At 35.9% G+C, this 543,914-nt stretch overlaps 2 protein-coding genes and 3 long non-coding RNA genes across 8 annotated transcripts; 3 read left to right on the top strand and 2 right to left on the bottom strand.

The window, feature by feature from the left end:
- Positions 1–6,082: 6,082 nt before the first annotated feature.
- Positions 6,083–9,834, top strand: LOC126825402 (uncharacterized). Of its 2 annotated transcripts, none has more exons than XM_056101878.1 (2): positions 6,083–6,310; positions 6,681–9,834. In XM_056101878.1, exon 2 carries the CDS (start codon positions 6,762–6,764, stop codon positions 7,980–7,982), a length of 1,221 nt encoding a protein of 406 aa, XP_055957853.1. In that variant the 5' UTR covers positions 6,083–6,310; positions 6,681–6,761; the 3' UTR covers positions 7,983–9,834. Both variants share the same exon structure in this region, with proteins under 2 accessions (XP_055957853.1, XP_050411020.1).
- A 15,460-nt stretch (positions 9,835–25,294) lies between these two features.
- On the top strand, positions 25,295–31,199 carry LOC130013077 (uncharacterized). Its single transcript, XR_008788392.1, has 2 exons — positions 25,295–25,501; positions 26,581–31,199. It is a non-coding gene; the product is annotated as an uncharacterized LOC130013077 (long non-coding RNA).
- An 819-nt stretch (positions 31,200–32,018) lies between these two features.
- On the bottom strand, positions 32,019–50,295 carry LOC130013076 (uncharacterized). Its single transcript, XR_008788391.1, has 3 exons — positions 50,184–50,295; positions 37,096–37,246; positions 32,019–36,363 (listed from the first exon to the last, which is right to left on the bottom strand). It is a non-coding gene; the product is annotated as an uncharacterized LOC130013076 (long non-coding RNA).
- A 6,385-nt stretch (positions 50,296–56,680) lies between these two features.
- Positions 56,681–351,211, bottom strand: LOC126825393 (caprin-1). 3 transcript variants are annotated; one of them, XM_050555032.2, is made up of 11 exons: positions 351,031–351,211; positions 294,394–294,456; positions 272,555–272,641; positions 221,505–221,666; positions 211,419–211,665; positions 185,790–186,098; positions 176,318–176,583; positions 147,016–147,142; positions 107,733–107,861; positions 78,275–78,397; positions 56,681–59,905 (listed from the first exon to the last, which is right to left on the bottom strand). In XM_050555032.2, the coding sequence occupies exons 1-11, from the start codon at positions 351,142–351,144 to the stop codon at positions 59,829–59,831; spliced, it is 1,704 nt and encodes a 567-aa protein (XP_050410989.1). In that variant the 5' UTR covers positions 351,145–351,211; the 3' UTR covers positions 56,681–59,828. The 3 variants fall into 3 exon arrangements, with proteins under 3 accessions (XP_050410989.1, XP_050410990.1, XP_055957521.1); XM_050555033.2 differs by lacking the exon at positions 78,275–78,397; XM_056101546.1 differs by lacking the exon at positions 107,733–107,861.
- A 121,135-nt stretch (positions 351,212–472,346) lies between these two features.
- On the top strand, positions 472,347–522,225 carry LOC126825415 (uncharacterized). The gene is made up of 3 exons (XR_008788664.1): positions 472,347–472,602; positions 520,607–520,936; positions 522,082–522,225. It is a non-coding gene; the product is annotated as an uncharacterized LOC126825415 (long non-coding RNA).
- Positions 522,226–543,914: the final 21,689 nt, after the last annotated feature.

The raw sequence follows: 543,914 nt of genomic DNA, 5'->3' as shown, positions 1-543,914 counted from the left end.
CGACTGAACTATTCACTTTTTTCAGCATTTCCGCAGCCTCTTGCAAAGTCACTATTGTATGCAGAACCCCCCAGATTGGTGTAGTTAATGTCAGTTGGTCTGTTATCGATTTACAAATGATTTTGAGTGGAGGGGATACATACTTTTCAAAATATTCAGCCTCTAAATTCAAAGTATGGCGTGCCACAGGGTTCTGTTCTCAGTCCTTTATTATTTACCACACACACAACATCTTTAGGAAATGTCATTCCTACCAGTCTTAACTACCATCTGTACGCTGATGACACATAGATTTAGGTAGCTTTTGAGCCTTCTTCTGAAACATCTGAGATATGCAAACTTGGGACCTGTTTATCAGATGGACTCAAATTTATTAATACTCAACGATGACAAAACAGAAATAATGAAAACAACTACTAAAATCTAAAACAGAAAACTATCAAATTGGCAATATTTCTATTACACCAACAGATTCTGTAAAAAAATCTTGGTGTTTATTTTGACTCTCATCTGGACATGAATAGACAAATTTCGGCCATGTGTAAATGTATTAATGTTGAAGGTCACGAGACAAAGAAGCCAATTGATTTTCAGTGATTTCCGATAATTAACTGTCAGAGTTATGGCCCTTGATCAGGGCTCACACTGTCGGTCGCCAAACTCGCAATTTGCGATAAAAATATGAAAGTGGCGATTAAAATTTGATTTTGTCGAAAATTTTGGCGATAATGTTTTGCGATACTGGCGATTCTTTTTGAGAACTGGCGGAAAAAAATCTTAAAATTCTAATCGTATTTATCCTGGATTAACCATTAATTGAGTGTCAATCACGTGGCGGAATACTATTTATTAATCAACTGGCTGATAACCTGGATTGCGTCAATGAGTAATACTAATTAGTTGTCTTGGATTAATGATTAGTTGATTGATAATTGCCAATGATGTATGTAAAGCCTATCTCAAGTCATCCTGCATCAAATGGAGCTGCGGAAAAATCAGTACAAACCGTTAAACAAGGTTTATTGAAACAAGTTATGGAAGGTCATACCAACCAAACTCTACAACATAGACTTGATAACTTTTTTATTAACATACAGAATTACTCCACATGCTGTTACTGGGTGTGCACCAAGCGAGCTGTTTTTGAAAAGACAAATTCGTAATCGGTTTACATTGTTGAAACCAAATCTTGAACAGACTGTCACTCATAAACAAGAGCTGCAAGCAAAGAATCATGACAGCCGAGTTAGAGTGCGTTCATTTGAAGTCGGACAATTCGTTCAGGTTAAAAACTTTCGTGGAAACCTTAGTTGGTTGATTCCTGGTCGTATATCAAAAACATTAGGTTTACAGACCTTTCTTGTCCGAACCGGGGGTAAAATTCGTTATTGTCACATTGATCATTTGTTACCTGGTAATGATACTGTCGATTCAAATGGTAACAGCCCAAGTGATACAGAGATTGATATAACATCATCTAAACCGTTAGTACCCGATTATGGACCAGATTTGTTATTGCCTAATATTTCAAATACTGCATGTACTTCATCGACTACAAGTACTCAAGCAACAAGTATTGATACTCCAACATCACCCTTCAAGCCAGTTGATACCAAACAACGTTACCCACAGAGAGTTCGAAAACCACCAGAGAAGTTAACTATGTGAACTATTTGTGTGAAATTTTTAAATAATTAACGTTTATTTTGTTTTGTTCCCTCAAATAGAGACATTTTAGTTTATGTGAACAGTACAACTTTTTAAAGGGGTAGGAATGTAGTATTTATGGTTATGCTTCGTATTATTATTACGCTATGTATGACGTCATACCGGTAGAATATTCTGGTGTTCATTTTACCCATAGTGCTTTGGTGTACATGTGCTTCTGGTAATAAAGATGTCCCCGATCAAGTTTGGATGTGTCCGTGGTTTATCGTTCTTTAGGAACCTTATCATTTTGTATGTATGAGTATACTACAATTTTGATACCCGAATTCGTTTACAGTGGCTTCATATACGTCATGTAAGACATACAAGCATGCCTATCAGATATCATTATTTCAAATTATATTATCACCACTGGTCGAAAACGTAAGAACGAGTTGAATAGCGACGATTCTTGAGCGAGAAATCATTTCGCCATATGTATCCTATTACCCTCGCCAAAATGATCTAAAGGTGAATGACGGGTATAATTGTAAGCATCTCTTACAAAAATATAATTGAAATTTATATCATTCTATCAGGGATTCAGATTCTGATACCTTTACGGTACCTGAAAATAACTATTGGCCAATTGTACACGCAACACATAAATTTATAGAAAATTGGCAATCCTTGAATGAGATCTAACGTGTAAATACTGAAAATATATTGTGCAGTACGGTGTTCAAATAGACTAAATTCACCCCAAAAAATCTGACCTTATTAAATCCAAACTGTGCTAATGTATTATATACAGACAGATTTTTAAAGTTGTTGTATATTGTATTCTATATTGTATTGAATATTATAAAACAATTAACGGTTTTATGTCTCAGCTAGGCTTATTAAAATAAGCCTAGCTGAGACATAAAATTGTTAGATGTTGTCTTTTTTAGCACACATTTTTGGCAGATAAAATATTCCAGTTGGCGGAAAAAAAATATGAACATTTTATATATATAAAAATTATCATCCATTTTGGCGGAAAAAAATTGAAAGCCAGTGTGAGCCCTGCCCTTGATCACTTTTATTGACTTTAAATTTATACACTGAGGTCATGAGACAAAGAAGCCTATTGATTTTGAACAATTTCCGATAATTACTACTAGAGTTATGGCCCTTGATCACTTGTGGATGCTCTAGAGGCTAAAGTTAAGGATTTATACACAGTGTGTAAGGTCATGAGACGAATAAGCCCATTGATTTTCAATGATTTCCGAAAATTACTACCAGAGTTATGTTAATATTTGTATTTGTTTATTGCTTTAGTTTCGTGTACTTACCGTTTGTTACTCTTTATTTTGTACGTTTCCAATCCTTATTTTTATACATGCCTAGTGGAGCATGCGCACTTTGAATTTGTAACATGGCACCAATAAAAAGATATACTGTACGATCAGACAATTAAGTTTGTATTTAACATGGTAGTAGTAGCGTAAGGCGCTCAATATAGTGGCGAAAACTATACCTAGGGCGGTTATAATTGTGTTACACAAGTTTTTATGTGAATTGACAGTGAAGTCAGAATGAAATTCAATGAATAAATACGGTTGGCGAAAAACCGGAAGTATAAAAAATGTGAGGTTAGTGTAAAGCCATTGAGTGACAATTTACCGGAAGTTGGACAGATTGTAAACAAACGACAGCGGTTGAAACAGAAAATGAGTTTGAAGTTGAATCCTCCGGTGTTTTCTGACGATAAAATTTATGAACGTTACAAGCAAGAGTTAATTGCATGGAGGGAAATAACTAATTTAGAGGAGGCCAAGCAAGGAATTGCTGTGGCATTGTCTCTTCCAGAACACGAAAAACATAGTGTTCGATGAACTGAGTATCGATGCGTTGAAGACAGATCAATGTTTTGTTAACATTTCTTGATAAACATTTAGGAAAGGATGATCTTGTAGACAGTCTTGAAAAGTATGCAGATTTTGAGGAATATAAACGAAAGGATGATCAGTCAATCAGTGAATTTATCTCAGATTTTGATTCAAAGTATGCCAAAATAGTGAAAAAAGGAATGACTTTATTACCGGAAATTCTGGCATTCAAACTTTTAAAATGTGCAAATATATCTGACGATGACCGTATGATAGTCCTTACAGGAATTAACTATGAAAATAAAGCTACTGTCTGAGTCTTGGTAAATTTTAAACAGATTTCTTCGATTATGAACAACCTACTTACCTTTGGTTATTATAAACTTACCTGTGTGTTTGTAATCAACTCCCGTTCGATAAAATCCATTGCACAACTAATTATCACAACGATGAAAACAAGTTCTCTCTTGAAAAATTGAAATATCGCAAACTTTTCCCAAAGAAAAATACCAATATGGAAGATGGTTACGTCGCTCTGCGGAAGATATCATTTCGTATTAGGGGTGACAGCATAGGAAATTCAAGTACAATTACGACAAGAATCCATGACCACTCGGTTCAAGACCAGTCGGACCAACTGATAGACCACTCAGCCCAAACAAATAGACTACTCGGACCATACAAAAAGACTATTCGGACCCAACAGAAAGATGACTCGGACCAATAATAAAGTGTTGTTTTAATAAATTGATAATTGCGTTTGTTTTAATATGATTACTCGAACCAATAATAAAGTGTTATTTTAATAAATTGATAATTGTGTTTATTTGAATATGACTACTCGAACCAATAATAAAGTGTTATTTGAATAAATTGATAATTGTGTGTGTTTTAATATGACTACTCGAACTAATAATAATGTGTTGTTTGAATAAATTGATAATTGTATCCCAAATCGCAAAATATCGAGAACCACACTTGTAGTCACGTTTAAAAAGGGGCATATAAACGTCCGGTCTTCGTATTATTATGTGCTGTTTATATTAACGCATCAAGGGCGGATAACTTGAAAACGTGTCTCCCTCCCCCCCCCCCCCATATATAGTAACCCAGGGGTTAGTGGGGTAGAACGGAATGAAACCACTGGGGATACCGCGAATGTGGAAAAAGTAAAATTAGTCTATCAGACAAGAACAGTATACCCGTATGTGCAGAAACTGTCAAAAGTCTGGACATACCGAGTCTCATTGCAAGAGTAAATAAGAAAAATTAGATTGATATTTTTTTTTGGCACCATTATTAATTAATTTTAAAACTAATCGTTGATTTATTTTCCGTACACAAAATTGAACTAAACAACTCTAAATATAAGAATTCCGTATAAGAATTATTTGTTTCTTTGTATTGTGATTTAATAATAAATAAAATTGTCTAGCCTTATAATATAATTTAATTAGTCCGACTGGTCTTGTTTTGGTCCGACTGGTCTTAGTCCGAGTCGTCTTTGGTCCGAGTCGTCTGGATACCTACGACAATTGGCATTGAGTTTGAGCGTTCGCACACATAACTACCCGCATTCCTGTATTTAGTTACCGTCTTTTACATTCTAGTAAAATCTCTGCAAATTTTATAGCTTTACTTTTTGAAATATTTTGTTCTAATTATTTGATTAGCGACTCGGATGGGATAATTTACTTTTGAACACGCATGCCGCACAAACACAACTATACATTCGTTTTACGGGCTTTATCACACTTCGGTCAAAACTGTCGAATCGAGAATTAATGTTCCGCTTCTTACGGGGTCATACGGGCTTAGTAGCATTATATACCCACCCGGGCACCCAATAGGCACGCTGAGGGCTGCCGCAACATGCTTAAAGATGTTACTGAAGCGGCTATTATTCGATCTAAAGAATGCGTATAAAATTAAAAATACACTCAGAGAATTCGGAGGTAAGCTTCATGATCCTTGTTAAATTATTTATAACATAAAGAAGATAGGATATAAAGTTTATACATGACTTTATTTTTACGAGTATCCGTGCAATCAGTGATATTTTAATTGTGAAGAAAATTTGATAGACTGGCGATCAATGGTTTCCATATAAATATCCTATGTAATTGCCTTCAATTGATATTTTTCGTCGCCCAAACCCATATACGATCAAAATGATCGCGCTGTCAAACTATCTTTCAATGTTAACCAACCCCCGCAACAGGTATATTGGATTCGACCAATACGTCACGAAGACATTGTTGACATCGACTCTATCGAAATTACAAGTAAATTTTCAAATTTTTCAAGAGAGAACTTGTTCTCATCGTTGTGATAATTAGTTGTGCAATGGATTTTATCGAACGGGAGTTCATTACAAACACACAGGTAAGTTTATAATAACCAAAGTTAAGTAGTTTGTTCATAATCGAAGAAATCCGTTTAAAATTTACAATGGTTCACACAGTACCTTGTATGACCAAGCCAAAGTTTCTCTAAAAAGTTTAAGGGGTCGGGTACCTCTTCTGCTCCAATACATAGTAACTGTAATATGCAAATTATCAATATTTCGTTTTATTGTTTCATTTAAAATGTCCAGTCTTAAATTTAGATGTAATTTTTAGTTGAAAAGAATTGTTAACCAGTGTTCTACTCTTTAAGTAAATTGCTATGCTAATTTGAGTCTGGTTGACCGTGTCTTGCGAGGTCGCCATTGACGAAGCATGGCTGCTGCCATGAAGCTGTGCTATTATTACGTTTATTTTCATTGTGGGATGACATAAAATACGGTGAGCACACAAATTATTATATAACTGTTGAGTATAGTAATCAGGGAAAGTATTTATATTACTGTTTTTAGTTGTCACATTCATAATTACTGGTTTTGGAAGAGTTTAGAATTGTCACATTATAGCGTCTATTCGGCACGGTTGCTGGGTAAAGGCCCTCTCATAAACTATGATGATGTTTATAATGTTGACACTTGTTTAAGCCAAAACTTATTTTTGTGGTTATTTCTCTATTTTTATGTACTTGGTATATTGTGTAGATAAATATGTATGTATGGTTGTACATTTTATCATGGAAATTTAAAGGTCACATAAGACAGTTAGGTTGATATTTGTACTGTGCTTATAAAGGCTGTCTCTGTATTTTCAGCCAATCACCACTACTATCACCACCATCACCACCATCACCGCAGTTGTAACGACCTTATTACTTTATGATTATAGAAATAAAATGGTGCATTGCCGTTCATTGTTAAACCTTTTGCTGTATTTATCATTGGCGTATTCGTTATTCAACATGGAAGTTGAAACTGGAAACCAGTGCAGTAGAAGTACGTCTGCATTATTAAAAGAAGATATTGGTAATGCTAAAGCCAAACTGAACTCAGTGTTTAAATGTTTGAAGGACATAACTGAAAATGCCAGGCTGATGGTGGCTACTAATGAGGACATTGTTGCAGTAAGGAAACATTATTGCGACTGGATGTGTTTGTATGAAGATTATATGAACACTCATGAATACTATTGTTCTTTTTTGTCTGTAGACGAAAGAGCTACCTATTATGATGAATATTATGATGAGCGTAAGATATACTTCGCTAACTTTAAATCTTCAATTCAAGAATGGTTTATGAAGGCTGAAGATGTTACGTCAAGCAAGGGATCGAGATCCAATAAGTCAAAATCAAGTTGTCATTCATCTCGATACAGTGCCATATCGTCTTTAAAGTTTAAAGAGGACCAGAATAAAGTTGAGTTAGCAGCACAATTTGAGGCCTTGAAACAACAGAAAGAAATTGACGCTGCAAAACTGGATTTGGAGGCTGCAAAACTGGATTTGGAATTCCCTGAAAAGGAACTGGCTTTAGTGATGAAAATAAATATTTCGAATGGTAAGGCCAAGTTGTTCGATGAATATAATAAAACTTGTAATAAATCTTCTGAAAATAACATTGATGGTCGTAAGTCTTCAAATGTCAGTGTTAGTGATAAACATGTTCCAGTATGTGATGAACCCTTAACGTCTGTTAACGCTGATGCTGATGAAAATACTACGGAAAAGCCAAACCTCAGAACTTCGACATTGCCGCACAATCAGCATATGAGTACCAGACAAGATTTTCTTCGAGTTAGGAATTATAGTACTCCATCTACTGGTTACAATGATGTAATCATTCCTGAGCAAGCTTCTAGGTATATGCCTAATGCTACACATGACCCTCCAGATGCTTGCATACCTCATCAAAATCAACCCGAAGGGGCCTTGAACACTATGCTTCGTCAGATCAGAAAACCTCGCTCCAATATAAAGCCATTTAGTGGAAATGTACTTGAATATCAACGTTTTATTAGACAATTCAATTCAGCTGTTGTGGCGAACTGTGAGTCCATGGAAGAAAAGTTAAATTTTCTTGATCAGTTTACGACTGGAGATGCGAATAAAATTGTCTAAAGTTATTGTTATTTGAACCCAGATCAAGCTTATCCCTTGGTGTTAGAACAATTAGAAACTCGTTATGGTAATGCAGAATTAATAGCTAATGCCTTTATAGAAAAAGCACTTAATTGGCCTATCATCAAATCCGACAACCCAAAGGCCCTTGATGAATTTTCTATGTTTTTGACGGAGTGTCTACATGCGGTTCAGAGCATTGAGGCGCTTAACATTCTAGAATATTCAGAAAATTTAAAGAAGATTCTTCAGAAGCTACCATACCATATTCACGATAAGTTTAGAAATGTTGTACAGTTGACACACGATCAGGGAAATAGAGTGCACTTCGAACAGCTAGTTCGTCTTGTAAATTCGGAGGCAAGGAAAGTCAATGATCCCACCTTCGGTAAACAAGCCTTATCCATTGACCGTTCTGTATCTGGTAACCCACCAGTACCACGTAAGCCTTTCAAACCTAGAGGCTCTTTCGCGACTCAACTAACCGATAATGGGGTTAAACCTAGTCCTTCGTCAGACCGTAAACCCATTAATCCTCCAAAGGAATTTGAGGCTGCCTTCAGCAAGCCATGAATATTTTGTAAACATCCTTCACACCCTTTCTGTACTTGTAAACAGTTCTGAACATTGAGCTTTGAAGAGAAATCTGACTTTATGAAATCTGTAAGACTATGTTTCAGATGTCTGAAATCTGGTCATATGTATAAATTTTGCAGTGTCAAGACTAAATGTAGTAAATGTGACGGTTCACATCATTCTATTATGCATACAAACAGTAGTGTAAATCCTGGTGGTGAAATGTTCTCAAATAAGTTAAAACCTGATGTTATCAGCGCTCTGATGGGTAAAGATATGGAGGCCGGCACCACAGATTGCACTATGGCGATCATTCCTGTTCAAGTTAAAATGCGTGGATGTTTCCAGTCTTTCAAAACGTATGCCTTTCTAGACCCAGGCTCTAGTGTTTCTTTCTGCACGCTCAATGTTATGAAGTTGCTTGGTTGTTCAGGTAGAAGAACGAAATTGACTATAGATACCATGGGGTCGTCACACACTATGGTATCATATCTTATTAAAGGTATGCAGCTTGGTGACTTAACCTTAGAAACTGTGATTGATTTACCAGACATTTATACAAAGGATAATATGCCAGTGTCTCATGGACACATACCTACTTCGGATGATATTCGTAAATGGGCTAATCTTAAAGGAATTGACTTGCCCGTTCTTGATGCAGAAATTGGTCTTCTGATAGGCAATAACGTTCCAGATGCATACTCACCACTGGAGATTAAAACTGGACCCCCAGGAAGCCCCCACAGTGTTAGATCCGCACTTGGTTGGATCATATGGAACTTGTTCATAGATTCGTCTAGATTGAGGCCTACTGTAAATAGGGCAGAAATTCAAGCAGTTCAAGACTTGGAGAATCTACGTCAAATGGTACAACAGACTGCTTCTTTAGATTTCCCCGAAAGAGCAATCGATGATGTCAAAGAGAACTCCCAAGATGACAACTCCTTTATTAAGAAACTAAATAAAACTTTGAAGTTTGAAGATGGACACTACACGATTGGTCTGCCCTTTAGAAAAGATCAAGTTTCATTACCGAACAACAAATCACATGCAGAATGTCGTCTTAACAGTTTAGTTAATAAGATAAAAAGAAATCCCCTTTATCATTAGAATTATACTGAGTTTATGGATAAGGTCATAACCAACGGATATGCAGAACAAATACCAGAACATCAGTTAGATCGTAATGATGGTAAAGTGTGGTACATCCCACATCATGGGGTCTATCATGCGAAAAAACCTATAGCCTGGTCGAGGTACATATTTAGTTTGAAAAAATTCCTACCCAAGCGATTATTATTTCATATGAACAAGTAGGGTGAGTGGCCTCCAGAAAAATTTCCCCCGTTGATAGGCCTTGGGGGAAAATTTTTAGGGGGCTTTTTTGTTTGGAACCTCGAAATCGCCCTAAAATCCGTTAATGGCTATGATAACTCGCTTAATATTCATATTTGGGGTTAATAATGTACTAGGAGCCTATAGGAAATCGATACCAAGGAATTCAAAAATGACGTCAAAATTGACCTATGACGTCACTGAACGTCATAAGTCAAGATGGAGCCAAAAATTTTGAAAATTTACCTCATTCTTGAAGTTTATCATAATTCACAATAACTCGACTGCCATAAAAGGTTAGAATAGTACAAAGTTGGTAGACCAGTTGTTGGATACTTCAGTTCGATCAAAGGATTGAATTTCACAGATGCTAAAGCTGGTGGACCGTATGGAACATAAGACAGAACAGGTATACCTCGGTCTTTTACCAATTCATTGACATGAACTCGAGCTAATCGTTTGACACACTCAGACACAGAGTCGACTCTGTTCTTCTTCTTTGTAATTCTTTTAAGGCCTAAACCGTGAAATGTTCCTTTTCCGTCCAACGTGCTTACGTTGGAGTCAGCATTATCTGCCACATAATAAGTAGGTCATTTCTCAGCTGCTGATAGACACTTCAGCGTAGGATCTTGTAAAATAGAATGTTTAAAAGTTTGTACCTCGTCATAGGAAACCGAAAACCCCAATGCATACAATTCCTCATTCAACCATCTAGAACCGAAAACTAAATCCATCTCAGCGCCCAGTCCAAACATGATTGGCGAAATAACTCACCTTTGCCGCACACATTGGACGATGGCATGGCCGATAGAAACCATTTTTAGGTCATTTTTCATCAACGTCTGTAACAGTTTGAGAAGACTAGGAGTAAGGAATTCGCATAAGCTATCATAGTCGTTCAGGTCATACGGATTTGGATATTCGCGTTTCGTGTATTATGCGTTCACTATCTTCCAACTGATTTGCTTTTCTTTCCTGATACCAAGAGTCACTAATTATGAAGCTGGCCATGTTCCGAAAGCATACTACGTCTTCCCTACTTCCACCAATATATGCAAAATAGATATGCTCCCCGTAATGCAATTTAAGCTTCATGAGTATATTTCTGAGCCTTCGCAAGCAAGTTCACCCATCTGGCGATGCAGTTCTTTGATCGAGAAGATTTCTGCATCCCCCTCGCTCTCGAGCCAACTACATAACAACAGAAATGAATCTTGTTTATTTTCATCAATTGACCAATTGATTAGCCAGTAGCAACTTCTGGTAACATCGAGCGTGATATCGAGCCTCAACAGCAACTAGATCATGACAATCTAAAAGCCTAGCTCTTGTTTCATCGGTCAAGTTATTCTAACTTGGTTCTAATTTCCATCGTCTCCACCAGTTTAATGCGATCGCGATCTGGATGACGAGCTTCGGAAATAGCATTTTCACCACATAAAAAGCAGTGCACTTTCCATTCGAACTATGGTACTTCGGATCGCAATTTTTTAGGGTGTGGTACTCCACTATCATCAGTGCTACGTGTCGATGTTCTTTCGTCGATATACGGCCGACGACAGCTTTCATGAACATATAGATTACCTTCCGTAAGTAACCGCTGTTGTTACGTCAAATCTCCCCTTAGCTTGGCGAAGCGAAAAAGCGTACCCCGACCTTTTTTGTTTAATTTTGTAGCTTTCTCGTGAGTAAAACCCTCCTCTCACATAATACAACAAGATTCAGAAAAGTTACCGTCATCTTCATTATCATCATTCATCATTACATACAGAAAACATGCAGCGGCTTTGCAGAAAGGTCTTTTTTTCAACAAAAAAAAAACGCAAATCAAACGTCACTTTCACTTTCACTTCTGAATTGCGTCATGGCTGGATACCAGTCAAATCACAGAGCCTGACCAGTGATCAGACGGATATCGGCGCGTATAGTGCAGCCCAGCACAGCACAGCACAGCACAGCACATTAGCAAACAAACTAAAACTGAACAAAAATATAAATGACAGGAACAATTTTTGGCGCCATTTCGACTTATGACGTCACTTTGACGTCATAGGTCATTTTTGACGTCATTTTTTAATTCCTTGGTATCGATTTCCTATAGGCTCCTCCGGTTTCCTCCCACTGCTAAAGACCCCTACGCGCAAGCGAATTATTGAAATAAAATTAAACCATATGTTAGTCCCGAAATGACCTAGTTTGTGTCGAGTGGACGTTAAACCCCATTTCTCTCTTTCTCCTATAGGCTCCTAGTATATTATTAACCCCAAATATGAATATTAAGCGAGTTATCATAGCCATTAACGGATTTAAGGGCGATTTCGGGGGTCCAAACAAAAAAGCCCCCTAAAAATTTTCCCCAAGGCCGATCAACGGGGAAAATTTTTCTGGAAGACTACTCACCCTACTTGTTCATATGAAATAATAATCTCTTGGGTAGGAATTTTTTCCCACTAACGCGAGATTTGAGGATAGCTCGACCAGGCTACTAATGAAATTCGTGTAGTATTTGACTGTGCTGCTTTGTACTCTGGTATATCCCTAAATCAACAGTTACTACAGGGACCGGATATGACGAACAGTTTGATAGGTGTATTAATTCGCTTTCGTCAGGAAAACATCGCTGTAATGGGTGACATTGAAAAAATGTTTTATCAAGTCCACGTTCCTGAATTTGATCAGGACTTTTTGCGCTTCCTTTGGTGGCCAAATGGTAATTTGAATTGTAAGCCTGTAATTTATAGAATGGTGGTCCATCTTTTCGGCGCAGTTTCGTCACCTTCATGTGCTAATCTAGCCTTACGCCAGACTGCAATCGATAACGCACATCTATTTGATAAAGCTGTGGTCACATCAATTCTCAAGAACTTTTATGTGGACGATGTTTTGAAATCTCTTAGAGAGACTGATGATGCTATTAGTTTTGTTAAGGACCTTTGTAATATTTGTAAAAACGGTGGTTTTCGTCTCACTAAATGGATCAGCAATAAACGGGATTTCCTGAATTCGATATCCATTAATGAAAGAGCCAAAGATATCAAGGAATTGAACTTAGATTGCGAGCCACTACCTTTAGAGCGTGCCTTAGGTATCAACTGGGTTGTTGAAACTGATGTGTTGAAATTCAATGTGAACATAAGTACCCTACCTGCAACAAGACGCGGAATTTTATCAGCTGTAAGTTCTGTATATGATCCGTTGGGATTAGTTTCTCCTTTTATACTACCAGCTAAGTTACTATTACAGCTACTATGTCAACTTGAACTTGGTTGGGATGACATTATATCTGACAAAGAGCTTCAGAGATGGCAGTTATTTTTGAATAATTTAGGCTACCTAGAGAGATTTGACATTCCACGAACTTATAAACCTGATGATTTTGGTGAGATTACGTCCTACCAAATACACGCGTTTGCAGATGCAAGTGACATTGCTTATGGTGTCGCCATTTACCTGAGAATTGTGAATGTTGACAATAAAATACACAGTGCTCTTTTATTTAGTAAATCTCGCGTGGCCCCACTGAAGAAACTGACTGTACCTAGGTTAGAATTGACTGCTGCTACTATTGCTGTTAGGTTGACAAATATGATAGTGAAAGAGTTGGAAATCACTGTTGATGAGCTATTCTTTTGGACAGATAGCATGTCTGTGTTGCGCTACATCAGAAATGAAGGTGCACGCTTCCTTACATTTGTCGCGAATCGCATCGCCATTATTCGTGATGGTAGTTCTTTATCATCTTGGCACTACATCAGCACTCGGCTTAATCCTGGTGATGACTGCTCCAGAGGACTGAGTTTTAATGATAGTTCACGGATAAAACGCTGGTTTAATGGACCCAGCTTCTTGTACAACCCCATGATCGAACGGCCAACTGATGAAGGTTTTTAACAACACATACCGGATGATGATCCTGAAATAAAGAAGACAATGGCTGCAACTGTTGTTGACAACTCAGCGAACATTGTAGATAGGTTGCTGTCACATTATTCCTCCTGGTTAAAATTAAGAAGAATTATCGCTCTGCTGTTAAGAGGATTTGACAATCTGAAGTATTGGGTCAACAGTAGAAAAGAAGTCTATTCTAATTTGAAAGACGGTAATCCTGATGATGATCAGTTAAAATCTAAAGTTACAGAAGAGATGAGGAAGATGAAACAGGAAGCTAAGAAGTCTATTTATCAACAGATAAATCCAGAAATCTTTAAAAGGGCTGAAACTGCTATCTATCATTACGTTCAGCATCGTCATTTTAGTGCAGAAGTAGAACAGCTGAGCAGTGGTCTGCCTGTGAAGAAAACAAGTTCTCTGAGAAAACTTGATCCTATGCTACATGATGGTACAGCGTACATGGACGAATTAAACACTGTTAAATTGCCTACTTCTACTTCAAAAGATGCTGGTAAAGACAAGAATCTGAACGAAGAAGAATTGACTTTACTTCGTACACAATAGGCGGAGGACTGGGAAGTTCTAACTAGCTTAGTTTTCAAAAGTCGTTGCAACTCACCGCTGTGGAAAGTTTTAATATTTATTTCTCGAGAAATAAGCCTAATGTGTTGTAAACAAAACTGCCACACTCCAATTTATGTGCCAGAAACGTTTTAAACAAATAATCTAAACGACAGCATTTTTGTCCTCGCAATAATAAAAGTAGTGAGACGGTGAGCTTTCAGCCAATGAAAATCTATTAAATAGCGAATAACAGTAAATACACGTGACCTTAAGGAGAATTTAATCGATCACCGTCGTTGTTTTGCTATAACATAATTAGGTCGATTTTTTTTAGCCAAACTCGTAAATCATATTTCTAATGGAAAGAAATAACAGTAAATACACGTGACCTTAAGGAGAATTGAATCGATCACCGTCGTTGTTTTGCTATAGTATAATTAGGTCGATTTTTTTTAGCCAAACTCGTTGTAAATCATATTTCTAATGGAAAGAAAGTGCGCGCTATTAATACTGGTATTTACCGGTGTCGGCTAACATGTAATAAGTGCATAAATGTGAAAGATTTAGGTCAGCAATGACTCATTGGGTAGAGTGTCCAACTGACAGCTGCTTACCACTTGGCGATTATGTGCCGTGTTTTCGGACCCTTCACCCCATCAGACGGACAGTTTTCCCAGATGCCAGACAAGCTTTACCCCTCTTACCCCCGTGAACCCGCTGTCGGTAATACCTGACGGGCTTGTCCTCTCTCAACAAATTCTTAGCTGTTTGTAGCCTGTGTAAAAGTGATGAATCAATTTATTATTCTTAAGAAAGTACACGACACTGTGGAATTAATTTTTGCATGCATCATGGTTAACGTCCCACCACAGTTCCGAGTATTAAGATAATTTGAGAAGGGTTGGAAATGTTGTTTGAATAGCAATGATATAGACCTATATATAATCGAATATAATTATAGATAATTGCCAAATATCAAAATCAATCAAGGTGTGTGAAGCTATATTTTATTAGAGGCTCTCTTCCTACTGTATGTGTAGACATACATACTTTGCATTGTCGAGTTCACCCTAATATTAACTGGTTAGAATAGATCCCCTAAGCCCACCCTTCCTCATCTCTAATAAAGTTGACACTGTAGCATCCATATAATACAACTATGCATAAATCAAATACAAGGCCCAGCCCCCCCCCCCCTCACACACTGCTTAATCCCCCACCCTCCATATAAGGTTGGAAATACCTTTTAATATCAACATACCCACAAAACGGAAATTCCTAAAGCCCGACCACATCCATACCAAAGGCACCCCTAATAAGGTTTTACAATGTAATAACAATTAACTGATGTTTTGTGGACAGTTATTTGTGTTTGCTAAATTATGACTCTTTGAAATTAATGCATAGGCATAATACAGGTTGTGTTCTAATAACTGGCTAAAATGTCCCTTGTTTGTCCATTCCCCTATTTTAAAAAATATATATAGACTACATGGTCTTGCTGAAAGGAGCGGTCTATGGGAGTTTTAAAAATAAATTATTTTTTTTAACTTTATTTATTAAAGATAATTGGATTATAGAGCAGGCAACCCCACTCTCCAAAAAAAATACAAACAGATATAAATATTACAATCACAACATAATGAAATTACAATAATAAATCAAATACATAAATATAGACATATATATATTACATACACTCACACACACATGTACACACTACACATACACTAATTCATTGATAATTAACATCAAACAACTGAGAAAAAATGTACCATAATAGACTAAAATAAATATGTATGCTGCACATGTCTGATATATAAAGAAATAGTTAAGATTTTTAATACATGTAGTTCAAAAATTAAACATTAAATATTACTGTAATGACTTTAATTGACAAAAGTTCTGATTTTAATGAATATGAATATGGAAAAAACAGTATGTACAAGCTCTGTTGATAAGATATGAATTTATAGGCTTGAATCAGCATACAATAGGTATGTAAAAACATATATACAAAGTCATTTTAAAATTTAATAAAACATGTTGATTTTGATTTTATAATTATACTAAATCATTCATGGACTAAAGTGTACAAAATATGCATAATGAATTTGTTATGGTTAATAATATATGTTATAGATTTTTTTGGGAGGGGGGCAAGTTCCCAACTTTCCGAAATTTGGTCCACTTGATATATAATGACCCTTTCAAGTTTAACAAGATGGAATAATCATTTACATTAAAAAACACACTAAGATTTCTAAGTATATTGTTAATGATTTATCTAAGTCATTAAATCTTGACTACTTTATCCGTAATGTACTCTCTATATATACTGAGCGCCATTGAAAACGCATCACTTAGTTTTTCGTATAACAAAATGATCCTGTAAACATATCTTATTTATTTTGCTTCTTAGTGTAAACAATATTCAAATGGGAACACTCAATAACAACACATTTGTACACTTGTTTAATCTGTAATCAACGGTACAAAGTTAGAGGGGTCAAAACCAAAAGTACGACACAGATGTCAGTAGTGCGTGTGTCCTCCACGGGCTCTTACGCACGCTGTGCAGTGACGTTGTATGGAATTTACCAATGTTTAAAAGAAGGCCTGGGGCAAATTGTTCCATTCTTGGACAAGAGCAGCTTCTAAAGCAGCAATGGTGTGCATCTGTGGTCTCCGATACAGACAGCGTCCAATCTCATCCCAGACATGTTCTATTGGTGCCATGTTTGGAGACATGGCTGGCCAGTCCAAGACATTGATGTTGTTAGAAGCCAGGTAGTCCATACGGTGATGAAATGTGAAGCCTCCCCACACCATTACACTTCCCCCACCTCATCGATTCGTTTCGAAGACGCAGCAGTCTGCAAGACGGTCTCCAAGACGTTTCCACACACGTTGACGGCCATCAGCGTTATAAAGATGAAAGCGACTCTCATCACCAAAGAGCACACTTTGCCAGTCTACTCTTCTCCATGCCTGGTGTCCTTGAGCCCATATCAAACGCCGCTGACGGTGATGATCCCTGAGGATAGCTCCAACATGAGGTCGTCGTGCAGGGAGTCCTACTTCTCTTAGACGACGTCTTACGGTGTTGGCACTTACTGGTCGTTGTCTTCCGACAACTGCTGCACCTGTTCGAGTCGCTGGGCAGAATCTGTCACGCAGATGGGTGACCCAGATGAGTGACCCGGATGTAGCGGTCTTGAGCCTGGGATGTAATGCGTTGTGGACCAGGACGTTGACGGTCACGTGTTGATCCAGTAACTCGAACACGTTCCACCAACCTTACATTAATGGACTGATGACAATTGAAGTGTCTGGCAATAGCACGTGTAGACATGCCAGCCCTGGACATTCCCATGGCTTCATTCTGTTGATTTTCAGTAAGTCTCGGCATCTCTAGCTCGATTCCTTCACACGTCCAACAACAAATTACGACAGATTGACGTTTCACAGTTTATGTACTGCACAATAAGTTGAAAACATGCTTTTAAAGGGCTCACACACAATGCTGCACGTGAATATTGGGTTTTTCATGTGCATCTCGTGCAATTTTTTTTTTTTTGCACACGGGCCGATATTTTTTGCATTTGGGAGCATTGTGTGAAACAAGAGTTCATAGTATTGCATAATATTATACATACCAAACCACCTAGTAATAAAATATTTGGGGGAAAAAAGTGATGCGTTTTCCATGGTGCTCAGTAAATCTTGTGTATAAAGATTATAAATGTTTGCAAAAATAATATTTTTTTAATATTGGATTGCTCATTAATTACATGTTTTTTCAAAAATAACAACTTTAGTAGCGATGTTCCTTTTGTATATATGTGTAATGTTATGTCAACTGTACATATTATAGAATGTTATCCAACATTGTATACCTATTTTATTCTTTTGGGTACATAAGTTGGTAAACAATTGTCAAGTTAATGTATGTCAACACAACATTATGCATTGATTTCTTTTTATTAGATTATGGCTCTAAGTCTCTGTCATACTGTTAAAATAATATTATTAGATTAACAAATGTTTTCAATATTAAATCATATTATTCAAATACTTTGTATTTGTATATGAAAGAAAAATTCAAAGATAATAATTAACAAAATCATAGAATATGTGAATAGATATTTGTCAAATAATTAGCTGCAATTATTGAGGCTCATATTGAAGGAGGCATTTTATTGTGAAGTACACATTAACGATAAATAACCCTTTTAAATAAAATGCACTATTTTTTATCTGTTCCATTTTTATACGTCCACGTTGAAATGTGGTCGTATATTGTCATCGCCCCCGTCCATAATATTTACTGCCAAAGTTATGGTCCTTGAACACTTTGAAAAATCTTGTGGATGGTCTCGAGGCTAAAGTTAATATCCAATGATTTTCAATAATTATTGCCAGAATTATGGCCCTTGATCAATTTGAAAAGTCTTGTAAGCATATCTTGTAAAAAACGAGCTCTGAGTTTAGATAGCTTTTTGCACAAGTACTTGGGATTATGTGTGTTCTTTAGTTGTCACAAAGTATATTAATGTATCAAGCACCTGCTTGTCGGATTTTATTGTCTCCCGCCTTTTGAAGAAAGCGGGGGACTATTAAAATGGGTTCGTCTGTCTGTCTGTTTGTTCGTCTGTCAATCTGTCACACTTTTTGGAACATAATAACTCTCATTCTAATTAAGCAAGAAAGTTCAAATTCGGTGTGGGTGTTTATTTAGTCAATGCCTTGAAAGAGTTCGAAGATGAGCATTTTCTGCTTAGGGTAAGCAGAGATAAGCAATTTGATTGGTTGATACTTTGGAACACGATAAGTGATGAAACTCCAAGTACAGATTCATTATATCATTATCGTGACTAAGTTTGATGATGAGAATTTTCTGCTTAGGCTAAGGAGTGATAAACAATTTGATTGGTCAAGACTTTGGAACATAACAACTCTGCTTTTAATTAAGGTAGAATGTTTAAACTTGATGTAGATGTTCATTAGGTGAATGTCTTGACTGAGTTCAATGATTAACATTTTGAGCTAAAGCAGAGATAAGAAATTTCATTGGTCGATGCTTTGGGACAAAATAATTTTGATTCTATCTGATAGAGGGAGATGAAACTTACTGCATAGTCGATAATCAGCTTGATTGCTTGATCCTTTTGAAAAAAATAAATGTGCTATTAATTAATATGTGTCATAAATTTATTTTGGGATTTCGGCAGGGGACATCAGCCTCAGTGTTGGCTTGTCCATCTCTTGCAAAATGTGGACGTATCTTCCAATGGCAACCGCTTGTTATAGACAGGTTTATTTAATTAAGTTATTTACATATGAAGGTGTAATATAAAAAGATAGGTTGCCAGGCAACGAAACATACGTCCACAGCAGCTAAATCGTCCGGGCAGTCAACAAGAGTTGTCGCATATTTTATAATTTTCGGTAATGAAACATTTATAATACACTAAAATCTAATCATAAATTTAAAGTCAAACGGATATTAACTTTGGCCTCTAGAGCGTCCACAAGATTTTTCAAAGTGATAAAGGGCCATAACTCTGGCAGTAATAACCGCAAATCGCTGAAAATCAAAAGGCTTCTTCGTCTCATGACCGTAAACACTGTGTATAAATTTAAAGTCAATCGGATATTAACTTTGACCTCTAGAGTGTCCACAAAATTTTTCAAAGTGAATAAGGGCCATAAATTTTGGCAGTAATTATCGGAAATCGCTGAAAATCAATAGGTTTCCTCATCTCATGACCTTAAACACTTCGTATAAATTTAAAGTCAATCGGATATTAACTTTGGCCTCTATAGCGTCCACAAGATTTTTCAAAGTGATCAAGGGCAATAACTCTGGCAGTAAAAATCAATAGGATTCTTCGTCTCATGACCTTAAACACTGTGTATGAATTTAAAGCCAATCGGATATTAACTTTGGCCTGTAGAGCGTCCACATGATTTTTTGAAGTGATCAAGGGCCATAACTCTGGCAGTAATTATCGGAAATAGCTGAAAATCAATAGGGTTCTTCATCTTATGACCTTAAACACTGTGTATAAATTTAAAGTCAATCGGATATTAACTTTGGCCTCTATAGCGTCCACAAGATTTTTCAAAGTGATCAATGTTAATATGACGCCATAGCTTTGATGACATAATATAAAGAATAAACTAAATAATATTATAGTTAAATATATAGTGCTGAATCACTTTAGATCCACAGATTAAATACTGTATGGCCTAGTGGTTTAAATGAAATGCCTGTAAATTAATTCTACACCCATTTTTTAACTACCCAGTTAACATTCATGGTTAGATTTACGTAAAGTTTACGTCATTATGGTTAGATTTTTGTTAGCGTCCAATAATGGTAAAATTCTTTGGTTAAATTTACGTTACTTTTACGTCATAATGGTTATGGTTACTTTTACGTCAGGAAATGACGTAAATGTAACGTAAACTTTATGACGGATTACTAACCAATTTTTTTCCCTTTGAATACTTCTTGATTAAATAACATTACAAGTGTGTGCACATTCTAACAATTGATATATAGTCGGAATTCAGACATAATAATTATATATGTATTATTGGTTATAATTCTAACGTTAATCTAACGTAAATTTTACATCAGGTTTCTAACCGTTAGTTTATGGTTAGTTTTCTGACGTAAATCTAACGTTAGTTTTCTGACGTAAATCTAACGTTAGTTTTCTGACGTAAATCTAACGTTAGTTTTCTGACGTAAATCTAACGTTAGTTTTCTGACGTAAATCTAACGTTAGTTTTCTAACGTTAATATAATGTTAGTTTTCTAACGTTAATGTAATGTTAGTTTAATGTCATAATTTTAACCGTTAATTTAACGTTAGTTTTCTAACGTAAATCTAATGTTAATTTTATAACATAAATCTAACTTTAGTTTTCTAACATAAATCTAACGTTAGTTTTCTAACATAAATCTAACGTTAGTTTTCTAACATAAACCTGATATTAGTTGTAAAACGTAAAACAAATGTCAGTTTAATGTCATGATACTAACAATTAAGGGCCTGACAAGACAGCTGTCTAGTCATTAAAATGGGTAAGACCCTGGCTCGCTAGCCTGGAGGTCGGGTGTTCGACCCCTGCATTGGCCGAGAAAGTTCATCCAGATTTCCGGCGTGGTTTCCCCTTGTCAGTGATGCAGGACGGAGAGCCTGACAAGGACAGCTGTCTAGTTGTTCAGATGGGATAAAAAAAAACGAGGTCCTGTGTACACATTGGCATGCATGTAAAAGATCCCTTGACAGTTGGAATTCGATATAAGAGTAGGCCGTAGTCCCACTGTCGGGGCAAAATTTCCCTCATAACACACTGTATGGTGTATGGCCATCTTCATTAGCCCAGTTCGGAGCAGAACAGTTGGACGTTAAACCCCATTTCATTTCATTACATTTTGTATCCATTTCTAAGTGCCCAAGAATAGAGATCTAGCTCCTTTAATAGTTGCGGTCTGTAGGTGACACACAAAGAGAAAACGAATGAATGAATGATCTACTCTCAATTCAAATTCCAAATGTCAAGGGTTCCTTTACGTGCACACCTAGACACTGTTTTTTTGAGGTCCTCTGTCCTACACCACTACTAACAAAGGGAACTTTCTCAACCAACATGGGGATCACGTTGGAAAGTGGGTAAGACGCTGACTCGCTAGCCTGGAGGTCGGGTGTTCGATCCCTGCATTGGCTGAGAAAGTTCATCCAGATTTTTCTGCGTGTTTTCCCCTTGTCAGTGATACAGGACGGAGGGCCTGACAAGAACAGCTGTCTAGTCAGGGATGAAAAACTGAGGTCACGTGTACACACAGGAGTGCACATGAAAGATCCCTTGGTAGTTGGAACTTGATATAAGAGTAGGCCATAGCGCCGCTGCCTGGGCAAAATTTCCTTCATAGCATACTGTATGGCGTATGCTCGTCTTCATTAGCTCAGTTTAGGAGCAGAACAGTAGGACGTTAAACCCGATTTCATTTCATTTTTCTCGACCAACACGGAAATTGAACCCCTCATTTGCTAGCCAGTGTGTTACTAATTACTAGAGAGAGAGAGAGAGAGAGAGAGAGAAATGGGGTTTAACGTCTACTCGACACAAACTAGGTCATTTCGGGACTAACATATGGTTTAATTTTTATTTACATAATTCGCTTGCGCGTAGGGGTCTTTAGCAGTGGGAGAAAACCGGAGGTTGGACAGGCGACCCTACTCCTTGTCACGTACAACCGGGGATTCGAAACCACGCCAGTCAACTCAATGACAAATTTTATGATACAGCGCCCGCACGCTAACCATTCAGCCATCCAACCCCCCGTTACTAATTACTAAGTTTGTGAAATTAAGTTTTTTCCTCATGTAGGTTTGTCCTGATGAAATCGGTTTATTGTCCTACTGTTCTGCTCCGACTGGGCTAATGAAGACAGGTACATACCATACAATGTGCTATGAGGGAAATTTTGCCTACTAATATCGAATCCAACTGCCAAGGGATCTTTTCGTGCAAGCCAATGTATACATGGTACCTCGGTTTTTTGTCCCATCTGAGTGACTAGACTACTGTCCTTGTTCCTGCACCTCTGACAAGGGGAAACCATGTCGGAAAATCCTGATGAACTTTCTCCACCAATGCAGGGATCGAACACGTGCCCTCCGGATTACCGAGCCAGCATCTTACGCACTTAGCCACCATGGCTTTATCAAAATTAGTAATGAAGATGTGCTATGACAGAAATTTTGCCTGGACAGCAGCATTACCGCATTTACTAATGAAGAAGTGCTAGGAAAGACATTTTGCCTGGAGAGCAGCATTTCCGCATATAGTCATTACCAATAGTTCTAAGTGCACGCCAACCTGTAAAACAGGTCTTTACACACTTTTCCATCATTACCAATTACTAGTCTGCGGGTTCACTAGTCTGTGGGTGCACTAATCCGTGCATTCACTAGTCCACTAGTCTGACTCTATAAAATACTATAAATATGAGTATTAAAGAAACCCAGTAGATATGGTGATTGATATCACCCTTCGTAAGGCGATAACCCAACATCACGGCATTTTAACCCGAAATCACAACATTTTAACCATTATAGCATATGCCCTTCTTCATTAGCCCACTTGGAACAAAATATTAGGATGTTCAAACCCCATTTAAAATTCATTTTTATACTTTTCTGAACCAATCGGACTATTGAAGATAGTCATACGCAATGCAGAGTGCTATGACGGAAATTTTCTATGGACTGTGGCAGGGCGGAGGATCTGGCAAGGGATAAGGTATAGTTGTTCGGGTCATACGAAAAATCAAGTCCTCGTGTACATATTGGCATGCACGTAAAAGACACTCCGACAGTTGTAATTCAATATCAGAGTAGGCCATAGTGCCGCTATCCGTGCAAAGTTTCCGTCATAGTACACTGTATATAGTGTATGCCTGTCTTCATTAGCTCACTCAGAGCAAAACAGTAGGATGTTTAATCTCATTTAATTTTATTTAATTTTCCTACTTTTCTGCACCAAATGGGACTATGAAAGATAGGCTGGCAAGCGGACGAGTGCACCCATTGACTATTGAGCATCATTTACTTGAAAACGTTGAGAGAACCCCCAACGAAATGTCGCTTTAATTAAAATAGTAATTGTGTTTTTTGTTGTATCATCGAGTCAAGTGAACGTTAAACCCCACTTCTCTCTCTCTCAATTTTGATACCCAAAAATTTGACAAAACAAATAATGATTGATTGTCGGAAACTGTTTCATAAAGCAAAGTTGTTCTCTACTAAAAGGTTATCACTGTCCAAATGTTCGGAGTAGTCCACACCTAGGCCGACTATGCATGAAGTGTTTTTATAATTAAATTTATTAAATATAGTACCTTGCATCAGTAAATATAAAATTAATGATCCTTTCACCAGTAAATATAAAATTCATAGGCCGACAATGCATTGTGTTTTTATAATTAAAGTTATTAAATGTAGTACCTTGCACCAGTAAATATAAACTTAATGATCCTTGGACCAGTAAATATAATATTCATGATCATTATTTATATAAGGCCTTCATCAACCTTGCACCAGTAAATATAAAATTAATGATCCTTGCACCAGTAAATATAAAATGCATGATCATTATTTATATAAGGCCTTAATGTATGTTTGTACAAGTGTACATTCTTGGAATTGTATTACCATTAACAATATGGAGATCAATTATAATAACCTTTGGCCTTGTTCATGAATCCTTAAATTTTTGAAAATTTAGTTCTTAATATGAAACTATCTAAATAAAATATTGCTTAAATCAATGTGTGTTGTTAATGTCATTCAAAATGGCGGCTGTCTACATATACAATATATAAAATAGGTCATGCGTAGATTGTTGCCGTTTTTTTATTTCGAATTTAAAAGTTCAACACTTAATTATATAAGTTGTAAAACCATATAAAAATAAAGGTTGGACCAAGACTAGTTCCATTTTTTTAAGTTATGAATCTGAAAAATAGATAATAATGACCCAGTCAATTAACATAGAGATCTACTCTAGCTATATGAGTCCATATATTTATCGTCTCTCGATAAAAGACCTATCTCTGAAAATTAAAATTACCCGATTTGATTATTCTTTTAATATAACGTAATCATGTAACCTCATATAAAATATGGTAGAGCGTATACAAACAAATAATATGAATAGATTCATTATCAGAAATATTACAGGCCTTTCAAACGAACAGTCGCCATTTTTAGACTTACATACATGTAGATGTACAAATATATTTTTATCGTCTCGGGCAAGGTCAAGGTCACGATCTGTTCACGGTTGATGATTGTGTTTAAATCGGTTTATATCATATTATTTCTATTCACATTACAATATTTTTTTATAAGTTACGGTTATTGTTGTTATTTATCAAAATTGCTTCAATTATTTATTAAATATTTTTTGTTTGTTCGTTTGACCGGAACGTACGGAATTCTGGGATTTAAAATGGCGGCATAGGTTATTATTTTTCCCAAAGAAGAAATGATGCCGTGATTTAAAGTTAAATAAAGCTATTCCACACATACACACACGATTTTGGATTCAGCAAAGTAAAGTTGAAGGTAAGTGCACTTTTTATGCGAACTTCCGTTGACAGTATACCGATAGATCTAATGTTGATAAAAAAAATAATCTGGCCGTGGAAAAAGTTTGCACGCAACTTTGTATATCAGACAGTCAGTATTTGTTTTTAACACGATGCAGTTACATTGTCCGTAAACCATACTATTCATAAACAAAATCAACATTGCTTTAAGTTATCGAAAGTAATACTGGTTCCAAAATTGTTTTTAAAAAATCTGGATCCAAAAATTAATTTATTAATGATGTAGACTGTTAAAATTCAGGCTGTGCTAATTATAATATAAGTACATGTAGTATTTTCTAAACATTTTTATGGGTGTTTCAGGTTGGGTTTTTTTGTTGTTATTGTACTGATATTTTTGCAAATTTAATAATGCATAATGCAAGAGCTAAATCTATATATTGTACGTAGGTTAAGTAGGTATTTCTTGAGACTGTAAATGTTAAATTTTTTTATAAGACATTTTAATGTATTAACTTGCTAAGTCTATAATCAAGTCTCAATGCCATCGGGTGCTCGAGATGTTCACAGATTCAAACACTGGCGGTTAATGTTAATGATTTAATTTAATTGAAAAATGGATAATCAAGACTTTAAGCTTATATACATAGGCCTATTTATATGATATAACATTAAATAACAAGTTTGCCCGTACATACTTGTACATAAAGGTTTCAGTCCTACTCCCCTGCTTATTTTTTCTTGTGGTGGCCAAGAAAGTTCATCAGGATTTTCTGGCATGGTTCCTCTTTTAACTGGTGCAAGACAGAGGGGCTGGTAAGGGCTAATGTACAGTTGTTCGGATAGGACAAAAAACCAAGCTCTTTTGTACACACGGTCCAGTCAAAATTTTCATCATAGCACACTTTCAAGCATTTGTCCAACTTCTTTAGCCCAGTTTGAGCAGCACAGTATGATGTTGAACCCCATTTCATTACAGATCCACAGTAGGTTGGCTGTCAGCCCAGTTGGAGCTGAACAGTAGGCCGTTTAACCCAATATCGTTTTTTTTGGGAGTATAAAGTTGCTTTTTATTTATTTTTATTTTTTTTACAGATCCTACATGTATATTTGAGCACCCGTGGTGGCAGTAATGACAAAGAAGTTCTAAAAAGATTTATATGGGCTTTATAATGAAAGTTAGACAACACTACTACTTGCCAAACACTACTACTTGTCACATAATGTAATGATATAAATATATATGTATCTATGGTAGCACAAATATCATCAGAATGTAGGCCAAAGCTTTACAAGCATTGTAGGCCTAAAATACTTTCTGTCTGAACTTTTGACAGTCAATTCTTTGATGACTAGTTAGTTTAGAGCAGATATCCTGTCACAGTATTATATAACAGCTCTTTGGCTTAAAATTTAAACTGAGTTGTATCAGTGAGTTGAAAATCATCTGTGTTCCTGTTATTGCTCCCTGCTGCAGCCAGTAAACAATAACCTTTTGCGTTCCTTACAAATCTTCCAAATTTTACTGATAGATCAACCATAGCAAAGATCTCTATTAAGATTATATTTGTAATGTGTGTAACAAATTCTATGACATAGGTATAATATTGGTGTAGTTAAGTATATACCATATTTATGCACACATTTCAATATTGGCATATTATTAGTCTCTATCATCTAGAAAAAAATATTCTATATTCTACGAATATTAGTGTGGTTGCGTTGTCAACATTTGAGAATAATTGGTCATAGGCTAGATTATCCGGTCTTTTACATTATCATAAACAAAGTCTAAGGGAGGTAACTAGTCCTAAAACAAGATGTTGACGCCCATGAAATTTATATAAGAATGCCATTTCCGAAAATCCATTTGATTGCATGTTCAGTTCAATATCCAACACTCTTAATTTTTTTTATTGTAAAATTTCTCTCTTCATGGGCCATATCTATGTTGTTTTTTTTATTGAATCCTAATTCGTCATCACTATTCATGTTTGTTTATAAATGCAAGTGTTATTGACAACTGTCCCAGACCCTCATTATTTATATGGCCCAACTTTTCTTCGGGGTACACCGGCACGGTATTAGACTAGGATAAACATTAGTCTTATATACCGCCTCTACTTAATTATGGATGTAGGTCGGAAAAATGTAAAATTTGGCAATTTGACTTATACTAAACATCGACTTATGCTATAACTGTTTCAAATGACAAGTGCTAAATGAAGTATTTATGTGGTCTTTGGTGAAAGAAATGAAATGAAATGAAATGAAATGGGGTTTAACGTCCTACTGTTCTGCTCCTAACCTGGGCTAATGAAGACGAGCATATGCCATACAGTGTGCTATGAGGGAAATTTTGCCTGGGCAGCGGGGCTACGGCCTACTCTTATATCGAATTCCAACTGCCAAGGGATCTTTTACGTGCACGCCAATGTCTACACGGGACCCCGTTTTTTTGTCCCATAACGACTAGACAGCTGTCCTTGTCAGTCCCTCCGTCCTGCATCACTGACAAGGGAAACCACGCCGGAAAATCAGGATGAACTTTCTCGGCCAATACAGGGATCAAACACCCGATCTCCAGGCTAGCGAGCCAGCGTCTTACCCACTTAGCCACTTGATCCCCCCCCTTTGGTGAAAGAGAGAGAGAGAGAGAAATGGGGTTTACTGTCCACTGGACACAAACTAGGTCATTTCGGGACTAACATGGTTTAATTTTTTATTTACATAATTCGCTTGCGCGTAGGGGTCTTTAGCAGGGGGAGGAAACCGGACGACCCGGAGAAAACCCACGAGGTTGGACAGGCGACCCTACTCCTTGCCACGTACAACCGGGGATTCGAAACCACGCCAGTCGACTCAATGACAGACTTTATGATACACGCTAACCATTCAGCCATCCACCCCCCCCCCCCCTTTGGTGAAAGAAAACAGAGCTGTGGCTAGTGAAATGAAAGTTTAACGTCCTACTGTTTTGCTCTGAACTGGGCTAATGAAGATGGGCATACGCCATACAGTGTGCTATGTGGGAAATTTTGCCCGGACAGTGGCACTACGGCCTTCTCTTATATCGAATTCTAACTTCAAGGGCTCTTGTACGTGCACGCCAATGTGTACATGGGACCTCATTTTTTTGTCCCATTTTAATGACTAGATAGCTGTCTTGTCTAGCCCTCTGTTCTGCATCACTGACAAGGGAGAACCACGCCGGAAAATCTGGAGTAACTTTCTCGGCCAATGCTAGGGTGGCCCATGTACTCACAGAAATACAGTCCACCGCTGATAGTTCGAGACTACCACTGAAGCGTGCACATTCGCCGTGCCGAGACCAACTTTCTGACAGTAAGATACTATAAATAGCCATGGCACGTGCAATTTTCTACAAATCTATCAACTATTACAGCCGTAAAAAATTTATTGTTGACGATTTTGAATAGCAGTAAAATTAAGCTTCTTGGTTATTACAGCAGATTTAGAAATTACGTTCGTTTCATTTTTTAAATCGCTTTATCATTAACTGTACAGTTAAGAGCGGCATCTTTTGGTTTAGTACAAATAATATCTCTGAAACACTCAGGTTAGGCAAGAACATGATACTAGCAGTAGTTTCATTTTACTTTTACAAGCTTCTTAAAACGATTGTTGAGCTACCTAACGTGCTTATTTCTAAATTCAATTTCTTGTTCTAGCTTTCTGTTATGTTTCGTAAAAAAGTAGTCTTGATTATCCCGACCTGTCAATCAGACGTAGAATGGTCGATAGACTGGTTAAGCGAGACTAATTTCAAAACAAGGGCACGTAACCTATCTTTTACTCAAAAGTGTCTGGATGTTATGGACGACTCTTGGAACCAGTTTTCAGTCTATTATTTATACGTGATTAATGGCCATAGCTTATTAAGTACAACATGATCGTTTATTTAGTGACTATAATTGTGTGGAACTGATTTGAGGCTTGGCATATATATAAGTATTGTGGCGTAATTGTCGAGATATATGGAGATATTTATTTATGGTGGGTCACCCTACCAATGCAGGGATCGAACACCCGACCTCCAGACTAGATAGCCAGTGTCTTACCGACTTAACCAACGTGATCCCCGTTGTGGCTACAATTCCTGGATTTGAAGGTCAGGTATGATATGAAACGAATATTTTGAACCGGTTCACCAATGCAACCAATCTGTGACGGGTTAACTGATAGAGGGTTACATCCTTGATATAAAGGTAGCTCAAAATTCATCTCTACATGTACATAGGCCAAGGGGGGATCATGTGGCTAAGTGGGTAAGACGCTGACTCGCTAGCCTTGAGGTCGGGTGTTCGATCCCTGCATTGGCCGAGAAAGTTCATCCTGATTTTCCGGTGTGGTTTCTCATTGTCAGTGATGCAGGACGGAGGGCCTGACGAGGACAGCTGTCTAGTCGTTTGGATGGGACAAAAAAAAACAAGGTCCAGTGTACACATTGGCATGCACATAAAAGATCCCCTGGCAGTTGGAATTCGATACAAGAGTAGGCCATAGCGCTGCTGCCCGGGCAAAATTTCCCTCATAGCACACTGTATGGCGTAACCATTTGCGTCTCTTCAAAATATTTCAAATCTTTTGTCATGGATCAACCATTGCAAATATCCGTGTTACAATTATATTTGAAATGTGTTAAACCAATTCTGCAACACATGTAATATTGGTGTAGTATATATCTTTGTTTATAAACCCACATATCAATTTTGGCCCTGTTTGTCCGTACACTGGGTGTGAAATGTGAATCATTCCGATTGTGATTGGACAAGCATTATCAATATACAGCTTTTCAGGACTTTGCCTTCCTTGGTTAATTCTCCTTTTTTCAAATGCAATAGATGCTGTGTTTATTCTTAATTGATCTTTTTCAAATTTGTGTTACACACTGGAATCATGAGAGGACGAAACCTATCAATATTCAGTATTCCACAACATTCCATTCCAGTGTCGGCCGAGAAAGTTCTTCGTGATTTCCAGACTTGGTTTCCTCCCCTTGTCAGAGGTGCAGGACAGAGGGCCTGACAAGGAGGGACAGCTGTCTAGTCGTTTGGATGGTACGAATGACCGAGGTCCTGTGCACACATTGGTTCGCACGTGAAAGATCCCTTGGCAGTTTGAATTCGATATAAGAGTAGGCTTTAGCGCCGCTGTCTGGATAAAATTCCATAATAGGACACTGTATAGCATATTTCCATGTCATTAGCCCTGTCGGAATAGGACATTAAACCCCATTTCATTTCACTCATTCCAAAGTTAACTCCTATTCCATCAATACCTTGAGCAAATAAGATAGAGGCTATAGGTTTTGGCCAAATTTGGTCAATATCCCAGTTTTTTCTTTCTTATATGCATATCAACACTTTCATAGCGCTAATGTAGACCTTTTTCTTGAACATTTTCCCTTGTCAGTGATGCCGGACAGAGGACCTGACATGGATGGCTGACTAGTCATACGGAAGGGACCAAAAAAAACCAAGGTACAGTGTAAACTCAAGTGTGTGTGTGTGTGAAAGATCCCTTGGCAGTTGGAATTTTATATAAGAGTACGCCATAGCTCTGCACACTGTGTGGCATATGCCCGTCTTCATTTCTCAAACAGCTGTGGATAAAAACTGTTAATATTTAAATGTGTATTTTGTATTTTATAACATTATATTTTTGTCTTTTAAATAAAGTATATGTATACATACTTGTAGTATATTTTGTCATATAATTCTGCTAGATTTTTAACTTTTCTGTGCAATACATTTAGAATTCTGACTGGTTATGGGTAGATAGAGAGCAATGGGGTAAAACATCCAATAGACATAAACTGTCCTTTGGGACTAAGTGATTCAATTCAAGTTGAATAATTCATCCGCACCAGGAATCTTTAGTAGTAGGAGGACCCAGAGAAAACCCATGTTCAAGTTGGGTGTGGAAAGAAACCACTTGACTCAATGACAGACCTTATGATCTAAAGCGCACACGTTGGACCACTCAACTTTTAGCCTCACCCACGGGTCAGGAAAATTTGTTTATTGGTTGAATGTACTTCCCATTTACTGCGGCAAATAATGAATAATTTTGAAGGTTTTAATGCTCATCAAAATTTGACATTAGAATTGCATCCGTAAATGATGTTAATTTAATGTTAGATTTACGTTAGATATCCATCATTTTGCTCATCCTTTTAACGACAATTTAACGTCAGGAAATGACGTTAATCTAGCGTAAAGTTTACGTCATTTTTATGTTATATTTACATCATTTTCTGACGTAAATCTAACGTAAAGTTTACGTCATTTTCTGACGTAAATCTAACGAAAATGACGTAAACTTTACGCAAATTTTACGTTAGATTTACGTCAGAAAATGACGTAAAGTTTACGTTAGATTAACGTCATTTCATGACGTAAAATTATCGTTAAAAAGAGCAAAATGATGGTAAACAGACTGACCATTTTTACGTAAATGTAACGTAAAATTAACATCATATTGTTATGTGGGTATATATTATTTAGCTTATTCTTTATATTATGTCATCAAAGCTATGACGTCATATTAACATTATGACATCACTTGTTACCATGACTAACCTTGTACTGCAACTGTATTATTTGTGTAGCTTGTATTCTCTGAAGAAGTAGGTTTTTAGACTTACGAAACGTTAGATACTATAAAAGATGGTTTTGTGATACCCATGACTGTTTTTAACCACTCCTACTACTGGCAGTAGGGTGATCCACCATAAATAAATATCTCCATATATATCGACAATTACGCCACAATATTTATATATATGCCAAGCACCAAATCAGTTTCACACAATTATAGTCACTAAATAAACGATCATGTTGTACTTAATAAGCTATGACAATTAATCATGTATAAATAATAGACTGAAAACTGGTTCGAAGAGTCGTCCATAACATCCAGACACTTTTGAGTAAAAGATAGGTTACGTGCCCTTGTTTTGAAATTAGTCTCGCTTAACCAGTCTATCGACCATTCTACGTCTGATTGACAGGTCGGGATAATCAAGACTACTTTTTTTACGAAACATAACAGAAAGCTAGAACAAGAAATTGAATTTAGAAAAAAAGCACATTAGGTAGCTCAACAATCGTTTTAAGAAGCTTGTAAAAGTAAAATGAAACTACTGCTAGTATCATGTTCCTGTCTAACCCGAGTGATTCAGAGATATTATTTGTACTAAACCAAAAGATGCCGCTCTTAACGGTACAGTTAATATAAAGCGATTTAAAAAATGAAACGAACGTAATTTCTAAATCTGCTGTAATAACCAAGAAGCTTAATTTTACTGCTATTCAAAATCGTCAACAATACATTTTTTACGGCTGTAATAGTTGATAGATTTGTAGAGAATTGCACGTGCAAGGGCTATTTATAGTATCATACTGTCAGAAAGTTGGTCACCGTATCAAGTTTATTATGACTTCGATCCCATCTAAGTTTATGTTATTCAAATGGTTTTGGATTCCTCTCTCTCTTTATATTTGGATTCACAGTGTAAATTTTAATTGTTTCATCTTATTAATATTTTGCTTTCTACCTAGCAACCATCATTATGACGTCGTTTGGTGTCGCCACCGTTCGCTCAATTTGGCGATTGAGCACCTGATCGGGACCATTCTGTTGATACAAACGACTCGCTCTTAGTCCGGTTGAATGGTTTGGTGGAGTGCTAAAATTGAAAACAACTTCGAGAGAGAGAGCGAGAGAGAGAGAGTCTGATGGGGTTTAACGTCCACTCAACACAAACTACATGTAGGTTCGGTATTAACATGGTTCAATTTTATTTCAATAATTCGCTTGCGCGTAGGGGTGTTTAGCAATGGGAGGAAACCGGAGGACCCGGAGAAAACCCACGAGGTTGGACAAGCGACCCTATTCCTTGTCACGTACAACCGGGGAATCGAAACCACACCAGTTGACTCAATGACATACCTTATGGTACAGCGCGCACGTGCTAACCTTTCGGCCATCCAACCCCACAAACAACATTGAACGTGATATCTATGTATGGTTTGCAAATACGATTTCAAATACGGTCGGTAAGACGCTGGCTCACTAGCCTAGCGGTAGGGTGTTCGATCCCTGCATTGGTCGAGAAAGTTCATCCAGATTTTCCGGCGTGGTTCCTCCTTGTCAGTGATGCAGGATGGAGGGCCTAACAAGTACAGCTGTCTAATCGTTCCGTAGTGCCGCTGTCCGGGCAAAGTTTCCTTCGTAGCACACTCTATGGCGTATTAGCCAAGTTCGGAGTAGAATAGTAGGATGTTAAACCCCATTATATTTAATTTTCTATTTCAAATACAAGCTAAACAGCATTTGTTCATTTTTTTTAAGACAAGTGCAGGATTTGGAGAATTTTATTTGATTTTTTTTTACAATTGAGCCAATTAATATTTATATACTGTTGGTCTACATTAACACAGGGTACAATTTTATAGATAACTCTTACTGAGTTTAATATAAAGCAACGTTTCGACAAGGATACTCTCGTCTTTATCAAGAATGTGTCGTTTATATCAACACAATGGTCCCGACCAGGTGCGCAATCACCAAAAATGAGCACGCAGTGGCGACACCAAATGACTTCATAATGATGGTTGCTAGGCAGAAGTGTAAAAATTAAGAAGACGTTTTTCGTCTAAATAATAGAAATAAGATGGAATAAAATTAAAATTTGCACTGAACAAATAAAGAAGTTGGATTATACATTGTCTTAATTTAAAAAAAATACATGAATAGAAGTTAGAAATTACATGAATAGAAGTCAAAAATTACATGAACAGAAGTTAGAAGTTAGACGAAAGCTCGTTAGAATTTTGAATCTAATATACCGCCATAGTATACTGGCTGCAGTAGATTTTCAACTCACTGATACAACTCAGTTCAAGCCAAAGAGCTGTTATATGATACTGTGACACAGTGACAGGATATCTGCTTGAGGCAAACTATTCATAAACAATTGACTCTTACAAGATCAGACGGAAAATATTTTAGGCCTACTGCTTGTAAAGTAAAGCTTTGGCCTACATTCTGGTTAATTTTGTGCTACCATAGATACATACTATTCAAAAAAAGTAGGGGATATTTGATTTTGGGGGCATAATACTAAAATATGCAAATGGCTACGAAAAAAGTCACTATAGAACCTAACAGAAGAAACATTTCTAGTTACATGTGACGCCCAAACGCACCAATAGCTACCGCATGGAATGCAGGTGATGCTTGGGATCATCATGGGGGTCCAACCCAAGATTTGCACGACTCTGACTTTGAATGTTACAGTCATTGTGGCATTGAATTCCAGGGTGGAAACATCAGTTTAATTGTTTTAGTGACCAGAAAACAAATTTTGATATGCGTCGGCTTACCCAAAATGAAAGGTTACGTGCCCTTGGCATGCTACAGATCGGCACAACACAGGCGGTTGTGGCGCGGACGATGAATGTTTCTCAGTCTGTCATAAGCAGGCTATGGTCCAGATACCGTGATACACAATCTGTACAGGACAGACCACGCTCAGGTCGACCAAGGGCGACAACTCAAGCCCAGGATCGATTTATCCGTACCTTGGCCTTGGGAAATCGTGTCATCACAGCAAATCAGATCAGCGCTCGTCTTCAAACAGACACTGGTGTGAGAGTGAGTGGCCAGACGATTCGGAATCGACTGCATAGGGGTCACCTTCGCGCCCGACGTCCTCGCGTGATCCCTTGTTTGAGAGATCATCACATTCAGGCAAGACGTCGTTGGTGTAGGTATCGTCAACACTGGGATAATCGACGCTGGAGCAATGTGATGTTTTCAGATGAGTCAAGGTTCACTGTTGATTTTTTGGACAGACGTAGGAGGGTGTGGCGTCGTCGAAACGAGCGCTTCCAAGACGTTAACGTCATCAGACATGATCGATTTGGGGGTGGTTCTGTTATGGTGTGGGGAGGCATCACTGTTGCTGGAAGAACGGCTTTACATGTTGTTGCAGGGCGTGTTACAGGCCAGTACTACCGGTACAACATCTTGGCAGTCCATGTTGTGCCGTTCGCACGACGTCATGGCCGCCGTTTCATCTTCCAGGATGACAACGCAAGATGTCACAGGGCCAGGATCGTTACAGGTTACCTCCAACAACAGAACATCACCACATTACCTTGGCCAGCACTGAGTCCCGACCTCTCCCCCATCGAGCATGTCTGGGACATGCTTGGACAGAGGTTACGTCAACGTCAACAACGTCCTGCCAATGTCCAAGAACTTGCTGCTGCGTTGCAACAGGAATGGGACAATCTGGACCAAAATGACCTTAGACGTCTCATTAGGAGTATGCCACGTCGGATCAATGCTTGTTTGGCAAACAGAGGAGGATTTACCCGTTACTGACTTGGTTGTGATGCTGTGGTAACTTTGCTGTTTGACCCCGGGTATCATTTTACCCTTATAATGGTCAGTCTGTGCCTTACTTAGTCTAATGATCATTTGGAATAAATCGATGAATGTGAACTTCATTTCATTTTGTCATTTGTTTCTTCGTCAGTTTCATTAGGTGACTTTAATAACACTTAAAAATCAAATATCCCCTACTTTTTTTGAATAGTATATATGAGTTCGGTACATAATTAAAAAGTCTTTATTTCTTTGCCATCTGGGTGGTTTCATAGACGAGTGTTATTGAGGAGTGTTATTGAGTTCAGTCGCTTGGTTTCAATCCCAAGTCGGTATGTGACAAATAGTTGTGTATGATAAGTAGTAATGTCATCTAGCTTCCATATACAAAGCCCTTATCAACCTTTTTATAACTTCCTCGACATGACTGCCACGAATGGTGCTCAAATATAGGATCTGTAAAAAAAAAAACAAACAAAAAATTCAATTAAAGCAACTTTTATACTCCAAAATAAAAATGAAATTAGGTTTAAATTATCATTCAATGTGTACAAAATACCTTGGTTGTTCGTCCCATTCGAAAGACTGTACATTGGCCCCAACCTGCAGAGACTGGCGTTGGCCCTCTCCAGACTCTCTGTCGTGCTCAAAAGTCAACTTTAGTTATGCACAGCGGGTAGATTTTTGATGAAAAGCAATAGCAGCCGGGGTCCAAGGGGGAGACGTCAAGTTTGGAATTACGTTCTGGTTGATTACAGTGTTACAGAAGAATTTGCTATATTTCTGCTATTTAGAATCAGAGAAGATTGAGATTAAAGTGTTGCCAATGCTATGAAAGTAAAAATGTCATGTGCCAAAGCCTGCAGCGTTGAGTAGTGAGGACATATTTTTTTTTAGTCCAAAAGGTCTAAGTAATTATTAATTAAGTACAAATGAAAATGTGTACAGTAATAAGCCGATTGTAATTTTTTTTTTTTCACAAAAGCAAACTGTTTCGTAACCTGGCGTCTTACAGAAATAAGAATTACGGTGAAAAATTAGAAAATAAGGACATAGAAATAGTTTTACATCTGTGTGAATAGTATTTTTACTACTATTACATTGTATTGTAAGTTCTTTTCATATCGCTGAATTTGTAGTCTCAGTGTACGTGTATATCAGCAGTCGGGGATATAAGAAAAAACTTACTTTCAAATAAAACCTCTCAATTTAACTGGTATAATCTATCTTTCTCTGTTTGTGTAATCCATGTAGCTGTATATTGAACATTTCTCATGCACTCCACGAATAAATTCCAAAACGCCCGCCATCTTTAAAATAACCATCCCACAATACCTCGCTTCCGGGTTCAGAGTTATGAAAAAGTACGTAGAAATATAAAAGAATCAAAATGATTTTAATAATGATAGTATAATCAATGTGGACAATATACTGAAAAAGACAACAAACATAGACCACCTAACATTGAAATCAGTTAATAGAAATTACATTTAATAATCTATCGATGTAGTTATTCATTTGTATTGACTGTAATTTATCTTGACCTTGATCCAAAATGGCGGCATATATCATTTACGTAGATAACGGAGTCTATGCGACTATCAACTGTAGGCCTACGCACTTCAATATTTTATATATAGTCTATAACTACGTAATATTTTAGGCCTATGAATAGTAAAATTGAAGAAATTATTATATGATTCAGAGGCCTTTTTTTAAGCATGCACATGATATAATATACACACGTACAGCTTTATTCGGATCACGACGGATGCAGTACTGCACTGGCAGTAGCCAAACTCGTATATTTGGTTGATGTTTTTTTTTAAATAGATCGACTAGAGCCATTTTATTCAGTTGTATCAAATTAAATAATCCCGATTTTTAAAATAATATTTCCATTGCGAATATAGGTATCTACTTTTAAGATGTCGGAATTTTTTTTATATTTATTTTCCCAGTCTTATATTTATCTAGGTCAAACTACAACATATTTATTCGACCGTTGGACAACTTTCAAACGTGTGATAGAATCTACTATAAGGACTAAATTAAATATATTTTTTGTGGTAACAGAGCTTAGACACATAACAAATTGTACACACATGCATTAAATAATATCTAAATTTCTACAAATTTTGACCGAATTTAAATTGGTTTGAAAGGCCACTAACATGTCTGAGTTGGGGTATTAAGATCATTTATATTTACTTATTGTGCAAAAGTTAGTCAATTTAATAAATTCAATAACCACCCATGCAGTTAAACCGTAAACGCTGCCCCAAAATTAACATTCAGGCTGTAAAGGTGTTTTGGGCAATGAAATAAAAAAAAAGTATTGTAATATTTTGGGGCAGATTTTATTGGCTAGTTCTTGTATGCATGGAAAACAGGCCACATGAAGCCAAGCCTAGAAAATATTCCAGAGTGTCCTAAATCTAATTAGCCATCAAATTTCCAAACATTCAACCAAAATGAGACGGAGGAGTCCACTAGGCCTACTATATTATTATTATGGTTCAATTATAGCACTTCATTACACATGAGTATTTCTAAGCGCATTCACAAAAACACCCATTTCAACACCATTTTGGGGGGGTTGGATGGCCGAATGGGGACGACCTGTCATTGAGTCAACTGGCGTGGTTTCGAATCCCCGGTTATACGTGACAAGGAGTAGGGTCGCCTGTACAACCTCGTGGGTTTTCTCCGGGTCCTCCCACTGCTAAAGACCCCTACGTGCAAGCAAATTATTGAAATAAAATTAAACTATATGTTAGTCCCGAAATGACCTAGTTTGTGTCAAGTGGACATTAAACCCCATTTCTCTCTCTCTCAAACCCCATTTCTCTCTCTCTCTCTCTCAACACCATTTTTGAAATAAATGAGTTCTTAAGTTTTGGATGGAAGAGGACTCACGAAGAGTTTTTGGAAGACAATTTCACCTTTTAGCTGCTCTGACAGAGAAAGAATATTGACCAGCATATTCAATATGTTTCTTTTCTTACGATAGTTTAACAAAATAAAATTTACAGTTCGCACTACTTTCGAGTAGTTGTTGTAGTCACAGAGACTCGAATAGTAAGGAGAATGTGTTCGTGAACTGCACAGGTTTTTTTGTGGAATTATATTTATGACCCCTTTGCCACAGTGGCTAAGTGAATAAGACACTGGCTGGCTTGCTTGGAGGTCACAGGTTCGCTCACAGTGTTGCCTGAGAAAGCTCATCAGAATTTTCCGACGTGGTTTCCGCTTGTCAGTGCTGCAGGACGGAGGGCCTGACAAGGACAGCTGTCTAGTCGTTTGGATGGGACAAAAAACTGAGGTCTTATGTACACATTGGCATGTACATAAAAGATCCCCTGGCAGTTGGAATTCAATATAAGAGTAGGCCTGAGCACTGCTGTCCAAACAAAACTCCCTTGTAGCACACTGGCGCGAGGTTGGATGGCCAAATGGTTAGCGTGTGCGCGTTGTATCATAAGGTATGATTGAGTCAACTGGCGTGGTTTCGATTCCCTGGTTGTACATGACAAGGAGTAAGGTCGCCTGTCAAACTTCATGGGTTTCTCTGGGTCCTCCGGTTTCCTCCCACAGCTAAAGACCCCTACGGGCACGCGAATTATTGAAATAAAATTAAACTATATATGTTAGTCCAGAAATGACCTAGTTTGTGTCGAGTTGATGATAAATGCCATTTCATTCTCTCTGAGGTCCCATGTACACATTGGCATGCACTTAAAGATCCCCTTGCAGTTGGAATTCAATATAAGAGTAGGCCTTAGCACTCCTGTCCAGACAAAACTCCGTGGTAACGCACTGGCGGAGGGTCGGATGGCCAAATGGTTAGGCGGTGGACACACTAGCCGAATGATTCGGTGTCCGCTGTCATTCGGCCGAATAATTCGCCCAAATCAATTATATTCGCCTGGTGTGTTCGCTTCGCCGAAGCATTCGGCCAAATATAGAATTCATTAGCCAATCACCACTCATATCGAGAAGTCACATGATAGATAAAAGACATAGACGCCGCCATGTTTAATCATGTGACGTGAAGGGTGATGCAACCGACAGGTTGAATCGGGCGAAGCATTCGGCTAGTGTGTCCACCCATTCGGCCGAACGATTCGGCTAGTGTGTCCATCGATTTAGCGCATGCGTGTTGTATCATAAGGTATGACATTGAGTCAACTGACATGGGTTCCATTCCCGGGTTGAATATGACAAGGAGTAGGGTCGTCTGTCCAACCCCGTGGATTTTCTCTGGGTTCTCTGGTTTCCTCCCACTGCTAAAGACCCCTACGGTTAGTCCTGAAATAACCTAGTTTGTGTCGAGTGGATGTTAAACCCCATTTCATTCTCACTCTCCCTTTGGATGGTGCCACACTTTTTCATGCATTATCATTATTTGTTTTCCCTCTCAGGTTTGATTTCGATTGCAAAACCACATAAAAAAGGCTATTAATTGGACTACTTTCAAGTTGCTGTAGTCACAGACTCAAATAGTAAGGAGAATGTGTTTGTGAACTGCAAATATTTTTTTTTGTGGCACTACATTTATGACCCCGGAGCCACAGTGGCTAAGTGAGTAAGACACTGGCTGGCTAGTGTCCATCAGGATTTTCCGATGTGGTTTCTGCTTGGCAGTGTTGCAGGACAGAGGGCCTGACAAGGACAGCTGTCTAGTCGTTCGGATGGGACGAAAATCTGAGGTCCCATGTACACAAAATGAAATGGGGTTTAACATCCTACTGTTCTGCTCCTAAACCGGGCTAATGAAGATGGGCCTACACCATACAGTGTGCTATGAGGGAAATTTTGCCCGGGCAGCGGCACAACAGAATACTCTTATATCGAATTCCAACTACCAAGGGATCTTTTACGTGCACTCCAATGTGTACAAGACAGGAATAATAAGGAGAATGTGTTTGTGCACTGCACAGGTTTCTAGTCTTTCGGATGGGACGAAAAACTGAGGTCCCATGTACACATCGGCATGCACGTTAAAGATCCCCTGACAGTTGGAACTCAATATATGAGTAGGCCTTAGCACAGCTGTCCGGATAGCGTGGTTGAATGGCTAATGGTTAACTTTCAAGTTAACACACTGGCTAACTAACGAGGGGTCCGATCCTGGTGTAGAATTTTCCCCTTGTTTGTAATGTAGGACAGTGTCTAGTCCTTCAAATAGGACAAAAAATCAAGATCTTGTGCTCATGTTGCATGTGCATGTAAACGAAACCTTGACAGCTGGAATTCGAAATGAGAGTAGGTCATTCATTCATTCCTTTTTCTCTTTGTGTCGCTTACAGGCTGAAATTCTTTTAGGAGTTAAAAGGTTCGATCCCTGCATTGGCCGAGAAAGTGATACGGGACGTAGGGCCTGATAAGGACACCTGTCTAGTTGTTCAAATCCGATGAAAAACTGAGGTCCTGTGGACACATTAGTGTGCACGTAAAAGATCCATTGACAGTTGGAATTCGATATAAGAGTAGGTCGTAGTGCCGCTGTACGGGCAAAATGTCCCTCATAGCACACTGTATGGCACATGCCCGTCTTCATTAGCCCAGTTCGGGGCAGAACAGTAGGACGTTAAACCCCATTCCATTTCTATTGTTGGGCCCCTGGAAATGGACAAAAATGGGTAGCAAGGCATATAATAATATAACATGAATGTATATAAACTGAATAAAGTTCAGTCTTATCTGGTTTTACTGTATATTTTAATCAATTATGTTCGACAAAATATGCAAAAAGCCCAAATTGAATGACAGTCTTTGGCGTCTGCTTATTCTAGTCCACACCAGTATTCTCCTGTGGGATATGGTTAGCCTTCTTCATCGAGTCGCTTCATTAAAAATGGTGCTCATGTTATTAAACTGACATTTGTTTACGTAAGAAAACTAAGGATAAAAAATGACAGTAATTTAATTGTTAGTATCATGAAATTAAACTGACATTTGTTTTACTTTATACAACTAATATCAGGTTTATGTTAGAAAACTAACGTTAGATTTATGTTAGAAAACTAACATTAGATTTATGTTAGAAAATTAACGTTAGATTTACGTTAGAAAACTAATGTTAAATTAACGGTTAAAATTATGACATAAAAGTAACGTTATATTAACGTTGGAAAACTAACGTTATATTAACGTTAGAAAACTAACGTTAGATTTACGTCAGAAAACTAACCATAAACTAACGGTTAGAAACCTGATGTAAAATTTACGTTAGAATTACAACCAATAATACATATATAATTATTATGTCTGAATTCCAACTATTTATCAATTGTTAGAATGTGCACACACTTGTAATGTTATTTAATCAAGAAGTATTTAAAGCGAAAAAAATTGGTTAGTAATCCGTCATAAAGTTTACGTTACATTTACGTCATTTTCTGACGTAAAAGTAACCATAACCATTATGACGTAAAAGTAACGTAAATTTAACCAAAGAATTTTACCATTATTGGACGCTAACCAAAATCTAACCATAATGACGTAAACTTTACGTAAATCTAACCATCAATGTTAACTGGGTTACTATGTTGAACCACCAAACACTCAAGTAGACGAGCTGTAGTAGCGACGTGTTGAAAGTTTGGTAGCTGTATAATAAGTGACTTGTTTGACATCAGTTTTATAAAAACCCTCATTTACAACATTCCTCCTCCCCGTTTTGTTGGCAGTTTTTGTTTTGAATTGGCCTATTTCTAATAAATTATCCCGAGTCCCAAACGACGTATACCAAAGTCCCAAACGTCGTATACCCGAGTCCCAAATGTCGTCGTCATATTTTTTTGAGTCCCACATGACGCGAGTCCCAAATGACGTGAGTCCCAAATGACATGTTATCATTTGTCTTGCGTCCACAGGTCACAAACGGAACAGACATTATCCCGGTCACAATTGCGATGTCGGAAACATTTTAGATGGTCATCCATTACATTTGTTATGAACCGTTATGATCCATGTCCACTTTTTGAACTAGTTAGTAACCTTACATCATGTCGAATACAATGGAAGCCAGTTCCACTGCTCGTAGTAAGATTTATAGATTATTCTGTTGTAATATTTTAATGTCATATGTATCTAAGTTAATTATTGTTCCATTTCATAATTATTATCTAATATGTACTATTTATTTGACTTGTCATTTATAACATGCTTCGGAAATCATAACAGACAAGGCACCGCTGACCGCGTGCATATGACTGACAGGTAGTAGGCGTGGTTAAGCTGTCACGTGACTCACTAGCTTATAAAAGTACGTTTGGTCGAGAAATGAACAGAAGTCATCATGCGTCTGTGGCAGCAACACCTTGCCAGTAGACATACTCATGGGATTGGCGCGTCGGCTCGAGAGAAAGTTGGAAAGAGAGAGAGCGAGCTCTAAAGAGAGCTCGGGGGGAGAGAGAGTTAGGGCTCGAGAGAGAGCCGAGCACTGTAAATAGAGAATATATAATAAAGAAAAGAAAAAGTAGAAGTCGTTGTTCTTCGCCACCTTTTGGCTGGCTACCTGACCCTCCGCTGAAAAGCGAGAGTTACTCTACCATTTAGGGGCTATAGCTGGGCCCCTGTCCGTCTGTTCACTACATAGTGTACGTCTTTTTGGTGGCAGAGGTGGGATGAATGCGACTTTGTACCGATGGAACTACAGGACACTGACGACGGAAAAGTATTTATTACGAACAGAGATAAGTTACAGAAATTACTGTCGGAGAAGACAGATTTAATGTCCAACATGGCGAGTTCTCCTGGAAAAAAGCAGAGCCAAGGTACAGCAGACGCCAACGAACAAAAAATGGAAACCCCGTTAGCGAGTTATCGAAGTTTTGGGAGAGGTCTACGGAGACCAGATATATTTAATAGAGACCCATTTTAAAATCGAGCTTCTGGTGCTATACCTAAGCGCCATACGACTAACTATGATGATGACCACAGCAATCTGGAAAAACTGGAGACTCCTCCATTCGGAGCTGAAGGTGGAGTTGAAAATGCACCTCGAAGAAATAATGAGCCAAATCCTATGCCAGGGAGAACAACGATAAAGCCTCAGCCCTTTGATGGAACCACTTCTTTGTTAGATTACCAGATACATTTTGAGACCTGTGCAGAGTTGAACCAATGGAACCCGATGGAAAAAGCCCTTCATCTAGCTGGAGTTTTAACCGGCAATGCGCAATCAGTTTTGCCGTCGCTAAGGCCAGAAGAGCGAAGGAATTATGATTTACTTATGAGTGCCCTAAGAAACAGATTTTTACCAGCTAATCAAACCCAACTATATCGCGCAGAGTTGCGAGCCAGGCGTCGTAAACCAAGAGAAAGTCTGCCGGAATTAGGACAGGCGATACGCCGGAAGGTCAGTCTTTCATATCCGACGGCTACGCTAGAATTACAGGATACTTTAGCTCGAGACGCCTTTTACGATGCTCTCCAATCGGACAGAGAACTGGTTTGGAGAGTCCAGCAGTCTAGGCCAGTAAATTTGGAACAAGCAATTCAAATAGCCGTTGAATTTGAAGCATTCATGTCTGCTAACAAACATAATTATGATCAGGGTTTCTCGAGAGTTGTCGAAGGAGAGGATAAATTAACCAAGCTACAAAGAGATATGGAAGACATGAAACATTTAATAAAAGATATGGAAGTGGCACTGAAAGCTGAAAACAGACAATGGAGTAATCAAAGTCGTCCCGCTTGGAACGGAAGTAATACATTGAATAACCAGCGCCAACGACAGAGTGGTGGAGGTAATCAAGAAAGAGTATTTACACCAGGGAAGTTTCAACAAAACAATCGAGCAAATGAAGACTATGTGTGTTATCGATGTGGAGGAAATGGTCACATAGCAAGAAACTGTAGCACACGTGGAAATAATTTCCGAGTCATCAGAGGGAAACGCAATACGAGACTCCCGTCTAATGTATTTGACAAGCCGAGTGACGCAGGGCTTCACATTAAACCAAAAATATATGGTGTGGCGAGTCATTGTCTGTTGGATACGGGCGCGACTCTAACAATAGTATCACATGAACTTTACATGTTGATTTCGAAAGGTAATAGACCTCTTTTGCATCCCATAAAGCAGACGTTAAGAGCAGCAAATGGACAATGTTTAAAAACACACGGAAAGGGTATATTCATGTTTAATATAGATGGCCCCATATACGAACACGAGGCCGTGGTAGCTGAAATAGGGTCACAGTGTATCATCGGTTTGGACTTCCTCCAAAACAATAATTGTACAATCGATGTAATGGGGAAAGTTTTAACAGTCGCGGACAAGAAATATGACGCTCATTTAGAAGGCAACATTGGCATTTGTCGAGTAAGTTTAGCTGAAACAACGAGTTTACCTGCACGACACGAGAAAATCGTACCAGCTTTCCTTCAGGCGGATCAAAAGAAATTATGGCTTGACACGCCAGGATTAATAGGGCCAACGGAAGCTTTATTGAATAAATATGCTGTGCTCTCGGCTCGTGTATTGGTAGAACCGAAGGAGGAGGCACGTAAAGTCATGATTAGAATAATGAATCCGTCTAATGATGTGAAAGTTCTTCATAAAAATGTGGTGCTAGGTAATTATACCCCAGTTGATATAATGGATCAGAATTCAGATAATGCAGTAGAAGCTAAATCGACTTTTAACAAACGAGCTCCCAAACCATCTTGGTGATCTCTATAAACGAGCTTCTGAGGGATTAAAAGATGGTGAAGCAAATGAGATTAGAAGATTGTTACAACGTCACCATGGATTGTTTGCTAAGTCCTCTGCAGATTTGGGACAGACGAGTCTTGTTAAACACGAAATAAAAATAAATAATGCGAAGCCGATAAAACAAAAGACAAGAAGAGTGCCAATTCACCAGCGTAAAGATATCGAATTTATGTTAGGTGACATGTTGCAGCGTAGAGTTATAGAACCATCAACAAGTCCATGGGCGAGTCCCATAGTTTTAGTGAAGAAAAAGGACGGGTCATTAAGATTTTGCGTCGACTACCGACTTATTAATGGTCTTACAGAGAAAGACGCATACCCGCTCCCGAGAATAGACCAAACTCTAGATTGCCTGGGTGGAGTTAAATGGTTTTCCACCCTTGATCTTCTCTCGGGCTACTGGCAGATTGAAGTTAAGGACGAAGATAAACCAAAGACTGCATTTACCACAATGTATGGATTATTTCAGTTCCGAGTTATGCCGTTTGGATTATGCAATGCCCCAAGCACATTCGAACGGTTAATGGAGTCCATCTTAGCTGGTTTACAGTGGGAAGTTTGCCTAGTTGTCTTCTCTAAGGATTTCCATCAACATATAGAGAATTTAGATATGGTATTTAAGAGAATATCTGATGCTGGTTTAAAGTTCAAACCGTCAAAATGCTGTTTGTTCCAAAGGAAAGTAGATTTCTTGGGTCATGTGATATCTTCAGATGGAATATCTACTGATCCTAGTAAAATAAGAAGCATTCGTGATTGTTCGGAGCCCAGCTCTGTTAGTGAGGTGCGGAGTTTTCTCGGACTATGTGGATATTATAGAAGATTTATTGAGAGTTAAGCTCGAATTGCTAGTCCACTACACCGACTTACGGAGAAAGGGAGGGACTTCAAATGGACTGAAGAATGCCAGGAAGCATTTGACACCCTTAAGAGTAGGCTTATTACAGCTCCTATACTTACGTTTCCTAATCCAGAGCTCCCATTCGTGCTAGACACAGACGCAAGTGGGAGTGGTATTGGGGCGGTCTTATCTCAAGTTGTCGATTCACATGAAAAGGTTATAGCTTACGCTTCGCGCTCACTATCTAAAACAGAAAGAAATTATTGTGTTACCCGTAGAGAGTTGTTAGCGGTGGTCCATTTCGCTAAACATTTCAAGCCGTATTTATACGGGCGTCAATTTACAATCAGAACAGACCATGGGGCTCTGAAATGGCTGCTCAACTTTAAAAACCCTGAAGGACAACTAGCTCGGTGGTTGGAGACGTTGGCTATGTATGACTTTAAAATAGTATTTCGACCTGGAAGAGTCCACAAAATTGCCGACGCTCTTTCAAGAGATCCCTGCTTGAAGTGTCCTAAATCACCCGAAGATTCATTTTTACATTTAACCGGGATCGATATGACTGGCTTTAGTATCAAACAGAAGGAAGATCACGATATCTCATTAATTATCGACTGGATATCGCTAAGTGGTAAACCAGAGTGGCGAGTTGTCTCCAAGGAGAGTCCATTTGTAAAGAAACTATGGAGCAAATGGGACCAATTGGTTATTCAAAATGATGTCCTTAATATAGAGGAGCAGAAACTCAGCTTACCTGCACGGAAAAGACTTGTTGTACCCACCTCAGAAAGAAACGAGATAATAAGACTTTCCCATGATATTCCATCTAGTGCGCATCTAGGTGTAACAAAAACTACCGTAAGAATTAAGCAGAAATATTTCTGGCCGGGCTTAAAACGAGATGTTATGGAATTTGTTGCTACGTGCCTTGTGTGTTGTCCTATTAAAATGCGAAAAAGAAAAGCCGGATTAGAATCTTATGCAGCAGGTGCGCCAATGGAAAGAATAGCGGTCGACATAGTAGGGAGGATAGAACCAGCTACAGAACGCGGTAATGCGTACATACTTGTCGTAACGGATTATTTTACAAAGTACACAGAGGCCTACGCTATGAGAAATATGGAGGCTTTAACGGTTGCGAGGGTATTACTCGAAAATTTCTTACTACGATTCGGATTACCACGACAGTTGCATTCTGATCAAGGACGTCAATTTGAGAGCAGATTATTTCAAGAGTTGTGTTCGCTATTGGGAATCGAAAAAACAAGGACAACACCATATCGTCCACAATCTAACGGACAAGTCGAAAGAGCTAATAGGACTCTTAAAGTCCATGCTTTCATCCTATGTTCAGGAAAGGGGCGACGATTGGGACGTTGTCTTACCTTATGTTATGTTTGCATACAGATCCACGACACACCAATCGACGAATGAAACACCAAACTTCTTAATGTTTGGACGGGATGTCAACACACCCGTTGACCTACAATTTGGAGTACCTCCAGGAGAATCATACCGCGAAACTCAGCACTGGAGTAATTTTATTAGAAGAACAATGGAAGAAGCCCATCGTATAACCAGGAAATACCTCGAAGGACAACTTCAACGACAGAAAAACTATTATGATCCAAAACATGGACGCGAACCTTTGATTACTGGAGCATTAGTATGGTTATATTCGCCAGTGAAAAAGCCAAACATTCCTTATAAACTACAAAAGTATTGGAGAGGCCCGTTTCGTGTGCTTAAGAAATATTCCGATATTACGTACGAAATAATAGATGAGCAATCGGATCGCCGTCAAGTAGTCCACATTGATCGATTGCGCGAATTCAGGAAACGTACGGAGAATGATCCGATTGTAACGGCGGAAAGTGATCTATCCAGTGACGATGAACCTCAAGTATCTGCTCAAGAACCATTACATTATTATGATAACAACGATAATCAATCCGACGACAACGAGCTCTCTAGATTAGGTTTCCAAACCAAACGTACTAGACTGGGACGAGTGACTAAACAACCGGCCTATTTAGATAATTATATATGCTGAACTTTCTTCCCTTAGGTGCCAAAGTTAGATTATGATTCTTATTTTTGTAGAGCCTATGGGTTATTTTAGATGTCGGAGGTGTGGTTTTGCTACAACTAAATCCACGAATTGGAAAAGGCACCTTGACTCCAAACGTCACATGAATATATCCGAAGCACTGGATAAAGAAAGATGCTCTAAAGAAAGAGACACGACAGAAGATAACGATACTCCGCTGTTCAAAATCCCTAAAAAATCCAGTAACAAGCCCGCTACTGTTACTAGTATTTCTTCTGAGCTGGATATTGGAGAAGAACCTCAAATTGAGTTATTCCCTAGATCGCCAATTCGCATAACGTTATCTCTAGAAAGGAATACGCCTAGTATGAAATCTGTTGGTGTTCAGTGCAATTTAGTAGCTATTGAAGAAACATTTACCGCTACAGAACGTCTTCAAGGTGACAGATTAGTCAGCAGGAGTATATGTACATCGTATGCTGCTGATGTTGACAGCTATTTTAAGGCGATGGGTGCTCTTAAAAGACCATAATTTATCTGTAGAATTCCAGGACTATAATATGTTATTTTGAAAACATTTTGATAAGTGACAATGAACATGTATAAACAGGATAGGACTCCACATGTGATTATTTGAGTTGTTATAATATGCCGCATTATCCGCATAGGCTAATGTCCATTAATAATTTGTTTACATTTTTATATTGGTTTTCATTGTTTGTTTATAGTTTGTTTGTCTCTCTCTCTCTTACGCAAGCGTTTACCGGTATATTAAAAGGGTATTATAATGCGTGGACCCATTTATAGGAAGGCGTGGGTTGTGTTATGAACCGTTATGATCCATGTCCACTTTTTGAACTAGTTAGTAACCTTACATCATGTCGAATACAATGGAAGCCAGTTCCACTGCTCGTAGTAAGATTTATAGATTATTCTGTTGTAATATTTTAATGTCATATGTATCTAAGTTAATTATTGTTCCATTTCATAATTATTATCTAATATGTACTATTTATTTGACTTGTCATTTATAACATGCTTCGGAAATCATAACAGACAAGGCACCGCTGACCGCGTGCATATGACTGACAGGTAGTAGGCGTGGTTAAGCTGTCACGTGACTCACTAGCTTATAAAAGTACGTTTGGTCGAGAAATGAACAGAAGTCATCATGCGTCTGTGGCAGCAACACCTTGCCAGTAGACGGACTCGTGGGATTGGCGCGTCGGCTCGAGAGAGAGTTGGAAAGAGAGAGAGAGAGCTCGGGGGGAGAGAGAGTTAGGGCTCGAGAGAGAGCCGAGCACTGTAAATAGAGAATATATAATAAAGGAAAGAAAAAGTACAAGTCGTTGTTCTTCGCCACCTTCTGGCTGGCTACCTGACCCTCCGCTGAAAAGCGAGAGTTACTCTACCATTTAGGGGCTATAGCTGGGCCCCTGTCCGTCTGTTCACTACACATTCATCTCCCTTCCACAATCGGAACAGGATTTAAAGTTATTAGAAGTTGACAGACATTTTGATTTAGACTCGTCACAAACGAGCGAAAGCCTCCAATGAAAAAAGCCACGTGAAGTTCACAAAACTTCGGCTTCAGTTCACACTCACAGCGCTAAATGAAGCTGACACAACTTCTAGCGATCGCAAGTACTTACCTTAGATAATAAAATACACAAAAACAAAAGAAAAGACGGTTAATCTTTCGTAAAAGGACTAAAATTCGAGTAAAATATCTTCCGCGTGTAAAAATCAAAACTAGAAAAAATGGCGTCCGAGAAATAACTGAACCGGAAGCGGTGTTAGTTGCGAGAAGTTCAAGGGAGGTAACTGGCATTTACATGGACACAGATCACTAAAGATTTCCCCATTGACTCCAATGTTAATTCTCGTGTCTTAGACCGGCTCTAACTTTTTCCCCAATTTTCGTTGGGTAGAACGCTTTCTACCACAGATGGAGCAACATGTGGCAACCACTTGCCCAAAAGCACGTATGAGGTTCTTCATGAAAAACTTGAGATACACAAGCTGGAATTAGAACCAAGTAAACATGCAATTTCAAGCCCTACATTTCAACCTAACCAACCTCTCAACTCTTGTATCCTTCCGCATCAAAATTATGAATATTCACCAAAACCTGGCAGAAAATGTATTTTCAAACCCTTTTCCTCGATTCTACACCAAAAAGTCAACAAAAATCGCCATGCAAAAGAGGGAAAAAGGAAAAGGGAGAGGAAGACTAAAAATAGCTTTGGCCCTTGTTTCGTGGGTGACGGCGTAGGAATATTTGGTGATCTGTGTCCTATACATAGGCGTACGAGCTGGGGGGGCAGCCGCCCCCCATTTTGGGCACCAAATGCTGGGAAAATTTGGGCACACAATTGTACTTTGTAAAAGTTGTATAAAAAAATATTGTGTTCTTGAATGTGTCCAATTTAACAGCAAATTTATTATTATTATGTAACATACTAAGAACCTAACTACATTTTTGGGGCACCAACCACCACCGCCCCCCAGTCAAAAATTTGCCCGTACGCCTATGGTCCTATATAGTGGTGAAACATCAGGTATCACCAAAAGGCCTTTTTTATTTCCTTCCCATGTGTTCTGGCAACATGCCGGTGAAAGAAAATCAAAATCAAAGAATAACTGTAAAAATGATGGCCCTTTAAGTACACATGCTGCTTTATGTACACTGGTGCATCTCAGGTCCATAGGCCTTTTGTGCTAAAATTTAAAAATATTTCTTATTAAAGGCAGTATCTGAGTTCTGTGAAAAAATTAGACAAGTTACAAAGAAACTACATAGAAAACACTCATAATTTGGAATTTTTTTCAAAAATATAATTTTTTACTGCCATGTGATGAAAAATGTACAAAATTTACATGTAGCATCTCTCAAAATACCAATAATTTTCCACTTTTTTAAATATCCGGACGGACAAGAAATATATTTTTAGAATCTGTGGACAATATGCAAACAGAAAAAATGCAAACCAGTTGCAATGATTGTAATATTAGAGATCTATACTGAAACATGTATGCCTACCCCTTGAACATGCCACTGATTGAATTAATCTAATCTATGGTTGCAGAACTTACATTACCAAAGGAATCTGTCTAACAGCTATGTTTTACCATCCCTGGCTAACATATGCACATATAAACTAAAATAGGTGCAATAAATATGAATTATGGTTAAAAATAGGCCTTGATGAATGAAAAAAAAATGCCATATTTGGTCTATGATCACCCCTCTCTAACAGAAGGGTCACAGAATACACAATTTTCACAAATTTGGGAATATTTCAATGTTTCCAACATCTCAAACCTCAGAGGCATGTTACAAATTTGTATTGCAATCCTTGTGCTGAAGCAAGATGTCTGGAACTTTACATTAATTTCCTGAAAAAAATGAAGTCAAAAAAGTAGTCATGACAGAGTTGACAACATAAAAAGAGGCCTGAAAAGGAGAAATATTAACATTTTATTGTTTTATAGGCAACATAAATGCAGCAAACACCACAAATGCTGGATTTTGATAAGAAAATATTGAACATTAAACTGACATTTACACATCTACACCAGTTTTATATCTGGGTGTGGTCTCATTGGCCTGAAATGCCTCAGGGTTCTACGTTTGACTCTGAACAAATAAGGGTTAGAAATCCTTGAAATGCACAAAACAAATATTTTTGGGTGAAAAATAACATTCTTAGCTGTAATTCAACCACAAATTCCAAATAAGATCATTTACATGTCAACACAGGTGCATTTAAATCCCTCAAAACACATTAATAGAAAAGGGTGGGGTGGGGCATTTATTGCCTCTCTAAACAGAATGATGGAGTAAAAAAAATGTCTAGAAAGGCTGGGATATTGCTTTCTACATGAAGGAAATGCAAGAATTTAATGTTTCAAAGAAGAAAATAATGCTTATTCTGGGTAAAATAGTGGCAAAATTGAGCCAACCCCTGTTTTGAACATTTTGTACAAAACCATCTGCTGTACATTATTAACTCAGTGTTACCAATTTTCAATTTTCTGTAGGAAAGCTGGAGCTATTTCTAAACCTGACAAACATGTAGATCCCATCTAAGTTATATTAGCAAAGAAAATATGGGCATATTTAGACATTTTGACTCATTTTAGTAGTCATGAAAATATTAATTTCTACATCGAAATGGGGGGAATCTCAAGATTTTTTGTGAATATTCCTGATTTTTAGACAAAATTTGGTGAAATTTCAATACTGTTCACTTTATCTGTGCTTTCTGAGACTGAATAAGCCAACATTGGGCATTAGAATATTTTACTTACTGTTAAAAATTCAATAAAAATTGAAAATTGAGAAATTTGCAGTAAAATCACAATTTTTCTTCAAAACTTTGATTTTTTTTTTTTTAATTAACTTTTTTTAGTTTTTCTGTAGCCAAACTATTTTATTCATATTTTCTGAGAATTTAATCTTCATATTTTCAAAACTAAGGCATATCAGTGACAGCCTTATCACACACAGACAGGACACAGATCACTCAAGATTTCCTCATTGACTCCAATGTTAATTCTCGTTTGTAACCTTTACTTGAAGAATAAATAAAAAAAACCAATAATAATACCATGTGATCTGAACGATACAATTAATAATAATTCACCATCATCAATTATACTATTTTTTTTAAAAAAGAAAACAATAGACTTATAAGAGTATAGAGAGAGAGAGAGATGGGGTTTAACTTCCACTCGACACAAATCAGGTAATTTCGGGACTAACACATGGTTCAATTTTATTCAAATAATTGGCTTGTGTGTAGTGGTCTTTAGCAGTGGGAGGAAACCGGAGAACCCAGAGAAAACCCATGAGGTTTGACAGGCGACCCTTCTCCTTGTCACGTACAGCCATGGAATCTAAACCACACCAGTGGACTCAATGACAGACCTCATGATACAGCGCGCACATGCTACCCATTCGGCTACCCAACCCCCCTACAAGAGAGTATAAGATATGTACAGAAAAAAACAAAAAGCAAATCCAATTACATAAATTTCCGCGTACACAATACCATACACCACTAGTATTAATGAAAAATGTATATAATAATAATAATATCATTTATAAAGTGTATTAAAACTGGAAAACGGTTTCTAATGTGCTGTTCAGGTTCTTATATTCACAGAATACATGTATTTACACACAGATCAGGTCTTGTGGCCATATACACTGCACCAAATTAAAAGATATATACCAACCACTGGTTGGCAACCAGTTAATAAAAGGACATATAAGAGAAAAACAAACAGTTACCTAAGTAAAATATGGTTCTAGTAAAATGAATTAGAAATGAAATGGGGTTTAACGTCATACTGTTGTGCTCCTATACATGTACTGGGCATACGCCATACAGTGTGCTATGAGGGAAATTTTGCCCGGGCACAGCACTATGGCCTACGCTTATATCGAATTCCAACTACCAAGGGATTTTTTTACATGCACACCAATGTATACACGGGACCTCGATTAGACTGCTGTCCTTGTGCCTTGTCAGCCCCTCCGTCTGCACCACTGACAAGGGGAAACTGTCGGAAATGAATTAGAATAAAAAAAAAGTAAAATAAAAACATATAGTAAGCATAAAGTGACAAAATATAATATGAAAATTTATTGACATGTACAGTACATTTAAGTAAAACATGTTTAATTTAAAAACCACTTACAAAAATACATGTATACAGGTGTAGGCCTACTCATAAAAGATAGGTTGCCAGGCAACGAAACATATGCCCACAGCAGCTAAATCGTCCGAGCTAAATCGTCGCATATTTTTACTTTTTTTGGTAATGAAACATTTATAATACACTAAAATCTGATTAAGAGCAACAACTGAGAAAACCATTAGAATTTGTTTGGTTTTTATAAAGTTCTACCCCATGCTAACGTTTTGTATACAAAACTTATAATATCATGGATTTAGCTGTTCCAAGTCATAAAAATTCATTGAAAATCAATATACTTGTTCCTCTCAAGATCTTAAACTCTGTGTATCAATCTGAAGTCAATCGGATGATAACTTTAGCCTTTAGAGTGTCACAAGATTTTGCAAAGTGATCAAGGGCCATAACTTTGGCAGTAATTATCGGAAATCGTTGAAAATCAATAGGCCTCTTCGTCTCATGATCTTAAACACTGTGTATAAATTTGATATTAACTTTAGACTCTAGAGCGTCCACAAGCAATTGTGGACGCCGGACCGCCGGATGGGGGCGACGACAATATACGACCACATTTAAATGTGGGCGTATAAAAATCACATAATTTCATCAATATCATCATCACTATTAAAATCAGTGTCACTGCAACATTTTCAGCCAGGAGACTCATGCAAGCTCAGTCTGGTGCAGGAATAATTGATACATATTGATACAAGTACACTTGTACCAACTCATCTTTTTCGGTTCTATTTTTCTCCATAACAACTTGGGTACGAGTACTGCACATTGTATTTCACCTCAATGGTGACACAGTCTTTACCATAGTGGTCTTTTGTCTTTGACTGAGTGGACTTCTAATGGTCTGAGTGGTCTTGTGCCGAGTAGTCCTTGGTCTAGGTTGTCATGCATTTAGGAGAATATGATCTTCATCAGCATGCATTTGCAAGAAAATGGGAAAATGTTAAGATATGATCCCCTTAAATTAACCAGACCTATTATTCTTTTTTTTGCTGCTTGTTTCTAAAGATTACTTTTTTCAACAATTTTGGAATCGTGATGTTTCATGCACAGTTTTGTTAACGTTGGTAACGTGGAATGTGAGAAGTCTGTATTAGCAGCCTATACCCCAGTGAGAGTTTTGTCCAGCAAATCATCATTTGTCTCCTTCACAAGCCTGCCATTTCCATCTAATTTGATCTACTGGTTAGCACATACCTTAAATTTTTCCCAGCTTGTCGCAGTGAACGGTTTTAGCTCAGTGTTTTTAACAAAATGTACACGAAGTATGCAGTTTTAGCTATCCTTCCGCCATGTACCGTTACTAACAAAACGTAAACAAAGTGCAGGTGACCTTTCACCACACTACCTGTTGAACCTTTCGTTGTGTGTATCTGATTGGCGAGCTATGTCATGTGATCTGTTAAAACCAAATCACCGCGAAATTCAAATACCATCACACATTGATAAGTACGCCCGTATTTATTTTACGTTTTCTGTCAAACAATGGATAACAGAAAAGTTGTTTAGCAATACAAAGTAATACTAGAAGAATTAGATGATGTACTTTTTTTTTCACCGAAACTTGCCGGCACGGAAAAACAGAAGCAGACAAGCTAGAAATTTCACACCACGGCCTACAACTTGGTCTTTGAAGGAATTATTATTGAGCAGAAATTCGCCCATGTCACTTCAGTCAGTTATATAGAGGGATGACTGGTGTTTTCCTTTGGCGTTCATCACTTCCGATTCAGGAAACCTGTATTACTCAGCTATTGTTGCAATGATCTCTGTGTTAAAATTATATTTGGAACATGTTTAATTAGTTCTATCACATATGTGATAATGACTGACACCAATATTGTCCTTTAAGAGTAACAACGTACACAAGATTTTTCAAAGTGATCAAGGGCCATAACTTTGGCAGTAATTATCAGAAATCTTTGAAAATCAATAGGATTCTTCGCCTCGTGACCTCAAACACTGTGTATAAATTTAAAGTCAATGAGATATTAACTTTAGCCTTTAGAGCATCCACAAGATTTTTCAAAGTGATCAAGGGCCATCACTCTGGCAGTAATTATCAGAAATCACTGAAAATCAATAGGCTTCTTCGTCTTATGACCTTAAACACTGTATAAATTTAAAGTCAATCAGATATTAACTTTCGCCTTTAGAGAGTCCACAAGGTTTTTCAAAGTGATCAAGGGCCATAACTCTGGCAGTAATTATCGGAAATCGCTGAAAATCAATAGGCTTCTTTGTCTCATGACCTTAAACACTGTGTATAAATTTAAAGTCAACAGGCTTCTTCGTCTCAGTCAATCAGATATTAACTTTAGCCTCTAGAGCGTCCACAAGCAAGACCGACGGAGGCACGGACCAGCGGACGGAAGAGGGCGACGACAATATACGGCCACATTCCAATGTGGGCGTATAAAAACTGATATCAAGTTGACTATTTTATTGTCTGAAGCAAAACCAAATGAAATAATTGATCAAAATCCTGTGATCAATTTAATGTACTTTAAGTAGAAAAAGAAAAAAAAATGGTACAATTCAAATTTTTATGTTAAAATTAATAACATATTTGTTTTAGTATAAATGCAGAATAAAGTTTTATACACGACTAATAGCACTATTTAACACAAAAAGAAATGGTCAATTTACTACAAATTTTAACAATTAAATTGTTAATCACATTTCCCAGTAATTACTATCACATTATAGTTCACAGTAAAAAAAAAAAAAAAATTGTCTCCCAGAATGAATAGAAAGGTTTTTGAAAGTAATGTTATATTTTGTTGTTGTCCGTTGAAATTTGCACCACACATCCACAAGTGACCACAATAATCCATGGAAACTCATAATTTTACAACTATTTTCTTGGTCACAATAAGAAAACAAAATTCAAATTATTTGATAATGTATCCAAAACGTTGTAAATTCCTAGAAAAAAATACTTATTATAGAAATAGTAGTTCTTCTATTGCACAAAAACAGTTGAAAACCAAGAATTTCCATTAAGTCCTGTCAAGGTTGTCCACATTTTTTTGGTTTCTTTTTTTTATATGTGACCCGTGTTGGCATATTGAGTCGCAATGAGGAAATTTTGAAAATTAAGTTATTGCTTTTTTCGCATTCTCTAATTCAATACCTTCAAAATGATGTGTGGTTGGTTTCATTCAGGCAAAGATTGACTTTGCTGTGTCTGTTTGAAGCTGCCCAAGTCAGGAATGTAAGTTTTGAGAAAAAGCAAGTTAAAGATGTTGGTATGTTCCAAAACAATATCACATAGCAACCAGGCAATTTATTTGCTATTCAACAAATGAGAATACTCCAACAAATGAGAATACTCCATACTTTAGTAATCAATGTTTTGTATATTATAACTTTTATGAGAATAACTTCTGTTAATCTCATCAATTAATTAGAACCTTTAGTTGTCGTGAGATTAAAATCCTTTGAGTAATCAAGTTAAATTTCTTGAAAATCAAGGTTTTGTGTGTACATGTTATTTTCAGGAAGTGTAAGAGTATCAGAATGTGAATCACTGATAGAATTATTGAAATTTCAATTTCCTGTGTAAGAGATGCTTACGTTCATTTTAGGGATTTTTGGAATAGTGAAACCAACGGCGGGGAATTTTCTAACTTGAGATTCGTCGCTTTATGACTTTTTCGTTGTTCTAATGTTTCCGAACCTTGCTAATAATAAAATTTGAAACATTAATGTCCAATTAGCCATGCTTGTACATTTTATATGTCGTATAAAGCCACAGTAATCAAAATTCAACTATCAACATAAATTTATGATTTTCTTTTTTAAGATGAAACGAAATGTCAAATAATCATCGCTTGGATTAATTATTCAGGGTAAATAATGACTTGAGAAAGGTTTCACATATAATATTACTGACAATTATCAATCAACGACTCATTAATCCATGATAATTTATTAGTATTTTTCAATGACAAGTTTCGGGTTTAACCTAGTTGATTAATTTATGATATGCCACATGGGATGTCTGGGCCAATCAGCAAATGAGTCAACCTGCTCTGACTTTAAACAGGTTAATTGTTTACATTTTTAAACTCATTTGTACTCGATGTAAATGATATCATCGGTAGTAGTTCGGTCATATTTTTTAATTAGAGATGTAACGCTTCACAATGATGCCAAGAATTACGCAAGGGGATTACCTGATCGTCCTTCGGCAAGCAAAGAAAAAAGATAAGTTGCCAGGCAACAAAACATACGCCCACAGCAGCTAAATCGTCCGAGCAGTCGACAAGGGTTGTCACATATTTATTCTTTTGTAGGTAATTAGGGGAATTTAATAGACAATTTTATGCAGATGACATTATGATTTTCGTTGTTTGAGGGTTCACAAGGTTCTAAAAACTAAAACAAGGGCCGTAATTCTGGAAGTAATCTACAGAAATTGTTGAAATTCGACAGGCTTTTTCTTTTTACTAATTCAAATAATGCATATAAATTTCATACAGATTTGATGATAACTTTTGTCGTTCGAACGTTCACAAAGTTCAACAAAGTAAATCAAGGGTCATAACTCTAGACGTAATTGACAGAAATTGCTGACATTCAATAGGCTTCTTTATTTCACTAATTTAAATGATGCATATGAATTTCATACAGATTAGGTGATAACTTTTGTCGTTCAAACGTTCACAAGATTCAACAAAGTGAAACAAGGGCCATAAACTCTGTTTATTAATCTAAAGTCAATCGGATGATAACTTTGGTTTCTAGAGCATCCACAAGATTATTCAAAGTGATCAAGGGCCATAACTCTGGCAGTAATTATCTGAAATCATTGGGCTTCTTCATCTCACGGCCTTAAACACTGTGTATAAATCCAAAGTCAATCGAATATTAACTTTAGCCTCTAGAGCATCCACAAGATATTTCAAAGTGATCAAGGGCTATAACTCTGACAGTAATTATTGGAAATCGTTGAAAATCAAAAGGCTTCTTCATCTCACTAATGTTAATAACATATATCAATTTCGAAACAATCAGATGATAAATGTAGTCTGTAGAGTGTTCACAAGAAATTGTGGAGACGGACGGACGTAGGGACAGACAGACGTACGGGACGACGGCAATATACGATCACATTTCCAATGTGGGCGTATAAAAAAATTAAAATTCATGAATACGGTCTCTCACAGAACGTCCAAATAAAGGTGTTTCAAAATGTTTTATTGCCATTTTGATCATTTAGGTTGATAGATAGTATATTTATACTCATTTTTGTGAAAATCTCAATTTCGACCAAAATCAATGTTTTCACTTGTTTTGTTTATAGCTCATTTAGCTGTAACGGGTCACATATATTTTTTTTGAAAGAAAAGTGACTGGTCCCAGATAATTAAAATATCACACGCTATAATATATATATTAATTAAATAGTTGATAAACTGCCTTGCTCGTCAATATAAAAAAGTTATATTTTTTTTGTTTTTGAATGTGGAAAATTTGAGACCAGTGAATTTTCTATGTCCACATTGTAATTCAGTTGCCATAATATGTTTGTAATTCAGTTGCCACAATATGTTGTTTAGCTATCAATGTTAGTTCTGAGGACGCCCAAATCCACCACGTCCCCCTCCATGTGTATTTCCTGCTCTAGGTTGACCACCTCTTGATCCTGAAAACAGACAAAATTAGATTATCTTAAGCATTTGATGATTGCATATTGAAAAACCACCTGGACCATTCTTTTCATCAAAATTCACAGTTTTGATAGACAAAGATAGTGTCAAGCCGATTTTAGAGAACAATATTGGTGTCAGCCATTATTACATATGTGATAGAACTGGTTAAACACATTCCAAATATAATTTTAACACAGAGATCATTGCTACGGTAGATGCGTAACGTACATTTGAAAAAACACGAAGTGGCGCAAAAAATGACCAACACAAGTTATCCTTCTATATAACTGACTGAAGTTATGAGCTATAAATATACAGATACACAGCTGTATGTCATAAAAAGAATTGACTGTCACCAGATAAGAGAAAACGAACGAATTAGAAAAAGTTCAAGCATTACCATGTTTTTATTAAGTGCAGAATGAACCAGCATTTTGCAAGTGATGGATAGAGAACAAGCTAAACAAAAAGATTTTTCGTAGAATCAAGGGCCATAATTCAGGAAGTTATGATCGATTACGCGCAAATATCCACAGGAACAAAGAACTTTGGGTTATAAAGGTATATTTCAAGTTTCATCAAAATCAGATCACAATTGTGACTTCTAGAGAGTCCCCAACCTTGATATACTATATATTTACACTATTTGCATACGACGGGTGACCATTTGTCCGACTGTTTTTGTCCCATTTTCACGAAATTCGAACTCTGTTGTTATTAGGGTGTAACAGTGATATATTCAAAAGTTTTTTTGCAATCAGATAAAAATGGTGACCACAAGCTAAAAACGCAATTTTTCCTGCAATCAATGGCCATAATTCAAGAATTTGCTATCCGATATGCACGAATAACAAAAGGAACCAAGGTCTACAACCTTGATATACCATATATTTACACTATTTGCATACGACGGGCGACCATTTGTCCGACGGTTTTTGTCCCATTTTCACGAAATTCGAACTCCGTTGTTATTAGGGTATAACAGTGATATATTCAAAAGTTTTTTTCAATCAGATAAAAATGGTGACGTCTGAGGAACCACAAGCTAAAAACACAATTTTTCCTGCAATCAATGGCCATAATTCAGGAATTTGCTATCCGATATGCACGAATATCAAATGGAACCAAGGTCTTTGGGTTATAAACATGTATTTCAATTTGGTCTGATTTTCACAACCTAAAATGCGATTCTTTGTACATAAATCAAGGGCCATAATTCATATATAGGGTGTAACAGTGATATATTCCCAACGTTTTTTTTTAAATCGGATAAAAAATTTGACCTCTAGAGGCACCACAAGCTAAAAGATAGGTTGCCAGGCAATGAAACATACACCTACAGCCGCTAAATCTCCCGGGCAGTCAACAAGAGTTGTCGCATATTTTTACTTTTTTCGGTAATGAAACATTCATAATAAACTAAAATCTGATTAAGAGCAACAACTCAATAAGTAATTATCAGAAAACCATTAAAATTTGTCTGGTTTTTATAAAGTTCTGCCCCAAAAGTTCTTAATACAAAACTTTTAATATCAAGGATTTAGCTGTTCAAGTCATAAAAATTCATTGAAAATCAATATACTTGTTCGTCTCAAGATCTTAAAGGAGCTAAATCGCTAATATATGGGACCTAGAAATTGACACAAATGGGTCGCAACGCATATAATAATGTAATATGAATGTATATAAACTGAGTTACATTCAATCGTTTCTGTTTTTACTATACATGTAATTTCTAGTCAGTTATATTCGGCGAAATGCGCCAAAGTCTCAATTAAATGACAATCTTTAGCGTCTGGTTATTCCAGTCTACACCGATGGTATTTATTGAGTATGCTCTCAAGATAAGAATATAGCGTCACCATTTGAAATGACTTGTGGAATATGTCTAGCCTCTTTGAGTCCCATGTTCCAAATAGTGCTGAAATGCATTATGGTACACGATTCGTGTACAAATGGTAAAATGTTTATTTTGTCTTGAATATTGGATATCAGAAGCCCATCTTTTCCCTATAAGATCACAAGACCAATGTTGATTTGAATTGACAAATAATTCGTGTTTTCAGTGTTGAAAATTTTTGATGATATTAAGTTAGAGACTTAGCTACTTTAAACTTTGTGTTTCAATCTGAAGTCAATCGGATGATAACTTTAGCCTTTAGAGTGTCACAAAGTGATCAAGGACTTCTAGAGCGTCCACAAGATTTCTTGAAGTGATCAAGGGCCATAACTCTTGCAGTAATTATCGGAAATCATTGAAAATCAATAGGCTTCTTCGTCTAATGACCTTAAACACTGTGTATAAATTTAAAGTCAATGGGATATTAACTTTGGCCTCTAGAGCGTCCACAAGATTTTTCAAAGTGAACAAGGGCCATAACTCTGGCAGTAATTATCGGAAATCGCTGAAACCTTAAACACTGTGTATAATTAAAAGTCAATCGGATATTATCTTTGGCCTCTAGAGCGTCCACAAGATTTTTCAAAGTGATCAAGGGCAATAACTCTGGCAGTAATTATCGGAAATCGCTGAAAATCAATAGGCTTCTTCGTCTCATAACCTTAAACACTGTGTATAAATTTAAAGTCAATCCGATATTAAATTGTGGACGCAGGACCGACGGACGGACAGACGGGCCATAACTCTGGCAGTAATTATAGGAAATCGCTGAAAATCAATAAGCTTCTTCGTCTCATGACCTTAAACACTGAGTATAAATTTAAAGTCAATCGAATATTAACTTTGGCCTCTAGAGCGTCCACAAGATTTTTCAAAGTGATCAAGGGCCATAACTCTGGCGGTAATTATCAGTAATTAACAATCGATATGGGCGAATATCAAAAGGAGCCAAGATCATTAGGTTATAAACATGTATTTCAAGTTTCATCAAATCATATCAAAAATGTGGCCTCTAGAGGGTCCACAACCTTGATACACCATATATTCAAACTATTTGCGTACGAGGGGTGGCCCAATTGTGCGGCAGTTTTGGTTCGATGTTTCACGAAATTCAAACTCGATCATCAATAGATTGTAACAGTGATATATTCCAACGATTATTTCAAATCGGATAAAAAATTTTACCTCTAAGAGGCACCACAATTTAAAAAAGCGATTTTTCGTACATAAATCAAGGGCCATAATTCAGTCAGTTACGATCGATATGCGCAAATATTGAAAGGAACCAAGATCTTTGGGTTATAAACATGTATTTCAAGTTTAATCAAAATCAGATCTAAATTGTGTCCTCTGGAGGGTCCACAACCTTGATATACCATATATTTACACTATTTGCGTACAAGGGGTGGCCATTTTGTGTGGCAGTTTTGGTCTGATTTTCACGAAATTCGAATTCAACCATCAATAGGGTGTAACGGTGATATATTCAAACTTTTTTTTTAAATTGGATAAAAATATTGACCTCTAGAGGAACCACAAGCTAAAAACGCGATTTTGCGTACAATCAGGGGCCATAATTCAGGAATTTACTATCCGATATGCACAATTCCATCAAGTTATGGTCCGATTTATGCCAATATCGAAAAGAACTGAGATCTTTGGACCTATATTTTAAGTTTCCTCAAAATCAAATAAAAATTGTGAACTGTAGAGTCACCAGAGTTATTAATCCATTTTGAAACGAACCGGCCAGAATTGGGTCAAATGAGGTCCGGGTTGGAACTGGGTTTTAAACTTTTAAGCTTCCATTCCCTTTAATATATCCAGACATCAACAAAAACCAGCAGCTGCCAGGCAGGATACGCCCACATTTTCGAGAGATGGATAGAGAACAAGCTAAAAAGAAAGTGATTTTTTGTACAATCAGGGGCCATAATTCAGGAAGTTACAGTCCGATATGCGCGAATATCGACAGGAACCGAGATCTTTGTGTTATAAACTTACATTTCAAGTTTCAACAAAATCAGATAAAAATTGTGACCTTTATAGTGTCCACAACCTTGATATACCATATTTTTATGCTATTTGAGAACGAAGGGCGGCCATTTTGTCTGTCAGTTTTGGGCCGATTTTCACGAAATTCGAACTCAGTCGTCCTTAGGGTGCAACGGTGATATAATAATACGATTTTTTAAATCGGATAAAAATTATGACCTCAATAGGGTCCACAAGCTAAAAATGTGATTTTTCGTACAATCAGGGGCCATAATTCAGGAAGTTACGGTCCGATATGCGCGAATATCGAAAGGAACCGAGATCTTTGGGTTATAAACTTACATTTCAAGTTTCAAAAAAATCGGATAAAAATTGTGACCTCTATAAGGTCCACAATCTTGATATACCATATTTTTACGCTATTTGAGAACGAACGGCGGCCATTTTTTCTGTCTATTTTGGGCCGATTTTTACGCTATTTGAGAACGAAGGGCGGCCATTTTGTCTGTCAGTTTTGGGCCAATTTTCACAAAATTCGAACTCAGCCGTCCTTAGGGTGTAACGGTGATATAATAATACGTTTTTTTTAAATCGGATAAAAATTATGACCTCTATAGGCTCCACAAGCTAAAAACGTGATTTTTCGTACAATCAGAGGCCAAAATTCAGAAAGTTACGGTCCGATATGAGCAAATATCGAAAGGGACCGAGATCTTTTGGTTATAAACTTACATTTCAAGTTTCAACAAAATGGGATAAAAATTGTGACCTCTATAGGGTCCACAACCTTGATTTACCATATTTTTACGCTATTTGAGAACGAATGGCGGCCATTTTGTCTGTCAATTTTGGGCCGATTTTCACGATATTCAAACTCAGCCTTCCTTAGGGTGTAACGGTGATATAATAATACGTTTTTTTAAATCGGATAAAAATTATGACCTCTATAGGGTCCACAAGCTAAAAACACGATTTTTCGTACAATCAGGGGCCATAATTCAGGAAGTTACAGTCCGATATGCGCGAATATCGAAAGGATCCGAGATCTTTGGGTTATAAACTTACATTTCAATTTTCAACAAAATCGGATAAAAATTGTGACCTCTATAGGGTCCACAACCTTGATATACCATATTTTTTAAGCTATTTGAGAACGAACGGCGGCCATTTTGTCTGTCAATTTTGGGCCGATTTTCACGAAATTCGAACTCATCCTTCCTTAGGGTGTAACGGTGATATAATAATATGTTTTTTTAAATTGGATAAAAATTATGACCTCTATAGGGTCCATAAGCTAAAAACGCGATTTTTCGCACAATCAGGGGCCATAATTCTGGAAGTTACGGTCCGATATGCGCGAATATCGAAAGGAACCGAGATCTTTGGGTTATAAACTTACATTTCAATTTTCAACAAAATCGGATAAAAATTGTGACCTCTATAGGGTCTACAACCTTGATATACCATATTTTTAAGCTATCTGAGAACGAACGGCGGCCATTTTGTCTGTCAATTTTGGCCAATTTTCACGAAATTCGAACTCAGCTGTCCTTAGGGTGTAACGGTGATATAATAATACTATTTTTTAAATCGGATAAAAATTATGACCTCTATAGGGTCCATAATTCAGGAAGTTACGTTCCGATATGCGCGAATATCGAAAGGAACCGAGATCTTAGTGTTATAAGCATACATTTCAAGTTTAAACCAAATCGGATAAAAATTGTGACCTCTACAGTTCACGTAATTTTTCGTACAATCAGGGGCCATAATCCATGAAGTTACAGTCTGATACATGCCAGTATCGAAAGGATCCGAGATCGGAGGGTGATAAACCTATATTTCAAGTTTCATTGAAATCGGATAAAAATTGTGACCTGTAGACTGTTCACAAACAATTCCGGACGGACGGACAGGGGCGACGACAATATACGTCCACATAAATGAAAACTTATAATAAATTAAAATCTGATTAAGAGTAACAACTCATGAAGTAATTATCAGAAAACCATTAGAATTTGTTTGGTTTTTATAAAGTTCTGCCCTATGCTAACGATTAGTATACAAAATGAAATGAAAAGGAGTTTCACGTCCTACTGTTCTGCTCCTATACTGGGCTAATGAAGACGGGAATACGCCTATATCGAATTCCAACTGCCAAGGGATCTTTTATGTGCATTCTAATGTATACACGGGACCTCGGTTTTTTGTGTCATCCGAAGGACTAGACAGCTGTCCTTGTCAGGCTAGAGCATCCACAAGATTTTTCAAAGTGATCAAGGGCCACAACTCTGGCAGTAATTATCGGAAATCTCTGAAAATCAATAGGCTTCTTCGTCTCATGACCTTATACACTATGTATAAATTTAAAGTCAATCGGATATTAACTTTGACCTCTAGAGTGTCCACAAGATTTTTTTGAAGTGATCAAGGGCCATAACTCTGGCAGTAATTATCGAAAATCGTTGAAAATCAATAGGCTTCTTTGTCTCATGACCTTAAACACTGTGTATAAATTTAAAGTTAATCGAATATTAACTTTGACCTCTAGAGTGTCCACAAGATTTTTTTGAAGTGATCAAGGGCCATAACTCTGGCAGTAATTATCGAAAATCATTGAAAATGAATAGGCTTCTTTGTCTCATGACCTTAAACACTGTGTATAAATTTAAAGTTAATCGAATATTAACTTTGACCTCTAGAGAGTCCAGAAGATATTTTGAAGTGATCAAGGGCCATAACTCCGACAGTAATTATCGAAAATCGCTGAAAATCAATATGCTTCTTCATCTCATGACCCTAAACACTGTGTATAAATTAAAAGTCAATCGGATATTAACTTTAGCTTATAGAGCGTCCACAAGCAATTGTGGACGCCGGACAGACGGACGGACGGGGGCGACAACAATATACGACCACATTTCAATGTGGCCGTATAAAAAGTGCTATTGTCTTTGGGATGGTGTTTACCTTGTGGCAAATGCTGTAGTATTTGCATAATAGCAGCTGTGGGTAACATTTTAACAGCAATAGTACAGAGTAAAAATAATCAGAGTGGCAACTACTTCATTTGCATAAAAAGTAGGTCGCACACTGCATCTTGGGGTTTGTCTGTAATGTCACTAAACACGGAGGCTAATGAAGACGTTTCGCAATTGAACAGAAGAAAATATAAACATCCGAGTGGTGGATATTGTACGCAGAGTAGGTCCTACGCCGGGTGTTTTAATTTTAGGGACTATTGAGGGATTAAAATTCTTCAACTTTCCTGAAGACAAAGAGCTCAATCTACATTGCGTTGTCTGCTACGAGTATGATACGAGTCATGGTCGAGTGCTAGGCCTAGTGCCATAAATATATAATAAATACTGAGCTATAATAACATAATAGATTATAATAGCAGCAATATATATCGTCAAAAATGTACATATTTGGTGAAAGATGTTTGCATATTTGATTGGTTAATTGGCATTATATTGCATATTATGATATATTCCAAATCCAATATAGAGTACTGAGTAATGCAGGCCTAGAAGTAGATAGATACATCTTTATCTTATGATAATATGACCTCTCGCTCTAACTTGTCTAAGCTAAATCAAATCAAATCAATGTGCAATTAATGTAATGTAGTCAGAGACTAGAGAGAAATTTGGTTTAACGTCCACTCGACACAAACTAGGTAATTTTGGGACTAACATGGTTCAGTTTTATGTCAATAATTCACTTGAGTGGATGGCTCTTTTTTAGCAGTGAGAGGAAACTGGAGGACCCGGAGAAAACCCCCATAGGTTGGATAGGCGACCCTACTCCTCGTCTCATACATGCGGGGAATCAAAACCACGCCACTTGACTCCGTGACATGTCATAGGTCTAATAAACGTATTAATACCAGGTAATTTAAATTGTAGGCCCTTTTCTTTAGTAATTTCGTATACGCGGGACAAGAAGTAGTAGCGCTTCGATGTAAACCAACTCATTCCTTGCATACCTTATCGCATGCTATCTAATATTTTCGTAATTTTAGAATTACATGTTGTGATTTTTAAAGGATCAAATTTTAAATAGTAAGCTTTACCCATGAAGTCTGTAGTTGCACATGTTCTTTAAATTACATTCTATATTTTTTGTAAAAACAAATAAAATCTACAAACACAATAATAGCCCTACGTACCGCTAGGCTACCGAATACAATAAATTTAGATTCATATGTTATCTTTAAAAGAAATTGAAAAAGAATCATGTGTGAGGGAACTAACTATATTTTCTGAAGAATTTGTTGTATTCTGGCAAAAGGATAATGGACAAGCCTAATTTTTTTCTAAGATTGTGTATCGAAAAATGTGATTCTATGTAGGCCTATAATTATTTGTGGTAAACAATTTAAGTGTTAAGTTTATGGTATCTGTAATATACCTTTCCAAATTTCATAAAATAAACATTATTGTCAATAATGAATTTTGTGTTACAGTCCTTGTCCATGTTTCGTTACTCTTTATATATATCACTGTGGTGTGTATACGTTGGTAATTTCTGGTCTGTAGCTAGTGCGAGTTGCATTTTAAATTACCTTTGTTGGAAATTTACGATGTGTTTCGTAAGTTGAAATTGTGAATTTGCAATAATTGTTGTCTTCGCCTTGTTGTAATTTTCATCATGGCGTGTGATACATCGACTTCCGCTAAAAGAACTGGCGCTTTGTTTACAGTCAAAAGGCCGTTTCGTAGCTTACAGTTAATGCCGCCTAGCCCTATTAGGATTGTGTTGTATGGCTCGTCATATGTTAAACGTTTAGATACATTTTTAAAGAATTACGGCCATTCGAATTTAGATCTAGATTTGAATTTATGTGAGGTGCATTGCTGGGGACATGGCGGATTACGAGTTCGACATGATCGGCATAGACGGCTTGTGCGTGCGGCACGTAGCAGCCTTTTTCAACAAACTGACATTATAGTTTTACACTTAGGTTCAAATGATGTTGCATCTGGCAAGTTTTTGCCGCATGAAGTGGCTATCGCGGTTGTGCACTTTGCGTCTTTACTTATGGCTAAATATAGCCCTAAATGTGTTATTGTTAGCCAGCTTTTGCTGAGATTTGTTGAGCCGTTCTGGGGATTTAATGATATGATTAAGTCAACGAATATGCATTTGATGCAACTCTGCCAGGAGTCTAATTGTGTTATTAGTTTCTGGCGACATAGAGCTGGGCTTTGGCAGCCCCTTCAACATATTTACTCGGACGATGGCATTCATTTATCAAATACAGTTGGTAATATGTTATTTATGCGCAGCATCAGGGATGCATTATTGCGACATATCCGCTGGTATTTTGCGGTTAGTAATTTTTTACAATCATAATTGTGTTCCAATTCTTTGGTTATATTGTGCACCTATAAATATATAACGGTACTGATTCATTTGAGAGATAAACTGTTCGCGTTTGATCTCATGTGTTGTAAAAATTTTGATGTGTCGTCAGTGTAGTACAAATATTTATATGTTGATTTTACTATCGTTATTAGTATGTGTGCATGCTCTTGGTACTATGGTTTTTAGTATGTGTGCATGTTGAATTTTTCACAGCATTGGTTCGACCTTGATTCAATGGTCTTTGTGCATCTTGTGGGACTAATCCTTGTGTGTATACTGTTTTGTATACGAATAAAGTAGACTTACTGTTTGTTGTAATGTCCAGGTGGGGACTTGTTTGTAAGAAGGCTACATGAGTTTGAAGTACACAGGCTTTGTCTGAATGTAGTTCATGTTTTTGGATTATGCAGACTGATTGTTGGTTCACTGGGTGTTCTGATGCTGGACTTCTACCAATTCCATACTTGTTCCATCATTGTGCTTCATTGTGGCCACCCTTAACTCTTTATTTTTTGCAGCCTCAAGTTCCATCTGTCGCTTCAGAGAGCGAAGATGAGACAGCCCATGTACCCATGACAACAACCGCAGAAGAACGTTTAACAGATTTACTGATAACAAAACTTATCAAAAGAGGTTTAGTCATGGTATCTCCATCATCTTCATCAGTACCTACAAGTACCTCTGTCAGCACTCCTGCCACCATCACAGCTTCGTCCATTAATATATCGACGTCAGATCCATCAGGAGCGGATACTTCAAACCAGAGTGGGCCATCAGGACCAAATATCTTCTTGGTCAATGCAGCAGATATGTTTCAAGTTTCGGATCCTGTACCTGTCCATCAGCACCAAGGTACTATGACTAGTCTGACATGCATGTCAATTTCCCGACACATATCCGATAGGCTTCGCCAGGATATTTGGACGGATAAGTTTGTGGATTTGTCATTACTCCTGCCGGGTAATATTATACAAACGCAGTTAGCATTGAATATTTCTGACACAGATGATGAACTAACTATCAAGATTTATTCATTACCGAAGTCCAAATTGTTATCGTTTGAGCTTTTGCAGAAAGCCTTTTCGATTTTTATGGATGTTATGATACAAAAAGATCCACTAGTAGCATCCAAGTTATTATCGTATTCCTCACTCATATCTGAGTTGGCACAGACATACGGCGGCAGGTCCTTTTTGTATTATGATACAGAATTTCGCATGTTGCGTCGATCAACCCCTTTCCCGGGGGATTCGATGCATGCCGACCTATGGTTAAGGGCTACGACTCTGTTTAGTGCTACGTCTACTAGATCTGTGTCACACCAAGCCTCACACACCCAAGTTTCAGGTGGGCGGGGAAGTACCTGTTGGCAATACAACAAAATGCAGGGATGTAAACGTCAAAGATGTGATTTTTCACATGTATGTAGCCGTTGTGGTTACAAACACCCTGTGTTTCGTTGTTTTGCTAAGGTAAAACAGAATGCTCCCAGGGATGGGAATATCTTTGATGACTCAGCAATGAATCCACACGCCTACCCGGCACCGAGTTATCCATCTGTCCCATATTCAAATATGCTAGCCAGAAATGTGCAACCAATCCCTACCACTGGGTTACAGCCACAAGTAGCTTCTGGCCTTAAATCAGTCCCCTCTCGTTTACAATCGCAGCAATCGCAACCCAAAACGGGATTGCCAGTGTCAAAATCCCGTTATTCATTTCGCAAAATTAATCCAACCTCAAGAAAGGGTGCCAACCCCAATCGATTCCAGTAGACTTAAGAATGCGTTTGCGAGAGAACCATGCAGGGACCGGCACATGGTGGGTGACCGATTTCCACCATTGTTTTTATGTATGATGGGTAACCCCTCCAAACCCCACTGCCACAGTTTTAGATCAATCGAACCATTTTTAGAGAGTAGAAAAATATTTGAAACTTTAAGACCGAAAAAAGACAAAAAATCATCATTTTTTGGCCACTTTTCAATTATGGCTTACAACTAAACTACGGCGAGTAGATTAATGAAACTTTATAGGGTAGCAGATATGGTTAGTAAGTATACATTCTGAAAGTTTGATGGACTTTCATTCAGCGGTCTTTGGTATAGAGACCTAGTGCTGTAAGGTACCAAAATAGCTGAATTTAGGTATGTCATTTTATTCTATCTATATCTCACCCACTGCGGGTTTAAGTATTTTTTTTTAATGCTGAATGAAAAGGCAATGATCTCTAGTATTAGGATCAAGAAAAAAATTGGGTGGCACTCGACCCGTTTAGTAGTAAATAAATTCCATTTTGTCCATAAATAACGATTTTCAACAAAAATGACGAAACATAAACCGCTTTATTTACACATTGAAAAGTGTAACATGGAACGGGAAACCAAATTAACGTGGGTTCCAGTTCAATTAAGAGCAAGCCATAATAGAAATAGAAATAAACAAGTAAATATAAACACATTATAGACTTTCATCAAATAATTCACGTTTAAAAAATGTTCCATTATCAAAACTACAAATACTTATTACCAATAAGTATTTCAAATTAAAAAATATCGCTATACTTTACTATCTATCTAATCATCTATCTGACTGTCTGCCTGTCTAATAAGTATATAATCACGAAAACTGAGCTCACAATTACACCGTTAAAATTTTGAAAAGCTTAATTTACTGTAAATGCCAAAAGGGCTGTTCTTGGTAAATACAATTAATCTCTCTAGACTATTTTTCAACTTTTTATTAATTCGGCAATATAATCTCATGATCTAGTAGAAGGATGATGTATTTGCCCCCCCCCCCCACCCCACATGGTCCCTATCGTCATTTTGGCGTAATACTTTGTTTAATATGGCCATTTATTTGTTTAATTTTAAGCCCAACCCACATTTTTAAGACTGAAATATGATTTTATTTTGAATTATTAGTGTTCATGCATGTAGTATTGTTTGTTTAAATATTTTTATTATTGTTAATTCATATTTCATTTCAATTCGTCATTAATAAATGACAATGTACACCATCCGTTCTTTTGTTTGTTTTTTGCAAGGGTATGGGGTTAGTTTGGATGGAAACACAAAATATTATTTTGCTCAATTTTCAGTTGCAATTAGCTTTTAATAAAACAGTAAGCCCAATACTTTTATGCTTTTCAAATTCACATTTCCCCTTTTATTGGTAGGCCTTAATCCGACCAATAAAATATTTACTGAAGCACTATCACTAATTTTAAACCATTCAGTAATTCAAAATAATTTTAATATACTAATAGTAATAGTATGCTGTATGGTTAACTTCAGTTTGTATGGCAGATAATTCCATAATAGTACACAGTATAAATTAAATTCTCTATTTCTAAATAATCAGCTGACAAAAAGATAGGTTGCCAGGCAACAAAACACACGCCCACAGCAGCTAAATCGTCCGAGCGGTCGACAAGGGTTGTCGCATATTTATTCTTTTGTAGGTTATAAGGGGAATTAAATAGACAATTTCATACAGATGACATTATAATTTTCGTCGTTTGAGGGTTCACAACGCTCTAAAACCTAAAACAAGGGCCATAACTCTGGAAGTAATCTACAGAAATTGTTGAAATTCGACAGGCTTTTTCGTTTTACTAATTCAAATAATGCATATAAATTTCATACAGATCGGATGATAACTTTAGTCGTTCGAATGTTCACAAGGTTCAACAAAGTAAAACAAAGGCCATAACTCTAGAAGTAATTGACAGAAATTGCTGAAATTCAATAGGCTTCTTTATTTCACTAATTTAAATGATGCATATGAATTTCATACAGATTGGGTGATAACTTTTGTCATTCAAGCGTTCACAAGTTTCAACAAAGTGAAACAAGGGCTATAACTCTAGATGTAATTAACAGAAATTTGCTGAAACTCAATAGGCTTGTTCGTTTCACTAATCTAAATGATGCATATCAATTTCAAATAGATTGGATGATAACAGTTGTCATTAGAGCGTTCACAAGATTTAACAAAGTGAAACAAGGGCCATAACTCTAGATGTAATTAACGGAAATTGCTGAAATTCAATAGGCGTCTTTATTTTACTAATTTAAATGATGCCTATAAATTTCATACAGATCGGTTAATAACTTTTGTCATTAGAGCGTTCAGAAGGTGCAACAAAGTGAAACAAGGGCCATAACCCTGGCAGTAATTATCGGAAATCGCTGAAAAAAAATAGGCTTCTTTATTTCACAAATATCAACAACATATATCAATTTCAAAACAATCAGATAATAAATGTAGTCTGTAGAGTGTTCACAATAAATTGTGGACGACGGATGTACCAACGGGGGCGACGGCAATATACGACCACATTTTCAATGTGGGCATATAAAAAATCACAAAAAGTCTGATCACAGATCAGGCCTAATGTCATGGATATCTAGAGCAAACTTCAGATTTATAATAATTTAATACATTCTTGTGCAGTAGTGTAACATGGACACCCAGAGCAATATTTAAAATATTCATTCTCAAGTTGTTTTTGGTTTATACGCGTTTGTAAAAAGAGAAACCAATCAACCCAAATAATGTTTATTGATAAATGCTATAGGCCTATTTAAAATAGAATTTTAATATCTTGAATTATTTTATTTTTTAAAAATGAAAGCCTACATTAATTAATAGAACAAAAATCATAAAAGCACACAGTGAGTCAACGTTGGAGCCAAAGGTATTTTATCTTGGAAAACAACCAACGGCTCAAATCTGTTTATTGGAAAACGTTATATGCCTATTTGAAATTATTTTATATTTTAATAAAAGCTTACTTTATGCTGCCAGGCAGGATATGCCCACATTTTCGAGAGATGAATAGAGCACAAGCTAAAAAGAAAGTGATCTTTCCTATAATCAAAGGCCATAATTCAGGAAATTACAATTCGATATGCGCAAATATCAAAAGGAACCGAGATCTTTGGGTTATAAACTTATATTTCAAGTTTCAACAAAATTGGATAAAAATTGTGACCTGTATAGGGTCCACAATCTTGATATGCCATATCTTTACGCTATTTGAAAACGAGGGACGCCATTTTGTCTGTCAGTTTTGGGCCGATTTTCACGAAATACAAACTCTTCCGTCCTCAGGGTGTAACGGTGATATAATAATACGGTTTTTGAAATCGGATAAAAATTATGACCTCTATAGGGTCCACAAGCTAAAAACTCGATTTTTCGTACAATCAGGGGGCATAATTCAGGAAGTTACCGTACGATATGCGCGAATATCGAAAGAAACCACGATCTTTGTGTTATAAACTAACATTTCAAGTTTCAACAAAATCGGATAAAAATTGTGACCTCTATAGGGTCCACAACCTTCATATACCATATTTTTACGCTATTTGAGAACGAGGGGCGGGCATTTTGTCTGTCAGTTTTGGGCCAATTTTCACGAAATTCGAACTCAGCCATCCTTAGAGTGTAACGGTGATATAATAATATGTTTTTTTAAATTGGATAAAAATTATCACCTTCAATAGGGTCCACAAGCTAAAAATGCAATTTTTTGTACAATCAGGGGCCATAATTCAGGAAGTTACAGTCTGATATGCGCGAATATCGAAAGGGGCTGAGATCTTTGGGTTATAAACTTACATTTCAAGTTTCAACAAAATGGGATAAAAATTGTGACCTCTATAGGGTTCACAAATTTGATATACCATATTTTTATGCCATTTCAATTTGAGAACGAAGGGCGGCCATTTTGTCTGTCAGTTTTGGGTCGTTTTTCACGAAATTCGAACTCAGTCGTCCTTAGGGTGTAACGGTGATATAATAATACATTTTTTCAAATCGGATAAAAATTATGACCTCTATAGGGTCCACAAGCTAAATTCGCCATTTTTCGTACAATCACGGGCCATAATTCAGGAAGTTACGTTCCGATATGCGCGAATATCGAAAGAAACCGAGATATTAGGGTTATAAACTTGCATTTTAAGTTTCATCAAAATAGGATTAAAATTGTGACCTCTATAGGGTCCACAACCTTGATATACCATAATTCAGGAAGTTACAGTCTGATATGCGCGAATATTGAAAGGGGCTGAGATCTTTGGGTTATAAACTTACATTTCAAGTTTCAACAAAATGGGATAAAAATTGTGACCTCTATAGGGTTCACAAATTTGATATACCATATTTTTATGCCATTTCAATTTGAGAACGAAGGGCGGCCATTTTGTCTGTCAGTTTTGGGTCGTTTTTCACGAAATTCGAACTCAGTCGTCCTTAGGGTGTAACGGTGATATAATAATACATTTTTTCAAATCGGATAAAAATTATGACCTCTATAGGGTCCACAAGCTAAATTCGCGATTTTTCGTACAATCACGGGCCATAATTCAGGAAGTTACGTTCCGATATGCGCGAATATCGAAAGAAACCGAGATATTAGGGTTATAAACTTGCATTTTAAGTTTCATCAAAATAGGATTAAAATTGTGACCTCTATAGGGTCCACAACCTTGATATACCATATTTTTACGCTAATTGAGAACGAAGGGCGGCCATTTTGTCTGTCAGTTTTGGGCCGATTTTCACGAAATTCGAACTCAGCCGTTCTTAGGGTGTAACGGTGATATAATAAAATGGTTTTTTTTAAATCGGATAAAAATTATGACCTCTATAGGGTTTCACAAGTTAAAAACGCGATTTTGCGTACAATCAGGGGACATAATTCAGGAAATTACGATGAGATATGCACGAATATCGAAATGAACCGAGATCTTTGGGTTATAAACTTATATTTCAAGTTTCAACAAAATCAGATAACCAACGGCTGCCAGGCAGGATACGCCCACATTTTTCGAGAGATGGATAGAGAACAAGCTAAAAAGAAAGTGACTTTTCCAACAATCAAGGGCCATAATTCAGGAAATTACAATTCGATATGTGCAAATATCGAAAGGAACCGAGATCTTTGGGTTATAAACTTACATTTCAAGTTTAAACAAAATCGGATAAAAATTGTGACCTCTATAGGGTCCACAACCTTGATATACCATATTTTTACGCTATTTGAGCACAAAGGGCAGCCATTTTGTCCGTCAGTTTTGGGCCGATTTTCACAAAATTCAAACTCAGCTGTCCTTAGGGTTTAGCGGTGATATAATAATACTTTTTAAATCAGATAAAAATTATGACACTCCAGTCCACAAGCTAAAAATGTGATTTTTCATACAATCTGGGGCCATAATTCAGGAAGTTACGGTCCGATATGCGCGAATATCGAAAGGAACCAAGATCTTTGGGTTATAATCTTACATTTCAAGTTTCAACAAAATCAGATAAAAATTGTGACCTCTATAGGGGCCATAATCCATGAAGTTTCGATCCGATACATGCCAATATCGAAAGCAACCAGAGATCTTTTGGAGACAAACCTATATTTAAAGTTTCGTCAAAATCGGATAAGAATTGTGACGGGTAGAGTGTCCACAAACAAATTGCGTTCGCCCGGACGGACAGTGGCGACGACAATATACGTCCACATGAAAATGTGGGTGTATAAAATTTGTGACCTCTGTAGGGTCCACAAGCTAAAAACGTGATTTTTCGTACAATCAGGGGCCATTATTCATGAAGTTTCGGTCCGAAACATGTCAATATAGAAACCAACCGAGATCTTTTGGAGATAAACCTATATTTCAAGTTTTGTCAAAATCGGATAAGAATTGTGACCTGTAGAGTGTCCACAAACAGGGGTGACGACAATATACGTCCACATGAAAATGTGGGCGTATAAAAACAATAACTGGATCATACATTGATGGATTCACTGACCAGTTGTTAGGTAAATTAATATCTTCATTGAGTATAATCTCCTGATAGAACACCGACTACACCGAGAAACAGTCACTAATAATATATTTTCCCGATAGAATCTCCAATGCTGAATTCCAATGACACGTGACATATCGGTTGGAATTAGGTCAATAACCCAGTTTTAGATAGTGTTTACCGTTATGATTTTTTTATTATATAAACATTCTGACAAAGGCATAATTTTAAAAATATTGTTGTTTATATTGAAGGCTGTATCATAATTGTACGGAATTTTATTTTAAAGCAATTTCAATTATGGTTGTCACGTGACAATTGTGCCGCTCGTCTATTATCAACGAATGTATAAAAACATGTGTCAAAGATATTAGGTGAGGTTGATATTTCGCATGCAAAGACAAGCTGGTTACACAGAGTTTGAAAATGGGCGCATGTCCCTATTTGCATTAGTGTTATTTGATACGTGAATTATCATTTGTTATATATGCGGGAATTACTTTTTTCTTGGATAGTCCTATTTACCCAGGTAAGAATCAATAAATATAGCATTGACGAAACTAATAGGTTTTCATTAATTGCATGATTTTATATTCATAAACTTGCTTTCGAAACAGATTTGTTAATCTGAAGGAGGTTGGTCCAGATATAGGTAAATAACGATACTGTGTGCGATCAATTTGAAGATACTTGCATTTATAGCTCAGTGGTATGCACGATAATGTGTAAACAAATTAACTCTCAAAAAAGACAAATATATAAATAACTGCAGCCCGACTAGTTTGGTATGTAACTACAGCACATATAAATCCATGTATAAAGACCAACAATTAACAAAGACCGATCTGCGTAAAACACACCTACGTGTTAGATAAGGCCTGTTTGTCTTTAATAAAACACATGCAGTTATAACACGTTTTCGAGAAAACTCACCAAACAAAGAATACAGAAAACACACCATCAGAGATTTTCACCCCTAGCGATAATTAAATCACCTTTCAGTCAATGTCTCACCCCTGTTAATTAACACACCGTATCTACAGATTTTAGCCTCATGGTATTAGATTTGTTGCGATAATTAGAATTTTACCGATATTTGCACAAATTTACTAAATTAGTTAGAAATCTATACCGGTACCATATTTGCACAAAAATCACCTTTGATACTTCTCAGTGTATTGACCCCGTCACTTCTTTAAGATTGCCATGGGAACAATTATTAGCACTACAGTCCTGAACTATTACTAGTAAATTTTTTATGAGCATGCTTGCATACCTCCTCCTCTTGCACCTCCACCTCTACCTTGATAACATCCTGACTTATTATAGTTATTACTGTATCCTTGATAACCATCTGATCTATAATCATTTCGTGACTGATAGCCTTGATAATTACCACCTAAAATAAATAAGATAGGTTGCCAGGCAACAAAACATACGCCCACAGCAGCCAAATCGTCCAGGCAGTCAACAAGAGTTGTCGCATATTTTTACTTTTGTCGGTAATGAAACATTTATGAGCAGTTACATGAGGCGTTTTTGTGAACCGATTAGATTAGACCGATTAGCTATTATACGCATTTGTGAACCAAGTTGATTATGCTAATCGTTACATTTGTGAGACGATTTAACTCAACTGATTAGGCAAATCGACCTAATCGTCCCAGGAGGTGTTTAGGCGATTCGATTTGACTTTTTCAAAATGGCGGGATGTTCGAAGTCGTAAGTAATTTTTAATGCTTATTGTTGTTTTTCTCCATAAAAAATGTTTTTTTAAAACGCATTTGACGTGTTTAATGTTAACTTTATAGTCCACAAGAATGTTAGATCACCTCTAAGCAATTTTATTCATTTACAGTTTTTTCAATATATTCCTCGATCCTAGGTTTTCTCAGGACACTTTTTACATGTTTTGGTCACTTCAGTTTTCAAAAAAATACTTGAACTTGTTGGACATAGGAGATTGTTTCTAACGGCAACCATTTTTCCTTTTTTGCGTAGATAACCTTCATTTGTCTTTAACAAGTCATCAATAATTAGCAGAGACAATTTTTTTTTCTGATCGGTGTCCGTACCAAATCGTAATTATCAAATTTCACATTTGTGGACCATAGCTAATCAAATCAAAATCATACTAGCAAATCAAAACCTAATCTAATCGACTCACAAAAACGCCAATGGATTACCAATGGGAAGCCCCTTATCCCCAGTCCTCAGCGAGGTCTACATCTCTAGTTCAACCTAAAGCATGGTTCCGTAAGGTCGACGACATTTTCGTCATCCTCAATCAGAATGAAGACCCAAACCTCCTTCTCCATCCCCTCAACAACCAAAACAACAGAATTAAATTCACATTAGAAAATGAACAGAACCAATGCCTGTAGTAATATTGTCGTTGCGACATTGTTTTTAAACTTATAGACAAGGAATAGAGATGTAAGATGGTTTAAACATCTTTACAAATTATTCTCTATTGTCAGTATATTAGCTATGGTATGCGAATAACAGGAAAGGGGGTCTAAGTTCAAGGATAGATTGTGTCAAAAAACATGTGACTGGAAATTTACCTATTGCATCATTGGTTTAGTTTGACCAATCTTTGTAATTATTTACATCAGATTTGACCAATTAGATAATTGAAGGTCCAAACCCCAAAGCTACAAAACTATCATACTGGTGGGTGATTGTCAGACAACAGCTTGATTCCAGAAGGGGAAAGAAGTAAAAGTTTCTATCAGCAGACTCGCCCAACAAGTCTGGATGAATGAGTTTTAAGAGAATGACTTTATTCTATTATGCATTGTATCCATATGTGTAAGCAGCTATGATATATAAAAAAATGTAAAAACAAACTGTTGCATTGTTATTCCTGGTAAGACAAACGTCTAAAGAAAACAGTCAGAAGTAAATACACAACGTGAAGCATAAGCTAAGACAGCTAGAAACAAATTCTAGACGATCACAAGGTTATTAAGATATGTAGTAAGAAAAGATGCATGGATTGTACGTAGGATGTGGCGACCTGAGTTGGTTCCCCCGCTCTCCACATCTGACCCATTGTCTTACATGCCTCCCTTTCATAGACATCTTAGCAGGGCTCACACTGGCTTTCAATTTTTTTCTGCCAAAATTGATGATTTTTATATAAAAAAAATGTTCATATTTTTCCTCGCCAACTGGAATATTTTATCTGCCAAAAATGTGTGATAAAAAAGACAACATCTAACAATCTTATATCTCAGCTACACTTATTATTAAAAATTATAAAATACAATATACAACAACTATAAAAAAATCTGTCATTACATAATAGATAAGAAAAGTTTGGATTTAATAAGATCAGATTTTATTTTTGGTGACTTTAGTCTATTTGAGTACCGTACTGCACAATATATTTTCAGTATTTACACGTCAAATCTCATCCAGGGATTGCCAATTTATGTGTTGCGTGTACAATGGGACAAATTGTTATTTTCAGGTACCGTAGAGGTATCAGAATCTGAATCCCTGATAGAATGATATAAATTTCAATTTATTTGTAAGAGATGCTTACAATTATACCCGCCGTTAACTTTTAGAGCATTTTGGCGACGGTAATAGGATACAAATGGCAAACTGTTTTCTGGCTCAAGAATCGTCACTATTCAATTCGTTCTTACGTTTTCGACTAGTGGTAATAATATAATTTGAAATAATGATATCCAATATGCATGCTTGTATATTTTACATGCCGTGTATGAAACCATTGTAAACGGAATCCTAATAGTGGAACGAGTTTATTCCCAGTTCTTGGGAATTAAAGACGGAATGAATGTTTGTTATATATTCTGAACCAGTATGGTGTGTAGTATTCCAGAAAAATTCCCCCCCGACAATCGGTCTTGGGGAAATTTTTTTGTGGCCAGTTGAAAATTGGGCCCCGGTGATAACATGAAAAAAGGGGTAATTTGAGTAGGGATCAACTTTTTACGTTTCCTGACGAATTATCGTGGTAAAATCTCACACACAATTTACATAACGATCAGAGAATGATATTTGGGGATGACATAATCCATAATCATATGACGTTATCAAATGAAAATTCAATACGATAGTCAATATGAGCCCTAACTCCGAATCAGCATAAATGCAGCGAAATATAGGTCCTGCATGTCTCATGATATTGATCTGATGATCATTTTAATAAGTACCGTATGCTCCCATTTGTGCACTTATAATTAAACGTTTCTTTACGCCCATGGCTAGATATGGATAAAGAAGTGGATAACTATGGTGAAACACATGACAACGAAGTACCTGGAGATGTATGTGTTATATGTGAGACTGGATTTGAGGAGCAAATCGCGACAAAAATGTACAAAAAAGGGATGTCCACGCTCAGACGTTATTGTGAAGAGAGGCGATCAGTCCTTACTAGACAGATTAGAAAGAGCACAGTCAACCTGTTTCGTGCATGAAGTTTGCCGTAGGCAGGATACGGACTAAAGACAGAGCCTCGGTGCTGATGATCGTAGCATTGACGGTTCTAGTGAACAGTCTAAGCCTAAAAGGCTTCGTTCGCATGAGTCCACATTTGACTGGAAAATTAATTGTTTCCTGTGTTCCGAACCAGCGGCAATCGATCCACGACATCCCGATCGTGATCAGGTCGTAGAGGTACGTACAATGGAGGTTTGGGATACCATTATTAAACAGTGTAGGCTGGCAAAAGACCATCCTTGGTCGGAAACTGTCCTGTCCAGATACGGCTTTATGACTGCTATGACACATTTACGGTCATAAAGGAGATGGCGGACTAGCTCGCTTGCGGTTCACAAAATTTAGAACGATGATGGCCGAAAAGAACCGGATTGACGTCGAGCGTATGCCCTCAACTGATAGAGCGGCACACTTCCACGCACTAGAGTACATTTGCAAGTAGTCGTATGGGCAAAATTGAACGAATCTGCATTGGATCCAACAGAATGGGGATGGGTGAATGACAGTGGATCTTATAATGAGCCAGTCCAAATGGACTTGCCACCAGCTCCCGACCCGGTACTCAACTTTTTGAGGTGTAAATGCAAGTCGATCCGGAACCAATGCGGCACAAAAATGTGCACGTGCCGTAAAAATGGTCTCAAATGTGTTGATGTATGTCGCGGTTGCCGCGGAGAGAACTGCACGAATGTGGAAGCAGTTGATCTGGATGACGATGGGGACTAATCGGTGAGTCACGAATATTATTTTCCCGGATTTAATACTGTGTTAAATGAGTTTTTACTATGTTAATCGTACTCAGATGATATTTAAACCTGTGGATAGACATATTACAAGATATATTTAACTTGAAATTGATAACTTATTAGATAGCTGCATTTTGGCCGCCATCTTGGATTTCAATGATGACGTCATATGATTTCTGATTTTATTATCACCAAATATTATTCTCTGATCGTTTTGTGAATTGTGTTCGAGATTTTACCATGATAATTCGTCAGAAAATGTCGAAAATCTATTCATACTGAAACTATCCCTCTTTTTATGTGATCACCGGAGGCCAAAATTTCAACCGGCCACAAATTTTTTCCCCCCGAAACCGATTGACGGCGGGAATTTTTCTGGAATACTACACCCCATACTGGTTAAGAATATGTAACAAACATTAATTTCGCATTAATTCCCAAGAAAGATATACCGCTACTAGCCTAATTCGGCTATCAAAATAATTAATTCTCTTCAAAAGGAACTGTCGGCCATATTGATTTCATGTATTACCATTCTTTTTAAAACGAAACGAAACATCAAATAATCACAGCTTGGATTAATCATTAGGAGTAAATAATGACTTGAGATAGGCTTTATATATCATTGGCAATTACCAATCAACTAATCATAATCCAGGACAACTGATTAGTATTACTCATTGACAAGATCCAGATTATCAGCCAGTTGATTAATTTAAAGTATCCCGCCATGTGATTGACACTTAATAATGATTAATCAAGGATAGATACGATTAGATTTTGAAGATTTTTTTCCGCTGGTTCTCAAAAAGAATTGCCAAAACATTATCGCCAAAATCAATTTTTAATCGCCACTTTTTATCGCAAATTGAGACTTTGGCGACCAACAGTGTGAGCCCTGCATCTTAGTAAAGAGATCTGCAGACAAACTGAATACAAGCGTATATAGAAGGCCCACACATACTGATCAGTATATAAATTTTAAGCCGAACCATCCACATAGTGTGAAGAAAGCCACCATTACCACTCTAGCGCGCCGAGCCATCAACATCTGCGATGATCAATCCATAACAACAGAACTTGACCACATAGAAACAACTCTCACTAATTTCAACAATTAGTCAAGAAAATTATTAAGACAACCACTAAGCCTTCCACAGATATTAGAAAACCAAAACCTGATACACCAGCAGTGAGAATTACCATACAATTCCAAGGGAAACTATCATACCATCCCAGAAGACTCCTCACTCCAACAGGCATCCAGGTCACATTTACAAAAGGAAGAACCCTTAAAGACATACTCAAAGCCAATGGTAAACTCCCCCAACCAAAAAAACGCCTCCCAAAGAATGGGTTTATGAATTCATATGTACCTGTGACAGCAAATACATTGGAGAAACTATGCAGCCACTTGACAAAAGAATCAGCCAGCACAAATCAAAGTCCTCTACCACCAACTCGACCGTGGCCCAACACCTACAATCCAATCAAGGACACAGAATAAAATCGTATACAACTCTGGCAGTCAACTTTCCTGTAGAAAAGACCTGAAAACTGATTGAGGCGATACACATCAAAAGAAACAGTCCAGACCTGAACCGCAACACAGGGATATTCCTGCCAAGTGCTTATGATGGACTTATAAAATAACTTTTATAACAAGCCAACAGTGAGGCTGATGTCCCCCACCGAAATCCCAAAATAAATAGATGACACATTAATTAATCGCACATTTATTTTTTTTCAAGAGTAATAAGCAATCAGACTGATTATCAACTATACACTAAGTTTCATCACTCTCTATGAGATAGAATCAAAGTCATCTTGTCCCAAGGCATATACCAATGAAATTGCTTAGCTCTGCTTAGCTTAAGCTCGAAATGCTAATCATTGAACTCAGTCAAGACATTCACCTAATGAACATCTACATCAAATTTAAACATTCTACCTAAATTAAAAGCAGAGTTGTTTTGTTCTTAAGTCTTGACCAATCAAATTTCTTATCGATCCTTAGCCTAAGGGCCATAATTCATGAAGTTACTATTCGATATTCGCATATATCGAAAGGAACCAAGCAAGATCTTTGGGTTATAACCATGCATTTCAAGTTTCATCAAAATCGGCACAAAATTGTGACCTCCAGAAGGTCCACAACCTTAATATACCAGATGTTTACTCTATTTGTGTACAAGGGGTGGCCATTTTGTCAGGCAGTTTTGGTCCGATTTTTACGAAAAATTCAAACTCAGCCTTTATTTACGGTGTAAAGGTGATGTAATCAAACGTTTTTATAAATCGAATAATAATTGTGACCTCCAGAGGAACCACAAGCTAAAAAAGGTGATTTTTCGTACAGTCAGGGGCCATAATTCAGGAAGTTAGGATTCGATATGCGCAAATATCGAAAGGAACCGAGATCTTTGGGTTAAAAACTTACATTTCAAGTTTCAACAAAATCAGATAAAAATTGTGAGCTCTATAGGGTCCACAAGCTAAAAACGTTATTTTTCGTACAAACAGGATCCATGAAGTTTCGATCCGATACATGCCAATATCGAAAGCAATCGAGATCTTTTGGAGATAAACCTATCTTTCAAGTTTTGTCAAAATCGGATAAGAATTGTGACCTGTAGAGTGTCCACAAACAAATTGTGGACGGACAGGGGCGACGACAACATACGTTCACATGTAAATGTGGGCGTATAAAAACTAGATAATGTAAAGACAATTTGCTGAAAATTTTATTCAAATTGATCCACTATGAACAGCGAACTAAGCGGTTAAAATTTCCCCCTAGCCTCGATCATCATTGGAGCCACGGTGGCTAGGTAGTTAAGACGCTGGCTCACTAGCCTGGAGGTCGGGTGTTCGATCCCTGCTTTGGCCGAGAAAGTTCATCGTGATTTTCCGACGTGGTTTCCCCTTGTCAGTGGTGCAGAACAGAGGGCCTGACAAGGACAGCTGTCTAGTCCTTCGGATGAGACGGAAAACCGAGGTCCCGTGTATACATTGGAATGCACGTAAAAGATCCCTTGGCAGTTGGAATTCGATATAAGAGTAGGCGATAGTGCCGCTGCCCGGGCAAAATTTCCCTCATAGCACACTGTATGGCGTATGCCCGTCTTCATTAGCCCAGTATAGGAGCAGAACAGTAGGACGTTAAACCCCATTTCATTTCGATCATCATTACTAAAGTCAGTACGATAAACAGCATAGCCTCGATTATCCATTAGAATGAGAGTTATTGTGGTCCAAAGTCTCATTCAATCAAATAGCTTATCGCTCTGCTTACCCTGAGCAGAAAATGCTCATTTTCGAACTTAGTCAAGGTAATGATGTAATGAAACTATACACCAAGTTTCATTACTCTCACTTAAATAGAACTAAAGTTATCGGGTCCCAAAGAGAGAGAGAGAGAAATGGGGTTTAACGTCCACTCGACACAAACTAGGTCATTTCGGGACTAACATATGGTTTAATTCTATTTACATAATTCGCTTTAGCAGTGGGAGGAAACAGGAGGCCCCGGAGAAAACCCACGAGGTTGGACAGGCGACCCTACTCCTTGCCACATACAACCGGGGATTCGAAACCACGCCAGTCGACTCAATGACAGACTTTATGATACAGCGCGCGCACACTAACCATTCAGCCATCCAACCCCCCGGGTCCCAAAGCATCAACCTAACAAATTGCTTATCTCTGCTTACCCTAAGCAGAAAATGCTCATCCTCGAACTCCATAAAGGCATTGACCTAATAAACATCTACACCAAGTTTGAACATTCTTGCTCAATTAGAAAGAGAGTTATTGTGTCCCAAAAAGTGTGATGGACAGACAGATGCATTGCTTCACGTTTAAAAAAAAAAGAGGAGCCATAAAAAGCTCTTCTAAAATTACAACAGCTGAAAATCGCTCTTGCAAAAATAGCACTTCTCAACTCAAAATAGAGGAGCAATCCATTATTTAGAAGGACCATTCATGTATTTCATACTATACTTTGACCATAGGAGTCGTCTACCAAGTGGTTTGTTCCTGCAAGGCTTCATATATCGGGGAAACGAAACGACCCATTGACAAAAGGATAACGGAACATATGTCCAAAGCCGCTACTAATAAGTCAGCCATAGCGGAACATCTCCAGAATCACCCACAACACAGAGTTAAATGGAATGAGGTCCAGATACTAACCGCCAACCAACAGAACAAGAAAACCAGGAAGATCCTAGAAGCTATAAATATCAGAAGACATTCACCTGAACTCAATAGGGAATTAGGGCTCTACATCCCCAGGGCATATGATGATGTAATTAAGATGCACAACATAATTTAACTATTAAGCCACCTTTGGTTGTACTAAAATCCCCGCCCCCACCCCATCTCATTAACAAATTTTCGATATTATAGATTCTCCCAACCTGTCCCTTATATTTTTTAGAGGATTTTTGTTCTTGTTTTCTTAGTACATATTGTGTATTGTTATAGTTGTACTTATATAATGCATATCTTACTTAACTTCATGGATATGGCCTCACTACCTGTGCTTTATCAACTTCCCACTATCCATACATGCCACCCTTTGAAGGGCTTCATAACTGTTAATAACCCTCTAATCATGCAGTATCAGTGCTTATTAGTAGCTAATTACCTTGTTATGATTGTTGTTATTGTTAAATATCCTTTACACCTTGATTATTTCTATTACTGTTATTCTTAATCCATGCAGATGGTTTCTTATTAATTTCATATATATTGTCCACAAGTTTTACTAAATTGTATTGTCTACGATATCACCTTAGGTGGAAGTGGACGTAAAACTCCAGAAACGAACGAACGAACTAAATTGTCATTTGTGCTTGATAACGATAAGAGGACACTTGTTGAAACGTCGTGCTTTTAGAATAAACTAGTGATTGTATCCCATAAAAACTGTGTTTTGTTAATGTGTTCCCCGATCGCTAAATGCCACTTAAAGAATAAGCCATTTATTGACCATTAATACTTAGAAAATAAAGATATGTGTTTTGATATTTATTACAATAAATAAAAAGAAAAAGTCGATCTTTTGACCCCTGACGTGACCTATTGCTATAACTTGTCAGATCTTCATGTAGTGTAGGCCATCGAAAGCATAAAAAAACGAAACGAAATATAGATATGTATTTTAATCAGATTGGACTTGATGAAAACCATAAACAAAAGTCACAGAAAAAATCTTAAGTTTAACTTTGACGCCCTGATAATTTTGGCACAAAGTCTGCACCGTAACAGTTCGATGTTTCCCGTTTAGTGTCCAATGAAAAAATAAACATAGAAAAAATTCAGAACAATGTTCGCAAATGAAGTTTATGTATAATTACTATAATTTACAGGACAATTTGAGAAAATTAAACAATTTGGTCCAAAGAGTATTTTATACATACATCTATATAATTTTTAGCGTAAATAATTAAGTCGGAAGGTGAGAAATGAAATCCAGGGGGCGCGATAAACTGTCCTCTGCATGTGATTAATAATAGTAGTGTCATGTACAGGTGCAACGACGTGTTATGATATTCCATTTTATACCAATATTTTAGAATCCGAATTCTACACATTTCTCAACGGCAGGGTCATAGACCTCTAAATTAAACTTAAAACATGATTTGAGACGCATGTTTTACTAAGCGGAATTCACATCAAGACTTACAGCTAGTGCGGCGATTCGCACGAATTTTTAGTCCTGCCGATGTCGAAGAAATTAATTACGATATTCACATCGATCAAAATAAAAATCAAAACCATTTAATCGTGTTTGTGTGCATGGATAATGTGTGACGTGGAAAATTATAAATGACAGGTCAGTTACTAAAGCGACATTTCGAGGCCTGTCTGATTAAACTCTATATTTATTTCTATTTATGTAAATTATTTTCTTTTTTGAAAATTCTAGAAAATCGCGTGAGAAGCTTGAATCGTCGATGCAACTGCGTACGTGATCAATTGAACATTTGGAAAACTGTTCTGACTGTATCTATTTTCTTTCTTTTTTGTACGTATTTATTTGAAGGTTCAATAATTATTCTCTGATTCGACATAATCATTGTTTTGTTGGTCATATTCAACCAAGAGGAAATTTCAAAACAATGGCTGAATGTTCGCTACACAACTATTTTTTTCATTGGTTAGAGGGGTCTAAATGCGGGAAAATTTACTGTTACTATTGGCTGACAGCATGCATGCACGAATCAAACAATCTTATTTGCATATTGCATGCTTTATAGTATAATGGCTGGATCGGTAACCTCAACGACCAACAAGTATTACCTTTTATTAGTGTGCTACTGAGTTTGCCATTATATACAATAAAAATAAGGAATATTTTCACGTTAACAAAAATATTTACTTGACGCATCATATGTTTCCACTAATTTCCAGCACCCAGAATCAAATTTAGCCATATTTTCCCTGTGGGCCAGAAACACAATTTCCATTGGACAATTTTTCGAGGATTGGTTACATGGGCTTTAAAGTCCACTTGACACTAGGGCTGTGTCGATACAGTTCATTTTCGATACGATATGTATTGACGATACGGCAAACCGATACACGATATGACATCACGAATTATGCCCAAAATAATCTCAAACTACATTCTGTTTCAAGATGTTTTGAGATGGGTAAGCATCAGGGTTCTTAAACCATTTTGAAACGAACCGGCCGGAATTGGGTCAATTGAGGACCCGTAGGATATGGGTTAATATAAGACTTCAACAAAAATAATTCTTGGTGATTTGTTGTGGAGAATGTCGTATTTTAATGTACACTGTATGTGATTACTACAAAAATAACGAGGGATACACCTTTTAAAAATTTTTCCATATTTAATTCACGTAAAATCTTGAAGTTCACGTCTGTAATATTCCAGAATAAATTAATTACGGTCTTCGTTTATTCGATGAAACGTTCGCATTTCATAAGTCGATGATCTAATATATTAGCATTTTTCATCTTTTGCCAGTATCAGAAAATGCCGTAGCTAAAATAAGCTGATACAGTACCATGGCATTTCTTCATAAGGACACAGATCACCAAATATTCCTACGCCGTCACCCACGAAACAAGGGCCAAAGCTATTTTTAGTCTTCCTCTCCCTTTTCCTTTTTCCCCCTTTTGCATGGCGATTTTTGTTGACTTTTTGGTGTAGAATTGAGGAAAAGGGTTTGAAAATACATTTTCTGCCAGGTTTTGGTGAATATTCATAATTTTGATGCGGAAGGATACAAGAGTTGAGAGGTTGGTTACGTTGAAATGTAGGGCCTGAAATTGCATGTTTACTTGTCTCCACTTCCAGCTTGTGTATCTCAAGTTTTTCATGAAGAACCTCATACGTGCTTTTGGGCAAGTGGTTGCCACATGTTGCTCCATCTGTGGTAGAAAGCGTTCTACCCAACGAAAATTTGGGAAAAAGTTAGAGCCGGTCTAAGATACGAGAATTAACATTGGAGTCAATGGGGAAATCTTTAGTGATCTGTGTCCATAAAACAATTTGTAGTCTTTGTCTATCAGGTAACTATAGTCACGTGACTTGGCAAAAGTTTTTATTCATTCGTCAATTAATAGACACACAGCACAATTGTCACGTGACAACATACTGAAATTGCTTTAAAATCAAAATTCCGTACGATTATAATATAGCCTTCAATTAAAACAATATTTTTCAAATTAAGCCTTTGTCAGAATGTGTATAAAATAAAATAAAAATCATAACGGTAAGCGCTATTTAGAACTGGGTTATTGACCTAATGCCAAGCGATATGTCACGTGTCATTGGAATTCTATCAGGAAAATATATTATTAAATGACTGTTTCTCGGTGTATTCAGTGTTTTATCAGGGGATTATAACATTCAATGAAGATTTAAATTTACCTAACAACTGATCAGTGAATCCATCAATGTATGATCCAGTTTTATTTTAATATGTACCTGTACCTGGAATTCACACGGAGCGTGGGAGACGCTTGATTGGCAAACCATGCCGAGATCATCTTCTTTCGCCACGTGGGTTTCGTGACCTTTCTTAACTGAAAAATTTGTTCAACGATACAGCTATATTACGTATCGATATAAATATCGCTGTAACGTATCGATACATATCGGTGTATCAATATATCAACACAGCCCTACTTGACACAAACTAGGTCATTTCGGGACTAACATATGGTTTAATTTTATTTCAATAATTCTTTTGCGAGTAGGGGTCTTTAGCAGTGGGAGGAAACCGGAGGACCCGGAGGAAACCCACGAGGTTGAACAGGCGACCCTACTCCTTGTCACGTACAACCGGGATTCGAAACCACGCCAGTTGACTCAATAACAGGCCTTATGATACAGCGCGCGCATGCTAACCATATGGCAATCCAACCCCCCACGGATGGACAGACAGATGAACCCATTTTAATAGTCACCTGCTTTCTTCGAAAGGCAGGGGACAATTATCATTAAGATCATTTTATTATTTCTAAGTAATACTTTCCTAGTTATATTATATCAACTTCTTCACTTTTTTAAGATTTGTTACAACAACAGTGGACACTGTCAAATCCGATGTCAGATTACGCAGAGTGTTGGAATACTCAGTTTTCTCAAAACCGGAAGTATTATTGTAACTTCGAAAACCGGAAGTATTATTATAATGTAGCTTCGAATCCCCAGAATGTTATTCCCTTTAGAAATGATAAATCTTTCTGGACATTCTAAATTTTATTACATTAATTTTTATTTCATTTAACATGTGTAGGAATTTTGAATATGTCAAGTCTGTCGTTAATTTATCTTCTTCATCGTCTTCAGTTGATCGCACACTTGTCTTTGGTGTAACGTCCAGGTCATCGTCACACGGTTTGGATAGATGAGCGAGTTTTAATCTCGCTGATAACTGATTGGTGATTGCTTGTTAATCTTTTGTGGTTTCACACCCACCGATTGACGGACGGATTATACAGTGTTGATTCAATGGAAATCATGTGACGGGACGGCCGATTGATGTACGGATTACTCAAAGATTTTTTGGCTGAAATAATAAGGAAATAAATCGGGACATGAAAATGATGTCTGATTTCTCAGAGTGCCGGAGTATTCAGAGCCTACTGTATAGGGTTTATTTTAGTCTTCAATGCACAGATAATCACAGTTATTACAAGTTAAATACCGTTATCTATATATATACTATGATAACCCATGCATTGTATTGTAGTTGCTATTACTTTCTGGCCGCGGTCGTCTATCTTTCATCATATAGCTACTTACACTGTAACATTGGTACCGTTTAATCTTGCGTAAATAGCGTTAATTTCTACTCTGTGTCCAATTATTCATAAATATTGTTGAATTTCGGCAAATAGTGCTCAATTTGTACTTCTATCAAATTTTAATCTCACTGTTTAATTTTGATTACCAAGCGTCTAATTAACTAGTGTTAAGTTTCTCGACATGTGTTGAATTATAAGCGTCTCGTCTAATTAGCACGACTGTTCAATAATTAATTGGACCGTTCAATTTCTCGAGCCGTGATTAAAATCAGTCAAGGTGTCCAATTACACAAGGTGTTAAATTTTGTTGTCTAACATCTAACATCAGATATAACGATGTGTTTAGTTGTTGGTCATCGTTCAGTTTTGCAGCACAATGTTGAAATACTGTAATTAGTGTTAATTTTAGTACTGACCTGTTGCGATACGGTGAAATATTATTTTTCAGGATTCATACGACGGCAGGTATCTGTAATGCCTGTCATTATCCGGGGATTATTTTTCAAGATCACTACGGTGAAACAGATGTTGGATTTTTAATGGCGACGGGATGGTTCCGAAGCAAAGGTTTCTTGAGATGCGCATACCTTTTCGTCCACGATCATAAAACGTGTATTTATATATCCAGGGATAGAAACTAACGCTCGCCCATGGCGAGTAAAAGTCAGTACGGGCGAATGAAATTCAAAATCAATTAGCCCGTGTGGCGACCTGATATTTTGGTAGTTGTAATAATTGATAATTTGTACTTAATGAACACTGTCATGAAACTAACTTCCGAATCTTTGGCTGTTCCATTTCGCCATACCGGTATGAAATCTGAGCAAGCTAGCGTGCTGATTGGTTGAAATTGTATGATAACGAGGGAGGGTACGGATTAGCCTCTGTTTACACCTCGATGAATTATGAAGCGAAAGTCGATATAATTGAATAACTTTTCAGTCATATTTCAGGTTAATTATCATAAATCGCCTAACCTAATCGTTGATATATATACATGAAGCAATTTAGAGAGAGAGAGAAATGGAGTTTAACGTCCACTCGACACAAACTAGGTCATTTCGGGACTAACATATGGTTTAATTTTATTTCAATAATTCGCTTGCGCGTAGGGGTCTTTAGCAGTGGGAGGAAACCGGAGGACCCGGAGAAAACCCACGAGGGAAGCAATTTAGCGAAGAACATGGATGTTAAAAGGTTTTATAACAGCGATATATTACGGCAATGAAGACGCTCGTAAATACACGTGCTCTGCTATAAATAACTTCATCACTCGGTGACAACTTATGATATTAAATTTTAAGGACATTTTACATCATATTATTTTGCACATCACAACATGTTTATAAAACATAAATGAAATATAAATACAAATGAGGCCCCTGAAAAAATCTATAGTATTGAAGATTAAACTTCTAAAGGACAAATATGAAATATGAAATGAAATGTGCCAAATTGAATTTTAATATATATGTCTTCATGACTGATTAATGAATTCATTATTTGATGAAAAAACAGAGGTAACAATGAACAAAGTCTATTTGTTGATTTATTAAATGTGCCAAAATAAATTTAAGTGCATGTATTTTGGTGTTTTTGATTGATTAATGATGAACAAAACAACAGTCTAAATCAGAATTTTTACGTCTGGTGTCAGTTTCTTACTGGGCTTGTAGAATGTTGGCTAGGCTAGTAAGATCTGAAAGCTACTAGCCCAAATGGCTAGTGACCCTTTCAGGTTAGTTTCTACCCCTGTATATCCATTTAAAACAGTATTTCCCACACTGACAACACATCCACGAATGATAAATCTCACGTACAAGTTGACTCCCTACCCTGATTAAATCCTTTTGTTTAAATGTCTTCTCAATTAAGACTAACAGCATGGATATTGCACCAATCATATATTACATAATATGGGATCTATAGAAAGCATTTTGGGTTGAAGGGTAGTGCGATTATCTCGGGCAATAAACACAGAAGGCTTGTAGAATTAATACACATGTGTCAGAAGCTAACAATATGTCTATTGTGCAAGACAAAACGTGAAAATAAACTAATAATTCGAACTCTTTATTTCTTTTTATTATTATAGAACGAGGACCCTTTTTCGCTGAAGATCAAATAAAACCTACTAAATACATTTCATACTTATATGTAACGCATAACTTTGCCAAACTTCATTTCAGAGAAAACCAATTTAAAAAGGAATTGTATCATATATTTAAGTTTAATTTTTAATTAAGAATGGGGATATCATGAATAAGTTAATTCGATGTTTTTGTGGCATGTACTATATTAGATGAGATCAAAAGAGCATTTTAGATTAGGGGTTACAGAACAACAAGTAAGGTGGAATTAAAAAGACCAACGGAACTGTTCTTCAGACTGAATGGCAACGCCAATCTTAAAATTTTACTGAGTTCATGCTGCCATACTTTCTAGGCAGAAATAGCTCTTCGGAATTAATGTCTTCGTTAGAAATTTTGGCATTTACCTGTGACAATAATTTTAGCTTCGTGCAAAAATCGTGAAAACATAGTTTCAACTTGGAAGAAATGTTAGAAAATGGCTAACAATCAGCATTGTTGATTGTAAAACATTCTTGGTTCATTTTCTGCTTGAACGATTGCTGAATACCATGGACACGTATATCAGTCCGATAATACCTTGCTGACTTTTTCATTTCGGCACCAAAGAGTCTGGTTGATGCATACTGTGAATCAAAGTTCCATAATGAGAATTGACACGTAACATCAAAAGAAACCGATTGACAGAACGTAGACGCCCCTTTAACAACCTTGCTGTAGTTGTGTGGACAATATGACTTTTATGGTTAATTGTCAGTAGTAATAATTACAAATTTTGAAAAGAGATGTCGATGTATTTGTGATTTTACATGTAGCTTCAGTCCATTCAATAACCTGCATTTATTACTCAAATGGTTTCTAATTTACCAAAATGTCAAAATAAAGAAAACACAGTTACACTTACAATATGACGACTAACTAAGAAGTTATTCGTCGCAATTTGGCCGGACCCCCACTCCACACGTTACATGTAATATCAATTTGTAACAAGTAATTGTGATTACTGTCTTGCGGTAAAACTCCTGTTTTTAGGAATGTGGATATGTGGGATTGTTTAATTTTTTTAAATCGGTACAGACTTGAAAGTTCGCGAATGCAGAGCGTCTTCTGAACAAACTGATGTTTAGTCATCATATTTGCAGTTGACATATTCCGTCAAAATAATTCCTTAAATAGCCCCACGCCCCTTTAACAACTTATAACTTATTCTACACTGTTTGATGTGCTTTATAACTATTGAAGAGGCTCGAATTCATAAGATCTGGTTGTTAGATGTGTTTACTCTGTGTGCTGATGGATAAAACAATCAGAATTAATATTTGTGTCTGATAATTATTGGAAACGGAACGTTTTTTTTAATTAGGATATTAGGGTCTATGGCCTTAATACAGTAAACAGTTTGTATTTGGAGTTTAAAAGTTGAATGGGTGTGAGTTAACCCGTTCAAAAGCAAACTCGTACACGGTTAAGGTAATACTTGACTCGTATATAAATTGATTAGAATAAATCAGTTTTACTCACTGGTTGTTTATATTGTTTTATTTACCTAATAATCAACTAGCTTGGCTCGGCATAACGACAGATTAGTTCACCGATGTTTTTGTAATAAAGAACAATAGTATTGTTTGTTGATTAGTGTTATGATTTTAGACAAAATGATAAGTTCACCAATATTTTGGTAATAAAGTAGACCCGTATTGTTTGTTGATTGACTTTATCTCATGATTTAAAAAAAATGGCGATGGTTAATATTGGGTCAAAAATAATTCCTTAAAGTGCACCGGAGCCCCTTTTAGATAAACAAAGTGGCTACGTGCAATTTTATCCTTTGATCATTTATACACGGGACATTTCTGTTATTCAAACCAATCTGCACGTGAATGACTACATAACAAGTTGACAGTTCATCATTGATTTGGGGTTCATGTGGAATAGGCTCTTCGGTCGAAATACAGTTATTCTTTCCAAAATAAATTGAGTACCTTGGATTTTTGTGTGGATTTGATAGCGGTTATAATTAACTAATATTCTCTTACATCGGAGACTTGTGTTGCGTTCAGTTCATTTTTACGGTAAGTACGAGCTTACGTCTGACTTGAAAGCGCTTTCGAATCCCGTTGCAAGTTCTATTTATGTCTTATTTCTATTTGTAAGACCGATAACCAAAATACCTTTATAGTTTGCAATTTAAAAGTCTATCTTTGCCGTAATTCAAGAGTAATTCTTAACTATACACTCTTAATACAGTAAATATGTTAAAACCATTTGAACACGGCATAAATATCTAAACTGTATAATACATGTATAGACATATGCATACGTGTGTTTTAAAATGTTCTCGACATGCAGCTTTACATGACTGGTTGGAAATAAAACCGCATATATATCGTGCAGAATATGTGAACACGCTTGTTCTCAGTATACAACATGGACTAACGCGTCCGTATTATTAACGAAAATATTCAACATTCATAACATTGTGGCAGTATATCGTAAATTTTGCATGTAAAATTACAATTCCTTTTTAAATTGGCTTTCTCTGAAAAAAAATTTGGCAAAGTTATGCGTTACATATAAGCATGAAATGTATTTAGTAGGTTTTATTTGATCTTCAGCGAAAAAGGGTCGTCGTTCTATAATAATAAAAAGAAATAAAGAGTTCGAATTATTAGTTTATTTTCACGTTTTGTCTTACACTATAGACATATTGCTCGCGTCTGACACATGTGTATTAATTCTACAAGCCTTCTGTGTTTATTGCCCGAGATAATCGCACTACCCTTCAACCCAAAACGCTTTCTATAGATCCCATATTATGTAATATATGATTGGTGCAATATCCATGCTGTTAGTCTTAATTGCGAAGACATTTAAACAAAAGGATTTAATCAGTGTAGGGAGTCGACGTGTACACACGTAAATCAGATACGTGAGATTTATCAATCGTGGATGTGTTGTCAGTGTGGGAAATACTGTTTTAAATGGATATATAAATACACGTTTTATGATCGTGGACGAAAAGGTATGCGCATCTCAAGAAAGCTTTTCATAGGAACCGTCCCGTCGCCATTAAAAATCCAACATCTGTTTCACCGTAGTGATCTTGAAAATGACAGGCATTACAGATACCTGCCGTCGTATGAATCCTGAAAAATAATATTTCACTGTATCGCAACAGGTCAGTACTAAAACTAACACTAATTACAGTATTTCAACATTGTGCTGCAAAACTGAACGATGACCAACAATTAAACACATCATTATATCTGAACATCGCACGTGAAATTAGATGTTAGACAACAAAATTTAACACCTTGCGTAATTGGACACCTTGACTGATTTTAATCACGGCTCAAGAAATTGAACGGTCCAATTAATTATTGAACAGTCGTGCTAATTAGACGGGACGCTTATAATTCAACACTTGTCGAGAAACTCAACACTAGTTAATTAGACGCTTGGTAATCAAAATTAAACAGTGAGATTGAAATTCGATAGAAGTACAAATTGAGCACTATTCGCCGAAACTCAACAATATTTATGAATAATTGGACACAGAGAAGAAATTAACGCTATTTACGCAAGATTAAACGGTACCAATGTTACAGTGTTAATTGCTTAACATTACTAAATGGCTTCACTTCACCCCTGTTAATTAGTCTTAGTAGAATATCCCCTCCTTTGATCTTCTTGTTGTCCTGTGTGGTTTCAGGAATTGTTGTTATAGTTTTTCTGTATAAATTAGCCTCGTAATATTTGTATTACTGTATCAGCTTAAAAACGTTGAGAGAATACTCAGCGAAATGTTGCCCAAATAAATAAGTAGCTGTTTTTCCATAAATATGTGTTATAGTTTATTGCTCTATCCAGTTACTAAGGCGTAACTAAGGGGAAAGGGGTTTATTGTCAAATTTGACACTTCAAGGAAGGGTTGATGAAAACTGTCGCGTGCTGGTTTATCGTATCCATGTTTGCCTTCCTATCCGTTCTTGCATAAGATTTACTGTTTAGCGTATCTTGGCTTTAGTGTGTTATGTTTAATTTGCAATGAGACGTCTTCAACATGATGAACGTCTACGTGCTATTGGCATGCTTCAAATGGATTCTACACAGTGAGCAGTAGCCAACATGCTTAATGTGTCACAGTCTGTGGAACCGGTACCAACAAACACACAATGTTGGTGATAGACCTCGTTCAGGTCGTCCTAGAGCCACTACACAAGCCCAGGATCCATACATTCGTACACAGGTCCTGCCAATCAGCTTTCTGCAAACTTGTACCAAGTTACAGGAATTCGAGTTACAAACCAAACGATTAGAAATCGGCTACATGCAACCCATTTGCATGAGCGACGACGACGTGTTGTGCCTCGATTCTTGTGCTTAGATTGTACTATTGCACTATAACCGCCAGGTGTGTGTGAAATAGCTTTATTTAACGTTCAATACAATGAATATGATATTATGGATTTAATTGATTTAATTAAATTATTTACACTTGAAAACTGTTAAAAACACAAAATAAAAAGCTCCTCGGATACCAACAACTTAATTCTGATCGTATATAGATAGCCGTTGAGTGTTAATCAAAACATTGTAAATCAATCAACAAGCCGTTCGTGTCATTGAGTAATACTAATCTCTTCTCACGGATTAATGATTAGTTGATTGATAATTAACAATGATAAGGCCACCGACCAGTCATTATTTACTCCGAATAACTAATCAAAGCAGCGATGATTTAATGTCTCGTTTGGTCTGTTAGAAAATAATTTATAGTCCTTAAATGGAAATAAACAAAATAGCCAATAATTTTCTTTCCGAAGAGAATTTTATTGATAGGTGAATTCCGTTTACTGTCGCTTCATAAGGCATGCAAAGTTAAGAATGCATATTGGATATTATTATTGTTTAAAATTCTATTATCACCATGGGTCGGGAAAATGAGAACGACCAATGAGTCGAAACGCGACGATTATCGAGTGGGAAAAATAATCTGCCATTGTTTAACTACTACGCTTCCAAAATGAACGTAAGCATTTCATGGCAATGAAATTGAAATTTCTATTCTATTATGGACTCATATTTTGATACCGTTACGGTACCTCAGGTTTAAAATAACAATAGACTTATTGTACACGCAAAATCTTAATTCAGGCATGCTGCTGTGGCGGCTTCTTTGATGATTAAGATAGGCTACTAAACTTTATTACCCAAAACACAAAATAAAATGCTCCTCGGATACCAACAACTTAATTCTGATCGTTTACTGTGGCTTCATACGGCATGCAAAGTTAAGAATGCATATTGGATATTATTATTGTTTAAAATTCGACGATTATCGAGTGGGAAAAATAATCTGCCATTGTTTAATTACACCGCTTCCAAAATGAACGTAAGCATTTCATGCCAATGAAATTGAAATTTCTATTCTATTATGGACTCATATTCTGATACCGTTAGGGTACCTCAGGCTAAAAATAACAATAGACTTGTTGTACACACAAAATCTTAATTCAGGCATGCTGCTGTGGTGGCTTCTTTGATGATTAAGATAGGCTACTTAACTTGATTACCCAATCAACAACTTTAATCTTCTGACCACTGCCACCAAGGTGCTAAATAATTGATGAGATTAACTGAACTGAAGTTAATCTCACCATAGTTATAATATACAAACTTAGACTACTAATGTATAACACTGTTCTAAATTATAACGCTATCATACGAAATGTGAATATGCCGCATGTGTTGTGGATGTTTTACTATGAAAAGAGCGCATTTACTACGATTTTCGTTATCGGCACTCTTGCAAACCTAAAGAAGAAAATATTAATATTCAACAACAAAATAACGAAAGATTTAATGGCATTGTTGCTGTGTGATATTTTTTAAGAACATATCGACACCTTTAACTTGCTTTTTCTATAAACTGCAGATGTCAGTGCATTCAATTCATTTGCAACTGAGAGCTCGCCCTTTTCCATTCTCGAACGTTATACAGTCACCCATGCCCGATGAATTAATAAATTAAATTCTCGTAATGCAATTATATCCACTGTAAATAGCGTTTGTTTACAGCTTTCTATACACTGGCATCGTAACCGTGCCATACGAAAACTCCATAGTTAGGGTGACCCATGCACCTACAGAAATACAGTCAACCGCTGATAGTTCGAGACTACCACTGAAGCGTGCACATTCGCCGTGTCGAGGCCAACTTTCTGACAGTATGATACTATAAATAGCCATGGCACGTGCAATTCTCTACAAATCTATCAACTATTACAGCCGTAAAAAATTTATTGTTGACGATTTTGAATAGCAGTAAAATTAAGCTTCTTGGTTATTACAGCAGATTTAGAAATTATGTTCGTTTCATTTTTTAAATCACTTGATCATTAACTGTACCGTTAAGAGCGGCATCTTTTGGTTTAGTACAAATACTATCTCTGAAAGACAGGAACATGATACTAGCAGTAGTTTCATTTTTTGTTACAAGCTTCTTAAAACAATTGTTGAGCTAGCTAACGTGCTCATTTCTAAATTCAATTTCTTGTTCTAGCTTTCTGTTATGTTTCGTAAAAAAGTAGTCTTGATTATCCCGACCTGTCAATCAGACGTAGAATGGTCGATAGACTGGTTAAGCGAGACTAATTTGAAAACAAGGACACGTAACCTATCTTTTACTCAAAAGTGTCTGGATGTTATGGACGACACATGGAACCAGTTTTCAGTCTATTATTTATAGATGATTAATGGTCATAGCTTATTAAGTACAACATGATCGTTTATTTAGTGACTATAATTGTGTGAAACTAATTTGAGGCTTGGCATATATATAAATATTGTGGCGAAATTGTCGAGATATATGGAGATATTTATTTATGGTGGGTCACCCTACCATAGTATATGTTCTCTTTTCTTATACTTGATAGCAAAAGGTGTTAAATACCGCCGTTTCATTGGTATACCCTACCCTGCAAGGTGTGACCATAACTGATGGATGACCATAAAATCATCGAATATGTAAAATGATAAAACAAAATGGTTGATATTGACGGATTCATTTTACTACTACGATTATCATTTTGGTCGCCATTATGAAAAATAAAATGGCAGGTATTATCGGATTTACTCTTATACTGCAATTGTTTGATGTAACACCCCCAAAAAAAACATTCAATGACATTAATAAACACATAACTTATGAAAACTCGAAAGTTTGTCATTTTGGCGTCTATTTTGAAAAAAAAAGATGGCGGAAATTTTCGGATCAAATTGTTACTACAATTTTTGTCTTCAGCACCCCTGAAAACCGATCGAAAACAATATTCAACGACAAAACAGCAAATAAATGGCTTGGTTGCTATGGGATTTTGTTTTGAAACATACTAAATCTTTAACTTGATTTTTCTCAAAACTTACTTTGGTGAGTTGGGTGGCTTTAAACAGCCACAACTCAGTCATTTTTTGCCCGATTAAAACAAACTTTACATCAAATTGAAGGTAATGAGGCAGAGAATGTGAAAATAACAATAACTCAATTTTCAAAATTTCCTCATTGCAACTCAGTATGCCATGGGGGGGGGGGAGGGGGGGTCAAATTTTGGATTTCTCATTTCTCACTAAAGCTAACATGAAAACAAATTTTTCTCCATGAAATAATTATGGGATTTTGATAAAGATATATAAGATAGGTTGCAAGGCAACGAAACATACGCCCACAGCAACTATATCGTCCGGGCAGTCAACCAGAGTTGTCGCATATTTATCGGAAATCACTGAAAATCAATAGGCTTCTTCGTCTCATGACCTTAAACACAGTGTACAGAGTGATCAAGGGACATAACTCTGGCAGCAATTATCGGAAATCGCTGAAAATCAATAGGCTTTTTTCGTCTCATGACCTTTAACACTGTGTATAAATTTAAAGTCAATCGGATATTAACTTTAGCCTCTACTAGAGCATCCACAAAATTTTTCAAAGTTATCAAGGGCCATAACTCTGGCAAAAATTATCGGAAATTGCTGAAAATGAATAGGCTTCCTCGTGACCTTCAACACTGTGTATAAATTTAAAGTCAATCGGATATTACCTTTAGCCTCTAGAGCGTCCACAAGATTTTTCAAAGTGATCAAGGGCCATAACTCTGGCAGTAATTTTCGGAAATCGTTAAAAATCAATAGGCTTCTTTCGTCTCATGACCTTTAACACTGTGTATAAATTTATATTCAATCGGATGTTAACTTTAGCCTCTAGAGCGTCACAAGATTTTTCAAAGTGATCAAAGGCCATAACTCTGGCAGTAATTATCGGAAATCACTGAAAATCAATAGGTTTCTTCGTCTCATGACCTTAAACACAGTGTATAAATTTAAAGTCAATCGGATATTAACTTTGACCTCTGGAGCGTCCACAAGATTTTTTTTAAGTGATCAAGGGCCATAACTCTTGCAGTAATTATCGAAAATCGTTGAAAATCAATAGGCTTCTATGTCTCATGACCTTAAACAATGTGTATAAATTTAAACTCAATCGGATATTAACTTTAGCCTATAGAGCGTCCACAAGCAATTGTGGACGCCGGACGGACGCGACAAAAATATACGACCACATTTCAATGTGATATAAAATAATTAATAGAATACAATATCAAACCAGCGGCTGCCAGGCAGGATACGCCCACATTTTTGAGAGATGGATAGAGAACAAGCTAAAAAGAAAGTGATTTTTCCTACAATCAAGAGCCATATTTCAGGAAATTACAATTCGATATGCGCAAATATCGAAAGGAACCAAGATCTTCGGGTTATAAACTTACATTTCAGGTTTCAACAAAATCGGATAAAAATTGTGACCTCCATAGGATCCACAACCTTGATATACCATATTTTTACGCTATTTGAGAACGAAGGGCGGCCATTTTGATTGTCAGTTTTGGGTCGATTTTCACGAAATTCGAACTCAGGCGTCCTTATGGTGTAACGGTCATATAATAATAGTTTTTTTTAAAAATCGGATAAAAATTATGACATCTACAGGGTCCACAAGCTAAAAACGTGATTTTTCGTACAATCAGAGGCCATAATTCAGGAAGCTACGGTCCGATATGCGCGAATATCGAAAGGAACCCGAGATCCTTCAGTTATAAACTTACATTTCAAGTTTCAACAAAATTGGATAAAAATTGTGACCTCTATTAGGTCCACAACCTTGATATACCATATTTTTACGCTATTTGAGAACGAACAGCGGCCATTTTGTCTGTCAATTTTGGGCTGATTTTCATGAAATTCGAACTCAGCCGTCCTTATGGTGTAACGGTGATATAATAATAGGTTTTTTTAAAAATCGGATAAAAATTGTGACCTCTATTGGGTCCACAACCTTGATATACCATATTTTTACGCTTTTTGAGAACGGTGGCCATTTTGTCTGTCAATTTTGGGCCGATATTCACGAAATTCGAACTCAACTGTCCTTAGGGTGTAACAGTGATATAATAATACGGTTTTTAAAATCGGATAAAAATTATGACCTCTATAGGGTCCACAAGCTAAAAACACGATTTTTCGTACAATCAGGGGCCATAATCCATAAAATTTTACAAGTTAGGAAAACTTATGCATGATTATGAATGATTTTGAAACCCCCTGGATTTAACTCATTTAAACCGTTAGGGCAAACTGAATCAAGTCTATGAATCCACAGACTTTCTGCTGTGTTCAGTTTTTTCTGATCTTTATCAGGAATTTTTTGTACTATGGTACACACGAAATCATGACCTGGTATATTAAAATGGGAGGTTACATGGGGGGAATGGCCAGGTTTTTTAAGCTTTATATTACTTCTGTGCTTATTAAGTCGAGTGCTGAAAGGAGTAATGGTTTGGCCTACATATTGCATACTACAGGTTTTACATGTTAAACAATATACAACATAAGAACTGGCACAGTTGACAGAGTCTCTAATCTTGAATGATTTCATGTCTTTACTGGTTACTTCTTGATTATTACACATAGCCTTGCATGATTTGCATAATTTTCGTAAACAAGGTTGACATTCGTATGAAATTTTGTCCTTAATATGCTTATTACTAGTGTCAGAAGTTTTGAACTTATTTTTCTTTCAAGATATTGCCAATAGTGTGGTTCTTCCTCTCTGCTATTATTATTTTGCTGCTATTCATAATTTTCGTCATACGTGAACTTGTGTCTAAAATACTTTGGTCTTTAATCATTTGGTGAAGGTGAGGTTGTCTAGGGTCAAAGGTAGTTGTCCATGGAATAATGTTCACATTAGTATCAGTCTCGGATTAGTAGGTCAATAATTCAGTCCTGGTCTTCTGATCTGCGTGTTTAAATGCCTTTAGAATAATTTTCTTGGGATATTCGGATTGTTTAAGATAGGATCCAAAATTTTTTAGGTTTGATTTGGTCCAGCTATCTTTACTACAAATTAGTTTTATACGTAGAGCACCACTGTAAGGGATAGCATTAAAGGTGTGTTTGGGATGACAACTTGATGGAGGAAGATAATGATGGCAATCTGTTCTCTTGGAATATAGATTTGTCTCTAACTTTTCTTTTTCTTTGACAACTTTTACATCTAGGAAATTAACTGAGTTACTATTTATATCTACAGTAAATTTGATCTTTGGATGTTGTTGGTTTAGTTTTGAAACAAAATTATTACATTCTTCTAGTGGGAGAAAAGATAAAGCCCAAATATCATCAATGAATCTGCATGAAATATCTGGTTTATTAGGTAATGGTTCATAGTAGTTTTTCATCCAGTATGACATATAAATGTTAGCATATGTCACAGCAAACGGAGTTCCCATGGCAGTCCCCGATATCTGTCTATAAAACATACCAGAAAATTCAAATTTATTGTTGTGAAGAACAAAATCTGCTATTTGTAGAATTGATTCCGAATCTTCATTAGTCATAAATTTAGTTTCACATAATGCATGTTTCAGTGCTTCTAAACCTTCAGAAATAACAATATTCGGATATATTAACTGATAACATCAAGAGTCATAAGCTTACCATTCATAGGAATAAATTTGCTGTTTATAGCTTCTATCTTTTGAAGGAATTGAGTGGTGTCTTTAACTAATTCAGGGCAGTAAAGCTGTGCCACCGGTTGTAATTTCCAGTAAAGCCAAGAAGAAGCTCTACGAATAGGTGCTGTAACTTGGCTACATATGGGTCTTCCTGGTGGTATATCAGTAGGATTGGGAACTTTATGAACTTTTCCTAAAATGTAGAAATGGGCTGGTTTATCAACAGGTCTGTCCAAGATAACTTTCCATTCATTTTCGGAATTTTAAGGCCAGTCACTAATTTTGTCAATTGTCCATGAATCTTGCTTGAATTGTCTCTACTAACTTTCTCATACACAGAGTTATCTTCTAGATGTTTCATACATTCTTTAACATAGTCTTCTTTATTCCAGATGACAATACCACCTCCTTCATCAGCTTCACCAATGATAATATTAGGGTCATGCTTCAAACTTTATGAGGCTTTCCTCTCTTCGTGAGTTAAATTATCTCGTACTTTATTTTCTGTGTAGTTTTTTATTGTTTGATACTGGTTGGTACAGTGGAGCTCCAGAGCTTCATCCCTTCCACAAGGTGGTGACCATTCACTCTTGATATACAGTGATTTAGGTAAGATTTGCTTTGATGGTTTTTCAAAAAAGAACTCGGAAAGTCTTAGTCTTTGATGAAATGCTCTTAAGTCATGAAGTTCTCTAATTTGGTCATATTTACGTGGTACTGGACAGAATGATAGTCCTCTATTTAAAAGTTTTACTTCAGCAGGTTCTAACTGTCTAGAACTTACATTGTAGATGAAATTTTGGGAAACATGTTCTTTGTCTTTTATTTTCTTGAATCTGCGATTTTTCTTCTTTTTCCTCACTGGAACACAACTTTTTGCTGTTGATGTTGTGTAGTTGGCAATCTTCAAAGTGTTTAAGAGAAGAGTTTTTTTTGATGATTTTGTTGTATGGAATGGTTAAATCTCTGGCAACTGTATTCAATTTTTTCTAGTTGTAATTTGAAATCTTCAGGGGGCAGTAGCTGTTGTAATCTGACTTTGGCTGAGACTAAATTATTCCTAATGTCAATAATTTGGGTTTTGTAGAAGTTGATGGATTCATTTCTGAGGCTTTTTCTTAAACAATCCGGATATCCCAAGAAAATTATTCTAAAGGCATTTAAACGCGCAGATCAGAAGACCAGGACTGAATCATTGACCTACCAATCCAAGACTGATACTAATGTGAACATTATTCCATGGACAACTACCTTTGACCCTAGACAACCTCACCTTCACCAAATGATTAAAGACCGAAGTATTTTAGACACAAGTTCACGTATGACGAAAGTTATGAATAGCAGCAAAATAATAATAGCAGAGAGGAAGAACCACACTATTGGCAATATCTTGAAAGAAAATAAGTTGAGAACTTCTTACACTAGTAATAAGCATATTAAGGACAAAATTTCATACAGATGTCAACCTTGTTTACGAAAATTTATGCAAATCATGCGAGACTATGTGTAATAGTCAAGAAGTAACCAGTAAAGACATGAAATCATTCAAGATTAGAGACTGTCAACTGTGCCAGTTCTTATGTTGTATATTGTTTAACATGTAAAACCTGTAATATGCAATATGTAGGCCAAACCATTACTCCTTTCAGCACTCGACTTAATAAGCACAGAAGTAATATAAAGCTTAAAAAACCTGGCCATTCCCCCCATGTAACCTCCCATTTTAATATACCAGGTCATGATTTCGTGTGTACCATAGTACAAAAAATTCCTGATAAAGATCAGAAAAAATTGAACACAGCAGAAAGTCTGTGGATTCATAAACTTGATTCAGTTTGGCCTAACGGTTTAAATGAGTTAAATCCAGGGGGTTTCAAAATCATTCATAATCATGCATAAGTTTTCTTAACTTGTAAAATTTTACCTAAGTTTTAGTTAAGCTAACCTTTCACGTTATGTATCTAAGTCTATGACGTCATCACTCCCACGATGTCATAACTTCCTATGATGTCATAACTGACTTCTAGTCATTTTGAATTTAATTCTTCATCCCTGAAGAAGTTAGTATTTTTACTGACGAAACGTTGGATAAAACCATGGTTTTTTGATATTGTATTCTATTAATTATTTTATATCAACTTATCTGAATATCAAATGCATCATTTTGACTCAGTCAAAATTGATCCCATCAAACCGTCTGTATTTGGTTTGTGTTTCCTGTTTCTACTGATTGGAAGTTTCACATGAAAATGTGGGCGTATAAAAATGAACAAAAAAAGATATATAAAATGAATAAAAATATCAACAACAGCAGCCATGAGCAATGCCACCACTAACCCGCGCACCACGTCTATCGCTGCCATGACCACGTGCGGATTGCAATACCTTGTTTTTACTTTCACTTTCATCCTCAAGTCCCATATCATTATCACTATAGTCAGTCAATAGATCTACACGTTCGGGACTCGGGAATTGCCTAGATGTTTTACGATCCAGCAGGCAAGCATTATTATCAACATCAGAATTACCATCAGAATCTACTGAAGACATACTACATAGGGCTATCATATTCACGGGAGACATAGCCATAGGCGGAATGTCGCGCAACAAATCACGCACTTCATACTACCAATCACTGTCCTAGCTATTATTATCAACTAACTGGAAAGAATTATGTGTATCAGTACCTGCCTCGAAATTGTCCACACTGTCTTGGTCAATGAAGATGTCATTCACGACTTTGCCAAGATTGTATCGTCTACGTTGTCACTACGCACTCCGCCATTTTACGGTTTGCCGCTTGAAACATGTGAAAATATGTTCTAGTGTATAGAAAATACAATAGATGGCACTTGCAGCTACGGTGCTAATTTTAGCGGGGCCATACTGAGTTCCCAGTAATACCGGGTACGCGCATTTTAACAACATTTTATAATACCCGGTACTACCGGGTAGACGCAATGAAAGGGTTCATGCCAAAAGTTAACATTTTTAGATTTACATAAAGTTTACGTCATTTTGGTTAGCGTCCATTAACGGTAAAGTATACACACCTCTCCCCCCTCTACTTCGACTATATCCGTTTTGATTTGCTGAATCTGTTCCACCTCGTCCATTTCTACCTCTATAATTATTATCTCTATTATATCCTCTATTACCACCACCACGATAACCATCATTTCCTACAACATAAATACATCTAAATGCTATATACCAAAAAATACTAATTTTTGGATGAAATAATCTATTTTTAAAGTAGCTAAGTCTAACTCAATATCATCAAAAATCTTCCGACATTGAAAACACGAATTATTTGTCAGTTCAAATCAACATTGGTCTTGTGATCTTACAGTGAAAAGATGGGCTTCTGATATCCAATATTCAAGACAAAATAAACATTTTACCATTGGTACACGAATCGTGTACCACAATTTGGAACACAGGACTCAAAGAAAAGGGCTAGACATATTCCACAAGTCATGTCAAATGGTGACGCTATATTCTTATCTGAAGAGCATGCACAATAAATACCATCGGTGTAGACTGGAAAAAACAGATGCTAAAGATTGCGATTTACATGAGACTTCTAGCGTATTTCGCCGAACATAACTGATTAGAAATTACAGTAAAAACAGAAACGATTGAATGTAAATCAGTTTATATACATTCATATTACATTATTATATGCGTTGCGACCCATTTTTGTCATTTTCTAGGTCCCAAATATTAGCGATTTAGCTCCTTTAAGTAACTTTTACATTAGTGCCAAGATCTTTCGGTCTTACAGCGTCTTCAGGGTTAATACAAAAGACAATAGTTTTACCTCGCTTAGTTACACAATAGCACAACATCAAAACAGGGAAATAACTCTAGTATGTCAAAGGGGAATTAATTATTTATAAGATAGGTTGCCAGGCAACAAAACATACGCCCACAGCAGCTAAATCGTCCGAGCGGTCGACAAGGGTTGTCGAATATTTATTCCTTTGTCGGTAATTGGGGGTCTTTACAAGACAATTCCATACAAATCAGATTATAAATTTTGTCGTTTTGAGGGTTTACAAGGTTCTACAAACTGAAACAAGGGTCACAACTCTGGAAGTAATCTACAGAAATTGTTGAAATTTGACAGGCTTTTTCGTTTTACTAATTTAAATAATGCATATAAATTTCATACATATCGGATGATAACTTTCATCAATCGAGCATTAACAAGGTTTAACAAAATGAAACAAGGGCAATAACTCTAGAAGTAATTATTGTAAATTGCTGAAATTCAATAGGCTTTTTCGTTTCACTAATTTAAATCATGCATATAAATTTCACAAAGATTGGGTGATAACTTTTGGCGTTAGAGCGTTCACAAGGATCAATAAAATGAAACAAGGGCCATAACTCTAGACGTAATAAACGGAAATTGCTGAAATTCAATAGGCTTTTTCGTTTCACTAATCTAAATAATGCATATACATTTCACAAAGATTCGGTGATAACTTTTGGTGATGGAGCGTTCACAAGGTTCAATAAAGTGAAACAAGGGCCATAACTCTAGACGTAATTAACGGAAATTGCTGAAATTCAATAGGCTTTTTCGTCTCACTAATTTAAATAATGCATATAATTTTCAGAAAGATCGAATGATAACTTTTGACGTTAGAGCGTTCACAGGATCAATAAAGTGAAACAAGGACCATAACTCTAGACGTAATTAACGGAAAATGCTGAAATTCAATAGGCTTCTGAATTATTTGACACAAAACATTCTGTTAATTTCATTTTATTGAAGCTCCTTTGTATATTGAAGCTCCTTTATTTTTTATACGAGTATCGATATCAAGAACTGAATAGTCGCTGACGATTATTGGCTATATCGATATTTTTCGCCAGCACTAATTATAGGAGGCGCTAAAACGTCTGTTTAGCAATAAAGTTATTTCCCCCGAACAATTAATTAATTATGCATTGTCATTGTTGTAAACGACCAGCAAAATTACCGGCGCGGTGGTTGTACCATCGTCTAGTGTGTTTGTTTTTAGTTTTAGTGTGTTTTGAATGATATGACGGCGATTATTTGACACAAAACATTCTGTTAATTTCATTTTATTGAAGCTCCTTTGTATATTGAAGCTCCTTTATTTTTTATACGAGTATCGATATCAAGAACTGAATAGTCGCTGACGATTATTGGCTATATCGATATTTTTCGCCAGCACTAATTATAGGAGGCGCTAAAACGTCTGTTTAGCAATAAAGTGACAATGGAAAGGAGATACTAGATGATCGTGACAAAACTTGACTTTTTCGGTACTTTTAGTTTATTCTATCATTATCAAATAATGTTTCATTACGTGTGATTTGTCGTTTAATAAAACAAAAGATTAATTAACAGATAATCCCGGGTTTGTTATTTTCACATTTTTTTTTACCTGATCAGAGGGGGGAGGGGTCCAGTTAATTAAATATTATTCACGGGATTAGCGGGGGTGTTACGAAGAACGACAAGATGATATAATTCGTCCCCTTAGAGGGAAAAAGGTCGTAAGTGACATTTTTCACTTTTCAAGAAAATCGAGTTTAAAGGTTTGAAAATGATCCTGTAAAATTGTTTATTTATTGTTTTTTCGCATATTTTGTACAGTATGTTATGATTGGGAATAGCTAGAAATGCAATATAAAGTTTTCAGTTATCAGGTGTGGTAACTCGGAAAAGTCACATACGACCTTTTTCTACTCTCTACCTATAACCAAAGATACATACTTATTGCTGTTTACGACCTTATGTGATTTAACGATGGGGTGGAAGTTATATTGGTCTTACGGGTACGCTTTAGATCTCAAGGTCTGTAATTGAGTTAAGTGGCATGGTTAACAGTATGGTAGCCTGCTCAACCTCGTTGGGTTTTCTCCGACTTTCTTTCATTGATACAGACCCCTACGCGCAAGCAAATTATTGAAGTAAAATTATGGCCTAGTTTGTGTTCAGTGGATGTTACACCCCTCTCTAACCCCAGCCCCCTCTTCCCTCCCGTAATCTTGATACCTTTCTCTGGCTCTCGCGCGCACCCTCCCTGTCAAGCCTCACCGTATCGTACAACCTTCTCTCTATCTCACTCTCTTCACCTCTCTATCTCGCCCACTTGTTATCTCGCTCTAGTCCCCACTCTCCCTTGCTGTGCCCCCCCCCCCCTGCTCTCCCTTCTCTATCGCTACTCCCTACCATTGCTAGCTCCCTCCATACCACCCTCAGCCTTTAGCTCATTCTCTCTCTCGATCTCTCTCTAACCTTCTCACAGTAGATTGATAGTATCATCACATCGCAGGCTTATCACTATCTCTCTCTAACGCCCCTCACTCTCTCCATCTCTAGCTCTCGCCTTCTGTCTCGCTATCTTCCTAGGTCTCTATCTCACGCGCTCTAGCTTTCTCTCTAGCTCACGCCCTCTCTCCCGATCTTTCTTGCTCTCTTTCTCTAGTTCTTCATCTTGTGGATTCTCTCTCTTTCTTTCTATCTCTCTCTAATAGTCTAAGCTTACTCTCTAGCTCTCACCCTTCTCTCTAGCTTGTTCTCCCTCGAGGTCAAGCTCTCCCTCACCTCTTTCTTTTGCGAGCTAACTCCCTAAATCCCCCCTTAGCTTGTTCTCTGTAGCCCCACCCTTCTCTCTCTCTCTTCTCGAGGGACAAGTCTCATCCCTTGGCAGCCAACTCTCTAGCGCTTTTTGACCTCCCCACTCGCCCTCTAGCTAGCTCTCTCCCTCTAGCTCGCTCTCCCCCAACCGATAGTTCTCTTAAGTCCCTCCCCCACTAGCCCATTCTGTAGCTCTCACTTTCCGTGTCGCTATCTCTCTAGGTATCTCTCTATCTTACGCTCTCTAGCTCTCACCATCTCTCTCTTTCTCAAGCTCTTTCCATCTTGTTAGCTTGTGCGCGCTGTATCATAAGGTCTGTCACTGAAACAACTGGCGTAATTTCGATTCCCCGGTTGTACGTGACAAGGGGTATGATCGCCTGTCCAACCTCGTGGGTTTTCCCCGGGTCCTCCGGTTTCCCCACTGATAAAAGACCCCTACGCGCAAGCGAATTATTGAAGTAAAATTGAACCAAGTGGACGTTAATCCCCATCTCTCTCTCTCTCTACTCTTAAGCTCGCTCTCTAGCTCTTGTCCTCTCACTATAGCCCTCGTCCTCTCTAGTTCGCTCTCTCTAGCTACCCCCCCTCTCCCTCTCTATAGCCCTGTCTCTCTAAGTTACAATGTGGATCTCTCTTTCTCGCTCTCAGCCCCCCACCCCTCTCTCTCTCTCTCTACTCCACTCTAAAGCTCGCTCTCTAGCTCTTGTCCTCTCTCTATCTAGCCCTCGTCCTCTCTAGTTCGCTCTCTCTAGCCCTCACTCCCGCTAGTTCTCTGTCCCTAGCCCACCTCTTTAACTACCCCCCCCCCTCTCTAGCTCTCTATAGCCCTATCTTTAAGTTACAATGCGGATCTCTCTTACTCTCTTTCTCGCTCTCAGCCCCCCCACCCATCGCTCCTTCTCTCTCTCTCTCTCTCTCAAGGGGCGTCTCATTGCATCACAGCCCTCTCTCTATCCCTCTCTAGTTCCCATTCGCTCTAGTGTGTACGCATACCGTACTACAGTCCATTGAAACGGCGAACACGGGGTATTAAAAGCGTCTCTTACATGCAGTATCGCAAAAAGGCCCCCCTACAGCCCCGTTCTTTGTGTAGTCTACTGTGAAAAAAAAAACACAACACAATTTATATCGAAAAAACAATCACTGTTTTGTACACATATAGCACGACGTTTCGACAAGTATCCCCTTATCGTTATCAAGCACAAAACGACAACGATAAGAGGATACTTGTCGAAACGTCGTGCTATATGTGTACAGACCAGTGTTTATTTTTTATTTTTTCAGTAATGAAACATTTATAATACACTAAAATCTGATTAAGAGCAACAACTCAGAAAACCATTAGAATTTGTTTGGTTTTTATAAAGTTCTGCCCCATGCTAACGTTTTGTATACAAAACTTTTAATACTGTATCATGAATTTAGCTGTTCCAAGTCATAAAGATAGGTTGCCAGGCAACGAAACATACCCCCACAGCAGCTAAATCGTCCGGGCAGTCAACAAGAGTTGTCGGATATTTTTACTTTTTTCGGTAATGGAACATTTATAATACACTAAAATCTGATTAGAGCAACAACTCAGAAAACCATTAGAATTTGTTTGGTTTTTATAAAGTTCTGCCCCATGCTAACGTTTTGTATACAAAACTTTTAATACTGTATCATGGATTTAGCTGTTCCAAGTCATAAAAATTCATTGAAAATCAATATACTTGTTCGCCTCAAGATCTTAAACTCTGTGTATCAATCTGAAGTCAATCGGATATTAACTTTGGCCTCTAGAGCGTCCACAAGATTTTTCAAAGTGATCAAGGGCCATAACTTTGGCAGTAATTATCAGAAATCTTTGAAAATCAATAGGATTCTTCGCCTCGTGACCTCAAACACTGTGTATAAATTTAAAGTCAATGAGATATTAACTTTAGCCTTTAGAGCATCCACAAGGTTTTTTGAAGTGATCAAGGGCCATAACTCTGGCAGTAATTATCGAAAATCACTGAAAATGAATAGACTTCTTTGTCTCATGACCTTAAACACTGTGTATAAATTTAAAGTCAATCGGATATTAACTTTGGCCTCTGGAGCGTCCACAAAATTTTTTGAAGTGATCAATGGCCATAACTCTGGCAGTAATTATCGGAGATCGCAGAAAATCAATAGGCTTCTTTGTCTCATGACCTTAAACACTGTGTATAAATTTAAAGTCAATTGGATATTAACTTTGGCCTCTAGAGTGATCAAGGGCCATAACTCTGGCAGTAATTATCAATAGGCTTCTTCGTCTCATGACCTTAAACACTGTGTATAAATTTAGAGTCAATCGGATATTAACTTTGGCCTCTAGAGCGTCCACAAGATTTTTTGAAGTGATCAAGGGCCATAACTCTGGCAGTAATTATCGGAAATCGTTGAAAATCAATAGGCTTCTTCGTCTCATGACCTTAAACACTGTATGTAAATTTAAAGTCAATCAGATATTAACTTTAGCCTCTAGAGCGTCCACAAGCAATTGTGGACGCCGGACGGACGGGGGCGACGACAATATAAGACCACATTTCAATGTGGGCGTATAAAAATGGTCGTTGAATGGGCGATGTTTTGTTAAATTTATTAGTAAAATAGTGACCGCTGGCCGCGTTAAGAGGAGTGAATGAATGAATGAATGAAATATGGTTTTATGGCACGTCAGCTCCAACCGGGCTGTATTGTGCCAAACATATGGTGGTTCTTACGAGATAGGCTAAAATCGTATCACAAGATTTTATATGCATAAATAAAAACAATATCACAGTATATGTAATTTAAAATAAAAAGAATCTTTTATGCATATAAACATATAAAATATGAAATATTACATAGATATATATACAAATTAAAATTTATAATAAAAACCTGTCTCTTTTAAAAAGTTTAGCATTTCGCAATATAACCCTGGTTGGGCAAACAAGTTATATAGTGACTTGCAACGGTAATATCGTGATCTTATATGTTTGAGATGCTTGCACTCAATCAAAATGTGCTTAACTGTCAAAGAAACACGACAGTCTTCGCATTCTGGTTGAGGCTCTCGCTTTAATATGAAAATGTGAGTTAAAAAAGAATGATCAATATGAGAGCGACACAATACAACTTCATCCCTCCTGTTGGTTCTATAGGAACTTGGCCAAAATCCTAAGAGAGGCTTAATGTTATGAAGTTTATTTGTGCCTGCAAGATCCCAAGACCGTTGCCAGCGGTCATAAGTAAAATGATTTATACATGATTTAAAATCTTATATGGTATTAAAAAGGGTGATTGGAGAAGATCTAAAGCAGCTTTGGCAGCAAAATCTGCTTGATCATTCCCCCTTATACAGGGGGCAACTGTAAAAAAACAAGCCAACAGTGAGGCTGATGTCCCCCGCCGAAATAGGAAAATAAATAGACATAGTTTTTGTATTTTATGATCTTTTCTTCTTCCATTCTCCCTCAAAATAATAACTAATGTGATTATTGTTATAAAAAATTTGAACAGTGAAAAATAAAGAGTTTAAAAAAAAAACAACATTGTCATTATTTATTCATAACTTATACCATGGATAAAAAGCAACTGCTAAAATGCACTACCTGGTGGCTTATTTGGCTTAGCCTTATGCAAAACTTAGTCAAGGCAGAACTTAGTCAAGGTATTCATGTAATGAAACTATAAACCAAGTTTGATCACTCTCACTTAATTAGAACTAAAGTTATCGTGCCCCAAAGCATCAACCAATCAAATAGCTTATCTCGGCCTATGCAGAAAATGCTCATTATCGAGGTATTCATGTAATGAAACTATAAACCAAGTTTGATCACTCTCACTTAATTAGAACTAAAGTTATCGTGTCCCAAAGCATCAACCAATCAAATGACTTATGTCGGCTTAGCCTGCGCAGAAAAGGTTCATCTAATTGAACTAAAGTTATCGTGCCCCAAAGCATCAACCAATCAAATAGCTTATCTCGGCCTATGCAGAAAATGCTCATTATCGAGGTATTCATGTAATGAAACTATAAACCAAGTTTGATCACTCTCACTTAATTAGAACTAAAGTTATCGTGTCCCAAAGCATCAACCAATCAAATGACTTATGTCGGCTTAGCCTGCGCAGAAAAGGTTCATCTTCGAACTCCATCTAGGCATTGACCTAATAAAGGCCTACACCAAGTTTGAACCTTCTACCACAATTGGGAGGAGAGTTATTGTGTCCCAAAAAGTGTGACGGACAGACAGACAGACAGACGGACGAACCCATTTTAATAGTCCCCTGCTTTCTTCGAAAGGCGGGGGACAATAAGCATACACACCAATTTTGAACATTTTAACTCAATTCGAAGGAGTGTGACGGACAGACAGACAAACAGACGACGGACGAACCCATTTTAATAGTCCCCTGCTTTCTTCGAAAGGCGGGGGACAATAAGCATACACACCAATTTTGAACATTTTAACTCAATTCGAAGGAGAGTTATTGTGTTCCAAAGTCTCAGCAAATCAAATTGCTTATCGCTCTGCTTAATCTGAGCAGAAAATGCTCATTATCGATCTTAGTCAAGGTATTACTGTAATGAAACTATACACCAAGTTTCATCACTCTCACTTAATTAGAACTAAAGTTATAGTGTCCCAAAGCATCAACCAATCAAATTGTTTATCTACTTAATTAGAACTAAAGTTATAGTGTCCCAAAGCATCAACCAATCAAATTGTTTATCTCTGCTTACCCTAAGCGGAACGGACAGACAAACAGACAGACGGACGAACCCATTTTAATAGTTCCCTGCTTTCTTCGAAAGGCGGGGGACAATAAGCATGAACATTTTTTCAATTCGAAGATCAACCAATCAAATTGTTTATCTCTGCTTACCATAAGCGGAACGGACAGACAGACAAACAGACAGACGGACGAACCCATTTTAATAGTTCCCTGCTTTCTTCGAAAGGCGGGGGACAATCAAAGTAGGAGAGTTATTGTTTTCCAAAGTCTCGACCAATCAAATTGCGTATCGCTCTGCTTACCCTGAGCAGAAAATGCTCATTATCAAACTTAGTCAAGGTATTACTGTAATGAAACTATACACCAAGTTTCATCAATCTCACTTAATTAGAACTAAAGTTATCGTGTCCCAAAGCATCAACCAATCAAATTGCTTATCTCTGCTTACCCTAAGCGGAAAATGCTCATCTTCGAACTCCATCAAGGCATTGACCTAATCAACACATACACCAAGTTTGAACATTCTAGCCCAATTAGGAAGAGAGTTATCGTGTCCCAAAGCATCAACCAATCAAATTGCTTATCTCTGCTTACCCTAAGCGGAAAATGCTCATCTTCGAACTCCATCAAGGCATTGACCTAATAAACACATACACCAAGTTTGAACATTCTAGCTCAATTAAAAGTTATCGTGTCCCAAAGCATCAACCAATCAAATTGCTTATCTCTGCTTACCCTAAGCGGAAAATGCTCATCTTCGAACTCCATCAAGGCATTGACCTAATCAACACATACACCAAGTTTGAACATTCTAGCCCAATTAGGAAGAGAGTTATCGTGTCCCAAAGCATCAACCAATCAAATTGCTTATCTCTGCTTACCCAAAGCGGAAAATGCTCATCTTCGAACTCCATCAAGGCATTGACCTAATAAACACATACACCAAGTTTGAACATTCTAGCTCAATTAGGAAGAGAGTTATTGTGTCCCAAAAAGTGTGACGGACAGACAGACGGACAGACAGACAGACGGACGAACCCATTTTAATAGTCCCCTGCTTTCTTCGAAAGGCGGGGGACAAAAAATGCAAACAGCAACTGGGGGGTGGGGTGGGTCTGCCAGCCGAAAAAAGTGCAAGAAAAAGTGCATTTCCAGGTAAGAAAATTGGGTGGTCTAACTGAGTTCTGCAAGAAAAAAAGCATTTTCGGGTAAGAAAATTGGGTGGTCTAACTGAGTTCTGCAAGAAAAAAAGCATTTCCGGGTAAGAAAAATGGGTGGTCTAACAGAGTTCTGAAAGAAAAAAAGCATTTCTGGGTAAGAAAATTGGGTGGTCTAATGGGTCCCTGCAAGAAAATTGCATGAAACGGGATACGAAGTGTTTCAGTTCATATCAATAACAACTCCATCAAAATAGAATCGTATTTTAGACCTATCCAAAATTATAGTTTACGTACATATACGTCTACAAAAAATAGGGATATAAAATTGAAAGCTATATCCTACTTTTTGCCTCAGTAATTAACCATAAATGCGTAAGAAAACGTTGTGACATGCTGCCGTTTTTACCGAGCTGTGTCGAATTAGTGGTCGAATTCAAGCGAAGATAAATTCAATTTTAAAATGCTTGAATCTTGGGTCGCTGGTAAATAAATTATAAAAGAAAATGCTATTCAAATATTTCAAATAAAATATTTTTAACGTTTGAAGATTTTTAAAAACATTAGTAAATTAGCCTTAGTGTGGCCTTTTTGACCGGTAGTGCCAGTCGTGAATGGATTAGTTACGGCCTGTTAACCGAGACTACACAGGGATAACTCTTGGCAACAACCGGCAACAATGATGGCTTCACTTTAGAAGTTTTGATAACTTTCACATAGCTGAGTTTTTAGCATTTATTATTTTTTTTGCAGACCGTCAACACAATTCTATTGCTAGTTCTTGTTCAGAGAAGAGCAGTTCTTGCATACACCCCTCAGAATACCCTATAAAACTATGTGATGCCTATGATTCAAGTGGTTTCTATGTATATCGTTCTGAGGTGTTGTCAATCAATTGTCATTGTCAATTTTAGCATAATTTCCCGTTATCCTAGGCCCAAATCAGCTGCTATTTCACCTCCCTTAGTGACTATATTTTCAAACAATTTCTTGAGACTAATGACTCATTATCTGACGGATCATGTTATTCAGAATTTGGGCAAACTTTGATTTAAATTGTCCACTTTAAAGTAAACACTGCAGAGTGCAAAAAAACAAAACAAAATTGTCCACACTGCTCAGTTACGAATAATTTATGATGCCTGTTTATGACTGATTTTCTTCTGTTTTATATATTTCAGAGATGTGTTTGGATGAAGTTTGAAAATAGTGTGATGGTGATTTGAGCAGAATTTCTTGAAGATATTTGTCAATAAAGATTTGAGTTGAGGAAGATGGCTGAGTACAAAACGAAAAAAAAGTACACTGTAATATTTATACACGCAGTTATTCGCCTTGCTAAAACAGAGGGGTGTTATATATTGTCCAATCGACAGTGTCTAATCCACCAATCAAAACGCAAAATTCACCCTTAGGCATGTTACAATGCCGTGTCGATACTGTTTTTTTCCCTGTCTCGGAGGTGGTGTTTGGTAACTATGTTTTTAGGACAATTGTGATACTTAAGTCAATGGTGAACTTTGTGTCGTAAGGTGACGACTGTGATTAACTTTACAATTCCTCCGAGAAAGTGAACTTTAATTTTGTGAAAACCCATGCTTTCTAACATGGCGGATCTCCATAGACATCGTGAACTCTGTGAACCATGAACTCTGTGAACTGTGAATTCCGTGACTCGTGAACTCTAATATTGAATTAGAACTGTCAACAAAGAAAACTGTCAACTTGTTTATGTTTGTACTGTAACTCCTGTTTCTTGTATATGTTTATTTACATAAATATTCATTAATATTTCAAAGCCTTATCATTTCATTCAAGTGTTATCCCGTGATTTGATTGACTGTTGTCCTGTCAATTTGGTTTGCCAGCCCACTCCGAATAAACACGTCGTGTGGAGAGGGTCAACATCTTTTTTACCCTGTTTTACCCACAACACCGCAGCATGCCGAGATGAGATTTGGGAAATCTTTTACTTCGTCACACTCTGGTCAAAATTGATCAACTCGTGATCAGTAGATTTGAGTGGATATGGTAAAACACAATAAATGAATAGGTACAAGCCTAAGTTCATATATTTTAGCCTGTCTCTGCATATGGGCAGTCTTAGACTATCTTTGCTAATAATTCAGACTCAGAATTTTGTCGAACATCAACTCAATATAAATAGTGTATTTATAACATATCGTCTTGTCATTTGTTCTATTGCTCAGCCTTTTAGTAGTTAGGTATTGCACATACTTTTGGGTGGTCTAAAATGAGATATTTCAAGAAACACATTTTCTTGCACAAGATTTTAGGGTGGTCTTATAAGCAACTGTGAAGAACACATTTTATTGCGCAAGATTTTAGGGTGGTCTTTCTTAAAAATGATGGTGAATATTTTTTTACGCAAGATTTTAATGGGTGGGTGGTCTACCCAGGTCCAGTGCATATTTTTCGACTTGACGTATGATGTTTTTTTTACTACTGCCCCCCGCCTTATATCAACGTGACTGGGGAGCCAGCAAAAGACGTCTTTGCTGCTCAACTCTTAAGATAGTAGCAGACGATAAACATCTGCTACTAATGGGTGTTCAAGCTGTTTATTGTTAATTGCTTGAAGCGAGGACATAGAATCAGTAATGATGATGTGCTGTAATAGATGTGACGATTAAATGAACTCAAAAGCCTGAAGTATGGCATGGAGCTCAGCTGTAAATATTGAAGCAGCAGTTGGCAGACACACAGAAATGGTATCGGATGGCGTATGTAGCCTAAGCCACTCTATCACCATCCTTAGAACCATCTGTGTAAATAGGAGCATACTGTATTTTTCGGTGTATTAGGCGCATGCGTAGATAAGGTGCAGGGCGAGTTTGGCAGAGGTTTATCAGGAAAAAATAAAAATGCATGGTTTAGGCACACCCTTCTCCAGCGCCTTGTGAAACACGTGCCATACCATAGTTACCATACGTGATTCAAATACACCTGCAATCTCCAGTAACTGGGCCAAACTCTACTGTTTACAGTTATAATAATTACCGATATTTAACTGTATCAAGCTTTAAATATATTTCTTTATGAAATTAAACTCTATATACATATTTTAAATTGCATAAGACTTTATATTAATTACAACTTTCAATTGAATTGTTCCATAACTTAAATGGTAATTCTGGCGCTTGTACGATAGTCAAATTGTCGTTAGAGTACCGCCCACAACACACATGGATGTCTGTTACATCCTGTTAAATTCAAGAGCAATTGGCTGTGATAAATGAATAGGTATTGATGATAAACAAATGAAATAATAACTGTTAGAAATAATTTATCATGATCAGTTACTCACGGCTTAAATCCTGACTACCGGTAAAAAGAGAAACAATAATTCTAGTTTATTTTATACTATCCAAACAACTGACAATCAAACGATTGTGTCAATTGCCCCGCCCACTACACACAGCATGACAATACCTAGATTGAGGCCATTTATATCTATCAGTAAAATAAGACAATAGCATTTTTAATACCAATCAAAGAAACAATGATTTTGTGAACAAACAACTTCCTAAAGCATACGATGACAATTCACCAGTAGATCATTAACGATACCGGTAAATTATAACAATGGGTCAATCAGTGAATATTTGTTGCATGAAAACTATCGGTAACTTGAAACGGCAAGATATATAAGTTATAGAAATGTTTAGAAAATACCAACGAACCTTCAATCAAACTTTTGAAAAATTATTTATTCAGAATGACTACGAGACGAACCGCTAAAGAGTGCGGTAATAGATAAAGCGAATAGATAGAGCGCCGCATGTTATCCACAAATTGTGAAAGAATGGGTTGACTGTCAATCATAGCTGCCGTGAAGATTTGCCGTTTCGAGAAAAGGTTAGACAGAAAAACTTTGTCGTCGTCGTTTCTGGAGTTTACCGCCCACTTCCACCAGGGGTGATATCGTAGACAAGAGAACAATTTCAATATATGCCAGTTTAACTGTAATCCCACCCTTACTACCAATGACTTATATTGAACCAATGAAAATGCTTGTATGAATGCATATCCCGCCCTATTCGTCAGCTCGACTGACAACACCACTGACCTTGAACGGGGATGTGCGAGAACTGCCGATAATGGCCAAGAGTATACTGAATAGCAGAAATATATGATGTAGAATTAGCAAGAAATATTAACGATACGTATGCTATTTTTTAAAACATCGCTAACGTTGAACGGCTATCAGCCGATGGTGTTTGCATTGCCGGTTATGACAAACACTATACTGTACACGGGATAGCCTAAAATGTTGACATCTTTTTTTAATTTTTATGCACGAAATAACAGATATACGGGCGATAATTATTGACATATTTTAACCGTATCTAAAGGTTATTGACAAATATGGACGAATTTTAAACTATCTAAAATATTACTGACAAATATAAATGGACACGAAAAGAAACAGTATTGTGTTTAATTTGAGTGGTAATTTATCATAAACTTTTGAGGTAGCGTCACCCGGTCGACATGTGTTGATTCTAGGGCAGTTATTTCTTGAACTCCCGACTTCGGTTTCTACACGGGGAAAAGCCTGAATTCGCTTAACGTTATGTATTAGGAGCACCCCTTCTAGAAAATAAAATATATGGTAAAAAAGGTGCGCCTAATACACCGAAAAATACGGTAATCACCATATTTAGACCTTAGCTCTCGAAAGAGACTGAAACACCATGGAGCTAGTATCTCTTTATGTTGTGTAAGATGGAAATCAATATTTGGGGGGGATATAGCCCATGGTGGAGTCCTAAAGAAAGGGGTATTCACAATACTGTCAAGGCTGATATCAGCCTCAGACAAAAGGGGTTGTATGCGAATACCGAATGATGGAATAACTTTAGTCTTGAGCATATATAAATGCTCATGATAGGGTCTAAATATGGTGTTAAATGAAATATGGTTTGGTAAAGATGCTATTTTAGTAGCATACTGCAGGGCCAGTTTATCACGTCTGTTGTACAGTGAGGGCTCATGCGCCTCGACGTATAAATTGTCCACTGGAGATGTACGAAATGCTCCTAAATTGTCCACTGGAGATGTACGAAATGCTCCTAAACTGATTCTAAGTCCCTGGTTGGGTATGGTTTCGAGCTCTTTGAGATACGACTCGCAGGCAGACCCATACACAATACACCCATAATCGAGTTTTGATCTTATTAATGCTCGATATAATCTGAGCAAGACCTTACAGTCTGCTCCCCAGTCAGTATTTGATATAAAATAATATCCATGGAAACACAAAAAATATAAATCCCAGAAATTCCTAAATAGCAAAAGGCACAACTACTGTAATAGGTTGATATGTGTGCAAAGTTTCAGAAAGATATCTTGAACGGTTTATGAGATATCCTCCGGAAACGAAAGCCGACGGACTGATGGACAAGTCAAATTTGTTTCCATGAAAACACAAAAAATATAAATCTCAGAAATTCCTAAATAGCAAAAGGCACAACTACTGTAATAGGTTGGTGTGTGTGCAAAGTTTCAGAAAGATATGCTCCGGAAACAAAATTGTACAACAAAAACTAAGTCAAATTTGTTTCTATGGAAACACAAAAAATATAAATCCCGGAAATTCCTAAATAGTAAAAGGCACAACTACGGTAATGGGTAGATGTCTGTACAAAGTTTCAAAAAGATATCTTGAACGGTTTATGAGATATGCTCCGGAAACAAAATTATACACCAAAAACTAAGTCAAATTTGTTTCCATGGAAACACAACCAGCGGCTGCCAGGCAGGATACGCCCACATTTTTGAGAGATGGATCGAGAACAAGCTATAACGAAAGTGATTTTTCCTACAATCAAGGGCCATAATTCAGGAAATTACAATTCGATATGCGCGAATATCGAAAGGAATCGAGATATACCATATTTTTACGCTATTTGAGAGCGAAGGACGGCCATTTTATCAGTCAGTTTTGGATCGATTTTCACGAAATTCGAACTCAGCCGTCCTTAGGGTGTAACGGTGATATAATAATACGATTTTTTTAAATCGGATAAAAATTATGATCTCTATAGGCTCCACAAGCTAAAAATGCGATTTTTCGTACAATCAGGGGCCAATATTCAGGAAGTTACAGTCCGATATGCGCGAATATCGAAAGGAACCAAGATCTTTGGGTTATAAACTTACATTTCAAGTTTCAACAAAATTGGATAAAAATTGTGACCTCTATAGGGTCTACAACCATGATATACCATATTTTTACGCAATTTGAGAACGAAGGGCGGCCATTTTGTCTGTCAATTTTGGGCCGATTTTCACGAAATTTGAACTCAGCCTTCCTTAGGGTGTAACGGTGATATAATAATACGGTTTTTTTTAAATCGAATAAAAATTATGACCTCTATCGGGTCTACAAGCTAAAAACTTAGATTTCAAGTTTCAACAAAATCGGATAAAAATTGTGACCTCTATAGTGTCCACAACCTTGATATACCATATTTTTACGCTATTTGAGAACGAACGGCGGCCATTTTGTCTGTCAATTTTAAACTGAGCCATCCTTAGGGTGTAACGGTGATATAATTGAATGTTTTTTTAAAACGGATAAAAATTATGACCTCTATAGGGTCCACAAGCTAAAAACACGATTTTTGGTACAATCAGGGGCCATAATTCAGGAAGTTACGGTCCAATATGCGCAAATATCGACAGGAACCGAGATCTTTGGATTATCAACTTAGATTTCAAGTTTCAACAAAATCGGATAAAAATTGTGACCTCTATAGGGTCCACAAGCTAAAAACATGATTTTTCGTACAAACAGGGGCCATAATCCATGAAGTTTCGATCCGATACATGCCAATATCGAAAGGAACCGAGATCTTTTGGAGATAAACCTATATTTCAAGTTTCGTCAAAATCGGATAAGAATTGTGACCTGTAGAGTGTCCACAAACAAATTGTGGACGCCGGACGGACAGGGGCGACGGCATAATACGTCCACATGAAAATGTGGGCGTATAAAAACGTGATTTTTCGTACAAACAGGGGCCATAATCCATGAAGTTTCGATCCGATACATGCCAATATCGAAAGCAGCCGAGATCTTATGGAGATAAACCTATATTTCAAGTTTCGTCAAAATCGGATAAGAATTGTGACCTGTAGAGTGTCCACAAACAATCGTGGACGGTTGGATGTCCGGACGGACAGCAATATACGTCCACATGAAAATGTGGGCGTATAAAAACTTGATTTTTCGTTCAAACAGGGTCCATAATTCAAGAAGTTACAGTCCGATAGGCGGCTATCGAAAGGAACCGAGATCTTTGGGTTATAAACTTTTATTTCAAGTTTCAACAAAATCGGATCAAAATATTGTGACCTCTATTAGTCTATTGGGTCCACAACCTTGATATACCATATTTTTACGCTACTTGAGAACGAACGGCGGCCATTTTGTCTGTCAGTTTTGGGCCGATTTTCACGAAATTCGAACTCAGTCATCCTTAGGGTGTAACGGTGATATAATACCTTTTTCTAAATCGGATAAAAATTATGACCTCTATAGGGTCCACAAGCTAAAAACGCAATTTTTAGTACAATAAAAATCTGGGCGTATAAAAAGTATAAATGCCAGAAATTCCTAAATAGCAAAAGGCAAAACTACTGTAATAGGTTGATGTGTGTGCAAAGTTTCAGAAAGATATCTTGAATCGATTATAAGATATGCTCTTGAAACAAAATTGTACACCAAAAACTAAGTCATTTTTGTTTCCATGGAAACACAAAAAATAGAAATCCCAGAAATTCCTAAATAGCAAAAGGCACAACTACCGTAATAGGTTGATATGTGTGCAAAGTTTCAGAAAGATATCTTGAATGGTTTATGAGATATGCTCAGGAAACGAAACCGGACGGACGGGTCAAATTTGTTTCCATGGATACACAAAAAATATAAATCCCAGAAATTCCTAAATAGCAAAAGGCACAACTACTGTAATAGGTTGATATGTGTGCAAAGTTTCAGAAAGATATCTTAAACGGTTTATGAGATATGCTCCAGAAACGAAATCGGACAGATGGACGGACCCCATTTCAATATCCCTCCCCAACTTCGTTCAGCTATGGATAAAAATTAGGCGTGGGTCTGCCCCAGGAGGTTGGATATGGAACAATATAAATAGGTACCATCGTGTTATTGAAATATTGATATTAGGCCTATACAAGGTCCTCCCTATTAAACAAGCTTATAACACCAGGAACACAAATCCAGAGAGTTCCAAGCAAAATGTCTGCAATAACTTGATTTAGGGCCAGATGAAAATTGTGATAACTATAAAGTAACTGAAATGAAATGGGGTTTAACGTCCTACTGTTCTGCTCCTAACCTGGGCTAATGAAGATGGGCATACGCCATACAGTGTGCTATGAGGGAAATTTTGCCCGGGCAGCAGCGCTACGGCCTACTGTTATATCGAATTCCAATCGTCAAGAGATTTTTTACGTGCACGCCAATGTGTACACAGGACCTCAGTTTTTCGTACCATCAGAACGACTAGACAGCTGTTTTTGTCAGGCCCTCCATCCTGCATCACTGACAAGGGGAAACCACTCCGGAAAATCTGAATGAACTTTCTCGGCCAATGCAGGGATCGAACACCCGACCTCCAGGCTAGCGAGCCAGCGTCCTACCCACTTAGCCACGCGATTCCCAATAACTATAAAGTAAATGATATATTTATACTAACAATTGTGATGTTGACATAAAATTAAATATTGGCAAAAACACACATTGCCTTCATCCTCGGCAAAGAATATGGTATTGGTGAAATTTTGATTTAAACCAAATGCATAAAACATAATGGATAAGGGAACATATGGAATTTTAGAAATCCATTTAAGGTAAAAGGAGTTACCTCCCTTTATGGAAAATATCAATGCTATGCCCACGGCTGCCGAAATCCAGTATCGCAGCGCAATTTGCGATACCTATTTGGATAATTAAACGAGCTTACCGTTAGGGAAGTGAAGTTGGATTGTAATTCTACCAAGTTCCAGACTACAACTTGGTAGAATTACAATCTTACTTCACTTCCCTAACGGTAAGCTCGTTTAATTATCCAATTCTACCTCGTCATAGTCTGACGTCGTAGTCATGTGAGAGTTTAAAGCAGGTGCTCATGAACGTAAAACCAGTAACAGTTACATCATTTATTTGTTTAATAACAAAAATAACAAATGCACAATTTTAGCAAGTGTATCAACCCAGTTCTGTTAAAATATCACCAAAAAATTCTGTTTTTGTGTATTGTAATATTTTGAAAATGTACTACTGTTTTTCCAACCAGCTGCTTTCATAATACAGTCTAAAGATAAACCGCGTATTTTTGCACAGGATGTACTTGCAGCACGTGTACTATGCGCTTGGAAAATGTCTGTATCTACACCGGATTTACCAAGTACACATTTAATCCATCTACTGATTGTATCTTTTGAAACACCTTTATGTGGTTTATTACAACCAACAAACAATTGAACACATTCCCCACGAAGGTTGGAAGTAATCTCAATATATATTTTTAATTAAGTTATTACACACAGTCTCCTATCCGGAGCATATGCTTTCAAAATAATAGGTTCCAAATGATTTCCAGGTTTGGACTGTTTAAGCAAATGATTCACGTAAAACACACATTTCGAATCTGATAATGTTCAATATCTAGACAATGAAGAGTTTGACACCTTTGTCCTGTAAGTAAAGCTAATAACATGACAGTTTTTAAAGTTAAATCTCTAAGAGATAATTTATCACAAGTTGCCAATGATTGTAAATACATTAGAACATGGTCTACATTCCAAATTAAGGAATATTTAGGTAAAGAAGGTCTCTTCTCAAACACACCTTTCATAAATTTTTTCACAATATAATGTTCTCCAAATGATTTACCATTATTAAAAGTTGTAACACAAGACAAAGCTGAACGAGCTGTATTGATACAGCTGTAGCCTAATCCTCGATCATAAAGTTCAGCCAAAAAATTTACACCATCTTCTAATAACAGAGTAAAGGGATTAATTTCCCGAAACACACAATATTGTTCTCACTTCTTGAGATATGTCTGGTATTGTTTGTGCGTACTAGATCACCAACTCCCAACGATGAGTTCCGAAGCTGTCCCTGAAAACTTTCCCTCAACAAGGGCTTTCCGGATAAGTGACATTCCAGTAGTTGAAGTTTCTTGTAAATTGGATGGGGTATGTCTGGTTCTTGTGGTAGGTGTAAGAGTTTCCTCCCCTTTGGTGGGAAACCAAACCTGGGTTGCCCACAAAGGAGCTATTACAATCCCTATAACTCTGTCCCTTTCGATCTTCTGTAGAGCCTGGGTTAATACACTGAAAGGAGGAAACATATAAAAATTATCCTTCCATTCTAATGAAAATGCATCAATGGCCATTGCATTCGGGTCTGGTCTGTAAGCTACGTATCTGTCAAATTGAGCATTAATGTGTGATGTAAAGAGATCCATATCTGGAGAAACCTGCAGCATTTCGAGTGCACTTTGCAACAAAACACTATTAAGTTTCCATTCTTTTTCTCGACGATCAACATGAGATTCCCTGTCAGCAATGGTATTCTTAACACCAGGGACATGAGCTGCAGACAGCCATATTCCCTGTGGAATACAGAATTCCCAAATTTCTCATGTTAACGAATTACATAATTGAGAATGGCTAGTACCCATATGATTAATACAAGCAATGCCAGTGGTATTGTTCAACATAACTCTAACATGTTTATTGTTAAGTGTATCTTTGAAAGATTTCAAAGTATGCAAAACTGCAAAAAGTTCTAAATAATTAATGTGGTGAGAGCTTTCATTTGGGGTCCAATTACCACCTGTACTGGAATTACAATGCACTCCCCCCCCACCCTTTTTTGCTTGAATCAGTGAAAATTGTTTCCTGTGGCAAGCCTTGATCAATTAAATCATATTCAATTTTTATATTGTTGATCCACCATTTTATATCCATTTTAGATAAATCTGATAGGACCATTATTGCCTCAAACTTACCTTTGTTCATTTTTAAAGCTGCAGATTTCTCCATTTCCAAAATTCAGAAATATAAGGGTCCATACCTAGTCCCCGAAAAACTTGAAGTCATTAGACTTAAAACAACAGAAACATCTCTTATAGTATTTTTATCTGAAGACAATAATTTTTTACAAGCTAACTGTACTTTTTCTGCCTTCTCTGTTGTAAGTTTAACTGTCATATTAACAGAGTCCAAGTTGAACCCCAAGAAAATTAAATTTTGCGTGGGTTTGAAGATTGATTTTAAAGGATGTACCACAAATCCAAGGGAATCAAATAAATACACAGTATCGAGCACATTATTTTAACAGTCCTGTTGGGTGTTACCCTGTAAATAGCTGTCATCCAAATAAGGTACAGACAAATGACCTAAAGACCGTAAATTGGCAAAAACTGGCTTTAAAAGCTTTGAGAATTTTCTAGGACAGCATGCCAAGCCATTGGGAAATACCCTGTATTGATACAATTGAGATTTCCAATAAAATTTCAGTAGTTTCCTATGCTCTGGTGCCACAGGACATGAATAATATGCATCCTTCAAATCTATGGATGCCATCCAGCAATTTGGTTTCATCATTTTAATAGCTGACAAGGGAGACTCAATTTTAAAGTGTTTATATTCTACTAGTTTATTTAAAGGTTTTAAATTTAGAATAACTCTTAACGTATTATCCTTCTTTTTGTGAGTAAAGATATTACAAATATATTCGCCCTTTTCATGTTCTACTTTTTCAAGAACTTGTTTTTCCAACAATTTATTAATTTCTTGATCAATAGAAAGAGCTTCCTGTTTATTAAATTTTGAATTGGGACCTCATCAAACGAAACATGTGTACGGTACCTTGTACAGTATCTAAAATTTCTGCATCATTAGCTAGTTTATTCCAAACGTCATAATAATTAGCAATTTGTCCCCCAGAAAACGACTGAGTTTTTTGATTTAAATAATCTAGTAGAAACGAGAAATTATTATTATTAAGTACCTTGTTTAAGCAATTATCTAATGCTCTGATTTCTTCTGGTAATTGAAGCTCTTTTTCTTCACTCTCTCCCTTCCTCTGTCTTGAAAAGGACGATTTCCAAAGTGTTGGTTGACAAATCGAGTTCGGTCACCATTCGTAAAGTGAGAGTTATCTCTCTTTTGTTTATGTTGGGTAACACACTTCCCGATCATACCAGTCTCTCTGGCTTCTTTCATTTCTTTCTGCAAGTCGTCCCCAAACAATCATTTCATTACTGGGATGTTCTGCCCACAAAATCTCCTATATTGTTGTTGAATAACGGGGCTAATATAATCTCTGCGTCGAAGAGAGAGGTCGTAATTTGCTTGCCAAAGAATGGCCACAGCATCCATTAATTTTGGCACCATTTCCTCACTATAGGATGTGACATCCGTTTTGTTCAAATTGTTGTTATTTATTTGAGTAGCCAGAAATTCTATGGATTCGATAATGGCAGAATTTGCCACAACTATCAATTTCTGTACATTTGTCAAACGAATGTCTGCTCCTTTGGGAAATTTGCCCATATTGTCCCAAATGGGAGGATTTACTCGTGGAACCCAAACATGATCACAATTTCTAGGCGTAGGATATTTTTCTGCTTTTACCTTCAATTTTGAGAAAACCATCTTTGTGTCAAATCTCTTATTCACAAATTGAGCCAATTTTTCGTTTACTTTCGATCCGATATTACCAGTATCTTCGAATTCTTCGTGATCATAGTCATTATCGAAAAAACTATCAAACTTATTACTACATTTACTTCTCTTCCCGTCCCTTTCTTCAATGACCGTGTCATTTTCCGAGTCGGAAATATTATGGGTTTTTGGCCGTTTGCTTGTTGAGTCATTGCTCGAAGAAACTCATTTTCATCTTCAGAATCGGGACAGGTTTGACTAGTAATTGTTGAGCCAAATTCGCAAACGCCTCGTTCATTCCCTTCATAAATACAGCAATATTAGCCATTTTCTGATTTCCAGTCGAACTTTGCTCGGTCAATTCTACTGCCTGACCTTTAGAAGAACATGGTAAGGATGGTTCAACCAAAGTTATACTTTTCCTCTTTAAAGTAGCTAAGTCTCTAACTCAATATCATCCAAAGTCTTACACGTTGAAAATACGAATTATTTGTCAATTCAAATCAACATTGATGTTGTGATCTTACCAGGAAAAGACAGGCTTCTGAAATCCAATATTTAAGACAAAATAAACATTTTACCATTGGTACACGAATCGTGTACCATAGTGCGTTTTAGTGTCATTTGCAACAAGTGACCAGAAAGAACGAGGCTAGACATATTCAACTGGAGAGCCTGCTTAATAGATTGGAATAACCAGACGCTAGAAATTGCTATAGGGTTGAGACACATTCTGTATTTCGCTGGACATAACTGATTTGAAATTAGAGTCAAAAAGGAAACAATTGAATGTAAATCAGTTTATATACAATCAGATTACATTATCATATGCGTTTGGACCCATTTGGGTCAATTTCTAGGTCCTAAATATTAGCGATTTAGCTCCTTTAATATATCATCGTCTGAGGAATCCAAAATTTCCGAGTCGGAAATTCCTACTTTGTTGACTAGTAGTTTGACATGATTATCGACCTTCGTCGGAGACCTTGATACAGCCATTTGTCTGTAGTCTCGATGTAAATCGAGAATTTCTCGAAATACAACAACAAATTAATAATTGGTTGTTTACCTAGGCTTATTAAGTCCGGCAAACTAATACTATAAATTGAACATGTGTTAGATTCTAACACTAGAAGACACGAGAAGTATGTCTGTACGACTCGCGAGCAAAAAGCACACTGAAGAATGATGGCTTGAGTGCTTCGCACGTGACTACGACGTCAGACTATGACGAGGTAGAATTTGCCTGTTACTAATCAAAAATTAAAATCTAACGTTTTTTGATTCGCAGTAACTGCCAATCAGTAATAATATGCCTGTCATTTGGGATATTGACACAAAGATTTATCCACATTTCTCAACACTTTCAACGTGTATAAAATATCAAATAAATTTTATAAACAAAACTGAATTCTCCGTGTGACATTTTCTTCTCGAACTACCCAGGCTCAATTCATTACACTATATAATACAGGGACACAACTATGAATTGGGACTATTAAACCAGGACTAGGGAATCAAGTAGTACCCCTCATGTTGCGAGACATGTCAATTTCGAGTAATTATATTAGTATTCAATTTGAAAAAAATAAATTCAGTGTATCCCCCACGTATTGTAAATAAAATATAAAAAATAAATACGTGTAAACGTATTGTAAAATGAGGAATCAAAGTAAGAATTCCCGTAAAATATTATTGTTTATATCGCGTGCGTCTAGTTAATCGAGATTATTCGTAAAATACTGTGTGCGTCCGATTGAACAAAAATAGTAACACATGATAAAAAGCAGACGAAATTGATTTCTAACAAAGAAATAAGAATTAAAATGAGTGGGACTTCAGAGGCCACTGCCAAGAATTGGCTTCAGACATAAGGCCTAACCAAAAGTCTACATTCAGAAATGTTCACTGTTACCTGTAGCAGTGCTAAATTCTAAAAAAATCTTAAGAATGAAATCTAATCATTTGTTATAAATTAAAATTATCTTGTTATTTAGGTGTTTTATGTTGAAACTGAAAAACTGCTAATCAATTTTTAAATTTGCTAATCAATTTTTAAATTTGCTAATCAAATTTGGCAAAATTTGACTTTTTGATTAGCAATGCTGCTAATCATCTGTGAAAAATTACCGACAGCTCTGGCTATGCCCCAACCCATATAATGAAGAAGATGAGCATACGTCATACAGTATAGTTTTGTTTTTTTTTAGGGGGGGGGGGGGACACTGTATGTACGTGTATAGCTAGCATTCCTGCTTTCCATGCAAGTATGTATACATTACAGAAAAGACAGGTCCAAGGACTGATCCTTGTGGAACTCCCGAATCATCTGTACCAGCCCTACACAGGGTTGCTGGAAGTCGGTTGCTTGGGGCATTATCTGACCTAATAATCCAGGCAATGAATGATTTTATTAGAACAATGATGTCAAAAATGAAGCCATTTTCTTCAAGTTCAACCATCAAATTTAATATGAAAGAAATCTGTCCCAGTCATTTTGTCAAAACCAAATATTAGTATTAGTAGTCCTCAAGTTCCATTATTAATAGAATTGTCCTCAGCCCTGCAGTGGGTGAGATATAGCATCATGAAATTTATATGTTTTAGCATATAGCCAAAACTATGTCTCAAAATAAATTACTCATAGCCTCAAATGGTTTCGGAAAAAATTTAATTGTCATATATATTGAAGTAGTAGACAAGATCATTCATAAAATTATAATTAAAAAATTTAAAAAATCAATAGGCAATTTATGGGAAATATTTGAATTTAGGGAATTTTTTAAAAAAAATAACGTTTTTTTTTTTTTACTCTTAAAATGGCCATAGATGGTTCTCTATAACTACAAGATTGGTGACCCTCATATTTCATGTGGGGTATACGGGGTACCCAATGACCAAATCTGCAAAGCTTGGTCAAAATCGCCCGAACTCATTCTTAATATCTATAATTAACTAATTCGTGAGACATATGAGTTTGTCTTTCGGTTTCAAGACCACGTTCAGTAAATTTGTTTATATCGCACCTTCCACCCCTACAGGTGAAATGCCAGGCGAACTTGTGCAATAAAAGACGCAACAAAATCAATCACGTGACGTAAACAAATTTGCGTCTTCGGGGAGCGACATTTTGCTACCAATGGAATCACTATATATCACTATAATCTACGATATTTCATAAATGTACTCACTATTTAAAGATAGGTTGCCAGACAACGAAACATACGCGGGTTCGCTGGTACCTTCAAACGGTACTGTGAGTGTTTTTCGATAATTATATATTTATCAATAATGGATGTGATAGATTTTTTGATTTAATGTTTGTGCGTGATCACCAGGACCATTTTGATGTGAAATATATGTATTGCTTTTGTATTTTGACCTATCTGTTATGGAGAATGTTTACATTGTGTCGATCAGCTGTCAACTGTCAAAAATTCAAAATGGCCGCCCCGATTGTGGATTAATGTGGATTTCGACATACAAATATATATTATTAATGCGCAGGCGTGGTAAAGCCGTTACTTTCAAATAATTGTATAACAGTTTTTGTTAAGTTATAATTTGTTGATAAATTTGCGACAGATTTCAGTTCTATTGCCGTGCATGTGGAACATTTTTATGCGAAGTAGTGTTTGCTGTTTAAATGTAACTATTGCGAAGAAACATTTATTTATCGCCTTTTCATTAAAATTTAGGCCTAATTTTAGGAAGCCTAGATTGAAAACATTATGTAAGCGCCTGGGAGGCAGCTGTGTATTTGTCCTGCGTGTGTTTTTGTTTAAAATAGTAACTCTGAATGCAGTATTTTATCAAAATGTTTCATAATAATTTGTATCTGTTGTGGCTAGTGAGCTATCTGAATCAACTCACCTACTTTCAATCACAACTGAACTCTTACAACAATAACATTCAAGCCAAATCTCATTGTTTTAGTAATAATAATAATAATATTAATAATAATAGAGGCGCGAGGAGTGGAAAGCAGTGGGTTAAAAAGATTGATGTTTTAAATCCAACTACTACTATTAGAAATGATACAGTAAAAAGACACAGAACAGTAAACAGGGGCAATCTTGTTACTATTCCAATAATTTCTAAACAAATCGATCAATGCCCAGACAATACACAATTGTGTCTTAATGCATGGCCAGTCGAAAATAAAACAGTCGCTTTGAATGATTATATATACGACAACAATGAAGTAATTGGGAGAAATCAAAGACATTTAAAAGTTATCACCACCAACAGACCATATGAACCTCTAAACACTAATCCACTGAATATTAACATTAATCATAGCAATCTCATCCAGCTCACCTCAAACTCTATCAAATATCACAAACAGATCAAAAACTTTAGACCAAAACAGAAGATAAACAACAATCTTATACAAATTAGAAAGGCGGTTGAAAATGAAGCGTCAGTTTTAACAACTTCGTTTGGATTAATTAATGCCAGATCCGTAAGAAATAAAACAACAATTTTATCTGATTATATTTTTGAAAATTCTATTGATATTTGTGGAATAACTGAAACGTGGCTGAATAATGACTGTTCGGACTCATCGACAATCGCAGCTTTAGTACCTGATGGATATTCTATACAACATTGCCCTCACGGTTCACGTGGAGGAGGCGTAGCACTTCTATTTAAGTCATCTATTAAGTGTAAGAAAATCCGTCATGACCGTTTTGATTCTTTTGAAATTTTGGATTGTTCTCTACAGTTTTCTTTCAAAGAAATTAGGATTATTACAATTTACCGCCCGCCCAATAGCAAATTGTATCAAAAGTTTATGGAAGAATTTGGATTATTTCTGGACCAGTTGATGATGACTAAGTGTTGCACTATTATTTGGGGAGATTTTAATTTTCATGTTGATGATTCCAACGACTCTACCGCGGTTGATTTTTGTGATATGCTGAATAATAGATCTCTCACACAACATGTTTCTTATTCTACTCATAACGGTGGACATATTCTCGATCTGGTGATAACTAATCCACGTGATATTAAACTGGATAATCTCTCTGTCTGGGACAAATTAATATCTGATCATTTCCCGGCAACTTTTAATCTTATGATCCAGAAACCACAACCAACAAGAAAGACTTTAACATATCGAAGGTTTAAATCATTTGACATAAATAAATTTAAAGCGGAAATAGTGAACTCGAATTTCAATGGCATTCAATGTATTCAAGATATACAAGAGAAGGCAACCCAATATCACTCAAAGCTTGCTGAAATTTTGGACTCGCTTGTTCCTCTTCAAACGAAAACATTTACTATTCGTCCCAATACGCAGTGGTTTAATGATTCTATTTTAGAAGCCAAAAGGGACCGTAATAAGGCTGAACATCTATGGCGGAAAACAAATCTACATGTCCATAAACAGATTTATAAATCTTTAAAAAACAATGTGAATAAATTAATTGAAGATGCTAAAATTAAATTTTACTCTAATAAAATAGAAAATGGCGAAAACAGACAAAAAGACCTGTATAAAGTTGTGAATTCCCTTTTGGACCATAATGCTGAGCGTACTATCCTCCCGGACAATGATAATGACACTGAACTTGCAAATTTATTCTCTGATTTCTTTCAAATAAAAATACAGAAAATACGAACTGAACTTGATGATTTAAATAAAACTATTGACTTTAACGCTCATGATTTTGATAAGTTAGAAAATTCTGTTTATTTAGAAAATTTTAACTTGGTTAGTGAATCTTTTGTTTTAAAGCTAATTAAATCGTCTGCTCCTAAATCTTGTTCATTAGATCCTGTTCCGACTTCTGTTCTTAAGGACTGTCTAGACGAAGTTATTCCAGTTTTTACCAATATTATTAATTCTTGTATATCATCCGCTACTATTCCCAACGTTTTCAAACGAGCTTATGTTACCCCTTTAATTAAAAAGTCTACACTGGATCCTAATGTTTTTAAAAATTACAGGCCAGTCTCTAACTTAAGTTTTATTTCTAAAATATTGGAGAAATGTATTGCTTCTCAGATAAAGGCCCATCTAGATGATAACTGTTTGTATGAACCATTTCAAAGTGCTTATAAACAATTTCACAGTACGGAAACAGCTTTAACCCGGGTTTCAAATGATATTTTAATGGAAATTGATAATAGAAAATGTACATTTTTAATTTTATTAGATTTATCTGCTGCTTTCGACACGGTGGACCCTTCCATTCTTCTACGTAGACTTCAATTTAAATTCGGTATTTGTGGCTCTGCATTAAATCTTTTAGAGAGCTATCTTGTGGGTAGAAAACAGTGTATTTTAGTTAATTGCAAATCGTCATCTGAATCTGATTTGTCATCTGGGGTTCCCCAAGGTTCTGTTCTTGGTCCGATTTTATTTACCCTCTATACGTCACCATTAGGAGATATTGTCAGAAAATATGGTCTCAGCTTTCATTTGTATGCCGATGATACTCAATTATATATTTCATTTACACCTAATTGTCCATCTTCTTTCAATTTATCAAAATTGCAACTTGAGAACTGTATTAGTGAAATTAGAAAATGGATGTCAAAGAACTTTCTAAAATTGAATGATGATAAAACCGAATATTTGTTATTAGGCTCAAGGCATCAATTAAGTAAATCTGCACAAGATAACCCCCCTGTTGTAATTGGTAATTGTGATATATTTTCATCTTATTCTGCTCGTAATAATGGCGCTATCTTTGATAGTTTTATGCTTATGGGAGCTCAAGTAAATAATATTTGTAAATTGTGCTATTTTAATATTAGAAATATAGGTAAAATACGTAAATGTGTAACTGTAGAGGCCACTAAGTCACTTGTTAATTCTCTGGTCACTTCTCGATTAGATAACTTTAATTCATTTTTAGTTGGTTTACCTTTAAAGCTTATAGATAAATTACAAAAAGTACAGAATACTGCGGCTAGACTTGTTACTTTAACTAAGAAATGTGACCACATAACTCCTGTTTTATATAATTTACACTGGTTACCTGTTAAATATCGAATTGATTTTAAGATTTTATTACTTACTTTTAAATGTTTAAATAATTTAGCTCCTGTTTACCTCTCAGATCTTTTAGAACTTTATACACCTGGCCGAACATTACGTACATCGGATAAACTACTTTTAAAGCCCAAAACTGTTCAACTAGTCTCTTATGGTCAGCGCTCTTTTAGTTATCAAGCACCTGTTTTATGGAATAATCTACCATTTAGTTTAAGATGTTGTACATCTCTATATTCTTTTAAAAAACAACTTAAAACACATTTATTTAATCAGGCTTTTAACTGACTCTGTATACAATCGTTAACATGCCCATAATCTTGTTGTTTATGTGTGATTTACATTGTCACTTTGTAAAGTGCCCCTGAACATGTTATATGAAAGGGTGCACTATAAATATGCTGTAACAATAATAATAATAAAATAATAATAATACAGCTATATCGTCTGGGCAGTCAACAAGAGTTGTCACATATTTTTACTTTTTTCGGTAATGAAACATTTATAATACATTAAAATCTGATTAAGAGTAACAACTCAATAAGTAATTATCAGATAGCCATTAGAATTTGTTTGGTTTTTATAAAGTTCTACCCCATTCTAACGTTTAGTATACAAAACTTTTAACATCATGGATTTAGCTGTTCAAGTCATAAAGATTCTTGAAAATCAATATACTTGTTCGTCTCAAGATCTTAACCACTGTGTATAAATTTAAAGTCAATCGGATATTAACTTTAGCCTCTAGAGCATCCACAAGATTTTTCAAAGGGTTCAAGGGCCATTACTCTGGCAGTAATTATTGGAAATTGCTGAAGATTCTTCGTCTCATGAACTTAACCACTGTGTATAAATTTAAAGTCAATCAGATATTAACTTTGGCCTCTAGAGCGTCCACAAGATTTTTTGAAGTGATCAAGGGCCATAACTCTGACAGTAATTATCGAAAATCGCTGAAAATCAATAGGCTTCTTCGTCTCATGACCTTATACACTGTGTATAAATTTAAAGTCAATCGGATATTAAGTTTGACCTCTAGAGCGTCCACAAGATTTTTTGAAGTGATCAAGGGCCATAACTCTGACAGTAATTATCGAAAATCGCTGAAAATCAATAGGCTTCTTCGTCTCGTGACCCTAAACACTGTGTATAAATTAAAAGTCAATCGGATATTAACTTTAGCCTATAGAGCGTCCACAAGCAATTGTGGACGCCGGACCGACCGACAGGCGAGCGGGGGCGACGACAATATAAAAATTCAAGCCACAGCATATCATTTCTGAAAAATTTTGTCATCAATCTTTTAAAACGTTCACACGCAAGTTTGATCAAGGATGCTGCGGGAATCTTGCAGGAGACCTCATGATTGGCTGAAAGTTTCAATGTCGTAGGTGAAGAGGTTCCCCTCGCTATGGGAATCCTAAGCTAGGTATCGCTCCAAAAACCGGGCGTGCCGTTAGCGCAAATCAGTTTGCTAATGGTAAAACAATTGCGCACTGTCCGTGACGTAATATTAGCATCGGTACTTTTTAACTTGTGTTTTGAGTAATTTAATGGGCTTTTTGGTCATATAGATTAAATTATGTTGACTGAAAATGTGAGTTTCATAACGGTTATTTTTTTCTTGGCTCTCTATTCGCGAGGATTGTAGGAAACGAGTCAATACACTGACTGGGTGTCACACAGCGCTTACAGTGGATATGGTAATGCTAATGTAAGTTATCGGTATTAAATGGGATTTTTTGTACAATCAGGTGCAATAATCCAGAAATGTGCAAATATCAAAAGGGACAGATCTTTTGGATATAAAGATATGTTTTAAGTTTTATCAGAATCGGATAAAAATTGTGACCTCTAGAGGGTCCATAACCTTCGTATTGCATACTTTTACACAATCTGTGCACAAAGAGCGGCCATTTTGTCGGGCAGTTTCATTTCAATTTTCCCGAAATTCGAATTAAACCTTCATTATGGTGGAATGAATGGTGAAATATTTAAATGGTTTTTAAAATCGGGAAAAAATTTGTGACCTCTAGAGAATCTGCAAGCTAAAAATGCGATTTTTCGAACAATCAGGAGCCATAATCCAAGAAGTTATGTTCGGATATACGCGATTATCAAAAGGAACCAAGATCTTAGTGTGTAATGGTGATATATTCACATGTTTTTTTAAATCGGATAAAAATTGTGACCTCTACATGGACGGCAAGCTAAAAACATGATTTATCTATGCGAATCTCAAAAAAGGAAACAAGATCTTTGGGTTATAAACATCAAAATCAGGTCAAAATTGTGACCACTAGAGGGTCCACAAGCTTGATATACCAGATGCTATAGGCTATTTGCGTACGAGGGGCGGCCATTTTGTCCAGCAGTTTTTGTCTGATTTTCACAGTGTAACAGTTTTATATTTGAACCTTTTCTTAAATCGGATAATAATTGTGACATCTAGAGGGACCTCAAGCTAAAAACGCAATTTTTCGTACAATCAGGAAATTACTATCCGATATGCACGAATATCGAAAGGATCCAAGATCTATGGGTTATAAATTTACATTTCAAGTTTCAATAAAAACCAGAAGAAAATTGTGACCTCTAGAGGGTCCACAATATTGACATACCATATTCTTACGCTATTTGAGTACGAGGGGCGGAGATTTTGTCTGTCAATTTTGGGCCGATTTTCACCAAATTCGAACTCAACCATCCTAAGGGTGTAACGGTGACATACTAAAACATTTTTTTAAATCGGATAAAAAATATGACCTCTATAGGGTCCATGAAGTTACGATCCTATACCTGCCAATATTGAAAGGAAAAGAGATCTTGGGGAGATAAACCTATATTTCAAGTTTCGTTGAAATCGGATAAAAATTGTGACCTGTAGAGTGTCCACAAACAATTGTGGAAGGACGGACGTCAATATACAGGGGCGACGACAAGATACGTCCACATGAAAATGTGGGCGTATAAAAACAATGTTCTGGCATCACAAACTATTCATATTTCGGAAGTTCTGCATTCATTTGTTGCCGTATAAACGAAGACTCGTAATTTTGAAGAATATTACGGTTGTGAATTTGATGCCGAAGCAGATCGACAAGCTATCATTCAATGTATTACGAAAATGCTTAATTTTGTAGGAATTGAAATGAAATGGGGTTTAACGTCCTACTGTTCTGCTCCTATACTGGGCTAATGAAGACGGGCATACGCCATACAGTGTGCTATGAGAGAAATTTTGCCCGGGCAACGGCACTATCACCTACTCTTATATCGAATTCCAACTGCCAAGGGATCTTTTATGTGCATTCCAATGTATACACGGGCCCTCAGTTTTTCGTTTCATCCAAAGGACTAGACAGCTGTCCTTGTCAGGCAATTTTGTAGGAAAGTTACTGACATAAATTTGAATACCGTATTGGAATTAAATGTGAAAAATAGCGAGGTTAACCAATTTTTATTACGTACGGAATTTGAATGTTTTGTTGACATATGAACAAGACAACAGTGAGGCTGATGTCCCCTGCCGAAATCCCAAAATAAATAGATAACACATATTCATTAATTGCACATTTATTTTTTTCAAAAGTATCAAGCAATCAAACAAATTATCACCTATAAACTAAGTTTCATCACTCTCTATCAGATAGAATCAAAGTTATATTGTCCCAAAGCATCGACCAATGAAATTGCTTAGCTCTGCTTAGCTTTAGCTCGAAATGTTAATCATTGAACTCAGTCAAGACATTCACCTAATGAACATCTACATCAAGTTTGAACATTCTACCTCAATTAAAAGCAGAGTTGTTATGTTCCAAAGTCTTGACCAATCAAATGGTTACCACTCATTAGCCTAAGCAGGAAATTCTCACCATCAAACTTAGTCAAGGTAATGATATAATGAATCTATACTCAAGAGTTTCATCACTCTCACTTAATTAAAACCAAAGTTATCGTGCCCCAAAGCATCAACCAATCAGAAAGCTCATCTCTGCTTACCGTAAGCAAACAATGTTTATCATCGAACTCCATCAAGTATGAACATCCTACCTCAATTAGAAGGTAAGTTGTGCTCCAAAGTCTCGACCAATCAAATTGCTTATCGCTCTGCTTACCCATAAGCAGAAAATGCTTATTTATTGAACTTACTCAAGGTATTGATGTGATAAAACTATATCCCTAGTGTCCCCACTCTCACTTATTAGATCTAAAGTTATCGTGTCCCAAAGCATCAACCAATCAAATTGCTTATCTCTGCTTACCCTAAGCAGAAAATGCTCATCTTCAAACTCTATCACGGCATTTACCTAATAAACACCTACACCAAATTAGAACATTATAGCTCACAAAGAGAGTTTCGATCCATGAAGTTTCGATCCGATGCATGCCAATATCGAAAGGAAACAAGATCTTTTTGAGATAAACCTATATTTTAAGTTTCGTCAAAATCGGATAAGAATTGTGACCTGTAGAGTGTCTGCAAACAAATTGTGGACGGACAGATGCGACAACAATATACGTCCACATGAAAATGTGGCTAATAGTGGAGCGGCTTGGTAACATTTTTTTTCAGAATTGATACTTGGTGGCAGAAAGGCTCATATTTTGTACATAGGAGGCCTATAGTATCCTAAACATAAAATGATCAGGAGGCAGGCCTAATTTCATTTAGTTAAAATTTTACAGGCAAATGAATTTTTCAACCATATTAGATCAAGGCAACCCTTTCTCAGACGACACAAATGACCTTCTGACATTGGATACAAGGGTGATTTTGAGTGAGGATGTTGCTGACAATGTGCGTAAAGCAGAAGCAGCTGGAAGGAAGCAACATAAAACATTTGTAGAAGAATGGTTGACAGAATCCTCCTCAGAGTTTTATGACAACATCCCAAAGAACAATTTCACCTTACTTGACAGTGGCATTAGGAAGTCATCTTCTAAAAAAAAAACAGAAACAAGGTGTCAAACATGAGGAAAGATGTTCAACTCTTCCCTAGATTGTACGTTTCTTGCCAGAACAGAGATGGTGATATGGAAACATTCTTTCAGCATGAGAATCATGCTTGGCCACCATCACTAGCAGAAAACAATGAGATGAGAATAACTCATAGTAAGGCTGACATTCTCAATTCTCTGGAGCCTTTGGTCACAACTCGCACTGTTGAACCACCTGATGTACAAGTCAAAATCCTTGATGGAGCAGCCATAGTTCAGACACTGGATCCCGTGAGAATCAAGAAGGGGAACCTTGTACTTAACACATTTGATGATTTCTCCAAGAATGTCTTCATTCCATACATGCTGAACCAGTTAAGTACTGTTGATAGATTGGACATTGTATGGGATCGCTAACTACCAGATAGTTTGAAATCACACACCAGACTGATCCGTGGGGATGGCATGTCATTGAGGGTAGAGGGTAACACCCGCTTACCATCTAATTGGAAATCATTCCTCAGGGTGAACTCTAACAAGACAAGTCTGTTTCAGTTTTTAGCAGAAAATGTGTCAGATGTTGATGTCCCAAATGGCAAAGTTCTCTGCACTACCCTTGAAGACAAGGTGCTCTGTAGTCAGACTGACGTATCTGATCTTGAACCTTGTAATCACGAAGAGGCGAATACAAGGATGCTTCTGCACTGTAAACATGCAGCCATAGGCGTACGGGGAAATTTTTGACTGGGGGGGGGGGGGGCGGTGGTGGTTGGTGCCCAAAAAATGTAGTTAGGTTCTTAGTATGTTACATAATAATAATAAATTCGCTGTTAAATTGGACACATTCAAGAACACACTATCTTTTTTTATACAACTTTTACAAAGTACAATTGTGTGCCCAAATTTTTCCCAGCATGCAGCTACCCAAGGCTTCAAGAACATTCTGGTGGTTGCAACGGATACAGATGTTGTTCTCCTCAGTATTGCTCTCGCCTCTTACCTTGACTGTCAGCTGTGGTTGAACTTTGGTCATGGAGCCCATAAACGGTACATTCCATCTCATCAGATTGCTGAAAAGCTTGGACTCAATATATCCAGGGGCCTTCTCTTCTTCCATGCCTTTACAGGCTGTGACACAGTCTCAACTTTCTCTGGAATTGGGAAGACTACAGCATGGAATGTCTGGATGTCAATGAAAGAAATCATCACTCCAATTTTCACTCAACTGTCGATGCCAGCACAGATTGGCGAGGCAGTAATGTGTCAGCTAGAGCGATTTACTGTGGCCATGTACAAACACACTTTGCCCATACTCACTGTGAATGAGGCACGCATGAGTCTGTTCACCCAAGGTGATAGGAATATTGAAAACATTCCACCAACTCAGGACGCATTGATCCAGCATGCCAAAAAAGCAGCCTCCCAGAGTGGCCACATATGGGGACAAACTCTCGACAAACACCCAGTCATTCCTTGCCCATCGGAATGGGGTTGGACTCGGGAAGAGACATCATGGGTTCCTAAATACTGATCAAATGTGGATGCAAGACCAACTGCAGTGGGCAGTGTAGATGTTGCAAAGCAGGTCTTCGGTGCACACACCTGTGTTCCTGTTCTGGAGAATGTGCACAGTAAAATCAAGCACTTGTGATGAGTAACATCACTAATTTACTTCCTCAGTGCCTAATAATAATCCCTAAATTAATAATTTTCATAATTGGTCTTCATTAGATTTACGTAAAAATCACAATATTTGCATTTTTGTCCCAAAAAAAGCAGGATGCACTTTCAGGAAGTGTTGCCTCCTGCTTGTTTTAGGATAAGTAGGTGTTAGGCTATGTTTGTGCCAAATTTCAGCCTTTCTGCCAGATGTGAACAATTTTTAAAAATTTATTTACGTGAAAAACACAATTTTTGCATTTTTGTCCCAAAAAAGCAGGATGCACTTTGAGGAACTGTTGCCTCCTGCTTGTTTTATGATTAGTAGGTGTTAGGCTATGTTTGTGCCAAATTTCAGCCTTTCTGCCAAATGTGAACATAAATTTCACCAAGCCGCTCCACAATAAAAACGATGTCTTGGTTATCACAAAACCATCTTTATACAGTCTAATCTAAAGTTTCGTAAGTGTAAAAACTTACGAATAGTACTCTCTGAAGAAGTAAGTTTTTACACTTATGAAACGTTCGATTCTATAAAGATGTTTTTGTATACCCAAGAATTTGTTTTTAACCACTACTACTACTGGTGTCACTGTATCTAGTTTATTATGACTTGGATCTCATGTAAGTTTATGTTATTCAAATGGTTTTGGATTCCTCTCTCTTTATATTTATTTGGATTCACATGAAAATGCAGGCGTATAAAAAATTGTGGCCTCTAGCGAATCCACAACCTTTATATACCATTTTGTCTGGCAATTTTGGTCGGTTTTCACAACCATCATCAGCGTGTGACAGTGATATATTCACACGTTTTTCTTAAAATCGGTTTAAAATTGTGACCTCTAGAGGTAACAGAAGCTAAAAACACGATTTTTTGTACAATCAAGGGCCATAATTCAGGAAGTTATGATCCGATCTTCCCCAGTATATCGAAAGAAAACAAGATCTTTGGGTTATAAACACGTATTTCAAGTTTCATAAAAATCGAATCAAAATTGTGACCACCAGATGGTCTACAACCATGACATACCATATGTTTACATTATTATCATACGAGAGGCGGCCATTTTGTCTGGCAGTTTTGGTCCGATTTTCAGGAAATTAATACTCAATGGACATGTCAGTGTAAGGGTGATATATTTGAATGTTTCTTTAAATCAGATAATAATTGTGGCCTCTAAGAGGGACCACAAGCTAAAAACGTTATTTTTTGAACAATCAAGGGCCATAATTCAGGAAGTTACAATCCGATATGCGCGAATATTGGAAGGAACCAAGATCTTTGGATTATAAACATGTATTTTAAGTTGCATCAAAATCGTATTATAATTGTGACCTCTAGAGGGTCCACAACCTTGATCTACCATATTTTTACACTAGATGCGTAATTGGAGCGGCCATTTTGTCTGGCCATTTTGGTCTGATGTTCACAAAATTTGATCTTAACCAACATTACAGCTTAACGGTGATATTTTTCTAATGGTTTTTTAAATCAGATAATAATTGTGACATCTGAAAGGACCTCAAGCTAAAAACATTATTTTTCGTAGATTCAGGGGCCATAATCCATGAAGTTATGGTATGATTCATGCCAATATCGAAAATCGAAAGAAGATCTTTGGGAGATAGGTCTATTTTTGAAGTTTGGTCGAAATCAGATAAAGATAGGTTGCCAGGCAATGAAACATACGCCCATAGCAGCTAAATCGTCCAAGCAGTCAACAAGAGTTACCACATATTTTTACTTTTTTCAGTAATGGAATATTTATAATACACTAAAATCTGATTAAGAGTAAGAACTCATTAAGTAATTATCAGAAAATCATTAGAATTTGTTTGGTTTTTATAAAGTTCTGCCCCATGCTAACATTTAGTATACAATAGTGTTGAAAATTGGATCGAGATTTGTGATCCGAATACTTTTGTTGGCTATCCAAAAACTATTCGGATAATTCGAAGACGTGAAATTCTTGAACAAAATTACATCAAAAGTTCATATACCGGTACTCATAATTTCTTACTTATTTCAATGTGAGTGTCTGTGTATGCCGAGTATGAAATCGTACTTTCGATTTGCAAATTGTTTGAGCCGCGAAGAAAAAAAAGTGCCTACCTTTAGCTGTAATTATTAAGACTATCTATGACATCCCAAAAAATCAATGAGGTGAAGGAATTTGTATAGTATAACTACTCCTGTAATCCGCACCCTCCCGCTTATCATTTTGCTCAATCAACACAAATGAAAAAGTAAAATAAAAACATGTGCCATTTATTCCGCCAAGGTCGTTTGCCTCATTCTGATAATCTACTACTATTGAACCAATCAGTAAGTGGGAATATACGTGACCTAGGTCGTTATGAATAAATTTCCTTGTGGGAAGTCAAAACGAGGTCTAAACTTGTATGCCGTAAACTAGCGCAGGGAATGAATGAATATTTTTTTTTATTTAGATTACTGTTTTCGTTGCACTGCATTAATAATTTTATTAGTTACTATCACTAAATAATACGCATAATGTTGACATTTATGCTCAGAGCTGCGTACGTGATCAATTGCATTGGGGAAAATTTCAACGTAATCAGATGTAAAAATGGCTAAATATAGAGCATACGGAATGTAAGAATATATTGGAATGAATAGTAAACGGATAGTAAAATGATTCGGATAACCCTTATTTTGTATCCGTTAACGAATATCCGAATAGTAGTTTCAACACTAGTGTATACAAAAGGTCTCATGACCTCAAACACTGTATAAATTTAAAGTCAATCGGACAAGATTTTTTGAAGCGATCAAGGGTCATTACTCTGGCAGTAATTATCGGAAATCACTGAAGATCAATAGGATTCTTCGTCTCATGAACTTAACCACTGTGTATAAATTTAAAGTCAATCAGATATTAACTTTAGCCTCTAGAGCATCCACAAGATTTTTTGAAGTGATCAAGGGTCATAACTCTGGCAGTAATTATTGGTAATCTCTGAAAATCAATAGGATTCTTCGTCTCATGACCTTAAACACATGTGGACGCCAGACCGCCGAACGGGGGCGACAACAATACACGACCACATTTCAATGTGAGTGTATAAAAATTGTGACCTGTAGAGTGTCCACAAACAAATTGTGGACGGACAGGGACGACAGCCCAATACGTCCACGTGAAAATGTGAGCGTATAAAAATTGCCGTTCGGTCTACTGGTTGTAAAATTATATGACGTGAAATAAACCACTAATTTTGATTGTTTTAAGAGAGAACCTTGATCATGTATGATTCAACATTCCTTATTAAAATCAATTTTTGAGGCATTTAGAGTACGAATAATTAAATTAGAATTATGAAACAAAACATTTCAAACTATTGTTGAAGAAAGTCCTATACTATAGTAGAAAGTCCAAAGAATTCACTTCAGTTAATTTAAGAGAACCAGAAACAAAAATATATAATAATATTCAAAATGCTTTTACCTTGATATGATTGATTACTGTTGTTCCGACTATTTGAATTGTCTCCTTGATTATACATTGATGTAAACACTGGTGCTTTAGCGTTCATGGTAAATTTCTTCTGATCATTATCATCACCTCGCTGATTCTATAAAACAATAGACATTATGATTTTCTCTAAATAAAATATTAACTAAGGACTAAGACATCAACTAATCTCCTGATGTTGCAAGGAGCTACATGTAATTGGGCTGTTGTGTAACACCAGAAAATTGGTATCGTTTAATCTAGCGTAAATAGCGCTAATTTCTGTCCTGTGTTCAAATATTCATAACTATTGTTGAATTTCGGCTAATAGTGTTCAATTTGTACTTGTATCCAATTTCAATCTCACTGTTTAATTTTGATTACCAAGCGTCTAACTAGTGTTTAGTTTGTCGACACATATTTAATTATAAGCGTTCTGCCTAATTATCACTACTGTTCAATAATTAGTTGGACCGTTCAATTTCCTGAACCGTGATTAAAATCAGTCAAGGTGTCCAATTACACAAGGTGTTCAATTTTGTTGTCAAACATCTAATTTCATGTGGGATGTTCAGATATCACGATGTGTTTAGTTGTGGGTCTCAGTTCAGTTTTGCCACCGAATGTCTATTTTGCCACACTATGTTGAAATACCGTAATAAGTGTTAGTTTTAGTACTGACCTGTTGCGATGCAGTGAAATATTATTTTTCAGAATTCATACGACGGCAGCTATCTGTTATGCCTATCATTATCCGGGGATCATTTTTCAAGATCACTACGGGGCGGTTCCTGAGCAAAGATTTCTTGAGATGCACATAACGTTTCGTCCAGAATCATAAAACGTGTATCTATATATCAATTTACCAGTGGCTGCCAGGCAGGATACGCCCACATTTTTCAAGAGATGGATAGGGAACAAGCTAAACAAAAAGCGATTTTTTGTACTGTCAGGGGCCATAATTCAGGAAGTTATGATCTAATATGCGCAAATATCGACAGCAACCAAGATCCTTGGGTTATAAACATGCATTTCAAGTTTCATCAAAACTGGATCAAAATTGTGACCTCTAGAGGGTTCACAACCTTGATATACCAGATAATTACACTATTTGCATAGACGGGCGGCCATTTTGTCTGACAGTTTGGGTCCGATTTCCATGAAATTCGAACTCAACCAACGGTGACATATTCGAACGTTTTTTTCATATCAGATAATAATTGTGACCTCTTGAGGGACCACAAGCTAAAAACGTGATTTTTCGTACAATCAGGGGCCATAATTCAGGAAGTTACAATCCGAAATGTGCGAATATCAAAAGGAACCAAGATCTTTGGATTATAAACCTGCATTTCAAGTTTCATCAAAATCGGGTAAAAATTGTGACCTCTAGAGGGTCCACAACCTTGATATCGATGGCTGAGTATGCAAATGTTACATGTCCAGTTTTGGTCAAAATGATGTTTTGACCTTTTTGAATAGCATAAACATGCGCCCTTCTACTGTGTAAATGCTGTTAGTCCAGTTAATTAGAGTATCATGTTATTGCCATGAAAACATATAGCACATGTCACCATTCAGCAAAAGTTTAGTATGCAAAAGTGATATTTGCGGACATTAACTTTTGTCTACTGAAAGCTCATAACACTAAACAGGAACCAGTGGACATATCGCCTACAAAACACGTTGTCAGGGGTCTAAACATTAAAGTTTGTGTAAATGTATTTTTAAAATGGATCCAAAATACAGTTTATATGATATATTGGACATGCTAGAGGATGAACCTACATGTGAAGAATATTTTGAAAAAGTTATTTCGCAAAGTTTAATTTGATTAACAGTTCAGAAGTTATTGTGCAAAGTTTAAATTTAATCAATAGTTCAAACATCATCAACACTGACGAAGAAACTGAAAGTGCTGAAGAAGGAATAGATGATCCTCTTGATGTTGCGTACAATCCTGGGTCAGAAAGTAGTAGTGAGAGTGGTGAAGAAAATGGGCAGGTTAATTCTAAATTAAGTGCTGATACTAGACGTAGAACCTGTTTTAACTTTACCTGTGCAGCACGGAGGTGAGACTACAGAGAAAAATCAAATGAGACCTATAAGAAAACGGAAAAGAGACCCCGATTTATGGAAGTGCAACATTCGTCATACCAATAGGGTATCCGGAAAATCTTACACTACAAGAAAAGGTAAACGTATTGAGAAGAAACCACAGCCTGTTAATTGTGAGAAATGTAGATATAATTGTCCTTATAATTTTCCAGAATCTAAAAGAGAACAAATATGTGAGGAGTTTTATAAACTAGCTGACGTAAAGCAACAAAAAGATTTTATTTGTCATAGGGTCAGAATTCTGCAAGTAGAGCGAAGAAGAAGTAGAAAGAATGTTCAACTGAAGGGAAAAAGTAAAAGCTGTGTGTTTTATTTCATTAAAGAAAATGAAAAGAAATGGGTCTGTATAAAATATTTTCTTACCACACTCGATATAAGTAATTCATTTGTTGAAAGTTCAATCGCTTCTACAGATCCTTCAGGTTCCTACAGTGGGGATGATAAACGTAAAAATCAAGCCCTTAACTTTGTAAAGGAACACATCAACTCTTTTCCAAGAGTCGAGTCCCACTATTGTCGTAAACATACAAAATCAGAATATTTGAACAGCGATCTATCCATAAGTAAAATGTATTGACTTTATGTTAATGATTTTTGTGTAAAAAAACAAATTTAAAAGCCTGTTAAAGAGCATAAATATAGAAATATTTTTATGAATAATTTCAACCTCCGTTTTTTTAAGCCAAAAAAGGACCAATGTACAATGTTCAGTGTTTTTATAGTGCTGTTGGTGAGGATAAAGAGACTATGCGAAGAAACTGGGACAATCACAAGCTTAGAGAAAAAGAATCACTGGATGGTAAAGCAGAAGACAGAGATAAAGTTGATAGGTCATTTGTTGTGGCTTCATTTGGTTTACAGGCTGTCCTTAATCTACCTCATGCTGGAGATGCTCAAATCTTTTACAAAGGAAAGTTGAGTCTTTACAATTTCACAATTTATGATGTTGCAACTGCTGATGGATATTGTTACGTCTGGGATGAGACGGAAGGACAGAGGGGCTCATCAGAGATAGGGTCTGCACTACTTCACTATCTGGATTCACTTGGAAATCATGTTAAACACGTTTCTACATTTTCAGATACCTGTTCTGGACAGAACAGAAATCAGTACATTTCCGCTGCAATGCTATATGCTGTCCAGAAAAACCCAAATCTTGAAACTGTGGATGTAAAGTTTATGGAGGTCGACTCCATGCATTCTCTAATTGCGCGAGCTGCTAAACACCAAGTTCTTTATACACCAAACCTTATAAAGTGTATCATTTGGATCATACAAGCTTTTCTAACTTGAAAGATTTGGCTCAAACTATCATTAACCCATAAATGCATGGCTACGGCCTATGCCGTAGAGTAAACAAAGGCTGAAATTGCATGGCTACAGAATTTCCCGTATCGTTTTTAACAGTTTGAATTTACCGCGCTAAAGGTGGTTCCACGGGAAATCCCCTTTTGACGCCATTGTCTAAATCCAGCATGGTCATCCTGGCAATGTTTTGAGTAAAATTTCTGTAACTTTTTGCGAATTTTTGTCGATTTAAGACATGATTTGTACAGGATCCCATTCATAGTTGCCAAGGAATACTGTGTGAGTTGGATTATGCTACAGAGTGTGTATTTTTGTGGGGTTTTTTATGCTAAATAGTGGTTTTTGTCCAGTTTTTTGCTTCACATAGAAATCGTAGATATTTGTGCTGCAGTTTAGTATGTTTGATATTCCTTGCCAATATCTTCCGCTAAGAAAACAGATCTTATGTCTCTTCTTATGGCAAGAGTTATCCCTCCAACATACGAGCACTTTTACCAGAGCTTGACAGTATCAAACCGCCCGCTTGTTCCATCAACAGATGAAGAAAACAAAATCTTGGACTAAGAGTAATATTTTCTGATTTCCTGTGAACAAATATAGACAGCATCCCTCTTAAGAAGGCTTATAAATCTTCCTTGCCAATATCTTCCGCTAAGAAAACAGATCTTATGTCTCTTCTTAAGGAAAGAGTTATCCCTCCAACATACGAGCACTTTTACCAGAGCTTGACAGTATCAAACCGCCCGCTTGTTCCATCAACTGATGAAGAAAACAAAATCTTGGACTAAGAGTAATATTTTCTGATTTCCTGTGTTATGTTGGTTTAATCTTCGAATTCTAACGGTTGACATTATCATTATCAATGTGTTCTGAACTTTTTTTTGATTCCAAGATAAATCAGATCGCCTGTGTGTTCTGGACTTTTTTTGGTTCGTTAAAATTCTTACAATTTATTATGTGTACTTTGTTCATTTTGATTTGGCTAATAAATGTTATTTGATAGTCTTTAATTTGGTATATTTTAAGTTGTACAACTGACCATAGTGGAGCAGATAAGAGCAATTTTTGGGAAGTATCGTGCAAATGATGATACAAGCATCAAATTTGGCACAATTGTTCTCCAAGAGATACTAATCAAATCTGCCCGATTGGCCAATTGAAAATCAAAGATGGCGGCCATTTTTCAAGATGGCCACCAAAATGGCCACCCGAAGTTGATGTTTTGCTTAGAAATATTTGTAGTTGTCCGATTTGCGTGATCTAAGTGTCGATTCCTATGTTTTAAAGCCTGCTGAACTACATTTTCCTGTTCAAAAAGCACTCCGAGACATATTGTCACAGGAAAAGCACTCTGAGACACATATGTGACACAATGAGGAAATTTTGAAAATTGAGTTATTGTTATTTTCATATTCTCCAACTCATTGCCTTCAATTTGATGTATAGTTTGTTTGAATTGGGCAAAAATTGACTGAGCTGTGTTCATTAGAAGCTACCCAACTCACAAAAGTAAGTTTTGAGAAAAAGTAAGTCAAAGATTTGGTATGTTCCAAAACAAAATCCCATAGCAACAAGGCCATTTATCTGCTGTTTTGTCGTTGAATATATCTTTCCATGGGTTTTCAGGGGTGCTGAAGACGAAAATCGTAGTAAAAATTTGATCCGACTATTTCCGCAATTTATTTGCTATATTTTGTCGTTTGATATGTTTTTTTATTTAGGATTTCAAGGGTGCTGAAGACGAAAATCGTAATAAATGCACTCCTTTCGTAACGAAACATCCACAACACATACGGCATAATATTCACATGATATTGTTATACTGAAGAACAATCTATACATTAGTAGTCTGTTGTGTATAATATAACTTTAGTGAGATTAACTGTTAATCTCATCAATTAATTAGCACCTTAGTGGCAGCTAGTGGTCGGGAGATTAAGATTGTTGATTGGATAATCATCAAAGAAGCCACAACAGCTGTACGCGTGTTCATTTAACACGTGAATTAAAATAAGATTTTGCGTGTACGATAGGTCTATTATTATTTTCAGGTACCGTGACGTTATCAAAATATGAGTCCCTATAGAAATGTCAATTCCATAGTCAATGCTTATGTTCACTTTCGTGCATTTTTGCTTTGATGTAAATATCAACATTATTCAGAGGATACTCAATGGCAGACTCGAGAATCGTCGCATTTCGGCTCGTTGGTCGTTCTCATTTTTTCGACCCATTGTGATCAGAGAATTTTAAACAATAATATCCCAAATGCATTCCTTACTTTGCATGCCGTATGAAGAAGCGACGTTAAACGGAATTCAGCTATCAATAAAATTCTCTTTGAAAAGAACATTATTGGCCATTTTGTTTATTTCCATTTTTAAAAGGCCTATAGAATATTTTTGTAAAGATGATATGAGATATCAAACAATCACCACTTGGATTAATTATTCTGAGTAAATAATGAGTTGTAGACGGCTTTATCATTGACCCGTGACAGTTGATTAGTAATAGTATTACTCAATGACCCCCCCCCCCCGCTTGTCGATTAATTTACATCATCAGCCACGTGGTTTCAATTAACACTCAACGGCAATCTATACGATCAGAATTAATTTTTTTTTTCTGCCACTTATCAGAGTGAATCGCATGTAGGTACGCAAAAACATTGACAAAACCAAATATTTATCGATAATGTCTTGCACGCGGCCAATCAGCAAACGAGTTGTGTGGACAGCATGGCAACAGGCGGAGTTTATTTATATTTTTGGAGGGTTTTAAAACTCGATTGTATCCGTTCAAAATCAATTCATCGACAATATTTTGATCATATTTATAAACTAGAGATGCTCCGCTTTACAACAATGCCAATTGTTATGCAAGAGGAATGACCGGTCGTCCCACTGCGAGCAAACAAAAATAACTAATTTCGCCGAGAATTTTGAGAAATAGGACAGATTTAAGAATACGGTACTCTTACAAAACATTCAAATACAGGTGTTTTAAAATGTTTTATTGCTATTTTGATCTTCTGTGTTGATAGATAGTATATTTATAGGCTCATTTTTGTGAAAATCTCAATTTCGTTCAAAATCAATATTTTCACTTATTTTGTCTTTATCTCATTATTGATTCTCCCACATTCCGACTCATTTAGATGCGGACAGTCACATATATAATATATATAATCACTGAGAAATAGGTAAAGGTTAAAACGTACATTTGCCGCATTAAAAACTCGCAAAATGGTCAATACCTACGTATCTCGATAAAAAAATAAAATTCAGATTATAACTCCTCATTATGGCTTAAAATCTCTAGATAAGGTGTGTTAATTAACAAGGGTGAAAAATGGACTGAAAGGCGAGTTAATTATCGCTAGGTGTGAACAACTCTGGGACGGTGCGTTTTCTGTACTGAGTATGTTAATTAACCAACGGGTTAAAAACGAATGACACGGTGTGTATTGTTTAATTGGTGTGTTTTCTCGATAGTTGTTGTAACTGCACCAAAAGGGTATAATCAAGGACCAGCCGACTTTATCTGACGTGTGAGTGTTAAATGGAAACTTGGGAAGGAAAATTGTTTTTACCGTGCGATTTTTTATTCGCCGGTGTGTTTTTCGCAAATAGGACTTTGTATAAAGACAGGTCTTTATATGTGGGGGTGTTGTACGGGGCTGTTTCTTCTATGCCTCTTTTGTATTTGTTGATGAACATAAGACGCAGTACGTGTTTTATAGTCACGCCACTTATAAAGTTGCATAATAAAATATAAATATGGACCCTAATCTGTCGTAAAAAGGTGAAAACAATGTCGTCATTTATAAGTATCCAGCAGTCAGGCCCCAATTTGAATATATCCGGGTATATAGTGATAAGCTAAATTTACCGTATGTCTATATATATTCTTTTGTTCTGACAATTTATTGTTTTGCGGGTTGAAATTAGTACCACGTAAACGGTAACTCATTGCCAGTTTATTGTTTTGCGTGTTGAAATGAGTACCGCGCAACCCGTAGCTCATAGCCAGTTTATTGTTTTGCGTGTTGAAATTAGTACAATGTACGTAACCCGTACTTGTTTTGTTGCAACTTTTAATAGATAACCATTTTGCAATTATATTTATATTATAAACAAAAAAATGTTAGCTGTTCAATAATAAATGTTATATAGCCAGCGTATTTAACAATCATCACATAGATGGTTGCCATCCGGTTTAACAGTTCGCCGGATAATGAAATGTCCTTAGAAATAGTTAGGACCCACATAATGCGCACAATAATAAATTTTCTGAAATAATAATAATTCAAACAAGTCAAATGATTAATTGATTCCAAGTATATATCATGGCATGTCAGTACAGACTACTGCAATAAGAGTTATTTTCTTTATTACAAATAATCACAAATAACCAAATCAAAATAAGACAATAATCGTCATAAATTTATTCACATTTTTGATATTTTCAATAATACCATTATTGATCATGAAAGCTAATTAATAGCTGAGAGACTAATCTTGTCGGCTCATAATCTTAATTGGTTAATTAACACGTCAAGTGTTATAAACTCTACCAAATGTTGACTCATCTGATTGTGTATTGGTCTGTTTATAAAGTTTAACACTGATATGTTTATTACCCGAGATTATGAGCCGATTATAAGATTAGCCAACATATGATTTTACCATAATATATTAACATGGAGTTTTAAAGTTATAAAAGAGAAACCAACATATTTTTGAAAATCAATATTAATTTCATTTTCAGAGAACGTCTATTGGAAAATTGCTAGCTGATCCAACAGATTCCCTATTCCCCACATTGCAAAACAGATCAACATGTCAAATCGATTCAGTTACTGGTATAAGGTTTTAAAATATCATGTCTTAAACAGCCCCTTCGTCCCTTTAAATATATATTTTTTTATACTTTAACTTATAAATGCAACACACAAACTGCTTAACGTATTTATACAATAGACGATAAATATTCCAAAGAATAACACGGTTCAGTTTCTTTCCAATAATTATCACAAAAACAAATCATTAAATTTCATTTTTCCAGTTAACATATCGAAGAAGCTTTCAATAAAACACCTAACAACCAGATCTTATGAATGGAATCTTGTCAGGACAGAACTTAGATTAATAGTAACTGATGCGACAATTACATCAAAGAGTCCACATCAAAAGAGTACAAAGGAAATTGCCTAACAAAAAAGCGTGTATTAGTTAAAGGGGCATGGTGCGATATAAGGGATGATTTTTGTGCCAAATTACAAAAATGATCACCACCGGTTAAGGAATGATTTTATTGACAGGAGTATGTCAACTGCGAATATGATGATTAAGTATTCTTTTCACACGCTGCATGCGGCAACCTTCAAGTCTATACCGATTCAAAAATTTAATTATCTCTCATATCCACAATTTTTAAAGCCTGAGTTTTATCGTAAATAAAATTAATAGAATCCGTTGTAACCTACTGGTAATACATGATGTAAATTGCAGGAGATGGGGTGTGCTATTCATTGTAGCCCGTTCGTAATTTAGCCATGACAACGGCACATATTCTGTGTGAAAATCCAGATTGGTCGCGTCCCAATGATTTCTTACTACAAGGACGTAACTAGCTCAGAGAAACGATGGGGTGGGGAGTGTTCTCAAGGGGTGCTGTAAAATTGAGGGACAATGTATATCTATTGTTTTTATGGACGACAATTTTTTCAAAGGGGAGGGGGGAAATTTTTGCGGGGGGGGGGGGGGGGGGGGCTTTGCCCCACCTGCCCCTTAGTTACGGACCTGACTTGCTGACAATACAGAATATAAGTATTGTCTACAAGACTACGGCATGGTAGCAATTTGTTGTTAAAGGGGATTCTATTTTAGTCAATTATCGATTCCTATTGATAGCACGTGTGAATTCACGTAATTTGGAAACTTGACTGACAGTATGCATTGGCTCAGACTTTTTGGTGGCGAAATGAAAAGGTCATCAAGGTATTATCCGACTGATAACGTGTTAATGTGCATGTGTTCAGCAAGGTTGACAGTGACTTCTGACGATGTGTGCTTAAAAACAGGAGATGAAGGCATTTAATTCATTTGTGATTTAAACCCGAAGATATATTACTTCAGATGTGATTTATCAATTTAAAATGCATTGTGTAACTTATTTGTCAGAATGGAAATGGCTATTTCAATGGACAAAACTTTCGCCCACGGTAAGACCAGCATCTATGTGTGTAAATTTTGAAATTTCGTAATTTTAATCGAGTTTGAAATAGTCGATCGATGCAAGTATTAAAATGTCGAACATATTGAGGAAGTAATGTATCGGTACAACCATAATTCTGTTTATTTTATTATATAAATGCCTGCCAATGTTTGATATTTGTTATATTTTCAATATAAGCCAGTAAAATCTGCGTGTCTAACTGTGTTAAATAAACAAACTTTTTTTGCATGCCGTATTAGCTGATATTCGACTACGATATCACTGCCGTGGAATCGCACGATAAATACATAAACCTATTTCAAACTAGCTATGGATGTGCTGACTGTACATGCGTGAAAGTCAGACTTTTTAAAATTCGCCGTGGATGGCGGTTTAAAATAATCACGGAGGTCGGCAGTTTACTCAAATTCGCGAAGGAAATTTAGAGCGGAATTTTGAGCTTGGCCAGAGCAGATTGATTAACTGACGTCGTCGATTTTTACATTTAAGCCATAATGAGGAGTTATAATCCGAATTTTATTTTTTTATCGAGATACGTAGGTATTGACCGTTTTGCGAGTTTTTAATGCGGCAAACGTACGTTTTAACCGTTACCTATTTCTCAGTGTATATATACAAAAAGTTCTGGAAACAGCTCCCAGGCGATATATAAATAATAAGATGTTAGAAAAGAAAACAAACTACATATTACAAGCTAGCGCTTTCAGGTCCACCAGAACCTCTTCAGGCATTAATATGAAAGCGTAACTATATAAACAAAAATAATAACAATAGAAGGACGTCACATCCGACGTTTACAATACGTTGAGTATACTAGTTACTACTGTTATTAATAACAATTTATGTTCAAATTTAGTTAAATATACAATGAAATATACATATGCAATGAAATATATTTATAAACTACATCAGTTAAACTTTAACATTAAGCTCGGGATTGTATTTCCGCATAAACACGCTTTCTTTTATTTCTAATAGCGCTTGATTTGCTACGTTTATAAATATATTTCATTGCATATCTATATTTCATTGTATATTTAAACATGCATTATGCAAGAGCTAAATCTGCCTATTTCAGGTCTTTCTTTAGGCCTGAAATGTTATCTAAATTATTAATTAGACATAAATTAACCTTATCCAGGCCATAATCAACTCTAGATGGCAGCGCTAGCCTGCGATCTTTAGTGGATTGTAAGCCGATTTACTGCATAACTTTCCTTCTCTATTAAACGATTAAATGGATAATCGAGACTATGCTGTTTATCGTACTGACTTTAGTAATGATGACCGAGGCATATGGGAATTTCAGTCGCTTAGTTCTCCGTTCATAGTGGATCAATTTGAATGAAATTTTCACCAAATTGCCTTTACATTATCTAGTTTTTAACTATTATAGTGAGAACTGCCAACTCGTTACCGAATCTCCCATAATGTATCTTTAACTAAATTTGAACATAAATTGTTATTAAAGGACAAAATTGGTGACAGTCATTATCACATATGTGATAGAGCTGGTTAAACACATTCCAAATATAATTTTAACACCGAGATCATTGCTACGATAGCTGAGTAATACAGGTGTCCTGAATCGGAAGTGACGAATGCCAAAGGAAAACACAAGTCATCTCTCTATAAAACTGACTGATGTGACGAGTGATAAAAGATACACGGCCAAATTTCTGCTCACTAATTATTCCTTCGAAGACCAAAAGTTGTTATATGGGACTGTAAGAGGATACCTGACAATTCAATAAAGTAATTGAATGTCATTAGATAAGAGAACACGAGAAAAATAGAAATAGTCAGTACATTCCCTTGTTTATATTCATTCTATACCCTATAAAAACATGGTAATGCACGGACTAAGTATGTACTCTATAGAACTATACACACTATATAAATTATGTGACCTATACACTATGTAATGTATAATGGGCACTTTCCTGTATGGGATACAACTAGGTTCTTGCATTGTGACCTACACCTAGTCCGATCGAATCAGGATTTCGTCAGAATCCTACGTAAATTTGGAGACTATCTATCAATTTACTATTTTTCAGAATGTATCTCATTTTCGAACTTTTGTTTAATTCACCCTGTTTTGACACAATAGTACATACTCTTAAAGCCATATTGTAGGGAATATTACGTTTTTATATGTGATGGGTGACATGAGAAAAAATTGAGATATTGGTGTGTATCGGTTTTCTTATATAGTATAGGTCGGTTTCAATTTTGCCATCTGTCGAAATTACTACTGTTACATCAAGAAAATTTAAGACTCGATTTGCTCTTTTCGATTGTAAATTAAATACTATCATTTAGTGAAACGAGTAAACAATGTAAATCGGCTAAAACAGAATCATTTTGGTTACATATTATGAAACAATCATCTAAGAATCTCTTCGGGTTTATTTCTATGTATAGTTTTAGTTCATTACTAAATTGCTCTCCTATCATACCATAATTCTTCAAGGTATCCTAAAGCCAAAATAGAATATGTCGGGCGAACCTTTGTACCCATAGCCACACCCTTGATTTGTTTCAAGTATTGGCCATCAAAATAAAATATATTATTTTGAATTACTAATTCTAATGCCCATAATAGAAATTTCTTTGTAAAACGTTTTTCGATTAAATCGGGGTGCTTATCAATCCAATATTTAACGGCCGACAGTCCTAAATTTACTTCTATATTGCTGTATAGTGCTTTTCCTGTGAAAATGTCTCAGAGTGCATTTTGAACAGGACATTGTAGTTCAGCAGGCTTTAAAACATAGGAATCGACACTTAGATCATGCAAATCGGACTACAAATATTTCTAAGGAAAACATCAACTTCGGGTGGCCATTTTGGCGGCCATCTTGAAAAATGGCTGCCATCTTAGATTTTCAATTGGCCAATCGGGCAGATTTGATTAGTATCCCTTGGGGAACAATTGTGCCAAATTTGATGCTTGTATCATCATTTGCACCATACTTCCCAAAAATTGCATATTAAATAAACATCTTTCATCTAGTCATTACATGACAGTTCACAATAGCTAAATATTTCTTAAAATTGAACTCATTCCTGTGCATATTATATAAATGAAATGAAATGGGGTTTAACGTCCTACTGTTCTGCTCATAACCTGGACTAATGAAGACGGGCATACCCCATAAAGTGTGCTATGAGGGAAATTTGGATAATTCCCCGATTTGAAATAGGAATTCAGAAGTTTAAAATGCGATTTTCTCGAAACAAGATAGGTTGCCAGGCAACGAAACATACGCCCACAGCAGCTAAATTGTCCGGGCAGTCAACAAGAGTTGTCGCATATTTTTACTTTTTTCAGTAATGAAACATTTATAATACACACTAAAATCTGATTAAGAGCAACAACTCAGAAAACCATTAGAATTTGTTTGGTTTTTGGAAAGTTCTGCCCCATGCTAACATTTTGTATACAAAACTTTTAATATCATGGATTTAGCTGTTCAAGTCATAAAAATTCATTGAAAATCAATATACTTGTTCATCTCAAGATCTTAAACTCTGTGTATCAATCTTAAGTCAATAAGATGACAACTTTAGCCTTTAGAGCATCACAAGATTTTGCAAAGAGATCAAGGGCCATAACTTTGGCAGTAATTATTGGAAATCGTTGAAAATAAATAGGATTCTTCATCTCATGACCGTAAACACGGTGTATAAATTAAAGGTCAATCGGATATTAACTTTGGCCTCTAGAGCGTCCACATGATTTTTCAAATCAAGGACCATAACTCTGGAAGTAATTATCGGGAATCACTGAAAATCAATAGGATTCTTCGTCTCATGACCTTTAACACTGTGTATAAATTTAAAGTCACTCGGATATTAACTTTGGCCTCTAGAGCATCCACAAGGTTTCAAAGTGATCAAGGGCCATAACTCTGGCAGTAATTATCGGAAATTGCTAAAAATCAATAGGATTCTTCGTCTCATGACCTTAAACACTGTATGAATTTAAAGTCAATCTGATATTAACTTTGGCCTCTAGAGCGTCCACAAGAATTTTTGAAGTGATCAAGGGCCATAACTCTGGCAGTAATTATCTGAAATCGCTGAAAATCAATAGGCTTCTTTGTCTCATGACCTTAAACACTGTGTATAAATTTAAAGTCAATCGGATATTAACTTTGGCCTCTAGAGCGTCCACAAGATTTTTTGAAGTGATCCAGGGCCATAACTCTGGCAGTAATTATCAGAAATCGCTGAAAATCAAAAGGCTTTTTTGTCTCGTGACCTTAAACACCGTGTATAAATTTAAAGTCAATCGGATATTAACTTTAGCCAGACAGACGGACCGACCGACGGACGGGGGCGACGACAATATAAGACCACATTTAAATGTGGGCGTATAAAAATGGACATGTAAAATATGCATACTCAGCCATCGATATACCATAATTTTACACTATTAGCGTACGAGGGGCGGCCATTTTGTCCGGCAGTTTTGGTCTGATTTTCGCGAAATTTGAATTCAACCGTCATTAAGGTGTAACGGTGATATATTCAAACGTTTTTTTAAATCAGAATAAAATTGTGACCGCCATAGGGTCCACAAGATTTTTGGTAAATCAGGGGCCATAAATCAGGAAGTTACGGTCCGATATGAGGGAATATCGAAAGGAACCAAGATCTTTGGGTTATAAACTTACATTTCAAATTTAAAGAAAATCCAACGGCTGCACTAAAAGGCTGTCGAACGAGAATTAGAATACACACGTGATTTGTGCCTCAATTGATTCGTACCTTTTCCTATATGTTGTTGAAATAAGTTCAAAGAAATTGAAATAAATCTATATGTTGTTGAAATAAATTGAAATCATAAACGATTACCTGCCTTTTGTTTCTTAATCTGGTGTTGGTTATTGAACCCATTCTACTAAGTGAGTTTTGATTATTGAGGACAATTCATTGTTAAAGCAGTTTAAAAGATAGGTTGCCAGGCAACAAAACATATGCCCACAGCAGCTAAATCGTCTGAGCAGTCGACAAGGGTTGTCGCATATTTATTCTTTTTTAGGTAATTAGGGACATTTAATAGACAATTTCATACAGATGACATTATAATTTTCGTCGTTTGAGGGTTCACAAGGTTCTTAAAACTAAAACAAGGCCCGTAACTCTGGAAGTAATCTACTGAAATTGTTGAAATTTGACAGGCTTTTTCGTTTTACTAATTCAAATAATGCATATAAATTTCATACAGATCAGATGATAACTTTTGTCGTTCGAACGTTCACAAGGTTCAACAAAGTAAAATAAGGGCCATAACTCTAGAAGTAATTAACAGGAAATTGCTGATATTCAATAGGCGTCTTCATTTCACTAATTTAAATGATACATATGAATTTCATACAGATTGGGTGATAACTTTTGTCATTCAAGCGTTCACAAAATTCAACAAAGTTAAACAAGGGCCATAACTCACTGCGTAATTAACGGAAATAGCTGAAATTCAATAGGCTTCTTTGTTTCACTAATTTAAATGATGCATATCAATTTCAAACAGATCGGATGGTAACTTGTCATAAGAGCGTTCACAAGATTCAACAAAGTGAAACAAGGGTCATAACTCTAGATGTAATTAACGGAAATTGCTGAAATTCAATAGGCTTCTTTGTTTTACTAATTCAAATGATGCATATCAATTTCATACAGATCTAATAATAACTTTTGTCGTTAGAGCATTCGCATGGTACAACAAAGTGAAACAAGGGCCATAACCCACGGCGGAATAAACGGAAATTGCTAAAATTCAATAGGCTTCTTCGTTTCACTAATTTAAATGATGCATATCAATTTCAAAAAGATCGGATGATAACTGTTGTCATTAGAGCATTCACAAGATTCAACAAAGTGAAACGAGGGCCATAACTCTAGATGTAATTAACGGAAATTGCTGAAATTCGATAGGTTTCTTTTTTTTACTAATTTAAATGATGCATATAAATTTCATACAGATCGGTTGATAACTTTTGTTGTTAGAGCGTTCACAAGGTGCAACAAAGTGAAACAAGAGCCATAACTCCAGAAGAAATTAATGGAAGTTATTGAAATTAAATAGGCTTCTTCATCTCACTAATGCAAACAACATATATCAATTTCAAAACAATCAGATTTCAAAACAATCAGATGATAAATGTAGTGTGTAGAGTGTTCACAAGAAATTGTGGACGACGAACAGAACGACAGACTAACGGACGGACGGGCGGATACGGCAATATACGACCACATTTCCATGTGGGCGTATAAAAAACTGAAAAATATTTAATCTGGTGTTGATTATTGAATCAATTCTGCTCAGTGAGTTGTGATTTGTGATTATTGACGATAATTGATTGGTGGTTGTTAAAAACGATTGAATATACTAAGAATTCCAAAATGCGACACATTGTATTATTCATATTGTAATAAACCTTAAATCAATTGAACTAATTGTAAGGTTGAACTGCATGCTGTCTGGTATGGTTGGGTTATTTAAAAAGGTGCCTACGTGTGAAGTTGGCGTACGCGTTTCTTTCATCTGTTACATCATGGAAAGTATACGGTTATATCACGGGGTAATTCTGTGTGGACCACTAATTGGGCAGGCTGTGTTATATTATCAATACAGAAATTTCAACTTTGTTTAGATTTTGTTCCACTTATTTCAACCACATTTAGGAAAAGAAACTAATCAATCTGAGGTACAAATCTCGTGCATATTCTAATTCTGGCTCGGCAGCCATTTTTATAAATTTAGAATATCTTCAGACTTTCTAGGCCGAAATAGCTCTTTGGAATTAATGTCTTGGTTACAAATTTTGGCATTTACCTGTGACAATTTTAGCGATATATAAGGATATAGAAAATCTTCGAACTCATCAAGGTATTGGCCTAATAAACACCTGCACCAAGTTTGAACATTCTACCTCAATTAGAAGGAGAGTTATTGTGTTCCAAAGTCCCAGCCAATCAAATTGCTTATCGCTCTGCTTACCCTGAGCAGAGAATGCTCATTATCAAACTTAGTCAAGGTATTCACTGTAACCCAGGTATCATTTAATCTTGTTTATTTAGCATTAATTTCTTTCACATTCGTTTAATATCAAATCTTTGTTTAAAAATTCTTAAAGATAGGTTGACAGGCAACAAAACATACGCCCACAGCAGCTAAATCGTTTGAGCAGACGACAAGGGTTGTCGCATATTTATTCCCTTGTAGGTCTTTACAAGACAGTTCCATACAGATCAGATTATAAATTTTGTCGTTTGAGGGTTTACAAGGTTCTACAAACTGAAACAAGGGTCACAACTCTGGAAGTAATCTACAGAAATTGTTGAAATTTGACAGGCTTTTTCATTTTACTAATTAAATAATGCATATAAATTTTATACAGATCACATGATCACTTTTGTCATTCAAACGTTCACAATCGCCACAACTCTAGAAACTGATGAAAATTGCTGAAATTCAATAGACCTGTTTCAGTAATTTAAATGATGCATAAAAATTTCATACATATCGGATGATAACTTTCATCAATCGAGCATTAACAAGTTTAACAAGCCAACAGTGAGGCTGATGTCCCCCGCCGAAATAGGAAAATAATTAGAGGACACATATAAATTTATCACAAATTATCTTTTACAAAGTATTGAACAATCAAACAGTATATCTTTACTTATAGTCTAACAATCAAAGTAGGAGAGTTATTGTTTTCCAAAGTCTCGACCAATCAAATTGCGTATCGCTCTGCTTACCCTGAGCAGAAAATGCTCATTATCAAACTTAGTCAAGGTATTACTGTAATGAAACTATACACCAAGTTTCATCAATCTCACTTAATTAGAACTAAAGTTATCGTGTCCCAAAGCATCAACCAATCAAATTGCTTATCTCTGCTTACCCTAAGCGGAAAATGCTCATCTTCGAACTCCATCAAGGCATTGACCTAATCAACACATACACCAAGTTTGAACATTCTAGCTCAATTAGGAAGAGAGTTATCGTGCCCCAAAGTATCAACCAATCAAATTGCTTATCTCTGCTTACCCTAAGCGGAAAATGCTCATCTTCGAACTCCATCAAGGCATTGACCTAATAAACACATACACCAAGTTTGAACATTCTAGCTCAATTAAAAGTTATCGTGTCCCAAAGCATCAACCAATCAAATTGCTTATCTCTGCTTACCCTAAGCGGAAAATGCTCATCTTCGAACTCCATCAAGGCATTGACCTAATCAACACATACACCAAGTTTGAACATTCTAGCCCAATTAGGAAGAGAGTTATCGTGTCCCAAAGCATCAACCAATCAAATTGCTTATCTCTGCTTACCCTAAGCGGAAAATGCTCATCTTCGAACTCCATCAAGGCATTGACCTAATAAACACATACACCAAGTTTGAACATTCTAGCTCAATTAGGAAGAGAGTTATTGTGTCCCAAAAAGTGTGACGGACAGACGGACAGACAGACAGACAGACAGACAGACAGACAGACAGACAGACAGACGGACGAACCCATTTTAATAGTCCCCTGCTTTCTTCGAAAGGCGGGGGACAACAAAGTGAAACAAAGGCAAAAACTCTAGAAGTAATTATTGTAAATTGCTGAAATTCAATGGGCTTTTTCGTTTCACTAATTTAAATCATGCACATAAATTACACAAAGATCGGGTCATAACTTTTGGCGTTAGGGCGTTCACAAGGATCAATAAAGTGAAACAAGTGCCATAACTCTAGAGGTAATAAACGGAAATTGCTGAAATTCAATCGGCTTCTTAGTTTCACTAATCTAAATAATGCATATAAATTTCATAAAGATTGGGTGATAACTTTTGGAGTTGGAGCGTTCACAAGGTTCAATAAAGTGAAACAAGGGCCATAACTCTAGACATATTAAACGGAAATGGCTGAAATTCAATAGGCTTCTTTGTCTCACTAATTTAAATAATGCATATAATTTTCAGAACGATCGAATGATAACTTGACGTTAGAGCGTTCACAAGGATCAAGAAAGTGAAACAAGGGCCATAACTCTAGACGTAATAAACAGAAATTGTTGAAATTCAATAGGCTTTTTCGTTTCTGTAATCTAAATAATGCACATAAATTTCAGAAAGATCGGATGATAACTTTTGACGTTAGAGCGTTCACAAGGATCAATAAAGTGAAACAAGGGCCATAACTCTAGAAGTAATAAATGGAAATTGCTGAAATTCAATAGACTTCTTCGTTTCAGTAATCTAAATAATGCATATAAGTTTCAGAAAGATCGGATCATAAATTTTGGTGTTAGAGCGTTCACAAGGTTCAATAAAGTGAAACAAGAGCCATAACTCTAGACGCAATAAATGGAAATTGCTGAAATTCAACAGGCTTCTTCGTTTCACTAATTTAAATTATGCATATAAATTTCATAAAGATTGGGTGCTAAGTTTTGGCGTTAACAGCGTTCACAAGGTGCAGTCAAGTGAAACAAGGGCCATAACTCTAGATGTAGTAAACAGAAATTGCTGAAATTCAATAGGCTTCTTCGTTTCACTAATTTAAATGCATATAAATTTCAGAAAGATCGGATGATAACTTTTGAAGTTTGAGCGTTCACAAGGTTCAATAAAGTGAAACAAGGGCCATAACTCTAGACGTAATAAACAGAAATTGTTGAAATTCAATAGACTTCTTCGTTTCACTAACTTAAATATTGCATATAAATTTCACAAAGATCGTATGTTAACTTTTGGCATTAGAGTGTTCACAAGGTTCAACAAAGTGAAACAGGGGCCATAACTCTAGACATAATAAACGGAAATTATTGAAATTAAAAAGGCTTCTTCATCTCACTAATGTAAACAACATATATCAATTTTAAAACAATTGGATGATAACTTTTGGCGTTAGAGCGTTCACAAGAAATAATTGTGGACGGACGGGGGCGACGGCAATATACGTCCACATTTCAATGTGGGCGTATAAAAATCATTTAAAATCACCAAAAATCATCTAATTTGTACTTGTGTCCAGTTTAAAGCTGACTCATTAATTTTGATAATGAAATGAGGGGAATATTGTCCTGGCGTTGCGCTATGGCCTACTCTTATATCGAATTCCAACTGCCAAGGGATCTTTTACGTGCATGCCAATTTGTACTTGTGTCCAGTTTAAAGCTGACTCATTAATTTTGATAATGAAATGAGGGGAATATTGTCCTGGCGTTGCGCTATGGCCTACTCTTATATCGAATTCCAACTGCCAAGGGATCTTTTACGTGCATGCCAATGTGTACACGGGACCTTGGGTTTTTCGTCTCATCCGAACGACTAGACAGCTGTCCTTGTCAGGCCCTCCATCCTGCATCACTGACAAGGGGAAACCACACCGGAAAATCTGAATGAACTTTCTCGGCCAATGCAGGGATCCAGCATCTTACCCACTTAGCCACGTGATCCCCTCCCCCCCCCGAATTTTGATAATGAGTGTCCAATTTACAAGTATTTAATTTCCTGACCACAGTTAAAAAATTAATCATTATATGTCATTAATCAATTGGTTTGTTTATTTTTTAACAGTGATTTAAAAATTAAACACTTGTAATGAAACTATACACCAAGTTTCATCACTCTCACTTAATTAGAACTAAAGTTATTGTGTCCCAAAGCATCAACCAATCAAATTGCTTATCTCTGCTTACCCTAAGCAGAAAATGCTCATCTTTGAAATCCATCACGGCATTGACCTAATTAACACTTACACCAAGTTTGAACATTCTAGCTTAAAGGGCCAATCCGATAATATTTTGGAGAATAAAACTGCTTAATTTTGTGTTAAAATCCCCTAAAGTCCTCTACCTAAGAGTCGAGCCACTAACTCACTATTTGTCATACGTTTTCAAACAATTTAAACCCACCAGTTTTCATCTGGAAAAGGAGACCGGTGTCCAAACTGTATTATACGGTGTCTGGATAAAACCAGACTTTTATTTTATAAAAATAATGTTTAGGTGAAATTTACCCTTCGTTATGAAGTACAGCACACGGGTCATTCACTGTATAGACATCGAAAGAAACGGGAATCTTAAAAGGGTTACATGTCCGGAGAAGCATTTTTGACTTTCACGTCCAAACGACTCAATATTTTGAGGTGAAATTTTGAGACAAGGTAAATTCACCATTTCTCTATATCTGGGCTCTTAAATTTCATACGTACTCAGACTTTTATTTTTGAGGTTTGGTTCAAATCGGGATAGTCCCTTTAATTAGAAAGAGTCATTGTGTCCCAAAAGTAGTGACGGACAGAAGACCCATTTTAATAGTTCAAGGGCCATAACTCTAGACGTAATGAACGGAAATTGCTGAAATTCATAGGCTTCTTCGTTTTACTAATGTCATGATCGAAAACAGATATCGATCTGGGGTTCAATTTTCTCTCGGGAAACCATGTGGTGGTTACTCGATAAAGTATTTCTGAAACTTCTGCGCAGACCAGAAGTGGCCGAATTTTGAACGGTAGCAATAAATCAAAAATCGGCCGTGGTTTCGCCAATTCTTTACCTATGTTAAAACAATTCACATTTTTAGAAACCTTGAATCTTTTCCGAGACAATGGCCATCTCACATTTTTCAACTTCGAACATTCATCTATGGTTTTTGTCGTTCGAAATTTGAAAATTTAATTTTTTACAAAAAACTTTATTAATGGATATTTTTTAGTCGTGTTTTACACAAAATTAACGAGTCATCTGACTTGGGCAAAAATGTGAAAAATTTTTGTCTCAATAATTTTCCTTGGCCGCAACTGGCTAATTCAGTTTTTCAGTCCTAGATTAATTATTTATTGCTCGATTTGTATAAAACAAAGTTCATTTACTCCGTTGTCTGAATTGTCATTTTTTTTGTTACCGATAAAGTTATGTCGGCACCGGAAGTGGCTTAATTTTACCAAAAACTACAATTTTGACAGTTAGGTACCATTTTTCGAAAGCAAATATTATTTTTTTTAAAAAACTGATATAACTAAAAGAGTGTGCCCTTTAAAGGCGCACAAAATGTTGGGCTCTCTTTTTTTAATTCCGATTTCATTTTCGAGCAAATTCGATTAAGAGGTGAAAAAAGGTGTAAAATTGATCTATTTACAACCCATTTAGGCTTTTCAGATTTTAAAATATTTCTACGTAACTTTTATAAACTTGTAGCTATAATCCATACGAAGAAAATGTATGTTAAAATTAGTTTGTAATATAAGCAGTTATCTAGAAATGGGCAATTTTCATTATTTTGCCTGTAAAATAGTCAATTATTATTGGATTTTCACAAAAGTGACACCATTTGATTCAAAAAGCAAGTATGCGTCGTATCAAATTGATTACAATTTAAAATTGACACCAGAAGTGACGCCATTTTGTCAAAAAAAGCATTTTTAACTTTTAAAATCAATATTTTTTTCAACCAAGAATTATTTAATATGTATTAATAATTGTAACTTTTGGTTTGCATTCACATATTAATAAAATTCATACAGTCATATAGATTTCACAAAATTATTTCTAACTTGTTCAGTTGCGGAGAAATAGGTGATTTTCAACAGGTCACTTTTCAAGGTTTTTGGTCCATAAAAGTGTCAAGGTTTTTGGTCTATAAAAGTGTCAATTATTATTCGATTTTCATAAAATGTTTACTGTGTGATACCTAATGCCATTTACAATTTCATACAAGTAATTTAAGATTTTCATTATCACCGGAAGTAACGTCATTTTGGCAAAAACTGTATTTTTAGCCTTCAAAACAGATATTTTATTCAAATGAGTCTGATTTGTAATGTTTTTAAAATTATGATATTTGATTCCAATCAACAAATAGACTGAACCCATACGATCATACAGATACCAGAAAATGGTTTCTACCTTGTACGGTTGCAGAGAAATAGACGGTTTTCTACAAGTCACTTTTCAAGGTTTTTGGTCTGTAAAAGTGGCAATTATTATTCGATTTACATAAAATTTTCACCATGTGATGCCTTATGCCATTTCTGATTTCATAAAACTAATTGAACATTTTCATTATCACCGGAAGTACTGTACACTTACATGTAACAAATGTATAAAATGAATTGATATTGATGGATTTGGTTGATTCAGCGTTCCATTTTATTTGATGTGTGCAATGCTTATGCGGAAACCTGTTTCACGTGGTTTCATTGGTACCGGAAGTGACATATGTTTAGGGTAACGTGGCACCGGTGAAACCCAGCATTACTGCATCGCAGTTCAAGTTGCTAAATATCGTTAAAAATCTTCTGATTTCCCTTTCTTTTAAAAACTGTCCAATGGATCTTTCTGAAACTTCTGGTACAGGAAGTTAAGTTCCCATACAACGTGTTAAATCTATCCCAACAATGATCCGTAAACCGGAAGTTGTCGAAAAAATATTCAATATTAAAAAAAGCCCCAGTAAAAATAGGTGCTCTTGCAAAAATCGTGATTTCACCGTCGGGTGCGACCGGATCAAAACACCTAAAGTATCGTTTGGTAGCTCGATGAATGGGCTATTGTATGACACACTTCCTGTCTGATTCCTGAAAGCCGGTTCAGTGCTGCTTGCAGGTCTAGTTATTATTATTAACACTATGAATCGACCCACACAGGACAATTTCCCCGCAGATTACAATTTCTTGGAATTTCATTGGACAATAATTATTGTAGTCACGATTGTGTAGGTCTGATTGTTTAATTATACGGTAATAACAGACAAGATTATTACCCCCACCCCCAGCATTTTTACTTTTAACAACGGGTTTGAACATGTATTATTACCCCCCCCCTCCATCATTTTTATTGCAAATTCAGACTGTAATAGCGGAAATCTGTTAAAAAAAAAAATCATGCCTGCATATATCAATTTTAAAATAATCGGATAATAACTTTTGCCGTTAAGAAATCGTGGACGACGGACGGACCAACAGACGGAGCAACGGCATTTTGAGTCCACATTTCTATGTGGGCGTATAAAAATTAAATAGGATTCTTCATCTCACTAATGTAAACAACAAATATCAATGATAAACTTTCTTGGCCAATGCAGGGATCGAACACTTAACCTCCAGGCTAGCAAGGCAGCGTCTTACCCACCGTGACCTCCCGCCCCCTTCCCATGTTGAACAAAAACTTGCAAAAGTTTTTATTCATTCGTCGATGATAGACAATTGTCAGGTGACAACCATAATTGAAATTGCTTTAAAATAAAAATTCTCTACGATTATGATACACCCATAATAAAGATAGGTTGCCAGGCAATGAAACATACGCCCACAGCAGCTAAATCGTCCGGGGGTCGACAAAGGTTTCGCATATTTGTAGGTTGACCCGAAGTGAAAATTTTCTCTACAGAAAGTTGAACTCAACACAGCGAATGTGCCACTTCAGTGGCAGTGATTTCTGGCTAACCACGCAGTATGATAATACTCAGTACTAGAGTCTAAGAGACTATTAATAGCTATCACATGTGCAATTCTCTACACATCTATCAACTATTATGTAAAAAATCTATCGTTGACGATTCTGAATAGCAGCAATATTTAGCTTTTTGGTTATTACAGTAACTTTAGAAATTACGTTCGTTTTATTTTTTAAATTGCTTTATTATCTCTGAAACACTTGCGTTAGGCAAGAACATGATACCAGCAGTAGTTTCATTTTACTTTTACAAGGTTATTAAAACAATTGTTGAGTTGCCAAACATACGTGTTTCTAAATTCAATTTCTTGCTCCAGCTGCCTATTACGTTTCGTAAAAAAGTAGTCTTGATTATCCCGGCCTGTCAATCAGACGTAGAATGGTCAGTAGACTGGTTAAATGAGACTGATTTCAAAACAAGGGCATGTAACCTATTTTTTACTCACAAGTGCCCGGATGTTATGGCTGACACTCGTAACCATCTTTCGGTGTATTATTTATGGATGGTTAAATGATCATAGCTTATTAAGTACAACATGACCGTTTATTTAGTGACTATAAATGTGTGAAACTGTTTTAAGTCTTGGTGTATATAAATATAAATATTGTGGTGTGATTGTCGAGATATTCGGAGACATTTATTAATTGTTGGTCACCCTGATATTTCTAGGTAATTGAAGGCATTTACAAGACAATTTCATACAAATCAGATTATGATTTTTGTCGTTTGAGGTTTCACACGATTCTACAAACTGAAATAAGTGCCTTAGTAATTTACAGAAAATTTTGAAATTTGACAGCCTTAAATTTTGTTTTACTAATTTACATAATGAAATTTCATACATTATTGGATGATAACTCATCAATCTAGCATCAACAATGTTGAAGAAATTGCAACAAGGGGCTATAACACTAGAATTATTGTAAATTGCTGAAATTCAATAGGCTTCGTGGTTTCATTAATCTAAATAATGCATATAAATTTCATACAGATCATATGACAACTTTTGGCGTTAAGGCGTTCACAAGGTTCAACAAAGTGAAACAAGGGCCATAACTCTAGATGTAATAAACAGAAATTGCTGAAAATCAATAGGATTATTCTTTTTACTAATCTAAATAATGCATATAAATTTCACAAAGATCGCATTATAACTTTTGATGTTAGAGTGTTCACAAGGTCCAACAAAGTGAAACACGGGCCATAATTCCAGAAGTAATTAATAGTAATTAAATTAAATAGGCTTCTTCATCTCACTAATGTAAACGATATATATCAATTTTAAAACAATCGGATGATAAATTTTGGTGTTGGGAGTGTTCACAAGAAATTGTGGACTACGGACGGACAGACGGGGGCGACATCAATATACGTCCAAACCAGGACATGCCCACATTTTGCAAGAGATGGATAGAGAACAAGTTAAAAACAAAGGCAATTATTTGTACAATCAGGGGCAATAATCCAGAAAGTTATGGTCTGAAATGCGCAATTATCAAAAGGGACCAAAATCTTTGGGATATAAAGATATGTTCTAAGTTTCATCTAAATCTGATAAAATTTGTGACCTTTAGAGGGTCCACAACCTTCGTATTACATACTTTTACACAATTTGCGTACAGAGAGCGGACAGGGGCGACGACAATATATGTCCACATGAAAATGTTGGCCTATAAAAACGAGATTTTCCATACAATCAGGGGCCATAATACAGGAAGTTACAGTCCGATGTGTGCGAATATCAAAAGGAACCGAGATCTTTGGGTTATAAACTTACATTTCAAGTTTCATCAAAATCAGAAGAAAATTGTGACCTCTAGAGAGTCCACGATCTTGATATATCATATTTTTACGCTATTTGAGTACGAGGGGCAGCCATTTTGTCTGGCAATTTTGGTCCTATTTTTACAAAAATCAAACCCAACCATCATTAGGGTGTAACGGTGATATATTCCAACGTTTTATTAAATCGGATAAAAATTATAACCTCTATAGGGTCCACAAGCTAAAAACGTGATTTTTTGTACAATCAGGGGCCATAATTCAGTAAGTTACGGTCCGATATGTACGAATATCGAAAGGAACCAAGATCTTTGGGTTATAAACTAGGGTTACAATCAGGGGCCGTAACTCAGGAAGTTACGATCCAATGTGCGCAAATATCGAAAGGAACCAAGATCTTTGGGTTATAAACTTACATTTCAAGTTTCATCAAAATCAGAAGAAAATTGTCACCTCTAGAGAGTCCACAACCTTGATATATCATACTTATACGTTATTTGAGTATGGGAGATTCGATAAAGAGTTGGTAGTTCTCACTATAATAGTTAACCAGCGGCTGCCAGGCGGATAGAGAACAAGCTAAAAAGAAAGTGATTTTTCCTACAATCAAGGGCCATAATTCATGAAGTTAAAATACGATATGCGCAAATATCGAAAGGAACCGCAAATATCGAAAGGAACCAAGATCTTTGGGTTATAAACATGCATTTCAAGTTTCATCAAAATCGGATTAAAATTGTGACCTCTACAGGGTCCACAACCTTGATATACCATATTTTTACACTATTCGCCTACAAGGCCAAATTCAATGATATTTATGAATAATTCTACATAGATTAGATAATAACGCTATTTACCCGAGATTCCACGGTACCAGTCGTATAGTGTATAGGGTCCACAAGCTAAAAACGCAATTTTTCGTACAATCAGGGGCCATTTTTCAGGAAGTTACGGTCCGATATGCGCGAATATCAAAAGGAACCGAGATCTTTGGGTTATAAACTTACATTTCAAGTTTCATCAAAATAGGATTAAAATTGTGACCTCTATAGGGTCCACAACCTTGATATACCATATTTTTACGCTATTCGAGAGCGAAGGGTGGCCATTTTATCTGTCAGTTTTGGGCCGATTTTCACGAAATTGGTGGGAGTTTGGTAACTATGTTTAGGACGGTTGTTATATACGACCAAAGAATGGTGAACTGTGTGTGAATTAACATAGAAACTATATATGTTCGTATCATTGGGTGACAACCGTGACTGATTTTGCAATTCCTCCGGGAAGGTGAACTTTCTTATCGTAAAACCCCATGTCCTTAAACATGGCGGATCTCCGTGAACCGTGAACTCTCATCCGTGAACTCTGTGAACCATGAACTCTGTGACCAGTGAACTCTGTGACCGTGAACTCTGTGACCTGTGAACTCTGTGAATCATGAACTCTGTGTTATTGAATTAGTGTCAACAAGGAAAACTGTCAGCTTGTTTACATAAATGTTTTGTGCTGTAAATATTGTTTTCTGTATATGATATTTATTTACATAAATATTCATTAACATTGCAAAGCCTTATCATTTCAAGTGTTGTCCCGCGATTCAAGTGTTAACCATTGTCTTGTCAACTTAGTTTGCAAGCCCACCCCGTACAGCACGTCGCGTGGAGAGGGTCAGCATCTTCTCTCACTCACAACAGTCGTCCCTAGGGTGTAACGGTGATATAAAAATACGTTTTTTTAAATCGGATAAAAATTATGACCTCTATAGGGTCCACAAGCTAAAAACGCGATTTTTCGTACAATCAGGGGCCATAATTCAGGAAGTAACGGTCCGATATGCGCGAATATCGAAAGGAACCGAGATCTTTGAGTTATAAACTTACATTTCAAGTTTCAACAAAATCGGATAAAAATTGTGACCTCAATAGGGTCCACAACCTTGATATACCATATTTTTAGGCTATTTGAGAACGAACGGCGGCCATTTTGTCTGTCAGTTTTGGGCCGATTGTCACGAAATTCGAAATCAGTCGTCCTTAGGGTGTAACGGTGATATAATAATACGTTTTTTTAAATCGGATAAAAATTATGACCTCTATAGGGTCCACAAGCTAAAAACGCGACTTTTCGTACAATCAGGGGCCATAATTCAGGAAGATACGTTCCAATATGCACGAATATCGAAAGGAACCGCGATCTTTGGGTTATAAGCATACATTTCAAGATTAAACCAAATCGGATCAAAATTGTGACCTCTACAGTGTTCACAATCTAAAAACGTGATTTGTCGTACAATCAGGGGCCATAATCCATGAAGTTACGGTTCGATACATGCCAATATCGAAAGGAACCGAGATCTTAGGGTGATAAACCTATATTTCAAGTTTCATTGAAATCGCATAAAAATTGTGACCTGTAGACTGTTCACAAACAATTGTGGACGGATGGACGGACAGGGGCGACGACAATATACGTCCACATGAAAATGTGGGCGTATAAAAAGGCGATTTTTCGTACAATCAGGGGCCATAATTCAAGTTTCATCAAAATCAAATTAAAATTGTGACCTCTACAGGGTCCACAACCTTGACATACCATATTTTTACACTATTAGCGTACAAACGGTGGCCATTTTTTCCGGCAATTTTGGTCCGATTTTCACGAAATTCAAACTCCACCTTCCTTACGGTGTAACGGTGATATAATCAAATGGGGTTTTTTTAAATCTGATAATTGTGACCTCCAGAGGGACCACAAGCTAAAAAAGGTGATTTTTCGTACAATCGGGGGCCATAATTCAAGTTTCGTCAAAATCGGTTAAGAATTGTGACCTGTAGAGAGTCCACAAACAATTGTGGACGGACGGATGGACATCCTGACGTCCGGACGGACAGGGGCGACGACAATATACGTCCACATGAAAATGTGGGCGTATAAAAACGTGATTTTTCGTACAATCAGTTGCCATAATCCATTATGTTTCGGTCCGATACATGCCAATATCGAAAGCAACCAAGATCTTTTGGAGATAAACCTATATTTTAAGTTTCGTTAAAATCGGATAAGAATTGTGACCTTAAAATATGGACGTTTGGACGGACAGACAGGGGCGACGACAATATATGTCCACGTATTGACTGGAAGTCAATTATGACATCATAGGAAGTTATGTGGGCGTATAAAAATAAAAGGACATAGTTCAAAACACTAGATAATGATTTGTTCACAACTGAAATAATATCTTAAAGGCCTTTACAAAGTTTTTTTAAACAGATATCGGCAAACTAATGGCAGATTTCGATTTATACCAATATTTCATCCTATTACCGATTTTGAAATCAATAATCGGAACATCACTAGTTTAAATGCAGCTATAATAATTACCTGGTCTATGGATTCCGATGGATAGCTCGATCCTTGGTTTCCCATCATTTCATCCTGATACAGCGATTCATCTGCTACATAAGCTGATGAATTGGCCCAACTCTGTTCTGACTGTCCAGTATATCCATCATCATATGTGCTCTGATCATTGTACGCTTGATTGCAATAGGCCGATTGTTGACGACTATCATTTTGTGATGTATTAGGACATGACATTGGTTGATTAGGTAGTTGTACAGCCACAATAGCTGGGTCTGAGTGTGGTGCTATGTTATCAATAGAAATAAAGAAAACATAATTTACCTCATTCTATTACTTCTCAAAGGGAAGTAGCACTGGGTCATTCCGTGTCAATTCGACCAGCGGGGGAACCCGCCGTCATCAATTTCGCTTGTGCGGAAATATCATATTTTGAAGCTATGCTTTAAACTAAACAAAGATAGGTTGCCAGGCAACAAAGCTAAATCGTTCGGGCAGTCAACAAGAGTTGTCGCATATTTTTACTTTTTTCGGTAATGAAACATTTATAATACACTAAAATCTGATTAAGAGCAACAACTCAGAAAACCATTAGAATTTGTTTGGTTTTTATAAAGTTCTGCCCCATGCTAATGTTTTGTATACAAAACTTTTAATACTGTATCATGTATTTAGCTGTTCCAAGTCATAAAAATTCATTGAAAATCAATACTTGTTCGTCTCAAGATCTTAAACTCTGTGTATCAATCTGAAGTCAATCGGATATTAACTTTGGCCTCATTGAAAATCAATATACTTGTTCGTCTCGTGACCTCAAACACTGTATATAAATTTAAAGTCAATCAGATATTAACTTTAGCCTTTAGAGCATCCACAAGATTTTTTGAAGTGATCAAGGGCCATAACTCTGGCAGTAATTATCGGAAATCGTTGAAAATCAATAGGCTTCTTCGTCTCATGACCTTAAACACTGTGTATAAATTTAAAGTCAATCGGATATTAACTTTGGCCTCTAGAGCGTCCACAAGATTTTTCAAAGAGATCAAGGGCCATAACTTTGGCAGTAATCATCAGAAATCTTTGAAAATCAATAGGATTAATCGCCTCGTGACCTCAAACACTGTGTATAAATTTAAAGTCAATCAGATATTAACTTTAGCCTTTAGAGCATCCACAAGATTTTTTGAAGTGATCAAGGGCCATAACTCTGGCAGTAATTATCGGAAATCGTTGAAAATCAATAGGCTTCTTCGTCTCATGACCTTAAACACTGTGTATAAATTTAAAGTCAATCGGATATAAACTTCAATGTATATTCGCTTTGAACAAGTTCAAATATTTTAAATCCGAAAACGAGAAAAAACACCCCCTTGAATTTTTGATATTATAGTACACCTACTCATTAACCCAGGGATATGCCTACTATTACAATTACTGAGCGGCACCGCCCAGCACCAATATTGTCCGCCCGTCTTGGAAGCAGATTTCTGCCCACCTCCATTTTTCTTGTAAATAAAGATTATCTAATTGGTAAAAGTGTTTTTATTTGTTGCTTTTAACCTCATAAATTGAATAAATTATTTTGACTCGCGTGAAATTGAACTCGTTTCACAGACGTCTAAATATGACATGTTTTCGACGAAATTTATTACTTTTGATTAATTATATGACGCGCAGAGTTATCTGATATTTAGACTCTTAACTGGTCATATCAGTGCGATTTAACTAGCATGACTGGTTAAACTAGCCTACTGCTCCGTTATTGTTTAGCAGACAACTATTTTTGCTATTTAGCAGAAGACTATTTTTGCTATTTTAACTATTTTTTATCATGTCCCTTTTGAAATATTTTCGCCGGGAATCTAATGATAATCCCCAAGAAACAGATTCAGTGGGTGCTGATAGAGACTGCCAATCTACCAAACATAATGGATCCAGTGGCAAACGAAAATCGGATTCCTTAATTACCACATCTCACTAGACTTCTTGTCGGCCAAGTACTAGTACAAGTCAGGCCGACGTGGAGAGCAGACGAACAAGATACATCTTCCCAAAATATAAAGTCAAAACATGCCCTCTCGTTTAACCCAAAATGGAAACAAAACATGCCCTCTCGTTTAACCCAAAATGGAAACTAAACCGTGTCTGGTTGAAATTTTCTCCCAGACTCAGCACATGTTTTGTCAACTCCGCCAAGATTTTAATAATGCTCACCCTGACAGTCGGCAGGATAGGCCTATCTGGATTATTACTCCATGACCATGAAAACGGATAAGACTGGAAAGTATAAATGAACACGAATCTTGTGTTACCCATCAAGATTAGTTAAAGTGCGTGCAGTAGAGAATTTTCACAACAATCCGATATAAGTGTTGCCATAGTCCCAACAATATGTAACCAGCGGCTGCCAGACAGGATACGCCCACATTTTGCAAGAGGTGGATAGAGAACAAGCTAAACAAAAGGCGATTTTTCGTACAATCAGGAGCCATAATTCAGGAAGTTACGATCCGATATGCGCAAATATCGAAAGGAACCAAGATCTTTGGGTTATAAACTTACATTTCAAGTTTGATCAAAATCAGAAGAAAATTGTCACCTCTAGAGAGTCCACAACCTTGATATACCATATTTTTACACTATTTGAGTACGAGGGGCGGCCATTTTGTCTGTCAGTTTTGGTCCGATTTTTACAAAATTCGAACTCAACCATCCTTAGGGTGTAACGGTGATATATTCAAATGTTTTTTTTAAATCAGATAGAAATTATGACCTCTATAGGTTCCAAAAGCTGAAAACGCGGTTTTTCGTACAATCAGGGGCCATAATTCAGAAGTTACAGTACGATATGTGCAAATATCGAAAGAAACCAACATCTTCGGGTTATAAACTTACATTTCAAGTTTCAACAAAATCGGATAAAAATTGTGACCTCTATATGGTCCACAAGCTAAAAACACGATTTTTCGTACAATCTGGGTCATAATCCATGAAGTTACGGTCCGATACATGATGCCAATATCGAAAGGAACTGAGATCTTAGGGAGATAAAGCTATATTTCAAGTTTCGATGAAATCGTGAATTGCTGAAATTCAATAGGATTCCTCTTTTTACTAATTTGAATGACACATATAAATTTCATCCAGATCGGCAGATAACTTTAGATGTTGGAGTATTCACAAGGTGCAACAAAGTGAAACAAGAGCCATAACTCTAGAAGTAATTAAGAGAATTGCTGAAATTCAATAGGCTTCTACATTTCACTAATTTAAATAATGCATATAAATTTCACAAATATCGGATAACTTTTGGCGTTGGAGCATTCACAAGGTTCAATAAATTGAAACAAGGGCCATAACTCTAGACGTAATAAACAGAAATTGATGAAATTCTATAGGCTTCCTCGTTTCACTAATAATTTAAATAATGCATATAAATTTCACAACGATTGGATGACAACTTTTGGCCTTAAAGCCTGCACAAGGTCCAACAAAGTGAAACAAGGGCCATAACTCAAGACATGACAGACAGAAATTATTGAAATTATATAGGCTTCTTCATCTCACTAATGTCAACAACATATCAATTTTAAAACAATCGGATCATAACTTTTGGCGTTGGAGTGTTCACAAGAAATTGTGGACGGACGGACAGACGGACGGACAGGTGCGACGGCAATATACGTCCACATTTCCATGTGGTCGTATAAAAAAGGTTACTAATCAGGAAAAGACGACTTCTTTTAACGCGAGCAATGGAGATGTGACACCTACTAATAATATATGCAAATGTCACAACTTCGAGCTGGAATTTAAAGACATTAACTTCCTGAGACTTATTACAAATGAGAAGTGCTATTTGAAATATTTATGTGGTCTTAGTGAAAGAAACCAATGTTGTGGCAATCATTCCTGGGTTTGAAGCAGTGTTCTTAATCGGTTGTGTTTTGTTGGCTTTAACCAATTGATGTTTAATCTAGCCGCCTGGTAAAACAATGAACCAGCCACTATGGTATCATAAATCAATCTACTATCAGCTAAATTACATCGGGTTAATTATTACATGTTAATTAAGAAGTCAATCAACTTGCTTGTCGGCTACAACAACAGCCATACCTTAGTGAGAATCGGCCATGTGGTTCATAATCTGAGTAGCCTAATTAGCAGATTTAACGTTAATTTGGATAAAACAAGCTTGCTGATTATTCATAACAGGTTCAGTAAACTGCTTTTGTAAAAATAGCCCACGTGGCAAAAGAAGACGATCTCGGCATTGTTTGCCAATTGTGCGTCTTCCGTGCTCGTATGAATTCCAGGTACCAGTAGATATTAAAATAGTAACTGGATTATACATTGATAGATTCACTGACCAGTTTATATCCAAATTTATATCTTCATCGAGTATAATCTCCTGATAGAACACCGAATACACCGAGAAACATTAATTAATAATATATTTTTCCGATAGAATGTCCAATGTCGAATTCCAATGACACGTGACATATCGCTTCGAATTAGGTCAATAAACCAGTTTTAAATAGCATTTACCGTTATAATAATAATATTTTTTATTGTATACACATTCTGACATTGGCTTAATTTTGAAAATATTGTCGTTTTTATTGAATGCTAATTGTACAGAATTTTATTTTAAAGCAATTTCAATTATGGTTGTCAACTGACAATTGTGCCATTTGTCTATCATTGACAAATGAATAAAACTTTTGCAAGTTACGAGACTTGTTAAGTGATAGACAAAAAACTACAAATTGTGTTATGAAGAAATGCCATGGTGCCAAATGCTAATAAATTTGATCATCGACTGATGAAACACGAACGTTTCATCGAATAAACAAAGATAGTAATCTATTCAGTATTATACTGACGTGAACTTGAAAGCTGGTACGTGAATTAAATATGGAAAATTTTCAAAAGGTGTACCTAATTGTCATTATTTTTGTGGTAATCACATACATCAGGATACGACATTCTCCATAAATTACCCAGAATTATTTTTGTGGAAGTCTCGTTATATTAAAGGGAATGGAAGCTTATAATTAACCCATTTCCTACAGGGACCTCATTTGACCCAATTCTGGCCGGTTCGTTTTAAAATGGATTAAGAACCCTGGTTTGAAGGTCAGGTATCCTATGAAAACGAATACCGATTAGTAATTTTTAAAACCGGTTCAACAGTGCAATTGAACCATGACCGGTTAGCAGATTGACCGTTGTAATACTTTTAGTAGAATTTTTGCTCGAGAAATAACATATTCGCATAATATGTGATGTGTACTTAAAATACTTACATCAACTTAGTCTGTAATTGATAGTTGACACATAAAAAAGAGCGATTTATCGAAAACATATGTCACTCATTTTCCACCGAATTACACGCGAGTGGAATTATTCTAATTGCATCATTTGATTTAAAGTGACCAATCATTTTGTTAATTACACAAGTTCAGGGCCATGATCACGCGTTATTGTGCATGATATTCAGTTACCTTTAAAAGAAACCGGGGAACCATGTAAGTCAGACTTGCATTAGATTCCAGAGATCAAGGGTACATCTGAGTTCCTAGACAGCTGAGAGGCTGGATAGGGTGGAGAAGTGGTTTTAGCTATATAGTATTGTAATTTGTGCTATGCTTGTATACCTGTATTCAGTTATATGCTATATAAAATGTAGAAGCGAACTATGCATTATTATTCCTGGTAAGACAAACGTCTTAAGAAACTAGAAGAAGTAAATACACAACGTGAAGCAGAAGTAAAGACAGCTAGAGACAAATTCTAGACGATCACAAGGCTACAGAAATATGTAGTAAGAAAAGACGCATGGGTCGTATGTAGGATGTGGCGACCGGTTTCCCATTGACGCTCTCCACGTCAGACAGAAGGCTCATGGTGCTACATATTCTATTTGGTTGCCGTGACAGTTTCGACCTTTAGGGTAAGCAGAAAATTTGGAAGAAGATTAGAAGAAAAGAGAGTATGCATCACACGTTGGATGTGGGGAGTTCTCTCGTAATATTTTCCACATCTAACCAGTGACTGCCTAGCACTGCATAGTCTTACATATTCGATTTAATGCCGTAACGCAGTTTCGACCTTTGGGGTAAGAAGTCACTTTAGAAGAAGAATACATATTCTATTTGGTGCACGTGACTACGAGATCGAGTAACCTGGAAGAAGAATACATATTCTATTTGATGCCGTAACGCAGTTTCGACCTTTGAGGTAAGAAGTCACTTTAGAAGAGAAATACATATACAAATACTTGTACAATCCAGCAACAGAGGAAAAATTCTGATGGAAAAAAAAAAGAAGAAAAAATCTGGTGAAGATATTCGAAAAATTGGGTAAATACATTTTGTTTGGAAAATTAAATGTGTTAAATTTGTTTAAAGACCAAATAATATTAATTTAAAGTTAAAATCTGATAAGAAACTAAATATTTAAAATTTAACTGTATAGAAAATAAATTAGAGTCATTCATAAGTTTAGATTGATAGGTTTATTAAACAATATAATTTCATGAGTTAGGTATGTATATTGCCAGGTTAACATGACCTGTAGTAAATTAGAGTAAAATTAAAGTTAAAGTGAGGGTCTTTAGGGAGTAGGTTTAAAAAAATAAATGTTTTGATATAACTAAGGAATAATAATAATAAGGAAACGGAATAGGGAATAAAATAAGGAACTAATGTTGTCTCCGGATCGCAGTGAGAACGACGGCAGAGCTAAGGATGAAGTTTGTGAGTGATTAACTCTAGTTTCCTAGTTGGCCGTGGTTTCTACTGTGATTCGTTAATTTGTGTTTTTTGTTGTTTCGTATACTATATAATTTTGAGGCCCTTAGTCCAGGCCTTAGAGTTGTTGTAATTTAACTTTTGATTAAAAAGTTAGGTTATGGAAAAAATCCCATATGGTTCATCTAGGGATGTTGGTTATAGTTTTTCTGGGGAAAAAACTAAAATTAAAGGCTCGTTAAATTGTGAGATTATCACAAAGTCATTAATACGAGTTTTATAGGAGGTTAGAGTTAAGAATACAACACTTTTTAGAAAAGTGGAGTATACGGTAGATTTTGTCCGTATATAATTTTATGTAATTAAATTTTTGCTTTAGAAACGTAATATTAACGTTTAATATATACTGCTAATTGCTTTAAGCTGTCGACATGTACACGAGATGATTAGAATGTGTAATTTGACATTCGGACATATTATTATAAACAATAGGTTCTAATACTGTGTTAAATTTGACGTGTGTAAAAGTCACAATATATAGGATATAGTTAACTGTATGTGTTACTAAAAGTTAGGTATGTTCTTATTGTCTTGTTTATAGAATATAGACTGGTGTTCCGAGGGAGTGAAGTGCACGTCACTTGCTTTGAACATGATTCTAAATAATGTTTATATAATACTAATAATAGAATAGGTACTGTAGGATATTCTAGGTAAAATGTAACACTGGTATTGTCATAAGTGTGAGCTCAGCTTGTGTCAGTGTCAGTCTGATAGGAAATGTTTATGTAATAGTGGTTAGTGTTTATAAAAAACGAAATACAAAATTGGAAATGATTAGGTCAAAAAGGTCACATTACTGACGGTGAAATATAAAATAACAGTGTAGGAATTCTAAAACCGAGACAGACATTATAAAACATAAACGTAATTATAAAATTGTCCATTACTGATCGAGTTAGGTCAAGAGGTCAAAGTTAGTTTCAAGATTTATAATTAAAGGGACACATCAAAGTTTATTAAAACTTAAATAAAGTTAATTTTAATTAAGAGTAAGATTTACAAATAATTTTTCGAAATAATGTTAGATTAATATGAAAATAAAGTTTTAATAATTTAGGAATAGTTAGTTCTTGGTCTGATGGCAATGACGTTTGATTGACGGATAAAATTGTACAACCCATACTTAGAAGAAAAAAAGAAAGTTTCAACTTGATACTATGGTGGCTGAAACAGACCAATACAAATCCAAGAAGAAGAAATGGTTTATCAGTTTACTAAATTGAGATTTCCTGAGACAGAATTTGAAGTGAAACCTGAACTTTATAAACATTACGTGATGTGTTATAGTGTTTTGAAATTAGGACACTTGAAGATTTAAAAAAGACAATTTGTGTTTTCTGTGTTTGGGCTTAGTGAATTTTCATAGGATTTTACAGTGATGAACTTTTTGGAGAACTTTTGCATGCAACTTTTGATTTTTGATTTTTGATTATGTGTGTTTGTGTTTTCAGTTTTGTTATATAGTATAGTATCATTGATATTTGCCTGTTGCATGAATAATTATAGGGTTTAGCACATAGACGTTTAAGAGTCTCCTACCTGTTCATTTAGCATAAATCTTAGAAGGCGGAGAGGTGATAATTATATATGTTGATTTTCTAGATTTCTGCTACATTTATGAATAGTTATATAATTCTACAGATGTTGGTATGGTTATTGTAAAGGATTCAAGGGATCTTTTACCCAATACCGAGCAAAAAGTCTTAAAGAAAGGGACGAATGTAATACTTTTAGTAGAATTTTTGCTCGAGAAATAACATATTCGCATAATATGTGATGTGTACTTAAAATACTTAAATCAACTAAGTCTGTAATTGATAGTTGACACATAAAAAAGAGCGATTTATCGAAAACATATGTCACTCATTTACCACCGAATTACACGTGAGTGGAATTATTCTAATTGCATCATTTGATTTAAAGTGACCAATCATTTTGTTAATTACACAAGTTCAGGGCCATGATCACGCGTTATTGTGCATGATATTCAGTTACCTTTAAAAGAAACCGGGGAACCCTGTAAGTCAGACTTGCATTAGATTCCAGAGATCGAGGGTACATCTGAGTTCCTAGACAGCCGAGAGGCTGGATAGGGTGGAGAAGTGGTTTTAGCTATATAGTATTGTAATTTGTGCTATGCTTGTATACCTGTATTCAGTTATATGCTATATAAAATGTAGAAGCGAACTATGCATTATTATTCCTGGTAAGACAAACGTCTTAAGAAACTAGAAGAAGTAAATACACAACGTGAAGCAGAAGTAAAGACAGCTAGAGACAAATTCTAGACGATCACAAGGCTACAGAAATATGTAGTAAGAAAAGATGCATGGGTCGTATGTAGGATGTGGTGACCGGTTTCCCGTAGACGCTCTCCACGTCAGACAGAAGGCTCATGGTGCTGCACCGTTTACATCTTTAATTTAAATGTAGGAGCATAAAAATGACAATTTCCTGGTTAAAAGAGAAAATTCTTGTATCAGTACTGTGGCTTGACCCATATATATATATATATATTCTGAGGGAATCACCCGACAACCACTGGTTTACTTGTTGTTCCCCAAACCGACGGCGATGACAATATACGTCCACATGAAAATGTGGGCGTATAAAAAATGCTTCTGTACCCATTTGTTTCCTATAAAACAACTTAACATATATAAAGCTTAACTCACAATCAAATTCTAGCATGGAATCCTGAAGGAAATTGAAGTTTCCTTGTGTGACAATATCTTGGACTGGTCTTTCTTTGGGTTCATCAATGGGTTGTTTATCATAAGTATTATCTACATCTTGACTAACAGGGACTGGGACTGGTGCTGGTTCTGGTAGAGATTCTACTATAGGGGGAGGCAACTTAACTTCGACATGTTCAGTAAAATCCAAAGGCAAAGCTGCACGTTCAACTTCCTGTTCATCTTTCTCTACAGATGCAACAGAACTTTCCTCTTCTTCTTCTTCTTCCACTACTTTTTCTTGTTCGACTGCAAGAATAAATAAAATTTTAGAAGCTAAATTGTCCGAGCTGTCTACAAACTGAAATAAGGCCTTAACTCTGGAAGTGATTTACAGAAATTGTTGAAATCTGATAACAATTTTTCATTTTACTAACTTAAATAATGCATATAAATTTCATACAGATTGGATAACTTTTGTCATTCGAAAGTTCACAAGGTACACAAAGTCAAACAAGGGCGATAACTCTAGAAATAATTGACAGAAATTTCTGAAATTCAATAGGCCTCCCTTTCACAAATTTAAATGATACATATAAATTATATACATATCGGATGATAACTTTTGGTGTTACAGCATTTGCTAAAATTCGATAGGATTCTTCTTTTTACTACTTTAAATGACGCATATAAATTTCATACAGATCGACAGATAACATTTGATGTTGGGGCGTTCACAAGGTGCAACAAAGTGAAACAAGGGCCATAACTCTCGAAGTAATTAACGTAAATTATTGAAATTAAATAACCTTCATCTCACTAATGTAAACAACATATATCAATTTTAAAAGAATCAGATGATAACTGTTGCCGTTGGAGCGTTCACAAGAAATCGGACGGACGAACAGCAATATATGTCCACATCTTTGGGAAATAAACTTATATTTTAAGTTTCACCAAAATCGGACAAAAATTGTGACCTCTAGAGGGTCCACAATCGTCGCATTACATACTTTTACACCCCTTATAGCTCTCCTCAATGTCTAATTTGACTCCCCCCTCAAAGAAAATAATCAGGAAAAATATACTGGTAACGTAAAATACTGTCAATATCATTTCGACAATCAACTTGCTTGTCGGCTACAATAACAGTCATACCTTAGTGAGAATCGGCCATCCAGTTCATAATCCAAGTAATTAGCACAGTTTCCTTTGTAATAATAAACCACGTGGCGAAGGAAGACATCTAGCTCTGCATGGATTGTGAATCTCATGCTTCGCGCAGTGGCGGCGACAGCCGTTGGTGATTGGAGGGGCAAAGTCCAAGGTTAAGGGGCAAAGGCATGAGCTTCAACTAGGGGTAGGGGGCCTCCCCCAGAAAATTTTGAAAAACAGGTTGCCGGAAATGCAGACTGGCAGTATTTCAGGCACTGATTGATGAGGTAAAGTGTCAAACGAACGGACTTGCGAATCACGACAAAGCCCACTCACGAGCGTCAAAGTTGGGAGTCCTCCACCAGAAAAATTTGAAAAATAGACTGCCGGAAATGCCGTCTTACAGTATTCTGTCAGGCACCGATCGTCGAGATAAATAGATCTGCCCAGATACCGTTCGTCGCCTGATCACTAGTTTATCTGACTAGAGAACAAAATGTCAAACGAACGGACATGCGAACCTCAATGAATTCCCTTGTGAGCGCCAAAGTAGCGAGTCCATTGGGGACCTTGCCAAGAAAATTTTGAAAAATAGACTGTCGGAAATGCTCTACAACATGCAAGTTTATGACTGAGTGGGGATGTGGGATTTATTCACCATAGAAGGTATTGATTACAGAAACGTATCACAAATACTTTTTTTTATTTTCTAAAATTATTGGGGGGGGGGGGGCAAACAGTGAGCAGACCAGATTAATGGGGGGGCAAATGCCCCCCCCCCTTGGCGCCGCGCCCTGTCTTCGACTCTCGATCCGTACGAATTCTAGGTAGATATGAAAATAATAATTGGATAATGCATTTTATGGTGTCACTGACCCGTTGTTAGTTAAATTTAAATATTCATTGAATAATCCCTGATAGAACAACGGATATCCCGAGAAACAGAAATTAGTAATATATTTTTCCGTCAAGATCTTCAATGCTTTCAGATTCCCGATAACACGTGACATGCATTGGTTGGAATTAGGTCAATAAACCAGCATTGCTAGATTTAGTTTTAAATAGTGTTTTAGTTTTATTCATTTTTATAAGCCCACATTTTCATGTGGACGTATTATGCCGTCGCCCCTGTCCATCCGGACGTCTGTCCGTCCGTAATTTGTTTGTGGACACTCTACAGGTCACAATTCTTATCCGATTTTAACGAAACTTGAAATATAGGTGTATCTCCTAAAGATCTCGGCTGCTTTCGATATTGGCATGTATCAGATCGAAATTTCATGGATTATGGCCCCTGTTTGTACGAAAAATCACATTTTTGGCTTGTGGACCCTATAGAGGTCACAATTTTTATCTGATTTTGTTGAAACTTGAAATGTAAGTTTATAACCCAAAGATCTTGGTTCCTTTCGATATTCGCGCATTTCAGACCGTAACTTCCTGAATTATGGCCCCTGATTGTACGAAAAATCGCGTTTTTAGCTTGTGGACCCTATAGAGGTCATAATTTTTATCCGATTTGAAAAACCGTATTATTATATCACAGTTACACCCTAAGAACGACCGAGTTTGAATTTCATGAAAATCAACCCAAAACTGACAGACAAAATGGCCGCCCTTCGTTCTCAAATAGCGTAAAAATATGGTATATCAAGGTTGTGGACCCTATAGAGGTCACAATTTTTATCCGATTTTGTTGAAACTTGAAATGTAAGTTTATAACCCAAAGATCTCGGTTCCTTTCGATATTCGCGCGTATCAGACTGTAACTTCCTGAATTATGGCCCCTGATTGTACGAAAATTCGCGTTTTGAGGTTTGTGGACCCTATAGAGGTCATAATTTTTATCCGATTTAAAAAAACGTATGATAATATCATCGTTACACACTAAGGATGGCCGAGTTCGAAGTTCGTGAAAATCGGTCCAAAACAGACAAAATGGCCGCCCTTCGTTCTCAAATAGCGTATATATCAAGGTTGTGGACCCTATAGAGGTCACAATTTTAATCCTATTTTGATGAAACATGAAATGTAAGTTTATAACCCAAAGATTTCAGTTCCTTTCAATATTCGCGTATATCAGACCTTAACTTCCTGAATTTTTTCCCCTGATTGTACGAAAAATCATGTTTTTTGGTTTGTGGACCTTATAGAGGTCATAACTTTTATCCGATTTAAAAAAAACGTTTTAGAATATCACCGTTACACCCTAAGGATGGCTGAGTTCCAATATATTTCGTGAAAATCGGCCCAAAACTGACAGACAAAATGGCCGTCCTTCCTTCTCAAATAGCGTAAAAATATGGTATATCAAGGTTGTGGACCCTATAGAGGTCACAATTTTTATCCGATTTTGTTGAAACTTGAAATGTAAGTTTATAACCCAAAGATCTTGGTTCCTTTCGATATTCGCGCATTTCAGACCGTAACTTCCTGAATTATGGCCCCTGATTGTACGAAAAATTGCGTTTTTAGCTTGTGGACCCTATAGAGGTCATAATTTTTATCCGATTTGAAAAACCGTATTATTATATCACTGTTACACACTAAGAACGTCCGAATTCGAATTTCATGAAAATCGACCCAAAACTGACAGACAAAATGGCCGCCCTTCGTTCTCAAATAGCGTAAAAATATGGTATATCAAGGTTGTGGACCCTATAGAGGTCACAATTTTTATCCGATTTTGTTGAAACTTGAAATGTAAGTTTATAACCCAAAGATCTCGGTTCCTTTCGATATTCCCGCGTATCGGACTGTAACTTCCTGAATTATGGCCCCTGATTGTACGAAAAATCGCGTTTTGAGGTTTGTGGACCCTATAGAGGTCATAACTTTTATCCGATTTAAAAAAAAACGTTTTAGAATATCACCGTTACACCCTAAAGACGGCCGACTTCGAATTTCGTGAAAATCGGAACAAAACAGACAGACAAAATGGCCACCCTTCGTTCTCAAATTGCGTAAAAATATGGTATATATCAAGGTTGTGGACACTATAGAGGTCACAATTTTTATACGCCCACATTTTCGTGTGGATGTATTATGCTGTCGCCCCTGTCCGTCCGGATGTCCGTCCGTCCGTCCACAATTGTTTGTGGACTCTCTACAGGTCACAATTCTTATCAGAGGTCTATCCCCAAAAGATCTCGGCTGCTTTCGATATTGGCCTATAGAGGTCACAATTTTGAACTGATTTTGATGAAACTTGACATGCATGGTTATAACCCAAAGATCTTAGTTCCTTTCGATATTTGCCCCCCATCGGAACGTAACTATGACCCCGGATTATCCGAAAGATCACCTTTTTTAGCTTGTGGTCTCTCTGGAGGTCACAATTATTATCCGATTTAAAAAAACGTTTGATTATATCACCGTTACACCGTAAGGAAGGTTGGGTTCGAATTTCGTGAAAATCGAACCAAAATTGCTGGACAAAATGGCCGCCGTTTCTATGCGAATCGTGTAAAAAAAAAGGTATGTCAAGGTTGTGGACCCTATAGAGGTCACAATTTTAATTTGATTTTGGTCAAATTTGAAATGCATGTTTATAACCTAAAGATCTTGGTTCCTTTCGATATTTGCACATATTGGATCGTAACTTCCTGAATTATGGCCCCTGATTATACGAAAAAATCGCTCTTTTTTTTAGCTTGTTGTCCCTCTGGAGGTTACAATTATAATCTGATCTTAAAACCGTTTGATTATATCAACTATACACCGTGATGAAGGTTGAGCTAGAATTCTGTGAAAATCGGACCAAAACTGCCTGACAAAATGGTCGCCGTTTGTACGCAAATACTTCAAAAATCTGGTATTAATGTACTTGTGGACCCTGTAGAGGTCACAATTTTAATCCGATTTTGATTAAACTTAAAATGAATGTCTATAACCCAAAGATCTTGGTTCCTTTCAATATTTGTGCATATCAGATCTTAACTTCCTGAATTATGGCCCCTGATGTACGAAAAATCATGTTTTTAAGCTTGTGGACCCTATGGAGGTCACAATTTTATTCAGATTGAAAAAAAAAAACGTTTGAATATATCACCGATACACATTAATGACGATTGAGTTCTAATTTCGTGAAAATTGGACCAAAACTGCCAGAAACAAAATGGCTGCCCCTTGTACGCAAATAGTGCAAAAATATGGTATATTTAGAGGCCACAATTTTGAACCGATTTTGATGAAACTTTAAATTTATCTTTATATCTCAAAGATCTTGGTTCCTTTCAATATTTGCGCATATTAGATCGTAACTTCCTGAATTATGGCCCCTGATTTTTAGCTTGTGGACACACTAGAAGTCACAATTTCTATTCAGTATATCATGTTTTAATATATCACCGTTGCACATCAATGAAGGTTGAGTTCGAATTTTGTAAAAAATATTTACGAATATCAGACCAAAACCACCTGGATTATGGCCTCTTATTGTACGAAAAGTCACATTTCTAGGTTGCAGACCATCACACCATAATGATTGTCGGCTTCAAATTTCATGAAAATCGGACTGGAACTGACTAACAAAATAGCCACTCCTGATAAAGTATGGAATACAAGGTTGTGGATCCTCTACAGGTAACAATTTTTATCTGATTTTAATGGAACATAAAAACGAAAAATGGCGACATTAGCTTGTGAATAATTTTTAGGTCACAATTTTTATGAAATTAAAAAAACATTCACATATATCACCATTACACCCTAATGACAGTTGAGTTTAAATTTCATGAAAATTGTACCGAAAATGGCCGCTCTGCATCGCTTATAGTGTAAAAGTATGTAAAACCAAGGTTGTGGAACCTCTAGAGGTCACAATTTTGACCCGATTTTCATGAAACTTAAAATATATAATATGTTTATATCCCAAAGATCTCGGTTCCTTTTGATATTGATGCATATCGGACTGTAACTTCGTGGATTATGGCCCCTGATTGAACGAAAATATATCAATGTTACACCACCATAACGGTTGAGTTTGAATTTCATGAAAATCAGATCGAAACTGTCCAACAAAATGTCCGTTCCAGTACTCAAATAGTGTAAAAGTATGTAATATATTCATATATCATTGTTAATAACAATTACATTTTATTTTACTTTCAAATTAAAGGAGCTAAATCGCTAACATTTGGGACCTAGAAATTGACACAATTGGGTCGCAACGCATATAATACTGTAATATGAATGTATGTAAACTGATTTACATTCAATGGTTTCCGTTTTTACTCTAATTTCAAATCAGTTATGTTCGGCAAAATATGCCAGCAGTCTCAATCGAATGCAAATTTCTAGCATCTGGTTATTCCAGTCTACATAAGAATATGGCGACACCATTTGATTTGGTGCAATGTGTCTAGCCGTGTTCCTTGAGTCTCTTCTTACAACTGGGGCTGAAACGCATTATGGTACATGATTTGTGTACCTATGGTAAAATGTTTATTTTGTCTTAAATATTGGATATCAGAAGCCCATCTTTTTTGGGTAAGATCACAACATCAATGTTGATTTTAATTGTCAAATAACTTGTGTTTTCAATGTTAAAGATTTTGGATGATATTGAGTTAGAGATTTAGCTTAGCTACTTTAAAATCCATTCTTTGTGATATTAAGATTTGTCATATAATCTTTATTTCTACTGTCTATTACTTTGTACATTATTGCATAATAAAGGATTTTAGTCAGAAATTAAATAGTTTTGATTTATTTTCCACATGACCTACAGAAAAAATGTTGATATGACAATCACCATCAACAGTGTGGTAAATATACATATATAATTCAACATGATAATAATCAGTTGTATAAATCGTAGTAAACAAGGTGTAATCTATCCTCATTTCATTTATATTGATCCCTTATCAATCTGTCTTTTTCATTTGTTCTTCTCTCCTTCTCACTGATTAAAATTACATAATGGAATATTAGTATTACACCAAACCATAATTGAAATATTAATTATGGTTATGAAATTTAATTTCTTATTATGCCAATAATTCATTGCTTCAAAATAGATGCTAAAGAATTTACAAGATTAATTTATTTTTTGGAATGGGGAGGCGGTGTGGGGATTGATAATTTCGTTTTCCGTCTAATCGGATTTGAAATTTTCATAGGCCTGTTTTATTCGATCTTCTCCCCCTCTCCCTCTCGGTGATTAAAATGACATAATGGAATATTTTACTAACGATAATTCAAATATTAATTATTGCTATGACATTTAAATGATTATGGCAATGATTTAGACTTAAAAATAGATGCAAAAGAATTTTAATTACAAGCTTAATTCAATTTTTGGAAAGGTAATTTCATTTTCCGTCTTATCGGATCTGAAATTTGGAAAAACCAAACCCGTGTTCAAATATTATCATGGCGTCAAACGTACCGATATGCAGTTTGTCTGCCATGGATTATTACATTCCGTAGACTTTGGTTGATTATTTTATATATATAGTAAGGTATTTATTATTAATTACCATTTTCTTGCAAATACACATGTCCATTAGCGTATTGCAAGGTTCTTTCTAAGCACACTCTCGGAATTTACAATCTGGGGTTGAAAGGTCAAAATTCGGGCGTCTAGAAATGAAATGGTCAGATGAAAGAAGTCATTTCTTTTCTCTTATTACAAACTACTTAGCGCCAGATATTTAGACCATGTACTGTAACTGAATACGTAGCCAGCTGGCTCGTCTTTGAAGGCAGTAGGACTTTGGAGGGATATGTTTCGGAAAGCTAATAATGAAGCGTTTTTACGAGAAACCAATTATGCATTTGCAATTCCTGTTCAAACACATTTACAGCAAAAATTAGCCTAATTGGTTTCACCTAATTGTCGTATTTATGTGCTATAGTATTAGTAGGCCTAGGCTTATTCCAAACCAACAATTAAAAATTCTATTTTTTCCTGCGCCTTTCAAAGAAAGCACCAGGGGACGTCACTATTAACATGATTTGTTGTCTGTCCACCTGTTACACTTTTTGGGACACAATAACTCTCCTAACTCAGCTTGAATTCTTAGCTTTCATGTTTATTAGGTGAATGTAGCAATGCAAAACCTTTTGTAAATTTTTGAATCTGACTAAAATTGAATATATACTAGTTTGGAACAAAAACGACTCATTTTATGGTCAGTTTTTTTGACATTGATAAAAATAGTATCAGTTGCACCTCTAGCGAGCTTTTACATTCCTAGTGAATTCCTTGATGAAGTTCAAAGATCAGCATTTTATGCTTAGGCTAAGCAGAGATTAACAATTTGATGGGTTGCAACAATAATGTATTAGACATGTAAATGTACCCGGTACATAAACTGATTTACTAGGGGTTTTCAGGTCACATGACTTAGTGTGAAATCTGATAACCAGTGGCTAAAACATAGTGTCACTTCAATCAACGATTCTGAAGGCAGAATTAATCTATGAGCTATGATTATCTTTCTAAAATAACAATATTAATGAAAGGTCACAAGTATCAAAAGTTGTATTTTCCAAAAATAACATGGTATGCATAGCGGGTTGTTTCAGATTACTAATGTGTTTAATATTTTATTATAAACTTTAGGGGGGTTGGATGGCCGAATGGTTAGCATGCGCGCGCTGTAACATAAAGCCTATCATTGAGTCGACTGGCGTGGTTTCGAATCCCTGGTTGTATGTGACAAGGAGTAGGGTCGTCTGTCCAACCTTGTGGGTTTTCTCCGGTTTCCTCCCACTGCTAAAACCCCCTACGCGCAAGTGAATTATTGCAATAAAATTAAACCATGAGTTAGTCCCGAAATGACCTAGTTTGTGTTGAGTGGATGTTAAACCCCATTTCTCTCTATTATAAACTTTAGACGTGGAATAGCATTTTTCTTGATTTAAACAGAGTTAATCAGATATTTTAATATTACATATTTTTTTCATATAATATGTAAGAATAAGAACAAAAGGTACCTAATACAGCTTTACTCGCCCACGTTAACTTCAAACTAATTTGAGAAAAGCAAGTGTTTTAGAATTAACATTAGGGCCTAGTTATCATTTTCCCAGAGACTGAAAGTTAATCATTTATTATTATGATACATATATACTTTTATATGACATTCATGTATAAGCTTATTGGAATTTTCATAATTGGGATTATCAAGTTTGGATCAAGTAATTAATTTTGTTACTGTATTTGACTTCCTCTTCATATGTTAGTGCAACTCAACCCTCACACAGTTAAATTAAGCTTTTAACAGGTCATTTAAAGAGGCATTATGTAAGAGCTAAGTCTACCTATTACAGATTATTAATATTAATAAATATATTCATTTTTCATAATCCATTTTTAAACTAACGATATTATATCAAAAATGGCCATCCCATTATCCAAATGCATCTTTAACAATAAGTTACATACACATTTGTATACAAATGTGGAACTCAACTCCCACTTAGTTAAATAAAAAAGTTGGGATGAAAAAATCTTGGGTGGAATGGTTTTGGAATGAAGCACAGCCACCATCTAGATAACACTACAGGCTTAAGCTATTCCAAGTGACAGTGGTTTGATTTCCACAAATCACTCAAAAATGAAATAACAGAAATCCATACCCAAACACAAAGTGTAATTTTTAAAATGTATTGATTCTTTTGGGCACTTTTCTAATTGTCCCCCGCCTTTCAAAGAAAGAAAGAGCAATTAAAATGGGTTCGTCCGTCATACTTTTTGGGACAAAACAACACTCTTCCTAAATAAGCCAGAATGTTCAAACATTTTTGTAGGTGTTTATTAGGTCAATACCTTGATGGAATTCGAAGATGAACATTTTCTGCTTATGGTAATCAAAGATAAGCAATTTCATTGGTTGTTGCATTGGAACACTATTAATTTTAGTTATAATTAATGGAGAGTGGTGAAACTTGATACTTGATGTATAGTTTCATTACATCAATACCTTGACTAAGTTTGATAATGAGCATTTTCGGCTCAGGGTAAACAGAGCGATAAGCAATTTCATTGACGGAGACTTTGAACACAATAACTCTCCTTCTAATTGAGTTAGAATGTTCAAATGTGGTGTAGGTGTTTATTAGGTCAATGCCTTGATGGAGTTCGAAGATGAGCATTTTGAGATAAACAATTTGATTGATTGATGCTTTGGGACATGATAACTTTAGTTCTAATTAAATGAGTGATGAAACTTAGTGTATGGTTTCATTACATCAATACCTTGACTAAGTTCGATAATTATCATGTTCTGCCGAGGATAAGCAGAGCGATAAGCAATTTGATTGGTCGAGACGTGTTCAAACTTGGCGTAGGTTTCTATTAGGCCGCAGTTAATTAATTGTCTGTTTCTCATGACCCGCCCGCATGTGTTTTCATCCGTAATAATCAAGCACTTCTTTAATTATTCGGTCAAATTTAGTATTTATTAGTAAGGAGAAAATTCGTTGAAAATATTTGTAAAGTTACATTTTTTGGGCCACGCTATTCATAAATATGTAACTAAATATGAAGTATATATTATTATACTGTTCTATTATACGCGTCTACGGTGTATAATTAACTCGACAAAAATACGAAATCTGTCTGTAAACAGGAAGTTCTACTCTGAAGCCAGCGCGATTACCCAAACACACTTTAGTCAGTGATTTTGACAAGACTGTCATCTTGGAACAAATTTTAATGGTGTTGTATAAATAAATCTAATAAATTCCATAAACTCGGCTTGTAAAATTTTTCCATTACGGATTTATGTTAATTTCTGATTTATCGCTGAGACGTATTTAAAAAAAAATGACAACAGTAATACAATGTAGATCCATAGAACTAGAATACCATGGCGTTTGTAGCGCCATCTATTTTCATAACACTATATTTACCAGTCACGTTTTCCCTTTGATTTACCCTTACTGGATAATCGTAAGTGTAAAGCAGGCAAGCAGACGGAATAAATTGATAAATTTCGTCTGCTCTGCACAACAAAATGGTTGTTTGCACGTGTACTGTTTTCCTGACGAAAAATTTACTTATATTGTTAAGACCAACAGCAAAGATTTTCCAAGAGAATGATTCAGTTACAACCGTATGTGCCTCATTCGTAGAGAAATGCGAGACACTCGCACATATCGATAGTGAAAATGAAAGTAGAAACATGTTACGGGCGACAATAAATTAGACTTAGTACCAACTCAAGATTTGTTCGAATTTGATGAAGTTTTGCAGTTTTGGTCAGAAATGGAAACGACTGGATCGCTATTGACCAGACATCTTTTTATATATTAACTCTAAAGTTGTTGGAATCATTAAAATACCGTATTAATATTAATTGTGTTCAAAAATTAAAAAAATATATCAACTCAGAAATTAATATTAGGCCCTAATGTGTTTGAGATAAAAATGACTAAATTCAAAGAACTTTCTTAAGAGGAGTTGCTAAAGACTTTATCTTTAATCAAATAAATTTTTATATTTTAGAAACAGATCGCATACTCCTAAGAAATTTGATGAATTATACTAGGCCCTAGCCCCTAATAATAGCCAGTGTACATGTAGATGTTCCCAGACTGAGAGTTACTGTGTACTCCTCAATGAACTGAAGAGCTTCTTATTATAAACCACAGCATGCCCATAGTTATAAGAGTTTATGTTGCTTCAGTTTTTTCGACAAGTTTTGGATACCATCTCAATAATTAATAATTACCTCATGTAGCATGTTGTTTTCAAAAACTCAGGTCATGAGAAACATACAATTAATTTGATTACTTTATACTTTTAAAAAAATAAATTTGCGATAAATTAATATGTGTCATCTATTTATTTTGGGATTTTGTCAGGGGACATCAGCCTCACTGTTGGCTTCTTTGTGTCTGCTACATGTACATGTAGGTCTCTAACAATAAGTCTAGGCCTAGTAATATTGATAATTGAACTAGGGCCTCACCAAAAAATTCTTGGGTTCACTTCTGGGGTTTCCTAACGAGTATTCACCCTATCCCCCAAAATTTATAGTTGTTTATTAAATTAATTGACCATATCTTTGTCCATTCATGCCCACCCCTTCACATCATTCTTTATAATTTATATTTCAGATGCCTAGACTAAAAAAGAAATCAGCAGATGTGAAGAAGAGAAAAAGGAATATATGTTCAGGTGTAGATCCACATCTACACCTGAAGTAGAAAGTACCATTCATGCTGGCTCTTATCGCTCTGATATTGGCTCAAGTATGGATGGAGATGAAGATATTCACTCAGGCTTGTATTGCTCTAATATTGGTCCAAGTGTTGATGTAGATGATGTTCACACAGGCTCTTATTGCTCTGATATTAGCCCAAGTGTGCATATAGATGATGATATTCACACAGGCACTTATTGCTCTGATATTGGCCCAAGTGTGCATGTAGATGATGATATTCACACAGGCTCTTATTGCTCTGATATTGGCCCAAATGTGGATGTAGATGAAGATATTCATACAGGGTTTTATCGCTCCGATATTAATCCAGTTGTGGATAGTAATGAAAAGAAAGAAAAGAAAACTCTTAATGCAAGTAGAAGTACTTATACAACTAATGCTACTGTTGTAGAACATGTGGCACATGGCTGTTTATGTACAAATGATTATGTTGAAATTAACAAATACACTGAGGTGGTAAAGCCTTCTGTTACTGAAGGTAATGTTAATGCAACTAGTGCTACTATTGAAAACCGTGTAGTGCAAAGTTGTGTAGGTACAGAAAATAAAGTAAAAAATCTAACTTTGTCACAGCTTGACAAGTATTTTGATTTTCAAAAAAACAGAACTTGTTGAAAAGAAAGGCAGCTCAGGCTGTCAAAGCAGGTAGAAGTGAATAATGGAAATCCTATAAACAGTTCAAACAAAAAGATTCTCAATATAAAGTAAATGAGATGAAACAAGAAACTGAACTCAGAAAAATGAAGAGATTAGACCCTGGGTACCAGGAATCTGAAAAGATGAGGGAAACCTCTAATAGAAAGGTAAAAAGATTAGATCCTGGATACCTGGTATCAGAAAAAAATGAGGAAAACCTCTAATAGAAAGGTAAAAAGATTAGATCCTGGATACCAGGAATCGGAAAAGATGAGGGACACCTCTAATAGAAAGCTAAAAAGATTAGATCCTGGATACCAGGAATTGGAAAAGATGAGCGACACCTCTAATAGAAAGGTAAAAAGATTAGATCCTGGATACCAGGAATCGGAAAAGATGATTGACACCTCTAATAGAAAGGTAAAAAGATTAGATCCTAGCTATGGTTCTAGAGATAAGCAAAAACACTGATTTCCTGAAAAAGAAACGTCTAGTTCCTGAGTACAGGGAATCAGAGAAGTTGAAAGAGAGGAAATTGAAAAAGTTAAAGAGATTGAAATCTGTCAATAGAATTAGTCAGAATACAAAATCAGCGATTAGTAAGCGTAAGATAAGGGGAAAATTGAAATCTTTGGACACAGACGAATTAATTCGTCTGTTCCATCAGAAGGTAAGCAATGGGCCAACCCACACTTGTGAAAGTTGTCACCAATTATGGTACAAACACAGTGTAAAAAGGTTCACTGCAGTTAGTAAATTGAATGATTCTGCCATTAACTGTTTAACAGAAGATGGTACTGGATGGATATGTGGCACTTGTGAAAAGTATATAAAAAAAGATGATTCCACCGCCATCTATCTATAATGGTAATGCTTTTCCAGAGCTACCAGAAGCTTTGAAACTGTTCCCATTAGAGTTGAGACTGTTATCACCTAGAATTCCTTTCATGAAGGTGTATGCAGCCCATCGTGGTGGACAAAAGAAAATCAGAGGAAATGTTGTAAATGTTGTTGCTAATGTGTGTAGTACCATCAGTTCTCTTCCCAGAGCTCCAGATGAAAACTTCACAATAGCTGCTAAATTGAAACGGCAACTCAAGTACAACCATGCTGTCATGACTGAAAATATCAGACCCTATAAGATAAGGGAAGCTGTAGCGTGGTTGGAAGCAAATGGTGATCTCTTCCATAAAGAGGGGGTTCACTTTAATGAAGCAATTATACCAAATAATGCAGATGATGAACACATGGTCAAACATGTTGACCACTGTGATGAAAGTAATGAAATATCTCCAGAAGCGAATGACGTAAATGCCATTCATGCTGACAACTCTGTTGAAACAAATGTTTTATCGGAGGGTGAGAAAATAAGCAGAGAAAGAGATGTCACTGTGAATGACAACCCAGGAAAAGAAGCCACTACTTTGGGGAAACCCAAAGATGGCAATGTTGATGATTGGAGTGAGGATGAAGGTGAACAAGCTGCTGGATCTAAGGATACCATGTTGACCTCCCCTGACTTCATCGAAGATGATGAAAAGGAAAGGGTATACTCGTTTGCTCCAGGGCAGGGTAACATTCCATTAAGTATCTTTATGGACAAATACTCTGAAGAACTGTCATTTCCACAAATATTTGCAGGAAAGGCAAGAGTAGATCCAGAGGAAAGGAAAGCAAAAGTTTACTACAGTGAGCTTTGTAAGTCCGAGTTACGACGTAACGATAGAAGAGCTGCCAATTGTGTTGATGATATCTTTTTCAAGTTGAAAAAGCTGCAAATGAAAACTATGATTGGTCAAGCAACTATAGCAGTTAGAAAAAATAAAACTGCTGGTAAACATTTGACGGCTGGTGATCTCCGGACACCTGGTCACTTGGAGAAATTAGTGCAATATGGTATTGAAAACATTGAGAGGTTCACCACCATACTTTAAAAAAGCCAAATCCGATCTATTCGGGATGATAAGGATGTTGGGAGAAGCCACTTACTTTTGTAGTTATAGTGCCGCTGAAACGAAGTGGAAGCATTTGCTTAGAATATTAGGCAAGTTGCAAGATGATGAGGAATATACTGATGAGGAAATAGATAATATGGACTGGGAGAAAAAGTCTACGCTTATTTCGTCAGACCCAGTTACATGTGTTAGACAGTTTGATTACCAGGTCAATCTGTTGTTCAGAGATGTACTGAAAGCAAAGAACTCACCCTTGGGGAAAATAACTGATTATTTATACAGGGTTGAATTCCAGCACAGAGGCTCGTCTCACATCCATGCTTTGTTATGGGTTGATGAAGCTCGTAAATACAAGTGCAGTGAAAATGAAGAAATTGTTGAGTACATTGATAGCAAGATATCATGTAGAAGAATTGTGGATGACGATGATTTACAGCCACTAGTAAATTATCAGACGCATAAACATTCTCATACATGTAGAAGGAAGAACCGAAAGATTTGCAGGTTTGGTTTCCCCAAACCACCAATGCCAAACACTGTAATTCTAGAACCGCTGGATGCGACGGTTGGTGAGAATGTCATTAATTCACATAAAAATGAATATGACAAATTGAAGGTAGTTTTAGATGAAATGAAAGACGGTGAAGACATTTCTTTTGAAGATTTCTTAGGAAAGGTCTCTTATCACTTATGAGCAGTATATTATGGCAGTACGTTCATCAATTACATCAGCAACTGTCTTTTTGAAAAGAACGCCGAATGAATTCAGGGTTAATTCCTATAATCCTCTTCTTCTGAAGGCATGGAGAGCAAATCTCGATATCCAATTTGTGCTTGATGTATATGCTTGTGCTATGTATATAGCCTCATATATAGCCAAGTCACAAAGAGGTATTAGTGATTTGCTAAGGCAAGCAATGAAAGAAGTAAGTATTGGTACTTATGGCATCAGAGACCAAGTTAAGATAACTGGCAATAAGTTTCTGAATAATGTAGAAATTAGTGCCCAGGAAGCTGCATATATCATACTGCAACTTCCTATGAGAAAAGCATCGAGGGAGGTTGTGTTTATTAACACGGCTCCTCCGTGTGAAAGGGTATATCTGTTGAAATCGCAAGATCAACTAGAGAACCTTGAGGATGAAGATGAAAATATCAAATCGAGTAATTATCTAGATCGGTATAAGAACCGTTCAAAGCAGTTAGAAAATGTAAGTCTGGCTTTTACATTGCTTGGTACGATAGGAAAAATACCTACATTAAACGATCCAAGCAAGTAGAAAACGACCAGACATTAGTTGAAAACCAAATGGAGCACAACTCTGATTGGGACGATGAAGACTTAAGAGAGGAGAAATCTTCTCAAGCAAAGGAAATAATTAAAAAATCTATGATAAAGAAAAGGGCAGTGGCAAGAGTCATTAGGTATGTCAATTTTAATGTTGACAAGGAGCCCGAGAAACATTACAGAGAACTCCTCGTGTTGTATTCCAACTGGAGGGATGAAGAAATTGATTTATTGGGAGGATTTGATTCCTTCCAAGCCAGATATGAACAAATGGAAGAACAAATAGTTGAGCAAATTAGGCAATATGATGCGAATAGGGATGCTGTAGATGCAGCTATTCTCGCTGAAGGCCAGAATTTAGAAGATGCCTGGGATCAGCAGGCACCTGTTACCCAGCAAGTTGAAAAGGAAGATGAAATAGAAGAAATGTTAGATATAAAGAAAGATTCTGAAAGTGGTAAGCCTACCAAATACGAGTATGATATTGGTATGGATTTGGGACTTCCCACTGAAAGTAATGTTGAACTGGTGGCATTGTATGAAATGCTCGATGAAAATTAAGCAAATATTGTTGGCGCCGACAGGCAAGCCGCGTACAACATCAATGGTAGTACTTTGCACAGTGCGCTAAAGATCCCTGTGTGTCAGTCATTGCAATATAAAAGCTTAGATAGTAGCAGATTAAATACTTTAAGAAGTAGCCTTGGAGGTTTGAAAGTTGTCTTTATTGATGAGATACCCATGGTAGGATGTGGAATGATGAATTTTGTTAATAAAAGATTTCAAGATATCAAAGGCAGTCCACTGTTATTCGGTGGATGTCATGTTATGTGTTGGAGATCTGTTTCAATTGAAACCTGTATTTGATGGCTATATATTTGAAAATCTCGACAGTGCCTATGGGCCATTGGCGAGTAATATATGGAAAGATAATTTCTGCATGTATGAACTTACAGAAATTATGAGGCAAAAAGATAACAAAGCCTTTGCTGAGCTATTGAATAGATTAAGAGAAGGCAATTATATATCTGAAGAAGAAAAATGTAACGATATGAACATTCTTAAATCAAGATTGTTGAAAGTTAATGAAGAGAGTGAGTATCCTTTTGACATACATCTCTTTTTAAGTAATGAAAAGATGAAAAACTTTAATGATAAAGTTTTTGATAACATGGTGGGTGAAAAAATTGTAATTTTAGCAAAAGATAGTATAGTTGGGTCTGCTTCGCAAGCTGTGGGCAAAGCTTGATGCTATCGATAATGGTGCGATGAGTGGTATAGTGTATCTTGATTTTATCAAAGCATTTGATCTCATTGATCACAAGCTTATTATTGAAAAACTACATCTTTATCGATTTGATAATAATTCACAAATTTTGATTGAATCATATCTGGACTCACAGAAGCAAAAAGTATGTTTAGGATCAACTACCTCCTCAATTACTACAGTCAAATGCGGGGTTCCACAAGGTTCGATCCTGGGTCCTCTCCTATTGTTATTTTAATAAATGATCTCCCACTCAATATTGAATCAAGTCAGATAGATTTGTTTGCTGATGACAGTACCCTGCATTGTTCACACAAAGATATTTTATCCATCGCCAATAATCTCCAAAATGATCTCTATTTGGTTGCTAAAGGGTGTGAAAACAATGGGATGGTAATCAATCCTTCGAAAACAAAATCAATGCTGATTTCATCAAAACACAAAAGAAATCAGAAAAACTTAACTTTATCACTCCATGGTGAGAAAATTGAGACGGTTACTACCGCAAAATTACTTGGAATTCAAATTGACCAAGACCTTAATTGGGAAGTACAGATAGCAGATATGTCTAAATAACTTGCATCAAAAATATTTCTCCTAAATAAGGTAAAAGATCATTTACCTTACGAGACAAGAATTATGTTTTATAAGAGTTACTGTACATACTACCAATATTTGATTATTGCTCTATTATTTCGGGAAATGCTACCAAAAGTAGATTAGACATTCTTTTAAAATTACAAAAGAGGGCAGCAAGAATTATTCTTGATGCACCGATTGAAATTCCGTCCACCTCTTTATTTACTAAACTCGGTTGGCTTACCCTTACACAGAGGATTCTTTGCAATACAATTGTCTTATCATTCAAAATTATTACATTTAATATTCCACTTTATCTAAATTCCTATTTTATTGAAAAATCTTTTGTTTCCAAAACGGATATCTTGCTCTGTTCACAGACCAGTAAATCTCTTTTTCTTCAAAAATGCAAAACGGAATCCATGAAACGTACTTTTCATTATTCTGCATGTCTTTTATGGAACAATCTGCTTTTTGATATAAAGATGTGTAAAAATGTTGAAAATTTTAAGATTAAACTGCATTTCAAATGATTTTGAATTTATCCTGATATTTCATGTATATATGTCTTTGTAGCTCAGGAGGGACCTATGGAAGATTAGGGGTTTTTTTTGTTGGTTTTTTTTCAAACTAAATACGTTGCCTCATTGAATAAAGTTTTTATTATTATTATAATTACCACTAATTGGGCAGGCTGTGTTGCATTATCAATATGGAAATTTCTATTTTAGGGATTTACATCGTGGCATTTTTCAGGGGCGTAAAATTTATTTTTGAATCCACTAGCCCAGGGCTAGTAGTTTACTCTCAGGCACTAGCCCGGCATTAATATCCACTAGTCCATAGTTTGACAAGGTACAAGATTTGTTTTTAATAAAGATCGTAGACTTGATTGCCTAATAATTAAGGATGTATACGCTACTCGGTTAACCGGTCACGGTTCGGTTGCACTGGTGAAACGGTTAAAAAAAACTACAATCCGATATTCGTTTTCATATCATATCCGACCTTCAAAACCAGGAATGGTAGCCACAACAAAGTTTTCTTTCACTAAAGACCATATAAATACTTCATATAGCACATGTCATTTATAATATATCACGGTAAATTAACGTCCTTTAATTCCCGCTCGAAGATTTGTATATGTTAAGTTATTATTAGCACTTACTGCAAAGCACAAGATAGCCTCCACTGATTGACAAATTAATTGTTTTACCGTATTTATTTACCTGGTCACTCTATAAAGAGTCTCAAATTGAAACAAATCAGTTTAATGTGCTGATATAATATTAAAATAGACAGGATAGTAAAATTGTTTATATTATCACTCGAGTGCCATGTTGCGTGCCCATAGGGTCAATGTTGACGACACACGGGTCACTGGAACAATTCATCATGGCTGTTCATGTGTGTGTAATGAACACGTGTAGTAAATTCTTTGGAAATACCTTACATGTTAAATAATCAAAATTATCTTGTATTTAAAAATACAAAAGGTATGCTTTCAAATATTTATGTCTTTTTGTTTTTAAATCATCCTTATTTCAACTGGCCCCGAGTTCACAAAGCATTCTCAGAACCAAGTTAAGAATTTACTCAACTTTCAATCACTGTTTATGAGAAATATCTTTGATCCAGAAATACAAAACTTTACACATAGTTTCTTATTGATGTATTTGATACATTAAAACAATACAAGTTTTATAAAGGGCTATGATTTAGTTAAAATATGGTGAACAATTTTAAGTAAATTCTTAACTTAAGCCTGAGAATGCTTTGTGAACTCGGGGCCATGTTTATACGTGACCTGTCAAAGAGTGCAAGATGGAGAAATGTAATGTCCATACGGCTCTTAAGTTTTACTACAGAAAATCTATTATGATTGAGTTTTCCTTGGAATTTGAGAAATAAATGTGGGATGTTTTACAGCTTATTTATCCATATCGTCACTATCTTAATTCACAAACCGGTGAAAGGGCACTAGCCCAGGACTAGTACGGCTAAATAGATCACTGGCCCGAAAGTTATTTTTGGTAGCCCCGGGCGTCGGGCTAGTGGATTTTTACAACCCTGGCACTTTTATTTTCTTCTTAATATTTTAACAGACTGTGGTATATTTTAAATGTTTCATATTCATGTAATTATCAATGCATACAATTCGTTTTTTGTTATTAAATCATCGTACCGTAGCTAATTCTTGTTCGGCAGCCATTTTTGTAAATTTAGCGCAGCCTTTGGATTTGATCAAATCGTTTAATTATGTTTCACCTTTATTTCGATTTCTTTTAACTTATTGCAACCACATTTAGGAAAAGAAACTAATCAATTTGAGGTACAAATCTCATGCATATTCATATTCTAGTTCGATAGCCATTTTTATAAATTTAGAGAAGCTGTCAGACTTTCTAGGCCGAAATAGCTCTTTGGAATTAATGTCTTGATTAGAAATTTTGGCATTTACCTGTGACAATAATTTTACCAATATATAAGGATATAGAATGGTTGATGCGTCATGCAAAGGTCTGTAAGTGTGAATATTGGTGTCTATTCGGTGTTGATATTTAGTACAATAAAAATTTGTTTATTTAACCGACACATATTTATTTTAAACATTACATCATAAAAACACACCGACATCACAAGGTAAGGCATATAGGGGGATTCCACGTCAAGTGTACACAAGGTTCTGACATGACCATAACAGATTTTGATGATTTTTGGTGTGCAAGTTAACCATGACGAAAAAATGAGATTTGCAAAATTTTAGCTACTGGGGGCCCAATGGGGCCCCTTCAGGGGCGTCCCAAAATTTGGGCCTTTTTGGCTGACCTTCAAACTTTGAAAATCCATAACTTCGCCCCTAGTAATCCTACTTACATGAAATTGGTATCAAATTGTTCAGAAAACAGATCTTTCTAATGACCGGAAGCGCGAACTCAACAGAACAAAATCCAGGCAGATTGTGTTTGACTTTGAACCCGCGCCTCCGTAAAGGGGCAGATTCGATTTGGCCAATTTTTCGTATGAACATTGCCCCAACTATGATTAACGAACACACAAAAAATTAAAATGGGATCTCCGTGGGAACAGATTTCAGGAGCCGGTCAAGTCAGGTGCTACACAGTTATTCAAGGTCAAACACAATCTGCCTGGATTTTGTTCAGTCGAGTTCGTGCTTCCGGTCATCAGAAAGATCTCTGTTTTCTGAACAATTTGATACCAATTTCATGTAAGTAGGATTACTAGGGGCGAAGTTATGGATTTTCAAAGTTTGAAGGTCAGCCGAAAAGGCCCAAATTTTGGGATGCCCCTGAAGGGGCCCCATGGAGCCCCCAGCGCTAAAATTTTGCACATCACGTTCTTTCGTCATGGTCAACTTGCACACCAAAAATCATCAAAATCTGTGATGGTCATGTCAAAATCGCCCTTATTTTGTGTACACTTGACATGGAATGCCCCTATATAAATTCGTTTCAGATATAAATATTAAAAATCCAACATCTGTTTCACCATATAGTGATCTTGAAACATAATCCCATGACAATGACAGGCATACAGATACCTGTCGTCGTATGAATCCTGAAAAATATTTCACCGTATCGCAACAGGTCAGTACTTAAACTAACACTTATTAAAGTATTTAAACACGGTTCAGTGAATCTAACATCGGCGGCAAAACTGAACGATGACCCACAACTATGCATAGTAATATCTGAACATAGCAGGGATCTTAATCGGCTGTTTTTTGTCGGCTTTAGCCGATTGATCTTTAATCTAGCCGATTGGTAAAACAATGAACCGGCCACTAAGGTATCACAAATCAATCTACTTTCGGCCGATTTACAAAGAATTAATTATCAGGCCGATTGTTAAAACAATGAACCGGCCACTATGGTATCATAAACCAATCTACTTTCGGCTGATCACAAAGAGTTAATTATTACTCGTCGATTAAGAAACACATCAAAGAGTCAATCATTACAATGAATACCTTCGGCTTATTTCATAAATAAACAACTTAATTGAGGTAATCATGCCAAGTACTTGAACACCTCGCAGAATGACACCAGGAAACGTAAACGAGATTTAACTGAAGATAGTGATGTCGGTGTTGACCTTGAACTTCAGGCATGCACGTCGTCAATGGAAGTTCCAAAACCCGGAGATCCTCCCACGTCCAATATAGGTCAACCAAATTATCGGCAATAAAAGACCGTATTAATCTGACGATCATACCTGCGCAGCAAAGAAAGACGATGACAGAACAAGAGTTTAATTCCCAAATCTATAGAAATTGTTTCAAACCGGGCGTTAATCCGAAATGCGTATTTTATAGCAAAAAGAAACACTGCCATTGAAAATATGAACAATAATTGAACGATTTGACAGAACAGCAGGGACATGAAATGACAAAAAAATTATATCGTGATTTTAATTGTTGTGGTGAATTTATTTCTTTAATATCCAGTGAAATTGAGGAAGAGATCCTCTCAGATATCCGAACTAGTCCTGCTACATTAAATCCCGACAATTGTATACAGGTAACGCTAAAAATAAACTAACCGGAATCCCGACAATTGGCCATGTGACCTTTCGCCCGTACAGCATATTTCCGAGTTCCAACTATACACGGAAACCGATTTGTGCTACTTTGTTATTTATATACTTATATAGGTCTACTTTGTTATTTTTATATATATTAACATGTGCTTACGAATATAATAATTTAAAAAAACATTTATATGTACTTGTAGTTTTTACTAATTTATAACTTCCGTTTAGTTGGATGAAACCAAAAGTAGGAATATGCAATGCAAGTTGCTGAAATAATAGTATGACTATAAATGTCGATATTATAGCGATGTTTGCAATTACAAAGATCTTGTTTATACGGAGTTTCAGCTATTATTATCCCAAATACATTATGCAATTAGTGAATTATGCAATTACTGTCGTGAATAGAGTATGCATAAACTAACATGTTTGTTGTTGAAAAGACGACTATCCGTTAGGCCTAACCGTGGCCGGTTCATTTCAAAATGGATTAAGAACCCTGGAACATAGCACAAGAAATTGGATGTTTGACAACAAAATTAAACGCCTTGCGTAATTGGACACATTGACTAATTTTGATTGAACACTATTAGCAGAAATTCAACTCTAGTTATGAATATTTGAACACCGAACAGAAATCGCCGCTATTTACGCAAGATTAAACAATACGAATTTACCAGTGCTACCTCAATTAGAAGGAGAGTTATTGTTTTCCAAAGTCTCGACAAATCAAACTGCTTATCACTCTGCTTACCCAGAGCAGAAAATGCTCATCATCGAACTTAGTCAAGGTATTGATGTGATAAAACTATACACCAACACATGTAAGCAGAGCGATAAGCAATTTGATGGGTCGAGACTTTGGAACACAATAACTCTCATTCTAATTGAGCTAGAATGTTCACACTTGGCGTAGGTGTTTATTAGGTGAATGCCTTGACAGAATTCGGAGTTAGAAGATGAGAATTTTCTGCTTAGAGTAAGCAGTGATAAGCAATTTGATTGGTTGATGTTTTGGGACACGATAACTTTAGTTTTAATTAAGTGAGAGTGAGGACACTTGGTGTATAGTTTTAGCACATCAATACCTTGACTAAGTTCCATAATAAGGATTTTCTGCTTAGCACAAGCAGAGCGATAAGCAATTTGATTGGTCGAGACTTTGGAACACAATAACTCTCCTTCTAGTTGAGGTAGAGTGTTCAAACTTGGTGTAGGCGTTCATTGGGTAAATGCATCGATGGAGTTCGATGATAAACATTGTCTGCTTACGGTAGGCAAAGATAAGCAATCTGATTGGTTGATGCTTTGGGGCCAATAACTTTAGTTTTAATTAAGTGAGAGTGATGAAACTCATTCATTATATCATTACCCATCTTCAACAGAAGGCTTGATCTCGCTTTAACCACGTACATCTTATCAAGGCCTTCACGTAATACCCTGCATATTTCGGCACTAATTTCGATTGGGTATTCACCCAGCTTGTTAGCCTATCAGATTCCTCGATCATTGCGAATACCAAGTCTCGCGCTTTCAAGCTAAAATGTCTACCTGTGATAATCGAGTTGCAAAGTTCAAGCTTCATTCAATGTCAAGGTTTTTGTGGAGGTCGCGATATCACAACTTCTGCTTGGACGCTACTGCTCACGTGTCTGTAGGTAACATAGCTATAAGTTCGGGAATTGTGAAGTAAATAAGCAACGTTCAAATGCTGTAAAACTTGCAGTCGTTGCTTCAGGAACATGATCATTACCTTGACTAAGTTTGATGAGAATTTTCTGCTTAGACTAAGGATCGATAAGCAATTTAATTGGTCAAGACTTTGGAAAATAACTCTTTTAATTGAGATAGAATGTTTAAACTTGATGTTCATTACATGTAGGTGAATGTCTTGACTGAGTTCAATGATTAACATTTCGAGCTAAAGCTAAACAGTGCTAAGCAATTTTATTGGTCGATGCTTTGGGACCAGATAACTTTGATTCTATCTGATAGAGAGTGATGAGACTTGGTGTATAGTTGATAATCGGTTTGATTGCTTGATACTTTTGAAAAAATATATGTGCAATTAATTTGTGTCATCTATTTATTTTGGGATTTCGGCGGGGGACATCACACTGTAAACCAGGTATCATTTAATCTTGTGTATCTAGCACTAATTTCTTTCACATTCGTTTAATATCAAATCATTGTTTAAAAATTCATAAAAACTGTTTAAAATCACCATAAATCGTTTAATTTGTACTTCTGTCCAGATTAAAGCTTGACCATTCAATTTTGATAAGGAGTGTCCAATTTACAAGTGTTTAATTTCTCAATCACTGTTAAAATATAAAGAACCCAATTGATTAATGATGTATAATGGTTAATTTTTGAACAGTGGTCAGGAAATTAAATACTTGTAAATTAAACACTCATTATCAAAATTAATCAGTCAGCTTTTAACTGTACACAAGTACAAATTAGATGATTTTTGGTGACTTTAAACGATTTTTAAACAAAGATTTGATATTAAACCAATGTGAAAGAAATTGGTGCTAGATACACAAGATTAAATGATACCTGGGTTACAGTGTCAGCCTCACTTGGCTTGTTTAAACCAAAGTTATCGTGTCCCAAAGCGTCAAACAATCAAATTACTTGTCTCTGCTTAGCCTAAGCAGAAAATATTCATCTTCAAACTCCATCAAGGTATTCACCTAATAAACACCTACATCAAATTTGAACATTCTAGCTCAAAACAAAACGTGTGACGGATGGATGCAGGTGCCAGACACATTCTAATAATCCCCTGCTTTCTTCGAAAGGCAATAGTGTTTTATTCTTTAAATAAAGAGCATTACATATGATTACATATGTAACCAATTTCAATCCCTCATAATGCTTTAGACCTGAATGCCCGATTTTCTTTTATCTCAAAATAAATTGGTTAGGTTTAGCTTGGTTATCCACTCAATTTGAGTTATCAATTGTGACCCAGTGTTAGAAAAGCTGATCAATTTAAATAATACATACTTTCTGGTGTTTCTTCTGAAGCTGGGCTTGATTTCTCAAAATAACCACAGTTGTTGAGCAATGTTAAAAGGTCTTTGATTTGTTTGTAAGTAGAGCCAACAATTTCTTTGTGACTGCTGTCTAATAAGTTGACAAGATGTACTGAAGCTGCCATTGTTTGTTCTCTATAATTACCAGTTCCTTCTCTTGACGGACATATCAACTGGTAAAATTCATCTAGCTGCTTCAAATTCTCTTCAGTTAATACCTACAAAAAAAAAAAAATTTAACATTTGTTAAATCTAGACATTTGATATTGTGATACCTTAATCTCCAAAATATAACATTCGTGTACTTGGCCCATTTTCTATGCAATTGTAACTGCCAAATTTGATCTAATGTACAGAAATATTAATTGTACATTAAGGCATTTGTTAAAGATAGGTTGGTAGGATTCGAAACATACGCCCACAGCAGCTAAAATCGTTCGGACAGTCAACAAGAGTTGTCGCATATTTTTACTTTTGTCGGTAATGAAACATTTATAATACACTAAAATCTGAATTTAGAGTAACAACTCATTAAGTAATTTTTAAAAAATCATTAGAATTTGTCCATGCCTACAGCACCTAAATCGTCCAAGCAGTCGACAAGGGTTGTCGCATATGTATTCCTTTGTAGGTAATTGGGGGCCTTACAAGACAGTTCCATACAGATCAGATTATAATTTTTGCCGTTTGAGGGTTACAAGGTTCTACAAACTGAAACAAGGGTCTCAACTCTGGAAGTTGTTGAAATTTGACAGGCTTTTTCGTTTTACTAATTTAAATAATGCATATAAATTTCATCGAGATTAGATGATCACTTTTGTCACAAGGTTCACAACTGCCATAACTCTTGAAATTATTGACGGAAATTGCTGAAATTCAATAGACCTCTGTTTCACAAATTTAAATGATGCATATAAATTTCATACATATCGGATGATAACTTTCATCAATCGAGCATTAACAAGGTTGAACAAAGTGAAACAAGGGCCATAACTCTAGAAGTAATAAACAGAAATTGATGAAATTCAATAGGATTTTTCTCTTTACTAATTTAAATGACGCATGCAAATTTCATACAGATCGGTAGATAAATTTTGATGTTAGAGCATTCACAAGGTTCAGTAAAGTGAAACAAGGGCCATGACTCTAGACATAATAAACGGAAATTGCTGAAATTCAATAGGATTCTTCGTTTCACTAATTAAAATAATGCATATAAATTTCAGAAAGATTGGATGATAACTTTTAGCATTAGAGCGTTCACAAGGTTAAATAAAGTGAAACAAGGGCCATAACTCTAGAAGTAATCAACGGAAATTACTGAAATTCAATAGGCTTCTTCGTTTCCCTAATTTAAATATTGCATATAAATATGCGACGGCAAGATACGTCCACATTTCTATGTGGGCATATAAAAACTATTGAAAATCAATATTCTTTTTCGTTTCAAGACCTTAAACTCTGTGTCAAGCCAAAGTCAGAGTTTCCGATAACCGGTATTTTCCGGTTTTATACCGGTCAATTATAACGTGTAGGTCAGCAAAATTTAATATACGTCTCTGCGTAATCGTTTATCATAGCACCCTAGTTTTTGTCCGTCACCTTTTAGTTTTTATTCATTTGACGATGATAGACAAACGACACAATGATCATGTGACAACCACAATTGAAATTTCTTTAAAATAATTTTTTTTTTTTTGACTATGTCATAGCCTTTAATAATATCGACAACATTTATAAAACAAAGCTTCTATCAGCATGTAGTATTGTACAAAGTAAAAAAAATCATAACGTTAAACAGTATTTGAAACTAAAGCTAACTTTGCTGATTCATTGACCCAATTCCAGCGATGTCACGTGTCATCGGTATTCCGAGATTTTATCGGAAAAATATGTTATTAATGACTGTTTCTCGGAATATTCGGTGTTCTATCAGTGGATTATATTCAATGAAGATTTAAATTGAACTAACAACTGGTCTGTGAAACTATCACATGTATGATCCAATTATTATTTTAATATCTACCTGGAATTGATATGGAGCATCAATTAAAGACGTGCGATTCTCGAGATTCACAATACAATCCATGACGAGATCCGCCTGGCATATTTTCACAATGTGTTCAAATTCTCACAACATGTTTCAATGAAGGGTTTATTTATTTGAATACATTTACAAGATTGATTAGCTGTAAAATTTTGTTTTCATCAGACTGGTAAAATTACGAGTGGACTGGTACCGGTAAATTTTTTAAGCTAGCGGAAACACTAGTATTGTTGTAATGAAACTATACACCAAGTTTCATCATTCTCACTTACTGTCTGTTCCAAGAGATACTCTCAAATTCCTTGCCATTTCTTCAGTTTTTAATTTAAACGGCCAAAAATTGGTGACATACCTGAAATTGTCATGTCGAGCCCTAACGCCTAAAAGTTCGATAAGATCCACTCTCCTCTTGGAAATTTTACATATTTCGACAACGTTTCTTTCTCAAAACATCAACATTACGAGTGCGTCTGCGTAATGGGAGACTTGCATTTCGCGTATAGGGTAGACAGGCATCTCCTAATCGGGTACATTCGGTTAGAAATATATAAAGAAGGAAAATTCGCCCGTTTCTTTTGCGGCAGTAATACTTAGATTTCAGACTGTGGATCATGTTTTTTGGTCGGATTAATATTATGTTCTGTTTTAACCCGCTTATTTTGCAGAAACTGTGCATAAGGCCACTCGGTTTTTGGGAGTAAAGTCTAGAGATATGACATTTTTATAAACACTTTATTAGTTTTCCAAAGTACATAGGTTCTGATCAGCTGTATATAAATATTCAAAATATATATAGGTAGTTTTGTGTGAGTCACTTTTCAAAAGAATAAAATATTGTTCTATTTTAATGCTCGATTTGATACTGCAACTGTTCATTATTGTAACATTCTTGTCATTAGAAATGGCATCATTTTGGCACGTTTAGCCCTTATTAAACAAACTTTAATTTCAAATGTACCTGTTTGTTCATAATTAAATTTTAAAACTTTAATTCCACAAATCGAAAAGCACAAACCACTGCGAACATATGAATATATCAAAAGATAGTCTGTAACTATATGCAATAGTCCAAAGTACCTTTTTACGTTGTTTACCCAACCACATCTACAGTGATTTTGAAAAAAAAAACCCAACATATTTTCAACCCTTAAAGCAAACATGTTTTTTTCTAAAGAGTGTTATTCATTGCCATTTAATAATGCTGTTTACTAATTTCGTTTAAGTAATATTGTGTAGATATACGACCAAGCATTGGTCATTTTGTAAGGGTTCCTCACGTTAACATGCTATCATAAATGGCAGTTTCGCCTAAATATATAATAGTTAACACGTGTAACATGCTCATGGGAATATGTTAAGTGACGTCTGTTAAAGGATTATGAGCACCGGTGAAACCCGTCATGACTGCATCGCAGTTAAAGTTTTCCATAATTTTCTGAGCTCTTTCTAAACCCCCTTTTTGCAAAATAAATACCGCTATTTTAATATTCGTCACAGTTCATGGGAATATGTTAAGTGACGTCCGTTAAAGGATTATGAGCACCGGTGAAACCCGTCATGACTGCATCGCAGTTAAAGTTTTCCATAATTTTCTGAGCTCTTTCTAAACCCCCTTTTTGCAAAATAAATACCGCTATTTTAATATTCGTCACAGTTCACTGCTGGATCTTAGATATTCATAGTATTGTTATTTGACAACAGTTCAGATTTATTTCAGATATTCAGCTAGAAAAGACAAAAAAAGCGAATCTTTGAAAATATAACCCCTTGAATAATTGATTATTGTTATCTACAGTTTATTATTTGAAGATGAAAATTGCGCGAGATGTCAAGGAATGAACCAAACTATTATGTAGTTATTTCGAGAAATAGAATTATTTACTCCTCGCAGTGTTTCATTTGAATAGATCTAATCCCACTTAACACTGCTGTAATGGGAGCAAATTTCTGTTCCAAATTATGACTGGTCAATAGTCCGATTAAAAACCAATAGCTAACTGCGTAACAATTTCATTAGGCTTTAAACAGAGCTCCAAATTGGACCAAATATCTTTACATAACGTTACGACATGACTCAAGAAATTTACGCCCAATTAACCAGTCCAAAATTGCAGAAAAACTTATTGCGTCACAAACAAGGCTGTCAAAACGGATACAATATAAACAATACTGTTTGGGGACGAATAATACTTTCTCTGTTTTTAATACTTAAATCACTGTCCAAAGTTTCAGGGAAGACCCCAGATCAGTGATGGGATTTCAAAATTTTACTTGTCGGACATTTTACCGAAAATAAAGGGGCATAACTATTATCGTTATTTAAGCAGACGAATTCGTACCACAATTAAAAGTCACATGTCAAAATATTCAAATCCCGTACGTATTAAAAATAGGTGAACCTCACTATTTTTCATATTTAATTCCCGTACAGTATTCAATTCATACCACAATTAAAAACCACATGTCAACAAAATATTCAAATCCCGTACGTAATAAAAATTGGTGACCTCGATATTTTTCACACTTAATTCCCATACGGCATTCAAATTTATGTCAGTAAATGTCCTACAAAATTAAGCATTTTCGTGATATGTTGAATGAAAGCTTGCCGATCCTGCTTCGGCATCAAATTCCCAACCATAATATTCCTTTAGAATTATGTGTCTTCGTTTATACGGCAGCAAATGAATGCAGAACTTCCGAAATAGTTAAATCACTTGTAAACAGGCATAGCTAACTTCAGCGAATAACACTCTTTGATAGTCACGACAGAGTGACAGGCATCATAGGCAACACAGCAGAATGATTGACGCCTACAAATACGTAAGAATTTGTGCTCATATAGCTATTGGTAGCCCCTCCCCTTTTTGTTATTTTGCTGGGTGCGTACTAGTCTCGGTCACCCAGAAACTCCTAGTCTTCAACAAATTCGTAGAATATTTTTCTGGATAATAGAGACTAATAGCCTACGTGACTCATCACACGGCTTCATAGTAAGCACTGCCTAATAATATGTTAAGCAATATTCGTGCCGCGCTCGAGATCAAGGGAAAGTGCCACTGTGGATGAGAATTTCTATATGGATTCTTAAAAGACGTAAAAGATATCGAAGACAAAATGACTGTCCATTGATTTAGGGTGTTATTTACTCTTACGATATGTGACATCAATGATTAGTTTTTTATAGATGATGTCGGCTCACATCAATGCGATTAAGATGCCCGACAAATGAGAAACCACGAGGTTTATAATCATTCTTATTGAATTGATGAATAGTCCGACAAAAGGAAAGCAATGACTTCTGTTTAAGATTAGATTGATGAATTGTCCGACAAAGGATTAAGTCAGTCAATCAAGGCAGATTAAGTAGTTAAATCAAGGTAGGTTTATACTATAGACGGTATAACCCGATAAATACGTTGATCACTTAATTACCTAATAAACCCAGCGTATTATAGACGATAATAGGGTTGAGTGGTAGTTATACACTCAGTAAACTATATTAATTTCGGAATTTTGAATATTATTCACCTTGTCTTGATGTCCGATTGGGCATATTCCCGGTCGGACAATTTTGGGCGTTTGGAAAAAAGATTCGGACAAGTCCGGAATATACGGGCAAAATCCCATCACTGCCCCAGATTAAACGAAGCGCTGTGATGTTGCTGTACTTGGGATAGATTTGATTGAACGGGAAGAATAGACACACTCCAGCAAAAGCTCAAGTATCCGAAGTCAATCCAGCAATGGCCAGAAAGGGATTTCTCGAGACAATAGATTCAGGAATATGTGTTATGCGTTGCATAACCTTGATTGAAGATATGAAATGAAATGATGTGATTGATGTTTAATGGCACGCCAGCATCAACCGGGCGCAATCTGGTTAATAATAAAACACAGATCCTATTTCGTTTCGTTTTTATAGTTCCAAAAAAACGAAACGAAATATAAATCTGTATTTTAATCAGATTGAACCGGGCGATAATACGCCAGACATAATTATATAAAAATCGTTTTATTTTTGTTGTAGGCTAAATTCAACTTTAAATTGTCTATAGGCAAAGTCGTAAGCAAGGGAATAACTTATATTAACTATGCAATCCGCGATTACTTTTGCATATTATGGCCCAAGTTATTGTGTACGCCTACAGCCCCCTTCAAAATTTCCATCACATGCAGTTCAGGATAAAATTTGTACGCAGTTTATATGAATATCAAAACGCTACAGCCCTCGGGGCCAATTAAATATTCAACTCAGTTGGACAAACTGCAGTGGTCTTGGATTCCGTAAAAATAAAAGTTATATTTTACTGGGCCGAAACAACTTCCTTGACAACCAAGTAGACCGAAACGACTCGAGCCAAACCAACGCCCCCTCCCTCTTCGACTCTTCCGGATAACTAGGTCAAACATGGCTGATGTTCAACAGCGGGATGTAAACAAAACTATGATTTTTCACGAGAGAGAGGTTATATAGCTTTATCTGAATTTGGTTTCCTCGTGTAAGAAAGTAATGGGATGGCAATTCCAGGTATGTCACTAAGTTTTAGTCGTCTAAATTAAAAATTGAAGAAATGGCAAGCAATTTTCGTGTCGTAGTGTCACCTGGAACAGACAGTAATTAGAACTAAAGTTATCTCTCACATAATTAGAACTAAAGTTATCTCTCACTTAATTAGAACTAAAGTTATCGTGTGCCAAAGCATCAACCAATCAAATTGTTTATCTCTGCTTACCCTAAGCTAAAAATGCCCATCTTCGAACTCCATCAAGGTCTCCACCAATCAAATTGTCGTTAGAGCATTCACAAGGTAGAACAAAGTGAAACAAGGGCCATAACTCATGACATAATTAACGAAAATTGCTATAATTCAAAAGGCTTCTTCATTTCACTAATTTAAATGATGCATATCAATTTCAAACAGTTCGGATAACTTTTGTCGTTCAAGCGTTCACAAGATTCAACAAGATGGCTAGTCATCACCCCATCCCTCGCCCTTGAACTTGTTTGGAAGGCATAAGGAAAAACAACTTCTTGGAATATCAATGGGACTAGTCAGAAGATTCATACTCTGATCATAGTAGCTCGGCAAGGCAGGGTTGCTACTCCCTGTAAAGGTTTGCACAACAACCTTTGCCTACCTCAATCAGCTGCTGTATGTTAACCCATTTTTGACAATAGCGAAACAACTCGCACCAAGTGACTCACGGTAGCGAATAAACTCGCAGACCCATCATTCTTGCCAATTATCGAATAAAAAACATACGTTTCAACAAAGGATCTTCCAGTATTTACGTAATAGGTCAGAGGTGAAAATTCACACCGTGTCAATGACTTTGGCAGTATTCCAATATTTTCATGTTGTCACTTACGGCTAATAATTTTATAATATGAAGAGTGAAATGAAATCAGATTTTTTATGATTTACTGCCAGGCATATCGTAGAATATGATAATGTCGAAGAAATCAACTATTTGTTATTTTTTTTTGACGTTATAATGCGAAGAATACGGATACTCGAGCCGAGATCAAGCGTTTCGCCGCCATCTTGGATACGGTGCGCTTTCAAACAGACGATAACACAAAACTTACGGCTAATAATTCTAGATTTTGGAAAACTAAATTGAATCAAAACTTTTGGGATTTAATACAAGCTACATAGAGGAATATTACATTGTCGAAGATTTCAACTATATATTTTTATTTTCGACACAATAAAGCAAAGAAGACGACCATATATCCAAAGAAAGGCAGAAATGTTAAAATGCCGATAGCGATGAAGTGACCGTCACTTGGGGTGATATTTCTTTTTAAAAGTTATATTTACATTTACTTTGAACACTGCTGCCAACGTGAGGGACTATATTTGTGTTCTATTTTTTAAAAAAAATTATTAGGGGATACTTATTCACGTTATTTTACCATTATGACAGAGAAATGTCATAATTTTAGTGGAACTGACTTTTCAATGTTATTTATAGTAATATAATTTCTACTTTGTAAAATTGAATTTTATATCATTGGAAAGAACACGACAATCTGTACATTTTTGTAACAAGAGTATTTCTATGTATAGAAAATATTTTTTTAGTCATTTGCAATTTTGTAGAGGGTATTAGGATTAACAATAATCCACTAATTGGCTTAGGAAATGGGACCTGCTGATTTAATTAGCTTAGGGGTAGGGTAGCTAATCTTTTAATTGGCTCAGGGTTAAATGGGTTAACCAACTAACTTATACATCAGAAAATAAAATACTATAATAGGTTAATGTTTGTACAAAGTTTCAAAAAGATTTCTTGAACAGATAATAAAATATGCTCCAGAAACAAAATCAGGACGGAAGGCTGGATTTCAGAAAATAAAATAATGGGTAAAATTATTTTAAAGGTATCTTGAATAGTCAAATGTGTTTCCATGGAAATTCAAAATAAGTGCCAAGAAGATATCTTGAACAATTTATGAGATATGCTTCGGAAACAAAATTGTACACCAAAAACTAAGTCAAATTTGTTTCCATGGAAACACACAAAATATCAATCCCAGAAATTCCTAAATAGCAAAAGGCACAGCTACTGTAAGAGTAGATGTCTGTACAAAGTTTCAAAAAGATATCTTGAACGGTTTATGAGATATGCTCCGGAAACAAAATTATACACCAAAATTTGTTTCCATGGAAACACAAAAAAATATAAATCCCAGAAATTCCTAAATAGCAAAAGGCACAACTACTGTAATAGGTTGATGTGAGTGCAAAGTTTCAGAAAGATATCTTGAACGGTTTATGAGATATGCTCCGGAAACAAAATTGTACACCAAAAACTAAGTCAAATTTGTTTCCATGGAAACACAAAAAATATTAATCCCAGAAATTCCTAAATAGCAAAAGGCACAACTACTGTAATAGGTTGATATGTGTGCAAAGTTTCAGAAAGATATCTTGAACGGTTTATGAGATATGCTCCGGAAACGTAATCGGACGGACAGACCTCATTTCAATATCCCTCCCTAACTTCGTTTGGCGCGGGATAACAAAGCTAAACAAGGGCCATAACTCTAGATGTAACTAACGGAAATTGCTGAAATTCAATAGGCTTCTTTGTTTTACTAATCTAAATGATGCATATAAATTTCATACAGATCGGTTGATAACTTTTGTCGTTAGAGCCTTCACAAGGTGCAACAAAGTGAAACAAGGGCCATAACTCCAAAATAAATTAACAGAAATTATTGAAATCAAATAGGCTTCTTCATCTTACTAATGCAAACAACATATATCAATTTCAAAGCAATCAGATCATAAATGTAGTCTGTAGAGTGTTCACAAGAAATTGTGGATGACAGACGGACGTATAAAAATGTTGTACCATTTTGAAGGAAATTAAATTCTCCTTAAAATGAAATTAACTTGTCAGATTAATTTTGAACTTTGTAGCATTAAGTTTTTCTCCTAAGGTCAATTTGAAATTTTTTTCACAAATTGTTGACTCCATTGGATAGAGAATTTAATTTGCTTTCAGAAAATCATAAGTTGATAGGTTTTGAGCTATAATCATATGAACATTTCGCATTTTTTTCGATGTTTTTTCTGAATATTGTCAGGATTTGGCGTCATGCATTTTAAAACTCACTAGTAATGAAAGGGTTAATCGAGCAGGATATCGGGGGCAACTCCTATAAACGAGTTGGAAAATGACGATGAATGCATACAAAGGAACTGCATTATTTTAATGTCAATTCCACAAGGGATTTTATTAAATGTAAAGTTTGTTATTTTTCTAAATAATACTTAAATACTATCTTTGTAAAGGAAAGAACATTTTTGTGTAGAAAACCATCTGGTATGGCATTTTTATTACGGTGCATAAACACTTGATAAGTGTGTACATGGCCAAATACAACCGCACAATTTTTTTTTATTTTGCAATATAGCAATTGTCCTGCTGGCAACTGTCTTGCTCCCTTTCTATTTAGGTGACATTTAACAGAAACAAATTGTCAAAACTTACAACTGCTCCATGTTTCCCTGTTTGTAGGTCACTACGAACAGTTTCTGATCCCAAACTATCTAACAGACTTTGTAGTTCTATCAATTCCTGTACTCTTCTCATTTCCATCACTCTCTTCTCCATACGTTCTTTCTTCAATCTTTTCTTTTGTAACCTTTCCACCTAAAAATAAAAATTTCCAGTGTAAGCTAAAATACAAAGTCTTAGGCATCCTTCTACAGCACCTTGTGAAACACAGGCCATACCATAAATGTGTCAAATCTAACTGCGATCTCCAGGAAGTGGGTCAAACCTTAACTGTAATAATAATTACCGATATATAGCCTTATCAAGCTTTATAAATATATTTCTTAATGAAATATCAAGCTCTATATAAGGGGGCGGTGTTATTTTACAAATATTGATGTTCAAATTCGGCGCCCCCTTCAAAAGTTGTAGTTACCCTACCCATGTACACACCACTTGAAGAGAGTAGGGGTTAAACGGAGGGTGATAATTTAGATTTCATTAAAATCTTCATTACTTTTCCTTGTATAAATCTCATCTTGACTCTATATTAGAGTTTTCAGGGTCGCTGAGTTCATTGGTGATGTTAAATTTAAGATTTGAAAATCCAAAATGGCAGAAATCCAAGATGGCGGTAATATTTCCACAAATTCCAAAGTGTTGATATTTTCTCAGTGTTTAATGACCTAACATTTTACTGTTACATTTACTTGCAAGGGATTATCCATTGTGGTTGATATTTATATCAGTAAATTAAAATGATTTAAGTAATTAATGGCTGAATTTGCCAGTGGACTCTTATCTTTCAAAAAAACCATCATAACTAATATGATGTATCTGATGAGACCAACTAGGACTGGTCAAAGTGGACATTCTAGAAATAATGCAGCTCTAGTTTTTGCATATGTGCTTTCAGAACACTATATTTTCATTTTTCCTTGCATGGCGCGTTTGGATGAGATTTTGAAATCTTGTGTAAGGAGTTAGTATATTTGTTTTGATATATTTGGTAGAGATAGTATACTAATACTATATGTTGCAAAAAAAAAACCACTATCTTCAGGGGGTGTGTACAGGGAGGTGGGGGGGGTGTCAGGAAAAAAAAAAAAAAAAAAAAAATGTTCATACATGGGTAACTACAACTTTTGGAGGGGGCCCCGAAAAAATTCATATTTAACACCACCCCCTATCTATATAAATTTGTTTTGAATTACATAAGCCTTTATATCAATTAAACTTTAAATTGCATTAATTATAAAGTAAACAATAAAGTGGGGGACCATTCAGGACTATATCTTATCTGGGTCAGTCTTAAAAAGCTTTATAATTTTAAACATAACATTTCTACTCGAATGTCCTTTCAAATAAAAATGTATTGCAACCGGTTTGGTCTGTTGTGTCTAATGTCTGCATAGTGTTCCTTTATTCTTTTTGAAAAGGCACATTTGTCACGTATTGGGGTTTTTATTTACAAATATATGTAGACTTTATTTCTACTCAGACAATTACAACTAGTGCGGCAAAAAAATTTCTTACCAGTTTTACCACGAATAAAGTAGTAATTTATTGCAGATATAACAATCTTTCTTCATACATTTTTCGAATAAATTTTGGACTGTAACTCTGCACTTTTGCGGATTCCTCAGTGGGTATATAAGTTTCAATTTCATTAGCGTATCTTTTAGATTAGAGTTTGTTCTAAATGCTGTGATGGGTTTAATATCTGAGAGAACGGCCCATTTCCGAACGAATTAATAGGCACCATTTCTCTTTTATGAGCTTGCTAACATGAACAGCAGACGGATTATAATCCATGATAAAAACAAGTGACTTTCGTTTCTTCAAAATGGTTGCCATAGTCGGGCATAACAGGTCTTTTCTGGTTAAAGATTTTGCCCTGTTCTTATTATCTATCACTACTCTGCGTGGAAAGCCCCTTTTTAGATAAAAATTGAGAATGTTTTGGCTATGTCTCTCATCAATCTGGTTAAAACACAGATCCTATTTCGTTTCGTTTTTACAGTTCAAAATTTCGTTTTACTTGTCTTTACTACACTTGGATCTTGAAGACTTGTTATTTAACTCGTGTTCTGCTTGAAATGAGGGGTCAGCCAATCAAATGGTCTGACGAATCGAGTGTTTGACCTTTTTTGCCTTGAACTGTGGGTAATCCACTAGTAACATCAACGCTATAACGTAGGCCATCGAAAGTATAAAAAAACGAAACGAAATATAGATCTGTATTTTAATCAGATTGGTCTTTCATAGTCTATATCTACAAATTAGTTCATAGAAGGTAGGAGTGTGAATGGGTGGGTTTGTTATACAAATCGAAATGTAACTTGTTTGTAATTTGACCCATGTCTCTAGAAAACATTTTTCTCTAGAGTATTCTGCAGTGAACTTGATTGTTTCGTGCATAGAATTCATATCTTTTATAATCTTTTTAATCTAGCCTCAGAGGGGACCTCATGGCCGTGCCAGAGATTTGATGCAAAATTTCATCATTGAATGTAAACACATTATTCTGTAGAACAAATTCTAAGAGTTTAAACATGTAGATGGGTGAAATGTTCCATCTGGTTTGTGTTTTCTTATTGCCCGGGCAACAGGGATAGAAACTAACGCTCACCCGGTCGCCCATGGCGAGTAAAAGTCAGTACGGGCGAATGAAATTCAAAATCAATTAGCTCGTGTGGCGACCTGATATTTTGGTAGTTGTAATAATTGATAATTTGTACTTAATGAACACTGTCATGAAACTAACTTCGAAAATCGTCGCCATCACTATTTACATGTTTTTAATCTTTGGCTGTTCCATTTCGCTTTACCGGTATGAAATCTGAGTAAGCGAGCTTGCTGATTGGTTGAAATTGTATGATAACGAGGGAGGGTATAGAACAGCCTCTGTTTACACCTCGAGGAATTATGAAGTGAAAGTCGATATAATTGAATAACTTTTCGGTCATATTTCAGGTTAATTAACATAAATCGCCTAACCTAATCGTTGAAATATATACATGAAGCAAGTTAACGAAGAACATGGATGTTAAAAGGTTTTATAACAGCGATATATTACGGCAATGACCCTCGTAATACACGTGCTCTGCTATAAATAACTTCATCACTCAGTGACAACTTATATTAAATTTTAAGGACATTACATCATATTATTTTGCACATCACAATTGAATTTATAAAACATAAATGAAATATAAATACAAATGAGGCCCCTGAAAAAATCTATTGTATTGAAGATTAAACTTCCAAAGGACAAATATGAAATATGAAATGAAATGTGCCAAATTGAATTTTAATATATTATATATGTCTTCATGACTGATTAATGAATTCATTATTTGATGGAAAAACAGAGGCAACAATGAACAAAGTCTATTTGTTGTATTATTAAATGTGCCAAAATAAATTTAAGTGCATGTATTTTGGTGTTTTTGATTGATTAATGATGAACAAAACAACAGTCTAAATCAGAATTTTTACATCTAGTGTCAGTTTCTTACATTGTACTATGGGCTAGTAGAATGTTGGCTGGGCTAGTAAGATCTGAAAGCTACTAGCGCATGCGCGTTGTATTATTAAGTCTGTCAGAGTCGACTGGCGTGGTTTCGATTCCCCAGTTGTACGTGACAAGGAGTAGGGTTGTCAGTTTAACCTAGTGGGTTTTCTGTGGGTCCTCTGGTTTCTTCCAAATGCTAAAGACCTCTACATTGATGCGAAATATTGAAATTAAACCATATGTTTGTCCCGAAATTTTGAAATTGAATTAGTAACCTCAAGCGCGTAATTAGAGTTTACATTGAAAATCGATATCGTAATCAAGACTAAAGTCATATAGGCCTATTCATTATTCTAAGGGTTCTTCGGTTTCCTCCCAATGCGAAAGACCCCTATGCGCATGAGCAAATTATTGAAATAAAATTAAACCACATGTTAGTCCCGAAATCACCTGGTTTTTGTCGATTGGAAGTTAAACCCCATTTCTCTCTCTCATTTTATCTGTTAGTTACTAAAACCCATATTTTGGTTAACAGCAAAACACTCGTAGTTCAAATATTGTTACTGTGAAAAGAAAGATAGGTTGCCAGGCAACGAAACATACGCCCACAGCAGCTATATTGTCCGGGCAGTCAACAAGAGTAGTCGCACTTTTAATTTTTTCGGTAATGAAACATTTATAATACATTAAAATCTGATTAGGAGTAACAACTCATTAAGTAATTATAAGAAAACCATTAGAATTTGTTTGGTTTTTATAAAGTTCTGCCCCATGCTAACGTTTAGTATACGAAACTTTTAACATCATGGATTTAGCTGTTCAAGTCAAAAAGATTCATTGAAAATCAATATACTTGTTCATCTCAAGACCTTAAACTCTGTATCAATCTGAAGTCAATCAGATGATAACTTTAGCCTCTAGAGCGTCACAAGATTTTTCAAAGTGATCAAGGGCCATAACTTTGGCAGTAATTATCCAAAATCGTTGAAAATCATTATGATTCTTCATCTCATGACCTCAAACACTGTGTATAAATCGGATATTAACTTTAGTCTCTAGAGCATCCACAAGATTTTTCAAAGTGATCAAGGGCCATAACTTTGGCAGTAATTATCCAAAATCGTTGAAAATCATTATGATTCTTCATCTCATGACCTCAAACACTGTGTATAAATCGGATATTAACTTTAGTCTCTAGAGCATCCACAAGATTTTTCTAAGTGATCAAGGGCCATAACTTTGGCAGTAATTATCGAAAATCGCTGAAAATTAATAGGATTCTTTGTCTCATGACCTTAAACACTCCACAAGATTTTTCAAAGTGATCAAGGGCCATAACTTTGGCAGTAATTATCGAAAATCGCTGAAAATCAATAGGATTCTTTGTCTCATGACCTTAAACACTGTATAAATTTAAAGTCAATCGGATATTAATTTTAGCCTATAGAGCGGCCACAAGCAATTGTGGATGCTGGATACGCTTTTTTCCTACTCCCGATATTTATGACCATTGTTTCATACACAAGAATAACGATTAGAATCTCTAAACAAGAAGTTTTCGTGCACGTTAAACATTTACACCATTTCTGGTCCGCTCACAACCTTCGCTTCTTACAGTTTGTGAGATCTAAGAAAAATGGAAAAGGGAAAAAAAAGGAACAGTTTCGCGAATTTGACAAAAAGCTCTTCTTAATTATCCATAGTCTATGGTAATCCTATCCACAACTGTTGAAGAAGGCATTTTACTTTTAAACAGCCTCAGCGGAGAGCTTTTTATTCACTGGTACCAAGTGATGACGTCATGTACACAAGAAAACTGGCATCTTAATTTTAGGGCAAACTGTTAGTTACTACAAGAGCATTGCTAACGCTGCAATATACGTCCACATTCCAGCTTTGATTGATATGGTACTTTTTAAAATGAAGAGAATGAAATATGAAATGGCTGTAATATGATCAGAGGCAAGGGCTGTAATATGATCAGAGGCAAGGAAGGCTAGGCGTCGGGTTTGTTTTGCCAAATTTACAGACAAAATACTAACAAAAAAGTAGGTGTGAGGTTGGGGAAAGCATAAAAATAAATAATTGCTGTCTTTATGGTATAAGGAATAAATATGCAAAGTTCCATGATGATCCCTTCAGAATTGCAGCCTGTAGACGATAAATACAACAAGCCAACAGTGAGGCTGATGTCCCCCGCCGAAATAGGAAAATAATTAGAGGACACATATAAAAATCAAATTGCGTATTGCTCTGCTTACCCTGAGCAGAAAATGCTCATTATCAAACTTAGTCAAGGTATTACTGTAATGAAACTATACACCAAGTTTCATCAATCTCACTTAATTAGAACTAAAGTTATCGTGTCCCAAAGCATCAACCAATCAAATTGCTTATCTCTGCTTACCCTAAGCGGAAAATGCTCATCTTCGAACTCCATCAAGGCATTGACCTAATCAACACATACACCAAGTTTGAACATTCTAGCTCAATTAGGAAGAGAGTTATCGTGCCCCAAAGTATCAACCAATCAAATTGCTTATCTCTGCTTACCCTAAGCGGAAAATGCTCATCTTCGAACTCCATCAAGGCATTGACCTAATAAACACATACACCAAGTTTGAACATTCTAGCTCAATTAAAAGTTATCGTGTCCCAAAGCATCAACCAATCAAATTGCTTATCTCTGCTTACCCTAAGCGGAAAATGCTCATCTTCGAACTCCATCAAGGCATTGACCTAATCAACACATACACCAAGTTTGAACATTCTAGCCCAATTAGGAAGAGAGTTATCGTGTCCCAAAGCATCAACCAATCAAATTGCTTATCTCTGCTTACCCTAAGCGGAAAATGCTCATCTTCGAACTCCATCAAGGCATTGACCTAATAAACACATACACCAAGTTTGAACATTCTAGCTCAATTAGGAAGAGAGTTATTGTGTCCCAAAAAGTGTGACGGACAGACAGACGGACGGACAGACAGACAGACGGACGAACCCATTTTAATAGTCCCCTGCTTTCTTCGAAAGGCGGGGGACAAAAAATGGGCATGGCTCTGCCCATGGGGGTTGGATATGGAAACAATATAAATAGGTACCATCCTGTTATTAAAATGACAACATCAATAGTTGCCGTCCTTAGGGTATAAGGAATAAGTATACCAAGTTCCAAGATAATCCATTCAGAATTATGGCCATTTGGGCGCTAAAATCAAAAATTGGCCGTGGCTCTGCCCCTGGGGGTCGGGCATTCACCAAAATCAATAGTTGATGCCCTTAGGCTATAAGGAATACATATGCCAAGTACCAAGTTAATCCATTCAGAATTCCGGCCTGTAAACGATAAACATAGAAATTGGGCGTGGCTCTGCCCCTGGGGGTTGGGACATGTAGTTGTCGTCCTTAGGCTATAAAGAATACATATCCCAAGTTCAAAGACAATCCATTAAGAATCGTGACCTGTAGGCAACTCACAGAGACACAAAGAAAAAATGGGTGTGGCTCTGAGAATGGGGGTTGAGCTATCACCAAAAAACAACAGGGGGCATCCTTAGGGTATAAGGAATAGGTATGCAAAGTTTCAAAAGGATCTGTTAAGAATTGCGGCCTGTAGGCGACACAAAAGGCACCAACATTTCGGGCGTAGCTCTGTCCCAGGGGGTCGGGCATGCACCAAAAATAATAGAGGTCAGCTTTAGGGTATAAGGAATAAGTATAAAAAAGTTTTCAAGATGATCGATTAAGCTTTGCAGGCTGTAAGTGACATACACACAAAAAGAAAATGGGCGTGGCTCTGACCCTGGGGGCTGGGCATTCACCACAAACAAGAGGGATGTTCCTTAGAATAGAAGGAGTCAATATGCAAAGTTTCAAGGTGATACGTTAAGAAATGCAGTCTGTAGATGACAAACAATGCACCAAAAACAATAGGGATCATCCTTTGGGTATAAGGAATTCATATGAAACTTTTTCAAGGCGATCGATTAAGAATTATGGCCTGTACGCGACACACAGACACAAAAAAAGAAAATGGGCGTGGCTCTGCCCCTGGGGGTTGGGCATGCACCACAAACAATAAGGATATTCCTCAGGATAGGAGTAAGTATGCAAAGTTTCAAGGTGATACGGTAAATGTGGTCTGTAGATGACAAACAATGAATACAAGAAATGGGCATGGCTCTGCCACTGGGAGTCGGGCATGCACCAAAAATTGGTTGCCAGGCAACGAAACATACGCCCACAGCAGCTAAATCGTCCGAGCGGTCGACAAGGGTTGTCGCATATTTATTCCTTTGTAGGTAATTGGGGGCCTTTACAAGACAGTTCCATACAGATCAGATTATAATTTTTGCTCTTTGTGGGTTCACAAATTCTACAAATTGAAACAAGGGTCTCAACTCTGGAAGTAATCTACAGAAATTGTTGAAATTTGACAAGCTTTTTCGTTTCACAAATTTAAATGATGCATATAAATTTCATACATATCGGATGATAACTTTCATCAATTGAGCATTAACAAGGTTGAAAAAAGTGAAACAAGGGCCATAACTCTAGAATTAATAAACGGAAATTGCTGAAATTCAATAGGATTCTTCTCTTTACTAATTTAAATGACGCATGTAAATTTCATACAGATCGGCAGATAACTTTTGATGTTAGAGCATTCACAAAGTTCAATAAAGTGAAACAAGGGCCATAAACTCTAGATGTAATAAACAGAAATTGCTGAAATTCAATAAGCTTCTTCGTTTCACTTATTTAAATAATGCACATAAATTTCAGAAAGATCGAATGATAACTTTTGGCGTTCACAAGGTTCAATAAAGTGAAATAAGAGCCATAACTCTAGACGTAATACACAGAAATTGCTGAAATTCAATTAACTTCTTCATTTCACTAATTTAAATAATGCATATAAATTTCAGAAAGATAGGATGATAACTTTTTGGGTTAGAGCGTTCACAAGGTTAAACAAGGGCCATAACTCTATAAGTAATAAACAGAAATTGCTGAAATTCAATAGGCTTCTTCGTTTCCCCAATTTAAATATTGCAGTAAAAAATCTGTAAATAGGCGAACAGCCTTCCCAGATTTCTCTCAGCTACTAGTTTCGTTAATTAATTGAATTCAAGATGGCGCCTAGCTGGCTGCACATGTAATGGCTCTCTGAGTTTTTGGATAATATATCATAAAGTGGATTAATTTGTGGATTAATACTCGGCATACTGTTGTATTACACTATAGAGCTTTGTTTGTGTCTATTCCCATGAAATTTGGATATATAACTTTGGATATATTTAAAGATTTATGTCTTACATTAAGAATTTTATTGTGAATTTTACTTTCTGTGTTATTTTCCTGAACCTTACTCAGAACTCTACTCATTATATTGACTACAACTTGCAAATTAATCACTGGCCAGACTCATTTAATCACACCTTGACTGAACATTTAATGATCTCTTACTCACCTGCTGATCTGCTGACTTACATGCCAAGAAAGAAACCAAGTTTAAACCCAAACTACACGTTGCCCTTCTAAATACACGATCTTGTCGCAATAAAGTTTTTGACATTGCTGATTTAATTATTGATGACAAAATAGATGTTTTGTTTTTGACAGAGACATGGCTAAAAGCCGAAGGTGACGACTCCAGAATATCTGAACTTACACCTACCGGATATTCCTTTATTAATGCACATAGATCAACTGGTACCGGTGGTGGTATCGGAGTTCTATTTCAATCTTCTCTTTGCATTGAAAGACTACCTAATTACCAAACTTTTAAAACTTTCGAAAGCCTTAACCTAAAAATAAGCTCTTACAACACATGCGTTCATGCGATTTGTTTGTATCGCCCACCCTCATCTAGTAAAAACAGATACAAAATATCTGACTTTGAAGAAGAATTATCTGTTCTTTTATCAACAACATCAAAAACCAATTCTGTTATTTTAGGTGACTTTAATATTCACTATGACAAACCAGATTGCACTAGCAGTAGGAGGGTAGTCAAGATTTTAGCCTCGCACAACTATAGTCAACACATTCAGCATACCACACACAAATCGGGTCACATTCTTGACTGGATTCTGACCCCAGAGCCATGTACTCTCATTCAAAGTGCATCAGTTACTGATATTCAAATATCAGATCACTATCTCGTTTCAACCCTATGGAATTTTGAAAAACCGAAGTTGCAGCCAGTTACCATTTCGTTTAGGAAGATTAAATCATTAGACAGGGAAGTTTTCAGCAACGACCTGAAGTCTTCAGATCTCCTGTCAAATACACCTATAGAGCTTAACGAACTGTGCGGTAAATTTAATAGCACTTTACTTGCCCTACTTGATAAGCATGCCCCTATTGTGACTAAGAAGGTATATCTCCGGCCTGGCAGGTCTTGGTACAATAAAGATGTTCTCATAGCAAAAGAAGATCGTCGTAAAGCGGAACGAAAATATCGCCATTCTCTGCTAGAAGTCCATCGTCAAATCTACCGAAAAGCAAGAGGTGCATACTCAAAGACAATCAAAGATGCAAAATCCGCATACTGCGTCCAAAAGCTAACGGATGAATTTAAGTCTCCCAATCAGTGTCATAATTTTATGAAATCACTACTTGGTACTACAACTGAGATAATTCTTCCAAAATCTGACGATGATGACAATCTTGCAAACTCTTTCTGTCAATTCTTTTCATCCAAAATAAATCAAATACGTGAACAATTAGATCACTCCAGTGAAAATGAAGAAGCTGAAGGCATTACACCTTTTTCAGCCACATGTGGAGATTATCTAACATATTTTGAGTCATTCTCTAACGATGAAATTGAAAAACTTATCAAATCATCTAAGAAGACAACTTGTCTACTCGATCCTCTTCCAACAAATATCCTTGTTGAATATCTTGATCTGCTTCTTCCAGTCATTACTCAGATTGTGAACACAAGTCTTAGTACAGGAGTATTTCCTTTAATATATAAAGATGCCGTTGTAAGACCCCTATTAAGAAAACTTCTCTTGACCGGAATGTGCTTAAGAATTACACACCTGTCTCAAATTTGTCATTCCTCTCCAAAATCATTGAAAAGGCAATAAACAATCGACTACAGTCCTTCGTAGTTTCTCGAAATCTTTTAGACAAATTTCAATCTGCTTACAGACCACATCATAGCACTGAGACAACTCTCCTTTGTGTGCTAAATGATCTGCTGCGCTCCGTAGATAGTGGTAAACTTGTGTCCTTGACCCTGTTAGATTTGTCTGCCGCATTTGATACTGGCGATCATGAAATTCTCTTAAGAAGACTTTATCAAACTTTTCACATTTGAAGGATACGCTGATGAAAGCAAGATTCATCCATCCACCACGGGACCCGCAAACCAGCGGAGTCATGTTTCAAAATCTATTCGAAAAATGTATCAAGAAAGACTGTGATATCTGCTACAAATTAGACCAAAATATTTACTTTATTAGTGGTAAAACTGGCAAGAAATATTCCTGCCGCACGGGCTATAATTGTTAAGTAGATATATAGTCTACCTATTAACATGCTCCTCAAAAAAACAATACATACGTAGGAGAAAGCAAACGTGTCTTTTCAAAACGAACAAGCCAACAGTGAGGCTGATGTCCCCCGCCGAAATTGCAAAATAAATAGATGACACATATTAATTAATCGCACATTTTTTTTTTTCACTAAGTTTCATCACTCTCTATCAGATAGAATCAAGATTATCTTGTCCCAAACCATCGACAAATGAAATCGATTAGCTCTGCTTAGCTTCAGCTCGAAATGTTAATTATTGAACTCAGTCAAGACATTCACCTAATGAACATCTACATCTACATCAAGTTTAAACATTCACCTAATAGACACCTATGCCAAGTTTGAACATTCTACCTCAATTAGAAGGAGAGTTATTGTGTTCCAAAGTTTCTACCAATCAAATTGCTTATCACTCTGCTTACCCTCAGCAAAAAATGTTCATTATCGAACTTAGTTAAGGTATTCATATAATAAACTATACACCAAGTTTCATCAATCTCACTTAATTAGAACTAAAGTTATCGTGTCCCAAAGCATCAACCAATCAAATTGCTTATCTCTGCTTACCCTAAGCGGAAAATGCTCATCTTCGAACTCCATCAAGGCATTGACCTAATCAACACATACACCAAGTTTGAACATTCTAGCCCAATTAGGAGGAGAGTTATCGTGTCCCAAAGCATCAACCAATCAAATTGCTTATCCCTGCTTACCCTAAGCGGAAAATGCTCATCTTCGAACTCCATCAAGGCATTGACCTAATAAACACATACACCAAGTTTGAACATTCTAGCTCAATTAGGAAGAGAGTTATTGTGTCCCAAAAAGTGTGACGGACGGACGGACGGACGAACCCATTTTAATAGTCCCCTGCTTTCTTCGAAAGGCGGGGGACAATAAAGGAACACTATGCAGCTATATTATACACAACAGGCCAAAGCCGGTCGCACTACACTTCAACTTAGATAGACATATGAGTAGAAATGTTATGATTAAAATCATAGAGCTTTTTAAGACTGACCCAGATAACGGCAAAACCGATGCCGTAAGGAAAGCCAATGAATTCAAATGGATTCACACTTTAAGAACATTCGCACCGGATGGCATTAACGATAAGATGTAGTCCCGAGGGGTCCCCCACTTTATTGTTTACTCTTAAATATTGCATATAAATTTCACAAAGATCGGATGTTAACTTTCGGCATTAGAGCATTCACAAGGTTCAACAAAGTGAAACACGGGCCATAACTTTTAGACGTTACAAACGGAAATTATTGAAATTAAATAGGATTCTTCGCTTCACTAATTTAAATAATGCATATAAATTTCAGAAAGATAGGATGATAACTTTTGGGGTTAGAGCGTTCACAAGGTTAAACAAAATGAAACAAGGGCCATAACTCTAGAAGTAATAAACGGAAATTGCTGAAATTCAATAGGATTTTTCGTTTCCCTAATTTGAATATTGCATATCAATTTCACAAAGATCGGATGTTAACTTTTGGCATTAGAGCGTTCACAATGTGCAACAAAGTGAAACAGGGGCCATAACTCTAGACGTTATAAACAGAAATTATTGAAATTAAATAGACTTATTCATCTCACTAATGTAAACAACATACAATTGTGGACGATGGACGGACCGACGGATGGACGGGGCCCGACGGCACTACACGTCCACATTTCTATGTGGGCATATAAAACAACAGGGATCATCCTTAGGGTATAAGGAATTCATATTGATTAAGAATTGTGGCCTGTAGGCGACACACAGAAAGAAAATGGGCGTGGCTCTGCCCCTGGGGGTTGGCATGCACCCAAAAGGATAGGGATGTTCCTTAGGGTACAAAGAATAAGTATGCAAAATTTCAAGATGATGCGTTAAGAAATGTGGCAGGTAGACGACAAACAAATACAAGAAATGGGCATGGCTCTGCCCCTGGGGGATCGGGCATGCACTAAAAACAATAGTGATCATCCTTAGGGAATAAGGAATAAGTATGTAAAGATTTAATATGATCACTTAAGAATTGTGGCCTGTAGGCGACACACAGCCACACAAGAAAATGGGCGTGGCTCTGCCCCTGGGGATCGGGCATGCACTAAAAACAATAGTGATCATTCTTAGGGTATAAGGAATAAGTATGTAAAGATTCAAGATGATCACTTAAGAATTGTGGCCTGTAGGCGACACACAGACACACAACAAGAAAATGGGAGTGGCTCTGCCCCTGAGGGCTGGGTATGCACACCAAACGATAGGGATGTTCCTTAAGAGTACAAAAAATAAGTATGCAAAGTTTCAAAATGATACATTAAGAAATGCTGTCTGTAGACGACAAATACAAAAAATTGGCTTGGCTCTGCCCCTGGGGGTCGGGCATGCACCAAAAACAATAAGGATCATCCTTAGGGTATAAGGAATAAGTATACATAGTTTGAAAAAAATCAAGTAAGAATTGCGCCCTGTAGGTGACCCACACACATACATACACACACACACACACACACACACACACACACAGACAGACAGGGTCCACGGCATAATACTTCCACATTATGAATGTGGACGTATAAAAATGACATATTTTCACTGTAGATGAACCAAGTAAAACACTCTTAGTTCAAATATTGTCACTGTGAAAGAAAAAGAACTCAAGTGAATATTCTCTATACGATGGTAATACGAACAGATTTTATCCACTCTTAGTGTAGGTTTCGCTTAACAATTAAATACGCCATTTTCAATTTTCAATCCCTTTGTTCTACTCATGATATTTCGGACTGTTGTACAATGGTTTCACACAACAGACTACCCATTAGAAAGGAATTATTTTTGACCCAATATTAACCATCGCCAATTTTTATACGCCCACATTTTCATGTGGACTCTCTGGAGTTCACAATTTTGTGACGATTTTGATGAAACTTGAAATGCATGTTTATAACCCAAAGATCTTGGTTGCTTTCGATATTCGCGCATATTGGATCGAAACTTCACGAATTATGGCCCCTGATTATACAAAAAATTACATTTTTAGCTTGTGGACGTACAGAGGTCATAATTTTTATCCGATTTAAAAAAAACTATTATTATATCACCGTTACACCCTAAGGACGACTGAGTTCGAATTTTGTGAAAATCGGCCAAAAACTAACAGACAAAATGGCCGCCTCTCGTACTAAAATAGCGTAAAAATATGGTATATCAAGGTTGTGGACCCAATAGAGGTCACAATTTTAAACCAATTTTGATGAAACTTGAAATGAATGTTTATAATCCAAAGACCTTAGTTCTTTTCGATATTTGCGCATAAAGTATCGTAACTTCCTGGATTATGTTCCCTGATTGATCGAAAAATCACATTTTTAGCTTGTGGTTTCTCTAGAAGTCACAATTTTTTTTTTGATTTTAAAAACCGTTTAGATCACCATCCCACCATAATGAAGGTTGAATTGAAATTTTGTGAAAATCGAAATGAAACTGCCGACAAAATGGCCGCTCTTCTTTGTATGAAAATTGTATATAAGTATGTAATTCAACGGTTATGGACCCTCTAGAGGTCACAATTTTTATCCAATTTTGATGAAACTTAAAACATATCTTTATATTCCAAACATCTCAGTCCCTTTTGATATTTGCACATTTAAGACCATAACTTTCTGGATTATGACCCCTGATTGTACAAAAAATCGTTTTTGTTTTTAGCTTTATAGTCCAGTCAATCTATAGTTATACCTAGAACAAATTGCAAAAGAAACGTTTTTTATTGGAAATGAAGGATTAGTATCAGTAAAATAACATATCAAAAATGTAGAAAAATGTAGGTGGTGCAACATTGTTTTTTTAAACTTTAAACTCGCTATCAAAAAAGGCGAAAATGATGTCCCATAAAGACCTCCGTAGGCGCAAAGGGAGACAACTCGCAATACTAACAACAAAGAATGACGTTGACGCTGTTAACGGCAAATTGAAAAACAAACAGAGTTCATCAAAATGGAATCATTTGCACAGTAAGTATATGCCTATTTACATGTCTAAACATAAAATGAGCGTATGCAATAACCAAAACACGATGAAAATGTTAATATCACAAAATATTTAGAATCTGTGGAGACGTCCGAATGACGTTATCATTTACCGCTAGGGCCTATTCAGACAATTTTATCCAATTCTATAAATTATCAGGTAACCTTATCATGTGTTTATGTTATGAAAGATTCAACAACATCAATATTTTCAAAATAACGAGTTTAATTATGAGTTTATACCAGAAGAAAAACGTATTTACAAGGCCCTCATTTCACGGGTTAAAAAAGTATGGAAACGTTTTTGGGTCATTTTCATTTCCCGTTTTTTGAGTTTTTTTGCGTAAAAAAAACTATGTAGCGTCCCAAAGACGATAAATTAAAAGCTTTTATCCTTAAATACCCTTTTGTTTACCGTTTTGTTTATATTTTTATTCATTATTTTGATAATATAACCAAATAAGAGCTCTTATTTCACAATTCACTTAAAATTCGTTTCTTGTCTTTTTCAGTTGAGCCATCATGGATGTTTGTGTCATCTGCAATACACCACTTACAAATGGGCAGAAGACGGTTGTACTACGAGAGAAGGGAAGTTGTGGAATAAATAGTGCCAGTATCTTGAGAAAGGACAGTATTTCTACCAAACCAGGACAGTCTGTTCATCTTGATTGCCGTCAGCAATATTGTAACAAAAATGTCATTGTTAAAGATCTGAAGAAAGAATGCAAGTTAAATGACTCATCAATCTGTCATCCAACACTTCGCTCAGAACAACCAGTGTTTCAGTTCAGGGAACATTGCCTTTTTTGTGCAAATTCTGCGAAAATAAGTGGGAAGAAGAGAGGGCATGATGTTTTCCCGGTTAGAACCAGTGATTTTCAGAGAACGGTTCGTCAACTCTGCATTGATCGTGGTGATGAATGGTCGCAGAAGGTGCTGTCCAGGATTGACTTTGCACAAGATTTACATGCAGCAGACGCAGTATACCATCAAGTATGCAACATCAACTTCCGTACAGGTAAACAGATCCCACTTTCATTTCAATCTGACACACATGAACCGTCACCTGGAAGACCAAAAAATAATCTGCAGGAAAGCACCTTTCTGAAAGTGATGGACTATCTATCAGAAAATGACAATGAGCAGAATACAGTCAGTGATCTTGTTCAGAAAATGGAGGAGTTTGGATGCAGTGATCCTTACAGCGTTAAGTACATGAGAAAGAAAATTGAAGAACATTTTGGAAGTGATGTCATTATTACCAACATCAATGGAAGATCAAGTGTTGTTACATTCACAAAGACTGCTTCAGCTGTTCTTGCCGAGTTTTATGATTCTCCTAAACTGAGTGACAGTGAAGATGAGAAATTAAGAATGGTGAGAACTGTTGCAAACCTGATAAAGAATGATGTCAAATCCTTAGATACATCGAAACAGATATACCCAAACTCACAGGACATTTCATCTATTGATAACAACATATCAATGCTTCCTGATTCGCTGTACCTTCTGCTAAAATCATTGTTTTCAGAAAAAAAAGCAGACACCAAGATAGCCTCAGTTGGACAGGCCATTATTCAAGCAACGCGCCCAAGGGTTATTCTTGCTCCTCTCCAGATAGGTTTAGCAGTACAGATGCATCAACAGTTTGCTTCTAAGTTCCTCATCGATACCCTGCACAGTCAAGGGTTTTGTGCATCATACTCAGAGGTGAAGAGGTTTGAGGTGTGTGCTGCAAAGACACAGGGCACTGACATACCAGGTCTTCAAGCAGGCCATTTCATTCAGTACATTGTTGATAATGCTGACCACAACACCAACACCCTTGATGGATACAACACATTTCATGGCATGGGGATCATCGCTGCCATCACTCCAGGAATAAGAAACAAACTTCAAATTCCAAGAAGCTTTGCATCAAATGAAGAAATTGCAGAAATAGGGAAAATAGACATAAAATTCTTCAAATCACTCCCGCTTGCAAGCCTGCCCTTGACATACTATGAACTTGGTGACCTCAGCTGTATTGACCCAACATGGAAGATGGATCTTCTGTGGAAAATTGTGTGGCCTTTACGTTCACCTAGGCCTGGCTGGACAGGATTGATGCAAACAGTAGCGAAGGGGCCATACCCAGGAAAATCATCCATCTCATACATGCCAATGATTGACATGAGTGCTACCGACATGAGCTGTGTTTATTCCACTCTTCACTTCGTTTGTGCACAGGCTAAGGCTCAAAATGTGACACCCATCTTAACATTTGATCAACCACTGTGGTGGAAAGCTCAAATCATCATCCAGAATGAACCACTGACCAGTGATCTCAAGAATATTGTTCTGCGTCTTGGAGGTTTCCACACAGAAATGAGCTACCTCGGATGTATCATGAGAGGTTCAGGTTTACAGGAACTGATGGAAGTCGTGTATGCACCAAACACAGTTATGCACATGCTCAGTGGAAAGGCGCTGTCAAGGGCAGTAAGAGGACACTTCCTGATCAATGCTGCACTAAATGCCCTATTAGTACAAAAGGCTTTCTCCGTTCCTCAAACAGTTGCCAAACAGGACCTTACATCAGAGACTGATACTGAACAGATATGTCAATCTGAAGAAAGTACTACAATCGAATCGGACCATCAACGTCCATCACATGATCCCGAGGAAAATCACATTGAGAGCTTGGACTGTGATTTGGAAAAGAGTCTCAACCTTTTTGACCAACTACTGCATGGTGAAGTGTCTTGTGATGCTGTGTGCCAGGATGAAGCCCTCAACAGTGTACAGAGGAAACTTCAAATAGTGACGGCGTCTCTAGCTCCTTCTCGGACAGCAACTTTGTGGATACAGTATATTGAGATGGTGGATTTGCTACGCATGTTCATCAAAGCAGAAAGAACAGGACACTGGCTTCTTTATCTCTGTACTCTTAAAAGAATGCTGCCATTCTTCGCTGCCACAGGACACAACTTGTATGCTAAATCTGTACACATCTATTTATAAGAAATGATGCACCTTGAGGAAAGGCACCCAGAGGTATATGCTATGTTTACATCTGGCTTCCATGTCATTCGACGCAGTGACAGATATTGGGCTGGTTTGTCATCAGACCTAGTCATAGAGCAAACATGAAAACCAGTGGTGGACTGACAAGAGGGCGGGGAATGTCTGATTCACAACGAACACAGTGGTTACTTTCGATGCCAGCTTGTGCTGACATCAGCGATGCAATGCAGGAGTTCACTGATACAGACTACATTACCAACGAACAACACAAAGACATGACAGTTGCCAGACAGAAACGTGATGACAAAGACACATACAAACTCTTGGCTTTCCTGCAAGAACGTGATCCATTCACCTCTGATACCTCACTTCGCAACATTACCACAGGTGTTACAGCAGGTAACACTGTTAATGCTGACAGAGGACTGGAAGTTGGAAACCATATCCTACAGTCAATGGTGGGTAAACAAGTTTTTGAGTATTCCTTCAAGAAGAAAGAGCAGGTCATTACAATGGATATCAAGTCTTCAGCGAAGGTTGATGGTGATGCAATCAATGTGGATTCCCAGTTACTTTTCCAGCGATTAGTGACAGCAGCACAGAGGAATGCAGAGGACATTTCTGAAATCTTCAAGTATGAACTCAGTACTCTTCCTTCTTGTCTTTTTGAGCCATCTGGACTTATGAGAGCAGCAAACAAACCTGCCTTGGCTGAGGCATTATGGATATCAGGAAAGGGAAGTGAAATGTCAGTATCACAAGAGCATAATATGGTTCATGTCCTGGATGGTGGATCTCTCCTTCAGAAAATCCCGTGGCCAAGAAATGTCACATTTGCCACAATCTTTAACATGTACGTTGACCATGTATCACGGAAATACCCAAACCCAGTCATAGTTTTTGATGGATATGACACAGGCCCATCAACAAAAGATGTTGCTCACATGAGACGCTCAAGAGGTATGGTGGCTCCAGAGGTTATCTTTGTTGAAGACATGCCACTTGCAACACGGAAGGGTCATTTCCTAGCCAATTCCTCAAACAAGCAGAGATTCATCAACATGCTCAGCAAGAAACTTGAAGAAAAAGGTTGTAAGACCATTCACGCCAGAGGTGATGCCGACCTTCTCATTGTGCAGACTGCAGTGGAGAGTGCATCTAGCAGCCCAACCACAGTCATAGGTGAGGACACAGATCTCCTTGTTCTGTTGTGTTTTCATGCTGAACCAACATCTCCGGGACTCTACTTCATGTCTGAGGGAAAACAGATGGGGAAGAAACAGAGGGTGTGGAACATAACTGAACTGAAGATGAACTTAGGCAGTGACATTTGTTACTACTTGCCCCTGGTGCATGCAGCTGGAGGGTGTGACACCACATCACGCCTATTCGGGATAGGAAAGGGGGTTGTCCTGAAGAAACTCCTGAAGGACAGCTATTTCAGGGAACAAGTTCATCAGTTCTGTACCGACCAAACAACAGAAAACATCATGTCAGCTGGAGAAGCAATCATTGTCTGCCTGTACAATGGACTACCAGGAGAAAGTCTAGATAGTCTGCGGTATCGGAGCTTCTCTGAAAAAGTTGCAACTAGCTCTTCCTATGTCCAGGTTCACACACTGCCTCCCACATCAGCAGCAGCACGCTACCACAGTGCTCGTGTTTATCTCCAGGTCAGGGAATGGATGGGAGATGGTGGCTCCCTGGACCCCGAAGACTGGGGGTGGATGAAAGTGGCGGACAAACTTGAACCACGCACAACAGATAAACCTCCAGCTCCAGACACACTTCTGAGAGTAATCCGCTGCAACTGCAAGACAGAGTGTGACAGCAGAAGGTGCACCTGCAGAAGACATGGTCTTGAATGCTCAGTGGCATGTGGACAATGCAGAGGTGTAGCGTGCAGTAACGCCATGTGTAACCTGACTGATGAACAGTTCATTATTTGTGACCAGTATTAGTGGAATATACAGGCAAACGCAGTGTACATACATAAAATGTATCTTTGTAGATATAACTGACTTTAAACTATCACAAATTTGGACATAATTGGGAACATTTGGGATTGTCTGATGATTTCAATTATCCAGACTTATAGTATGGATAAACGGGTTAGTTACTAGTATCAGCCAATTAAATGTCTCCAATAATTTGTATTGCTACACATAATTTACTTCCATTATCAACAATAGAATGTATTGATATGTGCTCAAATGACGCAGTTGTCTCGCAATATGTCCTTAACATTCCTTAAAATTGCAATATTTGGGATCTCAAACACACGTCATAGGGTGTATTTCATCATAAAAAATGAAAATGTTCCACTTATTGAATTTTTCTACATTTTTTATATGTTATTCTAAGACATTCAAAGTTGTTGATAGAATTAAAATCATTTCTTTTGCAATTTGTTCTAGGTTGAGTGTTTTTCTTGGTAAATTGACTGGACTATTAGCTTGTTCTCTATCCATCTATTGCAAAATGTGGGCATATCCTGCCTGGCAGCCGCTGGTTATCCGATTTTGTTGAAACTTAAAATGTAAGTTTATAACCCAAAGATCTCGGTTCCTTTCAATATTCGCGCATATCGGACCGTAAATTCCTGTATTATCGCTCCTGATTTTTCGAAAAATCGCATTTTCAGCTTGCAGAGTCTATAGAGGTAACAATTTTTTTCTCCGATTTTAAAAACCGTTTAAATATTTCACCATTTCACCATAATGAAGGTTGAATTCGAATTTTGGGAAAATCGAAATGAAACTGCCCAACAAAATGGCCGCTCTTTGTACGCAAATTGTGTCAAAGTATGCAATACGAAGGATGTGGACCCTCTAGAGGTCACAATTTTTATCTGATTCTGATGAAACTCAAAAAACATATCTTTACATCCCAATGATCTCAGTCCCTTTTGATATTTGCGCATTTAAGACCATAACTTTAACTGGATTTTTGTTTTTAGCTTGTTCTCTAACCATCTCTTGTAAAATGTGGGCATATCCTGTCTGGAAGCCGCTAGTTTAAATCATGAGATAAAGGTAATCAACACATACAGGTCTACTTCATTACAAAAATATTGGTAAACTTGTCATTTTGTCTACAATCATAACGCTTATCAAGAAACAATACTCTTGTTATTTAATACAAAAACATTGATGAACTAATCTGTCGTGATGGCCAGCCAAGCTAGTTCATTATTAGGTAAATAAAACAATATAAACAACCAATGATTAAAATTGATTTATTCCAGTCAATTAAATTATAAACGAGTCAAGTATTAGCTTAACCTTGTACGAGTTTTTAGGTGTGGACGGGCTAACGGACACCCGTTCAACTTATAAATTCCATATACAAAATGCTTACCGTATTCATGCCACAGACCAGTTGTTCTCAACCTTTTTTTTTGCGAAGGCATACAACCCTATAGACACATAGAATGACTCAAACTAAATTACGAAAAACACAACTATGAACTTACAGTAGACACCAGTTGGGATCACGTGATTTTTTGCAATTTCTTAGTGTGCCGTTCAAAATTTCGCAGCACACATAGGAAAATCTTGCAGCACACTTGTTGAGAACCACTGCCATAGACGATAAATATCCTAAATAATAAAACCGTTCTGTTTCTAATAATTATCACCGACACAAATAGTTATAAGTTGTTAAAGGGGTGTGGAGCTATTAAAAGAATGCCATTCGTGCACAATATAATTAAATAATTACCACCGGTGTAAGGAATGATTTTATTGGCAGAATATGATTAAACATCATTTGGTTCACAAGACGCTCTGCATGCATGACCCTCAAGTCTGTACCGATTTAAAACAAGCGGTTGCCATGCAAGATACGCCCACATTTTTCAAGAGATGGACAGAGAACAAGCTCAAAAAAAGAAGAAATTTTTCGTACAATCAAGGGCCATAATTCAGGAAGTTACGATCTGATATGCATGAATATTGAAAGGAACCAAGATCTTTGGGTTATAAACATGTATTTCAAGTTTCATCAAAATCGGATCAAAATTGTGTGTCCAAAACCTTGATATACCATATATTTACAATATTTGCTTACAAGGGGCAGTCATTTTGTCCGGCAGTTTTGGTCTGATTTCTACAAATTTCAGACTCAACCATCATAAGGGTGTAACAGTGATATATTCAAAAGTATTTTTAAATCGGATAAAAATTGTGACATCTAGAGGGATCACATCCTAAAAACACGCCTTTTCGTAAAATCAAGGGCCATAATTCAGGAAGTTACGATCCAATATGCACGAATATTGAAAGCAACCAAGATCTTTGGGTTATAAATATGTATTTCAAGTTTCATTAAAATCGGATCAAAATTGTGGAATCTAGAGGATCCCACAACCTTGATATACCATATATTTACACTATTTGTGTGCAAGAGGCGGCCATTTTGTCTGATTTCAATGAAATTCGACCTCAGTCATCATAATGGTGCAACGGTGATATATTCAAACGTTTTTTTTATATCGATTAATAATTGTGACCTCTAGAGGAACCACAAGCTATAAACACGATTTTTCGTACAATCAGGGGCTATAATTCAGGAAGTTACGATCCGATATGCGCGAATATATCGAAAGCAACTAAGATCTTTGGGTTATAAACATGCATTTCAAGTGTCAACAAAATCGGATAACCAGCGGCTGCTAGGCAGGATACGCCCACATTTTCGAGAGATGGATAGAGAACAAGCTAAAAAGAAAGTGATTTTTCCTACAACCAGGGCCCATAATTCAGGAAGTTTCGGTCCGATATCGGAAATCGCTTAAAATCAATAGGCTTCTTCGTCTCATGACCTTAAACACTGTATATAAATTTAAAGTCAATCGGATATTAACTGTAGCCTCTAGAGCAGGGGTTGAAATGTTTGTAAAATTTTACTTGTCTCAAGTGACAAGTAGAAATATTTTTTACTTGTCACTTGGTCATTTCAAGTTGTCATCATTGATTTTCGTTTTTAATAAAAAAAAAAAAAAAAATAAACTTATTGTATTTCAATCAGACTCCACGTTTACTTTATAGCACATTTTGGCTGAAGTAATGAAACAAATGACGACAGTTTTCTCAATCGAGAATCTTCGCTATTCCAACTCATTCGTTGTCCGCATGTTTCTGACCCATGGTGATAATATAATTTGAAATAATACAGTATCGAATCAGGCATGCGTGTGTATTTTCCATTCCAATGAAATGAACCACCATAAACGGAATTCATCAATCAAAATATTTAATTCTCTTCGGAAAGAATTGTCTAATATATTTTATTTTATTTTTTAAGACAAAACGAAACATCAAATGATAGGCTTTATATATATATATATATAATTGATGTATGCCGCCTGTTCGCCACATGGTTGTGATTGGCATTCAAATTTTTTCAAGGTAATTAATGGTCAAGCAAGGCCATATATACATGTATACGATTAGAATTTTAAGATTTTCTACCGCCATGTACTCCAAAACATTATCGCCAAAATCAAATTTTAATCACAAGTTCACAACTTCCATTTTAATATCGAAAATCGCCAGCTTGACGACCTACAGCTGAGTCTGATTGCCATGGAGTTATGTAATATTGACTGACTGGGTGATTAAAAAGGAATAGCCAATGGCATTACGGCTTTCACAGAAGCAGTAGTGTTACTATTTTAATGCAAAGACACCTTTCCCAGACGTATGGAGCGAACTTAAAAGGACCATACATGTATAAGTTTCAGTTTTGTAAATCGGGGAGAAATTCGCCACCACACTACTATGGAGACAAACGGACAGCTTGTCGCGTGCTGTTAAATAATGTTTAATTTGTTTTAAAATGAAAAGTTCCCCTCTTCCAATTTTATTGGAATGGATAAATTAGACATACATTTTCAGCCTGAATTTTTATAGATATTATTCTAGTTGTCGCCGGCGACAAGTAAATTCTTTTTCTACTTGTCCATTGAAAATGTTACTTGGATTCGACAAGTAGACAAGCGTTATTTCGACCCCTGCTCTAGAGGGTCCACAAGCAATTGTGGACGCCGGACGGATGGGGGCGACGACAATATACGACCACATTTCAATGTGACCTGTAGAGTGTCCACAATCAAATTGTGGACGGACGGTAAGGCTGTACAATATTGCAAAATGGGACCATATCGATATTGGCATTTTTTTCAACGATATAGTTAAATATCGCGATATTTAATAATATGTCACTTTGCTATTAAATAAATTAAATATAAATGCATTAAAGCTGACTATAGTGTGAGTAAGACTTGTGGGTAAGAATTGCTTTATTCATACACTTTAAACTTTGCTTTTTTTTATAATATAGATTTATTAAAATGAACAAAACAACATCCTTTTTGGATAAAAATTAAATACAACCGCTGATGTTTAAAAAGCGTCTGCTTGTGACCTTGTGTAAGAAAATTCTCAAATATCACCTACAGCGAAATTAAGTATAGATGCGGTCTTAAAGTCTTGTATTGCAAGTTAAAACAGTTTAAAAAATACTAAATGATCCGGACTATCTTCCATTCAAGCATTTGAGTGGCTGCGGTATTCGTGGCCTAACAGTGACAGTAATCTATTTATAGATCGTTTCATTCTCGCTTTCAGAAATTAAGTTTTTTAAAAATATGACAACCTATTTATACTCTGGTAATTTGCCGCGGTAGTGGGACATTTCAGGCGTTTAGTAGGCCTAAGCTTTAATGTAACAACTGACAATTTATTGTCGACTAAAAACAAAGTAAAAGTAACGCATACACGATGCAGTGAAAAACGGCTGCGGACACTGTGCAAGTGTTTTCAACATTTAACGATTCTCAAAACATTAGTTTTATTATAGTTTATTGTCGTCGGCTAATTTCCACTGCTGTATATAGTGTATTTATTATCTATTTTTATGATAATTTTTTTCGATATTTGAAGTTTTTGGCGATATTCGATAAACCACTATATCAACGATTTTTGGCCACATGATATTGTAGTTGGTCTGAAAATACCATATCGCGATAAATGACTATATCGAGAATATCGTACATCCCTAACGGACGGACAGACAGAGGCAATGACAATATACATCCACATGAAATTGTGGGTGTATAAAAAAAACAAAATTGTGGTTATTTTGTCAATCTCAAACACCAAAATACAACAACAATGATAACCAGCGGCTACCAGGCAGGATAAGCCCACATTTTTCTAGAGATCAAAATTGTGATATAACAGATGTTTACACTATTTGCGTAGAGGGCCAGACATTTTGTCTGGCAGTTTTCATCCGATTTTCACGAAATTCAACCAACATTACGGTCTAATGGCAATATATATGAAGATTTTTGTAAATCAGATAATAATTGTGACCTCTAGAGGGACCACAAGCTAAAAACAGCATTTTACATACAATCAGGGACCAAAATTCAGGAAGTTACGATCCGATATGCGCAAACATCGACAGCAACCAAGATCTTTGGGTTATACATGAAATGGGGTTTAACGTCCTACTGTTCTGCTCCTATACTGGGCTAATGAAGACGGGCATACGCCATACAGTGTGCTATGAGGGAAATTTTGCCCGGGCAGCGGCACTATTGCCTACTCTTATATCGAATTCCAACTGCCAAGGGATCTTTTACGTGCATTCTAATGTATACACGGGACCTCGGTTTTTCGTCTCATCCGAAGGACTAGACAGCTGTCCTTGTCAGGCTCTCCGTTCTGCACCACTGACAAGGGGAAACCACGTCGGAAAATCCAGATACATGCATTTCAAGTTTGTAACGGTGACATACAGTTCCTCCCAAATTTTTGGGACCGAAATCGCCGCGACGCGGTGAAAAAAAACTCTCGGAATTCTCTTAGATTTCAAGGTGAAATTTCGCTTGATTCCGCGGCGATTTTTCTCTTAAGAATTCACCGTGTTTCTCTAGGAATTTGCCGTGTTTCTCTAGGAATTCACCGTGTTTCGATAAGAATACATCGTGTTTTGCCGTGCTTCCCGCAAGGAATTCGAGAGCATACCTTAAGCTAGGGTCGAACTAATATTGTCTATAATAAATTAAAGGAGTTGTAATATAGTAATGCTCCCGGGAAACGTGTACATGTATAATGTACAGGCAGGTTTAAATAACAAATGAGTTAGGTAATCTCGGGAAGACATTTACCAGCATTCTGTATCGGTTAGGATTTTTTCCCCAACGCACTTTATACATACATAACGCCGGCCAAAATGTATGCAAACTATGAACAACTTACAATTTTTTAAACATATCAATTCATCTTCGTTTATAACTTAGATGTAATCCGTCAATTTGGGGCTGCTATCAAATCCAAACTTTAAATTATGTACGATGAGCTTTTACACATTACTTCATTACTCGCAGCTTCGGTTAATCTAAATCAATCATCCATACAGCACGTACAGTAAATCACTCCGCGGGTCGCTTAACGGTATGTTACGTGGTCAGAAACGCGCCAAAAGATTGGGACTACATGTATATTCTTACGCTGTTTTACTCGGCGAATAATATCCGCTGTGACAATATACATCAACTTTATGTCACCCAATTCATTTCGGTGGGAGCCGATATTGAATAAAGCCATTTCACACACACATACGTGTACATTACATGCGCCTCATATATTTATAAAATATCCACGAGTGTGTTAATTCTCGTCTTCACCCCGTTATAATTTACTTATTTTGAGTACACTTTCTGAATGATTCCATTCTTTTGTACGTCCAACTTGTCGATTTCCTACTGCATATACATGTACCCTGCAGTCCATGCGAAATGATATTTTTTTTACTGGACATTTGGGCAGGTATTATTCCAACTATTGCTGGACCGAATGAGATTTTACTGGTCCAAAAAAGTTCATACCAAAAATATGCATAAAATAAGTAATAATGGCCTAAAACTCGAAAAACAACAAACAGTATTTTCATTCTATTGTTACTTAATATTATCTATGATACACGTAAATCATTATTATTTTCTATCAACAATAGCTTGGACTTATAATTAAATTTTTATCGCGCCAATATTTACAATTGTTTTACTGTTCTATAAATAGACCGCGTAAAGAAAATATAATCCCTTAGATGACAATCGAGTCTACCAGAAGCCAATGTTATTAATACAATAAAAGGACTTTCGTTTTAGTCTGGATTAACCTAGCCTACTACTTACTAGACTAGCTCGATATACGGTACTACGTACTTGAGATAAGATTTTGTTTACATTTTAAACAATAGTGAAATTAACACAATAAATTAAACGAGAATTCAACAGTCCGTGCACGAAGTGCCGTCAGTCAGTGCCAATACGGCGATGATTTAATATTTGTAAGTTGAGTGTCCGTTAACCCGTCCAAAAGCAAACCCGTCCACGGTTAAGGTAATACTGGTACTTGACTTGTATATTATTTAATTGATTAGAATAGATCACTTTTACTCATTGGTTGTTTATATTGTTTTATTTACCTAATAATCAACTAGCTTGGCTCGCCATCCCGACCGCGATTAGTTCGAGTTCAAATTCTTTATTCCTTTAAGCCAAAGACTCATCAGGTATAACATATAGTACAAACAAATAAATAAATACAATATGTACAAAAACAATATAGTTCACCGATGTTTTTGTAATAAAGAACAATAGTATTGTTTGTTGATTAGCGTTATGATTTTAGACAAAATGGTAAGTTCACCAATGTTTTTGTAATAAAGTAGACCCGTATTGTTTGTTAATTGACTTTATCCCATGATTTAAAAAATTGGCGATGGTTAATATTGGCTCAAAAATAATTCCTTAAATTGCGCCGGAGCCCCTTTTAGATTAATTGAATTCGCATAAAAACAACAAAGAGTGGCTGCGTGCGGTTTTATTCTTTGATACACGGGACATATCTGTTACTCAAACAAATCTGCACGAGAATGACAACATACAAGTTGACAGTTACCATTGGTTTGGGGTTCATGAAGAATAGGCTTTTCTATCGAGACTAGTTATTCTTTTCTAAAATAAAATGAGTGCCTTGGATTTTTGTGTGGATTTGATAGTGGTTATACTTTACTAATATTCTCTGACATCGGAGACTTGTGTCGCGTTCATTTCATTTTTGCGGTAAGTACGAGCTTCTTATGTCTGATTTGAAAGCGCTTTTGACTCCCGTTGAAAGTTCTATTTGTCACTTTTGTGACTTTCGCAGTGTACCCCCTCCCACCCATATTATTTTAATACGTCATAATACATTATTATCATATACCGGTGACAGTCAAGATTTGCTAAATACTTTTCGCCAAGTAACACAGCGTAAGAATATATAGTCCCCGTGTCGAACCCAACATCTCATGTTTTCGCGCGTTTCTGACCACGTGACGTATGGTTAACCGCATTGCGGAGTGATTTACATGTATGGCACTGTGATTTATGAATGGTTGATTTAGATTAACTGAAGCTGCGAGTAATGAAGTTATGTGTAAAATCTCATCGAATATAATTTAAAGTTTGGATTTGATAGCAGCCAATAAGATGAAATGATACGTTTAAAAAATTGTAAGTTATTGTTTGCATACACGTACATTGTGGCACCACGTAATACATGTCCAGTGTGTTAGAAATACGACCGTAGCTGCCTCGCCAACGGTTAACATATCTTGTATTCAACTTAAATAAATTACATTTTTCGTCAACATGCTTACATCAAGATGATATCGGCACTCAAGCGATTCACCGAGTTTCACCGCGAAACACCATAATTCACCGCGAAACACCCTATTTCGCGGTGATTTGGCTAGCTGCCGTTTCGCTAGCGATTCTCCAAGATTCCGTGAAATAAAGTGTTTTTTCGCGGTGTTCGGCGATTATAGCCCCAAACTTCAGCACTGTAGTGTATTCGAATGTAAATCGGATAAAAATTATGACCTCTATAGGGTCCACAAGCTAAATACACGATTTTTCCTACAATCAGGGAACAAAATTCCGGAAGGTACGATCTGATATGCGTGAATATCGAAAGCAACCAAGATCTTTGGGTTATAAACATGCATTTCATGTTTCATCAAAATCGGGTGAAAATTGTGACCTCTAGAGAGTCCATAACCTTGATATACCATATTTTTACACTATTACACAATTGTGGACAGACAGGGGCGACGACAATATACGTCCACATGAAAATATGGGCGTATAAAAATAAAACAATTAGATGGAATTTTTTGTAAAAACTTAAATCATATCAAAAGTAATATCCAAAAAATGCCGTAGCCAAAATAAGCTGATACGGACCATGGCATTTCTTCATAGCACAATTTGTAGTCTTTTGTCCATCACATAATTAACTTGCAAAAGTTTGTATTCATTCGTTGATGATAGACAAATGGCACAATGATCATGTGACAACCATAACTGAAATTGCTATAAAATAAAATTCTGTACGACTATGATATATACAGCCTTCAATAATATTTTAAAATTGGTCCAATTTAAACGTTTTTTTAATCAGATTATAATTGTGACCGCTAGAAAGACCACAAGGTAACCAGCGGCTGCCAGGCCCACATTTTCGAGAGATGGATAGAGAACAAGCTAAAAAGAAAGTGATTTTTCCTACAATCAAGGGCCATAATTCAGGAAATTACAATTCGATATGCACAAATATCGAAAGGAACCAAGATCTTTGGGTTATAAACTTACATTTAAATTTCAAACAAAATCGGATAAAAATTGTGACCTCTATTGGGTCCACAACCTTGATATACCATATTTTTACGCTATTTGAGAACGAGGGCCGGCCATTTTGTCTCTCAGTTTTGGGCCGATTTTCACGAAATTCGAACTCAGCCTTCCTTAGGGTCTAACGGTGATATAATAATATGATTTTTTAAATCGGATAAAAATTATGACCTCTATAGGGTCCACAAGCCAAAAACGCGATTTTTCGTACAATCAGGAGCCATAATTCAGGAAGTTACGGTCCAATATGCGCGAATATCGAAAGGAACTGAGATCTTTAGGTTATAAACCTACATTTCAAGTTTCAACAAAATCGGGATAAAAATTGTGACCTCTATAGGGTCCACAAGCTAAAAACGTGATTTTTCGTACAAACAGGGGCCATTATCCATGAAGTTTCGATCCGATACATGCCAATATCAAAAGCAGCCGAGATCTTTTGGAGATAAACCTATATTTCAAGTTTCGCCAAAATCGAATAAGAATTGTGACCTGTAGAGTGTCCACAAACAAATTGTGGACTGGGGCGACGACAATATACGTCCACATTAAAATGTGGGCGTATAAAAATTGTGACCTGTAAAGTGTTCACAAACAATTGTGGACGGACGGACAGGGGCAACGACAATATACGTCCACATAAAAATGTGGGCGTATAAAAACATGATTTTTCGTACAATCGGGGGTCATAATTCATGAAGTTACGGTCTGATATGTGCGAATATCTTTGTGTTCTAAACTTACATTTCAGTTTCAACAAAATCGGATAAAAATTGTGACCTCTATAGGGTCCACAACCTTGATATACCATATTTTTACGCTATTTGAGAACGAACGGCGGCTTTTTGTCTGTCAGTTTTGAACTGATTTTCACAAAATTCGAACTCCGTCGTCCTTAGGGAGTAACGGTAATATAACAATGCGTTTTTTCAAATCGGATAAAAATTATGACCTCTATTGAGTCCACAAGCTAAAACGCGATTTTTCATACAATCAGGGGCCATAATTCAGGAAGTTACCTTCTGATATGCGCGAATATCGAAAGGAACCAAGATCTTTGGGTTATAAGCATACATTTCAAGTTTAAACCAAATTGGATAAAAACATGATTTTTCGTACAATCAGGGGCCATAATCCATGAAGTTACAGTCCGATACATGCCAATATCGAAAGGAACCGAGATCTTAGGGTGATAAACCTATATTTCAAGTTGCGTTGAAATCGGATAAAAATTGTGACATGTAGACTGTTCACAAACAATTGTGGACGGACGGACAGGGGCGACGACAATATACGTCCACATGAAAATGTGGGCATATAAAAACGTGATTTTCAGTACAATCAGGGGCCATAATTCAGGAAGTTATGATTCGATATGCGCAAACCAAGATCTGGGGGTTATAAACATGCATGTCAAGTTCCATCAAAATCAGATGAACATTGTGACTTCTACAGTGTTCACAAGCTCAAAACATGTTTTTTCGTACAATCAAGGGCCATAGTCCAGGAAGTTATGGTCCGATATATGCCTATATCGAAAGGACCCGAGATCTTTAGGAGATGGACCTATATTTTAAGTTTCATCAAAATCGAATAAAAATTGTGACCTGGGCGGACAGGGCAGAAGACAATGTACGCCCACATGAGAATGTGTGCATATAAAAAGTTTTACTATGAGACCAAGAAGTTTAGTGTATAAGCTAAACAATTTATGGCCCTTGATCACTCTAACCAGCGAATACCAGGCAGGATACGTCCACATTTTGCAAGAGACGGATAGAGATCAAGCTAAAAACAACCAGCGGCTGCCAGGCAGAGTATGCCCACATTTTGCAAGAGATGGATAGAGAACAAGCTAAAAACAAAAGCGATGTTTTGTACAATCAGGGGCAATAATCCAGAAAGTTATGGCCTGAAATGTGCAAATATCAAAAGGGACAGAGATCTTTGGGATATAAAGATACGTTTTAAGTTTCATCAAAACCGGATAAAAATTGTGACCCTTAGAGGGTCCACAACAGTGATGGGATTTCAAAATTTTTCCTTTGACATTTTACTGAAAATAAAGGGGCATAACCCTTATCGTTATTTAAGCAGTAGAATTCATACCACAATTAAAGATAGGTTGCCAGGCAATGAAACATACGCCCATAGCAGATAAATCTTCCGGGAAGTCAACAAGAGTTGTCGCATATTTTTACTTTTTTCAGTAATGAAACATATATAATACACTAAAATTTGATTAAGAGTAACAACTCATTAAGTAATTATCAGAAAATCATTAGAATTTGTTTGGTTTTTATAAAGTTCTGCCCCATGCTAACGTTTAGCATACAAAAAATTTAATATCATGGATTTAGCTGTTCAAGTTATCAAAATTCATTGAAAATCAATATACTTGTTCAACTCAAGACCTTCAACTCTGTGTATCCATCTGAAGTCAATCGGATGAAAATCACTAGGCTTCTTCATCTCATGACCTTAAACACTGTGTATAAATTTAAGGTCAATCGGATATTAACTTTGGCCTCTAGAGCGTCCACAAGATTTCTTGAAGTGATCAAGGGCCATAACTATGGCAGTAATTATCGGAAATCACTGAAAATCAATAGGCTTCTTCGTCGTATGACCTAACACTGTGTATAAATTGAAAGTCAATCAATATTAACTTTAGCCTCTAGAGTGTCCACATTTCAATGTGGGCGTATAAAAAAGGAACACCTCACTATTTTTCATATTTAATTCCTGTACGGTTATAGTGTTCAAATGTATGTAAGTAATATTCCTACAAAATTACAGTACACTTCAAGCGGAAGTATTAAATTTCCCCGAGGTCCGACCTGGGCGGAAATGAAAAATCGCGGGCGTCAGTTAATCAATCCGCTCTGGCCACGCTCAAAATTCCGCTCTAAAATTCCTCCGCGAATTTAAATAAACCGCCGACCTCCGCGATTATTTTAAACCGCCGCCCACCACGAAATTTTAAAAAGTCGGACTTTCCACGCATGTACAGTCGGCACATCCATAGCTGGTTTGAAATGGGTTTATTTATCGTGCGATTCCACGGCAGTGATATCGTAGTCGAATATCGGCATGCCAAAAGAAAGATTGTTAATTTAACACGGTTAGACACGCAGATTTTACTGGCTTATATTGAAAAATAACAAAAATCAAACAGGCTTTTAAATAATAAAATTAACAGAATTATGGCTGTACCGTACATTTCTTCATCAATATGTTCGACATTTTTCAGACTTGCATCGATCTTCTATTTCAAACTCATTCAAATTACGAAAATTTCAAAGTTTACACACATAGATGCTGGTCTTACCGTTAGCGAAAGTTTTGTCCATCGAAATAGCCATTTCCATTCGGACAAATATGTCACACAATGCATTTTAAATTGATAAATCACACCCGAACAAGTAATATATGCCTTCATCTTCTGTTTTCAAGCACACATAGCCAGAAGTCACCGTCAACCTTGCTGAACACATGTATCAGTCGGATAATACCTTGATTTCGGCACCAAAGTGTCTGGGTCAATGCATACTGTCAGTCAAGATTCCTAATTAATTACGTGAATTCACACGTGTCATCAAAAGGAATTGATAATTGATTAAAATAGAAGCCCCTTTAACAACAAATTGTTACCATGTCGTATTCTTGTAAACAATACTTTCTATTAATTTTATTTACGATAAAACTCGGGATTTAAAAATGTGGATATAAAAGATAATTCAATTTTTGAATCGGTACAGACTTAAAGGTTAGCGTATGCGCCGTGTGAAAAGAATACTTAATCATCATATTCGCAGGTGACATATTCTGTTAAAATCATTCGTTGAACAGGTGGTGATATTTTTTTTAATTTGGCACAAAAACCATCCCTTATATCGCACCGTGCCCCTTTAAGTCGGACTTTCCATGCATGTACAGTCAGCACATCCGTACATGTAAATGTTTTAAAATAGCTAGGTTTATTTATAGTGCAATTGCACCGCAGTCATCATATCGTAGTCGAATATCAGCTAATACGGCATGCAAAAAAAAGATTGTTAATTTAACACGGTTAGACACGCAGATTTTGCTGTCTTACATTGAAAATATAACAAATATCAAAAATTGGCAGGCTTTTATATAATATAATAAACAGAGTTATGGCTGTACGATTCATTACTTCATCAATATGTTCGACATTTTTAAGACATTCAAACTCGTTCAAATTACGAAAATTTCAAAATTTATACACATAGATGTTGGTCTTACCGTGGGCGAAAGGTTTTGTCCATTAAAATATCCATTCCCATTCTGACAAATAAGTTTCACAATGCATTGTAAATCGGTAAATCACACCTGAAGTATTATATCTTCGGATTTAAATCACAAATGAATTAAATGCACACCTCGCCAGAAGTCAACGTCAACCTTGACGCAAACATGTACATAATACCATGATGACCTATTCATTTCGGCACCAAAGAGTCTGAGTCAATGCATACTGTCAATCAAGTTTCTAAATTGTGTGAATTCGCACGTGTCATCAAAGGAAATTGATAATTGACTATAATAGAAGCCCCTTTAACAACAAATTGTTACCATGTCGTAGTCTTGTAGACAATACTTTCATTCTGAATTGTCAGTAAGTAATCATTACCCAAAATAGTTGACCTCATTAATAAAGAATAATTACAAATGGGACGCGAACAAACTGGATTTTCACACTAAATAGGTGCGGTTGTCACGGCTAAATTACTAACAGGCTACGATGAATTAGGGTTAGGTTAGGGTTAGGGTTCCGATATCTTTATTTTGGGTTAGGGTTCATTAGTCCACCGATATCTATCATTAGGGTTGAGTTAGGGTTAGGTTTATTGATACCCACATTATAGTATTTCTTATAGCGGCGGACTAGTGAACCCCTGTCGGTGATAATATTTTTAATTTGGCAGACAAATCATCCCTTATAACTAACGCATGCTTTTTTGTGAGGCAATTTCCTTTGTTCTGTTTGATGTTCACCCTTTGATCAGTTACTATTAATCTAAGTTCTGTCCGGACAAGATCCCATTCATAAGATCTGGTTGTTAGGTGTTTTATTAAAGGTTCTTCGACATGTTCATTGATAATTATTGGAAAGAAACCGAACCGGATTATTATTTAGGATATTTAACGTCAACTGTATAAATACGGTAAGCAGTTTGTGTGTTGCATTTATAAGTTAAAGTATAAAAAGAAATATTTGAAGGGGCTATTTAAGACATGATATTTTTAAGCCTTATACCTGTAACTGAAACGATTTGACGTGTTGATCTGTTTTGCAATGTGGGGAATGGGGAATCCGTAAAGTCAAATACGAAACTGAAATAAGTAAACAATCTTCCAGCTTCTATCCAATATGACTTTTAATTTTGGGGACATAAAGTACATGTATATATTGAACGTTGGGAGCCGAATCGTCATTTTAATTGAATTACCGTTAAAGGAGAAAATATTCCTTCCTAGCAATTTATGCTAATTCGTTTATTTCTACGAATATCGTTAAATTGTTGTTCATAATTAAAACGGATAATAAATCAGTATATAAAAAACAGCAGATTTTAAAACACCCACGTGCAAATCGCTGCCTTCTATATATGTTTATTGTCGTCCATTTTCAGACATTGTTATCAGAATTCACGAAACATGGTTTCATTGTCTGCTTGTCGGATCAACTAATGACATAGAAAATTGCTATGTGTCTGTGCTTTATGGTGTGATTCACGAATTAAATACCGATGTAGATGTACATTATAAATGAATAGAACATAACGGACATTTTAGGATATGAATACAATAATACATTGGTACACTTTAGTTAATAATCAAAACGGAATTTGAAAAGAGTATTATGGATATATGAATTACCGGTGAACTAAAACGACTAATATACTCGTGATATCGTTCCATTAAATATTTGTTTCTTTCTAATAACTTTGTGGCAATATGGACTAAATTACTCTATTTCAAATCACTATGGACTATAATCCGCCGCGAATTTGATATTTCCACCGACTATAATCCGCTGCGAATTTAATATTTTCGCGGGCGATAATCCACCGCGAATTTTATATTTTCGCGGGCTTTTTTCCGCCCAGAACGTCTCTAATTCCGCGGAGTGTATATGGGTAAAACACCGCGATTTTTGAGCGGAAAAAACGCCCACAAGGACTATTTTCATACTTCCGCCTGAAGCGTACTGTACATGTCTTGGTTTATATGGCAGCAAATGAAATAAAGGCGTTCGAAATAATAATACTTGTGGTGATGACAAAAGACCATTTCCTTCTTCATAAGTCAGTATTTTAAAATTACATTGATAGTTAAATCACTTGTGAAAAGGCATAGCTAACTTCAGCGTATGGCGTACGTGACTCATGGCACAGCTTCATAGTAAGCACTGCCTTTTATATGTTAAGCAATTTTCGTACAGCAATTGAGATCATGGGGAAAGTGCCACTGTAGATGATAATTTCTATGACTGTCTATTGATTTAGGGTGTTATATACTCTTACGATATGTAACATCTATGACTAGTTTATAGATGCTGTCGGCTCACATCAATGCGATTAATGTGTCCGCCAATGGAGAAACCACGAGGTAAACACGTGGATTAAAATTATAATCACTTTTTTTGGATTGATGAATAGTCCGACAAAGGGAAGCAATGATTTCTGTTTAAGATTAGATTGATGAATTGTCCGACAAAGGAGAAGTCAATCAATCAGGGCAGATTAAGTATTTAATCAAGGTAGGTGTATAGACAGTATAACACGATAAATACATTGATCATTTCATTACCTAATCAATCCAGGTAGTTATACACTCCGTACACTGTATTAATTTGGAATTTTGAATATTATTCACCATGTCTTGATGTCCCAAGGCTCTACAATGCGACTGAAACACTCACAATTGCGAGTGAATTTTGACAATGATGACCAGATATTTATAAATGCTAGGTTTCTGGCGAGTGAACATATATCCAATTAACACTATAGCTATCTGAACTTTTCTCCGTAAAGATAACGTAATCGGCAATGATCCCAGTCAACTGTCACTCATGTTTCTTTCCTGGTTTGAAATTGGGTCAATCTCATTGTCCTCTGCGAGGAAATTCTCATTGCGCATGCGCTGTATTTATCGTAAAGTAACTTCGTCTTGCAGTGAGTCTCAGTTGGGGAAAATGATGACAGTCATGCTACTGACGCTACACCACCCAAACAAGCAAAATTACAAGCTTCGCCGTCTTCGTCTCGCAGTGAGTCCGAGTTGGAAAAAAATGTTTCAAACATCTTTTATTATTATTATAGGACGACAAGTTGAAGAGTTATGTATGTTCACAATATAATTTAGCTATATCATACGACAAATTATTCTAATCTTCAGACTTGGCAACTGAAAAATTTGTTCGGCTAGTGGTTTTGAAAATTTACTTATGTTTGCACAAGTTCAAAATGCTGTGTAGAGCCTTGTGTCCGATTGGGTATATTCCCGGTCAGACAATCTTGGGCGTTTGGAAAGTAGTGTCGGACAAGTCCAGAATATACGGGTCCACAACCTTCGTATTACACACTTCCAACACAATTTGCATACAAAGAGTGTCCATTTTATCGGGCAGTTTCATTTCGATTTTCCAGAAATTTGAATTCAACCTTCATTATGGTGGAATGGTGATGTATTTAAATGGTTTTTAAAAATCGGAAAAAAATTGTGACATCTAGAGAATCCGCAAGATAAAAATGCGATTTTTCAAACAATCAAGACCCATAATCCAGGAAGTTAAGTTCGGGTATCTGTGATTATCAAAAGGAACCAAGATCTTAGTGTGTAATGGCATGGCACGAAATGTTCGTCTGACAGGTAGCAAGTAAAACTACCGGTCACAAACGACAGGTGGACTAAATTTTACTTGATGTTCAGTAAATTGACTCACAATACTCACGTCCACGTCACGTACATTTAATTATTCGTTTCTAAATGCAAGAATTAAGCACAGAAATACCGCGAAAAGTCGTCATTTGCACTGTTTACATTTCGCTCTGTCGTAGGCAACAGTTACTCGCACAGTTTGGAAGTAGACAATTTTATAACAATGAATTTCACACCATCTACGCTTGTTTTCATCTGCTTGACACTAGTTTATAGCATTATGACGTTTTATATCTAAATAAATTAAAACGCAGCCCCAGGTCATCTAAAATAGTTCTATCGTAACGATACCACAGTAAATATAGTGGTAGCTGGAATGGAAATGCACATGGCTCGTTGCCTGGTGTATCTAATCATTTAAAACAATTTCCATAAATAAAGGCTATGAATAATTTATAAGAAAATTTACAAAATCAAATATTTAGATCAGAAAATTATTTCATATATAAATATAATTTGTAGCGTAAATATAGACAGGATATGTGAGAAAGGAATTCCAGGGGTCGTTACTTGTCCTCCGCTCGCGGTACATGTAAATACGGTATCGTGCATAGGTGTAATTCCTGTTTTGATAATGTATTACGGATACTTTCAAGAACTTTTAGGCATTCCGATGTCGAAGAAATAAAAAGGTTTCATATTACGATATTTGTATGGAGTAATGTACGTCCAGACCTAAACAATTTAAGAGTGTGTGTGTGTGTGTGTGTGTGTGTGTGTGTGTGTGTGTGGGTGGGTGTGTGTGTGTGTGTGTGTGTGTACCTACATGTATGGATATGTGTCATGTGATTCGTCTTTGATAATTGAGAGTGACAGGTTATTTACTGAAGCGACAGGTATGAAGAAAACGTGATTTTTTGTTCAATCAAGGGCCATAATCCATGAAGTTACAGTCCTATACATGCCAATATCGAAAGGAATCGAGATCTTAGGGTGATAAACCTATATTTCAAGTTTCATTGAAATCGGATAAAAATTGTGACCTGTAGAGTGTTCACAAACAATTGTGGACTGACGGACAGACAGGGGCGACGACAATATACGTCCATCAACATGAAAATGTGGGCGTATCCAGAAAGTTATGGTCTGAAATGCGCAAATATCAAAAGGGAGTCTAAGGGACTGAGATTTTTTGAATATAAAGATATGTTTTTTAAGAGTTTTATCAAAATCGGATAAAAGTTGTGACCTCTAGAGGGTCCATAACCTTTATATTACATGCTTATACACAATTCGCATACAAAGAACTACCCTTTTGTCGGGCAGTTTCATTTCGATTTTCCCAAAATTCTAATTCAACCTTCATTATGGTGGAATGTTGATATATCTAAACCATGATACGTGGCGTAATTCACATGGATACAGATTATAGAATTGCATGAATCTTCAAAGAAATAACCAGCGGTTGCCAGGCAAGATTGTGTCTCATCAAGCCATAGCGATATCCGTTCTGTACATGCTAATTTCGAAAGGAACCAAGATCTTTGGGAGATACACCTATATTTCAAATTTCGTCAAAATCAGATAAAAAATTTGACCTGCAGAGTGTCCACAAACAAACTGTGGACGGACGGAGGGACATGGGTAACAGCCTAATACGCCATGTGGATGCATAAAAATTGTGAACCGTAGAGTGCCTACAAATTGACGGCAGATGTCCAGGCAGAAAGAAGCGACAACAATATACATCCACATGTTGGCATATAAAAACATATTATGCAGCCTTTTTGAAGTAACACAGGATTATCCAAGAACCAGAATATTTTTTTTTTTATATCGCCTTATCTTTCTTTCAGTAACATTTATTGCTTGGATGTAAGATATGACATCAAAATATCAAAGAGTAACATCTAACTTGTTGGATCAGATCTAGAGTGCCCGATGAAAATCTACAAAATCATAACAGGGCTTGTCACCAGACACGCAAAACCCACCCAAACTTGTTTTTGCTCAAGTAAATAGTGCTCGCACATATTGTTGGATGGAGAGAGAGAGAGAGAGAGAGAGATGGTGTTTAATGTTCACTCACACAAACTAGGTCATTTCGGGACTAACACATTGTTCAACTTTATTTCTATTTGCGATACATATTTTGTGCCTTTGTTAATCAGTAACTGCGAATCATTAATATGCCTGTTGTTATTTAGGTGTTTTATGTTTAAACTGAAAAACTGCTATCAATTTTTTAAATATGATAATCAAGTTTGGCAAAATTAGACTTTTTGATTAGCTGTGCTGCTAATCAACTGTGAAAAAATTTTAATTTTAATAATTTGATTGGATAATATTAGATTGATTTTAGTGCTTAGCCAATCAAAATTGAAGTATCTACTAAAATTTGGATTTTATCTTTAGTTAAAATTTCGTGAAACAGGGCCCTGGTTTTTAGCAGTGGGAGGAAGACAGAGGACCTTGAGAAAACCCACGAGGTTGGACAAACAACCCTACTCCTTGTCACGTACAACCGGGGATTCGAAATCATGCAAGTTGACTCAATGACATCCTTATGATACAGCGTCCACGTGCTAACCATTCGGACATCCAACCCACCCATCTTTCGATGGACAATTGTTACCAAAATTTGTTGCTTTTTTGGTCAATAGTTATCGTTCTTAAAAATGAGGACACCGTGAAACTGAATGGTTTCTGTTTAATGATTGTCACTGCAGCTGTCATGAATCAATGTGTTGTATGTCACTTTCTAATCTATATTGACCAATAAAGATAGGTTGCCAGGCAACAAAACATACGGCCACAACAGCTAAATCATGCGAGCAGTCGACAAGGGTTGTCGCATAATTATTCTTTTGTAGGTGATTAGAGGAATTTAATAGACAATTTCATACAGATAACATTATAATTTTCGTCGTTTGAGGGTTCACAAGGTTCTAAAAACTAAAACAAGGGCCATAACTCTGGAAGTAATCTACAGAAATTGTTGAAATTCGACAGGCTTTTTCGTTTTACTAATTCAAATAATGCATATAAATTTCATACAGATCGGATGATAACTTTTGTCGTTCGAACGTTCACAAGGTTCAACAAAGTAAAACAAGGGCCACAACTCTAAAAGTAATTGACGGAAATTGCTGACATTCAATAGGCGTCTTCATTTTACTAATTCAAATGATGCACATGAATTTCATACAGATCGGATAGTAACTTTTGTCGTTAGAGCATTCACAAGGTACAACAAAGTGAAACAAGGGCCATAACTCCAGAAGAAATTAATGGAATATATTGAAATTAAATAGGCTTCCTCATCTCACTAATGCAAACAACATATATCAATTTCAAAAAAATCAGATGATAAATGTAGTCTGTAGAGTGTTCACAAGAAATTGTGGACAATGGACGGACGGGGGCGACGGCAATATACGACCACATTTCCATGTGGGTGTATAAAAAGATGTTAGATTTTGTCAGCACGCATGTCAGGGAGGTCACTGTTTTATTGTTATTGATAAATAAAGTAAATATCAAACTTCGATAGAATTAATTTTTAAAATTTACATTTCTGATATTTGGTTCAAACTTTTAATCAAGTTGAACTTGTGATTCCGGTTTTGTGGTAATCGTAGCGAAGACATATTTAGACATTTGCAAAAACATAACCAAAATAGAAGTATTAAAACAGAAATTGGTATGCGGCCATTGTTCACGCAAAGCGAATTTTGCATCCGTAAATTCAACCATTCCAATACTTGCACAAGATTAATTTTGCATGACAGCTTAATTGCTCGCCACCATTTTATTTCTAGCAAGAACTAAAAACTAAACAATTGCCATACTCGCACAAGGTTAATTTTGCATGTGTGCTTAAAGATCTTATGCAGCCTTATGTACTAAACCGACCACTCCGTTCACAGAATAATCTATCACTTGTTGTACCTTCAACTAAATTAAAATCTTTTGGTGATAAAGCCTTCAGTGTATATGGTTCACGACTATGGAATGACTTACCGGACAAAATAAAGTGTTCAGAAACAGTTGCTCAATTTCGATCTAGAATTAAGACGCATATGTTCACGATGTATTATCCACAGGAGCTATTAACTTACAGCATGCTCATGGATGGATTAAGCATTATATAAATGTACATTATTATTATTATTAGTTAAAGAGCTAAATATGCCTATTGTAAGTCTTTCTATACATGTAGGCATCAAATGTTATAGAAATTATTAATTAGATCTTTATTTACAAAAGCCCAAAATCAAGTCTGTAGGCCCTCGGATGGCTTGGATTTAAACAGTCATCCATTTCATAATTAATTTGCTTTAAAACTTTATCCAATCTTCGTAAAAGCTATAGAACTAGTAGGGGAGAAAGAAAAGATCTACTTGCGCAATGACACACTTATAATTGGAAGTAATTCATATGGGTTTGATCTAGATAAAGATAGTATCATTGCACTAGGAAAATGTCCCCTGCTAGACTGGATGAACAACGAATAGGGGTGTGGCCAAGGCCCAACTGCATGTGATGACCTTGTAAATATAAGCCCTGACTGTTTTTCTATGTCAAGCATTAATATTCTGTCCTGGAACATTAATGGCTTAAAATCCCACATTAATGATGAATTTATTTGTTATTTATATAGGTATTATGTTATAGCATTATATGAAACATGGTGTAAGAGTACAAATGATTATTCAAACTTACTTAAAGGGTACGAACATCATGCCATAGTGAGAAATTATAAGGGGAAAGGTAGATTATCTGGGGGTATATGTGTATATATCAAGAAATGTATTAGTTGTCATTTTAAGAGAATCTGTAATCATTTCAGTAATGGAATATACTTTATCTCAAATAAGTTTTCAATAGATATTCAGTCTTTTGTTTCATTTACATTTCTCCTAGTAAGTCAGTGATATATGAGGTAGAATTTGAAGCAGATGGTATAATCAATCTAGAAAACAATTTAAATGAAATCCTATTGCGATATGATTGTAATGTCCAGTATCTAGTTGCAGGAGACCTAAACGCACGTGTTGGAGAAGAACAAGACTTTATCCAGAATGATGATACAAGATTTATAGTAGGTGGAAAAGGTGATTTTGAGATTATGATTATACATTTGATTTTATTAGCTTTCCAAGTAGATCTCATCATTCTTCTCACAAAACTTTTTACAGATTCAAAATCGGATGAAAACTTTTTTTTTTATTGAGGCTCAAAGTTGCGATTTTTGACTTTTCGCGGAAGAAAGGTTTTTCAACACTTTGAAAAAGCCATTTTTGGTGTTTTTTGTGATGCCATATTTCATTTCATATCAAACCTATTAAAAATGAAGATGTAAATTCATGAAATACAACTTTAAGGCTAATTATGCTTCAATTTTCACATTTTTGTAATAATTACACTGATTTCCACAGTAACTGCAAAATACATAGGTTTTCTCAAAAATTCCATTTTGTCAGAGCGATTTTGGTCAATTTTTTCATCAAAAATGGTCTTGTGCATGTTATATCTGTAATTTTGAACCTGGTTGTTATGCATTTTAAAATCAGTAGCTATCAAGTATGATTAACGAAAAAAAAAAGAGTAAAAATATATATATGCCTTCTCTCAAGAGCTGAATATATGTTCATTTTTGAACAATTTTCCGCGGCACACAATTGCCTATTTTTGGGGCGTTTTTGGGACATTAATAAAATAAGAAGGAATGGAGATACACATGTGAAATGATGGGAATATGTCAAAAAGTTTGTGAATTTTTAAAATCACTTATTTCCAATCCGCCATATATTATCAATTTTGGTTGTCATAGCAACCAAAATGGAAAAAATGCAATTTTTGACCGTTTTCAACGCTACTTACCATAACCCAAAAGGTCATCACCACATTTTAAAGTAAGCAGTTTAAAATATTTGAAACCCATGTAATATTAAATGATATGGATTGTGTAAGTTTGAGAAAAATATGAAGGAGTTTGGGCTGTTACCATAGCAACCACATTTATTTTTTTCCGAAAAGCATTATTTTCCAATAATCATGACATCAATATTGATAATTGTATTATTTTAAAAACAGAAGCTATTGGACAAGATTTTAAAAAATAAATAAAATGAAAATATTTATATGTCTTCTCCCAAGAGCTGGAAAGGGGTTCCCTTTTGAAGAACATTCTGCAGTAGCTAGTTGTCCATTTTGGCCATTATTAAGACATAAATAAAATATAAAAGGAATTAAGATCTTGAAGAGAAATTTTGTTTACAAGTAAATATGTTTGTGAATTTTTAAAATTACTTATCTTTACTCTTGTATATTACTTAATATTTGGTTTTTATAGCAATCAAAACGAAAACAAACACCCCAAAAAAGGCAATGTTATTCCATTTTCAATGATGTTTACCATGACAAACCAATTGATCGCCACATTTTAAGTACAGTAGCAGAAAGCTTTTAAGCATATATTTATAGCCCATGTAATACAAAATATTAAGAATTATATAATTTTAGTGAATTATTAAGGATTTTGGATGGTTGTCATAGCAACCACATAATTTTAAAAAACGGACAACTCTTGTTGCATTATCATTGTTCTCAGCATTCCTTGCTTACATTATTGTTAGAATTCTGCTTTTACATATTATTTTCTACTCAGAAGATAACATTGACCAATAAAAAATTATTCTCTAAAGACTAAAGAGTAAAAGTAGGTTACTCAGTTACTGATAGGCTATGGTAAGCCTAGTCATGTTTATCAAGGCCTAGGCCTAACAGCTACAATTTAACTCAAAGAATTGTTATGTTTTTACTTCACTTTTGAATATTTATATTATTCCTTCAAATTGGTATGTAGCCCATTGAGCAGCTTCCTTTTTTGTATATTTTAATCAATGTAAACAAATATCGAATCAAGGCCCAATTAAGGCCTTAGGTTTGTCCGTTTATTCAATTGTTTAACTGGCCAACAAATATGTGATACTCGAGGTGTTAAATATATTTTCCTAAAAAAAAGAATTAAAATCATAATAATTAGTATGACAACTGTTATATAATGCTAAATTATTTAGTAAAAACTAAAACGTTTTGCGAAAATTGGGTATCCGTTACCCGTATCAATACTGAGTGATGATAGTAATTAGTATTGACATGACTGACCTAATTCATAATCTAAGCCGGTTCCATCATCTCAAACGAAATGTTGCAAATCGCCAACGGCAAATCCAGAAATTGAGCCATTTTTCAAATTATTTCAGCTAGTTGGTCCAACTTTATATATTTGGGTATAATATCCGTTTAAGTGGATAGAAATCGATGTACTAATTATCAGTAGTACCTATACTATCTTCCTCACGCCTGCTGTCAGTACCAAGACCCGTGTGGATGTTTTCCGGTTTCATTTCCATTCGTGTGCACAGAAATGCTTTAAAATTGGGCTTGAATAATTCAGTGAACAGCGAATTTATGATTTCAGAGCATTGAAACATTCGTCAATTTTACGGAATTGTTCAATTCTTGAAAAATGTTTGGTGTTAAAAGTAAAGACGTGTGGTCGCCGATAGGAAATTTCCATTCGATTTTATATTTATATCCTGTCACATGGTTATAAAAGCGCGCGAATATGAGTCACGTGATGTAAACACAGTCAACCCAGCAAAGCCAAAAGGCGTGAAAAAAATGGAATTAACTATCCTTATTTATTTTCAGGCAAGTCCTTTATTCATATAACATAACGCTTACTTCATAAATAAACATCGGAGTTGCCTTTCGACGTAATTTACCGCGAATATGAGTCTAAGGAACATGGAATACATTTTAGTTTTGGTGTTGAAATGACGTCATAACAAGGCTAAACTACGCGATTTATTTTTGACAAAATTTCTCATTGTATACCATTTTCAATTGCTTGGCGGGCGCACTTGCCATGCTCCGATTTTGTTGATTTTAATAGCATCAAAACGACAATAAAACGAACTTTCAATCGGTCGGGGGTGCTATATTGACAAATCGCCTAAAAAAAAGATTGCGTGAATTGAAGCGTTCAACTTGCAAAAAATGCATGGTATTTCGAAATGCCAACAAAGCACCCCCGACCAATTGAAAGATCGTTCATTTATCTTTCTAATGATATTAGAATGAAAAAATAATATTAATAATAAGTGCGCCCGCCGAGTACTTGAAGTGGGGTACCCTCGTTTAAAAACGTGACAAAATTTTTCAGCGTAACGTCAAAACACGGGAAATTAACGTTTTTCAACTTACGTTTATGAAATTAATAAAATGAACACATATATAAAAATTATATCAAACAAAAGAACAGGATATCGGCTTCCAAAATATTTTAAAATTATTACAAAATATTAAATAGCCACCGTATGACGGTAAGTTGAAAAAGGGTTACAAATCAGGAAAAAATGACTTTCTTCCAACGCGGGCAATGGAGCTGTGACACCTATTTATAGATGTAGAATATGACACAGATGATTTTGACATAAACAGAAAATCGAAAGACAAGGTAGTTAACAGCTTTGGAAGATCGCTTTTATCTATTTGTAAATCTTTTGATATCCACATGCTAAAAGGACGTGCACCCAATGATCAAGATGGAAATTTTACATTTGTTTCCCATGTCGGAAAAAGTGTAAATGATTATATAATAGCATCCACATCCCTGTATAACAATATAACTGGCTTTGAGATTGCAGACTATGATACCTCTGACCACTTCCCCTTATGCTGCTCTGTGAAACTTATGGCAAAGAAAAACCTAAAATCAAATGAAGCATCGAAACCATGGCACAGGCTTAAATGGAAAGTTGATCAAGCAGATAATTTTGTGAATAATGTTAAAAAGTATTTGAATGCTGACCTGTACTTTTCCTTTATAGAATGTAAAGATAGCGGGGATACCAATGGTATGGTTATATTATTACATGAAGCCATATCTAATGCTGCTAAACACAGTGGAATGATGATATGTAGAAATCCAGTAAAACTTCACACCACAGAGAAACAACCAATATGGTGGGATAGTGAATGTAATTTGAGTAAAAACAACAAATATATGTTACTAAACAGATGGAGATTGTCAAATACAGATGATGACTTAGCTAATTACAAAAAAGCAAGGAACAAGTTCAAAACTCTATGTAACATGAAGAAAGAAAACAAAGAAATAAAAGATGATCTGTCACAGATATTACCTATTAATACCACAGATACTACATGTAATGGAGAAGTTTGAAGAGATATACAAGAGGAACCAAAACTACAAGCAGTATTTCTCCAGATGATTGGTATACATACTTCAATGGTTTGAACAATACGAAATATGAACATGATCCAGAGTTCACAGAATACGTCACTAGATGTGTTGAAGATTATGAAGTTGACTGTGATATTAACAAGAATGAAGAGATGGATGGTTGTATTTTAGATGAACCGATTAATGTTAATGAGATAGAAAATGCCATAAATAGTCTACCCAGTGGAAAAGCCCCAGGTCCAGATGGAATTCTGAATGAGCACGTAAGGCATTCTATGCTCCTTTTGCTCCCACTTCTAACCACACTGTTCAACACAATCTTACAGAGTGGCAATTATCCAGAGTTGTGGTGTAAAGCCGTCATTGTTCCATTACATAAGCAGGGTGAGAAGACTGATCCTGGAAACTACAGAGGGATTTCTTTATTATCAGTCATAGGGAAAGTATTCACTAAAATCCTAAACACCCGTCTGTCTGAAATGTGTGAAGCCGAGGACATATTATACGAGGAACAGTCAGGTTATAGAAAAGGATTTAGTACCTCTGATAATATTTTCTGTTTATACACTCTGGTTCAAAAATACCTCACACGTAAAAAAGGTTGTTTCTATTGCTTATATGTTGATTTTTCGAAAGCGTACGACTGTATTTCACACTGTCACCTACGCTATATTCTGTTAAAAAATGGTATGAAGGGCAGATTTTTCCGTGTAATAACCTCCATGTATTCTCAACTTAAATCATGTGTCCAAACTGATAAGTTACTGTTGTCAGATTATTTTAATTGTAGCATGGGAACAAGACAGGGCTGCATGCTAAGCCCGATATTTTTTACTTTATTTCTGAACGAGTTACTAGAAATGTTAAATCTGAATAACTGTGTAGGAACCTATGTAAATGAATCTGTGGAAAACATTTCAGCACTATGTTATGCAGATGATATAGCGTCTGTGTCAGACACCGTCGGGAGATTACAAAAAGAAATAAATTGTATTAGTGAATTCTGTATAAAATATGGCATGAAAATTAATTTATCTAAGACCAAAATTATTGTTTTTAGAAGAGGTGGCATTATAAAGCAGTATGAGAAATGGTTCTATCAAGGGGAGGTAATCGAGTCAGTATCTGCTTATAAATATCTTGGTGTATTCTTTACACCAAAACTTTCATGGAGCAAATGTTGTAATCACTTAGCCCAGCAAGGAGAGAAGGCAATGAATATGCTATATGCTTTTTGTATAAATGAAAAACTCAGTATACTGAATTCATTATTTCTTTTGATAGAATGGTAATACCTGTCCTAACATATGGGTCAGATGTATGGGGATCTGAAACATATCAATGCATAGAAGCTGTCCATTTAAAGTTTTGTAGAAGACTCTTGTCACTTAATTCAAATGTACCTAAACTATCTATCTATGGTGAACTTGGTAGAAATCCTATACATGTTTTACATAAATATAATATGATCAAATATTGGCTTAAGATATGTTTTATGCAATTGAAACAGGTCGATGGAAAAATGTTGATAGAGAAAAAAGAATATGTCTATATTGTAATAACACTTTTAAAAATAGTATTATAGAGAATGAAATTCACTTTATATTTGAATGTCCACTTTATTCTAGTCTTAGAAAAAGGTATGATATTAAACAAAAGTTTTATAATTGTACGACGTCATATATTCAAATCATAAATAACCCATCTAGTAATTTAGCTGAATACATTGATATGGGTATGAGACTAAGGAAAAAGTATTTAGATAATTTACTCTAAATCACTTAGAAGTATGAAATGCTACTAAATCAAATACAACCCCTATGTTATCAGCGATTTATGCACTTTATTATATGATTCTATGTAACTATGTTATAATCATTATACTTATAACCATGCATACTGAATAATATCACATGTACTTTGGGCTGAAGGCCTGCTACTGTCATTTAAATAAACAAGCCAACAGTGAGGCTGATGTCCCCCGCCGAAATAGGAAAATAATTAGAGAGTTATTGTGTTCCAAAGTCTCAGCAAATCAAATTGCTTATCGCTCTGCTTAATCTGAGCAGAAAATGCTCATTATCGATCTTAGTCAAGGTATTACTGTAATGAAACTATACACCAAGTTTCATCACTCTCACTTAATTAGAACTAAAGTTATAGTGTCCCAAAGCATCAACCAATCAAATTGTTTATCTCTGCTTACCCTAAGCGGAACGGACAGACAAACAGACAGACGGACGAACCCATTTTAATAGTTCCCTGCTTTCTTCGAAAGGCGGGGGACAATAAGCATGAACATTTACTCAATTCGAAGATCAACCAATCAAATTGTTTATCTCTGCTTACCATAAGCGGAACGGACAGACAGACAAACAGACAGACGGACGAACCCATTTTAATAGTTCCCTGCTTTCTTCGAAAGGCGGGGGACAATCAAAGTAGGAGAGTTATTGTTTTCCAAAGTCTCGACCAATCAAATTGCGTATCGCTCTGCTTACCCTGAGCAGAAAATGCTCATTATCAAACTTAGTCAAGGTATTACTGTAATGAAACTATACACCAAGTTTCATCAATCTCACTTAATTAGAACTAAAGTTATCGTGTCCCAAAGCATCAACCAATCAAATTGCTTATCTCTGCTTACCCTAAGCTGAAAATGCTCATCTTCGAACTCCATCAAGGCATTGACCTAATCAACACATACACCAAGTTTGAACATTCTAGCTCAATTAGGAAGAGAGTTATCGTGCCCCAAAGTATCAACCAATCAAATTGCTTATCTCTGCTTACCCTAAGCGGAAAATGCTCATCTTCGAACTCCATCAAGGCATTGACCTAATAAACACATACACCAAGTTTGAACATTCTAGCTCAATTAAAAGTTATCGTGTCCCAAAGCATCAACCAATCAAATTGCTTATCTCTGCTTACCCTAAGCGGAAAATGCTCATCTTCGAACTCCATCAAGGCATTGACCTAATCAACACATACACCAAGTTTGAACATTCTAGCCCAATTAGGAAGAGAGTTATCGTGTCCCAAAGCATCAACCAATCAAATTGCTTATCTCTGCTTACCCTAAGCGGAAAATGCTCATCTTCGAACTCCATCAAGGCACTGACCTAATAAACACATACACCAAGTTTGAACATTCTAGCTCAATTAGGAAGAGAGTTATTGTGTCCCAAAAAGTGTGACGGACAGACAGACGGACAGACAGAAGGACAGACAGACGGACAGACAGACAGACAGACAGACAGACGGACGAACCCATTTTAATAGTCCCCTGCTTTCTTCGAAAGGCGGGGGACAAAAAAAAAAATAAAAAAATAAAAAAAAAAAAAATTAAATAGCTGACCCAGCTAACATTTATCGCTAATCACTGACATCACTACCGGAGACTGCCGACAAAAGGACTGACAATTTTACCGTAGGCATCGAGATGTTACTTGAAAATCAAGATTATGTGGGCGGAGTTATCGTCTGTCAATCAAACGATCGGCAATTCTCCGAGACAGTTGATGCCTATTTCTAGTCCAAACTTCAAACGGTGATAATTTTGTTCAGAATAAAGTAATTTGACTGAAATTTTCAATATCTTCTTTTTTTTTTATCATCTATTTTTTAACTGTTATATCAAGAATGACCAACTCTTTATTAAAATCTTAATTTAAGCGGTGGACACACTAGCCGAATCAATCGGTGTCGAAATTCGCCTAGTGTGTCCACTGTCATTCGCCCGAATCAAACAGGTTTGATATATTCGGTCGAATATTTATTAGGCCGAATTATATTTGCCTGGTGTGTCTGCTTCGGGCGAAGCATTCGGCTAGTGTGTCCTGTCCACCCATTCGGCACCGATCGATTCGGCCGAACGATTCAGCTAATGTGTCCACTGCTTAATGTATCTTTCATTGTTCGCCATCATTTTCTTCGTGGCAAGCCCTGTAATAACATAGGAGATATAGTAAACCTCATTGTCATACCTCACTCGAAATGGTCTCAAATTGTTTTTGAAGTTCCTGAGCAAATTCTAAATTATGAATCACTTGGTCATACCGTGCAATAGCCTCCTGTAATAAGAAAAAAGCAAATTTGAAAATTAAAATTTGGCCATATAATTTGGTAAATAACATACCCAGTTTTATTTTTAAAGGCTAGATACCAGTCACATTACCTGTATTGCATGTGCAGTTGAAATACTCTACCGTTTGTCCGACAAGCCTTTCATCAGCTTTTCCGCCGGCTTTTATATAGTAACTGTAGTGTTGTTATTTCTCAAAGTATTACAGAATGTTTTATTTATCGATGGCCCAAAATTTTGATGCTGGACGTTACTCATGCTAAGAAATTATTATTACAGCATATTTAGAGTGCACCCTTTCATATAACATGTTCAGGGACAGTTTACAAAGTGACAATATTATCATAAATAAACAAAAAGATTATGGATATGTTAACGATTGTATACAGAGTCAGTTAAAAGCCTGACCATAAGAGACTAGTTGAGCAGTTTTGGGCTTTAAAAGTAGTTTATCTGATGTGCGTAATGTTTGGCCAGGTGTATATTGAATTCTTTGGGACATAAAGATACGTTTTAAGTTTCATCAGAATCGGATAAAAATTGTGACCTCTAGAGGGTTGACAACCTTCGTATCACAGAGTAAAAATACACAGAGTGGCGACTGCTTCATTTGCATACAAAGTAGGTCGCGCACTGCATCTTGGGTTTTTTCTGTAATGTCACTAAACATGTCGGCTAAAGAAGACACTTTGCAGTTGAACAGAAGAAAATACTATAATACTATAGATAATATTACTTGTGGTAAACAATTTAAGTGTTAAGTATATGGTATGTTATATACCTTTCCAAATTTCATAACAAAAATATTATTTTGCTCAATTTTCGATTGCAATAAGCTTTTAATACAGAAAGCCTAATACTGTTATGCTATTCAAAATCACATTTCCCATTTTACTGGTAGGCCTTAATCCGACCAATAAAATATTTACTGACGCACTGTCACTAATTTTAAACCATTCAGTAATTCAAAATAATTTTAATTTACTGTCATTATCTAGTAATAGTATGCTGTATGGTAAACTTCAGTTTTCATGGCAGATAATTCCATAAGTACACAGTATAAACTAAATTTTCTATTTCTAAATAATCAGTTGACAAAAAAATTACAAAAATAAAAGAAACTCTGAACACAGATCAGACCTAATGTCATGGATATCTTGAGCAAACTTCAGATTTATAATAATTTAATATATTCTTGTGTAGTAGTGTAAAATGGATAATTTCGAAGTATTAGGGGGCCTATAAAGTCCGTCAAAACATTACATGACACCCAGAGCAACATGCAAAGTATTCATTCTAAAGTTGTTTTTGGTTTATACTTGTTTGTAAAAAGAGAAACCAATCAACTCAAATAATGTTTATTGAAAAATTTTATAGGCCTATTTCAAATAGAATTATCGTTAATTATTTTTTTTTTTTTTTAAAAATGAAAGCCTACATTAATTAATAGAACAAAAATCATAAAAGCACACAGTGAGTCAACGTTGGGGCCAAAGGTGTTTTATCTTGGAAAACAACCAACGGCTCAAATCTGTTTATTGGAAAACGTTATATGCCTATTTGAAATACGATTTTAATATTCTTAAATTATTTTTTTAAATTTTAATGAAAGCTTACTTTATTAACATAACATTAATAAGAAAATCACACAGTAATAAGCTCTAGAAGACAAAGGTAAATCATGCTGATGTTGAATAAAATAGGCCTTATCCAAAAAAGGGCGTGGCACTTTGACATTTTCAAATGGTCCATTTTAAGGTGTATGGAAATTACATTTCAAATCTAGGAATCGAAACAAGTATTTGGTGGCTTAGTTTTAAAGTTAATAACTTTTTAAAATCGACAATAATTTACGGCCTTATAGGCCAATTCATAAATCGTCACAAATGCCGGCTCTCACTTCATTCCGGGCTGTACCACGCTTTATCTATGCATGTTTTCAGGGCTTGCCACGAGACGCGAGCAGTTGGTCACGCTCGCGCTGTGCTCGCGTAAATCTACATTTACGCGAGCGGTTCGTTGCTCGCGCAAAATTTTAAGAAAACCCTGTAAAAATAATCAAAATATTGACAAGTTTATTGCCGAAACTAAACCAACAATGTCAATAACTTCATAAATTCGTCTGTCAAACTGAGATTCACCCAGCTGCACGCGGCATTTCCTCCTTAAATTTGATTGGCTAAAAAGTTACTCAGCACTCTTGTTACTAAAAATACACTTTAGACCTGAACGTTATGACTGGTTTTCCTACGAACACCAGTAACGAACGCGTGATAATCGAGTCTAAAGTGAAGAATGTTTACATCCGGCATTAGGCATTCACGCTAAATGAACACGTTTCAAACTAATATTTATCGGTATTTCCTATTTTATCAGAACTTCGGTTTTTATTCCATTGTGCAGTCGTATAATTTTCAATCTAAGCGTAATAATGGCCAAAGGCAACCTGATTGCCCTATCCACATTTATTTCGTGGGGTGAAGAAATCCATACGGAAATTGGTTTTAATAAAGAAGAGTACGTATGACTGTCAAAAACAGAAAGCGATGGTCACACGTTTACTGCAAACTTTGTGCCAGGAATAGCAATTTTCTTATGATTTTAAATTGAAACAATGTTACAAAATGTGTGCTCACGCAAACAACATTTTGCGTGAGCAATTTTTATTGCTCGCCTCGCTCGCCCAAACCTAAATTTGCGTGAGCAGTCATCTGCTCGCCATCAATTTATTCGTGGCCAGCCCTGTGTTTTAAAAATTAAATATGAATCATGTTTTATAAATTCCCGAAAAACACACACAACTAACGTATGATTGTATGTGATAATTCTCGGTAGTTTTGTTACCGAAAATACTATAAAACTACGAAATTAAAGAGATTTAGTTCATCGATATAGATATCGTAACGTCGTTGAGCGAAATGTCAGTGAGTGTTTATTACAGAAAATTCCCAAGATGCATTGCGCGTCGCTGTGTGACTATGGGCTGTAATGCGAGTCGCTACTCTGTGTATTTTTACTCTGTGTTTCGTATTGCATACTTTTACACAATTTGCGTACAAAGAGCGGCCATTTTGTTGGGCAGTTTCATTTCGATTTTCCCGAAATTCGAATTCAACCTTCATTATGGTGGAATGGTGATGTATTTATACAGTTTTTAAAATCAAACAATCAGGGCCCATAATCCAGGAAGTTAAGTTTAGGTAGCCACGATTATCAAAAGGAACCAAGATCTTAGTGTGTAATGGTGATATATTCACCCTTTTTTTTTTAAATCTGATAAAAATTGCGACCTCTACTTACAAATGTAGACCACAAGTTAAAGTGATTTTTTGTTCAATCAAGGGCCATAATTCAGGAAGTTACGATCCAATATGCTCGATTATCGAAAGGAACCAATATCTTTGGGTTATACACATGTATTTCAAGTTTCATCGAATTGGATCAAAATTGTGACCTCTAGCCGGTCCACAACCTTGATTTACCAGATGTTTACACTATTTGCGTAAGAGGGGCGTCCATTTTGTCCGTCAGTTTTGACCTGATTTTCACGAAATTCGAACTCAACAGACATTACGGTGGTACGGTGATATATTAAATGTTTTCTTAAATTGGATAATAATTGTGACCTCTAAAACGTGATTTTTCGTACAATCAGGGACCATAATTCAGGAAGTTAAGGTCCGATATGCGCAAATATCAAAAGAAACCGAGGTCTGTGGGTTATAAACATATTTCAAGTTTAAAAGAAATCCGATAAAAATTGCGACCTCTACAGTGTTCACAAGCTCAAAACATGATTTTTCGTACAATCAGGGGCCATAATCCATGAAGTAACAGTCCGATACATGCCAATATGAAAGGAACCGAGATCTTATGGAGATAAACCTATATTTCAAGTTTCATTGAAATCGGATAACCAGCGGCTGCCAGGCAGAATACGCCCACATTTTCAAGAGACAGATAGAGAACAAGCTAAAAAAGTAATTTTTCCTACAACCAAGGGCCATAATTCAGGAAATTACAATTCAATATGCGCAAATATCAAAAGGAACCGAGATCTTTTGGTTATAAACTTACATTTCAAGTTTCAACAAAATCGGATAAATATTGTGACTTCTATAGGGTCCACAACCTTGATATACCATATTTTTACGCTATTTGAGAACGAGGGGCGGCCATTTTGTCTGTCAAGTTTTGGGCCGATTTTCACAAAATTCAAACTCAGCCGCCCTTGGGGTGTAACAGTGATTTGATAATACGTTTTTTAAATCGCATAAAAATTATGACCTCTATAGGGTCCACAAGCTAAAAACGCGATTTTTCGTACAATCAGGGGCCATAATTCAGGAAGTTACGGTCCGATATGCGCGAATATCGAAAGGAACCAAGATCTTTGGGTTATAAACTTACATTTTCGAGTTTCAACAAAATCGGATAAAAATTGTGACCTCTATAGGGTCCACAACCTTGATATACCATATTTTTACTCTATTTGAGAACGAACGGCGGCCATTTTGTCTGTCAATTTTATACCGATTTTCACAAAATTCGAACTCAGTCGTCCTTATGGTGTAACGGTGATATAATAATACAGTTTTTTAAATCGGATAAAAATTATGACCTCTATAGGGTCCACAAGCTAAAAACGCGATTTTTCGTACAATCAGGGGCCATAATTCAGGAAGTAACGGTCCGATATGCGCGAATATCGAAAGGAACCGAGATCTTTGAGTTATAAACTTACATTTCAAGTTTCAACAAAATCGGATAAAAATTGTGACCTCTATAGGGTCCACAAGCCAAAAACGTGATTTTTCGTACAAACAGGGGCCATAATCCATGAAGTTTCGATCCGATACATGCCAATATCGAAAGCAGCCAAGATCTTTTGGAGATACACCTATATTTCAAGTTTTGTTAAAATCGGATAAGAATTGTGACCTGTAGAGTGTCCACAAAAAAATAACAGACAGACGGACGTCCGGACGGACAGGGGTGACGACATAATACGTCCACATGAAAATGTGGGCGTATAAAAATTATGACTTCTATAGGGTCCACAAGCTAAAAACGCGATTTTTCGTACAATCAGAGGCCATAATTCAGGAAGTTATGGTCCGATTTGCGCGAATATCGAAAGGATCCTAGATCTTTGGGTTATAAACTTACATTTCAAGTTACAACAAAATCGAATAAAAATTGTGACCTCTATAGCGTCCACAAGCTAAAAATGTGATTTTTCATACAAACAGGGGCCATTATCCATGAAGTTTCTATCCGATACATGCCAATATCGAAAGCAGCCGAGATCTTTTGGAGATAAACCTATATTTCAAGTTTCGTCAAAATCGGATAAGAATTGTGACCTCAAGAGTGTTCACAAACAAATTGTAGACGGACGGACATCCAGACGTCCAGACGGACAGGGGCGACGGCATAATACGTCCACATGAAAATGTGGGCGTATAAAAATTGTGACCTCTATAGGGTCCACAACCTTGATATACCATATTTTATGCTATTTGAGAAAGAACGGCGGCCATTTTGTCTGTCAATTTTGGGCCGATTTTCACGAAAAAAACGTGATTTTTCGTACAAACAGGGGCCATAATCAATGAAGTTTCGATCCGATACATGCCAATATCGAAAGCAGCCAAGATCTTTTGGAGATACACCAATATTTCAAGTTTCGTTAAAATCGGATAAGAATTGTGACCTGTAGAGTGTCCACAAACAATTGTGGACGGACGGACAGGGGCGACGACAATATACGTCCACATGAAAATGTGGGCGTATAAAAATACATTGACATCTCTTTTGAAAATTTGTAACTATTACTACTGACAATTAACAATAAAAGTCATATTGTCCACACGACTACAACAAGGTACTAGTTTGTTGTTAGAGGGGCGTCTATGTTATGTCAATCGGTTTCTTTTGATGTCACGTGTCAGTTCTTATTATGGAACCTTGATTGACAGTTTGCATCCACCAGACTCTTTGGTGCCAAAATGAAAACGTCAGCAAGGTATTATCGAACTGATACGTGTCAATGTACATGTATTCAGTAATGTTCCATAAACTTGTTGACGGTGAATTCTGACTGTGTGATTACATATCAGGAGACGAAGGCTTTTAATTCATTTGTGATTTAAACCAGAAAAGATATGAGGTGTGATTTACCGATATTAGATGCCATGTGTGACTTATTTGTCAGTATGTGAATTACTATTTAGATGGATAAAACTACGCCCCCGGTAAGACTAGCATACTGTATATTGGTGTGCATTTTATAATTTTTATATAATTTGATTGAATTTGTAATAGTCCATCGATATTCACAAGGTGTTCACTCGGTAAATCACGGAATTCCACGATAATAAACACGGTAATATCGTGTCCCGTCAAACCATTGTGACGGCCGTACTGTATGTTTTAAGTTTCAAATAATTTTCCAATTTCATTTGTGACTATTTGCGATTCTTTTTCATTAAAAACAGATTTTACATTAACAGTCTGGAGGCTCAGCGCGGGGAGGTGTCCACCAAATGAGCACAAAACTAGAGACAACTTTTCTAGAGTAAAATTTTGCGTAGAATACGATGCCGAGTGGTAATCAGCCCGCCGTTGGGGAGTTTTTGAGATATTCGGGGTCAAAGGTCAAATGGGTTCATTTGCACTGAAAGTGAATGTGCGGTCATTCTTGTATCAGGAAAATATGCTGCAAATGATCGAAAGTAATCCCACTTTCAATAAAGATAGGTTGCCAGGCAACGAAACATACGCCCACAGCAGGTAAATCGTCCGGGCAATGAAACATTTATAATACACTAAAATCTGATTAAGAGCAACAACTCAGAAAACCAATAGAATTTGTTTGGTTTTTATAAAGTTCTGCCCCATGCTAACGTTTTGTATACAAAACTTTTAATACTGTATCATGAATTTAGCTGCTCCAAGTCATAAAAATTCATTGAAAATCAATATACTTGTTCCTCTCAAGATCGTAAACTCTGTGTATCAAGCTGAAGTCAATCGGATGATAACTTTAGCCTTTAGAGCGTAACAAGATTTTGCAAAGTGATCCAGGGCCATAACTTTGGCAGTAATTATCGGAAATTGTTGAAAATCAATAGGATTCTTCGTCTCATGATCCTAAACACTGTGTATAAATTTAAGGTCAATCGGATATTAACTTTGGCCTCTAGAGCGTCCACAAGATTTTTTGAAGTGATCAAGGGCCATAACTCTGGTAGTAATTATCGGAAATCGCTGATAATCAATAGGCTTCTTCGTCTCATGACCTTAAACACTGTGTACAAATTTAAGATCAATCGGATATTAACTTTGGCCTCTAGAGCGTCCACAAGATTTTTTGAAGTGATCAAGGGCCATAACTCTGGCAGTAATTATCGGAAATCGCTGAAAATGAATAGACTTCTTCGTCTCATGACCTCAAACACTGTGTATAAATTTAAAGTCAATCGGATATTAACTTTAGACTCTAGAGCGTCCACAAGATTTTTCAAAGTGATCAAGGGCCATAACTCTGGCAGTAATTAACATAAATTGCTGAAAATCAATAGGATTCTTCGTCTCATGACCTTAAGCACTGTGTATAAATTTAAAGTCAATAGGATATTAACTTTGGCCTCTAGAGCGTCCACAAGATTGTTTTGAAGTGATCAAGGGCCATAACTCTGGCAGTAATTATCAGAAATCGCTGAAAATCAATAGGCTTCTTCGTCTCATGACCTTAAACACTGTGTATAAATTTAAAGTCAATCGGATATTAACTTTGGCCTCTAGAGCGCCCACAAGATTTTTTGAAGTGATCAAGGGCCATAACTCTGGCAGTAATTATCGGAAATCGCTGAAAATCAATAGGATTCTTCGTCTCATGACCTTAAACACTGTGTATAAATTTACAGTCAATCGGATATTAACTTTGACCTGTAGAGCGTCCACAAGATTTTTTTAAGTGATCAAGGGCCATAACTCTGGCAGTAATTGGACACAGATCACCAAATATTCCTACGCCGTCACCCACGAAACAAGGGCCAAAGCTATTTTTAGTCTTCCTCTCCCTTTTCCTTTTTCCCCCTTTTGCATGGCGATTTTTGTTGACTTTTTGGTGTAGAATCGAGGAAAAGGGTTTGAAAATACATTTTCTGCCAGGTTTTGGTGAATATTCATAATTTTGATGCGGAAGGATACAAGAGTTGAGAGGTTGGTTAGGTTGAAATGTAGGGCCTGAAATTGCATGTTTACTTGTCTCTACTTCCAGCTTGTGTATCTCAAGTTTTTCATGAAGAACCTCATACGTGCTTTTGGGCAAGTGGTTGCCACATGTTGCTCCATCTGTGGTAGAAAACGTTCTACCCAACGAAAATTTGGGAAAAAGTTAGAGCCGGTCTAAGATACGAGAATTAACATTGGAGTCAATGGGGAAATCTTTAGTGATCTGTGTCCAATTATCAAAAATCGCTGAAAATCAATAGGCTTCTTCGTCTCATGACCTTAAACACTGTGTACAAATTTGAAGTCAATCGGATATTAACTTTGGCCTCTAGAGTGTCTACAAGATTTTTTTAAAGTGATCAAGGGCCAGAACTCTGGCAGTAATTATTGGAAATCGCTGAAAATCAATAGGCTTCTTCGTCTCATGACCTTAAACACTGTGTATAAATTTAAAGTCAATCGGATATTAACTTTGGCCTTTAGAGCGTCCACAAGATTTTTTGAAGTGATCAAGGGCCATAACTCTGGCAATAATTATTGAAAATCGCTGAAAATCAATAGGCTTCTTCGTCTCATGACCATAAACACTGTGTATAAATTTAACGTTAATTGGATATTAACTTTGACCTCTAGAGCGTCCACAAGATTTTTTGAAGTGATCAAGGGCCATAACTCTGGCAGTAATTATCGGAAATTGTTGAAAATCAATAGGCTTCTTCGTTTCAGGGCCTTAAACACTGTATATAAATTTAAAGTCAATCGGATATTAACTTTAGCCTCTAGAGCGTCCACAAGCAATAAAAACTCATAAAAAAATTTGCAAACTTTTAATCTCGTCGTCAGATACGTGTTTTCCCGTCACAGATTAACGTCGGTTTTCCTAGACTGGGATTCTCGAAAATCCACGCGGCCAGCAGGCTGGAGTCCAACACTGAAACTATTCAATTGTTTTTCAGATAACTAGTATCATTATGTATAACAATCGTTGTGAAAATAAATCGGAGAGATTTCGATTTGACAGTTTTTACGTATTTTTGAAACAGGTTTCAAAGTGTGTTGGTTCTGTTATGCAAGATCATTTTCGACGTTCCAAAGTAAAAGTTTGGTGCTAAAACCATCTAAAGATAAATTTTAAATGTTCCTATTATTAATTAGAACAGGTTTCGCTTTAGTTTTTATATTTTACGTTGACATTTTATTGCTTTAAATATTCCTAGTGCAAAAACGGTAAATTTCACCTTTTGACCTCCAGGGTCACTAAGACTAAAGGTGAATTTAGCAAGTTTTTCAGCTTCTTTTCATAATACAAGAATGACTGCGCATTCACTTTCAGTGCAAATGAACTCATTTGACCTTTGACCCCGAATATCTCGAAAACGCCCCAACGGCGGACTGATTACCACTCGGCATCGTATTCTACGCAAAATTTTACTCTAGAAAAGTTGGGTCTGGTTTTGTGCCCATTTGATGACACACCCTGGATTGAGGCCTCTACCTCGTCCACGATTTCCACCACGGAGACAGCCTCTGCCACCTCTATGGCCTCTACTACCACGATAGGAACCTCGACCCTTCCATACCTTAATTTGTTACCTATTTTGGAACAATCTTCTATGTCCTTAGCAGTTTTGGAGACATCGTCCCCAAAAAGATTCTTTGTGTACGGAACACTATGAGAACACAAGTGTAGGTATTCTGACATGAGCTCTGGTTTAAGCAATTCCCTCCTAGTCATATTAATTTGCCAATTTGCATGTCCTAGTAAGGCAAGAACATCATTAGAACTATCTATGTACTTATTCAAATTCGGGGTGTCGTTATTATCACCTTGCTCTTCTTGTTGAGCCATTTCATTTACAGTTTTGCACCAAATAGTAGCTGCTTTGACCACTGACTTTTCTATAAACTGAAGTTTTTTGTCGTTGGTTTGTGCCTTAGGGGAAATCATGTTCCATATTAATTGATTGGTACGAACAATTGTGAGACCCTCACAATTTTCAGGTCTAGCATTATTTTCGTCTTTGACCATTTCAAGGTATTGGTTTTCGTTCATACCATTTCTAAACAGATCTGTAACAGTTTCAGCTAAGACTTCATCAATTTTACTGTCACATGGCTCTTGTATTTTACATCTTTTTGCCATAGATGAAAACCTGTTATTGTTAACATCCAGTTTCTGTTTTTTGGGTGGAGGTTCCATAGAGTTATCTATGTCATCCTCCCCATCATATACTTGTGGATTATCTTCATAATCATCATTTTCATCAATATTGTAATCATAGTTTTCAATAGTTTGAATTCTATCGGTAAGTGAGTGCCATTCATCACCTTGTTTTTTCTGATTATCTTGTATACTTTTCAGTACTGCCATGATTGCATCATGGTCTATATTTTTAGAAGTACTTGGACTGGGTTCGTCCATGTTATCTACTCCAATCTGTTTCACAACAGAAATAGTTTGCTTTTTGTTGCTTGTCGTAGTCTTGGTTGAGCGACCGGAGCTACCTCCGGGGTTACTACTCTTTGTTAGGGATTTATTAAAGTCTGCCTTTTTCTTTCCCGCTGCCCCGCAGCTATTATCCTTTCTCTTTTTATAGTCATTATCATCTAAAAACAAACTCTCGTCATAATCTTCCTCCGAAGATTTCTTTCTAGTACTGACCATCTTTCCATCCATTTTAACTTGTGCAAGGTATGGTTTACGGCAATGTCGTAAAAAGGGAGAGAGAGAGAGAGAAATGGGGTTTAACGTCCACTCGACACAAACTAGGTCATTTCGGGACTAACATAAGGTTTAATTTTATTTCAATAATTCGCTTGCGCGTAGGGGTCTTTAGCAGTGGGAGGAAACCGGAGGACCCGGAGAAAACCCACGAGGTTGGACAGGCGACCCTACTCCTTGTCACGTACAACCGGGGATTCAAAACCGCGTCGTAAAAAGGTCGTCAGCAAGTCGTAAAATGTCGCAAATAACAAATTACATTTGTTTACAACCGTACTCGGTCAAGAAATACAAATATAAAACTAATCAAGTTTAAATATTAACCACGTTGATAAAAAACAATGTAATAAAATTCTTAGACTGAAAGAGACAATGTGAATACACATCCACACTGTCTAAAATGCACAATCACACTGAAGTTACCGCATGCGCATCACTATCTCATTTGATCCCGGAAGTGTTACAACGAAATAAAATTAATATACTTGTTCGTCTCAAGACCATAAACTCTGTGTATCAATCTGAAGTCAATCAGATGATAACTTTAACCTCTAGAGCCTCACGAGCCTCACAAGATTTTTCAAAGTGATCAAGGGCCATAACTTTGGCAGTAATTATCGGAAATCGTTGAAAATCAATGATTCTTTGTCTCATGACCTCAAACACTGCATAAATTTAAAGTCAATCGGATATTAACTTTAGCCTCTAGAGCATCCACAAGATTTTTTGAAGTGATCAAGGGCCAGAACTCTGGCAGTAATTATTGGAAATTGCTGAAAATCAATAGGCTTCTTTGTCTCATGACTTTAAAAAATGTGTAAATATTTAAAGTCAATCGGATATTAACTTTAGCCTCTAGAGCGTCGTATAAAAATTGTGGCCTCTAGAGGGACCACAACATTGATATACCATATTTTTACACTATTTGCGTACAAAAGGTAGCCATTATGTCTGTCAGTTTTTTTCTGATTAGCTTCTGATACTTGCGCCTTTGAGGGAGTGTCGTTTCTTCCCGTTCAATCAAATCTATCCAAAAGCACAGCAACATGACAGCCCTTCGTTTAATCAGGGGTCTTCCCTAAAACTTTGGACAGTGATTTAAGGTATTAAAAACGGTGAAAGTGTTGTTCGTCTCAAAACATTATTGTTTACATAATATCCACAGAGTAAAAATCGTGTTGACAGTTGATAGCCTTGTTTTTCACACAATTATTTTTTCTGCAATATTCTGCTATGCACTGGTTAATTGGGCATAATAAAATCGTGCGTCATGACGTAACATTATGTAAACATATTTGGTCCAATTTGGAGCTCTGAGTGGTATTGTTACGCAGTAAGCTATTTGTTGTTAATCGGACTATTGACCAGTCATAATTTAGAACAAGAGTTTGCTCTAATCAAACGAAACACTGCGAGGAGTATGGTGTGATATATTCACACTTTTTTTTTTTTAAATCTGATAAAAATTGTGACCTCTAGCCTATAGGGACCACAAGTTCAAAACGCGATTTTTCATACAATCAAGGGCCATAATTCAGGAAGTTACGATCCAATATGCACAAATATCGAAAGGAAGCAAGATCTTTGGGTTATAAACATGCATTTCAAGTTTCATCAAAATCGGCACAAAATTGTGACCTCCAGAGGGTCCACAACCTTGATATACCAGATGTTTACACTATTTGTGTATGAGGGGCAGTCATTTTGTCTGTCAGTTTTGGTCCGATTTTCACGAAATTCGAACTCAACCTTCCTTACGGGGTGTAGCGCTGATATAATCAAACAGTTTTTTAAATCGGATAATAACTGACCTCCAGAGGGACCAAAAGCTAAACCAGCGGCTGCCAGGCAGGATATGCCCACATTTTGCAAGAGATGGATAGAGAACAAGCTAAAAACAAACAGGATTTTTTGTACAATCAGGGGCAATAATCCAGAAAGTTATGGTCTGAAATGCACAAATATCAAAAGGGATTGAGATCTTTGGGATATAAAGATATGTTTTAAGTTTCATCAGAATCGGATAAAAATTGTGACCTCTAGAGGGTCGACAACCTTCGTATTGCATACTTTTACACAATTTGCGTACAAAGACCGGCCATTTTGTTGGGCAGTTTCAGCAAAATCGGATAAAAATTGTGACCTCTAGGAGGTCCACAACCTTGATATACCAGATGTTTACACTATTTGCACACGAGGGGCGCCCAATTTGGTCCGATCTTCACGAAATTCAAACTCAACCATCATTAGGGTGTAGGCCTAGCGATAATATACTAAAACGAGCTACCGGTACTAAGCTTGTGTCCCATATCAATATTGTTTATCAATATTTTTGAAGATTTTCAAATAAAAAGCCTTTGAAATTGTTTAGATGACTAAATTAGTGCGGTGGCTGAAGGGGGGGGGAATCGCCACCCGAGTTGTAAATTTATGAGACCAAGTTTTTCTAGATCAGTTTTTTGTGTAGATTCCAAATCTGGGTGGTGATCAGGCCCATCCATAAACAAGTGTTCATGATGCCCCTGGACAACTGTTTTGATTTGTGGGGTGGGGATAGCATGTGTGTGTGTGTGGGGGGGGGGGGGTCATTATGTTGACATAATATATTAATAAAACATAAATTTCTAGGACTGCCCATCTTTAAATAAGTGTTTATGATGCCCCTGGACAACTATTTTGATTTGTGGGGAGGTGAGGTGGGGGTAGGAGGTGTGCGTGTATGGATGGGGGGGGGGGGTACAAATGGCGGGAAGTGAGTTCATGGTTGATGATTTTCTTAGAGCTTGGTAAAAACATTTCTTTTCAATTCCACTGCACATCTCTAAATATGTGTATACGATTACCATTGTATGGGGGAGGGTAAATGTATTTTGCGGGACAGAAACCACTTGGTTCAAAATTGACCTGAAAAGTGTTTTCTCGAGTTTTCGTTCAGTGGCAATATCGTCATTCAAAATATTAAATTATAATGGTACTTTTCGAGAGATCAGGAAATGTACTAAAAAACACATGTTTAGATATTAGTTTATTCTTATAATATGTGCGGGATAGATATCTTCTTGATGGCTGATCAACAGCCTGCGTATATCCTTTGGATATACTTCAGATACCCCTTCACATTGTAAATCTTCATTCCAACCTTGTATCGCAGAGTCGGCTTGTTCGATCATTAATTTTGCAACCTTTCTCCATATTGCTGCAACATAATTATTGCGTTTAATGTGCAGCAAAAGACTACTCGGGCAAGATGGTAATAAAGAAAGTTTTGTTATTTTTCATCACAATTAAAATTTCTCCAGAAGATACTTCTTCTAGTGTCATCTACGGATGTAAGTCTGTTTTCGCCATACAAGGTACATGTACAAACAATTTTTTCTAAACTAGCAATTACGTCATCAGAAGCATCATTTGTCTATCCCAGCTCTTTAAAAATTGTTAGAAAGTTGGGATTATCTTGAAAAAGAAAGACAGATAGTCATTACCACTGAAAGCATGTAGGCCGAGATATACTCGACACTTTCAATACTAATCTTGATTGGATCAAAAAATATCAAGATTAGTATTGAAAGTGTCGAGAATATCCTAGAACTGACAACCAACCACGAGGACACCAAAATATCTTACCTACTCCTCTTCGCATTGCAAATTAATGGAGGTGCTGAAACAAATTGTTTTTTGCGTTCTTGCTCGGGCGAAATAGACATCCCAATCATTTTCTTCGCAAATGATGATCCAAATATACAAATTTTGATCGATAATGAGACGGGCAAAGGTAGAAAATAACGCGAAAGACGACTTACATCACTAGATGGCGCTAGAAAAAAGATTTTCTGGGTGAAAAAATAACAGACCTTTCTTTATTACCACCTTGCCGTATACGTGGTCTTTTGCTTTGCTGCATGGCTGGAATGAAGATTTACAATGTGAATTGGTTTCTGAAGCATGCGAGCTGTTGGCCAGCAACCAAGAAAATATTTATCTCGCTCATATGAACTTTTGATTTTGAATCTTCTGATGAAGACAAAGAATAAACTAACAACTAAACATATCTCTGAGTTAATGTGTTTTTGATTTACATTTCCATATCTCTTGAAAAGTACCATTATAATTTAATATTTTGAATGAAAACGCTAACGAGATACCACTTTAAGCTCAATTATGAACTAAATGATTTCTGTCCACAAAAATACATGTTGCCACCTGCCATCACCCCCACGTCCCCACAACGGGAAGTCACCCCGGCGTCCACCCCCATACAATAGGAATCTTATAAACATATTTAGAGATGTTTCATCAAGCACTTAGAAAATCATTTAAATCAACGTGAACTCATTTCCCCGCCAATTTTATCCCAAACCCCACCCCTCCACACGTGCACACCTGCTACACCCACTCCACCTCCCAATAAATCAAAACAGTTGTCCAGGGGCATCATAAACACTTATTTACAGATGGACAGTCCTAGAAATTTATGTTTTATTAATATAATATGTCAACATAATGACATCACCCCCCATTGTAGACATTTGACCCCTATCTCGAAAACGCCCCCTCAAACGCTTGATCACTTCCCAGGTTCGGAATCTACGCACAAAACTGGTCTAGAAAAACTTGGTCTCATAAATTCACAGCTCGGGTGGCGATTCCCCCCCCTTCAGCCACCGGACTAAATAAGTATGGCAGACACTCATAATAAACAAAATGAAGATGAATATTCGTCCGCTAGACCTACAATGTAGTAGTGGTATGGTAGCAATACCATCACCAGGTTGGCCTACTGTCACTGATTGTAGTTATGGTTGTTTTGAATAACATCTATTCTATCTATGTCAAAGTTCGGTTGTAAATTTACACACAAGAAATAAAATAAGAAAATATTGTATATTGATAAGAAATACATTAGAAAATATATATATTAAAAGTCAGTTTATTAATATTAAATAAATGAATTGAACAGATCGGCGTAAGTTGTTCTACTGAAATACTTGAAATTTGTGCAATAGGAGAATTTTATTGGAATCTGCAAAATAGTTCCTGATATATTGTTGCCATAGCAACTGTGACACGTGAAAGAATTTGAAGTAAAGATTAAAATGTGTATAACCTGCTTTCATTATTTTGTAATGAAACTTGCCGATTGCACAAAGGAACATGTCAGTAACCTCTCTGCTTAATTTTAAAACATTTTGAAGAATAGTTTCTGAGAAACTGGTTGACTAAAATTATACGCAGAAATCCAAGATTGCCACCATTTCCATAGCAACAGGTACCCCAAGGACAATTTTTCGGCCGTTTTTATATTACTCAATGGATGTGTTCTTAAATGTGTAAGAATGATAACTTTACCAATTGAGGTAAAGTTATCATTCTTACACATTTAAGAATACTTAAATTTTCTACTGTCCACCCCCGGATAAAAATTGTTACTTCTAGAGGGACCACGGTGAAATTTCGCTTGATTCCGCAGCGATTTTTCTCTAAGATTCGTAAGGAATTCACCGTGTTTCTCTAGGAATTCGCCGTGTTTCTCTAGGAATTCACCGTGTTTCGATAACAATACATCGTGTTTTGCCGTGCTTCCCGCAAGGAATTAGCGAGCCTACCTTAAGCTAGGGTCGAACTAATATTGTCTATAATAAATTAAAGGAGTTGTAATATAGTAATGCTCCCGGGAAACGTGTACATGTATAATGTACAGGCAGGTTTGAATAACAAATGAGTTAGGTAATCTCGGGAAGACATTTACCGGCATTCTGTATCGGTTAGGATTTTTTCCCCAACGCACTTTATACATACATAACGCCGGCCAAAATGTATGCAAACTATGAACAACTTACAATTTTTTAAACATATCAATTTATCTTCGTTTATAACTTAGATGTAATCCGTCAATTTGGAGCTGCTATCAAATCCAAACTATAAATTATATACGATGAGCTTTTACACATTACTTCATTACTCGCAGCTTTGGTTAATCTAAATCAATCATCCATACAGCACGTACAGTAAATCACTCCGCAGGTCGCTTAACGGTATGTTAGGTGGTCAGAAACTCGCCAAAAGATTGGGACTACATGTATATTCTTACGCTGTTTTACTCGTCGAATAATATCCGCTGTGACAATATACATCTACTTTATGTCACCCAATTCATTTCGGCGGGAGCCGATATTGAATAAAGCCATTTCACACACACATACGTGTACATTACATGCGCCTCATATATTTATACAATATCCACGAGTGTGTTAATTCTCGTCTTCACCCCGTTATAATTTACTTATTTTGAGTACACTTTCTGAATGATTCCATTCTTTTGTACGTCCAACTTGTCGATTTCCTACTGCATATACATGTACCCTGCAGTCCATGCGAAATGATATTTTTTTTACTGGACATTTGGGCAGGTATTATTCCAACTATTGCTGGACCGAATGAGATTTTACTGCTCCAAAAAAGTTCATACCAAAAATATGCATAAAATAAGTAATAATGGCCTAAAACTCGAAAAACAACAAACAGTATTTTCATTCTATTGTTACTTAATATTATCTATGATACACGTAAATCATTATTATTTTCTATCAACAATAGCTTGGACTTATAATTAAATTTTTATCGTGGCAATATTTACAATCGTTTTACTGTTCTATAAATAGACAGCGTACAGAAAATATAATCCCTTAGATGACAATCGAGTCTACCAGAAGTTTTAGTCTGGATTAACCTAGCCTACTACTTACTAGACTAGCTTGATATACGGTACTACGTACTCGAGATAAGATTTTGTTTACATTTTAAACAATAGTGAAATTAACACAATAAATTAAACGAGAATTCAACAGTCCGTGCACGAAGTGCGGTCAGTCAGTGCCAATACGGCGATGATTTAATATTTGTAAGTTGAGTGTCCGTTAACCCGTCCACAAGCAAACCCGTCCACGGTTAAGGTAATACCGGTACTTGACTTGTATATTATTTAAATGATTAGAATAGATCACTTTTACTCATTGGTTGTTTATATTGTTTTATTTACCTAATAATCAACTAGCTTGGCTCGCCATCCCGACAGCGATTAGTTCGAGTTCAAATTCTTTATTCCTTTAAGCCAAGACTCATCAGGTATAACATATAGTACAAACAAATAAATAAATACAATATGTACAAAAACAATATAGTTCACCGATGTTTTTGTAATAAAGAACAATAGTATTGTTTGTTGATTAGCGTTATGATTTTAGACAAAATGGTAAGTTCACCAATGTTTTTGTAATAAAGTAGACCCGTATTGTTTGTTAATTGACTTTATCCCATGATTTAAAAAATTGGCGATGGTTAATATTGGCTCAAAAATAATTCCTTAAATTGCGCCGGAGCCCCTTTTAGTTTAATTGAATTCGCATAAAAACAACAAAGAGTGGCTACGTGCGATTTTATTCTTTGATCTTGATACACGGGACATTTCTGTTATTCAAACAAATCTGCACGAGAATGACAACATACAAGTTGACAGTTACCATTGGTTTGGGGTTCATGAAGAATAGGCTCTTCTATCGAGCCTACAGTTATTCTTTTCTAAAATAAAATGAGTGCCTTGGATTTTTGTGTGGATTTGATAGCGGTTATACTTTACTAATATTCTCTGACATCGGAGAGACTTGTGTCGCGTTCATTTCATTTTTGCGGTAAGTACGAGCTTCTTATGTCTGATTTGAAAGCGCTTTTGACTCCCGTTGCAAGTTCTATTTGTCACTTTTGTGACTTTCGCAGTGTACTCCCTCCCACCCATATTATTTTAATACGTCATAATACATTATTATCATATACCGGTGACAGTCAAGATTTGCTAAATACTTTTCGCCAAGTAACACAGCGTAAGAATATATAGTCCCCGTGTCGAACCCAACATCTCATGTTTTCGCACGTTTCTGACCATGTGACGTACGGTTAACCGCATTGCGGAGTGATTTACATGTATGGCACTGTGATTTATGAATGGTTGATTTAGATTAACTGAAGCTGCGAGTAATGAAGTTATGTGTAAAATCTCATCGAATATAATTTAAAATTTGGATTTGATAGCAGCCAATAAGATGAAATGATACGTTTAAAAAATTGTAAGTTATTCATTGTTTGCATACACGTACATTGTGGCACCACGTTATACATGCACAGTGTGTTAGAAATACGACCGTAGCTGCCTCGCCAACGGTTAACATATCTTGTATTCAACTTAAATAAATTACATTTTTCGTCAACATGCTTACATCGGGATGATATCAGCACTCAAGCGATTCACCGTGTTTCACCGCTAAACACCATAATTCACCGCAAAACACCCTATTTTGCGGTGATTTGGCTAGCTGCCGTTTCGCTAGCGATTCTCCAAGATTCCACCGTGAAATAGAGTGTTTTTCCGCGGTGTTTGGCGATTATTGTCCCAAACTCCAGCACTGTAGTGTAAATCACGATTTTTCGTACAATCAGTGGCCATAATTCAGGAAGTTACGATCCAACAAGCGCTAATCGAAAGCATCTTTGCCATATAAACATGCATTCCAAGTTTCATCAAAATCGGATGAAAATTGTGACCTCTAGAGGGCCCACAACCTTGATATACCATATTTTACACTACTTGAGTACAAGGGGCAGCCATTTTGTCTGGCAGTTTTGGTCTGATTTTCATGAAATTTGAACTCAACCATCATTAGCGTGTAACAGTGATATATTAAAACGTTTTTTTTTTAAATCGGATAAAAATTGTGACCTCTAGAGGGACCACAAGCTAAAACAGACATTTTTCGTACAATCAGGGACCATAATTCAGGAAGTTACGATCCGTTATGTGCGAATATCGAAAGGAACCAAGATCTTTGGGTTATAAACCTGTCTTTTAAGTTTCATAAAAATCGGATCAAAATTGTGACCTTTAGAGTGTCCACAAGCTAAAAACATGATTTTTCGTACAATCGGGGGCCATAATCCATGAAGTTATGGTCCGATACTTGCCAATATCGAAAGAAACCGAGATCTTTGGTAGAAAGACCTATATTTAAAGTTTCGTCAAAATCAGATAAAAATTGTGACCTGTAGAGTGTCCACAAACAAATTGTGGACGGACGCACAAACAGGGGCAATGGCATAATACGTCCACATGAAAATGTGGGCGTATAAAAACTGACTAGTGTTCCAAATATAGATGAAGTTGTCACTGTATTTTCATCAAGAAGAGGATACAATTATCATTCATGGAAACAAGACTTAGAGAATATAATAAGAATTCGTATTCTAAATGCAGCCATTTTGCTGCCGCGAAAGCGATACCTGATGGCTAGGTTAGATGAGATAACGATAGATGAAGTTGTCACGGTATTTTCCTCAAGAAGAGGATATAATTATCATTCATTGAAACAAGATTTACAGAATAAAAATAAGAATTTGTCTGCTAAATTTCAGCCATTTTGCTGTGGCGATCCCTGTTGGCAAGGTTAGATGAGATAACGCTAGTAGTAGTATTGAAGATCAGTCGTAGATCTGTCATATTACGTGATATTGATATAAGCGGCCCAGTTATTCAGTCTGCGTCCAGCGAAGAATTCCGAATGTATGAGCCGCTTATATCAACATAATGTCACTAAATGACGCAATGTGATCGACCGTCTTCAAACTAGTGTTCACTCGTTTTCGTCGACAACAAACCACGGAAATTCAATTCAATGAGTTCATTGTTTTTTGATGGCTCTCAGATTCGAAAGGAGCGTGAATATGAACGCTCCTGACACGAAATTTAGAGCGCTCCTAAAAAAAAAACCAAGGCCTGCAATAATCTATTTAGCACACAAATAGGGTGGCCCATGTACTCACAGAAATACAGTCCACCGCTGATAGTTCGAGACTACCACTGAAGCGTGCACATTCGCCGTGCCGAGACCAACTTTCTGACAGTATGATACTATAAATAGCCATGGCACGTGCAATTCTCTACAAATCTATCAACTATTACAGCCGTAAAAAATTTATTGTTGACGATTTTGGATAGCAGTTAAATTAAGCTTCTTGGTTATTACAGCAGATTTAGAAATTACGTTCGTTTCATTTTTTAAATCGCTTTATCATTAACTGTACCGTTAAGAGCGGCATCTTTTGGTTTAGTATAAATAATATATCTGAATCACTCGGGTTAGGCAGGAATATGATACTAGCAGTAGTTTCATTTTACTTTTACAAGCTTCTTAAAACGATTGTTGAGCTACCTAACGTGCTTATTTCTAAATTCAATTTCTTGTTCTAGCTTTCTGTTACGTTTCGTAAAAAAGTAGTCTTGATTATCCCGACCTGTCAATCAGACGTAGAATGGTCGATAGACTGGTTAAGCGAGACTAATTTCAAAACAAGGGCACGTAACCTATCTTTTACTCAAAAGTGTCTGGATGTTATGGACGACTCTTGGAACCAGTTTTCAGTCTATTATTTATACATGATTAATGGTCATAGCTTATTAAGTACAACATGATCGTTTATTTAGTGACTATAATTGTGTGAAACTGATTTGAGGCTTGGCATATATATAAATATTGTGGCGTAATTGTCGAGATATATGGAGATATTTATTTATGGTGGGTCACCCTAACACAAAGCAAAATTTATCCAATTTGCACCTTCGGGCAAGTAAAATTTTTGAAAGACTAGCCCAAAGGTCAAGCTGCTTAAAAAGTTAATGTCGAGCCCTGATGCTAATTAAGACTTAGAAAGTTATTTGTGTAACTGATTGTATTTACCCTCTGTGGAGGCTCCAAACGATCACCATGAGCGAGTTTTTGTTTCAAACCTTCAAGCTTGGCCTAAAAAAAAAAACATACAAATGTATAAATTATATGGCATATGGTCTTCATACCAAGGAGGAGTTCCTTTAGGAATAGTCTCTGATCAGACGTCTGTCCGCTGAACGTTCCTATATAGCTGAAATATGAAAATAAGGATTTAATCCACCTCAGCATTTTGGAATCCTTATCGTCCATTTTTCACCACAATAGTTTATTTTTCGCCAAAAGCAATCATTTCTTGTCATATCTGACAAATTTATAATAATTCAACACTATATTCAAGGAGAATTTTGAGAAACGATCAGTGTAGCATTCAATAGACAGACCCAGACTAGGCCCCAATTATCCAGGGCCCGCGACATATACCACCGAGCACTGGTACAAGGAACTCCGCCTGGGATCGAACATTTGGGAAAGATAGGTCTCTAGCATCATTTTGGCGTATATCTGGGGGGGTAACTGGAGGTCACTTTTCTAAAACATAGAAACTGAGTGTCAACACAACATATGACATACGAAATGTATAGTACTAAATTTTAGTTTTACTGATGTAATAATCAGATGTATACGATTTTGACAGGAAATGAAGCAAGCAAACAAATAGAAAAAAAGATAGGTTGCCAGGCAAAGAAACATACACCCACAGCAGCTATATCGTCCAGGCAGTCAACAAGAGTTGTCGCATATTTTTACTTTTGTCGGTAATGAAACATTTATAATACATTAAAATCTGATTAAGAGAAACAACTCATTAAGTAATTATCAGAAAACCATTAGAATTTGTTTGGTTTTTATAAAGTTCTGTCCCATGCTAACGTTTAGTATACAAAACTTTTAACATCATGGATTTAGCTGTTCAAGTCATAAAGATTCATTGAAAATCAATATACTTGTTCGTCTCACGACCTTAAATTCTGTATCAATATGAAGTCAATCGGATATTAACTTTTGCCTCTAGAGCTTCCACAAGATTTTTCAAAGTGATCAAGGGCCATAACTCTGGCAATAATTATCGGAAATCGTTGAAAACCAATAGGATTCTTCGTCTCATGACCTTAAATACTGAGTATAAATTTAAAGTCAATCGGATATTCACTTTAGCCTCTACAGCATCCACAAGATTTTTCAAAGTGAACAAGGTCCATAACTCTGGCAGTAATTATCGAAAATCGTTGAAAACCAATAGGCTTCTTTGTCTCATGAACATAAACACTGTGTATAAATATAAAGCAGTCCTTCACGTTTAAGGGGAGCTTTTGCTCCTGCTCCTCTCGACGCACGTTGGCTTTCCTTCGAAGGAGTGGTTAAAGACTCCTGCAAATTAGCTAAATCGCTCTCCTAAATATTGAGATTAATAAACTACTTTCAGTTTTTGTTTACTTTTAAACTGCATATATTCAAGGTATCAGGAGCTTTTTATGGATCTAGTACAATTTTATAAACATGAAGGACTGTTTAAAGTCAATCGGATATTAACTTTGATCTCTAGAGCGTCCACAAGATTTTTTGAAGTGATCAAGGGCTATAACCCTGTCAGTAATTATCGAAAATCGCTGAAAATCAATAGGCTTCTTCGTCTCATGACCTTAAACACTGTATAAATTTAAAGTCAATCGGATTTTAACTTTAGCCTATAGAGTGTCCACATTTGCTTGTGGACGCCGGACGGACGGGGGCGACAACAATATACGACCACATTTCAATGTGGGCATATAATAAAGATAGGTTGCCAGGCAACGAAACATACGCCCACAGCAGCTAAATCGTCCGGGGAGTCAACAAGAGTTGTCACATATTTTTACTTTTTTCGGTAATTAAACATTTATAATACATTAAAATCTGATAAAAGTAATTATCAGAAAACCATTAGAATTTGTTTGGTTTTTATAAAGTTCTGCCCCATGCTAATGTTTAGTATACAAAACTTTTAACATCATGGATTTAGTTGTTCAAGTCATAAAAATTCATTGAAAATCAATATACTTGTTCGTCTCATGACATTAAACACTGTGTATAAATTTAAAGTCAATCGGATATTAACTTTGGCTTCTAGAGCGTCCACAAGATTTTTGAAAGTGATCAAGGACCATAACTCTGGCAGTAATTATCTGAAATCGCTGAAAATTAATAAGCTTCTTCGTCTTATGACCTTAAACACTGTGTATTTAAAGTAAATCGGATATTAACTTTAGCCTCTAGAGCGTCCACGAGATTTTTTGAAGTGATCAAGGGCCATAACTCTGGCAGTAATTATTGGAAATCGCTGAAAATCAATAGGCTTCTTCATCTCATGACATTAAACACTGTGTATAAATTTAAAGTCAATCGGATATTAACTTTAGCCTCTAGAGCATCCACAAGATTGTTCAAAGGGATCAAGGGCCATAACTCTGGCAGTAATTATCGGAAATCGCTAAAAATCAATAGACTTCTTCGTCTCATGACATTAAACACTGTGTATAAATTTAAAGTCAATCGGATATTAACTTTGGCTTCTAGAGCGTCCACAAGATTTTTGAAAGTGATCAAGGACCATAACTCTGGCAGTAATTATCTGAAATCGCTGAAAATCAATAGGCTTCTTCGTCTCATGACCTTAAACACTGTGTATAAATTTAAAGTAAATCGGATATTAACCTCTAGAGCGTCCACAAGATTTTTTGAAGTGATCAAGGGCCATAAGTTTTGCGTTAGGCCTAGAACGTGATAGAAGTAGGCTTAGTTAATCAACAAACTTCTATTACGGTACTTAAATAAGCTTAAATTAAAAGAGATTCATGATGAATAATTTTTAGTTCACAACAGCCGAACAAAAAAAAAAAAAATAGAAATAACCATTATATACATGGATTTTGCATGAAATGTCTAAATTAATTTTTTGTATAAATTTATATTTATGAAAATGGCATTAAATTTAGATTATTTCATCCATTTAAATTAAGGGTCTATCTACAGTTGTTTATTAATGATATGACTTTAAAATGCATATATATATTTTAATACCATTGACCATTATGACGTGGGTTTTTATGACGTTATGACGTCAAACCTCTGGGTCGTTTAAGAGTTAGACACTGTCTATAAATTTAAAGTCAATCGGTTATTAACTTTAGCCTCGAGAGCGTCCACAAGATTTTTTGAAGTGATCAAGGGCCATAACTCTGGCAGTAATTATCGGAAATCGCTGAAAATCAATAGGATTCTTCGTCTCATGACCTTAAACACTGTGTATAAATTTAAAGTCAATCGGATATTAACTTTAGCCTCTAGAGCGTCCACAAGCAATTGTGGACGCCGGACGGACGGGGGTGACAACAATATACGAACACATTTCAATGTGACCATCAGACGCCAAATTATCAACCAGAGGCTAAACGTTTTTTCCGACCAATCAGGGACCATAATCAGGATGTAACGGTGATATACTAAAACGTTGGTTTAAATCGGATAAAAATGGTGACCTCTAGGGGGACCACAAGCTAAAAACGCGATTTTTCGTACAATGAGGGGCCATAATTCAGAAAGTTATGATCCGATATGCATGAATATCGAAAGGAACCATGATCTTTGGGTTATACACTACAGTGCAGGAGTTTGGGACTAGAATCGCCGAACACCGTGGAAAAACACTCTATTTCACGTTGGAATCTTGGAGAATCGCTAGTGAAACGGCAGCTAGCCAAATCACCGCGAAATAGGGTGTTTCGCAGTGAATTATGGTGTTTCGCGGTGAAACATGGTGAATCGCTTGAGTGCTGATATCATCCCGATGAAAGCATGTTGACGAAAAATGTAATTTATTTAAGTTGAATACAAGATATGTTAACCGTTGGCGAGACAGCTACGGTTGTATGTTTTATTTCTAACACACTGTACATGTATAACGTGGTGCCACAATGTACGTGTATGCAAACAATGAATAACTTACAATTTTTTAAACGTATCATTTCATCTTATTGGCTGCTATCAAATCCAAACTTTAAATTATATTCGATGAGATTTTACACAATACTTCATTACTTGCAGCTTCAGTTAATCTAAATCAACCATCCATAAATCAAAGTGCCATACATGTAAATCACTCCGCAATGCGGTTAACCGTAAGTCACGTGGTCAGAAACGCGAAAACATGAGATGTTGGGTTTGACACGCGGACTATATATTCTTACGCTGTGTTACTTGGTGAAAAGTGTTTAGCAAGTCTTGACTGTCACTGGTATATGATAATAATGTATTATGATGTATTAAAATAATATGGGTGGGAGGGGGTACACTGCGAAAGTCACAAAAGTGACAGCGCCATGTATTTGTTATATTACAAATTCCGTATCCATACAATACTGTACATTTACATGCATTCAACCAAGGGATATTCTTACGACAAATATCCACTGTGACAATATACATCTACTGTGTGCCGCTTATTTCATTTCGGTGGAAGCGGATATTAAATAAAGCCATTTCACACACAGACGTGTACAATACATGCGCATGTCATATATTTATACAATGGCCACACGTGTGTTAATTCTAGCCTTCACCCAGTTATAATTTACTTATTTTGAGTACACTTTTGAATGATTCCATTCCTTTGTTCGTTCAACTTCCCGATTTTCTACTGCATATACACTTGTACATGTACTCTGTGTAACTGCAATCTATAAGCGTATAGATATCAGCAGCTCGAAAGATATACTAGATGCTGTAAACGCAAGTTTCGTGATTGAACCTGCATCGATATTGCATAATTAATCCATAATCGATAATAATCGATAATCCATAAACAAAGATGTTTTGAGTAGCATTTCCCCAAAACACCCATTTTTTGCTTTTTTTTCGAAATATCTATCATTATTTCGACTACTTCCGGTTTCCGGATCGTTTTTGAAATTGCTTTATCCAGCGGTCTGACTATATAGCTTTATGTTCCAGGACTTTCAGAACTATCGATTTATCCTTTCCAAAAAATATAAGGGTTGGGAAATGGGCAGAAAATTTGAAAAAAATCGAAAAATAAAGGGTGATAACTCGGAATGAAACTTATATTTCTGGAATCGGATGGTCTTCAGGTATCCAAAAATGTAGGTCTAATTTGAAAAATAACAAAAATTGTCTCTTAAACAACATTTTTCATTTTTCGAACGCTAGAAGTCAGCGAAATTTTGAAATTTTCAACTGCTATCGTCCGAGAAAAGACTCAGGGTTTCTGAAAATGTCATTTGTATGAAAATGGGTACAGAATTGACGAAGCTACGGCCGTTTTTTAATTTTTATGCACCGCACGAAATTCGGCCACTTCCGGTCTGCGCAGAAGTTTCAAAATTGTTTTATCAAGTAGCCACCACATGGTTTCCGGTACCAATGAAACCATTAAACAGGTTTCCACATAAGCATTGCACACATCAAATAAAATGGACGCCGAATCAACCAAATCCAGCAATATCAATTCATTTTATACATTTGTTACATGTAAGTGTACAGTACTTCCGGTGATAATGAAAATGTTCAATTAGTTTTATGAAATCAGAAATGACATAAAGCATCACATGGTGAAAATTTTATGTAAATCGAATAATAATTGCCACTTTTATAGACCAAAAACCTTGAAAAGTGACTTGTAGAAAATCGTCTATTTCTCTGCAACCGTACAAGTTAGAAACCATTTTCTGGTATCTGTATGATCATATGGGTTCAATCTATTTGCTGATTGGAATCAAATATCATAATTTTAAAAACATTACAAATCAGAATCATTTGAATAAAATATCTGTTTTGAAGGCTAAAAATACAGTTTTTGCCAAAATGACGTTACTTTCGGTGATAATGAAAATCTTAAATTACTTGTATGAAATCGTAAATGGCATTAGGTATCACACAGTGAAAATTTCATGAAAATCGAATAATAATTGACACTTTTGTGGACAAAAAACCTTGAAAAGTGACCTGTTGAAATTTGCCTATTTCTCCGCAACTGAACAAGTTAGAAACCATTTTCTGATATCTATATGATCGTATGGGTTTATTCTTTTACTTGATTTGAATCAAATATCAAAATTTTAAACAAATAACAAATACGACTCATTTGAATAAATTACTTGTTTCGAAGGCTATAAAATACAGTTTTTGCCCAAATTACGTCATTTCCGGTGACATTGAAAATGTTAAATTGGTTTGACCTAGTTAAAATTGACATTACGCATCAAATGGTGCCACTTTTATGAAAATCCAATAATAATTGACACTTTTACAGGCACAATAGCGTAAAGAGTGACTCATGCAAAATTGATCATTTCTCGGCAACTGCGCATATTACAAATTAATTTTCACATACATTCTCTCCGTATAGATTATTGCTACGAGTTTATGAAAGTTACGAAGTAATATTTTAAAATGTGAAAACGCTGGATGGGTTGTAAATAGCTTAATTTTACACCTTTTTTCACCTTTTAATCGAAATAGCCCGAAAACGGAATCGAAATTAAAAAAACTGGGCCCAACATTTTGTGCGCCTTTAAAGGGCGCACCCTTTCAGTTATACCAGATTTGAAAAAAATAATATTTGCTTTCAAAAAGTGGTATCTAACTGTCAAAATTGTAGTTTTTGGTAAAATTACGCCACTTCCGGTGCCGACAGATAACTCTATCGGCAACAAAAAAAATGGCAATGAGACAACGGAGCATATGAACTTTGTTTTATACAAATCGAACAATAAATAATTAATCTAGGACTGAAAAACTGAATTAGCCAATGGCGGCCAAGGAAAATTACTGAAACAAAAAAAATTCAGATTTTTGCTCAAGTCAGATGACTCGTTAATTTTGTGTAAAACACGACTAAAAAATATTCATAAATAAAAAAAAAATTTGTAAAAATTTAAATTTTCGAAATTTGGCGCCTAATATCTGCGAAGATTTGCCGAAAATCAAAAATCAAAAGTAGCGTAGCTATGTGCCCTGTCTCCGGCTATGCCAAAATGTATCGAAAGTTAAAATCTAATGATTATTGTTAAAATTACTGCAATATTTCTAAAAACGATAGCTTTGGTGATTTCGGACATTTCGCATTGTCGCAGAACGTTCAAAATAGATTTATCCTCTAAGTCACACCCACTTTTCCAGTCAAACCGAAGAAATCATAACGATCCGACAAGCAGTTGCTGAGATCTAATCAAAAATAATAATAATAATAATAACTAGACCTGCAAGCAGCACTGAACCGGCTTTCAGGAATCAGATAGGAAGTGTGTCATACAATAGCCCATTCATCGAGCTACCAAACGATACTTTAGGTGTTTTGATCCGGTCACACCTGACCGTGAAATCCTGATTTTTGCAAGAGCACCGATATTTACTGTTTTTTTACTTTTTTTTTTAATATCGAATATTTTTATGATTACGGTTTCACCGGTGCCACGTTACCCTAAACATATGTCACTTCCGGTACCAATGAAACCATTAAACAGGTTTCCACATAAGCATTGCACACATCAAATAAAATGGACGCCGAATCAACCAAATCAATTCATTTTATACACTTGTTACATGTAAGTGTACAGTACTTCCGGTGATAATGAAAATGTTCAATTAGTTTTATGAAATCAGAAATGGCATAAGGCATCACATGGTGAAAATTTTATGTAAATCGAATAATAATTGCCACTTTTATAGACCAAAAACCTTGAAAAGTGACTTGTAGAAAACCGTCTATTTCTCTGCAACCGTATAAGTTAGAAACCATTTTCTGGTATCTGTATGATCGTATGGGTTCAATCTATTTGGGGATTGGAATCAAAATATCATAATTTTAAAAATATTACAAATCAAACTCATTTGAATAAAATATCGGTTTTGAAGGCTAAAAATATAGTTTTTGCCAAAATGACGTTATTTCTGGTGATAATGAAAATCTTAAATTACTTGTATGAAATTGGAAATGGCATTAGGTATCACACAGTGAAAATTTTATGAAAATCGAATAAAAATTGACACTTTTATAGACCAAAAACCTTGAAAAGTGACCTGTTGAAAATCGCCTATTTCTCCGCAATTGAACAAGTTAGAAACAATTTTGGGAAATCTATATGACCTTATGAATTTTATTAATATGTGAATGTAATTCAAAAGTTAAAATTATTAATACATATTAAATAATTCTTGGTTGAAAAAAATATTGATTTAAAAAGTTAAAAATGCATTTTTTGACAAAATGGCGTCACTTCCGGTGTCAAATTTAAATTGTAATCAATTTGATACGACGCATACTTGCTTTTTGAATCAAATGGTGTTACTTTTGTGAAAATCCAATAATAATTGACTATTTTACAGGCAAAATAACGAAAATAGTGACTTATGCAAAATTGCCCATTTCTAGGTAACTGCTTATATTACAAACTAATTTTAACATACATTTTCTTCGTATGGATTATAGCTACAAGTTTATAAAAGTTACGTAGAAATATTTTAAAATCTGAAAAGCCTGAATGAGTTGTAAATAGGTCAATTTTACACCTCTTAATCGAATTTGCTCGAAAATGAAATCGAAATTAAAAAAAACGATCCCAACATTTTGTGCGTCTTTAAAGGGCACACTCTTTTAGTTATATCAGTTTTTTAAAAAAATAATATTTGCTTTCGAAAAATGGTACCTAACTGTCAAAATTGTAGTTTTTGGTAAAATTAAGCCACTTCCGGTGCCGACCGATATCTCTATCGGTAACAAAAAAAATGACAATTGAGACAACGGAGTATGTGAACTTTGTTTTATACAAACCTAGCAATAAATAATGAATCTAGGACTGAAAAACTGAATTAGCCAATGGCGGCCAAGGAAAATTACGGAGACAAAAAAATTTCACATTTTTGCACAAGTCAGATGACTCGTTAATTTTGTGTAAAACACGACTAAAAAATATTATTAAATAAAAAAGTTTTTTGTAAAAATTTAAATTTTCAAATTTCGAACGACAAAAGCATAGATGAATGTTCGAAATTGAGAAATGTGAGATAGCCATTGTCTCGGAAAAGATTCAGGGTTTCCAAAAATGGGGATTGTTTTAAAATAGGTAAAGAATTGGCGAAACCACGGCCGCTTTTTGATTTATTGCTACCGTTCAAATTACGGCCACTTCTGGTCTGCGCAGAAGTTTCAAAAATACTTTATCAAGTAACCACCACATGGTTTCCCGATAGAAAATTTGGTTCCAGATCGATATCTGTTTCCGATCATGGAGAAATAGGCTCCCGCGGTAAATAATAATAATAATAATAACTAGACCTGCAAGCAGCACTGAACCAGCTTTCAGGAATTAGACAGGAAGTGTGTCATACAATAGCCAATTTATCTAGCTACCAAACGATACTTTAGATGTTTTGATCCGGTCACACCCGACGATGAAATCCCGATTGTTGCAAGAGCACCGATATTTTTACTGTCTTTTTTTTTTTGAATTATCGAATATTTTTTGACTACTTCCTGTTTACGGATCATTATCGGGATAGATTTAATAAGTGGTATGGGAACTTAACTTCATATAGCAGAAGTTTCAGAAAGATCCATTGGACAGTTTTATCTCCCTTATACCATTAGAAGCAGATTTACAGATATAACGATTTTTCAACTTTTTTTTGAAAGATTGTGGCCCTTTCGGACCATTTATAATATATTGAGGCTTTTAAATTTGGATTCACACCCTAGACCACCGTTAGGACTCTAAGTAACATAAGTTTAAGAAAGGAAATAAGAGAAGTTTTCGAAATAAAAGCGTCTGAATAGGCTCAAGTAACAAAAGATTAAGAAAAAAAAAAAAGTTTTCGGGATGAAAGCATCTGAATAGCCCCCCAAAATGAAAATACTAGATTTTCAGAGTCCCATTATATATTGCCTAACCAGCGAATTTTTACCATTTAGATGTCATACGATTGTCCAGGCTAGGGCTATCCAATGACACTTTAGTTGGATCGAAATCTTAAGTAGTAATCACTTTTTTCGCAAGATCACCATTTTTTTACTTTTTATGATTTTTTTTCTCAAAATATCGGATATTTTTTCGACTACTTCCGGTTTTTGGATAATTGTCAGGATAATTCAACAAGTTGTTTGGTTACCTAACCTTCTGTACAAGAAGTTTCAGAAAAATACATTCAGCTGTTTTCCATAGAAAGAAAAATAGAAGAGCATTTTCAGTAATTTAAGGATTTTTCAACTTTTTTCCAAGATTGAGGCTCTTTTTCGACCACTTATATTATTTCAATGCTTTTATTTTTGGACTCACGCCATAGTCCACCGATAGGACTCTTGAGTAAAAAAAGTTTAAGAAAAATCATAGTTTTCGTTTTCGAGAAAATGGCGTCTCAAAATGCTCCAAAAGGGAAAATACTAGATTTTCGGCGTACCATAATTTATTTTCTAGCCATCTAAATCGTATCATTCAGATGTCATATGGTAATCCATTAATGGGGCTATCCAGCGACACTTTAGTTCTTCTGGTCCGCTAAGATCTGATGGGGAAATCAAGTTTTTCGCACGAGCGCTAATTTTTTGAAACCTTTTTTCTTCATTTTTTTAATACGTCCGGTATGGAAATTGTTGTCGGGATAGTTTTAATAACCGGATTAGCTTATCAAATAGCCACAGGACTATATAATGATATATTACATTATCTGATCAGATAAAATGGCCCTGAGGAATCCTATGTTCAAATGCGCCAAAAATTCAAAAATGTCAATATATCGAAAATTAAATTTAAATATTTCAATACATATTATACATCGTTAGAATCGTAATTAGGTCAGCTTTCTGAATGTGTAACATTTTTGTAAAAATTCGTTTAAATAATAAAGTAAAAGAGCATTTTCCAAAATTTCACGATTTTTCAATTTTTTTCGATTTTCAGTACGTTATTTTACCTATTCCAGACATTTCAATGTCTTATTGGATGGATTCATGCACAAGACTATCGAAGGGACTCTCGATAGGGAAAGTTTAAGAAAAATCCTTGGAGCAGTTTTCGAGATACAGGCGTCCAAAAACGCTCCTAATCAGAAAATACTTGATTTCCAGCATGTCATATTTTGCTGCCCTCTCATAGGATTCGTGTGGAATTGGTATCATATGATAGTCAAATCCCCGGGCTACCCACCGATACCTTAATTTCTTTAATCCGTTGATATCGGGTGGAGAAATCACGTTTTTCCCAAAAGCACCCATTTTTTGCGTTTTCTTCAAAATATCGGACAATTTTTCGACCACTTCCAGTTGAAGGATCCTTGTCGAAATAGCTTTATCAGTTGGATTTGGACAATAACTTCATGTTCCAGAAGTTTCAGAATCGTCGATTCGGCCGTAAAACGAAACTCGGGCTCAAAAAATGGGCAGAAAATTCGAAAAAAATCGAAAAATAAAGGGTGATAACTCTGAATAAAAGTTATATTACTGGAATCGGATTGCCTTGAGGTACCCAAAAATGTAGGCCAAATTTGAAAATTTTGAAAAATAACAAAAATTGTCTCTTAAAAAACATTTTTCATTTTTCGAACGCTAGAAGTCAGCGACGAAGTTTCGAAATTTCGAAATTTTCAACTGCTATCATTCGAGAAAAGACCCAGGGTTTCTGAAAATGTCATTTGTATGAAAATAGGTGCAGAATTGATGAAGTTACGGCCGTTTTTTAATTTTTATGCACCGCACGAAATTCGGCCACTTCCGATCTGCGCAGAAGTTTCGAAAATACTTTATCAAGTAGCCACCACCCAGTTTCCTGAGAGAAAATTGAACCCCAGATTGATATCTGTTTTCGATCATGGAGAAATAGGCTCCCGCGGTAAATAATAATAATAATAATAATTTTAGTAATCTCAATAGGCTTTCAGACGAAAGTCTGAAAGCCTAACTAGAACTACGATGCAGTAACGACGGGTTTCACCGGTGCCACGTTACCCTAAACATGTCACTTCCGGTACCAATGAAACCATTAAACAGGTTTCCACATAAGCATTGCACACATCAAATAAAATGGACGCTGGATGGGTTGTAAATAGCTTAATTTTACACCTTTTTTCACCTTTTAATCGAAATAGCCCGAAAACGGAATTGAAATGAAAAAAACTGGGCCCAACATTTTGTGCGCCTTTAAAGGGCGCACCCTTTCAGTTATACCAGATTTGAACAAAATAATATTTGCTTTCGAAAAGTGGTACCTAACTGTCAAAATTGTAGTTTTTGGAAAAATTACGCTACTTCCGGTGGCGACAGATAACTCTATCGATAACAAAAAAAATGACAATTGAGACAACAGAGCATATGAACTTTGTTTTATACAAATCGAACAATAAATAATTAATCTAGGACTGAAAAACTGAATTAGCCAATGGCGGCCAAGGAAAATTACTGAGACAAAAAAAATTCAGATTTTTGCTCAAGTCAGTTCACTCGTTAATTTTGTGTAAAACACGACTAAAAAATATTCATAAATAAAAAAGTTTTTTGTAAAAATTTAAATTTTCGAAATTTGGCGCCTAATATTTGCGAAGATTTGCAGAAAATCAAAAATCAAAAGTAGCGTAGCTATGTGCCCTGTCTCCGACTATGCCAAAATGTATCGAAAGTTAAAATCCAATGATTATTGTTGAAATATTTCTAAAAACGAGAGCTTCGGTGATTTCGGACATTTCGCATTGTCGCAGAACGTTCAAAATAGCTTTATCCTCTAAGTCACACCTTCTTTTCCAGTATAACCGAAGAAATCGTAACGATCCGACAAGCAGTTGCTGAGATCTACTCAAAACAAAAGAAGAATAATAATAAGAATAATAATTTGAACAAAAACAATAGTGTTTCACACAAGCTACGCAGTGTGAAACCCTAATAACTAGACCGGCAAGCAGCACTGAACCGGCTTTCAGGAATCAGATAGGAAGTGTGTCATACAATAGCCCATTCATCGAGCTACCAAACGATACTTTAGGTGTTTTGATCCGGTCACACCCGACCGTGAAATCACGATTTTTGCAAGAGCACCGATTTTTACTGTGTTTTTTTTTAATATCGAATATTTTTATGACTACGGTTTCGACGGTGCCACGTTACCCTAAACATATGTCACTTCCGGTACCAATGAAACCATTAAACAGGTTTCCTTATAAGCATTGCATACACCAAATAAAATGGACGCCGGTTCAACTAAATCCAGCAATATCAATTCATTTTATACATTTGTTACATGTAAGTGTACAGTACTTCCGGTGATAATGAAAATGTTCAATAAGTTTTATGAAATCAGAAATGGCATAAGGCATCACATGGTGAAAATTTTATGTAAATCGAATAATTATTGCCACTTTTATAGACCAAAAACCTTGAAAAGTGACTTGTATAAAACCGTCTATTTCTCTGCAACCGTACAAGTTAGAAACCATCTGTATGATCGTATGGGTTCAATCTATTTGCTGATTGGAATCAAATATCATAATTTTAAAAATATTACAAATCAAACTCATTTGAATAAAATATCGGTTTTGAAGGCTAAAAATATAGTTTTTGCCAAAATGACGTTACTTCCGGTGATAATGAAAATCTTAAAGTACTTGTATGAAATTGTCAATGTTATTAGGTATCACACAGTGAAAATTTTATGAAAATCGAATAATAATTGACACTTTTATGGACCAAAAACCTTGAAAAGTGACCTGTTGAAAATCGCCTATTTCTCCGCAACTGAACAAGTTAGAAACAATTTTGTGAAATCTATATGACCTTATGAATTTTATTAATATGTGAATGTAAACCAAAAGTTAAAATTATTAATACATATTAAATAATTCTTGGTTGAAAAAAATATTGATTTTAAAAGTTAAAAATGCATTCTTTGACAAAATGGCGCGACTTCCGGTGTCAATTTTAAATTGTAATCAATTTGATATGACGGATACTTGCTTTTTGAATCAAATGGTGTCATTTTGGTGAAAATCCAATAATAATTGACTATTTTACAGGCAAAATAACGAAAACAATGACTTATGCAAAATTGCCCATTTCTAGGTAACTGCTTATATTACAAACTAATTTTAACATACATTTTCTTCGTATGGATTATAGCTACAAGTTTATAAAAGTTACGTAGAAATATTTTAAAATCTGAAAAGCCGGAATGGGTTGTAAATAGGTCAATTTTACACCTTTTTTCACCTCTTAATCGAATTTGCTCGAAAATGAAATTGAAATTAAAAAAAACGATCCCAACATTTTGTGCGCCTTTAAAGGGCACACTCTTTTAGTTATATCAGTTTTTTAACAAAATAATATTTGCTTTCGAAAAATGGTACCTAACTGTCAAAATTGTAGTTTTTGGTAAAATTAAGCCACTTCCGGTGCCGACAGATATCTCTATCGGTAACAAAAAAAATGACAATTGAGACAACGGAGTATACATGTATGAACTTTGTTTTATACAAATCAAGCAATAAATAATTAATCTAGGACTGAAAAACTGAATTACCCAATGGCGGCCAAGGAAAATTACTGAGACAAAAAAATTTCACATTTTTGCACAAGTCAGATGACTTGTTAATTTTGTGTAAAACACGACTAAAAAATATTCATAAATAAAAAAGTTTTTTGTAAAAATTTAAATTTTCAAACTTCGAACGACAAAAGACATAGATGAATGTTCGAAATTCAAAAATGTGAGATAGCCATTGTCTCGGAAAAAATTCAGGGTTGCCAAAAATGTGAATTGTTTTAAAATAGGTAAAGAATTGGCGAAACCATGGCCGATTTTTTATTTATTGCTACCGTTCAAAATTCGGCTACTTTCGGTCTGCGCAGAAGTTTCAAAAATACTTTTCAAGTAACCACCACATGGTTTCCCGATAGAAAATTTGGTTCCAGATCGATATCTGTTTCTGATCATGGAGAAATAGGCTCCCACGGTAAATAATAATAATAATAATATAATAATAATAATTTTAGTAATCTCAACAAAAACAATAGTGTTTCACACAAGCTAGCAGTGTGAAACCCTAATTATCAATTTATTAAAACAACAATTAAAACAACACTTTATTATTGATTTGAGTAGTCATATTAACACAAACGCAATTATTAACTTATTAAAACAACACTTTATTATGCTCCGAGGAGTCTTTTTGTTTCGTCTGAGATGTCTATCAGTTGGTCCTAGTCGTCGTCATGGATTCGTACAAAAAAATGGCAACATTCAGAAAGTGTACTCAAAATGCGTAAATTATAGCGGAGTGAAGAGGAGAATTAACACACTCGTGGCCATTGTATAAATATATGACATGCACATGTAAAGTACACGTCTGTGTGTGTGTGTGAAATGGCTTTATTCAATATCAGCTTCCATTGAAATGAATTGGGGAACAGTAGATGTATATTGTCACAGCGGCGATTTTTCTACGGCTGCGCAAAATCCCGTAAGAATATTCTTTTGTTGGATTAGTGTTGAAACTACTATTTGGATATTCGTTAACGGATACAAAATAAGGGTCATCCGAATCATTTTACTATTCGTTACAATATATTCTGACATTCCGTATGCTCTATATTTAGCCATTTTAAACATTTTTCCATCTGATTACTTTGAAATTTTCCCCAATGCAATTGATCACGTACGCAGCTCTGAGCATAAATGTCAACATTATGCGTATTATTTAGTGATAGTAACTAATAAAATTATTAATGCAGTGCAACGAAAACAGTAGTCTAAATAAAAAAAATATTCATTCATTCCCTGCGTTAGTTTACGGCATACGAGTTTAGACCGTGTTTTTACTTCCCACAATAAAATTTATTCATAATGACCTAGGTCACGTATATTCCCACTCACTGATTGGTTCAATAGTAGTAGATTATCACGTATATTCCCACTCACTGATTGGTTCAATAGTAGTAGATTATCAGAATGAGGCAAACGACCTTGGCGGAATAAATGGCACATGTTTTTATTTTACTTTTTTAATTCGTGTTGATTGAGCAAAATGATAAGTGGGAGGGTGCAGATAACAGGAGTAGTTATACTATACAAATTCCTTCACCTCATTGATTTTTTGGGATGTCATAGATAGTCTTAATAATTATGGCTAAAGGTAGGCACGTTTTTTTCCTCGCGGCTCAAACAAATCGAGAGTACATTTCATACTCAGCATACACAGACACTCATAAACATTGAAACAAGTAAGAAATTATGAGTACCGGTATATGAATTTTTGATGGAATTTCACGTCTCCGAATTATCCGAATAGTATTCGGATAGCAAACAAAAGTATTCGGATCACAAATCTCCATCCGCTTTGCAACACTATGTTGAATGCATGTAAATATACAGTATTATATGTAAACACAATTTGTAAAAAAACAAATACATGACGCTCACAGTGTACGCCTCCCACCCAGATCGTTTTAATGCGTCACAATACATTATTATTATATAATATCATATACCGGTGACGGTCAAGATTTGCTAAATACTTTTCGCCGAGTAACACCGCGTAAGAATATAGTTCCAATCTTTTGGCGCGTTTCCGACCAAGTGAATTACCATTAAGCGCACTGCGGAGTGATTTATGGCGCTGTGCTTTATGGATGGTTGTGTTAAGTAGATTTATAATATTGTTTATTCAATCATCAGTATCAACTTTAGTCCACCTTCAATCCTATACACACACTGCTCATCATGCTTCACTCACCGGACCTGTGTACACAGCACGCATCTGGATTGACATGCACTCACTCTCACTGTACCTCACACTCCACTAACAGACGACATAGTTAACAGATCTCCACTATTTTTCTTCTTAATGTACAACATAAATATAATACAACATTCTCACAAGATGGAACTAATACAAATATACAAATGAATTAAAAATCACAAATTATACATAAATAAATATTTATAATAAATTCTCCATTTAACTTTCTTTTTTTTTTAAATATTAAAATATGTATATAAATATACATGTATATTTTTTTTATTATCACATTTTATCTTTGAAATCTAAAAATTAGAGTTTATTAATCTAAAAATTAGAGTTTATTAATCTAAAAATTAGAGTTTAAATATATGATATATACCATTACAAATTATTTGTTTTTAAAACACAATCTTCCAGATCTAAAGGTTTCACTTAAAGTTTTTGAAGCAGCCCAACGTTTTGTCAATCAGAAAGTTGATGACTGTTTGGAACCCACTCAATTTTACTAATTTCCCCATTCTCTAACATTTGCTTAACACTTGCAATATCAATACGTAAATGTTTTTCCTGAACAAGTTTTGTAGAATATACATTATCATACAATGACTTATTATCAACATAACAAAAAATTGGAATTTTACAATAACTATTTACAATCTCACTTAGAATCGCTCTGACATAAACTGCCATGTCTAAAGCATCCCATAATGCTAAGGCTTCTGCAGCTATAGTGCTCTTTACAACCCTCCTAATTTTCTTGGAACACCACACTATTGGACAAACTAAATCAGAAATACCCTGTAAAAATATTACATATCCCTCAGCACTTGAAACATTATCACACAAATTTGCATATGAAGCATCAGAAAATACAATAATCTTAATGTCTTTTAAAGAACCTAAACAAGGAAACATTACTTTACAACTGTCACCTTTCAGCTTCTTTACACATTTATGTGCTAATATTAAATGCTCAATTTTTGGCCTTTTCATAGAAACACCCAAATTTAAAATATCAAAATATAGATCTGGACGAGACTGATTTGAAACCCAACTTAACTGTCCAATGATTTCTCTTAAATTGGTAATTTCAAATTCATTCAAATCACCATCCTTATTTTCATACCTAGCGCCATTTATATTAATATTTTCAACTTGCTTAATGTAAGATTCTTGATGTAATATAATACAATTAATACAATTCTGTAATTCTAAGCCAATATACTGATTCTTGTTTACAGTCCATGCGAAATGATATTTTTTTTACTGGACATTTGGGAAGGTATTATTCCAACTATTACTGGACCGAATGAGATTTTACTGGTCCAAAAAAGTTCATACCAAAAATATGCATAAAATAAGTAATAATGGCCTAAAACTCGAAAAACAACAAACAGTATATGTAAGGGGGAAAATACAAAGATTATCTATTGTATAAAGACTTCTATAAATAGACCGCACAAAGAAAATATAATCCCTTAGATGACAATCGAGTCTACCAGAAGCCAATGTTGTTAATACAATAAAAGGACTTTCGTTTTAGTCTGGGTTAACCTAGCCTACTACTTACTAGACTAGCTCGATATACGGTACTACGTACTCGAGATAAGATTTTGTTTACATTTTAAACAATAGTGAAATTAACACAATAAATTAAACGAGAATTCAACAGTCCGTGCACGAAGTGCGGTCAGTCAGTGCCAATACGGCGATGATTTAATATTTGTAAGTTGAGTGTCCGTTAACCCGTCCACAAGCAAACCAGTCCACGGTTAAGGTAATACCGGTACTTGACTTGTATATTATTTAATTGATTAGAATAGATCAGTTTTACTCATTGGTTGTTTATATTGTTTTATTTACCTAATAATCAACTAGCTTGGCTCGCCATCCCGACAGCGATTAGTTCGAGTTCAAATTCTTTATTCCTTTAAGCCAAAGACTCATCAGGTATAACATATAGTACAAACAAATAAATAAATACAATATGTACAAAAACAATATAGTTCACCGATGTTTTTGTAATAAAGAACAATAGTATTGTTTGTTGATTAGCGTTATGATTTTGGACATAATGGTAAATTCACCAATGTTTTTGTAATAAAGTAGACCCGTATTGTTTGTTAATTGACTTTATCCCATGATTTAAAAAATTGGCGATGGTTAATATTGGGTCAAAAATCATTCCTTAAATTGCGCCGGAGCCCCTTTTAGATAAATTGAATTCGCATAAAAACAACAAAGAGTGGCTACGTGCGATTTTATTCTTTGATCTTTGATACACAGGACATTTCTGTTATTCAAACAAATCTGCACGAGAATGACAACATACAAGTTGACAGTTACCATTGATTTGGAGTTCATGTAGAATAGGCTCTTCTATCGAGCCTACAGTTATTCTTTTCTAAAATAAAATGAGTGCCTTGGATTTTTGTGTGGATTTGATAGCGGTTATACTTTACTAATATTCTCTGACATCGGAGACTTGTGTCGCGTTCATTTCATTTTTGCGGTAAATACGAGCTTCTTCTGTCTGATTTGAAAGCGCTTTCGACTCCCGTTGCAATTTCTATTTGTCTTATTTCTATTTGTAAGACCGGTAACCTAAATACCGTTATAGTTTGCAATTTTAAAGTCTATCTTTGCCGTGATTCGAGAGTAATTCTTAACTATGCACTCTAAACATGTATAGTCTTATGCATACGTGTCCTTCAAAATGTACTAGACATGCAGCTTTACATGACTGGTTGGAAATGTAACCGCATATATCGTGCAGAATATGTGAACACGCGTGTTCTTACTATACAACTTTACCTAACGCGTCCGTATTATTAACGAAAATATTCAACATTCATAACATCGTGGCAGTATATCGTTTTGACATCGATTGTTTATGACAAATATAACCGTTAATTTTGCATGTAAAATTACACCGAGGCCTATCGTGTCCCGCGACTATCGTGGCACACGATAGCGACTGCTACACCAAGTTATTTATGTCGTGGCAATATCGTGGCGTTATCGTGGCAATTTTCAACAAAAAACGACACGATAATCGTGTCCCGTAATAACTTTCACGCTCTCCGTACTGTACGTACTCGAGATAAGATTTTGTTTACATTTTAAACAAAAGTGAAATTAACACAATAAATTAAACGAAAATTCAACAGTCCGTGCACGAAGTGCCGTCAGTCAGTGCCAATACGGCGATGATTTAATACAACCAGCAGTCAGTAAACCGGGTCCAGAATCTTTCCGGAAAAACTGGGCCGGTATTCATGATGAAAATACCGGACCGAGAGCTATTTTATCGGTAATGACCGACGGTCCGACGGCTTTCGCATGGACTGCTTGTTTACCACTTACAAATGATTCAAGTACTTTATTTATAACCAAAGTTTTAAACTTATCATTTCCACACCATAGAAAATCATCAACATGAGTCAGAAACAAACCAGATATACAATTTTCATGAAAGAAAAAGAAAAATGCAGGATCGATGCTAGATATTGTACATCCTATCTTAAGTAACTTATTTTTCACACTCATATACCAGTTCCTGGATGCATCACTTAATCCATAGACACATTTTAGCAGTTTCCAGATAATACCTACAGCATCCACCTCTCTTGGAGGTTTTAAATACACTTCACAAGAAATATCATCTCCCTGCAGGAAAGCTGCTTTGATGTCAATTGATTGACATGCCCAGTTCATTGTTGCGGCTAATGAAAGAAATATTCTCAAAGTTTCTTTTGTAGCAGTAGGCGAATCTGCCTGTATATCTGATTCCTCAAACTCACGAGCCACTAAACGAGCTTTCAGAGATTCATTGTTATTGATCATTTTGTTTGTTATCACCCAATCTAGTTGAAATTGTTGACTGACCTCGATCTGGCACTTCCTCATACACTTTAAAAAGTTTCCAATTGTCTAATTCTGCATGCTTAGCTAATTTCACATCAGACGACGCTTCATTTACTTCTACTATCTCACCACATTGATCTGAAGGTTTCCATTCACTCAAGTCATTCACAAAATCTACACCTTTTGCATTATCATCACCACTGTCTCTAATATTCAAATACGCCCAATTTCTACCCGTCGCTTTACCACCTCTACTCAAAACTGTCGCTTCAATCCACTGATTGCTATTTTTCAACTTATATTTAATTTTCTCATTCTTACATGGTAAATCCGTTAACATTTGAACAGTTCTACCTACAGCTAAATTTTCTTTCTGAGCTACCAAATCTTCATCACTATCGAATTCAACCGACACAATTTTATCATTTTATTTCCATCCAATTTATCTTCATTAACTTTATCGTTTTTCTGCTCAGTGAATTCTTCTCCAACCTTGGTTAAACGACATGGATGAATTCTTACATATACACTACCGTGTCGAACAAAAACCACTTTTCCGTCCTGCCCAATCACTTTACCAGGTCCTTTCCACTTGTTGCTGTCGTCTCTTTTATAATAAACAAGTTCCCCTTGTTCGAATGGACCACTAGATGTGCTGATCTGATGTCTTAATGCCCTATGAATTCTTTCAGAGGCTTCTGCCTGAATGAAAGCTCTTCTTCCAGCATGTAACGTGTTCAAATGGCTGGCAAATTTTGCACTAATTGTTTTCCCTTCTAAAGAAGGGGGTTTATCTTCCATAAGTGATGGTAAATTTGGGTTCACACCAAAAACAAGTTGATGGGGGCTCCACCCATAAAGCATCTGTAAGCTGTTTTTCGCATTCACGGCCCAGGCTAATGCTACCTTAAGTTTCATTTGCGGATCGTCCTCCAAAAGCTTAGATACACAATCGTCTACAACTGAATAATTTCGTTCACAAAGTCCGTTCTGCCAAGGACTCCTGGCAGCTGTATTAATCACCTAAACATTCAAATTTTCGCACATGTCCCTGAACTGATCATTCACAAATTCACTACCATTATCAGCTAAAAACTTTTTAGGAGCACCAAAACCACCACCTATCCATTTTACCATAACTTCCTCTACTATGACATCTGGGGTCTTTTGATAAATAACACTTGCTAAACTGGATCGTGTTGTAAGATCAATTAAATGCAAGAAATAAACATTTGTATTCCACTGTTTCAAATCCATTGCTACACATTTATTAAATTCTGAAGCCATTGGGATACATACTACTGGTCGAGATGGAGTCCGTTTATAACGTTTACATACTTGACAATTATCCGAGATTTCATCAATAACCTTCTGAAATTCTGTTTCATAAAATCCAGCATCTTTTATTAAGGCTTTTAGTCTACAACTTGTGGGATGCGCAAATTGTTTGTGAAATTTTTGCACCATTTTACATTTTTCAGTAGTACCCTCAGCCTGAAAAACTTCAAATGTGTCTCTAATATCTATATCAGATTGTTCTATATCTATACAATAATGTCCAGCCGTAGAACAATGGAGTTTTACATCTGTGCCGAATATTTGTGCCGAATCATTTTCTAGATCGAGTTTTACTTTAGCACGTTTCATAGTTTCTTTACTTAAAAGAAGAGGTATATCACTATCTACCACATCTGTTTCTAAAACACATTCCACACCAGCTAACTTACAAGGAATTTTAATTCGTCCTAATGATTTCAATTAACAACCCCCTCCAAATTTGAAAATAGTATCACTATCTAACCGTTCAATACCCTGGCGTTCCCTATCACTCAAACTGTCTAGATAACATTGCATCCACCCCTTACCTACAACTGTTGAAGAACATGCACTATCTAAAACTGCTGAATATAATGTTTCACTTGCAAATGTCTTCATTTCCATAGGCTCACTTCCAGTGAATAGAATAGCCTTTTCTGGCTCTTGTGACTTACTCATGTTCTCGTAAGAATAGGGGCAGTCTTTTACCAGATGTCTGATTGACTCACAACTACGACACTTTAACGGTGTTCCATCAAAGGACATAGGATTTATTGGTTTCGATACTTGATAACTCCGATAATACAGATTACGCTGATTACTTTGATTATACACTCCTCTATATCCATAGTTAAATCCTCCTCTCATTCTTCCCCGACCTCTTCTAAGATCAAAGTTACTTCCCCTTTCATATCTGCTAAAATTCCTAGCTTCCAACACATCTTCTTCTCTCTCTCTAATATAGGTGTCTTGTTCGACTTTAATACTAGATGACACACTTTTGATACCATCACATGACACAGCAGAAATCGACTGTTTACAGAAAAATTTCTTTAAAGAATTACCCATTTGTTTAAATAAAGTCTCAGTCTTACTGTAATCTACCCCAGTTAACACCAATTGACGATCTTTACTCTCTAACCCAGCTCCATCCAATAATTTGAAGGCTAGAACAGCAGCAGGTAGATCCATTTTAAACTTCTTTGATCTGTTATATCTCTTTTCAAATTCACCGACGTAAACTTCAGTAAACATGTCTGATTTTTTTTCTAAATTTGTCAAACTCTAAATATGCTTCATAAGCTTCTGTTAATTCATCCTTTATGAATAGCTTGTCCATAAAATCTGTCAATTTTCTCACACCATCATCAGAACTAAGTTCATCAGTTGAAAGTTCATTAAACACTTTATCTCGAATTCCACTTATATCTTTCTCATCCAGGCTCAGAGCTATGGCTAAAGCTTGCTTTTCAACAGGTAAATCAGTTAAACTTCTCCATGCCTTGATTTCTTCCAGCCATCGACCATATGGTTTTTCTGAGCTATTAAAAGCTGGTGGTGTTTTGAAAGATGCAGCCATTGTATAACTTTCACTGTACATGTATATTCAATTTCAGGTAGATATTTGGATTAACGCTCTGCTACCATGTTAAGTAGATTTATAATATTCTTTATTCAATCATCAGTATCAACTTTAGTCCACCTTCATATTACCTTCACTCCTATACACACACTGCTCATCATGCTTCACTCCTCTCCTGACCTGTGTGTACACAGCACACACCTGGATTGACATGCACTCACTCTCACTGTACCTCACTCACACACCACTAGCAGACGACATAGTTAACAGGTTGATTTAGATTAACTGAAGGGGGAGTAATGGAGTAATGTGAAAAAGATCATCGTATATAATTTAAAGTTTGGATTTGATAGCAGACAATAATTGATGGATTACATCTAAGTTATAGACGAAGATGAAATGATATGTTTAAAAAATTGTAAGTTGTTCATAGTTTGCATACATTTTGGCCCCACGTAATGCATGTACAGTGTGTTAGAGAAAAATTCTAACCGATACAGTATGCCGGTAAACGTTTTCCCGGGAATACATGTACCTAACTCATTTTGTTGTTTTTCAAACCGGCCTGTACATTATGCATGTACACGTTTTCACGGCAGCATTACTATATTACAACTCCTTCAATTTATTATAGACAATATTAGTTCGACCCTAGCTTATGGTAGGCTCGCAAACTCCTGGCGGGAATCATGGCAAAGCACGGTGTATGCTTAGCGAAACACGGTGTATGCTTAGCCAAACACAGTGAATTCCTAGAGAAACACAGTAAATTCCTAGAGAAACACGGTGAATTCCTAGAGAAACACGGTGAATTCCTAGAGAAAAATCGTCGCGGAATCAAGCAAAATTTCATCGCGATTTCAGTCCAAAAAATTTGGGAGGAACTGTAAACATGCATTTCAAGTTTCATCAAAATTGGATCAAAATTGTAACCTCTAGAGTGTCCACAAGCTAAAAACGCGATTTTTCGTACAATCAGGGGCCATAATCTATGAAGTTACGGTCCTATACATGCCAATATCAAAAGGAACCGAGATCTTAGGGAGATAAAGCTATATTTCAAGTTTTGTTGAAAACGGATAACCAGCAGCTGCCAGGCAGGATACGCCCACATTTTCGAGAAATAGATAGAGAACAAGCTAAAAAGAAAGTGATTTTTCCTACAATCAAGGGCCATAATTCAGGAAGTTACAGTCCGATATGCACGAATATCGACAGGAACCGAGATCTTTGGGTTATAAACTTACATATCAAGATTCAAAAAAATCGGATTAAAATTGTGACCTCTATAGGGTCCACAACCATGATATATCATATTTTTACGCTATTTGAGAACAAAGGGCGGCCATTTTGTCTGTCAGTTTTGGGCCCATATTCACGCAATTCGCACTCAGCTGTCCTTAGGATGTATCGGTGATATAATAATACGGTTTTTTAAATCGGATAAAAATTATGACCTCTATAGGGTCCACAAGCTAAAAACGCGATTTTCCGTACAATCAGGGGCCATAATTCAGGAAGTTACAGTCCGATATGCGCGAATATCGAAAGGAACCGAGATCTTTGGGTTATAAACTTACATTTCAAGTTTCAACAAAATCGAATAAAAAGTGTGACCTCTATAGGGTCCACAACCTTGATATACCATATTTTTACGCTAGTTGAGAACGAACGGCGGCCATTTTATCTGTCAATTTTGAGCCGATTTTCACGAAATTCGAACTCAGCCATCCTTAGGGTGTAACGGTGATATAATAATATGGTTTTTTAAATCAGGGGCCATAATTCAGGAAGTTAGGTGTGATATGCGCGAATATCGAAAGGAACCAAGATCTTTGGGTTATCAACTTACATTTCAAGTTTCAACAAAATCGGATAAAAATTGTGACCTCTATAGTGTTCACAAGCTAAAAACGCGATATTTCGTACAATCAGGGGCCATAATTCAGGAAGTTAAGGTCAGATATGCGCAAATATCGAAAGGAACCGAGATCTTTGGGTTATAAACTTACATTTCAAGTTTCAACAAAATCGCTGGCTCGCTAGCCTGGAGGTCGGGTGTTCGATCCCTGCATTGGCCGAGAAAGTTCATCCAGATTTTCCGGCATGGTTCTCCCTTGTCAGTGATGCAGGACGGAGGGGCTGACAAGGAAACTGTCTAGTCGTTCGGATAGGACAAAAAACCGAGGTCCCGTGTACACATTGGCGTGCATGTAAAAGATCCCTTGACAGTTGGAATTCGATATAAGAGTAGGCCGTAGTGACGCTGTCAGGGCAAAATTACCCTCATAGTACACTGTATGGCGTATGCCCGTCTTCATTAGCCCAGTTCGGAGCAAAACAGTAGGACGTTAAACCCCATTTCATTTCATTTCATTTCATTTCAACAAAATCGGATCAAAATTGTGACCTCTGTAGGGTCCACAAGCTAAAAACGTGATTTTTCGTACAAACAGGTGCCATAATCCATGAATTTGCGATCCGATACATGCCAATATCGAAAGGAGCCGAGATGTTTTGGAGATAAACCTATATTTCAAGTTTCGGCAAAATCGAATAAGAATTGTGACCTGTAGAGTGTCCACAAACAAATTGTTGATGGACGGACGGACGTCCGCACGGACAGGGGCGACGGCATAATACGTCCACATGAAAATGTGGGCGTATAAAAACAATAATTTTGTGGTTGATTTTGTTTTTAGTAAATGTGTCTCTAGAAAAGCTGTGTACAATTTGCACCTGTTCCAAAGTCATTCGGTCAGTCAAAATATTATTTGATCAATTTTGCCTGCTTTTGACGGAATTTTGGAAAACACTACTTACGTATGGGTATATAAAATTAGCTACAAAAAGAAAAGTTATGAAATGATTTTAAAAATTTAAACACATTAATGATTCTCTGGGTTTTTTCTAACTGTGTGCAAAGATTCAGGTCTCTAGCTAACTCAAGATAGGTTGCCAGGCAAAGAAACATACGCCCACAGCAACTAAATCGTCCGGGCAGTCAACAAGGGTTGTCGCATATTTTTACTTTTTTCGGTAATGAAACATTTATAATACACTAAAATCTGATTAAGAGCAACAACTCACAAAGTAATTATCAGAAAACTATTAGAATTTGTTTGGTTTTTATAAAGTTCTGCCCCATGCTAACGTTTTGTATGCAAAGCTTTTAATATCATGGATTTAACTGTTCAAGTAATAAAAATTCATTGAAAATCAATATACTTGTTCGTCTCAAGATCTTAAACTCTGTGTATCAATCTGAAGTCAATTGGATGATAACTTTAGCCTTTAGAGCATCACAAGATTTTGCAAAGTGATCAAGGGCCATAACTTTGGCAGTAATTATCGGAAATCATTGAAATCAATAGGCATCTTCGACTCATGACCTCAAACACTGTGTATAAATTTAAACTCAATCGGATATTAACTTTAGGCTCTAGAGCATCCACAAGATTTTTTGAAGTGATCAAGGGCCATAACTGGCAGTAATTATCGGAAATCGCTGAAAACCAATAGGCTTCTTCGTCTCATGTCCTTAAACACTGTGTATAAATTGAAAGTCAATCGGATATTAACTTTGGCCTCTAGAGCGTCCACAAGATTTTTCAAAGTGATCAAGGGCCATAACTCTGGCAGCAAATATTGGAAATCGCTGAAAATCAATAGGCTTTTTCGTCTCATGACCCCAAACACTGTGTATAAATTTAAAGTCAATCGAATATTAACTTTGGCTTCTAGAGCATCCACAAGATTTTTTGAAGTGATGAAGGGCCATAACTCTGGCAGTAATTATCAGAAATTGCTGAAAACCAATAGGCTTCATCATCTTATGACCTCAAACACTGTGTATAAATTTAAAGTCAATTGGATATTAACTTTGGCCTTTAGAGCATCCACAAGATTTTTTGAAGTGATCAAGGGCCATAACTCTGGCAGTAATTATCGGAAATCGCTGAAAATCAATAGGCTTCTTTGTCTCATGACCTTAAACACTGTGTATAAATTTAAGGTCAATTGGATATTAACTTTGGCCTCTAGAGCGTCCACAAGATTTTTCAAAGTGATCAAGGGCCATAACTCTGGCAGTAATTATCGGAAATCGCTGAAAATCAATAGGCGTCTTCGTCTCAAGACCTTAAACACTGTGTATAAATTTAAAGTCAATCAGATATTAACTTTAGCCTCTAGAGCGTCCACATGCAATTGTGGACGCCTGACGGCCAGACGCGACGACAATATACAACCACATTTCAATGTGGGCGTATAAAAATTGAATTCTGGTTGGCACATGCTACTATTAATTAGACATTTATTAACATGGCAAGACCATAAATGATCAACTCTCAATGCCATTGAATATCTCTGATATTAATATGGATGCTAAACGCCACTAGAGGCGCTGGGTGTACTTATTTTCAGACATCACAAAAAGCTGACCTAGAAAAGTATACTTGGTGTTACGCCTTGTCATGAATATTCAGATTGTCAAACATGGGCCTTGTGATGGTTTCTAAAGAGAAAAATAGACGAACTTGGTGTCAAGCGGAATTTTGTGGAGCTTGGGTAAGATTTTCTGATATTTTTCGTGGATTGAAATCTTGAAGTTAATAGAAGTTTTCAAAAAAGGTCCTTGACGCTCAAGATTTTGGTATATTTGGAAGACCCATTTCATTAACTACTTTGTTTGACCGTTTGTAAGGTCAATATCCCCCGTATGAATCAGTAATACGGCAGAAAGTGGAACTGGGTAGGAGTCAAGGAAAGACAACTCTTTGTAGGTCCATATCTGGGATCAGACCACAATGGATTTTTTTCGTCTACCTTTTCATTCTTATTTAGGCCTATGCAACGTAAGTTTGAAGAATTTAGATGATTTTTGCATGATGTTGATATAAATATTTTTATTTTTAATATATTAGGCTACTGATTACGAATTATTTTTGAGAAAAATATATCCTCAGAAAGTATTTCAATCTGTACCTTTGAAGACAATCAAACTATGTTTATTCAATGCAGCACACTTTTATTTTAACTCAAGAAATAACAATAATCTGAAGAGGAATGGGAATGGCCTATACTGCTTTGATCCAAACAATTTTTTTTTCAGACATTGACAAAAGCACCAAGATTCTTGCCCCCCTTCACTCCATGCTTTAGTTCCAAAAATACAGATGACTAAAGTTTTGCTAATTGAAATAAATATACATTAAAAGTCGCATAAGTCGGATCTTCGCTCAACTCAGATAAAATCGTTTGGACCCTTTGATCCTGCACGTTTTTCTTATTAAATTTATGTGCGTAAGTCGGATATCCTAAGTCGGATCTACAATCAATTCGGATCAAAATGTTCAGTCCATTTGATCTAATTCCGGCTCTTTTCCTTCGCCGAAGTCGGATCAGCAGTATGTTCAGAATTTGACCAAGTCAGTTTCGTCTCGATGGTGTAAAACACAGTTGGTTATTCCATGCACAGAGCCCTAAAATACTTTCCCCTATCATTTTGACTCAAATCAGCCTTTTTGACGCGACGCAATGATAGCATTTTTCCGGAAAATTCGAAACTCGCTGTCTGCTGTACGAGACACTTCAGGGAAAATTTAGGACATTTTTCAAAGATGGCGACAAAACAGAAGTTATCTACTCGCACATACGAACAAAAGCTTGAAATGAGCTTTGAATCAATTATTATCTGGCTCTTGCAGTTTATTTCTAATCGAGCTAAGATTGAACTTCGGTCTTCGGCCAACTCAAATCTTCGCGAACTCGGATAAAATTGGTCAGTCCACTTACATCTGACTTATGCGAAGTTTACTGTATTTTTATTGGGCAAATAGTGCATGTAATTGTTATTTTCCATTTTCTGAAACAACTATTCTTTGACAATTGATTAGCTGTCACCTACAAAATGAACATTGTGTGTGTCTTTTGAGTGTATATATACATATAATAATGTATTTTATTTATTATTAACGTGTCACCATCTATACAAGACTGAAAATTTCATAACCTCTTTTACATAGTGTACAGCTATCTCCCTATTTGACCTTCACATTTAAAGTAGCTGTCACCAAATAAATAAACAAGATAACAATATGAAAACATTCTGTGAGTATTCATTACACCAAGAAACAGATTGGGTAAAGATTTCAAAGTTCTGGGATTTCTATGTGGTGTATTGGTTAATAACTTATGTCAATTTTTTGATGTGACCGTGAACGAAATTATGGTCTCGGTCGTGACTTTGAGAATCTGTATCACAAAAACTATAACTGAACTGTCTCTGGATAATTTGATTCGATCAGGTACATCTTGAACTTTAATTTCTGCAAGTTCCATAGATCTACCTTCTATAATCTCTGAGATATTAGCTTCGGTCAGTTTTTTTGCATTTTTAAAAAATGCTATAATTTATTTGTCTCCAATTCGCGATCTTCAAAATGCCATAACGTTTTTAATTTTCAATATTTTTTTAAAATTCTTACTGATTATTAAATCAAAATATTTGAGACTTGCAGTGAAATAGTAATTTTAGAGACATTTGTATTTAAAAACTTGTTGGCATCGCTAATATTAAACATACATTATGCAAGAGCTAAATCTGATTATTACAAGTCTTTATTTAGGCTTCAGATGTCATAGAAATTATAAATTAGATCTTTATTTACACAACAAGCACAAAATCAACTCTGTAGACCCACGGATGGCTTGGATTCGGCTTGGATTTAAACAGGATTTCGTTGATTGATTACATTTTTAAATGGCGTCGTAAACGGAGATTAACCGTTACGTTGACATCATACTAACAGAAATAATTTTAGATCAAGGCTAAATGATAGATTGTACGAAGCGAGACCGCTGTTGAGCGAGGCCGCATGTCAGTCAATTTGATTGAAAGTTCGATATACATGTATACGGCCTTGATATTATGTTTAGTTGTTGTTAAAATGAGAGTTTATAGGCTACGCTCCTTTGTCACTTGCGTTTACAGAAAAATTATAGAAATTGATAATCGAGATTATGTAGGTGGAGTTAACGCCTGTCAATCAAACGACCGTCTATTCTCGGAGACGGTGAATAGAGAATTGACTCCTATTTCTAGTCAAAAATTACAATAGTGATAACTTTGTTCAGAATAAAGTAATTTGACTGAAATTTTCAATATATTCTTCTTTCATCATCTATTTTTGAACTGTTATAGCAAGAATGGCCAACTCTCTATTAAAATCTCCCATAATGTATCTTTAAGTAGATTAGAACGGTTCAGCCATCCCAGTACGGTGGTTGCAAATAATGCACACATCTTGTCAAACCTTCAAAACCTAATATCTTCGCTCACAATAGAGCAAATTCATTGAAATTTTCAATATATTCATTTTGCATTATCTATTTTCGAGAGAGAGAGAAATGGGATTTAACGTCCACTCGACACAAACTACGTCACCTCGGGACCAACATATGGTTTAATTTTATTTCAATAATTCGCTTGCGCGTAGGGGTCTTTAGCATTGGGAGGAAACCGGAGGACCCAGATAAAACCCACGAGGTTGGACAGGCAACCCTACTCCTTGTCACATACAACCAGGGATTCAAAACCACGCCAGTTGACTCAATGACATGCCTTATGATACATCACGCACATGCTAACCATTTGGCCATCCAACCCCCCATCTATTTTCGAACTGTTATAGTAAGAATGGCCAGCTCTTTATCTAAATCTTACATAATAAAAGATAGGTTGCCAGGCAACGAAACATACGCCCACAGCAACTAAATCGTCCGGGCAGTCAACAAGGGTTGTCCCATATTTTTACTTTTTTCGGTAATGAAACATTTATAATACACTAAAATCTGATTAAGCGCAACAACTCACGAAGTAATTATCAGAAAACTATTAGAATTTGTTTGGTTTTTATAAAGTTCTGCCCCATGCTAACGTTTTATATGCAAAGCTTTTAATATCATGGATTTAACTGTTTAAGTCATAAAAATTCATTGAAAATCAATATACTTGTTCGTCTCAAGATCTTAAACTCTGTATCAATCTGAAGTCAATCAGATTATAACTTTAGCCTTTAGAGCATCACAAGATTTTGCAAAGTGATCAAGGGCCATAACTTTGGCAGTAATTATCGGAAATCGTTGAAAATCAATAGGAATCTTCATCTCATGACCTCAAACACTGTGTATAAATTTAAACTCAATCGGATATTAACTTTAGCCTCTAGAGCATCCACAAGATTCTTTGAAGTGATCAAGGGCCATAACTCTGGCAGTAATTATCGGAAATCTCTGAAAATCAATAGGCTTCTTTGTCTCATGACCTTAAACATTGTGTATAAATTTAAAGTCAATCGGATGTTAACTTTAGCCTCTAGAGCATCCACAAGATTTTTTGAAGTGATCAAGGGCCATAACTCTGGCAGTAATTATCGGAAATCGCTGAAAATCAATAGGCTTCTTCGTCTCAAGACCTTAAACACTGTGTATAAATTTAAAGTCAATCAGATATTAACTTTAGCCTCTAGAGCGTCCACAAGCAATTGTGGCCGCCGGACCGCCGGACGGACGGACGGGGGCGACGACAATATACGACCACATTTCAATGTGGGCGTATAAAAATTACTTCGCCATCTTTGTTGAAAATTGATAATTACTAATTTGAATAGGCGTCCGCTTAGTGAATCATTAAGCAGCTAAATCGATTTTAAAGGAGCTAAATCGTTAACATTTGGGACCTACAAATTGGCACAAATGGGTCGCAACGTATATAATAATGTAATATGAATGTAAATAAACTGATTTACATTCAATTGTTTCCGTTTTTACTCCAATTTCAAAGCAGTTGTGTTCGGCGAAATACATGTACGCCAGAAGTCTCAATCGAATGGCAATCTCTAGCGTCTGGTTATTCCAGTCTACACCGATAGTATTTATTGCGCATGCTCTCCAGATAAGAATATGGAGTCACCATTTGACATGACTTGTGGAATATGTTTAAGACTCATTCTAAGGGAAGTCTGACAATTGGAGCAACAATACAGTAAAATATTTTCAACATTTGATGAGATTTTCATGTTATTCCGTTTACATATTAGTTCAGCAATAGAATTATTTTTTGCTACATTTAATTTGAACATGTGGTCATTAGAAAGTTATGTACAGAGTCGTCTTTATGATTAATAATGTAATTTTGGTTTGTAATGTTCGCTAAACATAATAACTTGTTGGAATAAATTCAAATTACAATGCTGAATTCGATAGGTTCTCACACTATAAGATTGGTATCGTTTAATATGGTTGTTTTAGCGCGAATAACAATGTATACAGTTTAATTTCAAAACATCGTTTGATAATTGATAATAACGCTTGAAAATTACAAAAATCGTTTAATTAGTACTATCGTTTAATTTAATGGTACACCGTTGAATTTCTCCGAGAGCTGTTTAGAAATGGGGGATCCGTTTACTTATCTAATGGGTTTAATTACTAGCCGAGCACTTTAATTTCCCGAGACGCGTAAAAAAATTAACACCCAATGAATTTATCTACAGGGTTTAAATATTAGACGAAGCGTTTAATTCCCCGCAAGTCGTTTATCCGATCGTTTATTTTGATTTCGATTATTTACGTATGAATTACGAATAGAAAAGGTGAATATAAAAAGAAAATGCACAACCATCGATGCTCGCCTTACCGTGGTCGTAGTATTATTATCCATTATCCATTCAAAATAGTAATTCCGCTATTGACAAATACATAAAAAATCAGTGATATCGTAGACAAGTCACACACATCCCAGGTAATCACAAATGAATAAACTTCCACCTGTAGACGCCACAGGAAGAGATCGAAGTCAACCCCGCAATGTAATGTTGAACGACGATAATCTCATGAGACTTCCCACTGGCGCCAAAATCTCTATAGACAAGCTGTCGCCCATTTTCATGCGGGTCAAACAGTATCAACAGGAAATATGCTTCAATAAATACTGCCTTGATGTTACGTAAACACTTGACTGCAGTACAACGATTACACCATGCGTAAATATAATTCTCAATTGCATGAAAATTCTTAAACAAAAACATAAAAAAATCTCAAGTAATTACGCATTGTTTGGATTGCTTCATTTAATTAGCTAAGTGAGAGTTCGGTTGTATTTACATACGTAATCCGATTTTAAATAAAATGTTAAACACTTAATTGCTATGGATTAATAAAAAAATGATTAACTGAGTGAGATGTATGAAACTTTATATACCGGTAACAATTATGGAAATTCTTGTATATATGATGTAATAAAAACATTATAGTAAATGATAAAAAAAATCAGTTCCCGGGAAAAGTATGATAATTCTTTAACAACCAATGGTTTTCTCAAATTAGTATAAAATTAATACAGAAATAAACCATTAAATGGTTATAAAGCTGTGATACCTGACCAAAAGTTGTTACATGTATGTTTTTCTTGATAAAATATTAAAATCAAAATGAAAAAGACCGAGAATAAGCTTACGGTCACATACATGTATAATTGTGTTAACTCGTACACTCAAATCCGAATTTATATCATTGCACCTCGAATTCCGTATAAGAATCAGCTTAGAATACCATAATGCGAATCGTAATACATTGTGGTCTAAACTGTCATAAAATAAATGATAAATCAATGGAACCTGTTAGAAGTTGGTAATGTTGGTTTATTTAAGGCGCCAGGTAGTCTTAACAATTGAATACAACACGTCTCGAAAAATCGGCTACGTGCAAATGTATTCTTTGATCTCATATCACGGGGCAATTCTGTGACCCACCTGCATGAGTCTAAAAACTTACAAGTTCTGTCATGATAATTTCGTTGCACTTCTCGCGAACCGACGAATCGGATATATTTAAGTGTTTGAGATCGCTTTATTTACCATCCGCTTCCACCGAGGCGATATCGCAGACAATAACATGTTGTGTATATATTATTCAAAAAAAGTAGGGGATATTTGATTTTGGGGGCATAATACTAAAATATGCAAATGACTACGAAAAAAGTCATTATAGAACCTAACAGAAGAAACATTTCCAGTTACATGTGACGCCCAAACGCACCAATAGCTACCGCATGGAATGCAGGTGATGCTTGGGATCATCATGGGGGTCCAACCCAAGATTTGCACGACTCTGACTTTGAATGTTACAGTCATTGTGGCATTGAATTCCAGGGTGGAAACATCAGTTTAATTGTTTTAGTGACCAGAAAACAAATTTTGATATGCGTCGGCTTACCCAAAAATGAAAGGTTACGTGCCCTTGGCATGCTACAGATCGGCACAACACAGGCGGTTGTGGCGCGGACGATGAATGTTTCTCAGTCTGTCATAAGCAGGCTATGGTCCAGATACCGTGATACACAATCTGTACAGGACAGACCACGCTCAGGTCGACCAAGGGCGACAACTCAAGCCCAGGATCGATTTATCCGTACCTTGGCCTTGAGAAATCGTGTCATCACAGCAAATCAGATCAGCGCTCGTCTTCAAACAGACACTGGTGTGAGAGTGAGTGGCCAGACGATTCGGAATCGACTGCATAGGGGTCACCTTCGCGCCCGACGTCCTCGCGTGATCCCTTGTTTGAGAGATCATCACATTCAGGCAAGACGTCGTTGGTGTTGGGATCGTCAACACTGGGATAATCGACGCTGGAGCAATGTGATGTTTTCAGATGAGTCAAGGTTCACTGTTGATTTTTTGGACAGACGTAGGAGGGTGTGGCGTCGTCGAAACGAGCGCTTCCAAGACGTTAACGTCATCAGACATGATCGATTTGGGGGTGGTTCTGTTATGGTGTGGGGAGGCATCACTGTTGCTGGAAGAACGGCTTTACATGTTGTTGCAGGGCGTGTTACAGGCCAGTACTACCGGGACAACATCTTGGCAGTCCATGTTGTGCCGTTCGCACGACGTCATGGCCGCCGTTTCATCTTCCAGAATGACAACGCAAGATGTCACAGGGCCAGGATCGTTACAGGTTACCTCCAACAACAGAACATCACCACATTACCTTGGCCAGCACTGAGTCCCGACCTCTCCCCCATCGAGCATGTCTGGGACATGCTTGGACAGAGGTTACGTCAACGTCAACAACGTCCTGCCAATGTCCAAGAACTTGCTGCTGCGTTGCAACAGGAATGGGACAATCTGGACCAAAATGACCTTAGACGTCTCATTAGGAGTATGCCACGTCGGATCAATGCTTGTTTGGGAAACAGAGGAGGATTTACCCGTTACTGACTTGGTTGTGATGCTGTGGTAACTTTGCTGTTTGACCCCGGGTATCATTTTACCCTTATAATGGTCAGTCTGTGCCTTACTTAGTCTAACGATCATTTGGAATAAATCGATGAATGTGAACTTCATTTCATTTTGTCATTTGTTTCTTCGTCAGTTTCATTAGGTGACTTTAATAACACTTAAAAATCAAATATCCCCTACTTTTTTTGAATAGTATATATGGTGCAATATTTTACATTGTGATTAGTTAAAACAGGGATTAAATAATTATTAGATATTTATATATATGCACAGTAAAAAAGGTATTGAGATTCAACTTTTAACTACGATTATCATATTAGTCATTAATCACCTCTGAATCTATATCCCCATACACATTAATTACAGAAAGGGTCTGTGTATACACGCCATTGTGAGCGATTCACTTTTTAGTCATCCGATGGTTATTATGAAAATACACGTACAACACAAAGTCATAGATGTCCGCTGTGACAGTAAAGATTAATTATTTGATTGGTCGAATGCTATTGTTTCATTAATTCCCACCTGTGGCCACCAGTCTGGGTACTATATGAAACCATGTTTTTGAATACACATTCCGTTATTACAGTATGGATTAATGCTTTGATTGCTCAAATGCTATTGTTTTATCACTTCCCACCTGTATTATTTGTGATTGTTTTTAGTGTTTAGTGTGCATACATATAAATACATATAATTTGCTCTTTGTTATTAATTTATCACAGCTAAATATTTGTTTTGTTTGATTTATAAATCCGTTTCGGGAATGTTGATTTTGAGTTAGTACCCAACTTGACAGAAAAATATAACCCTGCTGTCCAATCCCCGTTATGTGGCCTCCCCGACACTCATTATTTTTTTAATACCATACATGTACATATATTGTAATAGTGATAAATGTACCTTTGGTTTAATGCAATATGTTTTTTTTTGTGTTCTGACACTATTTATTCAATAAATATTTACATATTATAAAAGTACACTATATGATTGTGGGATCTGATAGCAAGCCAGGGTTATATAAATTCATCTCCCGAGGAAATTATTTACAATAAAATATAAATACTTTGTATAAGATTGTAATCATAAATTGCAAACTGGTATAAAATTACAAGGTAAAAGTGTTTACTCTCATTTAATTAATCAAAACGTTATATTGGATATAGTATAAATCAGTTAAATTACGGAATGTAGTAGAAACGTAGTGGGGTTAGCGAAATTATTATCTGATGTTCATAGCACTGAAAGGGTATGCGAAACAATGGTTGTGCTAGTTGGAGAAGGAAAATATTCTTGCGATGGGCGGCATCTGGCGTGCGATGGTGTTACATGTTTAGCCCTGTGTGACCTGTTTGAAAATGGGCGTCAGCTTGTCTATAGAGACTTACAGATAGCGACTTTTTGGCGCCAGTGAGAAGTCTCACGAGATTATCGTCGTGCAACATTACTTTGCGGGGTTGACTTCTCTGCTTGTGACGTCTACAGGTGGAACTTAATTCATTTGTGACTTACAGAAGATACATTACCTTGTCTGCGATATCACCTCGGTGGAAGCGGACGTAAAATACAACTAACTAACAACAACAGATACATTACCTGGGATGTGTGCTTGTCTGCGATATCACTTCTGTGGAAGCGAACGTTAAAACAACAGGTAGTAGTGGGATGTGTGTGACTTGTCTACGTTATCACCTCAGGTGGAACTGGACGTAAAACTCCAGGAGCGAACGAACGAATGGGATTTGATTTACGGCTTTCCAAATGTATAATTACCTCGGACGTGATTTACCGATTTTTGATGTATTCGCACTTCATATGCAAATAATCGTAACATTAGACGTGATTTACCGACTTGTGATGTATTTGTCAATGCTTGAATCATTATTTTTTTAAATGGATAATGGATAATAAAACTACGGTATCCTTTTGATACTGTTGGAAGCCATTCCTGTAGCTTTGTCTGAAAATGAGCGACATCTTGTATAGAGATCGACTATTTGGCGCCAGTGAAAAAGTCTCACGAGATTATCACAGTGACACGTGTACATTGCCAGGTCTTCTTGCAACGTGTACAGGTGGAAGGCTATTTTCATTCTTTTGTGATTTAAATTTGTCTGCGATATCACCTCGGTGGAAGCGGACGTAAAATAGAACTAACTAACAACAATTAAAGAAAATACATTACCTGGGATGTGCTTTACCGATTTCCAATGGTATAATAACATTGGACGTGATTTACCGGTTTTTGATGTATTTGTCAATAGTGGAATCATATTTTTTTTTAATGGATAATGGATAATAATACTACGACCACGGTAAGGCGAGCATCGATGGTTGTGCATTTTCTTTTTATATTCACCTTTTCTATTCGTAATTCATACGTAAATAATCGAAATCAAAATAAACGATCGGATAATATTTAAACCCTGTAGATAAATTCATCGGGTGTTAATTTTTTTACGCGTATCGGGAAATTAAAGTGCTCGGCTAGTAATTAAACCCATTAGAAAAGAAAACGGATCCCCCATTTCTAAACAGCTCTCGGAGAAATTCAACGGTGTACCATTAAGTTAAGCGATAGTACTAATTAAACGATTTTTGTAATTTTCAAACGTTATTATCAATTATCAAACAATGTTTTGAAATTAAACTGTATGCATCGTTATTCGCGCTAAAACAACCATATTAAACGATACCAATCTTATAGTGTCAGAATATCAACTTTATTCAAACAATGAACCACAATAAAATTCCATTTCCTTACAATATCTCACTTTTGCGATGTCTTCAGTTACATATATCAATTCAAAATGTTTAAAACACTACCTGAATCAAAGATAGGTTGCCAGGCAACTAAACATACGCCCACAGCAGCTAAATTCAATAGGCATCTTAGTTGCACTAATTTAAATGATCCATATCAATTTCAAACAGATTGGATGATAACTGTTGTCATTAAGGCGTTCAAAAGATTCAACAAATTGAAACAAGGGCCATAACTCTAGATGTAATTATGGAAATTGCTGAAATTCAATAAGCTTCTTTGTTTTACTAATCTTAATGATGCATATAAATTTCATACAGATCGGATAATAACTTTTGTCGTTAGAGCATAAACAAGGTACAACAAAGTGAAACAAGGGCCATAACTCACAGCGTAATTAAAGGAAATTGCTGAAATTCAATAGGATTCTTCGTTTCACTAATTTAAATGATGCATATCAATTTCAAACAGATCGGATGACAACTGTTGTCATTAGAGCGTTCACAAGATTCAACAAAGTGAAAAAAGGGCCATAACTCTAGATGTAATTAATGGAAATTGCTGAAATTCAATAGGCTTCTTTGTTTTACTAATTTAAATGATGCATATAAATTTCATACAGATCGGTTGATAACTTTTGTTGTTAGAGCGTTCACAAGAAACAACAAAGTGAAACAGGGCCATAACTCTAGATGTAATTAACGGAAATTGCTGAAATTCAATAAGCTTCTTTGTTTTACTAATCTAAATGATGCATATAAATTTCATACAGATCGGATAATAACTTTTGTCGTTAGAGCATTCACAAGGTACAACAAAGGGAAAGAAGGGCCATAACTCACAGCGTAATTAATGGAAATTGCTCAAATTCAATAGGCTTCTTCATTTCACTAATTTAAATGATGCATATCAATTTCAAACAGATCGGATGATAACTCTTGTCATTAGAGCGTTCACAAGATTCAACAAAGTGAAACAAGGTCCATAACTCTAGATGTAATTAACGGAAATTGCTGAAATTCAATAGGCTTCTATGTTTTACTAATTTAAATGATGCATATAAATTTCATACAGATCGGTTGATAACTTTTGTCGTTAGAGCGTTCACAAGGTGCAACAAAGTGAAACAAGGGCCATAACTCCAGACAAAATTAACGGAAGTTATTGAAATTAAATAGGCTTCTTCATCTCACTAATGCAAACAACATATATCAATTTCAAAACAATCAGATGATAAATGTAGTCTGTAGAGTGTTCACAAGAAATTATATGTGTAGGATAAAGCACGAGACTGAGGTTATGCTGGGGACAGAAAGACTGAAGAAAATAACCTGAGAGAAAGAAAAGCCGAGGCCGGCAAGCCAAGGTTTTTCTGTCGAGGGTTTTTTCTGAAGTCTTTCTTCCCCTGCATAACTGAAGTCAAGGACTTTATCTTGCTTATAAACCGTCTATGTACGCAAGATGAGAATATCCCAGAATTCCCACAAGAAAAACCTTATATCATGTTTTATTATGGGGAAAAAACCTACCCTGGAAGAATAACCTATTACAGGTTTAAAGAAAAACTTTAACTCAGAAGAAAAACCCCAAATTTCCATGTATATATCCAAAACCTCCCCTGACTTTCAGACCGCAAGTTATTCCGGGCATAGTATATACCCCAAATATCAAAGAGATTTACCGTTACAGATTTATAATTCTTTGGAAAGTATCTGTTTTTGTCCTCCGAACATGTGATTGACCTGACATCTAATTGAAGAAGTTATAGCATTATCTTTTAAAGAAAAATCATAAAAATAAACAACCCAATTGATTAATGATGTATAATGATTAATTTTTGAACAGTGATCAGGAAATTAAATACTTGTAAATTGGACACTCATTATCAAAATTAATCAGTCAGCTTTAAACTGGACACATGTACAAATTAGATGATTTTTGTTGATTTTAAACGAATTTTACAAATTTTTAAACAAAGATTTGATATTAAACGAATGTGAAAGAAATTAGTGCTAGATACACAAGATTAAACAATACCTGGGTAACAGTGGTAGGTTCTGAATAATTTGAACTTAATTTATGTCTATTACCAGATAAATTCTTAATCCTAATTCTGATCCTATCTCCTAATTTATAATCAACCTTTTTAACACTATGCTTATTATCATAATACTGTTTCATTTTAGACTGTTTATTAGATACAAATTCAACCAGTTCATTATTCTTTTTCTCAACATTATTCATACATGGTTTTAACATTGAGAGTTTGGTACGCATCTCTCTCCCCGTCATTAAATAAAAAGGAGAACAATTAGTAGTTGAGTGTTTACAAGATCTAATAGTACCTAATACAATTCTGTAAGCATTTGTCCATGATAATTTATCTTTAACATTTGTCTGAATTAAAGATTTAATACTATTAATAATAGTACCAATTAGTCTCTCAATAGCTCCATTTGCTTCTGGGTGGTAATTCGGTGTACAAATATGTTTAATGGTCATACTGTGCAAAAAGTTAGTAAACTCATGGCTTATGAATTGTGGTCCATTATGAGTGGTCAAAGTTTTGGGAATACCCCATACAGAAAATAATTGTTCTAAAAACTGAATAATTATTGTGGAAGTAATTGAATCAGTCATTCAAGATTCTGGCCACTTAGAATAATAGTCAATGAGATTTACGAGATATCGCGAACCTTGTGGTGCACTTTCAAAAGGTCCCTGAATGTCTATGGATTATGGATTACGTGGTTTTAAAGGAGCAACATAACGTTTAGACGATTTATCGCTATCCGCGCACATATAACATGAATTCACAAAATTTTCAACATGTTTATCAAAACCTGTCCAGTATCACTAGGGACCGGGTATCATTCAGATTTGATGAAAAAAGGAAAGAAACATATTCAGTTAATAGATTGCCATGCAGAAAGTGTTAAACACCATCAAGATTTATCAAAAACCGCCCAGTTTGTGCTACCGTTTAGTTTGACATCGGTTGTCTAGTTTATGAAACTAAATGGTCATAAACTGGATGACCAATATCAAAACTAAACTAAATGGTCATAAACTAGATGACCGATGTCAAAACTAAATGGTATTTCTTAAACTAAACGATAGCACAAACTGGGCGGTATTTGATGAATCTTGATGGTATTTAATACTTTCTGCATGGCAATCTATTAACTGAATATGTGTATTAGATTATAGATGGTAAGCTCAGTTTCTTTCCTTTTTTCATCAAATCCAAATGATACCCGGTCCCTAGTGTATGCGACTGAGCAAAGATTTTGTTTAGTCTTAACAATACCAGGATGACCAGAATGAGCTAATTCTAGAACTTGACGTTGTAAACTATCAAGAATTACAGTTCGTTCATTACGACCGATACATGAATTACCTAACACAAACAATTCGTCTTTGATAAAATAATAAGGAAGAACATTATCTGGAATTTTCTTCTTATCAGGCCACGATGTATTTAAAAAATGTAATACTTGAGATAAAACTTCATCTTTCTTTGTTTCTAAAGCAACTAATTCTGGTGAAACATTGATTGATTCACTGGTCAGCGAATAACACAAATTTACTTCATCTACTGAAACATCACTTAGTTCGTTATCAACAGTCAGAATAGCTGGAATAGAGTGTAATCTAGACAGTGCATCTGCTATAATGTTGGAAGATCCCTTTTTGTAAACCATAGAAAAATTATACTCTAACAAAATAGCGGCCCATCTGGCAATGCGAGCAGGTTTAAGACCGGAGGAGTTCTCGGATGACTGTAGTAATGTTATTAACGAACTATGGTCGGTTACTAATTTAAATGATTTGCCTTTAACGTATCTATCCCATTTTTTAACTGCCCATGTGCATGCTAATGCCTCCTTTTCGCCGATACTGTATTTCCATTCGTAGTCGTTAAGCATTTTTGATGAGAAATCTACCGGTCGGATCTGTCCATCTTCTTGCATCTCAGACAATTCTGCACCTAATGCGTAGTTAGAAGCATCACAGGTAACATACGTTTCAAGATCTGGTCTGTAAAAAGCTTAAACTGGTGGCGAAGTGAATAATCTTTTCAGCTGTTTGAAAGCAGTGTCCTGTTCACAAATCCATTCCCATTTCTGATTAATTCGAGTAAGTTTACGGAGTGGTTCTATAACATTAGCAAAATTTGGTATGAAGTGTGAATAGTGGTTGAAAAAACCTAATAAACTTTAAACTTCTTTCACCGTTGAAGGATCAACGAGATTGACTGCATCGATATTTTCTGGGAGCATATGAACCCAAGAAGATGACACAGAGAATCCGAGCCAGTTTACGCGAGAAACTTTGAAGTAGCACTTTGAAGAACTTAGCGTTAGACCATGTTTCTCAAGACGTTTCAATACATCAACAAGACGTTTATCATGTTGGTCTTCAGTCTCTCCAACAATCAGGATACCATCAAGAAGATTGAATGTTCCAGAGCAACCGGTTAGAATGATGTCCATCTTTTGAAAAGATCCAGGAATATCTGCTAAACCAAATGGAGAAGTTTTGTATCCGGACAAACCAAATGGAGTTGCAATTGTCGTAAGTTCTTGAGTTTCAGGTTTAAGTGGAAGTTGGTGGTAAGCTTCATTCATATCCAACTTCGTAATGAAATCAGCTTTCTTAATTGAACCTATAAGCGTCTCAATATTCGGTAGAGGATACTTCACAGGAATAATGTTTTTATTGACACTATGTAGGTCAACACACAAGCAAAGTTTATTTTGTTTTTTCTACGACTAAGTACGACAGAACTAACCCATTCGGAATGATCCACTTCCATAATAATGTCTTTTCGAAGAACCTGATCAATTTCCTCTTTAAATTCTTTTTCTAATGAAAAGGGGATTGGTCTGGGTTTGTGAGCAACTGGAATAAAATCATCTTTAAGTATGGACTGGTGCTGAAACTTTTGAGCTTTGTCAAGACCACTGAACACTTTCGGGAATTCTTGTTTTAAGTCATCAAAACAGGAAATTCTATTGACTATAACAATTTGGTCTTCCATAGCTATCTGGGAACTAGCTGGCTGGACACAAATATTCATACGTAAGGATGCTATCAAATCTAAACCAAGCAATGGATCTCCTGATGAAACAACATAAAATTTACAAAGGCAATGTCGATCTTTAAAGCCAACAGGTAAGGTAACAACACCAACAACATCTATGAATAACTGGTTATAACTTCTAGAGTAAGTATCTGGATGGGTAAGTATAACATCACTGAAATATCTATCATATATAAACTTATTAGGGTTTCACACTGCGTAGCTTGTGTGAAACACTATTGTTTTTGTTAAGATTATTATTAGGGTTTAATTAGGGTTTCACACTGCGTAGCTTGTGTGAAACACTATTGTTTTTGTTAAAATTATTATTCTTATTATTATTCAAATTCCATTTTAATTAGATCTCAGCAACTGCTTGTCGCATCGTTTCGATTTCTTCGGTTTTACTGGGAAAGTGGGTGTGACTTAGAGGATAAAACTATTTTGAACGTTCTGCGACAATGCGAAATGTCCGAAATCACCGAAGCTATCGTTTTTAAAAATATTGCAGTAATTTTAACAATAATCGTTGGATTTTAACTTTCGGTAGATTTTGGCATAGCCGGAGACAGGGCACATAGCTACGATACTTTTGATTTTTGATTTACGGCAAATCTTCGCAGATATTAGGCGCCAAATTTAGAAAATTTTATTGATGAATATTTTTTAGTCGTGTTTTACACAGAATCAAAGTGTCATCTGACTTGAGCAAAAATGTGAAATTTTTTTTGTCTCCGTAATTTTTCTTGGCCGCCATTGGCTAATTCAGTTTTTCAGTCCTTGATTAATTATTTATTGTTCGATTTGTTTAAAACAAAGTTCATATGCTCCGTTGTCTCAATTGTCATTTTTTTTGTTACCGACAGAACTGTCGGCACCGGAAGTGGCGTAATTTTACCAAAAACTACAATTTTGACAGTTAGGTACCATTTTTCGAAAGCAAATATTATTTTTTTCAAATCTGGTATAACTGAAAGGGTGCGCCCTTTAAAGGTGCACAAAATGTGGGGCCCAGTTTTTTTAATTTTGATTCCGTTTTTGGGCTTTTTTGATTAAAAGGTGAAACCAGCCGCTGCCAGGCAGGATACGCCCACATTTTCGAGAGATGGATAGAAAGTGATTTTTCCTACAATCAAGGGCCATAATTCAGGAAATTACAATTCGATATGCGCAAATATCGAAAGGAACAGAGATCTTTGTGTTATAAACTTACATTTCAAGTTTCAACAAAATCGGATCAAAATTGTGACCTCTAGAAGGTCCACAACCTGGATATACCATATTTTTACGCTATTTGAGAACGAACGGCAGCCATTTTGTCTGTCAATTTTGAGCTGATTTTCACGAAATTCATACTCAGCTGTCCTAAGGGTGTAACAGTGATATAATAATACGGTTTTTTAAATCGGATAAAAATTATGACCTCTATAGGGTCCACAAGCTAAAAACTTGATTTTTCATACAATCAGTGGCCATAATTCAGGAAGTTCTGGTCCGATATGCTTGAATATCAAAAGGAACCGAGATCTTTGGGTTATAAACTTACATTTCAAGTTTCAACAAAATCGGATAAAAATTGTGACCTCTAGAAGGTCCACAACCTTGATATACCATATTTTTACGCTATTTGAGAATGAACGGCAGCCATTTTGTCTATCAATTTTGGGCGGATTTTCACGAAATTCGTACTCAGCTGTCCTAAGGGTGTAAGGGTGATATAATAATACGTTTTTTTAAATCGGATAAAAATTATGACCTCTATAGGGTCCACAAGCTAAAAACTTGATTTTTCATACAATCAGTGGCCATAATTCAGGAAGTTCTGGTCCGATATGCTTGAATATCAAAAGGAACCGAGATCTTTGGGTTATAAACTTACATTTCAAGTTTCAACAAAATCGGATAAAAATTGTGACCTCTATAGGGTCCACAACCTTGATATACCATATTCTTACGCTATTTGAGAACGAAGGGCGGACATTTTATCTGTCAATTTTGGGCCGATTTTCACGAAATTCGAACTCGGTCGTCCTTAGGGTGTAACGGTGATATAACGTTTTTTTAAATCGGATAAAATTTATGACCTCTATAGGGTCCACAAGCTAAAAACACAATTTTACGTACAATCAGGGGCCATAATTCAGGAAGTTACGATCCGATATGCGCGAATATCGAAAGGAACCGAGATCTTTGGGTTATAAACTTACATTTCAAGTTTCAACAAAATTGGATCAAAATTGTGACCTCTATAGGGTCCACAAGCTAAAAACGTGATTTTTCGTACAAACAGGGGCCATAATCCATGAAGTTTCGATCCGATACATGCCAATATCGAAAGCAGCCAAGATCTTTTGGAGATAAACCTATATTTCAAGTTTCGTCAAAATCGGATAAGAATTGTGACCTGTGGAGTGTCCACAAACAAATTGTGGACGGACGGATGGACAGGGGCGACGGCATAATACGTCCACATGAAAATGTGGGCGTATAAAAAGGTGTAAAATTAAGCTATTTACAACCAATCCAGCGTTTTCATATTTTAAAATATTACTTCGTAACTTTCATAAACATGTAGCAATAATCTATACGGAGAGAATGTATGTGAAAATTAATTTGTAATATGCGCAGTTGCCGAGAAATGGTCAATTTTGCATGAGTCACTCTGTACGCTAATGTGCCTGTAAAAGAGTCAATTATTATTGGATTTTCATAAAAGTGACACCATTTGATGCATAATGTCAATTGTGACTAGTTCAACTCAATTTAACATTTTCAATGTCACGGGAATTGACGAAATTTGGGCAAAAACTGTATTTATAGCCTTCGAAACAAATAATTTATTCAAATGAGTCGTATTTGTTGTTTGTTTAAGATTTTTATATTTGATTCTAATCAACTAAAAGAATGAACCCATACGATCATATAGATATCAGAAAATGGTTTCTAACTTGTTCAGTTGCGGAGAAATAGGCATATTTTCAACAGGTCACTTTTCAAGGGTTTTTGTCCATAAAAGTGTCAATTATTATTCGATTTTCATGAAATTTTCACTGTGTGATACCTAATGCCATTTACGATTTCATACAAGTAATTTAAGATTTTCATTATCACCGGAAGTAACGTCATTTTGGCAAAAACTGTATTTTTAGCCTTCAAAACAGATATTTTATTCAAATGAGTCTGATTTGTAATGTTTTCAAAATTATGATATTTGATTCCAATCAACAAATAGATGGAACCCATACGATCATACAGATACCAGAAAATGGTTTCTAACTTATACGGTTGCAGAGAAATAGACGGTTTTCTACAAGTCACTTTTCAAGGTTTTTGGTCTATAAAAGTGGCAATTATTATTCGATTTACATAAAATTTTCACAATGTGATGCCTTATGCCATTTCCGATTTCCTACAACTAATTGAACATTTTCATTATCACCGGAAGTACTATACACTTACATGTAACAAATGTATAAAATGAATTGATATTGCTGGATTTGGTTGATTCGGTGTCTATTTTATTTGATGTGTGCAATGTTTATGTGGAAACCTGTTTAATGGTTTCATTGGTACCTGAAGTGACATGTTTAGGGTAACGTGGCACCGGTGAAACCCGTCATTACTGCATCGCAGTTCTAGTTCTTCTTCTTATTATTATTATTATTAATCCAATTCCTTTTTGATTAGATCTCAGCAACTGCTTGTCGCATCCTTACGATTCCTTCGGTTTTAGTGGGAAAGTGGGTGTGACTTAGAGGATAAAGCTATTTTGAACGTTCTGCGACAATGCGAAATGTCCGAAATCACCGAAGCTATCGTTTTTAGAAATATTGCAGTAATTTTAACAATAATCATTGGATTTTAACTTTCGATACATTTTGGCACAGCCGTAAGACAGGGCACATAGCTACGCTACTTTTGATTTTTGATTTTCGGCAAATCTTCACATATATTAGGCGCCAAATTTAGAAAATTTAAATTTTTACAAGAAACTTTTTTATTTATGAATATTTTTTAGTCGTGTTTTACACAGAATTAAAGAGCCATCTGACTTGAGCAAAAATGTTAAAAAAATTTGTCTCAGTGATTTTCCTTGGCTGCCATTGGATAATTCAGTTTTTCAGTCCTAGATTATTTATTGTTCGATTTGTATAAACCAAAGTTCATATGCTCTGTTGTCTCAATTGTCATTTTTTTTGTTACCGGTAGGGTTATCTGTCGGCACCGGAAGTGGCGTAATTTTACCAAAAACTACAATTTTGACAGTTAGGTACCATTTTTCGAAAGCAAATATTATGTTTTTAAAAACTGATATAACCAAAAGAGTGTGCCCTTTAAAGGCGCAAAAAAGTGTGAGCTCAGTTTTTTTAATTTCGATTTCATTTTCGAGCAAATTCCATTAAGAGGTGAAAAAAGGTCTAAAATTGACCTATTTACAACCCATTTAGGCTTTTCAGATTTTAAAATATGTCTACATAACTTGTATAAACTTGTAGCTATAATCCATACAAAGAAAATGTATGTTAAAATTAGTTTGTAATATAAGCAGTTGCCTAGAAATGGGTAGGGGTGATGATTTTCCGTGATTGCGGAAAAAATGCGGAAATCTTGGAATTGTCCACTCAAAACGGAATTTGAAATCTCACATGGAAAAAGACGGAAAAGCCGATATTTGCTGATACTAAACACAAACTCAAAACAGTTTTGCAGTTATCCAAGTATTTCATCTTTTTATTCATAAAAATTGGAAATATTGAATGATATCGCGTGGTTTTGTTACTGTCTATTTTAGTATTTAGCTACTTTCATTTCATCATTTAGGAATCAATTTTACTCGAAACGAAAACCCGTCTTTCATGTATCCCTGTATACAATTACTCTGTAGTTGAACTTGAATTAAACATTGTAATGTATATATATGTCTTAAAAAAACCTGTCACTTCATAAAAGTAAAAATCGTTTCATTTACTTCTTATTTTACTGCCGGGCTCGTGACTCGTGTTTATCCGCATTAACCATGTGACATCACAAATATGCCGTAGCCTTGTGAATCCAGCCCTTATTCTCGAAGAAACGGTAGTAACTATGAAGATGTCTAGATAAATCGCGACTACAACTAGCAGCTGACAAAAATGGCTTCGTCTGCTAAAAAGATGAAACGAGCTCACAAGATGTAATTTTCTGTTATTTAATTCAGGAAACAGGTTTAAAGAATAACTAGTCATTGAACATTACAAGTCACTCACAATTCAACATGTGTTATCATTGGTTTAAAATGATCCGTTTTGTAATAAAAGGCATTTTAAGATGTTTTATTCATTTATTCATAAAATAACATTTTATCTCGAAAAAACGGAATATGTTCAGCTCTGAAACGGAAAATAACGGAATTCAAAATAGTTAAAACGGAATTTGCTATTTTCTGAAACGAAAAATCATCACCCCTAAATGGGCAATTTTGTATAAGTCACTATTTTCGTTATTTTGCCTGTAAAATAGTCAATTATTATTGGATTTTCATAAAAGTGACATCATTTTATTCAAAAAGCAAGTATGCCTCATATCAAATTGATTACAATTTAAAATTGACACCGGAAGTGACGCCATTTCGTCAAAAACCTTTTTTTTAACTTTTAAAATCAATATTTTTTCCAACTAAGAATTATTTAATACGAATTAATAATTTTAACTTTTGGTTTAAATTCACATATTAATAAAATTCATACGGTCATGTAGATGTCATAAAATTGTTTCTAACTTGTTTGGTTGCCGAAAAATAGGTGGTTTTCTACAAGTCACTTTTGAAGGTTTTTGCAATTATTATTCGATTTTCATAAAATTTTCATCATGTGATGCCTAATGTCAAAGACGACGTTATAAAACTAATTTAAAATTTCTAGTATCACCGGAAGTAATGTCATTTTGGCAAAAACTGTATTTTTAGCCTTCAAAACATATTTTATTCAAATGAGTCTGATTTGTAACGTTTTTAAAATTATGATATTTGATTCCAATCAACAAATCGAATGAACCCATACGATCATACAGATACCACAAAATGGTGTCTAACTAGTACGGTTACAGAGAAATAGACTATTTTCCACAAGTCACTTTTCAAGGTTTTTGGTCTATAAAAGTGGCAATTATTATTCGATTAAAATAAACTTTTCACCATGTGATGCCTTATGCAATATCTGATTTCATGAAATTAATTGAACATTTTCATTATCACTGGAAGTACTGTACACTTACATGTATAAATGAATTGATATTGCTAGATTTGGTTGATTCTGCGTCCATTTTATTTGATGTGTGCAATGCTTATGTGGAAACATGTTTAATGGTTTCATTGGTACCGGAAGTGACATATGTTTAAGGGTAACGTGGCATCGGTGAAACCTGTCATTACTGCATTGCAGTTCTAGTTTATAATTGAGATTGGAGAACCTGTATCTACTTGCATTGTAACTGGAATAGAATTCAGAATAACTTCGCAATCTAATTTCCACTTGGCACCATTAGTCAATGTCAACACTGTAAATTCATCAGTCATCAGATCAACTGGTGGATGGCTGTCATGTTGAACTGATTCATAATAATCTGATGAATCTGTAAAATTAACTTGTCGGCTTGATGCACTACAAACTCGAGCAAAATGACCATATTTTGAAGAATTACGACACTGTTGGTTTCTAGCTGGACATTGTGGATACTGGGCTTTGTGTTGAAAACTACCACAACAGAAAAAATAGCTTTGTGAATAAGACTGAGCAGGTTGTGACTGATTGCGTTGATGTGGTTTGATTGGTAATCGATACTGAAATCTATTTGATTGAATTGACAGATATCTAGGTCGAGTCTGGCTAAAAGAGAAATTACCTCTTGAACTTGAAAGTGACTGTAGTCTAGGCCTATATGAATCATTTGGAGATTGTGTAGAATAACTTCTGTAACCACGACCTCTAATTGTAGCCTGTCTGAATTTTCTGAACTTCTAAATTATTTGTCTTGCTTGTCGATTGATTAGTGTGCGAATGATTCAAATCTTTGGTTTCTGCTATTGCTAATTCGACACGGCGTGCGATAACTGAAGCTTTGTCTAAAGTCAATTCATCCTCCATCAAAAGTCGTTCTCTAACACTTTTATAATAGACTTTCTCGACAATGACATCACGAATAAGTTCATCTTTAATTACGCCATAATTACAATTTGCGCTTAAATTTTGAAGTACAGCAACATAATCGTCAATACTTTCACCTGGAAGCTGAGCTCTTGACATAAATCTAACCCATTCAACACTAACATTATATTTATGACCGAAATGTTTTTCTAGTGCATTCATAGCTGTTCTGTACGAATTTCCCTCATCAACTAGAGAATTATATGTAGAAAGACCATATGCACCAATACAGTGAAGTAGAAGTGCTCGTTTTCTCGAGCCAGTCTGCATAATCATTACCACCTACCGCTTTTAGATAGTTCTCGAACAAATCACGCCAATGCGTCCAGGGAATAGTCGGCTTTCCGGGCGTTGGCAAAAAAAACTGTGGCACAGGAATACTCATTTTCTTACTTATTTTGATGAATGAATGTATCTGCTAACATTTCCACACATCCCCGTTGCCATATTCTATTTGTGGGTTTATATTTGCAAGGATAACATCAGGAAAGGCTTTAACAATATTTATTCATCGGCATGGCGGAACTGTACATCTCAATATCAACTGCGCATGTCTATACAACTTTTATCTATAGCTATCACAAAGTATGGAAACACATTAATGAGATAATGAATTGACAAACACCGCAAATTCCAGAATAAATTCAGAAAACAAACATATTTGACGGAAGTTAGGTTTTAATTCTGTAATCTAGACTTAATACATATGAAAACATGTGAAATAAGTATATCATCCTTTCATCATATATCACTGATACATTTTATATACTCATATGAAGACAGCAAAATCTAGCAGACGAATTTTTTCCCAAAAACCATCAAACCACGTGGTCCACACATCCGGTAAATGTCTAAATACCGAAAAGTACCGCATGCAACCGAAACGTACCGTAAATAGTTATGGATCTGGATTTTTTTCTCACTGCGTGTCTTGTAAATTTGGTCCCGTAAATTATATTTCTAACATCGTTTGCACATTTCAAATGTGATTTTTTGTTTACTTCCGACTCTATTTGGAAATATTGTTTTTAAAATGGTGTATTTGTCTTTAATGTATAAAATAGCCCGTTACGTTTTATCATATACTGAGCGCCATGGAAAACATATCACTTAGTTTTTCGTAGAACAAAATGATCCTGTAAACATATCTTATTTATTTTGCTTCTTATTGTGAACAATATTCAAATGGGAACACATCAATAACAACACATTTGTACACTTATGGATGTTTAATCTGTAATCAACGGTACAAAGTCAGAGGGGTGAAAAACCAAAAGTACAACACAGATGTCAGTAGCGCGTGTGTCCTCCACGGGCTCTTACGCACGCTGTGCAGCGATGTCGCATGGAATTTATCAATGTTTGAAAAAAGGCCTGGGGCAAATTGTTCCATTCTTGGACAAGAGCAGCTTCTAAAGCGGCAATGGTGTGCAACTATGGTCTCCGATACAGACGGCGTCCAATCTCATCCCAGACATGTTCTATCGGTGCCATGTCCGGAGACATGGCTGGCCAGTCCAAGACATTGATGTTGTTAGCAGCCAGGTAGTCCATACTAAAACGGGCGGTATGCTGACGTGCATTATCCTGTTGGAAGTGCTGAAGTTGTGAGTGCGCTAGAAACATCGGAACAATTGGTTGCAAGACATCATCACGGTAGGCTACAGCATTAACGCGACCCCTGCAAATGTGACGGGCGGTCTGGTGATGAAATGTGAAGCCTCCCCACACCATTACACTTCCCCCACCCCATCGATTCGTTTCGAAGATGCAGCAGTCTGCAAGACGTTCCCCAAGACGTATCTACACAGTTTAACGGCCATCAGCGTGATAAAGATGAAAGCGACTCATCACTGAAGAGCACACTTTGCCAGTCTACTCTTCTCCATGTCTGGAATTTATCAATGTTTGAAAAAAGGCCTGGGGCAAATTGTTCCATTCTTGGACAAGAGCAGCTTCTAAAGCGGCAATGGTGTGCAACTATGGTCTCCGATACAGACGGCGTCCAATCTCATCCCAGACATGTTCTATCGGTGCCATGTCCGGAGACATGGCTGGCCAGTCCAAGACATTGATGTTGTTAGCAGCCAGGTAGTCCATACTAAAACGGGCGGTATGCTGACGTGCATTATCCTGTTGGAAGTGCTGAAGTTGTGAGTGCGCTAGAAACATCGGAACAATTGGTTGCAAGACATCATCACGGTAGGCTACAGCATTAACGCGACCCCTGCAAATGTGACGGGCGGTCTGGTGATGAAATGTGAAGCCTCCCCACACCATTACACTTCCCCCACCCCATCGATTCGTTTCGAAGATGCAGCAGTCTGCAAGACGTTCCCCAAGACGTATCTACACAGTTTAACGGCCATCAGCGTGATAAAGATGAAAGCGACTCATCACTGAAGAGCACACTTTGCCAGTCTACTCTTCTCCATGTCTGGTGTCCTTGAGCCCATATCAAATGCCGCAGATGGTGATGATCCCTGAGGATAGCTCCAACATAAGGTCGTCGTGCACGGAGCCCTACTTCTCTTAGACAACGTCTTACGGTGTTGGCACTTACTGGTCCTTGTCTTCTGACGACTGCTGCACCTGTTCGAGTCGCTGGGCAGAATCTGTCACGCAGATAGTGACCCAGATGTAGCGGTCTTGAGTCTGGGTTGTAACGCGTTGTGGACCAGGACGTTGACGGTCACGTGTTGATCCAGTAACTCGAACACGTTCCACCAACCTTAAAATAGTGGACTGATGACAATTGAAGTGTCTGGCAATAGCACGTGTAGACATGCCAGCCCTGGACATGCCCATGGCTTCATTCCGTTGATTTTCAGTAAGTCTCGGCATCTCTAGCTCAATTGCTTCACACGTACAACAACATATTACGACAGATTGACGTTTAACAGTTCATGTACTGCACATTAAGTTGAAAACATGCTTTTAAAGGGCTCACACACAATGCTGCACGTGAATATTGGGTTTTTCATGTGCATCTCGTGCAATTCTTTTTTTTGCACACGGGCCGATATTTTTTGCGTTTGGGAGCATTGTGTGAAACAATAGTTCATAGTATTGCATAACATTATACATACAAAACCAACTAGTAATAAAATATTTGGGAAAAAAAAGTGATCCGTTTTCCATGGCGCTCAGTATATTTAGATGTCGGAGATCTCACGATGATTAAGATCAATTGTCCCGTAGATTAGAAATTTGATTTTCACAATTATTTCCTGTTGCAGTAGTTATTTCTAATTAATAACGGGACTATTTACCTGCTTAAATTGATATTTGCTTAGTCCCGTAAATTAGGAGCTTCTGGAGACAGCAACAAAATGGTCCCAATATTTCACCGATGTCTTAAAAACTACTCCGAGGTTTTGTTAAATGAAAACTACATATCAAAGTGTATTTTTCAGCAATATGCAGGATTTACATCATTAGAATTAATCGGTGTAATCGATGTGTATTAATGACGGTACTGCACGGCGACATGCTCATTTCTGTTAGTATCTGTCGATATAACGGTGATATCTTTGTTCACAAAATATGTATACTGTTATCAGAAAAGCCCTGTGTTTAATAGAGCTAATTCACATGACGTCACACACATTGGCCGCCGCCATCTTGGTGGACAACCAGACTACACGTGGTCCGATAGTTACAATGTGATTGCAGTTGGAATTATGCTTGTAGCCCTTTTGTCATGTGATATTTATGTTGAAAAAGATTTTGTCTATGTATTTTAAATTTTACATTTAATTTCTATTAAAATCCGAATTCGACAGTTAAATAACGTGTTTATAGCGACAAAACGGTGTTTGTTTATAGGCTACATAAAACAATTTCTATTAAAATCCGAATTCGACCGTGGCATTTAACGCGTTTATAGCGACAGATCGGTGTTTGTTTATATGAAATAATATGAAATTCTGTTTCTACGGCGTATTTACAACAGAAAAAAAAAAAAATTTCCATTATATTTATTTATATAGGCGAAATAGCTACATCGTGTTTGGGTACCTACATGGATAATGTCTGACGTGGAAAATTATAAGTTATATAAATTAAGCGACATTTCGAGAACTACTTAAATTTATTTTAATTTTTTTATTTTAAAAACAAACCCATAAATTAAACACACACACAATCGTGTGAGAAGCTCTATACCATACGTAGGGTAATCAATCGAACATTTGAAAAACTGACTCACTGGATAGGCCTATATTTTCTTTCTTTTTGGGTAAGTTTTAATTTGAGGTTTAATAATTATTCACTGATTCGATATAATCATCATTTAATTGTTTCTGTTATCCATCTTTAATCAAGAGAAAATATCATAAAAATGCACGGAGGCCATCAATCTTATTTGCATATTGCATACTTTATAGTATTATTGGCTGGAATTAATTTTAGATCGATAACCACAATGACTAATTATGTAGTACCGTAGGACTATAAAGTGTGTAGGGCCAACAAAAAAAAATAAGTAACTAATAGAATAATTTATTTAACGTCAACAAAAATATTTCAAGCACCCATATATTTACTTCAGGCATCATGATTCCAGAACAGAGTATCGAATTCAGCGATTCTTATTTTTGGTGCCAAAAATAAAATTTTCATTGGACGATATTCAATGAGACGTTTAAATGGACTTTATTTGCAGTCTGTGGATTCCTTTTTTTTTCTTTTTTTTTTTGACAAATTTGTAAGAAATGACGAGAGTGCTTTTATCAACGGTAGAGCGATGAAAAACCCGTTTGATATGACGTTTGTGGGAGCCGAGAAGAGCGACAGCAATCGCTCGCCTCAAATGTGAAGCACTGAAATTGACAAACGTTACTCGATTTGATGCAGATCGAAAACGAAATTACATATACCATGTTACCTACCACTGAAAAGCACGCTTATTGCCCCTTTCAAATATGTAAATAATTTTCCAGAACAGTCATACTTAAATGCCTTGAAAAGCAAAGAAAGTGCAGTGTGGTACGAAACTCGTAGGGGTAGGACTATTGAAATTAAAAATACGGGTCCTAATACAAAATTCCAGATATCATATTACGTATAACTGTAAAGCACGTTCATTGCTCTTTTCAAATCAGTACGTTATTTTCTGGCGCATTTATATTTTTTTACTCTGAAAAGCAATCAATGTGCGATGGTACTAAAATCTATTACCATGATGTCTAAGAGGTGGGTGTGTTGTTGTCCACCAACATGGCGGCGGCCTGTATATAGGTCATGTATCGGGTGCGCTCTATAGACACCAATTGTCATGGTTATGTGAGAATGAGACTTAACCTTGTTCTTCGAGTCGCTTGTTTAGTTACAAATTGCGTTGAAACGCATTATGGTATTGGTACACGATTCGTGTATCAATCATAAAATGTTTATTTTGTCTTAAATATTGGATATCAGATGCCCATCTTTTCCCGGTAAGATCACAACACCAATGTGAATGTTGATTAAAATTGACAACGATCGAATTCGTGTTTTCAATAATGTCGAAGGTTTTGGATGATATTGAGTTCGAGACTTAGCTACTTTAATATAAAAATATAACCAACAATCTATTCAAATGTTTCTGACAAAAATAATTTACTGGTGCCTCTAGTTGTCTTGAAAGCAGATTATCGGATAATGAAAGTTGATCATTCGAATTTGATTTCAATTGTCACAATCGCCGGCTTGGGATGACAAAATTATGAAAACTCATCATCTTCCCAACTTCAATGACGTCAATAAGACCTAAATTTTGGCGAATACGTTCATACCTTTTTCTTTTCCAAATTGCTAACTTTTCTATCAACAGCAGTCAGGACTTGTTTAATAGGGTCCTCAAACTCCTGTTGAGTTTTTTTTACTTGTTTTTCTGTGGCGGTAGGCATTCTTCAAAGGCAACAACAGCATAAAGAGGTTTTCACGTGGTTAAATTTGTCACTGTCTTACCATGGTCACTACAATACGGGAATAAACTTATCAACATTAAAATTTCTCTGCTGAAACATTAACTGTTTAAATCAAATGATTTCTAAATGAAATCAATTTTTCGCACTGTAATTTTCGTCTTTAATAGTAACAACAGAACGAGAAAATAAAGCAAATAAACCTTTTAATTCAATTTTTACAATATCCATTGGGACCGTGGTAAATATTTTGATTATCCAGGCTTTGGCTGGCCTCGATGTATTATCTGTACACAATCTGTTTCACAGAAATGAAATGAAATGAAATGGGGTTTAATCGTCCTACTGTTCTGCTCCTAAACTGGGCTAGTGAAGACGGGCATACGCCATACAGTGTGCTATGAGGGAAATTTTGCCCGGGCAGCGGCGCTACGGCCTGCACGGGACCTCGGTTTTTCGTCCCATCCGAACGACTCGACAGCTGTCCTTGTCAGGCCCTCCATCCTGCATCACTGAAAAGAGGAAACCACGCCGGAAAATCTGAATGAACTTTCTCGGCCAATGCAGCGATCACAAGGGGAAACCACGCCGGAAAATCTGGATGAACTTTCTCGGCCAATGCAGGGATCTGTTTCACAGATGATTACGAAAAGTTTTCTAATATCTCTGTAAAAGATGACTACCTTTAAAGGGACAATAACACTCTTGCTGGCTTGACAGCTCCAGAAAATAAATAATAGCCTTATTCTAAGTAGCGACCGGCAGCTATTTTTAAATATTATTTTCTTCTTTAGAAGCTTGTTATTTTCCGAAAGCTGTACATCTTAATATTGTAACAACGCTAAGTTTATGAAAATCGGAGCAGACTGAGTTACTGCCCATTTAGTAACGCGAACTGGCAGACCCCTTGTTCGCAAAATTGGCCATTTTGCTTCCATTTTCAACCCCACTTCATATCTCAGAAACCAAAAGTCCTAGAGACATAATTATTTCACCAAAATAAAACTAATTTACGCACCAACACAATCATGCAAACCCATTACACATAGGCTGAGAAGTTTATTTTCTAATGTTTGCAATAACCGTACAGAAGATTAAATAATTACGTAAACTTGAACTAGCTACAATCAGTTATTTTTAAATATTAATTTGTTGTCTATAACACTATTATTTTTACTGTCCGTTTAGTAACGCCAACTGACAGACCCCTCTTTTCGCGAAATCGGCCATTTTGCTTCAATTTACAGCCCCACTCCATATCTGAGAAACGAAAAGAGCTAGAGACATAATTATTTAACCAAAATGAAGCTTATTTATGTATCACACAGTCATACAAGCACATGACACATACCTTGAATAGTTTATGTTCTGAGGTTTGAAACACCGGTACAGAAAATTAAATAGTAACTTTAACTAAACATAATCAATAATGATACAATATAATCAAAATATTTAAAAACAAAACTTCGTAGTAGAGTATTCAAAACAGAATAAGAATAAATTAAGAACTAGAACTGCGATGCAGTAATTACGGGTTTCACCGGTACCACGTTACCCTAAACATGTCACTTCCGGTACCAATGAAACCATTAAACAGGTTTCCACATAAGCATTGCACACATCAAATAAAATGGACGCCGAATCAACCAAATCCAGCAATATCAATTCATTTTATACATTTGTTACATGTAAGTGTACAGTGCTTCCGGTGATAATGAAAATGTTCAATTAGTTTTATGAAATCAGAAATGGCATAAGGCATCACATGGTGAAAATTTTATGTAAATCGAATAATAATTGCCACTTTTATGGACCAAAAACCTTGAAAAATGACTTGTAGAAAATTGCCTATTTCTCTGCAACTGAACAAGTTAGAAACCATTTTGTGATATCTATATGATCGTAAGGGTTCATTCTTTTAGTTGATTAGAATCAAATATCAAAATCTTAAACAAACAACAAATAGGACGCATTTGAATAAATTATTTGTTTCGAAGGCTATAAATACAGTTTTTGTCCAAATTTCGTCATTTCCGGTGACATTGAAAATGTTAAATTGAGTTGAACTAGTCACAATTGACATTATGCATCAAATGGCCCTTTTTTATGAAAATTCAAAAATAATTGTCTCTTTTACGGGCACAATAGCGTAAAGAGTGACTAGTGCAAAATTGACCATTTCTCGGCAACTGCGCATATTTCAAATTAATTTTCACATACATTCTCTCCGTATAGATTATTGCTACGAGTTTATGAGAGTTACGAAGTAATATTTTAAAATATGAAAACGCTGGATGGGTTGTAAATAGCTTAATTTTACACCCTTTTTCACCTTTTAATCGAAATAGCCCGAAAACGGAATCGAAATTTTAAAAAAACTGGGTCCAACATTTTGTGTGCCTTTAAAGGGCGCACCCTTTCAGTTATACCAGATTTGAAAAAAATAATATTTGCTTTCGAAAAGTGGTACCTAACTGTCAAAATTGTAGTTTTTGGTAAAATTACGCCACTTCCGGTGCCGACAGATTACTCTATCGGTAACAAATAAAATGGCAATTGAGACAACGGAGCATATGAACTTTGTTTTATACAAATTGAACAATAAATAATTAATCTAGGACTGAAAAAGTGAATTAGCCAATGGCGGCCAAGGAAAATTACTGAGACAAAAAAAAATCAGATTTTTGCTCAAGTCAGATGATTCGTTAATTTTGTGTAAAACACGACTAAAAAATATTCATAAATAAAAAAGTTTATTGTAAAAATTTAAATTTTCGAAATTTGGCGCATAATATCTGCGAAGATTTGCCGAAAATCAAAAATCAAAAGTAGCGTAGCTATGTGCCCCGTCTCCGCCTATGGCGAAATGTATCGAAAGTTAAAATCCAATGATTATTGTTAAAATTACTGCAATATTTCTAAAAACGATAGCTTCGGTGATTTCGGACATTTCGCATTGTCGCAGAACGTTCAAATTAGCTTTATCCTCTAAGTCACACCCACTTATCCAGTAAAACCGAAGAAATCGTAATGATCCGACAAGCAGTTGCTGAGATCTAATCAAAAATAAATTGGAATAATAATAATAACTAGACCGGCAAGCAGCACTGAACCGGCTTTCAGAAAACAGACAGGAAGTGTGCCATACAATAGCCCATACGATACTTTAGATGTTTTGATCCGGTCACACCCGACGGTGAAATCCCGATTGTTGCAAAAGCACCAATTTTTTTACTGTCTTTTTTTTTAAAATATCGAATATGTTTTTGACTACTTCCTGTATACGGATCATTATCGGGATAGATTTAACAAGTGGTACTGAACTTAACTTCCTGTACCAGAAGTTTCAGAAAGATCCATTGGACAGTTTTACCTCCCTTATACCATTAGAAGCAGATTTACAGATATAACGATTTTTCGATTTTTTTCAAAGATTGTGGCCCTTTTGGACCATTTATACTATATTGGGGCTTTTAAATTTGGATTTACACCATAGCCCACCGTTAGGACTCTAAGTAACAGAAGTTTAAGAAAGGAAATAAGAGAAGTTTTCGAAATAAAAGCGTCTGAATAGGCTCAAAAAAAGAAAATAATAGATTTTCAGCGTTCCATTATATATTGCCTAACCCGCGATTTTTTACCATTTAGATGTCATAAGATCGTCCATTGTTCGAACTATCCAATGACACTTTAATTCTCTTGATTCGGTGGAATCTGGCGTAGTAATCACTTTTTTCGCAAGATCTCCACTTTTTTTACTTTTTACGTTTTTGTTTCTCAAAATATCGGAAAATTTTTCGACTACTTCCGGTTTCTAGATCATTGTCGGGATAGCTTTAACAAGTTGTTTGGTTACCTTACTTTCTGTACAAGAAGTTTCAGAATAATCCATTCAGCTGTTTTGCAAAGAAAGAAAATTAGAAGATCATTTTCAGTAATTTAAGGATTTTTCAACTTTTTTCCAAGATTGAGGTTCTTTTTGGACTACTTATATTATTTCAATGCTTTTATTTTTGGACTCACACCATAGTCCACCGATAGGACTCCGAATAATAAAAGTTTAAGAAAAATCATAGTTTTCGTTTTCGAGAAAATGGCGTCTCAAAATGCTCCAAAACGGCAAATACTAGATTTTTGGCGTACCATAATTTATTTTCTAGCCATCTAAATCGTATCATTCAGATGTCATATGATAATCCATTAATGGGGCTATCCAGCGACACTTTAGTTCTTTTGGTCCGCTAAGATCTGATGGAGAAATCAAGTTTTTCGCACGAGCGCCAATTTTTTTAAACCTTTTTCTTCATTTTTTGCATACTTCCGGTATGGAAATTATTGTCGGGATAGTTTTAATAACCGGATTGGCTTATCAAATAGCCACAGGGCTATGTAATGATATATTACATTGTCTGATCAGATAAAATGCCCCTGGGAAATCCTATGTTAAATAGTGCCAAAAATGCAAAAATGTCAATATATCGAAAACTAAATTTAAATATTTTAATACATATTATACATCGTTAGAATCGTAATTACGTCAGCTATCTGAATATGTAACTTTTTTGTAAAAAGATTTTTAAAATAATAAAGTAATAGAGCATTTTCCCAAATTTTACGATTTTTCAACTTTTTTCGATTTTCAGTCCCTTTTTTATCCTATTCCAGACATTTCAAAGTCTTAGTGGATGTTTTCATGCACAAGACTATCGAATGGACTCTCGATAGAGAAAGTTAAAAAAAAATTGTAGTTAAGTTTTTGAGATAAAGGCGTCCAAAAACGCTCCAAATCAGAAAATACTTGATTTTCAGCTTGTCATATTTTGCTGCTTGGTCATAGTATCCGTATAAATTGGGCATCATACGACAGTCCATTCCTCGGGCCACTAAACGGAAGCTTAATTCGTTTAATCCATTGATATTGGACGGAGAAATCGAGTTTTTCCCCAAAACACCCATTTTTTGCGGTTTTTTTTCGAAATATTTATCATTATTTCGACTACTTCCGGTCTCCGGATCGTTGTTGAAATTGCTTTACCAACCGGTCTGACTATATAGCTTTATGTTCCAGTAATTTCAGAAACATCAATTGAGGCTTTCCAAAAAATATAAGGGTTATAAAATGGGCAATAACTCTGAATGAAACTTATATTTTTGGAATCGGATAGACTTCAAGTATCCAAAAATGTAGGTCAAATTTGAAAATTTTGCAGAATAACAAAAATTGTCTCGTAAAAAACGTATTTTCAAAATTAGAACGACAAAAGCCATAGATGAGTGTTCGAAATTGAAAAATGTGAGATAGCCATTATCTCGGAAAAGATTCGGGGTTTCCGAAAATATCATTTGTTTGAAAATAGGTAGAGAATTGACGAAACCACGGCCGATTTTCAATTCCGGAAAAGAGTACAAAATTCGGTTACTTCCGGTATCCGCAGAAGTTTCAAAATTGTTTTATCAAGTAGCCACCACATGGTTTCCCAATAGAAAATTTGGTTCCAGATCGATAAATGTTTTCGATCATGGAGAAATAGGCTCCCGCGGAAAAAAATAATAATAACTAGACCTGCAAGCAGCACTGAACCGGCTTTCAGGAATCACTTCCCGTACCAATGAAACCATTAAACAGGTTTCCACATAAGCATTGCACACATCAAATAAAATGGACGCCGAATCAACCAAATCCAGCAATATCAATTCATTTTATACATTTGTTACATGTAAGTGTACAGTACTTCCGGTGATAATGAAAATGTTCAATTAATTTTATGAAATCAGAAATGGCATAAGGCATCACACTGTGAAAATTTTATGTAAATCGAACAATAATTGCCAATTATATAGACCAAAAACCTTGAAAAGTGACTTGTATAAAACTGTCTATTTCTCTAACCGTACAAGTTAGAAACCATTTTCTCGTATCTGTATGATCGTATGGGTTCAATCTATTTGTTGATTGGAATGAAATATCATAATTTTAAAAACATTACAAATCAGACTCATTTGAATAAAATATCTGTTTTGAAGGCTAAAAATACAGTTTTTGCCAAAATGACGTTACTTCCGGTGATAATGAAAATCTTAAATTACTTGTATGAAATTGTAAATAGCATTAGGTATCACACAGTGAAAATTTCATGAAAATCGAATAATAATTGACACTTTTGTGGACAAAAAACCTTGAAGAGTGACCAGTTGAAAATTGCCTATTTCTCCGCAACTGAACAAGTTAGAAACCATTTTGTGATATCTATATGATCGTATGGGTTCATTCTTTTAGTTGAACTAGTCACAATTGACATTATGCATCAAATGGTGTCACTGTTATGAAAATCCAATAATAATTGACTCTTTTACAGGCACAATAGCGTAAAGAGTGACTCATGCAAAATTGACCATTTCTCGGCAACTGCGCATATTACAAATTAATTTTTCACATACATTCTCTCCGTATAGATTATTGCTATGAAATTTCCGAAGTAATATTTTAAAATATGAAAACGCTGGATGGGTTGTAAATAGCTTAATTTTACACCTTTTTTCACCTTTTAATCGAAATAGCCCGAAAACGGAATCGAAATTAAAAAAACTGGGCCCAACATTTTGTGCGCCTTTAAAGGGTGCACCCTTTCAGTTATACCAGATTTGAAAAAAATAGTATTTGCTTTCAAAAAGTGGTACCTAACTGTCAAAATTGTAGTTTTTGGTAAAATTACGCCACTTCCGGTGCCGACAGATAACTATATCGGTAACAAAAAAAATGGCAATTGAGACAACGGAGCATATGAACTTTGTTTTATACAAATCGAACAATAAATAATTAATCTAAGACTGAAAAACTGAATTAGCCAATAGCGGCCAAGGAAAATTACTGAGACAAAAAAAAATTCAGATTTTTGCTCCAGTCAGTTGACTCGTTAATTTTGTGTAAAACACGACTAAAAAATATTCATAAATAAAAAAGTTTTTTGTAAAAAATTTAATTTTCTAAATTTGGCGCCTAATATCTGCGAAGATTTGCCGAAAATCAAAAATCAAAAGTAGCGTAGCTATGTGCCCTGTCTCCGACTATGCCAAAATGTATCTAAAGTTAAAATCCAATGATTATTGTTAAAATTACTGCAATATTTCTAAAAACGATAGCTTCGGTGATTTCGGACATTTCGCATTGTCGCAGAACGTTCAAAATAGCTTTATCCTCTAAGTCACACCCTGTTTTCCAGTAAAACCGAAAAAATCGTAACGATCCGACAAGCAGTTTCTGTGATCTACTCAAAACAAAAGAATAATAATAATAAGAAGAACTAGACCCGCAAGCAGCACTGAACCGGCTTTCAGGAATCAGACAGGAAGTGTTTCATACAATAGCCCATTTATCGAGCTACCAAACGATACTTTAGTTGTTTTGATCCGGTCACACCCGACGGTGAATTCCCGATTGTTGCAAGAGCACCGATTTTTTTACTGTCTTTTTTTTTTTAAATACCGAATATTTTTTTGACTACTTCCTGTTTACGGGATAGATTTAAAAAGTGGTATGGGAACTTAACTTCCTGTACCAGAAGTTTCAAAAAGATCCATTGGACAGTTTTACCTCCCTTATAACATTAGAAGCAGATTTACAGATATATATAACGATTGTTCGACATTTTTCAAAGATTGTGGCCCTTTTGGACCATTTATACTATATTGAGGCTTTTAAATTTTGATTCGAAATAAAAGCGTCTGAATAGGCTCCAAAAAGGAAAATAATAGATTTTCAGCGTTCCATTATATATTGCCTAACCTGCGAATTTTTACCATTTAGATGTCATAAGATCGTCCATTGTTCAAACTATCCAGTGACACTTTAGTTGTTTTTATTCGGTGAAATCTGGCGTAGTAATCACGTTTTTTTTACTTTTTACGTTTTTGTTTCTCAAAATATCGGAAAATTTCTCGACTACTTCCGGTTTCTAGATCATTGTCGGGATAGCTTTAACAAGTTGTTTGGTTACCTTACTTTCTGTACAAGAAAGGGAAAATACTAGATTTTCGGCGTACCATAATTTATTTTCTAGCCATCTAAATCGTATCATTCAGATGTCATATGGTAATCCATTAATGGGGCTATCCAGCGACACTTTAGTTCTTTTGGTCCGCTAAGATCTGATGGGGAAATCAAGTTTTTCGCACGAGCGCTAATTTTTTGAAACCTTTTTCTTCATTTTTTTTAATACGTCCGGTATGGAGATTATTGTCGGGATAGTTTTAATAACCAATTTGGGCAATTAGATAGCCACAGGACTCTGTAATGGTATATTACATTATCTGATCAGATAAAATGGCCCTGAGAAATCCTATGTTCAAAAGTGCCAAAAATTCAAAAATGTCAAAATATCGAAAATTAAATTTCAATAACTCAATACATATTATACATCGTTACAATCGTAATTAGGTCAGCTATCTGAATGTGTAACCTTTTCGTAAAAATCTGATTAAATAATAAAATAATATAGCATTTTCCAAAATTTCACGATTTTTCGACTTTTTTCGATTTTCAGTCCCTTTTTTATCATATTCCAGACATTTCAAAGTCTTATTGGATGTTTTCATGCACAAGACTATCGAATGGACTCTCGATAGAGAAAGTTAAAAAAAAATTGTCGGTTAAGTTTTTGAGATAAAGGCGTCCAAAAACGCTCCAAATCGGAAAATACTTGATTTTCAGCTTGTCATATTTTGCTGCTTGGCCATAGTATCCGTATAAATTGGGCATCATACGACAGTCCGTTCCTCGGGCCACTCAACGAAAGCTTAATTCGTTTAATCCATTGATATTCGACGGCGAAATCGAGTTTTCCCCCAAAACACCCATTTTTTGCGTTTTTTTCGAAATATTTATCATTATTTCGACTACTTCCGGTTTCCGGATCGTTGTTGAAATTGCTTTACCAACCGGTCTGACTATATAGCTTTATGTTCCAGTAGTTTCAGAAACATCAATTGAGGCTTTCAAAAAAATATAAGGGTTATAAAATGGGCAGAAAATTCGAAAAAAATCGAAAAATAAAGGGCAATAACTCTGAATGAAACTTATATTTTTGGAATCGGATAGACTTCAGGTATTCAAAAATGTAGGTCAAATTTGAAAATTTTGCAGAATAAAAAAAGAATTGTGCCGTAAACAACGTATTTTCAAAATTCGAACGACAAAAGCCATAAATGAATGTTCGAAATTGAAAAATATGAGATAGCCATTATTTCGGAAAAGATTCGGGGTTTCCGAAAATGTCATTTGTTTGAAAATAGGTAAAGAATTGACGAAACCACGGCCGATTTTCAATTCCGGAAAAAAGTACAAAATTCGGTTACTTCCGGTATGCGCAGAAGTTTCAAAATTGTTTTATCAAGTAGCCACCACATGGTTTCCCAATAGAAAATTTGGTTCCAGATCGATAAATGTTTTCGATCATCAAGTAGCCACCACATGGTTTCCCAATAGAAAATTTGGTTCCAGATCGATATCTTTTTTCTATCATGGAGAAATAGGCTCCCGCGGAAAAAAATAATAATAAATAGACCTGCAAGCAGCACAGAACCGGCTTTCAGGAATCAGACAGGAAGTGTCTCATACAATAGCCCATTTATCGAGCTACCAAACGATACTTTAGATGTTTTGATCCGGTCACACCCGACGGTGAAATCCCGATTGTTGCAAGAGCACCGATTATTTTACTGTCTTTTTTTTTTAAATATCGAATATTTTTTTTGACTACTTCCTGTTTACGGATCATTATCGGAATAGATTTAACAAGTGGTATGGGAACTTAACTTCCTGTACTAGAAGTTTCAGAAAGATCCATTGGACAGTTTTACCTCCCTTATACCACTAGAAGCAGATTTACAGATATAACGATTTTTCGACTTTTTTTCAAAGATTGTGGCCCTTTTGGACCATTTATACTATATTGAGGCTTTTAAATTTGGATTCACACCCCAGACCAGCGTTAGGACTCTAAGTAACAGAAGTTTAAGAAAGGAAATAAGAGTAATTTTCGAAATAAAAGCGTCTGAATAGGCTCCAAAAAGGAAAATACTAGATTTTCAGCATCTCATAATATATTACCTAACCAGCGATTTTTTTACCATTGAGATGTCATAAGATTGCCCATTGTTCGGGCTATTCAATGACACTTTAGTTGTTTTGATTCGTTGAAATATGGCGTTGTAATCACGTTTTTCGGAAGATCACCATTTTTTATTTTTTAAGGTTTTTTTTCAAAATATCGGATATTTTTTCGTGTACTTCCGATTTTTTGATCATTGTTGTGATAGTTTTAACATGTTGTTTGGATAGTTAACTTTCTGTACCAGAAGTTTCAGAAACACCCATGGAGCTGTTTCCAAAACAAAGAATAATAGAAAAGCATTTTCAGTAATTTGAGGATTTTTCAACTTTTTTCCAAAATTGAGGCTCTTTTTGGACAACGTATGTTATTTCAATGCTTTTATTTTTGGACTCACGCCATAGTCCTCCCATAGGACTCTGAGTAAAAAAAGTTTAAGAATAAACGTAGTTGTGTTTGAGAAAAAGGCCTCTCAAAATGCTCCAAAACGGAAAATACTAGATATTCGGCGTACCATAATTTATTTTCTAGCCATCTAAATATTATCATTCAGATGTCATATGATAGTCCATTAATAGGGCTATCCAGCGACACTTTAGTTCTTTTGGTCCGCTTAGATCTGATGGAGAAATCAAGTTTTTCGCACGAGCGCTAATTTTTTTAACCTTTTTCTTCATTTTTTTAATACGTCCGGTATGGAGATTATTGTCGGGGTAGTTTTAATAACCAATTTTGACAATTAGATAGCCACAGGGCTCTGTAATGATATATTACATTATCTGATCAGATAAAATGGCCCTGAGAAATCCTATGTTCAAAAGTGCCAAAAATTCAAAAATGTCAAAATATCGAAAATTAAATTTCAATAACTCAATACATATTATACATCGTTAGAATCGTAATTAGGTCAGCTATCTGAATGTGTAACCTTTTCTTGAAAATCTGATTAAATAATAAAATAATATAGCATTTTCCAAAATTCCACGATTTTTCGACTTTTTTCGATTTTCAGTCCCTTTTTTTATCCTATTCCAGACATTTCAAAGACTTATTGGATGTTTTCATGCACAAGACTGCCGAAAGGACTGTCGATACAGAAAGTTAAAAAAAAATTGTCGGTTAAGTTTTTGAGATAAAGGCGTCCAAAAACGCTCCAAATCAGAAAATACTTGATTTTCAGCTTGTCATATTTTGCTGCTTGGTCATAGTAACCGTATAAATTGGGCATCATTCGACAGTCCATTCCCCGGGCCACTCAACGAAAGCTTAATTCGTTTAATCCATTTATAATGAACGGAGAAATCGAGTTTTTCCCCCAAAACACCCATTTTTTGCTTTTTGTTCGAAATATCTATCATTATTTCGACTACTTCCGGTTTCCAGATCGTTATTGAAATTGCTTTATCCAGCGGTCTGACTATATAGCTTTATGTTCCAGGACTATCGATTTATCCTTTCCCAAAAATATAAGGGTTGGGCAATGGGCAGAAAATTAAAAAAAAAATCGAAAAATAAAGGGCGATAACTCGGAATGAAACTTATATTTCTGGAATCGGATGGTCTTCAGGTATCCAAAAATGTAGGTCAAATTTGAAAATTTTGAAAAATAACAAAAATTGTCTCTTAAACAAAATTTTTCATTTTTCGAACGCTAGAAGTCAGCGACGAAGTTTCGAAATTTCGAAATTTTCAACTGCAATTGTCCGAGAAAAGACTCGGGGTTTCTGAAAATGTCATTTGTATGAAAATAGGTACAGAATTGACGAAGCTACGGCCGTTTTTTTAATTTTTATGCACCGCACGAAATACGGCCACTTCCGGTCTGCGCAGAAGTTTCAAAAATAGTTTATCAAGTAGCCACTACATTGTTTCCTGGTAGAAAATTAGGTACCAGATCGGTATCTGTTACAGGCACTGAGAAATAGGCTCTGGCGAAAAAAAAAAAATAATAATTTGACCTGCAAGCAGCACTGAACCGGCTTTCAGGAATCAGGCAACAAGTGTGTCATACAATAGCCCATTTATCGAGCTACCAAACGATACTTTAGATGTTTTGATCCGGTCACACCCGACGGTCAAATCCCGATTGTTGCAAGAGCACCGATTTTTTTTACTGTCTTTTTTTTTTAAATATCGAATATTTTTTTGACTACTTCCTGTTTACGGATCATTATCGGGATAGATTTAACAAGTGGTATTGGAACTTAACTTCCTGTACCAGAAGTTTCAGAAAGATCCATTGGACAGTTTTACCTCCCGTATACCATTAGAAGCAGATTTACAGATATAACGATTTTTCGACATTTGTCAAAGATTGTGGCCCTTTTGGACCATTTATACTATATTGAGGCTTTTAAATTTTGATTCACACCATAGACCACCGTTAGGACTCTAAGTAACAGAAGTTTAAGAAAGGAAATAAGAGAAGTTTTCGAGATAAAAGCGTCTGAATAGGCTCCAAAAAGGAAAATAATAGATTTTCAGCGTTTCATTATATATTGCCTAACCCGCGAATTTTTACCATTTAGATATCATACGATCGTCCATTGTTCGGGCTCTCCAATGACTGAATTGTTGTTATTGCTTGTCTATATATAATTGCTCTACACATTTGTTACTGTACTTGCTTGAAAACGTTGAGAGAATACTCTTGGAAACGTTGCCCAAATAAATCAGTAATTGTTCTTCCATAAGTATGTGTTATAGTTTACAGATTTACATATATAACGATTTTTCGACTTTTTTCAAAGATTGCGGCCCTTTTGGACCATTTATACTATATTGAGGCTTTTAAATTTGGATTCACACCATAGACCACCGTTACGACTCTAAGTAACAGAAGTTTAAGAAAGGAAATAAGAGTGGTTTTCGAGATGAAAGCGTCTGAATAGGCTCCAAAAATTAAAATATTCTTAGTAGGCATTCCTTTTGGTAGCCCTTTTTGTAACTTGCTAACCTATAGGTCCAATATTCAATCCCCATTTAGTCAAGAAATATTCAAATTTTCCAGCTTGGTTCTTCTCAAAGGTTTAAGGATGATGTGTGACCAAATGATTAACGCTGTGGATGCGAGTCATTGATTATAAATGACAAGGACTAGGGCCTGTCCTACCTTGTGGATTTCCTCCCACTGCAAAAGGTTCTGTCACACAGTGAAACTGCTATGGTTTACACCCCTGTTTTTAGAGTTCAAGGCGTAGGTTTGCCTGTCCACTGCTAAAGACCTTGTAATTTTTCCTGGTTTCCTCCCACTGCTACATACCCAAACACACAAGTATATTATTGAAATAGAATTTAACCATAATGCCAAAGGACGTTAAACTACATTTCTTCATCAGCAAAGTCAGAATAAGAAATCGATTTTCACAATGTACTATTAAGCACCTGATATAACAAGGGTCTGTAATTGCATAAAGTCGCGTTGTCTCCGACACCCACAACCTCCAGCAATCTGTATGAGGGTTGACCACCAAAGTTCAATTAACTGAAATTCATAGCAGACTGGGATCAGAATATCATGACAGTGTTATTGCAAAAACAAAACCTCTTTACTCGTATTCTTCAGCCATAAAAGTCTCAATCTCAATCGGACACCAAACCAGGCAAAAAAAAAAAATTCAATTCCTCGTCATCAATTCTACACCAAAATGACAATTCAGATAGGCAAGCAAAATGCCTGAAAAGGAGGGAGACAAAATATATCTCAAAATAACCGGCACTACCGAGATATTCAGAGAGAGAGGTGGGATTTAACGTCCACTCGACACAAACTAGGTCATTTCGGGACTAACATATGGTTTAATTTTATTTTAATAATTCGCATGCGCGTAGGGGTCTTTAGTAGTGGGAGGAAACCCGAGGACCCGGAGAAATCCCACGAGGTTGGACCGAGATATGAAAGAATCGAAGGAAGCATTCGAATACGAAAGTCCATTGACTGCGCTATCGAACGATACTTTAGCTCTTTTGATCTGGTAATACCCAACGGAGAAATCGCGCTTTTGACAAAAATCCTTTTTTTTTCTCTTTTTTTTCAAAATATCCGATGTTTTATCGACTATTTCCGGTTTAAGCATCATTTTCGGCACCTAACTTCCTGTTCAAGAAGTTTCAGAAACATCAATTACCAGATATTTAACGATTTTTAGACAATAATTTGGTAGCCTGATTCCACCGTTCTTAGAGATAGTTACCTCCCTTATACTCTTATAGTAGAGTTACAAATATATACTAGACTTGCTTGCAAGACTGAAGGCTTTCACCGTGCCAAGGCGTCACACGATCGCCAGATGCATGACAAAAGACTTTCCTCACCCCCCCCCCACACCCCACCCCCAAAAAAACAACCCAATACACTAACATAACTCAGATATTGACACGTTCTTTGTATTCGCATTGCGATAGAGAAGGTAATTGAAAAATAGAGTTGAACAATTCACATCATGATAATCCCAGATCGGTAGAATCGAACAGACGCCGCCAATCCAAATATGTAAGCGAAAACTCAAAATTCCAAGAAATAACAATTTTAGTAAATTTTCAAATTTTGAAGAAAAAATGAGAACGACATGGTATTTCAATTCGGCCGTTATCGCATCCGCAATATCCCAAGCTGTACAAAAATATAACTTTTTCGAAAATCGGTTGGGAATTCACATAATTAGGGCCGGTTTTCAATTTTCGTGCACGTTAAAGATTTACACAACTTACGGTCTGTCCACAACTTTCGCAATAGTTATAAGTAATAATTGTTAAAAACAAGGGAAAAATCAATATTCAGAACACTATCTGTTAGTTTCAGAGATCTACACGAATTGTAAATGGAATAAAAAAAACAACAAAAAATAGTTTTCCGAATGGTACAAAAATGGTCTTTTAGTCTCAGATAACAAATAAAACCCGAAATCATAATTATCAACATCAACTTTCCTTTATACTAAAAAAGGGTCGACTTTCTTATAAATAGCTGCAGCAGGGAGCTTTATTTTAAATGGTATAAAGAGATGACGTCATGTACACAAAAAAACGGTGGTTTCATACCGGGGGGGGGGGGGGTAACACGCGCGCGCGCGCTGTATCATAAAGTCTGTCATTGAGTCGACTGTCGTGGTTTCGAATCCCCGGTTGTACGTGACAAGGAGTAGGGTCGCCTGTCCAACCTCGTGGGTTTTCTCCGGGTCCCCCGGTTTCCTCCCACCAACAAAGACCCCTACGCGCAAGGGAATTATTGAAATAAAATTAAACCATATGTTAGTCCCGAAATGACCTAGTTTATGTCAAGTGGACGTTAAACCCATTTCTCTCTCTCTCTCTCTTTCATACCTTTCTAACCAGGGTGGGGGGTGGATGGCTGAGTGGTTAGCGTGAGCGCGTTGTATCATAAAGTCTGTCATTGAGTCGACTGGCGTGGTTTCGAATCCCCGGTTGTACGTGACAAGGAGTAGGGTCGCCTGTCCAACCTCGTGGGTTTTTCTCCGGGTCCTCCGGTTTCCTCCCACTGCTAATTATAGAAATAAAATTAAACCATATGTTAGTCCCGAAATGACCTAGTTTGTGTCGACTGGACGTTAAACCCCATTTCTCTCTCTCTCTCTCTCTCTACCCAGGGTAATTATATAACTGTTAAATTAAACAATGGATAACTCCTACCTCTCAAATGATTTATATAATTAGTAAATAATTATTATTATCTAATGATTGTTGTTTTGTGACATATATAGTATAACCAATATATACATTATACTTTTATAATCAATATGATACTGTGCATTAGTCGTGTTTATGTTCTTATGATTTGAATTTCTTCATGCAATATTTGTAAATCGCCAGTAGGAATAAATGTCTCTTGTATAGATACGTTATGCTGGCTGGTATTTGTTCGGTAGGCTATAGCTTTTGGGACTGCGCTGTATCATACGGTCTGTCATTGAGTCAACTGGCTGGGTTTCGATTCCCCAGTTGAACGTGAGAAAGAGTATGTCGCCTGTCTAAACTCGTGTGTTTTCTCCGGGTCCTCCGGTTTCCTCCAGCTGGTAAAGACCCCTACTCCCAAGCTAATTGTTGAAATAAAAAAAAAATAAAGCATATGTTAGTCCCGAAATGATCTCTAAACATGCTCGTACAGCGGCGCTAGTCTTCTTTTATATAGAATTCCAACCGCCAAGGGATCTTTTACGGTCACACCAATGTGTACACGGGACTTCGGAATCGCGTTAATGTCAGCTACTCAAATATGTAACTGGTTCAAAAATGGATTGAATATTCAATGAAATATCGCCAATTTTCTGGTTTCGTGCACGTTAAAGATTTGACGTCACTAATAAAATTTTAATATTAATTACAGATAGAGTCCATGGTCAAACAGCGTCACGCCTTTTATCACAGGTGCAATATTCGATACTACTGCAACCGCTTAATAAATTGGACTTTCTTATAAACAGCGCGAGCCGTCGATTTCTATCCAGATGATTACCGCTATAAGATAATTTTGACAAAGAAGCAACAATATTAATTCAAAGACTAATTATTACACACAGCTATCAACTATTTCTGTTACAGGGTCACTAAACCCATATTTTGGATAGAAGAAAACACTCATAGTTGAAATAATTTTAGTTCAAATATCATCACTGATAAAAGCACTCTTGATTTGGCTCTATACGTTGACAAAACGTACAGATTGTATCCCCTCTTTATGTTTCGCTTAACAATGAAAGGTGCCGTGTTCAATTTTCGATCCCTTTGTTCTGCTACTCCTGAAATTTGGAACTGTTGTACAATGGTTTGATATATAACACTACTGATAGGCCTCTCTGTAGAAGAAGTTCCAAAAAAATATTATGTTGACATTTCGAGAAATAGACCTCTAAAAATGCTCCAAATCGTAAAAATACGACGTTTTCGATTTTCGATCTCTTTTTTCGGCTACCCCTGACATTTCAAAAAATGATACAGTGGTTTCACACAACAGAGTTCCCATTTATCTCTCGATTGAGAAGGTTTTAAAAAATCGTTGGGGGCGTTTCCGAGAAACATGCGTCTAAATTTGCTCGAAATCGCAAAATACCTTACTTTTCAAAGTCACATAACTTTTTTAGTTTTTGATAGAAACTTGTCGCTGAAATACCATCTGATAGACAATTCAATTGGCTATTAAACGATATAAAATTTTAACTAAACGACAATAATCCTGTTGATACATCGCATTTTCCGCACAGACACCCATTTTTCACAATTTTGTCAAAGTTTGGATACCTTTCTTGACTACTTCCGGTGATTAGGGGATTTTCATTTTCAGTTCATGGACTGGTCTGGGTTTTCGACTTCATATTCCTGAAGTTTCAGAAAAATCGTTGGAGCCGTTTTAAAAAAATAAGAACTCTACGATTTGACCAAAATGCGAAAAAAAATAAAAAATAAAGGTAAATATTTAAGAAAAAAACTTATATTGTTGGAATCGGATTGATGTCAGCTATCCAAAAATATAACAGAAATTTAAAAATTCCCAAAAATAAAAAATTTTGAAAATTTTGAAAATTTTCCATTTTTCACCAAAAAATTTAGAGCGACACAGTTTTGAACTGCTATCTGCTCAGAAATGTCTCCAGCTATCCAAAAATGTAAATATCTGAAGAATCCATTGAGAATTAAGAGAATAATGGCCGATTTTCAATTTTCGTGCACGTTAACGATTTGACGCATTTCCGCTATGCGCACAAATTTCGAAATAGCTTTAAGCAGTAGCTGCACACCACTTTTCCGACAGAAAATCAAATTTCAAACCTCTATCTCTTATAGTTGCTGAGATCTAGCTTCCCCCAATAAAAAAATAAATAACTAGACTTGCTTGCAAGACTGAAGGCTTTCACCGTGCCAAGGCGTCACACGATCGCCAGATGCATGACAAAAGACCTTCCTCACCACTCCCCCACACCCCACCCCCCAAAAAAAACAACCCAATACACTAACATAACTCAGATATTGACACGTTCTTTGTATTCACATTGCGATAGAGAAGGTAATTGAAAAATAGAGTTGAACAATTCACATCATGATAATCCTAGATCGGTAGAATCGAACAGACGCCGCCAATCCAAATATGTAAGCGAAAACTCAAAATTCCAAGAAATAACAATTTTAGTAAATTTTCAAATTTTGAAGAAAAAATGAGAACGACATGGTATTTCAATTCGGCCGTTATCGAATCCGCAATATCCCAAGCTGTACAAAAATATAACTTTTTCGAAAATCGGTTGGGAATTCACATAATTAGGGCCGGTTTTCAATTTTCGTGCACGTTAAAGATTTACAAAACTTACGGTCTGTCCACAACTTTCGCAATAGTTATAAGTAATAATTGTTAAAAACAAGGGAAAAATCAATATTCAGAACACTATCTGTTAGTTTCAGAGATCTACACGAATTGTAAATGGAATAAAAAATACAACAAAAAACAGTTTTCCGAATGGTACAAAAACAGTCTTTTAGTCTCAGATTACAAATAAACCCGAAATCATAATTATCAACCTCAACTTTCCTTTATATTACGAAAGGGGCGACTTTCTTATAAATAGCTGCAGCAGGGAGCTTTATTTTAAATGGTATAAAGAGATGACGTCATGTACACAAAAAAACTGGGATATTAATTTCAGGAGCAACTGTTTTTTACTGATATGAAATATTTTCACTCTAGAAGCACCAGTGCCAGATATTGGTTAACAGTAGAACACCCTTAGTTCAAAGATTGTCACTTAGAAAAATAGCTCTCCATATTATACGTATGCAGAACGTTCCGATTATGACCCTATCGGACTTTTGTCGATATACAGTGCCATTTGTTTGGCCACTCTTGATACTTTTGACCGTTGTACGGTGGTTTCATACCGGGGGGGGGGGGGGTAACACGCGCGCGCGCTGTATCATAAAGTCTGTCATTGAGTCGACTGGCGTGGTTTCGAATCCCCGGTTGTACGTGACAAGGAGTAGGGTCGCCTGTCCAACCTCGTGGGTTTTCTCCGGGTCCTCCGGTTTCCTCCCACAAACAAAGACCCCTGCGCAAGGGAATTATTGAAATAAAATTAAACCATATGTTAGTCCCGAAATGACCTAGTTTATGTCAAGTGGACGTTAAACCCCATTTCTCTCTCTCTCTCTCTCATACCTTTCTAACCAGGATGGGATGGGGGGGGGGTTGGATGGCTGAGTGGTTAGCGTGAGCGCGTTGTATCATAAAGTCTGTCATTGAGTCGACTGGCGTGGTTTCGAATCCGCGGTTGTACGTGACAAGGAGTAGGGTCGCCTGTCCAACCTCGTGGGTTTTTCTCCGGGTCCTCCAGTTCCTCCCACTGCTAAAGACCCCTACGCGGATGCGAATTATAGAAATAAAATTAAACCATATGTTAGCCCCGAAATAACCTAGTTTGTGTCGACTGGACGTAAACCCCATTTCTCTCTCTCTCTAACCAGGGTAATTATATAACTGTTAAATTAAACAATGGATAACTCCTACCTCTTAAATGGTTTATATAATTAGTAAATAATTATTATTATCTAATGATTGTTGTTTTGTGACATATATAGTATAACCAATATATACATTATACTTTTATAATCAATATGATACTGTGCATTAGTCGTGTTTATGTTCTTATGATTTGAATTTCTGCATGTGGTGTGGTGCGTCGAATTCATAGTCCCGGCGTTTCAGAAGTATCGGTAGGTGTCGTAGGTGTTCGTAGGGTCATTATATAACTGTTAAATTAAACAACGGATAACTCCTACATCTTAAAATGATTTATATAATCAGTAAATAATTATCATTATCTAATGATTGTTGTTTTGTGACATATATAGTGTAACCAATATATACATTGTACTTTTATAATCAATATTATACCGTGTATTAGTCGTGTTTATGTTCTTATGATTTGAATTTCTTCATGTAATATTTGTAAATCGCCAGTAGGAATAAATGTCTCTTATATAGATACGTTATGTTGGCTGGAATTTGCACGGTAGGCTATAGCCATTGGGACTGCGCTGTATCATACGGTCTGTCATTGAGTCAACTGGCTGGGTTTCGATTCCCCGGTTGAACGTGAGAAGGACAATGTCGCCTGTCTAAACTCGTGTGTTTTCTCCGGGTCCTCCGGTTTCCTCCAACTGCTAAAGACCCCTACGCGCAAGCTAAAAAAATAAAGCATATGTTAGTCCCGAAATGATCTCTAAACATGCTCGTACAGTGGCGCTAGTCTTCTTTTATATAGAATTCCAACCGCCAAGGGATCTTTTACGGTCACACCAATGTGTACACGGGACTTCGGAATCGCGTTCATGTCAGCTACTCAAATATTAATTACAAATAGAGTCCATGCTCAAACAGCGTCAAGCCTTTTGTCACAGGGTCTGAAGTTTGGTTTTCTCTCGGGAAACTGGGTGGTGGTTAGTGCTTAAATGTAAAACGAAATTTATGCGCATAGCGGAAATGCCTCAAATCTTTAACGTGCACGAAAATTGAAAATCGGCCATAATTCTGTTAATTCTCAACCGATGTTTCTGATATTTACATTTTTACATAGCTGGAGACATTTCTGAGCAGATAGCATTTCAAAAACGTCGAATTTAGAAACTTTGTCGCTTTCATTTTTTGGGTGAAAATTGTTAAATTTTCTAAATTTTCTAAAATTGTTTTGAAATTCTGATTTTGATTTTGGTCGATTTTTTGCGATTTTTAGTCAAAATTTAATAACTCTAAAACGGCTCCAACGATTTTTTTGAAACTTCAATACTATGAAGTCATAGGAGGAAACTAGTGCTTAAACTATATATGAAAATCCTCTAATCAACGGAAGTGGTCAAGAAAAGTACCCAAACTTTGACAAAATTCTGAAAAATGGGTGCCTGTGCGGAAAATGAGATGTCTCCATTGTGTTTTTGCCGATTAGTTAAAGTTTTATATCTTTTGATAGCTTATGGAATTGTCTATCAGGTGGTACTAAAGCGACAAGTTTCTATCAAAAATTGAAAAAGTTATAGGACTTTGAAAAGTAAGATTTTTTACGATTTCGAGCAAATTTAGACGCCATTTTCTCGAAAAATAAGCCTATTTGGGTTTTTTAAACTTTGTCAATCGAGATTCTAATTTGTAGTCTTTTGTGTGAAACCATCATATCATTTTTTGAAATGTCAGGGGTAGCCGAAAAAAGAGATCGAAAATCGAAAACGTCGAATTTTTACGATTTGGAGCATTTTTAGGGGTCTATTTCTCGAAAAGTCAACATAATATTTTTTGGGAACTTCTTCTACAGAGAGGCCTATCAGTAGTGTTATATATAAAACCATTGTACAACAGTTCCAAATTTCAGGAGTAGCAGAACAAAGGGGTCGAAAATTGAACACGACACCTTTCATTGTTAAGCGAAACATAAGAGGGGATACAATCTGTACGTTTTGTCAACGTATAGAGCCAATTCAAGAGTGCTTTTATCAGTGATGATATTTGAAGTAAAATTATTTCAACTATGAGTGTTTTCTTCTATCCAAAATATGGGTATAATGACCCTGTAACAGAAATAGTTGATAGCTATGTGTAATACTTAGACTTTGAATTAATATTGTTGCTTCTGTGTCAAAATTATCTTATACCGGTAATCATCTGGACAGAAATCGACGGCTCGCGCTGTTTATAAGAAAGTCCAATTAATTAAAGGATTGTAGTGGTATCGTACATATATATCGAATATTACACCTGTGTTTAAAGGTATGACGTTGTTTGAACCTGGACTCTGTCTTTGATTAATATTAAATTTTTATTAGTGACGTGAAGTCTTTAACGTGCACGAAACCAGAAAATTGGCGATATTTCATTGAATATTCAATCAATTTTTGAACCAGTTACATATTTGAGTAGCTGACATGAAGGCGATTCCGAAGTCCCGTGTACACATTCTTGTGACCATAAAAGATCCCTCGGCGGTTGGAATTCTATATAAAAGAAGACTAGAGCCGCTGTACGAGCATGTTTAGAGAGATCATTTCGGGACTAACATGGTTTATTTTTTTTTATTTCAATAATTCGCTTGCGCGTAGGGGTCTTTAGCAGTGGGGGGAAACCGGAGGACCCGGAGAAAACCCACGAGGTTGGACAGGCGACGCTATTCCTTGTCACGTACAAGCGGGGATTCGAAACCACGCCAGTTGACTCAATGACAGGCTTTATGATACAGCACGCACGTGTTAACCATTTGGCCATCCACCCCCCCCCCCCGATCTTTCTAACCTGGTGGTCCCGTGTTATATCCCTGCGTGAGCCGAGGTAGTTCATCGGGATTTTACGGAGTAGTTCATCCTTGTCAGTGGTGCAGGACACAGAGGGACTGGCAAGGGACAACGTATAGTCGTTCGGATGGGTCGGAAAACCGAGATCCCGTGTACACATTGGCGTAAAGGTGAAAAATCACTTGGCAATTTGATTCGATATACCACACTAAGTCGTATGGCCGTGTCCATTACCTCAGTCGGAGCAGAACAGTAGGAAGTTCAAAACCATTTCATTTCATTTTTTAATGCAGAAATATGAAATTTCCCATTATCAGGAACAATTAACACCTCAATGCTAACAATAAATACTAATATTTATTCAGCGTCAACAACCAAGTTGAACGTTTCTGTCTGGACTACAGCTGTTGTTGCAAGTCGAATAGTAATGCTGGCCAGCGCTGGCCCATCATATTTACACATGGACTACACAGTGAACACAAGTAGGAGCCATAGACAACTTATGCTATATTCAATGAAGCTTATATTCTGTAATTCTTATTATACTTGACCAATTTACTTGTCCCTATTAAGATATATTGTTGGTGTGATTATTAAAGAACAAATCAAATTAAATGTGTTAATTTTATTAGCTGTAGATAAATACAAAATAATATAATGAAGGCTAAATGTGGGTTACAATTAATAATAATGTATCTTTAAACCAATGACACATTATAAACATAAAAAATATTCTTATAAAACAAAGATAAATAATAATATTGGTAAGAACATAATAAATTCAGAAATACCTCTAATTACGACCGACTTTCTTTACTTATAAAGGACAATTTATATTCAAGAAAGGTAAAACTTTCAGACCATGACTTGTTAGGCTTTCACCTTCGGTGAAAGAATATTGTTATTACTAAAATTATTCTTCTTATTAGGCTTTCACCTTCGGTGAAAGACTATTGTTATTACTAAAATTATTCTTCTTATTAGGCTTTCACCTTCGGTGAAAGACTATTGTTATTACTAAAATTATTAGGCTTTCACCGAAAGACTATTGTTATTACTAAAATTATTCTTCTTATTAAGCTTTCATATTACATATGAAAGCTTATTGTTTCTGTTAAGATTATTATTGTTATTTTTTTTTTTGTGTTTTGTCCACAAATCGGATTTCTCAGAATCTAACCATAGGATCGTTCTGAAACTTTTACCTATCCCCCCAAAAATGGGTGGTGGCTGTTGATTAAATATATTTTCAAAACGTTTTACGAATCCGAAATCACCGAATTTTACGAAGGAATGCATTTGACCTACAATGCTGTAACTTTGTGACTATTTGACCTATTTTACTAATTCTTTTTTCTTTGAGTATCTTGAAACATTTACTTCAAATCTGCAATTTCGGATTTTGGCATTTCGAAAATTCGTCGCTGTCATTTCGAACCGGAAGTTATTACCAATTTGACAACTTCTTTAATAGTTGTGCGATTTTCGTGAAATTTAGAATGTTAGTAGATCTTGCCAATGCAACTTCAATGATGTCCTTGGAAATTTTCTAAATTATCTCCCCTTGGTGAAATTAAGGATCAAAGTTTTCAAAAAAATCGTCGAAATATAGGTCAGAATGACCTAAAAAAAAAATTCGATACTAGACAAGTAATTACTGATTCGTACACAAAATATGGAGTTTGTCGATCGAACCGGAAGTGCCACCATCTTTAAACGTGAAAAATCAAAAAGGCTTTTTTGCTATTTTACTTACAGACTCGGGCGTCATATTTTCGGAATCCTGGAAGGAATGCCTAAAAATCTATAGGATCAGAATTTTGATTTCGGTCACGTGATGGTCACCATTTTGAATTGAAAATGAAAAATAGAAGCAATTTGAAGGGCCGGGACTTTGGAACACAAGAACTCTCCTTCTAATTAAGCTAGAATGTTCAAACTTGGTGTAGGCGTTCACTAGGTCAATGTCATGATTGAGTTCAAAGATGAGCATTTTTTGCCTAGGGTAAGCAGAGATAAGCAAGCTGATTTGTTGATTCTTTAGGGCACGATGACATTGGTTATAATGAATGGAGGGCGATGAAACTCTTGTCAATCGAGAGGCTAATAGCTGGCCTGTTGTGTGAAATCATTGTATCATTTTTTGAAAATGTCCGGGGTAACCGAAAAAAGGAGATCGAAATCCAAAAAGTCGTATTTTTACGATTTGGGGCATTTTTAGAGGTCGTGTAAAGTAAAATAAAGCATGCATATACATATATTATTGATATTAAATATATCATATAAAAAACTAAACAATGAATCAGCTGTCATTGACAGATTTTATATTATAAGCATGGTCAGTGGAAGGTCAGCGTATTGTCTAACTTGAACTCATTGACTCCGTAACATTATTGTGGGTATGGTATAAGCTGAATTTGATGAGATGCACATATCTCGTATGACTATTTGGTACTTACAGTGTTAGACTTTGTCGTAACGTTACGGTCTCCATTCATCAAATCGTCGTTGGGGCTATAATACGATTTTGAATCAAGTTATTTATCACTGAGGGACTCAAAATTAGGTTTGATGTAGCTCTGCTCATTTACAGTGGCGAATTTAACGGGCTCATGGGTTCCAGCTCCCTCCTCTAGAAATTTCACAGCACCCGCATGGATTGTGGCTAATTTTGTTGCAGAATTTTATTTTTCTGGGGGAGGTATTTCTAAATGGCTCCGACACAAGTGCCTGAAATGCCATGAAATCACGTTTTCGGCCTCCAATATAAATTTCTTAGCGGGAGAACCCCCTGACCCGACCCCCTTGCGGGGCTTCACGGTCGGTATCAGCCCCCCTCCCCACCACCATGGTTAATCCGGCGTTGATGTTCCCTCTTGTGCAGCTGCAAAAGAATGTACAAGTTCATTGCCTCATTGTCAAAGATCCCACTTTTCTACCCCAGTTCGGGTAATGAGGTCGAGCGTATATTGTATAGGGGATATTAAACAAGCAAACAGTATGGCTGATGTCTCCCGCCAAAACCCCAAAGTAAAAGATGACACATTAATTAATCGCACTTTCATATTTTTTTCAAAAGTATCGAGCAATCAAACTATACTGTAAATTTCATCACTCTCTGTCAGATAGAAATCAAGGTTATCTTGTCCCAAAGCATCGACCAATGAAATTGCCAAGCTGTAGCTCAAAATGTTCAGTCAAGACCTGATGAACATCTACACCAAGTTTAAACATTCTAGCTCAATTAAAAGCTGGGTTGTTATGTTCCAGTACTTCATTATAACCAAAGTTATCATTCCCCAAAGCATCAACCAATTCAAAGTCCCGGCCAATCAAGTTGCTTTGCTTATCCTGACTAAGAGAATGCTCATTGTCGAACTTGGTCAAGGTAATATGGTCAAGGTACTAATGTAATGAAACTATACACAAAGTTTCATCAAATTGCTTATCTCTGCTTACCCATTTTAATAGTCCCCTGCCAATCGAAAAGCCCCCCGACCCACCCACTCCACTCCCGTGTAATACATTAGGTTATAATTGTGTTACAAACGTATCACAAGGAGCATTTGAATAATCTCTCTGAGGCATCTGATACCACTTGTTCCTATTATTATTTTTTTTTTTTTGTGTCATTTCTACAAATCGGATTTCTCAGAATCTAACCATAGGATCAATCTGAAACTTTGACCTACCCCCCCAAAAATGGGGTGCGAATGTTGATTAAATATATTTTCAAATCGTTTTTCGAATCCGAAATCACCGAATTTTACGAACAAATTCATTTGACCTACATTACTGTAAATTTGTAACTATTTGACCTATTTTACTAATTCTTTTTTGAGGGGTGCCTTGAAACATTTACTTAAAATCTTCAGTTTCGAATTTTCGAATTTCGAAAATTCGTCGCTGTGATTTTGAACCGGAAGTTGAGATCAATTTGAAAACTTTTTTAATAGTTGCACGATTTTCATGAAATTTAGAATGTAAGTAGATCTTATCAATGCGACTTCAAAAATATCATTAGAAATTTTCTAAATTATCTCCCCTTGATGAAATTAAGGATCAAAGTTTTCAAAAAAATCGACGAAATATAGGTCAGATTGCCTTGATTTTTTTTTCTTTACTAGCTACGACACTACTGATTCGTACACAAAAAATTGAGTTTGTAGCTCAAACCGGAAATGCCACCATCTTGAAATGTGAAAATTACATAAGGCTTTTTTGATATTTTACTTACAGACAAGGCAATTATATTTTCCGAATCCTTGAAGGAAAGCCGAAAAACGGTAGATAACACAATTTTGATTTCCGGCAAATGATGGACGCCATTTTGAATTGAAAATGACAATTAGTGAAAAATCCACATTTATGGGCTTGAAAACATATACAATTGGTCGTGACCTAGAGAATATGTCTCCAGGATAGCCTGGATCATGGTCGAACGTTTGGTATTTGAATATTTCAAAAATTCGAATTTCTCCTTTGATGTTTTCCGTGCCGACAAGGTTGTTTTCGAGTTTAGCTGGATTTGACTTCGCGCATGCGCTACGCTAGAACCAAAGGTACCATGAGTACTAAATTCCGGCGAGCAACTTTTCACGTTGGTACCTAGGTACCCTGAAAATTTCAAGGTGATACCTGCATTCGTTCAAGTCGTTTGCTCTTGTCACCTGCGGCTTCCATGAGGGGAAAAAAGTGGAATTTCGCCGTGACACCGGCACCGATTGTCCGAAAACCATGAAATTTGGACACAATACGCCCATTACCACCCCGGACTCTGTGCCTTACCCCCATTTCGATCCCATTAAAAAAAAAAGAGTTTTAGCAAAAAAACGATTTTCGGAATTTAATATTGGTTTTAACCCTGTACCCAGACAAGATATACATATTATTATAATCCCTATGAAATATTTTAATTATTTACTGCTATAATATGAATTATCACTTATTCCCCGTTAAATAAATATCGGTCACCGGGTGCAGCTGTACAACTTCAAGGACCCTGGCTTCAAGTCAATTTACGGCTTCCATGAGGGGAAAAAAGTGGAATTTCGCCGTGACACCGGCACCGATTGTCCGAAAACCATGAAATTTGGACACAATACGCCCATTACCACCCCGGACTCTGTGCCTTACTCCCATTTTGATCCGATTAAAAAAAAAGAGTTTTAGCAAAAAACCGATTTTCGGAATTTAATATTGGTTTTAATTAATTTTGAAATTGCAAATGCAAAGAGATTTTATCGCCTCTTCCTTATGTGATAGGTATTGGTACTATACACATTATCCTTAAAAGACAATTTTTTAAAATGACCGTAACGATGTATCAACACTAGAAATCGAAATCGCCAATTTTGACCTTTTTTGACTGCTGAGGCATCCTTCCGGTGGTCCAAATCTCTGGAATTTCTAGCGGTTGGCTGCGCCGCGATGATATTTATCACATATTAAATTGAGAAAATCCTCAGATATCAAGAACAATAAAAATTCGATAAAATACGGCAATTTTTTAAGCAAAAAACCTTTGATTGTTGGGGGTGGGTTTTGAATTTATTTTGAACGTTCTCGGAATCCAACACTCTTCTATTTTTAATATGTGATAGCTAGAATCCCTTCGGAATCCAACACTCTTCTATTTTTAATATGTGATAGCTAGAATCCCAAGGTACATTCTGTGCAAATTTGAAGGCAATCGGAGCACAGGAACGTTGCCTGGGTAGAGCAAAACAACCCGGTCGCGAAAATTTACCTATACTTCAAAGTGATTATCATGTTGTGTTATGATCGCCATTTTAGATCAATCTGAGTCCCTGATCCACCGTCATCTACCAAACCACTCCGAAATATAGCCAAAATCCCAAAATCGACCGTAATTTCTTTTTGCTTCGCGCATGTGCCACGCTGGAACCAAAGGTACGTTGACTACCAAATTCCGGCGAGGAACTTTTCACGTTGGTACCTAGGTGCACTGAAAACTTCAAGGCGATACCTGCATTCGTTCAGATCGTTTGTTCTTGACACGGTTCCTGCCGTTCGTTTTTTTCCGCCATTTACGGCTTCTGTAAGGGCGAAAAAAGTGGAATTTCGCCACGAAACCGGCACCGATTGTCCCAAAACCATGAAATTTGGACACAATATGCCAATTACCACTCTGTGACTTACTCCCATTTTGATCAGATTAAAAAAAGGAGTTTCAGCAAAAAATAAACAACCGATTTTCGGAATTTAAATTTGGTTTTAATTAATTTTGAAATTCCAAATGCAAAGGGATCTTATCGCCTCTTCCGTATGTGATTGCTATTAGTACTATACACATTATCCGTAAAAGACATTTTTTTTTAAAATGAGCGCAACAACAAAAACCGAAATCGACTATTTTGTCTTTATCATACATTAAATATTATATGCCATCGGTTAATTTTTATACGCCCACATTGAAATTGAATTTCAGCGATTTCCGATAATTACTGTCAGAGTTATGGCCCTTCATCACTTAAAAAAATTCTTGTGGATGCTCTAGAGGCCAAAGTTAATGTCCGATTGACTTTAAATTTATACACAGTGGTTAAGGTCATGAGACGAAGTAGGCGATTGATTTTCAGCGATATCTGATATTTACTGCCAGAGTTGTGGCCCCTGATCACTTCAAAATATCTTGTGGACGCTCTAGAGGCCAAAGTTAATATCCGATTGACTTTAAATTTATGCTTAGTGTTGTGGCCCCTGATCACTTCAAAATATCTTGTGGACGCTCTAGAGGCCAAAGTTAATATCCGATTGACTCTAAATTTATGGTCATGACACGAAGATGCCTACAGTATTGATTTTCAGCGATATCTGATATTTACTGCCATTTCCGATAATTACCGTGAGAGTTATTGCCCTTGATCACTTTAAAAAATCTTGTGGACGCTCTAGAAGCTAAATTCAATATCCGATTGACCTTAAATTTATACAGTGTTTAAGGTCATGAGATGAAGAAGCCAATTGATTTTCAGCGATTTCCGATTGAATCTTTTGAAAATCACACCTAACTCTAAAACTAAAGGCAAGAAACGGGCCGGTTTACATTGCAGCACAACTAATTCCTGTCCTGCGTACTCTATAAATATAATATACAGTTTTCTAAATATGCCTTGGATGGTAGCCACAAATCGACAATTTTTGTTTTGTATTTTTCCCATTTTGTTCATAAGGTAAACGTAATTTTTCAGATACCTGATGACATTTATACTTATTGTTTCAATAGATTCTAATAACCCCCTTTGCAGTTAATATGAAAGCTTTCATATCTGCTATGCAGATCTAGTTATTATTTTTTTTTATTTGGGGGAAGCTAGATCTCAGCAACTATAAGAGATAGTGGTCTGAAGTTTGGTTTTCTCTCGGGAAACTGGGTGGTGGTTAGTGCTTAAATGTAAAAGGAAATTTGTGCACATAGCGGAAATGCCTCAAATCTTTAACGTGCACAAAAATTGTAAATCGGCCCTAATTCTGTTAATTCTCAATAGATTTTTCTGATATTTACATTTTTAAATAGCTGGAGACATTTCTGGGCAGATAGCATTTCAAAAACGTCGAATTTAGAAACTTTTGTCGCTTTCATTTTTTGGGTGAAAATTGTTAAATTTTCTAAATTTTCTAAAATTTTTATTTCTTGGAATTTTTCAATTTTGATTACATTTTTGGATAACTGATGTCTATCCGATTCCAACAATATAAGTTTTGTTTTGAAATTCTGATTTTGATTTTGGTCGATTTTTTGCGATTTTTAGTCAAAATTTAATAACTCTAAAACGGCTCCAATGATTTTTTTTAAACTTCAATACTATGAAGTCATAGGAGGAAACTAGTGCTTAAACTATATATGAAAATCCTCTAATCACCGGAAGTGGTCAAGAAAAGTACCCAAACTTTGACAAAATTCTGAAAAATGGGTGCCTGTGCGGAAAATGAGATGTCTCCATTGTGTTTTTGCCGATTAGTTAAAGTTTTATATCTTTTAATAGCCCATGGAAATGTCTATCAGATGGTACTAAAGCGACAAGTTTCTATCAAAAATTGAAAAAGTTATAGGACTTTGAAAAGTAAGATTTTTTACGATTTCGAGCAAATTTAGACGCCATTTTCTCGAAAAATAAGCCTATTTGTTTTTTTTAAACTAATTGTCAATCGAGAGTCTTATTTGTAGTCTTTTGTGTGAAACCATTATATCATTTTTTGAAATGTCAGGGGTAGCCGAAAAAAGAGATCGAAAATCGAAAACGTCGTATTTTTACGATTTGGAGCATTTTTAGGGGTCTATTTCTCGAAAAGTCAACATAATATTTTTTTGGAACTTCTTCTACAGAGAGGCCTATCAATAGTGTTATATATAAAACCATTGTACAACAGTTACAAGTTTCAGGAGTAGCAGAACAAAGGGATCGAAAATTGAACACGGCACCTTTCATTGTTAAGCGAAACATAAGAGGGGATACAATCTGTACGTTTTGTCAACGTATAGAGCCAATTCAAGAGTGCTTTTATCAGTGATGATATTTGAACTAAAATTATTTCAACTATGAGTGTTTTCTTCTATCCAAAATATGGGTTTAGTGACCCTGTAACAGATATAGTTGATAGCTGTGTGTAATAATTAGTCTTTGAATTAATATTGTTGCTTCTTTGTCAAAATTATCTTATACCGGTAATCAACTGGATAGAAATCGACGGCTCGCGCTGTTTATAAGAAAGTCCAATTTGTTAAGCGGTCGCAGTAGTATCGTACATAGTATCGAATATTGTACCTGTGATAATAGGCGTGACGCTGTTTGAGCATGGACTCTATCTGTAATTAATATTAAAATTTTATTAGTGACGTCAAATCTTTAACGTGCACGAAACCAGAAAATTGGCGATATTTCATTGAATATTCAATCAATTTTTGAACCAGTTACACATTTGAGTAGCTGACATGAACGCGATTCCGAAGTCCCGTGTACACATTGGTGTGAGCGTAAAAGATCCCTTGGCGGTTGGAATTCTATATAAAAGAAGACTAGAGCCGCTGTACGAGCATGTTTAGAGAGATCATTTCGGGACTAACATATGGTTAATTTTTTTTTATTTCAATAATTCGATTGCGCGTAGGGGTCTTTAGCAGTGGAAGGAAACCGGGGAACCCGGAGAAAACCCAAGAGGTTGGACAGGCGACCCTACTCCTTGTCACGTACAACCAGGGAATCGAAACCCCGCCAGTTAACTCAATGACAGACCGTATGATACAGCGCAGTCCCAAAGGCTAGCCTACCGTGCAAATTCCAGCTATTCCAAAAAAGTAGGGGATATTTGATTTTTAAGTGTTATTAAAGTCACCTAATGAAACTGACGAAGAAACAAATGATAAAATGAAATGAAGTTCACATTCATCGATTACCATTATAAGGGTAAAATGATACCCGGGGTCAAACAGCAAAGTTACCACAGCATCACAACCAAGTCAGTAACGGGTAAATCCTCCTCTGTTTGCCAAACAAGCATTGATCCGACGTGGCATACTCCTAAGGTCATTTTGGTCCAGATTGTCCCATTCCTGTTGCAACGCAGCAGCAAGTTCTTGGACATTGGCAGGACGTTGTTGACGTTGACGTAACCTCTGTCCAAGCATGTCCCAGACATGCTCGATGGGGGAGAGTTCGGGACTCAGTGCTGGCCAAGGTAATGTGGTGATGTTCTGTTGTTGGAGGTAACCTGTAACGATCCTGGCCCTGTGACATCTTGCGTTGTCATTCTGGAAGATGAAACGGCGGCCATGACGTCGTGCGAACGGCACAACATGGACTGCCAAGATGTTGTCCCGGTAGTACTGGCCTGTAACACGCCCTGCAACAACATGTAAAGCCGTTCTTCCAGCAACAGTGATGCCTCCCCACACCATAACAGAACCACCCCCAAATCGATCATGTCTGATGACGTTGATGTCTTGGAAGCGCTCGTTTCGACGACGCCACACCCTCCTACGTCTGTCCAAAAAATCAACAGTGAACCTTGACTCATCTGAAAACATCACATTGCTCCAGCGTCGATTATCCCAGTGTTGACGATCCCTACACCAACGACGTCTTGCCTGAATGTGATGATCTCTCAAACAAGGGATCACGCGAGGACGTCGGGCGCGAAGGTGACCCCTATGCAGTCGATTCCGAATCGTCTGGCCACTCACTCTCACACCAGTGTCTGTTTGAAGACGAGCGCTGATCTGATTTGCTGTGATGACACGATTTCTCAAAGCCAAGGTACGGATAAATCGATCCTGAGCTTGAGTTGTCGCCCTTGGTCGACCTGAGCGTGGTCTGTCCTGTACAGATTGTGTATCACGGTATCTGGACCATAGCCTGCTTATGACAGACTGAGAAACATTCATCGTCCGCGCCACAACCGCCTGTGTTGTGCCGATCTGTAGCATGCCAAGGGCACGTAACCTTTCATTTTGGGTAAGCCGACGCATATCAAAATTTGTTTTCTGGTCACTAAAACAATTAAACTGATGTTTCCACCCTGGAATTCAATGCCACAATGACTGTAACATTCAAAGTCAGAGTCGTGCAAATCTTGGGTTGGACCCCCATGATGATCCCAAGCATCACCTGCATTCCATGCGGTAGCTATTGGTGCGTTTGGGCGTCACATGTAACTGGAAATGTTTCTTCTGTTAGGTTCTATAGTGACTTTTTTCGTAGTCATTTGCATATTTTAGTATTATGCCCCCAAAATCAAATATCCCCTACTTTTTTTGAATAGTATATATATAGCGATCGGTGAAAGACTATTGTTTTTACTAAAATTATTATTATTATTTTTTTTTTCCGCTGCGGCCTATTTCTCCATGATCGGAAACAGATATCGATCTGGAACCAAATTTTCTATTAGGAAACCATGTGGTGGCTACTCCTTAAAACAATTTTGAAACTTTTGCGCAGACCGGAAGTGGCCGAATTTTGTGCGGTGCATAAAAATTAAAAAACGGCCGTAGCTTCGTCAATTCTGTACCTATTTTCATACAAATGACATTTTAAGAAACCCTGAGTCTTTTCCCGGACGATAGCAGTTGAAAATTTCGAAATTTCGAAACTTCGTCGGTGACTTCTAGCGTTCGAAAAATGAAAAATTTTGTTTAAAAAACAATTTTTGTTATTTTTCAAAATTTTCAAATTTGACCTACATTTTTGGATACCTGAAGACCATCCGATACCAGAAATATAAGTTTCATTCCGAGTTATCGCCCTTTATTTTTCGATTTTTTTCGAATTTTCTGCCCATTTCCCAACCCATATATTTTTGGGAAAGGATAAATCGATAGTTCTGAAAGTCATGGAACATAAAGCTATATGGTCAGACCGCTGCATAAAGCAATTTCAAAAACGATCCGGAAACCGGAAGTAGTCGAAATAATGATAGATATTTCGAAAAAAATGCAAAAAATGGGTGTTTTGGGGAAAAACTTGATTTCTCCGTTCAGTATCAATGGATTAAACGAATTAAACTTTCGTTGAGTGACCCGAGGAATGGACTGTCGAATGATGCCCAATTTATACGGATACTGTTACCAAGCAGCAAAATATGACAAGCAGAAATTCAAGTATTTTCTGATTTGGAACATTTTTGGACGCCTATATCTCGAAATCTTAACAGCAACTTTTTTTTTAACTTTCTCTATCGAGAGTCCATTCGATAGTCTTGTGAATTATGCCATCCAATAAGACTTTGAAATGTCTGGAATACGATAAAAAAGGGACTGAAAATCGAAAAAAGTCGAAAAATCGTGAAATTTTGCAAAATGCTCTATTACTTTATTATTTAAACAAATTTTTACAAACAGATTACAGATTCGGATAGCTGACCTAATTACGATTCTAACGATGTATAATATGTATTGAGTTATTGAAATTTTATTTTCGATATTTTGACATTTTTGCATTTTTGGCACCTTTGAACATAGGATTTCTCAGGGTCATTTTATCTGATCAGATAATGTAATATATCATTACAGAGCCCTGCCGCTATTTAATTGCCCAAACTGGTTATTAAAACTATTCCGACAATAATCTCCATACCGGAAGTATTCAAAAAATGTAAAAAAAAAAGGGTAAAAAATTGTCGCTCTTGCGAAAAGCGCAAGCGAATTATGTAAATAAAATTAAACCATATGTTAGTCCCGAAATGAACTAGTTTGTGTCGAGTGGACGTTAAACCCCATTTCTCCCTCTCTCTCTCGCTCTTGCGAAAAGCTGGAATTCTCGGTCAGATATTACAGGACCAAAAGAAGTAAAGTGTCTTTGGATAGCCCCATTAATGGACTATTATATGGCATCTCAATGGTACGATTTCGATGGTTAGAAAATAAATTGTGGTACGCCGAAAATCTAGTATTTTCCGTTTTTGGAGCCTTTTTAGACGTCTTTTTCTCGAAAACGACAACTCCGATTTTTCTGAAACTTTTTTAACGCAGAGTCCTATGGGTGGGCTATGGCGTGAGTCCAACAATAAAAGCATTGAAATAACATAAATTGTCCAAGAAGAGCCTCAATCTTGGAAAAAATGATCTTCTAATTTTCTTTCTTTGGAAAACAGCTGAATGAATTATTCTGAAACTTCTTGTACAGAAGGTAAGGTAACCAAACAACTTGTTAAAGCTATCCCGACAATGATCCATAAAACGGAAGTAGTCGAAAAAATTTCGGATATTTTGAGAAAAAAAAACCGTAAAAATAAAAAAGAAAATGAAGATCTTGCGAAAAAAGTGGTTAATACGCCAGATTTCACCAAATCAAAACAACTAAAGTGTCATTGGATAGTTCGAACAATGGACAATCTTATGAGATCTAAATGGTAAAAATTCGCGGGTTAGGCAATATATAATGGAACGCTGAAAATCTATTATTTTCCACAATCTTTGAAAAGAAGTCGAAAAATCGTTATATCTGTAAATCTGCTTCTAATGGTGTAAGGGAGGTAAAACTGTCCAATGGATCTTTCTGAAACTTCTGGTACAGGAAATTAAGTTCCCATACCACTTGTCAAATCTATCCCGATAATGATCCGTAAACAGGAAGTAGTCAAATAAATATTCGATATTTAAAAAAAAAAAGACAGTAAAAAAAATCGGTGCTCTTGCAACAATCGGGATTTCACCGTCGGGTGTGACCGGATCAAAACATCTAAAGTATCGTTTGGTAGCTCGATAAATGGGCTATTGTATGACACACTTCCTGTCTGATTCCTGAAAGCCGGTTCAGTGCTGCTTGCAGGTCTAGTTATTTATTATTATTATTTTTTTTTTGCCATACCCTATTTCTCAGTGCCTGTAACAGATACCGATATGGGACCTAATTTTCTATCGGAAACCATGTGGTGGCTACTTGATAAACTATTTTTGAAACTTCTGCGCCGACCGGAAGTAACCAAATTTCGTGCGGTGCATAAAAATTAAAAAACGGCCGTATCTTCGTTAATTCTGTACCTATTTTCATACAAATGACATTTTCAGAAACCCTGAGTCTTTTCTCGGATGATAGCAGTTGAACATTTTGAAATTTCGAAACTTCGTCGTTGACTTCTAGCGTTCGAATAACGAAAAAAAAAAATTTTAAGAGACAATTTTTGTTATTTTTCAAAATTTTCAAATTTGACCTACATTTTTGGATACCTGAAGACCATCTGATTCCAGAAATATAAGTTTCATTCCGAGTTATCGCCCTTTATTTTTCGATTTTTTTCGAATTTTCTGCCCATTTCCCAACCCTTATATTTTTTGGAAAGGATAAATCGATAGTTCTGAAAGCCCTGGAACATAAAGCTATATAGTCAGACCGCTGCATAAAGCAATTTCAAAAACGATCCGGAAACCGGAAGTAGTCGAAATAATGATAGATATTTGGAAAAAAAAGCAAAAAATGGGTGTTTTGGGGAAAAACTCGATTTCTCCGTCCAGTATCAATGGATTAAACGAATTAAGCTTTCGTTGAGTGGCCCGAGGAATGGACTGTCGTATGATGCCCAATTTATACGGATACTATGACCAAGCAGCAAAATATGACAAGCTGAAAATCAAGTATTTTCTGATTTGGAGCGTTTTTGGACGCCTGTATCTCGAAATCTTAACGGCAACTTTTTTTTTAACTTTCTCTATCGAGAGTCCATTCGACAGTCTTGTGAATTATGCCATCCAATAAGACTTTGAAATGTCTGGAATACGATAAAAAAGGGACTGAAAATCGAAAAAAGTCGAAAAATCGTGAAATTTTGCAAAATACTCTATTACTTTATTATTTAAACAAATTTTTACAAAAAGATTACAGATTCGGATAGCTGACCTAATTACGATTCTAACGATGTGTAATATGTATTGAGTTATTGAAATTTTTGGCACCTTTGAACATAGGATGTCTCAGGGTCATTTTATCTAATCAGATAATGTAATATATCATTACAGAGCCCTGCCGCTATTTAATTGCCCAAACTGGTTATTAAAACTATTCCGACAATAATCTCCATACCGGAAGTATTCAAAAAATGAAAAAAAAAGGTTAAAATCGCGATTTCTCAGCCGGGTGTCACTGAATCAAAAAAACTAAAGTATCGTTTGGTAGCTCAATTAATGGGCTAATGTATGACACACTTCCTGTCTGATTCCTGAAAGCCGGTTCAGTACTGCTTGCAGGTCTAGTTATTATTATTTTTTTTTCGCCATAGCCTATTTCTCAGTGCCTGTAACAGATACAAATATGGGACCTATATTCCTATCGGAAACCATGTGGTGGCTACTTGATAAACTATTTTTGAAACTTCTGCTTCGACCGGAAGTGACCGAATTTCGTGCGGTGCATAAAAATTAATAAACGGCCGTAGCTTCGTCAATTCTGTACCTATTTTCATACAAATGACATTTTCAGAAACCCTGAGTCTTTTCTCGGACGATATCAGTTGAAAATTTTGAAATTTCGAAACTTCGTCTCTGACTTCTAGCGTTCGAAAAATGAAAAATTTTGTTTAAAAGACAATTTTTGTTTTTTTTCAAAATTTTCAAATTTGACCTACAGTTTTGGATACCTGAAGACCATCCGATTCCAGAAATATAAGTTTCATTCCGAGTTATCGCCCTTTATTTTTCGATTTTTTTCGAATTTTCTGCCCATTTCCCAACCCTTATATTTTTTGGAAAGGATAAATCGACAGTTCTGAAAGTCCTGGAACATAAAGCTATATAGTCAGACCGCTGCATAAAGCAATTTCAAAAACGATCCGGAAACCGGAAGTAGTCGAAATAATGATAGATATTTGGAAAAAAAAGCAAAAAATGGGTGTTTTGGGGAAAAACTCGATTTCTCCGTCCAGTATCAATGGATTAAACGAATTAAGCTTTCGTTGAGTGGCCCGAGGAATGGACTGTCGTATGATGCCCAATTTATACGGATACTATGACCAAGCAGCAAAATATGACAAGCTGAAAATCAAGTATTTTCTGATTTGGAGCGTTTTTGGACGCCTGTATCTCGAAATCTTAACGGCAACTTTTTTTTTAACTTTCTCTATCGAGAGTCCATTCGACAGTCTTGTGAATTATGCCATCCAATAAGACTTTGAAATGTCTGGAATACGATAAAAAAGGGACTGAAAATCGAAAAAAGTCGAAAAATCGTGAAATTTTGCAAAATACTCTATTACTTTATTATTTAAACAAATTTTTACAAAAAGATTACAGATTCGGATAGCTGACCTAATTACGATTCTAACGATGTGCAATATGTATTGAGTTATTGAAATTTTTGGCACCTTTGAACATAGGATGTCTCAGGGTCATTTTATCTAATCAGATAATGTAATATATCATTACAGAGCCCTGCCGCTATTTAATTGCCCAAACTGGTTATTAAAACTATTCCGACAATAATCTCCATACCGGAAGTATTCAAAAAATGAAAAAAAAAGGTTAAAAAATTGTCGCTCTTGCGAAAAGCTGGATTTCTCGGTCAGATATTACCGGACCAAAAGAAGTAAAGTGTCTTTGGATAGCCCCATTAATGGACTATTATATGGCATCTCAATGGTACGATTTCGATGGTTAGAAAATAAATTGTGGTACGCCGAAAATCTAGTATTTTCCGATTTTGGAGCCTTTTTAGACGTCTTTTTCTCGAAAACGACAACTCCGATTTTTCTGAAACTTTTTTAACGCAGAGTCCTATCGGTAGTCTGTGGCGTGAATCCAAAAGGAAAAGGTTTGAAATAATATAAGGGGTCCAAAAATGGCCTCAAGTTGAAAAATCGTTAAATTATTGAAAATGTTCTTTTATTTATCTTTTTTACAAAAAACTACCGAATAGATGTTTCTGACACTTCTGTGACAGAAAGTTAAGTATCTAAACAAATTGTTAAAACTATCTCGACAATGATCCAAAAACCGGAAGTAGTCGAAAAAATATCCGATATTTTTGAGAAAAAAACGTAAAAAGTAAAAGAAGTGGTGATCTTGTGAAAAAGTGATTACTATGCCAGATTTCACCGAATCAAAACAACTAAAGTATTTGCTGGTAAAAATTTGCTGGTTAGGCAATACATTATGGGACGCTGAAAATCTTGTATTTTCCTTTTTGGAGCCAAACTACTCTTAATTCATTTCATAAACTTGGAGTCCTAGGGTGGTCTAGCCTCAATATATACTCATGTCCAAAAAAAAAGTATACGCTGTGCATTTCATACTGCATTAACCAAAGTCGTTTTTCCATTCTATGCGGTATTTGGGTACAATTTCAATTTGTTTCACCATTTATTTTGCATAAATCGCGATTTCTCAGCCGGGTGTCACTGAATCAAAAAAACTAAAGTATCGTTTGGTAGCTCAATTAATGGGCTAATGTATGACACACTTCCTGTCTGATTCCTGAAAGCCGGTTTAGTACTGCTTGCAGGTCTAGTTATTATTATTTTTTTTTCGCCATAGCCTATTTCTCAGTGCCTGTAACAGATACAAATATGGGACCTATATTCCTATCGGAAACCATGTGGTGGCTACTTGATAAACTATTTTTGAAACTTCTGCTTCGACCGGAAGTGACCGAATTTCGTGCGGTGCATAAAAATTAATAAACGGCCGTAGCTTCGTCAATTCTGTACCTATTTTCATACAAATGACATTTTCACAAACCCTGAGTCTTTTCTCGGACGATATCAGTTGAAAATTTTGAAATTTCGAAACTTCGTCTCTGACTTCTAGCGTTCGAAAAATGAAAAATTTTGTTTAAAAGACAATTTTTGTTTTTTTTCAAAATTTTCAAATTTGACCTACAGTTTTGGATACCTGAAGACCATCCGATTCCAGAAATATAAGTTTCATTCCGAGTTATCGCCCTTTATTTTTCGATTTTTTTCGAATTTTCTGCCCATTTCCCAACCCTTATATTTTTTGGAAAGGATAAATCGACAGTTCTGAAAGTCCTGGAACATAAAGCTATATAGTCAGACCGCTGCATAAAGCAATTTCAAAAACGATCCGGAAACCGGAAGTAGTCGAAATAATGATAGATATTTCGAAAAAAAAAGCAAAAAATGGGTGTTTTGGGGAAAAACTCGATTTCTCCGTCCAATATCAATGGATTAAACGAATTAAGCTTTCGTTGAGTGGCCCGAGGAATGGACTGTCGCATGATGCCCAATTTATACGGATACTATGACCAAGCAGCAAAATATGACAAGCTGAAAATCAAGTATTTTCTGATTTGGGGCGTTTTTGGACGCCTGTATCTCGAAGTCTTAACCGCAACTTTTTTTTAACTTTCTCTATCGAGAGTCCATTCGATAGTCTTGTGAATTATGCCATCCAATAAGACTTTGAAATGTCTGAAATACGATAAAAAATAGACTGAAAATCGAAAAAAGTCGAAAAATCGTGAAATTTTGCAAAATGCTCTATTACTTTATTATTTAAACAAATTTTTACAAAAAGATTACAGATTCGGATAGCTGACCTAATTACGATTCTAACGATGTATAATATGTATTGAGTTATTGAAATTTAATTTTCAATATTTTAACATTTTTGCATTTTTGGCACCTTTGAATATAGGATTTCTCAGGGTCATTTTATCTGATCAGATAATGTAATATATCATTACAGAGCCCTGCCGCTATTTAATTGCCCAAACTGGTTATTAAAACTATTCCGACAATAATCTCCATACCGGAAGTATTCAAAAAATGTAAAAAAAAAAGGTTAAAAAATTGTCGCTCTTGCGATAAGCTGGATTTCTCGGTCAGATATTACCGGACCCAAAGAAGTAAAGTGTCTTTGGATAGCCCCATTAATGGACTATTATATGGCATCTCAATGGTACGATTTCGATGGTTAGAAAATAAATTGTGGTACGCCGAAAATCTAGTATTTTCCGTTTTTGGAGCCTTTTTAGACGTCTTTTTCTCGAAAACGACAACTCCGATTTTTCTGAAACTTTTTTAACGCAGAGTCCTATGGCGTGAGTCCAACAATAAAAGCATTGAAATAACATAAGTTGTCCAAAAAGAGCCTCAATCTTGGAAAAAAGTTGAAAAATCCTTAGATTACTGAAAATGATCTTCTAATTTTCTTTCTTTGAAAAACAGCTGAATGGATTATTCTGAAACTTCTTGTACAGAAGGTAAGGTAACCAAACAACTTGTTAAAGTCGAAAAATCGTTATATCTGTAAATCTGCTTCTAATGGTATAAGGGAGGTAAAACTGTCCAATGGATCTTTCTGAAACTTCTGGTACAGGAAATTAAGTTCCCATACCACTTGTTAAATCTATCCCGATAATGATCCGTAAACAGGAAGTAGTCAAATAAATATTCGATATTTAAAAAAAAAAGACAGTAAAAAAAATCGGTGCTCTTGCAACAATCGGGATTTGAACGTCGGGTGTGACCGGGTCAAAACATCTAAAGTATCGTTTGGTAGCTCGAAAAATGGGCTATTGTATGACACACTTCCTGTCTGATTCCTGAAAGCCGGTTCAGTGCTGCTTGCAGGTCTAGTTATTATTATTATTATTTACCGCGGGAGCCTTTTTCTCCATGATCAAAAACAGATATCGATCTGGGATTCAATTTTTTCTCCATAAACCATGTGATGGTTACTCGAAAAAGTATTTTTGGAACTTCTGCGCAGACCGGAAGTGGCCGAATTTTGAACGGTAGCAATAAATCAAAAATCGGTCGTGGTTTCGCCAATTCTTTATCTATTTTTAAACAATTCACATTTTTGGAAACCCTGAATCTTTTCCGAGATAATGGCTATCTCACATTTTTCAATTTCGAATATTCATCTATGGCTTTTGTCGTTCGAAATTTGAAAATACGTTGTTTAGGAGACAATTTTTGTAATTTTTCAAAATTTTCAAATTTGACCTACATTTTTGGATAACTGAAGGCAATCCGATTCCAGGAATATAACTTTCATTTAGAGTTATCACAGTTTATTTGTCGAATTTTTTCGAATTTTCTGCCCATTTTGTGTGCCCGAGTTTCATTTTACGGCCGAATTGACGTTTCTGAAACTTATGGAACATGAAGTTATAGTCCAAAACCAACTGATAAAACTATTTCGACAAGAATCCTTAAACCGAAAGTGGTCGAAAAAATGTCCGATATTTTGAAGAAAACGCAAAAAATGGGTGCTTTTGGGAAAAACATGATTTCTTCACCCGATATCAACGGATTAAAGAAATTAAGGTATTGTTGGGTGGCTGGGTGGCCCGGGGATTCGACTGTCATATGGTTCCCATTTCACGCGGATCCTATGAGAGGGCAGCAAAATATGACATTCTGAAAATCAGGTATTTTCTGATTTGGAGCGTTTTTGGACGCCTGTATCTCGAAAACTGCTCCAAGGATTTTTTTAAACTTTCCCTATCGAGAGTCCCTCTGGTAGTCTTGTGCATGAATCCTTCCAATAGGACATTGAAATTTCTGGAATAGGTAACATAACGTACTGAAAATCGAAAAAAGTTGAAAAATCGTAAAATTTGGGAAAATGCTCTATTACTTTATTATTTTAAAAATCTTTTTACAAAAAAATTACATATTCAGATAGCTGACGTAATTACGATTCTAACGATGTATAATATGTATTAAAATATTTAAATTTAGTTTTCGATATATTGACATTTTTGCATTTTTGGCACTATTTAACATAGGATTTCCCAGGGGCATTTTATCTGATCAGACAATGTAATATATCATTACATAGCCCTGTGGCTATTTGATAAGCCAATCCGGTTATTAAAACTATCCCGACAATAATTTCCATACCGGAAGTATGCAAAAAATGAAGAAAAAAGGTTTAAAAAAATAGCGCACTTGCGAAAAACTTGATTTCTCCATCAGATGTTAGCAGACCAAAAGAACTAAAGTATCGCTCGATAGCCCCATTAATGGACTATCATATGACATCTGAATGATACGATTTAGATGGATAGAAAATAAATTATGGTACACCTAAAATCTAGTGTTTTCCGTTTTGGAGCATTTTGAGACGCCATTTTCTCGAAAACGAAAACTACGATTTTTCTTAAACTTCTTTTACTTAGAGTACTATCGGTGGATTATGGCGAGAGTCCAAAAATAAAAGCATTGAAATAATATAAGTGGTCCAAAAAGAGCCTCAATCTTGGAAAAAAGTTGAAAAATCCTGAAATTACTGAAAATGCTCTTCTAATTTTCTTTCTTTGGAGAACAGCTGAATGGATTTTTCTCAAAGTTCTTGTACAGAAGGTTAGGTAACCAAACAACTTGTTAAAACTATCCTGACAATGATCCAAAAACCGGAAGTAGTCGAAAAAATATCCGATATTTTGAGAAAAAAAACCCATAAAAAGTGAAAAAAATGGTGATCTTGCAAAAAAAGTTATTACTACGTAAGATTTCACCGAATCAAAACAACTAAAGTGTCATTGGAGAGCCCGAACAATGGGCAATCGTATGACATCTAAATGGTAAAAATTCGCGTGTTAGGCAATATATAATGAAACGCTGAAAATCTATTATTTTCCTTTTTGGACCCTATTCAGACGCTTTTATCTCGAAAACTTCTCTTATTTCCTTTCTTATACTTCTGTTACTTAGAGTCCTAACGGTGGTCTATGGTGTGATTCCAAATATAAAAGCCTCAATATAGTATTAATGGTCCAAAAGGGCCACAGTCTTTGAAAAAATCGAAAAATCGTTATATCTGTAAATCTGCTTCTAATGGTATAAGGGAGGTAAAACTGTCCCATACCACTTGTTAAATCTATCCCGATAATGATCCGTAAACAGGAAGTAGTCAAAAAATTATTCGATATTTTTTTTTAAAAAAAAAGACAGTAAAAAATCGGTGGTCTTGCAACAATCGGGATTTCACCGTCGGGTGTGACCGGATCAAAACATCTAAAGTATCGTTAAATGGGCTATTGTATGACACACTTCCTGCCTGATTCCTGAAAGCCGGTTCAGTGCTGCTTGCAGGTCTAGTTATTAGGGTTTCACACTGCGTAGCTTGTGTGAAACACTATTGTTTTTGTTAAAATTATTATTAGGGTTTCACACTGCGTAGCTTGTGTGAAACACTATTGTTTTTGTTAAAATTATTATTCTTATTAATATTATTAGGGTTTCACACTGTGTAGCTTGTGTGAAACACTATTGTTTTTGTTAAAATTATTATTCTTCTTATTATTCTTCTTCTTTTGTTTTGAGTAGATCTCAGCAACTGATTGTCGGATCGTTACGATTTCTTCGGTTTTATAGGAAAAGTGGGTGTGACTTAGAGGATAAAGCTATTTTGAACGTTCTGCGACAATGCGAAATGTCCGAAATCACCGAAGCTATCGTTTTTAGAAATATTGCAGTAATTTTAACAATAATCATTGGATTTTAACTTTCGATGCATTTTGGCATAGCCGGAGACGGGGCACATAGCTACGCTACTTTTATTTTTTGATTTTCGGCAAATCTTCGCAGATATTAGGCGCTAAATTTAGAAAATTTAAATTTTTACAAAAAACTTTTTTATTTATGAATATTTTTTAGTCGTGTTTTACACAAATATAACGAATCCTCTGACTTGGGCAAAAATGTGACAATTTTTTGTCTCGGTAATTTTCCTTGGCCCCCATTGGCTAATTCAGTTTTTCAGTCCTAGATTAATTATTTATTGTTCGATTTGTATAAAACAAAGTTCATATGCTCCGTTGTCTCAATTGTCATTTTTTTTGTTACCAATAGTGTTATCTGTCGGCACCGGAAGTGGCGTAAATTGACAAAAAACTACAATTTTGACAGTTAGGTACCATTTTTCGAAAGCAAATATTATTTTTTTCAAATTTGGTATAACTGAAATTGTGCGCCCTTTAAAGGCGCACAAAATGTTGGGACCAGTTTTTTTAATTTCGATTCCGTTTTCGGGCTATTTCGATTAAAAGGTGAAAAAAGGTGTAAAATTAAGCTATTTACAACCCATCCAGCGTTTTCATATTTGAAAATATTACTGTAAAAGAGTCAATTATTATTCGATTTTCATAAAAGTGACACCATTTGATGTGTAATGTCAATTTTAACTAGGTCAAACCAATTTAACATTTTCAATATCACCGGAAATGACGTAATTTGGGCAAAAATTGTATTTATAGCCTTCGAAAGCAGTAATTTATTCAAATGAGTCATATTTGTTATTTGTTTAAAATTTTGATATTTGATTCAAATCAACTAATACAATGAACCCTTACGATCATATAGATGTCACAAAATGGTTTCTAACTTGTTCAGTTGCGGAGAAATAGGCAATTTTCAACAGGTCACTTTTTAAGGTTTTTTGTCAATAAAAGTATCAATTATTATTCGATTTTTATGAAATTATCACTGTGTGATACATAATGCCATTTACGATTTCATACAAGTAATTTAAGATTTTCATTATCACCGGAAGTAACGTCATTTTGGCAAAAACTGTATTTTTAGCCTTCAAAACAGATATTTTATTCAAATGAATCAGATTTGTAATGTTTTTAAAATTATGATATTTGATTCCAATCAACAAATAGAATGAACTCATTCGATCATACAGATACCTCAAAATGGTTTCTAACTTGTACGGTTGCAGAGAAATAAGCGATTTTCTACAAGTCATTTTTCAAGGTTTTTGGTCTATAAAGGTGGCAATTATTATAGGATTTACATAAAATTTTCACCATGTGATGATGCTATTTCTGATTTCATAAACCAATTTAACATTTTCATTATCACCGGAAGTAATGTAATTTTGACAGGATCACTGACATGTAGCAAATGAATTGATTGCTGGATTTGGTTGTTTCTGCGTCCATTTTATTTCATGTGTGCAATGCTTATGTGGAAACCTGTTTAACGGTTTCATTGGTACCGGAAGTGACATAAGTTCAAGGGTAACGTGGCACCGGTGAAACCCGTCATTACTGCTTCACAGTTCTAGTTATTATTAAGCTTTCATATTACATATGAAAGCTTATTGTTTCTGTTAAGATTATTATTAAGCTTTCATATTACATATGAAAGCTTATTGTTTCTGTTAAGATTATTAAGCTTTCATATTACATATGAAAGCTTATTGTTTCTGTTAAGATTATTAAGCTTTCATATTACATATGAAAGCTTATTGTTTCTGTTAAGATTATTATTGTTATTTTTTTTTTGTGTTTTGTCCACAAATCGGATTTCTCAGAATCTAACCATAGGATCGTTCTGAAACTTTTACCTATCCCCCCAAAAATGGGTGGTGGCTGTTGATTAAATATATTTTCAAAACGTTTTACGAATCCGAAATCACCGACCTACAATGCTATAACTCTGTGACTATTTGACCTATTTTACTAATTCTTTTTTCTTTGAGTATCTTGAAACATTTACTTCAAATCTGCAATTTCGGATTTTGGCATTTCGAAAATTCGTCGCTGTCATTTCGAACCGGAAGTTATTACCAATTTGACAACTTCTTTAATAGTTGTGCGATTTTCGTGAAATTTAGAATGTTAGTAGATCTTGCCAATGCGACTTCAATGATGTCCTTGGAAATTTTCTAAATTATCTCCCCTTGGGGAAATTAAGGATCAAAGTTTTCAAAAAAATCGTCGAAATATAGGTCAGAATGACCTAAAAAAAAAATTCGATACTAGACAAGTAATTACTGATTCGTACACAAAATATGGAGTTTGTCGATCGAACCGGAAGTGCCACCATCTTTAAATGTGAAAATTCAAAAAGGCTTTTTTGCTATTTTACTTACAGACTCGGGCGTCATATTTTCGGAATCCTGGAAGGAATACCTAAAAATCTATCTGATCAGAATTTTGATTTCGGTCACGTGATGGTCACCATTTTGAATTGAAAATGAAAAATAGAAGCAATTTGAAGGGCCGGGACTTTGGAACACAAGAACTCTCCTTCTAATTAAGCTAGAATGTTCAAACTTGGTGTAGGCGTTCACTAGGTCAATGTCATGATTGAGTGCAAAGATGAGCATTTTTTGCCTAGGGTAAGCAGAGATAAGCAAGCTGATTTGTTGATTCTTTAGGGCACGATGACATTGGTTATAATGAATGGAGGGCGATGAAACTCTTGTCAATCGAGAGGCTAATAGCTGGCCTGTTGTGTGAAATCATTGTATCATTTTTTATTCGAATTTCTCCTTTGATGTTTTCCGTGCCGACAAGGTTGTTTTCGAGTTTAGCTGGATTTGACTTCGCGCATGCGCTACGCTGGAACCAAAGGTACCATGAGTACTAAATTCCGGCGAGCAACTTTTCACGTTGGTACCTAGGTACCCTGAAAATTTCAAGGTGATACCTGCATTCGTTCAAGTCGTTTGTTCTTGTCACCTGCCTTTCGTAAAGTCAATTTACGGCTTCCATGAGGGGAAAAAAGTGGAATTTCGCCGTGACACCGGCACCGATTGTCCGAAAACCATGAAATTTGGACACAATACGTCCATTACCACCCCGGACTCTGTGCCTTACCCCCATTTTGATCCCATTAAAAAAAAAGAGTTTTAGCAAAAAAACGATTTTCGGAATTTAATATTGGTTTTAACCCTGTACCCAGACAAGATATAGATATTATTATAATCCCTATGAAATATTTTAATTATTTACTGCTATAATATGAATTATCACTTATTCCCCGTTAAATAAATATCGGTCACCGGGTGCAGCTGTACAACTTCAAGGACCCTGGCTTCAAGTCAATTTACGGCTTCCATGAGGGGAAAAAAGTGGAATTTCGCCGTGACACCGGCACCGATTGTCCGAAAACCATGAAATTTGGACACAATACGCCCATTACCACCCCGGACTCTGTGCCTTACTCCCATTTTGATCCGATTAAAAAAAAAAAAGTTTTAGCAAAAAAACCATTTTCGGAATTTAATATTGGTTTTAATTAATTTTGAAATTGCAAATGCAAAGAGATTTTATCGCCTCTTCCGTATGTGATAGGTACTGGTACTATACACATTATCCTTAAAAGACAATTTTTTAAAATGACCGTAAAGATGTATCGACACTAGAAACCGAAATCGCCTATTTTGACCTTTTTTGACTGCTGAGGCATCATTCCGGTGGTCCAAATCTCTGGAATTTCTAGCGGTTGGCTGCGCCGCGATGATATTTATCACATACTAAATTGAGAAAAATCCTCAGATATCAAGAACAATAAAAATTCGATAAAATACGGCAATTTTTTAAGCAAAAAACCTTTGATTGTTGGGGGCGGGTTTTGAATTTATTTTGAACGTTCTCGGAATCCAACACTCTTCTATTTTTAATATGTGATAGCTAGAATCCCAAGGTACATTCTGTGCATATTTGAAGGCAATCGGAGCACAGGAACGTTGCCTGGGCAGAGCAAATCAAAGGCTTCTTCGTCTTATGACCTTAAACACTGCGTATAAATTTAAAGTCAATCGGATATTAACAGTAAAAGGGGGGCGACGACAATATACGACCACATTTCAATGTGGGCCTATAAAAAGTAAATCATTGCCAATAGAAAAGACCCACCTTTCCCCCAACAACAACCATGTAATGCACTAGCTATAATGGGGATTTTTCTGGAACACAGCGAAATGGGTCTTTTAAAATGTACACAAGTGTATCACAAGGAGGGTTTGCTTCTTCTCTATGGGACACCCGATACCACTTCTCAACGAGGAATTCCGTCACACAGCCAACACCATTTTGTATGTTTGTGTAATCTTTATTCAGTATAAATCAAGTAATACAAATAAAAAAATACTTGGATTGATGAAAACATAATTTTTGAGAGTTATTCATACATGTAGCATAATTGTTCTTATTTAAAAAATGTACATGATTACATGTTTGTCATAAACAACATTAAATAAACAATCATGTTTCTTCACGATAACAGTAACAGTATAACAATTGTATGAAATATATTTTCCTTTATTTTTTTTTATTTTTAGAAAGGCCACTTCCTTGGTTTAAAATATATCATAAATTGTAGTTATCTAACATATACTTCCATGTATGTTTATCTAACAGATTACCACGTCGCCTTATCTAACAGAGAGTAAATGGTATACAATATCAAATTATAATCTACCAGCATTACTTGTTTCAGTAATTTAATCGTGTGTTATTCTTGTATTTAAGTGAGAAGAGTGAATAAACTATCATGGGTTGAAACAAATATATTGGAGTAGAAATAAACATTGTATATTGGTTTGCAAATAAATAATTGGTACAGATAATGCAATGTCATACAACATACTTTTTGGATTCGGTACAAATACAACCTTTTTATCATCAATGAAAATAATGTGATTTCAAAGTAACGATGAATAAAAAAACATTGCTTATATAAAGTACATGTAATTGGGTTCATTTAATTCACTTTGTATCTATAATATACATGTAGTATTAAACAATAAATATATTGATTAATGCCAATTCTATACAAATCTCATAGTTGTATTCATGTTTTCTTTACCATAACAAGAAACAGTACAACAGATTTAGTAACAATATATTCCTTTCTACATCCGTCAGAGTGGTTGATGATTCATAGATTCTAATAACCCCTTTTGAAGTTTATATGAAAGCTTTGATATCTGCTATGCAGATCTAGTTTTTTTTTTGTGTTTTGTCCACAAATCGGATTTCTCAGAATCTAACCATAGGATCGTTCTGAAACTTTTACCTATCCCCCCAAAAATGGGTGGTGGCTGTTGATTAAATATATTTTCAAAACGTTTTACGAATCCGAAATCACCGAATTTTACGAAGGAATGCATTTGACCTACAATGCTGTAACTCTGTGACTATCTGACCTATTTTACTAATTCTTTTTTCTTTGAGTATCTTGAAACATTTACTTCAAATCTGCAATTTCGGATTTTGGCATTTCGAAAATTCGTCGCTGTCATTTCGAACCGGAAGTTATTACCAATTTGACAACTTCTTTAATAGTTGTGCGATTTTCGTGAAATTTAGAATGTTAGTAGATCTTGCGAATGCGACTTCAATGATGTCCTCGGAAATTTTCTAAATTATCTCCCCTTGGTGAAATTAAGGATCAAAGTTTTCAAAAAAATCGACGAAATATAGGTCAAATTGCCTTGAAAATTTTTTTCTGTACTAGCTAAGACAGTACTGATGAGTACACAAAATATGGAGTTTGTCGAGCAAACCGGAAGTGCCAACATCTCAAAATGTGAAAAGTCCATACGGCTTTTGCAATATTTTACTTAAAGACATAAGAGTTACATTTTCTGAATGCTTGAAGGAAAGCCTAAAAATCTATCGGTTTAGAATTTTGATTTAGGTCAACTGATGGACGCCATTTTGAAATGAAAATGAAAATTAGTGAAAAATCCACATTTATGGGCTTGAAAACATACACAATTGGTCGTGGCTTAGAGAATCTGTCTCCTATTACCGAAATTAATACATTTGAGGATAGCCTGGATCATGGTCGAATGTTTGGTATTTGAATATTTCAAAAATTCGAATTTCTCCTTTGATGTTTTCCGTGCCGACAAGGTTGTTTTCGAGTTTAGCTGGTTTTGATTTCGCGCATGCGCTACACAGGAACCAACGGTAACATGAGTACTAAATTCCGGCGAGCAACTTTTCACGTTGGTACCTAGGCACCCTGAAAATTTCAAGGTGATACCTGCATTCGTTCAAGTCGTTTGTTCTTGTCACCTGCCTTTCGTCGTTTCTTTTTTCGAAGTCAATTTACGGCTTCCATGAGGGGAAAAAAGTGGAATTTCGCCGTGACACCGGCACCGATTGTCCGAAAACCATGAAATTTGGACACAATACGCCTATTACCACCCCGGACTCTGTGCTTTACCCCCATTTTGATCCCATTAAAAAAAAAGAGTTTCGGAATTTAATATTGGTTTTAACCCTGTAATACCCAGACATGATATATTATTATAATCCCTATGAAATATTTTAATTATTTACTGCTATAATATGAATTATCACTTATTCCCCGTTAAATAAATATCGGTCACCTGGTGCCGCTGTACAACTTAAAGGACACTGGCCTCAAGTCAATTTACGGAGAGAGAGAGAGAGAGAGAAATGGGGTTTAACGTCCACTCGACACAAACTAGGTCATTTCGGGACCAACATATGGTTTAATTTTATTTCAATAATTCGCTTGCGCGTAGGGGTCTTTAGCAGTGGGAGGACCCGGAGAAAACCCACAAGGTTGGACAGGCGACCCTACTCCTTGCGTCAATTTACGGCTTCCATGAGGACACAATACGCCCATTACCACCCCTGACTCTGTGCTTTACCCCCATTTTGATCACATTAAAAAGAAAAGAGTTTTAGCAAAAAAACGATTTTCGGAATTTAATATTGGTTTTAATTAATTTTGAAATTGGAAATGCAAAGAGATTTTATCGCCTCTTCCGTATGTGATAGGTATTGGTACTATACACATTATCCTTAAAAGACAATTTTTTAAACTGACCGTAACGATGCATCGACACTAGAAACCGAAATCGCCTATTTTGACCTATTTTGACTGCTGGGGTATCTTTCCGTACGTGACAAGGAGTAGGTCGCCCGTCCAACCTGTGTATTTTTTCAGGATCACCCGGTTTCCCCCCCACTGCTAGACCCCTACGCGCAAGCGAATTATTGAAATAAAATTGAACCATACGTTAGTCCCGAAATGACCTAGTTTGTGTCGAGTGGTCGATCAACCCCATTTCGCTCTCTCAATTTTAGCACTCCTAACTCTAAAACTAAATGCAAGGAACGGGCCTATTTACAGAGGTCACAATTTTAACCTACATGCACACCTACATGATATACATATTATTATAATCCCTATGGGATATTTTAATTATTTACTGTTATAATATGAATTATCACTTATTCCCCGTTAAATAAATATCGGTCACCGGGTGCAGCTGTACAACTTCAAGGACCTTGGCCTCAAGTACATGGGACCAACTCTACATTTTCTGAAATGTCAATAAAAGCCCTGGAATGATTTCATTTAAAAAAAATAATCAGAAAGTAAATCTAGTTTTATTTATATGCTATTTGTTGCCAGAAAATATATTTTGTTACGAGTCTAATTCAAATTTAAAAATAAACAATGGGTCTGAGGCATATTTTATTGATATATAGAAATTAATGCAGTGTTCTCATTATGTGATAAAAGAGTGCCAGAAATGTCTCGAAATTCAGCCATTTGTGTATTTAGTATATCAAGTATATGCGTGTATTACAAAGCTCTGATTTGTGTGATTTGTGTCACCCGCTCCCCCCCCCCCTCCTCGTGTCACTATCATGTACATATCAATTCTGCTGCCAACCCACCCACGCGAACATGACTAAATTATGAAACATTGTCTAGTCGTTTGTATGTTACGACAAAACGAGGCCAGCGTGGCTCATTTGCTGCAGAACGGAAGGCCTTGCAAGGATTAGTGTCTAGTCGTTTGGATGGTACGAAAACCCGAGGTCAAAGTGGTTCCCCGTTGGCAGTGGTGAAGTATGGAAGGCCTAGCAAGGATCTGTGTCTAGTCGTTTCGATGGGACGAAAAACGCCCGTCCCCTCGTCCATGGTACAAGGATTAGTGCCTAGTCGCTTGGATGGTATGCAAAACAGAGGTCCCCGTTCTCTCCCTTTGTCTGTGGTTCTTGACCGAAGGCCCGACAACTAACTTTGCGTGCAGTTTTTTAGGTAGGACGAAAAATCGAAATCCTGTGTGCATATTGGCGTGCACGAAAAATAACCCTTTGCAATTGGAATTTTATGCACCCACCCCACCCTCGAACAACGCTTAACATAACATTTTGTTTTCACTACCTACATTGTAAAATTTGTTTGATTTCAGATGACTTAGCCCCGGTTTTTCACAGTGAAAGATTTTGATGAAACTTGACATGCATGTTTATAACCCAAAGATATGGTTCCTTTCGATATTTGCGCATATCGAATCGTAACTTCATGAATTATGGTCCCTGATTGTAAGAAAAATCACTTTATATTTCGCGTGTTCTCTATCTATCTCTCGGAAATGGAATATGGAAATACACAAGCTAGCTAGTGTATTACAGGTTGGTGGTGGTGGGGATGAGGTCTTCTATTTGCAATGATTTTTTGACTACAAAATATACGCTCTAACTCATTACTCAAACTACAGCAAAAAAAGCGGAACGGAAACCCGATTTTATATATTCTTACAATAGCAACGCACTTCGGGATTAACTTAGAAATGGTTCCACTACTGATGTCTTCCGCCTTACTCCTGCCACAGTAGTGGCTTGTCCTACGGAGTTCCTTTCCGCAAGTTTTTTTTAGTCAAATGACTACAAAAAGGTTACTGGCCTATGTATAGCTCCCTTAATTTACACATAAACTGACCTAAAACTGCACTGCACATATAATAAACCAATTCCCATTGAAATAAAGGTGAAGCCGTACCGCATAATTATATGATTTGATGAAACCCAACTGCTACCTGAAGTTTCTCGCCTTCTCGAAGTTATAATATCCGCCGGTGTCATGGCGGCTCGCACATTATAAGAATCATTGCTTTGAAAATGTAGAACGCATTAACACAAAGAAAAACTGATGGGTAACTAGTTTAGTGGTCCAGTCTTCACTATAATTTGTGATAGAATTACTTATTTAAAAAAAACTGAATGATGTAAAAATAAAAATGGTTGGAGTGCCCAAGTTTAGATTTGTCGTTGATTTCATAAAGATGTTAGGATATAGAACGTTAAATACTGTGTGATTCAACATGGCGGCCGAGGGGTTTAATATGATATAAGTACGAAATACATGTACATGTAGTACCAAATGGTTTATATGTATGAGAGTCAAGGTTTGGACTAAATGTCTTGGGGAAGTAGGGGGCGACTAGCATGTGCCTCTCTTTAGTGGACCGATGTGAGATTGCCCATTGTATTAACTGGACGGGTAGGCCTATTCACCTTCAGTTATGTGTCAATGTCAAATAAGCGGCTTCGTATCAACACGGTCGGCTCTGGGCCGGTTTAATTCTACGTTTCTCTCGTAGCTGAGAGAAAAAAGATTTTTTAGCCCAGAGAATATCTTCCGTCAGAGTGGTTGTTGATTCATAGATTCTAATAACCCCTTTTGAAGTTTATATGAAAGCTTTGATATCTGCTATGCAGATCAAGTTGTTATTTTTTTTGTGTGTTTTGTCCACAAATCGGATTTCTCAGAATCTAACCATAGGATCGTTCTGAAACTTTTACCTATCCCCCCAAAAATGGGTGGTGGCTGTTGATTAAATATATTTTCAAAACGTTTTACGAATCCGAAATCACCGAATTTTACGAAGGAATGCATTTGACCTACAATGCTGTAACTTTGTGACTATTTGACCTATTTTACTTATTCTTTTTTCTTTGAGTATCTTGAAACATTTACTTCAAATCTGCAATTTCGGATTTTGGCATTTCGAAAATTCGTCGCTGTCATTTCGAACCGGAAGTTATTACCAATTTGACAACTTCTTTAATAGTTGTGCGATTTTCGTGAAATTTAGAATGTTAGTAGATCTTGCCAATGCGACTTCAACGATGTCCTTGGAAATTTTCTAAATTATCTCCCCTTGGTGAAATTAAGGATCAAATTTTTCAAAAAAATTGTCGAAATATAGGTCAGAATGACCTAAAAAAAAAATTCGATACTAGACAAGTAATTACTGATTCGTACACAAAATATGGAGTTTGTCGATCGAACCGGAAGTGCCACCATCTTTAAACGTGAAAAATCAAAAAGGCTTTTTTGCTATTTTACTTACAGACTCGGGCGTCATATTTTCGGAATTCTGGAAGGAATGCCTAAAAATCTATCGGATCAGAATTTTGATTTCGGTCACGTGATGGTCACAATTTTGAATTGAAAATGAAAAATAGAAGCAATTTGAAGGGCCGGGACTTTGGAACACAAGAACTCTCCTACTAATTAAGCTAGAATGTTCAAACTTGGTGTAGGCGTTCACTAGGTCAATGTCATGATTGAGTTCAAAGATGAGCATTTTTTGCCTAGGGTAAGCAGAGATAAGCAAGCTGATTTGTTGATTCTTTAGGGCACGATGACATTGGTTATAATGAATGGAGGGCGATGAAACTCTTGTCAATCGAGAGGCTAATAGCTGGCCTGTTGTGTGAAATCATTGTATCATTTTTTGAAAATGTCCGGGGTAGCCGAAAAAAGGAGATCGAAATCCAAAAAGTCGTATTTTTACGATTTGGGGCATTTTTAGAGGTCGTGTAAAGTAAAATAAAGCATGCATATACATATATTATTGATATTAAATATATCATATAAAAAACTAAACAATGAATCAGCTGTCATTGACAGATTTTATATTATAAGCATGGTCAGTGGAAGGTCAGCGTATTGTCTAACTTGAACTCACTGACTCCGTAACATTATTGTGGGTATGGTATAAGCTGAATTTGATGAGATGCACATATCTCGTATGACTATTTGGTACTTACAGTGTTAGACTTTGTCGTAACGTTACGGTCTCCATTCATCAAATCGTCGTTGGGGCTATAATACGATTTTGAATCAAGTTATTTATCACTGAGGGACTCAAAATTAGGTTTGATGTAGCTCTGCTCATTTACAGTGGCGAATTTAACGGGCTCATGGGTTCCAGCTCCCTCCTCTAGAAATTTCACAGCACCCGCATGGATTGTGGCTAATGTACTGAATTTCTTAGACAGTTATCAGAAAGGTAAATATTTGTGATGTTTTTTTTATTTGTATTCTCCGCCTTCTTGCCACTGGTATTATTCAAATAAAACTGAACCATGGGTGAGTCTTGAAATTACTATGTTTTTGTCCAGTGGACGTTAAACCGCAATTCTCCTCTCTATCTCTCCTTGTACTGCTAATGCCTTCCTGTCTTCATTAGCTGGTTTCTGCATGAAAATAAGATGTTAACCCCTGTGTAAGTGTCTTTTTCCTCTGTTGTACGAAATTAATGAGAGTAAACCAAGCTCCAGAATTTTGTTTTAATTGTGTACATGTATATGTTTATTTATATTTTTCAGCAAAGATGACTAGCCCTCCGTCGAATATTAAACCACATACAATATATTCTGTGAAGATGTCATAAGAGAAAGAATCATAAATGGCCAGCAAAGTTGTCTTGTACAGAGAGAGAGAGAGAGAAATGGGGTTTAACGTCCACTCAACACAAACTAGGTCATTTTGGGACTAACATACAGTTTCAATTTTATTTCAATAATTCGCTTGCGCGTATGGGTCTTTAGCAGTGAGAGGAAACCGGAGTGCCCGGAGGAAACCCACGAGGTTGAGAAGACGCCTCTATCTCCATGCCACATACGCTCACACCTGGGATCAAAGCCACAGCCACAAGCCAGAGGTGACCGACCAGCTAGAGGTCGAAGCGCGGCACTCTAGGCCATCCCAACCCCCCTTTCTTGTACAGACCTGTGCATGTGTAGTCAATGTGAAAATGAAAAAAAAACTGTTAAAGAGACCGAATTTGATGTTAATACATTTAGTGACAGTGATGATGATAATGAAGATTAACTTTGATGACATTTGATGTGCAGAGTAACTGTTTAATTTTGATTTTCAATGATTGTTTCACTTTAATAAATACTTTCACAACTGTTCATCCTGTTTTCTAACCTTTCCCTTCATTCCAGCCCAGATACACAATTATTTTTTTTAACTTATATCTACATGTATGTTTGTAATTTGACCATTAATCATATCCGAAATAGTAGTTCACAGCTACATGTACAGTTGTAAAAATACTGTAGTGGCTAATTGAAAGGGAACATGTATGTGGGTTTAGAATGTTTATCTTAGTGGAAAAAAATCATGTTGTTCAATGCTTATAAAGTGCTACTGATCTCCATTATTTCAAAAGCATATCACTCAACTACTGTCAAACATATCCCCTGGCTAGAATATGCTACAAATCGACTCTAGCATGTTCCATACAAGCGATAATTTCTGAGCAAACATCCAACAACCAACCCTAACAGGCCCTTGAGATCCAACAAACAAAATAATTATTGGGCTTGTTTGCCCACACCTGGTCTTATGATTCATACAAGACCTGATAGTCTATCAATTACAGGCATTTGACAGAAAGGGAGATAATTCTTTTTTACCGTTAATGGATTTCCACAATTCTTTATTCACCCATGACATTTGTGTTTTGAGCATTTTTATTTACATCAAAATCTGTCCAATAAACTGTTCATTGCCAAGGATGAAGGCATGAGGTGTTTTACCAACTATTTAATTTTATGTCAACTTCAGAATTGTTAGTACACAAATAGCATTTATTTGACAATTTTGACGAATTTCATCTGGCCCTTAATCAATAAATTGCAAACATTTTGCTTGGAACTCCCAGATTTTGTCTTCCTGGCATCATAAGCTTTCCAAAAATGTATAGTTTTTCTTTTATGGAAGACCGTGTAGCGGAGTTGTGTTTCTAAGCTAGCTAGAAATTTTGGCTGCAGGCCTACACCTCCCAAGCTAAATTTCCCTCATGTCATCCTGTATAGCAAAGGCATATGCCTGTCTTAATTAACCCAGTACTAAACACAATTTACTTGTTTAATTTTTCCAGCATTTTTCAGGATAGCTGATGGGATGCGGGTCAAGTTATGCCACTTGTCTATTTAATTATTTACCAGTGAAAAATCGAATTAACTTCACCAAATTTTTACTCATTATAATGATTTTTTTTTTTCTGTTCATATTATTTCTATGACATGTGACAGTGACTGTGAATATGAAAGCTTTAATATCTGCTTAGCAGATCTAGTTATTATTATTATTTACCGCGGAAGCCTTTTTCTCCATGATCGAAAACAGATATCGATCTGGGGTTCAATTTTCTCTCGGTAAACCATCCAGTGGTTACTCGAAAAAGTATTTTTGAAACTTCTGCGCAGACCGGAAGTGGCCGAATTTTGAACGGTAGCAATAAATAAAAAATTGGCCGTGGTTTCGCCAATTCTTTACCTATTTAAAAACAATTCACATTTTTGGAAACCCAGAATCTTTTTCGAGACAATGGCTATCTCACATTTTTCAATTTCGAACATTCATCTATGGCTTTTGTCGTTCGAAATTTGAAAATACGTTGTTTAGGAGACAATTTTTGTAATTTTTCAAAATTTTCAAATTTGACCTATATTTTTGGATTGCTGAAGGCAATCCGATTCCAGTAATATAACTTTCATTCAGAGTTATCACCCTTTAGTTTTCGAATTTTTTCGAATTTTTTGCCCATTTTGTGTGCCCGAATTTCGTTTTACGGCCGAATTGACGTTTCTGAAACTTATGGAACATGAAGTTATAGTCCAAAACCAACTGATAAAACTATTTCGACAAGAATCCTTAAACCGGAAGTGGTCGAAAGAAAACGCAAAAAATGGGTGCTTTTGGGAAAAACGTGATTTCTCCACGCGATATCAACGGATTAAAGAAATTAAAGTATTGTTGGATGGCCCGCGGATTTGACTGTCATATGATACCCATTTCACACGGATCCTATGAGAGGGCAGCAAAATATGACATGCTGAAAATCAGGTATTTTCTGATTTGGAGCGTCTTTGGACGTCTGTATCTCGAAAACTGCTCCAAGGATTTTTTTTAAACTTTCCCTATCGAGAGTCCCTCTGGCAGTCTTGTGCATGAATCCGTCCAATAAGACATTGAAATTTCTGGAATAGGTAAAATAACGTACTGAAAATCGAAAAAAGTTGAAAAATCGTGAAATTTTGGAAAATGCTCTATTACTTTATTATTTAAACGAATTTTTACAAAAAAGTTACATATTCTGATAGCTGACGTAATTACGATTCTAACGATGTATAATATGTATTGAAATATTTAAATTTAATTTTCGATATATTGACATTTTTGCATTTTTGGCACTATTGAACATAGGATTTCCCAGGGGCATTTTATCTGATCAGACAATGTAAAAGATCATTACATAGCCCTGTGGCTATTTGATAAGCCAACCCGGTTATTAAAACTATCCCGACAATAATCTCCATACAGGTAGTATGCAAAAAATGAAGAAAAAAGGTTTAAAAAAATAGCGCTCTTGCGAAAAACTTGATTTCTCCATCAGATGTTAGCAGACCAAAAGAACTAAAGTATCGCTGGATAGCCCCATTAATGGACTATCATATGACATCTGAATGATACGATTTAGACGGCTAGAAAATAAATTATGGTACGCCGAAAATCTAGTATTTTCCGTTTTGGAGCATTTTGAGACGCCATTTTCTCGAAAACGAAAACTACGATTTTTCTTAAGCTTCTTTTACTCAGAGTCCTATCGGTGGACTATGGCGTGAGTCCAAAAATATGAAATGGCATAAGGCATCACATGGTGAAATTTTTTATGTAAATCGAATAATAATTACCACTTTTATAGACCAAAAACCTTGAAAAGTGACTTGTAGAAAACCGTCTATTTCTCTGCAACCGTACAAGTTAGAAATCATTTTCTGATATCTGTATGATCGTATGGGTTCAATCTATTTGTTGATTGGAATCAAATATCATAATTTTAAAAAACATTACAAATCAGACCCATTTGAATAAAATATCTGTTTTGAAGGCTAAAAATACAGTTTTTGCCGAAATGACGTTACTTCCGGCGATAATGAAAATCTTAAATTACTTGTATGAAATTGTAAATGGCATTAGGTATCACACAGTGAAAATTTTATGAAAATCGAATAATAATTGACACTTTTATGGACCAAAAACCTTGAAAAGTGACCTGTTGAAAATCGCCTATTTCTCCGCAACTGAACAAGTTAGAAACAATTTTTTGAAATCTATATGACCTTATGAATTTTATTAATATGTGAATATAAACCAAAAGTTAAAATTATTAATACATATGTATTACATATGAAAGCTTATTGTTTCTGTTAAGATTATTATTATTATTATTATTATTATTTTTTTTTTTTTTTGTGTTATTCCTGCAAATCTTATATCTCAGAATCTAACCGTGGGATCTTTCTGAAACTTTGACCTACCCCCCCCCAAAAAAAAAATTTGGGTGGTGGCTTTGGAATAGGTATGTTTTCAAAAAGTTTTACACATCCGAAATCACCGAATTTTACGAACGAATGCATTTGACCTACATTGCTGTAACTTTGTGACTTTTTATCCTATTTTACTAAAAAAAAATTCTTTGAGTACCTTGAATCATTTACTTCAAATCTGCTATTTCGGATTTTCGAATTTCAAAAATTCGTCGCTGTGATTTCGAACCGGAAGTTAAAATCAACTTGACAACTTCTTTAATAGTTGCACGATTTTCATGAAATTCAGTATATAAGTAGATCTTACCGATACAACTTGAAAAATGTCATTAGAAATTTTCTGTATTATCTCCCTTTGATGAAATTAAGGATAAAAATTTTAAAAAAAATCAACGAAATATAGGTCCGATTGCCTTGAAATTGTATTTCTTTACTAGTTGCGACACTACTGATTCGTACACAAAAAAATGGAGTTTGTAGCCCAAACCGGAAGTGCCACCATCTTGAAATGTGAAATATCGCTATGGCTTTTTTGATATTTTACTTACAGACAAGGGGATTATATTTTCCAAATCCTTGAAGGTAAGCCCATAAAATGTAGGCAGTAGAATTTTGATTTAGGTCAACTGATGGACGCCATTTTGAATTGAAAATGAAAAATAGTGAAAAATCCACATTAATGGGCTTGAAAACATACACAATTGGTCGTGACTTAGAGAATGTGTCTCCTATTACCGAAATTATTACATTTCAGGATAGCCTGGATCATGGTCGATTGTTTGGTATTTGAATATTTCAAAAATTCGAATTTCTCCTTTGATGTTTTCCGTGCCGACAAGGTTGTTTTCGAGTTTAGCTGGTCATGCGCTACACAGGAACCAACGGTACCATGAGTACTAAATTCCGGCGAGCAACTTTTCACGTTGGTACCTAGATACCCTGAAAATTTCAAGGTGATACCTGCATTCGTTCAAGTCGTTTGTTCTTGTCACATGAGGGGAAAAAAGTGGAATTTCGCCGTGACACCGGCACCGATTGTCCGAAAACTATGGAATTTGGACACAATACGCCCATTACCACCCCAGACTTCGTGCTTTACCTTCATTTTGATACCATTAAAATTAAAAAAAAAAGAATTTTAGCAAAAAAACGATTTTCGGAATTTAATATTGGTTTTAACCCTGTTATACCCAGACATGATATAAGCTTACATATTATTATAATCTCTATGAAATATTTTAATTATTTACTGCTATAATATGAATTATCACTTATTCCCCGTTAAATAAATATCGGTCACCGGGTGCAGCTGTACAACTTCAAGGACCCTGGCCTCAAGTCAATTTACGGCTTCTATTTGGGGAAAAAAAGTGGAATTTCGCCGTGACACCGGCACCGATTGTCCGAAAACCATGAAATTTGTACACAATACGCCCATTACCACCCCGGACTCTGTGCCTTACTCCCATTTTGATCCGATTAAAAAAAAAAAAGAGTTTTAGCAAAAAAATGATTTTCGGAATTTAATATTGGTTTTAATTAATTTTGAAATTGCAAATGCAAAGAGATTTTATCGCCTCTTCCGTATGTGATAGGTTTTGGTACTATACACATTATCCTTAAAAGACAATTTTTTAAAATGACCGTAACTATGTATCGACACTAGAAACCGAAATCGCCTATTTTGACCTTTTTTGACTACTGAGGCATCCTTCCGGTGGTCCAAATCTCTGGAATTTCTAGCGGTTGGCTGCGCCTCGATGATACTTATCACATATTAAATTGAGAAAATGTTCAGATATCAAGAACAATAAAAATTCGATAAAATACGGCAATTTTTTAAGCTAAAAAACTTTGATGGTTGGGGTGGGTTTTGAATTTATTTTGAACGTTCTCGGAATCCCACACTCTTCTATTTTTAATATGTGATAACTAGAATCCCAAGGTACATTCTGTGCAAATTTGAAGGCAATCGGATCACAGGAACGTTGCCTGGGCAGAGCAAATCAACCCGGTCGCGGAAATTTGTTCATTCTTTAAAGTTATTATAATATTGTGTTATGACCGCCATCTTAGATACACCGTCACTTACCAAACCACTCCGAAATATACCCAAAATCGACCATAATTTCTTTTGACTTCGCGCATGCGCCGCGCTGGAACCAAAGGTACAATGACTACCAAATTCCGGCGAGGAACTTTTCACGTTGGTACCTAGGTGCCCTGAAAAATTCAAGGCGATACCTGCATTCGTTCAGGTCGTTTGTTCTTCACATGGTTCCTGCCGTTTGGTTTTTTCCGCGATTTACGGCTTCAGTAAGGACGAAAAAAGAGGAATTTCGCCACGACACCGGCGCCGTTTGTCCGAAAACCATGAAATTTGGAAAGAATACGCCCATTACCACCCCGGACTCTGTGCCTTACTCCCATTTTGATCCGATTAAAAAAAAAAGAGTTTTAGCAAAAAAACGATTTTCGGAATTTAATATTGGTTTTAATTAATTTTGAAATTGCAAATGCAAAGAGATTTTATCGCCTCTTCCTTATGTGATAGGTATTGGTACTATACACATTATCCTTAAAAGACAATTTTTTAAAATGACCGTAACGATGTATCGACACTAGAAACCGAAATCGCCTATTTTGACCTTTTTTGACTGCTGAGGCATCCTTCCGGTGGTCCAAATCTCTGGAATTTCTAGCGGTTTGCTGCGCTGCGATGATATTTATCACATATTAAATTGAGAAAATCCTTAGATATCAAGAACAATAAAAATTCGATAAAATACGGCAATTTTTTATGCAAAAAACCTTTGATTGTTGGGGGTGGGTTTTGAATTTATTTTGAACGTTCTCGGAATCCAACACTCTTCTATTTTTAATATGTGATAGCTAGAATCCTAAGGTACATTCTGTGCAAATTTGAAGGCAATCGGAGCACAGGAACGTTGCCTGGGTAGAGCAAATCAACCTGGTCGCGAAAATTTACTCATACTTCAAAGTGATTATCATGTTGTGTTATGATCGCCATGTTAGATCAATCTGAGTCCCTGATCCACCGTCATCTACCAAACCACTCCGAAATATACCCAAAATCCCAAAAATCGACCGTAATTTCTTTTTACTTCGCGCATGCCCCACGCTGGAACCAAAGGTACGTTGACTACCAAATTCCGGCGAGGAACTTTTCACGTTGGTACCTAGGTGCACTGAAAACTTCAAGGGGATACCTGCATTAGTTCAGGTCGTTTGTTCTTGACACGGTTCCTGCCGTTCGTTTTTTTCCGCCATTTACGGCTTCTGTAAGGGCGAAAAAAGTGGAATTTCGCCACGACACCGGCACCGATTGTCCCAAAACCATGAAATTTGGACACAATACGCCCATTACCACTCTGTGACTTACTCCCATTTTGATCAGATTAAAAAAAGGAGTTTCAGCAAAAAATAAACAACCGATTTTCGGAATTTAAATTTGGTTTTAATTAATTTTGAAATTCCAAATGCAAAGGGATCTTATCGCCTCTTCCGTATGTGATTGCTATTAGTACTATACACATTATCCGTAAAAGACATTTTTTTTAAAATGAGCGCAACACCAAAAACCGAAATCGACTATTTTGACTTTATCATACATTAAATATTATATGCCATCGGTTAATTTTTATACGCCCACATTGAAATGTGGTCGTATATTGTTGTCGCCGCCGTCCGGACGGCTAAAGTTAATATCCGATTACTTTAAATTTATACACAGTGTTTAAGGTCATGAGACGAAGAAGCCTATTGATTTTCAGCGATTTCCGATAATTACTGTCAGAATTATGGTCCTTGACCACTTCAAAAAATCTTGTGCACGCTCTAGAGGTTAAATTCAATATCCGATTGACTTTAAATTTATACACAGTGTTTAAGGTCATGAGATGAAGAAGCCAATTGATTTTCAGCGATTTCCGATAATTCCTGTCAGAGTTATGGCCATTCATCACTTTAAAAAAATCTTGTGGATGCTCTAGAGGCCAAATTTAATGTCCGATTGACTTTAAATTTATACACAGTGGTTAAGGTCATGAGACGAAGTAGGCGATTGATTTTCAGCGATATCTGATATTTACTGCCAGAGATGTGGCCCCTGATCACTTCAAAATATCTTGTGGACGCTCTAGAGGCCAAAGTTAATATCCGATTGACTTTAAATTTATGCGCAGTGTTTAAGGTCATGACACGAAGATGCCTACAGTATTGATTTTCAGCGATATCTGATATTTACTGCCATTTCCGATAATTACCGTCAGAGTTATTGCCCTTGATCACTTTAAAAAATCTTGTGGACGCTCTAGAGGCTAAATTCAATATTTCAGCGATTTCCGATTGAATCCTTTGAAAATCACACCTAACGCTAAAACTAAAGGCAAGAAACGGGCCGGTTTACATTGAAGCACAAGTAACTCCTGTCCTGCGTACTCTGTATATAATATACGGTTTTCTAAATATGCCTTGGATGGTAGCCACAAGTCGACAATTTTTGTTTTGTATTTTTCCCATTTTGTTCATAAGGTAAATGTAATTTTTCAGATACCTGATGACATTTATACTTATTGTTTCAATAGATTCTAATAACCCCCTTTGCAGTTAATATGAAAGCTTTCATATCTGCTATGCAGATCTAGTTATTATTATTTTTTTTTTTTTTTGTGTTTTTCCTGCAAATCTTATATCTCAGAATCTAACCGTGGGATCTTTCTGAAACTTTGACCTACCCCCCCCCCCCCCAAGCATGGGTGGTGGCTTTGGAATAGGTATGTTTTCAAAACGTTTTACACATCCGAAATCACCGAATTTTACGAACGAATGCATTTGACTTACATTGCTGTAACTTTGTGCCTTTTTGACCTATTTTACTAAAAAAAAATTCTTTGAGTACCTTGAATCATTTACTTCAAATCTGCTATATCGGATTTTCGAATTTCAAAAATTCGTCGCTGTGATTTCGAACCGGAAGTTAAAATCAACTTGACAACTTCTTTAATAGTTGCACGATTTTCATGAAATTCAGTATATAAGTAGATCTTACCTATACAACTTGAAAAATGTATTTAGAAATTTTCTGTATTATCTCCCCTTGGTGAAATTAAGGATCAAATTTTTAAAAAAAATCGACGAAATATAGGTCCGATTGCCTTGAAATTGTATTTCTTTACTAGTTATGACACTACTGATTCGTACACAAAAAATGGAGTTTGTAGCTCAAACCGGAAGTGCCACCATCTTGAAATGTGAAATATCGCTAAGGCTTTTTTGATATTTTACTTACAGACAAGTGGATTATATTTTCCAAATCCTTGAAGGAAAGCCCATAAAATGTAGGCAGTAGAATTTTGATTTAGGTCAACTGATGGACGCCATTTTGAATTGAAAATGAAAAATAGTGAAAAATTCCCATTAATGGGCTTGAAAACATACACAATTGATCGTGACTTAGAGAATGTGTCTCCTATTACCGAAATTATTACATTTCAGGATAGCCTGGATCATGGTCGAATGTTTGGTATTTGAATATTTCAATAATTCGAATTTCTCCTTTGATGTTTTCCGTGCCGACAAGGTTGTTTTCGAGTTTAGCTGGTTTTGATTTCGCGCATGCGCTACACAGGAACCAACGGTACCAGGAGTACTAAATTCCGGCGAGCAGCCTTTCACGTTGGTACCTAGGTACCCTGAAAATTTCAAGGTGATACCTGCATTCGTTCAAGTCGTTTGTTCTTGTCACCTGCCTTTCGTCGTTTTTTTAAAGTTAATTTACGGCTTCCATGAGGGGAAAAAATTGGAATTTCGCCGTGACACCGGCACCGATTGTCCGAAAACCATGAAATTTGGACACAATACGCCTATTACCATCCCGGACTCTGTGCTTTACTCCCACTTTGATCCGATTAAAAAAAAAAGAGTTTTAGCAAAAAAAACGATTTTCGGAATTTAATATTGGTTTTAATTAATTTTGAAATTGCAAATGCAAAGATATTTTATCGCCTCTTAATTATGTGATAGGTATTGGTACTATACACATTATCCGTAAAAGACAATTTTTTAAAATGACCGTAACGATGTATCGACACTAGAAACCGAAATCGCCTATTTTGACCTTTTTTGACTGCTGAGGCATCCTTCCGGTGGTCCAAATCTCTGGAATTTCTAGCGGTTGGCTGCGCCGCGATGATATTTATCACATATTAAATTGAGAAAATCCTCAGATATCAAGGATAATTAAAAATCGATAAAATACGGCAATTTTTTAAGCAAAAAAAGCTTTGATTGTTGGGGGTGGGTTTTGAATTTATTTTGAACGTTCTCGGCATCCAACACTCTTCTATTTTTAATATGTGATAGCTAGAATCCTAAGGTACATTCTGTGCAAATTTGAAGGCAATCGGAGCACAGGAACGTTGCCTGGGTAGAGGAAATCAACCTGGTCGCGAAAATTTACTCATACTTCAAAGTGATTATCATGTTGTGTTATGATCGCCATGTTAGATCAATCTGAGTCCCTGATCCACCGTCACCTACCAAACCACTCCGAAATATACCCAAAATCCCAAAATCGACCGTAATTTCTTTTTACTTCGCGCATGCCCCACGCTGGAACCAAAGGTACGTTGACTACCAAATTCCAGCGAGGAACTTTTCACGTTGGTACCTAGGTGCACTGAAAACTTCAAGGCGATACATGCATTCGTTCAGGTCGTTTGTTCTTGACACGGTTCCTTCCGTTCGTTTTTTTCCGCCATTTACGGCTTCTGTAAGGGCGAAAAAAGTGGAATTTCGCCACGACACCGGCACCGATTGTCCCAAAACCATGAAATTTGGACACAATACGCCCATTACCACTCTGTGACTTACTCCCATTTTGATCAGATTAAAAAAAAAGGAGTTGCAGCAAAAAATAAACAACCGATTTTCGGAATTTAAATTTGGTTTTAATTAATTTTGAAATTCCAAATGCAAAGGGATCTTATCGCCTTTTCCGTATGTGATTGCTATTAGTACTATACACATTATCCGTAAAAGACATTTTTGTTTTAAATGAGCGCAACACCAAAAACCGAAATCGACTATTTTGACTTTATCATACATTAAATATTATATGCCATCGGTTAATTTTTATACGCCCACATTGAAATGTGGTCGTATATTCTCGTCGCCGCCGTCCGGCCGTCCGGCCGGCTGAAGTTAATATCCGATTACTTTAAATTTATACACAGTGTTTAAGGTCATGAGACGAAGAAGCCTATTGATTTTCAGTGTTTTCCGATAATTACTGTCGGAATTATGGTCCTTGACCACTTCAAAAAAATCTTGTGCACGCTCTAGAGGCTAAATTCAATATCCGATTGACTTTAAATTTATACACAGTGTTTAAGGTCATGAGATGAAGAAGCCAATTGATTTTCAGCGATTTCCGATAATTACTGTCAGAGTTATGGCCCTTCATCACTTAAAAAAAATCTTGTGGATGCTCTAGAGGCCAAAGTTAATGTCCAATTGACGTTAAATTTAAACACAGTGGTTAAGTTCATGAGTCGAAGTAGGCGATTGATTTTCAGCGATATCCGATATTTACTGCCAGAGTTGTGGCCCCTGATCACTTCAAAATATCTTGTGGACGCTCTAGAGGCCAAAGTTAATATCCGATTGACTTTAAATTGATGCGCAGTGTTTAAGGTCATGACACGAAGATGCCTACAGTATTGATTTTCAGCGATATCTGATATTTACTGCCATTTCCGATAATTACCGTCAGAGTTATTTCCCTTGATCACTTTAAAAAATCTTGTGGACGCTCTACAGGCTAAATTCAATATCCGATTGACTTTAAATTTATACAGTGTTTAAGGTCATGAGATGAAGAAGCCAATTGATTTTCAGCGATTTCCGATTGAATCCTTTGAAACGGGCCGGTTTACATTGAAGCACAACTAATTCCTGTCCTGCGTACTCTGTATATAATATACGGTTTTCTAAATATGCCTTGGATGGTAGCCACAAGTCGGTTATTTTTGTTTTGTATTTTTCCCATTTTGTTCATAAGGTAAATGTAATTTTTCAGATACCTGATGACATTTATACTTATTGTTTCAATAGATTCTAATAACCCCTTTGCAGTTAATATGAAAGCTTTCATATCTGCTATGCAGATCTAGTTATTATTATTATTATTTTTTTTTTGTGTTTTTCCTGCAAATCTTATATCTCAGAATCTAACCGTGGGATCTTTCTGAAACTTTGACCTACCCCCCCCCCCCCGCCCCCCAAGAATGGGTGGTGGCTTTGGAATAGGTATGTTTTCAAAAAGTTTTACACATCCGAAATCACCGAATTTTACGAACGAATGCATTTGACCTACATTGCTGTAACTTTGTGACTTTTTGACCTATTTTACTAAAAAACAATTCTTTGAGTACCTTGAATCATTTACTTTAAATCTGCAATTTCGGATTTTCGAATTTCAAAAATTCATCGCTGTGATTTCGAACCGGAAGTTAAAATCAACTTGACAACTTCTTTAATAGTTGCACGATTTTCAAGAAATTCAGTATGTAAGTAGATCATACCAATACAACTTGAAAAATGTCATTAGAAATTTTCTGTATTATCTCCCCTTGATGAAATTAAGGATCAAAATTTTCAAAAAAATCGACGAAATATAGTTCCAATTGCCTTGAAATTGTATTTCTTTACTAGTTACGACACTACTGATTCGTACACAAAAAATGGAGTTTGTAGCCCAAACCGGAAGTTCCACCAACTTGAAATAAGAAATATCGCTTTTTTGATATTTTATTTACAGACAAGGGGATTATATTTTCCAAATCCTTGAAGGAAAGCCCATACAATGTAGGCAGTAGAATTTTGATTTAGGTCAACTGATGGACACCATTTTGAATTGAAAATGAAAAATAGTGAAAAATCCACATTAATGGGCTTGAAAACGTACACGATTGGTCGTGACTTAGAGAATGTGTCTCCTATTACCGAAATTATTACATTTCAGGATAGCCTGGATCATGGTCGAATGTTTGGTATTTGAATATTTCAAAAATTAGAATTTCTCCTTTGATGTTTTCCGTGCCGACAAAGTTGTTTTCGAGTTTAGCTGGTTTTGATTTCGCGCATGCGCTACACAGGAACCAACGGTACCATGAGTACTAAATTCCGGCGAGCAACTTTTCACGTTGGTACCTAGGTACCCTGAAAATGTCAAGGTGATACCTGCATTCGTTCAAGTCGTTTGTTCTTGTCACCTCCATGAGGGGGAAAAGTGGAATTTCGCCGTGACACCGGCACCGATTGTCCGAAAATCATGAAATTTGGACACAATACGCCCATTACCACCCCGGACTCTGTGCTTTACCCCCATTTTGATCCCATTAAAAAAAAAAGAGTTTTAGCAAAAAAAAAATTTTCAGAATTTAATATTGGTTTTAACCCTGTAATACCCAGACATGATATACATATTATTATAATCCCTATGAAATATTTTAATTATTTACTGCTATAATATGAATTATCACTTATTCCCCTTTAAATAAATATCGGTCACCGGGTGCAGCTGTACAACTTCAAGGACCCTGGCCTCAAGTCAATTTACGGCTTCCATGAGGGGAAAGAAGTGGAATTTCGCCGTGACACCGGCACCGATTGTCCGAAAACCATGAAGTTTGGACACAATACGACCATTACCACCCCGGACTCTGTACTTTACCCCCATTTTGATCACATTAAAAAAAAGAAGAGATTTAGCAAAAAAACGATTTTCGGAATTTTATATTGGTTTTAATTAATTTTGAAATTGCAAATGCAAAGAGATGTTATCGCCTCTTCCTTCCGTATGTGATAGGTATTAGTACTATACACATTATCCTTAAAAGACAATTTTTTAAAATGACCGCAACGATGTTTCGACACTAGAAACCGAAATCGCCTATTTTGACCTATTTTGACTGCTGGGGCATCTTTCCGTACGTGACAAGGAGTAGGTTCACCCGGTTTCCTCCCACTGCTAGACCCCTACGCGCAAGCGAATTATTGAAATAAAATTGAACCATACGTTAGTCCCGAAATGACCTAGTTTGTGTCGAGTGGTCGATCAACCCCATTTCGCTCTCTCAATTTTAGCACTCCTAACTCTAAAACGAAATGCAAGGAACGGGCCTATTTACAGAGGTCACAATTTTAACCCTGTAATACCCAACATATCAGATATGCACACCTACATGATATACATATTATTATAATCCCTATGGGATATGTACGTGACAAGGGGTAGGGTCGCCTGTCCAACCTCGTGGGTTTTATCCGGGTCCTCCGGTTTACAGAGGTCACAATTTTAACCCTGTAATACCCAACATATCAGATATGCACACCTACATGATATACATATTATTATAATCCCTATGGGATATGTACGTGACAAGGGGTAGGGTCGCCTGTCCAACCTCGTGGGTTTTATCCAGGTCCTCCGGTTTCCTCCCACTGCTAATGACTCCTACGCGCAAGCGAATTATTGAAATAAAATTAAACCATCTGTTAGTCCCGAAATGACCTAGTTTGTGTCGAGTGGACGTTAAACCCCATTTCTCTCTCTCTCGCCTATGGGATATTTTAATTATTTACTGTTATAATATGAATTATCACTTATTCCCCGTTAAATAAATATCGGTCACCGGGTGCAGCTGTACAACTTCAAGGACCCTGGCCTCAAGTGCGTGGGACCAACTCTACATTTTCTGAAATGTCAATAAAAGCCCTGGAATGATTTCATTTAAAAAAAATAATCAGAAAATATATTTTGTTACTAGTCTAATTCAAATTTAAAAATAAACAATATTTTTTCTGAAAATCAATGTCGAAATTTAGTGTATCATATATGATACAATGGGTCTGAGGCATATTTTATTGATATATAGAAATTAATGCAGTGTTCTCATTATGTGTTAAAAGAGTGCCAGAAATGTCTCGAAATTCAGCCATTTGTGTATTTAGTATATCAAGTATATGCGTGTATTACAAAGCTCTAATTTGTGTGACTTGTGTACACCCCGCCCCCCTCCTCCTCGTGTCACTATCATGTACATATCAATTCTGCTGCCAACCCACCCACGCGAACATGACTAAAGTATGAAACATTGTCTAGTCGTTTGTATGTTACGACAAAACGAGGCCAGCGTGGCTCATTTGTGCAGAACGGAAGGCCTTGCAAGAAATAGTGTCTAGTCGTTCGGATGGAAGGCCTAGCAAGGATCTGTGTCTAGTCGTTTCGATGGAACGAAAAACGCCCGTCCTCTCGTCCATGGTACAAGGATTAGTGCCTAGTCGCTTGGATGGTATGCAAAACAGAGGTCCCCGTTCTCTCCCTTTGTCCGTGGTTCTTGACCGAAGGCCCGACAACTAACTTTGCGTGCAGTTTTTTGGGTAGGACGAAAAATCGAAATCCTGTGTGCATATTGGCGTGCACGAAAAATAACCCTTTGCATTTGGAGTTTTATGCGCCCACCCCACCCTCGAACAACGCTTAACATAACATTTTGTTTTCACTACCTACATTGTAAAATTTGTTTGATTTCAGATGACTTAGCCCCGGTTTTTCACAGTGAAAGATTTTGATGAAACTTGACATGCATGTTTATAACCCAAAGATATGGTTCCTTTCGATATTTGCACATATCGAATCGTAACTTCATGAATTATGGTCCCTGATTTTAAGAAAAATCACTTTATATTTCGCGTGTTCTCTATCTATCTCTCGGAAATGGAATATGGAAATACACAAGCTAGCTAGTGTATTACAGGTTGGTGGTGGTGGGGATGAGGTCTTCTATTTGCAATGATTTTTTGACTACAAAATATACGCTCTAACTCATTACTCAAATTACAGCAAAAAAAAAGCGGAACGGAAACCCGATTTTATATATTCTTACAATAGCAACGCACTTCGGGATTAACTTAGAAATGGTTCCACTACTGATGTCTTCCGCCTTACTCCTGCCACAGTAGTGGCTTGTCCTACGGAGTTCCTTTCCGCAAGTTTTTTTTAGTCAAATGACTACAAAAAGGTTACTGGCCTATGTATAGCTCCCTTAATTTACACATAAACTGACCTAAAACTGCACTGCACATATAATAAACCAATTCCCATTGAAATAAAGGTGAAGCCGTACCGCATAATTATATGATTTGATGAAACCCAACTGCTACCTGAAGTTTCTCGCCTATCGAAGTTATAATATCCACCGGTGTCATGGCGGCTCGCACATTATAAGAATCATTGCTTTGAAAATGTAGAACGCATTAACACAAAGAAAAACTGATCGTTAACTAGTTTAGTGGTCCAGTCTTCACTATAATTTGTGATAGAATTACTTATTTAAAAAAACTGAATGATGTAAAAATAAAAATGGTTGGAGTGCCCAAGTTTAGATTTGTCGTTGATTTCATAAAGATGTTAGGATATAGAACGTTAAATACTGTGTGATTCAACATGGCGGCCGAGGGGTTTAATATGATATAAGTACGAAATACATGTACATGTAGTACCAAATGGTTTATATGTATGAGAGTCAAGGTTTGGACTAAATGTCTTGGGGAAGTAGGAGGCGACTAGAATGTGCCTCTCTTTAGTGGACCGATGTGAGATTGCCCATTGTATTAACTGGACGGGTAGGCCTATTCACCTTCAGTTATGTGTCAATGTCAAATAAGCGGCTTCTTATCAACACGGTCGGTTCTGGGCCGGTTTAATTCTACGTATCTCTCGTAGCTGAGAGAAAAAAGATTTTTTAGCCGAGAGAATATCTTCCGTCAAAGTGGTTATTGATTCATAGGTTCTAATAACCCCTTTTGCAGTTTATATAAAAGCTTTGATATCTGCTATGCAGATCTAGTTATTATTTTTTTTTTGTGTACTTTCTGCAAATCGGATTTCTCAGAATCTAACCATAGGATCTTTCTGAAACTTTGACCTACCACCCCAAAATTGGGTTGCAACTTTTGCTTAAATATATTTTCAAAACGTTTTACGAATCTGAAATCACCGAATTTTACGAACGAAAATACTGACCTACATACCAATAACTCTGTGACTATGAGACCTATTTTACTAATTCTTTTTTCTTTGAGTACATTGAAACATTTACTTCAAATCTGCAATTTACGATTTTCGAATTTCGAAAACTCGTCGCTGTGATTTCGAACCGGAAGTTGAAACCAACTTGACAATTTCTTTAATAGTTTTACGATTTTCAAGAAATTTAGCATGTAAGTATATCTTACCAATGCGACTTCAAAAATATGATTAGAAATTTGCTAAATTATCTCCCCTTAATGAAATTAAGGATCAAATTTTTCAAAAAAATCATCGAAATATAGGTCAGAATGACCTAATTTTTTTTCCAATACTAGACAAGTAATTACTGATTCGTACACAAAAAATGGAGTTTGTAGCCCAAACCGGAAGTACCACTATCTTGAAATGTGAAATATCGCTAAGGCTTTTTTGATATTTTACTTACAGACAAGGGAATTATATTTTCCAAATCCTTGAAGGAAAGCCCATAACATGTAGGCAGTAGAATTTTGATTTAGGTCAACTGATGGACGCGATTTTGAATTGAAAATGAAAAGTAGTGAAAAATTCACATTAATGGGCTTGAAAACCCCCACAATTGGTCGTGACTTAGAGAATGTGTCTCCTATTACCGAAATTAATACATTTCAGGATAGCCTGGCTCATGGTCGAATGTTTGGTATTTGAATATTTCAAAAATTCGAATTTCGCCTTTGATGTTTTCCGTGCCGACAAGGTTGATTTGAGTTTAGCTGGTTTTGAGTTCGCGCATGCGCTACGCTAGAACCAAAGGTACCATGAGTACCAAATTCCGGCGAGGAACTTTTCACTCTGGTACCTAGGTACCCTGAAAATTTCAAGGTGATACCTGCATTCGTTCAAGTCGTTTGTTCTTGGCACGGCTCCAGGTCGTTTTTTTTCCAAGTCAATTTACGGCTTCTATAAGAGGAAAAAGGTGGATTTTTGTCGGGAAACCGGCACCGATTGTCCGAAAACCATGAAATTTGGACACAATACGCCCATTATCACCCCGGACTCTGTGCTTTCCTCCCATTTTGATCCCATTAAAAAAAGAGTTTTAGCAAAAAAAAAAAAACATTTTCGGAATTTAATATTGGTTTTAATTAATTTTGAAATTGGAAATGCAAAGAGATTTTATCGCCTCTCCCGTATGTGATAGGTATTAGTACTATACACATTATCCTTAAAAGACAATTTTTTAAAATGACCGCAACGATGTATCGACAGTAGAAACCGAAATCGCCTATTTTGACCTTTTTTGACTGCTGAGGCATCCTTCCGGTGGTCCAAATCTCTGGAATTTCTAGCGGTTGGCTGCGCCGCGATGATATTTATCACATATTAAAAGGAGAAAATGTTCAGATATCAAGAACAATAAAAATTCGATAAAATACGGCAATCTTTTAAGCAAAAAAACTTTGATCGGAGGGGGTGGGTTTCGAATTTATTTTCAACGTTCTCGGAATTCCAGACTCTTCTATTTTTAATATGTGATAGCTTGAATCCCAAGGTACATCCTGTGCAAATTTGAAGGCAATCGGCCCAATGGAACGTTGCCTGGGCAGAGCAAATCAACCCCGGTAGTGAAAATTTGCTAATTCTTCAACGCTTATTATAATAGATCAATCCGGGTCCCCGATCTACCGTCACATACCAAACCACTCCAAAATATACCCAAAATCCCAAAATCGACCATAATTTCTTTTGACTTCGCGCATGCGCCACGCTGGAACCAAAGGTACGATGACTACCAGATTCCGGCGAGGAACTTTCCACGCTGGTACCTAGGTGCCCTGAGAAATTCAAGGCGATACCTGCATTCGTTCAGGTCGTTTGTTCTTCACACGGTTCCTGTCGTTCGGCTTTTTTCGCCATTTACGGCTTCAGTAAGTGCCAAAAAAGTGGAATATCGCCACGACACCGGCACCGATTGTCCGAAAACCATGAAATTTGGACACAATACGCCCATTGCCACCCCGGACCTTGTGCCTTACTCCCATTTTGATCCGATTAAAAAAAAGTTTTAGCAAAAAAAAAAACGATTTTCTGTGAACTGATGGTCTCCATTTGGAATTGAATTATGAAGAACAGTGAAAAATCCACTTGAACAGACGTGAAAATAAACCACAATAGGCTGTAATATGTTCAATGCGTCTCTTATTTCTGAAATTAATGCATTTCAGGATAGCTCGAGATCAAGATCGATTTTTTGGTGTTTGAAAATTTTCAAAATTCGTATTTCGCCTTTGACCTTTTACGTGCCGACAAATTTGTTAACGGGATAATTTATGCCTTTAATTTACAAAATTTACAAATTTAACCTAAATATTCGGTCAATCTGATTCAAACAATGTTAGTTCCGTTCAAAGTTATTTCATTTATTTTTTTGATATTTTCCTGCCCCTTTTTAGTTCTTTCCCGCCATTTTCGTATCATCTTCTCATCCGTCCCGTTTTTAAACGGCTTGATCCATTTTTCTGAAACTTCTGGAACGGAAAGTCATTCCGATTACAGCAATCCAACTCGCAGTTATTTCCCTTTAGTTTTCAGATTATTTTGTTACCCGGGTGCAATGTTTCTCACTATATTTAGACTTGTAACTTCGCGACTTTTTCACCGATTTTGTTAATTATTTTTTGTTGTTCTTTTTTCTTTTAAGATACTTGATATAATCCATGTCACGTGACGATGAATATGAAAGCTTTCATATCTGCATGGGACAGTAGGAGATCTAGTATTATTATTAGGCTTTCACCTTTCGGTGAAAGACTATTGTTATTACTAAGATTAATATTATTATTATTTTCTTTTTCCGTTTTGCCTATTTCTCAGCAACTATAAATGATAGAGGTCTGAATTTTGATTTTCTCTCAGGAAAGTGGGTGGAGTTAGCGCTTAAATGTAAAACGAAATTTGTGCGCATAGCGGAAATGCGTCAAATCTTTAACGTGCACGAAAATTGAAAATCGGCCATTATTCTCTTAATTCTCAATGGATTCTTCAGATATTTACATTTTTGGATAGCTGGAGACATTTCTGAGCAGATAGCAGTTCAAAACTGTAACGTGCACGAAAATTGAAAATCGGCCATTATTCTTTTAATTCTCAATGGATTCTTCAGATATTTACATTTTTGGATAGCTGGAGACATTTCAGAGCAGATAGCAGTTCAAAACTGTAGAAATTAGAAACTTTGTCGCTCTAATTTTTTTGGTGAATAATGGAAAATTTTCAAAATTTCCAACAATATAAGTTTTTTTCTGAAATGTTGACATTGATTTTTCACATTTTTTCGCATTTTGGTCAAATCGTAGAGTTCTTATTTTTTTAAAACGGCTCCAACGATTTTTCTGAAACTTCAGGAATATGAAGTCCAAGGACCAGACCAGTCCATGAACTATAAATGAAAATCCCCTAATCACCGGAAGTAGTCAAGAAAGGTATTCAAACTTTGACAAAATTGTGAAAAATGGGTGTCTGTGCGGAAAATGCGATGTATCAACTGTGTTCTTGTCGTTTAGTTAAAGTTTTATATCGTTTAATAGCCAATTGAATTGTCTATCAAATGGTACTTCAGCGACAAGTTTCTATCAAAAAATAAAAAAGTTATGTGACTTTGAAAAGTAACGTTTTTTACGATTTCGAGCAACTTTGGACGGATGTTTCTCGGAAAGTCCCACAACGATTTTTTTAAAAACTTTCTCAATCGAGAGACCAATGGGTACTCTGTTGTGTGAAACCACTGTATTATTTTTTGAAATGTCGGGGGTAGCCGAAAAAAGAGATCTAAAATCGAAAACGTCGTATTTTTACGATTTGGAGTCTTTTTAGAGGCCTATTTATCGAAAAGTCAACATAATTCTTTTTTGGGACTTCTTCTACAGATAGGCCTATCAGTAGTGTTATATATAAAACCATTGTACAACAGTCCCAAATTTCAGGAGTAGCAGAACAGAGGGGTCGAAAATTGAACACGGCACCTTTCATTGTTAAGCGAAACATAGGGGGGGGGGGGGGATACAATCTGTACGTTTTGTCAACGTATAGAGTCTATTCAAGCGTGCTTTTATCAGTGATGATATTTGAACTGAAATTATTTCAACTATGAGTGTTTTCTTCTATCCAAAATATGGGTTTAGTGACCCTGTAACAGAAATAGTTGATTGCAGTGTGTAATAATTAGTCTTTGAATTAATATTGTTGCTTCTTTGTCAAAATTATCTGATACCGGTAATCATCTGGACAGAAATCGACGGCTCGCGCTGTTTATAAGAAAGTAACGTACGGTAGTATCGAATATTTCACCTATGATGAAAGAAATGAAATGAAATGAAATGGAGTTTAACGTCCTACTGTTCTGCGCCTAACCTGGGCTAATGAAGACGGGCATACGCCATACAGTGTGCTATGAGGGAAATTTTGCCCGGACAGCGGCACTACGGCCTACTCTTATATCGAATTCCAACTGCCAAGGGATCTTTTACGTGCACGCCAATGTGTACACGGGGCCTCGGTTTTTCGTCCCATCCGAACGACTAGACAGCTTTCCATGTCAGCCCCTCCGTCCTGCATCACTGACAAGGGAGAACCACGCCGGAAAATCTGGATGAACTTTCTCGGCCAATGCAGGGATCGAACACCCGACCTCCAGGCTAGCGAGCTAGCGTCTTACCCACGTGATCCCCCTATGATGAAAGGCATGACGTTGTTTGAGCATGGACTCTATCTGTAATTAATATTAAATTTTTATTAGTGACGTCAAATCTTTAACGTGCACGAAACCAGAAAATTGGCGATATTTCATTGAATATTGAATCAATTTTTGAACCAGTTACATTTTTGAGTAGCTGACATGAACGCGATTCCGAAGTCCCGTGTACACAATTGGTGTGACCGTAAAAGATCCCTTGGCGGTTGGAATTCTATATAAAAGAAGACTAGCGCCGCTGTACGAGAATGTTTAGAGATCATTTCGGGACTAACATATGGTTTAGTTTTTTTATTTCAATAATTAGCTTGCGCGCAGGGATCTTATCAGTTGGAGGAAACCGGAGATAGCCCACGAGGTTGGACAGGCGACATACTCTTTGTCACGTTCAACCGGGGAATCGAAACCCAGCCAGTTGACTCAATGACAGACCGTATGATACAGCGCAGTCCAAAGGCTATAGTCCACCGTGCAAATTCCAGCCAGCATAATGTATATATATAAGAAACATTATTCCCACGTATATACACCAAATAATATAAAACAATAAACATATTTACAAGCATAATACACATAAACACATGTACAATATTATAATACACAACAAACTATAGCTAATACAACAGAATAATCACAATGTGAAGTGAAAAGAATTAAAAATTAAAAAGTCGAGAAATTTTCATAATTCAAAAACTAAAAGACAACTTACCATTTTTATCTAACAAACAAAATAAACCGGGATCAAGCCAATATTTATGAAATTTGCTAGGGGTAAATCTAAATTTATCAACAGTTATTCTAAATCTTAATTTCTCTAAGAAATCACAAATAATAGTTTCCGTAGATACAGACTTCTGTTTAAATTTACAATCCTGACGATTACGCCATATAACAGCTTTCGCTAAATTAACAATATACAAAATAACATCAAAAATAAATTTGTTCATTTTAGGAAAAGTTAAAAACCGAATCAATTCAAAAGTTAATGCAATAGAGCCTAAAGATAAACTGTCAATCCAATTATGAATAATTACCCATATAGGGGAGACAACTCCACATGTATAAAATAAATGTTCCAGTGTTTCAATATTATTACAAAAAGTACATTTTTTTTCTAAAGAATGCTTACGTGTAAAAAGTGTCCACATGCAAGGAACAATATCATGCGCAAAACGCCAAGCAAAACTTCTTACATGAGGATCAACAAAATTACAATGAACATTAGAAAATACAGTTTGAAAATTAATCTGAGGCATAATCTTAACTATAAAATTTTGTTTAACTATAGGTTTCAACAATAAATAATAAAATTCTTTAGATGAAGTATGATCATGCCAATTAAAATCCGGATACAGCTTAATGAAATTCTCTAAAATTACCTTACAATTCTTATAGAAACTTGGTACAGAATCACCATGTGGCATATTATTTGTAAATAAGGAAGAGTCAATTTTTTTGAGAGTAAACCCTAGCCAATAAAAAACAAAATACTTAAAATTAGAATTACAACCATTAACAATATTATGTATATGTTTAAGTCTAAGAGATTGAAATTTTAATAAAATATGCACAACTGACAAACCCCCTTCCCGTTTACTACCGTATAAAACCAGACGTTTAAGACATTCAAAACGTTTAGTGCCCCATATAAATTTGAACATTATTGAATTAAATTTTTGAATTAATATATTCGGAACGTCGATTATACTTCCAACATGCCAAAGTTTTGATAAACCAACTGCTTTTATAATATTAGCACGACCAAATATGCTCATATCTCTATCACCATAATCAAAAGTAACATATATAAAAGAATTCAAAATCTTATTAAAATTATCATCTACAGTAATGGATTTCCCAAATTTAACTCCCAAAACTTTCTGAGAATCTACCCAGGATACACCATAGGCCTGATCCGAAATATTAAAATTACCAAAAGTTAAAACCTTCGTCTTACTTTTATTTAAACGGGCCCCCGAACCTCGACCGTATTGTTCATAAACATCTAAAACCCGCTGGACACTCAGTGCTGTTGTGCAAATACCGGTGACGTCATCTGCATAAGCAGTGACACGAGCCTCGCCGTTATTACCGGGAAGGGAAATACCTTTAATAAATGGATCAGACCTAAGGCGAACCAAAAAAGGTTCTAAAGCTAAAACATATAATAATGGTGATAACGGACAACCCTGTCTAACAGAACGTGTCACTTTAAAAGATTTAGATATAAAACCATTAACGAGGACTGAGCTGGATACATCTGTATATAAAAGTTTCACCCACTTAATAAAAGATTCACCAAAATTATATCGTTTTAAACACGCGAAAAGGAAATCGTGATCTACTCGGTCAAATGCTTTTGCCGAATCTAGATTAACAAATGCGACTTTCAAGTGTTTTTGTTGACAGTAGTCAATTACGTTCCGTATCAAGTGAAGATTAGCAGAGATTTGGCGGCCAGGAACAGAACAAGTTTGATCAAAATGTACGATTTCCCCGATAACACAGCTCAATCTTCGTTGAATAATTTTTGAAAGAATCTTAAAATCTACATTAAGTAAAGATATTGGTCTCCAACATTTTATATCATAATCATGATTTCTGTCTTTACATAATAAAGTGATAACACTAAGTTTTTGAGATTCACAAAGAGAAAAATTATCATAACAAGAATTATAAAGTTCTAATAAAATAGGACCAAAAATATCAAAAAATTTAGCAAAGAACTCCCGACTTAGACCATCAAGACCAGGACTACGATCATGTTTAAAATTATTAAGACTAGTTCTTATTTCTTCCAGAGTTATATACCCATCACAGAGCTCGCTTTCCTCATCATCAAGTGTCGGTAAATCGTGTAAAAAATCGTTCATTATATCATGGCCAATAGGCTCTTTAGTGAATAAATTTGAATAAAAGTCACTGGCTATGCGAATTAGATTCTCAGAATCAGTAAAAGTTTTATTACAAGAAGGATCATTTAATTTAGAAATATATTTATCTTTGGCGCGTTTACTTTCTTTATTTAAAAAATATTTTGACGGTGTTTCGTTGTTATCTAAGTATCGGGCCTTGGCTCTAATAATATGACCTCTATCTTTAATTAAGTTAAAAGTTAACAATTCTTTCTTAACAGCCTTAATTTGATCAATATATGCACCAGGATCGGACGATTCAGCGGAAATTAACTGATAAAAACGTTTTTCTAATTCTCTACGTAAAATACAATTATTCTTATTTTTATTTCTACAAAACGACACAATAAAATTCTTTATATCTATTTTACATTGTTCCCACCATGATGTAGAAATTACCTCATCAGTATCAAAATATATCTCCCAAAACAATCTAAATTCAAGAATAAAATTATCATCATCAAGTATTGAATTATTCAACTTCCAAAAACCTGGCCCAATAGTAACAGAAGAATTTAAATTAATATTGATTAAAACGAAATCATGATCAGAAGCTGAACAAGGCAATACTTGATGATGATTAACAAACTGTAAATATCTCTGAGAAATATAAAATCTATCTATTCGTGATGAAACCCCCACCCCGCGCCACGTAGAAATGACCCCCGTAGGGTTTAACGACCTGAAAACATCAACTAAATTAAGATCAGCTACAAGATTTCTCAACTGCACATGGCCTTTCAATACAGCAAAAGGGTTTCCCCCTATTTTATCCTTCTCACGATCTAAAACACAATTAAAATCACCCCCCAAAAATAGAACATGTGATGTAATACAAAATTTATGGATATACGTAAAAAATTCCCGTCTGTCGGTACAATCAACTGGAGCATACACATTTAGAAATCTAAAAAATATATTATTAATGGATGCATCTAGAAAAATCATACGACCAGAAAAATCAAAATCAAATTTAATAATGTTAAAATTAATTCTATTAGATAAAAGTATCCCCACGCCCTTTTCTCTATTTGCGCCGAAACTCCAAAAGGCCTTAAAATCACCAAAAGATTCTAACATTTTGCCGTCTGCTACAGACTGAATGTGTGTTTCTTGTAAGAATACAACATCAGCTTTATGCGAATTAATATTGTTCATTACAAGTCTTTTACGTTTATAAGCAGCTAAACCATTAACATTAATAGTGATAATATTTAAAGTTGGAATTGACATTTTATTGTAGATGGGGAAATAACAGCAATGATAGAAATTGAAACAATAATAAGATAATTCAATAAAATACATATAAAAATATTTAATTGGCAAAAACCCATTATGAATACTAGATGACCTGGCGCCTGGTACGTTCGGGCATTTTTATGCGCGAACTCTTAGGTTTTTTTTTACTGGCACGCGCACAGGTACTATTTCTTTTTCTTTTAACAAGTACCCAAATCGGGGATTTCGTGCGGAGGTAGTTCGGAGGTAAACAGTCTGTGAAGTACAACATTTGCCACTGTACCTGTGTATCGCTAATTATAAACCGAATGTGTGAAGACAGTTCATACATATCACTCAAAAATTTTTCAGTACAAACTCAGTTGATTCACGCTCGATTTGCTACTAAACAAACCCATCGGTTTATTTTCTCAACAGTGTGACCCGAAGTGACCGCGGATTTATTGACCTTGTATGAACTTATCCATAGCTATATCCTTACACCGAGAGAAATTATGTAGTCTCGGTGAAAAGAACCATGGTCATCTGGTAGAAAATTACTTTTGTATTTTTTGGAACGGAAAACAGTGTTTTTAGAAGCAAACTAACCTGCCGCACATGAGGAAGTCATTATACTAATAATAAATGGCGAGACCTCTTTTTGCGGCGCAGGCTTATCACTGAGTAGTAAACCGTCCACAAACAATAATATAGGAAGCCTAGTGACAGTGTAGTAAGTGGGCTAAAGACTATAGGTTTGAGTCGAGATTACTGGCTTTCAGTTTACTCTGTTTTTGCGATAACCAATTATGTAAGAAATACCATACTGACATTCGGTTTTTAAAAGTTGTACGCGAACTAAATGCGTTTGTTAGATACTGACAGAGCAGCCCCGAGTCGAACAATCGCCGCCCGAGCTGTCTTCGTCAGCTAGTTTCACAATATCGTGCAATAGGTGTATTAATGTGATTTTTAGGTTTAACCCCGCAAACAATGCCAAAATAGTGTTTTCACTGCTTACAGAAAACTGAAATTTAAAAAAAAAATTTTTTATGAGGGTGACACTCCCTATCGAGCTGCCGCTCGGTCTGCGCAGCCTCATGCCTGGCACATACTGTCAACATTGTATATTTTTCCGTTTCCGCCTTCCCCCCCCCCCCCCCCCCACAATATATATTTCACGGCTACGTTGCGACGGTACCAGCATACCCAGTTGTTGACACCCATTACATCACTCCTGTCTAACAAATCATAAAGCTGTGGTGTTACGGTGGCGGCATAATATTTCACCGTAACACCACAGCCACTCTAACCATTCATAATACATCTAACTATCCCTTTACAGCACTCCCTACACATTTCCCCTCGTCCTACTTTCCCAAACGTCAACAACACATCTCATACATCCAGTTCGCTGATTAACCCTTGTACCACGTCTACTGAATAGTCAAAAACGTAAAGGCTTACAGTGATTACGTTTTTACCTGTTAACTCACATGAACAGTGGTGAGTAAATGCTACAGTGACTGGTGTGTGTATAAAACCATACTCTGTACAAACATCGCAGCAGACGACAGAAAACAACATCACACTATATACACTTTCTAAACAGTTTAAAGTGGCGGTTCTACAACCTGCAAAATAAAAAACTTGTTGAAACAACACATCATTTATATATTTACACATGTTAAAGTTTATTTTTCTTTTTGTCCTTAACAACGGTAAAGCCTTCATCATCTTGCATATGACGTTTATTACGAGAGTCAAAATTTGTTAGTCTCAATCCGGGATGCCAAGGGGTGATCGGGGATAAAAGAGGACTACTACCCCCTGTCACACAAATCTCTTCCTCCATAACGTTATTGGTATTACTCTCGCGATCATCCATTTCTTCAATCATATTACCTTCCATTCCATCTACCTGTTTATCACCATCTTCGCTGTTCTGATCAATTTCCCTTTCATCCTCACTACCATCCTTTTCACCTTCTTTCAATACCTCGACCGCAGGCACCTGCTCAGCTGAAATTGCGCTAGGACGTGGGGGCGATACTGCCTCAGCAAAGGTTTTTTTGGGTGGACCCCAAACAGAATTTATACAGTTTGCGCTAACATGACCAATACAGTTACATTTCAAACATAGTGGCAGCCTGCCTGGAGCAGTTACGAGCATACGCAGATTACTTTTCTCAACCCGTATCATGTGCGGAATAGGGGTCTTTAAAAAATCAGAAACTACTAAAGTTATTGCTCGCATTCCTGTACCAAGCTGTACCCCCTCGTAAGACGATCTCTCTTCGTAAACCCGGGTCACCTCGCCAAATCTTTCAAAAATCTTCCTTAAAAATCTATCCTTAACGTATCTGGGCACCCAGTGTACTCGTAGGTTCACCACCGACTTGGTTGCGTCACAAAAATAATATCTTATGCCATTGTACGTACCGCTACCTATGTATATTAGTGCTTCAACCATTTTACTAGATTTAAGAGTAACGTACCATTCTTCAGACTTGTCCCTTTTACTAATCGCTTCAACAGCCTTGGATGAATCTAAAGCTAAACATATCATCTTGAAAATCGTTGTCCTTTAAACCATTACCTTCTTGTCTAAGGTCACTTTAACTGTCCTGGAAACGACATCGTCATCAATATCATCATCTTCAAAATCAACATCAATCACGTGATCAGACATTATAAACCACCGTGGTATACACACTCACCGCACTGAATCTAACTCTGCGGGGGAAATCGGCACTCGAAAAACTCACTAGCAATAACAACACTTCTTTGGCTATTCCCACTGGCGATTTACAACCAGTCCCAAAGGCTAACATACCGAGTAATTTACAGCCAGCATAACGTATCTACATAAGAGACATTTATTCCTACTGGCGATTTACAAATATTGCATGATGAAATTCAAATCATAAGATCATAAACACGACTAATGCACAGTATCATATTGATTATAAAAGTACAATGTATATATTGGTTATACTATATATGTCACAAAACAACAATCATTAAATAATAATAATTATTTACTAATTATATCAATCATTTAAGAGGTAGGGGTTATCCATTGTTTAATTTAACAGTTATATAATTACCCTGGTTAGAAAGGTACGAACAATTAAGGTATTTAAACAAATGATTACGAAAGAACATAACACTATAGACTTCTATGATAAGACATATAATACATGTTTAATATATATATAAATGACAATGTCCTACGCTAACAAATAATGAAATATGATAGTATCAGTAAATATAAAAAAACAAAGTAGTCGCGAACATCCTGGCTCTTGACTGCTTCAGTTGTTTGATCCTGGACTCTGTCTGTAATTAATAGTAAACTTTTACATGTTAGTGACGTCAAATCTTTAACGTGCACGAAACCAGAAAATTGGCGATATTTAATTTTTGAACCAGTTACATATTTCAGTAGCTGACATGAATGCGATTCCGAAGTCCCGCATACACATTGGTGTGACTGTAAAAGGTCCCTTGGCAGTTGGAATTGTATATAAGAGTAGGCTAGCGCCGCTGTACGTTCGAAACATTCCTCATGGTCCATTCCGAGCAGAATGGTGTTAAACCCCATTTCATTTTACTTTGATATTAATATCTATTGCGACATTGCTTTTCGTCCATTTCGCGAAACTGTTCTTTTAACATTTCGAGTAGATCAACTTTATTTTTCGATTCCCTTCTATCGTAATGTGCATGCAAAGAACATGTCAATATCTGAGTTATGCAAATGTGTGTTTTAATTTGGGGGGGGGGGGGGGGTGTGAGTGTGTGTTTGTTTAGGGGGTGAGAGGATTGCCGGCGTCTGTTCGATTCTATCGATCTAGGATTATCATGATGTGAATTGTTCAACTCTATTTTTCAATTCCCTTCTCTATCGTAATGCGCATGCAAAGAACGTGTCAATATCTGAGTTATGCATATTTGTGTTTTTATTTCGGGGGTGCGGGAGTGGTGGGGATAGTCTTTTGTCATGCATCTGTCGATCGTGTGACGCCTTGGCACGGTGAAAGCCTTCAGTCTTGCAAGCAAGTCTAGTTAGGCTTTCAGACTTTCGTCTGAAAGACTATTGTTTTTTTACTAAAATTATTATTATTAGGCTTTCAGACTAAAGACTATTGTTTTTACTAAAATTATTATTATTAGGCTTTCAGTATTGAGATTACTAAAATTATTATTATTATTAAGCTTTCATATTACATATGAAAGCTTATTGTTTCTGTTAAGATTATTATTGTTATTTTTTTTTTGTGTTTTGTCCACAAATCGGATTTCTCAGAATCTAACCATAGGATCGTTCTGAAACTTTTACCTATCCCCCCAAAAATGGGTGGTGGCTGTTGATTAAATATATTTTCAAAACGTTTTACGAATCCGAAATTACCGAATTTTACGAAGGAATGCATTTGACCTACAATGCTGTAACTCTGTGACTATTTGACCTATTTTACTAATTCTTTTTTCTTTGAGTATCTTGAAACATTTACTTCAAATCTGCAATTTCGGATTTTGGCATTTCGAAAATTCGTCGCTGTCATTTCGAACCGGAAGTTATTACCAATTTGACAACTTCTTTAATAGTTGTGCGATTTTCGTGAAATTTAGAATGTTAGTAGATCTTGCCAATGCGACTTCAATGATGTCCTTGGAAATTTTCTAAATTATCTCCCCTTGGTGAAATTAAGGATCAAAGTTTTCAAAAAAATCGACGAAATATAGGTCAGATTGCCTTGAAATTTTTTTTCTGTACTAGCTAAGACAGTACTGATGAGTACACAAAATATGGAGTTTGTCGAGCAAACCGGAAGTGCCACCATCTCAAAATGTGAAAAGTCCATACGGCTTTTGCAATATTTTACTTAAAGACATAAGAGTTACATTTTCTGAATGCTTGAAGGAAAGCCTAAAAATCTATCGGTTTAGAATTTTGATTTAGGTCAACTGATGGACGCCATTTTGAAATGAAAATGAAAATTAGTGAAAAATCCACATTTATGGGCTTGAAAACATACACAATTGGTCGTGGCTTAGAGAATCTGTCTCCTATTACCGAAATTAATACATTTGAGGATAGCCTGGATCATGGTCGAATGTTTGGTATTTGAATATTTCAAAAATTCGAATTTCTCCTTTGATGTTTTCCGTGCCGACAAGGTTGTTTTCGAGTTTAGCTGGTTTTGATTTCGCGCATGCGCTACACAGGAACCAACGGTACCATGAGTACTAAATTCCGGCGAGCAACTTTTATCGGTCACCTGGTGCCGCTGTACAACTTAAAGGACACTGGCCTCAAGTCAATTTACGGAGAGAGAGAGAGAGAGAGAAATGGGGTTTAACGTCCACTCGACACAAACTAGGTCATTTCGGGACCAACACATGGTTTAATTTTATTTCAATAATTCGCTTGCGCGTAGGGGTCTTTAGCAGTGGGAGGAAACCGGGGGACCCGGAGAAAACCCACAAGGTTGGACAGGCGACCCTACTCCTTGCGTCAATTTACGGCTTCCATGAGGGGAAAAAAGTGGAATTTCGCCGTGACACCGGCACCGATTGTCCGAAAACCATGAAATTAGGACACAATACGCCCATTACCACCCCTGACTCTGTGCTTTACCCCCATTTTGATCACATTAAAAAGAAAAGAGTTTTAGCAAAAAAACAATTTTCGGAATTTAATATTGGTTTTAATTAATTTTGAAATTGGAAATGCAAAGAGATTTTATCGCCTCTTCCGTATGTGATAGGTATTGGTACTATACACATTATCCTTAAAAGACAATTTTTTAAACTGACCGTAACGATGCATCGACACTAGAAACCGAAATCGCCTATTTTGACCTATTTTGACTGCTGGGGTATCTTTCCGTACGTGACAAGGAGTAGGTCGCCCGTCCAACCTGTGTATTTTTTCAGGATCACCCGGTTTCCCCCCACTGCTAGACCCCTACGCGCAAGCGAATTATTGAAATAAAATTGAACCATACGTTAGTCCCGAAATGACCTAGTTTGTGTCGAGTGGTCGATCAACCCCATTTCGCTCTCTCAATTTTAGCACTCCTTACTCTAAAACTAAATGCAAGGAACGGGCCTATTTACAGAGGTCACAATTTTAACCTACATGCACACCTACATGATATACATATTATTATAATCCCTATGGGATATTTTAATTATTTACTGTTATAATATGAATTATCACTTATTCCCCGTTAAATAAATATCGGTCACCGGGTGCAGCTGTACAACTTCAAGGACCTTGGCCTCAAGTGCATGGGACCAACTCTACATTTTCTGAAATGTCAATAAAAGCCCTGGAATGATTTCATTTAAAAACAATAATCAGAAAGTAAATCTAGTTTTATTTATATGCTATTTGTTGCCAGAAAATATATTTTGTTACGAGTCTAATTCAAATTTAAAAATAAACAATGGGTCTGAGGCATATTTTATTGATATATAGAAATTAATGCAGTGTTCTCATTATGTGATAAAAGAGTGCCAGAAATGTCTCGAAATTCAGCCATTTGTGTATTTAGTATATCAAGTATATGCGTGTATTACAAAGCTCTGATTTGTGTGATTTGTGTACACCCCGCTCCCCCCCCCCTCCTCGTGTCACTATCATGTACATATCAATTCTGCTGCCAACCCACCCACGCGAACATGACTAAATTATGAAACATTGTCTAGTCGTTTGTATGTTACGACAAAACGAGGCCAGCGTGGCTCATTTGCTGCAGAACGGAAGGCCTTGCAAGGATTAGTGTCTAGTCGTTTGGATGGTACGAAAACCCGAGGTCAAAGTGGTTCCCCGTTGGCAGTGGTGAAGTATGGAAGGCCTAGCAAGGATCTGTGTCTAGTCGTTTCGATGGGACGAAAAACGCCCGTCCTCTCGTCCATGGTACAAGGATTAGTGCCTAGTCGCTTGGATGGTATGCAAAACAGAGGTCCCCGTTCTCTCCCTTTGTCTGTGGTTCTTGACCGAAGGCCCGACAACTAACTTTGCGTGCAGTTTTTTAGGTAGGACGAAAAATCGAAATCCTGTGTGCATATTGGCGTGCACGAAAAATAACCCTTTGCATTTGGAATTTTATGCACCCACCCCACCCTCGAACAACGCTTAACATAACATTTTGTTTTCACTACCTACATTGTAAAATTTGTTTGATTTCAGATGACTTAGCCCCGGTTTTTCACAGTGAAAGATTTTGATGAAACTTGACATGCATGTTTATAACCCAAAGATATGGTTCCTTTCGATATTTGCGCATATCGAATCGTAACTTCATGAATTATGGTCCCTGATTGTAAGAAAAATCACTTTATATTTCGTGTGTTCTCTATCTATCTCTCGGAAATGGAATATGGAAATACACAAGCTAGCTAGTGTATTACAGGTTGGTGGTGGTGGGGATGAGGTCTTCTATTTGCAATGATTTTTTGACTACAAAATATACGCTCTAACTCATTACTCAAACTACAGCAAAAAAAAAGCGGAACGGAAACCCGATTTTATATATTCTTACAATAGCAACGCACTTCGGGATTAACTTAGAAATGGTTCCACTACTGATGTCTTCCGCCTTACTCCTGCCACAGTAGTGGCTTGTCCTACGGAGTTCCTTTCCGCAAGTTTTTTTTAGTCAAATGACTACAAAAAGGTTACTGGCCTATGTATAGCTCCCTTAATTTACACATAAACTGACCTAAAACTGCACTGCACATATAATAAACCAATTCCCATTGAAATAAAGGTGAAGCCGTACCGCATAATTATATGATTTGATGAAACCCAACTGCTACCTGAAGTTTCTCGCCTATCGAAGTTATAATATCCGCCGGTGTCATGGCGGCTCGCACATTATAAGAATCATTGCTTTGAAAATGTAGAACGCATTAACACAAAGAAAAACTGATGGGTAACTAGTTTAGTGGTCCAGTCATCACTATAATTTGTGATAGAATTACTTATTTAAAAAAAACTGAATGATGTAAAAATAAAAATGGTTGGAGTGCCCAAGTTTAGATTTGTCGTTGATTTCATAAAGATGTTAGGATATAGAACGTTAAATACTGTGTGATTCAACATGGCGGCCGAGGGGTTTAATATGATATAAGTACGAAATACATGTACATGTAGTACCAAATGGTTTATATGTATGAGAGTCAAGGTTTGGACTAAATGTCTTGGGGAAGTAGGGGGCGACTAGCATGTGCCTCTCTTTAGTGGACCGATGTGAGATTGCCCATTGTATTAACTGGACGGGTAGGCCTATTCACCTTCAGTTATGTGTCAATGTCAAATAAGCGGCTTCGTATCAACACGGTCGGCTCTGGGCCGGTTTAATTCTACGTATCTCTCGTAGCTGAGAGAAAAAAGATTATTTAGCCCAGAGAATATCTTCCGTCAGAGTGGTTGTTGATTCATAGATTCTAATAACCCCTTTTGAAGTTTATATGAAAGCTTTGATATCTGCTATGCAGATCTAGTTAAGCTTTCATATTACATATGAAAGCTTATTGTTTCTGTTAAGATTATTATTGTTATTTTTTTTTTGTGTTTTGTCCACAAATCGGATTTCTCAGAATCTAACCATAGGATCGTTCTGAAACTTTTACCTATCCCCCCAAAAATGGGTGGTGGCTGTTGATTTAATATATTTTCAAAACGTTTTACGAATCCGAAATCACCGAATTTTACGAAGGAATGCATTTGACCTACAATGCTGTAACTTTGTGACTATTTGACCTATTTTACTAATTCTTTTTTCTTTGAGTATCTTGAAACATTTACTTCAAATCTGCAATTTCGGATTTTGGCATTTCGAAAATTCGTCGCTGTCATTTCGAACCGGAAGTTATTACCAATTTGACAACTTCTTTAATAGTTGTGCGTTTTTCGTGAAATTTAGAATGTTAGTAGATCTTGCCAATGCGACTTCAATGATGTCCTTGGAAATTTTCTAAATTATCTCCCCTTGGTGAAATTAAGGATCAAAGTTTTCAAAAAAATCGTCGAAATATAGGTCAGAATGACCTAAAAAAAAATTCGATACTAGACAAGTAATTACTGATTCGTACACAAAATATGGAGTTTGTCGATCGAACCGGAAGTGCCACCATCTTTAAACGTGAAAAATCAAAAAGGCTTTTTTGCTATTTTACTTACAGACTCGGGCGTCATATTTTCGGAATCCTGGAAGGAATGCCTAAAAATCTATCCGATCATAATTTTGATTTCGGTCACGTGATGGTCACCATTTTGAATTGAAAATGAAAAATAGAAGCAATTTGAAGGGCCGGGACTTTGGAACACAAGAACTCTCCTTCTAATTAAGCTAGAATGTTCAAACTTGGTGTAGGCGTTCACTAGGTCAATGTCATGATTGAGTTAAAAGATGAGCATTTTTTGCCTAGGGTAAGCAGAGATAAGCAAGCTGATTTGTTGATTCTTTAGGGCACGATGACATTGGTTATAATGAATGGAGGGCGATGAAACTCTTGTCAATCGAGAGGCTAATAGCTGGCCTGTTGTGTGAAATCATTGTATCATTTTTTGAAAATGTCCGGGGTAGCCGAAAAAAGGAGATCGAAATCCAAAAAGTCGTATTTTTACGATTTGGGGCATTTTTAGAGGTCGTGTAAAGTAAAATAAAGCATGCATATACATATATTATTGATATTAAATATATCATATAAAAAACTAAACAATGAATCAGCTGTCATTGACAGATTTTATATTATAAGCATGGTCAGTGGAAGGTCAGCGTATTGTCTAACTTGAACTCACTGACTCCGTAACATTATTGTGGGTATGGTATAAGCTGAATTTGATGAGATGCACATATCTCGTATGACTATTTGGTACTTACAGTGTTAGACTTTGTCGTAACGTTACGGTCTCCATTCATCAAATCGTCGTTGGGGCTATAATACGATTTTGAATCAAGTTATTTATCACTGAGGGACTCAAAATTAGGTTTGATGTAGCTCTGCTCATTTACAGTGGCGAATTTAACGGGCTCATGGGTTCCAGCTCCCTCCTCTAGAAATTTCACAGCACCCGCATGGATTGTGGCTAATTTTGTGGCAGAATTTTATTTTTCTGGGGGAGGTATTTCTAAATGGCTCCGACACAAGTGCCTGAAATGCCATGAAATTACGTTTTCGGCCTCCAATTAAAATTTCTTAGCGGGAGAACCCCCTGACCCGACCCCCTTGCGGGGCTTCACGGTCGGTATCAGCCCCCCTCCCCACCACCATGGTTAATCCGGCGTTGATGTTCCCTCTTGTGCAGCTGCAAAAGAATGTACAAGTTCATTGCCTCATTGTCAAAGATCCCACTTTTCTACCCCAGTTCGGGTAATGAGGTCGAGCGTATATTGTATAGGGGATATTAAACAAGCAAACAGTATGGCTGATGTCTCCCGCCAAAACCCCAAAGTAAAAGATGACACATTAATTAATCGCACTTTCATATTTTTTTCAAAAGTATCGAGCAATCAAACTATACTGTAACTTTCATCACTCTCCAGTCAGATAGAAATCAAGGTTATCTTGTCCCAAAGCATCGACCAATGAAATTGCCAAGCTGTAGCTCAAAATGTTCAGTCAAGACCTGATGAACATCTACACCAAGTTGAAACATTCTAGCTCAATTAAAAGCTGGGTTGTTATGTTCCAGTACTTCATTATAACCAAAGTTATCATACCCCAAAGCATCAACCAATTCAAAGTCCCGGCCAATCAAGTTGCTTTGCTTATCCTGACTAAGAGAATGCTCATTGTCGAACTTGGTCAAGGTAATATGGTCAAGGTACTAATGTAATGAAACTATACACAAAGTTTCATCAAATTGCTTATCTCTGCTTACCCATTTTAATAGTCCCCTGCCAATCGAAAAGCCCCCCGACCCACCCACTCCACTCCGGTGTAATACATTAGGTTATAATTGTGTTACAAACGTATCACAAGGAGCATTTGAATATTCTCTCTGAGGCATCTGATACCACTTGTTCCTATTATTATTTTTTTTTTTTTTGTGTCATTTCTACAAATCGGATTTCTCAGAATCTAACCATAGGATCAATCTGAAACTTTGACCTACCCCCCCAAAAATGGGGTGTGAATGTTGATTAAATATATTTTTAAATCGTTTTTCGAATCCGAAATCACCGAATTTTACGAACAAATTTATTTGACCTACATTACTGTAACTTTGTAACTATTTGACCTATTTTACTAATTCTTTTTTTGAGGGATGCCTTGAAACATTTACTTCAAATCTGCATTTTCGAATTTCGAAAATTCGTCGCTGTGATTTTGAACCGGAAGTTGAGATCAATTTGACAACTTATTTAATAGTTGCACGATTTTCATGAAATTTGGAATGTAAGTAGATCTTATCAATGCGACTTCAAAAATATCATTAGAAATTTTCTAAATTATCTCCCCTTGATGAAATTAAGGATCAAAGTTTTCAAAAAAATCGACGAAATATAGGTCAGATTGCCTTCATGTTTTTGCTTTACTAGCTACGACACTACTGATTCGTACACAAAAAATTGACTTTGTAGCTCAAACCGGAAATGCCACCATCTTGAAATGTGAAAATTACATAAGGCTTTTTTGATATTTTACTTACAGACAAGGGGATTATATTTTCCGAATCCTTGAAGGAAAGCCGAAAAACGGTAGAGAACACAATTTTGATTTCCGGCAAATGATGGACGCCATTTTGAATTGATAATGACAATTACTGAAAAATCCACATTTATGGGCTTGAAAACATATACAATTGGTCGTGACCTAGAGAATATGTCTCCAGGATAGCCTGGATCATGGTCGAACGTTTGGTATTTGAATATTTCAAAAATTCGAATTTCTCCTTTGATGTTTTCCGTGCCGACAAGGTTGTTTCCGAGTTTAGCTGGATTTGACTTCGCGCATGCGCTACGCTAGAACCAAAGGTACCATGAGTACTAAATTCCGGCGAGCAACTTTTCACGTTGGTACCTAGGTACCCTGAAAATTTCAAGGTGATACCTGCATTCGTTCAAGTCGTTTGTTCTTGTCACCTGCCTTTACGGCTTCCCCGAGGGGAAAAAAGTGGAATTTCGCCGTGACACCGGCACCGATTGTCCGAAAACCATGAAATTTGGACACAATACGCCCATTACCACCCCGGACTCTGTGCCTTACCCCCATTTCGATCCCATTAAAAAAAAAAGAGTTTTAGCAAAAAAACGATTTTCGGAATTTAATATTGGTTTTAACCCTGTACCCAGACAAGATATACATATTATTATAATCCCTATGAAATATTTTAATTATTTACTGCTATAATATGAATTATCACTTATTCCCCGTTAAATAAATATCGGTCACCGGGTGCAGCTGTACAACTTCAAGGACCCTGGCTTCAAGTCAATTTACGGCTTCCATGAGGGGAAAAAAGTGGAATTTCGCCGTGACACCGGCACCGATTGTCCGAAAACCATGAAATTTGGACACAATACGCCCATTACCACCCCGGACTCTGTGCCTTACTCCCATTTTGATCCGATTAAAAAAAAAGAGTTTTAGCAAAAAACCGATTTTCGGAATTTAATATTGGTTTTAATTAATTTTGAAATTGCAAATGCAAAGAGATTTTATCGCCTCTTCCTTATGTGATAGGTATTGGTACTATACACATTATCCTTAAAAGACAATTTTTTAAAATGACCGTAACGATGTATCAACACTAGAAACCGAAATCGCCTATTTTGACCTTTTTTGACTGCTGAGGCATCCTTCCGGTGGTCCAAATCTCTGGAATTTCTAGCGGTTGGCTGCGCCGCGATGATATTTATCACATATTAAATTGAGAAAATCCTCAGATATCAAGAACAATAAAAATTCGATAAAATACGGCAATTTTTTAAGCAAAAAACCTTTGATTGTTGGGGGTGGGTTTTGAATTTATTTTGAACGTTCTCGGAATCCAACACTCTTCTATTTTTAATATGTGATAGCTAGAATCCCATCGGAATCCAACACTCTTCTATTTTTAATATGTGATAGCTAGAATCACAAGGTACATTCTGTGCAAATTTGAAGGCAATCGGAGCACAGGAACGTTGCCTGGGTAGAGCAAAACAACCCGGTCGCGAAAATTTACCTATACTTCAAAGTGATTATCATGTTGTGTTATGATCGCCATTTTAGATCAATCTGAGTCCCTGATCCACCGTCACCTACCAAACCACTCCGAAATATACCCAAAATCCCAAAAGTATGTTGACTACCAAATTCCGGCGAGGAACTTTTCACGTTGGTACCTAGGTGCACTGAAAACTTCAAGGCGATACCTGCATTCGTTCAGATCGTTTGTTCTTGACACGGTTCCTGCCGTTCGTTTTTTTCCGCCATTTACGGCTTCTGTAAGGGCGAAAAAGTGGAATTTCGCCACGAAACCGGCACCGATTGTCCCAAAACCATGAAATTTGGACACAATATGCCAATTACCACTCTGTGACTTACTCCCATTTTGATCAGATTAAAAAAAGGAGTTTCAGCAAAAAATAAACAACCGATTTTCGGAATTTAAATTTGGTTTTAATTAATTTTGAAATTCCAAATGCAAAGGGATCTTATCGCCTCTTCCGTACGTGATTGCTATTAGTACTATACACATTATCCGTAAAAGACATTTTTTTTAAAAATGAGCGCAACACCAAAAACCGAAATCGACTATTCTGTCTTTATCATACATTAAATATTATATGCCATCGGTTAATTTTTATACGCCCACATTGAAATTGAATTTCAGCGATTTCCGATAATTACTGTCAGAGTTATGGCCCTTCATCACTTAAAAAAATTCTTGTGGATGCTCTAGAAGCCAAAGTTAATGTCCGATTGACTTTAAATTTATACACAGTGGTTAAGGTCATGAGACGAAGTAGGCGATTGATTTTCAGCGATATCTGATATTTACTGCCAGAGTTGTGGCCCCTGATCACTTCAAAATATCTTGTGGACGCTCTAGAGGCCAAAGTTAATATCCGATTGACTTTAAATTTATGCGCAGTGTTGTGGCCCTTGATCACTTCAAAATATCTTGTGGACGCTCTAGAGGCCAAAGTTAATATCCGATTGACTCTAAATTTATGGTCATGACACGAAGATGCCTACAGTATTGATTTTCAGCGATATCTGATATTTACTGCAATTTCCGATAATTACCGTGAGAGTTATTGCCCTTGATCACTTTAAAAAATCTTGTGGACGCTCTAGAAGCTAAATTCAATATCCGATTGACCTTAAATTTATACAGTGTTTAAGGTCATGAGATGAAGAAGCCAATTGATTTTCAGCGATTTCCGATTGAATCTTTTGAAAATCACACCTAACTCTAAAACTAAAGGCAAGAAACGGGCCGGTTTAAATTGAAGCACAACTAATTCCTGTCCTGCGTACTCTATAAATATAATATACGGTTTTCTAAATATGCCATGGATGGTAGCCACAAGTCGACAATTTTTGTTTTGTATTTTTCCCATTTTGTTCATAAGGTAAATGTAATTTTTCAGATACCTGATGACATTTATACTTATTGTTTCAATAGATTCTAATAACCCCCTTTGCAGTTAATATGAAAGCTTTCATATCTGCTATGCAGATCTAGTTAAGCTTTCATATTACATATGAAAGCTTATTGTTTCTGTTAAGATTATTATTGTTATTTTTTTTTTGTGTTTTGTCCACAAATCGGATTTCTCAGAATCTAACCATAGGATCGTTCTGAAACTTTTACCTATCCCCCCAAAAATGGGTGGTGGCTGTTGATTAAATATATTTTCAAAACGTTTTACGAATCCGAAATCACCGAATTTTACGAAGGAATGCATTTGACCTACAATGCTGTAACTCTGTGACTATTTGACCTATTTTACTAATTCTTTTTTCTTTGAGTATCTTGAAACATTTACTTCAAATCTGCAATTTCGGATTTTGGCATTTCGAAAATTCGTCGCTGTCATTTCGAACCGGAAGTTATTACCAATTTGACAACTTCTTTAATAGTTGTGCGATTTTCGTGAAATTTAGAATGTTAGTAGATCTTGCCAATGCGACTTCAATGATGTCCTTGGAAATTTTCTAAATTATCTCCCCTTGGTGAAATTAAGGATCAAAGTTTTCAAAAAAATCGTCGAAATATAGGTCAGAATGACCTAAAAAAAAAATTCGATACTAGACAAGTAATTACTGATTCGTACACAAAATATGGAGTTTGTCGATCGAACCGGAAGTGCCACCATCTTTAAACGTGAAAAATCAAAAAGGCTTTTTTGCTATTTTACTTACAGACTCGGGCGTCATATTTTCGGAATCCTGGAAGGAATACCTAAAAATCTATCGGATCAGAATTTTGATTTCGGTCACGTGATGGTCACCATTTTGAATTGAAAATGAAAAATAGAAGCAATTTGAAGGGCCGGGACTTTGGAACACAAGAACTCTCCTTCTAATTAAGCTAGAATGTTCAAACTTGGTGTAGGCGTTCACTAGGTCAATGTCATGATTGAGTTCAAAGATGAGCATTTTTTGCCTAGGGTAAGCAGAGATAAGCAAGCTGATTTGTTGATTCTTTAGGGCACGATGACATTGGTTATAATGAATGGAGGGCGATGAAACTCTTGTCAATCGAGAGGCTAATAGCTGGCCTGTTGTGTGAAATCATTGTATCATTTTTTATTCGAATTTCTCCTTTGATGTTTTCCGTGCCGACAAGGTTGTTTTCGAGTTTAGCTGGATTTGACTTCGCGCATGCGCTACGCTGGAACCAAAGGTACCATGAGTACTAAATTCCGGCGAGCAACTTTTCACGTTGGTACCTAGGTACCCTGAAAATTTCAAGGTGATACCTGCATTCGTTCAAGTCGTTTGTTCTTGTCACCTGCCTTTCGTCGTTTTTTTTTTCTAAGTCAATTTACGGCTTCCATGAGGGGAAAAAAGTGGAATTTCGCCGTGACACCGGCACCGATTGTCCGAAAACCATGAAATTTGGACACAATACGTCCATTACCACCCCGGACTCTGTGCCTTACCCCCATTTTGATCCCATTAAAAAAAAAGAGTTTTAGCAAAAAAACGATTTTCGGAATTTAATATTGGTTTTAACCCTGTACCCAGACAAGATATAGATATTATTATAATCCCTATGAAATATTTTAATTATTTACTGCTATAATATGAATTATCACTTATTCCCCGTTAAATAAATATCGGTCACCGGGTGCAGCTGTACAACTTCAAGGACCCTGGCTTCAAGTCAATTTACGGCTTCCATGAGGGGAAAAAAGTGGAATTTCGCCGTGACACCGGCACCGATTGTCCGAAAACCATGAAATTTGGACACAATACGCCCATTACCACCCCGGACTCTGTGCCTTACTCCCATTTTGATCCGATTAAAAAAAAAAAAGTTTTAGCAAAAAAACAATTTTCGGAATTTAATATTGGTTTTAATTAATTTTGAAATTGCACTGGTACTGGTACTATACACATTATCCTTAAAAGACAATTTTTTAAAATGACCGTAACGATGTATCGACACTAGAAACCGAAATCGCCTATTTTGACCTTTTTTGACTGCTGAGGCATCATTCCGGTGGTCCAAATCTCTGGAATTTCTAGCGGTTGGCTGCGCCGCGATGATATTTATCACATACTAAATTGAGAAAAATCCTCAGATATCAAGAACAATAAAAATTCGATAAAATACGGCAATTTTTTAAGCAAAAAACCTTTGATTGTTGGGGGCGGGTTTTGAATTTATTTTGAACGTTCTCGGAATCCAACACTCTTCTATTTTTAATATGTGATAGCTAGAATCCCAAGGTACATTCTGTGCATATTTGAAGGCAATCGGAGCACAGGAACGTTGCCTGGGCAGAGCAAATCAAAGGCTTCTTCGTCTTATGACCTTAAACACTGCGTATAAATTTAAAGTCAATCGGATATTAACAGCAAAAGGGGGGCGACGACAATATACGACCACATTTCAATGTGGGCCTATAAAAAGTAAATCATTGCCAATAGAAAAGACCCACCTTTCCCCCAACAACAACCATGTAATGCACTAGCTATAATGGGGATTTTTCTGGAACACAGCGAAATGGGTCTTTTAAAATGTTCACAAGTGTATCACAAGGAGGGTTTGCTTCTTCTCTATGGGACACCCGATACCACTTCTCAACGAGGAATTCAGTCACACAGCCAACACCATTTCGTATGTTTGTGTAATCTTTATTCAGTATAAATCAAGTAATACAAATAAAAAAATACTTGGATTGATGAAAACATAATTTTTGAGAGTTATTCATACATGTAGCATAATTGTTCTTATTTAAAAAATGTACATGATTACATGTTTGTCATAAACAACATTAAATAAACAATCATGTTTCTTCACGATAACAGTAACAGTATAACAATTGTATGAAATATATTTTCCTTTCTTTTTTTTTATTTTTAGAAAGGCCACTTCCTTGGTTTAAAATATATCATAAATTGTAGTTATCTAACATATACTTCCATGTATGTTTATCTAACAGATTACCACGTCGCCTTATCTAACAGAGAGTAAATGGTATACAATATCAAATTATAATCTACCAGCATTACTTGTTTCAGTAATTTAATCGTGTGTTATTCTTGTATTTAAGTGAGAAGAGTGAATAAACTATCATGGGTTGAAACAAATATATTGGAGTAGAAATAAACATTGTATATTGGTTTGCAAATAAATAATTGGTACAGATAATGCAATGTCATACAACATACTTTTTGGATTCGGTACAAATACAACCTTTTTATCATCAATGAAAATAATGTGATTTCAAAGTAACGATGAATAAAAAAAACATTGCTTATATAAAGTACATGTAATTGGGTTCATTTAATTCACTTTGTATCTATAATATACATGTAGTATTAAACAATAAATATATTGATTAATGCCAATTCTATACAAATCTCATAGTTGTATTCATGTTTTCTTTACCATAACAAGAAACAGTACAACAGATTTAGTAACAATATATTCCTTTCTACATCCGTCAGAGTGGTTGATGATTCATAGATTCTAATAACCCCTTTTGAAGTTTATATGAAAGCTTTGATATCTGCTATGCAGATCTAGTTAAGCTTTCATATTACATATGAAAGCTTATTGTTTCTGTTAAGATTATTATTGTTATTTTTTTTTTGTGTTTTGTCCACAAATCGGATTTCTCAGAATCTAACCATAGGATCGTTCTGAAACTTTTACCTATCCCCCCAAAAATGGGTGGTGGCTGTTGATTAAATATATTTTCAAAACGTTTTACGAATCCGAAATCACCGAATTTTACGAAGGAATGCATTTGACCTACAATGCTGTAACTCTGTGACTATTTGACCTATTTTACTAATTCTTTTTTCTTTGAGTATCTTGAAACATTTACTTCAAATCTGCAATTTCGGATTTTGGCATTTCGAAAATTCGTCGCTGTCATTTCGAACCGGAAGTTATTACCAATTTGACAACTTCTTTAATAGTTGTGCGATTTTCGTGAAATTTAGAATGTTAGTAGATCTTGCCAATGCGACTTCAATGATGTCCTTGGAAATTTTCTAAATTATCTCCCCTTGGTGAAATTAAGGATCAAAGTTTTCAAAAAAATCGTCGAAATATAGGTCAGAATGACCTAAAAAAAAAATTCGATACTAGACAAGTAATTACTGATTCGTACACAAAATATGGAGTTTGTCGATCGAACCGGAAGTGCCACCATCTTTAAACGTGAAAAATCAAAAAGGCTTTTTTGCTATTTTACTTACAGACTCGGGCGTCATATTTTCGGAATCCTGGAAGGAATACCTAAAAATCTATCGGATCAGAATTTTGATTTCGGTCACGTGATGGTCACCATTTTGAATTGAAAATGAAAAATAGAAGCAATTTGAAGGGCCGGGACTTTGGAACACAAGAACTCTCCTTCTAATTAAGCTAGAATGTTCAAACTTGGTGTAGGCGTTCACTAGGTCAATGTCATGATTGAGTTCAAAGATGAGCATTTTTTGCCTAGGGTAAGCAGAGATAAGCAAGCTGATTTGTTGATTCTTTAGGGCACGATGACATTGGTTATAATGAATGGAGGGCGATGAAACTCTTGTCAATCGAGAGGCTAATAGCTGGCCTGTTGTGTGAAATCATTGTATCATTTTTTATTCGAATTTCTCCTTTGATGTTTTCCGTGCCGACAAGGTTGTTTTCGAGTTTAGCTGGATTTGACTTCGCGCATGCGCTACGCTGGAACCAAAGGTACCATGAGTACTAAATTCCGGCGAGCAACTTTTCACGTTGGTACCTAGGTACCCTGAAAATTTCAAGGTGATACCTGCATTCGTTCAAGTCGTTTGTTCTTGTCACCTGCCTTTCGTCGTTTTTTTTTTCTAAGTCAATTTACGGCTTCCATGAGGGGAAAAAAGTGGAATTTCGCCGTGACACCGGCACCGATTGTCCGAAAACCATGAAATTTGGACACAATACGTCCATTACCACCCCGGACTCTGTGCCTTACCCCCATTTTGATCCCATTAAAAAAAAAGAGTTTTAGCAAAAAAACGATTTTCGGAATTTAATATTGGTTTTAACCCTGTACCCAGACAAGATATAGATATTATTATAATCCCTATGAAATATTTTAATTATTTACTGCTATAATATGAATTATCACTTATTCCCCGTTAAATAAATATCGGTCACCGGGTGCAGCTGTACAACTTCAAGGACCCTGGCTTCAAGTCAATTTACGGCTTCCATGAGGGGAAAAAAGTGGAATTTCGCCGTGACACCGGCACCGATTGTCCGAAAACCATGAAATTTGGACACAATACGCCCATTACCACCCCGGACTCTGTGCCTTACTCCCATTTTGATCCGATTAAAAAAAAAAAAGTTTTAGCAAAAAAACAATTTTCGGAATTTAATATTGGTTTTAATTAATTTTGAAATTGCACTGGTACTGGTACTATACACATTATCCTTAAAAGACAATTTTTTAAAATGACCGTAACGATGTATCGACACTAGAAACCGAAATCGCCTATTTTGACCTTTTTTGACTGCTGAGGCATCATTCCGGTGGTCCAAATCTCTGGAATTTCTAGCGGTTGGCTGCGCCGCGATGATATTTATCACATACTAAATTGAGAAAAATCCTCAGATATCAAGAACAATAAAAATTCGATAAAATACGGCAATTTTTTAAGCAAAAAACCTTTGATTGTTGGGGGCGGGTTTTGAATTTATTTTGAACGTTCTCGGAATCCAACACTCTTCTATTTTTAATATGTGATAGCTAGAATCCCAAGGTACATTCTGTGCATATTTGAAGGCAATCGGAGAACAGGAACGTTGCCTGGGCAGAGCAAATCAAAGGCTTCTTCGTCTTATGACCTTAAACACTGCGTATAAATTTAAAGTCAATCGGATATTAACAGCAAAAGGGGGGCGACGACAATATACGACCACATTTCAATGTGGGCCTATAAAAAGTAAATCATTGCCAATAGAAAAGACCCACCTTTCCCCCAACAACAACCATGTAATGCACTAGCTATAATGGGGATTTTTCTGGAACACAGCGAAATGGGTCTTTTAAAATGTTCACAAGTGTATCACAAGGAGGGTTTGCTTCTTCTCTATGGGACACCCGATACCACTTCTCAACGAGGAATTCAGTCACACAGCCAACACCATTTTGTATGTTTGTGTAATCTTTATTCAGTATAAATCAAGTAATACAAATAAAAAAATACTTGGATTGATGAAAACATAATTTTTGAGAGTTATTCATACATGTAGCATAATTGTTCTTATTTAAAAAATGTACATGATTACATGTTTGTCATAAACAACATTAAATAAACAATCATGTTTCTTCACGATAACAGTAACAGTATAACAATTGTATGAAATATATTTTCCTTTATTTTTTTTTATTTTTAGAAAGGCCACTTCCTTGGTTTAAAATATATCATAAATTGTAGTTATCTAACATATACTTCCATGTATGTTTATCTAACAGATTACCACGTCGCCTTATCTAACAGAGAGTAAATGGTATACAATATCAAATTATAATCTACCAGCATTACTTGTTTCAGTAATTTAATCGTGTGTTATTCTTGTATTTAAGTGAGAAGAGTGAATAAACTATCATGGGTTGAAACAAATATATTGGAGTAGAAATAAACATTGTATATTGGTTTGCAAATAAATAATTGGTACAGATAATGCAATGTCATACAACATACTTTTTGGATTCGGTACAAATACAACCTTTTTATCATCAATGAAAATAATGTGATTTCAAAGTAACGATGAATAAAAAAACATTGCTTATATAAAGTACATGTAATTGGGTTCATTTAATTCACTTTGTATCTATAATATACATGTAGTATTAAACAATAAATATATTGATTAATGCCAATTCTATACAAATCTCATAGTTGTATTCATGTTTTCTTTACCATAACAAGAAACAGTACAACAGATTTAGTAACAATATATTACTCTCTACATCCGTCAGAGTGGTTGATGATTCATAGATTCTAATAACCCCTTTTGAAGTTTATATGAAAGCTTTGATATCTGCTATGCAGATCTAGTTAAGCTTTCATATTACATATGAAAGCTTATTGTTTCTGTTAAGATTATTATTGTTATTTTTTTTTTGTGTTTTGTCCACAAATCGGATTTCTCAGAATCTAACCATAGGATCGTTCTGAAACTTTTACCTATCCCCCCAAAAATGGGTGGTGGCTGTTGATTAAATATATTTTCAAAACGTTTTACGAATCCGAAATCACCGAATTTTACGAAGGAATGCATTTGACCTACAATGCTGTAACTCTGTGACTATTTGACCTATTTTACTAATTCTTTTTTCTTTGAGTATCTTGAAACATTTACTTCAAATCTGCAATTTCGGATTTTGGCATTTCGAAAATTCGTCGCTGTCATTTCGAACCGGAAGTTATTACCAATTTGACAACTTCTTTAATAGTTGTGCGATTTTCGTGAAATTTAGAATGTTAGTAGATCTTGCCAATGCGACTTCAATGATGTCCTTGGAAATTTTCTAAATTATCTCCCCTTGGTGAAATTAAGGATCAAAGTTTTCAAAAAAATCGTCGAAATATAGGTCAGAATGACCTAAAAAAAAAATTCGATACTAGACAAGTAATTACTGATTCGTACACAAAATATGGAGTTTGTCGATCGAACCGGAAGTGCCACCATCTTTAAACGTGAAAAATCAAAAAGGCTTTTTTGCTATTTTACTTACAGACTCGGTCGTCATATTTTCGGAATCCTGGAAGGAATACCTAAAAATCTATCGGATCAGAATTTTGATTTCGGTCACGTGATGGTCACCATTTTGAATTGAAAATGAAAAATAGAAGCAATTTGAAGGGCCGGGACTTTGGAACACAAGAACTCTCCTTCTAATTAAGCTAGAATGTTCAAACTTGGTGTAGGCGTTCACTAGGTCAATGTCATGATTGAGTTCAAAGATGAGCATTTTTTGCCTAGGGTAAGCAGAGATAAGCAAGCTGATTTGTTGATTCTTTAGGGCACGATGACATTGGTTATAATGAATGGAGGGCGATGAAACTCTTGTCAATCGAGAGGCTAATAGCTGGCCTGTTGTGTGAAATCATTGTATCATTTTTTATTCGAATTTCTCCTTTGATGTTTTCCGTGCCGACAAGGTTGTTTTCGAGTTTAGCTGGATTTGACTTCGCGCATGCGCTACGCTGGAACCAAAGGTACCATGAGTACTAAATTCCGGCGAGCAACTTTTCACGTTGGTACCTAGGTACCCTGAAAATTTCAAGGTGATACCTGCATTCGTTCAAGTCGTTTGTTCTTGTCACCTGCCTTTCGTCGTTTTTTTTCTAAGTCAATTTACGGCTTCCATGAGGGGAAAAAAGTGGAATTTCGCCGTGACACCGGCACCGATTGTCCGAAAACCATGAAATTTGGACACAATACGTCCATTACCACCCCGGACTCTGTGCCTTACCCCCATTTTGATCCCATTAAAAAAAAAGAGTTTTAGCAAAAAAACGATTTTCGGAATTTAATATTGGTTTTAACCCTGTACCCAGACAAGATATAGATATTATTATAATCCCTATGAAATATTTTAATTATTTACTGCTATAATATGAATTATCACTTATTCCCCGTTAAATAAATATCGGTCACCGGGTGCAGCTGTACAACTTCAAGGACCCTGGCTTCAAGTCAATTTACGGCTTCCATGAGGGGAAAAAAGTGGAATTTCGCCGTGACACCGGCACCGATTGTCCGAAAACCATGAAATTTGGACACAATACGCCCATTACCACCCCGGACTCTGTGCCTTACTCCCATTTTGACCGATTAAAAAAAAAAAAGTTTTAGCAAAAAAACGATTTTCGGAATTTAATATTGGTTTTAATTAATTTTGAAATTGCAAATGCAAAGAGATTTTATCGCCTCTTCCGTATGTGATAGGTACTGGTACTATACACATTATCCTTAAAAGACAATTTTTTAAAATGACCGTAACGATGTATCGACACTAGAAACCGAAATCGCCTATTTTGACCTTTTTTGACTGCTGAGGCATCATTCCGGTGGTCCAAATCTCTGGAATTTCTAGCGGTTGGCTGCGCCGCGATGATATTTATCACATACTAAATTGAGAAAAATCCTCAGATATCAAGAACAATAAAAATTCGATAAAATACGGCAATTTTTTAAGCAAAAAACCTTTGATTGTTGGGGGCGGGTTTTGAATTTATTTTGAACGTTCTCGGAATCCAACACTCTTCTATTTTTAATATGTGATAGCTAGAATCCCAAGGTACATTCTGTGCATATTTGAAGGCAATCGGAGCACAGGAACGTTGCCTGGGCAGAGCAAATCAAAGGCTTCTTCGTCTTATGACCTTAAACACTGCGTATAAATTTAAAGTCAATCGGATATTAACAGCAAAAGGGGGGCGACGACAATATACGACCACATTTCAATGTGGGCCTATAAAAAGTAAATCATTGCCAATAGAAAAGACCCACCTTTCCCCCAACAACAACCATGTAATGCACTAGCTATAATGGGGATTTTTCTGGAACACAGCGAAATGGGTCTTTTAAAATGTTCACAAGTGTATCACAAGGAGGGTTTGCTTCTTCTCTATGGGACACCCGATACCACTTCTCAACGAGGAATTCAGTCACACAGCCAACACCATTTTGTATGTTTGTGTAATCTTTATTCAGTATAAATCAAGTAATACAAATAAAAAAATACTTGGATTGATGAAAACATAATTTTTGAGAGTTATTCATACATGTAGCATAATTGTTCTTATTTAAAAAATGTACATGATTACATGTTTGTCATAAACAACATTAAATAAACAATCATGTTTCTTCACGATAACAGTAACAGTATAACAATTGTATGAAATATATTTTCCTTTATTTTTTTTTATTTTTAGAAAGGCCACTTCCTTGGTTTAAAATATATCATAAATTGTAGTTATCTAACATATACTTCCATGTATGTTTAGCTAACAGATTACCACGTCGCCTTATCTAACAGAGAGTAAATGGTATACAATATCAAATTATAATCTACCAGCATTACTTGTTTCAGTAATTTAATCGTGTGTTATTCTTGTATTTAAGTGAGAAGAGTGAATAAACTATCATGGGTTGAAACAAATATATTGGAGTAGAAATAAACATTGTATATTGGTTTGCAAATAAATAATTGGTACAGATAATGCAATGTCATACAACATACTTTTTGGATTCGGTACAAATACAACCTTTTTATCATCAATGAAAATAATGTGATTTCAAAGTAACGATGAATAAAAAAACATTGCTTATATAAAGTACATGTAATTGGGTTCATTTAATTCACTTTGTATCTATAATATACATGTAGTATTAAACAATAAATATATTGATTAATGCCAATTCTATACAAATCTCATAGTTGTATTCATGTTTTCTTTACCATAACAAGAAACAGTACAACAGATTTAGTAACAATATATTCCTTTCTACATCCGTCAGAGTGGTTGATGATTCATAGATTCTAATAACCCCTTTTGAAGTTTATATGAAAGCTTTGATATCTGCTATGCAGATCTAGTTATTAAGCTTTCATATTACATATGAAAGCTTATTGTTTCTGTTAAGATTATTATTGTTATTTTTTTTTTGTGTTTTGTCCACAAATCGGATTTCTCAGAATCTAACCATAGGATCGTTCTGAAACTTTTACCTATCCCCTCAAAAATGGGTGGTGGCTGTTGATTAAATATATTTTCAAAACGTTTTACGAATCCGAAATCACCGAATTTTACGAAGAAATGCATTTGACCTACAATGCTGTAACTTTGTGACTATTTGACCTATTTTACTAATTCTTTTTTCTTTGAGTATCTTGAAACATTTACTTCAAATCTGCAATTTCGGATTTTGGCATTTCGAAAATTCGTCGCTGTCATTTCGAACCGGAAGTTATTACCAATTTGACAACTTCTTTAATAGTTGTGCGATTTTCGTGAAATTTAGAATGTTAGTAGATCTTGCCAATGCGACTTCAATGATGTCCTTGGAAATTTTCTAAATTATCTCCCCTTGGTGAAATTAAGGATCAAAGTTTTCAAAAAAATCGTCGAAATATAGGTCAGAATGACCTAAAAAAAAAATTCGATACTAGACAAGTAATTACTGATTCGTACACAAAATATGGAGTTTGTCGATCGAACCGGAAGTGCCACCATCTTTAAACGTGAAAAATCAAAAAGGCTTTTTTGCTATTTTACTTACAGACTCGGGCGTCATATTTTCGGAATCCTGGAAGGAATACCTAAAAATCTATCGGATCAGAATTTTGATTTCGGTCACGTGATGGTCACCATTTTGAATTGAAAATGAAAAATAGAAGCAATTTGAAGGGCCGGGACTTTGGAACACAAGAACTCTCCTTCTAATTAAGCTAGAATGTTCAAACTTGGTGTAGGCGTTCACTAGGTCAATGTCATGATTGAGTTCAAAGATGAGCATTTTTTGCCTAGGGTAAGCAGAGATAAGCAAGCTGATTTGTTGATTCTTTAGTGCACGATGACATTGGTTATAATGAATGGAGGGCGATGAAACTCTTGTCAATCGAGAGGCTAATAGCTGGCCTGTTGTGTGAAATCATTGTATCATTTTTTGAAAATGTCCGGGGTAGCCGAAAAAAGGAGATCGAAATCCAAAAAGTCGTATTTTTACGATTTGGGGCATTTTTAGAGGTCGTGTAAAGTAAAATAAAGCATGCATATACATATATTATTGATATTAAATATATCATATAAAAAACTAAACAATGAATCAGCTGTCATTGACAGATTTTATATTATAAGCATGGTCAGTGGAAGGTCAGCGTATTGTCTAACTTGAACTCACTGACTCCGTAACATTATTGTGGGTATGGTATAAGCTGAATTTGATGAGATGCACATATCTCGTATGACTATTTGTTACTTACAGTGTTAGACTTTGTCGTAACGTTACGGTCTCCATTCATCAAATCGTCGTTGGGGCTATAATACGATTTTGAATCAAGTTATTTATCACTGAGGGACTCAAAATTAGGTTTGATGTAGCTCTGCTCATTTACAGTGGCGAATTTAACGGGCTCATGGGTTCCAGCTCCCTCCTCTAGAAATTTCACAGCACCCGCATGGATTGTGGCTAATTTTGTGGCAGAATTTTATTTTTCTGGGGGAGGTACTTCTAAATGGCTCCGACACAAGTGCCTGAAATGCCATGAAATCACGTTTTCGGCCTCCAATTAAAATTTCTTAGCGGGAGCGCGTATGGGTCTTTAGCAGTGAGAGGAAACCGGAGTGCCCGGAGGAAACCCACGAGGTTGAGAAGACGCCTCTATCTCCATGCCACATACGCTCACACCTGGGATCAAAGCCACAGCCACAAGCCAGAGGTGACCGACCAGCTAGAGGTCGAAGCGCGGCACTCTAGGCCATCCCAACCCCCCTTTCTTGTACAGACCTGTGCATGTGTAGTCAATGTGAAAATGAAAAAAAAACTGTTAAAGAGACCGAATTTGATGTTAATACATTTAGTGACAGTGATGATGATAATGAAGATTAACTTTGATGACATTTGATGTGCAGAGTAACTGTTTAATTTTGATTTTCAATGATTGTTTCACTTTAATAAATAATTTCACAACTGTTCATCCTGTTTTCTAACCTTTCCCTTCATTCCAGCCCAGATACACAATTATTTTTTTTAACTTATATCTACATGTATGTTTGTAATTTGACCATTAATCATATCCTAAATAAAATTCACAGCTACATGTACAGTTGTAAAAATACTGTAGTGGCTAATTGAAAGGGAACATGTATGTGGGTTTAGAATGTTTATCTTAGTGGAAAAAAATCATGTGGTTCAATGCTTATAAAGTGCTACTGATCTCCATTATTTCAAAAGCATATCACTCAACTACTGTCAAACATATCCCCTGGCTAGAATATGCTACAAATCGACTCTAGCATGTTCCATACAAGCGATAATTTCTGAGCAAACATCCAACAACCAACCCTAACAGGCCCTTGAGATCCAACAAACAAAATAATTATTGGGCTTGTTTGCCCACACCTGGTCTTATGATTCATACAAGACCTGATAGTCTATCAATTACAGGCATTTGACAGAAAGGGAGATAATTCTTTTTTACCGTTAATGGATTTCCACAATTCTTTATTCACCCATGACATTTGTGTTTTGAGCATTTTTATTTACATCAAAATCTGTCCAATAAACTGTTCATTGCCAAGGATGAAGGCATGAGGTGTTTTACCAACTATTTAATTTTATGTCAACTTCAGAATTGTTAGTACACAAATAGCATTTATTTGACAATTTTGACGAATTTCATCTGGCCCTAAATCAATAAATTGCAAACATTTTGCTTGGAACTCCCAGATTTTGTCTTCCTGGCATCATAAGCTTTCCAAAAATGTATAGTTTTTCTTTTATGGAAGACCATGTAGCGGAGTTGTGTTTCTAAGCTAGCTAGAAATTTTGGCTGCAGGCCTACACCTCCCAAGCTAAATTTCCCTCATGTCATCCTGTATAGCAAAGGCATATGCCTGTCTTAATTAACCCAGTACTAAACACAATTTACTTGTTTAATTTTTCCAGCATTTTTCAGGATAGCTGATGGGATGCGGGTCAAGTTATGCCACTTGTCTATTTAATTATTTACCAGTGAAAAATCGAATTAACTTCACCAAATTTTTACTCATTATAATGATTTTTTTTTTCTGTTCATATTATTTCTATGACATGTGACAGTGACTGTGAATATGAAAGCTTTAATATCTGCTTAGCAGATCTAGTTATTATTATTATTATTTACCGCGGGAGCCTTTTTCTCCATGATCGAAAACAGATATCGATCTGGGGTTAAATTTTCTTTCGGGAAACCATGTGGTGGTTACTCGAAAAAGTATTTTTGGAACTTCTGCGCAGACCGGAAGTGGCCGAATTTTGAACGGTAGCAATAAATAAAAAATCGGCCGTGGTTTCGCCAATTCTTTACCTATTTTAAAACAATTCACATTTTTGGAAACCCTGAATCTTTTTCGAGACAATGGCTATCTCGAATTTTTCAATTTCGAACATTCATCTATGGCTTTTGTCGTTCGAAATTTGAAAATACGTTGTTTAGGAGACAATTTTTGTAATTTTTCAAAATTTTCAAATTTGACTTACATTTTTTTTATACCTGAAGGCAATCCGATTCCAGGAATATAACTTTCATTCAGAGTTATCACCCTTTATTTTTCGAATTTTTTCGAATTTTCTGCCCATTTTGTGTGCCCGAGTTTCGTTTTAGGGCCGAATTGACGTTTCTGAAACTTATGGAACATGAAGTTATAGTCCAAAACCAACTGATAAAACTATTTCGACAAGAATCCTTAAACGGGAAGTGGTCGAAAAAATGTCCGATATTTTGAAGAAAACGCAAAAAATGGGTGCTTTTGAGAAAAACATGATTTCTTCACCCGATATCAACGGATTAAAGAAATTAAGGTATCGTTGGGTGGCCCGGGGATTCGACTGTCAAATGATACCCATTTCACGCGGATCCTATGAGTGGGCAGCAAAATATGACATTCTGAAAATCAGGTATTTTCTGATTTGGAGCATTTTTGGACGCCTGTATCTCGAAAACTACTCCAAGGATTTTTTTAAAATTTTCCCTATCGAGAGTCCCTCTGGTAGTCTTGTGCATGAATCCTTCCAATAAGACATTAAAATTTCTGGAATAGGTAACATAACGTACTGAAAATCGAAAAAGTTGTAAAATCGTGAAATTTTGGAAAATGCTCTATTACTTAATTATTTAAAAAAAATTTGACAAAAAAGTTACATATTCAGATAGCTGACGTAATTACGATTCTAACGATGTATAATATGTATTAAAATATTTAAATTCAATTTTCGATATATTGACATTTTTGCATTTTTGGCACTATTTAACATAGGATTTCCCAGGGGCATTTTATCTGATCAGACAATGTAATATATCATTACATAGCCCTGTGGCTATTTGATAAGCCAATCCGGTTGTTAAAACTATCCCGACAATAATCTTTATACCGGAAGTATGCAAAAAATGAAGAAAAAAGGTTAGCAGACCAAAAGAACTAAAGTATCGCTGGATAGCCCCATGAATGGACTATCATATGACATCTGAATGATACGATTTAGATGGCTAGAAAATAAATTATGGTACACCAAAAATCTAGTGTTTTCCGTTTTGGAGCATTTTGAGACGCCATTTTCTCGAAAACGAAAACTACGATTTTTCTTAAACTTCTTTTACTTAGAGTCCTATCTTTGGAGAACAACTGACTGGATTTTTCTGAAACGTCTTGTACAGAAGGTTAGGTAACCAAACAACTTGTTAAAACTATCCCGACAATGATCCAAAAACCGGCAGTAGTCGAAAAAATATCCGATATTTTGAGAAAAAAACCCAACAAAAAGTGAAAAAAATGGTGATCTTGCGAAAAAAGTTATTACTACGTAAGATTTCACCCAATCAAAACAACTAAAGTGTCATTGGAGAGCCCGAACAATGGACAATCGTATGACATCTAAATGGTAAAAATTCGCGGGTTAGGCAATATATAATGAAACGCTGAAAATCTATTATTTTCCTTTTTGGACCCTATTCAGACGCTTTTATCTCGAAAACTTCTCTTATTTCCTTTCTTATACTTCTGTTACTTAGAGTCCTAACGGTGGTCTATGGTGTGATTCCAAATATAAAAGCCTCAATATAGTATAAATGGTCCAAAAGGGCCACAGTCTTTGAAAAAGTCGAAAAATCGTTATATCTGTAAATCTGCTTCTAATGGTATAAGGGAGGTAAAACTGTCCAATGGATCTTTCTGAAACTTCTGGTACAGGAAGTTAAGTTCCCATACCACTTGTTAAATCTATCCCGATAATGATCCGTAAACAGGAAGTTGTCAAAAAATTATTCGATATTTTTTTTTAAAAAAAAAAGACAGTAAAAAATCGGTGCTCTTGCAACAAACGGGATTTCACCGTCGGGTGTGACCGGATCAAAACATCTAAGGTATCGTTTGGTAGCTCGATAAATGGGCTATTGTATGAAACACTTCCTGCCGGATTCCTGAAAGCCGGTTCAGTGCTGCTTGCAGGTGTAGTTATTATTATTTTTTTTTCCGCGGGAGCCTATTTCTCCATGATCGAAAACAGATATCGATCTGGAACCAAATTTTCTATTGGGAAACCAGGTGGTGGCTACTTGATAAAACAATTTTGAAACTTCTGCGCATACCGAAAGTAACCGAATTTTGTACTTTTTTCCGGAATTGAAAATCGGCCTTGGTTTCGTCAATTCTTTACCTATTTTCAAACAAATGACATTTTCGGAAACCCCGAATCTTTTCCAAGATAATGGCTTTCTCACATTTTTCAATTTCGAACATTCATTTATGGCTTTTGTCGTTCGAATTTTGAAAATACGTTGTTTACGAGACAATTTTTGTTATTTTTCAAAATTTTCAAATTTGACCTACATGTTTGGATACCTGAAGACCATCCGATTCCAGTAGTATAAGTTTCATTCCGAGTAATCGCCCTTTATTTTTCGATTTTTTCGAATTTTCTGCCCATTTCACAACCCTTATATTTTTTGGAAAGGATAAATCGATAGTTCTGAAAGTCCTGGAACATAAAGCTATATAGTCAGACCGCTGCATAAAGCAATTTCAACAACGATCCGGAAACCGGAAGTAGTCGAAATAATGATAGATATTCCGAAAAAAACGCAAAAAATGTGTGTTTTGGGGAAAAACTCGATTTCTCCGTCCAGTATCAATGGATTAAACGAATAAGGATTTCGTTGAGTGTCCCGGGGAATGGACTGTCGTATGATGCCCAATTTATACAAATAGTATGACCAAGCAGCAAAATATGACATGCTGAAAATCAAGTATTTTCTGATTTGGAGCGTTTTTGGACGCTTGTATCTCAAAAACTGCTCCAAGGATTTTTCTTAAACTTTCCCTATCGAGAGTCCCTCCGGTAGTCTTGTGCATGAATCCATCCAATAAGACATTGATATGTCTGGAAGAGGTAAAATAACGTACTGAAAATCGAAAAAAGTCGAAAAATCGTGAAATTTTGGAAAATGCTCTATTACTTTATTAATTAAACGAATTTTTACAAAAAGGTTACACATTCAGATAGCTGACCTAATTACGATTCTAACGATGTATAATATGTATTGAAATATTTAAATTTAATTTTCGATATATTGACATTTTTGAATGTTTGGCTCTTTTGAACATAGGTTATCTCAGGGCCATTTTATAGATAAGCCAATCCGGTTATTAAAACTATCCCGACAACAATTTCCATACCAGACGTATTCAAAAAATGAAGAAAAAAGGTTTAAAGAAATAACACTCTTGCGAAAATCTTGATTTCTCCATCAGATGTTAGCGGACCAAAAGAACTAAAGTATCGCTGGATAGCCCCATTAATGGACTATCATATGACATCTAAAAGGATACGATTTAGATGGCTAGAAAATAAATTATGGTACGCCGAAAATCTAGTATTTTCCGTTTTGGAGCATTTTAAGACGGCATTTTCTCGAAACGAAAACTACGATTTTTCTTGAACTTTTTTTACTCAGAGTTCCTATCGGTGGACTATGGCGTGAGTCCAAGAATAAAAGCATTGAATTAATATAAGTGGTCCAAAAAGAACCTCAATCTTGGAAAAAAGTTTAAAAATCCTTAAATTACTGAAAATGCTCTTCTATTTTTCTTTCTATGGAAAACAGCTGAATGGATTATTCTGAAACTTCTTGTACAGAAGGTTAGGAAACCAAACAACTTGTTAAAATTATCCCGACAATGATCCAAAAACCGGAAGTAGTCGAGAAAAAACCCATAAAAAGTAAAAAATGGTGATCTTGCGAAAAAAGTGATTACTACGTAAGATTTCGAAACAACTAAAGTGTCATTGGATAGCCCGAACAATGGACGATCGTATGACATCTAAATGGTAAAAATTCGCTGGTTAGGCAATATATAATGGGACGCTGAAAATCTAGTATTTTCATTTTTGGGGGGCTATTCAGATGCTTTCATCCCGAAAACTTCTCTTTTTTCCTTTCTTAAACTTCTGTTACTTGAGCCTATTCAGACGCTTTTATTTCGAAAACTTCTCTTATTTCCTTTCTTAAACATATGTTACTTAGAGTCCTAACGGTGGTCTAGGGTGTGAATCCAAATTTAAAAGCCTCAATATATTATAAATGGTCTAAAAGGGCCACAATCTTTGAAAAAAGTCGAAAAATCGTTATATCTGTAAATCTGCTTCTAATGGTATAAGGGAGGTAAAACTGTCCAATGGATCTTTCTGAAACTTCTGCTACATGAAGTTAAGTTCCCATACCACTTATTAAATCTATCCCGATAATGATCCGTAAACAGGAAGTAGTCAAAAAATATTCGATAATTAAAAAAAAAAACAGTAAAAATATCGGTGCTCTTGCAACAATCGGGATTTCATCGTCGGGTGTGACCGGATCAAAACATCTAAAGTATCGTTTGGTAGCTAGATAAATGGGCTATTGTATGACACACTTCCTGTCTGATTCCTGAAAGCCGGTTCAGTGCTGCTTGCAGGTCTAGTTATTATTATTATTCCAAATTATTTTTGATTAAATCTCAGCAACTGCTTGTCGGATCGTTATGATTTCTTCAGTATTACTGGAAAAGTGGATGTTACTTAGAGGATAAAGCTATTTTGAACGTTCTGCGACAATGCGAAATGTCCGAAATCACCGAAAATATCGTTTTTAGAAATATTGCAGTAATTTTAACAATAATCATTGGATTTTAACTTTCGATACATTTTGGCATAGCCGGAGACAGGGCACATAGCTACGCTACTTTTGATTTTTGATTTTCGGTAAATCTTCGCAGATATTAGGTGCCAAATTTCGAAAATTTAAATTTTTACAAAAAACTTATTTATTTATGAATATTTTTTAGTCGTTGTTTTACACAAAATTAACGAGACATCCGACTTGAGCAAAAATCTGAATTTTTTTTGTCTCAGTAATTTTCCATGGGGGTCATTGGCTAATTCAGTTGTTCAGTCCTAGATTAATTATTTATTGTTCGATTTGTATAAAACAAAGTTCATATGCTCCGTTGTCTCAATTGCCATTTTTTTTTGTTACCGATAGAGTTATCTGTCGGCACCGGATTTGGCGTAATTTTACCAAAAACTACTATTTTGACAGTAAGGTACCACTTTTCGAAAGCAAATATTATTTTTTTCAAACCTGGTATAACCTAAAGGGTGCGCCCTTTAAAGGCGCACAAAATGTTGGGCCCAGTTTTTTTAATTTCGATTCCGTTTTCGGGCTATTTCGATTAAAAGGTGAAAAAAGGTGTAAAATTAAGCTATTTACAACCCATCCAGCGTTTTCATATTTCATATTTTAAAATATTACTTCGTAACTTTCATAAACTCGTAGCAATAATCTATACGGAGAGAATGTATGTGAAAATTAATTTGTAATATGCGCAGTTGCCGAGAAATGCTCAATTTTGCATGGGTCACTCTTTACGCTATTGTGCCTGTAAAAGAGTCAATTATTATTGGATTTTCATAAAAGTGGCACCATTTGATGCGTAATGTCAATTTTAACTAGGTCAAACCAATTTATTCAAATGAGTCGTATCTGTTATTTGTTTAAAATTTTGATATTTGATTCAAATCAACTAAAAGAATAAACCCATACGATCATATAGATATCACTAAATGGTTTCTAACTTGTTCAGTTGCGGAGAAATAGGCAAATTTCAACAGGTCACTTTTCAAGGTTTTTTGTCCACAAAAGTGTCAATTATTATTCGATTTTCATGAAATGTTCACTGTATGATACCTAATGCCATTTACGATTTCATACAAGTAATTTAAGATTTTCATTATCACCGGAAGTAACGTCATTTTGGCAAAAACTGTATTTTTAGCCTTCAAAACAGGTATTTTATTCAAATGAGTCTGATTTGTAATGTTTTTAAAATTATGATATTTGATTCCAATCAGCAAATAGATTGAACCCATACGATCATACAGATACTAGAAAATGGTTTCTAACTTGTACGGTTGCAGAGAAATAGACGATTTTCTACAAGTCTATAAAAGTGGCAATTATTATTCGATTTACATAAAAATTTTCACCATGTGATGCTTTATGTCATTTCTGATTTCATAAAACTAATTGAACATTTTCATTATCACCGGAAGTACTGTACACTTACATGTAACAAATGTATAAAATGAATTGATATTGCTGGATTTGGTTGATTCGGCGTCCATTTTATTTGATGTGTGCAATGCTTATGTGGAAACCTGTTTAATGGTTTCATTAGTACCGCACGTGACATGTTTAGGGTAACGTGGCACCGGTGAAACCCGTCATTACTGCATCGCAGTTCTAGTTATTTATTATCATTATTTTTTTTTCGCCATAGCCTATTTCTCAGTGCCTGTAACAGATACCGATATGGGACCTAATTTCCTATCGGAAACCATGTGGTGGCTACTTGATAAACTATTTTTGAAACTTCTGCGCCGACCGGAAGTGGCCTAATTTCGTGCGGTGCATAAAAATTAAAAAACGGCCGTAGCTTCGTCAATTCTGTACCTATTTTCATACAAATGACATTTTCAGAAACCCTGAGTCTTTTCTCGGACGATAGCAGTTGAAACTTCGTCGCTGACTTCTAGCGTTCGAAAAATGAAAAAATGTTGTTTAAGAGACAATTTTTGTTATTTTTCAAAATTTTCAAATTTGACCTACATTTTTGGATACCTGAAGACAATCCGATTCCAGAAATCTAAGTTTCATTCCGAGTTATCGCCCTTTATTTTTCGATTTTTTTTCGAATTTTCTGCCCATTTCCCAACCCTTATTTTTTTGGGAAAGGATAAATCAATATTTCTGAAAGTCCTGGAACATAAAGCTATATAGTCAGACCGCTGCATAAAGCAATTCCAACAATGATCCGGAAACCGGAAGTTTCTGTGTCCAATATCAATGGATTAAACAAATTAAGCTTTCGTTGGGTGGCCCGGGGAATGAACTGTCGTATGATGCCCAATTTATACGGATAGTATGACCAAGCAGCAAAATATGACAAGCTGAAAATCAAGTATTTTCTGATTTGGAGCGTTTTTGAACACCTGTATCTCGAAAACTGCTCCAAGGATTTTTCTTAAACTTTCCCTATCGAGAGTCCCTCCGGTAGTCGTGTGCATGAATCCATCCAATAAGACATTGAAATGTCTTGAATAGGTAAAATAACGTACTGAAAATCGAAAAAAGTTGAAAAATCGTGAAATTTTGGAAAATGCTCTATTACTTTATTATTTAAACAAATTTTTACAAAAACGTTACACATTCAGATAGCTGACCTAATTACGATTCTAACAATGTATAATATGTATAGAAATATTTAAATTTAATTTTCGATATATTGACATTTTTGCATTTTTGGCACTATTGAACATTTCCCAAGGACATTTTATCTGATCAGACAATTACATAGCTCTAAGCCAATCCGGTTATTAAAACTATCCCGACAACAATCTCCATACCGGAAGTATTCAAAAAATGAAGAATGAAGGTTTAAAAAAATAGCGCTCTTGCGATAAAATTGATTTCTCCATCAGATGTTAGCAGACCAAAAGAACTAAAGTATCGCTGGATAGCCCTATTAATGGACTATCATATGACATCTGAATGGTACGATTTAGATGGCTAGAAAATAAATTATGGTTCGCCGAAAATCTAGTATTTTCCGTTTTGGAGCATTTTGAGACGACATTTTCTCGAGAACGAAAACTAAGTTCCTACTTAAACTTTTTTTACCCAGAGTCCTATCGGTGGACTATGGCGTGGGTCCAAAAATAAAAGCATTGAAATAATATAAGTGGTCCAAAAAGAACCTCAATTTTGGAAAAATGTTGAAAAATCCTTAAATTACTGAAAATGATCTTCTAATTTTCTTTCTTTGGAAAACAGCTGAATGGATTATTCTGAAACTTCTTGTATAGAAGATAAGGTAAGCAAACAACTTGTTAAAGCTATCCCGACAGTGATCTAAAAACCGGAAGTAGTCGAAAAATGTTCCGATATTTTGAGAAAAAAACCCGTAAAAAGTAAAAAAATGGCGATCTTGCGAAAAAAGTGATTACTACGCCAGATTCCACCGAATCAAAACAACTAAAGTGTCATTGGATAGTTCGAACAATGAACGATCTTATGACATCTAAATGGTAAAAATTCGCGGGTTAGGCAATATATAATGGAATGCTGAAAATCTATTATTTTCCTTTTTTGAGCCTATTCAGACGCTTTTATTTCGAAAACTTCTCTTATTTCCTTTCTTAAACTTATGTTACTTAGAGTCCTAACGGTGGTCTATGGTGTGAATCCAAATTTAAAAGCCTCAATATAGTATAAATGGTCCAAAAGGGCCACAATCTTTGACAAAAGTCGAAAAATCGTTATATCTGTAATTCTGCTTCTAATGGTATAATGTCCAATGGGTCTTTCTGAAACTTCTGGTACAGGAAGTTAAGTTCCCATACCACTTGTTAAATCTATCCCGACAATGATCCGTAAACAGGAGGTAGTCAAAAAAATATTCGATATTTAAAAAAAAAGACAGTAAAAAAATCGGTGCTCTTGCAACAATCAGGATTTCACCGTCGGGTGTGACCGGATCAAAACATCTAAAGTATCGTTTGGTAGCTCGATAAATGGGCTATTGTATGACACACTTCCTGTCTAATTCCTGAAAGCCGGTTCAGTGCTGCTTGCAGGTCTAGTTATTATTATTATTACTAAAACAATGAGATTTGGCTTGAAGATTATTATTGTAAGAGTTCAGTTGTGATTGATAGTAGGTGAGTTGATTCAGATAGCTCAATAGCCACAACAGATACAAATTATTATGAAACATTTTGATCAAATACTGCATTCAGAGTTACTATTTTAAACAAAAAAAACACGCAGAACAAATACACAAACAATGTTTTCAACCTAGGCTTCCTAAAATTAGGCCTACATTTCGATGAAAAGGAGATAAATAAATATTTCTTCGCAATAGCTACATTTAAACAGCAAACACAACTTCGCATCAAAATGTTCCCCATGCACAACAATAAACCTGAAATCTATCGCATAATTTATCAACAATTAAAATTATAATCTATTGTTTTACAATTATTTGAAAGTGACGGCTTTACCACGCCTGCGCATTATATATTTGTATGTCGAAATCCACATTTATCCACAATAAATCACAGGCACAAAAAAACACAGAGCACAACAAGGCACAGTCAGCCACTAAGACGCTTACAATAATAGTTGCAGAGATAAAACAATTTGACAATAAAGGTTGCTAACGGCAGGCCCATCGGGGCGGCCATTTTAAATTCTTGACAGTCGACAGCTGATCGACACAATGTAAACATTCTCCATGACAGATAAGTCCAAATACAAAAGCAATACATCCATTTCACATCAAAATGGTCCTGGTGATCACGCACAAACATTGCATCAAAAATCTATCAATCCATTATTGATAAATATATAATTATCGAAAAGACACTCACAGTACCGTTTGAAGGTACATGCTAACCAGCGCATGTGCACACATATATAGTATAAAAAAAATAATATACTATTTTCTCAAAGAAAATTCAACAACAATGTAAATACATTTCAGTTCAAGAGAACATATTAATTTGAGGTTTTAAATACAATTTCTATACACAAAAGTATGTGTCCTTTGTTAAATGTATTTAAAAAGATCAGCTTTTTGTTTTAGCTTGATATGACGAGATATTAATCTCTGAACAATGACCACGGCATATGTCTTCTTGCCATTTGGTTCTAGGATTACATTCATGCTGTCTGAAATTTCAAAAAAAATATGTCACTGCCAATGGGCAACCTCTGTTGAAGGCAAAACACTGCAAGCTTAATCATAGTGGAAAGTTGATTAACCGATTAAAATTCTAGTAACATAATTTATAAAATATTTAATATCCAAAGTATTATTTACGACTTGGATCATATGACAAAAGTCTATGAATATTTCCATTCCAGAATTGTACTGGTTTTTCTTTTCTCGGTAATAATCCGATGAAAGGGTAATTATATTAACTATAACTTTGACATCCTTTATTCCGACACATTGCTATAAAATTAAGCTTTTGAACAAAAAAGAAGAAGAAAAAAAACCTATTAAGACCCATTTAGATTCGATTGATTTGGTTTGTAAAACTTATTACATCCGTAATGCTTGGTACCGGTGGCTAGGTGTCGCTCGATCAATATCTTCTCGTCCTTTGCCTCATTCTATTGGTCGTCCATTCCTTTTAGTACTGCCATAACACGCTTTCAACGCCACTTGGTTTCCAGAGATAGAAATTCTGACAAATGCGTATATAAATGCGGATAGATTTAATACTTACATTGGACATTTGTTTTTATACCTAACTAAAGTGCTATTTACGCCGACACACGTATATTTACCGCTGGAATATTGCTTAATATGGAAGTAAAAATGGGACTATATTTAGTGGCCGTCTGGTTCCTGATACTTGGAGTTGCCATTCTATTCGTCAGTGCAGGTAAGATGGCGGGTTGATGTATATTATATACATGTATATGTTTATAATCTTCTAAATCGTGTGAAAATAACAACGTGAGTATCTGCATGATTATTTCAAATAATAAACCTAATATAGTTATTAGATTTTTATATTATCGGCATGTTTCACGCGAAAAGGTAACATAAAATAACAACAATCTCACATTTCAAAGCCAGTTTAATGATCATTTTATTAACATTCTACACAATATCCGCATATATAATTTCATAGACGTTGATTATGATGTACTGTTTTATTTTATAGGAAATAATACGTTTTAACAAAGCTAGGAATAACACTTAAGGTCAAATGAAATAAATACATGTAGCAATACTACATATTCCTGAGTTTACTCTTTTCGCTTATAACCCTTACAGAATTGGTTATATCTAAAGACTTTATATTTAGAAATAATATCACTTTATAACACATTCTACAGTTAGTAGATATCGCTAGTGTGGGATCTTTCATAATCTACATCGCTTTACATGAATTTGATTGGTCAATTAGAAAGGAACTCCTTTTTATACGCCCACATTTTCATGTGGACGTATATTGTCGTCGCCCCTGTCCGTCCGGACAATTGTTTGTGGACACTCTACAGGTCACAATTTTTATCCGAGTTCAGCGAAACTTGAAATATAGGTTTATCTCCCTAAGATCTCGGTTCCTTTCGATATTGGCATTTTTACCTTGTGGACCCTATAGAGGTCATAGTTTTTATCTAATTTTGTTGAAACTTGAAATGTATGTTTATAACCCAAAAATCTCGGTTCCTTTCGATATTCGTGCATATCGGACCGTAACTTCATGAATTATGGCCCCTGAGTGTACGAAAAATAGCGTTTTTAGCTTGTGGACCCTATATCGATCATAATTTGTATCCGATTTAAAACACACGTTTGAATATATCACCATGACACCCTAAGGATGGTTGAGTTTGAATTTCGTAAAAATCAGCCCAAAACTGACAGACAAAATGGCCGCCCCTCGTACTCAAATAGCGTAAAAATATGGTATATCAATGTTGTGAACCCTGTAGAGGTCACAATTTTCTTCTGATTTTGATGAAACTTGAAATGTAAGTTTATAACCCATAGATCTTGGTTCGTTTCGATATTCGCGCATATCGGATAGTAACTTCCTGAATTATGTCTCCTGATTGTACGAAAAATTGCGTTTTTAGCTTGAGGTCCCCTATAGATGTCACAATTATTATCCGATTTAAAAAAAACCGTTCAAATATATTACTGTTACACCGTAATTTTGGTTGAGTTCGATTTTTGTGAAAATCGGGCCAAAACTGCTGGACAAAATGGCCGCCGCTCGTACGCAAATAGTGTTTAGCATCTGGTATATCAAACCTTGTGGGCCCTCTAGAGGTCACAATTTTGACCTGATTTTGGTGAGAGTTGAAATACATGTTTATAACCCAAAGATCTTGGTTCTTTTCGATATTCGCGCGTATCGGATAGTAACTTCCTGAATTATGGCCCTTGAGTTATGGTCCATGTAGAGGTCACAATTTTTATCCGATTTAAAAAAAAACATGTGAATATATCACCATTACACACTAAGATCTTGGTTCCTTTTGATGATCGCGTATATCCGAACGTAACTTCCTGGATTATGGCTCCTGATTGTTCGTAAAATCGCATTTTTAGCATACGGATTCTCTAGAGGTCACAAATCTTTTTCCGATTTTAAAAGCCGTTAAAATATATCACCATTCCACCATAATGAAGGTTGAATTCGAATTTCGGGAAAATCGAAATGAAACTGCCCGACAAAATGGCCGCTCTTTGTACGCAAATTGTGTAAAAGTATGCAATACGAAGGTTGTGGACCCTCTAGAGGTCACAAATTATTGCCCCTGATTGTACAAAAAATCCCGTTTGTTTTTAGCTTGTTCTCTATTCATCTGTTGCAAAATGTGGGCGAATCCTGCCTGGCAGCTGCTGTTTTTTTATTAAAAAGGAACTACTTTTTGGATCTAGTAATTTTGTTGGAGAAAAGTTCTAAAGTTCTCAACTACCATAACAAATACAATACTCCCCATAACCTTAAAAGAAACGCCGGGTCAATATATATAGGACTTTGCAACGGGTGTCAAAAAATGATGTATCACTACGCCGTAATGTAATCAGGTTCAGTAAAATAAAATCTATACCAAAGAATTATATTTATTTATTTGTACACGCAAGAAAGAGTTGGGTGATAAATAAAATCTCCTACTCGTCATTTTTATATCAAAAAATATCAACACTCATCTGTTTATTAGATCCTGCAATAAAAGGGAAGTAATACAAATTTTAACCCACTGTGTGTTAAAACAACGAATGGTGTAGATATTTGGTGAATACTTTGTTTCGAATGATTAAATTCAAAAGAAATGGACCATGATCAAATCGTGTACCTCTCCAATTGCGGAAAAGTTTCAAACTGTTTTAATCAATTTTGTGGATGTAGTAAAGATTAACTTACGAAACATTACAGAAAGATAGATCAATAAATCCAGTGATTACGTTTCTAGTGTAAAGAAAGATTTGTAATATAAGAATCTCCAATGAAAAAAATGGAATTAAACAGTTAGAAGGTTTAATGGATCCATGTGATTTAAAGCGTCGACACATGGATCCAAAATTTTCACAATCTACAACAGAATACAATACAGAACAGCTGTATTCATCCGCAAAAAAAAATAGTACCTAAAATTCATGTACATTATATAGGTTTAAACGTCAAATGAGGTCAAATGAATAGAGACGTCTTTAATATATATTAAATATTCGTATCATCCCAAATCGACAATAAAACAGTGAGAAAAAGGAAAATCTAAGTAATGGCAATCTAATTAACATAAAATTTACGACATAATGGATTCTTCAATGTTTTGATGGTGATCATGAAGAAAATAGGCCTACATCTGTTCTCAGGAATCCGATAAGATTTTCAAAAAAAAGATCAGTAGAATTATAGATTGTTATTCCACAAAGTCGAAAGGTATGTTAGATTTTTCATCCAGTCAAGTTAGAGCGAGTTTATTGCCGTACTTTGAGCTCCAAACCCGATAGAAATGAAGGCGGAAGTGGCCATAATAGTTTTAGAGATCACTACGTGATGGCGCTCCTGCGTCGCGACAAACGGGGCCGATTTGTCTAGAAACACGTACGTTAGGCAACTCAACGATTGTTTTGAGAACCTTGTAAAAGCAAAAGGAAAATACTACTATTGTCTGAACCGTCGTAAATTGTAAACAGATTTCTTCGATTATGAACAAACTACTTGACTTTGGTTCTTAAAAACTTACCCGTGTGTTTCAAATCCACCCATGTCGAATAAAATCCATTGCACAATTAAATATTCCAATCAATAAAAAAGTTCTCTCTTGAAAAATTTGACTATACACTGAGTGGACGACAACATGACTTTCCTCACGTGTTAATGCTGGGGTGGTTAACTTTGACAGATCCACGTATTGCAATCAAAACAAAGCGCGACCCATTTCGATCGTTTGAGTTTGTACTGAAACCATTGCACGGATACTCGTAAAATAAAGTCATATATAAACTAAAATTTTCCTATCTTCTTTATATTATAAATAATTTGACAAGCAAAATGAAGTTCACGTCCGAAGTTTCCGAGTGTATTTGATAGCATTCTTTCAATCCAATAATAACCGTTTCAATAACATCCATAAGCGTGTTGCGGCAGCCCTGAAAGTGCCTATTGGGTGCGTTTATAATGCTAAGAAGCCCGTAATACCTCGCAAGAAGCTCAACATTACTTCACGATTCTACAGGTTGGACTGTAGTATCATACATAAAACTATCCACAGTCTGTATTTCTTGCAATGGCTATGTAGTTTGTCCTGTCCACAGGTTTGTCCCTTCGTTGGACCGTAGTATCATACATAAAACTATCCACAGTCTGTGTTTCTTGTAATATCTTTGTAGTTTGTCTTGTCCACAGGTTTGTGTTATTTTTTGTGTTTTTAGGGCGATTCTGCCCTACAACCCACTCTTATATCAAATATTTCAACTGCCAAGGGTTCTTTAAAGGGAACCCAAGGGGGGCGAATGGTTAATACGCGCACATTGAGACAAATAATACAATTGTCAAGGGTTCTTTAAAGTGAATGCAGTGGGATTGGTTTCGATTCTGGACTTGTACCCAATTATCTCTTGCCATGTCCTACACTACTGGCGTGTGGGAACTATGCCGGAAAATCGAGTTGAAATTTCTCGACCAACGCCTTATACTCGCCTAACCACTATGGCTCCCCTTTGCTTATGACTTGTGATTGTATATAAATATTTTGTACATATTATTTTATATTTGCCATTTTCTCTGATATATTTTTCATTGTAATCCTGTAATCTTGACGATTTGCTCCTTTTATGTACAAAATATTCATTTTGTTTGTTTTTTTTAAATGAGGAATGGATTCTACATCATTTTATTACTCCTGCAAAATAGTGCATTTTTCTTTTGTTAGTTTTCTGTGTATGCTAGTTATTTCAGGATGCCCCACAAATCCCTTGTAATATGAGTTTGTAGCACTTTTCAGTTTTTGAAAGTATTTCAGTTTAGTGCATAATTAATATTATTAGTGCTTGGTTTGGATGTTATTTAAATTTAGATATATTTGAATTATATATTTTTGGGGTATTGGGTAGGGATACTGTGTACATATCTTTATATTCTCAGTTCTTGTTTTAGGGTAAAGAAAAATTTAAATAGCTATTTTATATTTTGTGATGGGGAAGGGGGGGGGGGGGTCATTATATAGCATAATTTTACTAGTATTAAAATTATTTCTCTGTTTTTCTGTTAACATTCCAAATGTCTATTTTATTTTGATTTAGCCGTATTATTTTACATTTTATGAATAAATAATAATTTAACAAAATAATTTATTGTTACCTCATTTATCAAACTTTACAGGTTAAACAGAGCAAAAGTAGGGGTGCTCCATGGGAAAGGTTGCTATACTGGATATGAATTGGGGGAAAATACAACACAAGTTTTTGTTGATGGTTTATACACAAGTTTGTAGGAAACCACACAAGTTTCATAAATTGTTTCAACACAAGTTTTTTTTCAGTGTACTGATGTCCTCCTGCACTTACTATTAAAGGAGCTAAACCTCTCCTCATCACTACCTCTTGCAATGCTCCTTACATTCAAATGCACGAAGGGAAAACATAGACAAATTAAAATACGATCATAAAAACATTAACTATCTCTTGTTCGGGTCCACAAAACACTGTACCGATGTAAACAACAATATTTTAAAATCAAGTCCACAAGTTTATTGACATGTCAAAGAGATTTTAATCTTGCTCATTAGTTGTTTTAATTTACAATATTAGTTTTAAATTTACGTGATGATTTAACCTATAATATATATTGTACATAGCCACCCGCCTCATCATATATGTATTTACATATATTTATGTATGTGTTTGCCATTTTCAGTTGGTATTCGATATAAGAGTAGGCGATAGTGCCGCTGCCCAGGCAAAATTTCCCTCATAGCACACTGTATGGCGTATGCCCGTCTTCATTAGCCCAGTATAGGAGCAGAACAGTAGGACGTTAAACCCCATTTCATTTCATTTCAGTTTGCCATTTTAACTGTTTATATACACCCATTTTGTTCCTTTGTTTTAATATTATGTATGTATATTATCTAGGGAGAAGGGTTTTACATAGGCTAAGCCTGTTCCCCAATCCCATTCAGATATCCTGAATAAAATAGGTACTTGTACTTTATTTCATTTAAAATTAAACACACAAATTATAATTCACAATTGGGTCCACTTTAATCAATTTTCATGTTGTTGTCCTAAAGTGAAAATATGCAAACCTACTATCCAACAGTTAAGACAAAATAAAAATGAACATTAATTTTTATAATCACTACACTAGGTGTGTATTCATATTATTTTGAAATCCATTTCAGTTAATTCCATATCTATTCGAAATATATATAATTTTAGATAATTCTATTTTTAAAATTTTGAATTGGAAGGGGGCTTTAAAGAAAAATACAAACTCGAATAATATTCAACACTTTTATGGTTTCATTTTCTGAATTTTATCCTGTTCTCAACCAAACGACTGTGTTCTGTACTTAAAGAAAAGACATAATTTCTCAAACCCACCTGCAAAGGGTATTAAAAGAAATTGGATTTAAGTTTTTATATTGTCTACGATATCACGATATCATGGTAAAAGATTTGTCATTGTTTTTGTGCCGCATGTGAAATTTCTCCCGTCCAAGTCTCTAATCAAATAATCAAAAATATTTCAAACGGGAAAGCTATAAACTTTGCAGAGATTTTACTAGAATGTAAAAGACGGCAACACAGTAAGGGGGGGGGGGGCTCAAACTCAATACCAAGCCGAGACTTAAAGCTTATTCTTATATATTCAAAAAAAGTAGGGGATATTTGATTTTTAAGTGTTATTAAAGTCACCTAATGAAACTGACGAAGAAACAAATGACAAAATGAAATGAAGTTCACATTCATCGATTTATTCCAAATGATCGTTAGACTAAGTAAGGCACAGACTGACCATTATAAGGGTAAAATGATACCCGGGGTCAAACAGCAAAGTTACCACAGCATCACAACCAAGTCAGTAACGGGTAAATCCTCCTCTGTTTGCCAAACAAGCATTGATCCGACGTGGCATACTCCTAATGAGACGTCTAAGGTCATTTTGGTCCAGATTGTCCCATTCCTGTTGCAACGCAGCAGCAAGTTCTTGTACATTGGCAGGACGTTGTTGACGTTGACGTAACCTCTGTCCAAGCATGTCCCAGACATGCTCGATGGGGGAGAGGTCGGGACTCAGTGCTGGCCAAGGTAATGTGGTGATGTTCTGTTGTTGGAGGTAACCTGTAACGATCCTGGCCCTGTGACATCTTGCGTTGTCATCCTGGAAGATGAAACGGCGGCCATGACGTCGTGCGAACGGCACAACATGGACTGCCAAGATGTTGTCCCGGTAGTACTGGCCTGTAACACGCCCTGCAACAACATGTAAAGCCGTTCTTCCAGCAACAGTGATGCCTCCCCACACCATAACAGAACCACCCCCAAATCGATCATGTCTGATGACGTTAACGTCTTGGAAGCGCTCGTTTCGACGACGCCACACCCTCCTACGTCTGTCCAAAAAATCAAAAGTGAACCTTGACTCATCTGAAAACATCACATTGCTCCAGCGTCGATTATCCCAGTGTTGACGATCCCTACACCAACGACGTCTTGCCTGAATGTGATGATCTCTCAAACAAGGGATCACGCGAGGACGTCGGGCGCGAAGGTGACCCCTATGCAGTCGATTCCGAATCGTCTGGCCACTCACTCTCACACCAGTGTCTGTTTGAAGACGAGCGCTGATCTGATTTGCTGTGATGACACGATTTCTCAAGGCCAAGGTACGGATAAATCGATCCTGGGCTTGAGTTGTCGCCCTTGGTCGACCTGAGCGTGGTCTGTCCTGTACAGATTGTGTATCACGGTATCTGGACCATAGCCTGCTTATGACAGACTGAGAAACATTCATCGTCCGCGCCACAACCGCCTGTGTTGTGCCGATCTGTAGCATGCCAAGGGCACGTAACCTTTCATTTTGGGTAAGCCGACGCATATCAAAATTTGTTTTCTGGTCACTAAAACAATTAAACTGATGTTTCCACCCTGGAATTCAATGCCACAATGACTGTAACATTCAAAGTCAGAGTCGTGCAAATCTTGGGTTGGACCCCCATGATGATCCCAAGCATCACCTGCATTCCATGCGGTAGCTATTGGTGCGTTTGGGCGTCACATGTAACTGGAAATGTTTCTTCTGTTAGGTTCTATAATGACTTTTTTCGTAGTCATTTGCATATTTTAGTATTATGCCCCCAAAATCAAATATCCCCTACTTTTTTTGAATAGTATATTGAACTTGAATTGTCGTAAATGTACCGAAAACCGTTTCAATGTAGTAATATGCTGTCACCCCTTTATACGAAATCATATCTCCTCTCCCGAAGAGTGAAGTAATCAACTTTCGTTTTGGTATTGCTAGGATTTAAAGTTTGTGGAATTTCAATTTTTCAAGAGAGAACTTTTTTATTAGTTGGGATATTAAATTGTGCAATATATTTTATTTAACGGGAGGTGATCTCAAACAAACAGATAAGGTTATAAAAACCAAAGTTAAGTGGTTTATTCATAATCGAAGAAATCCGTTTAAAATTTACAATGGTTCAGACAGTAAGTAGTATTCTAGCATATATGAGTTCGGTACATAATTAAAAAGTCTTTATTTCTTTCCATCTGGGTGGTTTCATAGAAAAGTGTTATTGAGGAGTGTTATTGAGTTCAGTGGCATGGTTCCAATCCCAAAGTCGGTATGTGACAAATAGTTGTGTATGATAAGTAGTAGTGCCATCTAGCTTCCATATACAAAATCTTATCAACCTTTTTATAACTTCCTCGACATGACTGCCACCAATGATGCTCAAATATAGGATCTGTAAAAAAAAAAAAAAAAAAAAAACCAAATTAAATAAAAGCTACTTTTATACTCCAAAATACAAATGAAATTGTGTTTAACATCCTACACCAATGTGTACAAAATACCTTGGTTTTTCGTCCCATTCGAAAGACTGTACGTTGGCCCCAGCCTGCAGAGTATGTTCAGTGCACGCATAAGTAATATTTTTCAGAGATCGGTGCACGCAAATTTTCTTTAGATTTGCACGCCAGTTTGTAATGACAAGTTTACCTTGCACGCAGCGACTTTACTTTAATCAGTATATGGTAATTCGTTGTTCATCCGCATTCGATAATAACGATGATACCCGACATGCAAGGGAGACAACTACTATAACGGTAAGTAGTGAAGTGACTCAGTATGCGAGTCAAATTGACCCAATCGAGTTGCCATATGTGGCTAATGTACGTGAGCAGTGGTTGCAATAATTTTGAATCTCAATGGTACTTTTTTAAAATTACACGCCAGACAGAAATAGCATAATTTATCACTCGTGGATTTATCTCCTTCACGCTTGAAATGTTAGGTTGCACGCCGGAATTTAGTAAGGATTTTCATTGCACGCACGAGATCTCAACGAAATCAGACATACTCTGCAGACTGGCGTTGGCCCTTGCCAGGCTTTCTGTCATGCTCAAAAGACAACTTTAGTTATGCAGGTAGATTTTTGATGAAAAGCAATAGCAGCCGGTATCCAAGGGGGAGACGTCAAGTTTGGAATTACGTTCTGATTAATTACAGTGTTACAGAAGAATTTGCTATATTTCTGCTTATTTAGAATCAGAGAAGATTGAGATTAAAGTGTTGCCAATGCTATGAAAGTAAAAATGTCATGTCCCAAAGCCTGCAGCGTTGAGTAGTGAGGACATCTTTTTCTTGAGTCCAAAAGGTCTAAGTAATTATTAATTCCACAAAAAGTGCAAATGAAATGAAATGAAATTGGGTTTAACGTCCTACTGTTCTGCTCCTATACTGGGCTAATGAAGACGGAGTGCAAATGAAAATGTGTACAGTGACAGTACAGTAATAAACTGATAGTAATGAGGGTTTCACAATGCGTAGCTTGTGTGAAACACTATTGTTTTTGTTCGAATTATTATTCTTATTATTAGGCTTTCAGACTTTTGTCTGAAAGACTATTGTTTTTACTAAAATTATTATTATTATTATTATTATTATTATTTCATATGAAAGCTTATTGTTTCTGTTAAGATTAATATTATTATTTTTTTAAGGGGGGTGGGGTGTGTGTTGTCCACAAATCGGATTTCTCAGAATCTAACCATAGGATCTTTCTGAAACTTTTACCTATCCCCCCAAAAATAGGTGGTGGCTGTTGATTAAATATATTTTCAAAACGTTTTACGAATCCGAAATCACCGAATTTTACGAACGAATACATTTCACCTACAATGCTGTAACTTTGTGACTATTTGACCTATTTTACTATTTTTTTTTCTTTGAGTACATTTGTGATTTCGAAACGGAAGTTGAAACCAACTTGACAACTTCTGTAATAGTTGCACGATTTTCATGAAATTTAGTATGTAAGTAGATCTTACAGATGCGGTTTGAAAGATGTCATTAGAAATTTTCTAAATTATCTCTCCTTGATGAAATGAAGGATCAAAGTTTTCAAAAAAATCGACGAAATATAGGTCTGATCAAATTGAATTATTTTTTCTGTACTAAATACGACACTACTGATTCATACACAAAAAAAGAAATTTGTAGCTCAATCCGGAAGTGCCACCATCTTGAAATGTGAAATATCCCTAAGGCTTTTTTGATGTTTTAATTACAGACACGGGAGTTATATTTTCTGAATCCTTGAAGGAATTTCTAATAAACGTTCAGAGCAGAATTTTGATTTAGGTCAACTGATAGTCACCATTTTGAATTGAAAATAAAAAATAGTGCAAAATCCACATTAATGGGCTTGGCAACATACACAATTGGTCGTGGCTTAAAGAATCTATCTCCTATTACCGAAATTAACACATTTCAGGATAGCCTGTCTCATGGTCGAATGTTTGGTATTTGAATATTTCAAAAATTCGAATTTCGCCTTTGATGTTTTCCGTGCCGACAAGGTTGTTTTCGAGTGTAGGTCCGCGCATGTGCGTCACCACCCTACTATCGTGCACACCAACTTGAAATTCACCGGGTATCTGGCTTATGGTCCCAAGCACAATTCCAAACAAGAAATTTTAGGACCCGACCCTAGGTCGGAAATGAGGGTGGGGGGGGGGAGTAGCCGAAGTTTCGAAGAGATAGGTCAATTTTGTAAAAAAATCCCTTCATAACAAACATATTTAGCTGCTTTTGACTTCGTGCATGGGCAACGCTGGAATCAAAGGTACTATGACTACCAAATTCCGGCTAGGAACTTTTCACGTTGGTACCTAGGTGCCCTGAAAATTTCAAGGCGATACCTGCATTCCTTCAAGTCGTTTGTTCTTTGCACGTCTCCAGGTCAGCTGCCGTCCAGAAACGGCTTCCCTAAGGGGAAAAAGGGTGAATTTCGCCACGACACCGGAACGGATTGTCTGAGAACCGTGAAATTTGGACACAATACGCCTATTACCACCCCGGATTCTGTAATTTACTCCCATTTTGATCCGATTAAAAAAAAAAAAGAGTTTTAGCAAAAAAAAACCCCAACAAAAAAACAATTTTCGAAATTTAATATTAGTTTTAATTAATTTTGAAATTGCAAATGCAAAGGGATGTTATCGCGTCTTCCGTATGTGATAGGTATTGGTACTATACACATTATCCTTAAAGACAATTTTTTAAAATGATCGCAATGATGTTTGCGACACTAAAATCCGAAATCGCCTATTTTGACCTTTTTCACTGCTGAGGCATCCTTCCGGTGGTCAAAATCTCTGGAATTTCTAGCGGTTGGCTGCGCCGCGATGATATTTATCACATATTAAAAGGAGAAAATGCTCAGATATCAAGAACAAGAAAAAATCGATAAAATATGGCAATTTTTTAAGCAAAAAAACATTGATGGTTGGGGGTGGGCTTCGGATTTATTTTCAACGTTCTCGGAATCCACACTCTTCTATTTTTAATATGTGATAGTTAGAATCCCAAGGTACATTCTGTGCAAATTTGAAGGTAATCGGACCACCGGACCGATGCTTGTGCATTCATGTATTATGGCCACCAACTGAGGTCCACCCGACCTCGCAAATCCATGACAACTTCGTTTGACTTCGCGCATGTATTCGTTCATGTCGTTTGTTCTTGACACGGTTCCTGCCGTTCGTCAATTTACAGATTCTGTAAGGGGAAAATATTGGAATTTCGCTACGACACCGGCACCGATTGTCCGAAAACCATGTAATTTGGACACAGTACGCCCATTACCACCCCGGACTCTGTGCTTTACTCCCATTTTGATCCGATTAAAAAAAAGAGTTTTAGCAAAAAAAAAAAAAAAAAAAAAAAAAACGATTTTCGGAATTTAAATTTTGTTTTAATTAATTGCAAATGTAAAGGGATCTTATCGCCTCTTCCGTATGTGATAGGTGTTAGTACTATACACATTATATTTACAGGACAATTTTTTAAAATGACCGCAACACTAAAAACCGAAATCGCCTATTTTAACATTTTTTAACTGCTGAGGCATCCTTCCGGTGGTCAAAATCTCTGGTATTTCCAGCGGTTGGCTGCGCCACCATATTATTTATCATATATTAAAAGGAAAAAATTTCGCGATATTATACTTACTGACATGGGAGTTACATTTTCTGAATCCTTGAAATAATGCCTAAAAAGCGTTCAGAACAGAATTTTGATTTCGGTCAACTGATGGTCTCCATTTGGAATTGAATATGAAGAACAGTGAAAAATCCACTTGAACAGACGTGAAAATAAACACAATAGACCGTAATATGTTCAATGCGTCTCTTATTTCTGAAATTAATGCTCGGGATCAAGATCGATTTTTTGGTGTTTGAAAAATTTTCAAAATTTCGTATTTCGCCTTTGACCTTTTATGTGTCGACAAAATTGTTTGCAGGACAATTTAAGCCTTTAATTTTCAAAATTTACAAATTTAACCTAACTATTCGAACAGCTAAGGTCAATCTGATTAAAAAAATATTAGTTCCGTTCAAAGTTATTTCATTTATTTTTTTTGATATTTTCCTGCCCCTTTTTAGTTCTTTCCCGCCATTTTCGTTTCTTTTTCTCATCCGTCCCGTTTTTAAACGGCTTGATCCATTTTTCTGAAACTTCTGGAACGGAAAGTCATTCTGATTACTGCAATCCAAGTCTCAGTTATTTCCCTTTAGTTTCCAGATTATTTTGTTGCCCGGGTGCAACGTTCCTCAATATATATTTAGACTTGTAACTTCGCGACGTGAAAGCTTTCATATCTGCATGGGACAGTAGCAGATCTAGTCATTATTATTTTTTTGTGTGTTTTGTCCACAAATCGGATTTCTCAGAATCTAACCATAGGATCTTTCTGAAACTTTTACCTACCCCCCCCCCCCAAAAAAAAAACAACAACCAAAATGTGTGGTGGCTGTTGATTAAATATATTTTCAAAACGTTTTACGAATCCGAAATCACCGAATTTTACGAACGAATGCATTTGACCTACAATGCTGTAACTTTGTGACTATTTACAAATTTAACCTAAATATTCGAACAGCTAAGGTCAATCTGATTAAAAAAATATTAGTTCCGTTCAAAGTTATTTCATTTATTTTTTTTGATATTTTCCTGCCCCTTTTTAGTTCTTTCCCGCCATTTTCGTTTCATGTTCTCATCCGTCCCGTTTTTAAACGGCTTGATCCATTTTTCTGAAACTTCTGGAACGGAAAGTCATTCTGATTACTGCAAATCCAAGTCTCAGTTATTTCCCTTTAGTTTCCAGATTATTTTGTTGCCCGGGTGCAACGTTCCGCAATATATATTTAGACTTGTAACTTCGCGACGTGAAAGCTTTCATATCTGCATGGGACAGTAGCAGATCTAGTCATTATTATTTTTTTGTGTGTTTTGTCCACAAATCGGATTTCTCAGAATCTAACCATAGGATCTTTCTGAAACTTTTACCTACCCCCCCCCCCCCCCAAAAAAAAACCCCAACCAAAATGTGTGGTGGCTGTTGATTAAATATATTTTCAAAACGTTTTACGAATCCGAAATCACCGAATTTTACGAACGAATGCATTTGACCTACAATGCTGTAACTTTGTGACTATTTTACTATTTTTTTTCTTTGAGCACATTAAAATATTTACTTCAAATCTGCTATTTCGGATTTTTGAATTTCGAAAATTCGTCGCTGTGATTTCGAACCGGAAGTTGAAACCAACTTGACAACCTCTTTAATAGTTGCACGATTTTCATGCAATTTAGTATGTAAGTAGATCTTACCGATGCGACTTGAAAGATGTCATTAGAAATTTTCTAAATTATCTCCCCTTGATGAAATGAAGGATCAAAATTTTCAAAAAAATCGACGAAATATAGGTCATATATCATTGAAATTTTTTCCTGTACTAGCTACGATACTTCTGATTCGTTCGCAGAAAATTGAGTTTGTAGCCCATTCCGGAAGTGCCACCATCTTGAAATGTGAAATATCGCTAAGACTTTTTTTATATTTTACTTACACATAAGGGAATTATATTTTCCGAATCCTTGAAGGAAAGCCCCGAAATTGTAGAAATTAGAATTTTGATTTCTGGCAAATCATGGACGCCATTTTGAATTGAAAATTAAAAATAGTGAATAATCCACATTAATGGGCTTGAAAACATACACAATTGGTCGTGGCTTAAAGAATCTGTCTCCTATTACCAAAATTAATACATTTCAGGATACCCTGGCTCATGGTCGAATGTTTGGTATTTGAATATTTCAAAAATTCGAATTTCGCCTTTGATGTTTTCCGTACCGACAAGGTTGTTTTCGAGTGTAGGCCCGCGCATGCGCGTCACAACCCTACTATCGTGCACACCAACTTGAAACGCACCTGGTATCTGGCTTATGGTCCCAAGCACAATTCCAAACAAGAAATTTTAGGACCCGATCCATGGGGGGCGAGCGGTGACCATTTTCCAGGGGGTACATAAAGTAAAACAAAAAAAATAGAGATGGAACTAGGTGTTCAATTTTAATTTGGAGACACTTTTTGGATGCGCCAAGGTCGGAAATGGGGAGAGGGGGGTAGCCGAAGTTTCAAAGAGATAAATCCATTTTGTAAAAAAAAAATCCCTACATAACAAACATATATATTTAGCTGCTTTTGACTTCGTGCATGGGCAACGCTGGAATCAAAGGTACTATGACTACCAAATTCCGGCTAGGAACTTTTCACGTTGGTACCTAGGTGCCCTGAAAATTTCAAGGCGATACCTGCATTCCTTCAAGTCGTTTGTTCTTGGCACGGCTCTGAGGGGAAAAAGGGGGAATTTCGCCACGACACCGGAACGGATTATCTGAGAACCATGAAATTTGGACACAATACGCCTATTACCACCCCGGATTCTGTAATTTACTCCCATTTTGATCCGATTAAAAAAAAAAGAGTTTTTTAGCCAAAAAAAAAAAAGAAAAAAAAAAGATTTTCTGAATTTAATATTAGTTTTAATTAATTTTGAAATTGCAAATGCAAAGGGATTTTATCACGTCTGCCCTATGTGATAGGTATTAGTATACACATTATCCTTAAAAAAACATTTTTTTTAAAATGACCGCAACGATGTTTGCGACACTAAAATCCGAAATTGCCTATTTTGACCTTTTTTGACGGCTGAGGCATCCTTCCGGTGGTCAAAATCTCTGGAATTTCTAGCGGTTGGCTGCGCCGCGATAATATTTATCACATATTAAAAGGAGAAAATGCTCAGATATCAAAAACAATTAAAAATCGATAAAATACGGCAATTTTTTAAGCAAAAAAAAACAACATTGATGGGTGGGGGTAGGCTTCGAATTTATTTTCAACGTTCTCGAAATTCCACACTCTTCTATTTTTAATATGTGATAGCTAGAATCACAAGGTACATTCTGTGCAAATTTGAAGGTAATCGGACCACTGGAACGATGCCTGTGCATTGAAAATCAATCCCGGTCGCAAAAAATTAATGAATTCTTGTTCATATATTATGGCCAACATCTCAGGTCCACCCAAGCTCGCGGATCCACCCGACCACACCAAACCACTCCGAAATTCACCCAAAATCCACCAGTGGAAGAACAATGAAAATTCCACTTGAACAGACGTGAAAATAAACACAATAGGCCGTAATATGTTCGTATTTCGCCCTTTGACCTTTTATGTGCCGACAAAGTTGTTTGCAGGACAATTTATGCCTTTAATTTTCAAAATTTACAAATTTAACCTAAATATTCGAACAGCTAAGGTCAATCTGATTCAATGTTTCTCACTATATTTAGACTTGTAACTTGTCGACCTTTTCACCGATTTTGATAATTATTTTTTGTTGTTCTTTTTTCTTTTAAGATACTTGATATAATCCATGTGACGTGACGATGAATATGAAAGCTTTCATATCTGCATGGGACAGTTTTTACTAAAATTATTATTATTTATTAGACTATTGTTTTTACTAAAATTATTATTATTATTAGGCTTTCAGACTTTTGTCTGAAAGCCTATTGGGATTACTAAAATTATTATTGTTTCTGTTAAGATTATTATTATTATTATTATTTTTTTTATGTACTTTATGCAAATCGGATTTCTCAGAATCTATCCATAGGATCTTTCTGAAACTTTGACCTACCCCCGCCCCCCGCCAAAAAAAAATTTTGTTTTAATTAATTGCAAATGTAAAGGGATCTTATCGCCTCTTCCGTATGTGATAGGTGTTAGTACTATACACATTATATTTACAGGACAATTTTTTAAAATGACCGCAACACTAAAAAACGGAATCGCCTATTTTAACATTTTTTAACTGCTGAGGCATCCTTCCGGTGGTCAAAATCTCTGGTATTTCCAGCGGTTGGCTGCGTCGCCATATTATTTATCATATATTAAAAGGAAAAAATTTCGCGATATTATACTTACTGACATGGGAGTTACATTTTCTGAATCCTTGAAATAATGCCTATTTTGATTTCGGTCAACTGATGGTCTCCATTTGGAATTGAATATGAAGAACATTGAAAAATCCACTTGAACAGACGTGAAAATAAACACAATAGGCCGTAATATGTTCAATGCGTCTCTTATTTCTGAAATTAATGCTCGGGATCAAGATCGATTTTTTGGTGTTTGAAAAATTTTCAAAATTTCGTATTTCGCCTTTGACCTTTTATGTGGCGACAAAGTTGTTTGCAGGACAATTTAAGCCTTTAATTTTCAAAATTTACAAATTTAACCTTAATATTCGAACAGCTAAGGTCAATCTGATTCAAAAAATATTAGTTCCGTTCAAAGTTATTTCATTTATTTTTTTTGATATTTTCCAGCCCCTTTTTAGTTCTTTCCCGCCATTTTCGTTTCATGTTCTCATCCGTCCCGTTTTTAAACGGCTTGATCCATTTTTCTGAAACTTCTGGAACGGAAAGTCATTCTGATTACTGCAATCCAAGTCTCAGTTATTTCCCTTTAGTTTCCAGATTATTTTGTTGCCCGGGTGCAACGTTCCTCAATATATATTTAGACTTGTAACTTCGCGACGTGAAAGCTTTCATATCTGCATGGGACAGTAGCAGATCTAGTCATTATTATTTTTTTGTGTGTTTTGTCCACAAATCGGATTTCTCAGAATCTAACCATAGGATCTTTCTGAAACTTTTACCTACCCCCCCCCCCCTAAAAAAAACCCCAACCAAAATGTGTGGTGGCTGTTGATTAAATATATTTTCAAAACGTTTTACGAATCCGAAATCACCGAATTTTACGAACGAATGCATTTGACCTACAATGCTGTAACTTTGTGACTATTTTACTATTTTTTTTCTTTGAGCACATTAAAATATTTACTTCAAATCTGCTATTTCGGATTTTTGAATTTCGAAAATTCGTTGCTGTGATTTCGAACCGGAAGTTGAAACCAACTTGACAACCTCTTTAATAGTTGCACGATTTTCATGCAATTTAGTATGTAAGTAGATCTTACCGATGCGACTTGAAAGATGTCATTAGAAATTTTCTAAATTATCTCCCCTTGATGAAATGAAGGATCAAAATTTTCAAAAAAATCGACGAAATATAGGTCATATATCATTGAAATTTTTTTCCTGTACTAGCTACGATACTTCTGATTCGTTCGCAGAAAATTGAGTTTGTAGCCCATTCCGGAAGTGTCTACATCTTGAAATGTGAAATATCGCTAAGACTTTTTTTATATTTTACTTACACATAAGGGAATTATATTTTCCGAATCCTTGAAGGAAAGCCCCGAAATTGTAGAAATTAGAATTTTGATTTCTGGCAAATCATGGACGCCATTTTGAATTGAAAATGAAAAATAGTGAATAATCCACATTAATGGGCTTGAAAACATACACAATTGGTCGTGGCTTAAAGAATCTGTCTCCTATTACCGAAATTAATACATTTCAGGATACCCTGGCTCATGGTCGAATGTTTGGTATTTGAATATTTCAAAAAATTCGAATTTCGCCTTTGATGTTTTCCGTGCCGACAAGGTTGTTTTCGAGTGTAGGCCCGCGCATGCGCGTCACAGCCCTACTATCGTGCACACCAATTTGAAATCCACCGGGTATCTGGCTTATGGTCCCAAGGACAATTCCAAACAAGAAATTTTAGGGCCCGATCCATGGGGGGCGAGCGGTGACCATTTTCCAGGGGGTACATAAAGTAAAACAAAAAAATAGAGATGGAACTAGGTGTTCAATTTTAATTTGGAGACACTTTTTGGATGCGCCAAGGTCGGAAATGGGGAGAGGGGGGTAGCCGAAGTTTCGAAGAGATAGATCCATTTTGTAAAAAAAAATCCCTTCATGACAAACATATATATTTAGCTGCTTTTGACTTCGTGCATGGGCAACGCTGGAACCAAAGGTACTATGACTACCTGAAACCAACGGTACCATGAGTACTAAATTCCGGCGAGCAACTTTTCACGTTGGTACCTAGGTGCCCTGAAAATTTCAAGGCGATACCTGCATTCCTTCAAGTCGTTTGTTCTTGGCACGGCTCTGAGGGGAAAAAGGGGGAATTTCGCCACGACACCGGAACGGATTATCTGAGAACCATGAAATTTGGACACAATACGCCTATTACCACCCCGGATTCTGTAATTTACTCCCATTTTGATCCGATTAAAAAAAAAAGAGTTTTTTAGCCAAAAAAAAAAAGAAAAAAAAAAGATTTTCTGAATTTAATATTAGTTTTAATTAATTTTGAAATTGCAAATGCAAAGGGATTTTATCACGTCTGCCCTATGTGATAGGTATTAGTATACACATTATCCTTAAAAAAACCATTTTTTTTAAAATGACCGCAACGATGTTTGCGACACTAAAATCCGAAATTGCCTATTTTGACCTTTTTTGACGGCTGAGGCATCCTTCCGGTGGTCAAAATCTCTGGAATTTCTAGCGGTTGGCTGCGCCGCGATAATATTTATCACATATTAAAAGGAGAAAATGCTCAGATATCAAAAACAATAGAAAATCGATAAAATACGGCAATTTTTGAAGCAAAAAAAAAACATTGATGGGTGGGGGTGGGCTTCGAATTTATTTTCAACGTTCTCGAAATTCCACACTCTTCTATTTTTAATATGTGATAGCTAGAATCACAAGGTACATTCTGTGCAAATTTGAAGGTAATCGGACCACTGGAACGATGCCTGTGCATTGAAAATCAATCCCGGTCGCAAAAAATTAATGAATTCTTGTTCATATATTATGGCCAACATCTTAGGTCCACCCAAGCTCTCGGATCCACCCGACCACACCAAACCACTCCGAAATTCACCCAAAATCCACCAGTGGAAGAACAATGAAATTTCCACTTGAATAGACGTGAAAATAAACACAATAGGCCGTAATATGTTCGTATTTCGCCCTTTGACCTTTTATGTGCCGACAAAGTTGTTTGCAGGACAATTTATGCCTTTAATTTTCAAAATTTACAAATTTAACCTAAATATTCGAACAGCTAAGGTCAATCTGATTCAAAAGTTATTTCATTTATTTGTTTGATATTTTCCTGCCACTTTTAAGTTCTTTCCCGCCATTTTCGTTTCATGTTCTCATCCGTCCCGTTTTTAAACGGCTTGATCCATTTTTCTGAAACTTCTGGAACGGAAAGTCATTCCGATTACAGAAATCCAAGTCTCAGTTATTTCCCTTTAGTTTCCAGATTATTTTGTTGCCCGGGTGCAATGTTTCTCACTATATTTAGACTTGTAACTTGTCGACCTTTTCACCGATTTTGATAATTATTTTTTGTTGTTCTTTTTTCTTTTAAGATACTTGATATAATCCATGTGACGTGACGATGAATATGAAAGCTTTCATATCTGCATGGGACAGTAGCAGATCTAGTTAGGCTTTCAGACGTTCGTCTGAAAGACTATTGTTTTTACTAAAATTATTATTATTTATTAGACTATTGTTTTTACTAAAATTATTATTATTATTAGGCTTTCAGACTTTTGTCTGAAAGCCTATTTGGATTACTAAAATTTTTATTGTTTCTGTTAAGATTATTATTATTATTATTTTTTTTTTATGTACTTTATGCAAATCGGATTTCTCAGAATCTAACCATAGGATCTTTCTGAAACTTTGACCTACCCCCGCCCCCCGCCAAAAAAAAAAAAAAAAAAAATGGGTGGCAGCGTTTGATTAAATATATTTTTAAAACGTTTTACGAATCCGAAATCACCGAATTTTACAAACGAAGAAATTGACCTACATACCAATTACTCTGTGACTATGTGACCTATTTTACTAATTCTTTTTTCTTTGAGTACCTTGAAATATTTACTTCAAATGCGCAATTTTCAATTTCGAATTTTGACATTTCGTCCCGGAAGTAAAATAGAATTGACAACTTCTTTAATATTGGTACGATTTTCATGACATTTGGAATGTATGTAGATCTCATTGACCCAACTTCAACGATACCATTAAAAATACCCTAACTTATCTCCCCTTGGAGAAATTAAGGATTACATTTTTCCAAAAATTCGACTAAATATAGGTTAGATTGCCTTGATTTTTTTTTCTATACTAGCTACGACACTTCTGATTCGTTCACAGAAAATGGAGTTTGTAGCCCGAACCGGAAGTGCCACCATCTTGAAATGTGAAATATCGCTAAGGCTTTTTTGATATTTTACTTACAGACAAGGGAATTATATTTTCCAAATCCTTGAAGGAAAGCCCATAAAATGTAGGCAGTAGAATTTTGATTTAGGTCAACTGATGGACGCCATTTTGAATTGAAAATGAAAAATAGTGAAAAATCAATTTTAATGGGCTTGAAAACATACACAATTGGTCGAGACTTAGAGAATCTGTCTCCTATTACCGAAATTAATACATTTCAGGATAGCCTGGATCATGGTCAAATGTTTGGTATTTGAATATTTCAAAAATTCGAATTTCGCCTCTGATGTTTTCTGTGCCGACAAGGTTGTTTTCGTGTTTAGCTGGTTTTGACTTCGCGGATGCGCTACCTGGAACCAACGGTACCATGAGTACTAAATTCCGGCGAGCAACTTTTCACGTTGGTACCTAGATACCCTGAACATTTCAAGGTGATACCTGCATTCGTTCAAGTCGTTTGTTCTTGTCACCTGCCTTTCGTTGTAATTTACGGCTTCCTTGAGGGGAAAAAAGTGGAATTTCGCCGTGACACCGGCACCGATAGTCCGAAAACCATGAAATTTGGACATAATACGCCCATTACCACCCTGGACTCTGTGCCTTATTCCCATTTTGATCCGATTAAAAAAAAAAGAGTTTTAGCAAAAAAAAACGATTTTCGGAATATAATATTGGTTTTAACCCTGTAATACCCAGCATATCAGATATGCACACCTACATGATATACATATTATTATAATCCCTATGAAATATTTTAATTATTTACTGCTATAATATGAATTATCACTTATTCCCCGTTAAATAAATATCGGTCACCGGGTGCAGCTGTACAACTTCAAGGACCCTGGCCTCAAGTGACTGGGACCAACTCTACATTTTCTGAAATGTCAATAAAAGCTCTGGAATGATTTCATTTAAAAAAAATAAACAGAAAGTAAATCTATTTTTATTTATATGCTATTTGTTGCCAGAAAATATATTTTGTTACTAGTCTTATTCAAATTTAAAAATAAACAATATTTTTTCTGAAAATCAATGTCGAAATTTAGTGTATCATATATGATAAAATGGGTCTGAGGCATATTTTATTGATACATGTATATAGAAATTAATGCAGTGTTCTCATTATGTGTTAAAAGGGTGTCAGAAATGCCTCGAAATTCAGCCATTCAAGGACCCTGGCCTCAAGTCAACTTTGATGGGTGGGGGTGGGTTTCGAATTTATTTTCAACGTTCTCGGAATCCCACACTTTTCTATTTTTAATATGGGATAACTAGAATCCCAAGGTACAGTCTGTGCAAATTTCAAGGCAATCGGACCACCGGAACGTTGCCTGGGCAGTGTAAATCAACCCAGGTCGCGAAAATTTGCTCATTCTTCAACGCTTATTATAATAGATCAATCCGGGTCCCCGATCCATCGTCACATACCAAACCACTCAGAAATATACCCACAATCCCAAAACTGACGGTAATTTCTTTTGACTTCGCGCATACGCCACGCTGGAACCAAAGGTACGATGACTACCAAATTCCGGTGAGTAACTTTTCGCGTTGGTACCTAGGTGCACTGAAAACTTCAAGGCGATACCTGCATTCGTTCAGGTCGTTTGTTCTTGACACGGTTCCACCATTTACAGCTTCTGTAAGGGCGAAAAAAGTGGAGTTTTGCCACCACACCGGCACCGATTGTCCGAAAACCATGAAATTTGGACACAATACGCCCATTACCACCCCGGACTCTGTGACTTACTCCCATTTTGATCAGATTACAAAAATGGAGTTTCAGCCAAAAATAAAACCCAACCGATTTTCGGAATTTAAATTTGGTTTTAATTAATTTTGAAATTCCAAATGCAAAGGGATCTTATCGCCTCTTCCGTATGTGATTGCTATTAGTACTATACACATTATCCGGTCCAGTCTTCACTATAATTTGTGATATAATTACTTATTTAAAAAAAACCTGAATGATATACAAATAAAAATGGTTGGAGTGCCCAAGTTTAGATTTGTCGTTGATTTCATAAAGATGTTAGGATATAGAACGTTAAATATTGTGTGATTCAACATGGCGGCCGAGGGGTTTAATATGATATAAGTACGAAATACATGTACATGTAGTACCAAATGGTTTATATGTATGAGAGTCAAGGTTTGGACTAAATGTCTTGGGGAAGTAGGAGGCGACTAGTATGTGCCTCTCTTTAGTGGACCGATGTGAGAGTGTCCATTGTATTAACTGGACGGGTAGGCCTATTCACCTTCGGTTATGTGTCAATGTCAAATAAGCGGCTTCTTATTAACACGATCGGCTCTGGGCCGGTTTAATTGTACGTATCTCTCGTAGCTGAGAGAAAAAATATTTTTAGCCGAGAGAATATCTTCCGTCAAAGTGGTTATTGATTCATAGTTTCTAATAACCCCTTTTGCAGTTTATATGAAAGCTTTGATATCTGCTATGCAGATCTAGTTAAGCTTTCATATGTATTACATATGAAAGCATATTGTTTCTGTTAAGATTATTAAGCTTTCATATGTATTACATATGAAAGCTTATTGTTTTTGTTAAGATTATTAAGCTTTCATATATATTGTTTCTGTTAAGATTATTATTAAGCTTTCATATGTATTACATATGAAAGCTTATTGTTTCAGTTAAGATTATTATTAGGCTTTCAGACTTTTGTCCGAAAGACTATTGTTTTTACTAAAATTATTAGGCTTTCAGACTTTCGTCTGAAAGACTATTGTTTTTACTAAAATTATTATTATTATTAGGCTTTGTCTGAAAGACTATTGTTTTTACTAAGATTATTATTAGGCTTTCAGAAAGCCTATTGTGATTACTAAAATTATTATTATTTACTATTCAAAAAAAGTAGGGGATATTTGATTTTTAAGTGTTATTAAAGTCACCTAATGAAACTGACGAAGAAACAAATGACAAAATGAAATGAATTTCACATTCATCGATTTATTCCAAATGATCGTTAGACTAAGTAGGGCACAGACTGACCATTATAAGGGTAAAATGATACCCGGGGTCAAACAGCAAAGTTACCACAGCATCACAACCAAGTCAGTAACGGGTAAATCCTCCTCTGTTTGCCAAACAAGCATTGATCCGACGTGGCATACTCCTAATGAGACGTCTAAGGTCATTTTGGTCCAGATTGTCCCATTCCTGTTGCAACGCAGCAGCAAGTTCTTGGACATTGGCAGGACGTTGTTGACGTTGACGTAACCTCTGTCCAAGCATGTCCCAGACATGCTCGATGGGGGAGAGGTCGGGACTCAGTGCTGGCCAAGGTAATGTGGTGATGTTCTGTTGTTGGAGGTAACCTGTAACGATCCTGGCCCTGTGACATCTTGCGTTGTCATCCTGGAAGATGAAACGGCGGCCATGACGTCGTGCGAACGGCACAACATGGACTGCCAAGATGTTGTCCCGGTAGTACTGGCCTGTAACACGCCCTGCAACAACATGTAAAGCCGTTCTTCCAGCAACAGTGATGCCTCCCCACACCATAACAGAACCACCCCCAAATCGATCATGTCTGATGACGTTAACGTCTTGGAAGCGCTCGTTTCGACGACGCCACACCCTCCTACGTCTGTCCAAAAAATCAAGAGAGAACCTTGACTCATCTGAAAACATCACATTGCTCCAGCGTCGATTATCCCAGTGTTGACGATCCCTACACCAACGACGTCTTGCCTGAATGTGATGATCTCTCAAACAAGGGATCACGCGAGGACGTCGGGCGCGAAGGTGACCCCTATGCAGTCTGGCCACTCACTCTCACACCAGTGTCTGTTTGAAGACGAGCGCTGATCTGATTTGCTGTGATGACACGATTTCTCAAGGCCAAGGTACGGATAAATCGATCCTGGGCTTGAGTTGTCGCCCTTGGTCGACCTGAGCGTGGTCTGTCCTGTACAGATTGTGTATCACGGTATCTGGACCATAGCCTGCTTATGACAGACTGAGAAACATTCATCGTCCGCGCCACAACCGCCTGTGTTGTGCCGATCTGTAGCATGCCAAGGGCACGTAACCTTTCATTTTGGGTAAGCCGACGCATATCAAAATTTGTTTTCTGGTCACTAAAACAATTAAACTGATGTTTCCACCCTGGAATTCAATGCCACAATGACTGTAACATTCAAAGTCAGAGTCGTGCAAATCTTGGGTTGGACCCCCATGATGATCCCAAGCATCACCTGCATTCCATGCGGTAGCTATTGGTGCGTTTGGGCGTCACATGTAACTGGAAATGTTTCTTCTGTTAGGTTCTATAGTGACTTTTTTCGTAGTCATTTGCATATTTTAGTATTATGCCCCCAAAATCAAATATCCCCTACTTTTTTTGAATAGTATATTAGGCTTTCTGAAAGACTATTGTTTTTACTAAAATTATTATTAGGCTTTCAGACTTTTGTCTGAAAGCCTATTGTGATTATTAAAATTATTATTATTTATTAGGCTTTCAGACTTTTGTCTGAAAGCCTATTGTGATTACTAAAATTATTATTAGGCTTTCAGAAAGCCTATTGTTATTACTAAAATTATTATTATTTATTATTATTATTTTTTTTTTCGCCATAGCCTATTTCTCAGTGCCTGTAAAAGATACCGATATGGGACCTAATTTACTATCGGAAACCATGTGGTGGCTACTTGATAAACTATTTTTGAAACTTATACGTCGACCGGAAGTGGCCGAATTTCGTGTGGTGCATAAAAATTAAAAAACGGCCGTAGCTTCGTCAATTCTGTACCTCTTTTCATACAAATGACATTTTCAGAAACCCTGAGTCTTTTCTCGGACGATAGCATTTGAAAATTTCGAAATTTCGAAACTTCGTCGCTGACTTCTAGCGTTCGAAAAATGAAAAATTTTGTTTAAAACACAATTTTTGTTATTTTTCAAAATTTTCAAATTTGACCTACATTTTTGGATACCTGAAGACCATCCGATACCAGAAATATAAGTTTCATTCCGAGTTATCGCCCTTTATTTTTCCTGCCCATTTCCCAACCCTTATATTTTTTGTAAAGGATAAATCGATATTTCTGAAAGTCCTGGAACATAAAGCTATATAGTTAGACCGCTGCATAAAGCAATTCAAAAACGATCCGGAAACCGGAAGTAGTCGAAATAATGATACGTCGACCGGAAGTGGCCGAATTTCGTGCGGTGCATAAAAATTAAAAAACGGCCGTAGCTTCGTCAATTCTGTACCTCTTTTCATACAAATGACATTTTCAGAAACCCCGAGTCTTTTCTCGGACGATAGCATTTGAAAATTTCGAAATTTCGAAACTTCGTCGCTGACTTCTAGCGTTCGAAAAATGAAAAAAAATTTTTAAAACACAATTTTTGTTATTTTTCAAAATTTTCAAATTTGACCTACATTTTTGGATACCTGAAGACCATCCGATACCAGAAATATAAGTTTCATTCCGAGTTATCGCCCTTTATTTTTCGATTTTTTTCGAATTTCCTGCCCATTTCCCAACCCTTATATTTTTGGGAAAGGATAAATCGATATTTCTGAAAGTCCTGGAACATAAAGCTATATAGTCAGACCGCTGCATAAAGCAATTCAACAACGATCCGGAAACCGGAAGTAGTCGAAATAATGATAGATATTTCGAAAAAAACGCAAAAAATGGGTGTTATGGGGAAAAACTTGATTTCTCCGTCCAGTATCAATGGATTCAACGGATTAAGCTTTCGTTGTGTGGCCCGAGGATTGGACTGTCGTATGCTGCCCAATTTATACGGATACTATGACCAAGCAGCAAAATATGACAAGCTGAAAATCAAGTATTTTCTGATTTGGGGCGTTTTTGGACGCCTGTATCTCGAAATCTTAACCGCAACTTTTTTTTTAACTTTCTCTATCGAGAGTCCATTCGATAGTCTTGTGAATTATGCCATCCAATAAGGCTTTGAAATGTCTGGAATACGATAAAAAAGGGACTCAAAATCGAAAAAAGTCGAAAAATCGTGAAATTTTGCAAAATGCTCTATTACTTTATTATTTAAACAAATTTTTACAAAAAGATTACAGATTCGGATAGCTAACCTAATTACGATTCTAACGATGTATAATATGTATTGAGTTATTGAAATTTAATTTTCGATATTTTGACATTTTTGCATTTTTGGCACCTTTAAACATAGGCTTTCTCAGGGTCATTTTATCTGATCAGATAATGTAATATATCATTACAGAGCCCTGCCGCTATTTAATTTCCCAAACTGGTTATTAAACCTATTTCGACAATAATCTCCATACCGGAAGTATTCAAAAAATGAAAAAAAAAGGTTAAAAAATTGTCGCTCTTGCGAAAAGCTGGATTTCTCGGTCAGATATTACCGGACCGAAAGAAGTAAAGTGTCTTTGGATAGCCCCATTAATGGACTATTATATGGCATCTCAATGGTACGATTTCGATGGTTAGAAAATAAATTGTGGTACGCCGAAAATCGAGTATTTTCCGTTTTTGGAGCCTTTTTAGACGTCTTTAGACAACTCCGATTTTTCTGAAACTCTTTTAACGCAGAGTCCTATCCGTAGTCTGTGGCGTGAATCCAAAAGGAAAAGCTTTGAAATAATATAAGGGGTCCAAAAATGGCCCAATCTTTGAAAAAAGTTGAAAAATCGTTAAATTATTGAAAATGTTCTTTTATTTATCTTTTTTACAAAAAACTACTGAATACATGTTTCTGACACTTCTGTGACAGAAAGTTAGGTATCTAAACAAATTGTTAAAACTATCTCGACAATGATCCCAAAACCGGAAGTAGTCGAAAAAATATCCGATATTTTTGAAAAAAAAACGTAAAAAGTAAAAGAAGTGGTGATCTTGTGAAAAAGTGATTACTATGCCAGATTTCACCGAATCAAAACAACTAAAGTATCATTGTATATCCTGATTAATGGACGATTTTATGACATCTAAATGGTAAAAATTTGCTGGTTAGGCAATACATTATGGGACGCTGAAAATCTTGTATTTTCCTTTTTGGAGCCTATTCAGACGCTTTTATTTCGCAAACTACTCTTAATTCATTTCATAAACTTCTGTTACTTGGAGTCCTAGGGTGGTCTAGCCTCAATATATACTCATGTCCAAAAGAAAGTATTCGCTGTGCATTTCATAATGCATCAACCAAAGTCGTTTTTTCCATTCTATGCGGTATTTGGGTACAATTTCAATTTGTTTCACCTTTTGTTGCTCAGAAATGTTAAGTTTGGATGCAAGAGACAAGCTCAGTAATGTTTTATCAATTGTTTTTAATCTAAACAAAACTTAGACATGTTTTTAGTGTGTATACTTTCTTTTGGACATCAGTATAGTATAAATGTTCCAAAAAGGGCCCCAATCTTTGAAAAAAAAGTCGAAAAATCGTTATATTTGTATCTGTACTATAAGGGTATTAGGGAGGTAACTATCTCTAAGCACGGTGGAATCCAGCTACTAATAATTAGTCTCTATCATCCAGAAAAATATTCTACGAATATTAGTCTGGATCCGTTGTCAATATTTGAGAAAAATTGGCTAGATAATCCAGTCTTTTACATTATCCAGGGGAGGTAACTCCTCTTAAAACCAGATGTTTACGCCCACGAAATTGATTTAAGAATGTCATTTCAAAAAATCCATTTGATTGCATGCCAGTTCAATATCTAACACTCAATTTTTTTTGTAAAAGTTCTCTCTTCATGGGCCATATCTATGCTTTTAAAATTAATCCTAATTCGTCGTCACGATTCAGGTTTGTTTATATCAATGCAAGAATTATGGGATTTATTGTGGGAAGGGGTGCAACTCTTAGTTGACTTTGGCTAAATCGGCCGTGGTTTCGCCTATTCTTTACCTATTTTAAAACAATTCAAAATTTTGGAAACCCTGAATCTTTTCCGAGACAATGGCTATCTCACATTTTTTAATTTCGAACATTCATGTATGAATATTTTTTAGTCGTGTTTTACACAAAATTAACGAGTCATCTGACTTGGGCAAAAATGTGATATTTTTTTGTCTCAGTAATTTTCCTTGGCCGCCATTGGCTAATTCAGTTTTTCAGTCCTAGATTAATTATTTATTGCTCGATTTGTATAAAACAAAGTTCATATACTCCGTTGTCTCAATTGTCATTTTTTTTGTTACCAATAGAGATATCTGTCGGCACCGGAAGTGGTTTATTTTTACCAAAAACTACAATTTTGACAGTTAGGTACCATTTTTCGAAAGCAAATTTTATCTTTTTAAAAAATTGATATAACTAAAAGAGTGTGCCCTTTAAAGGCGCACAAAATGTTGGGATCGTTTTTTTTAATTTCGATTTCATTTTCGAGCAAATTCGATTAAGAGGTGAAAAAGGGTGTAAAATTGACCTATTTACAACCCATTCAGGCTTTTCAGATTTTAAAATATTTCTACGTAACTTTTATAAACTTGTAGCTATAAACCATACGAAGAAAATGTATGTTAAAATTAGTTTGTAATATAAGCAGTTACCTAGAAATGGCCAATTTTGCAACAGTCACTGTTTTCGTTATTTTGCCTGTAAAATAGTCAATTATTATTACATTTTCACAAAAATGACACCATTCGATTCAAAAAGCAAGTATGCGTCGTATCAAATTGATTACAATTTAAAATTGACACCGGAAGTGACGCCATTTTGTCAAAAAATGCATTTTTAACTTTTAAAATCAATATTTTTTCAACCAAGAATTCTTTAATATGTATTAATAATTTTAACTTTTGGTTTATATTCACATATTAATAAAATTCATAAGGTCATATAGATTTCAAAAAATTGTTTCTAACTTGTTCAGTTGCGGAGAAATAGGCGATTTTCAACATGTCACTTTTCAAGGTTTTTGGTCCATAAAAGTGTCAATTATTATTCGATTTTCATAAAATTTTCACTGTGTGATTCCTAATGCCATTTACAATTTCATACAAGTAATTTAAGATTTTCATTATCGCCGGAAGTAACGTCATTTCGGCAAAAACTGTATTTTTAGCCTTCAAAACAGATATTTTATTCAAATGGGTCTGATTTGTAATGTTTTTAAAATTATGATATTTGATTCCAATCAACAAATCGATTGAACCCATACGATCATACAGATATCAGAAAATGATTTTTAACTTGTACGGTTGCAGAGAAATAGACGGTTTTCTACAAGTCACTTTTCAAGGTTTTTGGTCTATAAAAGTGGCAATTATTATTCGATTTACATAAACATTTTCACCATGTGATGCCTTATGCCATTTCTGATTTCATAAAACTAATTGAACATTTTCATTATCACCGGAAGTACTGTACACTTACATGTAACAAATGTATAAAATGAATTGATATTGATGGATTTGGTTGATTCGGCGTCCATTTTATTTGATGTGTGCAATGCTTGTGTGGAAACCTGTTTAATGGTTTCATTGGTACCGGAAGTGACATATGTTTAGGGTAACGTGGCACCGGTGAAACCGTAATCATAAAAATATTCGATATTAAAAAAAAAAGTAAAAAAACAGTTAAAATCGGTGCTCTTGCAAAAATCGTGATTTCACCGTCGGGTGTTACCGGATCAAAACACCTAAAGTATCGTTTGGTAGCTCGATGAATGGGCTATTGTATGACACACTTTCTGTCTGATTCCTGAAAGCCGGTTCAGTGCTGCTTGCAGGTCTAGTTATTATTATTTTTTTCCGCGGGAGCCTATTTCTCCATGATCGGAAACAGATATCGATCTGGAACCAAATTTTCTATTGGGAAACCATGTGGTGGCTACTCCTTAAAACAATTCTGAAACTTCTGCGCAGACCGGAAGTGGCCGAATTTCGTGCGGTGCATAAAAATGAAAAAAACGGCCGTAGCTTCGTCAATTCTGTACCTATTTTCATACAAATGACATTTTCAGAAACCCTGAGTCTTTTCTCGGACGAAAGCAGTTGAAAATTTCGAAATTTCGAAACTTCGTCGCTGACTTCTAGCGTTCGAAAAATGAAAATTTTTGTTTAAAACACAATTTTTGTTATTTTTCAAAATTTTCAAATTTGAACTACATTTTTGGATACCTGAAGACCATCCGATACCAGAAATATAAGTTTCATTCCGAGTTATCGCCCTTTATTTTTCGATTTTTTTCGAATTTTCTGCCCATTTCCCAACCCTTATATTTTTGGGAAAGGATAAATCGATAGTTCTGAAATTCCTGGAACATAAAGCTATATAGTCAGACCGCTGCATAAAGCAATTTCAAAAACGATCCCGAAACCGGAAGTAGTCGAAATAATGATAGATATTTCGAAAAAAATGCAAAAAATGGGTGTTTTGGGGAAAAACTTGATTTCTCCGTCCAGTATCAATGGATTAAACGAATTAAGCTTTCGTTGAGTGGCCCGAGGAATGGACTGTCGAATGATGCCCAATTTATACGGATACTGTTACCAAGCAGCAAAATATGACAAGCAGAAAATCAAGTATTTTCTGATTTGGAGCGTTTTTGGACGCCTGTATCTTGAAATCTTAACCGCAACTTTTTTTTTAACTTTCTCTATCGAGAGTCCATTCGATAGTCTTGTGAATTATGCCATCCAGTAAGACTTTGAAATGTCTGGAATACGATAAAAAAGGGACTGAAAATCGAAAAAAGTCGAAAAATCGTGAAATTTTGCAAAATGCTCTATTACTTTATTATTTAAAGACATTTTTACAAAAAGATTACAGATTCGGATAGCTGACCTAATTATGATTCTAACGATGTATAATTTGTATTGAGTTATTGAAATTTAATTTTCGATATTTTGACATTTTTGCATTTTTGGCACCTTTGAACATAGGATTTCTCATGGTCATTTTATCTGATCAGATAATGTAATATATCATTACAGAGCCCTGCCGCTATTTAATTGCCCAAACTGGTTATTAAAACTATTCCGACAATAATCTCCATACCGGAAGTATTCAAAAAATGAAAAAAAAAAGGTTAAAAAATTGTCGCTCTTGCGAAAAGCTGGATTTCTCGGTCACATATTACCGGACCGAAAGAAGTAAAGTGTCTTTGGATAGCCCCATTAATGGACTATTATATGGCATCTCAATGGTACGATTTCGATGGTTAGAAAATAAATTGTGGTACGCCGAAAATCTAGTATTTTCCGTTTTTGGAAATCTTTTAGACGGCTTTTTCTCGAAAACGACAACTCCGATTTTTTTAACGCAGAGTCCTATAGGTGGGCTATGGCGTGAGTCCAACAATAAAAGCATTGAAATAACATACGTTGTCCAAAAATAGCCTCAATCTTTGAAAAAAGTTGAAAAATCCTTAGATTACTGAAAATGATCTTCTAATTTTCTCTCTTTGGAAAACAGCTGAATGGATTATTCTGAAACTTCTTGTACAGAAAGTAGGGTAACCAAACAACTTGTTAAAGCTATCCCGACAATGAAAAAAAAAAAAGGGAAGTAGTCGAAAAAAATTCAGATATTTTGAGGAGAAAAAACGTAAAAATTAAAAAAATGGAGATCTTGCGAAAAAAGTGATTACTACGCCAGATTTCACCGAATCAAAACAACTAAAGTGTCATTGGATAGTTCGAACAATGGACAATCTTATGAGATCTAAATGGTAAAAATTCGCGGGTTAGGCAATATATAATGGAACGCTGAAAATCTATTATTTTCCTTTTTGGAGCCTATTCAGACGCTTTTATTTCTTAAACTTCTCTTAGTTCCTTTCTTAAACTTCTGTTACTTAGAGTCCTAACGGTGGTCTATGGTGTGAATCCAAATTTAAAAGCCTCAATATAGTATAAATGGTCCAAAAGGGCCACAATCTTTGAAAAGAAGTCGAAAAATCGTTATATCTGTAAATCTGCTTCTAATGGTATATGCGAGATAAAACTGTCCAATAGATCTTTCTGAAACTTCTGGTACAGGAAAATAAGTTCCAATACCACTTGTTAAATCTATCCCGATAATGATCCGTAAACAGGAAGTAGTCAAATAAATATTCGATATTTAAAAAAAAAAAGACAGTAAAAAAATCAATGCTCTTGCAACAATCGGGATTTCACCGTCGGGTGTGACCGGATCAAAACATCTAAAGTGGCAATTATTATTCGATTTACATAAAAATTTTCACCATGTGATGCCTTATGCCATTTCTGATTTCATAAAACTAATTGAACATTTTCATTATCACCGGAAGTACTGTACACTTACATGTAACAAATGTATAAAATGAATTGATATTGATGGATTTGGTTGATTCGGCGTCCATTTTATTTGATGTGTGCAATGCTTGTGTGGAAACCTGTTTAATGGTTTCATTGGTACCGGAAGTGACATATGTTTAGGGTAACGTGGCACCGGTGAAACCGTAATCATAAAAATATTCGATATTAAAAAAAAAAGTAAAAAAACAGTTAAAATCGGTGCTCTTGCAAAAATCGTGATTTCACCGTCGGCTGTTACCGGATCAAAACACCTAAAGTATCGTTTGGTAGCTCGATGAATGGGCTATTGTATGACACACTTTTTGTCTGATTCCTGAAAGCCGGTTCAGTGCTGCTTGCAGGTCTAGTTATTATTATTTTTTTTCGCCGGAGCCTATTTCTCAGTGCTTGTAACAGATACCCATATGGGACCTAATTTTCTATTGGAAAACCATATGGTGGCTACTTGATAAACTATTTTTGAAACTTCTGCGCAGACCGGAAGTGGCCGAATTTCGTGCGGTGCATAAAAATTAAAAAATGACCGTAGCTTCGTCAATTCTGTACCTATTTTCATACAAATGACATTTTCAGAAACCCTGAGTCTTTGCTAGGACAATAGCAGTTGAAAATTTCGAAATTTCGAAACTTCGTTGCTGACTGCTAGCCTTCTAAAAATGAAAAATGTTATTTAAGAGACAATTTTTGTTATTTTTCAATATTTTCAAATTTGACCTACATTTGTGGATACCTGAAGACCTTCCGATTCCAGAAATATAAGTTTCGTTCTGAGTTATCGCCCTTTATTTTTCGATTTTTTTTTTCGAATTTTCTGCCCATTTCCCAACCCGTATATTTTTGGGAAAGGATAAATCGATATTTCTGAAAGTCCTGGAACATAAAGCTATATAGTCAGACCGCTTGATAAAGCTATTTCGACAAGGATCCTTAAACCGGAAGTGGTCGAAAAAATGTCCGATATTTTGAAGAAAACGCAAAACTGGGTGCTTTTGGGAAAAACATGATTTCTCCACCCGATATCAACGGATTAAAGAAATTAAGGTATCGTTGGGTGGCCCGGGGGTTCGACTGCCATATGATACTCACTTCACACGAATCCTATCAGAGGGCAGCAAAATCAAGTATTTTTGATTTGGAGCGTTTTTGGACGCCTGTATCTCGAAAACTACTCCAAGGATTTTTCTTAAACTTTCCCTATCTAGAGTCCCTCCGGTAGTCTTGTGTATGAATCCATCCAATAAGACATTGAAATGTCTGGAATAGGTAAATTAACGTACTGAAAATCGAAAAAAGTTGAAAAATCGTTAAATTTTGGAAAATGCTCTATTACTTTATTATTTAAACAAATTTTTACAAAAAAAGTTACACATTCAGATAGCTGACCTAATTACGATTCTAGCGATGTATAATATGTATTGAAATATTTAAATTTAATTTTCGATATATTGGCATTTTTGCATTTTTGGCACTATTGAACATAGGATTTCCCAGGGGCATTTTATCTGATCAGGCAATGTAATATATCATTACATAGCCCTGTGGCTATTTGATAAGCCAATCCGGTTATTAAAACTATCCCGACAATAATCTCCATACCGGAAGTATGCAAAAAATGAAGAAAAAAGGTTTTAAAAAATAGCGCTCTTGCGAAAAACTTGATTTCTCCATCAGATGTTAGCAGACCAAAAGAACTAAAGTATTGCTGGATAGCCCCATTAATGGACTATGATATGACATCTGAATGATACGATTTAGATGGTTAGAAAATAAATTATGATACGCCGAAAATCTAGTATCTTCTGTTTTGGGGCATTTTGAGACGCCATTTTCTCGAAAACGAAAACTGCGATTTTTCTTAAACTTCTTTTACTCACAGTCCTATCGGTGGACTATGGCGTGAGTCCGAAAATAAAAGCATTGAAATAATATAAGTGGTCCAAAAAGAGCCTCAATCTTGGAAAGAAGTTGAAAAATCCTTAAATTACTGAAAATGCTCTTCTATTTTTCTTTCTTTGGAATACAGCTGAATGGATTTTTCTGAAACTTCTTGTACAGAAGGTTAGGTAACCAAACAACTTGTTAAAACTACCCCGACAATGTTCCAACAACCGGAAGTAGTCGAAAAAATATCCGATATTTTGAGAAAAAACCCCCCTAAAAAGTAAAAAAAATGATGATCTTGCGAAAAAAGGTATTACTACGTAAGATTTCACCGAATCAAAACAACTAAAGTGTCATTGGAGGGCCCGAACAACGGACGATCGGTATGACATCTAAATGGTAAAAATTCACGGGTTAGGCAATATATTATATGAAACGCTGAAAATCTATTATTTTCCTTTTTGGAGCCTATTCATCCGCTTTTATCTCGAAAACTTCTCTTATTTCCTTTCTTAAACTTCTGTTACTTAGAGTCCTAACGGTGGTCTATGGTGTGAATCCAAATTCAAAAGTCTCAATAATGACAATATAGTATAAATGGTCCAAAAGGGCCACAATCTTTGAAAAAGTCGAAAAATCGTTATATCTGTAAATCTGCTTCTAATGGTATAATGGAGGTAAAACTGTCCAATGGATCTTTCTAAAACTTCCCATACCACTTGTTAAATCTATCCCGATAATGATCCGTAAACAGGAAGTAGTCAAACAAATATTCGATAATTAAAAAAAATAAGACAGTAATAAAATCAGTACTCTTGCAACAATCGGGATTTCACCGTCGGGTGTGACCGGATCAAAACATCTAAAGTATCGTTTGGTAGCTCGATAAATGGCCTATTGTATGACACATTTCCTGTCTAATTCCTGAAAGCTGGTTCAGTGCTGCTTGCAGGTCTAGTTATTATTATTATGATTTACCGCGGAAGCCTATTTCTCCATGATCGGAAACAGATATCGATCTGGAACCAAATTGTCTTTCGGGAAACCATGTGGTGGTTACTTGATACTTGAAACTTCTGCGCTGACTGGAAGTGGCCGAATTTTGAATGGTAGCAATAAAATGAAATGAAATGAAATGGGGTTTAACGTCCTACTGTTCTGCTCCTAACCTGGGCTAATGAAGACGGGCATACGCCATACAGTGTGCTATGAGGGAAATTTTGCCCGGGCAGCGGCACTATCGCCTACTCTTATATCGAATTCCAACTGCCAAGGGATCTTTTACGTGCATTCCAATGTATTCATGGGACCTCGATTTTTCGTCTCATCCGAAGGACTAGACAGCTGTCCTTGTCAGGCCCTCCGTCCTGCATCACTGACAAGGGGGAACCACGCCGGAAAATGGTAGCAATAAACAAAAAGCGGCCGTGGTTTTGCTAATTCTTTACCTATATTAAAACAATTCACATTTTTGGAAACCCTGAATCTTTTCCGAGACAATGGCTATCTCACATTTTTCAATCTCGAACATTCATCTATGGCTTTTGTCGTTCGAAATTTGAAAATTTTAAGTATTTACAAAAAACTTTTTTATTTATGAATATTTTTTAGTCGTATTTTAAACAAAATTAAGGAGTCATCTGACTTGGGCAAAAATTTGAAATTTTTTTGTCTCAGTAATTTTCCTTGGCCGCCATTGGCGAATTCGTTTTTTCAGTCCTAGATTAATTATTTATTGCTCGATTTGTATAAAACAAAGTTCATATACTCCGTTGTCTCAATTGTCATTTTTTTGTTACCGATAGAGTTATCTGTCGGCACCGGAAGTGGCTTAATTTTACCAAAAACTACGATTTTGACAGTTAGGTACCATTTTTCGAAAGCAAATATTATTTTTTTAAAAAACTGATATAACTAAAAGAGTGTGCCCTTTAAAGGCGCACAAAATGTTTGGCTCGGTATTTTTAATTTCGATTTCATTTTCGAGCAAATTTGATTAATAGGTGAAAAAAGGTGTAAAATTGACCTATTTACAACCCATTCAGGCTTTTCAGATTATAAAATATTTCTACGTAACATTTATAAACTTGTAGCTATAATCCATACGAAGAAAATGTATGTTAAAATTAGTTTGTAATATAAGCAGTTACCTAGAATTTGCACAAGTCACTGTTTTCGTTATTTTGCCTGTAAAATAGTCAATTATTATTGGATTTTCACAAAAGTGACTCCATTTGATTCAAAAAGCAAGTATGCGTGGTATCAAATTGATTACAATAAAAATGCATTTTTAACTTTTAAAATCAATATTTTTTTCAACAAGAATTATTTAATATGTATTAATAATTTTAACTTTTGGTTTACATTCACATTTTAATAAAATTCATACGGTCATGTAGATTTTACAAAATTGTTTCTAACTTGTTCAGTTGCGGAGAAATAGGTGATTTTCAACAGGTCACTTTTCAAGGTTTTTGGTCCATAAAAGTGTCAATTATTATTCGATTTTCATAAAATCTTCACTGTGTGATACCTAATGCCATTTACGATATCATACAAGTAATTTGGCAAAAACTGTATTTTTGGCCTTCAAAACAGATATTTTATTCAAATGAGTCTGGTGTGTAATGTTTTTAAAATTATGATATTTGATTCCAATCAACAAATAGATTGAACCCATACGATCATACAGATACCAAAACATGGTTTCTAGCTTATACGGTTGCAGAGAAATAGACGGTTTTCTACAAGTCACTTTTCAAGGTTTTTGGTCTATAAAAGTGGCAATTATTATTCGATGTAAATAAAATTTTCACTATGTGATGCCTTATGTCATTTCTGATTTGGTTGATTCGGCGTCCATTTTATTTGATGGGTGCAATGCTTACGTGGAAACCCGTTTAATGGTTTCTTTGGTACCGGAAATGACATATGTTTAGGGTAACGTGGCATCGGTGAACCCAGTCATTATGGCATCGCTGTTCTAGTTATTATTATTATTATTCAAATTCCATTTTGTTTAGATCTCAGTAACTGCTTGTCGCATCGTTTCGATTTCTTCGGTTTTACAGGTTAGTGGGTGTGACTTAGAGGATAAAGCTATTTTGAACGTTCTGCGACAATGCGAAATATCCGAAATCACCGAAGCTATCGTTTTTAAAAATATTGCAGTAATTTTATCAATAATCGTTGGATTTTAACTGTTGATACATTTTGGCATGGCCAGAGACAGGGCACATCGCTACGCTACTTTTGATTTTTGATTTTCGACAAATCTTCGCAGATATTAGGCGCCAAATTTAGAAAATTTAAATTTTTAGAAAAAACGTTTTTATTTATGAATATCTTTTAGTCGTGTTTTACACAGAATTAAAGAGCCATCTGACTTGAGCAAAAATGTGAAATTTTTTTGTCTCAGTAATTTTCCTTGGCCGCCATTGGCTAATTCTGTTTTTCAGTCCTAGATTAATTATTGATTGTCCGATTTGTATAAACCAAAGTTCATATGCTCTGTTGTCTCAATTGTCATTTTTTTGTTACCGATAGAGTTATCTGTCGGCACCGGAAGTGGCTTAATTTTACCAAAAACTACAATTTTGACAGTTTATTTACCATTTTTCGAAAGCAAATATTATTTTTTTAAAAAACTGATATAACTAAAAGAGTGTGCCCTTTAAAGGCGCACAAAATGTTGGGCTCGGTATTTTTAATTTCGATTTCATTTTCGAGCAAATTTGATTAATAGGTGAAAAAAGGTGTAATATTGACCTATTTACAACCCATTCAGGCTTTTGTTACCGGTACAGTTATCTGTCGGCACCAGAAGTGACACAATTTTACCAAAAACTACAATTTTTACATGTACCATTTTTCGAAAGCAAATATTATTTTTTAAAAAACTGATATAACTAAAAGAGTGTGGCCTTTAAAGGGCAAATTCCATTAAGAGGTGAAAAAAAGGTCTAAAATTGACCTATTTACAACCCATTCAGGCTTTTCAGAGTTTACAATATGTCTACGTAACTTGTATAAACTTGTAGCTATAATCCATACGAAGAAAATGTATGTGAAAATTAATTTGTAATATAAGCAATTGCCTAGAAATGGGCAATTTTGTATAAGTCACTGTGTTCGTTATTTTGCCTGTAAAATAGTCAATTATTATTGGATTTTCATAAAAGTGACATCATTTCATTCAAAAAGCAAGTATGCGTCATATCAAATTGGTTACAATTTAAAATTGACACCGGAAGTGACGCCATATTGCCAAAAACTGCATTTTTAACTTTTAAAATCAATATTTTTTTTCAACTGAGAATTATTTAATATGCATTAATTAATTTAACTTTTGGTTTAAATTCTCATATTAATGAAATTCATACGGTCATATAGATATCATAAAAGTTTCTAACTTGTTCGGTTGCGGAAAATAGACTGTTTTCTACAAGTCACTTTTGAAGGTTTTTGGTTCATAAAAGTGTTAATTTCTTATTCGATTTTCATAAAATTATCATCATGTGATGCCTAATGTCTTAGATGATGTTATAAAACTAATTTAACATTTTTTAGTATCACCAGAAAAAATGTCATTTTGAAAAAAATTGTATTTATAGCCTTCAAAACAGATATTTTATTCAAATGAGTCTGATTTGTAACGTTTTTTAAAATTATGATATGCCTAATGTCTTAGATGATGTTATAAAACTAATTTCACATTTTTAGTATCACCAGAAATAATGTCATTTTGGAAAAAAATGTATTTTTAACCTTTAAAACAGATATTTTATTCAAATGGGTCTGATTTGTATTTATTGTATTTATAGCCTTCAAAACAGATATTTTATTCAAATGAGTCTGATTTGTAACGTTTTTTAAAATTATGATATGCCTAATGTCTTAGATGATGTTATAAAACTAATTTCACATTTTTAGTATCACCAGAAATAATGTCATTTTGGAAAAAAATGTATTTTTAACCTTTAAAACAGATATTTTATTCAAATGGGTCTGATTTGTAAAGTTTTTAAAATTATGATATTTGATTCCAATCAACAAATCGAATGAACCTATACGACCATACAGATACCACAAAATGTCCGATATTTCGAAAAAAAAACGTAAAAAATGGGTGTTTTGGGGAAAAACTCGATTTCGATTTCTCCGTCCAATATCATTGGATTAAATAAATTAATGTATCGTTGGGCGGCAGAAGGATTGGACTATCGTATGATTCCTAATTCATACGGATACTATGACAAGGCAGCAAAATATGGCACGTTGAAAAACAAGTATTTTCTGTTTTGGAGCGTTTTTGGACCTACAAATATTTTTTTAATTTTCTCCATCGAGAGTCCATTCGACAGTCTTGTGCATGAAGCCATCCAATAAGACTTTGAAATGTCTGGGATAGGATAAAAAAAAGGAACTGAAAATCGAAAAAAAGTAGAAAAATCGTGAAATTTTGGAAAATGCTCTATTACTTTATTATTTAAACAGATTTTTACAAAAAGTCTACACATTCAGATAGCTGACCTATTTGCGATTCTAACGATGTATAATATGTATTGAAATATTAAAATTTAATTTTCGACATTTTGACATTTTTGCATTTTTGGCACTTTTAAACATAAAATTTCTCAGGGGCATTTTATCTGATCAGATAATGTAAAATATCATTACAGAGCCCTGTGGCTATTTAATTACCAAAACCGGTTATCAAAACTATCCCGACAATAATCTCCATACCGGAAGTATTCAAAAACTGAAGAAAAGGGTTAAAAAAAATTGGCGCTCTTGCGAAAAACTTGATTTCTCCATCAGATATTAGTGGACCAAAAGAACTAAAGTGTCGAATGAACCCATACGATCATACAGATACCACAAAATGGTTTCTAACTTGTACAGTTGCAGAGAAATACACGATTTTCTACAAGGCACTTTTCAAGGTTTTTGGTCTATAAAAGTGTCAAATATTATTCGATTTACATAAAAAATTTCAGCATGTGATGATGCTATTTCTGATTTCATAAACTAATTTAAGATTTTCATTATCACCGGAAGTATTGTAACATCACTTACATGTAAACAAATGTATAAAATGAATTGATTGCTGGATTTGGTTGATTCTGCGTCCATTTTATTTCATGTGTGCAATGCTTATGTGGAAACCTGTTTAACGGTTTCTTTGGTACCGAAAGTGACATAAGTTCAAGGGTAACGTGGCACCGATGAAACCCTTCATTACTGCATCGCTGTTCCAGTTATTATTATTATTATTATTATTCAAATTCCATTTTGATTAGATCTCAGCAACTGCTTGTCGCATCGTTTCGATTTCTTCGGTTTTACTGGAAAGTGGGTGTGACTTAGAGGATAAAGCTATTTTTAACGTTCTGCGACAATGCGAAATATCCGAAATCACCGAAGCTATCGTTTTTAAAAATATTGCAGTAATTTTATCAATAATCGTTGGATTTTAACTGTTGATACATTTTGGCATGGCCAGAGACAGGGCACATCGCTACGCTACTTTTGATTTTTGATTTTCGACAAATCTTCGCAGATATTAGGCGCCAAATTTAGAAAATTTAAATTTTTAGAAAAAACGTTTTTATTTATGAATATCTTTTAGTCGTGTTTTACACAGAATTAAAGAGCCATCTGACTTGAGCAAAAATGTGAAATTTTTTTGTCTCAGTAATTTTCCTTGGCCGCCATTGGCTAATTCTGTTTTTCAGTCCTAGATTAATTATTGATTGTCCGATTTGTATAAACCAAAGTTCATATGCTCTGTTGTCTCAATTGTCATTTTTTTGTTACCGATAGAGTTATCTGTCGGCACCGGAAGTGGCTTAATTTTACCAAAAACTACAATTTTGACAGTTTATTTACCATTTTTCGAAAGCAAATATTATTTTTTTAAAAAACTGATATAACTAAAAGAGTGTGCCCTTTAAAGGCGCACAAAATGTTGGGCTCGGTATTTTTAATTTCGATTTCATTTTCGAGCAAATTTGATTAATAGGTGAAAAAAGGTGTAATATTGACCTATTTACAACCCATTCAGGCTTTTGTTACCGGTACAGTTATCTGTCGGCACCAGAAGTGACACAATTTTACCAAAAACTACAATTTTTACATGTACCATTTTTCGAAAGCAAATATTATTTTTTAAAAAACTGATATAACTAAAAGAGTGTGGCCTTTAAAGGGCAAATTCCATTAAGAGGTGAAAAAAAGGTCTAAAATTGACCTATTTACAACCCATTCAGGCTTTTCAGAGTTTACAATATGTCTACGTAACTTGTATAAACTTGTAGCTATAATCCATACGAAGAAAATGTATGTGAAAATTAATTTGTAATATAAGCAATTGCCTAGAAATGGGCAATTTTGTATAAGTCACTGTGTTCGTTATTTTGCCTGTAAAATAGTCAATTATTATTGGATTTTCATAAAAGTGACATCATTTCATTCAAAAAGCAAGTATGCGTCATATCAAATTGGTTACAATTTAAAATTGACACCGGAAGTGACGCCATATTGCCAAAAACTGCATTTTTAACTTTTAAAATCAATATTTTTTTTCAACTGAGAATTATTTAATATGCATTAATTAATTTAACTTTTGGTTTAAATTCTCATATTAATGAAATTCATACGGTCATATAGATATCATAAAAGTTTCTAACTTGTTCGGTTGCGGAAAATAGACTGTTTTCTACAAGTCACTTTTGAAGGTTTTTGGTTCATAAAAGTGTTAATTTCTTATTCGATTTTCATAAAATTATCATCATGTGATGCCTAATGTCTTAGATGATGTTATAAAACTAATTTAACATTTTTTAGTATCACCAGAAAAAATGTCATTTTGAAAAAAATTGTATTTATAGCCTTCAAAACAGATATTTTATTCAAATGAGTCTGATTTGTAACGTTTTTTAAAATTATGATATGCCTAATGTCTTAGATGATGTTATAAAACTAATTTCACATTTTTAGTATCACCAGAAATAATGTCATTTTGGAAAAAAATGTATTTTTAACCTTTAAAACAGATATTTTATTCAAATGGGTCTGATTTGTATTTATTGTATTTATAGCCTTCAAAACAGATATTTTATTCAAATGAGTCTGATTTGTAACGTTTTTTTAAATTATGATATGCCTAATGTCTTAGATGATGTTATAAAACTAATTTCACATTTTTAGTATCACCAGAAATAATGTCATTTTGGAAAAAAATGTATTTTTAACCTTTAAAACAGATATTTTATTCAAATGGGTCTGATTTGTAAAGTTTTTAAAATTATGATATTTGATTCCAATCAACAAATCGAATGAACCTATACGATCATACAGATACCACAAAATGTCCGATATTTCGAAAAAAAAACGTAAAAAATGGGTGTTTTGGGGAAAAACTCGATTTCGATTTCTCCGTCCAATATCATTGGATTAAATAAATTAATGTATCGTTGGGCGGCAGAAGGATTGGACTATCGTATGATTCCTAATTCATACGGATACTATGACAAGGCAGCAAAATATGGCACGTTGAAAAACAAGTATTTTCTGTTTTGGAGCGTTTTTGGACCTACAAATTTTTTTTTTAATTTTCTCCATCGAGAGTCCATTCGACAGTCTTGTGTATGAAGCCATCCAATAAGACTTTGAAATGTCTGGGATAGGATAAAAAAAAGGAACTGAAAATCGAAAAAAAGTAGAAAAATCGTGAAATTTTGGAAAATGCTCTATTACTTTATTATTTAAACAGATTTTTACAAAAAGTCTACACATTCAGATAGCTGACCTATTTGCGATTCTAACGATGTATAATATGTATTGAAATATTAAAATTTAATTTTCGACATTTTGACATTTTTGCATTTTTGGCACTTTTAAACATAAAATTTCTCAGGGGCATTTTATCTGATCAGATAATGTAAAATATCATTACAGAGCCCTGTGGCTATTTAATTACCAAAACCGGTTATCAAAACTATCCCGACAATAATCTCCATACCGGAAGTATTCAAAAACTGAAGAAAAGGGTTAAAAAAAATTGGCGCTCTTGCGAAAAACTTGATTTCTCCATCAGATATTAGTGGACCAAAAGAACTAAAGTGTCGAATGAACCCATACGATCATACAGATACCACAAAATGGTTTCTAACTTGTACAGTTGCAGAGAAATACACGATTTTCTACAAGGCACTTTTCAAGGTTTTTGGTCTATAAAAGTGTCAAATATTATTCGATTTACATAAAAAATTTCAGCATGTGATGATGCTATTTCTGATTTCATAAACTAATTTAAGATTTTCATTATCACCGGAAGTATTGTAACATCACTTACATGTAAACAAATGTATAAAATGAATTGATTGCTGGATTTGGTTGATTCTGCGTCCATTTTATTTCATGTGTGCAATGCTTATGTGGAAACCTGTTTAACGGTTTCTTTGGTACCGAAAGTGACATAAGTTCAAGGGTAACGTGGCACCGATGAAACCCTTCATTACTGCATCGCTGTTCCAGTTATTATTATTATTATTATTCAAATTCCATTTTGATTAGATCTCAGCAACTGCTTGTCGCATCGTTTCGATTTCTTCGGTTTTACTGGAAAGTGGGTGTGACTTAGAGGATAAAGCTATTTTTAACGTTCTGCGACAATGCGAAATATCCGAAATCACCGAAGTTATCGTTTTTAAAAATATTGCAGTAATTTTTACAATAATGGTTGGATTTTAACTTTCAATACATTTTGGCATAGCTGGAGACATGGCACATAGCTGCGCTACTTTTGATTTTTGATTTTCGGCAAATCTTTGCAGATATTTGGCGCCAAATTTAGAAAATTTAAATTTTTACAAAAAACTTGATTATTTATGAATATGTTTTGGCCCTGTTTTACAAAGAATTAAAGAGTCATCTGATTTGAGCAAAAATGTGAATTTATTTTGTCTAAGTAATTTTCCTTGGTCGCCATTGGCTAATTCTATTTTTCAGTGCTAGATTAATTATTTATTGTTCGATTTGTATAAAACAAAGTTCATATGCTCTGTTGTCTCAATTGTCATTTTTTTTTTGTTATCGATAGAGTTATCTGTCGGCACCGGAAGTGGCGTAATTTTACCAAAAACTACAATTTTGACAGTTCGTTACCACTTTTCGAAAGCAAATATTATTTTTTTAAAAGTCATATAACTAAAAGAGTGTTTCCTTTAAAGGCGCAAAAAACTGTGAGCTTAGTTTTTTTTAATTTCAATTTCATTTTCGAGCAAATTCGATTAAGAGGGGGGGGGGGGAAAGGTGTAAAATTGACCTATTTACAACCCAATCACGGGCCTGTTTCACGGAATTTTAACTAAGATAAAATCTAGATTTTAGTAATTTGATTGGATAATATTAGATTGATTTTAGTGCTTAGCCAATCAAAATTGAAGTATCTACTAAAATTTGGATTTTATCTTTAGTTAAAATTTCGTGAAACAGGCCCCAGGCTTTTACGTAACTTTTCTAAACTTCTAGCTATTATCCATACGAAGAAAATGTATGTTAAAATTAGTTTGTAATATGAGCAGTCCCTTTTTACGCTATTTTGCCGGTAAAAGAGTCAATTATTATTGAATTTTCATAGAAGTGACACCTTTTGATGCACAATGTCAATTTTGACTAGGTCAAACCAATTTGACAGTTTAAATGTCACCTGAAATGACGTAGTTTGGGCAAAACTGTATTCAAAGCCTTCGAAACAAATAATTTATTCATATCAGTCAACTAATAGAATGAATCCTTACGATCATATAGATAACTCAAAATGGTTTCTAACTTGTTCAGTTGCGGAGAAATAGACGTTTTTCAACAAGTCACTTTTCAAGGTGTTTGGTCCATAAAGGTGTCAAATATACTATTCAAAAAAAGTAGGGGATATTTGATTTTGGGGGCATAATACTAAAATATGCAAATGACTACGAAAAAAGTCACTATAGAACCTAACAGAAGAAACATTTCCAGTTACATGTGACGCCCAAACGCACCAATAGCTACCGCATGGAATGCAGGTGATGCTTGGGATCATCATGGGGGTCCAACCCAAGATTTGCACGACTCTGACTTTGAATGTTACAGTCATTGTGGCATTGAATTCCAGGGTGGAAACATCAGTTTAATTGTTTTAGTGACCAGAAAACAAATTTTGATATGCGTCGGCTTACCCAAAATGAAAGGTTACGTGCCCTTGGCATGCTACAGATCGGCACAACACAGGCGGTTGTGGCGCGGACGATGAATGTTTCTCAGTCTGTCATAAGCAGGCTATGGTCCAGATACCGTGATATACAATCTGTACAGGACAGACCACGCTCAGGTCGACCAAGGGCGACAACTCAAGCCTAGGATCGATTTATCCGTACCTTGGCCTTGAGAAATCGTGTCATCACAGCAAATCAGATCAGCGCTCGTCTTCAAACAGACACTGGTGTGAGAGTGAGTGGCCAGACGATTCGGAATCGACTGCATAGGGGTCACCTTCGCGCCCGACGTCCTCGCGTGATCCCTTGTTTGAGAGATCATCACATTCAGGCAAGACGTCGTTGGTGTAGGGATCGTCAACACTGAGATAATCGACGCTGGAGCAATGTGATGTTTTCAGATGAGTCAAGGTTCACTGTTGATTTTTTGGACAGCCGTAGGAGGATGTGGCGTCGTCGAAACGAGCGCTTCCAAGACGTTAACGTCATCAGACATGATCGATTTGGGGGTGGTTCTGTTATGGTGTGGGGAGGCATCACTGTTGCTGGAAGAACGGCTTTACATGTTGTTGCAGGGCGTGTTACAGGCCAGTACTACCGGGACAACATCTTGGCAGTCCATGTTGTGCCGTTCGCACGACGTCATGGCCGCCGTTTCATCTTCCAGGATGACAACGCAAGATGTCACAGGGCCAGGATCGTTACAGGTTACCTCCAACAACAGAACATCACCACATTACCTTGGCCAGCACTGAGTCCCGACCTCTCCCCCATCGAGCATGTCTGGGACATGCTTGGACAGAGGTTACGTCAACGTCAACAACGTCCTGCCAATGTCCAAGAACTTGCTGCTGCGTTGCAACAGGAATGGGACAATCTGGACCAAAATGACCTTAGACGTCTCATTAGGAGTATGCCACGTCGGATCAATGCTTGTTTGGCAAACAGAGGAGGATTTACCCGTTACTGACTTGGTTGTGATGCTGTGGTAACTTTGCTGTTTGACCCCGGGTATCATTTTACCCTTATAATGGTCAGTCTGTGACTTACTTAGTCTAACGATCATTTGGAATAAATCGATGAATGTGAACTTCATTTCATTTTGTGATTTGTTTCTTCGTCAGTTTCATTAGGTGACTTTAATAACATTTAAAAATCAAATATCCCCTACTTTTTTTGAATAGTATATTATTAAATTTTCATAAAATTTTCACTGTGCAAAACCTAATGCCATTTACGATTTCATAATATAAAATTTCATTATCACAGGAAGTACCGTCATTTTGGCAAAAACTGTATTTTTAGCCTCTAAAACAAATACTTGTTTGACGCAAGTGATAATCATTATTCGTATAAAATTATGATATTTGATTCCTACGGACAAATAGTATTAAACAATACGATCATATTGATATCAAAAAATTGTTCGTACACGTAGAATACCCTACTGAATGATAATCAAAAGATAACTGTTTCGGTGCAATTTCTTTTGGGTTAGGCTTTATTTGAGCTAATTTAACTAGCCTGATATTAGAAGACAAAAACATGAACAACATGTTTCGATTTACTAAAAAAAAAACATGTTTTCATAGCCAAAACGAAACAATAAAAATTTCCATAACACGTTATATTGCAATCACCGTAAATTTCATTAATAATTTTTTCATATTATATATTTCAGAAAAGGATGCCAATCATCATGACGAAACGATGGAAGAGTTTTTTGATCTGGACGAAATATTTGGATATCACGTTTCAGACTCTAAAGATGCCCCTACTCAGAGCAACAACAAGCTGAGTGTCAAAATAAGTATTCAAGATACAACCACAAAACAACCACCAACTAGAACAACAACAACCACAACGACAACTAAACCACCAAAAAACAATGACGTGAAAACAGATACTGACGATGAGGATGTTGACGTCATATCAGGGGCTGGATCTGGATCTGGGATGGATGAGGATGAAAACCAAAAGAAAAACAATGAAACTGTTTTAACTTTTCTTGGTAAGTGTGCAGGCTTATTTAATTCTTTTAGGCCCAAGTGGTTAAGTTTTTAAATAATTTCTTGTTTTATGATATTTTATAAATGATTTAGTTTGGTTAGGGTATCCACAAGTTTTACACATTTTGCTGAAGGGGATAGAGGTGGGACTTGAACGTTCCGATGATCGATAAAGAGGTAAATTATTTTCAATACGAAAAAAGACAAAGAAGTTAAATTATTCTTGAAATCTGTATTTTCGTATTTTTTTTTTTTTTCGTCCATTCCGTTTTTTGAAATCTTCGTTACGCATCTATCGTAACAATGATTATATTTGGAACGTGTTTAACCAGTACTATCACACATGGGAAAGAACTTATATAGGCTTTGCCTGTTGTTCAATCCTTTTCAAACGAATAAAATATTGTTTAAACTAAACACATGGCTGACACCAATATTGTCCTTTAACGTATACTAGTCCTGGAGATATCAGTAATTACCCAAAACAAATTGCAAAAGTTCAACCCTCTACGGATGTATCTAAAATATATAAAAAAATCGCCGTCGGTAGAACCTGCCATTTTTGATATACAGGTAAAACAAATGTGTCACTATAGTAACGTTAAACTAAGGCCTCGGCGGGCTTCCGTAGTTGATTAATTCGTAGCCGGAAGTAGCAGACGACACTAGCTGATATCAACAAAACGTCTTAGGCAGAGCAGAAATCGCAGAAATCAACCTAATACTTCCAATAATATAATAATAGATGAAATAATACTTATTTAGTTCAAAAAGTAAGTAGTAAGATTCCTAATTATATTGAATTTCAGTAATTATTTCAATTCAGACTCACACGATTAAGCAATGTACTTCAATTAGCCTAGGCCTTGGCAACGTATCGTTAAATTTGATGCATGCATATCAATTAATGAATTTCCTTTCAAACCTATCATTCTAAATTTAAAATAATTTATATTCAATAGATATGCGTTTAATTTATGTCAAATTTTATCGTCAGATTTAGGCAAACACTAGTAATTAGTCGTTTTAATGACGTGATGAAGCCTTTATCGTGAAAAAATCTATGGAAGCCCAGTGACGACATAAATGCTCGTTTATTTATCAAGTAAATTCTCTACTTAAAGAGTTTTTTCTTTCTTTTTTTTAGTGAGCGGTATCTTTTGTGAAAAGCGTTTAGACGACGACCAACCAGTAGTAATTCTTGGCAGAAGGATTGTGAAACTATAAACTTGATTAGTGAAAAGCTAAATCTTTCTACTAACGTCACCCCACAACAAGCTGTACATAGGGGCTGTAGGCGTAACTTCTGTAGACAAAAGGAGTTCCGACGTTCCCAGCATAGTGGCAATTTATCTGAAGCGTATAGAAGGCTTCGGTCAGAAGAAGACGGGTTCGATGTTGAAAAACGTTGTCTTTTTTGTCAACAGAATGCCAAACTTAGCGGGAATAAAAGAGGTTTTGAAGTTATTCCTGTTCGGACATTTGATTTTCAAAATACTGTTAGAGAAATTTGTTTAAAAAGGAATGATGCATGGGGGAATCAAGTTCTCGCCCGACTAGAGTATGCTCTGGATTTACTCGCAGCTGATGCTATATACCACCAGACTTGTAATGTAAATTTTCGAACTGGGAAGTATATACCCGTTTCCAAACAGAAAGACGAGTCACTTTCATATAAGTTTTCCAGAGGGAGACCAGAAAATCAGACTCAACTGACAGCTTTTCTTAAAGTAGCCAAGTCTCTACAAGAGAATGATGATGAACAAATAACTATAGGTGATCTTGTAAAACGGATGGATGATTTGTGCCCTAGTGATGCTTACAGTTCTACATATATGAAGAAAAAAATATTGGAGTATTTTAAAGATCAAATAATTACAGTCTGGTTAAAACACAGATCCTATTTCGTTTCGTTTTTATAGTTCAAAATTTCGTTTTACTTGTCTTTACTACACTTGGATCTGGAAGAGTTGTTATTTAACTCGTGTTCTGAATGGTGTCAGGGATAAGCCAATGAAACGGTCTGTTACGGCGAATTTTAGGCGTGTTTTGCACTGAACTGTGGGTAATCGACTAGTGACATCAATGCCGATTGGTTAATCAAATGTCTGACATCATAGGGTCATAAGTCGGTCTTTTGACCCCTGACGTGACCTATCGCTATAACTTGTCAGATCTTCATGTAGTGTAGGCCATCGAAAGTATATTAAAAAAAAAAGAAACGAAATATAGACAATTTATACGTAAAGTCAGCCTATCTATATCTGCAACAAATGTATGAACTTCCTAGTAACCAGCCGAAAGTATATATGGAGTTCATGGATGGACATCATGTGGTGCGCAGAAATGATCGGTTCTGGGCAGGTTTGTCTACAGACCTTATTATTGAGCAGACTTTAATGCGAAGCTTAAAATCCACAGGTGGAATGACGAGGGGCAAAGGAATGACAGAGACTCAACGCGTTCAATGGTTGCTTGCTATGCCCATGTGTGCTGCAGTTAATTCGAGTATGCAAACCGTCACAGAGATTTCATTTTCGTCCAGTGAACAACACAAGGAAATGTTTGGTTCAAGACAAAAAAGAGACAGAGAAGATTTAATTACAGTTTTCGACTTTTTAAAAGAGAGAAATCCATTTGAAAAAATGGATATGTTGCGTAATATCGAGACTGGGGTAACTGCTAAAGACAATGTAAATGTTCACTTGGCTAAAACTGTTGGAGAAGACATTATAGAGAATATCAAGGACCAACCTGTAATGGAATTATCTTTTCGGAAGAGAAAGCAAGTTATTACTATGGATCAACATTATTTTCTCAAAATGGAAAATAAAACGGTGCGAGTTAGCACACAACTTCTTTTTCAACGCTTGTTGGTTGCTGCTACAGGCGTTACTGAAGATATGCACCAAGTATTTTCATATGAACTCAGTTCTGTTCCTTCTGCGTTATTTGATAACAGTGGGTGTATGAGGGAAGCCCATAAGTCTACATTAGCAGATGTTATCAGGTCTTTGGGTGATTGTTCAGCGGATGAGAAAACTGACGCTGATATGAAGTATGTTGTAGATGGTGGTTCACTTTTACATCAACTTCCTTGGTCTAGGGGATTGACATTCTCTGAAATTTGTCAACTGTATGCCAACTATGTTAATACGAGATATGGATATCCAACTATTGTATTTGACGGATACATGTCCGACCCTTCTACGAAGGATGTAACGCACCAACGTCGATCTAAAGGCATAATGAGCCCAAATGTATTATTTACTGGTGATACGCCTTCCGTTCAAAAAAGGACCACTTTCTAGCTAATTCTCAAAACAAGCAATCCTTCATCGATCTTTAACCCTTGGACGTATAGGCTGCAGAGTTATCCAGGCAAAATCCGATGCAGATGTGTTGATAGTTAAAACTGCTGTGGAATCTATTGTAAATTTCCCCACTACATTAATCGGTGAAGACACAGACTTATTAATCTTGTTGTGTTATTATGCATGCACAATACCAAATAGTCACAAACTTCAGTTCCGTTCAGGTAAAAGTACAGGTTTAATTCATAAAGCTAAGGTTTGGAGCATGCAAAAGATGTTGTGGGGCGGCAGATCTGTTCAATTCTTCCCACAGTTCATGCGCTCACAGGATGTGATACCACCTCAAGAATCTTTGGTGTTAGAAAGGCCTACGTATTTAAGAAAGTGGGAACAAATGTTTATCTCCAAGGTGAATTCGACAAATTCCAAAAGTGTCAAGAGACGAAAATCTCAATCAGCTAAGATATCGTTTATTCAAGGAAAAGTCCATTTGTAATACCTCAACAGTTGAAATCCATACCCTGCCACCAACCTCGTCTGCTGCGAAATTTCACTGTATGCGAGCTTTTCTTCAAATAAAAGATTGGACAAGCGACTCGGTCATGGATGCAACATTATGGGGATGAAAAGTTGAAAACGGTTTATATCTACCCACCCAAACCGACATTGATCCTGCACCGTCAGCCATTCTTTCTATAATAAGATGTAAGTGCAAAGTGAACTGTGACAGTAAGCGGTGTTCTTGCCGAAAACACGGACTTGAATGTTTCATATCATGTAAGGAATGCAAGGGACTAAGTTGCTCTAAATCACAGGCAATTGACTTTAGTCATGATTGAACTTATTTCAACTATTGACTATTCGATTCCACAAACTGTATTTTACTACTATTGTGAATACCAATTTATGTGTTCCAAAATTAGAACACTTCAGCACTAAAAGCTTGCTGTTATCGCACCTAATTGTGTTCTTTTTTTTATGAAAATCCTAGAAAACAACTTTTTTATGCCCAAACTGAATTGACAAAATGTCCCTTATTTTCGTTGTCCCAAAGTTCGAAGATAAAAATAAATACTTGTATGTATGGATTTATGTAATTCAGAACAACATTTTTGAGGTCATGATCCTATGACGTCATTATGTATAATGCCCTAATTAACGTCACTAATTATGCACAATGACCTAATTAAGATATAAAAAAACCAAATAAGTTTATAAGCGGATGCGTTGTCTGTCTTTTTTACACAATCGATTTACAAGTATTTTATCAAAAGCAATTTCAAGATCTCAGGTGTTGTTCTAAATAGAGTAACTTAGACAGGTGAAAAATTGCATTATGGATCAAGGGATCGGTGGCGACTTTTGATAGGATGAACATTAAAGTCCAAACAATATAATAACTGTAAAAACATTTTTTTGGCAATTTGTCTGAGGTTCTGGCTTTATTTAGAGTATATCTCCTGGACTATAGGTAAATAAACAAATAAAACTCCACATTACTACTTGTGAACGTGTAGGAGCAACTCACGAATTTTAAACCCTAAAGTTAAAACTGAAATTAAATGATAAAAGGAAACGTAACAATCATGTTAATCCTTCATTATGCTTCGTCGACAAGATCATTTAAATCGTTAATAAATGAACCCCGGGATGATTTACCCAATACTACCCGATACTACCCAATACCGCCCGAATACCACTCCAATTTCAGCACATACTACCCAATACAGCAACATAATGGTGCCAAATGAGCATATTACTTGATTTTTTTCAAAAATAATGAGATATATCATGGGAAATGTACTTCAAATGTGATTACCGATGTCTGGCTGTTCCATTTGCCTTCCTATATCACCCATTAAAATAAAATCAGTTTATAAAATAAACAGCCAAGGATCCAAATAAAAAAGTATTTTAGAGGTTGATTTAAAAATGTTCATTTAACGGTCTCGTGGCCTACTCAAAAGTCTTTTTATACTATAATTATTTCTTCATCCTGTTGATTTTAGTATGATAACACGCTGTCTACAAGTGCACGCGGTCCTGTAAAAATCATTTGGGTATAATATGTCAGGAAAGCACACGAATTTATCTTTATATCTGTTTTTTAATGACTTATTAACGCGTCTTCTTTGTCTTTTAAATGATTCCGGTTCCAAACCAGTCGCCTTTGAAAAAAAAAACTCTTGTCAAAATTTCACCGATTCTTTGAATATCGACACTATTGAACAAATTCTAAGTATTCTACGGTATATACCCACAGGTGACGATGTCGCGGCGATGTCATTACCACCTAAATGAATAGACACGGTCACCATTTTCCTCCCACCTATGCATATGTTTATATTTATTTTATCATGTCAACGATTAAGTTATTGCATATATACTTAATGGACTATGTTTTGTTTTAAAATTAACGAAATTGCACATGCTTATTACAATGCACATGTTTATTACAAATGTGTAATGCTCTACTCGTATATATATACATTCCACCTGACTTAACAATTAATCAATGGGGTTAAGATTGTTATTTGGATATTCAAGTTCTGGTTTATTTATATAATCAAAGAACCCGACAGAGCTGTAACAGGCCGCAAATGATAGTTTTGATGAACTGAGAAGTGTCGCGTCGAGAATTACACACTGGAAAGAAGCATGTCCAATTTCGTTAGTTTTAAAACAAAACATCGTGCAGTAAGTAAATACGCAACAACTTAATAGTTGACATGAAAAAATGAATATAAACATTATGCAATTGCTTTGTTAAAGCATTAATTTTAAAATAAATACAAACAATCGACACTAACTAGGTAATTTCAGGACTAACATATAGTTCAATATTTTTTCATTAACTCGCTTGCGCGAAGGGGTGTTTAACAGTGAGATGAAACCGGGGGACCCGAGAAAACCCACCTTGTTTGACAGACGACCTTATCAAGTGGTAAGAGACAGATGGGTCATTTTGGGAATAAAATATGGTATATCGTCATACTTGTTTTTCTTATTTTAAGTTTGTCATCATTGAAACCAACTGCAAAGCCAAAGAAGATGATTAAACGGAGTAGCAATCCAAGATCAATTTACCGGTTGTAAAGGGAGATAACTGGGTAAACATTTCAATTTTCTGCAAAATATCGAATATTCCTTGCAGTAATTATACTAATGCACTGTTATTTGACAATATCAGGTTGTTATTCGATCATATTGGGTAGTATTTGGTAGTATTTGATGAATATTTGGTGGTATTGGGTTATTATAGGTTTGTTTGGGATGGTATAGGGAGGCAAATGGAACAGCCAGACATCGGTGGTATTGGGTAGTATTGGGTAAATCGTCCCACCCGAATTTACCCGTCAGTGTGGGGACGTCCCAATAATGAAGATATGGCAGTGATGGAACTACGGGTCTGGTATCTGTCTAGAGGACTTTTTAATTATTTTGTTCTTTAAATCGGAAAAAAATATATAAAAAGATTTTGTATGTGTTCTTCACATAGTTTACATATTCTTCACGGCTATTTTACCTTATTTCGCTATTTATTAACTATCCTATTACTTTATTCAAACAATTAATATTAAATAGTTTAATTGTTAGCCGTAATCTTCAAAAGAACATACCATTTATGCCCTTTCATTCAAAACTTTCCTCTCCCAGGTAGGGAAATTATTGGTCCTTGCTATGTATCTAAAACTAGAATAGAGTGTATTAGACGGAGAGATATAATTCCTGTTTGTCAAGTACCGAGAACAAATTGAAAAAGAATTTCTTTCTCTGGAATCTAGTAAAGGGGTGTCTAAAGGACTCCCAACTCAAAATTTTTCGCTGAAACCCTGTAGCGTTTTTCATAATTAGCATAAATCCAAGATGTCAAAACACTCTGTCTGGCAGAACTATGGCTGAACCTGGAAGTTGTACACAAAGATTTTTTTATGATTGATTTTAGTAGATTATGGTGTCCTCTTTAAGAATCTGCCGATTGAACCTGGGTCACCCTTGAGCGTTTTAAGAAATTCAAGATGGCGTCCAAGACGGCCGTCATTTCAAATAATCATCTGTAACCCCCATACTATTTTGTCTAGGATGATAATTTTGGTGTCTAACCGTATGTTTTTGGGGCCAAGGAATACACCGAAATCACCCATTATGTTGTGCGGTGATTAGATGATAGTAAAATGCAAAATGCTAGACCATATGGCCCTTTAACTCGATAGCGGCGGTTTGGACAATAATTATTTCACCGAACCAAACTATATATTTATGGACATAGAAGCATATGATTGATACGATAACACTACATACATGCCTAACAGGGGGTCCAGGGCCACATGGGACGGCCCTGAAAAGAAGGGCACAATCTGTGTTTTGATCATTTAAAAAGCAAATTCTACCTGCAAAATACGAAATTCTACCCCCACAAAACTAGGTAATATTCAGTTTAATCCTTTAGTCGTGTGTCTGGTTGCAATCTGCGACTTCACAGGTGCAAAATACTATACATTCTAAGCCACCCCTAGTGCAACTACAAGCAAGGGTACTATTTGGGGCGTCACTCATGCATCCGCATTTGATGAGCCACAGGAGCAATTTGACGGATTGTAATGTTCTTAACCCAGCAATACAGTTCTGGATCAAGTTCTGGTGGATTGCGATCTTCCAGTGAACGCCACACAATAGCATGGTGGTGACATCGTTTTACTTTCCAAGGTGAATAACGACTAACGAGGTAACTTAAATTGTCCCTCGTTATTGGCGAGGCAGACAACCTCGTTATTCATTATTCACCGCAAGAATAACAATCTGGTTTATTTACCGATTATACGTCATTTAATAAGTTTTCTACTGCTAGGGGATACTTTGTAATCTATTATTCTATTGTTATCTAGTGATCGCTTTAAATTAAATCCTGAAATATCCGCATTGAAGATACATGAACACCTTCATATGTGAATCCTGAATAACGAGGTGAAAAACAAATAACAAACAGCTCGTTATTCGCTGCTTGAATAACAATGTGGACTGTTTTTATACGCCCACATTAGTTCCTTTCGATATTCACGCATATAGCATCGTAACTTTATGAATTATGGCCCCTGATTGTACGAAAAATCGCATTTTGGCTTGTGGTCCCTCCAGAGGTTACAATCTTGTTCCGATTTAAAAAAAAAAAAAACGTTTTAGCATGCCACCGTTACACCGTAATGAAGGTTGAGTTCGAATTTCGTGAAAATCGGACCAAAACTGCCGGACAAAATGGTCGCCGCTTGTACGCGAATAGTATTAAAAAATATGCTATATTAAGGTTGTGGACCATGTAGAGGTCACAATTTTAGTCCGATTTTGATAAAATTTGAAATGCATATTTATAACCCAAAGATCTTGGTTCCTTTCGATATTTACGCATATCAAATCGTAACTTCCTGAATTATGGCCCCTGATTGTACAAAAAATCGCCCTTTTTAGCTTGTGGTCCCACTGGAGGTCACAATTATTATCCGATTTAAAAATACCGTTTGGTAATATCACCGTTACGCCGTAATGTAGGTTCAGTTCGAATCTCATGAAAATCGGACTAAAACTACCGGACAAAATGGCCACCGCTTGTCCGCGAATAGTGTAAAAATATGGAATATCAAGGTTGTGCACCCTGTAGAGGTCACAATTATAATACGATTTTGATGAAACTTAAAATGCATGTTTATAAGCCAAAGATCTTGGTCCTTTTCGATATTTTTGCGCATATCGGATTGTAACTTCCTGAATTATGGCCCCTGATTGTATGAAAAATCGCCTTTTTTTTAGCTTGTTGTACCTCTGGAGGTCACAATTATTATCCGATTTAAAAAAAACCGTCTGATTATATAACCGTTACACCATAATGAAAGTTGACTTCGAATTTTGTGAAAATCGGACCAAAACTGCCGGACAAAATGGCCGCCCCTCGTACGCAAATAGTGTAAACATCTGGTATATCAAGGTTGTGGACCCTCTGGAGGTCACAATTTTGTGCCGATTTTGATGAAACTTGAAATGCATGTTTATAACTCAAAAATCTTGGTTACATTCGATATTAGCGCATATTGGACCGAAACGTCATGAATTATGACCCCTGATTGTACGAAAAATCGCGTTTTTAGATTGTGGACACTCTAGAGGTCACAATTTTGATCCGATTTTGATGACACTTGAAATGCATTTGTATAAACCCCAAAATCTTGGTCCCATTCGATATATGCACATATTGGATCGTAACTTTCTGAATTACGGCCCCTGATTGTACGAAAAATCGCGTTTTTGGCTTGTAAAGGTTGAATTACAATTTCGTGAAAATCGGACAAAAACTGCCGGTTCCTTTCGATATTAGCATGAGTTCTAATTTCATGAAAATCAAACCGAAACTGCCAGACAATATGGCTGTTTCTTTTACACTCGGACCATGACAGAAGATCACTTGGACCAATATTTTTTAAATTAAAAAACATTGACATCTGAGTAGTTATAAATTCTCTATACTAGTACTTCTGAAAAGACTATTCTTTGTGCGTACTATATTTATCGATTTGTACTGCCTTTTATTGCAAGCTTCTCCTGGAATGCATGTCGGAGTTCACTTTGCATTTGATCATTTAAATCGGTTGGGATTTTGAATAACCACGTGTGTTGTACTGTATTGAGTTGGCCTATTTCAAATAAATTCATCAGCTATTTTTTTTATCAAATAATGACAACAATACATATTTAAAGATAGGTTCCCAGAAAAGTATTTATCGGGTGGTTATTTCAAATAAAGGTATGGCAAGTAGAGATATCCAATCTTACTAGACAAATACTGGATTCCCTGAAAAACACTCATGGAGCGTATACAAAAATGTAAGGGTTCCCCTAATCGACAGCCCGACGATTAGGAATATCTGCACGCGTGACGTCCAAGGTTGCACGCGGGATTGAGTGCTTGATGTACATGTTGATAAACTTTATGAAGAATTAGACGTACAACACTTTCTGAGATAAAAATCACGGAAAAAGACGCGGGCAGTGGATAATCCGAGAATTTGTTTAGGATTCGATATTTGTAATAAATAGTCAGCTATTAAAGACAACATCGTCTTGTGTATGCAATGAATTCTCCTCCAACTTCGCACCCGTCGCTATAGGTACCGAGAGAGGTAAGTCACGTAACACAAACATTACCTCTTTTGATCGATTTTTTATAGCAGGGTATTCCTTGGCAATTGAGAAGGATTTGAAGCAAATGTATGATAAATTAATTAGTTTGAATATGTTTTTAGTCCAAATATATCACCAAATCACCCAGTTTGTATGCGGGAATGTATCTTTAATTGATAATTTTTTATATCAATCATGTGGCATAAATAATGAACCATATCTATCATACACACGACTTTTGAACCAAATTAGCCTACCCTATACAAAAAAAACTTTATTAGAGACAAGAAAAGGTCAGACATTTTAGACTATAATATAGAACATTCATGTTCTAACATTAAATAATACTTCATAATTGTCTGCTAACCTTGATCCGAGGAGTTGTCTTCCATTTTGGTCCGAGTTGTTTGTTTGCATTATCGGGGTTGAAAGGTCAGAATAAGTGTTTTTGATTGGTCAGCTATTCCAATCTTCATAACAGTCATTTGGCGCCCGGTCTCCAATCAATCCAGTCGTGATTCGACGAAATATGGAGCAGTAAGCTAATTGCCTTTGTATTTTATACTAAAACAGAGGAGGGGTTGCAATCATATTCGTGGGGTTTAGATCATAAAGTCTGTTAAGTGAAAAGGCATGGTTGCAATCCCAAGCTTGTATTGTTAGTACCGTGTTGTCTGTTGAATTAATTCCCTGTTTCTCCTTTTCCACGCGCTGAGGTCTACTAGTACTAGGTCCCTAGAGATCGCTCGCTTATAAAACTGCTAATAAAAATATCTTTTAGAATGCGTATTATATAGACAATACTTACACTATCGTACTATGACCCCGTGTGATCATATTTTTCATTGACTGAGATTGTGATACTAAATTATTATTCATTTATTGTCCAATCATATCTCGTGTAGGCCTTACAAAATGGCTAGCAATATTGATAGCACACTCAATCATTTAAATGTAAATAATTTTTTTAAGTTAATGTATTGGACGTTAAATCTGTAATAAACAACATCAACATCAACGGTACCACTATTTCTTCAATAATCGTCGCTTCAGCAACTAACCTTAATTATCTACGTCACCGTTCTATGGCCACTATTATTGACAGGTTACGCAGGTACACAAACTGTTACTATACTTATATTTTTATTCTCATTTTCATCAATATGAATATCGTGATTAAAAACAGGTTTATTTCTTAAAAATCAGCATGATTATCACTATATCAGCGACTTGGAATTTGGAAGATTCACGTACCCTATAGGCCCTAGAGAGAGCTAGTTTTTCGATATAAACCACTCACACTTACAGAAATAAAAACCGTAAAAAATACCGTCTTCAGAAAAACATCGAAAAACCGAACATACCACAATATGTTGCGGTTTTGAGTTTCCTGGGTGATCTTTAACATAAATATGGAAAAAAATGACTTCCGTTTTATGTTATTTACGATATTTTATTACTTGGTGAGGAATGAATACTGTTATAAACTACCCGACCATACCGTAAGAATTATCCCTACTTCTGTTCAATTACTATGCATCTTGACGAATTGTTTATAACGATACTTTGATTTTCAAAAAAGGAATCGTTTATTTATGATTGATCAAATTTTAATAAAGCAGAAATATAAATAATGCCAACTAGGCTAGAGAGTACCGGTAAACTGATTATCATTCAGCACCGAAAGTGTCATGACGGCCTGTGTTCCGAAAAATCGCTATTTGACTAAATCAAAGGATACTTTTTGACATAGTAGTTTAATTCAGTAATCTGGTATTGTAAAATGTATTTACAAGGTGGCATGTTTGCAGGGTAAATAAATAGCATTCAATCGTACCCGTAGCTATGAAAATATTCACAGCCGAAAGAAATTAAAGCTTTTTTAAATATATTTTTTACTATTTTATGCTTCCTTCATATATAAATATATTTAATTTAAATAAAATATCATAATTAATATATTGGAAATTAACACAACATAATAAAACAACATTGTTAACAAGTCTTTAAATAGATCTATGTTTGAACCAGCTCATTAAAGTTTGTAAATTCGGTACTGTATTTATGCTAAAAAAAACTTTTAATAATATTGACTAGAAAGTGTTAAGTGTATACTTCGGGGGTATTTCCAACTTTTTAAACATGGTTTATTTACATTTAAAAAGTGATAAACTGAAATTATTGACATTTTATAAAATATCGCGATACCTGTTTTCAGGGATATTACACAGCTTTATACATAACACGAATTAACGTGGTTTCCAGCAAGTAAAAATGTAACCATATCTAAATCCAGTGTGTTAAATGTTAAATAAAGGCATTGAGAAATGTATTGGATTTCAATTCTAAAATATCTGTAATTTTATTCAATATCATAACAAAAGTTTTCTTTGCGTCTGTAGTCTACCAGGGATGTGCCTACTATTAAAGTTACCGAGCGGCCAGCACCGCCCAGCACCAATATTATCCGCCCAGGAAAAATATCTTGAAGCAGATTTCCGTCCACCGTCATTTTCTTGTAAACAAAGATTATTTAAAATGGAAAATTTAACCCCATAAACTGAATAAATAATCTTGACGCACGTCAAACTGACCCCGTAACATTAACTTGTAAAAATAATGTACGATTATGGCGAAACTCCTTACTTTCGATTTCTTGTTTGCTGTGCAGAGTTATCTAACAGATATGTGAACTCTTTTAACCAGTCATATCAGTGCCATTTAAAGGAGCTAAATCGCTAATATTTGGGACCTAGAAATTGACACAAATGGGTCACAACGCAAATAATAATGTAATATGAATGTATATAAACTGATTTACATTCAACCGTTTCCGTTTTACTCGAATTTCAAATCAAGTATGTTCGACGAAATACATCAGAAGTCTCAATCGAATGGCAATCTCGAGCATCTGGTTAATCCAGTCTAAATAGTATTTATTGCGCATGCTCTCCAGATAAGAATGGCGTGACCTTTGGAATATATCTAGCCTCGTTCTTGGAGTCCCTTGTTACAATGGGAATGAAACGCATTAATGATTATGGTTGACGATTCGTGTACCAATGGTAAAATGTTTATTTGATCTTAAATATTGGATATCAGACGCCCATCTTTTCCCGGTAAGATCACAACATCAATGTTGATTTAAATTGACAAATAACTCGTGTTTTCAATGTCAGAGACTTTGGATTATACTGAGTTAGAGACTTAGCTACTTTAAGTAGCATGACTGGTTAAAAGAAGTCTAGTTAGTTTACTGACATTCCACCGTTGTAGACTAGTTTAGCATTATATTTTTAATGGAATATAATTAATAAACAGTCTTTAAGATATCAATTTGCCGATTCAGACGAGCATGTCTGTCATCTATAAAATGTACTCATACTAATGTTTTCAATTGGAAGAGTTTGGCTAGTAAACAAATTACCTCCTAGGCAGTGCGCGGCATTTTGTACGATGATCGCGAAAACATGTTAAGAAATCAGACTGGATCTTCATAATATGTTATCATGGTAAAGCTAGGTCTGTAATTTTTATTCATAGTATGGATTTTCTCAGCGAAAAACAGGCAAATCAATTTCCCCTTATTATAAATTACCAGAGATTTCTTATTTAAGAAAACGTCAAAAATTTGCAAAAACATCACGAAATTGCATTTTTTCGCTTGGAATAATCGATAATTTTCTCCCAAGGGGCTGATCCCTCAAACTCCCCCTGCTATTACGAGAGGGGCAGCAACAGCTCTCATGCACCCCCTTGCCCAAGATTACCGCCCAGCATGAATATTTTTCTGGGCACATCCCTGGCCTACTAATAGCTGCATGTCATATGATTTTATCTTTTAATCGGAAGCCATTATTTAGCCGACGACACATGGTCAGGGATTTTCCATTCTCACGTTTCAATACATGCGCCTGTCTTAGATACATTCTTCTTAATCGTATCCACATCACGTTTGCCTTTCTTTGATACTTGCATCTTTCCCACCGGATCCACACCATGTGCGTCTTTCAGGCAGTGTGAAATTAGCTCGATTTTCGTTTTTCGATATTGGTGAATATCGAAAAACGAGTGTTTTTCGATATTGGCTTCTCGTTTTTCGATATTCAAACTTGAATCTCAAAAAAAAAGAGTTTGATGGATGTATATCTACAGAATGTCTCCAAAACACATTATTAAATACGTTTTCTAAAACGAACTAAAGATATCATAAATGAGGATGCCTGAGCAGTGGATTCACATAAAAAAAGCTACTCGTTTTTCGATATTCAAACTTGAATCTCAAAAAAGTATATTTAATGGATGTACATCGACAGAATGTCTCCAAAACACATTTGATTATATAAGTATTCTAAAACGAACTAAATATATCATAAATGAGGATTCCTGGGCAGTGGATTCACATAAAACTGATATTTCTCCTTGTTTTTTTATATTGGCGAATCTCGAAAAACCAGCTACTCGTTTTTCGATATTCAAAGTTCAATCTCAAAAAAGCAGATTTAATGGAAGTACATGTACAGAATGTCTACAAAACACATTTGATTAAATCAATTTTTGTAAAACGAACTAAATATATCGTAATAAAGAATGCCTGAGAAGTGGATTCACATAAAAACTGCTCTTTCTCCTTGTTTTTTGATATTGGGGAATCTCGAAAAACGAGCTACTGGTTTTTCGATATTCAGACTTGAATGTCAAAAATACAGATTTTAATCATGTATATCTACAGAATGTCTCCCAAACACATTTGAGTATATATGTATTCTAAAACGAATTAAAAATATCATAAATGAGGATGCTACTCGTTTTTCGATATTCAGGCTTGAATCTCACAAAAGCAGATTTGATGGATGTACAGAATGTCAATGTCTCAAAAACACATTTGATTAAATACGTTTTCTAAAACGAACTAAAGATATCATAAATGGGGATGCCTGAGCAGTGGATTCACATAAAACTGATATTTCTCCTTGTTTTTTGATATTGGAAAAACTCGAAAAACGAGCTACTTGAATCTCAAAAAAGCAGATTTAATGGAAGTACATGTACAGAATGTCTACAAAACAAATTTGATTAAATCAGTTTTGTAAAACGAACTAAATATATCGTAATAGAGGATGCCTGAGCAGTGGATTCTCTTAAAAACTGCTCTTTCTCCTTGTTTTTTGATATTGGCAAATCTCGAAAAACGAGCTACTCGTTTTTCGATATTCAGGCTTGAATCTCAAAAAAGCAGATTTAATTGAAGTACATCTACAGAATGTCTCCAAAACACATTTGATTCAATCAGTTTTGTAAAACGAACTAAAGATATCATAAATGAAGATGCCTGAGCAGTGGATTCACATAAAAATGCTCTTTATCCTTTCTTTTTGATATTGGTGAATCTCGAAAAACGAGCTACTCAGGCTTGATACTCGTTTTTCGATATTCAAACTTGAATCTCAAAAAAGTAGATTTAATGGATGTACATCTACAGAATGTATCCAAAGCACATTTTATTAAATCAGTTTTGTAAAACGAACTAAAGATATAATACATGAGGATGCCTGAGGAGTGGGTTCACATAAAACTGCTCTTTCTACCTGTATTTTGATATTTGCGAATGTCGAAAAAGAAGTTGAAAGGGTAGTTTTTATGTGAATCCAATGCTCAGGCATCCTCATTAATGATATCTTTAGTTCGTTTTACAAAACTGATTGAATCAAATGTGTTTTGTAGACATTCTGTAGATGTAATTTCATTAAATCTGCTTTTTTGAGATTCAAGAATGAATATCGAAAAACGAAGAAATAGTTTTTTTTATGTGAATCCATTGTTTAGGCATCCTGTATTACGATATATTTAGTTCGTTTTACAAAACTAATTTCATCAAATGTGTTTTGGAGACATACTGTCGATGTACATCCATTAAATCTACTTGTTTGAGATTCAAGTTTGAATATCTGCTTGGAAATGTCTCCAGCTATCCAAAAATGTACATATCTGAAGAATCGATTGACAATTAAGAGAATAATGGCCGGTTTTCAATTTCCGTACACTTTAAAGATTTGACGCATTTCCGCTATGCGTACAAATTTCGAAATAGTTTTAAGCAGTAGCTGCACACCACTTTTCCGACAGAAAATCAAATTTCAAACCTCTATCTCTTATAGTTGCTGAGATCTAGCTTCCCCCAATAAAAAAAAAATAATAATAATAATAATATTAATCTTAGTAATAACAATAGTCTAATAATATTAATCTTAGTAATAACAATAGTCTTTCACAGAAGGTGAAAGCCTAATAATATTAATCTTAGTAATAACAATAGTCTTTCACCGAAGGTGAAAGCCTAATAATCTTAGTAATAACAATTGTCTTTCACCGAAGGTGAAAGCCTAATAATCCCAACAAAAACAATAGTGTTTCACACTGGCTACGCAGTGTGAAACCCTAATAACTAGAACTGCGACGCAGTAATGACGGGTTTCACCGGTGCCCCGTTACTCTTGAACATATGTCACTTCCGGAACCGATGAAACCATTAAATAGGTTTCCATATAACCCTTACACACATCAAATAAAATGTACGCAGAATCAACAAAATCCAGCAATATCAATTCATTGTATACATTTGTTACATGAAGTGATCCTGACAAAATTACATTACTACCGGTGATAATGAAAATGTTATGAAATCAGAAATGGCATAAGGCATCACATAGTGAAAATTTTTATGTAAATCGAATAATAATTTCCACTTTCATAGACCAAAAACCTTGAACAGTGATTTGTAGAATATCGTCTATTTCTCTGCAACCGTACAAGTTAGAAACCATTTTTTGGTATCTGTATGATCGTATGGGTTTAATATATTTGTTGATTGGAATGAAATATCATAATTTTAAAAACATTACAAATCTGACTCATTTGAATAAAATATCCGTTTTAAAGGCTAAAAATACAGTTTTTGCCAAAATGACGTTACTTCCGGTGATAATGAAAATCTTAAATTACTTGAATAAAATCGTAAATGGCATTAGGTATCACACGGTGAAAATTTTATGAAAATCGAATAATAATTGACACTTTTATGGACCCAAAACCTTGAAAAGTTGCCTGTTGAAAATCGTCTATTTCTCCGCAACTGAACAAGGTAGAAACCATTTTGTGATATCTATATGATCGTATGGGTTCATTCTATTAGTTGATTTGAATCAAATATCAAAATTTTAAACAAATAACAAATACGACTCATTTCAATAAATTATTTATTTTGAAGGCTATAAATACAGTTTTTGCCCAAATTACGTCATTTCCGGTGACATTGAAAATGTTAAATTGGTTTGACCTAGTTAAAATTGACACTACGCATCAAATGGTGTCACTTTTATGAAAATCCAATAATAATTGACTATTTTACAGGCAAACTAGCGTAAATAGTGGCTAATGCAAAATTGCCCATTTCTCGGCCATTGCTCATATTACAAACTAATTTTCACATACATTCTCTTTGTATGGATTATTGCTACAAGTTTATGAAAGTTGCGAAGAAATATATTAAAATATGAAAAGTCTGAATGGGTTGTAAATAGCTCATTTTTTCACCTTTTTTCACCTTTAAATCAAAATGACCCCAAAACAAATTCGAAATTAAAAAAACTGAGCCCGATGTTTTCTGCGCCATTACAGGGCACACCCTTTCAGTCATACCAGATTTGAAAAAAATAATATTTGCTTTTAAAAAGTGGTACCGAACTGTCAAAATTGTAGTTTTTGCTAAATTTACGCCACTTCCGTTGCCGAAAGGAAAATGTACCGGTAACAAAAAAAATGACACTTTGGACCACGAAGCATATGAACTTTGTTTTATACAAATCGAACAATAAATAATTAATCCAGGACTGAAAAACTGAATTAGCCAATGGGGGCCAAGAAAAAATACGGTGACAAAAAGTGTTGCCATTTTTGGTCAAATCAGATGACTCTTGAACCCTGGGTAAAATACCACATAAAAATATTCATTAATAAAAAAGTTTTTCGTAAAAATTTAAATTTTCAAAATTTGGCGCCTAATATCTCCGAAGATTCGTCGAAAATAAAAAATCTAAAGAACCGTAGCTATGTGCCTTGTCTCTGGCTATGTCAAAATGTATGCAATGTTAAAATCCAACGATTATTGTTAATATTACGGCAATATTAAAAAAAACAATAACTTCGACGATTTCGGACATTTCGCATTGTCGCAGAACGTTCGAAATAGCTTTAATCTCTAAATCAATCCAACAAGTAGTTTCTGAGATACAATCAAAATGGAAAAAGAAAAATAATAATAATAAAAACTAGAAGTGCGACGCAGTAAAGACGGGTTTCACCGGTGACCCGTTACCCTTTAACATATGTCACTTCCGGTACCGATGAAACCATTAAACAGGTTTCCATATAAGCATTGCACACATCAAATAAAATGTACTCCGAATCAACCAAATCCGGCAATATCAATTCATTGTATACATTTGTTACATGTAAGTGATCCTGACAAAATTACATTACTTCCGGTGAGAATGAAAATGTTCAATTAGTTTTATGAAATCAGAAATTTCATAAGGCATCACATGGTGAAATTTTTTTATGTAAATCGAATAATAATTGCCACTTCTATAGAACAAAAACCTTGAAAAGTCACCTAAAGAAAATCGTCTATATCTCTGCAACCGTACAAGTTAGAAACCATTTTTTGGTATCTGTATGGTCGTGTGGGTTCAATCTATTTGTGATTGGAATCAAATATCATAATTTTAAAAACAATACAAATCAGACACATTTGAATAAAATATCTGTTTTGAAGGCTAAAAATACAGTTTTTGCCAAAATGACGTTACTTCCGCTGACAGTAAAAGTGTTAAATTAGGTATCACATACTGAAAGTTTTATGAAAATCGAATAATAGACACTTTTATGGACCAAAAACCGTGAAAAGTTACCTGTTGAAAATCGCCTGTTTCTCCGCAACTGATAAAGTTAGAAACAATTTTGCGATATCTATATGATCGTATGGGTTCATTCTATTAGTTGATTGGAATCAAATATCAGAATTTTTAAACAAATAACAAATACGACTCATTTGAATAAATTATTGGTTTTAATGGCTTTAAATACAGTTTTTGCCCGAATTACGTCATTTCCGGTGACATTGAAAATGTTAAATGGTCTTGACCTAGTTAATATTGCCATTACGCATCCAATGGTGTCACTTTTATCGAAATCCAATAATAATTGACTCTTTTACAGGCAAACTAGCGTAAAAAGTCACTCATGCAAAATTGCCAATTTCTCGGCAACTGCTCATATTACAAACTAATTTTCACATACATTCTCTTCGTATGGATTGTTTCTACGAGTTTATGAAAGTTACGAAGAAATATTTTCAAATATTAAGACGCTGAATGGGTTGTAAATAGCTTAATTTTACACCTTTTTTCACCTTTTAATCGAAATAGCTCGAAAACGAAATCGAAATTAAAAAAACTGAGTCCGATGTTTTGTGCGCCTTTGCATTGCGAATCGATTTGGTAATAAAAAATTTTGAAAAAATAATATTTGCTTTCAAAAAGTGGTACCGAACTGTCAAAATTATAGTTTTTGTTGAAATTATGCCACTTCCGGTGTCGACAGGAAACTTTATCGGTAACAAAACAAATGACATTTTGGAAAACGGAACACATGAACTTTGTTTCAAACAAATCGAACGATCATTAATGAATCTAGGAGCGTAAAACTGAATTAGCCAATAGCGGCAAAGAAAAATTATTTAGACAAAAATTGTTGACATTTCCGCTCAAATCAGACGACCCTTTAGTCCTGGATAAATATCATCAAAAAATATTCATTAATAAAAAAGTTTTTTGTAAAAATTTAAATTTTCAAAATTTGGCGCCTAATATCTCCGAAGATTCACCGAAAATCATCAATCTAAAGAACCGTAGCTACGTGCCTTGTCTCTGCCTATGTGAAAATGTATCAAATGTTAAAATCCGGCAATTATTGTAAATGTTACAAGAAAATTTCAAAAATTAACCACTTCGGTGATTTCGGACATTTCGCATTGTCACAGAACGTTCAAGATAGCTTTAATCTCTAAGTCACACCCACTTTCCCTACCCAAAAAACTGCACGCAAAGTTAGTTGTCGGGCCTTCGGTCAAGAACCACGGACAAAGGGAGAGAACGGGGACCTCTGTTTTTCATACCATCCAAGCGACTAGGCACTAATCTTTGTACCATGGACTAGGGGACGGGCGTTTTTCGTCCCATCGAAACGACTAGACACAGATCCTTGCTAGGCCTTCCATACTTCACCACTGCCAACGGGGAACCACTTTGACCTCGGGTTTTCGTACCATTCGAACGACTAGACATTAATCCTTGCAAGGCCTTCCGTTCTGCACAAATGAGCCACGCTGGCCTCGTTTTGTCGTAACATACAAACGACTAGACAATGTTTCATAATTTAGTCATGTTCGCGTGGGTGGGTTTGCAGCAGAATTGATATGTACATGATAGTGACACGAGTAAGAGGGGAGGGGGGGGGGGCGGGGTGTACACAAATCACACAAATCAGAGCTTTGTAATACACGCATATACTTGATATACTAAATACACAAATGGCTGAATTTCGAGACATTTCTGGCACTCTTTTAACACATAATGAGAACACTGCATTAATTTCTATATATCAATAAAATATGCCTCAGACTCATTGTATCATATATGATACACTAAATTTCGACATTGATTTTCAGAAAAAATATTGTTTATTTTTAAATTTGAATTAGACTAGTAACAAAATATATTTTCTGGCAACAAATGGCATATATATAAAAATAGATTTACTTTCTGATTATTTTTTTTAAATGAAATCATTCCAGGGCTTTTATTGACATTTCAGAAAATGTAGAGTTGGTCCCATGCACTTGAGGCCAGGGTCCTTGAAGTTGTACAGCTGCACCCGGTGACCGATATTTATTTAACGGGGAATAAGTGATAATTCATATTATAGCAGTAAATAATTAAAATATTTCATAGGGATTATAATAATATGTATGCTTATATCATGTCTGGGTATTACAGGGTTAAAACCAATATTAAATTCCGAAAATCTTTTTTTTGCTAAAACTCTTTTTTTTTTAATGGTATCAAAATGGGGGTAAAGCAGGTCCGGGGTAGTAATGGTCGAATTGTGTCCAAATTTCGTGGTTTTCGGACAATCGGTGCTGGTGTCACGGCGAAATTCCACTTTTTTCTCCTCATGAAAGCCGTAAACCGACGAAAGGCATGTGACAAGAATAAATGACTTGAACGAATGCAGGCATCACCTTGAAATTTTCAGGGTATCTAGGTACCAACGTGAAAAGTTGCTCGCCGGAATTTAGTACTCATGGTACCGTTGGTTCCTGTGTAGCGCATGCGCGAAATCAAAACCAGCTAAACTCGAAAACAACCTTGTCGGCACGGAAAACATCAAAGGAGAAATTCGAATTTTTGAAATATTCAAATACCAAACATTCGACCATGATCCAGGCTATCCTGAAATGTAATAATTTCGGTAATAGGAGACACATTCTCTAAGTAACGACCAATTGTGTATGTTTTCAAGCCCATTAATGTGGATTTTTCACAATTTTTCATTTTCAATTCAAAATGGCGTCCATCAGTTGACCTAAATCAAAATTCTGCGGTGAACATTGTTTAGGCATTCCTTCAAGGATTCGGAAAATATAATTGTCTTGTCTGTAAGTAAAATATCAAAAAAGCCTTAGGGATTTTTCACATTTCAAGATGGTGGCACTTCCGGTTTGGGCTACAAACTCCATTTTTGTGTACGAATCAGTAGTGTCGTAGCTAGTAAAGAAAAATAATTTCAAGGCAATCGGACCTATATTTCGTCGATTTTTTTGAAAAATTTGATCCTTAATTTCATCAAGGGGAGATAATACAGAAAATTTCTAATGACATTTTTCAAGTCACATCTGTAAGATCTACTTACATACTTAATTTCACGAAAATCGTGAAACTATTAAAGAAGTTGTCAAGTTGATTTTAACTTCCGGTTCGAAATCACAGCGACGAATTTTCGAAAATTTCTAATGACATTTTTCAAGTTGTATCGGTAAGATCTACTTATATACTTAAATTCATGAAAATCGTGCAACTATTAAAGAAGTTGTCAAGTTGAATTTAACTTCCGGTTCGAAATCACAGCGACGAATTTTTGAAATTCGAAAATCCGAAATAGCAGATTTGAAGTAAATGATTCAAGGTACTCAAAGAATTGTTTTTTTTAGTAAAATAGGTCAAAAAGTCACAAAGTTACAGCAATGTAGGTCAAATGCATTCGTTCGTAAAATTCGGTGATTTCGGATGTGTAAAACGTTTTGAAAACATACCTATTCCAAAGCCACCACCTATTCTTGGGGGGGGGGGGGTAGGTCAAAGTTTCAGAAAGATCCCACGGT

This window comes from Patella vulgata, chromosome 6 (genome assembly GCF_932274485.2).
Source record: "Patella vulgata chromosome 6, xgPatVulg1.2, whole genome shotgun sequence".
In the NCBI taxonomy this organism is placed as follows: domain Eukaryota; kingdom Metazoa; phylum Mollusca; class Gastropoda; family Patellidae; genus Patella; species Patella vulgata.
Note: the sequence above shows the minus strand (reverse complement) of the source record. Positions and strands in the feature narration are given on the sequence as shown.

Bases quoted from the DNA above. Each gene is read 5' to 3' on its own strand.
- LOC126825402 (XM_056101878.1), top strand. From the start codon at position 6,762: ATGGTGCATTGCCGTTCATTGTTAAACCTTTTGCTGTATTTATCATTG.
- LOC126825393 (XM_050555032.2), bottom strand. From the start codon at position 351,144: ATGCCTACCGCCACAGAAAAACAAGTAAAAAAAACTCAACAGGAGTTT. The intron at 294,457-351,030 runs GTATGAACGTAT...TTTTTTTTTTAG, and splicing joins GCAATTTGGAAAAGAAAAAG to GCCAAGCTTGAAGGTTTGAA. The intron at 211,666-221,504 runs GTAAGTTTTGAC...TTTTTTTTGTAG, and splicing joins CAGGGAAACATGGAGCAGTT to GTATTAACTGAAGAGAATTT.